The sequence below is a fragment of the Tamandua tetradactyla genome, chromosome 11 (assembly GCF_023851605.1).
Source record: "Tamandua tetradactyla isolate mTamTet1 chromosome 11, mTamTet1.pri, whole genome shotgun sequence".
NCBI classification, from domain to species: Eukaryota; Metazoa; Chordata; class Mammalia; order Pilosa; family Myrmecophagidae; genus Tamandua; species Tamandua tetradactyla.
This window is the reverse complement of record NC_135337.1, coordinates 89,553,914-90,109,696: the sequence shown is the minus strand read 5'-3', so window position 1 is coordinate 90,109,696 and position 555,783 is coordinate 89,553,914. Positions and strand designations below refer to the sequence as shown.

The window sequence follows — 555,783 nt, the reverse complement described above, 5'->3', positions numbered from 1 at the left end:
GGTTTTTCTCAGTCCCTTGATGCTGAGTCTCAGCTCATCTCTGTCCCACGTTGCCAGGAAGGTCCACATCCCTGGGAGTCGTGTCCCACGCAGAGAGGGTGACGGTGGTGAGACTGCTCGTCATGTTGGCTGGAGAGAGAAGCCACATCTGAGCAACAAAAGAGGCTCTCTTGGAGGTGACTCTTAAGCCTAAATTTTAAGTAGACTTGACCTATCCTTTGTGGGGTTAAGTTTCATATGAACAAACCCCAAGACTGGGGGCTCAGCCTGTAGCTTTGATTGTCCACACTGCTTGTGAGAATATCAAGAATTCAACTTGGGGAAGTTGAATTTCTCCCCACTCTCACCATTCCCCGAAGGGGGCTTGCAAATACTTTTCCAGTCACTGATCAAATCACTCTGGGATTCACTGGGGCATCACTCTGGACAAACCAACAAAATCTCATATCCTCCCTGAGATTCCAAGTACTTATGACGTTCAATCAAACTATCTACATGAGTTATATTAGGAAATGCTCTAGTCAAAATATAAATTTTGTAACAAATAAACATATTTTGCTTTAGTCTCACACATAAGGTGACATTTTAAAGTATTAATTATCATCTATTTTCAGCACCCTGCAATAACGACATTCCTTTGTTCTGCCTCATGCAAAAACATTTTTAAAATTTGTACATTGTACATTTCACTATTATTATATACTCTAGGCATTCCTAGATTATACCATCTTGATCTTTACCATCTATCTTTCTTTCTGATTTCATTTATGTCCCCAGCCCTCCTCCCTCTATCATTCTCACATGCAGCTTCATTCAGTTTTAACATAATTACATTACAGTTAGGTAGTATTGTGCTGTCCATTTATGAGTTTTTATATTCAGTCCTGTTGCACAATCTGTATCCCTTCAGCTCCAATTACCCAATATCTCACCCTATTTCTATGTCCTGATGGTCTCTATTACTAAGGAAATATTCCAAGTTTATTCACTAATGTCAGTTCTTATCAGTGAGACCATATAGTATTTGTCCTTTTGTTTCTGGCTAATCACACTCAGCATAATGTCCTTAAGGTCCATTCATGTTGTTACATACTTCATAACTTTATTCTGTCTTACAGCTGCATAATATTACATCTTATGTAAATGTCACAGTTTGTTTAGCCAACTGTCTGTTGATGGACATTTTGGCTGTTTCCATCTCTTGGTAATTGTTAATAATGCTGCTATAAACATTGGTGTGCAAATGTCCATTTGTGTCCTTGGCCTTGTGTCCTTTGAGTAGAGACAGCATATCGATGGGTCCTGTTTTTTAATCCATTCTGCCAGACTATGTCTTTTGATTGGAGAGTTTAATCCATTAACATTCAGTGTTATTACTGCATGGGTAATACTTTCTTCTACTATTTTGCCTTCTGGATTTTATCTGTCATAGCTAATTTTCCTTCTTTTTACCTTTACTCATAGTCTTCCTTTCTACACCCTTCTCCACACCTCTCTCTTCTGTCTTCGTATCTGTCTCTAGTGTTCCCTTTAGTATTTCTTGCAGAGCTGGTCTCTTGGTCACAAATTCTCTCAGTGATTTTCTGTCTGAAAATGTTTTAATTTCTCCTTCATTTTTGAACGACAGTTTTGCTGGATATAGAATTCTTGGTTGGCAGTTTTTCTGTTTGAATAATTTAAATATATTATCCCACTGTCTTCTCGCCTCCATGGTTTCTGCTGAGAGATCTGAGCATAGTCTTATTGGGCTTCCCTTGTATGTGATGGAAATACTGGCTTTAATGTCATGCCACAGGTCTCACTCCATTCAAACTCTTTTGTACAATCTTTATGCAGAATCAAGGACAAAGGGGAGAATATTTTTAAAATTATTTCACAGAATAAATTTTTTGATTCTGATAAACTGCCTATTTGGAAATGCATGGCAATCCCAATAGCAAGGGAAATGGCATAAGGCTCTTTATAATAATAACTGCTTTATAATAAAAGCAGTTTTCCCAGTGAGGAAGAACAGTGTTATACTGTATGTACATATGTGTGTGTGTGTGTGTGTGTGTGTGTGTAAAAGGTTAAGAGAAAATCTCGACACATTTGCTCTTTATACTTTTTCATTGTATCCTTATGGACAGAACAACTGTTCCTGCCAGTGTGAATTTTGAGGAAAGGCGCACGTGAATTATCATGGGCAACACAGTATTTACATGGCTAGGGCTTCCCTCCACCTCACATCTATAGTATTCCTATCCAGTATGTGTCCTCAAAAGTTTTTGTAAGGACGAGAACCATTTGAAGAGTTTTCCATGCTGTGTACATTGATAGGCTCGCTTTAATTGTGTTCTCATGTGTTTTAAGGATGCAGACCAATTCAATGTTTTCTCACATTTTTGATTTATACACTTTCTCCTATGGGACTTCTAACATGAACTTGAAGGGATATGTGCCAGTGAAACAGTCTCCCACAATACTTACATACATAGAACTTCTCTCCAGTGGAATCCTTTCATGACTTCAGCATGAACTGGGAGTACTGAAGGCTTTACCACCTTGTTGATATTAATTGGTCTCTCCAGTGAGCATTCTGACAAGTCCTTTAAATTATGGGAGCCAATGGAAGGCTTTTCCGTAACAGTGATTATTCACAGGGCTTTTCCCCACTGAGTCCTTCCCTGTCCTCAAACTGAGGGTTTTTCCACATGGTTTATATTCAAAAGGTTTCGCTTCATCATACATGTTCACATCCTTGAATGAATGTGTATGAACTGAATGGTTTTTGACAATACAGGCATACTTCATTTTATCGCACTTCATTTTACTATGCTTTGTAGATATTCCATATTTTACAAACTAAAGATTTATCCTGTGTTGAGCAATGTTATTGGCACCATTTTTCCAATAGCATGTGCTCACTTTGTGTCTGTCACATTTCTTGCAATTTTTCAAACTTTTTCAGCATTATTGTTATGGTGCGTGATCTGTGATCAGTGATCTTTGATGTTACTTTTGTAATTCTTTTGCGGTTCCACAAACCATGCCTATATAAGATGGCAAAAAATCAAATGTCTTCTATTCTACCTACCAGCCATTCCCGTCTCTTCCCTTTCCTCAGCCCTCTCTGTTCCTTGAGACACAATACTTAAATTAGGCCAATTAATAACTCTATAATAGCCTCTAAGTATTCAAGTCAAGAGTCACATCTCACTTTAAATCAAAAGGTAAAAATGATTACGCTTAGGGAGGAAAGCAGGTCTGTGCCAATTTTCCATTAGCATGTGCTTACTTTGTGTCTGTGTCACATTTTAGTAATTCTCATAATATTTCAAACTTTTTCATTAATATTTTATCTGTTTTGGGGCACCATGAACCCTACGCATTTATGATGGCAAACTTACCAAATAAACGTAGATGTTCTGACTGCTCTACCGACCAGCCATTTCCTCCATCTCTCTCCCTCTCCTTGGGCCTCCCTATTCCCTGAGACACAAGATTGAAACTAAGCCAATTAATAACCCTAAAGTGCACTCTAAGTTTTCAAGTGAAAAGAAGAGTTACACACCTCCCACTTTAAATCAAAAGCTAGAAATTATTAAGCTTAGTGAGGAAAGCACGTCAAAAACCAAGACAGGCCAAAAGCTAGGCCTCTTGCACCAGACAGTCATGTTATGAATACAAAGGAAAAGCTTTTAAAGGAAATTAAAGGTGCTACTCTAACTAAACATGAATGATAAGAAGGTCAACCAGGCATTGAAGAAATAAATAAATAAATGCGAACTCCTCAAAATTAAATACTTTTGTGCATCAAAGAACTTCGTCAAGAAAGTAAAAAGACAGCCTATGCTGTGGGAGACAATATTTGGAAATGATATAATAGATAAAGGTCTAGTATCCAAAATATTTAAAGAGATTGTTCAACTCAACAACAAAAAAACAGACAACCCAATTACAAAATGGGCAAAAGACTTGAAGAGACACTTCACAGAAGAGAAAATACAAACAGCCAAAAGGCACATGAAAAGATGCTCAACGTCCCCGGCTATTAGGGAAATGCAAATCAAAACCACAATGAGATATCATCTCACACACACCGGAATGGTCATTATCAATAAAACAGAAAATGACAAGTGCTGGAGAGGATGGGGAGAAAGAGGCACACTTATCCATTGTTGGTGGGAATGTCAAATGGTACAACCACAGTGGAAGGCACTTTGGCAGTTCCTCAGGAAGCTAAATATAGAATTGCCATATGACCTGGCAATACAATTGCTAGGTATCTACTCAGACGTCATGAGGGCAAAGACACAAACAGACATTTGCACACCAATGTTTATAGCCGCATTATTAACAAATTGCCAAGAGATGGAACCAACCCACATGTCCATCAACAGAAAAGTGGCTAAATAAGCTGTGGTATATATGTACAATGGAATATTATGCAGCCATAAGACAGAATAAAGTTATGAAGCATGTAAAAACATGGATGGACCTTAAGGACATTATGCTGAGTGAGATTAGCCAGAAACAAAAAAAAACAAATACTGTATGGTCTCACTGATATGAACCAACGTTAACAAACAAACTTGGTTAATTTCAATAAAGAACAGAGGTCATCAGGAGATAGAAATAGGGTAGACATTGGGTAATTGGAAATGAAAGGATACAGATTGTACAATGGGACTGATTGTAAAAATTCAGAAATGGACAGCACAATACTACCTAACTGTAATACAATGATGTTAGAACACCGAATGAAGCTAAATGTGAGAATGATAGAGGGAGGAGGCCTGGGGGCACAAATGAAATCAGATATACAATAATGACTGAAATGGTATAATCTAAGAATGCTTAAAGCGTATAAAGATAGTGACTAAATGTACAAATTTTTAAATGTTTTGAATGAGGAAGGAAAAAGGAGTATCAAAAATGCAGGGTGTTGAAAATAGATGGCAACTAATATTTTAAAACTTTAACTTACGTGTGAGACTAAAGCAAAAAATATTTGGTACGAAACTTATATTTTGACTAATGCATTTCCTAATATAATTTATGTGGACAGCTTAATTGAACACCATAAGTACATGGAACCTTGAGTAGGACATGAGATTTTGTAGGTTTGTCCAGAGAGATGCCTCAATATATCCCAGGATTTGAATAGTGAATAAAAAGGTATTTGCACGGATCAAGAAGGCGGCTTAACAATGTGCGCATTTTAGTTCGTCCTCCAGAACAACTACTAAATAACCAGAAACAGTACAGAATAGCTCCTGGGGCCACGTCAGTGACCGGACACACTGCATACCCCAGTCTGGACAAGCTGGACCAGCTGTGAGCACCCCCCAGAACCGTGAGTTCCCAAAGCTGCAGCGGCCAGCGCCACTCCCCCACAGGCCACTTCCCAGAGGGGAAAGGAAAGGACTTTACCAGCAGCAGGGACTGGGCACAATCAAACGCCAATTGTGAAACTAATTAACAAATTCTGACTACCAAAAATAGGCCCCCAGCTTAGGTGAACCTGATCAAAGCGGAGGTTGCTCATTTTTGCCCCAGCACCAAGGGGGCAGGACTGACAGAAATAGGGGGAAAAACAAAAAAAAGGAAACAGAGGTTTTTGTGGCTGTGTATCTACAAAGGTTTGACTGCCTCTGGATACAGTGGCAGGACTTTTCAGGCTGCAACTGCCCCAGGCATAGGCAGAAGTGAGCTCTTTGGGGGGCTTGTCTGGAGCCTGTGCCTTCCCCAGGGGAGGGGTGAAGCCCAATTCAGGTGGAATTCCTCCATCAAGGAATTCAGACACCAGGGCTTGGTAATTTGAAGCCATTAAAACCAGCCTACAACCTCTCCTCTGTCTCCACCACGCCCCCAGCAGGGAGAGTCCACCAAAGTTAAAGGTACTGCATCATCTTATGTTGGTGGGACCTGCAATCAGACAAGTGCCACACACAGGGCAGGATAAGAAAAACAGAGTCCAGAGACTTCATAGGAAAGTCTTTCAACCTGCTGGGTCTCACCCTCAGGAAAAACCGACGCAGGTGACTCTTTCCTCCTGATAGGAGGCCAGTTTGGCCTGGGAAAATCTGGCTGGGGTCTATAATCTCTAAGTAGACCTTCCTAAGTGTGGGGAGGGGAAAGGCACCACACAAGCAGGGCAAGAAACAAGAAAACAAGAACTGAAAAATTCTCCTCTGTTAAACAAAACTTAAGCTTAAGGTCCAGAAAAAGCTGAACAGAATGTCAAAGAACAGATAGACAACAAATTCCTCCAGCAAGAAAACCCTAGATAAAAGAAGTGAAAGCAATCTCCAGAATAAACTAATTAAGGTAATTAAATGCCTAGACACCAGCAAAAAATAACAAATAACACCAGGAAAATTGAAGATATGGCCCAGTCAAAGGAACAAACCAACAATTCAAATGACATACAGGAGCTGAACAGAATGTACGAACAGACATGGAAAACCTCATCAAAAACTAAATCAATGAATTGACGGAGGATATAAAGAAGGCAGGAAAGAACAAAAAGAAGAAACTGAAAGTCTGAAAAAACAAATCGTAGAACTTATAGGAATGAAAGACACAGTAGAAGAGATGAAAAAAACAATAGAAACCTACAATGGTAGATTTCGAGAGACAGAACATAGGATTTCTGAACTGGAGGACGGAACATCTGAAATCTGACAATAAACAGAAACTATAGGAAAAAAAATGGAAAAATATGAGCAGGGACTCAGGGAATTGAAAGACAATATGAAGTGCATGAATATACGTGTTGTGGGTATCCCTGAAGGAGAAGGGAAAAGGAGGAGAAAAACTAATGGAGGAAATTATCACTGAAAATTTCCCAACTCTTATGAGACTTAGAATTAAAGATCCAAGAAGTGCAGCGTACCCCAAAGAGAATAGATCCAAATAGACATACTCCAAGACATTTAATATCAAAATGTCAGAGGCCAAAGAGAAAGAGAGGATCTTGAAAGCAGCAAGAGAAAAGCAATCCATCACATACAAGGGAAGCCCAATAAGACTATGCGCAGATCTCTCAGCAGAAACCATGAAGGCAAGACAGTGGGATAATATATTTAAATTATTCAAAGAGAAAAACCGCCAACCAAGAATTCTATATCCAGAAAAATTGTTCTTCAAAAATGAGGAAGAAATTAAAACATTTTCAGACAAAAAAATCACTGAGAGAATCTGTGACCAAGAGACCAGCTCTGCAAGAAATACTAAAGGGAACACTAGAGACAGATACAAAGACAGAAGAGAGAGGTGTGGAGAAGGGTGTGGAAAGGAAGACTATGAGTAAAGGTAAAAAGAAGAAAAATTAGATATGACATATAAAATCCAGAAGGCAAAATAGTAGAAGAAAGTACTACCCATGCAGTAATAACACTGAATGTTAATGGATTAAACTCTCCAATCAAAAGACATAGTCTGGCAGAATGGATTAAAAACCAGGACCCATCTACATGCTGTCTATACTCAAAGGACACAAGGCCAAGGACACAAATGGACATTTACACACCAATGTTTACAGCAGCATTATTAACAATTACCAAGAGATGGAAACAGCCAAAATGTCCATCAACAGACAGTTGGCTAAACAAACTGTGACATTTACATAAGATGGAATATTATGCAGCTGTAAGACAGAATAAAGTTATGAAGTATGGAACAACATGAATGGACCTTAAGGACACTATGCAGAGTGTGATTAGCCAGAAACAAAAGGACAAATACTGTATGGTCTCACTGATAAGAACTGACATTAGTGAATAAACTTGGAATATTTCCTTGGTAACAGAGACCATCAGGAGATAGAAATAGGGTAAGATATTGGGTAATTGGAGCTGAAGGGATACAGTTTGTGCAACAGGACTGAATATAAAAACTCAGAAATGGACAGCACAATACTACCTAACTGTAATGTAATTATGTTAAAACACTGAATGAAGCTGCATGTGAGAATGATAGAGGAGGGCTGGGGCATAAATGAAATCAGAAAGAAAGATAGACGGTAAAGATCAAGATGGTATAATCTAGGAATGCCTAGGGTGTTCATAATAATAGTGAAATGTACAATGTACAAATTTTAAAAATGTTTTCGCATGAGGAAAAACAAAGGAATGTCATTATTGCAGGGTGCTGAAAATAGATGATAATACTTTAAAATGTCACCTTATGTGTGAAACTAAAGCAAAAAAAAGTTTGTTACAAAATTTATATTTTGACTAGAGCATTTCCTAATATAACTCATGTAGATAGTTTGATTGAATGTCATAAGTACTTGGAATCTCAGGGAGGACATGAGATTTTGTTGGTTTGTCCAGAGTGATGCCCCGATGAATCCCAGAGTGATTTGCTCAGTGACTGGAAAATTATTTGCAAGCCCCCTTCGGGGAACTGTGAGAGTGGGGAGAAATTCAACTTCCCCAAGTTGAATTCTTGATATTCTCACAAGCAGTGTGGACAACGAAAGCTACAGGCTGAGCCCCCAGTCTTGGGGTTTGTTCATATGAAACTTAACCCCACAAAGGATAGGTCAAGTCTGCTTAAAATTTAGGCCTAAGAGTCGCCCCCAGAGAGCCTCTTTTGTTGCTCAGATGTGGCCTCTCTCTCCAGCCAACATGACGAGCAGTCTCACCACCCTCCCCCTCTCTGCGTGGGACATGACTCCCAGGGGTGTGGACCTTCCTGGCAACGTGGGACAGAGATCCTGGAATGAGCTGAGACTCAGCATCAAGGGACTGAGAAAAACCCTAGAATGAGCTGAGAATTAACATCAAGGGATTGAGAGAACCTTCTCGACCAAAGGGGGAAGAATGAAAGGAGACTAAGTGTCAATGGCTGAGAGATTCCAAACAGAGTGGAGAGGTTATCCTGGAGGTTATTCTTATGCATTAAGTAGATATCACCTTGTTGTTCAAGATGTAGCGGAGAGGCTGGAGGGAACTGCCTGAAAATGTAGAGCTGTGTTCTAGTAGCCATGTTTCTTGTTGATGATTGAACAATGATATAGCTTTCACAATGAGACTCTGTGAATGTGAAAACCTTGTGTCTGATGCTCCTTTTAGCTACTATATCAACCGAAGAGTAGAACATATGGAATAAAAATAAATAATAGGGGAACAAATGTTAAAATAAATTTAGTTTGAAATGCTAGTGGGAAATGAAAGCGAGGGGTAAGGGGTATGGTATGTATAATCTTTTTTTTCTCTGTTAACTTTTTATTTCTTTTTCTGTTGTCTTTTCATTTTTTTCTAAATCGATGCAAATGTTCTAAGAAATGAATATGCAACTATGTGATGATATTAAGAATTACTGATTGTATATGTACAACGGAATGATATCTTAATGTTTTGTTATTTTTTTTTAATTAATAAAAAAAGTTAAAAAAAAAAAAAAAGGTTATTTGCAAAGTCCCCTTGGGGGAATGGTAAGAAAGGGGGAAAATTCAACTTCCCCAAGGAGAGAATTCTTGATATTCTCACAAGCAGTGGGGACAACCAAAGCAATAGGCTGAGCCCCCAATCTTGGGGTTTGTTCATATGAAACTTAAACCTGCAAAGGATAGGCTGAGCCTACTTATAATTAGGCCTAAGAGTCAACCCCAACAGAACCTCTTTTGTTGCTCAGATGTGGCCTCTCTCTCTCAGCCAACACAAGCAAACTCACTGCTCTCCCCCTGTCTACATGGAACATGACTCCCAGGGGTGTAAACCTTCCTGGCAACGTGGGACAGAAATCCTAGAATGAGCTGGGACTCAGCACCAAGGGATTGAGAAAACCTTCTCGATGAAAAGGGGGAAGAGAGAAGTGAGAAAAAATAGTGTCAATGGCTGAGAGATTCCAAAGAGTCGAGAGGTTATCCTGGAGGTTAAATCTTACACATTAAATAGGTATCACTTTTTTTACTTAAGGCGTAATAGAGAGGCTGAAGGGAACTGCCTGAAAATGTGGAGCTGTGTTCCAGTAGCCATGTTTCTTGAAGATGATTGTACAATGATATAGCTTTCTCAATGTGACTGTGTGATTGTGAAAACCTTGTGTCTGATGCTTCTTTTATTTATGTACTTTGTGAACAGATAAGTAAAACATATGGATTAAAAATAAATAAATAATGGGGGAAACAAATGTTAAAATAAATTTAGCAGATTGAAATGCTAGTGATCAACGAAAGGGAGAGGTAAGAGATATGGTATATATGAATTTTTGTTTTCTTTTTATTTCTTTTTCCGAATTGATGTAAATGTTCTAAGAAATGATCATGATGATGAATATACAACTATGTGATGAAAAAAAAGAATGTTCATATTGTATGTTGATTGGTTTTATCAATAAAAATTAAAATAAAGAAAGTAAACCAGCTTTACTACTACAACGGATAAAGTATTAGGGGCCTGGACAGAAGATCAAACCAGCCACAACATTCTCTTAAGCCAAAGTATAATCCACAGAAAGGCCCTTATTCAATTATGTGAAGGCTGGAAGTCAAAGCAGCAGAAGAAAGTTTTAAGCTAGCAGTGGTTGGTTCATAAGGCTTAAGGAAATAACCCATCTTTATAACATAAAAGTACAAGGTGAAGCAGCAAGTGCTGATGTAGAAGCTGCAGCAAGTGATCCAGAAGATCTAAGATGATTGATGTAGCCATACTAAATAACAGATTTTCAGTGTAGATGAAACAGCCTTTTATTGGAAGACGTCACCAAGGATGTTCATAGCTAGAGAGAAGTAAATGTCTGGTTCAAAGCTTCAAAGGAAGGCTGACTCACTTTTTAAGGAATAATGTAACTCATGACTTTCAGTTCAAATGCTCATTCACCATTCTGAAAACCCTAGGGCCCTTAAGAATTATGCTAAGTCTACTCCGCCTGTGCTCTATAAATAGAACAAAAGCCTGGATGCAGCACATCTGTTTACAAAATGTTGAACTGAATACTTTAAGCCCAGTATTGAAACCTACCACCCAGAAAGATTCTTTCCCAAAAATCACTGCTCACTGATATTGTACCTGGTCACCCAAAAACTCTGATAGAGAGATATAAGGTGATTGTTGTTTTCATGCCTGCTAACATCCATTCTACAGCCCATGGATCAAGGAGTAATTTCAACTTTCAAGTGTAATTAAATATACTTTGTAAGGCTATCTCTTCCATAGTGATTCCTCTGCCAAGATTCCATGGATCTGGGCAAAGTAAAATGAAAACCTTTTGGAAAGGATATGCCATTCTAGATGCCATTAAGAACATTCGTGTTTCATGGGAGGGGGTCAAAATGACAACAAGAGGAGTTTGGGGAAGTTTATATCAACCTTCAGGGATGACTTTGAGAGATTCAAGACTTCAGTGAAGGAAGTAACTGCAGATGTGTAAACCGTAAAAGAACTACAAAAAAAATTACTAGTGAGAGGTAAAAATGTGACTGAATTACTGCAATCTCATGATAAACTTTTACAGATAAAGTGTTGCTACTTATAGATGAGCAAGGAGAGTGGTTTCTTGAGAAGAAATCTACACGAGAAGTGAAGATGCTGTGAACAGTGCTGAAACCAAAACAAAGGATTGAAACTATCACATAAACTTAGTTGATGAAGCAGGAGCAGGGTTTGAGAAAACTGAACTCCAATTCTGAAAGTTTTATTGTAGGCTGAAATACTATCAAACAGCATCACATTTTACAGAGTAATATTTCACAAAAGGTAGCAAACCTCATTGTCTTATTTGAAGAAACTGCCATAGCCACTCCAACCTTCAGCAACAACCACCCTGATCAGTCAGCAAGACCTCCCCCAGCAAAGAATGTGACTTGCTAAAGACTCAGCTGATGGTTAGCATTTTTTAAACAATAAAGTATTTTTAAATTAAGGTACATAAGTTGTTTTTTAGACAAAATGCTATTTATGTCTGTGCTGGTTTGAAAGGATGTATGTCCCCTGGAAAAGCCATGTTTTAATTAGTCCCATTTCAAAACGGCAGAATAATCTCTATTCAATACTGTATGTAATTAGATCAACTCCCTGGAGGTATAACTCAATCAAGAGTGGTTGTTAAGATGGATCAGAGGAGATGTGTCTCCACCCATTTGGGTGGGTCTTGATAAGTTTCTGGAGTTCTATAAAAGACGAAACATTTTGGAGAATGGAAGAGATTCAGAGAGAGCAGAGCAGAACGACTAGCCACGAGAATGAGTCCACCAGTCAGGGACCTCTGGAGATGAAGAAGGAAAATGCCTCCCAGGAAGCTTGATGATACAGGAAGCCAGGAGAAGAAACTAGCAGATGACGCTGTGTTCACCATGTGCCCTTCCAGATGAGAGAGGAACCCTGACTTTGTTCACCATGCGCCTTTCCAGACGAGAGAGAAACCCTGACTGTGTAGCCATGCGCCCTTCCACTTGAGAGAGAAACCCTGAACTTCATTCATCAGCCTTCCTGAATCAAGGTATCTTTCCCTGGATGCCTTAGATTGGACATTTCTATAGACTTGCTTTAACTGGGACATTTTCTCAGCCTTAGAACTGTAAACTAGCAACCTATTAAATTCCCCTTTTTAAAAGCCATTCTGTTTCTGGTATATTGCATTCCAGCAGCTAGCAAACTAGAACAATGTCTAATAGCATTAATAGACCACAGCATAGTACAAATATAACTCACATGCACTGAGGAAACACATTCACCTGACTTAGTTTATTGCAGTGGTCTGGAACCGAGCCTGCAATATCTGAAGTATGCCTATATTATTAACCAAAGTATCAAATTTCTTGCATTATGTGAAAGGGTTATTCTACTGTTCTCCTTTGCTCTCTGAGCTGTCACACACCCACATACATTCCTATCTCCTAAATATGGAAAGTTTTCCCATCAATTTTGAGTTTATTTATTGTACTACTCCAAATGAATTTAAACTCCACGTGGTTCAAAATTCTGACAATTACCCAATGACAAAGTATATACAGTGCCATAAAAATACGTTAGCCTTGAAAAAATGGAAGAAGATTGCATTTCCTTTGCTCTTTAATAAAGACAAAACTTACTGTTATTGTTCTTTCATATCTTGTGCTAAGTAAATGGAAATAAATGAAAAAAATCTTTTTGGGGATTTGCGGGTCATAAACAATTTGCTTCAATCACACCCTTTTATAAAAAGACATTACATTTTTCTCTATTTGCAGATGTGACACATACCTCCTTTTTAACACAACTGGGATGTTTTTCAAAATATCTTTGGCAGTTCTTAATTCTTTCCCCATTATGTGCTCACTAAGCATCCACAAGTATTTCAAGTGAGAAATTAGAGTTGAATTACATACATGTCACTCTGCTCATAAGAATGCAGTTGGCCATAACGGTTTTCAAGCTGTCAGGAACTCGATGCTTTTCTGAGGCAAAAAATTCTGTTGCTCATTTTGTATAGCTACAATATCGTACTGACAAATACATAAGGCAATCTAAATTTTTTCTGTAACACGTTAAATCAAAACACCCTTGCCCCAGGGTCCAAAGCAATGGGAAGTATTAACTCCCAGATATCCATGCCCAAATTCATGATCACATATTGTACACCCTAAAACTTTTAACCTTGGCAAAACTAAAGCTCCACCATACCTATGCCTTTCGTTTGATGGGGGTATCATTACTGTTAGGTCCATGAATGTAAGACTCCATGTTACTCCCCATTATTTACAAACACAGTGTCCAGTAACTGAAATGTTTACAATGAGACATATAAGAGTGGAAATATAAATGAATTTGTGATGTTTTCACTCACTGATGCCACTATCCTACAAAAGAGAAGATTCAACACATACCCAACACTCCCTGTTATCCCACTAGTTAGCTTACCTTCCTTCAAAGCCCTCATTTGCTTCTTAAAAAACATTACTATCTGTTCACATCGTCATTTTTTCCACCAAAACCTAAAAAGGACTGCAAGAACTTATGTCTGATTTCTCTCTATCAGAGCCTAAGAATATGATATCTGAGCCTGGGCTAACTCATAAAAAGGAAATATTAAAAGTATTTATGCTTCTGGGCTTACTAAGGAGTAAATGAATTTATATATTTTAACAGAGTTGCACTACAGAAAACGGTACCCAAACATTTCATTGTCTAGATAGTAAGCGAGAAAGGCAATAGCAGCACCAGACAGCTGGGAGCTGGCCTGGTCCTCACCGCTAGTCCAAGTCACCTCTGTTCAGGAGAAGCAACTCTCATACCACCATCTTCACACAAAGCTACCTGAATACAATGATACATCGAGACAAAAACATGACATAGTCCAAATGACAAAAGTAAACTTGCCCTACTCTTACTAATATGACTGATTGTTTCTCCCATATTAATTATTTTGGGCTACACAGCATTCTCTCTGCTTTGCTAATTATAAAGAATGTGATAACCAATCGAAGAATTACACTTACCTCCTCAGAGCATCCTGTACAGAGCCAACTTTTGCTTCCCTTAATCCTCAACCAAATCACGTAACACAAGCACAAATCGTGTAACAGGCACTATCACCACCTACAGATACATTGCACAGTTCTTTATGATTTAGTTCATACTGATTGCAACAATTCAAATACCCAGTTCTGTTTGACATGTGATTCTGGTCATCTTTGACTAGAGGACACTGACAAAAACCACAATATACTTTTTTGCTATTAAGAATGAAAAAGTAATTTAAAACACAAAAATCCTAAGTAAATAAAATTTTTAAATAAAGTTTATCAAAAGAAAAAAATCACATCAAATAAGTGCTGGTAGTATCGACTCACAATTGTATAATGCTTAAATTCACAAAATTACAAAGTTGAGCCAACAATCCATAACCACAATGGGCTGTTTTAACATATTCTCTCAGTCAATGAAAATTAAAGACAAGAAAATAAAGACAGGTAGTATTGAATTTATCTGAAAAGACCATTAATAGAATGTATCTAAGAAACATCTACAGAAGCTTTTATTTTACAAAAAAAAAAAGGACATTGTGTTTTTTAAAAGAACACATGATCAAACAAGACTGAAACAAACTGAGGGACTTTATCCCACTGAGTGGCAGGAACTGCCTACAATCTGCCTGCTACAACAAGGGTGGTTATCCTCATATGAAAAGACTGGATCAGCGCAGTCAACACACAGTGCAGTTGAGAAATGAATTTCCATCTTGTTTCTTTTACAGGTTGAATTAAGAACACATAGCCACTAGAAATATTAAAAGAACATGGTGGCCCAGGAGAGCCTCTTTTGTTGCTCAGATGTGGCTTCTCTCTCCAGTCAACACAACAAGCAATTTCACCACCCTCCCCGTCTACGTGGGACATGACTCCCAGGGGTGTGGACCTTCCTGGCAACACGGGACAGAAATCCTAGAATGAGCTGAGTCTCAGCATCAAGGGATTGAGAAAACCTTCTCAACTGAAAGGGGGAAGAGCGAAATAAAGTGTCAATGGCTGAGAGATTCCAAACAGAGTCGAGAGGTTATCCTGGAAGTTATTCTTATGCATTAAGTAGATATCACCTTGTTAGTCAAGATATAACGGAGAGGGTGGAGGGAAGTGCCTGAAAATGTAGAGCTGTGTTCCAGTAGCCATGTTTCTTGAGGATGATTAATGATATAGCTTTCACAATGTGACTGTGTCTGATGCTCCTTTTATCTACCTTGTCAACAAATGTGTAGAACATATGGAATAAAAATAAATAATAGGGGGAACAAATGTTAAAATAAATTTAGTTTGAAATGCTAGGGATCAATGAAAGCAAGGGGTAAGGGGTATGGTAGGTATAATCTTTTTTTTCTTTTCTGTTTTCGCTTTATTTCTTTTTCTATTGTCTTTTTATTTCTTTTTCTCAATTGATGCAAATGTTCTAAGAAATGATGAATATGCAACTAAGTGATGATATTGTGAATTACTGATTATATATGTTGGTGTTTTATTTGGTTCGTTAAATTTTTTTTAATTAATAAATAAATCAAAAAATAAAAATAAAAAAAAGAACATGGTGGGCAGGCCACAGTGGCTCCACAGGCAGAGTTCTCACCTGCCATGCCAGAAACCCAGGTTCAGTTCCTGGTGCCTGCCCATGTAAAACGATAAGTAGAAGGGTGCCAGAAACTAATATTCCCAACCATGACAGTTGGAATCAGTGGCTTGCTGGATACATTAGGGCATGTGGGAAATTGCTAATAGAGATATATCATTCATGTGGGGTGAGTGGAGATTTTCATGGAAGAGTACACCTCTGAGAAAAATGGAAGTCAAGCATTGGTGTTGGTTTTGAGGCTGCTTTTGATGGGCAAAGCAATGAGGGTTCTTGACAGGAAAGGAAATCAAGAAAATGAGCTGGAAACTCATATCCACAATTTGCCTATACAACTGTCTTGTTCCTGTAGGATGGCTCCAAATAGGTTTTTCACTTCCGCCTTCCAAATCTTATACAAATTAGGGTACTGGTGAATTCAATCATGGAAACATAAACAAACTGAATTCTTGAAAACATACTATCCAAAATTACTCATAGTGTGCTATACAACATAATTCAGAAGAACCATTTTCAGTTTATTGTCATACTACAAGTCTTACATCTTAACTGAAAAACTATTGTCAAAATCCTAGTCTGAAGCAAGGTCAAAAAGCAAAGAACAAATAAAAATAATTCACATAAGAATATACTCTTCAATAAAATTTGCCTATATACATGGCAATGGCTTATTAGCAAGGAAAATGGAAGAATATATATAACTGGTCAATGACATCCACTTCCAGCCACTCAAGGTAAATAAAAAGAGCCTAAGAAACACCAACTGAAATTTTTCATTGGCCATGTATTTACAGAAAAATTATTTTTCACATGGTATGAATTTTCAGGACTATTCTACATGATTTCATTAGCATCAGGCTTTTTCACATTATTTACAAGAACAGGGCTTCCCTCCAGCACGAGTTCTCATTATTTTTGTGACGATGAGAACTGAAGGCATTCCCACATTTTTCACATTTATGTTTTCTATCCAGTGTGGACCCTCACATGTTTTTGTAAGGATAAGAGCCACTTGAAGCTTTTCTCACATTGAGTACATTGATAGGGTTTCTCTTCACTGTGGGTTTTGTCATGGTTTTTTAAGGATGTGGACCAACTGAAAGCTTTCCCACACTTTTCACATTTATATAACTTCTCTCCAGTATGTGTTTTAATATGAACTTGAAGAGATGTGTGCCAACGGAAGACTCTCCCACAATAATTACATTCATAGGGCTTTTCTTCAGTGTGAGTTCTTTCATGGCTTCGACAAGAAGCAGGTCTGCTGAAGACTTTTCCACATTGTTTACACTCACTGGTTTTCTCTCCAGTGTGCATTCTCACATGTCCCTTAAAGTATGGGAGCCAACGAAAGGCTTTCCCACAATACCTACACTCATAAGGCTTCTCTCCAGTATGAACCCTTTCATGTCTTCGAAGTGAACTTGGACAACTAAGGGCTTTACCACACTGATTACATTCATAAGGTTTCTCTCCAGCATGCATTTTCACATGTCCTTGGAAGGACTCATGTGAACTAAAGGCTTTCCCACAATACTGACATTCATAGGGTTTTTCTCCAGTGTGAGTCCTTTCATGTCTTCGAAAAGAATGGTGATAACTGAAGGCTTTTCCACATTGTTCACAATGATAAGGTTTCTCTCCCGTATGAACTCGTTCATGCCTTCGAAAGGACGTGGAACAACCAAAGGCTTTAGCACACTGTTTACATTCATAGCGTTTCTCTCCAGTGTGTGTTACCAGGTGTCTTCTGAAGGATGCTGGATAAATAAACTCTTTCCCACATTCCTTACATTTATATAGTTTCTTTCCATTGTGAATTATCACATATGATCTTAGAGAGGTGGCACGTCTGTAGACCTTCCCACATCCCTGATACTCATGTGTTTTGTGTAAATTAAGAGATCTGATGTGCCGCTTAAGGGAGGAATGATGCATGAACACCTTCCCACACAAACTGCATTCATATGGATTTACTCCAGGAGCTGTTTTCTTGTGCAGATGGAGATTTGGAATTTTACACAAGGTTTCTCCACTTTCATTTTCAAAGACTACATCGCTCATATGATTTCTGGAAAAAAGGAGAAGCACATTATTAATGGTATGCTTATTAATGGCTTACTATTTATTGTAAGTAAATAGTATTTATAGAGTATTAGAATCATGTTTTTACCATTTTCAGTCAAAGTAGTTTTCTGCCCTGTGTGAACTGACTGAGATAGTCCAATAAACATTCTGAATGCTCTGGAATACAATGGGACTCTAACCATTATTAAAGTTATTTCTTATTTGTGGGGTTTCCTGATATTGTTTCCAACCGAGTTGTGTTTCCAAAACTGAACATGTCATATTTCAGAAAAAAAAACACTTTTGAAGGAAATTTCCTGCGCATAAACAAATCTGAAACTTGGCTTATGTGTTTTCTTTGGTGGTGTTTTTAAATTCTAAGATTGTGTCTTCTCAGTATAACTCACCGCAGATGTCTTGCCTGGTTTTTGTGCTGATTTTCAAAGTTAGGGTATTCCCAATTTTTCCCTAAAATGCAGACACTGGAATCACTCCTTGTGAAATTTGCTATAATCTGTTCCTTGCACATCTTTTGCCCAAAAACATCCTGGTGAGAAACTGGCCCATTGGCTTTAAATTGAGTCTCATCATCTAAAAAAAGAAAAAGTGACAAAAGCCTTATTCAGAAAGAACATGTGAGCAAAGAAAGATACTGATGTGTTTAGCTGTTTCAGAACATCTGGAGAAATATGTACAAAGAATCAAATGGCCACAATTTAGTAAACACAGTAAACTATTCCAATGTTTAAAAACAAAGTCCTCACTCACTATGCCCCAAATAATGACCAATGAAGACCATATTCACACTGATAACACTAAAGGAACTTTAAGTCTCTTACCTAAGACTTTAGAATAAAGAAAACCTAAGTTTAATACATACATTTTCACTGTCATGGAAACATCATTAGAGTTTAGGCCTATGGTGGTTGTAACCATATCTGCCTTACGTACACATTTTCCCTTTCCGCTTTCCAAATCTCAGAACGTGTTGATGTGCAACCAGTACTTCTCATGTAAGTAAGTGAAGGACGATGTCATTCTTACCTATAGAAGAGAGGTTCCCAAAGGTCTCCAGCATCACATCTCTGTACAGATTCCTCTGAGAAGGATCCAGCAAAGCCCACTCCTCCAAGGTGAAATCCACAGCCACATCTTCAAAGGTGACTGAGTCCTAAAATATCCCACATATTTGTAGAAAGATAGGTGAGAATGTCAACACTGGCGGTCTATACCCACTTCATAGAAAGTTCACTTAAAAATTCCGTTTACGTAAAAATCCCAATATTTATGACTCAGTCATCAGAACTTCTCACTCTCCACATTCACGTCTTCATAGATTATTAATAGCACCATCAACACACTGAATTTATTTCCACATTTTACTGTAATCACTTCAAGTCTTAACACCCTTTAAGAGTAGAATCCACAGGGGTAAGGGGTATGATATGCATGAATTTTTTTTCTTTTTATTTCTTTTTCTGAATTGATGCAAACGTTCTAAGAAATGATCATGATGATGAATATACAACTATGTGATGATATTGTGAATTAATGATTATATATGTAAAATGGAATGAGCATTGTGTTTTTATGTTGGTATGTTTAATAAACAAAATAAATTTTTAAAAAAGAGTAGAGTCCACAGTATCTTGGAAAAATGGTAGAAATGATATACATGAAATGCAAATATTTCCATTTAAAGACCACTACTACCTTATAAGAAAATTACTTCATCTCCTTTCTTATTACCTATCCCACCATCACTCAATACTATATGAAGCTCAGGGTCCATCCTGGATAACATTTTAATGCCTAAATATCAACTGAAGGACTGGAATATTTTTCTACTAATTCCAACCCACCAAAATGAGATGCCAGAAGGTCTTTGGAAATCCTACTTGCAATAGGTCTAGCTGGCCGTTTTGTCTCAATTTGCAACAGACTTTAATGAAACTCAAAAAAGTCAATTTGTCCAGGATTACAAAAGGTCTGAGGGATTAAACTATGCTAGCTTCCAATAGAACATACATTCCTCTTTCTTCAATCCCAGAAGGAAATGATTTGCCAAAAGCCGTTCTTGAGGCTGTACTTCAAACTTCTCTCATTTCCACGCCTACTGTAACAGATTCATGCCCACTGTAAGCAAAGGAGCATGACAGCCCAACCCTGGGGAAGAGGAAACACTGAGCTGCAGGATTCTTTTATTTTCTGGTCTCTGAAAATATCATCAATTCACTGATGTTCATGTGTGTGGTATGGAGAAAAAGGCTGCCAGGCTGCCACACAGCAGTGCTAATTCTAGAATTCACCTATTTAGTAGAGCTAAAACACTTAGTGTGCAAGCGTGAAGTGAGTTTCATCTGAAATGAGTTTCATGTGCCAGCCTCCCAAATTTTTCATACACATTATCTATAGAGATTTCTTATAACAAAAATCTACTACTTACTCTGTAAAAAAAGGTTAAAAAAAAACCTAGCAGGACTGAGATGTTATCTTCAGAAAATAAAAGAGAAGCTTGGCCCTTCTTTTATGTCCAGAAGTGAAATTTTGAGGAGAAGCCCATTATCCTAATAAGACTGCTTCACTGTGCCTACACTGTTTATGCTAACAATATGGTTTATGCTGAGTCCCCACACTGCTCTGGGAAAATGGAATTTTAGTATATACAGTTTTCTTTTGGCTGGCTTATGAGCTATGTCTTGGTTTTATCGGCAGCAATTGCCAAGCTGGGAAAAGTAAAATGGAATTAAGAAACCACAACAGTTTATGTGTGCTATTGATGTTAAGTTGGTATCAAAGTGAACAAGATTATTATAGATTTAGGATGTTAAATTTAAGCCCCCTGGTAACCACAAAGACACACTGACTCCTCCATCCACAACAGCCGAACACACTCTTCTCAAGGGCACACAGATCATTCTTCAAGACAGAGCACATGCTAGGTGACAAAATAACTCTCAATAAATTTTAAAAGAATAAAGTTATACAAAGCTCTTTTCCAACTAAAATGGAATGAAGCTAGAATCAGTAATAGACCTAAAAAGGGAAAATTCTTATGTATGTGGAGATCAAACAACACACTGCTAATCACTGACTCAAAAAATAAATCACTAGAGAAATTTACTTGGACGTCCAATTACATTTGGATGAATAAAAATGAAAATACAACATAGTACAAAACTTATAGGATACAGTGAAGGCAGTGCTCAAAGGAATATTTATAGTTATGAATGCCTACAAAAGGAAAATCTCAAATCAATAACCTAACTTCACATATGGACAGACAAGAAAAGGAAAAGAAAACTACCTAAAGTTACTAGAAGGAAAGAAATTGTAAAGATTACACAAGATATAAATGAAATATATCAAAGAAAAACAGTGAAAAGAATGAATGAAATAACGTTGGTTCCTTGAAACATTCAATAAAATTAACAAACCATTAGCCAGACTGAGAAAAGTCACAATTAACTCAAATTCAAAATGACAAGGACACTACTAGTGTTCTTGCAGAAATTAAAAGGATTATAAGAAAATACTATGAACAACTGCACTATTAATCTGTTTCATATTGCAAATTTGATAATCTAGAGGAAATGTACACATTTCCAAAAACACAACTTATCTAAACTGACTGAAGAAGAAATAGAGGATATCAACAGGTCTATAAAATGTAAATAGTTCCAAGTGCCTGCCCATATGAAAAAAAAAAGTAAAGAAATAGAATCAGTAATAAAAAACCTCCCAAAAAAGAAAAGTCCAGAAACAAATGGCTTCACTGATTAATTCTACCAAATGTCAAAGAAGAATTAAAACTAATCCTTCTCCCCCAACCCAAACCATTCCAGCTAATCCTAAAGAACACCTAGGGCAATACATAAGATTCTACAAAGGTTCCATGCACTAATTAACTTTTCAGAAACCTACAAACTCCAGATGGGTCCCTGGACCAGAGAAGTCCTGAAACCTAGAGGGCCCAGCCTCTCCAGAACATCAGATAGTTCCTTCTCCCTACCCTGTATTATTGACAGTCCCTTCCAACATGAAGATTTAGAATTGCCACAGCCCAAATACTCCTAAAGAGTGGGACAGAAAGATCAAAGGTGATGGATTATACAGAGAAGGTCAGGTTTAACAAATGAATATGATCGCTGAATCATTAAATTGATATTTCTTTTACTCTTCAGTATCTTAGAGTATCCAGTATCTAGAAGTAAACACCTAAAAGTGTGGAATTGTAACCCATACCAAACTCTGAAATCTGTTCTACAACTAATTGTTGTGCTGCGCTTTGAAATTTATTGCTTTTTTGTATATGTTATTTTTCACAAAAAAGAAAATAAAATCAATTGTGATGATAAAAAAATATTTATTCCTTCTAGTTTCCTATATTCTGGAGCAGCTAGAAGGAAAAAACTGAGATGATGGTATGGTAGCCCATGACAAATTCTGGGATCAGTCCTATAACTACTTATTGAAGAGTGCTTTGAAAACTATTCCTTTTTTCTTTCTTTGCTTTGTATACATGACATATTTTATAATAAAAAAGCTTTTAAAAAATCCTTCTCAAACTTTTCCAAAAAATTAAAGATGAAGGAACTCTTCCTAACTCTTTCTATGAGGCTGTTACTCTAATGCCAAAGCCAATAATAAAATAAATAAAATAAAATATAAAGAAAACTAAAGGCCAATTTCCCTTATGAACACAGATGATAAAACCCTCAATAAAATACAAATCAAATCCAAAAGCTAATACACCATGACCAAAAGGAATTTATCTTAGGAACGTAGAGGTGGTTCAGCAAAAGAAAATCAAAGTAATATACCACATTAGCAGAACAAATGATATATTCATGATCATCTCAAACGATACAGAAAAAGCTTTTGATAAAATTCAGCACCCCTTTGAGGGAATGGTGAGAACAGGGAGAAATTCAACTGCCCTAAGTTGAATTCTCGATATTCTCACAAGTAATGTGGACAACTACAGCTATAGGCTGAGCCCCCAGGCTTGGGGTTTACTCATATGAAACTTAACCCCACAAAGGATAGGTCAAGTCTACTTAAAATTTAGGCCTAAGAGTCACCTCAGATGTGGCCTCTCTCTTCAGCCAACACAACAAGCAATCTCACCACCCTCCCCCTGTCTACGTGGGACATGACTACAGGGATGCGGACCTTCCTGGCAATGTGGGACAGAAATCCTAGAATGAGCTGAGACTCAGCATCAAGGGATTGAGAAAAACCCTAGAATGAGCTGAAGGGATTGAGAAAACCTTCTCGACCAAAAGGGGGAAGAGTGAAATGAGACAAAGTGTCAATGGCTGAGAGATTCCAAACAGAGTCTAGAGGTTATCCTGGAGGTTATTCTTACGCATTGAGTAGATATCACCTTGTCATTCAAGATGTAAGGGAGAGGATGGAGGGAAATGCCTGAAAATGGAGCTGTGTTCCAGTAGCCATGTTTCTTGAAGATGATTGAATAATGATATAGCTTTCACAATGTGACTGTGTGATTGTGAAAATCTTGTGTCTGATGCTCCTTTCATCTACCTGGTCAACAGAAGAGTAGAATACATGGAATAAAGATAAATAATAGGGGGAACAAATGTTAAAATAAATTTAGTTTGAAATGCTAGTGATCAGTGAAAGCGAGGGGTAAGGGGTACGGTAGGTATAAGTTTTTTGTTTTTTTTCCTCTGTTTTTGTTTTATTTCTTTTTCTACTGTCTTTTTATTTCTTTTTCTGAATGGATGCAAATGTTCTAAGAAATGATGAATATGCAACTCAGTGATGATATTGTGAATTACTGATTATCTATGTTAATTTTTATTTCATTTGTTAATTTTTTTAAATTAATAAATTAAAAAAAAATTCAGCACCCCTTATTGACAAGAAAAACTCAAACAGGAATACAAAGAAGGTAACTTTCTCAACATGATAAACATTTTATATGAAAAACCCACTGCTATCATTACACTCAATTGTGAAAGACTGAAAGCCTTTCCTCTGAGGTCAAGACAAGGATGCCTGCACTGGTATTCAACCCTGTACTGGAAAATCCTTGTCAAGTGAGTAGGTAAGAAAAACAAATAAAAGGCATGCAAATCAGAAAACAAGTAAAACTATCTCAATTGGCAGATGACATGACCCTTTGTAAAGAAATTTCCAAAGAATATGCAAGAAAACTACTAGAAGTAACAAATAGAGCAAAGTTGCAGACTATATTACTAATATGCAAAAATATTTGTATTTCTATACACCAGCAAAGAATATTCTAAATGGAAATTTTAAAACCTATTCCATTCACAAGAGTTACTAAAGAATAAAAAATCTGGGAATAAATTTAGCCAAAGAGATGAAGGACCTGTACAATAAAAACTATAGACACTACTGAAAGAAATGAAAGACCCATTTAAATAAATGGCATATTATCCTGTCTTCATGGATAGAAAGATGAGTATTAAGATGTTACTACTATCCAAACTGATCCAGACTCAATGCAATACCTCTCAAAATTCTGGCAGCCTGTTTTGTAGAAATGGAAAGGCAGATCCTCAAATTCATATGGAATTGTGCAAGAGGGCCCCAAATAAATTAACAAATATCACAAAAAAAGAACAAAGTTGGGGGCCTCACATTTCCTAATTTTCGAGTTGTACTACAAAGCTACAGTAATCAAAACAGAATGGCACTGGCATAAAGATAGACATATAGACTAAGGGGAATACAAATGAGAGCTCAGAAATAAACCCATGCATCTATGGCCAACTGGTATATGGCAAGGGTACCAAGGACATTAATTGAAACAAACAATCGCTTCAACAAATGGAGCTAGGAACATTAGATATTCACTTGCAAAAGATGAAATTAGACTCCTACCTCATATCACATGCAAATATTACCACTAAATGGTTGAAGGAACTAAACGTAAGACTTAAATCATAAAACCCTTAGAAGAAAACATAAGGAGAAACCTACATAATGTTGGATTTGGTGAAGATTTTTTTTTTTTTGGTATGACACCAAAAGAACAAGAACAAAAAGAAACATAAAATAAATTTACCCACATAAAATTAAAAACTTTTTATACAAAGGGCATTATCAAGAATGTGGGAAAAATAAACCCACAAACTGCTTACACCAACTCAAAAAGAAATAGAAGATATTATCAGAAAAACACATAAAGAAACTGAATGGTTAATTAAAAAAAAAAAAAACTGAAGAAAAGTCTTGCACCAAATGGCTTCACTGGTGAACTTTACAAAACATTCAAGAAAAATTAACACCAATCCTGCTCAAACTCTTCCAAAAAATTGAAGAAGGAATTATCATTTTATAAGGCCAACATGACTCCAGATAAAGATGCCAAAAGATAAAAATTACACACCAACATCCCTTATGAATACAGATGCAAACCTCTTCAACAAAATACTAGCAAGCCAAATCAACAGCACAGTAAAAGAATTATTTACCATGACTGAGTCAGGTTTATCCCAGGTATGCAAGGATGGTTTGACATAAAAAAAAAAAAATCAGCTGATGTAATATGCAACACTAACAAAACAAAGGACAAAAACACCCGATGATCTCAACTGGTGTAGAATAGGCATTTGGCAAAATCTAGCACCCTTCTTTTTTGTTTTTGTTTTCATCACAATTACAAAGCATTTAGCATTTATGATTCAAGGCAAAAAAGACAAGTTACACAGACAACAAAGTGAATAACAATACATTTGAATATGTCAGAGGAATTTCGACTCATTTATTGAATGGAAAATAAATTTCCTCTATATGTAAGTAAATTGTTCATAAATTCAACCATGTTTTCCTTTTTAGATAAAACTTTAAATTTTCTCCTTTGCCTTGGTCAGATATTTTTATAGTTACCTGTGTCCATAAATTTTCTATAAAATGTTTTGTGCTAATAGTTACTGGATAATTACCTAAAATTTGAATTGATGTAGCTCCCTTTAATTTCAATTCAAAATTAAAGTGGACAATAAAGAGATAAGGGCAAATAAAAAATAATGAATCTATTTGCATGCCCTTGTTGGCTTTTTTTGGGTTTATAAAATACATCTTTACTTAACCCGTGGTATTTTTCTTTTTGTTTTTTCTTTTTAAATTGAAGTGAAATTCACATAACATAAAATTAACCATTTTAACTGAAAAATTCTGTGCCATCTAGTGTATTTACAATGTTGTACAACCACCACCTCTAAACTAGTTCCAAAACATTTTAATCTTATGCTTTTTTTTTTTCTCATCTCTCCATACTCTGGATAAAAGGAACATCAGACACAAAGTTCTCACAATCACACAGTCACATTATAAAAGTTATATAGTTATACAGTCTTCTTCAAGAATCAGGGCTACTGGAATATAGTTCAACAGTTTCAGGTACTTTACTCTAGCCACTCCAATACATCAAAAAATAAAAACGGGTATTTACATAATGCATAAGAATAACCTCCAGGATAACCTCCTGACTCTGTTTGAAATCTCTCAGCCACTGACACCTTGTCTCATTTCTCTCTTCCCACTTTTGGTTAAGAAGGCTTTCTCATTTCCATGATGCCAGGGGTCCTGGCTCATCCCTGGGAGTCAGGTCCCACAAAGCCAGGGAGAGTTACACTCTTGGGAGTTATGTCTCACATAGAGGGGAAAGGCAGTGAGTTCACCTGCCAAGTCAGCTTAAAGAGAGGGGCCACATCTGAGTAACAAAAAAGGCTCTCTAGGGGTGGCTCTAAGGCATAAGTATCAGTAGGCTTAGCCTCTCCTTGGCAGGAATAAGCTTCTTAGAGGTGAGCACCAAGATACAGGGCTCAGCCTATTGAACAGGTTGTCCCCACTGCTTGCGAGAATATCAGGAATTCCCCAGATGGGGAAGTTCAATATTTCCTCCTTTCTCCCCAGTTCCCCAAGAGGACTTTGCAATACTTTTTCATTCTCTGCCCAAATTACTCTGGGATATATTGGAGCATCACACTAACTGGCACAAGCCAACAAGATTTCTTGCCTTATTCTAGATTCCATGTAATTATAGGGTTCAAGTAAACTGACCACTCAAGTTAAATTCGATAATGTGCTTCCCAAAATACATGTTTTGCACCAAATAAACATTTCTGCCCTTGGTCTCACACAGAGGTTGAAGGTTGAAAATATGAGCAATATCGTTCTTTACCCTGTATTCTGTTTTACCTTAGTCCTATCCAGATCAGCTTCATTCATATCTCTAGATGAAGAGTGATAACATTTTCAGCTTTTTAAACAGTTGCTGAATAGGGTGATGCTGACTTTCAAAGCTTCAGTGCTCTAAGTCTTAGGTGCCACATAAATACTCAACATTTCCGGGAACGTCCTGGTTATAAACAAACAGCTCAGTATCTCAGAATGTAGAAATATCAGTTACAACTCCTAAATAAATGTTAGCACCCCTTTTTGATTAAAACAAAACAAAAAAACTAACAAAATGAAGAATAGAAGGAAACGTCCTTTACATAATATAGGACATATATGAAAGAAAGAAAAACCCAGTTTACATGACATTCAATGATGAAAGACTGAGACTCCCCCTAAGATCAGGAGAAAAACAAGGATGCCCACTGTCACCTGTTATTCAAAGAGCCATTAGGTAAGAAAAAGAAATAAAAGGAGTCCACATTAGAAAGGTAAAAGTAAAACTTTCCCTATCTTTATATAGGATATAGGATAAAGAAAATCCACAACAAAGCTACTAGAGCTAATAAATTCAGCAAAGAGGCAGGGTAAAAGATCAGCATGCAAAAATCAATGGAATTTCTAAATATAATGAACACTCTGAAATGGAAATAAAGAAAAGTATTCTATTTACAAAAACAAATAAAAGAATCAAAAACTAACAATAAATGAAACCAAGGATATAAAGAATTCATACATGAAACACTAGAAAACATCACTGAAAGAACTTAAATAAATGGACAGACACTCTGTGCTGATGGTTTGGAAGACTAAATATTGCTAATATACCATTTCTACCTGCAGTACTCTACAGACTCAATACAATCTCAGTCATGACTCTAACTGTTGGTAGGGAAGCTAGAAAGGTGCAGCCCCTTTGGAGGACAACATGGTGGTTCCACGGGAAGCTAGGGGTGGGGCTGCCATATGACGCTGCAACCACATTACTAGTTATATACCTGGAGGAACTGAGATTGGGGACACAAATGGACATTTGCACGCTGGTGTTTATGGTGGCAGTGTTCATGACTTGCAACGGACATGCAATGTACTACTGAGTGGACTGTAAGAAAAAATGAAGTCGTGAGGCATGCAACTAGGTGAATGAACCTGAAAGACAGTATGTTGAATGAAATGGCAGAAACAAAAAGACAAATATCATCATGCTTCACTCATATGGATGAACTATAATAGGGAAACCAGAGAACTGAAGTGGAGAGTATGGGTTATCAGGTTGGGGCCTATTGTAAAGGGTCCTAGATTATAAGTTCTCACAGCAGTCACATATATTCAGGAGTTATTATAACTGTTATTTCTAAATTCTGAGAAACTGAGATATTTGTGTATAACCTGGTCATTCCCTGAAACTTTGGATATGTATGTGACACCTGAGACTCTGAATTAGAGTACTGACGTTATGACAGTCAGCATTGCCATGCTCGCTTCGGGAGCACATATACTAAGATTGGAACGATGCAGAGAAGAGTACTATAGCCCCTGCAAAAGGAAGACACGCAAATTCATAAAGCATTCCATATTTTTTGTTCCACGCAAGCCGTAATTAAAAGAAAGGAGAAGTAGCTATACTAATATCAGACAAAACAGACTTTAAATGTAAAGCCATCATAAGAGACAAAGAAGGACATTGTATATTGTTCTAGTTTGCTAACTGCCAGAATGCAATATACCAGAAATGGAATGGCTTTTAAAAGGGGGAATTTAATGAGTTGCTAGTTTACAGTTCTAAGGCCGAGAAAATGCCCCAATTACAAGTCTATAGAAATGTCCAGTCAAAGGCACCCAGGGAAAGATACCTTGGTTCAAGAAGGCTGATGAAGTTCAGGGTTTCTCTCCCAAGTGAGAAGGCACATGGTAAACACAGTCAGGGTTTCTCTGTCGGCTGGAAGGGCACATGGCAGATATGGCGTCATCTGCTAGCTTCCTCTCCTGGCTTCCCATTTCATGAAGCTCCCCAAGAAGTGTTTTCCTTCTTCATCACCAAAAGTCCCTGGCTGGTGGACTCTATGCCTCGTGGTGCTGCAGCATTCTCTGCTCTCTCTGAATCTCTCTCTCCAAAATGTTTCCTCTTTTATAGGACTCCAGTAAACCAATCAAAACCCACTCAAATGGGTGGAGACATGCCATCCCCTAATCCAGTTTAACAACCATTCTTGACTAAATCACATCAACCAGGGAAATGATCTCATTACAGTTTCAAATATATAGTATTGAATAGGGATTATTCTACCTTTATGAAATGGGATTTATATTAAAACATGGCTTTTCTTAGGGGGCATACGTCCTTTCAAACCAGCACATATATTAATGAAAAGGACAATCCAACAAGAAGAAATAACAATCATAAATGTTTATGCTTCCAAACAAGGAGCTCCAAAGTACATGACACAAGCATTGGCAAAACTGAACGAAGCAATAGACGTTTCAACTGTTATAGTAGGAGACTTCAATATAACACTCTCTTCTATAGACAGACAACCAGAAAGAGGATCGACAAGGAAATAGAGAAGTTAAAAATTTGATAAATGAATTAGACCTAATAGACATATGTAAGTCGCTATACCACAAAACACCAGGCTATACATTCTTCTGTAGTGCTCATGGACCACTCTCCAGGATAAATCATATGCTGGGGCACAAATCACATCTTTATAAACTTTAAAACCTAGGAATTATTCAAAGCTCTTTCTCTGACCACAACAGAGTGAAGGTGGTAATCAATAACCACCCAGGGATATAAATCTCCCTGGCAATGTGGAACAGGGCCCCCGGGATGAGTTGGGACCTGGCATCTGGGATTGAGAAAGCCTTCGTGACCAAAAGGGGGAAGAGAGAAATGAGGTAAAATAAAATGTCAGTGGCTGAGAAATCTCAAACAGAGTTGAGAGGTTATCCTGGAGGTTATTCTAATGCATTATACAGATATCCCTTTTTAGTTTATGGTGTATTGGAGTGGCTGGAGGGGAATGCCTGAAACTGCTGAGCTGTGTTTCAGTAGCCTAGATTCTTGAAGACGACTGTACGACTATATAGCTTTTACAATCTGACTGTGTGATTGTGAAAACTTGTGGCTGACACTCCCTTTATACAAGGTAAGGACAGATGAGTAAAAACAAATAAGGATAAAAAACAAATAATAGTGGGAATAAAGGGTTAAAAGTTAGGTAGATTGAAATATTAGTGGTCAATGAGAGGGAGGGGAAGAGGTATGGGATATATGAGGTTTTTTTTCTTTTTATTTCTTTTTGTGGAGTGATGCAAATGATCTCAAAGTGACCATGGTGATGAACACACAACTACGTGATGATACTATAAGTCACTGACTGTACACCATGTACAGACTGTATGGGTGTGAAGATTGCTCAGTAAAGAAGAAAAGATTCTAACAGTGTTCTTCACAGAAATGGAAACACTAATCATCAAATTCACATGGAAGGGTAAGGATACCCAAATAGGTAAAACCATCTTGAAAAAGAACAAAGTTGGAGAAATCACATTTCTTAATTTAAAAACTTATTACAAAGCTAAAATAATAAAAACAGCATGGTACTTGCACAAAGATGGACATATACACTAAGGAAATCAAACTGAGAGTTTAAAAATAAACCCTCATACCTGTGGTCAACTGATTTTTGACAATGGTGCAAGTTCACTCAGTGAGGAAATTATAGGCTCATCAACAAACAGTACTGGCAGAACTGGTGCTGAAAACCCACCTGCAACAATGAAAATGGACCCCTGCATCATACAATGTACAAAAACGATATACCATGGTATGTGTATCATGTATCAAAGCCCTAAACATAAAAAATGAGATTATAAAACTCATAGAAAACATAGGGAGACATCTTCAGGAACTTCTGTTAGACTTTACACCAACAGCACAAGAAATAAAAGAAAACTACACATATGGGACTACATCAAAATTAAAATGTTTGACATCAGAGAGCATTTTCAAGAAATAAAGACAACCTACAGAATGAGAGAAAAAACTGGATACCATGTGTGTAATAAAGGTTTAATACCTAGATTATACAAAGAACTTCTAAAATTTAACAAGAAAAACAAACATCCCAGACACTTCCGGGTCAAGATGGCGCTTAACAACGTGCGCATTTTAGTTCATCCTCCAGAACAACTACTCAATGACCAGAAACAGTACAGAACAGCTCCCGGAGCCACGATAGTGAACAGACACACAGCGTAACCCAGTCTGGACCAGCTGGACCGGCTGCGAGCACCCCCCAGAACCGTGAGTTCCCCAAGTCGTGGTGGAGGGCACCCCTCCCCCACAGGCTGCTTCCCAGAAGGGAAAGGAAAGGACTTTACCAGCAGCAGGTACTTGGCACAATCAAATGCCAATTGTGGAACTAATTAACAAATTCTGACTACTAAAAATAGGCCCTCTGCTTAAGTGAACCTGATCAAAGCAGAGGTTGCACATTTTTGCCCCGGTGGCAAGGGGGCAGGACTGAAAGAAAAAGGGGGAAAAAAGAAGGAAATACAGGTTTCTGTGGTTGTGTATCTACAAAGGCTTGACTGCATCTGGATACAGCGGCAGGACTTTTCAGGCTGCAACTGGCCAAGGCATAGGCAGAAGTGAGCTCTTTTGGGGACGTATCTGGAGCTTGTGCCTTCCCCAGGGGAGGGGTGAAGCCTCACCCAGGTGGAATCCCTCCATCAAGGAATTCAGCCCCAGGGCTTGGTAATTTGAAGCCATTAAAGCCAGCCTACAACCTGTCCTCTGTCTCCACCATGACCCAGCAGGGAGAGTCTGCCAAAGTTAAAGGTACTGCATCATCTTATGCTGGTGGGACCTGCAGTCAGACAAGCGCCACATACTGGGCAGGATAAGAAAAACAGAGTCCAGAGACTTCACAGGAAAGTCTTTCAACCTGCTGGGTCTCACCCTCAGGGAAACCGATGCAGGTGACTCTTTCCCCCTTATAGGAGGCCAGTTTGGTCTGAGAAAATCTGGCTGGGGTCTATAATATCTAAGTAGACCCTCCTAAGTGTGTGTGTGTGGGGAAAGGCACCACACAAGCAGGGCAAGAAACAAGAAAACAAGAACTGAAAAATTCTCCTCTGTTAAACAAAACTTAAGCTAAAGGTCCAGATAAAGCCGAACGGAATGTTAAAGAACAGATAGACAACAAATTCATCCAGCAAGAAAACCCTAGATAAAAGAAGTGAAAGCAATCTCCAGAATAAACTAATTAAGGTAATTAATGCCTAGACGCCAGCAAAAAATAACAAATCACACCAGGAAAATTGAAGATATGGCCCAGTCTAAGGAAAAAACCAACAAGTCAAATGACATACAGGAGCTGAAACAATTCAAAATGTACAATCAGACATGGAAAACCTCATCAAAAACCAAATCAATGAATTGACGGAAGATATAAAGAAGGCAAGGAAAGAACAAAAAGAAGAAACTGAAAGTCTGAAAAAACAAATCGCAGAACTTATGGGAATGAAAGACACAGTAGAAGAGATGAAAAAAACAATGGAAACCTACAATGGTAGATTTCGAGAGACAGAACACAGGATTTCAAAACTGGAGGACGGAACATCTGAAATCCGACAAGAAACAGAAACTATAGGGAAAAAATGGAAAAATATGAGCAGGGTCTCAGGGAATTGAAAGACAATATGAAGCGCATGAATATACGTGTTGTGGGTGTCCCAGAAGGAGAAGAGAAGGGAAAAGGAGGAGAAAAACTAATGGAGGAAATTTTCACTGAAAATTTCCCAACTCTTATGAAAGACTTAAAATTACAGATCAAAGAAGTGCAGCATACCCCAAAGAGAATAGATCCAAATAGACATACTCCAAGACATTTAACAATCAGAATGTCAGAGGCCAAAGAGAAAGAGAGGATCTTGAAAGCAGCAAGAGAAAAGCAATCCATCACATACAAGGGAAGCCCAATAAGACTATGCACAGATCTCTCAGCAGAAACCATGGAGGCAAGACAGTGGGATAATAAATTTAAATTATTCAAAGAGAAAAACTGCCAACCAAGAATTCTATATCCAGCAAAATTATCCTTCAAAAATGAGGGAGAAATTAAAACATTTTCAGACAAAAAATCACTGAGAGAATTTGTGACCAAGAGACCAGCTCTGCAAGAAATACTAAAGGGAACACTAGAGACAGATACAAAGACAGAAGAGAGAGGTGTGGAGAAGGGTGTAGAAAGGAAGACTATGAGTAAAGGTAAAAAGAAGGAAAATTAGATACGACATATAAAATCCAGAAGGCAAAATAGTAGAAGAAAGTACTACCCATGCAGTAAGAACACTGAATGTTAATGGATTAAACTCTCCAATCAAAAGACATAGTCTGGCAGAATGGATTAAAAACCAGGACCCATCTATATGCTGTCTCTACTCAAAGGACACGAGACCAAGGACACAAATGGACATTTACACACCTATGTTTATAGCAGCATTATTAACAATTACCAAGAGATGGAAACAGCCAAAATGTCCATCAACAGACAGTTGGCTAAACAAACTGTGACATTTACATAAGATGGAATATTATGCAGCTGTAAGACAGAATAAAGTTATGAAGTATGGAACAACATGAACAGACCTTAAGGACATTATGCTGAGTGTGATTAGCCAGAAACAAAAGGACAAATACTGTATGGTCTCACGGATAAGAACTGACATTAGTGAATAAACTTGGAATATTTCCTTGGTAACAGAGGCCCTCAGGAGATAGAAATAGGGTAAGATATTGGGTAACTGGAGCTGAAGGGATACAGATTGTGCAACAGGACTGAATATAAAAACTCAGAAATGGACAGCACAATATTACCTAACTGTAATACAATTATGTTAAAACACTGAATGAAGCTGCATATGAGAATGATAGAGGGAGGAGGGCTGGGGCATAAATGAAATCACCAAGAAAGATAGACGATAAAGATTGAGATGGTGTAATCTAGGAATGCCTAGAGTGTATAATGATAGTGACTAAATGTACAACTTTAAAAATGTTTTTGCATGAGGAAGAACAAAAGAATGTCATTACTGCAGTGTGCTGAAAACAGATGGTACTTAATATTTAAAAATTTCAACTAATGTGTGAGACTAAAGCAAAAAATGTTTATTTGGTACAAATTTATACTTTGACTAGTGCATCTCCTAATATAACTTATGTAGATAGTTGATTGAACACCTTAAGTACATGGAACTGTGTATAGGACATGAGATTTTGTTGGTTTGTCCAGGTGATGCCCTGTTGAATCCCAGAGCGATTTGATCAGTGAGTGGAAAAGTATTTGCAAAGTCCCCTTCGGGGAATGGTGAGAACGGGGGAAAACTCAACTTCCCCAAGTTGAATTCTTGATATTCTCACAAGCAGTGTGGACAACCAAAGCTATAGGCTGAGCCCCCAGTCTTGGGGTCTGTTCATATGAAACTTAACCCCACAGGGGATAGGTCAAGACTACTTAAAATTAAGCCTAAGAGTCACCCCCAAGAGAACCTCTTTTGTTGCTCAGATGTGGCCTCTCTCTCCAGCCAACACAGCAAGCAGACTCACCACCCTCCTCCTATCTACATAGGACATGACTCCCAGGGGTGTGGATCTTCCTGGCGGCGTGGGACAGAAATCCCTGAATGAGCTGAGATTCGGCATCAAGGGACTGAGAAAACCTTCTGGACCAAAAGGGGAAAGAGTGAAATGAGACAAAGTGTCAATGGCTGAGAGATTCCAAACAGAGTAGAGAGGTTATCCTGGAGGTTATTCTTATGCATTAAGTAGGTATCACCTTGTTATCCAAGATGTAATGGAGAGGCTGGAGGGAGCTGCCTGATAATGTAGAGCTGTGTTCCAGTAGCCATGTTTTTTGATGATGATTGTATAATGATACAGCTTTCACAATGTGACTGTGTGATTGTGAAAACCTTGTGTCTGATGCTCCTTTTATCTACCTTGTCAACAGTTGAGAGGAACATATGGAATAAAAATAAATAATAGGGGGAATAAATGTTAAAGTAGATTTAGTTTGAAATGCTAGTGATCAATGAAAGGGATGAGTAAGGGGTATGGCCTGTAAAATTTTTCTTTTCTGTTTGTTATATTTTTCTGTTGTCTTTTTATTTCTTTTTCTGAATTGATGCTAATGTTCTGGGAAATGATCATGATGATGAATATGCAACTCTGTGATGATACTGTGAACTGCTGAGTGTATGTGTTGGGAATGTTTGTGTTTCTTGTAATTTTTTTTAATTAATAAAAAATTTAAAAAAAAACAAAGAAAAACAAACTTTCCAATCAAAAAATGGATAAAAGTCTTGTATACACATTTCTCCAAAAAAAAAATACACAAGTGGACAGGAAAGGCATGGGAAGATTCTTGGCATTAGCAATCAGAGAAATTCAAATTAAAACTGAGATACCATTTCATAGCCAATTAAATGGACAGAACTATAAAAAGAAAAAAGTGTTGGCAAGAATGTGGAAAAATAGGAACCGAAATATGTTACTGGTGATAATGTAAAATGGTACAGTCATGCAGCCACTCTAGAAACCAGTCCTGTGATTCCTTGGAAATTCTGCATAAAATTACCACGACCCAGCAATCCCACATCTAGGTATATAGCTAAAATAACTGAAAGAAGGCCTCGAACCAACATTTGTACACCCATGTCCATAGCAGCATTATTCACAACTGCCAAAAGATGGAAGCAACCCAGGTTCACGAACAGATGAATGGATAAAGAAAACATGGTATACATAAAATGAAAAATTATTAGACCATACAAAGGAATGAAGCTGATGCATTCTACAACACGGATGAAGTCTGAACACTGGTCATATTGAGTGGAATAAGCCAGACTAAAAAAGACAACTATTATATGATCTCACTTATATACCTAGAATAAGCAAATTTTAGAGACAGTGTAGATCATAGATTACCAAGGAACTGGGATGGAAAAGGCAATGTAATTGCTTAACAGAGGCAGAGCTTCTGTATGAGGTGATGGAAAACTGGGTAATAGATGTTGGTAATGGTAGTACAATAACTTGAATGTAATTAGTATTATTGAATGCATACTTCAATGTGGTTAAATGGGAAATTCTGAGTTGCACATATGCAACAACAATAAACAGTTGACAGAGATCTTTGGGTAGATCTTATACTCAGGACTTATCATCTTAGATAAGTAGATGTTTGAAATGGTCTGAAATATTCTGCATATAATAGGTAATCAATCTCTTAAATAAGAGAAATGAAAACACACAGGAAAAGTTTATCAGCTACCGGTGTTTTGTTACATGTGACAGAGACAAAAATAATATAAGTATCTTTCAATAAAATATTCAAATAAATAGGTCATATCTTCCAGTTTTTATCATAAAATTGAGATGGCTGTTGAAAATAAATTATTGAAACACAATTTATGCTACTGCAATACACATTTTTCAACAGAGTAATTTCAGAATGATAAATGTCAATTAATAACATCCAATTAAAACGTTAACAGGTCAATTTCTTGTCAGAGCCTAATCTCTGTGCTATTATACCTCTATTACATATCTCTCCTACTTCTGCTATTAATCTATTATTCTCCACTGAAACAATGATGGTTTGGAGCAATGTACCCCAGAAAACATGGTTTTAAATTTTATTCATTCCTGTGGGTGTGACCCCACTGTAAGCAGGACCTCTTGAGGTTATTTCAATTAAGGTGTGGCCCAACCCAATCAGTACGGGTCATAATCCTATAATTGGAATCCATTATAAACAGAATAAAATTCAGACAGAAAAGCAAGAGTTGAAGGTAAATGGAACTCAGAAGAGAAGGGAGAGGCCAGGAGAGGCCGCAATGTGTACTGCCATGTGACAGAGCAGCCAAGAGACAAAGACCCCTGGCAGCCAGCCCCACCAGAATGCCAGTCTTTGGAAAAAAGTCACACCTTCATGATGCTTTGATGTGGACTTTTTCCCAGCCTCAAAGCTGTGAGGTAATAAATTTTCGTGGTTTAAACCAATCCCACTATTTGGTATTTGATTGAACAGTCAAAGAAATTAAAATAGACACTGAGGAATATACATAAACGATATCTCATTTTCCATTCTGACATCTTCATGCTGCTAATTCTAGCAAAATCTGTGTGACATCTCAGCTCTAGCTCTTTCAAAAGATGCAGTAAAATTTATTCAGATTGTATTTTATGTTGGCAAAATTACATTTTACATGCAGGCATTGGGCTATAGTGCTGAAAAAAATAACAATTTGGAACTATAATTTGTTTGCAGAACAATTAAATAACAAATAAAATATAAGTGCCATGGGAAATCTGGCATAGTGAGGAGATGAGGAAAGAGATGTATGAGCCTGCTTGCCAGGCAGAGCAAAGGAGAACAGAAAAATAACCATTTCACATGACACTGGAGATTGATACCTCAATTTAAAATGTATATTATAGACTTCCAGAGAAGATGGTGGCTTAGTAAGACGCGCGGGTCTTAGTTCCTCCCCAGAACAGCTACTAGGGGAGTAGAAACGATACACAACAGGTCCCGGAGCCACGAGAGAGATCAAGAAGGCAGCGTACCCCATTCTGGAATGGCTGCTGGCTGGGAGAACCCACTCCGGTGAGATCGCCGAGGGGCGCGGGCTTCCCCAGGCCGGGGCGACAGGCGGCCAGAGTCCCCCCCTCCCTTCTTCCCGGGCTGGATGGGAGAATTGGACAGGCGGTCCCCTCAAGCCGCGGCGGCTGGCGCCGCCACTACGTGCGGCCCCCCGGACCAGCTGGGAGAATTGGATTGGAGATCCCCAACCGCGGAGAACGGTGACCGGGGTCCCTTCCAAACACGTGGCTTCCCGGTCCGGCTGGGAACGATGCACACCCCCGGGCCGCGGCGGCTGGCGCCCTCGCAACACGCTTGGCGCTCCGGGCCAGCTAGGAGATTCAGACGGGCGCTCTCTCGGGCTGCGGCGGCCGGCGACCCTCCCCGCGTTCGGATCCCCAGGCCAGCTGGGAGATTCGGACTGCCACTCTTTCAAGCCACTTCGGCTGGTGAACCTCCCCCATGGCGAGAGTTTTCCAAAGTTAAAGGACCCACAGCACCTTTTACTGGTGGGAACTGCAGAAAAACGTGTGTCACGAGCGTCACCTACTGGGCAGGATGAGAAAAACAGAACCCAGAGATTTCACAGAAAAACCTTTCAACCTGTGGGGTCCAACAACTACGGAAATCTGACTAAATGCCCAGACGCCAGCAGAAGATAACGGATCACGCTCAGAAAATTGAAAATATGGCCCAGTCAAAGGAACAAACCAATAGTTCAAATGAGATACGGGAGCTGAGACAACAAATGCTGAATATACGAACAGAAATGGAAAACCTCTTCAAAAACCAAATCGATAAATTGAGGGAGGACATGAAGAAGACATGGGCTGAACAAAAAGAAGAAATAGAAAATCTGAAAAAACAAATCACAGAATTAATGGAAGTGAAGGACAAAGTAGAAAAGATGGAAAAAACAATAGATACCTACAATGATAGATTTAAAGAGACAGAAGATAGAATTAGTGAATTGGAGGATGGAACATCTGAATTCCAAAAAGAAACAGAAACTATAGGGAAAAGAATGGAAAAATTTGAACAGGGTATCAGGGAACTCAAGGACAATATGAAGCGCACAAATATACGTGTTGTGGGTGTCCCAGAAGGAGAAGAGGAGGGAAAAGGAGGAGAAAAACTAATGGAAGAAATTATCACTGAAAATTTCCCAACTCTTATGAAAGACCTAAAACTACAGATCCAAGAAGTGCAGCACACCCCAAAGAGAATAGACCCAAATAGGCGTTCTCCAAGACACTTACTAGTTAGAATGTCAGAGGTCAAAGAGAAAGAGAGGATCTTGAAAGCAGCAAGAGAAAAACAATCCATCACATACAAGGGAAACCCAATAAGATTATGTGTAGATTTCTCAGAAGAAACCATGGAAGCTAGAAGACAGTGGGATGATATATTTAAATTACTAAAAGAGAAAAACTGCCAACCAAGACTCCTATATCCAGCAAAATTGTCCTTCAAAAATGAGGGAGAAATTAAAACATTCTCAGACAAAAAGTCACTGAGAGAATTTGTGACCAACAGACCAGCTCTGCAAGAAATACTAAAGGGAGCACTAGAGTCAGATGCGAAAAGACAGAAGAGAGAGGTATGGAGAAGAGTGTGGAAAGAAGGAAAATCAGATATAATATATATAATACAAAAGGCAAAATGGTAGAGGAAAGTATTACCCAAACAGTAATAACACTAAATGTTAATGAACTGAATTCCCCAATCAAAAGACATAGACTGGCAGAATGGATTAAAAAACAGGATCCTTCTATATGCTGTCTACAGGAACACATCTTAGACCCAAAGATAAACATAGGTTGAAAGTGAAAGGTTTGGAAAAGATATTTCATGCAAATAACAACCAGAAAAGAGCAGGAGTAGCTATACTAATATCCCACAAATTAGACTTCAAATGTAAAACAGTTAAAAGAGGCAAAGAAGGACACTATCTACTAATAAAAGGAACAATTAAACAAGAAGATATAACAATCATAAATATTTATGCACCGAACCAGAATGCCCCTAAATACGTGAGGAATACACTGCAAACACTGAAAAGGGAAATAGACACATATACCATAATAGTTGGAGACTTCATTCAATTCACCACTTTCATCAATGGACAGAACATCTAGACAGAGGATCAATAAAGAAATAGAGAATCTGAATATTACTATAAATGAGCTAGACTTAACAGACATTTATAGGACATTACATCCCACAACAGTAGGATACACCTTTTTCTCAAGTGCTCATGGATCATTCTCAAAGATAGACCATATGCTGGGTCACAAAGCAAGTCTTAATAAATTTAAACAGACTGAAATCATACACAACACTTTCTCGGATCATAAAGGAATGAAGTTGGAAATCAATAATAGGCAGAGTGCCAGAAAATTCACAAATTTGTGGAGGCTCAACAACACACTCTTAAACAACGAGTGGGTCAAAGAAGAAATTGCAAGAGAAATTAGTAAATACCTCAAGGCGAATGAAAACGAAAACACAACATATCAAAACCTATGGGACGCAGCAAAGGCAGTGCTAAGAGGGAAATTTATTGCCCTAAATGCCTATATCAGAAAAGAAGAAAAGGCAAAAATGCAGGAATTAACTGTCCACTTGGAAGAACTGGAGAAAGAACAGCAAACTAACCACAAAGCAAGCAAAAGGAAAGAAATAACAAAGATTAGAGCAGAAATAAATGAAATTGAAAACATGAAAACAATAGAGAAAATCAATAAGACCAGAAGTTGGTTCTATGAGAAAATCAATAAGATTGATGGGCCTTTAGCAAGATTGACAAAAAGAAGAAGAGAGAGCATGCATATAAATAAGATTAGAAATGGAAGAGGAGACATTAACTACTGACCTCACAGAAATAAAGGAGGTAATAAGAGGATACTATGAACAACTTTACGCTAATAAATACAACAATTTAGCTGAAATGGACGGGTTCCTGGAAAGGTATGAACAACCAACTTTGACTCAAGAAGAAATAGATGACCTCAAAAAACCAATCACAAGTAAAGAAATTGAATCAGTCATTCAAAAGCTTCCTAAAAAGAAAAGTCCAGGACCAGACGGCTTCACATCTGAATTCTATCAAACATTCCAGAAAGAATTAGTACCAATTCTCCTCAAACTTCAAAAAAATCGAATCTATGAAGCCAACATCACCCTCATACCAAAACCAGGCAAAGATATTACAAAAAAAGAAAACTACAGACCAATCTCTCTAATGAATATAGATGCAAAAATCCTCAACAAAATTCTAGCAAATTGAATCCAACAACACATTAAAAGAATTAAACATCATGACCAAGTAGGATTCATCCCAGCTATGCAAGGATGGTTCAACATAAGAAGATCAATTAATGTAATACACCATATCAACAAATCAAAGCAGAAAATCACATGATCATCTCAATTGATGCAGAGAAGGCATTTGACAAGATTCAACATCCTTTCCTGTTGAAAACACTTCAAAAGATAGGAATACAAGGGAACTTCCTTAAAATGATAGAGGGAATATATGAAAAACCCACAGCTAATATCATCCTCAAAGGGGAAAAATTGAAAACTTTCCCCCTAAGATCAGGAACAAGACAAGGATGTCCACTATCACCACTATTATTCAACATTGTGTTGGAGGTTCTAGCCAGAGCAATTAGACAAGAAAAAGAAATACAAGGCATCAAAATTGGAAAGGAAGAAGTAAAACTATCACTGTTTGCAGACGATATGATACTATACGTCGAAAACCCGGAAAAATCCACAACAAAACTACTAGAGCTAATAAATGAGTACAGCAAAGTAGCAGGTTACAAGATCAACATTCAAAAATCTGTAGCATTTCTATACACTAGTAATGAACAAGCTGAGGGGGAAATCAAGAAACGAATTCCATTTACAATTGCAACTAAAAGAATAAAATACCTAGGAATAAATTTAACTAAAGAGACAAAAAACCTATATAAAGAAAACTACAAAAAACTGCTAAAAGAAATCACAGAAGACCTAAATAGATGGAAGGGCATACCGTGTTCATGGATTGGAAGACTAAATATAGTTAAGATGTCAATCCTACCTAAATTGATTTACAGATTCAATGCAATACCAATCAAAATCCCAACAACTTATTTTTCAGAATTAGAAAAACCAATAAGCAAATTTATCTGGAAGGGCAGGGTGCCCCGAATTGCTAAAAACATCTTGAGGAAAAAAAACGAAGCTGGAGGTCTCGCGCTGCCTGACTTTAAGGCATATTATGAAGCCACAGTGGTCAAAACAGCATGGTATTGGCATAAAGATAGATATATCGACCAATGGAATCGAATAGAGTGCTCAGATATAGACCCTCTCATCTATGGACATTTGATCTTTGATAAGGCAGTCAAGCCAACTCACCTGGGACAGAACAGTCTCTTCAATAAATGGTGCCTAGAGAACTGGATATCCATATGCAAAAGAATGAAAGAAGACCCATCTCTCACACCCTATACAAAAGTTAACTCAAAATGGATCAAAGATCTAAACATTAGGTCTAAGACCATAAAACAGTTAGAGGAAAATGTTGGGAGATATCTTATGGATCTTACAACTGGAGGCGGTTTTATGGACCTTAAACCTAAAGCAAGAGCACTGAAGAAGGAAATAAATAAATGGGAACTCCTCAAAATTAAACACTTTTGTGCATCAAAGAACTTCATCAAGAAAGTAGAAAGACAGCCTTCACAATGGGAGACAATATTTGGAAATGATATATCAGATAAAGGTCTAGTATCCAGAATTTATAAAGAGATTGTTCATCTCAACAACAAAAAGACAGCCAACCCAATTACAAAATGGGAAAAAGACTTGAACAGACACCTCTCAGAAGAGGAAATACGGATGGCCAAGAGGCACATGAAGAGATGCTCAATGTCCCTGGCCATTAGAGAAAGGCAAATCAAAACCACAATGAGATATCATCTCACACCCACCAGAATGGCCATTATCAACAAAACAGAAAATGACAAGTGCTGGAGAGGATGCGGAGAAAGAAGCACACTTATCCACTGTTGGTGGGAATGTCAAAGGGTGCAACCACTGTGGAAGGCAGTTTGGCGGTTCCTCAAAAAGCTGAATATAGAATTGCCATACGACCCAGCAATACCATTGCTAGGTATCTACTCAAAGGACTTAAGGGCAAAGACACAAACGGACATTTGCACACCAATGTTTATAGCAGCATCATTTACAATTGCAAAGAGATGGAAACAGCCAAAATCTCCATCAACAGAAGAGTGGCTAAACAAACTGTGGTATATACATACGATGGAATATTATGCAGCTTTAAGACAAGATAAACTTATGAACTATGTAATAACATGGATGGACCTAGAGAATATTATGCTGAGTGAATCCAGCCAAAAACTAAAGGACAAATACTGTATGGTCCCACTGATGTGAACGGACATTCGAGAATAAACTTGAAATATGTCATTGGTAACAGAGTTCAGCAGGAGTTAGAAACAGGGTAAGACAATGGGTAATAGAAGCTGAAGGGATACAGACTGTGCAACAGGACTAGATACAAAAACTCAAAAATGGACAGCACAATAATACCTAATTATAAAGTAATCATGTTAAAACACTGAATGAAGCTGCATCTGAGCTATAGGTTTTTGTTTTGTTTTGTTTTGTTTTGTTTTGATTTTACTATTATTACTTTTATTTTTTTCTCTATATTAACATTCTATATCTTTTTCGGTTATGTTGCTAGTTCTTCTAAACCAATGCAAATGTACTAAGAAATGATGATCATGCATCTATGTGATGATGTTAAGAATTAATGATTGCATATGTAGAATGGTATGATCTCTAAATGTTGGGTTAATTTCTTTTTCTCCGTTAATTAAAAAAAAAAAAGAGAGAGAGAAGGGATAATTGGAGCTGAAGGGATACAGACTGTACAACGGGACTGGATATAAAAACTCAGAAATGGACAGCACAATACTACCCAATTGTAATGCAATTATGTTAAAACACTGAATGAAGCTGCATGTGAGGTATAGGTTTTTTGTTTTTGTTTTTTTTGTTTTTTTTTCTTTCTATTATTGTTTTAATTCTTATTCTGTTGTCTTTTTATTTCTTTTTCTAAATCGATGCAAATGTACTAAGAAATGATGAATATGCAACTATGTGATGTTATTAAGAATTACTGATTGTACATGTAGATTGGAATGATTTCTAATTGTTTTGTTAATTCTTTTTTTAATTAATAAAAAAGAAAAGAGAAAAAAAAAATTAACTCAAACTGGATCAAACACCTAAATATAAGAACTAACACCATAAAGGATCTAGAAGAAAATGTAGGGAAACATCTGCAAGACCTAGTAATAGGAGGTAGTTTCCTAAACTTTATACCCAAAGCACAAGAAACAAAAGAAAAAATAGATAAATGGGAACTCCTCAAAATCAAATGCTTCTGCACCTGAAAAGACTTTGTCAAAAAGGTGAACAAGCAGTCGACTCAATGGGAGAAAATATTTAGAAATCATGTATTAGACAAAGGTTTGATTTCCAGTATATACAAAGAAATCATACAACTCAACAACAAAAGAACAAATAATTCAATTGTAAAATAGGCTGAAGATATGAATAGGCATTTTTCTGAAGAGAAAATACACATGGCTCAAAAGCACCTGAAGAGATGCTCATTTTCATTGGCTATAAGGGAAATGCAGATCAAGACTTTTATGAGATACCACCTCACACCTATAAGTATGGCTGCTTTTAAACAAACAGGAAACTATAAATGTTGGAGAAGATGTAGAGAAACTGGGACACTTATGCACTGCTGGTGGGAATGTACAGTGGTGCAGCCAACTATGGAAGACTATTTGGCAGTTCCTTAGGAAAGTAAATATTGAGTTGCCCTATGACCCAGCAATAGCACTACTTGGCATATATCTAGAAGAGCTGAAAGCAATGACACAAGTAGACATTTGCACACCAATGTTCTTAGCAGCATTATTCACAATTGTCAAAAGATGGAAACAAACCAAATGCCCATCAACAGACAAGTGGATCAACAAAAGGAGGTATATACATACAATGGAATATTATGCAACAGTAAGACGAAATGATGTCCTACACCACATGACAAGATGAATAAGCCTTAAGGACATAATGCTGAATGAAACAAGCCAGACACAAAAGGACAGATTCTGTATGTGTACACTTTCATGACAAGCATAAAGGTATAATCAGAGACTTATAATACAGAATATAGGGGACTCAGAGATACACAGAAGCTAGAGATGTGTAAACCGTTAGCTAATGAGATTGAACTCCAATAATAGATAGGAGTGAAGGTGATTCCCTAGTGGGTCTAGAAGTAGTATTAACATATTGAAGATGAACAAGATTCATCTTGTTGTATAGACCTACGTATCCCACTGACTCACACTAGAAATATGAATGAGTTCTCGTAAGAATTACTTCAAAGACATGATTCTTGTATACAGAATATTTAAGTCCAGAGTATAGGGAGGAAACTGCTATTGCATGCTATGAGCTATGTTCAAAAGGAAACCATCAGCACTACCACAGCAACAGCAGAGGTAAATAATGCGGTGAGGGACAAGAGTTAAGAAGAGGTTTAGACAAAAAAAACAAGAATGGTATGGTCACCTTTAGAAAATGCTTATCAGAAAACAGTGGCCTAGATTGTAAGCTTTTAGAGCAGACACATTAAGTCCGGAGTGGTGATTACTATTTCTGAATTTTGAGAGGCTCTTTTATATATATAACCTGGTATCTAGAGATAAGAACATAGCCGAACAGGTTGGGGTTAAAGTAATTCAGAACATAGGAGTAAGGAAGTATCTATATATATTTTGGAACCACACATACTCTTTGAGACCAATGGAAAAAAGGTTTATTTGATCTGGAACTGAAATTTTCTGTACTGCATAATCTTATTCAACCTATCTATATAGCTCATTTGAACAACTGAAACACAGGAAGCACAGAATAAGAAAGAGGTCCTTTAATCCTATATAGATTATTGTAATGCCTGGAAACATCCTAGAGTATATTAAGCAGATAATCCAAAAGTATTGGCAAAGTCCCCCGAGGGAAGAGAGAAAGACTATGGAACTATTAAACCTTACCATCAGGGAATTCCCTGATACTGCATCCAACTTTAGGGATACCCAAATCAATATTCCAAGCCCTTGATCGTGAAGCTTACTCTTGTGAAGCTTATGTAGGTAGTGGAGAAGCTTGGACTACCTATAGGCATGCCTAAGAGTTACTCTGCTGTTGCTCAGATGTGGCCTCAGTTTGTCTAAGCCCAACTCTGCAAGTGAAATCACTGCGCTCCCCCCTACATGGGACATGACATCCAGGGGTGAAAGTTTCCCTGGCAACATGGGAGAGAACTCCCAGGGATGAATCCAGACCTGGCACCGTGGGATCAACAATGCCAGCCTGACCAAAAAGGTGAAAAGAAGTGTTATTAATAAAGTATCAGTGGCAGAGAGAGATCAAATAGAGTCGAGAGGCTACTCTGGAGGTTGCTCTTATGCAAACTTCAGTTAGATCTTGCTACCTATCATAACCTGCCAACCCCCAACAAGGACCATTCCAGCCAATCCTAAAGAACAACTAGGGCAATATATAAGATTCCACAATGGTTCCAGGCACCAGAGTAACTTTCCAGAACCTACAATCTCCAGATGGGTCCCTGGTCCAGATAAGTCCTGAAACCTAGCCCAACCTCTCCAGAACATCAGATAGTTCCACCTCCCTACCCAATGTTAGTGTCAGAGCCTTCCAATATTAAAAATTTAGAATTGCCATAGCCCAAACAGCCTCAATGAGAGGTATGGAAAGATCAAAGGTGATGGTGGAATTACACATAGAAGATAGGACTTAACAAATGAATATGAATGCTGAATTAGTATTTTAGGATCAGCTAGAAGTAAAAACCTAAAATTGTGAAACTGTAACCCATGTCAAAGTCTGAAATATATCCTACAACTAATTGTGGTGCTGTGCTTGGAAATTTATAGCTTTTTTGTATATATGTTTTGATCACAAAAAAAGAAGGGAAAAAAAAGGCGATTGTGATGATAAAAAAGTATTTAAGCCCTCTAGCCTCCTATATTTCGGAGCAGCTAGAAGGAAAAATATGAGAGGATCGTATGGTAGCCCATGACAAATTCTGGGATCTATCCTGTAACCACTTTTTTGAGGAGCGCTTTGAAAACTATTGCTTTTTTATTTCTTTGCTTTGTATATATGTTATACTAAACAAACAAAAAAAACTTAAAAAAACAAAAAATATATATTATGGGATATAACAGAAACGACAGGATTAAACAAATGAGTATGACTGCTGAATCATTATACTGATTTTTTTTATGAGAAGTGCTCATTTCATTTTAATTTTACTTTCACTGTAAATAAAGTAGAATTATAAAATTCTTGGCATTTTAATAAAGTTATAGATAAATTTTACCCTTCTGGAAAGAAGATATACAATGATGAGCAGTGTAAACAAAATCATTTATAAGCCTCTTTTATAAGTAGGATTTTTTTAACCTAAAAAAAAAAAAAGTAGGAGAAGGGTAGGTTTGTTCAAATTACCAGTTTAGTGACATTGTTTAAAACTATTTTTTTTTCTTTTTCTTAAAAGGGCTACAAGCAACTGACCTCACCAAAGAAGTGTACCAGCATTTAGCCCACTTTGTACCCAAAATATACTGCAGAGGTCCCAACCCTTTTCCACAGAAGGAAGACATGCTGGCACAGCATGTTTTGTTGGGACCAATGGAATGGTACCTTTATGGTGAAGATCCTGCGTTTGGATTTGCAAAACTTGAACAAGCAAACAAACTTTCTCATCTCTGTGGTCGTGTTTTTAAAGTAGGAGAGCCTACATACTCTTGCAGGTAAAATGTAATTTTCTTTCTAAAAGGCTCTGTTTTCATTTGGCATCTTTTTTTCCCTGAAATTTTGTCTTAAAATTATGAAATAATATATATATATATATTTAAAAGTTCATACAGCAAATATATACAGTTTAATAAATAATTATAAAATGAATATTCATGAAGTTATTTTCCAGGTCAAGAAATAGGACACCACAAGCATTCTAGAAACCCTCCATGTACTTTCAGTGTTCTTAATTAACTGCAGTCTTGACTCTTATAGTAGTCACTCCCTTCACTTTTCTCCACACTTTTTTATTTCAGTGATTCTTTTTGATGTTCAAGTTGTCCCAGATTTGGCCGTTGGGGGCCCTTTCGCACTAGCTTCTTTGTCCTTTTCACATACCTTCATTGGTTTTCAATTGCTTCTTTGTTTTCTGTCCATAGCTCACTTTGTATTTACTCTGGCCCATATCTAGAATCAGCCATTTCTCTAAGGAATTTCATTTTATTTGAGAATGGTATCTAGAAACCAAGATCTGGGTATTGTATGTACTTATTGCTATTAGGATAACTTTACTTTTTTTTTTTTAAATATCTTGTTGAATTCGATACAGAAGGATAAAAAATGGAGAATAAAATGCTCTCTCCCCTTTTGACTATCCATACTTATTTTGGGGGTGGGTGGGGTGGTCGTACATGGGCCAGGAATTGAACCAGGTGTCCCGCGTGGAGACAAGCATTCTACCACTGAACCACCCACACATTCTAGACTGTCCATCTTACTGAAATGTTATTGTTAGTGTTTTATAATATATCCTTCCAGAAACGTTCTATGCATGTACAGGCCCATATATATGGCTATTTTAAACACACAGAAATGCAAACGTATATACATATATTTGTTTTATACACTGGACTCAATTTTCCTTTCTTTAACAAAATCTTGATGTCTTTTCATATCAGCTTGTAGGTTAGAAAATATTTCATTCTGTGGACTTACTATTTTTTTTAATTAAAAAAAATTACAAGAAACAAACACTCCCAACACATACACTCAGCAATTCACAATATCATCACATAGTTGCACATTCATCATCATGATCATTTCCCAGAACATTAGCATCAATTCAGAAAAAGAAATAAAAAGACAACAGAAAATATAACAAACAGAAAAAAAAATTTTACAGGCCATACGCCTTACTGATCCCTTTCATTGATCACTAGCATTTCAAACAAAATCTATTTTAACATTTGTTCCCCCTATTATTTATTTTTATTCCATATGTTCCTCTCATCTGTTGACAAAGTAGATAAAAGGAGCATCAGACACAAGGTTTTCACAATCACACAGTCACATTGTGAAAGTTATATCATTATATAATCATCATCAAGAAACATGGCTACTGGAACACAGCTCTACATTATCAGGCAGTTCCCTCCAGCCTCTCCATTACATCTTGGATAACAAGGTGATATCTACTTAATGCATAAGAATAACCTCCAGGATAACCTCTCCATTCTGTTTGGAATCTCTCGGCCATTGACACTTTGTCTCATTTCACTTTTCCGCCTTTTGGTCCAGAAGGTTTTCTCAATCCCTTGATGCTGGGTCTCAGCTCATTCTAGAGTTTTTCCCAATCCCTTGATGCTCAATCTCAGCTCATTCTGGGATTTCTGTCCCACGCCACCAGGAAGATCCACACCCCTGGTAGTCAGGTGCCACGTAGATAGGAGGAGGGTGGTGAGTCTGGTTGCTGTGTTGGCTGGAGAGAGAGGTCACATCTGAGCAACAAAAGAGGTTCTCTTGGGGGTGACTCTTAGGCTTAATTTTAAGTAGGCTTGACCTATCCCCTGTGGGGTTAAATTTCATATGAACAAACCCCAAGACTGGGGGCTCAGCCTATAGCTTTGGTTGTCCACACTGATTGTGAGAATATCAAGAATTCAACTTGGGGAAGCTGAATTTTCCCCCATTCTCATCATTCCCCGAAGGGGGCTTACAAATACTTTTCCAGTCACTGATCAAATCATTCTGGGATTCACTGGGACATCACTCTAGACAAACCAACAAAATCTCATGTCTTACCCAAGGTTCCATGTACTTATTGTTCAACCAAGCTATCTACATAAGTTACATTAGGAGATGCACTAGTCAAAGTATAGATTTGTACCAAATAAACATTTTTTGCTTTAGTCTCACACATTAATTGAAATTTTAAAATATTAACTACCATCTGTTTTCAGCACACTGCAGTAATGACATTCTTTTGTTCTTCCTCTTGCAAAAACATTTTTTAAAGTTGTACATTTAGTCACTATCATTATACACTCTAGGCATTCTAGATTACACCATCTCAATCTTTATCGTCTATCTTTTTTTGTGATTTCATTTATGCCCCAGCCCTCCTCCCTCTATCATTCTCATATGCAGCTTCATTCAGTGTTTTAACATAATTACATTACAGTTAGGTAGTATTGTGCTGTCCATTTATGAGTTTTTATATTCAGTCCTGTTGCACAATCTGTATCCCTTCAGCTCCAATTACCCAATATATTACCTTATTTCTATCTCCTGATGGTCTCTGTTACCAAGGAAATATTCCAAGTTTATTCACTAAGGTCAGTTCATATCAGTGAGACCATACAGTATTTGTCCTTTTGTTTCTGGCTAATCACACTCAGCATAATGTCCTTAAGGTCCATTCATGTTGTTACATACTTCATAACTTTATTCTGTCTTACAGCTGCATAATATTCCATCTTAGGTAAATGTCACAGTTTGTTCAGCCAACTGTCTGTTGATGGACATTTTGGCTGTTTCCATCTCTTGGTGATTGTTAATAATGCTGCTATAAACATTGGTGTGTAAATGTCCATTTGTGTCCTTGGCCTCGTGACCTTTGAGTAGAGACAGCATATAGATGGGTCCTGGTTTTTAATCCATTCTGCCAGACTATGTCTTTTGATTGGAGAGTTTAATCCATTAACATTCAGTGTTATTGCTGCATGGGTAGTACTTTCTTCTACAATTTTGCCTTCTGGATTTTATCTGTCATAGCTAATTTTCCTTCTTTTTACCTTTACTCATAGTCTTCCTTTCTACACTCTTCTCCACACCTCTCTCTTCTGTCTCCGTATCTGTCTCTAGTATTCCCTTTAGTATTTCTTGCAGAGCTGGTCTCTTGGTCACAAATTCTCTCAGTGATTTTTTGTCTGAAAATGTTTTCATTTCTTCCTCATTTTTGAAGGACAATTTAGCTGGATATAGAATTCTTGGTTGGCAGTTTTTCTCTTTGAATAATTTAAATATATTATCCCACTGTCTTGCCTCCATGGTTTCTGCTGAGAGATCTGCACATAGTCATATTGGGCTTCCCTTGTATGTGATGGATTGCTTTTCTCTTGCTGCTTTCAAGATCCTCTCTTTCTCTTTGGCCTCTGACATTCTGATTGTTAAATGTCTTGGAGTATGTCTATTTGGATCTATTCTCTTTGGAGTACGCTGCACTTCTTGGATCTGTAATTTTAAGTCTTTCATAAGAGTTGGGAAATTTTCAGTGATAATTTCCTCCATTAGTTTTTCTCCTCCTTTTCCCTTCTCTTCTCCTTCGGGGACACCCACAACACGTATATTCATGCGCTTCATATTGTCTTTCAATTCCCTGAGTCCCTGCTCATATTTTTCCATTTTTTTCCCTATAGTTTCTGTTTCTTGTCGGATTTCAGATGTTCCATCCTCCAGTTTTGAAATCCTATGTTCTGTCTCTCGAAATCTACCATTGTAGGTTTCCATTGTTTTTTTCATCTCTTCTACTGTGTCTTTCATTCCCATAAGTTCTGTGATTTGTTTTTTCAAACTTTCAGCTTCTTCTTTTTGTTCTTTCCTTGATTTCTTTATATCCTCCCTCAATTCACGGATTTGGTTTTTGATGAGGTTTTCCATGTCTGATCATACATTCTGAATTATTTCAGCTCCTGTATGTCATTTGAATTGTTGGTTTTTTCCTTTGACTGGGCCATATCTTCAATTTTCCTAGTGTGATTTGTTATTTTTTGCTGCCATCTAGGCATTTAATTACCTTAATTAGTTTATTCTGGAGATTGCTTTCACTTCTTTTATCTAGGGTTTTCTTGCTGGATGAATTTGTTGTCTATCTGTTCTTTGACATTCCGTTCAGCTTTATCTGGACCTTTAGCTTAAGTTTTGTTTAACAGAGGAGAATTTTTCAGTTCTTGTTTTCTTGTTTCTTGCCCTGCTTGTGTGGTGCCTTTCCCGCCACACACACACTTAGGAGGGTCTACTTAGATATTATAGACCCCAGCCAGATTTTCTCAGACCAAACTGGCCTCCTATCAGGGGGAAAGAGTCACCTGCATCGGTTTTCCCTGAGGGTGAGACCCAGCAGGTTGAAAGACTTTCCTCTGAAGTCTCTGGACACTGTTTTTCTTATCCTGCCCAGTATGTGGCACTTGTCTGACTGCAGGTTCCACCAGCATAAGATGATGTGGTACCTTTAATTTCGGCAGACTCTCCCTGCTGGGGGCGTGGTGGAGACAGAGGAGAGTTTATAGGTTGGTTTTAATGGCTTCAAATTACCAAGCCCTGGGGTCTGAATTCCTTGATGGAGGGATTCCACCTGGGTGAGGCTTTACCCCTCTCCTGGGGAAGGCACAAGCTCCAGATAAGCCCCCAAAAGAGCTCACTTCTGCCTATGCCTGGGGCAGTTGGAGCCTGAAAAGTCCTGCCACTGTATCCAGATGCAGTTAAGCCTTTGTAGGTACACAGCCACAAAAACCTCTGTTTCCTTTTTTTTGTTTTTCCCCCTATTTCTGTCAGTCCTGCCCCCTTGGTGCTGGGGCAAAAATGAGCAACCTCCGCTTTGATCAGGTTCACCTAAGCTGAGGGTCTATTTTTAGTAGTCAGAATTTGTTAATTAGTTCCACAATTGGCGTTTGATTGTGCCCAGTCCCTGCTGCTGGTAAAGTCCTTTCCTTTCCCCTCTGGGAAGCAGCCTGTGGGGGAGGGGTGCCGGCCACTACAGCTTGGGGAACTCACGGTTGTGGGGGGTGCTCTCAGCCGGTCCAGCTAGTCCAGACTGGGGTACGCTGGGTGCCAGGTCACTGTGTGGCTCCGGGAGCTGTTCTGTATTGTTTCTGGTTATTTAGTAGCTGTTCTGGAGGATGAAGTAAAATGCGCACGTTGTTAAGCCGCCATCTTGACCCAGAAGTGTCTGTGGACTTACTACGTATATTATATATTGATATATTTTTTTTTAGTCTCCAGTGTCATGGAGCAGCTAGAAGGAATAACCTAAAATTGTTGAACTGTAACCCATACCAAACTCTGTTATCTGTTCTATATCTACTTGTTACAATGTACTTTGAACTTTATTGTTTTTTTGTATATAAATTTCATAATAAAAAATATTTTTAAAATTACGGGAAAAAAAAAAGAGGAGTTTGAGATTTCCTATTTGGCGAGGGTATGTTTATTGGTTTTCTGCCTCTTGGGAACAAAGACATTATCTAAAATTGAGAATGTTTATGTACTGTGGACACTGAGCCCTCTATATGATGCGTGATGAATGCAGGTGGCTGAAGGATGCAACTGATGGAGAAGTAGAATGGCGAACAAAGGCTGTGCTGCTACAAAAAAGAATAATGTTGTCAGGCATGCAACAATGTGAATGAACATGTGGGACATTTGGTAGGACAAAATAAGCCAGGAACAAAAAAGCAACACTGTTATGGTCACCTTTAGAAAATGCTTATAAGAAAACAGGGGCCTAGATTGCAAGCTTTTAGAGCAGACACATTAAGTCCAGAGTGGTGATTAATATTTCTGTATTTTAAGAGGCTGTTATATATATATATATAACCTGATATTTAGAGATATGAATGAAGCTGAACAGGTTGGGGTTAAAATAATTCAGAACACAGATAAGGAAGACAGTGTCTATGTTTTAGAACCACACATACTCTTTGAGACCAATGGAAGAAAGGTTTATTTGATCTGCAACTGAAATTTTCTGTAGTGCATAATCTAATTCAACTCTCTGTATAGCTCATTTGAACAACTGAAACACAGGGAGCACAGAATGAGAAAGAAGTCCTTTAATCCTGTACAGATTATTGTAATGCCTGGAAACATCCTAGAGTATATTAAGCAAATAATCAAAAATATTAGCAAAGTCCCTTCAGGGAGGGGGGGGAAAGACTATGGAACTATTAAACCTTACCATCAGGGAATCCCCTGATACTGTGTCAAAGTTTAGTGATACCCAAATCAATAGGCCATGCCCTTGATCATGAGGTTTACTCTTGTGAAGCTTATGTAGATAGTGAAGAAATTAGACTACCTATAGGCATACCTAAGAGTTACTTCGGGAGGACCTCTGTTGTTGCTCAGATGTGGCCTCAGTCTCTCTCTAAGCCCAACTCTGCAAGTGAAATCATTGCCCTCCCCACTAAGTGGAACATGATATCCAGGGGTGAAAGTCTTCCTGGCGACGCAGGAGAGGACTCCCTAGGGATGAATCCAGACCTGGCACTGTAGGATCAACAATTCCATCCTGACCAAATGGGGGAAAAGAAGTGTAATTAATAAAGTATCAGGGGCAGAGAGTTCAAATAGAGTCTGGAGATTGCTTTTATGCAAGTTGCAGGTAGATCTTGCTACCTATAATAACCTGCCAACCAGATAATTTCATCTCCCTACCCCATATTAGTAACGGACCCTTCCAGTATCAAAAATTTAGAATTGCCATAGCCCAAACAACCCCAATGAGAGGTATGGAAGGATCAAAGGTGATGGTAGAGTTATACATAGAACACAGGACTTAACAAATGAATATGAATGCTGAATCATTAAATTGATATCTCTTTTAGTCTCCAGTATTTTAGAGCAGCTAGAAGTAAAAACCTAAAATTGTGAAATTGTAATGCATGTCAAAGTCTGAAATATGTTCTACAACTAACTGTGGTGCTGTGATGGGAAATTTATAGCTTTTTTGTATATATGTTATTGTTCACAAAAAAAGTCGATTGTGATGATAAAAAAGTATTTAAGCCTTCTAGTCTCCTATATTCTGGAGCAGCTAGGGAAAAATATGAGAGGATCATATGGTAGCCCATGACAAACTCTGGGATCTATCCTGTAACCACTTTTTGAAGAGTAATTGAAAACTATTGCTTTTCTATTTCTTTGCTTTGTATATATGTTATACTATACAATAAAAAAAAGTTTAAATGAATAAAATAAGGAGTGAAAATTTCTAACTTACATATTTGGAAAGCTGATTGGACTCCAAGTACATAAATAGAAAGAGATCCACAAACTAGACAAATCATAGTATAAAAAAAATGCAGAATGCAATCAAGAAGACAAAATCTTGAAAGTAGCAAGGGAAAAGAGGCTCATCACTTTCATGGAAACTCCAATAAGAACAGTTGACTTCTCAGAAGAAACACAGAAGGCCAGAAACCAGTGGGATAAAATATTCAAAGTGCTCAAAGAAAAATCTGCCAAACAATAATCTATGTCCAAAGCAATTATTAAAAAATGAAGGCAAAATATGATCCTGAAGTCCACATGCTCAGCATATACCTGAAGGAACTGAGTGTGGAGACAGGAATGGAGTGTGGAGACACAGTTTGCACACTGTGTTTCTGGTGGCAGAGTTCATGATCCACGACAAATGGAGGTGGCCTAAGGCTACAAGGACTGTGGAATGGATGGGAGAACTGTGGTGTATACATACAATGGACTACTGAGCAAGAAGGAATGAAGTTGTGAGGCATAAAACTAGGTGAATGAACCTTAAGGGCAATATGTTGAATGAAACGTCAGGAACAAAAAGACCAATATTATCAAGCCTCAATCATATGAACTAAAAATTCGGTGAATTAAAATCAAGAGTGTGGGTTATCAGGTTGGGGTGTTTGTAAAGGTTCCTAGATTGTAAACTCTTACATGTTCAGGAGCTGTACCTGTTAATTCTAAATTCTGGGATACCGAGCTGCTTGTAAAACATGGTCTTTCCTAGAAACTCTGGTTATCCACGCGACTGCTGAGACTCAAGTGTTGGAGCTCTGAAGCTATGGAAGTCAGCAGTACCCCATACAGGAATAGTTTTAAAAGTTGGAAACGTGATCAGACATTGAGTAGAAATATGAAAGAAGCTGAGCTGGATAGGATGACAGTATACTAGAAGACTGGGTCTGTAGAAAACAGGCCCCTTGCAGCAGGCGGGGCCTTCACTCCTCCTCGCACATTTAAATACCTCCTCTTTAAAAATTCCCCCAAATTCCTCTGAGCAGCCAGAACTACACGTAAACAGGATGCTTGCCCCAAGAATAGATAAAACTGCATGTAGGCAAGATTGTCAGACCAATTCCTGTAAAGAAATCTCTCCCCTAACCACTCACCCACTCCTGTGAACCTAGCTTCGCGCCCTTCCCGATTTAAACCAGCCAATCGCCTACCTTATCTTTAATGTGTCATCCTGTCTATAAAAACTGCTGTTAACCTTTTGTTTGGGGCTCAGACTCTCAGAGGCTACTAGGCTGAGTCCTATGGCCATAGATGAATAAAAGTGTACTTCCTGAAACTTCGGAGCCTCGGCCCCAGTTTGGTCTGTTTCTGCATATCGTTCCTGGAGACTTGCAGCCTTGTCCCTGGTTTCATGCAACGTCAAGGATGATATCCTCCTTATTTTAAAACTTCAACTTCTGTATGAGATGGCAGAGATGTTTATTTCGTGCAAAATTTATATTTTGGCTAGTGCATTTCCTAATTTAACTTGTATGGTCAGGTTAGTTGAACACCACAAGTACATGGAATCTTGAATAGGACATGAGATTTTGTTTCTCCAGGTTAGTGTGATGCCCCAATAAATCCCTGAGTGATTTGGACAGTGAATGAGCTGGTTTGAAAGGACGTACATACCTAGAAAAGCCATGTTTTAATCTTAACCCTATTTTGTAAAGGCAGCCATTTCTTCTAATCCCTATTTGGAACTGTAGGTCTGAAATTTTAATTAGATTATCTCCATGGAGAGGTGGCTCACTCAAGAGTGGTTGTTACATTGGATTAGGTGGAGACGTTCTCCACCCATTCTAGGTGGGTCTTGATTAGTTTATGGGATCCTATAAAAGAGAACAAGAGAGAAAGGACGAGATTCAGAGAACAGAGAAGAATGGTATAGCCACAAGAAGCAGAGAGTGCACCAGCCAGCAACCTTTGGAGATGAAGAAGGAAAACACTTCCCCGGGAGCTTCATGAAACAGGAAGCCAAGAGAGAAAGCTAGCAGATGATGCCGTGTTCGCCATGTGCCTTTCCAGATGAGAGAAAAACCCTGATAGTGTTCACCATGCGCCTTCTCACTTGAGAGAGAAACCCTGAACTTCATCGGCCATCTTGAACTGAGGTATCTTTCCCCGGATGCCTTGAATTGAACATTTCCGTAGACTTGCTTTAACTGGGACATTTTTCTTGGTCTTAGAACTGTAAACTAGCAACTTATTAAATTCCCCTTTTTAAAAGCCATTCCGTTTCTGTTATATTGCACTCCAGCTGCTAGCAAACTAGAACACTGAATAAAGAAGTATTTGCAAAGTCCCCTTGGGGAAACAAGGAAAAATGGGGATATATTTGGCTTCCACATGGATTTCTGATATTCTCACAAGCAGTAGGGACAATCAGATCAATGGGCCAAACCCTCAATCTTGGAGGTTGACGTTATAAAACTTGTTCCTGCGAAGGATAGGCTAAGCCTACTTAGAGTTAGGCCTAAGAATCACCCCCAGAGACCCTCTTTTGTTGCTCAGATATGGCCTCTCTCCAGGCTAATGCAGGAGGTAAACTCATTGCCTTCTCCTCCCCAACACCCACTCCCATGTGGGACACGACTCCCAGGAGTGCAAATGTGTAAATCTTCCTGGCAACATGGGAAGAAATCCTGGGATGAGCTGAGACTGGGCATTAAGGGATTGAGAAAACTTTCTTGACCAAAAGGGCGAAGAGAGAAATGAGAAAAAAAAGTCAGTGGCTGAGAGATTTCAAACAGTCGAGAGGTTATCCTGGAGGTTATTCTTACACATTATATAGACATTTCTTTTTGGTTTATGGTATACTGGAGTGGCTAGAGGGAAGTATCTGAAACCGCAGAGCTATATTCTGGTAGTCTTGTTTCTTGAAGATGATTATATAAAGATATAATTTTTACAATGTGACTATGTGATTGTGAAAGCCTTGTGTCTGATTCTTTTATCTAGAGTTAGGACAGATGAGTAAAAAATATGGATGAGAATTAAGTAACAGGGGGGACAATGGTTCAAATAAATTGGGTAGATGGAAATACAAGTGGTCAATGAAAGGGAGGGGTGAGGAGTATGGTATGTATGAGTTTCTTTTTTTCTTTTTCTGGAGGGATGCAAATGTTCAAAAAAATAATTGTAGTGATGAATGCACAGCTCTGTGATATTGTGAGCCAATGATTGTACATCATGTATGAAATGTTTGTATTTTAAGAATTTGTATGTTTGTGTGTTGTTTTATCAATAAAAATATATTTTTAAATACCCATTGTTATTCCCATTCAGCATGACAGATCCTGGCAAATTGAAACTAGCTCATCTATTTCTATAAGGAAATCACCTGAGATTATGATAGGTACTGTCCTGAATCTATAGATCAATCTGGGGAGTACTGCCACCTTAACCACATTAAGCCTTTTGAAACAAGAACATGGAATATTATTCTATTTAATATTTTTGGCCCTTTAATTCTATCAATTTTTTTTTGGGGGGGGTGCATGGTCCAGAAATTGAACCCGGGTCTCCCGTGCGAAGGCAGGCTTCTAACCACTGAACTACTTGTGCACCCTAATTTTATCAATTTTTTAATAGTTTTCAGAGTATAACTTTTACATTCATTGTGTTAAATTTATTCTTACCTTTGATACTATTTTTTATGCTATTATAAATGGAATTTTCTTAACTTCATTTTCAGATTGTTCATTTCAAATGTACAGAAAAACAACTGATTTTTAAAAACCTTTTTTATTTTGAAAATCTTTTAAACTTACAGGACAGTTACAAAAATAATACAACCCCATACAATGAACTCCAACATATCCCCACCCCAGATAACCTTTTTTTTCTGCATGTGATATTTTATTTCTTAAAATGAAAATTTGTTAAAATTTCTTAGAAGTGGGGGATGTCTTACATGTTTCTTATTTAGTCTCTGTTCTATTCTACACATTAGAAATATTTCACAATAAAAAAAGAAAATTAATTTTCTGCTCTACTCAGCGTCAGCAGATAAAATTCTCTTTATAATCTGCCACTATCCTCCCAAGCAGATTACTTCACATTTTATTTTAGTGCTTTAATGTTTCCTTAGAACATTTTTCTTAAATATCCTTTTATCAATGGGGAGATAAGAGGTAAAATTAATTGAGTAGATTGAAATACTAGCAGTCAATGAAACGGCGGTGTAAGGGGTATGGAATGCATGAGCTTTTTCTTTTATTTTTATTTCTTTTTCTGGAGTGATGCAAATGTTCTAAAAATGATAATGGTGACAAATACACAACTATATGATGATATTGTGAGCCACTGATTGTATACTATGGATAGACAGGGTGTGAAGATTTCTCAATAAATTATTAAAAAAAAAAAAGGTTCTATTTTCCAATGAGTTTATACCTACAGGAATACAGATTAAGATTTGAAGATATCTTTTGAGGGGAACTTTGGTTTAATCCCTAAAAAAGATGATTCTAAAATTCATATGAATTGAAAGGGACCCTACAGCCAGAACAATCTTGAAATGATTGCTTCCCAATCTGAAAATACTACAAAGTGATGGTAATCAAGACAGTGCGGTAGTAACACCAGGATGGGGCTATAGATGAACAGAATAGAAGAGCCCAGACATCAAACCACATGAACCACTTTTTTGATAAAGGTGCCAAGATCATTCAATGGAGAAAGAACAGCATTTTTACCAAAAGCTGCTAGAACAACAGGACAGCACATGCCAAAGAATGAAGTTATACCCTTACCTAATACCATATACGAAAACTTATTTGATGTGGATCAGAGACCTAAATGTAAGAGTCAAACTTATAAAACACCTAAGAAAACATGGAGAAAACCTTCATACTCTTGGAATTGGCAAAGGACTCTTAGACGTGACACCAAAAGCAGAAGCAACCAAGGAAAAAATAGATAAACTGGACTTCGCATAAATTAAAATATTTACTTTTTAAAGGACATTATCAAGAAGGTGAAAAGACAACCTAAAAAATGGGAGAGATGTACAATTCACGTCTGATAAGGGACTTTTCTGTAATATATATAAAGTGCTCTTACAACTCAATGGTAAAAAAATCATAAAAGACAAGAACAAATAAGCAAAATGAAAATAAAAGAACAACTCAATGGTAAAAAGACAAGCAACTCAATTTAAAAATGGCAAAGGATAAGAATACATTTCTCAAAGAGATATAAAAATGACAAAAAAAGATATTCTATGTTACTCACTCAGAAAGCCCAAGTCAAAATCCAACTGAGTTACAACCTCACACCCATTAGGAATGCTAAAATTTAAAAGGTCAGGTAGCAAATGTCGCGGAGGATGACAATGAGAGCCTTCATTCTTTGCTACTAGGAAAGTAGAACGGCACAACCTCTTTGGAAATCACTGTTTGGGCCCAGACCAAATTCATGTAGAGCACAAGCTGGTGCTGCCATGAGACCGAAAAACATAACAGGCAGAGAAGCAGATGCAGATCTGTTGGGACTCATGAACAGGAGAGCTTCTCCAGTGGCGGCTGGTCCAGAGGGTTAGTGCTTCGTCACAGACAGGAGGCACAGAGGGCAATACGATTTTAGAGCTAAGACATTTTATACAGCATGAAGACATCAGGCCTCCAGCATAATCATTAAAGGGGCTTAAGATCTGATTTTTACTAAGATTAGTGTTTAAGACTAAGATACTGCAATGCCATTTTTACATTCTTGCCCCTCTGGGGAGACTGTTTACTTTACTGACCTTTGTCCTTGGCTAAAGCAGGCCTGTTTTGGACAGTTTAGGATGGGGCCCCTGGGCTTTCACAATCACTTAGCATAGTACACAGCAATTTTACTCCTAGCCATATGTTCACAAGTGAAAATATTTTTCCACATAAAAATGTATGCATGAATGTTTATACTAGCATTATTTATAATACCCACACGTGGAAACAATCCAAAAGTTCATCAACTGATGAATAGATAAACAAATACGATATATCTTCACAAGGAAAATATTTAGTCGTAAGAAAACGGTGAGGCATGGACACTTGCCAGAAGATGGCTGCAAGCTGAAAGCATGATGCTAAGTGAAAAAGTCAGTTACAACACACCATATAATATATCATTCCATTTACATGAATGTACAGAATATAGCAAGCAATAGAGATAAAAACTTCATTAGTGCATGGTTTAGAGGTCATTGTGGGAGAGGAGTGATGAGGGAAGCCGGGCCCCAGGGCACAGAAACATGACAGCTAAACACTACGGGATATCACTGTGAAGTGAAGAAATTTCTGAGAGTCACTGTGGTAGTGATTACACATTCCATAAATGCACCCTGAGTGGCATGAAAGGTGAAAGGTTAACATACACAATAGTAAATACCAAACTTACTCAAGAACTATAGGAGTCTAATGAAGGATAGAAAACGATCCTAATACAAAAATTCATTGGCTAATATTAAAACAGAATGAAATAAATGGAGAGAAAGCATTGCCTCTTAGAAGGAACTCTTCTGAAAAAGACCTATAACCTTTATAAAATTTCATTAAATTGGAAAAAGAAAAAAGACTCCTGAAGATGTAAAAAAAATACCTTCTCCAAACCTAATGGAATAAAGAATATCCAAAAAATTGTCAAATTTTCTGAAGAACAGGGTGAGGGCTTGCCTAATATGTATTAAAGATTTTAAAGCTATACTAATCCAGATGTATAGTATTAACAGAAAGATAAACAAATAGACTAATGGGAAGGAAAAGCCCCCATGTACATGGCAAGCTGATAAATGAATGATATGGCAGTCACTGCCGAGCAATGGCAGAAGTGGCATGCCCTGTAACACATGGAGCAGGAACAAACTGTTATCTAAATGGGATGTCTGTATTCTATTCACATCTATTCTGTGGACAATTATTCCTTTATTATAGATATAAATATGAAGGACAAAAGTAGAATACTTTCAGAGCTGAGACAAATGACTTTATGCCTTAAGAATTGGAACAATTTTCTCAAGTAAGAAAAAAAGAGTAAACCATAAAGGTATAAAGACTGACAAAATTAACTATATTAAAATTAAGAGAGTGAAAAGATAAACCACTAACTGTGAGGGAAATATCTATAATGCATACAGATATTAAAAGATTAGTGTATAAACCAAAAGTGAATGAACAAATGAGTAGAAAAAATGGGAAAATGACAAAACCATTTTAAACAAAAGACAAAGTACCAGGTGATGGTCAACTTTATGTGTCAACTCGACTAGGCTATGGCGCCCAGCTGTTTGGTTGCACATGAGGCCAGATGTTGCTGTGAAGGTATTCTCTAAGTATGATTAGCTGACTACAATGTGGATGGGCTTCCCTGAGTCAGGAGAACCCCGACTGGTACAGACCACATACAACCAAAGTCACCCTCAGTGGTAACGAGCAAAAAACAAATAGTAAAAGAAAATCCTCAAATAGATCCCATTTCACACCAATTAGAAGGGCAAAAATTTATAAATTAGGTCATCTCCAGTGTTGATGTTCATATCGAATAAATAAAACAGTTACACACAGATGGTGGAGGGTCAACTGATACACTCCATTTCCGTTTCTCCTCATATATGAGCTTGGCCATAATCTACAGTGTGTGGAAAATTATTATCCATTTAGGCTCGGAGACTGAAACGTGATAGGAACAGTTTTAATAACAAGATCAACAAATAAACTTGAGAAAACCCAAACACCATAAGCACGGGAGTGGGTAAGATAGAAGGCCTACAGCCTCAGCCCAGGGTGTGTGCTTAAAGAAAAATAATACATGGTAAAGATATGAAGCATAAGCATAGAATCAGGACATTGAATATCTATGGGGAAAGACAAAAGAAGAGCTTGGGGGGATGGGTGGCACATCAGGAACTAAGTACTGTCAAGACACACTTATTTTCTTGATGATCCCACCAAGAAAATATGGCGCTTAAATTATTACTAAAAAATTTACCTAAAATATGGTATCCATCCTTTTCTGAATATACTTGACAATAAACATGCAAAGCATTATTTAAGTTAGGAAAATAACATGATTTCTGTATGTATTATCTTCACAAATGACCACTTTTTAATTCCTAGTTTTCATAGCAATTGTTTGGAAACAAGCCAAGTGTTGATTTAGATAAAATTCATTATATAAATGCATCATCATTGTGCATTTAACAAAACCGAAGGGCATCAAAGAGTGATATGAAAAGTTCAGCAGGATTTATCAACAAATAAGCAAAATGTATTAATTGCAATGTGACCATATTACCTTTCTATAAGAAAGTCCGGGAAAGGCGGAGGCCCAGATATCACTTATACTGATAAAATGGGGGTGGCTGGAGCAAGAGCACAGGAGTTGATCACAGTGGAGGTGTTCATTTAAGACTTTCTAGTCTTAAAGGGTATTTTTACAACTTGCATGCATTACTTAGTTAAATTAACAGAGAAATTTATTTAACAGCCCTAAGGAAGCTTTGGAAAAAGCGTCATCCCAGCCCCAGCCCTTTTCTTGCGACCTCCAGGTTCCCCTTACTCTGCAGCTTCTCCCAGGGTGAAGGCTCCCTCTGCACATACGTATGTACGTTGGTGGGGGGGGAGGGGAACGGGACAGGCTGGACCCCTGCAGAGGGAGACCCACAGGGCCTTCATTACCTCCCTTTGCAGAGCCTCAAGACTGACCTCAGCTTGGGGTCAAGGCCCCAGGCCTCTGCTCCCTCATCAAGGACACTCAGTTGCTCTGGACCGCCACTGATATTTAAACAATCCGAACCCAACGTCTGAAGAATCTGGCAAAATCACTGAAACCTAGGCGTCAATTTTAATTTTAGGGCAATGAGATGTTTTTGTAAACAATCAATCCTAAAAACACTTCTAGCTGCTCTAAGTCTCATTCCAGAGTAATTAATCTCCAAGGTCCAGACAACGGGATGCAGAACAGAATTAACCACCAGCACAAATTCTCCACCCTGCAGTTAAGAGGAATTGATATTTCGGTGAATTTTTGTAATTCACCAATTTATAAAGCACACTTATTTTTTGGTGAAATTTGTATTCACTTTCCTACACAGATAATAAAAGAGAAACTTTTCTCTATTTCCCTGAGATTCTTTTCCCCAGCAGAAGTGTCAAAGCCAAGCTTTGGAATTCCATTTCTTCTCAACAAAGGGTAAAAAAAAAAAAAAAGACCTGAAAAATCTACAAAACACACACTGTGGGGGAAGAAAAAAGATAAAGAAGAAATCTTAAATGAAACTTGCGAATGGAATTTTTTTTTCTGAAATTCACCTCTTGGCGGGCCGCGGTGGCTCAGCGGGCAAAGTGCTTGCCTGCTATGCCGGAGGACCTCGGTTCGATTCCCGGCCCCAGCCCATGTAACAAAAACGGAGAAACAGAATACAATAAAACAAGAAAATGTTTAAAAATGTTTCCCTTTCTTCCTTCCTTCCTTCTCTCTGTCTTTCCTTTAAAAAAAAAAAAAAAAAAAAAAAAAAAAAAAAAAATAATTCACCTCTTTCTGGCCTCTTAAGCAATAGCTTATCTTCAAGTTCTATCAATTAAGTATATTTGACATCTACCGAAAAATTTAAGTTCATGCAGTGAATAAGTTTTCCCACAGGTGACAAATCCAGGGTTCACATGCTGAACTGGAGCCCAAAACTGTCCCACTCTGTACCATTCTGCTCATCCCATGGCAGGGGACCCTCCCCTCCCCTGCTCAAAGAACTCCTGCTCCCTGATCCCCACCCAGCCTACACGGGGTGTGAAGTGCATTTTGTTTTTGGAACGGTTTCTTTCCCGAAATCTCTTTGGTCAGTTTTTCTCCCTTCGTTTGTCCGTGAGAACCCCGAAGGCAGGAATTCTGTCTTTCCCCTTCAATAGCACAGGAAGGAACAACCAATGAATATCCAAAGCAAACCTCGTTTGACCAACAAAACCTCCGGAGTGCCCCCAGAAGGTAGGTTTTTAGGTAAAAAGTTTTAGCATCCCCTCTGGTGCGGAAGATTTCAGGGGCTGGAATTCCCAAAACTCTCCAAGGAAGATGGCAGCTCCGGGGCATCCTAGGTCCATCCCGGACAGGTCAGGGAACAGACCAGGAAAAGGGAGGCCGGGCTCAAAGGGCGGATGGACCAGTGATGCTCGCCAAGAGGGACCCCAACTCAAAGACGGTCCCATGACAGACACTGGGAGGAGAGGCCCCAGGATTTTATACCACGGGGTGTTAAGAGTTATTCTCTGCTTTCCTCTCACGTAAAATAATAGCAACCAAAAATAAATCTGTTAAGAGCCTTCCCCTACTCCGTGGGAAAGTGACAAACCATGAAAATCACTGCAGGTGTCTGAAACCAAGCCTGGGGTCAGAGGCGAAGGCGACGTGGGGAAGAAGAGGGAGGCTGGCTGTGGGAACGCGGGGAGAGAGGGGAGACTTGAGGGGTTTAATGCCAGCCATAGAGGAGCTGGGCTGGGGGGCCCTTTCCCCCAAACACGGGGAAGGCTTAGGGTGGAAGAGACACCGGGACCCCACCCACCGCCCCGCGCGCTCGCTCTCTGCCGGTCCTGGGGGCGCCTCCCAGGCGCGAACCCCACAAGCCGAAGGGGGACCCTCCCCTGAGGACCTCCGCGCCCACTCCCGAGCCCCGGGAGACGGGGGGCGGCGGCGCTAAGGGGCCCAGGGAGGGCTGCGGGCGGGGATGCGGGGGCGGCGCGCTGGGACCCGACAGGACGCCCGGGGTCTCGGCTGCCGGCCCGGCCCCACCCTGCGCGCCGAGAGGGCTGCAGCCCGAGCGGCCCCCGCAGGCCCCGACACCCCGGCCTGGAGCGCGGAGGCGACCCGGGGTCCCGCGCCCCCAGCCGGCGCCGGCCGCGTCCCAGCCGCGCCCTCCGTCCCCCAGACCCGGGACCCCGGCCCCCGGCCCCGCGCACTCACCATTTCCGCCTCCCGAGGGCTCCCGGGGCCTCCGCCCGACGGCTCCGCGGCCCGGGCAGGGGGCAGGGCGCCAGGGACGCAGGCAGGGCCTCCCGGGGCCGCTCGGGGAGGGCGAGACGCGCTCGCGTCGGGGCCGAGAGGAGCCGACATCACCCTGCGCCTTTCTCCAGCGCCGCCCCGCCCCCAGCGCTCCTCATTGGAAAGACTTCCTGAGCCCGCCCCAATGTCCCTCGTTGGACAGAGCGCTAAGAGCCCGCCCCGACGCCCTTCATTGGACAGACCGCCCCAATGTCCCTCATTGGCTGTATCTCCAGAACCCACCCCAATACCCCTTATTGGACAGATCTCTAGAGCCCGCCCCAATGCCTCTCATTGGACAGTCCTCTTGGCCCGCCCCCCTGAGGCCTGAGTGACAGGAGGGCGGGAGGACTCGTGGCTGAGCTGGGTGGGTCAGGCCAGCGGGCTCCACGGTGGAGCCGGGCTTCTCCACTGCCGGCGGGTCCTAATCCCCGCCCTGGACGTTTGCGTTTGCATTTAATATTTGCATTTAACAAAACTCCCTCCTCGCCTCCCAGAGAACGCGGAAGCACCTTCTGCGAGCTCAGAGGATCCATCCCTCTTCTTCCTCCTAGATGCGGGGTCACAGGTGAGCACAGGGTCTTCCAGATTCAGATTGTCCAATGCAGCCATTCCCCGGTCAGAGAGCTGCAGGGCGCCCAGGCCAGGCCACAGTGACCCACGCGGGCCCGATGGCCTCCTGGGGTCAGTTCTTCGGGTTGAGGCTGCAGGGGCCGTGAACAAGGCTCCCTCTTTTCTCATATTTTCAACCATGAACATGAACACCTACCTACAGACGATGAATTTTATTAATTACGTGGGAAAAAAAGAACACGTAGAGTTATATGGCAGCAGCATTCCATAAATTTCTTCCAAAAAGGAAGAAAGACAAGCGTTCGCCCAGATCGCAAGCAGCCTGTTTCACTCCAGGTTCACAACAGAAACCAGCGTTCACAAAGTTCGAGAAACTCCCAAAGCTCGGTGACCAGACCCTGCTGAAATGTAGCCCCTGAAAATGAGGGAGAGAAACCTGAGAAATTTAACTCTGGGATTTGAAAATACATCACTCTCTCCCTCTTTACACTCAGTCTCATAAACATTCACACTCATACGCTTTCCCCAGGAGACCAGCCAAAGGAGTCTTTGTCTAAGTCTGACCTTGAAAGACTTTCTCAATTTACAGAAATAAAATTCTGATTCCACCCCCTCCGCAAGCCAAAACCCAAACACTGGGCAGAAAACGCCCCAGGCGACCACAATTGCAAGTTCAGAAACCCAACCCCCCCTCCCGTTCCCCCCCCCCCCCCCCCCAGCTCGTCTGCCTGCGGGTCTCTTGCTTTCCATTGCACTGTGGCTTCTCAGTAACTCCTACGTCCTGCCTTGTTCTCAGTGGCTGGAGGCCCCCCAGTTAGAGCCAAAGGGACTTCCCTCCCCTTCCTTTGTAGGCTCAAGGTTATTTCAGCTGTGAGGCATTGGCCTGGAGCCTCTGCTCCCACTCCAGGCTCACACCCCATTGATAACTGAATTAAGACCAGACCTTCAATTTCTGCGTCTAAATGGGAATCCAACAGAGTAACTTGTAATTTTTGTGACTTAAAAAAAAAACTGGCAAATAATTATTCCCTTCAGAAAATAAAGATGCCAGTAAACTATTGTTTTCATGTTAGCAAATTTTTATGTAAAACAACTATTCAAATTTGAACTCTCCCTTCCCTTGTTCTCTGCTGCCTGGGGATTTTTATATGCTTGAAATTTCGCAAACCCCACTGTGACCCCACTAATGTGTCCAAGTATTCAGGTAGCTAAATCCTACACATTGTATAAGGATCTCTCCTTTCAAGAAGTCTAGCTTACCTGGGGGTTGACCCACCTCTTTCTCTCTGATTCCCCTCCTTTTTTGTTTTTTGCATGGACAGGTACCGGGAACCGAACCCGGGTCTCTGGCACAGCGGACAAGAACTCTGCCTGCTGAGCAACTGTGGCCCAACTCCTCATTTTTAATTATTAATTTGAAATTGTCTTCCAGGACAGACTATATCTTATTATTATTATTAATTAAAGCTGTTGTACATTTGCAGAAAAATCATGGAGAAAGTACAAAGAGCCCAATATGTCGCCCTCCTCCCATCCTACAAACACGGCTTTCCCTATTTTTAACATTTTACATTAGTGGTGTGTCCTTGTTACAGTTGATGAAGCAATACTATTATATTAGAAATATGGTCCATAGTTTAGGGTTAATTGTGTTGTACGGTTCTATGCTTTTAAAAAAATTATGCTGTTAATGTATATATAACCTAAAATTTTCCATTTTAATCCCTTTTTAAATACACAGTTCAGTGGTATTATTTTCACAAATAAAGTGCTACCATCACCACCAAAACTTTCCACTGAAACAGAAACCCTCTATGAGCTGATAATTAACTTCCATTCCACATCCCCACGTCTGCCCCTGGTAACTTATTTCTGATTATGAATTTGCATAGTCTAGCTATTTCATATAAGTGAATTCATAGAATATTTGTCTGTCTGGCTTACTTCATTCAACATGATGTCTTCAAGGGTCATCCATAATATTGCATGTATCAGGACTTCATTCTTTTTTTCAGCTGAATAATATTCCATGGTATGTGTTTACCGCATTTTGTTTATCCATTCATTGGTTGATGGATACTGATACTTGGGTTGCTTCCATCTTTTGGCAATGATGAATAATGCCATCTGAACATCAGTGTGCAAATATATATAAGTTCAAGCCCCTACTTTTAATACTTTGGGGTATATACCTAGTAGTGAGCTTGCCAGATCATTGGTCATTCTATACCTGCTGAAAAAACACTAAAATGTTTCCTACAGTGTCTGCACCATTTACATTCCCACCAAGAATGTAAGAGGATTCCTAGGTCTCCACATCTTGGCCACCATTTGTTACTTTCATTTTTTTAATGCAAGCCATGCTACGGGGTGCAAGGGTAGTTCAATGGTAGAATTCTCATTTGCCATGCGGGAGACCCAGGTTTGATTCCTGGCCCATGCACATCCCCGCCCCCCCTGAAAAAAAATTTCAACAAATGCTGCTGCAATCGTCATATGAAAAAAAGAATGAAATGTGACACCCAACATATTAAAAAAAAATACAAGCCATTCTAGCACATGTGAGATGGTATCTCATTGTGGTTTTGATCTGCATTTCCCTAATGGCAAATGATGTTGAGCACCTGTTCATTTGTATATCTTTTTCGGAGAAATATCTATTTAAGTCATTTGTCCATTTTTAAATTGGGTTGAGTTTCTGTTTTTGAAATATAGGTGTTCTTTATATATTCTGGATATTAAACTCTTAGCAGATTCATAATTTCCAAATATTTTCTCCCATTCTGTAAGTTGTCTTCACTCCCTTGATAATGTCCTTTGATACACAAGACTTTTTAATTTTGATGAAGTCCTGTTTATCTATTTTTTCTTTTGTTGCTTGTGTTTTTAGCCTAAAGTCTAATGAACTAATACCTAATACAAGGTCCTGAAGATGTTTCCTTATTTTTTTTCTGGGAATTTTATAGTTTTAGTTCTTATATTTAGGTCTTTGATCCGTTTTGAGTGAATTTTTGTATTTTGTACCTCAATGGTTTGAGGTAGGGGTCTACTTTCTTTCTTTTCTGGATATCCAGTTTTTCTAGTAAAATTTGTTTAGGGACTATTCTTTCCCCATTGAGTGCAGTTCACACTCTGGTCAAAAATCATTTTGCCATAGATGTGAGATTCTGATTCCATTGGTTTATATGTCTGTCCTTGTGCCAATACCACAGTTGTTTTGATTATGATAGCTTTGTAATGAGTTTGTTTTTTTAATGGAAAAAGGACTCTAGTAGATATTTTTTTCAGAAAAGTTATACTAAATGGCCAATAAACACATGAAAAGATGTTCAACATCATTAACCAATAGGGAAATTCAAATTAAAACCACAATGATATACCACTTCACACCTACAAGGATGAATAATGCTTTTAAAATGGAAAATCACAAGCGTTGGTAAGGATGTGGAAAAATTGGAACCTTAGTGCATTGTTAGTGGAAAGATAAAATGGGACAGCCACTGTGAAGTGACACAACAGTTTCGCAAAAAGTTAAATATAGAATACCCACTTGACCCCGCCACCCCACGTCTAGGTATACACCCAAAGAGTGTGAGAAAAGGGCCACAGATAGTTGCACAATAATACTGATAGCATTATTCACAATAGCCAAAAGCTGGAAACAACCCAACACTCTATCAGCAAATGAATGGATTAACAAAATGTGGTACATACACATGGTGGAATATTATTTGGCTATAAGAATAACTGAAGTTATGAGACATGCTGCAACATGGAAGAATTCTGAACACATTATGCTCAGTGAAATAAGACACATAAGGGCAAAAACTATATAATATCACTTATAAGAGATGACTAGAAATGACATATTTGCAGTGATGGAAAGCAAATTAGAGATTATCGGGAGGGGGGAAGAGAAAAAGCTGTGTGTGTGTGTGTGTGTGTGTGTGTGTGTGTGTTTTGGTTTGCTAAAACTGCCAGAATGCAATACATATTTGTTGGAGAATTTCTTATCCTCCAACGTTTTTTTTTTTTACATGGGCAGGCACTGGGAATCGAACCCGAGTCCTCTGGCATGGCAGGCAAGCACTCTGCCTGCTAAGCCACTGTGGCCCACCTCATAATGCAATATAAATGCAATTTATCAAGTTGCAAGTTTACAGCTCTAAGGCCATTAAAATGTCCAACTAAGGTGTCCAGAGAAAGATACCTTGACTTAAGAAAGGGCTGATGACATTTGGGTTTCTCTGTCATCTGAGAAGGCACAGGGTGATGTCTCCTAGCATTCTCTCCAGGCTTCTTATTTCAAAAGGTTTTACCAGGGGCGTTTTCCTTCTGATCTCCAAAGGTCTCTTGTCTGTGTCAGCTCTGAAGCTTTTTCCAAAATGGTTCCTTCTTAAAGGGCTCCAATAAGTGACCCCAACTTGAATGGTTAGATACACGTCTCTATAAAAACCACCTAATCACCCAGAATTGGGTGGGTTACATCTCCCTAGAAACAACTTAATTAAAAAGATCCCACCCAGGGCGGGCCACGGTGGCTCAGCAGGCAAGAACGCTTGCCTGCCATGCCAGAGGACCTGGGTTTGATTCCCGGCACCTGCCCATGTAAAAAAAAAAAAAAAAAAAAAAGATCCCACCCAGCAATATCCAATGAGAATTTTAAAACATAGCTTTTCTGGAGTACACAACAGTTTCAAACCAGCACAGGGACTGTAAATTATTTTTAAAGCCACTGCCTGACAGTTCACTAAGAAAGCTGACTGCTGGAATGGGCAAATCTGAATTCCAGAAGGTAAGACATATGCTGGGAACTTGGAAGAAGGTTTTTGATGAATTTCCCAGAAGCTGGCTAACTTGAGATGAAAATTCTTCCTTCTGACAGCTGAAATCTTACTTCTTTTAAGGCCTTCAGCTGATTAGATGACATTTCTCTCACTGTTGAAGGCAGTCTCTTTAGTTGACTGTACATGTATTCAGCCATACATGCAATCAACTACTGATTATTTACGTCCATGAAACACTCTCACAGTAACAATCAGGCCAGTGCTTGCTTGACCAAATAACTGGACACCATGACCTAGCTGAGCTGACACCTGAATCTTACCATCACAGTGGGTTTTCTTTTCTTCTTTTTAAACATAACTTAGTAACTATTTAAATTGCAAATCATGGCCCACGCCCCGCAGCAGCCGACCCGCCCGCCCTCCTCTTCCCTCTTCCACCTTCACCGGCTTCTCCGCCACCGGCCTCAACAGCCTTGCCACCCTCACCTTTCCTCCGCCAGAACAGCTACTGGGGGAGTGGAGACAATACAGAACAGCTCCCAGGGCCACGACGGAGATCAAAGGGACGGCGTACCCCATCCTGGAACAGCTGACTGTCTGGGAGAACCATCTCCGGTGAGATCACCGAGGGGCGCGGGCTTTCCTGGGTGGGACGGCAAGTGGCCGGAGTCCCTCCCTTCCTCCTTCCCAGGCCAGCTGGCAAAATTGGACAGGCAGTCCCCTTGGGCCACGGCGGCTGGTGCCCTCACCACGCGAGGCCCCCCGGACCAACTGAGAGAGTTGGGTCGGAAATCCCCAGACTGCGGAGAACAGTGACAGGGGGTCCCTTCCAAACACGTGACACCCCAGTCCAGCAGGGAACAGTGCACTCTCCCGGGCTGAGACAGCTGGCGCTCTCCCGCCACGCGTGGTGCCCCGGGCCGACTAGGTAATTCGGCCGGACGCTATTCCGTGCTGGGGGGGCCTGCGACCCTCCCCGCGTTCGGAACACCGGGCTGGCTGGCACTCTTCCAAGACGATTCAGCTGCCGAACCTCCCCTACGGCGAGAATTTTCCAGAGTTAAAGGACCCACAGCAACTTTCACTGGTGAAACCTGTAGACAAACGTGTGCCACGAGCGCCACCTACTGGGCAGGATAAGAAAAACAGAACCCAGAGATTTCACAGAAAAATCTTTCAACCTGTGGGGTCCAACACCCAGGGAAATCTGACTAAATGCCCAGACGCCAGCAGAAGATAACGGATCACGCTCAGAAAATTGAAAATATGGCCCAGTCAAAGGAACAAACCAACAGTTCAAGAGATACAGGAGCTGAGACAACTAATGCTGAATATACGAACAGAAATGGAAAACCTCTTCAAAAACGAAATCGATAAATTGAGGGAGGACATGAAGAAGACATCGGCTGATCAAAAAGAAGAAATAGAAAAACTGAAAAAACAAATGACAGAGCTTATGGAAGTGAAGGATAAAGTAGAAAAGATGGAAAAAACAATGGATACCTACAATGATAGATTTAAAGAGACAGAAGATAGAATTAGTGATTTGGAGGATGGAACATATGAATTCCAAAAAGAAACAGAAACTATCCGGAAAAGAATAGAAAAATTTGAACAGGGTATCAGGGAACTCAAGGACAATGTGAACCGCACAAATATATGTGTTGTGGGTGTCCCAGAAGGAGAAGAGAAGGGAAAAGGAGGAGAAAAACTAATGGAAGAAATTATCACTGAAAATTTCCCAACTCTTATGAAAGACCTAAAATTACAGATCCAAGAAGTGCAGCGCACCCCAAATGATTAGACCCAAATAGGTGTTCCCCAAGACACTTACTAGTTAGAATGTCAGAGGTCAAAGAGAAAGAGAGGATTTTGAAAGCAGCGAGAGAGAAGCAATCCATCACATACAAGGGAAACCCAATAAGACTATGTGTAGATTTCTCAGCAGAAACCATGGAAGCTAGAAGACAGAGGGATGATATATTTAAGTTACTAAAAGAGAAAAACTGCCAACCAAGACTCCTATATCCAGCAAAATTGTCCTTCAAAAATGAGGGAGAAATTAAAACATTCTCAGACAAAAAGTCACTGAGAGAATTTGTGACCAACAGACCAGCTCTGCAAGAAATACTAAAGGGAGCACTAGAGTCAGATACAAAAAGACAGAAGAGAGAGGCATGGAGAAGAGTGTAGAAAGAAGGAAAGTCAGATATGATATATATAATACAAAAGGCAAAATGGTAGAGGAAAATATGATCCAAACAGTAATAACTCTAAATGTTAATGGACTGAATTCCCCAATCAAAAGACATAGACTGGCAGAATGGATTAAAAAACAGGATCCTTCTATATGCTGTCTACAGGAAACACATCTTAGACCCAAAGATAAATATAGGTTGAAAGTGAAAGGTTGAGAAAAGATATTTCATGCAAATGACAACCAGAAAAGAGCAGGAGTGGCTATACTAATATCCAACAAATTAGACTTCAAATGTAAAACAGTTAAAAGAGAAAAAGAAGGACACTATATACTAATAAAAGGAACAATTAAACAAGAAGACATAAGAATCATAATATTTACGCACTGAACCAGAATGCCCCAAAATACGTGAGGAATACACTGCAAACACTGAAAAGGGAAATAGACATATATGCCATAATAGTTGGAGACTTCAATTCACCACTCTCATCAATGCACAGAACATCTAGACAGAGGATCAATAAAGAAATAGAGAATCTGAATATTACTATAAATGAGCTAGACTTAACAGACATTTATAGGACATTACATCCCACAACAGCAGGATACACCTTCTTCTCAAGTGCTCATGGATCATTCTCAAAGATAGACCATATGCTGGGTCACAAAGCAAGTCTTAACAAATTTAAAAAGATTGAAATCATACACAACACTTTCTCGGATCATAAAGGAATGAAGTTGGAAATCAATAATAGGCGGAGTGCCAGAAAATTCACAAATACGTGGAGGCTCAACAACACACTCTTAAACAACAAGTGGGTCAAAGAAGAAATTGCAAGAGAAATTAGTAAATACCTAGAGGCGAATGAAAATGAAGACACAACATATCAAAACTTATGGGACGCAGCAAAGGCAGTGCTAAGAGGGAAATTTATTGCCCTAAATGCCTTTATCAGGAAAGAAGAAAAGGCAAAAATTCAGGAATTGACTGTCCACTTGGAAGAACTGGAGAAAGAACAGCAAACTAATCCCAAAGCAAGCAAAAGGAAAGAAATAACAAAGATTAGAGCAGAAATAAATGAAATTGAAAACATGAAAACAATAGAGAAAATCAAGAAGACCAGAAGTTGGTTCTATGAGAAAACCAATAAGATTGATGGGCCCTTAGCAAGACTGACAAAAAGAAGAAGAGAGAGGATGCAAATAAATAAGATCAGAAATGGAAGAGGAGACATAACTACTGACCTCACAGAAATAAAGGAGGTAATAACAGGATACTATGAACAACTTTACGCTAATAAATACAACAATTTAGATGAAATGGACGGGTTCCTGGAAAGACATGAACAACCAACTTTGACTCAAGAAGACATAGATGACCTCAACAAACCAATCACAAGTAAAGAAATTGAATCAGTCATTCAAAAGCTTCCTAAAAAGAAAAGTCCAGGACCAGACGGCTTCACATGTGAATTCTATCAAACATTCCAGAAAGAATTAGTACCAACTCTCCTCAAACTCTTCAAAAAAATCGAAGCAGAGGGAAAACTACCTAATTCATTCTATGAAGCCAACATCACCCTCATACCAAAACCAGGCAAAGATATTACAAAAAAAGAAAACTACAGACCAATCTCTCTAATGAATACAGATGCAAAAATCCTGAATAAAATTCTAGCAAATCATATCCAACAATACATTAAAAGAATTATACATCATGACCAAGTAGGATTCATCCCAGGTATGCACGGATGGTTCAACATAAGAAAATCAATATCAACAAATCAAAGCAGAAAAATCACATGATCATCTCAATTGATGCAGAGAAGGCATTTGACAAGATTCAACACCCTTTCCTGTTGAAAACACTACAAAGGATAGGAATACAAGGGAACTTCCTTAAAATGATAGAGGGAATATATGAAAAACCCACAGCTAATATCATCCTCAACGGGGAAAAATTGAAAACTTTCCCCCTAAGATCAGGAACAAGACAAGGATGTCCAGTATCACCACTATTATTCAACATTGTGTTGGAGGTTCTAGCCAGAGCAATTAGACAAGAAAAAGAAATACAAGGCATCAAAATTGGAAAGGAAGAAGTAAAACTATCACTGTTTGCAGATGATATGATACTATACGTCGAAAACCCGGAAAAATCCACAACAAAACTACTAGAGCTAATAAATGAGTACAGCAAAGTAGCAGGTTACAAGATCAACATTCAAAAATCTGTAGCATTTCTATACACTAGCAATGAACAAGCGGAGGGGGAAATCAAGAAACGAATCCCATTTACAATCGCAACTAAAAGAATAAAATACCTAGGAAGAAATTTAAACTAAAGAGACAAAAAACCTATATAAAGAAAACTACAAAAAACTGCTAAAAGAATTCACAGAAGACCTAAATAGATGGAAGGGCATACCGTGTTCATGGATTGGAAGACTAAATATAGTTAACATGTCAATCCTACCTAAATTGATCTACAGATTCAATGCAATACCAATCAAAATCCCAACAACTTATTTTTCAGAAATAGAAAAACCAATAAGCAAATTTATCTGGAAGGGCAGGGTGCCCCGAATTGCTAAAAACATCTTGAGGAAAAAAAAACGAAGCTGGAGGTCTTGCACTGCCTGACTTTAAGGCATATTATGAGGCCACAGTGGTCAAAACAGCATGGTATTGGCATAAAGATAGATATATCGACCAACAGAATCGAATAGAGTGCTCAGGAATAGACCCTCTCATCTATGGACATTTGATATTTGATAATGCAGTCAAGCCAACTCGCCTGGGACAGAACAGTCTCTTCAATAAATGGTGCCTAGAGAACTGGATATCCATATGCAAAAGAATGAAAAAAGACCCATATCTCACACCCTACACAAAAGTTAACTCAAAATGGATCAAAGATCTAAACATTAGGTCTAAGACCATAAAACAGTTAGAGGAAAATGTAGGGAGATATCTTATGAATCTTACAATTGGAGGCAGTTTTATGGACCTTAAACCTAAAGCAAGAGCACTGAAGAAGGAAATAAATAAATGGGAACTCCTCAAAATTAAACACTTTTGTGCATCAAAGAACTTCATCAAGAAAGTAGAAAGACAGCCTACACAATGGGAATCAATATTTGGAAACAACATATCAGATAAAGGTCTAATATCCAGAATTTATAAAGAGATTGTTCATCTCAACAACAAAAAGACAGCCAACCCAATTACAAAATGGGAAAAAGACTTGAATAGACACCTCTCAGAGGAGGAAATACAAATGTCCAAAAGGCACATGAAGAGATGCTCAATGTCCCTGGCCATTAGAGAAATGCAAATCAAAACGACAATGAGATATCATCTCACACCCACCAGAATGGCCATTATCAACAAAACAGAAAATGACAAGTGCTGGAGAGGATGCGGAGAAAGAGGCACAATTATCCACTGTTGGTGGGAATGTCAAATGGTGCAACCACTGTGGAAGGCAGTTTGGCGGTTCCTCAAAAAGCTGAATATAGAATTGCCATATGACCCAGCAATACCATTGCTGGGAATCTACTCAAAGGAATTAAGGGCAAAAACTCAAACAGACATTTGCACACCAATGTTTATAGCAGCGTTATTTACAATTGCAAAGAGATGGAAACAGCCAAAATGTCCATCAACAGAAGAATGGCTAAACAAACTGTGGTAGATACATACGATGGAATATTATGCAGCTTTAAGGCAGGATAAACTTATGAAGCATGTAATAACATGGATGGACCTAGAGAACATTATGCTGAGTGAGTCTAGCCAAAAACTAAAAGACAAATACTGCATGGTCCCAATGATGTGAATCGACACTCGAGAATAAACTTGGAATATGTCATTGGTAACAGAGTTCAGCAGGAGTTAGAAACAGGGTAAGATAATGGGTAATTGGAGCTGATGGGATACAGACTGTGCAATAGGACTAGATACAAAAATTCAAAACTGGACAGCACAATAATACCTAATTGTAAAGTAATCATGTTAAAACACTGAATGAAGCTGCATCCGAGCTATAGGTTTTTGTTTTCTTTTGTTTTGTTCTTACTATTATTACTTTTAATTTTTTTCTCTATATTAACATTCTGTATCTTTTTCGGTTATATTGCTAGTTCTTCTAAACCGATGCAAATGTACTAAGAAACGATGATCATGCATCTATGTTATGATGTTAAGAATTACTGATTGCATATGTAGAATGGTATGATTTCTAAAAAAAAAAAAATGTACAGCACAATACTACCTAATTATAATGTAATTATGTTAAAACACTGAATGAAGCTGCATCTGAGCTCTAGTTTTTTTTCTTATATATTTTTGTACTTTGTATTTTTTCTCTATATTATCATTTTATTTCTTTTTCTGTTGTCTTGCTATTTCTTTTTCTAAATCGATGCATATGTACTAAGAAATGATGATCATACATCTATGTGATGATATTAAGAATCACTGATTGCATATGTAGAATGGAATGATTTCTAAATGTTGTGTTAGTTAATTTTTTTTAATTAATAAAAAAATAACCTCAAAAAAAATTGATGGGCCCTTATCAAGACTGACAAAAAGAAGAAGAGAGAGGATGCAAATAAATAAGATCAGAAATGGAAGTGGAGAAATAACTACTGACCTCACAGAAATAAAGGAGGTAATAACAGGATACTATGAACAACTTTACGCTAATAAATACAACAACTTAGATGAAATGGACGGGTTCCTGGAAAGACATGAACAACCAACTTTGACTCAAGAAGAAATAGATGACCTCAACAAACCAATCACAAGTAAAGAGATTGAATTAGTCATTCAAAAGTTCCCTAAAAAGAAAAGTCGAGGACAAGACGGCTTCACATGTGAATTCTATCAAACATTCCAGAAAGAATTAGTACCAACTCTCCTCAAACTCTTCAATATAATCGAAGTGGAGGGAAAACTACCTAATTCATTCTATGAAGCCAACATCACCCTCATACCAAAACCAGGCAAAGATATTACAAAAAAAGAAAACTACAGACCAATCTCTCTAATGAATATAGATGCAAAAATCCTCAATAAAATTCTAGCAAATCATATCCAACAACACATTAAAAGAATTATACATCATGACCAAGTAGGTTTCATCCCAGGTATGCAAGGATGGTTCAACATAAGAAAATCAATTAATGTAATACACCACATCAACAAATCAAAGCAGAAAAATCACATGATCATCTCAATTGATGCAGAGAAGGCATTTGACAAGATTCAACATCCTTTCCTGTTGAAAACACTTCAAAGGATAGGAATACAAGGGAACTTCCTTAAAATGATAGAGGGAATATATGAAAAACCCACAGCTAATATCATCCTCAAAGGGGAAAAATTGAAAACTTTCCCCCTAAGATCAGGAACAAGACAAGGATGTCCACTATCACCACTATTATTCAACATTGTGTTGGAAGTTCTAGCCAGAGCAATTAGACAAGAAAAAGAAATACAAGGCATCAAAATTGGAAAGGAAGAAGTAAAACTATCACTGTTTGCAGACGATATGATACTATACGTAGAAAACCCAGAAAAATCCACAACAAAATTACTAGAGCTAATAAATGAGTACAGCAAAGTAGCAGGCTACAAGATCAACATTCAAAAATCTGTAGCTTTTCTATACACTAGCAATGAACAAGCGGAGGGGGAAATCAAGAAACGAATCCCATTTACAATTGCAACTAAAAGAATAAAATACCTAGGAATAAATTTAAACTAAAGAGACAAAAAACCTATATAAAGAAAACTACAAAAAACTGCTAAAAGAATTCACAGAAGACCTAAATAGATGGAAGGGCATACCGTGTTCATGGATTGGAAGACTAAATATAGTTAAGATGTCAATCCTACCTAAACTGATCTACAGATTCAATGCAATGCCAATCAAAATCCGAACAACTTATTTTTCAGAATTAGAAAAACCAATAAGCAAATTTATCTGGAAGGGCAGGGTACCCCGAATTGCTAAAAACATCTTGAGGAAAAAAAACGAAGCTGGAGGTCTCACGCTGCCAGACTTTAAGGCATATTATGAAGCCACAGTGGTCAAAACAGCATGGTATTGGCATAAAGATAGATATATTGACCAATGGAATCGAATAGAGTGCTCAGATATAGACCCTCTCATCTATGGACATTTGATCTTTGATAAGGCAGTCAAGCCAACTCACCTGGGACAGAACAGTCTCTTCAATAAATGGTGCCTAAAGAACTGGATATCCATATGTAAAAGAATGAAAGAAGACCCGTATCTCACACCTTATACAAAAGTTAACTCAAAATGGATCAAAGATCTAAACATTAGGTCTAAGACCATAAAACAGTTAGAGGAAAATGTAGGGAGATATCTTATGAATCTTACAATTGGAGGCGGTTTTATGGACCTTAAACCTAAAGCAAGAGCACTGAAGAAAGAAAGAAATAAATGGGAGCTCCTCAAAATTAAACACTTTTGTACATCGAAGAACTTCATCAAGAAAGTAGAAAGACAGCCTACACAATGGGAGATAATATTTGGAAATGACATATCAGATAAAGGTCTAGTATCCAGAATTTATAAAGAGATTGTTCAACTCAACAACAAAAAGACCGCCAACCCAATTACAAAATGGGAAAAAGACTTGAACAGACACCTACCAGAAGAGGAAATACGGATGGCCAAGAGGCACATGAAGAGATGCTCAATGTCCCTGGCCATTAGAGAAATGCAAATCAAAACCACAATGAGATATCATCTCACACCCACCAGAATGGCCATTATCAACAAAACAGAAAATGACAAGTGCTGGAGAGGATGCGGAGAAAGAGGCACACTTATCCACTGTTGGTGGGAATGTCAAAGGGTGCAACCACTGTGGAAGGCAGTTTGGCGGTTCCTCAGAAAGCTGAATATAGAATTGCCATACGACCCAGCAATACCATTGCTAGGTATCTACTCAAAGGACTTAAGGGCAAAGACACAAACGGACATTTGCACACCAATGTTTATAGCAGCGTTATTTACAATTGCAAAGAGATGGAAACAGCCAAAATGTCCATCAACAGACGAGTGGCTAAACAAACTGTGGTATATACATACGATGGAATATTATGCAGCTTTAAGACAAGATAAACTTATGAAACATGTAATAACATGGATGGACCCAGAGAATATTATGCTGAGTGAGTCCAGCCAAAAACTAAAGGACAAATACTGTATGGTCCCACTGATGTGAACGGACATTCGAGAATAAACTTGAAATATGTCATTGGTAACAGAGTCCAGCAGGAGTTAGAAACAGGGTAATACAATGGGTAATTGAAGCTGAAGGGATACAGACTGTGCAACAGGACTAGATACAAAAACTCAAAAATGGACAGCACAATAATACCTAATTGTAAAGTAATCATGTTAAAACACTGAATGAAGCTGCATCTGAGCTATAGGGTTTTTTTTTGTTTGTTTGTTTGTTTGTTTGTTTTACTATTATTACTACTTTTATTTCTTTTCTCTATATTAACATTTTATATCTTTTTCTGTTGTGTTGCTAGTTCCTCTAAACCAATGCAAATGTACTAAGAAACGATGATCATGCATCTACGTGATGATGTTAAGAATTACTGAGTGCATATGTAGAATGGTATGATTTCTAAATGTTGTATTAATTTCTTTTTTTTTTCTTTCTGTTAATAAAAAAATTAAAAAAAAATTTAGGCCTAAGAGTCACCCCCAAGAGAGCCTCTTTTGTTGCTCAGATGTGGCCTCTCTCTCCAGCCAACACAGCGAGCACACTCACCACCCTCTCCCTGTCTACGTGGGACATGACTCCCAGGGGTGTGGACCTTCCTGGCAACGTGGAACAGAAATCCTAGAATTAGCTGAGACTCAGCATCAAGGGATTGAGAAAAACCCTAGAATGAGCTGAGACTTAGCATCAAGGGATTGAGAAAACCTTCTGGACCAAAAGGGGGAAGAGTGAAATGAGACAAAGTGTCAATGGCTGAGAGATTCCAAACTGAGTCAAGCGGTTGTCCTGGAGGTTATTCTTATGCATTAAGTAGATATCACCTTGTTATTCAAGATGTAATGGAGAGGCTGGAGGGAACTGCCTGAAAATGTAGAGCTGTGTTCCAGCAGAGATATTTCTCGAAGATGATTGAATAATGATATTGCTGTCACAATGTAACTGTGCAATTGTGAAAACCTCGTCTCTGATGCTCCTTTTATCTACCTTGTCAAGAAACGAGTAGAACATATGGAATAAAAATAAATAATAGGGGGAACAAATGTTAAAATAAATTTAGTTTGAAATGTTAGTGATAAATGAAAGTGAGGGGTAAGGGTATGGTATGTATAATCTTTTTTTCTGTTATTGTTTTATTTCTTTTTCTGTTGTCTTTTTATTTCTTTTTCTGAATTGATGCAAATGTTCTAAGAAATGATGAATATGCAACTATGTGATGATATTGAGAATTACTGAATATATATGTAGAACAGAATCATATGCTAATGTTTTTGTTCATTTGTTCTTAATTTTTTTTAATAAATAAATAAAACATTTAGCAGCCCATTAAAATATATATATATACTAGAGACACACAACAGCAGATTTAAAGAGGCAGAAGAAAGAATAAAATTACCTACAAGACAGGGCAACTGAACTCGAGTGCACAAAAGAACAAAAGGCAAGAAAGAAAAAAATGGAATAGGATTTCAGGGAAATGACTGACAACACAAAGAGCATCAATATACGAATCATTGTTGTACCAGAATGAAAAGAGTAAAGGGCTAGGAAGGTTAGTTAAAGAGATAATGAGGGAAAACTTCCAAAATATTATAAAAGATATAATTATGTAAATTAAAGGAGACCAATGAACCCCAAACAGTATACATTCAAATTGGCCTACTCAAAGACAAATACTAATCAGATGCCAAATGTCAAAGAGAAGCAGAAATTCCTGAAAGCAGCAAAAGGAAAGCGATTCACTACCTACAAGGGAAACCATGTAAGACTGAGTTTGGACTGCTCAGCAGGCACCATGGAGGTGAGAAGACAGTGTATGATATATTTAAGATCCTGACTGAGAAAGACTTCCAGCCAAGAATTCTTTATCCAGTCAAGTTGTCCTTCAAAACTGAGGGAGAGAGTAAAATCTTCTCAGACAAACAAAGGCTAAGAGAATTTGTCAACAGGAGGCCTGCTCTACAAGAAATTCTAAAGGGATTTCTTTTGGTTGAAAAAAGAGACAGGAGAGGGATATCTGTGGGAGGGCACAAAATTGAAGAGTATCGTATCAGTAAGGGTAACTTAAAGGATAAAAATAGAGAGAGGGGCAGTGCAATGGTGGCTCAGTGGCAGAATTCTTGCCTACCATGCCAGAGACCTGGGTTTGAGTCCCAGTGTCTGCCCATGCAAAATTAATGATAAAAAAAATTAAAAATAAAAAAAGAGAGAGAGAAGGAAAACAGTGTATAGCTCTGACAAAACTAAACGATAAGATGGTAGACTCAAGAACTGCTCTTATAGTAATAACTTTGAATGTTAATGGACTAAATTCACCAATTAAAAGAAACAAATTGGCAAAATGGATTTAAAAACATGATACATCTCTATGAACTTACAAGAGACTCATCTTAGACCCAACAATACAATTAGATTCAAAGTGAAAAGATGGAAAAAGATCTTCTATGCAAGATATAACCAAAAGAAAGTAGGAGTAACTACAGTGATAGCAAATAAAATAGACTTCAAATGTAAAGATGTCATAAAAGATAAGGAAGGACCCTATATATTAATAAAAAGGACAATTCACCAAGAGGAAATGGTAATCATAACTGTTTACACTCCCAATCAAGATGCTTCAAAGTATATAAGGTACTTATCACTGCAAAACTGGAGAAATTCCTGCTTCAACAATAACAGTGAGAGACCTCAATACACTACTCTCCTCTACAAATTTGGCTTTTAAGTGATTTTTCCTTCAATTTTTCCCTTTTCTATTCACTTTAGTCCATGCTGGCAATGGTTGCATTCATACAGATCTCACAAAAACTTGTTGATTTGACATGCAGCCCACAGGGGTCCCAACCATCAGACGATAGCACTTTCTAAAAATCCTTTCTGGATAATCCTTGCCATTTCCAAACTTGTCTCACACTGAAATGGCTAACTGGTCAAATCCTCTCATGGGGCTCTATTCTCTGGGAATTCACTTTCCAGAATTCATAATTTTCCAAACTATCAATTTATGGTTTCTTTGTACCAAGAGTTCAGTTTTCAGCTTAGCCCTGTCCTCACACAATTTACTATAAGCTACAAGGAGAAGCCAGGCTGTATTCTCCATATTTAATTTGGAAATTTCCTCAGCTAGATATCCAAGCTCTTCCCTTTCAAATTCTCCCTTCCATCCAACATCTGTATTAAATTTTGCCAAATTCTCTGCTACTTTAAAACAAGGATCACCTTTCTTCCAATTGGCAATGACACATTCATCATTTCTATGGCCTCACTGGAGGTACCTTTTAGTATCCACATTTCTACCAACTGTCTCTTCAAAACAATCTAGGCTTTTTTTTTATCAAGCGCCTCAGAATTCTTCCTGAATTTTCCCCTAACCCAATTATAAAGCCACTCTATCATTTTTGGTATTTGCAAATTGCAGCAGCACCTCATGCTTGGGGAACCAAAATCTGTTTCAGTTTGCTAAAACTGACCAACGCAATATACAAGAAATGGGCTAGCTTTTTCAATGGGGAGTTATTAGGCTACAAACTTACAATTCTAAGGCCATGTAAATTTCCAAATTAAGGCACCAAGAGGAAAATAACTTCTCTGAGGAAAGGCTGCTGGCATCTGGACTTACTCTGTCACATGGTGTTTTGGTTTGCTAAAGGTGCAGGAATGCAACATACCAGAAACGGAACAGCTTTTTAAAAGGGAATTTATTAGCTGCAAGTTTACAGTTCTAAGGCCATTAAAATGTCCAAACTACGACACCTAGGGAAAGAAACCTTGACTCAGGAAAGGCCAATGGGTTCAGAACACCCCTGTCACCTGGGAAGGCACATGGCTGTCATCTGCTGGGGTCTCTGGCTTCTGGTTTCAAACAGCTTCCTCGGGGGCGTTTACGTTCTGCATCTCCGAATGTCTGGGTCTCATGTTGGCTCTATCAGCTCTGAAGCTTTTTCCAAAACGATTCCTTCTTAAAGGACTCCAGTAAGCAACTCCACCTTAAATGGGTAGAGACACATTTCCATGGAAACAACTTAATCAAAAATATCCCACCCAGCAGTACCAAATTAGGATTAAAGAACATGGCTTTTCTGGGGTACATTTTAAACAAGCACAGGAGAAGGCACATGGTGATGTCTGCTGGTCCTTCTCTCCTGGGTTGTGGTTTTAATAGCTTTCTCTCTCAGTTACTGTAGGTCCTTGCTTATTTTTCCTGGAACGTTTCTCTCCAACCTCTCTGGGCTTTTAATGTCTTTTATCCTCTTCCCAAAGGACTCCCATAAAGCATGAAGACCCACCCTGAATGGACTGGGTCACATCTTAATTGAAACAGTCTAATCAAAAGGACTCACCACAGTGGGTCTGCCCCCACAAGAATGAACTAAAAGACTATGGTCTTTTCTGAGGCACATTAACAGATTCAAACCAGCACACCCCCAATACCAAACAGCAAAAGGGTGTACACTGAACCCAGACTCAATCCCCAAAGAAAGGTCTTTGGCCCTTCCTGATGGAGAAGGGACTTCACACTTGCTGAGCTCACAGAGTACAAAAATTCATTTCCATAATAAGCACAAGATGGGAGCCTAGAGTTAGGGCCCAAAACAGCTGGTGTTAGAACGCTGCAACCCCTCATGCTCGTACAGGATTCTTGCAGAAACACACCCCTCACTATTTGATTCTAGTATCAGTACTTTCTAACTGAAACCTCACTCAAGAGACAGTGTCCACTTCTTCACGCGGCTGCCATGTCCTTCGTTGTGGTCCCCTCAGGAGCCATTACGTCATGTGAGGTCTCCTCATCTGCCCACAAACCTGCTCCATCAGCTTTGCAGCTGTCCTCGCCATCGCCCCTGGGGTCTATGTCTTCTGATGTTGTCATCACCCACAGCGTCTCTGCTGGTGAAGGCAGGTAGGTAGAGGCCTCAAGTGCTGGACCCATAAATCCCCTGGACACAGAGTGATACTTGTGAGACCCAGTAAAAGTCAGGCAGCTGTTCAAATGCAGGTGGTATGGCTTCTGTAATTTAAGCCCTGTCCCTTTCCTGAGTCTCCAACTCACCTTTTGGAAATAGCAGATGCTGGCTCTGCCTCAGAGAGATGGCCACCTCATTCACCTGTACACTTCAGCAAAGATAGGACATGCCAGGGTCTCCTGGACAGTACAGAGCCGGATCTGTGTTCTGTCAGCCAAATGATCTAACACAAACCCAAATCCTGTAAGTTATTTTCAATACCCTATTACTGATATACCCAACAGTCTTCTTATTCCACAGTCATCCTGATTGCTACAGTTCAGTACACCCCTCTCTTTAACTACTGGTGTGACCCCAGTGGTCTTTGGCAAGAGAGTACTGACGAAGCCATGATTTAAGGTGGTATCATTGTGAATCAGATGTTATTTTAATGATAGAAATTATAACTAGAGGGAAACGAAAAATAAAATTTGTCTGAAAGAAAACTGTCTGAACTCGTAGCAACTGGTAATACACGTACCTTGTCAATAATGCACTAAAATGTATAAGGAAATAAGGTCAATCTGACAATCTATATAAATACATTGGGGTATTTGAATATATGCTCCAGTAAATCAAAAATAAAGACAATAACATTTTCTCTAGGTTGTGTAAGTATACAAGTTATATAAATATACAACTTACTTGAAAACATTGCTAATAGGATATTTCTAAGAAACAGCCACAGAAGTTTTTGACAAAATCAATGCACACTGTTATGAAACACACATAATGAAACATAATAGTTGAACACATGCTCGTAGATGACATCCCATCAGCAGTAACTGCAAACTCCCATAATCTGGCTGAAAGGAGGAAGGCAATTATTTTCACATAAATATGCTCACATGGGCAGAGTACTTATTCACAAAGCAGTAAACAAATAGCCCCTGTGTACTTTCTCTGGTGGCTAACACTGTAGCTGTCATGGTAGAATGAGGAACACACACTAGCCATACTAACAGAGTAAAGTGTCTACTGTACAAATTAGACAGATACAGTCTAGAGAAGAGGGCAGGTAGAGCATCAGAGAATAGTCCCAAAGATGGCAGTACAAATCAGTGGCCTGGCAGACCACTAAGGTCTTGGATGAATGCCAAACAGCTAATGGACCTTTGATGTGGAACTTGAGGAGACATCTGTGCAAGACTACATCTGAGAAGAAATGAAAGCCAAAAAGGTGGTGCTGGTTTTGAAGATCCTCTTGATTGGCACGGCCAAGATTCAGTTAAAAAAAGCTGCAATCTGTCTCCTGTAGGGTAGCACCAAAAACTTCAGTAATCTTTTTCACTTCGGCCCTCCAAATCTCCTGCAAATTAAAGTTTTGGTGAATTCTAGCATGAAATAAATAAAGGAATAGATTCTGGAAAATGTAGTCCCCAACATTACTCAAATTGACAGAATACAATCCAAGGCCAGCCATCTCCAACTCTAGATTTTGTTGTCAACTTAAAGGTCTCTCTTCTTAATTTAAGGCCTATTAATTAACACTATGCCAGTGTGAAGCTGTTATGTTCCCAGACCAGCCATGTTTCTTTTCGATGTGATTCAATATTGTGGGGTGGAAGTTTTGACTGGATTGTTTCCATGGAGATGTGACACACCCACTTATCGATGTGATCTTTTGATTAGATGGAGGTGTGATTCTGCCCATTCAAGGTGCATCAGTCCTTTAAAAGGGGAAACACTGGAGCTGCTTCAGAGCCAATCCAGAGACGTTTGGAGATGCAGGAAAAAATGCCCCCCAGGGAAGTTGTTTGAAGCCAGAAGCCAAGGGACTAGCAGATGCCAGCCACCTACCTTCCAAGATAGGCCTTTCTTGAATCAAGGTATCTTTCTCTGGATGCCTTAGTTGGACATTTTTATGGCCTTAGAACTGCAAACTTGTAACTTAATAAATTTCCTCTATAAAACCCAACACATTTCTGGTATACTGCATTCCAGCAGTATTTAACAAACTAATACAAATACCCAGAAAAGGCAAGGGCAAAAAAGCAAGAGGCAAAAGATGAAAATAACAATTCACATTACACTGTACTCTTTGACAAATTTTGCATACTTATAGATGTCTGCCAACTATTTATCAGCAAGAATAAGTATCCTCTGGCATTCAAAATAAAAGCTTTTATCAGTAAGAAAGATGGAATATATGTAATGGATAAATGACATACAGTATCTGCCAACAAGGCCTGAAAGAAAATCCCAACATATACACAAGGTGTCATTTTTCAATGGCTCTTCCCTGAAGAACACTTTATATAAAAGTTCAAGCTGCTTGCAAATTAAAAACACACTTCAAATAATCCATGGATCCAACAGACTTCAAAATGGAAATAGAATTATTTTCATCAATTAATCATAAAGAAAAGAACCCACTATCTATTAAAATTTATGTACTATTGTTAAAAGAAAACGTAAAGAGTAATTTCTCACCTCGCTGTTTATTTGCAAAAGTGCTTGAAATTCATGGTCTAAAGGTCTATTATAATAATGAGATACTGATAAAGATAATATCACATTTGTAAGTTTTACAAAATTTCTCTCGTTGTGCGAATTTTCTAGACCATTGTACATGAATTAGTTTGTACCAAGCTTTCCCACCTTCCTTACATTTATAAGGTTTCTCTCCAGTATGACTTCTTTCATGTCTTTGAAAAGATTGAGAATAACTGAAGACTTTCCCACATTTTTTACATTCATAGGGCTTCTCTCCAGTGTCAGTCCTTTTATATCTTCAAAGGGAATTGAGGCAACCAAAAGCTTGACCACATGGCTTATATCATAGGGTTTCTCTCCAGGGTGTTACAATATGTCTTTGAAGTTTTGAGAGATAAGTAAGGTCTTTCCCACATTTCTTACATCCACATGGTTTCTCTCCATTATGAGTGCTTTCATGTCTTTGAAACCACTGGAGATTGCTGTAGGTTTTCCCACATTTTTTACATTCATACGGCTTGCCTTCATATTCTTGATATTCATATGGCACGTAGCCAATGTGAGATTTGATGTGCCTCTTCAGGGCTGAATGACGCATTAAGTCTTTCCCACAAACACTGCATTCATAGACTGTTACTCCAGTAGTTATCTTATACAGATTAAGATTTTGAATTTGTCTGAAGGCATCTTTGCATTGATTATCTTCATTACTTTTAGAGTTCCTCTTCATTGAATGAGTTCTATTAAAATGAGGAGCAAATTGTTAATGGCTTATTAGTGATTTAATATTTTTAATAAATATTAGAATTTATAGGATTCTACTGTCTCTGAAAGAGGAACAAACTGAATGCCTGGACGGACTCGACTACAAATATTATACAGTGTTTCATATATGTGGGTTTCTTGATATTATTTCCAACTGAATTATTTTTCAAATGATGAATGTTTTAGCTTGTTAAAGCCACCAGAATGCAGTATACCAGAAATGGAATGGCTTTTAAAAAGGGAATTTATTAAGTTGCAAATTTACAGTGCTAAGGCTATAAAAATGTCCAAACGAAAGCATCCAAGGACAAATACCTTGACTCAAGAAAGGGCTGGTGATGTTCAGGGTTTCTCTGTCAGCTGGGAAGGCACATGGTAGCATCTACTAGCTTTGACTCTCGTCTTCTTGGTTCAAAATGTAATGGCTTCCCCAGGGGCGTTTTCTTCTGCACCTCCAAAGGTCTCTTGTCTGCATCAGCTCTGTGGGCTCTGAAGCTTTTGCCAAAATGGTTCCCTCTTAATGGGCTCTAGTAAGTGATTTACCTTGAATAGATGGTGTGCTGGTTTGAAACTATGTACCCCAGAAAATCCACGTTTTAATCCTGATCCAAGCTTGTGGGGGCAGCCACTTCTTTTAATCCTGATTCAATATTGTAGGGTGGAAACTTCTGAGTAGATTATCTCCACGCAGATTTGACGCGCCCTATTGTGGGTATGAACTTTTGATTAGATGGAAATGTGATTCCACTCGTTCCAAGTGGGTCTTGATAAGTTTACTGAAGTCCTTTAAAAGAAGAAATATTTTGGAGAAAGCTCAGAGCTGACAAAGATGCAGACTCCTGGAGAACACTTACTTCAGAGATACAGACATTTGGAGATGCTTCGAGCACCCAGAGAGGGAGATGCCTAGACTTGGGCAGAACCCAGCAGATACTACTATTAGCCTTCCCATGAGATGCTAAACAAGCCAGAATCCAGAGGTGTGTCCCAAAGGAACTGAGTGAGGAAACTACTGGCATCAGAAGTGGAAGCAACAAACCAGGAACAAAGATCAGCAGATGCCAGCCACATGCCTTCCTAGCTGACAGAGGCATTCCAGATGGCATCAACCTTTCATGAGTGAAGGTAACCTCTTGTTAGTACCCTAATTTGGCACTTTCACTTACTTAGAACCGTAAACTTCTAACATGAAAAGTTCCCTTCAGGGCAGGCCACGGTGGCTCAGCAGGCAAGAACGCTTGCCTGCCGTGCCAGAGGACCCAGGTTCAATTCCCGGTGCCTGCCCATGTATTTAAAAAAAAAAAAAAGTTCCCTTCATAAAAGCCTTTCCATCTCTGGTATATTGCATTCTGGCAGCTTTAATAAACTAACACAGGTGGAGACACCTCCATGGAAACCACCTAATCAAAAGGTCCCACCCACAATTGGGTGGGTCACATCTTCATGGAAACAATTTAATTAAAAAGATCCCACCCAAAAATATTGAATGAGGATTAAAGAATATGACTTTTCTGGGTTACACAACAGTTCCAAATTGGCATAATGAACCACTATATTACAATTGTTTTGGCTTTTTGGGGGTTTTCTTTTTGGCATAAGCAGGCTCCAGGAATCGAACCCAGGCGATAACTCTGCCACTGAGCCACCATTGACCGCCCTATATTACATTTAAGAGAATATTTTTTGGTGAAATTCTCTGAGAATAAACAAGTTGAAGCCAGGCATATGGTTTTGTTTCCTCAATTTTCTTTTCTTAATTTCATGATATACTAAGATTCTCAATTGGCACGCTGCTTTATCTTGTGAGTACAACTCACCTCAAATTCCTCCTCTGGTTTTTGTGCTGATATTCAATGCTATGGGCTTCCACATTTTTTCCTAAAATGCTGATTGAAGAATCATTTTTTGTGAATTTTGATATTTTCTGTTCCTTGACTATGTTTTCTCCAAAACTTTTCTCTGGGGAAATGAACCTTTTGGCTTGAAATTGAATCTCATCACCTGAAATAACACCAACCAAAAAAAGTGAACAAATCTTACAAGTCCTACGAGCAAAAAGGCATTAATGTGTTTCTTTTACAGAAATTTATCAACAGGCACAAATAATAAAAATAGTTGCCAATTTAAGGAACATCATAAAGTCAAACAAGAACACCACTGCGTGCCCCCAAATGATCCACAAGGCCTGCACCCACACTGATGGCATTAAAGACTAACGAGACTTTTTTTTTTCCTTTTATTTATTTGCTTATTTTGCATGGGCAGACACCAGGAAACAAACCCGGGTCTCCAGCATGGCAGGCAAGAACTCTGCCTGCTGAGCCACTGTGGCCTGCCCTACAAGACTTTTAAATAAGACAAAAAGAATAGCTCATACTAATAAACAGATTTTTGATGTCATGGAAAAATTATTAGATTCTAGGACGGCTGTGATCATGCTGCCTTATTCACCAGTGTATGCCCTTTCTGCACTTCAGATCTTTCAATGGCACTGGTAAAAGAAATCCTTCTTCACTAAATGCCTAAATGGAGGGATGATGTCCTCCTTACCTACTGAGGCCAGGTTCCTGAAGGTTTCCAGCATCACGTCCCTGTAGAGCTTCCTCTGGGCAGGATCCAGCAAAGCCCACTCCTCCACGGTGAAGTTCACAGTCACATCCTCAAAGGTCACTGAGTTCTAAAACACGCCCCATATGTGTGCAGGAAGATGAGTGAGACCAAGCAGAGAGGACTGCACAGGACTTTCACATTACATCTGTGGCCTCTAAACATCTGCTCTGTGACTGGATCATCATAACTCTTTCATGTTATCCACACTCGCTTCCTCACAAATTTAAGAGTCTCACAAATACACAAAACTAATCTCTCTATTTTTACTGAGATCACTTCAAGTATTACTGCTCTCTAATAGCAGGGCCCAGAGTTCCTTGGAAAAATGAGAGAAATGCTAAACAAATAAAACAATTATTTCTACTTGGAAACTATGAGTCCTTGTGAGAAAAACTCACCTCCTCCCTTAGTAATCACCATATCATGCAGCACTACATGAAAAAAGAACAAAGCCTTGACCGAGTACATAATGAGAACCCAGGAGCTTTACTTCTATTCTCCTCACAAACATGAGAGGTGTGGAGGCCTGTGAAAATCCAAGTTTCAAGAAATCCAGTTGACCACTTCATCCTGACTTACGGCCATCAGAAGTGGACAGGTCCAGCTGACTAAATGTAAATATTCTTTTAAAGAAGTATTACACATGTTATACTTCTTTGTGTAATATGTATTAAAGACTCGGTTTCTTCCCTTGTCTCTCTCATTTCATGGAAATTAAAAAGTTACATGGAAATTAGGAAGAACTCAGGCAAGAGAAAGAAGATATTACAATTTAGAGCACCACAAAATTCCTATACTCAGAAGCCTAAGGGTTACGGTCCACCAATTAACTTTGAATATATGCACACATGCACAAGCACACACACAAATACACACACACACAAAATGCCAGAGGAGCTCTTTCCACCAGAGACATAACAAAGTACTCTGGCCACTGATAAACCTGCAGAGGAGTCTGCAAGTCGCAATTTACATATGAGCTCACTCAAGTCCAAAACGGTTTGATTGAAAATGTGCTAATGACTATAAAATAGAAAATTTGGCAGTGCTTTCCTCCAAAAAACCCATACCCTACCGTCTTTCCAATTCCAGAAAGAAGAGATTCCCAACAAGCAACCCTAGAGGCGCATCCCACCTTCTCATATGTTAGCGCACCATGTTGGACATAAGAGCATGCCAACCCCATGACTGGCACAGGAAACTCTGAGCTGCATCAATCCCCTAATTCTGGTCTCCGACAAATATCATCAACCTGAGAACTGAAGACTCCAATTGTTTTAGTTTGTTAAGCTGCCGGAATGCAATATGCCAGAAATAAAGGGGAATTCACTAGGTTGCAAGTTTATAGTTCTAAAGCCATCAAAATATCCAAACTAAGGCATCTCGAGAAAGATACCTTGATTCGAGAAAGGTGGATGGGTCTGGAACACATGTTAGCTGGGAAGGCAGGTGGCTGGCATCTGCTGAGGTCTCTGGCTTCTCACTTCCAACATCTTCCCCGGAGGCATTTTCTTTCTTCATCTCCGAAGTTCTCTGGCTGTATGGGTTCTATGGGCTCTGAAGCTTTTTCCAAAATGGTTCCCTCTTAAAGGACTCTAGTAAGCAACCCCACCTTAAATGGATAGAGACACATTTCGATGGAAACCACCTACTCTAACGATACCACCCACAATTGGATGGGTCACATCTCCATTTTAAAAATCAAAAAGATCCCACCCAACAATATTGAATGAGGATTAAAGTACATGGCATTTCTACAGTACACAACAGTTTCAAACCAGCACACTATTATGGTAGAGGTGTCTACTTCTCCCTTCGGTGTTATCAGTGTTCACCTCATGTATTTTGGAGTACTCAGGCTCTGTGCATAAATATTTGATTGTTATGTCTTTTTGCTGAATTGTTCTTTTTTAATATATAGTATCCTTCCTTGTCTCTTTTAATTGTTTTATATTTGTTGTCTAATTTGTTGGATATTAGTTTAGCTACCTCTGCTCTTTCCTAGTTGTTGTTTAGTGAAATATCTTTCCCCAACCTTTCACTTTCAATCTGTTTTTTCCCTTGGGTCTAAAGTGAGGCTCCTGTACACAGTATATAGATGGGTCTTGTTTTTTAATTTACTCTGCCACTTTATGTCTTTTGATTGGAGAGTTTAACCCATTATCATTTAATGTTGTTAACGTAAAGGCAGTATTTTCTTCTACCATTTTGTCTTTTGGATGTTGTATATCATATCTAATTTTTATCTCTTTTTACCTTTTACTGATAGTCCTCATTTCTACACCCTTTTCCAACCTTTCTCTCCTACCTTTTCCCATCTGCCTGTAGCACTCCCTTTAGTGTTTCTTGCAGAGCTGGTCCCTTAGTCACAAATTCTCTCAGTGGTTGTTTCTCTGAAAATATTTTAATCTCCCCCGTCATTTTTTGCAGGACAGTTTTGCTGGGTATTAAAAACTTGGCTGGGAGTTTTTCTCTTTCAGAATCTTAAATATATCATACCACTGCCTTCTCACCTCCATGGTTTCTGCTGAGAAATTCACATATAGTCTTATCAAGCTTCCCTTGTATGTGATGGATTACTCTTCTCCTGCTGCTTTCCAAATTCTTTGTCTTTGACATTTGACAATCTGATTAGTAAGTGTCCTGGAGTAGGTATATTTGGATCTATTCTGTTTGGGACATGCCACACTTCTCAGATTTGTAATTTTGTATCTTTCATAAGAGATGAGAAATTTTCAGTGATTCATTTCCTCCATTAGTCTTTCTGCTCCTTTTTTCTTCTCTACTCCTTTTAGGACATCAATAACACATATATTCATGTGATTCGTGTAGTCATTCAATTCCCTGAGACCTTGCTCATATTTTTCCATTCTTTTTCCTATCTTTTCTTTTGTATGCAGGATTTCAGATGTCCTGTCCTCTAGTTCCCTAATCCTTTCTTCCACTTCTTCAAATCTGTTGTTGTGGGTCTCCAGTGTATTTTCATCTCTTCTTTTGTGCCTTTCATTCCCATAAGTTGTGATTTGTTTTTTCAAACTTTTGAATTCTTCTTTATGTTTGCCCAATGTCTGCTTTTATATACTTCATCTCTTCTGCCATATCTTCCCTCAACTAATTGATCTGACCTTTGATGAGATTTTTCACGTCTGTTTAAAATCCTAAATTAGTTGTCTCAACACCTCAATTAGTTGTTTCAACTCCTGTATCTCATCTGAAATGTGGGCTTGTTCCTCTCACTGGGCCATAACTTTGATTTTCCTAGAATCACTTGTTATTTTTTGCTGGTATATGAGCATTTGATTTCCTTAATCAGTTTATTCTAGAGGTCATTTTCACTCTTTTACCTGGGTTTTGTTGGATGACTTTGTTCTCTATCTGTTCTTTGGCATTCAGGTCAACTTATTCTAGACCTCTAGGATAGATTCTGTTTAACTGATTGGAATTTTTCAGCTCTTGTTTCTCTTTTTCTCATCCTGCCTCTTTTTTTTTTTTTTAAGGAGGGTCTCCTCAGATGTGACTGACCCCAAAAAGATTTTCCCAGAACAAACAGGCCCACATTTCAGGAGGAGAGAATAGCCAGTATCAAGTTTCCCTCAGGGTTAGATCCAGCAGGTCGTCAGACTTTCCTATGAAGCCTCCAGACTCTACACTTCTCCTATCCTGCCCAGCATGTGGTGTCCGTCCATCCACAGCCTCCTACCCATGTAAACTGATGTAGTATTTTTAATTTCAGCAGCGTCTCCCTCCCAGTGGTGTGGTTGAGACAGAGGCTGAAGTAGTAAGTGGGCTTAGATTGCTTGTGTTTTCCAGCCCCGGGGGCCTGAATTCCCTGAAGGAGGGCTGCCATTTGAGCTAAACTCCACCATCTTTTCTTGGGGAAGATTCATCCTTTAGGGAATTAACCCCATCCACCTGCCTAGTTATTTTGTCTCTCAGAAATGCCTTAATTCCACCCTTGCCTAGGACAGTGCTGGAGCCTGAGAGTGCTTGTAGTTCTATCTAATGAGTTGTTAAGAAGGTTGGAAAAAAAAAAAGGCTTTTCAGAACTGGACCCCTGCTTCCTGGATTTTCCAAACAAAGGCTGGAGTTGCGGGTCAATGGTAGAATGCTCACCTTCAATGTGGGAGACCCGGGTTCAATTCCAGGACCATGCACCCTCACCCCCACCCCCCACCCCCAAAAATGTGTTATGTGGCTTCATGTGTCCCCAAGCACTATGTTCCCCCATTTCTTGGAGTCCAGCCCTTTACAGTATTTTGGGCTGTCCAACTCATAAGCCTCTGCCTTTGTTTTCTCTTTTTTTCTGTCAGCTCTGCCCTCTTTTTACTGGGGGCAATCTCCTGCTTTAGTGCTTCTCTAGGTTCATCTGTGCCGAACTAATTCCTCGCTACTAGTAAAGTTTGTTTCTTATCCCCTTGGGGAACCAGCTTGTGTCCAAGGCTTGACAGATTTACAGTTCTGTGTGGGATCTCAGCTATTCCACCTGGTCCAGACTGGTGTATGATGTGTCTGTTCACTGATGTCTCCCCAACAGGTGTTCCATACACTTCCTGGCTACTATTTACTGGGTGCTCTGGAGGACAAACTAAATTCCACACCTCACTATGCTGCTATCTTGTCCCCTATATCCCAACCACAGGTTTTGAAAAGAGAAGGAAGATCAAGGCCTAGAAGTGTCCAATGAGGTAAGAAATAAATTAGGAGAGTGTGATATCCCATAAGGGAAGAAAGTATGTCATGAAAAGGATTAATCAATATTCCACATGGTGCTGAGAAGTTAAGTGATGATTTACAAATTAAGAAATATGCAGTAACCAGAACAGATGGGGATGGGGGCCTGGGGGGATATGCTTTAAGGAAGGCAGGTGGAATATGAGTACAGATGCAGGGAGCTTGGTATAATTGGTGCTTGGAAAATGAAGAGTTTCTCCTTGTTTGCTTCTAGTTTAAATGGGATAAAAAGAGGTCAGCAGTCAAGAATGAGGGAGTGAGAGACAGTGACAGTGAGAGAATAAAGAGTGAAAGTGTCTGGAAGAAGGGATGGACTGGAGAAATATGTAGAGCCACGGTGAGAGTCCACTTGAGGTCTGTGATCATAAAAAAAGTGAGACCAGCCAGCATGGTTGTATGTTTTTCTCCGGCCATCTTCAATTGTTCAGGTGAAGTATGAAATGAGCTGAGAGTTTAACAGTGGATTGGGGGGGGGGGGGGAGAAGTGTAACTAATAAAGTATCAATGGCTGAGAGAGTTCAAACAGAATTGAGAGGTTACTCTAGAGGTCACTCTTACACAAGTTTTAGTTAGACATTACTACCTATCATAATTTGCCAACCCCCAAACCATTCCAGTCAATCCTAAAGAACACCTAGGGCAATATATAAGGTTCTATAAAGGTTCCATGCAGTAGGGTAACTTTCCAGAAACCTACAACCTCCATATGGGAGCCTGGACCAGATAAATCCTGAAACCTAGAGGGCCCAGCCTCTCCAGAACATCAGATAGTTCCATCTCACTACTCCATATTAGTGACAGCCCCTTTCAACGTGAAAAAGTTAGAATGGGAATAGCCCAAATATCCCTAAAGAGTAGGAGAAAGATCAAAGGTGATGATGAAGTTATACAGAGAAGGTAATGTTTAACAAATGAGCATGATTGCTGAATCATTGTATTAATATATCTTTTAGGCTCCAGTATCTTACAGCAGATAGAAGAAAAACCTAACATTTTGGAACTGTAACCCATACCAAACTCTGAAATCTGTTCTACAACTAATTTTTGTGCCATGCTTAGAAATTTATTACTTTTTTGTATCTATGTTATTTTTCACACACAAAAAAAGAAAAAAAAGTCGACTGTGATGATTAAAAAATATTTATTCCTTCTAGCCTCCTATATTCTGGAGCAGCTAGAAGGAAAAATCTGAGAGCATCATATGGCCATGACAGTCCATCCTGTAAGTACTTGTTGAAGAGTGCTTTGAAAACTACTGCTTTTTTCTTTCTTTGCTTTGTATATACATATTACACAATAAAAAAGTTTTTTTTTTAAAAAAGTAGACTGTGGCTTGAGAGGGCTATATGAAGAAACGACATAAGAAAGAAAATGATTGTCAAATCAGCAGCTCATGTAACAGTAACCACTGTTTTAGGGGGCTGAGAATGAGAGGAGGATTGAAGAATTGTCGGAGTGGGAATGTTCGAGTTAGTGAGCTGGAGAGGCAGGGACTGAAAAGTGTGCATTGGATTTCACAACAGAAAAATCATTCATTACCTTTGCCAGGAGAGTTTCAGTACAAGAGTAGATTCGGTATCACCTTTCAGTGGGTTCAAGTAAGTCAGTGAGAAAATAGGGGCTTGAATGTAAACTAGTAGCTCTGAACCGGGTTGGACATCATAATCACTGGGGAAGTCTGTTTTGTTTTTAGGTTCTCAGGTTATTTTGATGCAGCCAGACAAGTCCCTACTGTTTGGGAACACCTGGCAGAAGACCTTTTAAGAAACCCATCTGATATTATCATTGCCTATTTAGATTACAATACAATTTTTAAAAACTGCATTAATATATTCCTAGTGAGAAAAAAAATGTAAATCCTTTCGACAGACCTATATGCAAACTAAGAAAAAGAAAAGATACTTCTATGATTTAACTTGGTGATTCCAGTCCTTGGGATTTAAATCAAGAAATATGGAAAAAATGTTTCATTTATATATGAAATATTATGCAGCCATAAAAAATAATGTTTTCAAACATCACTGGATTTGAAAATGTTCCACATTTGGTGTTGCAAGAAAAAGAAATGGATTGTACACAGACCTGAAACCAATTTGTTTGAAATCTGTGCCCACAAAAGCCTAGGAGGAAAAAAAAATAGTGATTATCTCTCAGCAATGTGTTCATAGGTGATTTCTCCACTGGGGGTTTCTGAATTTTTGTAAAACAAAGTATCTTACTTTTATATTCAGAAAACAAAAAGATGAAAAGGAATTACTCCTTTAGGGTTTAGGAGTAAGTAGAGATGCATGTAAAGCAAGACAAGGCAAGGGGGTTGTGTTCTGCTTTTTTTTTTCTTTAGGATCAGAGAGGCTTAGACATCATTATAGACTGAGAGGAAAGACCGAATAGAAAGGCTTCGGTTTAACATATAGGAAGGGACCAGATCTTTTATAAATTTCGAGGTTGATGATAAGAAGGCATAAAATAAAAAAACAAGGGATGGAAGAATAAAGTGTCATAATTTTGAGGTGGTCTTTAACATAAAATTATCAAACTACTTTTTTGAATTGCTAAACAATATGGACAACAGAAAGCCTAACCTCATCTCTGAATTTGTCCCACGCATTAGTCATCAGAATTGACAAAGAGAAAGCCCTATATTCTCTTTCATTTTGGTGATTTTTTTTTTAAACTGATGTTTACGAGCAGTATTCAACCAGCCTCATATACACAGGCACTTTGAGACTCAAGAAAGGCTGAGATTTTTTTTTCTTTAATATTTTTACTGACAAAACATAATAACATACAAACAAGAGCATTCTTAACATAAGAACATTCCATTCTTGGTATATAATCAATGACTCACAATATCATCACATAGTTGTATACTGATCATTATGGTCACTTCTTAGAACATTCGCATTACTCCAGAAAAAGAAATTAGAAGAAAAAAGAAAAAACTCAAACATACCATACCCTTTACCCCTCCCTCTCATTGATCACTACAATTTCCATCTACCCAATATATTTTATCCTTTGTTACCCCCATTTTATTTTCTATACCCCTTGCCACTCCCTTTCATTGATCACTAATATTTCAGTATACTCAATTTATTTTAACATTTGTTCCCCCTATTATTTATGTATTTTTAATCCATATGTTTTACTCATCTGTCCATACTGTAGATAAAAGGAGCATCAGACACAAGGTTTTCACAATCACAGTCACATTGTGAAAGCTGCATCTTTATACAATCTTATCTTTATACATCTTAAAGAAACATGGCTACTCCAGCCTCTCCAATATACCTTAAACTAAAAAGGGGATATTTATATAATGCATAAGAATAACCTCTCGACTGTTTGAAACCTCTTCACCATTGACACTTCATTTTGTCTCATTTCTCTCTTCCCCCTTCTGGTCGAGAAGGTTTTCTCAATGCCTTGGTTGAGCCCCAGCTCATCCTAGGATTTCTGTCCCATGTGGCCAGGGAGAAAGGCTGAGATGATCCAAGCATGGGGAGGGGCAAACGAACAAGAGCACCGGGGGAACTGAGGGTGATAGTGAGATAGTGATTCAGGTCATCGACCACATAACCCAGACTTTTGGGAAAAGAGTGAAGTCTCAAGGGTGCTGCGAGACCAGAAGAAAAGGGAGGCGCCAAAGCATAGGGTCTGTGAAGCGCACCAAAGCTGGGGAGGCACAGAATGAAACAGCTGCAAGAACTGGCAAAAACTGGAGGAAGGGATTTTGAAGTCTGCCATGTCTGGTAAGAAACACACTGGGTGACAAGCAGGCCTGGCTAGGTCTTGGCCACAAGGGGAGGAGGGTCTGCGGGTTTCAGGAAGTCAACGTATTAGATGGATTTGATGATCCGTCCACATCATGAACTGTGAGCAAACCACACCAAATAAAAAAATCTGATAAAATCCGGGAAGTGGCTCTCTTCATGTCCATTAAGGCTACCCTGACTTTACTTGCTTCTTTATCTATGAACCACCCATAAAATGAATTTCATAAAAATTTAGACAACCTGATCTTCTCATTCAGTCATATACTAGATGGAAATCTCCCTTCCAAGGAGCCCAGATTTGGAGAGAAAAAGCCAGAGAAGCTGCTTAGATAGAGTACACTAAACCCACTGGATTTTATGGTAGATTTCCCCTTTCATTCCCCTGGGCATTTCCAGAGGTTAGTAAATTTCTTTATCGATGTTTTTCCTTAAATAAAATCAATACAGTTACATTTTATTTTAAAAAAAAAACCTCAAACACCACAGCAGGATAAAAATCCTGCAGAATTCCTGCAGTTCTACGTCACAAAATTAACTATGATTAATATTTTCATGTTTACGCATCTAGAACTACATTTATATATGAGAATAAAATCATATAAAATGTTTCCCAACATATTACATAAATTCAACATATATCAAAATATGTTAACTCTGGAATACAAGTTTCATGAGGGACAGGTAGATCTTACTAGGTCAGATTTGAAAAACTGCCAAAAGGTGAGAATATTAGAAACCGCACGTATGTTTTGGGGGGGGGGGGGCTAATCAGGGAACTCTTGTACCTTCTGTGTGATGTTTGTAAATGTCCAACTGCTTGGAAAGAAATAGAAAATAATTAGAAATGCTATCATAATGAAATTTTAGTAGCAAACATTAACAGCATATAAACATTACATATAAAATACAAATCGATGTAGCCTGGGATCTTTTACACATTATTCTTGAAAACACATAGGAATTGAAGTGAGAGATGGGAGTCCAAATTCAGGCTCAGACATTTAGAAACAATTACTTCTTAATTGGGTCACAATATTTCCCACCAATTTCATTTCGTCATATATGGGTTAGTATGGTTTTCTTCCTTTGGTTTATGAAGCTCTGCTTGCTACGGCTCCTGCTGCTACTCCCCTTGCTGCTGCTACTCCCCATGCTGCTGCTGCTCCTCCTTCTTTTCATTTCTTCTCTCCCTTCGTTTCACCTTCACTACATTTCCTATTTGACTGCTCTGGATTTTGATTGCAAGACAAAGCTTGCTCTTTCTATATAGCAAGATCTGCAGGTTGAGTAGCACCTGAGTCTTTTTCATGTGTCACTGAGCCCTGGAGAGATCGCAAATAGTTTGGACATTATGCATCTTGGGCTAAAAACGGATGCATTGAACTCATGGTTTCCTCAAAGCCATGTCGTGAATTGAACTCATGGTCTCCTCAAGGCCATGTCGTGAATGGTACCCTCCAAAGGTGACTTTTCATTGTGGGCAGAGCCATTCCTGCAATCCTGCATGCCTTTCTGATTTCGTGACTTCATCTCCAACTTCAAGGCCATGCCAATTTAGGTCCATGACTGTTTCACTTTGGATCTTTTCTTTCAGATGTTCTACTTGAATTTCAGAGATTAAAAAAATCCTTACCACCAGATTGTTTTACCTAAGAAAAGTCCCAACTGGGAGAATGTCCAGGAAAGTCCTTCTGAAGCAAGTGAAAATAGGGCAGGCTGTAATAAGGACAGGTTCAGACTGTTCCAGGCTGGGTGAAGCTGCTCTCCACAGGCAGAAGTTCTCTTCAGGGAAGCCTCAGCTCTACTTTCATAAAGTCATTCAACTGATTGAACGAGGCCCACCCACATCACATAGGGTAATTTCTCCTCAGAAAACTTCCTTCTCATGGCTTTCAGGACACCATCCTTTTCTGGTTTCCTTCTATAACAATCCCAATTGATTTCTGACAAAGCTACATAAATTCACTCAATTAGGCAAGAATGGCCTCTTCAATAAATGGTGCTGAGAGAATGGGATATCCATATGCAAAGGAATGAAAAAGGACCATGTGATGGTTTTAAGTTGTATGTGCTGCCAGAAAATCATGTTCTTAAGGCTAATCCATTCCTATGATGGCAGACCTATTGTGGGTGGGACCTTATGATTAAGGTTATTTCAGTTGAGGCTGCCCTAGGCGGGTCTTAATCCCCTTACTGGGGTCCTTTTTTAAGAGAATGAAATAAAGAGAAAGACCACAAGGTGACAGGGAGAGTGAGCCAGACAAGCTGAGAGAGAAGGACACACACAGAACTGAGAGAGAAAGGACAGAAACAAAGAGGAAGCCACTGAAGCCAGAGGGGAGTAAGCAATAAAATCCAGAAGAAAAGCAGATGCCACGTGTCCTGCCATCTGACAGAATTGTTGGATCACCTGATGACTCCTTGATTTGAACACTTTCAAGGCCTCAGAATGTAAGCCTGTAAGCTAATAAATTCCCATTATTAAAAGCCAGTTCATTTCTGGTATATTGCATTTCAGCCACTTTAGCAAACTGAAACAACCCCTATCTCACACCACACACAAAAATTAACTCAAAATGGATCAAAGACACAAATATAAGAACTAGAACCATAAAGGTCTTAGAAGAAAATGTAGAGGGCATCTTCAAGATATTGTATTGGGCAAGGTTTCTTGGACTTTACAGCCAGAGTACAAGCAACAAAAGAAAAAACAGATAAATGGGAACCCCTCAAAATTAAAAACTTTTGTGCATCAAAAGACTTTCACAAAAGCGCAAAGACAACCTACCCAATGGGAGAAAATAGTTAGAAACCACATAAGATAAGGATTTAACATGCAGAATCTATAAAAAAAGTCCTACACTCAACAATAAAAATGACCCAATTTAAAAATGGACAAAAGACTTGAATTGACATTTCACCAAAGAGAATTTACAAATAGCTAAAAAGCACATGAAAAAATGCTTAACATCACTAGTTATTAGGGAAATGCAAATCAAAGACACAGTGAGATATCATTTCACATCAACTAGAATGGCCACTATTAACACAAACAAAAAATTACAAAGGTTGGAGAGGATGGGGAGAAATAGGAACACTCACTCACTGCCAGTAGGAATATAACATGGTACAGCCACTGTGGAAGACAGTTTGGCAGTTCCTCAGAAAGCTTAATATAAAGAGCTATATGGCCCAGCAACCCTGCTACCAAATATATACCTAGAAGAACTGAAAGCAGGGACTAAAACAAATATTTGCACACCGATGTTTACAGAGGCATTATTCACAATTGCCAAAAGATGGAAGCAACTCCAAGCATCCACCAAGCAATGAATGGATAAACAAAATGTGGTATATACATACGATGGCATATTACTCAGCTGTAAAAAGGAATGAAGTCCTGATGCATACAGCAACATGGATGAAACTTGAGGACATTATGTTGAGTGAAATAAGCCAGGAACAGAAGGACAAATATTGTTTGATCTCAGAAAAATGAACTATTTATAATAAGCAAACTTATAAAGTTGGAATCTAGATATAGCTTGCCAGGGAGAGAATGGGAAGCTTGGTTTATACAGAATTTCTATTTAGGTTGACTGAAAGGTTTGGAAATGGAGGGTGGAGATGGTAACACATTACAGTGAGTGTAATCGACAGTGCTTGGCTATGTACATGAATGTGGTTGAAAGGGGAAGTTCTGGATTATATGCGTTACTAGAATGAAAGTTAGAAGATATCATATGGGACTGTATAACCCAGTGAACCCTGCGGGGATGATGGACTGGGGTTAATAGTACAAGTAAAAGAATGTTCTTTCATCACTTATACCAAATAGTTGACATCAATACAAGATGCACTAATAGCTGTATACCTAATGTAAACCACGGGCTATAGTAAAGAGTACTATTTTAATGGTCTTTCATCAATTGTAACAAAAGTACCAGACTAATGGAAAATGTAAACAATAGGGGGATACATGGGAACACTGTATTTTTTACATGACTTTTCTGTAAGTCTACAACGCCTCCAATTAAAAAAGTAATAATAGTAATAATAACTTTTAAAACTGTTGCAAGAGACAAAGGTCACTATGTACTGATAGATGGGTCAGTTCGGCAAAAAGACAATTATTAAGATCTATGGACATAACGGCAATGCCCCAAAATATATGAAGCAAATACTGACAGATATGAAAGGAGAAACAGAGATTTCTCCATTAACAGGAGACTTCAATACACCACTCTCAATAATGGATACAATATCTAGACAGAAGATCAATAAGAAAATAGATTTGAATGAAACTCTAAGCCAGCTATACGTAACAGACATTTACAGTTCAGAACGCTTCATCCAACAACAGAATACACATTCTTCTCTAATGCACATCGAATATTCTCCAGGACAGATCATATGTCACAAAGCAAGTCTCAATGAATTTTAAATTATTGAAATCATACGATGTTTCTTCTCCTACCACAATGGAATGACTCTAAAACTCAATAACCAAAGGATACTGGAAATTTCACAAGTATGTGGAAATTAAACAACCAACCAACGGGTCATTCTTAAAATGAATGAAAATAAAACACAACACAACAAAACGCACAGGATGAAGCACAGTGTTGAGACAAATGTACGGCCCTAAATGCTTACACTAAAAAAAAGTAAAAAGAGTTACCAAATCCAAGATCTAACCTCACAACTGCAGGAACGAGAAAAAGAAGAGTAAACTAAACCCGAAGAGAGCAGGAGGAAGAAAAGTACGGCGGAGGGTCAAGTGATAAACTCCATGGCTATTTTCTTTAAATTTGAACACTGACCACATTTTACAACCTAGTAACTTTTCTCCCACGTGCAGAGCAATTTTGTACCTTTGCACTTGGAGACTGAAACAAAAAAGGACAGGAAGGCAAAGAACGTCAGCAGGTCAAGTCTTATATTAATGAGTTGGGACACTACGATCCTTATTAGAAAGATACTGCAGAGAAGAGAACCTCAGAACAGGTAAATCATATTTTAAATAATAGTATTAACTAGAATTTATGAATTAAATTCAGGCAGTGCCCTTGCATTTCCAATCAGGAAAGAAGTTACCTGTAAGGTGGAAGAAAAGTTACTAGAAAAGAGAGGAACGGTGCGACTTCTTAGGATTCTAGAGTATTTACATTAAGATAATTTTTTAAATTATGGGTTGGACTTTAAATTCAGAATACAGTTGACTCTTCCTTTCTGATTAATCATATATATACAGACTATAAATTAAATTTACTCTATAAAAATTTTTTCAGCAAAGTGATAACAAATCAAATGACATTAATTTATTTCCTTGAGATTTACCAACAGGGGGGTGCAAGGGTTGTTCAGTGGTAGAATTCTCACCTACCATGTGGGAGACCCAGGTTTGATTCCCAGTCCATGCACTTCCCAAAAAAACAAACAAGCAAAACAAACAAACAAAAATTCAACAAACGGTGCTGCAATAATGGGATACTCACGGAAAAATAATGAAATGTAACCCCACTATACAACATAACAAAAAAACAGAAAGAACGATTACTGTCAAACAGTTGAGTTATATTTGGCTGTGATTTCTCAAACACCCTAATTCTAACTTCATAAATGTTTGTTCTTGCAAAAGCACATTTCCTGCAGTTAAAAAAATTCCTACAAAACACTCTTGACTTTAATTCACCTCTTTAGTGAATGCACAGCTGCTAAGGCAAATATATCTTTTGGTACTTACTTCTCATAAGACATTCATTCTACCCAATAAAGTAATACTACTTATTAAAAAAAGAGAGAGAGAAGGGAGGGAATTTTTCACAAGAGCAAACACAATAAAACTTGGCAAAACCCAAACAGCAAGAGCACAGGAATCCTGTGTAAAAGGGAGGGCTCCCAGCCCCAGACACATGAGCAAGTGTGAAACACACTGAGGCAAAGAAACCACACAAACCCATCACAGCATAATCCCATTAATATGGATTTATTCAAAGTTCAACAGAGGAAAAACTAAACAGAACACTGCTTAATGAAAAATAACACATGAGAAAGAAAAAAGGGTGGTGCAACGGTGGCTCAGTGGCCAGAATCCCCGCCTGCTGAGCTGGAGACCTGGGTTTGATTCCTGGAGCCTGCCCATGCCAAAAAAGAAAAAGAATACATGGTAAAAGGATGAAGAGTAACCAAAAATCAGGACAATGGGCTTCTGTGGGGCAAAAATGAGATAAGGTCAGGGAGCGGAACAAATGGACACTTGAACAATTGCCTAAAATCCACTTATCAACCTTGATGACAATTCCAAGAAAGTTTATATGGTTGCTATTATCAAACTTACCCTAAAGCATTATATGTATTCTTTTGGGAATATATTTTGCAATAAAAAATTAAAGCATTAAGTCTGGAAAAGGACACAATTTTATACATTTTGTTTTGCTCTGTAACCTAACAATCTGAGTTTTAACTCACAGTGTTAGTAGCAAAAGAGTCTATTTAGAAAGAATTACATACAGAATTCATCACCATATACTCCTTCATGAAAACCAAAGACAAGGGATGCAAAGGTAGTTCAAGGGTAGAATTCTCGCCTGCCATGCAAGAGACCTGGGTTCAATTCTGGGTATAAATACTTTTTCTGTTTTCGTTTTATTTCTTTTTCTGAGTAGATGCAAATGTTCCAAGAAATTATTATGATGATGAATATGCAACTATGTGATGAAATTGTGAATTACTGATTATATATGTAGAACGGAATGCTCAAAATAGGAATGTTTGCATTTGCTTTGTGTTTTTTGGTATTTAAAAAAATTAAATTAAATTAAATTAAAATAAAAACAAGCAGGGGTGTTTGAGTCTACCACAACTGAAGTAGAGCCTGGACTAAAAAAAAAGAAAGAAAGAAAGAAAAAACTGGTATTTGGAAGAGTTCCAGGAAGATGGCAGAATGGGGCGTGTATGGAAGTCACCCCTGCTCCGTGCGACAATATAGGGGTCAGGGCGAGAGTAACTGGAACTGCAATCCCAGGGGAAAAAAAGTGATTGAGGAGGGTCTTCAGAAGGGTTTGGGGAGGAGAAAGGTGGGGGATCAGACCGGAGAAGCAGGGAGGGTCACACGGGTCACACTGACAGACGGGTGATGGTGCACAGGGAGACGCAGGTCGGAGGGAGCTGACCTCCCTCCACTCCAGCCTGTCCCAGCTCCAGGCCGGGGAGGTCTCTGAGCAGATCCACAGCTGGCAGCACCCATGGGGGCCCCAGAGGTGGGCTGTCTGCCATGAAGAGCTGCACCCCAGGTGCTAGGGGCAGTCACCTGGTTGGGTGCTACAAATAGCTATCCCATCCCATCTGGTATGGTGCTGCAGGTTGGCTGCTTCCCCCCACCCCTGGGTACTGATCAGCCTCCCCTGACCCACACGCTGAGAACAGCCGTTCTGTTGCTGTGGTCAGAGCTGCCCCCTCATAATGGACACCATTTCTCCAACAGGTCCCTGCAGGCACAGGACTGAGGGGAGGAGGCACTTCGGCAGTGCCACCTGCTGGAGGGACACAGTCAGTGCAGGCAGGAAAACTCTTTGATTTTTCTTTTGTCTTTTTCTCCTTTTCTCTCAATATATCTCTTCTATATATATTTTTTATTGGTAATGTCGTTATTTTTTATTACTTTATTTCTTATTCACATATATCTATATATATATATATACATTTATTGATTTTTTTATTTTTATTTATTTTTTGTGTGTGTGCACCATTCCTGGAAGTACTGCAATACCAGGTCAATGCGCGGAGTGGACGGAGCAAGCTCCTATTCCATCTCCCTGCTCCAAAAATCCATTTAATATATGCCCTCGGACAGAGGACGTATCAGACATTAAACTGATAAGAACAGATACTACACTTGATCTTAGCCAAAAGGCCGAGAAGCGATGATTTATTTTTATTTCTTATTTTTTTATTATGCTTTTGTATTGTATTGTATTTATTTACTTTTTCTTTAATTTTTATATTTTTCCCTTCAGTGGGTACCAGTCTGAGTTCATCCCCAATATATCTTGGGGTATTTCCTTCTGACTATGGGGACTACCACTGGTGAGGTATGTTTTATTGTGTTGGTATTTTTTTTATGTTTTTATTATATTATTATTATTTACTTAAAATTTGGGGGGGTACACAAGTGGGGAATCAAGCCCGCATACCCCATATGGCAGGCAGAATTCTGCCACTGAAGTACCTGTGGACCCCAGGCTAGCTTTTAATAGACATCTGCTAAAATTATGCCCCTACATGAGATCTGGACCTTGGTTTGGTGGGGAATTACTGACAAACCAAATGCAAAAAGAAACCTTCAACACAAAGCCAAAACTTTAGAAGGAAGGAAAGTGAAGGAAACCAACTTGCAAAATAACCTTATTAAGATAATAACGTGCCTCAAACACAAAAGAAAATTATAAAGCATGTGAAGATCCAACAAGAAATGGCCCAGCCAAATGACCAAATCAAAACATCAGTGGGGACACAGAATATGGAGCAACTACTCAAGGATATCAGGAAGCCGCTATAAGAGCATAAAGAAAAGTTCAAAGATCAAATAGAAAAATGGCAGCTGTCACAGAGATGAACAATACAGTAGACCAAATTAGAAATACAGTAGAGACACATGGCAGTAGATTTGAAGAAGCAGAAGGAAGAATAAGTGAACTAGAAGACAGAACAATTGAACCAGAGTTCACAAAGAATAAATGGCGACTCCCAGGGGTGTAACCCTCCCTAGCAACGTGGGACAGAATTCCTGGGATGAGCTGGGACTTGGCATCAAGGGATTGAGAAAACTTTCTCAACCAAAAGGGGGAAGAGAGAAATAAGACAAAATAAAATGTCAGTGGCTGAGAGATTCCAAACAGAGTTGAGAGGTTATCCTGGAGGTTATTCTTATGCATTATAAAGCTATCCTTTTTTTAGTTTACGGTGTATTAGAGTGGCTAGAGGGAAATACCTGAAACTGTAGAGCTGTGTTCCAGTAGCCTTGTTTCTTGAAGATGACTGTTTTATGATATAGCTTTTGCAATGTGACTGTGTGATTATGAAAACCTTGTTGTCTGTTGCTCCTTTTATCTACAGTATGGACAGGTGAGTAAAACATAAATGAAAACAGGCGGAACAAAAAACAACAAAAAAGAACAAATGGCAAGAAAGGTAGAAAAAATGGAATGGGACCTTAGGGAAATGATGGACAACAAGAGGCACACAAATATAAGAATCATTGGTGTCTCAGAAGGGAAAGAGAAGAGTAAAGGGTGGGGAAAGTTAGTTGAAGATAGAATTGGGAAAAACGCCCCCTCATTAAAGACATGAGTACACAAATTAAAGAGTTCTAACGAACTCCAAATAGAATAAATGCAAACAGGCCTACTCTAAGACAAATATTAATCAAATTGTCAAATGCTGAAGAAAAACAGAAAATCTTGTAAGTAGCACACGAAAAGCAATCTACTATATACCAGGGAAAACACATAAGCCTGGGTTCAGACTACTCAACAGGCACCATGGAGGCAAGAAGGAGGGGGTATGATATATTTAAGACCCTGGATGAGAAAAGCTACCTAAATTGCCCTTCAAAATTGAAGGAAAGATTAAAATCTTCAAAGACAAACCATAACCAAGAGAACTAATCAAAAAGAGACCTGCTGAATAAGAACTTCCAAAGGGAGTCCTACCAGCTGAAAAAAAAATACAGAAGAGGGAGGTCTGTAGGAGGCACAGAATTGAAGAATACCAGTAACAGTAATTTAAAGGATAAAACGAGAGAGGGGGGAAAGAATATATAGATCTGACAAATAACTAAAGGATAAGATGGTAGGTTCAAGAACTGCTTTTACAATAATAACTGAACATTAGCAGACTAAACTCCCCAATTAAAAGATACAGATTGATAGAATGAATTAAAAATTATAATTCATCTAAAATGCTGTTTACAAGAGATGCATCTTAGATCCAAGGATCTAAGTACAATCCGATTGAAAGTGAAAGGATGGAGAAAGATGTCCTATAAGCTGTAACCAAAAGAAAGCAGGAGTAGCTATACTATATTCCATTAAACGGACTTTAAATGTAAAGACATCATAAGAGACAAAGAAGGACAGTACACAGTAACAAAAGGGACAATTCACCAATAGGAAATAACAATCATAAATGTTTACACGCTCAGTCAAGGAGCTCCAAAGTACATGAGGTAAACACTGGAAAAACTGAAGGGAGTTATAGATGTTTCAACAATAATAGTCGACTTTGAATAATAGAGACTTCAATGCACCACTCTCCCCTATAAACAGAACAAGACAGAGGATAAACAAGGAAACAGAGAACTAAAACAATCTGATAAATTAATTAGACCCAATAGACTTACAGATCATCACACCCCAAAACACCAGAATATGCGTTCTTCTCCAGTGTACAGGGAATGTTCTCCAGCATAGGTCATGTTCTGGGACACAAACTGAGTCTTCATAAACTTATCAAGATTGAAATTGTCCAAAGCACTTCTTCTGCCCTCAACAGAATGAAGCTGGAAATGAATGTCCATGAAAGAACCAGTAGCTTTCACAGACAAATGGAGATTAAACACACTCTTGGGGCCAAGATGGTGGCTTAGCAATGTGCGCGTTTTAGTTCATCCTCCAGAACAACTACTAAATAACCAGAAACAGTACAGAACAGCTCCCAGAGCCACTATAGTGATCGGACACACAGCATACCCCAGTCTGGACCAGCTGGACCGGCTGCGAGTCCCCCCAGAACCATGAATTACCCAAGTCACAGCAGCCAGCGCCCCTCCCCCACAGGCTGCTTCCCAGAGGGGAAAGGAAAGGACTTTACCAGCAGCGGGGGCTGAGCCCAACCAACCTCCAATTGTGTAATCAATTCACAAATTCTGACTACTAAAAATAGGCCCCCAGCTCAGGTGAACCTAGTCTAAGTGGAGGCTGCTCATTGGGCTGGTGGAAAAAGAAAAAAAGAAATGAAACAGAGGTTTTTGTGGCATTGTTTCTACAAAGGCTTCACTGCCTTTGGATACAGCGGCAGGGCTCCTCAGGCTGCAACTGCCCCAGGCATAGGCAGAAACAAGCTCGTCTGAGGGCCTGTCTGGAGCCTGTGCCTTCCCCAGGGGAGGGGTGAAGCCCAACTCAGGTGGAATCCCTCCATCAAGGAATTCAGACCCCAGGGCTTGGTAATTTGAAGCCATTAAAACCAGCCTACAACCTCTCCTCTGTCTCCACCACGCCCCCAGCAGGGAGAGTCTGCCAAAGTTAAAGATACTGCATCATCTTATGGTGGTGGGACCTGCAGGCAGACAAGTGGCACATACTGGGCAGGATAAGAAAAACAGAGCCCAGAGACTTCACAGGAAAATCTTTCAACCTGCTGGGTCTCACCCTCAGGGAAAACCGACGCAAGTGACTCTTTCCTCCTGACAGGAGGCCAGTTTGATCTGGAGAAAACCCAGCTGGGGTCTATAATACCTACATAGACCCTCCTAAGGGTGGGGGGGGGGGGGGAAAGGCACCATACAAGCAGGGAAAGAAACAAGAAAACAAGAACTAAAAAATTCTCCTCTGTTAAACAAAAGCTAAGCTAGAGGTACAGAAAAAGCTGAACTGAATGTCAAAGAATAGAGAGACAACAAATTCATCCAGTAAGAAAACCCTAGGTAAAAGATGTGCAAGCAATCTCCAGAATAAACTAGTTAAGGTAATTAAATGTCTAGACGCCAGCAAAAAATAACAAATCACACCAGGAAAATTGAAGATATGGCCCAGTCAAAGAAATAACAAACCAACAACTCAAACGAGATACAGGAGCTGAAACAATTAATTCAGATTATACGAACAGACATGGAAAATCTCATCAAAAGCCAAATCAATGAACTGAGGGAGGATATGAAGAAGGCAAGGAATGAACAAAAAGAAGAAACGGGAAGTCTGAAAAAACAAATCACAGAACTTATGGGAATGAAAGGCACGGTAGAAGAGATGAAAAAAAACAATGGAAACCTACAATGGTAGATTTCGAGAGGCAGAGGATAGGATTAGTGAACCGGAGGACAGGACATTTGAAATCCGACAAGAAACAGAAACTTTAGGGAAAAAAATGGAAACAACATATTCTTAAACAATCAGTGAGTCAAAGAAGAAATTGGTAGAGAAATTGGTAAATATCTGGAATATCACACGGCAGTAAGACAAATCGAGGTCCGGAGAGTTAGCATAGCTATGTACAATAACAGTTAAAACAAGCAAAGGGAAGATTAGGTCTCAATTACAGTTAAACACAAGCCAATCTGGGACATAGCCCAAATACCCCTAAAGGGTGGGAAAAAGATCAAAGGAGATGGTGGAGTTATACAGAGAAGTTAGGGTTTAGAGTATAAGTGCTGAATCATTATACTGATATTTTAGTCTCCATTATCTTAGAGCAGCTAGAAGTAAAAACCTAAAATTGTGGAACTGTAACGCATACCAAACTCTGAAATCTTTTCTACAACTAATTGTTGGGATGTGCTAGGAAATTTATTGCCTTTTTTGTATATATGTCACTTTTCACAAAAAAAGAGAAAAAAGTCTATTGTGATGTTAAAAAAATATTTATTATTTCCAGCCTCCAGTGTTCTGGAGCAGCTAGAAGGCAAAATCTGAGAGGATGGTATGGTAGCCCATGATAAACTCTGGGATCTGTCCTGTAACTACTTGTTGAAGAGTGCTTTGAAAATTATTGCTTTTTTCTTTCTTGGCTTTGCATATGCTATATTTTACAATAAAAAAAGTTAAAAACAAAAACAAAAACCTGGTATTTTGAGGAGGATGGAGCAAGAGCACTGGAGAGGACTAGGATATGTTGACAGTGAGGTTTATTTTGGGGGAGGTGCATGGTCCAGGAAACTAACTCATGAGTCTTTTTAAGTTACACTTTCTTGTACGGTGGATAATTTTCTTTAGTCTTTGCATGCATTATTTATTTAAAATATACTGAGAAATCTATGTAAATCATATTTCAATTTTTAAGCTATGTTTTAATTCATTTTTACTTTTATAAATTTAATTTTTGGTTAATTTAACTTTAACTTAGAAAGGTTTCCTAAACCATTCTAACATTTAATCCATAAACCCTAACATTTATGAAAGTGCAAACCATAAAAATGAATTTTTTTTCAACTCTTTCCAGAACTAAAATGATTAGTGGTATCATAGTGCTTGCTTTCACTTTTAAACTGGGGAGTATTTTTAGGAAGGAGTAGCCTATTTAATGCATCAGAGGTTCAGACCTAATTCGTTAGGTGCATTAGCATTCTCAAGGATTTACATAAGTTTTTAGTAATTCTCACATCAATTAAAATAGAAGTTCAATCGTCTTCAGAAAGGTATTGCCTTTGAAATGTCTAAATTCTCTAGCCACGAAAACACAGAAAAACTGCTTCAGAATATGGAAACTGACCTGAGAACTTAAATACAGCCATCTCATCTCTTAAGGTCCTCTCACCAAAAAAGGAATTAAAAATTGTTTGGTTCCAAAATGCTTTCGTCTTTCTCGCATCTTCTCTCTCAGTCTACGTACAATTTCACCCAAGAAAATAGAAATCTTATACATTCAAAGAAGGGAATAAAATTACAAAATGCTTCGGTAAACCGAAGTAATAGGGCAGCAAGACCTGAAAAAGGAATCAAAAGGGAAGAAAAGCAAGCATTTGAGCCGGTCCGAACTACTCTTCAACAAGTAGTTACAGGACAGATCCCAGAGTTTATCATGGGCTACCATACCATCCTCTCAGATTTTGCCTTCTAGCTGCTCCAGAACACTGGAGGCTGGAAATAATAAATATTTTTTTAACATCACAATAGACTTTTTTCTCTTTTTTTGTGAAAAGTGACATATATACAAAAAAGGCAATAAATTTCCTAGCACATCCCAACAATTAGTTGTAGAAAAGATTTCAGAGTTTGAGCTATATTTATTGTAAAATATAGCATATGCAAACATGAAACCGAAGGAAACCCACACTCAGAAAGTTAACCCCAAAGCGGGCCCCCGGCCTGGACCGCGGAGGTGACCCGGGGTCCCGCGCCCACAGCGGGCGCCGCCCGCTGCCCGGCCGCGCCCTCCCCGCCCCCGCCAGGCCAGGGACCCCCGCCCCGCACTCACCATGTCCGCCTCCCCAGGGCCCGTGGGGCGTCCGCGCGACGGCTCCACGACCCTGTGCAAGGGACGCGGCGGAGACAGGACCCCCGAGGCTGCCGAGGGCACGGGACACGCGCCGTGGGGCGGGACCTGAGCGAGTTGAGAACTCCACGTGGGTTCGCGGGGCGTCGCCCCGCCCCTAGCGGCGCCCCTGATTGGGCAGTTCTCACGGCCCCGCCCCTGTAGCCCGAATACCGTAGGGGGGCGGGGCCTCCTCTTCAGGACTGACACCTGCCCCAGCTCCGGAGAGATTCGCGCCGAAAAAGTTGCAACCCGCCTGCGGGGCGGACCCTGGTGTCTTCCTCAGCTCCGCCGGCCCCTCGTAGGTCAGTGTTCTGCAGCCGGGGACACAGGTGCGACGGGAATTTCAGACTCAGTTTCCAGATAGAGGGATCCCTTGTCCAGAGCAAAAGGAGCACGCACGCCAGGCTAGAGTGGACAGGACGGCGTGGTGTCCCCAGGAATTGCAGGTCTCCGTGTGAGCCTACCAGGCCACCCATGGAACTGTGCCATTTATTTACAAAAGTAGGCATTTACAAGTGATGAATAAAGAATCTGACTCAATTTTCTTTTTTGGATGTTGACCGTGTAGGGACTGCCACCCTCTGTACTTTATATAAGAAAATATTTTTAACAACTTCTGGTCAGTGGCTAATAGGCTGACTACTTGGTTAAGACTTTGGCAAAACCAAAGCTGATAAATACAAGGCCAAGATATTTGGGGTAAGAAGAAAACGCAGTACCCAACCTGGGGCACCGTACCTCAGCTTATACCAAACAAGAGGGATTGGAGGCATGATGCAACAAAAACGACATTGAGCTAACCAAACCACTAAAAATAGGTGAGCCTCTTGGAGGAGGGGGAGTCCCCAGAACTTTGGTATGAGACACTATCCCTTCTATGGGTGTGCGCATGAGTGGTCAGGGCACTTGAGCATCATGGGATTACAGAAATGGACTGCCAATAGAGGAGTCAACACAGCAGAGAAACATTTATACAAAACAATTAGGGACTGCGGCATATGCCAGAAATCAAGAAGAAATTCACAGAGAAGGGTCAAATCAAAATTGGTAAATGGCCCTCCACGCTACATGGGACTTGACTCCCAGGGGTGTAAATCTCCCTGGCAATGTGGGACACAACTCCCAGGGTAAGCCAGGATCCAGCATCATGGGATTGGGAAAGCCTTCTTAACCAAAAGGAGAACGAGAGAAATGAGACAAAATAAAGTTTCAGTGGCTGAGAGATTTCAAACAGAGTCGAGAAGCTATCCTGGAGGTTATTCATATACATTACATAAATAACCCTTTTTAGTTTATGGTAGATTGAACTGGCTGCAGGGAAGCCCCTGAAACTGTTGAGCTGTGTTCCAGTAGCCTTGATTTTTGAAGATGATTGTAAACTACATAGCTTTTACAATGTGACTACTGGTTGTGAAAACCTTGTGTCTGTTGATCCTTTTATCCAGATTATGGACAGATGAGCAAAAAAAAAAAAAAGAAGATAAAAATAAATACATAAGAAAATAATAGAGGGAGATAAAGGGTAAAAATTGGGTAAATTGAAATACTGTGGGTCAATGAGAGGGAGAGGTAAGAAATATGAAATGCATGAAGCTCTTTTTCTTTTCTTTTTATTTCTTCTGGAGTGATGCAAATGTTCTACAAATAATCATGGTAAACAGTACACAATAATGTGATGATAATGTGAACCACTGATTGTATAACATGGTTGAACTGTACATGTATGATATTTCTCAATAAAAATGATTTTTAAAAGAATGAAAACAACCTCCATAATAAATTAATTAAGGAAATCAAATGCCTAGATGCTAGGAAAAAATAACGAGTCATACTAGGAAAACTGAAGCTATGACCAGTCAAAGGCACAAACCAATACTTCAAATGAGATACAGGAGTTGAAACAACTAATTCAGGATGCTCCAACAAACATGCAAAATCTCATCAAAAATCAAATCAATGAGTCAAGGGGAGATATAAAGAAGACATTGAGCAAACATAAAGAAGAACTCAAAAGTTTGAAAACAACAAATTGCCAAGCTTACAGGAATGAAAGGCACAATGAAGGGATGAAAAAAAAAAACACTGGAAACCTACAATAGAATTGAAGAGGCAGAAGAAAAGATTAGTGAACTAGATGACTGGACATTTGAAATCCAATACACAAAAGAAACCATAGGGAAAGAATGAAGAAATATGAGCAGGATATTAGGGAAGTGAATGACAACATGAAGCCCACGAATATACGTGTTGTAGTGTCCCAGAAGCAGAAGAGCAGGGAAAAGCAGGAGAAAGACTAATGGAGGAAATAACTGAAAATAGCCCATCTCTTATGAAAGACATAAAGTTACAAATCCAAGAAGTGCAGTGTGCCCCAAACAGAATAGATCCAAATACACATGCTCCAAGACACTTATTAATCAGATTGTCAAATGTCAAAGACAAAGAGAGAATTTTGAAACTGGCAGGAGGAAGGTAATCCATCACATACTATGGAAACTCAGTAAGACTATGGGGGGATTTTTCAGCAGAAACCATGGAGGCCAGGAGGCAGTGGTATGATATATTTAAGATTCTAAAAGAGAAAAACTACCAACCAAAAATTCTATACCCAACAAAATTATCCTTCAAAAATAAGGGGGACAACCAAAACCATTCCTGCCAATCCTATTGAACACCTAGAGCATTATATAAGATTCTACAAATGCACTGGGGTAACTTTCCTGAAACCTGCAACCTCCAGACAGGTCCCTGGACCAGATAAGTCCCAACACCTAGAGGGGCCAGCCTCTCCAGAACTTCCACTAGTTCCATCCCTCTACCCCTTATTATCGACAGCCCCTTCCAATTTGAAAATATTAGAATGGGCATAGCCCAAATACCCCTAAAGAGTAGGAGAAAGATCAAAGGTGATGGTGGAGTTATACAGAGTAGGCAGGGTTTAACAAATGAATATGATGACTGAATCATTATATTGGTATTTCCTTTAGTCTCCAATATCTTGTAGCACCTAGAAGTAAAAACCTAAAATTGTGGAACTGTAACCCATACCAAACTCTGAAATCTGTTCTACAACTAATTGTTGTAATGTGCTCTGAAATATACTTCTTTTTTGTAATATGTTATTTTTAACAAAAAAAAAGAAGAAAAAAGCCAATGGTGATAATAAATGTACAGCTATATGATAATACTGTGAACTAATGACTGTACATTTTGGATGATTACATGGTATGTGAATATATAATACATATAAATAAAAAGATCTTTTTTTAAATGAGGGGGAGAATAAAATATTTTCAGACAAACAGTCACTGAAAGAATTTAGGACTAAGTGACCAGCTCTGCAAGAAATACTAAAGAGAACACTACAGGCAGATAGGAAAAGGCAGGAGATACAGGCCCGGAGAAGACTGTAGAAATGAAGACTATCAGTAAAGGTAAAAGGAGAAAAAAAATAGATATGACCTACAAAATCCCAAAAAACAAATGGTAGAAGAAAGTACTGCCTTTACAATAATAATATTAAATATTAATGGATTAAACTCCTCAATCAAAAGACACAGACTGGCAGAATGGATTAAAAACAGGACTCATCTAGAACAAATGTTAAAATAAATTCAGTTTGAAATGCTAGTGGTAAATGAAAGTGAGGGGTAAAGGGTATGGTATGTATAGTCTTTTTTTTCTCTTATCATTTTATTTCTTTTTCTGTTGTCTTTTTATTTCTTTTTCTAAATCGATGCAAATGTACTAAGAAATGATGAATATGCAACTATGTGATGATATTAAGAATTACTGTTGGAAATGTAGAATGGAATGATATCTAAATGTTTTGTTTTGTTTGTTAATTTTTTTAATTAATAAAAAAAAGCTTAGAAAAAAAAACAAAAAAACAGGACCCATCTATAGGCTGTCTACACGAGACTCATATTAGACCCAAGGACAAAAATAGGTGAAAGTGAAAGGTTGGGAAAAGTTATTTCGTGCAAACAACAACCAGAAAAGAGTAGAGGTAGCTATACTAATATCCAAAAAATTAGAAATCAAATATAAAACAATTATAAGAGACAAAGAAGGACACTATGTATTTTAATAAAAGGAACAATTCAATGAGAAGACATAGCAATCATAAACATTTATGCACCAAGCGAGAGTGCTCCAATATACATTAGGCAAACACTGACAACACTGAAGGGAGAAGTAGACACTCTACCATAATAGTTGGAGACTTCAATTCCCCACTCTTATCAATGGGTATAACATCTAGACAGAGGATTAATAAAGAAACAGAGAATTTTAATAATATGATAAATGAGCTAGAGTTAACAGACATGTTCATTACACCGCACAATAGCGGAATAAATATTTTTCTCAAGTGCTCATGTATCATTCTCAAGGATAGACCATATGCTGGGTCACAAAGCAAATTTCAATAAATTTAAAAAGACTGAAATCATACAAAACACTTTCTCATATCATAATGGAATGAAGTTGGAAGTCAATAACAGGGCCAGAAAATTCACAAATATATGAAGACTAAACAACATACTCTTAAACAACCAGTGGATCAAAGAAGAAATTACAAGAGAAATCAATAAATATCTTGAGGCAAATGAAAATGAAAACACAACACATTAAAAATTATGGAATGCAGCAAAGGCAGTGCTGAGAGGGAAATTTATTGCCTTAAATGCCTGTATTAAAAAAAAGAAAGAGTAAAAATCGAGGTTTAAGCTATTCACTTGAAAGAACTAGAGAGAGAACAGCAAATTAACTCCAAAGCAAACAAAAGGAAAGAAATAATAAACATTAGAGCAGATATAAATGAAATTGAGAATATGAAAATAATTGAGAAAAATCAACAATATCAGAAGTTGGTTGTTAGAAAAAATCAATATAATTGATGGATCCTTTGCTAAGTTGATAAAAGAGAGAGAGAGAGAGAGAGAGAGGATGCAAATAAATAAAATCAGAAATGGAAGAGGAGACAAAGCCACTGACCCCGCAGAAATAAAGGAGGTAATGAGAGGATACTATGAGCAAATATATGCTAATAAACTTGACAATGTAGATGAAATGGACAACTTCCAGAAAGGCATGAACAACCAACATTGACTCAGGAAGAAATAGACGTGCTCAACAAGCCAATCACAAATAAAGAGACTGAAACATCATCAAGAAGCTCCCCAAAAAAGAAAAGTCAAGGACCAAATGTGAATTCTACCAAGTATTCAGAAAGAATTACTACCAATCCTGCTCAAACTCTTCAAAAAAATTGAAGAGGAGGGAAAGCTACCTAACTCCTTCTATGAAACCAACATCACCCTAATACAAAAGCCAGACAAAGATACTACAAGAAAAGAAAATTATAGATGAATCTCTTTAATAAATATAGGTGCAAAAATCCTTAACAAAGTACTTGCAAATCAAATCCAAAGGCACATTGAAAGAATTATACATCATGATCAACTGGGATTTATTCCAGGTATGTAACGCTGGTTTAACATAAAAAAATCAACTAATGTAATACACCATATGAACAAATCAAAGCAGTAAAACCGCATGATCATCTCAATTGATGCAGAAAAGGCATCTGACAAAATTCAACATCCTTTCTTGATGACAACACTTCAAAGGAAAGGAATAGAACCGAATTTCCTCAACATGATAAAGGGAATATATGAAAAACTCACCTGTAACATCCTCAATGGGGAAAGACTGAAAGTTTCCCCTCTCTAAGATTAGGAACAAGACAAGGATGTCCACTGTCACCACTGTTATTCAACATTGTGCTGGAAGTTCTAGCCAGAGCAATTAGACAAGAAAAAGAAATAAAAGGCATCCAAACTGGAAAGGAAGAAGTAAAACTCTCATTGTTTACAGATGACATAACAGTGTATGTTGAAAATTCAAAAAAATCTACAGCGAAGCTACTAGAGCTAAGAAATGAGTACAGCAAAGTGGCAAGGTACAAGTTCAATGCCCAAAAATCAGTAGTGTTTCTATACACTATAAATGAGCAATCTGGGGGGGAAATCAAGAAAAAAAATTCCATTTACAATAGCAACCCAAAGAATAAAATATTTAGTAATAAATTTAGCTAAGGATACAAAAGATCTATACACAGAAAACTACAAGATATTGTTAAAAGAAATAAAGACCTAAATAAATGTAATGGCATATGGTGTTCATGGATTGGAAAACTAAGTGCAGTTATGATGTCAATTCTACCAAAACTGATTTATAGATTCAATGGAATACCAATTAAAATCTCAACAATTTACTTTGCAGAAATTTATTTGGGAGGGCAGGGTGTCCTGAATAGCTAAAAATATCTTGAGAAAGAAAAATGAAGTGGGAAGACTCACACTACCTGACTTTAAAACATATTATGAAGCTACAGTGGTTAAAACAGCATGGTACCGGTGTAAAGATAGATATACTGACCACTGGAATTGAATTCAGTTTTCAGAAACAGACCCTCTCATGTATGGACAACTGATCCTCGATAAGGCAGTTAAGCCAATCCAACTGGGACAGAGCCTCTTCAACAAATGGTGTTTGGAGAACTGGATATCCACATGCAGAAGAATGAAAGTAGATCCATATCTCCCACCCTATTAAAAATTAACTAAAAATGGATCAAAGATTCAAACATTAGAGCTAAGAACATAAAACCTTTAGAAGAAAATGTAGGGAAATATCTTATAGATCGTGTAGTAGGAGGCCATTTCCTAGACCTTACACCCAAAACACAAGCATTGAAAAAGAAATAAATATATGGAATCTCCTCAAAATTAAACACTTCTGTGCATCAAAGAACTTTGTAAGGAAATGAAAAGGCAGCCTACACAATGGGAGACAACATTTAGAAACCGCACATCAGATATGGGTTTAATATTCAGAATACATAAAGAGATGCTACAAGTCAACAACAACAAGATAGAAATAACCAATTTAAAAAATTGCAAAACACATAAATAGACACTTCAGAAGAGGAAATACAAATGGCTAAAAAGCACATGAAAAGATGCTCACTTTCACTGGCTATTAGGAAAATGCAAATCAAAAACACAATGAGATACCATCTCACACCCAGTAGAATGGCCATTATCAAAAAAAACAAGCACTGGAGACGATGTGGAGAAAGAGGCATACTTATCCAACGTGGTGGGAATGTAAAATGGTGCAACAGCCCTGGAAAGCAGTTTGGGAGTTTCACAGGAAGCTAACTATAGACTTGCCATGTGATCCTGTAATCCCATTATTAGCTATATGTTCAGAGGAAATGAAGGCAAGGACACAAATGGAAGGTTAAATGGCCTGTGCTGGTTTGAAACTGTTGTATACCCCAGAAAAGCCATGTCCTTTAATTTTGGTTCAATATTGTAGAGTAGAAACCTTTGGGTAGATTCTTTCTGTGGAGATTGACCCACTCAATTATGGTTTGGCCTTCTGATTGAATTATTTCCCATGGAGATGTGGCTGCCCAATTGTGGGTGTGGCCTTTTGATTAGATCACTTTTCATGAGGATGTGGCATGGTCAATTATGGGTGTGGCCTTTTGATTAGATGGAGATGGACACCACCCATTCAAGGTGGGTCTTGATTACTTTATTGGATTCCTTTAAAGGGGAGACGTTTTGGAGAAAACACAGTTGCTTCAGAGATACAGACACTTGGAGATGCCTGGAGTGCCACCAGAGAGAGAGAAAATGCCTAGACAAAGATATTTAGAGATGCAAAGACCAGCAGATGTTGCCATGTGCCTTCTATAAGTTGCTAAGAAGCCAGAACACAGAGTTGTGTACCAGAGCAGCTAAGTGTAGGCCCACAGACACTTAGAGAGGAAACCACTGACATCAGAAGCTGAAAGCAACGGAACCAGGAAAAAGGACCAGCAGATGCCAGAAATATGCTTTCCTATGAGACAGATACTAACCTTCCTTGAGTCAAGGTACCTGTCTCTAGATGCCTTATGTTCTAGTTTGCTAGCTGCTGGAATGCAACACACCAGAGACGGATTGGCTTTTAATAAAAGGGGATTTATTTTGTTGGTTCTTCAGAGGAAAGGCAGCTAACTTTCCACTGAGGTTCTTTCTTATGTGGAAGGCACAAGATGGTCTCTGCTGGTCTTCTCTCCAGGTCCCTGGGTTCCAACAACTTTCCCCGGGGTGACTTCTTTCCGCATCTCCAAAGGCCTGGGCTGAGCTGCAAGTGCTGAGATGAGGAATGCCGAGCTGCTAGCAGTGCTACATTGTGCTCTCTTATTTAAGCACCAGTCAATTAAGTCAAACATCACTCATTGCAGCAGACACGCCTCCTAGCTGACTGCAGATGTAATTGGCAACAGATGAGGTTCACGTACCGTTGGCTTATGTCCACAGCAACAAGACTAGGTATGCTCACCTGGCCAAGTTGACAACTGAATCTAACTAACACACCTTGGTTGACATTTTTATAGCCTCAGAACTGTAAACATGTAGCCTAATAAGTTTCCTTTTTAAAAATCATTCTGTTTCTTGTATATTGTATGCCAGCAGCTTTAGCAAACCAAAACGGATTTTACTACCAGAGAAGTGGGGTGCTGAGGTTTGCAAATACCAAACATATTGAAACAGCTGTTTAAATGGATAAGGGGAAGATTCTGGAACCGTTGTGAGCAGCTTGATAGAGAATGCCTAGAATGCTATGAAGAGACTGTTGGTAGAAATATGGACTCTAAAGATATTTCTGATAAGGCCTTAGACAGAAATGATGAATGTGTTATTGCAAACTGGAGGGAAGGTGGACCCTTGTTTTAAAGTGGCAGTGAATTTGGCAAAATTGACTACTGATCTTGGATAGAGGGCAGAATTTAAAAACAGCAAGTTGGGGCACTTGGCTGAAGAGATGTCCAAACTAAAATGTGAAAAATGCAGCCTGGTTACTCCTTGTAGCTTACAGTAAGATACGACAGGAAAGAGATAAGTTGAGAACTGAACCCTTGGGTACTGGTGGTCTGGGAAATTCTAGGCTTCCAAAAAGTGAGACTCCAGTGAATAGGGCCCCATGTGAGGATTTAGCAAAACATGGAAACAGTCAGACATTATAGGACAAGCAAGGATTGAAGATAGAGTTATCCAGAAAGGATCTGTGGAAAATCTTATTGTGTGATGGCTATGACCCCTGTATACTGCATGGAAAACCAATAAATTGCTTTTGAGATCTGTATGAATGGAACCACTGCCAGTCTGGACTAAAAGGGATAGAAAAGGGACTGATTGAAAGAAAAATGACTTTAAAGGCAGATTCATGGAAGCTAAAGTCTGAAGCCAAGAAACCTCAGGCCAGGAGAGTAGACCCACCCACACATGTGGAGAGGGTGAGTTTCCCTGAAAGCAGAGGGCAGGCCTTCTGCCTCAATGATCAGGAAGAGTTTTGCCACTTCAGGCTTTAGAGAGGGTGGAGCTAATTCCCCATTGATTGGGGGGAGCCTGGCGATTGCCCCATTGTTTTGAGGGGGTTGATTGTGTACCCCAGAGATGACAGAGAACCCAGGTATTGCCCTGATGCTTGGAGAGTGTGAAGCCAAGAAAAATGTGGTGCCCTCAATGTTTCCCAGTGTTACAACCTTCACTCCAGCATTTGCAGACAGCAGAGCCAATGCATAAACCCTTAGAGAGGGTGGAACTAAAGGCCCAAGGATGAACAACTCTCAGACTTTGAAATCGAATGGAGTTTGCCCTGCAGGTTTTTGGAACTATATGGGTCCAGTGATACCCACTGTCTTTTAATTTTTCCCCATGGGAATGGGAACATATATCCTGTGACAGTTCCTCCTTTGTATATTGCCATCGGGTAATTTGTTCTAAATTTTACAGGTCAACAGCCAAAGGAAAATTTTTTGCCATAGGACAGACCATGCTATAACTCACTTTGATGAGATTTTGTATTATTTTTGACATGGTATTGCATTTGTATTGTTACTGAAATGGTTTAAGGCTTCTGTAATATTAGGATGGAGTTAATGTATTTTTTTTATTTTTTTATTAATTAACGGGAAAAAAGAAATTAACCCAACATTTAGAAATCATACCATTCTACATATGCAATCAGTAATTCTTAACATCATCACATAGATGCATGATCATCATTTCTTAGTACATTTGCATCGGTTTAGAAGAACTAGCAACACAACCGAAAAAGATATAGAATGTTAATATAGAGAAAAAAATAAAAGTAATAATAGTAAAAACAAAACAAAACAAAACCCTATAGCTCGGATGCAGCTTCATTCAGTGTTTTAACATGATTACTTTACAATTAGGTATTATTGTGCTGTCCATTTTTGAGTTTTTGTATCTAGTCCTGTTGCACAGTCTGTATCCCATCAGCTCCAATTACCCATTATCTTACCCTGTTTCTAACTCCTGCTGGACTCTGTTACCAATGACATATTTCAAGTTTATTCTCGAATGTCGATTCACATCATTGGGACCATACAGTATTTGTCTTTTAGTTTTTGGCTAGACTCACTCAGCATAATGTTCTCTAGGTCCATCCAGAGTTAATGTATTTTGAATATAGAAATAACATGACTTTTGGGGGTCCAGAGGTTGAATGTCTTAGTTTGAAACTGTTGTGTACCTCAGAAAAGCCATTTAATCCTGATTCATTATTGTAGGGTGGAGACCTTCGATTAGATCATTTCCATGGAGATTCGCCCACTCAATTGTGGTTGTGACCTTTTGATTAGATTAGTTCCATGGAGATATGGCATGCCCAACTGTGGGTGTGGCCTTTTGATGAAATGGAGATGGACTTCACCCATTCAAGGTGGGTCTTGATAGCCTTACTGAACTTCTTTAAAGGGAAGACATTTTGGAGAAAACAGTTGCTTCAGAACTTGCAGTGATGAGGACATCTGGATGTGCTTGGAGTACCAACAGAGAGAAAGCAGATGCCTAGATACAGACATTTGGAGATGCACAGCCCAGAATATGTTGCCATGTGCCTTCCTGTGAGCTGCTAAGGAAATCAGAACCCAGAGTTGTGTCCCAGAGGAAATAATTGAAGGTACACAGAGGCTCAGAGAAGATACCAATGGCATCAGAAGCTGAAAGCAAGGGAACCAGGAATAAGGATCAGCAGACACCAGCCCTGTGCCTTCCTTGAGTCAAGGTATCTTTCTCTGGATGCTTTAGTTTTTAAATTTTCATGGACTTAGAATTGTAAACTCATAACCTAATAAATTTCGTTTTTAAAAGCCATTCCATTTCTGGCATATTGCATTCCAGCAGATTTAGCAAACCAAAACAGGGCCCCTTAACCAAGCCATCTTGAAAGTTATTACAAATCCACGGTATTCGAAATAGCATAGTATTGACACAAGGACAGGCATACATACAGTCCAACAGAATCAAACTGAGAGTTCAGAAATCAACCCTCACTTTTATGACTAACTGAATTTTTTTCCTTTTGTATCTGGTTTATTTCACTCAACATGGTACCTTAGAAGTTCATAGATGTGGTAGCATGTACCAGCACTTCATTTGTTTTGTTTGTTTGTTTTTTATTTATTAAACATAACCACATACAAACACAAACATTCTCACAATATGATCATTCCATTCTTTTTTTTTTTTTTTTGGCTTGAACAATAGGAATTTATTGGCTCATGATTTTGAGGTTAGGAGAAGTCCAAGATGGACTCCTCAGAAATGGAATGCTTTCTCCCCAAAGACTATAACATTCTGGTGCTGACTGTTGGCCATCCTTGGGGTTCCTTGGCTTCCATCCCTGCCTTATATCACATGGCAATGTCCTCTCCTTTCTCTTTCAGGTTCTTTTGACTTCAGACTTACAGCTTCTCTGATTATGTCTGAATTTCTTCTCCTTATGAAGGACTCCAGTAATCCAGATTAAGGTCTACACTCATTCAGTTGGGCCACACAACTTAACTAGAACAACATCTTCAATGGATTCACACACTATTTCTATCTCCTGATGGTCTCTGTTACCAACGAAATATTCCAAGTTTATTCACTAATGTCAGTTCATATCAGTGAGACCATACAGTATTTGTCCTTTAGTTTTTGGCTAGTCTCCCTTAGCATAATGTTCTCAAGGTCCATTCATATTGTTACATGCTTCATAAGTTTATTCTGTCTTAAACCTGCATAATATTCCATCGTATGTATATACCACAGTTTGTTTAGCCACTCATCTGTTGATGGACATTTTGGCTGTTTCCATCTCTTTGCAATTGTAAATAATGCTGCTATAAACATTGGTGTGCAAATGTCCATTTGTGTCTTTGCCCTTATGTGCTCTGAGTAGATACCTAGCAATGGTACTGCTGGGTCATATGGCAATTCTATATTCAGCTTTTTGAGGAACTGCCAAACTGCCTTCCACAGTGGCTGCACCATTTGACATTCCCACCAACAGTGAATAAATGTGCCTCTTTCTCCACATCCTCTCCAGCACTTGTCATTCTCTGTTTTGTTGATAATGGTGGGTGTGAGATGATATCTCATTGTAGTTTTGATTTGCATTTCTCTAATGGCCAGGGATGTTGAGCATCTCTTCATGTGCCTTTTGGCCAGTTGTATTTCCTCTTCTGAGAAGTGTCTGTTCAACTCTTTTTCCCATTTTGTAATTGGATTGACTGTCTTTTTGTTGTTGAGTTGAACAATCTCTTTATAAATTCTGAATACTAGACCTTTATCTGATATGTTGTTTCCAAATATTGTCTCCCATTGTGTAGGCTGTCTTTTTACTTTCTTGATGAAGTTCTTTGATGCACAAAGATGTTTAATTTTGAGGAGTTCCCATTTATTTATTTTTATTTTTTTTCCCTGTTGAAAGAAGTGAATTTATTGGGGATTATATCATTTTCTATTTTGAAATCATGACAGGCAAGCTTACGAAGTTAGAGCTTGAAGACTTTGTTGAAAGCAGGATTCTTATCATTAATAATGTATTTTGCCTACTTTAACAGATGAGGTGTCCTACGATGAGCTACCCGGTGTGGGCCATATTTCACACCAACAGTGACTAATAGCCAAAGAGACTCCACTGCCATTCTGGGCAAGATCATGTTTCTCTTCTCCCTTTCTGCTAGAAACAGGAAAACTCACAGTGTAGAATCAGGAACAATATGTTGGGGAAACAGAGTCTATAAACTCAGCCTAATAACAGATTCAAATGATCACCAACAGAATAAGTTCTCTCTTCCAGCCATCAGCAGCAAAAGTACTTGAGTTCTAAATGATAACTCTTGAAGAGACATCAACTTCCAAGAATAGTTAGTATACTCTTCCTTGCTTAAGCCCACATCAAAGGCCTAGAAGAATCAGCATCTACCTTCCAGGTCCCAAGGTCTTTCTATCACTGGCTTCAGCTCGAGTCATGAGCTATCCCTAATAACAGAACTCTGTTACTCTGAAGAAAACTGTCCTTTATGATAAGGCCCAATCAGAGGTAAAGGCAGCTTCTTCACATAGAGTTCCAAAACTTTGGCTTTCTAGAAACAACTGAGTTTTCCTGAAGTCTTCCTCCTATTTATTGCTTCTCTTCCAATACTGGGCCATTGATTCTTGCATAAAATTCTGGAACGCTGGTTCTTCACGGCTTTCCTCAGTAACTCTGTGGTTGATATTATCAGTATCACTTTCTGCTTCCTCATCCCCTTCCTCCAAGGTTCCTCGAATCAGGATCAGGTCAGAAGGGTCCATCACAGGAGAAAAGTTGTCTGTGGTAGTTCCCATGTCCAAGACCACAGAGCCCATATCCTTCTGAAGACGTTCCAGTTGTTCTTCCTGCTGCTGACTCTGTGCACTGGCCAGTGATTTCTTCAGACATTCATATTCAGGGCAGTACTCTCTGTCATATTCTTCTGCAGCACTGGTGACTTGAACAAAGAGTTCATCCAAGCCTGTACCCAGAACAGCAGAGACAACTACCACCCTGAGTGAGCTGTAAAACTCATCCAACACCAGGCTCATAGAACAAGTCAGATTACTGACATATGTAGTCTCCTGATTCAAGGCATCTTGAAAAGCCTCAAAATCCTGCATCCCTTCCACTGCAAAGCTGTGGTCAATGATGTCAGTTTTATTCATGACCACGATGAAAGGCAGCTTGGTTTTATACAAGATGCTGCATGCATACAGCATATTGGACATGAAGGTCACTGGATTGGTACTTCGTGATGTATCCATTACATAGATGACAACTGTTGGAAATGAGGATGCCAGAGCCTCAGTGATGATTGTCCCAGAAGCTGACCAAGTGAACACCTCTATCTGTCCAGGTGTGTCAATCAAGACATATTTAGACAACTTCTGGGCCTTCTCGATAAATTTCATCACCTGATCAAACCTGGTAGCAAAGAGATTGAGTGAGGTCACAATGCCACCATTGGGCCCAAGTCCATACTGTTTCATGACTTCTTTATACTTCACAGTGTCACGAATATCAATTGGCAGGAAAAGGGACTTCATGCACTGCTGGATCCAGGTTGATCACATAAGGTGGAGAGCCTTGGCTATGCAGATGTCCTGTGAGCCTCTGTACAAAGGTGGTTTTCCCAGATCCCGCCATTCCCAACACTAACAGACAGACTGGAGGGTGCGGGCCACCTGACGCCTGAGCCTCAGCTGCAGCTGCGGGGGCCGCCATTTTCCTACTCCATTTATTTATTTATTTCTTCAGTGCTCTTGCTTTAGGTGGACTATAAAACCGCCTCCAATTATAGGATTTATAAGATATTTCCCCACATTTTCCTCTAACTGTTTATGGTCTTAGACCTAATGTTTAGATCTTTGATCCATTTTGACTTAACTTTTGTATAGGGTGTGAGATATGGGTCCTCTTTCATTCTTTTGATTATGGATATCCAGTTCTCTAGGCACCATTTACCGAAGAGACTGTTCTGTCCCAGGTGAGTTGGCTTGACTGCCTTATCAAAGATCAAATCTCCATAGATGAGAGGGTCTATATCTGAACACTCTATTCGATTCCATAGGTCAATATATCTATCTTTATGCCAGTACCATGCTGTTTTGACCACTGTGGCTTCATAATATGCCTTAAAGTCAGGCAGCATGAGATCTCCAGCTTCGTTTTTTTTCCTCAAGATACTTTTAGCAATTCGGGGCACCCTGCCCTTCCAGATAACTTGTTCATTGGTTTTTCTATTTCTGAAAAGTAAGTTGTTGGGATTTTGACTGGTATTGCATTGAATCTGTAAATCAATTTAGGTAGAATTAACATCTCAACTATATTTAGTTTTCCAATCCATGAACACGGTATGCCCTTCCATCTATTTAGGTCTTCTGTGATTTCTTTTAACAGTTTCTTGTAGTTTTCTTTGTATAGGTCTTTTGTCTCTTTAGTTAAATTTATTCCTAACTATTTTATTCTTTTACTTGCAATTGTAAATGGAATTAGTTTCTTGATTTCCCCCTCAGATTGTTCATTACTAGTGTACAGAAACACTACAGATTTTTGAATGTTGATCTTGTAACCTGCCACTTTACTGTACTCATTTATTTTTTTATTTATTTATTTTCAATATTTTATTAATTAAAAAATTACAAGAAACAAACATTCCCAACACATACACTCAGCAATTCACAAGATCATCACATAGTTGCATATTCATCATCATGATCATTTCCCAGAACATTAGCATCAATTCAGAAAAAGAAATAAAAAGACAACAGAAAAATAAAACAAACAGAAAAAAAAATTTTTACAGGCCATACCCCTTACTGATCCCTTTCATTGGTCACTAGCATTTCAAACAAAATCTGTTTTAACATTTGTTCCCCCTATTATTTATTTTTATTCCATATGTTCCTCTCATCTGTTGACAAGGTAGATAAAAGGAGCATCAGACACAAGGTTTTCACATTCACACAGTCACATTTTGAAAGCTATATCATTATACAATCATCATCAAGAAACATGGCTACTGGAACACAGCTCTACATTTTCAGGCAGTTCCCTCCAGCCTCTCCATTACATCTTGGATAACAAGGTGATATCTACGTAATGCATAAGAATAACCTCCAGGATAACCTCTCCACTCTGTTTGGAATCTCTCAGCCATTGACACTTTGTCTCATTTCACTCTTCCCCCTTTTGGTTGAAAAGGTTTTCTCAATCCCTTGATGCTGAGTCCTAGTTCATTCTAGGATTTCTGTCCCAGATTGCCAGGAAATGACCAACAGGAAAAGACAAAAAACATACAATTGGGAAAGGATAGTCCTTTCAACAAATGGTTCTTGGGAAACTGGATCTCCATTTGCAAAAGAATGAAAGTGGACCCCTTCTTCACACCCTGTGTTAGTTTACCAGAACTGGAATGGCTTTTTAAAAGGGGGATTTAATAAGTTACAAGTACAGTTCTAAGGAATTGAAAGTGTCCAAATTAAGGCACCAACAAGAGGTTACTGTCACTCCAGAAAGAATGATACTGTCCAGAACCCCTCTGTCAGCTGGTGTGGTAGTTAGATTCAGTCGTCAACTTGGCCAGGTGAGCATACCTAGTTTTGTTGCTGCGGACATGAGCCAATGGTACGTGAACCTCATCTGTTGCTGATTTACATCTGCAGTCGGCTAGGAGGCATGCCTGCTGCAATGAATGACGTTTGACTTAATTGGCTGGTGCTTAAATGAGAGAGCACAATGTAGCACAGCCTAGCAGCTCAGCATTCCTCATCTCAGCACTCGCAGCTCAGCCCAGGCCTTTGGAGATGCAGAAAGAAGTCATCCCGGGGAAAGTGGTTGAAACCCAGGGGCCTGGAGAGAAGGTCGGCAGAGACCATCCTGTGCCTTCCCACGTAAGAAAGAACCTCAGTGGAAAGTTAGCTGCCTTTCCTCTGAAGAACTAACAAAATAAATCCCCTTTTATTAAAAGCCAATCCGTTTCTGGTGTGTTGCATTCCAGCAGCTAGCAAACTAGAAGAGCTGGGAAGTCACGTGGTGGCATCTGCAGGTCCCTTGCTCCTGGGCTCCATTGCTTTCAGTCTCTATCCATGTGGGGGTTCCTCACTTTGCTTCCCTGGGGCTGGTTTTCATCTCTTGTCTTTCTTGGCTCTCTCCACGTTCTGGCTTACTTAATATCTCATGGCAACACCTGCCGGGCTCCAAGCATCTCCAAACACCTGTGTCTCTGTTTTCCACGTGTCCACATCTGTGTCACCTTCTGCTGTGAAGTTTCTGTCATTTCTGAGGCTTCTGTCCTTTCTCTAGGCTCTGTCATTTCTGTCAGCTCTGAAGTTTCTTTCCAAAATGTTTCCTCTTTTAAAGGGTTTTAACAAACGAATCAAGGCCCACCTGGAATGGGTGGAGTCACATCTCCCTCTAATCAAAGGTCATACCCACAGCTGGGTGAGTCATATCGCCATAGAGATCATCTAATAAAAAATTTCTAACCTGCAGTATTGAATCAGGATTTTAAAAATTGGCTGCTCCCACAAGACTAGATCAGGATTAAAACATGGCTTTCCTGGGGTGCATTAAACCAGGAAAAATCAATTCACAGTGGAACAAAAACCTAAATAATAAGAACCAGAACTATGAAAGTTCTAGAATTAAATGTAGGAAAGCATCTTCAGGACCTTCTGTCAAGCAGTGGTTTCTTAGACTTTACACCCAAAGCATAAGCAGCAAAATAAAAATTTCATCAAAATATAAACTTATACCTCAAAGATCTTTATCGTGAAAATAAAACAGCAACCTACACAACAGGAGGAAATATTTCGAAACCACATATTCAATAAGGGTTTAAGATCCAGAATATATAAAGAAATCCTATAACACAACAAGGAAAAGACAAACAACCCAATTTTAAAATGGGCAAAAGACTTGAATAGATTTTTCTGCAAAGAAGTTATACACATGGCCAAATGGCATGTGGAAAGATGCTCAACATTATCAGCCTTTAGGGAAATGCAAATCAAATCCACAATGGCATACCATTTCACACCTGCTAGAATGACTACTATTAAAAATAACAGAAAATTACAAGTGTTGGAGAAGATGTGGAGAAATAGGAACACTCATTCATTGTTGGTGGGAATGTACAACGCTGAAGCCACAGTAGAAGACAGCTTGGCAGTTCCTCAGAAAGTTAATATAGAATTACCATATGACTTAATCCCATTTATAAGTATATACCCCAAAGAATTAAGACTCAAACAGAATTCGATGTTCACAGAGGCATTATTCACAACTGCCAAAAGCCTGAAGCAATTAAGTGCCCATCAACCAATGAATGGAAAAACAAAACATGGGATATTTTTCAGTTATGAAAAGGAACAAACTTCTGATACATGTGACAACATGGATGAACCCTGAAGACATCAGATTAAATGAAATAAAGGGCAAAAGGACAAAAATTGTATGATTTCATTGATAAACCATTAGAATAAGCAAATTCATAGACTCAGAAACTAGAATATAGTTTACCAGGAGCTGGGGTGGGGACAGGGAATGAGGAGTTAATGCTTAAATTGTACAGGGTTCTTATTTTGGTTAATCATAGACTTTTAGTAATGGGTGGTGAAAATAGCACAACATTGCTAATACAATTAACTGCAGTGAATTATCTACTTGAATGTGGTTAAATGGGAGAAATTAATTGTATGTATGTTATTAGAATAAATTTTTTTAATACATAGACTATACAACACAACCAGTGCAACCTAAAATTAACCATGGATGATAGTCAAATGTACATTTATAAAAGTGTACCTTCATCAATTGTAAGGACACTAATGTAAGATATTATTAATAGGATGGTGTAGTATTCAGGTTCCCATATCAACTTGGCCAGGTGATGGTGCCCAGCTGTTCTGTTGCTGTGGACTTAAATTATCAGCATACGAATTTTATCTATGGCTGATTACATCTGTGGTGGGCTAAGTTCAGTGCCTCCCACAATGAGTGACACTTAATTAGCTGGAGGCTTAAAAGGAAGAGTAAGAAGAGAGAGGAGCAGCTCAGCAAAGCCTAGTGCAGCCCAGCGCAACTCAGCTCAGAGCCTATCAGACCCAAATGTTTAGAGATGCAGAAAGGAAATGCTCCAAGGGAAGCCTTTTGAACTCAGAAACCAAGAGAGAAGCCTAGCAGATGTCACCAAGTGCCCTCCCATGTGACAGAGAAACCCAGATGTTTCTTCTAAGGAACTGTAAATTTGTAACTTTATAAGAGCCTATCCATCTCTATTGCACTGCATTCCAGCAGCGTTAGCAAACTAAAACAGATGCTATAAGAGAACTCCATGTATTGTGCATGATTTTCTGGACACCCAGCACTTTTCTAAAAAGAAGGGGGGGGCAAAGGGTTAAATACACATTTCTCCAGATGATTCAATGTATCAGTATTAAGTTTCAATTTTTTTTCTCTCTCTTTTTTGCATGGGCGGCACCGGAAATCGAACCCGGGTCTTGTGCATGGCAGGCGAGAACTCTGCCACTGCACCACTCTTGGTTGCCCAAGAGTTTCAAATTTTGATAAGCTTTTAATATTTTTCTCTTATATCCGTGAAAATAGAACTTCAATAGTCTTTCACGTAAAAATCATAGCCGGGGTTGCGAGGGTTGTTCAGTGGTAGAATTCTTGCCTGCCATGTGGGAGACCCAGTTTCGACCCCCGGTCCATGCACTTCCCCCAAAATGAAACAAACAAACAAAAATTCAGCAAATGTTGCTGCAGTAACGGGATACTCACATGGAAAAATAATGAAATGTGACCCCACCATACAGCGCACACACATACACACAAATCACGGCCTTTCAAACACATCAAATGGCATCAGATTCTTTGTTACACTTGGTGACATCACTTTTAAGTGCTTATTTTCGTAAGCAAATGGCACATTTCCATGGGTGGCCTGGCAGGCCCACACCCAGACCCTTAATCCCTGGAGGACAACACGCCGTCCTGTCCACTCTGGCCTGGCATTTGTGCCCCTCCTGCTCTAGACCAGGGGAACGCTCCAACTGCAAAATGAGTCTAGAATTCCCAACTCACCTGGGTCCCCGGGTTCAGAAGAAAGACCCAGGAGGGCCGCTGAGCGGCAGGAAGACTGCAGAGGAAGGCGGCGAGCGAGTTAGCTTATTAGTAAATAAACCGGGGCAAGTCCCGACGCCCCTCCTACTCAGTAGCGTGGCGTCCTTGTCACTCGGGCTCGAGGAACTGTCCAATCAGAACGCAGCTGGGGGCGGGACTACGCTCGCCAACCTGGTGGACGGCACTGGCTGTCCCCGCCGTGGTGGCCACAGCGTCTTGCCCTCCCCGAGCGGCCCCGGGAGGCCCTGCCTGCGTCCCCGGCGCCCTGTCCCCTGCCCGGGCCGCGGAGCCCTCGGGAGGCGGAAATGGTGAGTGCCCGGGGCCGGAGTCCGGGGCCTGGGGTTGCAGAGGGCGCGGCTGGGATGCGGCCGGCGCCGGCTGGGGGCGCGGGACCCCGGGTCGCCTCCGCCCTCGAGGCCGGGGTGTCGGGGCCCGCAGAAGGCGCTCGGGCTTCAGCCGCCTCGGCGCGCAGGGTAGGGCCGGGCCGGCAGCCGAGACCCCGGGCGTCCTGTCCGGTCCCCGCGCGCCGCCCCCGCCTGCAGCCCTCCCTGGGCCCCTCAGCGCCGCCGCGCCCCCGTCTTCCGGGGCTCGAGGGTGGGCGCGGGGGTCCTCAGGGGAGGGTCCCCCTCGGCCCTTGGGGTTCGCGCCTGGGAGGCGCCCCCAGGACCGGCAGAGAGCCAGCGCGCAGGGCGGTGGGTGGGGTCCCCAGCCCCCTTTCTCCCCGGAGACCCTGGCCCCCCCAGTCTAGCCTCTCCCAGTGTTGGCATTACATTCCTCAAATCCCCCCTAAAGGCCTATTTCCTTCCTCCAGTTCATATCATCTTTATTATCTCTGAACTCCCTACATTACAAACAGCTGCAGTATTTTAATTATGATTTTTTTGTTGTTCTTTTTTCGGGTGGTTGCATGGGTCGGGAATTGAACCCGGGTCTCCCCCATGGCCGGCGAGATTCTGCCACTGAATTACCCGTGCACCCCTAATTATGATTTTTTTTTTAACAGAGCAATGCATGAACCTTTTTAAGGATGTGTTGTCTGTAAACATTTCACGTCAGAGGAAAGTAGAGAATAACTGCTTGAAACCTTGCTGTATAAAATCCTTGTGCTTCCTCTGCCTGTATCTCCCTGAGCACAGACAGCCCATGGGACTCTTTGGGTTGAGGTTTCTCTTTGGAAACTTTATTGCTTCGTTTGCCCTGTCAACACAGTCCCAGTTCAGCACTATCCCTGGGTTTGTCACTTTGAAAAGATTTATTCACGGAGGTGAGCCTCAGTTTTCCAGTAGTTATAAAAGAGATTTGATTAAGTTTGAAAGGTAAAATATTTCCAAGGTGTCAAGAAAAAGAATTGCAGGGGGGGAAAAAACAGGAAAAAAAAAATATATGTATATATTGCACTATTACATTCCATTTGTTAAAAATTCTTAGCTTTTTTCCTCCCTGGTGCGTATGTAGTTCTCAGGTCTGTTCTTTTTTTTCTGGGTGATGATAAATAGAATTCGGGGGATTAATCTTGTGATCACTGCCCAGGAGAATTTTAGAGAAAGACCAAATCTCTGTTCCATTATATGTACAGGAAAAAATGAACACAACTTACAAAAACAACAACAAAAAATATTGTTGTTAAATAACATTTAAATAAATTGAAGTACAGATATTCACCAAAATATTAGGTCCTCTTCTGTGCAAGATGGAGAATGTGTCATTGGATAATTCTGTTGTTTTCTGGACTTCATAGATCAAAGCTAAATCCCATGAAATGAGACTTGCAACACCTTGAAGTATTCTGATATTAATTGCTTACAGAACCATTACTGTGACAACATGACATCTTTACTTTCTGAGAAAAAAAAAAAAGCCTTCAATTTTCTTTACTCCTTTATGTATAAACAGGGATTTTCCTGCTCTGCAGACACAGGATTTATTTCATTTAAAATATTAATGGCAATCTTAACGGCAGTCTAAAGACAGTGAATAGTTTTTTTTTTTTGGGGGGGGGGGCAAACTGTGGCCAGTGACACCAAGCTGAGAGCTACCTTGAGCCTGCAAAGAGAGGTAAATGTAAGCCAGGTGTTTCTCCCTGGGGAGCCTCCCCTCTGCAGGACTCTGAGCCTGCTTTCTTCCACCACTGAAGGAGCTTTCATGCTGGGAGAAGCCACCAAGCACTGGGTCGCTGGAGAGCACATGCAGGTGGGGTTGGAGAGAAATGGTGCGCCTTTTTAGGAAAACTGTGTGCCAGTTCTCAAACAATAAATCAGTGTTTTCATGTGACCCTGCAAATCCATTCATCTATTGAAAGACATCTTGGTTGCTTCCAGTTTTTGACAAATTATTTACAGTGCTGCTGTAAATATTAATGCACAGGTTTCTGTGTGAACATGGCTTGTTTTTTGTGTGTGTTTTAAGTTTTAGTCACATAATGTGACATTCTAATATATCTGCTAAATGCATATAAATTGGTCAAAGAATCAAATAATACCATTACGCTAGTAGTGAAAAAACAGCAGTCTTCTGCTTTCTCTCTGCCTACCCCTGATTTCCTTTCTCCAAGGAGTCATGTTTTTCTTAGATATTTTTTTTGTGGTTATCTCCGTTTTTCTGAATACCATTTTTATACTGCTTTTAAAAAATATTTTTATTGAGAAATCTTCACACACATATAGTCCACCTATACAACCTGTGGCTCACAATATCATCATATAGTTGTGCACTCATCACCAGGATCATTTTTAGAACATTTGCATCACTCCAGAAAAAGAAATAAAAAGAAAAAACTCATATATCCCATACACCTTACCCCTCCCTCTCATTAACCACTAGTATTTCAAACTACCTCATTTTTTTTTTTACCCCTTATCCCCCCTGTTATTTTTTATCCTTATTTTTTTACTCATCTGTCCATACCCTGGATAAAATCAGTTATCAGACACAAGGTTTTTTGTTTGTTTTTCTCAGCGTTAGTTTTTATTATGGATATTTAAGCATGTAACAGTTTCTACCTTTCAACAGTTCATGGAGCCTTGTAAAAAGGAGGCCTCAAAAAATTGAGTCAGACACAAGGTTTTCACAATGACATGGTCATATTGTAAAAGCTGTATAGTTATTCGATCATCTTCAAGAATCAAGGCTACTGGAATACAGCTCAACAGTTTTAGGTATTTCCCTCTAACTATTCCAATACACCATAAACTAAAAAGGAATATCTATATAATGTATAAGAATAACCTCCAGGATAACTTCTCAACTCTGAAATCTCTCAGCCACTGAAACTTAATTTTGTCTCACTTCTCTCTTTTCCCTTTTGGTCAAGAAGGCTTTTCCAATCCCATGATCTTGGGTCCCAGTTCATCCCAGGAGTCCTGTCCCATATTGCCAGGAAGATTTACACCCCTGCAAGTCATGTCCCATGTAGTGGGGAGGGCATTCACTTGTTTAATTTTAATATAGTTGAACTTGTCAGTCTCTTCCTTTGTACCTTACTTTTTTTTTCTTACAAGAAAAACTTCTCCCTACTCTTATGTCATAAAAACATTTCCCTTTAGCTTCTGAAAGTGTTCTAGTTTTTGTCTCGCATATAAAGCTACAATAAGTTAATTACTGTCCACTGAATAGATGGAAACACAGTGCATCCCCCCCATTTAGGTAACAGTATATCTCCTCTCGTGTATTAAAGTCAAGATCATTTCTACCAATCTGCAACGCTTGCTGTTATTAATCAAATTTCTGTCTACATGGGCATGCATGTAAGATTCCTCTCCTTTCCATCGGTTTGTTTATCTCTCTGCCAATATATATCGTGATATATAGCTATCCAACTGTGTATATATGTATTTTTTTTAACCAATTCAGGTATCAAATTTCTTCTATGCTATGCGAAACAATTATTTTACTGTTTTTCTTTCTCTGCCCCGCAAATAGACACACACATGTCCCTCTTAGTCCCTGACTATGTCAAATACACACATAGGGCTTGTATTCTTTTTATTTATTATTATTAGAGAAGTTGCATGTTTATAGAAGGATGATGCAGAAAATATAGAGTACCATACACCCACTGTTCTGCTTGCAAGCTGCCAGAATGTGATATACCACAAACAAAACGGTTTTTAAAAAGGGGAATTTATTAAGTTGCAGGTTTACAGTTCTAAGGCCATGAAAATATCAAAATTAAAGCACCAACAAGAGGTTATCTTCATTCAAGAATGGCTGATGAAGTTCAGGATTTCTCTCTCAGCTGGAAGGGCATGTGACAAAGTCTGCTAACTTTCTCTTGGGGCTTCTTGTTTCATGAAACTCCCCCAGGGACGTTTTCCTTCTTCATCTCCAAAGGTCTCTGGCTGCTTGGGCTCTCACCACTCTTAAGCTTTTTCCAAAATGGTTCCCTATTTAAAGGGCACCTTGAATGGGTAGAGACACACTTCCATGGATCAAAAGTTACCACCCACAATTGGGTGGGTCATATCTCCATGGAAACAAAAACCTCCCACTGAGCAATATTGAATGGGGAACTTGGCTTTTCTGGGGGCACAACAGATTCAAACCAGCACACCCACCCTCATTTTTAACACTTTGCATTACTGTGGTACCTTTGTTACAATTCCGGAAATCCTATACTATTAACTACAGTCCATGGTTAGGGTTCAGTCCTATGGCTGTTGTTTTGAATTTTTGTTCTACCAACATGTAGACCACCTAAAATTTCCCCTTTTACTCCATTCAGATATACAATTCAGTGTTGTTAATTACATTCACAATGTTGTGCTACCAGCACCACTATCCATTACCAAAACTCGTCCACCACCTCAAACAGAATCTGCGCCATTAACAATTAATTCCCCTTTCCCTACCACCACCCTGGCCCCTGGGAATCTGTATTCTAGTTTTGACTCTATGAATTTTCTTATTTTAATTATTTCATATTGGTGAGATTACACGATTTCTGTTTCTGGCTTATTTCACTAAACATGATGTCTTCAAGGTTCGCCCGTGTTGCCACACATATTAGGACTTCTTTTAAGGGCAAGTTGGGTTTCCACAGAACCTCTTGTGTTCTCAGGTTTGGTGAAGTGAAAAGTCCTAGGTCTTCAATATATGTTTATTCACGAAAACTTTGACCCTCTGCTTCATATAGTGTGAGTGATGTGATGGTTAATAAGAAGAGCAAAGAGTTTTTCTAACAAGAAACCGAAGGTCTCAAAATGGAGTATTTGTTTCATGTATATAGCATTTCTCATTCTCCAAGGTGCTCTGGACCCTGCTATTAGAAAACAATAGGGCTTGAAGTGATAACAAAAAAAATGTACAGATTAGTTATTGGTGCTGTTAAATTTATGAGGAAGTAAATGTAGACACTAAGGGTTCTAACAGACAAGTCAAAGAGTAAATTTTGGGAGTCCACAGAAACTTACCTGAACATTCTCAGTTGAGTATAGTTCTCATGCTGTCAGTCTCACCCAACCTTCTGCACACTTATCTGGGTTGTTTTAGGACACAGTGACCTTTGAGGATGTGGCTGTGGTCTTCTCTCTAGAGGAGTGGGCTTTGTTAGATTCTTCTCAGAGGAACCTCTACAGGGATGTGATGCTGGAAACCTTCAGGAACCTGGCCTCAGTAGGTAAGGATGATGTCATTACTCCACTAAGTCATTTAGAGAACAAGTATTTCTTCATCAGTGCTGTTAGATTTGAAATGTAGAAAGGGAATAAACTGATAAATAAAACAAGTGTGGTCACAGCCCTCACAGATCTAGCATCTAATAATTTTTCCGTGACAATGGACTTTTGTCTTCATTAAAATACTTGAAGTTCTTTGAGTTTCACTGGTATACATAAAGACTTCATAGGCCATTTGAGGATATGAGGAAGCTTCTTGTTTAACCCTTGTGATTTACTGCTTTTATTAAATTGGCTTACGTTTTTACCTTTAGGGTCAGTTATTGAAAGAGTTAACAGCTAAAACATTTCTTACCATCTTTCTTTGCTTCAGGTGTCTTCTTCCTTATAAGATTTATGCATGTTTTGTTTCAGATGATGAAACTGAATTGCAAGCCAATAGATCGGTTTCTCATGTGGATATTTTTGGGAAAAACATACCCAAAGAACAGAAAATAGCAAGGTTTGCAGAAAATGATTCCTGGGTTTGCATTTTAGGAAAAAATATGGATGTCCATAGAATTGAAGATCAGCACAGATACCAGGGGAGAAATCGGAGGTGAGTTATGCTCACAAGAGAAAGTATTCCAAGATAAGAATTATAGTATGTCATGAAATTTTTAAAAAATCAAATAAGGGTGCACAGGTAGTTCAGTGGTACAGTTCTCACCTGCCATTCAGGAGACCCAGATTCGATTCCTGGCCCCTGCCCCCCCCCCAAAAAAAAACATTCAACAGATGTTGCTGCGATAATGGGATAGTCACAGCCGAAAACAATGAAGTGTGACCCCACTGCACAGCATACCAAAAAAAAATCAAATAAACAAAATACATAAGCACAGCTTTGACTTTGTTCATTCTCAGAGAATTTTTACAAAAAATGTTTCCTTAAATGTGGTATATTCAGTGTTTGAATGAAACCTAATTCAGTTGCAAATACCACACATAAAAAACACTGTGTTAGTAATGGCTGCAGTTGAGCTCTCTTCCAGAGCATTCACTTATTCAACTTTCACACAGTTTACAGACAGGGGAGAAAACCTGTGCTTTCACTGAAAATGGTAAATATGTCATTTTAATACATATTACTAAATATGAAATCATTAATAAAAAACAAAAATATGCTCATTTTTAACAGTAATCATCTGGTGGAGGGACTCTATGAAAGTAATGAAGGTATTCAGTATGAAGAAACCTTCAGCCAGATCCAAAATCTCAATCTGTACAAGAGACCTACTGGAATAAAACCATATGGATGTAGTGAATGTGGAAAAATCTTCATGAATCATTCATCCCTTCTGGGACATATGAGATCTCACACTGGACAAAAACCTTATGACTATCAGGAATGTGGAAGCAAACCCTATGAATATAAAAAGTGTGGGGAAATCTTTAGTTACCCCCAATTTTTTCAAAGACCTGAAAGAAATCATGCTGAAGAAAAACCTTATGAATGTAAGGAATGTGGGAAAGACTTCATTTGTCTCTCAAAATTTCAAAGGCATATGATAAGACACACTGGAGAGAAACCCTATAAATGTAAACAGTGTGGTAAAGCATTTAGTTGTCCCAGTTCTATTCCGAGACATGAAAGGACACACACTGGGGAGAAACCTTATGAATGTAAACAATGCGGGAAAGCCTTCAGTTATCCTCAGTCTTTTCGAATACATGAAAGAACTCACACTGGAAAGAAACCCTATGAATGTAAGTATTGTGGGAAGGCCTTCAGTTGGCTTGAATCATTTCAAGGACATGTGAGAACGCACACTGGAGAGAAACTCTATGAATGTAAACAATGTGGTAAAGCACTTAGTTGTCCCACTTCTTTTCGAAGACATGAAAGCACTCACACTGCAGAGAAACTTTATAAATGTGAAAAATGTGGGAAAGCATTCTGTTATTCTAAATCCTTCCAATGTCATGTGAGAACTCACACAGGAGAGAAACCCTATGAATGTAAACATTGTGGGAAAGCCTTCATTTGGCCTTCATCTTTACAAAAACATGTGAGAATGCACACTGGATAGAAACCCTATTAAGTATGATAATGTGGAACAGCTTTGCATTTAAAAAATCCTTTCAAAGTTATATGAGAACTCACACTGGAAAGACATGCTATAAATGTAAGTTATGTGAGAAAACCTGATGCAAAGTAATTCAAGTGTATGGTCCAGAAAATACACACCATGAGCAAAGTCTATATGAGTTATAAATTTTTTTTTTGAGTATCTAATTGTTTAAGTGGATCTGCAGACTATGACTCTCCAGTTCTTTCTCAGATAAACACTGAGATGAGTAATAGTTCTGAAAGTACTTTCAACAAGAGTGCATAAACTTTTGTTAGGTAATGGATTTTCCTTGTAATTCAATTAATAAAACTTTTATCTTCCCATTTTGAAGTCTGTTGGATACATGGGTGATTTGAAGTATATTTTTAATATACAAATAGGTTTAATTTTTATATAGATTTTTCAGTATTCTTTAATAAGGGGCCATTATAGATCTTGCACGTGACAGGTAATGGATGTCACTTACACATTTTATACATATATATACATACACATATATATATTCCTTCTGAGAAAAATGTTTATTGGGGGGGGCAGAAGAGTCTTTTTCCTTGCTAATAAATATTGTGAGAAATTTAAGATATGCAAGGTTTTTCACACAGTGTGGTCTTACTTAAATTGATGTTTTCATCTTTGCCATTTCCTCTTTGTCCTTACAACTGCTGGGATACAGAAGATAGACTCTGAATTAAAAAGTGAGATGTGTGATCTGACACTAAAATCTAGAGTTGGAGATGGCTCTCCTGGATTGTGTAACATCACTGTGTGAAATGCTGACAACTACATTTTTCAGAATACCTTTCCTTTATGAGTCTATGTTAGACTTCCCTAATAGTGTACTGTGCAGGAGATTTGGGAATCAGAAGGGAAGAAGTCATTCCTGAAACTTTTGGAGCTACCATACAGGGAGACAAATATATAGGTACTTTGTGGACACCATCTTCCAGCTTATTTTCCTTTCTTTGCCCTGCCAATCAAATGTTTCCTCGAAACCAATACCAACTAGTTGATTTCCATTTTCTCAAAGAAGTAGGCTTCCACTGACATCTCCACAAGCTCCACGGCAAAGATCCATCAGCTGTTTGGTGTTTCCTGCAAGGCCTGACCCACCAGGCCGCTTGTTAGGACTGTCCTGCTACAGGTTGATGCTCTGACTCCTCTTCTCTAGATTGTACTTATATAAGGTCTAATCTGTATAATACACACCTTGCTGTTACTACTGCTAGTGACTACTTCAGCTGCAATGATACTGCCACAAAAAAAAATAGAAAATGAAAAAAGATAACAGGAGTCCATTCCTCAACTTCATTGTGGAGTGACTGCTCACTCAGTCATTCTATGTGAGAATAAGCACTTTGCTCTTATCAGGCCAATTGTGGGCATTTCCTCTTAGAGCTGAATGTACGCCATCAGTATTTGTTCAATTATGTTTGATTATGGGTGTTTAAAAACCATCCATTTTCTTGTCAAAGGTGTCTGTAGATGTTTCTTAGAAATATCCCATTAACTGTGTTTTAAAATAAGTTGTATACTACAAATATTGTCTTTGTTTTCATTAAGTAGGAGGGCATGTTAAAATATGCCACTGCAATTATAGATTGTCAGATCAACTTTGTAGTTTTGCCAAATGAATCATTATACATTGGGAGTAACTGTTACTAGGTGCATATAAGTTCACGTATTTTTCTTTGGGGCAAATTAAAGCTTTATCATTAACAAAATATCTTATTCACTCACAATAGCAGAAGCTTAAATCATGGTTTTCTCAGTGCCCTCTTGCCAAAGACCACTGGGAACACACTAGTAGTGACAGAGGGTGGTTACTAAGTTGTAGCAATAAGGATGACTGCATCCTGCCAACTAGTACTGGGAGTCTCTGTATCCAACTCCGCTCTGTTTTCAACGGCAGGGCAGTGGCTTGCTTGTGACTTCAATACCCTGATGAATCTAAGGAAAAATGTTCTTTTTTGTTTTTTTCAGTTTGTTGTTAGGCCAGGAGTGACATCTCAAGTCTTTACATATGGAGCAGAAGTTGGAATACTGGTTACTACATATTGGGCAGTTTTAAATGTTCTCCACAAAGTAACTCAATCAGCACAAAAAGCTAATCCTTAGAAAACTATAACACAGATACTCTTCTGTCTCATTTGAGAGTCAACTATAGACTATATTTTAGGTAGGGTGCCACAGATCACAAAACTAACAAGGTTAAAGCCAGGATCAGGTTTCAAGCCAAGTCCATCTTGCTGAGATACCATGAGATTTGAGGCTACCGTTTTTAGCATTGCCCATATGTCAGGAACTCTAGGCTGAAACCTTTACTAGGCTGAAAATTAATCAAGGCACTCTAGGCTCTAGGTTTACAGGCATTGGGAAAAAAATATATTTGCAGTCCTAGTGGTTATATTTTTGTGGAACAAGAGTTGGTTAAAAAAAAAAGTAAAGATAGAGGTAATAAAATGGATACAACAGCACTGGAGGAAATAAAACATGACAAGAAAATCAGGAAATGCACAGAGTGTAGTATATTTTTTTTCTGGAGATTAGGGGCCTCATTAAGTGAGGAGGTCATCATTAATTCACTTTTACTTCTACCAACTTCGGTAGACAGCGCTGTATCAAGAACTGCTCAGGGGGAACCATCATCACTTCCAGGTCAAGATGGAAGCTTAACAATGTGCACGTTTTAGTTCGTCCTCCAGAACAACTACTAAATAACCAGAAACAGTACAGAACAGCTCCCAGAGCCACTATAGTGATCGGACACACAGCGTACCCCAGTCTGGACCAGCTGGACCGGCTGCGAGCACCTCCCAGAACCGTGAGTTCCCAAAGCTGCGAGGCCAGTGCCCCTCCCCCACAGGCCACTTCCCAGAGGAGAAAGGAAAGGACTTTACCAGCAGCAGCAGGGACTGAACACAATCAAACGCCAATTATGGAACTAATTAACAAGTTTTGACTACTAAAAATAGGCCCCCAGCTTAGGTGAACCTGATCAAAGCGGAGGTTGCTCATTTTTACCCCGGCGCCAAGGGGGCAGGTCTGACAGAAAAAGGGGGAAAAAAGAAGGAAACAGAGGTTTTGTGGCTGTGTATCTACAAAGGCTTGACTGCCTCTGGATACAATGGCAGGACTTTTCAGGCTGCAACTGTCCCAGGCATAGGCAGAAGTGAGCTCTTTTGGGGACTTATCCGGAGCCTGTGCCTTCCCCAGGGGAGGGGTGAAGCCCAACTCAGGTGGAATCCCTCCCTCAAGGAATTCAGACACCAAGGCTTGTTAATTTGAAGCCATTAAAACCAGCCTACAACCTCTCCTCTGTCTCCACCATGCCCCCAGCAGGGAGAGTCTGCCAAAGTTAAACATACCACATCATCTTATGCTGCTGGGACCTGCAGTCAGACAAGTGCCACATACTGGGCAGGATAAGAAAAACAGAGTCCAGAGACTTCACAGGAAAGTCTTTCGACCTACTGGGTCTCACCCTCAGGGAAAACCGATGCAGGTGACTCTGTCCTCCTGATAGGAGGCCAGTTTGGTCTGGGACAATCTGGCTGGGGTCTATAATATCTAAGTAGACCCTCCTAAGTGTGTGTGGGGGGGGGGGGGAAGGCACCACACAAGCAGGGCAAGAAACAAGAAAACAAGAACTGAAAAATTCTCCTCTGTTAAACAAAACCTAAGCTAGAGGTCCAGAAAAAGCTGAACTGAAAGTCAAAGAACAGATAGACAACAAACTCATCCAGAAAGAAAACCCTAGGTGAAAGAAGTGAAAGCAATCTCCAGAATAAACTAATCAAGGTAATTAAATGCCTAGATGCCAGCAAAAAATAACAAATCATACTAGGAAAACTGAAGATATGGCCCAGTCAAAGGAACACACCCACAATTCAAAAGACATACAGGAGCTGAAACAATTAATTCAGAATGTACGAACAGACATGGAAAACCTCATCAAAAGCCAAATCAATGAACTGAGGGTGGATATAAAGAAGGCAAGGAAAGAACAAAAAGAAGAAACAAAGTCTGAAAAAACAAATCACAGAACTTATGGAAATGAAAGACAGTAGAAGAGATGAAAAAAACAATGGAAACCTACAATGGTAGATTTCGAGAGACAGAACATCTGAAATCTGAAAAGAAACAGAAACTATAGGAAAAAAATGGAAACATATGAGGAGGGACTCAGGGAATTGAAAGACAATATGAAGCGCATGAATATACGTGTTGTGGGTGTCCCAGAAGGAGAAGAGAAGGGAAAAGGAGAAGAAAAACTAATGGAGGAAATTATCACTGAAAATTTCCCAACTCTTATGAAAGACTTAGAATTAAAGATCCAAGAAGTGCAGCGTACCCCAAAGAGAACAGATCCACATAGACATACTCCAAGACATTTAATAATCAGAATGTCAGAGGTCAAAGAGAAAGAGAGGATCTTGAAAGCAGCAAGAGAAAAGCAATCCATAACATACAAGGGAAGCCCAATAAGGTTATGCACAGATCTCTCAGCAGAAACCATGGAGGTGAGAAGACAGTGGGATGATATATTTAAATTATTCAAAGAGAAAAACTGCCAGCCAAGAATTCTATATCCAGAAAAATTGTCCTTCAAAAATGAGGGAGAAATTAAAACATTTTCAGACAAAAAATCACTGAGAGAATTGGTGACCAAGAGACCAGCTCTGCAAAAAATACTAAAGGGAACACTAGAGACAGATATGAAGACAGAAGAGAGAGGTGTGGAGAAGAGTTAGAAAGGAAGACTATGAGTAAAGGTAAAAAGAAGGAAAATTAGATATGACATATAAAATCCAGAAGGCAAAATAGTAGAAGAAAGTACTACCCATGCAGCAATAACACTGAATGTTAATGGATTAAACTCTCCAATCAAAAGACATAGTCTGGCAGAATGGATTAAAAAACAGGACCCATCTATATGCTGTCTCTACTCAAAGGACATGAGGCAAAAGACACAAATGGACATTTACACACCAATGTTTATAGCAGCATTATTAACAATTACCAAGAGATGGAAACAGCCAAAATGTCCATCAACAGACACTTGGCTAAACAAACTGTGACATTTACATAAGATGGAATATTATGCAGCTGTAAGACAGAATAAAGTTATGAAGTATGTAACAACATGAATAGACCTTAAGGACATTATACTGAGTGTGATTAGCCAGAAACAAAAGGACAAATACTGTATGGTCTCACTGATATGAACTGACCTTAGTGAATAAACTTGGAATATTTCCTTGGTAACAGAGATCATCAGGAGATAGAAATAGGGTAAGATATTGGGTAATTGGAGCTGAAGGGATACAGATTGTGCAACAGGACTGAATATAAAAACTCAGAAATGGACAGCACAATATTACCTAACTGTAATACAATTATGTTAAAACACTGAATGAAGCTGCATATGAGAATGATAGAGGGAGGAGGGTTGGGGCATAAATGAAATCACAAAGAAAGATAGACGATAAAGATTGAGATGGTGTAATCTAGGAATGCCTAGAGTGTATAGTGATAGTGACTAAATGTACAAAGTTAAAAAATGTTTTTGCATGAAGAAGAACAAAAGACTGTCATTACTGCAGTGTGCTGAAAACAGATGGTACTTAATATTTTAAAATTTCAACTAATGTGTGAGACTAAAGCAAAAAATGTTTATTTGGTACAAATCTATACTTTGACTAGTGCATCTCCTAATATAATTTATGTAGATGGTTGATTGAACACCTTAAGTACATGGAACTTTGTATAGGAATGAGATTTTGTTGGTTGTCCAGGTGATGCCCTGATGAATCCCAGAGTGATTTGATCAGTGAGTGGAAAAGTATTTGCAAAGTCCCCTTCGGGGAATGGTGAGAACGGGGGGAAAACTCAACTTCCCCAAGTTGGATTTTTGATATTCTCACAAGTAGTGTGGACAACCAAAGCTGTAGGCTGAGCCCCCAGTCTTGGGGTTTGTTCATATGAAACTTAACCCCACAGGGGATAAATCAAGCCTACTTAAAATTAAGCCTAAGAGTCACCCTCAAGAGAACCTCTTTTGTTGCTCAGATGTGGCCTCTCTCTCCAGCCAACATAGCAAGCAGACTCACCACCCTCCCCCTGCCTACATGGGACATGACTACCAGGGGTGTGGATCTTCCTGGCAGCATGGGACAGAAATCCCAGAATGAGCTGAGATTCAGCATCAGAGGATTGAGAAAAACTCTAGAATGAGCTGAGACCCAGCATCAAGGGATTGAGAAAACCTTCTTGACCAAAAGGGGGAAGAGTGAAATGAGACAAAGTGTCAATGGCTGAGAGATTCCGGAGTCGAGAGGTTATCCTGGAGGTTATTCTTATGCATTAAGTAGATATCACCTTGTTATCCAAGATGTAATGGAGAGGCTGGAGGGAACTGCCTGAAAATGTAGAGCTGTGTTCCAGTAGCCATGTTTCTTGATGACGATTGTATAATGATATAGCTTTCACAATGTGACTGTGTGATTGTGAAAACCTTGCATCTGATGCTCCTTTTATCTACCTTGTCAACAGATGAGAGGAACATATGGAATAAAAATAAATAATAGGGGGAACAAATGTTAAAATAGATTTAGTTCAAAATGCTAGTGATTAATGAAAGGGATCAGTAAGGGGTATGGCCTGTAAAAATTTTTTTTTTGTTATATTTTTCTGTTGTCTTTTTATTTCTTTTTCTGAATTGATGCTAATATTCTGGGAAATGATCATGATGATGAATATGCAACTATGTGATGATATTGTGAATTGCTGAGTGTATGTGTTGGGAATGTTTGTTTCTTGTAATTTTTTTTAATTAATAAAAAATTAAAAAAAAAAAAAAAGAACTGCTCAGGGGTACTTGCAAATGGTGGGGAGCAATACCCACACAGTCCTACTTTCATGGAGTTTACAGAGCAATGTTTCACCATTATAGTAAAGGTGTACTCATAGTAGCTCTTCATTTTCCCAGTGATGAAAAGCTCTAGGGCATGTGATGTGTGTTTACGAGTTTGGACATAAATATGTGAAATGAGGTTTGCAATTGCTTTGGGCCTCAGGGTGTGGTTGTTTTTACAGTTCTTACAAAAGATTGAAAATTGACAATGTTTCACATTATCATCTTGCTATTCCTACAGACTGACACAGTTTGTACCAGAGAACACCTAGATTTCCCTCTAGTATGAAGAAGGGTTCACAATTGTCCCACAGAGCGCCATTTCCTACAAGCACAGGGAGAGCTGTGTAAAACCACTGTGGTCTCCAGGTAGTAGCAAAAGTTACCCTGAATAGTGAGAAGGAAATTATCCAAGGGATAAGTGAAATGAGCTGCAACCAGTGGGTATCAATTTGAGTAACATCCCCATTTAGTAGAAAAGAATGTATGTTTTTAGAACAAAAACATCAATACCTTTTTATAAGAGAAGGTGGAAATTTTTGTTTACAGCCCAGGAAGGGGCCTGTTTTCCCTTTCATAGGTCTGACTTCTACATGCTTAGACTTCCAGCACATGTTAGGAAAGAGGAATAAAAAATGAAATAGATTTCTGCTTAATTAAAGAACAAATGAGGCCCAATATTTGTTTTTCAATATTAACTTACCATTTATATAGCACAGTTGAGAATAATGTGTTTGAAAATCACAATTCTCTCACTTGTTCCCTCCTCCCTGCATTCCTCCCAGCGTACAGATGAAGAAAATTAACCCCAGGGAGCACAGATTCTAGCCAGAGCTCACACGATTTATACTAATAATAAAATCTCTCAGTTTTGGAGGTCAATATGCACCATGACCTGTAGCGAGCACTGTGAAAATCCTAAAACCTAGAACAACACTGGAGGGCACATATAATTATTCAGCTTTACAAATAGGTCAAAATTTACAAACAGGATTCAAAAGACCACACCCTATGATTTCATTCACACAACATTCTGGTAAAGGAAAAAAACGGATTTAAAGCAGCAGTAGCTGCTAGAAGTTAAGGATAGGGTGAGGGATTAATTCAAATGGGCAATGTGAGAGTGATTTTTGTAGGAGGGATGGATCCCTTTGTATTTTGATTATGGTGTACAGTTTTTGGAATTTTATGAGAATTCCTAAAACTGCACTGAAAGGAATGAATTTTCCTATTTGTAAATCAAAAAAGTAACAGGAAACAAAGGAAAAAAAACCCTGTTAGAACTAAGAGAAAGCTAAAACTCACCTTAAGGTCAATTTTTCGGGACGTGTCAACCTTTCTTGGAACCTATACTTAAGATAGGAAACACCCTACAGGCTCACACCTACTCTCACTGCAGTCGCATAGCCTGAGAAAGCTTAGAGGGCACGTGGAATGAGCCTTGCATTGACCCCCAGGTTACTGGGATCAAAGATCTTAGAATGTTGTGGTTCTGAAACAAAAGCTAATTTCCCAGAAATCCAAAATGAAACCTCCTAGGGGAATCCTAATCTCTGTGCATTCAATCTTGTTTCTCCGGGACCTGTCTTGAGCCACGCGCAGTCCTAAAATTCCTACACGAATTCCACTGCAGAGAGAGAACGCCGCGCCCCCCGGTCCGCGGAGACCACCCGTCGCCCAGGTTCCGCCATCGTCCACCTCCGCTCTCCAACACTGAGGCCTGAGGCAGCGGCCGGACATGAGCGTCCATGCCCGGGGCCAAAAGATGGCCAGCAGCCCCCCACCTTCCCCACAGCGCCTGGCTGAGCCCACAGAGCCCTCCCCCTGCACCCCGTCCTCCATCTCCCTCAGACCCCCAGTCCTTTAACAAATACAGTTTACTGTATTTTTTACCACCTCAAGCGCTAAACTATCGCCCCTCGCGCAGCTCCTGTATGCCACGAGGAAGCGCTACCTGAACGTCCGCTGTCCCGCCGGAAATCCAAGTTCGCGGTCGTGCGCAGGCGCATGCGCAGGCGTGCCCGGAAAGACCGCCTCCTACCGCGGAAAGTGCGCTCACTGGTCTTCCGGAAGGGCCCGCCCTTATGCCCCGCCCTACCGCTCGCTTCCGGTTAGTTCCTTATCCCAGCTAGACAAGGGGTTAGAACTTCCGAGACACCTACGCTAAAGGAGGTGGCAAGAGTTGTTGGTGCGCCTAAGAGAGGACTGGACAAATGAGGAGATCGCACCGAGGATATGGCGGCTGAGCGAGTGAACGGGCACCACTACTGCTCTCACTGAGTTCCCAGTCAAAAATCAAAGAAGCAAAATCCCTGAAATGACAGTGAGGGGGCTCATCCCGCCAGAAACCTAAAGCAGGGGGTAGGGCTGAAGCATCATATTTCCAGCCAGGTCAGGGGCTGTCAGTCCCTGACCATTCAGGTCCTGGGCTCCTGTTTTGTGGTGGTGATGACTCTGGCAGATTGTTATAGAGACCTGGGTCTGTGCGCTCATTGAGGGCATGGGAGTAATGTAGCCAGCCTGGTTATCAGAACTTTTAGGATGCTGATCAGGTCAAGGCTGTGGGTGAGGTGGATTGAATTGTGTACCCTGGTTTGGACGTTGTGGTGGTCAGGTTTATGTGTCAACTTGGCCAGGTGGTGGTGCCCAGTCGTATGGTCGGGCAAGCACTGGCCTGTCTGTTGCTGTGAGAACATTTCAAGGACTTAAATTATGACCATATTGGTTGCATCCAGAGCTGATTGCATTTGCAATCAGCTAAGGGGAGTGTCTTCTGCAATGAGTGACAATCTAATCACAGGAAGGCTTTTAAGGAGGATTCAGAAGAGACAATCACTCTTCCTGCTTCAGCCAAACAGCTTCTTCTGAGAGTTCGTTGAGGACCTTCACTGGAGCTACCATCTCGTGGCCTGCCCTACAGAAGTCCTTTAAATCATCACAGTAGCCCAGCCAGCCTCTCCTGAGAGTTCATTAAGGACCTTCTTTAGAGCTGCCAACTCACGGCATGCCCTACAGAACTTGGACTCCTACATCCCCACAGTTGCGTGATACACTTTTACGAATTTTATATTTATAGATATCTCCTGCTGATTCTGTTTCTCTAGAGAGCCCTAGCTAATACATACATGTTCTTGGATTTGGTCTGTGCTCTGGTTGGTGTGGACCCATTGTAAATAAGCTCTCTTCAAGATGTTACTTAAATTAAAATATGGCCCAACTGAATCAGTTTGGGCTTTAATCTGAATTACTGGAGTCCTTTATAAACAGTGTGAAAGTCAGTTGAAGAGAGAAGCCTGAAGGAAACAATCAGAAGCAAAAGTAATGTGCATTACAGGTCATTGTTATTAGGTGTCTCATGGTTAGGAGTTCAATCTCCACTGGTCCCAGTAGCCAGCCAAGGCTGTGTTTCAAATGGAGGTTTTCAACAAAAGAGGTTGCCACAGCCCACAAGGTTGATGCAGAAGTATTGGAGTTCGCATCCACAAATTGGATGTGGATGCCCAAATGTCCACATCTCCTGCTTGGGGTTCCCTTTCCTTCCCCCCACAAGGGGATAAGGAATCTGCACTTTAGGATAAGGACTCTGGCTACGTTGATTAAAAGATTATCACTAACTTGGCAGACCATTAATTCATGTTCTAGGCATGGTAATTGTGCTGGTTTGAGTGGATTATGTACCCTAGAAAAAGCTGTGTTTTAATCCTTACCCATTTTGTGGAAGCAGCCTTTTCTGGTAATCCCTATTCAGCACTGTAGGTTAAACTTGATTAGATTATCTCCACAAAGATGTGGCTCACCCTTGCTCCTGGGCTCTGACACTTTCAGCCTCTGTCCCTGTGGGGATTCCTCACTTTGCTTCTCCAGGGCTGGCTTTCATCTCTTGACTTCCCTTAGCTCTCTCAGGTTCTTGCTTAACATCTCACGGTGATGTCTGCTGGACTCCAAGCATCTCCAAACATCGTGTCTCTGTTCTCCGAATGTCCACATCTCTGCCAACTCCACTGTGAAGTAGAAACACAGCTTCTATGTCAGCTCTGAGGCTTCTGTCATTCCTCTAGGCTCTGTTGTTTTTTCAGGATTCCAGTAAGCTAATCAAGACACACCTGTAATGGGTGGAGTCACATTATTCACAAAAACAGAAAACAGAAAAGGCCCTTGAACCTGGAAATGTAAAGGGCTTCTATTTAAAAATCTTGGGCTCAAGGGGATATACAGACTGAAATTGCAGGAACCTGATTCAAGATACCCAGGAGGCCATAAATGCTTAATTAGGGGAGAGGATGCTAAGATATTAATAGACATGGGTACAAAGGGAGTCTGAGCCATATGCTAATTAACATCATTTATGCTGTCTTTATTAAATTTTATGGCTCAGTGGATCAGACAGCATCCAGTTAGTGATGTATCAGGATTAACACATGGCTTTTCTAGGGTACATAATCCTTTCAAACTGGCACACCCTGGCATGATTTACCTACTGCTGGTGTTACCACAAACTTAGTGGCTTAAAACAATGCAAATTTCCTGTCTAACTGCTCTGGAGGCCAGAAGTCTGAAATGAAATCCATGAGCTCAATTTAAGATGCCAGTAGGACTGCATTCCTTGCTGTAGACTTTGGCAGAGAATCTCTTTTGTTGCCTTTTCTAGCTTCTAGAAGTTGCCTACATTCCTTGGCTCATGGTCTTCTTCCATTTTCAAAGCCAATAATGGCCAGTTTCACATTGTATCACTCTGACATGTCAGAGTGATATAATTTTCCACCCAGATAATCCAGGATAATCTCTTTGTCTTAAGGTTGACTGACTAGCAACCTTAATTCCATCCACAAACTTGTAAAACAACAGTCACAGGTTCTGGGGATTAGAAGATGGACATCTTTGAAAGGCCATTGTTCTGCCGACCACAATCCTCTGGGAAGGAGTCAGGAAAATAAATTATGTACCCTTCATTAACCATGCCTACAGGTCTTCTGCTGGGTCCTACTTTAGACCAATCCTATCCAGAAGTCTGAGGACATGGGAGCCCAATGAGTCACCAGAACTAAGAAGAGTAGAGAATGGATATGGAAAGACAAATGGAAGATGTCCAACCCATATGAGATCCATGTTACATTGGTAGGAGCTAAAGAGAGTTTTAGTAAATTGGAAGATGGTTCTCAGAATATGACTACATCAAGGCTCAAGAACTTAAAATGTGGAAACTAAGAAAAAGAAGGTGAAAATTTGATACATGTTACTACATGGATGAACATTGAAGACATCATATTCAGTGAAATAAGTCAAACACAAAGTGACAGACAATGTATTATTCCACTCATATGAAATAGGTAGAACATTAAAATTCATGGAGACAGAAAATAGAGTATAGGTTACCGGTGTTTGGTAGGGGAAGGGGGAATAGTGAATTAATACATAAGGGTGTTGAATTTCTGTTTGGGGTAATGGATAAGTTCTGTTAATGGATGGTGGTGAGGGTAGTACAACACTTAAAGTATGGGAATCCTGTAAGGAAAGAAAAGATAAAAATAAAGATGCAAAGAAAGTTTTTAAAAATGTAAAAAGTTGGTGAATCTGGATATCTGGGTGGAGTTATGTTGTAGTTCTCTTGCATGGGGTTTGTGCTATTTTTTACAAATGTCCTGTAAATGTGAAATTATTTCAAAATGAAAAGTTTTTGTTTTTGTTTTAAGTTAAGGGAGACAGAATAGAGGGCAATTCAACATCTGCCTAATCTTCCACTAGAATTTGAATCCCTTAAAAGCAGAAGTTTAGTCCTGTACCTTCCTGTTTCCCTTCCATAAGGGAAATCATCTTGCTTATGATCAGTATGAAAATATTAATTGAATGGATGCATGGTGTTTTAGTTTCCTAGGCTGCTTAAGCAAATACCATGAAATTGGTTGGCTTAAATGATGGGAATATATTAGTTTACAGTTTTGAGTCCAGGAAAATGTCCAAATCAACGCATCATCAAGGTAATGCTTTCTCCCCAAAACTGTCATTCTGGGGTTCGCTGCTGGTGACCCTTGTTCCTTAGCTTACCAAGGCACATAGTGCGATCTTATGGTCTCTTCCTTCTCTTCTGGGTGCCACTGATTTCAGCTTCTTTCTTCCTGTTGCTTTCTTTCTGTCTGAATTTCATTCTCTTATAAAGGACTTCAGTAATAGGATTAAGACTTATCCTGACTGAGGTGGGTCACACCTTAACTGACATTGCCTCATCAGAAAGATCCTGCATGCATTGGCTCACACCTGCAAGAATGGATTAAATTTAAGAGCATGTTTTTCTGGGGTACATGCTGCTTCAAACCACCGCACATGCCCATTTGCACAATTTGAGCTGTGAAGGGCACAGGGCATGGTGGAGTTGACTGAACAGAATACTAATGGTTAGCTATTGACCAACAGATCTATTCATGGAAAAGATTTTTCGTTCTCTCTCCAACATAATCTTGGTGTGAGGATTTTAAAAATGATTACGTGACTATTTCCTGTAAAGTTCGTGCCAGCCTCTGCCTAGGGCAGAGCTGAGGTTATTGCAGACAGAAGTTTGATAAGGGCCACAGAGCATTGTCAGGGACTGGCCCAGAGCCTCACACTGAACTTGAGGGCTGCACCACCTGGGAAGTGATGCTCTCTCACCTGGATATGGAGTTGAGAGGTACTTTGTTGACCTGTGACCTTAAAATGGATGCTTTATTTTTTTTTAACTTTTTAATGTGTTTATTTACTATTAATTTTTTTTGTACATCTGAATTCCCTCTGAAAAAATGAAAAAAAAATGTTTTGGGTATCCCATACCACCTCTCCCGCACCCCCACCAGCCAAATAAGTCCCTGCAAAGAGGACATTTCTGCTCCCTCTTTGACATCCTGAAATAAGTATTGGCAAAAATGGCATCAAGTGTTCATATTGAGTGGTGGCCCAGAGAAGACCGCAGAAGCCTTCCAGGCAGAGGGTCCCTGTGACTGGACATTCTTGAGGTGTCAGCCAAGCAGTTGGGAGAACGCAGGTCCTGCTGCTGTGGCCACCCCATGCCAGCACACACACACACACCGGGGAGCAGGAGGGCCACCTACAACTTGTCCAGGAAGTTTTCCAGGGCTGGAATGCCCTCCTTCAGGCCCCTATACTTGTGTGTCCAGCCACTACTTGGCTGGGCTGGTGTTGTGGAAGGGGTCAAATCAGTCTCCCCCAACACCATGGAGCCTGGGTTTTGTATGCCTTGTGAAGGCAGGCTAAAGGGAGTGGCTAAGGAGATGATGTGGGCTAATCCAGTTTGGGAAAGCAGGCTAAAGGATGGGTTTAAAGCATGCTCTGTTGCAAATCATACTTGGTCTCAGAATGGAGGCTTAGCATGCTTGATGGCTAGAACCAGTCAGAGCCGGCCATAGCAGGTGCTGCAAAGAAAAAGGAAACTAACTCTTCTTGCAGTGAAGCAAGCTTCTTCTGAAAAACATGAGGAGGTGGGAGCTCAAACAAAAGAAATGGAAGTGTTTTCAAACCAGTAGGGGAGTGGCTACTTCAGTGGAAAATGGCATCAGTAAGTGGAAGTTTTAAAACTAGGACAGGAGGACAGGCCAGATTTGCCAGGGAGGTCCAGGACAGTCATCCTGGTGTGGTCTCTCTTATGTAGTAAGGACCAGGCCAGGCCAGCCAGGACACCATGGGTCAAGCTGCAGTCTTATGTAGCAGAGAGCAGGACGGACCAGCCAGGGATGCCCAGATGGACCAGCCAGGGTGAGCCACTGTCTCATGTAAATGGTATCAGGCCAGACCAGCCAAGGAGTTGAAAAATAAACACCCCTAGAACCAATCTCTCTCCGGAGAGATCCAGGACAGACAGCTCAGCCCAGGACAGGTCTCTCATAGGCATTTCTAGCCCATACCCCTCTCCCCAGGGGGAGGTTTTGAAAACTTGTGGAGGCTCATTGGTTGACTGGAGGGCTTTGGGGAGAACACTGAAAGTCCACTTGCAGCCTTGCATTGGAGAGCCAGTGTCAGACACACCCCTGAAAACACCAGAGGGGAAGTGTCTTCGTTTGCCAGGGAAGCTGTAATAAATACCTCAGATTATATTTTTAAAGGGAAATACCTGGCTTTCAACTCAGTTTGGTTATAAAATTTGATGGGTAGGACTCAAACCAAATTTAGATAGCCACTCAATTTCCCAATCTTCACAAAAGCAAAACTAGATAAAATAAAAGACCCCAACCCTGCAATCCCACTCCTACGTATCTACCCAAATGAATTAAAAACAGAGACTCAAACAGATGCTTGTACATCAGAGTTCATTGCAGTATTATTCATAGTATCGCGAGGGTGGACACAACCTCAGTGTCCATCAACGGACGGACAGACAAACAAAATGTGGTGTAGGCATACAAGGGAATATTATTCTGCTTCGAAAGGAACTAAGTTCTGATACACACAACAACGTGGTAAATCCTTAAAGACACTGAGAAAACAAGCCAGACACAAAAAGACAAATCTTGTATAATTCCGACTGATATAAAATAGAGTATGCAAATTCATAGAGTCTTAAAATAGAATACACGTTACCAGAGGTGGGTGGTGGAAAATAGGAAGTACGTACCTTAGTGGGTACAGAATTTCTTTTTGATAGGATGGTGGTGATGGAGGCACAGCATTGTGACTTTGAACACCATTGAATTGTATATGGAAAGTGGTCAACCTGGAAAATTTTAGGTTGTATATGTGTTACTACAATTAAAAAAAAAAAAAGCCCATAGAACTGTACAACACAAAAGGTGAACCCTAATTAATAATATAATTATATAGTTAATGATATAATGATATAATCATTGTATTATAATAATATTGGTTCATCAATTGTAACACATGTATGTATCATACTAACGCAAACTGCCAATAATAGGGAAAATGGGGCATGGGGTTGTATATGGAAACTCTGTGCTTTGTGCACGATTTTTCTGTAAACCAGTCAACTGCTCAAAAATACAAAAAGTAAATGAATACCACAAACTGGTTGGCTTGAAAAACAGGAATTTGTTGTCTCACAGTTCTGGAGGCTTGAAGTCTGTACTCAAGGCATCAGCAGGCCATGCTTTTTCCAAAGTTTTCTGGTGGTGGCTTGCCGGAAATCCTTAACTGGGTCTCTGCCTCCATCACACAGTTGTCTGTCTCCCCACTGTCCCCTGCTGATCTCTGCTTCAAGAACTCTAGTTATATTGGATCCAGGGCCCATCCTGATTCAGATTGGCCTCACATCGACGAGTAACAGATTCAAAGATCCTATTTACAGATGACTTCACATCTCCAGGACCGAAGTTAGAACTTGAACATGTCTTTGTGGGGCATGCGATTACATCTGTGCTGGTTTGAAAGGATTATGTGTCCTAGAAAAGCCATGTTTTAATGCTGATCCAATCTTGTGGGAGCAAACTTTCCTTTAATCCCTATCCAGTATTTTAGGTTGGAAACGTAATTAGATCCTCCCATTCCGGGTGGGTCTTGATGAGTTTTCTGGAGTTCTTTAAAAGAGGAAACATTTTTGGAAAAAAAGCAGAGCCACGACAGAGACCAGGCTTTCAACCCGGGGCTGTGGCCAAGGTGGGTGCCTTAGTTTCCCAGTTGCTATGACAGTGAATTGGCTTAAGCAGCAGGAATGTATTGGCTCCCAGTTTCAGAGGCTGAAAGATTTGCTTCTGCTGACATCAGTAGCATTCTGGCTAGCTGGAAATCCTTGGGTTCCTTACCTTTCCAATCACATGGCAATGTCCTCTCCTTTCTTTTCTTGGTTCCTGCTGATTTCCTGCCTCTGGTTACTTCCCATGGCTTTCTTTTTATATGGCTCCAGGAATATGATTAAGACCCATCCTGATTAAGGTGGCCACACTTTCCCTAAGAATAACATCTTCGAAAGATCCCATTTACAATGGGTTCACACCCACCAGAAGGTTTTACAATTAGGAACGTGCTTTTTCTGGGGTATGTAAATCAATATACTACAGTGGGGCACACTTCCAAGACCTCACTGCCTGGTTCAGATAATTCCCACCTTGAAGGGACACTTAGAAAACATTTTAGGAGACACAGGCATAAACGCAGTGTAGTGGTTTGAAACTGAATGTACGGACTTCCAGGAAGATGGCCTAGTAGAGTAGGTCGAGTTCAGCCCTGCTCCATGGAAAAACTTAGAGAAGGGAGAAGAGGGATGGGAGGGAAGGGATGGGAATGAGACGGTGATTCTAGAGTGCAACTGACCTGGGAGAGCCTTCTGCACCACGGAGGGTGGCCCTGGTTGCAGAGGCCGAGGAACTGAGAGGCAGAAAGCTGGAGGCTGGTGCAGAGGCTGCAGAGCCTGCAGGAGTGCACGGACGGGAGCGAGGAACTAGGAAGTAAGCCAGGCTGCGTTCCTTGAATGCGCTACCCTCACCAGCACAGCCCCATGACCTGCGACTCACCCCCACACTCCACGCAACCAAACCCCATCACCCACTCCCCTTCCTCGTGCTCCAAGCGCCCCCACACCCACAGCGCACATACCCGCCCTCCACCCCAACTGCAGCCCAACCCACCTCTCCTGCACCCCTCCCGAGCACTACCTTCCCATCCCTGTTTCCTGCAGGCTGTTGCCAGCACATAAAAGCTACAGGCACTAACCTCCACACCCAGGTTACCCCTGCCCCACCCCCCACCCCACTGAGTGCCCCACCTCGTACCCTGTTCCCTGCTGCAGATCCATCCCACACACACAAGGCCTCGGACTACTGATACTGAAAGAAATCACCTCCCAAAGTAAATCAATCAAGATATTTACATGCGGTGAAAATAACAGAAGATCACTAAGCATATCACAATGCAGATAGATATAGCCCTGCCTAATGACCAAATTAAAACACCAGAGGAGACACAGACGTTGGAACAACTAATCAAAGATGTTCATATAACTCTACTCAATAAAATAAGTGGGATAGCAAATGACATAAAGGAGATCAAGAAGATGGTAGAAGAACATAAAGAGGAACTTAAAAACATAAATAGAAAAATAGCAGATATCACAGAGATTAAAGACTCTGTTGGCCAAAAAAAAAAAACCATACTAGAGGCACACAACACCAGATTTGAAGAGACAGAAGAAAGAATGAGTGACATAGAGGAAAGGATAACTGACTTTGGAGACTCAAAACAGCAAATGGCAAAAAAAAGGTGGAAAAATTTGAATTGGATCTCAAGGAAATGATAGACAAAACAAAGCACACAAATATAGAATCACTGGTGTCCCAGAAGGAGAAGAGAGGAGTAAAGGGCTAGGAAGAGTAGTTGAGGATATAATGGGGGGAATTTCCCAACTTTTATAAAGGACGTAAATATACAAGTCAAAGAAGTGCAAAAAATTCCAGACAGAATAAATCCAAATAGGCCTTCCCCAAACACACATACTAATCAGTCTGTCAGATGTTCTGAAGACAAGCAGAAAATTCTGAAAGCGGCAAAAGAAAAACAATCTACTACATACAAAGGCAACCACATAAGACTGAGTTCAGACTACTCAACTAGCACCATGGAGGCGAGAAGGCAGTGTATATGTTATATTTAAGATCCTGAAAGAGAAAGACTTCCAGCCAAGAATTCTGTACCCAGCCAAACTGTCCTTCAAAACTGAGGGAGAGACTTCCGGAGAAGATGGCGGCTTAGTAAGACGCGCGGATCTTAGTTCCTCCTCCAGAACAGCTACTAGGGGAGTAGAAACAATACAGAACAGCTCCCGGAGCCACGACAGAGATCAAAAAGATAGCGTACCCCATCCTGGAACGGCTGACTGGCTGGGAGAACCCGCTCCGGTGAGATCGCCGAGGGGCGCGGGCTTCCCCGGGCCGGGGCAGCAAGCGGCCGGAGTCCCTCCCTTCCTCCTTCCCGGACCAACTGGGAGAACTGGATTGGAGATCCCCAGGCCATGGAGAACGGTGACCGGGGTCCCTTCCAAACATGTGACTTCCCGGTCCAGCTGGGAACGGTGCACTCTCCCGGGCTGTGGCGGCTGGTGCCCTCCCGCCACGCTTGGCGCCCCGGGCCGACTAGGAGATTCGGACAGGCGCTCTCCCGGGCTGCGGCAGCCGGCGACCCTCCCCACGTTCGGATCCCCGGGCCGGCTGGCACTCTTCCAAGTCACTTCAGCTGGCGAACCTCCCCCATGGTGAGGGTTTTCCAAAGTTAAAGGACCCACAGCACCTTTTACTGGTGGGACCTGCAGACAAACGTGTGCCACGAGCGCCACCTACTGGCAGGATAAGAAAAACAGAACCCAGAGATTTCACAGAAAAATCTTTCAACCTGTTGGGTCCAACACCCAGGGAAATCTGACTAAATGCCCAGACGCCAGCAAAAGATAACGGATCATGCTCAAAAAATTGAAAATATGGCCCAGTCAAAGGAACAAACCAATAGTTCAAATGAGATACAGGAGCTGAGACAACTAATGCTGAATATACGAACAGAAATGGAAAACCTCTTCAAAAACGAAATCGATAAATTGAGGGAGGACATGAAGAAGACATGGGCTGAACAAAAAGAAGAAATAAAAAAACTGAAAAAACAAATCACAGAACTTATGGAAGTGAAGGACAAAGTAGAAAAGATGGAAAAAACAATGGATACCTACAATGATAGATTTAAAGAGACAGAAGATAGAATTAGTGATTTGGAGGATGGAACGTCTGAATTCCAAAAAGAAACAGAAACTATAGGGAAAAGAATGGAAAAATTTGAACAGGGGATCAGGGAACTCAAGGACAATATGAAGCACACTAATATACGTGTTGTGGGTGTCCCAGAAGGAGAAGAGAAGGGAAAAGGAGGAGAAAAACTAATGGAAGAAATTATCACTGAAAATTTCCCAACTCTTATGAAAGACCTAAAATTACAGATCCAAGAAGTACAGCGCACCCCAAAGAGAATAGACCCAAATAGGCGTTCTCCAAGACACTTACTAGTTAGAATGTCAGAGGTCAAAGAGAAAGAGAGGATCTTGAAAGCAGCAAGAGAAAAACAATCCATCACATACAAGGGAAACCCAATAAGACTATGTGTAGATTTCTCAGCAGAAACCATGGAAGCTAGAAGACAGTGGGATGATATATTTAAATTACTAAAAGAGAAAAACTGCCAACCAAGACTCCTATATCAAGCAAAATTGTCCTTCAAAAATGAGGGAGAAATTAAAACATTCTCAGACAAAAAGTCACTGAGAGAATTTGTGACCAAGAGACCAGCTCTGCAAGAAATACTAAAGGGAGCACTAGAGTCAGATACGAAAAGACAGAAGAGAGAGGTATGGAGAAGAGTGTAGAAAGAAGGAAAGTCAGATATGATATATATAATACAAAAGGCAAATGATAGAGGAAAATATTATCCAAACAGTAATAACACTAAATGTTAATGGACTGAATTCCCCAATCAAAAGACATAGACTGGCAGAATGGATTAAAAAACAGGATCCTTCTATATGCTGTCTACAGGAAACACATCTTAGACCCAAAGATAAACATAGGTTGAAAGTTAAAGGTTGGGAAAAGATATTTCATGCAAATAACAACCAGAAAAGAGCAGGAGTGGTTATACTAATATCCAACAAATTAGACTTCAAATGCAAAACTGAGGGAGAGAGTACAGTTTCCACAAACAAGTCCTGAAAGAATTTGTCAACAAGAGATCATCCCTACAAGAAATACTGAAAAGAATTCTGCTAGCTGAAAAAAAAGACAAGAGAGGGAGGCCTGGAGGAGGTCACCGAATTGAAGAGTACCAGTAAGGATAACTGAAAGGATAAAATTAGAAAGAGGGAAAAGAATATATAGATCTGACAATTAAAATTGAAAATATAAGATGGTGGATTCAAGAAATGCCTTTTCAGTAATAACTTTGAATGTTAATGGACTAAACTTACCAAGTAAAAGATAGATTGGCAGAATGGATTAAGAAATATAATCCAGTTATATGCTGCTTACAAGAAGACTCATCTTAGATACAAGGATACAAAAAGAAAGTGAAAGGATGGAAAAAGATTTTCCACACAAATTTTAACCAAAAGAAAGCAGGAGTAGCTATTCTAATATCAGACAATATAGACTTTAAATGTAAAGACATCATAAGAAACAAAGAAGGACACTATATACTAATTAAAGGGTCAATTCACCAAGAAGATGTAACAATCATAAATGTTTATGCTCCCAGTCAAGGAGCTCCAAAGTACGTGAGACAGATATTGGCAAAACTGAAGGGAGTGATAGATGTTTCAACAATCATAGTAGGAAATTTCAGTACACTACTGTCCTCTATAGATAGAACAACAGACAGAAGATCAACAAGGGAATCGAGAAGCTAAATAACTTGATAAATGAATTAGACCTAACAGACATATGTAGGTCATTATACCCTAAAACACAAGGATATGCATTCTACTCTAGTGCTCATGGGGCATTCTCCAGGATAGATCATATACTGGAGCACAAAAGAGGTCTTTATAAATTTAAAAACATTGAAATTATTCAAAGCACTTTCTCTGATCACAATGGGATGAAGCTGGATCTCAATAACCACCAAAGAATGAGAACATTCACAAATATATGGAGATTAAATAACACACTCTTAAACAACTAGTGGGTCAAAGAAGAAATTGCTAAAGAAATCAGCAGCTATCTGGAGATGAAGGAAAATGAGAGTACAAATTATCAGAACTTATGAGATGTGGCAAAGGCTGTGCTGAGAGGGAAATTTATTGCTCTAAATGCCTACATTAAAAAACAAAAAAGAGCAAAAATCGAAGACTTAACAGCACACCTGAGAGAACTTGAGAAAAAAACAGTACACTAATCCCAAAGCAAATAGAAGAAGAGAAATAACAAAGATTGAAGCAGAGATAAATGAATGGAAGAATAAAAGAACAATAGAAAGAATCAATAAAACCAAAAGTTGGTTCTTTGAGAAAATCAATAAAATTGATGGGCCATTAGCAAGACTAACAAAGAAAAACAGAAATAGAATGCAAATAAACAAAATCAGAAATGAGAAGGGGTGTGTTACCACAGATCCTGAAGAAAGAAAAGAAATCATAAGAGGATACTATGAACAACTATATGCCAACAAGCTAGATGGCTTAGATGAAATGGAAAAATTCCTGGAAACACACAAACAAGCTACCCTGACTCAGGAAGAAATAGAAGATCTCAATAAACCAATCCCAAGTAAAAAGAATCAATCAGTCATCAAATCTTCCTACAAAGAAAAGCCCAGGGCTAGATGGCTTCACAAGGGAATTTTATCAAACATTCCAAAAAGAACTAATACCAATCCTGCTCAAACTTTCCAAAAAAAATGAGGAAAAAGGAACTCTACCTAACTCATTTTATGAAACTAATATTATTTTAATACCAAAACCGGGTAAAGATGCTATAAGAAAAGAAAACTACAGGCCAATCTCCCTAATGAACATAGATGCAAAAATTCTCAACAAAATATTAGCAAACCAAAAACAACAACACATTAAAAGCATTATATATACCATGACCAAGTGGGATTTATACCAGGAATGCAAACATGGTTGTTTAACACAAGGAAAGCAATTAATGTAATACAGCACATTAACAAATTGAAAGGGAAAAAGAACGTGATCATCTCACTGATGCTGAAAAAGGGATTCAACAAATTTCAACTTCCTTTTCTGATAAAAACACTCAAAATATTGGGCAGGCCACAGTGGCTCAGCAGGCAGAGTTCTTGCCTGCCATGCCGGACACCCAGATTCATTTCCTGCCTGCCCATGCAAACAAAAACAAAAAAACAAAAACACAAAACTCCAAAATATAGGAATCAAAGGTAACTACCTCAATATGATAAAGGGAATCTATGAAAAACCAATAGTCAGCATTGTATTCAATGGAGAGAGACTGAAAGCTTTCCCCCTAAGATCAGGAACGAGACGAGGGTGCCCACTGTCACCACTATTATTCAACATTGTGCCAGAAGTTCTAGCTAAAGCAATTAGGCAGAACAAAGAAATAAAAGTATCCAAATTGGAAAGGAGAAGTAAAACTCTCATTATTTGCAGATGATATGATACTATACTTGGAAGATCCTGAGAAATCTACTGCAAAGTTACTTGAGCTAATAAACAAATTCAGCAAGGTGGTGGGATACAAAATTAATGGGCAAAATCAGTAATGTTTCTATACACAAGCAATGACCTAACTGAGGAGTCAGTTAAGGAAAAAATTCCATTCAAAACAGCAACTAAAAGAATCAAGTACATAGGAATGAAACCCTATTATAAAGCCACAGTGGTCAAAACAGCATGGTACTGGCACAAATGGAATTGAATTGAGAGTGCAGAAATAAAACACCAAATCTATGCTTAGCTGAGTTTTGACAAGGCCTCTAAATCCTCTAAACTGGAACAAAATAGTCTTTTCAATAATTGGGCATGGAAGAACTGGATATCAATAGCCAAAAGAATAAAAGAGGACCCCTATCTGACACCCTACACAAAAATTAACTCAAAGTGGATCAAAAAACCTAAATGTAAGTACTAGCACCATAAAGCTTCTAGAAGAAAACATAGGGAAACATCTTCATGACCTAGTAATAGGAGGTAGTTTCCTAAACTTTACACCCAAAGCACAAGGAACAAATGAAAAAATAGACAAATGGGACCTCTTCAAAATCAAATGCTTCTTCATCTTGAAAGACTTTGTTGAAAAGGTGAAGAGGCAGCCGATTTAATGGGAGAAAATATTTGGAAATCAGATATTGGGCAAAGGTTTGATTTCCTGTATATACAAGGAAATCATACAACTCCACAACAAAAGAACAAACAGCCCAATTATAAAATGGGCTAAAGATAATGAATAGGTATTTTTCTGAAGAGCAAATACAGATGGCTCAAAAGCACATGAAGAAGGCGTGCATGGGTAGTTCGGTGGTTAGAATGCCCGCCTTTCATGCGGGAGACCAGGGTTCGATTGCCAGACCATGCACCCCCCAAAACAAAACAAACAAACAAACAAACAAAAAAGTACATGGAGAGATGCTTATATTCACTGACTATAGCAGAAATGCAGATACCACCTCAAACCTACAAGAATGGCTGCTATTAAACAAACAGGAAACTATAAGTGTTGGAGAGGATGCAGAGAAACCGGGACACTTATGCACTGCTGGTGGGAATGTATAATGGTGCAGCCACTATGGAAGACTGTTTGGCGGTTCCTTAGGAGACGAGATATTGAGTTTCCCCATGACCCAGCAATAGCACTACTTGGTATATACCCAGAAGAGCTGAAAGCAATGACAGAAGCAGACATTTGCACACTGATGGTCATAGCAGCATTATTCACAATTGTCAAAACATGGAAACAAACCAAATACCCATCAACAGACTAGTGGATCAACAAAATGTGGTATATACATATATTATGCAGCAGTAAGACGAAATGATGTCCTGAAGCACATGAAAAGGTGGATGAGCCTTGAGGACGTAATGCTGAATGAAATAAGCCAGACACAAAAGGATAGATACTGTATGACTCCATTTTTGTGACCAGCATAAAGGTATAATCAGAGGCTTATAATGCAGAATGTAGGGAACTTAGAGATACATAGAAGCTAGAGATGGGTGAACGGTTAGCTAATGCGGTTGAACTCCAGTGTAAAGGCATGAATGGGACTGATGGTGGTTCTCTAGTGGGTCTTTAAGTGATATAACCATATTGAAGACGAACGAGATTGAAAGGAGTTGTATAAACCTACGTGTTTCACTGATTCACACTAGAAATATGAATTCATTCTTGCAAGAATTACTTCAAAGATATGATTCATGTACAAAGAGTGTTTAAGTCCAGGGTACAGGAGGAAGACTGCCATTGCATGCCATGAGCTGTGTTCAAAAGGAAACCATCAGCACGACCACAGCAACAGCAGAGGTGAATAATGGGGGAGGGACAAGAGTTAAGAGAAGGCTTAGATTTCCTATTTGGTGAGGGTGTGCTTATTGTTTTTCTTTCTCTTGGGAACAATGAAATTATCTAAAATTGAGAGTGTTGATGGACTGTGGACTTTGGGCCCTCTACATGATGCCCGATGAATGCAGGTGGCTGAAGGATGCACTGACGGGGAAGTAGATTGGCGAAGGATGGTGTATACTTATGAACAAAGGTTTTGCTGCTACAAAAAGGAACAACATCATGAGGCATGCAACGATGGGAATGAACATGTGGGACATTTGGTGAAGCAAAATAAAACAGCAACAAAAGAACAACAATGATGTGGTCACCTTTAGAAAATGCTGATAAGAAAACAGGGGCCTAGATCATAAGCTTTTAGAGCAGACACATGAAGTCTGGAGTAGTGATTAATATTTCTGGATTTCACGAGGCTGTTATATTTAAAGATATTTAATGAGAATGAAGCCAATCAGGATGGGGCCTAGGTAATTCAGAACACAGGGGTAAGGAAGACAGTGTCTACATTTTAGAACCACACGTTCTCTTTGAAACCAAAGGAAGAAAGTTTTATTTGGTCTGGAACTGAAATTTTCTGTAACGCATAATCTAACTCAACCTATCTGTATTGCTCATTTGAACAAATGAAACACAGGGAGCACAGAATAAGAAAGAGGTCCTTTAGGGACTTCCGGAGAAGATGGCGGCTTAGTAAGACGCGCGGGTCTTAGTTCCTTCTCCAGAAAAGCAACTAAAGAAACAGAAACAATACGAAACAGCTCCCGGAGCCACGACAGAGACCAAAAAGACAGCGTACCCCATTCTGGAATGGCTGAACGGGCAGGGAGAATCCGCTGCGGTGAGATACCCGAGGGGTGCGCATTTTCCCGGCCGGGGCGGCTGGCAACTGGGGTTCCCTCCACGCACGTGGCTCCCCGGTCTGACTGGGAACGTTGGATAGCGGGGCCCTCCCGCCACGCTTGGCGTCTCAGGCCAGCTGGGCAATTTGGACCGGCACTCCCCCAAGCCGCGGCAGCTGGCAACCCCCCCTCCACGCGCAGTTTCTCGGGCCGACTGCGAGATTCGGATTGGCAAGTTAAAGGAGCCACAGCATCTTTTACAGATGAGCGCCACGAGCGCCACCTACTGGGCAGGAAAAGAAAAACAGAGCCCAGAGATTTCACAGAAAAACCTTTCAATCAGCCAGGTCCCACACCCAGGGAAATCTGATCAAATGCCCAGACACCAGCAGAAAATAATGGATGACGCTCAGAAAATTGAAGATATGGCCCAGTCAAAGGAACAAACCAATAGTTCAAATGAGATACAGGAGCTGAGACAACTAATGCTGAATATACGAACAGAAATGGAAAAACTCTTCAAAAACCAAATCAATAAATTGAGGGAGGACATGAAGAAGACATGGGCTGAACAAAAAGAAGAAATAGAAAATCTGAAAAAACAAATCACAGAACTTATGGGAGTGAAGGACAAAGAAGAAAAAATGGAAAAAACAATGGATACCTACAATGGTAGATCTAAAGAGACAGAAGATACAATTAGTGAACTGGAGGATGGAACATCTGAATTCCAAAAAGAAACAGAAACTATCGGGAAAAGAATGGAAAAACTTGAGCAGGGGATCAGGGAACTGAATGACAATATGAAGCGCACAAATATACATGTTGTGGGTGTCCCAGAAGGAGAAGAGAAGGGAAAAGGAGGAGAAAAACTAATGGAAGAAATTATCACTGAAAATTTCCCAACTCTTATGAAAGACCTAAATTTACAGATCCAAGAAGTGCAGCGCACCCCAAAGAGAATAGACCCAAATAGGCGTTCTCCAAGACACTTACTAGTTAGAATGTCAGAGGTCAAAGAGAAAGAGAGGATCTTGAAAGCAGCAAGAGAAAAACAATCTGTCACATACAAGGGAAACCCAATAAGACTATGTGTAGATTTCTCAGCAGAAACCATGGAAGCTAGAAGACAGTGGGATGATATATTTAAATTACTAAAAGAGAAAAACTGCCAACCAAGACTCCTATATCCAGCAAAATTGTCCTTCAAAAATGAAGGAGAAATTAAAACATTCTCAGACAAAAAGTCACTGAGAGAATTTGTGACCAAGAGACCAGCTCTGCAAGAAATACTAAAGGGAGCACTAGAGTCAGATACGAAAAGACAGAAGAGAGAGGTATGGAGTAAAGTGTAGAAAGAAGGAAAATCAGATATGATATATGTAATACAAAAGCCAAAATGGTAGAGGAAAATATTATCCAAACAGTAATAACACTAAAAGTTAATGGACTGAATTTCCCAATCAAAAGACATAGACTGGCAGAATGGATTACGACCCAGCAATACCACTGCTAGGTATCTACTCAAAGGACTTAAGGGCAAAGACACAGACGGACAGTTGCACACCAGTGTTTATAGCAGCATTATCTACAATTGCAAAGAGATGGAAACAGCCAAAATGTCCATCAACAGACGAGTGGCTAAACAAACTGTGGCATATACCTACGATGGAATATTATGCAGCTTTAAGACAGACTAAACTTATGAAGCATGTAATAACATGAATGGACCTAGAGAACATTATGCTGAGTGAGTCTAGCCAAAAACTAAAGGACAAATACTGTATGGTCCCACTGATGTGAACTGACATTCGAGAATCAGCTTGGAATATATCATTGGTAACAGAGACCAGCAGGAGTTAGAAACAGGGTAAGATAATGGGTAATTGGAGCTGAAGGGATACAGACTGTGCAGCAGGACTAGATACAAAAACTCAAAAATGGACAGCACAATAATACCTAAGTGTAATGTAACTATGTTGGAACACTGAATGAAGCTGCACCTGAAATATAGTTTTTTGTTTGTTTATTTGTATCTTTTGTTTTTGTTTTTTTCTTTTCCTTTTTTTATATATATATATATTTATTAGTATTATTATTTTAATTCTCTTCTCTATATTAACATTCGATATCTTTTTCTGCTGTTTTGCTAGTTCTTTTCCTAAATCGATGCAAATGTACTAAGAAATGATGATCATACATCTATGTGACGATACTAAGAATTACTGAGTGCATGTGTAGAATGGAATGATTTCTAAATGTGTTAATTTCTTTCTTTTTTTTGATTAATAAAAAAAATTAAAAAAAAAGAAAAAGAAAGAGGTCCTTTAATCCTGTATAGATTGTTGTAATGCCTGGATACATCCTAGATTATATTAAACAGATAATCAAAAAGTATTGGTAAAGTCCCTTGAGGGAAGAGAGAAAGACTATGGAACTATTAAACCTTACCATCAGAGAATCCCCTGATACTGTGTCAAACTTTAGGGATACCCAAATGAATGGGCCATGCCCTCGATCACAAGGATTACTCTTGTGAAGCTTATGTAGGTAGCATAGAAGCTTAGACTACCCACAGGCATGCCTAAGAGTTACTTCTGGAGGACCTCTGTCGTTGCTCAGATGCGGCCTCAGTCTCTCTAAGCCCAATGCTGCAAGTGAAATCATTGCCCTCCCCGCTATGTGGGACATGACATCCAGGGGTGAAAGTCTCCCTGGCAACGTGGGAGATGACTTCCAGGGCTGAATCCAGACCTGGCACCGTGGGATTATTTCCATCCTGACCAAAAACGGGTAAAGAAATCTAACTAATAAAGTATCAGTGACAGAGAGACTTCAAATAGAGTCAAGAGGCTACTCTGGAGGTTGCTGTTACACAAGCTTCAGGTAGACCTTGCTACCTATCATAACCTGCCAACCCCCAACCAGGAACATTCCAGCCAATCCTAAAGAACACCTAGGGCAATACATAAGATTCCACAAGGGTTCCACGCACTAGAGTAACTTTCCAGAAACCTACAATTTCCAGATGGGTCCCTGGTCCAGATAAGTCTGAAACTTAGCCCAGGCTCTCCAGAACATCAGATAGTTCCATCTCCCTACCCCATATCAGTGACAGACCCTTCCAATATGAAAAATTTAGAGTGGCCATAGCCTAAACACCCCTAAAGAGAGGGATGGAAAGATCAAAGGTGATGGTGGAGTTATACAGAGAAGATAGGATTTAACAAATGAATATGAATGCCTAATCATTAAATTGATATCTCTTTTAGTCTCCAGTATCTTAGAGCAGCTATAAGTAAAAACCTAAAATTATGGGATTGTAATGCATGTCAAACTCTGAAATACATTCTACAACTAATTACGGTGCTGCGCTTTGAAAATTATTGCTTTTCTGTATATATGTTATTTTTCACAAAGAGAAAAGAAGGGAAGAAAGTCTATAGTTTGATAATTAAAAAATATGTATTTAAGCCTTCTAGCCTCCTCTATTCTGGAGCAGCTAGAAGGGAAAAAATCTAAGGATGGTATGGTAGCCCATGACAAACTCTGGGATCTGTCCTGTAACTATTTGTTGAAGAGAGCTTTGACAACTATTGCTTTTTTATTTCTTTGCTTTGTATATATGTTATACTATACAACAAAAAAAGTTAAAAGAAAAACTGAATGGACACCCAGAAGATCGTATTCTTAGAACTAATCCACTCTGTGGGTATAAAACCATTTTAATAGGATCTTTCGAATAGGTTACTTCAGGTACAGTGTGACCCAGCGTGGGCCTCAGTCTAACCAGAGTTCTTTATAAACAGGATGAATACAGGGGGAGAGAGAGATGGGGGAAAAAAAAAAAAAAAGCAAGAAGCTGAGAGCAATGAAACCCAGAGGAGCAGTCTGAGACCAGCAGGTGCCGCCACGTGCCTTGCCATGAGGTAGAGGAGTCCAGGATTGCTGGCAGCCTGTCTTCAGGAAGAAAGCATTGCCTGATGTTGCCCTGATTTGGACATTTTTCTCAGCCTCAAAACTGTTAAGGTTGGGTGCATGGGTGGTTCAGTGGTAGAATGTTCACCTGCCATGTGGTATACCCCGGTTCAATTCCTTGCCCATGCACCCTCCCCCCCACAAAAACCCCACTAAGCTTGCAAGCTAATATTTTCCATTGTTAAAGCCAATGCATTTCATGGCATCTACTCTGAACAGCTTAGCAAACTAAAGCATACATTCCATTACTGAGCCAGTGGCACTCTGTTTGGGCTTCTTTTGTGCTTCCTCTGAAACATTTTTGGAAGGCTATTCCCACATTCGGGGCCGGTGTGGGTTGTAGGCTGCATTTGAACCCCCTCCCCTTGAACCTTGTCTCTCTCAGGATGACCCCAGAACTGGCCCTAATTCAACACTGTAGGTTGGAATCTTTGATTAGATTATTTCCCCAGAGATGTATGAGCTTTTGATTCCACTCACTCCAGGTAGATCATGATTAGTTTACTAAAATCCTTTAAGAAAGGAAACATTTTGGAGGGAGAGCCAGAACCTACAGAGAGAAAGCCAACAGAAACTTCAGAGCAGAGCTGACAGATTCTGGCTCTTGGAGAACAAAGACACAGATGTTTGGAGATGCTTGAAGCCCACCAGACATTGCCATGAGATACTAAGCAAGGCAGATACTGGAGCGGTCCAAGGGAAGCCCCAAGATGAAAGCCAGGCCTGGAGAAGTAAAGTGTTCCCCACAGAAACAGAGGCTGAAAGCAACCGAGCCCAGGAGCAAGGGACTAGCAGATGCCAGCCACGTGACTGCCCAGCTGACAGAGGGGTTCCTGACCCATGGGCCTTTCTTGAGTGAAGGTAACCTCTTGGTGTCTTAATTTGGACTTTTTCACTTCCTTAACTATAAACCTGTAACTTACTAAATTGCTTTTACAAAAGCCATTCCATTTTTCAAATACTGTATTCCAGCAGCTTTCAAACTAGAACACTGCCAATGGAGTGGGACCTTTTCAGGCAACAACTGAACCCACGTGGGCAATAGCCAGGTCTGCGTTATCCTCTCTAGCCAGCCAGGTCCAATCTGCCTCCTCAGCGAGGGACTTGGAAAAATTGGGGGGGGGGGGGGGGAACATGCCTAAAATAGGAACTCCCACAGAGCTCTCTAGAAACCTCTCTGTCTGGTCCAGACTAGGTCTGGTTGTTTTGAGAAAGAATTTTAAACACTTTCATGGGAGGGGGTCATGGCTGGCCCAGGCTGGTGCACCTTCCCCATATGGATAACCTTAAGTATGTATTATGTCGTTGGGGGTGCATCCAATGACAGGGCAGTGTCCACCCAGACCAGCCCCCATGCCCCTACCCTTGGAGGGCCCAATGCAGGACAGCCAGTGGGCACAGAGAGCCCTCTTTAGGCTTCAGCAACTGGCCTTGCCCAGCCCTCCCTTAAGAGAGGAATTTAGAAAAAGTTTCAGGGGGTGCATCCAGCAACTGGGGCTTACAGAGGACCATGGCTGGGCTGGGGGCACCCTCCTGAGGCTTCCCTGTCTATCATGGGAGGCTCTGCTTTCAGAGAGTGATTTTGTAAATTTTTGAGAAATGCATGCAAAGCTGGTCTCCAGGAAGTACGCAGGTGAGTCTTGGACACCCTCCTGTACCTCCATGGGCATCCAGAGGACTTAAGGAGGCTGCCCTGATTAGAAATGAAGCCAGCTGGTTCTGTCTCTAAATTTCAGGTTTAATCCAATGCTCTCCCTCCATCACAGACCCCAGAGCACAGGATGGGCCAGGCTCTCTGCCTCTGCCACCTGGGAGGTCCATAGCTCCTGTCCTTTCTTTCACACTTGCCCCTAACTGCACCTCCTCCATGAAGACCTCCCTGATTTTTCCCCCTCAGGGCCTAGCTCCAAGGCCAGTCAGGGAGAACCCAGGGTGTTTGGGTCCCTGGGCCCTGCGTGGAGTACAGGCCCCGCCCTCTTGCTTCTCAGGGCCTGGGGTGATGAAGGAGTGAAGTAGCCGAGTGTGCAATGAATGGTGGGGCTGGGGGTGAGACAAGTCAGGAATGGTGACTGTGTGTGCCTGCAGTGAGGATTCCAGCCAGCAGGTGACCTCCTGCATGGTCTCAGATCCAGGAGAAAGGGGGGTTTGCTGAGTTTTCTGTGTCATAAATCCTAGACCCCTACTCCACACCTCACTCCCCCCCTAAAAAAAACCCACGCTCAGTCTCGCCTCCACCTGGGTCTTGCTGATGGCATTTTAATAACTTTCATTGGCGCCAGCAACAGAAGAAAGACTCTTTCCACCCCTAAAGGAAGGGCGTCCGAAGGTTTATCCTAGAGCTGGTCTGTTCCCATTGGACGGTGGCCAGGAAAGTACGGATCTCCATGGGCTGCAGCGTGACAGCTGAGGGATCCAGCAATGGAAGCGTGGCTTGAGGTGGGAGGCCTGGGGTGCAAGGGAAGAGAAGGAAAGAGACTTTCCTCCATCTCACCCTGATGTAGCCGCCTCCCACCTCCCCGAAGTCCGGATACTGCCCTAAACCTTCAAGGGACTCACCCCCAAAATATTATTCACCCCTGGATCCTCAAATCCCTCCCCAGTGTCCGGCCAGAGCTAGACAGGGTTCCCAGACTCTCAAATCTTGTTCTTGCAACAGGACCGCCGTGCCCCAAATTCTGCAGGCCCATCGCTAATGTGCTAAACCAGCCGCAGACCCTCAAACGCCCTTTATCGGTGTCCTGACCAATATCCCCGCGCCTCGCACACCGCGCCCGGGCAGGCTCCCACCCGTGTGCGTGTCCCACTGGAGCCTGGAGGCGGCCTTCCGAAGCTGGTTGGCTGCCAGCGTGGTCTCCCGCAGGGAGGTGATGTTGAAGGTGGAGAACAGGTCCTGCGGGTGGGGGGTGGGGGGCCAGGCTGAGAGGTGGCGGGGCCGGGTTTCCCCCTCCCCCCCTTGCCCCTTCCACCTCGGCTCACCCGCAAGTCCACGGTCACGGGGGAGCTCAGGTTGCGGCCCGAGTCCTCCCCAACAGCGAACTGGTGCTCCAAACGCAGCAGCAGCGTTCCCGGGCCCCAACGAGCCAGCGTGAGCAGGTGCACGGCGGGGGGCAGCTCCCGGCGCAGCGCGGAGAACTGCGGGGACCGGGGCGGGGCGGGACTAAGCTGGGCGGGGCGGGGCTGAGCCAGCACGGGCGGGGCTAAGTGTGGGGAGCGGCAGGACCCAGCCAAGTACAGAGCGAGGTTCACGTGGGAGGGGCGGGCCTTAGAATGGGAGGGGCGGGACTGGGCTCGGGAAGAGCAGGGCTCAAACCCGGGCAGGGCGGGGCTTAGCCGGGGAGGGGCTGGCCTTGGCTGAGGTGGGGTTTGGAGGAGAGGGGCGGAGCTGAGCGGAGAACAGGGCTGGGTTGGGCGGGGAAGAAGCAGGGCTTGGCCGTGGTCAGAGAAGGGGCCGAGCAATCCGGGCGGAGCTCAGCCTGGAGGGGCGGCTGGACCCAGAGAGAAAACCCCGCGAACCAGGGAAGGGGCGCATCTTAGCCGTGGGGGTGCGAGTCCGGAAGGGTCTCTCGCCCAGGACGGGGGCTTGGGCGGGGCGGGTGAGGAGGCGGGGAGGGGCGTGAGCAGGGGCTAGGGCAGGACCCAGTCTAGGAGGGAAGGGGCTGGCATGGGACCCGGCCGAGCCTGCCGGGGATCCTGGCTGAGACTGGGCGGGAGGGGGGGGGGCGGGACCGTATTCAGGCCTTCCCAAGAGAACCCCCGCCGTCGTCATTCCGGTCCTCTCGCTCTCCCCGGGCCCCCCTCACCTGCTTGCGCTGGACGGCCTCGCGGTGGTAAGGAGTGCCCTGGCCGGCAGCCAGCACCACCTGCGGCGCCAGGACCTCCTTCTCCGCCTGCAGCCGGTGTCCCGCGGCCGCAGTCCGGACCGTGTCCAGCAGCACGAGGTGGCGACCTCGCACCCACAGCCCCGGTCCATTCCATTCCGGGCCCGCCTCCTGCAGCGGCTCCCCCACTCCTCGGCCATCGTCTTTCAGCAGCCGTCGGTGCACCTGGGGAGAGGGAAAGGGTCCGGTGGGGGACCCTGGGTCAGAAATGTCAGAAGAGCTAGTTCTGGTTTGAATCTATTATGTACCCCCAGAAAAGCCATCTTTTAATCCTGGGTCAATATTATAGGTTAGAAACTTTTCATTAGATTATCTCCACGGAGATGTGAAACGCCCTATTGGGGGTGTGACCTTTTGATTAGATGGAGATCAGGTGGGTCTTGATTAGTTTACTGGAGTCCTTTAAAAGAGGAAACATTTTGGAGAGAGCTCAGAGCACAGCCACTGTAGATGTTTGGAAATGGAGACAGAAATAGCTATGCTGCTAAGCAAGGACTCACAGAAATAGCCATAACCTGAAGAGAAGAGATCTCTGGCCCCAGCAGATGCCAAGCTAAGAGATGAAACCCTGGAGCAGCTAAGTGAAGGCCCACAGACACTTAGAGAGGAAACTACTGGCATCAGAGGCTGACAGCAATGAAACCGGGAACAAGGACCAGCAGACACCAGCCAAGTGTCTTCCCAGATCGCCCTCCCTTGAGCCAAGGTATCGTCCTCTGAATGCCTTATTTAGGACATATTTATGGCCTTAGAACTGTAAACTTTACACTTATTCAATTCCCTTTTTTAAAAGCCATCCCATTTCTGGGATATTGCTTTCCCACAGCTTAACAAATGAATACAGGGCTGGTGAGAGAGCCTGGCTGGGTTCAGAGAAAGGGCAGGGGTAAAAGGATGAAGTGAGGGTCTGGTAGGGATGCCGGGCAGAAGCGGAGAGGTAAGGCCCCAATGGGAGGCCTGGGTGGGACAAGTCAGGCCCTGGAGAGGGGTCCTGGGTAAAGACTTTTCAAATAGCCTAGAAGAAAAGTCTCATTTAGGATTGGGGGGTCTCATCAAACCGAGAGGTGCATCTAAGCAGAGAACTGGGATAGAAACAGGCTTCCAGGTCCAGCAGGGGACCAGGGGCTGGGGACTCCAGCTTGGACAGGCTCTGACCCACTCACCATGAGCTCCAGGGAGCCGTCCTTCAGGCTACTGCCCCCCTGGGAGCGGTCGGTCAGCACCGTCAGCTGCATGTTCCCATCCTGGGGGGTAGAGGGTGTCAGGGTCAGGGGAGTGGTGGCCATGGCCAAGGACAGATGGGAAATGCAGGGAGAGTGGGGTTATCCCCGCTCTGCAGAAGCGTGTGGGAAGAGGCGGGCAGAGGCAGGCTGGTGGGCTTGGGGGATAGGTACCGTGATGTAAATCCGGGTGTTGACCGGGTAGTAGTTTCCTGCCACTGGCTCAGTCTGGGTCAGGTTCCAGGTTGGTCGATAATCCCTCCTGGAGTGGGGTGGGGTGGGTTTCGGTCAGGCCTGGGGTCTGGCCCCATTTCCCCTCTTCCCCCATCCCTTCCTTCACCTTCTCCCTCCCACACTCACAGGAGCAGCAAATGCCCCCACCATCCCTGGGCCCCAAGATACCACAGCCCACCCCTCCAGCCTCCCCAGCCACCCCCACCTCCTTTCCAGAATCTCCCGGCCGTTGCTATCTGTATAGAAACGTCCATCTGTTTCCAGCGTCGTGTCGAAGCGACTGATGATCTCCTTCCCCCAGCCATCGCTGCACCCGGTGGGATTGCAAAGGTCATGAGCCTGGCCTAAAGGCTGCCCTGCCCTTGCCCTCATCTCCTACCCCCACCCCCAGCCCAGCCCAGGCCACTCACACCACAGGTATCGGGCCCACCGTCCACTCCAGCTCCAGATGCCTCTGTCCTGGGTACAGGCGAATTACCTGGGAACACCAGGCTGAGAAGTTCTGGTGCACTTCTTGCACCAAAGCTGTCTGCAGGCACATGGGGAAGGGAGGTGGAGGGCAAGGCACGTGAGTTGCACCAGGGCAGAGGAGAGCCCTGCAAATATCTGCCCTGATGTGAAACCCACAATGGCCTACACTGGGGGCAAGGCCATTAACACATGGCATGGGAAGCCCATCCACCTCCCCCACCCAACCAGGTATGATGGCCACCCTACATAGCCACATTGTTCCTGAGGGTGACACGATTGTGTGCTGCTCTGTTCACCATCACCCCATCTCCTTTCCTTCTATAGTAATGATTGTAGCTTGGTGCACAACAACCTGATATAAAGACTATATTTCCCAAGCTTCCCAAAACAACAATGAGCTGTGTGACCACAGCCTACCCAGTGGAAAGTGAGTAACTTTCCTGGCCCCTTTCTCTCTGCCAGTGGCTTGAATGCCGATGTGATGGTTGGAGGATGAGCAGCCCTCCTGAATCATGAGTATGAAGCTGAATGTTGAGGGTGGCAGAGCAATGACACAGAATAGGGCCGGGTGATGGCAGAGCCACATCCACTTGCCCTGGGTGGCCCAGCCAGACATTATGTTAGCAGGAAAGAACCTTCTGTCTTGTTATAAGCAATTCATTTGGGTAGCCCTGTTACAACTCTTCCCCCCAGCTTCCATCCCATGCTTCCATCTATCCCCACCCCCTGATCCCCTCTCATCATTCCTGGCCTCGGACCTTCACCAAGCGGATCTGAGCCCAGTGTCTCACGGGCAGTGGTTTCTGTTGGTTGGGTCTGAAGATGTAGGCACCCGAGGCCTGGGAACTCTGTTTGTTGCCGGTACTGGCGTTGTACCTGGGGCCGAGGTAGGTAAGAGTCAGGCAAAGGGCCCTGGCTCCACTCATGGCCCCTCCGTGGCCAGGTGGGCCTTGCTCACCAGTAGAAGGCCTGGCGAACAGGCAGAAGAAGCTTCTGGTCCAGGTTCTCAATCTTTATCAAGAGCCCTGTGTTGGGGTCGAATGTAGCCCGGATGTGCTGGGCAGAGAGAAGGGAAAAGCGGTCAACGGTCATGGCAACCACGGGGTCCCCTTTTACTTAGTCTCTCATTCCTATTAGCAAATCCTAAATGCTCCACCTTCAAGCTTGTACTCTCTGTGGCCTCTTTTTATCACCCCACTGTAACTAGCTGGACCAGTGTGCTTCTCTTGGCTTCCATGCTTGCCTGCCCCACTGTCCGTTCCCCCTGCCGCCGCCAGAGGGCGCCCATAAAGCCCTAAATCCTGTCATAGACCTTTGTGGGACGGACTTCTGCAGCCAATAAAGGAATTAGACTTTTAGAGGCCAGTGGAAATGTTTTTCATTTTAACTTATTTCGGAATCAGGAAAACACTTGAATATATAATAATAATAATAATAATAGTAAGTCCTGCGTGAATTATATTCAACTTTATGCCAACACTGTCGTGAAATCTAATTTTTAAAATACGGCACTTAAAAAGATCTCCCCCTAAATGATGGGGACAGGGAATCTGAACGAAGGTCTCACCTTATTTTGGATGGTCAGGACACGAGTCTGGGGCTTGTTGATAGTGGGCTGCCTGGTGTAGACCTGGGGACTCCGGTCTGGCACGCGGGCCACTGAATAGATGCTGAAGCCCAGGGCCGGCACCGAGGCTGAGAAGAGCAGCTCGGGGGGCCGGTCCTGAATCTGTGAGCTGGGAACTATCACCACCTTAGAGAACAGAGGAGGGAAACCACGTCAAAAGGCTGTGAGTACATATAAAGCCACACATACATGGTGGGGTGTGTGCGTGTGTGAAATGAGGGTATTGGCCAAACTCAAGGAGAGGAAGGATTCCTGGGCAGGATGGGGAAAACGAAATTCAGGTGGTGGGGTGGAGGAGAAAGTGTCAACTCTTCTGAAAGAAAAGACTGCAAAGGAGATTGAAAAGGTAGAAAATATCCACTGGGAGGGCAGAGAGACTGCGTGGGGGGAGAAGTGAGCAAGGAAGTGGGGGTAAAAAGAGTTCTGAGGAAGGAGAGCCAAGGACAGATTCTTGGGAGAGGAGGAGACAAGAGGGAGGTGGGGGGTGACGGGGATAATCATAAATGGAAAAGATTTCCAAGGGGGCGGATATTCATGGTGGGGGAAAGGTTCTGGAGGGAGAGAGATGTTGAGGAGCAGAGGGGAAAGTACTCAGGGGACCTGGAAGAAGCATTCAGAGGTGGGAGGAATCTTTGGAGGGAGAAATCATGGAGTGGAGGTGTCCATGGGGGGTTGTCTGAGGGCTCACTTCATTAGGCACAATTGTCCCATTGGGATCTGTCACGAGGTAAGCGCCTTTGGTGACCGGCAGCCGCACCATCCAAGCTACCTTCCGCCCCAGGGGGTTGTAAATGGTGACGATGAACTGGAGTGGGAGGGGCAGGGTGGACGTGAGACACAGCAGGCCTTCCCCAAACCTACCCGCCACGCGTGGCTGCGCAGAGTCCTCCCCCATCCTGACTGTGCCCCACGCGATCTGCCCGGGGGCACTGGCCCCCTATGCGCCCCGCCCCGCGATCTGCCTGGGTTCGTCCGCTCTGGGCCCCGCCCACGCGACCGGCCCCCCGGGCCCCGCCCTTCGGCCCGCGCACGCGCTTCGCCGTCTGGCTGAGCGAGCAGACGCTGACGTTGAGACCGCGGCAGAACGTGAAGTCCCCCTTGGAGCCGCTGAGCCGGGCAAGCGCGTTGCTCAGGAGCACCTGTGGGGAGGTGGTGAGCGGGGCGGGTCTGCTCTGGAGCCCGCCCCCTACGAGGCCCCGCCCCCGCAGCAGCGCCGTGCGTCCTGCCCGGCCGCCTCCCGCTGACCTGGGCCCCGCCCCCACGGCGGCCCCGCCCCCGCACCTCGCAGGGCCCCCAGCCTTCCGCGAGCTGGCGCGCGTAGTCGTCTGCCACGTGCTGCCGGGAGGTGCCGGTGACGGCGTCGTGGTGTTGCAGCACGGCCATGGCTTCCCCTGCGGGCGACCGTGAGCCTGGCGGAGTCTCCGCGGGACACGAGGCCCGGCCCCCAGGGACCGCGGCAGGTCCCGCGCCGGCGGAGGGGGCCTTCGGGGCCTCCCGGGGGTGGGGGTCACCTACTGAGGGGCGCACTGTCTCCTGAGCCGTAGGGTCCGTTGTTGGCCGCCGGGCCCACCAGCGCCTCCAGCTGGTTGCACACCTAGGGGCACAGGGGGGTCGGGTTAGGGCGGCCGGGCCTGCCGGGGACACCCAGGGCTGCCCCTGAGCCGGGCACCCGCCCACCTGCAAGAAGTTGTAGCTGCGGCGCTCATAAAATTTGAGGGCCGGCCGGCTGGTGAAGTAGCCTGTCCAGAATTTGTGGGCGCCATCGGCGTAGGGGAAGAAGTCGTCCTCTTTCACCGACCTGCGGGGACCGGCGCGGTGAGGGTAGGGTCACAGCCCAGGGGGGGCACACCGAGCCTTCCCGCCCCCCAGGTACCAGGTGAGGTTGGCCTTGTTCAGCTCCCATAGGTAACAGGTGGGAGTGGAGTAGAGGACGTGGACGTGGCTCCCGTTGGCCTGCTGTGGGAGAAGGTGTGGGTGTGTGAGCCCTCGCCTGCCCCGCGCACACTCAAGTGTGCACACATTCATGATCAGATGCTCTTAACACACATCTTGGGTCCGTTCAGAGGCCAAGGGTGAAAATGAACACTTAGCAGAAGAAATCTTATCCTTGAACGAGTATCAGAGGTGCAGGAGTAACCATGAAATCTTACTAAATTTTTCTAATAACTCCAATTTCATGATTAAGAAACCTTGGTGGAAAAATGAAGGGTGACATTATACAACAGGAATGATCATTTCTCAGCACGGTCAGGTTGTTCCCAGATGACGCGACTTTTATAATATATGAAGGCTCACTTTTGACTGAAGGAGGTGGAGGCATGAGGTTACCTCCAGGAGGAAAAGGACATTTGTTCTGCACTCGCTGTATCCCCAGTGCCCAGTATACAGTAGGTGCTCAATAAATACTGGAGTAAATGAAGGGAGGCATGGAGGACTGCATCATCTGCACACCTGCATGCAGTCACACTCACAGACACACACACAGAGTTTTCACCCAACAAGCACCATTCTTAATGCTCTAGAAGCAGAGAGGGTAGGGGCTGCTCTCATGGAATTCCCAGCCAAGAGCCCTCCAACAGTCAATTGGTTACAGGTGGCCTGGATGTGACATGACAGGTATCCATGGGTGCTGGGGTGAGCAGAGAAAGGAGCTGGCCTCAGACTGGGATTGGGTGAAGGCTTCCTGGAGGAGGAGTTATTGCAGCTGGAGTTGTAAATGAGGAGCAGGAGATTTTCAACCAGAAATAATAATCATAAACCAGTACTAACACTTCTTACATGCCAGGCACTGTTCCATGTAAATGATCTATGCAAATGAACTCATGACACTCTAATCATTAAAGATGTGCTACAACATGGATGAACCTGGGAGACATTGAGTGCCATAAGCCAGGCACAAAAGGAACCAATATTGTACGATCTCACTTATATGAAATAATAAAAATTTGTAAATTTATAGGGACAAAAATTAGAATATAAGTTACCAGGGACAAGGGTAAGGGTGAGAAAAGGGGAGTTAATGCTTTATGGGGACTGAGCTTCTAGTTTCTGTTTAGGGTGATGGAGAAGTTTTGGTAAGGGATGGTGGTGGTGATACCACAATACCACCCAATTGTATACTTGGAAATGGTTAAAATGGGGTATTTACATTGTAATATGTGTGCCGGTTTGAAACTTCGTGTATACCAGAAAAGCCAATGTTCTTTAATCCTCATTCCATATTGCTCTGTGGGAGCTTTTTGATTGTTCCCATGGAGACATGACCCACCCAAATATGGGTGGTAACTTTTGATTAGGTGGTTTCCTGGAGATGTGTCTCCACTCATTCAAGATGGGTTGCTTACTGGAGTCCTTTAAGAGGGAGCCATTTTGGAAAAAGCTTTAGTGCCCACACAGGCAGACACCTTTGGAGATGAAAGAAAATGCCCCCAGGGAAGACATTTAAAGAAGCAGGTAGAGTCTTCCATATGCCTTCCCAGCTGAGAGAGAAACGCGCAACATTATCATTTTTTTCCTTTGGAGTTAAGGTATCTTTCTCTGGTGCCTTAGTTTGGCTATTTCTATGGCCTTAGAACTGTAAACTTGCAACTTAATAAATTCCCCTTTTAAAAGCCGTTCCATTAATGGTATATTGCACTCTGGCAGGTTTAACAAACTAAAACAATATGTTACCACAATAAAATTTAAAAAAAAAACAATTCTTATTAACAGCCCTATGAGGTAGAGACCACTATATTGCCAGTTTTATAAAGGAAAAACTGAGATACTAAGTGCTTCCGAATATTTCTCTAGGTCCAGATCCAGTAAATGCAGAACCAGGTTTGAACCCAGAAAGCCCATTTCTGGAATCTGTAAAATGGAGTCAGCAAAGGAGCAGTCAGTGGCAGGAGAAACAACAGGACAGCGTGGACTCCTGGATGCCAAGAGACATGAACTGGCAGGAGGTAGTGGTCAAGAGTGCTGAAGGCTCCTTAGGGACCAGGGACATGGAGAAGGATCAAGAAATGTCAGCTGGGAGGTCCTTCCTGACTTAGTGAGAGCCAATTTGGTGCAATGGTAGTGCAGGGAGTGAGTAGGAGGTGAAGCTGTGGAGCTCCCACGGGCAGACAACTCTGGGGATGTGGGTGGAGGGAAGAGCATCTTTAATGGATGGGGAGATGAGACAAGTCTCTTTGCCGATATGAAAGAGTGACTCCCTGCCCACAGAACCACAGACACAGGTCCCACCAACACATCTGTGATTGGTGAAATAATGCACACACACCCCTAAAAAAATGTCCACTCCCAATCTCAGAATGTATGACTATATTAGGTTAAAATCACAGCTGCAGGTGGAATTAATGTTGCTGGTCAGCTGACTTTAAGACAGGGAGATGTTCCTAGATTAACTGGTGGCCCAGTGTAATCACAGGGGCTTTAAAAGTGGAAGACAGATGCAGAAGAGACAGATCAGAAAGATGTATGACAACAGAAGCAAGGCCAGAGTGAGGCTATGACTGGCTTTGAAGATGGAGGAAGGGGCCACAAGCCAAGGACTGTAGGCAGCCTCTAGAAGCTGGAAAAGGCAAGACCACAGATTCTCTCCTCAACTTCCAGAAAGGAATGCACCTCCTCTGACACTTGATTTCAGCCCAGTGACACCTGTGTCAGGCTTCTAACCGCCGAACCATAATACAGTAAATTTCTGTGATTTTCAGCCATGAAGTTAGTGGCAATTTGTTACAGCAGTCATAGGAAACTGTTGGTGGATTGAATCGTGTGCCCCAGTCTGGATATGTTCCTGGTCTTTCTCGACATTCTTGGGCATGTGGATCCATCATAAATAGGATCTCTTGACTATATTATCAGTGAGGAGGCAGCCCAAGCTGAATGAGGGTTTGCCTTGATCCAAAATGGCAGAAGTTCTTATAAGCAAAGATAAGTGGACACAAGAGAGGAAGCCACAGGGAGCAGCCAGAAGCTGGAAGCCAATGGAACCCAGACACCACCATGTGCACTGCCATGTGGCAAAAAAACCCAGGAACCCCAAACAATGCCGGCCAGCCAGAAGATACCACCACCAGCAGAAAGCAAGCCTTCCAGCCTTTGAAACCGTGCGCCAATAAAATCTAGTTATCAAAGCCAACCCATTGCATTGGTTGTAGAAGCCAGGAAACTAAAACAGAAACTGATAAACCCCCAGAGCTGTGCACTGAGCTCAGCCCCAGGGCGCAGAAAGATACAAGTACATGTGCACACATGGGCGGCCCTGGGAGGGGACCTGAACTGACCTGGGCGTTGACCAGCTGGATGAGCTTGTCGAGATTCTTGAACCACATGTTGGCATTCTCGTACTGGAAGTCCGAGCCCATGGTCATCACAGTGTGCTTGGTACGATAAAATCGGGCCTGCAGGCAGCACGGGGAGTTCTCAGGCTGGGTTGGCCTGTGCCACCCTCCTCGTATGACTGCATCCTGGGTATGCCAAGAGTGCCGGCGCCCACGCAGGCGTGGGTGAAGGTGTGAAGGTGTGGCCCGCGGGACCGTAGAGACACACAATGTGACAACTGTCAATGGTCATCGATCGGTTCCATCGGGCCGACCATGCAGACACGGGCCCGGAAGCCCTGTGCCACCCTGGCCTCACATGTGCGGTGCATGTGCATGGTAGGGAAGGGGCCTGCACACTTCCACTCAAGGACGCACACCAACCCAGGAGGACATAGGGACGGCAACAGGGATGTTGCTTTTCTCAGAAGGTTGCGAGGCGGTGTTAGGGACCGCACGGGCCATGGGAAGGGCTCAGGTGCATTAGTGAGGCAGTCCTACCAGCTCTGGACCTGGGGGTTACCTGGGTGGCAGCCAACTGCAGGAAGTAATTGACCAGCTTGTCAGCGTTGTACTCAGGGCTACGGAGGTCATCCACCAGTGGCTTGTCATCGCACAGCGAGTCCCAGCACAGCTCGTCCGGGGGGTTGTACATGTTGGGGAGCACACCTGTGGGGCATATTGGGTTGGGGATGTCCTAGCACCCTAGCCTCACCTTGGGGTCAAAGCCTGCCACCCCACCCCCCAACTCCACCCAGGATGGGCTCCAGAATTTGCAGGGCCCAGCACAAAACGGAAATGCTGGGCCCTTGTTCATAAGTTATTAAGGATTTCAAGATGGTAACCAGAGCCTTAGACCAAACCCAGGGCCTCTCTGAGCCCAGGTTGCCAGCTCACCAGTGAAGAGGTCGGCGGCTGGGGGAGGCAGGCTGGTACTGGCCCGCCACACCTGCTCCATCTCCACCATTGCCTTCCGTGTCTTCTTATCTTGGTAATCCAGGCGCCCGAAGAAGAAGCCATCAAAACCCATCTGGGGTTGGGGGGTGGGGGCGGCGGGATGAGAGCCGCAGGAGAAAGCAATCTGAATCAGTGTACACCTCTCTCGCCAGCTTGGGAGGGGTGACTGAGGGCACAGGTAGAAATGAGGGAGGCCACCAGCTCATTTCCAAACTAGGGGAAGGAGGCAGAAGGACAGCCCAAAGCCAGAACCCACCTCCACCTGGATCAAAGCAGAGAGGGGGTGGGACCTGAGTCAAGGAGGATTTCCCCCTTCCTACACTGAGGATGGATGAGGTCAGAGCCCTGGAGGTGGGCCTTGCAGGATGCTTAGGAGTTCTCCAGATAAAGAGAAGTTCAAGCAGGGGAAAGAGAAGCAGGTTTAAAAACAGGGCAAGCCTCCTGATGCTACCAAGCTGGGGGAAATGCTGGGATCATAGCTAGTGGAGCAGGACCAGTCTGAGCTGGGCACAGCAGGGCCCGGGTCCCAAGTCAGAAAGGAATGGGATTCACAGTTCACCCAAGGGGCAGGATCCCGAGGGACCAGGGGATGGGCAGTGAGAAGGCAGGGTTTGACTAGCTGAGGGAGGCACTCAACAGAGGTTGTGGTGGTACCTGGGCGAAGAGCGAGGCCTGCTCCCGCGAGTGGCCAAAGGGGTCGATGTGCCAGGCCACACGGGGGCGGCCATCGCTGCCAAATGTTTTCTCTAAGAAATGCAATCCGAGGGTCATCTGGTCTATGATGGCACCATAGTGGGTGGCCGCCTCATCGTTCATCACCCAGCCACCATTGGCAAATTCCAAGCGCCCTGTTCCAGAAGGGGCAAGGTGGGGGTCAGTAGTCAGGGCCAGGGGTGGAGTCAGAGTAGGTGACCCGCTACATATCCAGTCCACTTGCAGCCCAGCATAGCCAGATGTAGGACAGAGGGCCCCTTGAATGGCAAATTTCCCAGGGGAGCCCTGGAGCTGGGCCTTGCAGGGTGCCTAAGAGTTCTCCAGATAAAGAGAAGTTTAGGCAGGCAGAACTACATGCACAGCTAGCAGACATGGGGCCTGATACCATCTCAGAAGCCAGGGTAGTAGCAACGGAAGCTGGGCTGGGCTTCCTCTTTTCACTTCCTTAGGGCGGGCTCACCCTGGCGCACCAGATCCCTCACAACCTCCTGGGTTGCATTTGTCTGCTGGAACCACCAGCGGGCGAAGAAGGCCATCTCCACGTAGACAAAGCGGCGGGTAGGCTCGGCCAGCAGGGCAGAGACGACCGAGTCCAGGATGTACTGCACGCCTGCATGTTGGATGTCATTCTGGACTGTGGGCAGAGGGGTCAGTCAGTCAGGGAGCCTCAGAGCTAAGGGGGACATTCCTGACACAGGATCCCAGGCTAGATGTGTCCCCACCCCAATGCCCAGGGTCCACAAGGGGTTTGAGGGGTTCTGAGGACCTGTAGAAGGCCCAGGGCTAGTCTCCACTTAACTCACTGCCATAAAAGTACTGGTCCACTGTTTTGAGCCAGCCCACGTCATCGTGTGTGTGGGCCACCAGATGTACATTGAGCATGTCCGGCTGCACCTTGGGGCACGTCTGCACAGAGACCCAAACACACACACAGCCTGTCAGTGTCCCTGGGAAGTTGGGGGGTGGGGAAGTCACAGACAAGCCTTGATCCAGAGGGTGAGCGACTCCTTGAATGAGGGTCTGACCCCGGCCCTCCCAGGGACTACACGGATACAGCTCCACTTGGCACAACCCCACAGAGCAGTTTTTCTTTACACCAGGGAAAACAGTAACAGTAGATGAAGTTCATTAAGCCCTGGCAAATGCCAGGCAGCCACGCTGGGCATCAAATTATTCCCAGTTCCAGGTGAGAGCACAGAGGCTCAGAGAGAGGAAGTGACTTATCCAACGTCACACAGCCAGGAAGTGGAGAAGCCAGGCTGGAACTGCAGAGTCTCAGCTCTCAACCAGCACCCCATCCCACCCCCTGCAGCTCAGGCCACCCCTTCCCGCCCCCAGTCACTCGCAGTTCTGTGCCTGCAAACTTCAGGCAAACCGGCCCGCAGACACAGGGGTAGACAGACAGACAGACGCAATCATATTCTCAGACTCGCAGTCAGCCCTCTCAATGACACACGCACTCAGGTCGCCCTGGCACAATAGCAGCCGTTCGCTGGGCACCCCAAAACAGACCCAGCCACGCCTCTGGCCCGGGCTTGGGTACATTTCCGCCCGCCGGCCCGTCTCACCTCGTACCCCGCGGCCCGAGCGCCGGGCGCCTCCAGCAACAACAAAAGTAGGAAGGGGAGAGGCCGGAGCAGCGACCGCAGCGCGCGGGGGCTCATCCGGGACTCCGCAGCGACCCCGGGGCCACCAGCTCGGAGCCCCGCAGCCCACGCGTCGGCGCCCATGGCTCTGCCGCCGACTCCAGGGCCCCACCGAGGCGGGGCTAAGGCCCCGCCCCCGAAGCAGGCCTGGCCAATCAGCGTCTCGGGGGGCGGAGCAGTCCGGGAGCCAAGCTGTATCCCCTGGGGTGATAGGACCGCAGCGGCGGGAAACGCCAGGAGGGTCCAGCCTTCCGGGCCGCGTCGCGTCTCAGATTGTCGCGTCTCAGATTGTCCGTGTCCCCATGAGACAGGGATCTCAGATTTTTCTATGGTCCCCGGGTTGCCTGGCTGGGGCGAGGACGGATGAGGGGCGTGCAATGGGGTCCTGGGGCATCCCGCCTACTGGGGTCTTGGAGGCCCCCAGCTGGGCTGGAAGCAGGGCTTGCTCGTTGCCTGCTCTGACCTGTGGATTCTGGGGAAGCTGGGTAAACGAATTGCCTTCCGAGTGCTGGGGAGAAGAGGCACCCAGCCTGGCTGAGGGGGCTCTCAGGAAGCTACGTTCAGAATCTCTGCCTCTGGAGTGAGGATCCGAGAGGAGGAGGGGCCTGAGCCGCCCATGCCCTTCCCAATTCCAGTCTATCTAGATCGCAGCCTTTATCCTATTTCTCTGATAAGGAAACTGAAACCCAGATTCTTCAGCTCAGCAGTGCCTTCTGCTGAGCTGCCTGAGGACAGGAGTCACTGTCCCCTCCCAGGCACCTGACTTCAGGCACGAGGCATGTGAAATAAGCAAATGACCCCGGGGCCCTATCCCAGGTCTGACTGAAATCCTCTCCAGTGCACCAAAAGAGAGGTCAAAGAAGAGAGCCAAAATGAAAAACTTTATTAACTGTTTCGACAAGAAAATAGGCAGAAGAGCCTAGAAACATGGATAACTCCTCCAGCAGCAGGCAGGGTGGAGGAGGCAGGAGGGCAAGCCTACCAAGTTTCCCTCTAGGAATATGCAAAAGTAGGGCCCAGGCAAAGGGTCAGGTTCCCTCCATTCAGCTGGGGCCCCAGAGGTCTCCTCATCCAGGAAAGCCCAGTACAGAAGCTGAGGGCAGGAGGCTGAGCAGCCAAAACCCAGGCCTGGGGGAAGGTGGATAGAGGCGGTCCAGGATTGGACCCCTCTGCCCTGGTATCACCAGGGGGGCGTCATGGGTTGCGGGTTCTGCAGATAGGACATCACCACAGCAGAGATGGAAAGCCTGAGATGGGAGAGAGGTGTTAGGTGGGATCCAGAATAGGCAGGCCTGGATACCCCCTCTGCTACTCAGGAGCCCCTCCTCTTCTAGGCCCCGCCTCACATGAAGCTGCTCATCATCTGCTTGGTGTCCTCGGAGCTCCGGGAGTTGGCAAAGCTGATGAAGGAGCAGTAGACTGCGACCCAAGCACACCACTTCAGCTAGGGAGGGGTAGGTGATGGGTGGATTAGATTGGTGAGTGGCTCCCCAATGTGCCCTGCAAGCCCGAGGCCCAGTCCCATACTCCCCAAAACCACTTTCAATCCCCTGATACCAGCTGGCACAGCTCAGACCCTGTCCCCTCCCCGAGTCCCCCAAAAGTCCCACCCCCTCTTAGCCCACTTCAGGTACCCCGTTTCTGGGCCTATCCCCTGACCTGCATCTCTGGCCCTACCCGTCCTACCTCAGGCCCAAGAAGACTGGCCTTTGACGCTGCCCATCATAGTAAAGATGTGACATTGTCCATCATTTCTCCACCTGTCCCTTCAAGCTGCTTCAAAACCTGGTGCTGGCTCAGACCCACCTTCCACTTACCCACTCTGGCCCTGCCCTCTAGATACCCCTGCGGCTCTGTCTTTCTGGGCCCAGCGTCACCCCAGCCCCACCCCTGGCCAAGATCAAACTCTGATCCTCCTTCCGCCTGCTCATTGCCCTCGGGGCTCCTACACCCCTGCCCCGCCCGTGGCGCAGGCTCTGAGGCTAGACCCCGCCCCCCCCCCCCCCCCCCCCCGCCAATCTCAGGCTCCATCCCTCCAGCGCCGGCCCTTTGCCTCGCTAAACCGCAAACCTGCCACCTCCCCCGGCCTCCTCCTCAGGCCGAGCTTCGCCCCGGGAAGGCCATGAGCCTGCCCACCTTAAGCATGAGGCCGCACATGCTGAAGATCATGCCGAGGAGGTTCATGTAGTCCGGCGTCGGGTCGTCCAAGGCCGGGTTACACTCGCTCGGCGGTGGCTTGTACCTGCGGCAGGCTCAAGAGTCAGGGACGCCCAAGTGCCACCCACCCCACAATCCGAGCCCCGTTGCCATGACGCTGGGGTTCCTCACCTCAGCACTTTGTTCGGCCTCCGTGGGTCCGACATATTGTTCGTGGACATCGCGAGTGGCGCGCCTCTTCCGCCGTGAAGAGACGACTTCCGGCGAGAAAGTGAGGGGGCTGCTTTTTAAGTAACACCCGTAGCGCTTCACTTCCGGTCCTCGCGGCTGGGACCAGGACAGGCCCCAGTTAAAGAACGAAGCTTTAGAAGGGGCCAAAAACACTCCCTGAAAACAGGAAAGGCGGGGGCGCGAGATCTGGAAACGGGCTTCAATATTTCCAACACGAGCTCCAAAAAGACGAAATTTGAACCCGGAAGTGAACCGGAAGTAGGCCGTGAGGGACAATAATAAGGTTACACCCGAGCGAGCACTCGGAAGCCTCCGTGCAGGCGGACGTGAGGCGGCGACAAAGCGATGGCTTTCCCTGAACCAAAGCCGCGGCCACCCGAGCTGCCGCAGAAACGATTGAGGACGTTGGACTGCGGGCAGGGGGCGGTGAGAGCCGTGCGATTTAACGGTGAGCGCCCTCATCTTTGTTCTGGGTCCTCCCCCCACCGCCTGAAGTCCGCGGCCCAGTAACCCCCGCCGGTGTTTCCCAGTGGATGGCAACTACTGCCTGACGTGCGGCAGCGACAAGACGCTGAAGCTGTGGAACCCGCTGCGAGGGACGCTGCTGCGGACGTACAGCGGCCACGGCTACGAGGTGCTGGACGCGGCCGGGTGAGCCGGGGGTACCAGGCCGGCATCGGGGCGCTGGGGCCGGGATCCGAGATCGACGCTCACCTTCCGTGCACGCCCTTCCAGCTCCTTTGACAACAGCAGTCTCTGCTCCGGAGGCGGGGACAAGGCCGTGGTGCTGTGGGACGTGGCATCAGGACAGGTCGTGCGGAAATTCCGGGGCCACGCGGGGGTGAGTGCGAGCAGGAAGACCCTCATTGAAGCGGGGGTGGCCTAAGGGACCTGCGTTAACGCATAGATGATGTCAAGGACAAGCCGTGTGGCACTCACCAATCCCAGCCCCTGCAGTTCCCCGGAAGCCTTTTGTCACCCCTGCCCCCAGCCTTTTCCCTTGCTTTTATCTGCTCTGGGAACCCTGCCTTTATCCCAGTCTCCCAAAGTCCAGCCCCCTCTGACTGGTGGTTCCCATTTCCCAGAAGGTGAACACAGTACAATTTAATGAAGAGGCCACGGTGATCCTGTCGGGTGAGTCTAAAGCCTTAAAAGGGGGAACCAGGGTGCTCCCCCCAGTTTCCCCCACCCCAACCTGACTTCAGCCTCACGTCGGCCCCACAGGCTCTATTGATTCCAGCATCCGCTGCTGGGACTGCCGCTCCCGGAAACATGAGCCAGTGCAGACGCTGGACGAGGCCAGGGATGGCATATCCAGTGTGAAAGTCTCTGACCATGAGGTCCTGTCAGGGTGAGTGGAGCCAGGAGCTTACTCCTCCCCAGGTGCCACTGTGAATCACAGCTGCTGCTGCGCTGAGATTAAAATCTACTCTTGTCATAAGGCCCTGCCAGGTCTGGCGCCTGCTGACCTGTCGGTTTTTATTCATTCATGTACCTCACACTTCAGTTCATTTCGATTGTGAGTAAGGGTTTTGCACGGCCTGCCCTGCACAGGACCTTCCAGGGTGGCAGTGAAGGGCCTACAGGAGAGCTGGCCAGCCTTGTTCTCTGGGCCCTGCTGGAGAGGTGGGGGGTAGGGACACCCAGGCCTGGAGCCATTGGGCCCAGGCCACACTTCAGCTGGATGCACCGTCTCCTGCAGCTCTGTGGATGGCCGGGTGAGGCGTTATGACCTGAGGATGGGGCAGCTCTTCTCAGACTACGTAGGCAGTGAGTTTGGCCCAGGGTGGAGGGACGGACGGGCAGAGAGGCAGCAAAAGGGGCCCCATTCTCACCTGCCTCCCCTCCCCTCCCCCCAGGTGCCATCACCTGCATCTGTTTCAGCCGGGATGGACAGTGCACCTTGGTGTCCAGCCTGGACTCCACGTTGCGGCTTCTAGACAAAGACACGGGGGAGTTGCTGGGCGAGTGAGTCTTGGGGTTTGGGGGACTCTGCCTGCCCCACTCTGACTTGCAAGGCCCACATCCCCCCGACCCTGCCCATCTGCAGGTACATCGGCCATAAGAACCAGGAGTACAAGCTGGACTGCTGCCTGAGTGAGCGGGACACACACGTGGTCAGCTGCTCGGAGGACGGGAAGGTTTTCTTTTGGGACCTGGTGGAGGTGAGCTCCTCCCCACCCCACCCCCCAACTATACATGTAGTCTCTTTCCACCCCCATGCCACAGGCCCTTAACCTGGGTGTGAAAAAGGGAGTGGATGTTCCAGCTGGGGCCTTGAAGGTTGAATAAGAAAATAGTCAGGGAAAACATTCCCAATAAAGGGAACAACATGTGCAGAGGCTTGGAGGAGTGACATGTAGATCAGGAGACAAATTTGGTCACCATTATTCGTGGATTCCATATCTGCACAGTCACCTACTTGCTAAAATTTATTTGTAATCCAAAAACCAACATCCACGGCACTTTGGCCGTCGTTCACAGACACACATAGAGTAGCCAAAAAATGGAGTTGCCCAGTGCACACATTCCCAGCCCAGGTGGAAGGAGGTGACACTTCTTCCAGCTCTACCAGTAAACAGACATCCTTTTTGTGGTCTATTAGCGTCATGCTGTTTGCATTTTCTGCTTTCTGTTGGTGATTTCTCTGTTTAAAATGTCTCCCAGCAGTAGTGCTGTCTAGTATTCCTAAGCACCAGAAGGCTGGGACGTGCCTTACAAAGAAAATACGGATGTTTGATTAGATTTGTTTAGGCTGAGTTCTAAACAGTTCTGTGGGCCGTTGAGTCCTTGTGAACAAATACACAACATGTTTTAAATAAGGTGTCCTTAAACAGAAACACATAAATCAAGCTATATTTTCATGAAAGTATGATTGAAAGCTAGCTGGAACCTAACCCTGCATATTTCCTGGGAGCCATGGTTCCCTCTTTGTCTATAGTTCACAGCAACTTTATGGGGCAGAAAACTGCTATGACTAATTCAAATCAGCTGTGCGAATTCTTCAGGCTGGCAGGAGTGACAGGAGCAGCAGGATCAAGATCAGGCAGGGCCCTGAATATCAGGCTAAGGAGCCAGGAGCTCCCTGGGTGAGGGGGAGCCGAGGGGGACATCTGATCCCTGACCAAACGGGACTGTGGTTGTTCAAGAAACCTCAACTGCATCTGCACAATACCACAGTTCACAGCCATGAGCCCAGTCCTTGAAGAGTCCTAGTCTGATGGGGGAGGCAGGCTGGGCACAGTAGGGTAGGGGCCAGGGAGCTCACAGGAGGTGACATTGGTACCAGGGCTTGGCTGGGACAATCGGGTCTCCTGGAGGGCTGGGGGAAGAGCAGGGGCCCTGGAGATTTGCTCTCACTCTGGGAACCGAGAAGAGTGTGCACATGTCCCATCTACTTCTTGAGGACCCTGTAGCCCTGAAGTTGCCCCAGAGGAGAGGGACTGGCTTACTTGTGGAAACACATGTCTTTCTATGTCTGCATAGTGAGGAGGGAGACAAAGGGCACTGGGACTGCAGAGTGGGCTGGCTGGGGGGATAGTGGTGGGGGGACGAGGACACCGGGAGCAGGCCACGACAGGCTCCCAGCAGCGTGGGGACTATGAAGGGGGGCGGAACTGTTTTGGACATGTCCTAAGGGCAGAGCCAATAGGATATACCTGGCAGAGGGATGTGAGGTGAGAGGGGGAAAAAAAAAAGACCCCCAGTGTGGCCTCAGCCCCTGGAAGGACATGATGATGCAAGAGTTAGGGTCCTGGGTATTTTAGTTTGCTAAAGCTGATGAATTGCCACATACCAGAAATGGGTCGGTTTACTCTGTTTTCTGTGTGTCCTCTCTCACCTCTCGGGACTTTTTTCTCTGTATTAAACTCTCATAAAGGACTCCACTAAGAGGATTGAGACCCATCTTGAATGGATGGATCACGTCTCAATTGAAATAACCAGAGTCTCCACCTCCAGTAGATTTACACCCACAGAAATGGATTCAAAGAACATTATCTTTTCTGAGATAAATAACAGCTTCACACTACCATGCTGGGTTTGCGGTGTTTGGAGAACAGTCTGACATGGGTAGCTAAAGGTCAGGGGACACTGACCAGCCTTGGGTCCAGTTTCTGACATCTGGGAACCTGCCCACTGATAATACTCCTGCTCATTTGCCCCACAGGGTGCCCTGGCACTGACCCTACCCGTGGGTTCTGGGGTGGTGCAGTCGCTGGCCTTCCACCCCACCGAGCCCTGCCTGTTGACCGCACTGGGGGGCAGCGTCCAGTGCTGGCGGGAAGAAGCCTATGAGGCTGAGGGCGGAGCAGGCTGATGCTGAGGTCGCCCCAAGGACAGACACAAACTGGAAGGATGGCAAGGACCATTTTATAACAGACACTGCTGGCCGAGGAAGGGAGGAAGGGGATTCACACTAATAAATAGAGGAGGGGGACGGCCCCCCGCGGCCTTGGCCCTTCAGTCCTCATTCTTCTCTGGCATGAAGGCGTCTATCTTCCGTGCAAAGGTTTCAGCCACAAGCAGAGGGAAAACCAGGGAGGCGTCAGCGTAGATCTGTGGGGATTGGGGGCCTGGTGAGCCTGTGATCCACACCCAAGGCCTGGAACCCTTTCCTGCCCTCACCGCCAGCCCTCACCTTGACCGGCTGTGCGTCCACCCTGATCTTGCCCCAGGAGACGGCTTCATCTGGCCGGGCGCCTGAGTCGGAGCCATCAAACTCCTGGGCTGTGTTGATGTAGACGGCATAGTCGGCTCCGTTCCGCTGCAGGGAGGGGTAGGACGGGCCAGGTCAGCCACTCGCAGAAGAGACAGAAAGACACAGGCAGGAGCGGGTAACTGGCCAGAGCTGGTGGGCATATGGCTGCGAGCACGTCCCAGATTTAGAAAGCGATGCCCTGGCTCACGTGAGGGCCCGAAGGGCTGCTGGGTAAGCAGTGGGGGGCATTTCCTCGACCCACCCAGGACCAGGTGTCAACAGGCCTCCTGCCACCTGGTCAACAAGAGCTGCTACCAACCCTGTCTTCAGAACAACCTGCAAGACCCTGCTTCTCCCTGCTTCCTGATACCCGCCTGGTCTGGGACAAAGGCAGATGCCTCCTCCCCCCACAAGCACAGAGCAGCCAGAGGGCACCTGTGAACACCTGCATCAGGTTACATCCCTGTTGTGCTTAGAGCCCTCCATGGCTCCCACCTTCCTCAGAGTAAAAGCCAAAATCCTATGCACGGTCCCAAGGCTCCACTCCACCTGCCCCATCACCCCCCCACGCTCTGGCCGTTTCCTATACCAGGAACAGCCCTCCTCCCACCCACTCGGGCACTCACAGGTCACACTTCCTAAAAGAGCCCCCCTCATGCACCCCTTTTTCTTGCCACCCTGTCACAGCACCCATGTGCTTCACGTGTCGCCTCCCTCCCCCACTAGTCTCCAGAGGCCAGGAGGCCTTCCCATCCAGTCCACACCTGTCTCCCCTCATGTGGGAGAAGGCCCACTTCATGGGCACAGCTCCCACACTGGCTCTCACCATGAGGTTGGCATTGGCAATGTGGTGCTTGACCAGGCCCCCGCCCAGGATGATCATCCCCGAGTGCTTGGCGAAGATGGCCTGGGTGTTGATGAGCCTCAGGTCTGGGGGTGTGAGGGGCTGTGTTCAGGCTTGGGGCCCAGCCGGCCCGCCTCCCCCTGACCCCTACCTGTAGCCCCAGCACACACCCTCCACGATGTCCAGGACCAGGCCCGGGTTCTTGTAAGAATGGAAGAAGATCATGTCGCCCAGCGAGCCATCCGTGAGCGCCGGGCTCAACACAGGGATGTGGTTCTGGGGGAGGGAGGGCAGGACAGGGCTTGGGGCCCGGAGCCTGGTGCGGGCAGCCTGGTGCCTCTCCCTGTTGCATCACTTCCTCCCTGCCTGACTGGGGGCAGAGGGCTTAACTTCTCTGGGCCTCAGGTTCCTCAAGAGCACTACAAGGGATAATAGTACCTCCCCTCCTACCCCCAAAGATGATGCCCATTTAACAAACCACCCAAAACACTTAGGACAGCGCCTAGCAACTAAAAGGCAGTAGCTTGTGTTAACTGACAGATGCCTAGACCTCCTGGCCTCTGTGGGGTGTGGACCCTCAGGCACCCATAGGGGCCTTGCTAAGCACTGTCCGGACTTAAGCTCCCAACTGCTCCCAGGCAGCCCAGGAGAACAGATCCGCTCAACAGCTGGGTGATGTCTAACAGAATTACTTAACTGCTCTGTGCCTAAGGCTCCTCACCTTGAAATGGGGGCAATGAGAATGAGGACACCATCCCCCTGTGGAGAGGAAGGAAGCTAACACGTGCCCCGAATCAGCCCCTCACCTTCTGGGCCCAGTAATACACCGACTCTGAGTTGTTGATCTCCTTGCCAAGCCGGGCAATCATCTTGGAAGGAGTCCACTTCACACCCTAGGAGGAGACAAGGATGAGCCCGCACTTCCTGTGGCTCCCACTGAGCCACCCTCCCCCCAGGGGGTGGGCCCTGGCCCCACCTCTGTGTTCTGCTCCAGCACCATCTGGTCCAGGATGGGCATCAGCCAGTCCTCAAATTTGCAATAATTGTCATTAGGCACCAGCAGGTTCCCAATCCTGGAGGCAGGAGGAGGTGGACATCAGGCCTCAGGGCCCTGGGGCCAGCCCCCTTGCCCAGCACCACCCAGGCCACCCAGCACCCCTCCCCCACACCTGTTGATCCCATTCTCCCGGAGCTCCTTCCCCCTGAGACTGAACTCCCCCAGGTACGTGGGTGCCAGGCACTTGATGAGATCCTCCTCCACACCCCCAGCTGTGGTCACCAGGACGTCCACCTGTGGCCAGAAGGTGGCAACGTTGGCCAGGGAAGGGGATCCCTGCCCTCAGCCTGCAGGTCTCCAAACCCCCACCTTCACCCCAAGACCCTTAGGGGCAGCGCTGCTGCAAAATCAACTGCATCCTGTCCCTCTGCTTAGGACCGACCCATCTCTCCATCATCTCACTAAAACGTTCGATGATCCTTTTGACCGCTGAGACTCAGAGGGCGTCTAGGCCCCAACCCTGCCAGGTTCCCACCATGTTATGCTGCACGAGGTAGCGGATGGACTCGCGGACGCCCGAGCTAATGAGGTTGGACGTGTAGCCCAGGAAAATGGTGCAGCCGGTGAGCGGGCGGCGGCTCCGGGTCAGGTCCGCATGATGGTCCTCGTCCTGCGACAGCGGCTCCAGCTTCTTTTCGATCTGGGTAGAGGGGCCCGATGGGCTTGAGCTCAACCCAAAGGCCCCGGGTAGGTCCCAGAGGCAGACCCCGCCCCCAAGGCCCTGCCCACTCAGGAATCGGGTACCACTTGTACCTGGTGCCAGGCCCCGCCTCCTTCCCCGCCCAGACCTCAGGGGAGGGCTCAGGAGTAGCCGCCTTTCTGGAGTCAGCATCTCCTTTGCAAGTCTAGCCCTCATAGAAACGCTCGCCCAGGACAGGCCCCGCCTCTCTCCGGCGATTGGACCGCCCCATCGGATGGCACGCCCCACCCAGCCCGCAGGAAGTCCCGCCCCCTAACCCAGGTACAGCACGGGTCCCCCGGCAGACCACGCTCCTCCCCGGGCCCGGAAGTCCCGCCTCAGGCCTCACCATGGCGTTGACTTGCTCCACCGCGCGTCCGAAGTTGGTGGCCTGGAAGCCGGTGGTGCCGAAGGCCTCCAGCAACGCGCGGTAGTCCACGCCGCGGTTGAAGTCGTAGCCCCGGACCTGGGCGCTCTCGGGCGGCAGCGCCGTGCTGTGCTTCAGCACGGCGGCCAGCGCCGCCGCGGGCGCCCCTCCTTCCAGGGGGCCCTCCATACTATGCGGCGGCGCTCCCAGGTCACGGCCGCCCCCCGGCGGGCCTCCGGCGGCGTTTAACGTGCCGGGTCCCACAACCGCTTGCTTCTATTGCCGGAGCGCAGGAAATGGGGCTCGGGAAGACCTCGGGGAGACGGACCGGAAGTAGCTCAGTCACATGATTCTCTGTGGCGCCCAGGGAGTGGCCATGTTTGCGCGGCTGTACGGAAGCGAGGAGTCTATTCCCTGGTTTGCACGTTCTCAGCTTCATATGATTAGAGTCCTACCTTTACTGCTGCCTGCTGGAAACCAGCGCGTTGTGCAATGCTTCCGCCATCCAATTCTGTCTTGGGGAGAGTACCACTTCTTAGGCGTGGCCCTTGGGCAGGATTTGGGTCCCCAGGCAGAGTCAGATACAGTTTCCTGCCTCTCATCCTCTCTAGTCACATGGCACTGATCTCTGCTCATGCCACCACGTGCTGCACAACCCTTTCCACCGGCAGCTGCAGCTGTCACCTCTGGAAAGCCTTTCCTGACTTTCCAGACTGGCCCAAAGATCTCTTCTGACAGCTCTTCCCCCTCTCTTCCCCTCACCCCCGCCCCAGGGAGACTGTAAGACTCCTGAAGGCGGGTCTGTGGCTCCTGCATCCCTCTATGCGCATCTGTGCCGGTGTGAAAGGAAGTATGCCCCCTAAGAAAAGCCATGTTTTAATCAAAATATCATTTCGTAAAGGTAGAATAATCTCTGTTCAATACTGTATGTTTGAAACTGTAATCAGATCATTTCCCTGGATGATGGGATTTAGTCAGGAGTGGTTGTTAAGCTGAATCTTGATTGGTTTATTGGAGTCATATAAGAGAGGAAATATTTTGGAGAATGAGAGATTCAGAGAGAGCAACACTACGAAGCAGAGAGTCCACCAGCCAGCGACCTTTGGAGATGGAGAAGGGAAACGCCTCCCGGGGAGCTTCATGAAACCGGAAGCCAGAAGAGAAAGCTAGCAGATGACTCCATGTTCGCCATGTGCCCTTCCACATGAGAGAGGAACCCTGACCGTGTTCACCATGTGCCTTTGCAGATGAGAAAGAAACCTTCAACTTCATCGGTCTTCTTGAACCAAGGTATCTTTCCCTGGATGCCTTTGATTGGACATCTCTATGGACTTGTTGTAATTGGGACATTGTCTTGGCCTTAGAACTGTAGATTAGCAACTCATTAAACTCCCCTTTTTAAAAGCCATTCTGCTTCTGGTATATTGCATTCCTGCAGCTAGCAAACTAGAACAGCATCTCTCTAATTGTGCGCAGGCCACCCCTTTATTGCTGGCTTAAGATATGTGGAGGCATACTACGCCTTGGGCTCTGTGCTAGGTGCTGTGGGTTTAGCAGTGAACAAGACTGACCTCTGCCCCCGAGGAGCCCACAGTCTGAAAATTAACAGTGTAAATGCTATTCAGGACTTAAACAGGGTGACGTAGGAGAGTAATTGGGGTGATTGGCGACTTCAGTTGGATGGACAGGTAGTTGGGAGGTTTTGAGCCAAAACCAGAAGGCCAAGAAAGACCCACCGCTATGTGAAGAAATCAGGGGAGGGCATTCACCCCCACCCCCAGCAGTGCAAAGGCCCTGAGGCTGGCAATGAGCCCACTTTATAGGACAGACAGAACATCCTTCTTAACACCCTACTTGGGTCTCAAATTCAATACATCCTTCCCCTCTTCACCTAAATCTGATCCTCCCACAATCTTCTGCATCTCAACCAATGTCCTCAACCTCCACTTCTCCACTTGGCCAGAAACTATGGAGTTGAACCTGAGGTCTTCCATTTTCTCAGACCCCACACCCTTCTATCAGCACACCCACTAAGTTCTACCTATCAAATAGGTCCCAGGTACACGCACTTTTCTTCATTCCCGTGGCTTCCACACTGGGCTCCCTCCCCTCCAATCTGTCTCCCAACAGCAGCCGGAGAGCCCTTCTTTAAACATAAATCACATGCAGCATTCCTCATTAAAACTCTCTAAGGGTGACTTCCCCTTGGGATAAAATCCAGCCACTTCTCCCTGGCCTCTAGGGGCACCGCTGACCTGCCCCAACACCCGTTAGCTTCTGCTTGCTCATTTCTCTGCAGCTACATCAGCCTCCATGTGCCCCTGGAACCCTCCAGCCTCTCTCCTGACCTGCAGCTCCTTTGGGTCTCAGCTCATTTATCACCTTCTTGGCCTGCTTTGGCCACTCCCCTTTGCCCTCCCCTTGCTTTTATACAAAAATGTCTGCATTATAACGTGTATTTTATTCACTGGTTGTCTGTCCCTCCCCTACTAGAATAGCAGTTCAGTGAGGACAGGATTTTGTCTCATTTCACCATTTCACCTCCTGCTTTTTGAGCAGTATTTGGAAAATACAAGGACCTCAGCAAGTGTGCCGAATGAATGAATGAATGAAATCAAGGGCATCAGGCTGGTAAGTGAAGAATGAGAGACAGAGAGGGTGGTGCGAAAATGAATTCAGAGACAGCAGGAGAGTCCAGCCTAGACAGGACCCCGCGTGCACTGGTGAATCTCATTCTAAGGGGCAGCAAAACGTTGGGAGAGTCTCAGCAAGATCGAGAGCCTGTGATGTATTTTTTAAGAGATTCCCACTGGCTGCCTTGAGGAGAGCCGAGGTGTGACCTGGAGAGGGCCGGCAGGGCTGAGTCAGCTGCCCGGGGCCAGGCAAGCGAAGGGGGACGCGACCACAGGGTGGGCGGAAGTGACCAATGCAGAATCCAACTTGAAGGCTCCCCTGATGGCACTTGAGAAAGGATTTGGTGTGGGGATAACAGGAAGGAAGGGCAGAAAAGGATTTGGAGATTTGGCCCTGAGCAGTCGAGTGGAGGGTACTGCACTTCAACTCAGGGGAGGGGGGACATAAGATTTGGGCAGACAGATAACAGAGTCTAGCTTTGATTGAATTAAAGGATGTACCAAGGAAGGAGGTGGGACCTCAGGTCTGTAATTCAGGGAACGGCTGGGAAAGGGACTGAGGAAGTCCGCTCTCTGGGTGTATGGAGTCATTTGTACCCAGGCGGTGGGTGTAGACAGAAAGGAAAGGCAGGGCTGCCCTGCTGCAATCCCGCACACAGGGGATGGCAGAGCCTGGCCAAGGAGACGTGTTGGGGAAAGGATAGCAAGGGGTCAAGCAGACCATGGAGTGGCCAACCCACCCCACCCCTGCATTCCGCCTGCCAAGCCATTCAGCCTGCAGGGCTCCCATCCCCCAGGGATCTAGATGACACGTGACACCAGGGCCACCGCAGGGGCCTCCTGGGGCAGGGACCCCCTTGGCCCAAGCAGCAGCTGAGGCTGGTGACATTTCACTGCATGGTGAGGGAGCCTCCTGGCTTCAAAGCCTTGGCGGGGGGTGACGAGGAGGGGCTGGGAGAGGGGAGGCCAGGTGGGGGTGAGAGGCAGCCAGAACCCAGCTGGCGGTGGATGGGGCGGCCAGGATCGGCTGAGTCCTCAGCAGAGGTACAGTGGCCTTGGGGGGAGGTCAGGGAGCCGCTCCCCTGCAGTCCCCAGGGGCCTGAGGGCAGTACAGGGTCTGGGGCTCTGGGGCCAGGCCCCCGCCCACCCCCAGCTCGCCTTTCCCCAGATGTCCAGCAAGGTGGCCCTTGGCAGTGACATCGGGCAGGCCCGCCGGGCCGTGGAGCAGCTACGCATGGAGGTGGGCCTGGAGCGCGTGAAGGTGAGGGCCTGGCCCAGCGGGGTGGCTTGGGGCGCCCCGGGGGTGCAGGGCTCAGCTGAGCACCGGGGCGGGGCTGACGGGATGTGGGGGGGCGACCCCAGGTGTCCAAGGCGGCCGCCGACCTGCTGCAGTTCTGCACGGAGCAGGCCAAGAGCGACCCCTTCCTCGTGGGCATCCCGGCTGCCACCAACCCCTTTAAGGAGAAGAAGCCCTGTGCCATCCTGTGACCCAATAAACATGAAGTGACCGCTGCCCGGGGTGTGGCTGGGCCTGGGGAGGTGGGCGTGCAGGTGGCAGCATCCTTGTGGCAGAGGGTCGCAGGCCGCAGGGGGGCACTGGTCCCACTCCCTCCCTCGCCTCCCCACCCCCACAGGGCAGCGCCAGCGGGCTCCCTGCGCCAACACACATCACCCACGCAGAGTTGCAGCCCTAAAAACAGGTGCCTATGTCCTCAGGCCCTCCAGTCCCTGACCACACACTCAGGCCCACAGACAAGCCACACACGCACACACACACACAGCAGTCATTGTAATGGAAACACGCCAGGACCACACACACACATACACACACACACACACACACACACAGCAGTCATTGTAATGGAAACACGCCAGGACCACACACACACACACACACACACACACATACTCATTGTAATGGAAACACGCCAGGACTGCCTCCTCCAGCCCCAAGCTCCCTGCCCGCCAGTTGCCTGCTCACATGCACACACCCGCCCCTGCAGCCCCCCCAGCCCGCACACACCCTGGCAGAGCCCCCCAGGCCCCCCAGCCACCACTGCCAGCCCCAGTAACATCACATCACGTTTATTTCTTCTCCACACACAACCTCTCCACTGTCACCACACCAGCAGGGTCCCAGGGCAAGGGCAGTTTGCTGCCGGGGCCGGGACCCCAACCTGCCTCCCCCAGCACAGGCCAGCCCAGGGCCCCCTGCCTGACCACGGCCCGGAGGCCCTGGCGCCCTGGCACCTCAGGCCCGGGGGCTGGGGGGCAGATAGCACCAGCATGGGGGAACCATCCCCCAAGAACAGAAGGCCCGGCCCAGCCTGCCGGCCAGCAGTCTACCTCCAGGGCCACCTCTCAGGCCTGCAGCCTCCAGACCTCCAGCGACAGGCCTCCGGAGGCGGCCACCACCAGGTTGCCCTCGGCGCAAATCTGGGGGGACAGGAGGAGGGATGGGGTGTCAGGAGGGAGGGGCGCTCTGGGCAGGCCCGCGGGGGTTGGCTGGAGGGGTGCCTCACCCCATTCACCACGTCATGGTGGCTGCGGGTACAGATGGTCCGTGGGGGGTCTGTGGGCAGGTGAACCTGGCGGAGGGCGAGGGGCAAAGGTCAGGAGGAGGCCTGGCCATGGGGGGTGTGGGTTGGGACGGTTCCGGAGGCTGGGGCTCACCCGGATGCTCTTGTCTGTGGATGTGGTGTACAAGGCCCCCAGCGAGTGCTGGACCCCCGTGACCTGAGACCTGTGGCCCACATCGAAGGACTGCGGGGGGCACGAGGACACTTGGTCGCAGTGGTCCCCAGGCCAGCCCTCTCCCTCGAGCCCCCACCCACCCCCCCTGGCCACCCCACCCCACCCGCCAGCAGTGGGGGAGGTGGGGGGACTGGCATGAGCCGGGGCCGGACCCTGATGAGCTGGAAGCGGCCGTGGCAGTTGGCGAAGACGTGCAGCAGGCCCTGGTTGTCGCCGGCCCAGAGCTGCGGCTCCTGGTAGGACATGCAGAGCAGGTAGGAGTCGAGCTGTGGATGGAGGAACCGAGCGCTCAGGCTGGGTGGCGCTGCCATGGCCCGCACCCACGGGGATCCCCCCCAGATGGGGGCACCCACCTGCAGCCGCTGCAGGACGCTGTTGGCGCGGCGGTCAAAGACCACGAGGGTGCGGTCCTCACTGCCTGAGACGATGTGGCGGTCGTCGGCCAGCAGCGCCAGCACCGCACTGGAGTGCAGCCGCCGGCTCTTCAGCAGCTCCGGGCCGGCTGGGGGCGACCAGAGGGGGCAGGTGTGTCAGAGCCCTGGTGGGGCACCCCCAGCTCCTACCCTGGCGACCCTTGGTCTGCTCTGTCGCCCCCCACCCCAAATGGGAGCCGCCTCCTCTCCCACCCCCTCTTGGGTCCAGCACCTCCAGGCCTCTGCTGCCCCCCATCTCCCAGCCCACCTGCACACCCCTCCCCCCATCTCCCAGCCCACCTGCAACCCCTCCCCCCATCTCCCAGCCCACCAGCACCCCCGTCCCCCCATCTCCCAGCCCACCTTCCCCCACCTCCAGTCCCACCAGCCCCTCTCAGTGCACAGCATCCTTGGCAAGTCCCAGCTAAAAGCACCCTCCCCCCCTGCCTCCAGTCTGCCCGGGACATCCCCGCTCCCCCCACAGCCCAGCTCTGCCTGGACAAGGCACTCTGAACCCTTCCATTCCACAAGCTGAAGAGAAACCAATAAATAACAGAAAAGACTTCTGTGCCAGGCAGCGTTCTCTGCAAACTACTTTGTTCATTACCGGGTGTCCTCATGAAGCTGAGGCAATTGTTCTTGGCCCGTATTAACTCGAGGGGGTTGGTGGGACTATTATTCTCCCTACTTTCCAGATAGGGAAACTGAGGCCCAAGATTCGTCGGGGTTCCACACACACATGCACGCACACACACACACAAACATGCAACTGGAACGATCCCAAACCCTGGGCTGTCCGGCCCAGGGGCTTCTTCTCTGGAGACCCTCTGTGTCCCCTCCCCTGCCCGCCCAGCAGCAGAGGCGGGGCTTCTTGGGGCATCCCAACAACTGGGTTTATTTGGGGGTCCCAGCAACATCCCTTTCCCCTGCTCTCCCCACTGGACTCCCAGAGCCCTGGGCCCACCTCTGGGGTCGTACACGGTCACCTTCTTGTCATAGGTGCCAGTGACGAGGATGTCAGGCCGGTAGGAGAGGCACAACACAGCCGCCTTGCCCCTGGGGACACATGGACCACAGGGGTGGGGCTGTGGCCCGCGGGGCCTAGCTCCCCACCCAGCCCCCTGCCCACAACCCCTCACACTTGATCTCTCCGAACTGCTGCCCGTCGGCCGCCATGTCCCACAGCTTCACTGTGCTGTCCCAGGAGCCGGAGCACACGCGGTGGTCCTGGGCCGCCAGCGACCACACCCAGCCCTGAGGGACAGGGGCACAGGGTCACATGCGGGCTCCCCACCAGTGAGGACAAAGCCGGGCCGTCCCTGCCTTTGCAGAGGAGGCTTAGAGAGGTCTCTAGACTCACCCAAAGCCCTGCAGCTCTGCTGGGTGCTGTCCTGTAAGCCCTCGCGCTACTCCCGTACAATCAGCCCCATTTCACAGAGACCAAAAAATCGAGGGTCAGGGCGGGGGGGGGAACCAGCCTAAGAAGCCAAAGCAGGTCATCCTGAGTTAAGGTTAGAACTGGGGGCTGGGGGGGTCCACCTGACAGCTGTACCCCCACCCAACCACATTTTTAAAGTCAAGTCCTGGGGAGGCTCAGGGACCATGTGACAATGTATTAAGCCTGGAGCTCCCACTCCATGCCCTGGGCAAACCACTCCTGCCTCAGTTTTTTCATCTGCAAAATAGGCATAAGAGCCCTGCCTCCACAGCTGACCGCACAGGGCATTGGCCATTGACTGATTTACCCCAGGAGAGGTATGGAATGTGACTCTTATGTTACAGCTGTGGAAACAGTGGGACAGACAGGTTGAGCTTTTCACCCAAGGTCACATGAACCACCTCCACGAAATGACTCGGGGCTCAAGTCTGTCTGATTTCCAAGGGTGGCCTTACAAGGCATAACTGACATCTATTGAGCACCCACTGTGTGCCAGAGGCTGAATGAAGCTCTTAAAGTTTATTCATCATCAATCATCCTTGTCATAACTGCCCATTGGACAGAAACAGAAACTGAGGCCCAGGAAGTCACCCATCTTCCCGAGGTCACCCTCGGGGACAGCAGTAACAGCAGAGTCGTGCTTTAAGTTGGCAATGGCTGGCCCCAAAACCCGAGCTCTTAGCCCCATGGCCAAGGCCTACCTCCCGACCTCACACCTTCCAGGCCCACCTCGTCCCTACCTCGTGGGTGCCATTTTGCTGGGTGCCCAGGGCCTTGACCAGTACGCGGCTGGGCTCCACCCCCAGCTGCCGTAGGTCCCACAGGTTGACGTTGCGATCCCGGGAACCTGAGAGACAGAGTGACCCACCCTGGGGAGAGGACGGATGCAATGTGGTTGGAGGCCACCCTGACCCAGCTCTCTTGCCCCCTACCCCACCTGCTCAGCCTCACCTGCAGCAGAAGCACCGAATCAATGGATGCAAAGTGCCCGTTGGCCAGGCAGAAATACTCAGCTCGGCGTCCGTCCTCTGCCCAGCGTGCCAAGTGCTGCTCCAGCTCAATGCAGGCTGCTGGCCAGTTGAAGTTTTCCTCTGTGGGGCACCATGAGCAGGGGCCCCGGTGGGTGGGGACCCTGCCGCCCCAACCACTGGCGCATCCCACCCCTCACTTCCAGGGAGCCTGAACCACACCAGACCTGGACAGTTCCCCTGCCCCCCCGACCTCCTCATCCCACCTAAGGCAGGCCCAAGCTCTGGACTGAAAACCACTTGCTCATTCCATCCCCAACCGCAGCAAATCCAGGACTACTTCTCTCTCTACAGTTTCTGCAAACTGGGGGGCTGGAGCTTCAGAACCCCTTTCCCAGGTCTCATCCCCCAGTCTGAGTCCTGAGCCTGGGGGACAGAGGGCTGGGTGCAGGGGCTGGAGCCTAATGACTAGCCTATCTGAACAGGACCCAGCGAAGTGTTTCTCAAGCTAGTATCTGAAAACCCGAGAAACTTGTAAAGGTGCAGAAGCCAAGCCTCAGATACAGAGATCCAGTGGTGTGATAGGTCCCAAGCATCTGGATTTCTCAAGTTGTAAGAGAGAGTGATCCAGGGGGTGAGATAGCTACACCTTTGATCCAGGACCCCGCTCCCCCATTCCTTCTGCACTCTACACAGTCAAAGCTTCCAAGTCAGGACAATCAACCATCCAACTTGTTATGCAGGTTTGAGTGAAGGGGCCCGAGGCTCCAAGGCTCCAAGGTGTCACTCTCTCAGGACCAACATGATGAACTCAATGTTCCCAAGCTGTCTTGACGCCCCAGGGCCTGAGGAGGTGTGGTTGCTAGTGTCAGAGATCCCAATTCCTAAACCCTAGCTTGGGTTCAAGGTTCACAAGAGCTAGATTCTAAGTCCCTGTCTCACCCCCCTCCTGGCTCCAGCCTCTAGGGGTCCGAGGCTTTGGCATCACCACTTGTTGCCTCAGTCTCTAATCTAGACCAAGAGCCCCAAACCTGGAGGTCACAGCCTAAGACCTCACCCCCACCCCCAGTAGGTTTTCACGCTTCGGGTTCGGCAGAGTCAGCTGCATGGGCCACCCAGAGACTCAGGGGCTTTGGACAGCCACGAAGCCTGCACCAGGTGCTGTGACCCCAGCATCCCAAATGTCTTCTCCCGTGATTGGAGCCCGACCTAAGGAAATAGCCCCGGCCCCGAGTGCGCCCACCTTCCACCACCGGGTAGGGCGCGCGAACGCGGCGCTGCGCACGTAGCCTCCAGGTGACATGGTCACGCACGAGATCGTGCAGCGCGTGACACACACGCGACAGGACATGGAGCACGAGGCGAGCGTCCAGGTAGGCACAGATCTCGAGCAGTAACTCCGGAGGGAGGCTCAGCAGGCCTGGAACACCCACAGTCGGGACCTTGGATGTCGCGCGCGGCTCCAGAGCGCCAAGGGACGCGGCGGGCGCGGGCAGTGGCGGGGCGGGAGGAGGCGCCAGCCCGGGCTTGGGCGGAGTGAGCACGCGGGCCACGTAGGCCTCGGCCTGCGCATCGGGGTCGGGCTCCGGCTCCGGGTCCGAGTCGTCGTCCCAGGCGCGGGGATCGTCGCGCGGCCCTGGAGGCAGCTCCATGGCGGCCGGGTGGGCGCGGCTGGCCCAGCCCTGTCAGTCCCGGGCGCTGCGTCCCGTCTCCTAGGCAGCGCGGGACACTTCCGGCCCCGTCTGATGACGTAAAACGCCGGCCGGCAGCGACCGGACTTGGCAGTAAGGACAGCTCGATGAAGAGGTCGTGCTCTGCAGCTGTATCTATTGACTTCGGAAAATGCAGAGTCCTGATTTCCTAACAAGCATCTCTGCTAGCACTGATGCAGAGAGTCAGCCGACTCTTTATGAAAGCCGCTTTGAGGGAGGGATTAAGGTGTTCCCAAGGGAGAAGCCAAGGGATTTGGTCACCAGTAGATGAGCCCCACAAGAGATGCCAAAGGTATTTCTGCGGGTTGAAAGGGCACTAGATAATTGACTGAAGCCACATGAATAGTGGTCTCCCGTAAACATGACATGGGTAAATATAAATACATTAAATTTTGGCTTGTTTCTCTACTTTTTACTTCCTACAGGATCTAAAAGGCAAATGCATTAAGTTGTAACGGTACATCGGTGGTTTGGGATTCATAATGTATAAATATATAATTTGTAGTAGCTACACACGGGGGGATAGAGGGGTATAGGAACATGTTATTAAGGTTGTGAAGTTGATATTACAGCAAATGAAATTGTTACAGACTTAGGATGTTAAATGTAAGCCCCATAGTAACCACAAAGAAAACACCAAAGAATATGCACACTCCACGGGTAGGGGACAGAGGCAGTGGGGAATTAATGCAAAATGAGTTTTGTTTTGTTTTTTTAAAAGAGGGGTTTCTGTTTAGGATGACGTTCTAGTAATGGATAGTGGTGAGGGTGCTGCTATATTGTAAATGTGGACTAATCCCACTGAATGGCATGCTTAGGAGGGGCCGGGATGGAAAGATTTTGTTTCCACAATTAAAAGATAAACTAAAGAGATAATGACAATTAAATGCAATACACGACACTGGATGGGATCAAGAGTGGAGGAGAAATGGCTCAAAGGGACATTGGAACAGAAGGAAAAATTGGGATGATTTTTGTAACTTGTGTACATTTGAAATTATTTCAGAAAAAAACCCACACAAACCCACAGCTGTGTCGAAGGCAACTGTAGAGGTGACACTGAATTTAGAAACAGGAAGGCTCTTTTTCAAAACTGTAGTCTGTGGCAGGGCAGGGATTTGAACTCCCGGCTCTTTTCTTCCAGAACCAGAAATATGCAGTTACACTGCAAACAGGCCTCATTGAAATAGTTACTGAGAATTACCTAAACTCATGGTGATCAAAAATAGCATCTTATTTCCCTCTGCCTGGACATCATGCCCACATTCATGTGACTTTGCTCAAACGTTACTTTCCCCGAACACCCTACGCAATGCTGCAACCACTTGCCCAATGTCCCCTCGCTCATTGTGCTGCATTTTTCTCTGTGATACCACCGTGTTTTGGTCTCCATCATCTACTCCTTCCCTTGAGAGTGTGTGCACGGTTTGTTGAATGAATGCTTGCTTGAGAATGCAGACACCTCCAGAATGTGTCAGGAGCTGAACTGGGATCTTGAGGGATGTGTCAGCATTTCTAAAGTTTTCCCATGTTGATGCCAATAATTCTTAGGCCATGCTGAGGTGGCAGCAAGGTTTCTTGAAGCTTGTAGGTCCCTCAAGCTAGAGCCATTTCTTGTTTGCCTCAGTAACTGCCACATTCACACATCTCCCTGGTGGTGGGTTAAGATTTTGACAGACATTTCTAACTTGCCCAGTAATGGAGGTGTGAAGTCAGCCAAAGGTGACGATGCTGCAAGGCCTTGCTTTTGCCACTCAGTTTGGTCCCTGAATCTAGGATGCGGTTTTGAAGGGTCCCCTTCAGTGAGCTCTAATCACACCCCAGAGAATGGTGCTGCTTGCAGGCATGTTATGGCATTTAATCTTCTGTCTCCCCCACTCTTTGCATTTTACAGGGAAGGAAACTTGAGAGGCTTGGGGTTCTGAGCAATGAGCCTGGTTAATGCTTATTTTCCCCTTCCCCCCAATCATTTACAAGTCCTGTGTATACCCCCATTTTTAAAGCTTCCCAGGCACTCCCTCCGTATGTCCGCTCTATTGCTAAACCCAAGGACACAGGAAGCCAGATGGAGACTGAGGGTTTCACAAGAAACTGATCTTTACTCAACAAAGTTCTACACAAGTGGAATCTCACGCCACCTCGGCGCCAATCCCCAGCACAGCACGGTAACGAATGGACAGACCCCAGAGCCCGCAGGGGGAGAAGGGGAGGAGAGAAAGAGGGACTGCGGATCAAGGCCAGGCTGGGTTCACAGCCCTGGGCAAGGAAGAAGGTTGAAAGCTGAAACTTCGTTGTGCAAAAACCAACCAAAAATAAATTAAAAAAAAAAAATTAAATAGTCTTCTTTAAAAAAAAGAAAAAGAAAGAAAGAAAAGGAAAACTAGAACCAGGCTCCCCTTCCCTGAAGGCAGTTGGGCCCCCGATCCTGGGTGGAAAGGGGTTGCCAGCCTCCCCCATCAGCCAGTCTGCCCGCATCTCCCAAGACCCTGCAGAAGGACGATCTGAACAACTAGAATTGTCAGAAAATTAAGTGGTACTAAAAAAACTGTTTATCTTTACAAATGGCTTCTACGGACCTGCTTGAGATTCACGGGTGGGGGGGCCAGCTGAGTTTGTGGAATGTGCACTGAGTGCCCCTGGGAAGAGAGGCAGGGAGAGCCCCATGTGAGAAGTCACAGGGCTCGGGGTCCAGATGGAGCAGGTCCCAGGATGCAGGGATTCAGTCAAACCCCCGACACAGGGGGCTCCCGAAGAAGTAGAAAGCAGGGAAGAAGAAAAAAGAAGCCAAGGTAAAGGGCTGCAGGCCCGGCCTCCTCTCAAAGGGAGTCCCTTCCACCCTGACCCCTTCCCTGGCCAATCCCAAAAGACTCCTTAGAACCACTGCCCCAACCTGGTGGGGTCTCTGGGCCCACTGGGAACCACAGACTGCTGGGGATGACAGGAAGTCCCAGGGGGACAGAGCAGGGGACAGGAGATGTGTCACCTCCCCACTCCTCTAAGCCCTTAGTCTCCTTGCTGGCAAAGCACAAGCCTTTGCCTTCTGCCACCAATTAAATGCCAATACCGCAGCCCAGACTCTGCCCTGGCGTTAAAACGCAGGACTAGAACTCTAGAAGGGGACCTCGGAAGCACAGAAAGCAGGCTGCCCTTGAAAGCTGCTTGTGGAGAGTGACGCGGCCCGCCGGCTCTCTTCAGGAACCGTTCCAGCCCAGCACCACCCAACATGTTCAGAAGCCACTGGAGCACAGGGAAAGGCAACGGGGTGACATCTAGCCAGCCCCACTGCCCCGAAGTCCCTACTCTGCAGGCCAAGGCGGGACAAAGACAGAGACACCCAGGCTGAGACTGCCACGAAGCTGGCAGGAAGTTTGCTGAGCAGGTCTGAAGTGTGCGCGTGCTAACTGGATGGCCCCACGATGGCCATCTCCTCCCCCCGCCCCGGGATCCCAGCTGAGGCCCCCAACCCACCCAGCCCTCCCCCATCACCGCCAATTCCAGCAAAACAGCAGAAGCTTCTTAAACTAGATGAAGGTTACACGGAGGGCCTTACGGGTTAACTCGGAGTTCACTAACTCTACTGTCTCCATGCAGTCAGGGAAACGGGGGGCAACCGGCCGGACTGCGCTGGCTGTGGTGCCTGCACATGCGTGTGGCCATGTGTGTGTGCGCGTGCGTGCGAGCTTGTGTGTCTCTACCAGGAAACCCCTCCCTGCCTGCTCTCCCCTTTCCTCATCTGAAGCCGGATCCGGTCGGCTGTGTTGAGTCCTCCCTCCCATGTTTGGCAGGCCCACTCAGCCCTGTAGAGAACCCAGGGGCCCTGCCCGCCCACAAGTCCCACCCCCCTCCCCATTGGTAGGATGAGCGTGGAGGCCCCGCCCAACTGCCTGCCACACAGGCCCTGCCAGGCAGGTAGACGGAAGGGGGAAGGCATCTGGATTTGGGTCCCACTTACTCCTCCCTAACCCCCCTCCACCAGGGCACGGCGACTGGACACGGTGTGCTCCCAGCAATCCCTCCGACGCTGACGCAGACAGGAACCTGCGGGGGAGGGCAGGGGCAGTCAGGGCTGGCCTAGAACCCTTCTGTGGGCAGTGGCAGCTGGGCCTGGACCCCCCCTCACCTGGTAGTCCCGGCGCTTGCCTAGACCCCGTAAAAGGCCGCCAGCCGCTCCTTGAGCAGTGGTGGGAACTGCTCTGAGAACTGCTGCCAGTTCTCCTCCCCAACTTGGTCTTTGAAGCCGTGGAGAATCTGTGGGGAGGGGGAAGGGTGAGGGATGGTAGGAGCAGAGCAGGGTCAGCAGCCTGCGCAGCTTCCCCCTCCCCACACCCTCCCTCCCAGACGGGGTGGGGGCCCACAGGAGCTGCACCTTATAAAACATGTCCCGGAGGTCGTCCTTTGGGCTCACCCAGGAAGCTACGGCATCACAGAAGAAAATAAAGTCCTGAAACACGATGGGTCCCAGGTGAGGGGTTGCCAGAGGCATCCCCCTGCACAGTGTCCCCCTACCTGCACGGCGCCCCCACCCGCACGGCGCCCCCACCCGCACGGTGCCCCCACCTGCACAGCACCCCCAGGGTTGACACCGATCATCATGCAGATGCCTCGGAAGGCCGAGTCCTTCTCCTCATTGTCCCTGATGTTCCTGAGGGAGGTGCACCTGTTGAAGGGGTGCAGGGTCAGCGGGCAGACAGGACTGGGGTGGTACATATACAGGGGGAGGCAGAGGGTCAGTGTGTGGGCGGGGTCAGGGCAGGCAGTGTGGTGGGGTTGGGGGTGGTTGGACAGGGGTGACTGCGTGGACAGTGCAGGGGAAGCAGTCAGTGGGCAGGTGGGCAGACCAGGGGAAGGAAAGGGTCAGGGGTCCCAGCCCCCACCAAGCAGCCGCCACACCGGGTCCACTCACCACGGCCGGATGAACTGCTGCAGCATAGGTGCCACCTCCTGTGGGCACACATAGCCCAGGCGGCCAATGGTGATGGCTGGAATGGCAGAGGGACTCATCAGGCGACCTGAAACCCTGAGTGGCCCCGGGACAGTACGTGGGGAGGCCTCTGGCGGGAGATGCCAAGCCCCACCCATAGCCCCAAGGGAAATGCACCCCCTCAGCCGGCCTCCCCTCTCACAGACCCTCCCAAGGGCTCTCTGGACACCTTTCCCAGCCTGGAAGCCTGTCCTAGAAAGCGGGCAGGTGTGGGCAGGCAGGTGTGGGCGGCCCAGCAGCCAGTCGTGGCACTCACCTGTGTTTTCCAGCAGTGTCTTGGGTGTGTTGGGCCGGTTGATGATTTCCACCAGGTGGCTGAGGACCATCTGCACGTAGGGCTGCATCCCGGCCCCTGCAAGAATGGCCAGTCTGCCCTACTCGGCCACTGGAGCCATGTCTGGGGAGCACACCTCCCCGCTGACCCTCCATCTACCCTGAGGCCAGCCGGCCAGCAGTGGTGAGGGAATGAAAGCTCTTCTCCAGCTTGTCCCCACCCCAAGGGACACACAGAAGCCCTCCCGACACAAGAGGCTTCCCTGGCCTCACGGGGGGCATCGTGATGGAAGCAGCCCTCCACGCCTCTTGGGAACCACCAATCCCACGGGCCTTCAGCCCACTGCCCCAGGGAGCACTGGGGGCCCAGTCCCAGCTGAACAGTCCTCCCCTCCTGCCTTTCTGGAGAAGTCAACTAACTAGACATGCCCCTGAGCCATAGCCCATCCCTGAGGAAAACATTTCACGAGAAATGTCTTCTTGACCTGGGCCGGTTCACAGCTTCCTGGGGCCTGGTCTGAAGAGATGCACAAGTCAGAGCCAGGCTCCCACCTCAAGCCACTCACCCATCTGCATGCAGATCTCGCCGATAGCCCAGGTGGCGTTGTTGCAGACAGAGATGAACTCGGGGTTCAGGTTGGTGCCCAGAATGGGCATGAACTCGGCTGGAATGAAGCAGCATTCAGCAGCAGGGCCGGCCAGGGGGGGCTCCCTGAGCTCAGTGGGGCAGGCCCCATCAGACAGTACGAATACAGCCCAATTTGGTCACGGTCCTCCCAGGTCACTTCTCCATCACTTGAGGCCATGAGGGAAGGGGGGATATCAACGATAGATGAGGATCGTACCGATGCAGGGCTTGACGTGGATGAAGCAAGCTTTGGTGAGGTCTCCAAGGAGGGCGAAGGAGCTCTGCCGGACCTCAGGCATCGAATCCTGGGGGTTGGAGGGGGGTCAGCGAGGCCCAGCCCCCTCTCCCCCACACCGACCCACCAGCTAGGGGCCCAGCTGATCAATCCCTCAGCCCAGTGTCTGTAAAATGGAGCTGACGGTCAGATGCCGTGGGACCCAGCAGGAACTTGAACAAAGAGTGCTTTGCTCAGGGTACTGCTGTTGAAGGGTGCTGCCAGCCTCACTGCCCTCCCGGGACATTCCAGAAGAGAGTGAAATGGGGAGTGGGCATTGCGTCATTGTATTTTCAACATCATTTGCTTTCTTTTTATACAGGTGACTTTATGCGGGTCTCGCTCATTTTTGAGCCTTCTCCTAAGAGCCCCTCTTCCCCGACACCCCCCACCGCACTCCCCCAGCCCGGGATGTCCACCCACCTGCATGCACTGGAACAGGAGCGTCATGACGTTGCTGCGGGCCACCAGCTGTTCCACATGGCCACCCAGGCCCTCAGCCAGGCCACTGAGCAGGTCCAGTGCCACAATCATGAAGTCCTTGTCGGGTGCCTCATACTGCTCGGGGTGCTGATTATACATCTGGGTGAGGGCAGGAGTGAGGAGACTTGAGGGGCTGGGTGTGGGGTTGAGCTGGCAGCGGGCACAGGGAGGAGAAAAGTGCCCTTACCATGGCCTGGGCCAGGGTCTTCTGTACCAGGGTGACGCAGCGCTGGTAGACCGGCTCGCAGTAAGGCAGGAAGCCACTCTGCAGTGCGGTGGCCACAGAGGACAGGCACTGGTGGGGAGGAGGGCGAGAGCAGTGAGCTTGGGGGGAAGCTGGGGAAGGGCTGTGATTGAGGGTTACCCCAGACCCCACTCACTTCCAGCAGGGGGAAGAGGTCCTTGTCCTCGTCCTTGAGCTCGTTCCACTTCTGGATCAGTGGAGGCATCAGCTTCTGGATATATTCCTGGGTGGGGGAGCAGGAAGTTGGGGCTCCCTGGGTGGGGGTGGGGACCCGAACGCAGAGGTGCCAAATGCCTGAGCAACAGGGCTCAGGAGACCCCGCAAGGCCTCGCCATCCAGCCCGACCTACCGGGGGGCGGGGAGGGTTCTTCTGTTCCTTCTCACTGGTCCCCACCACCACCCGGTTCCCACAGGCCCCTGTGCTGCCCTCCCCGGCACAGCACTTACCACGCTGCCGCATAACTGTCTGTCTCCCCCACTAGCCTGGGAGCAGGGCGAGGGCGGGTCTGTCTGTCTGCCTGGCGAGGTCAAGGCCACGTCCCTGGCATGCAACACGGGGCAGCCGCCGGGTCACCGGATGCCGAGGGGCGCGGGGAGCAGGAGGAGGGGGCCGCCCTGGGGCCTCACCGGCTGGTTGAGGTGGTGGCCCACTGAGTCGGCCAGGGTGCCAATGGCATCGTAGAGGATGAGCAGGTTCTTGTGCTGGTACTTGCCGAAGGCAAAGACGAGCGTGTCCAGGATGTAGCTGAGGTAGGGCACCAGCTCCGTGCAGGCCTCTTCCTCCAGGGTGGCAAAGGCACTGGGGGGAGCAGAAGGGCCGGGAAGGGGGTAAAGGTGAGCAACCAGGCACTGGTTTGCTCACCCAAACCCACTCGGGGCCGGCCCTGGGTATCAGCCAGTACGAATACCAAAGACATCAGCAGATGTCAGGGGTCACAGGGGTCATCACTTCCTAGGGGCCAAGCGGGTGGGGGGGTGGGGTGGTGATGGGGCCATGGGTCACCTGCAAGCTGCCTCCTGCACCCTTTTGTTGCCGTCCAGGATGCGCTTGAGCAGCTCAGTCATCAGGGGCTTGAGGTGCATGTCGGGTGGCTGGCTGACCACCCAGTGAGCATAGCGGCTGAGCGTCCAGCAGGCGATGGAGCGCACCAGGGCCTTCTTGTCCGACAGGCACTGGATCAAGTGTGGGATGAGCTCAGGCAGGTAGGGCACCATGCCTTGCATGCAACCTGCAGCAGCCAGGGGTCAGGGCGTGGGGGACAGGAAGCAGCAGCTCAGCCGGGGCCCAGAGGCCAGACCCACCAGGCCACCCTTCTGGGGTGAGGATCAGCCTCATTTGACAGCTGGGGACACTGAGGCTCAGAGGTCAAAGAACTTGCCCAAAGTCACACAGCCAGTCAAAGGTCAGTCAGGATGAGGAACGGAATGAGGCCAACTCTTTCTCCCTTACGTGATCCCTCCCAGAGCTGCTCTGACCTTCACTAAGTTCAAATACTGCCAGGCTGCTTAGAGTGAGTCAAGCCCTTTCCATTTGAAACCCTCTTTGGGAATTTGTGTTTTTTCTTCTTCTCTTTCTGGCCTTTTCTTTTAAACTATGAACATGTTTCTCTTTCAGTTAAAAAGGAGAATACAGATAACTGCCTCCATCCCCAATAATCCCATACAGGAGACATTTTTACCAATCTGGGATCAATTCCTCTAGAATTTTCCCCCATTAACACGTAACACATGTGATATGCTCTATTAATATAACATGTCCATACGCATTGCGTGATGCGCTGCATATCTGATTAATGTAAGATACACTCATCACATACCCTAAAAAAAGAGTCTGTAACAGATTCATTCACAAAGCCCTCCCGTGACTCAAGCTTTTTCTAAGCAAGCCTGAAAACCATGCCAGTGACTGCGTCAAAAGCCACCCGCTGAGCCCTGGGGATTGTCGGGCCAGCCTGGCAAAGGAGAGCAGGTGGTAGCCCAGAGTCAGGCTTGAGGCTCAGGCCAAGCTAGGTGAGTATACGGGAATGGCATCAATCTCTGCACCTCTAGAAAACTGGGGTTTGGGGCCAACCTGCCCCAGACACGCACGGCAGAATTGCCGAGGGTTATCATCATCGTTGCCACAATTCACGCTCATGACTCAGAGCTGCCTGTCCAGGAAAGTTAACGGGAAACCTTGCGTTTGGGGAATCAAATCTAAGAGTATTTGGTGAGGGGGTGAGGAGGTCTCTGGAGAGAACCGAGAGATGGCCAGACATCTGCCCCACGAGACTGCCTGAGCCAGCCAGCCAGCCCCACTCCAGCTCAGGGGTTACAGGTCAGGCACATTGGGCCCAGGGCACTTACCCTCAGCAATGGCACCCAGCACCAGGATGCCCGACTCCTTGACCACCCACTCAGGGTGGAAGAGGAGGCCCTTGAGCAGGGGTAGCAGGTGGGGCAGGAGCTCCTCCCGGAAGACGTTGGCAAGGACGTCCAGCGCAGCTGCCGAGCACTTCCCTGAGGCAGGGAGAAGCGGGGGAGGGCCCAGGCTCAGGCAGGGCAGTCGGGCCGGGCGGAGGGAATCAGAGACCGGGAAAAGGATCTCGAGGCTCCGCCACCAAGGCCAGCCCCACCCCCCAGGCCAGGTCACGCACTCAGATTCCAGTCAGACAGAGCATCGTCGTCATCGTCGTCTTCTGCGTCTTCAGAGCCATCTGGCCTCTCAGCCTCGTGGGGCAGTGTCACTGTGCGCGACTTGTGGAAGCGTGGCTTGATGTCCTGCTCGCTGTCGGGGACCGCCTCATCCTCCTCCACATCACCCTAGACAGCCAGGCAAGACTGCTCAGCACCACCGGGGCCCCCCACCCCATGCCCAGGACCTTGTCTACCGGTGCTCAGCCATCAGCCCCAGAATCACCTTGAGCAGGATGATATCGATTTCCGAGTACTTCATCCCATTTACAAGGATGGGGATCAACCTGTTGAGAGAGGGCTGTTCGTCAGGATACAGGGCCCCAGAGAAAGAGCTCGTGGTCAGGGGAAGATGGAGCCAAGTTGGATGGACAGGGCGGAGGCAGCTTTCACAATCTGATCCCTGGTCATTTGTCTCCTTTTCCAGGAGTTGCGGGATCTGCCCCGGCTCTTATCACATACCCCACATAACACGTACACATGCACACGCCCGTAAGACACTCATACATACACACATGTAAGAAAACACCGGCCTATTATTCTTGATTCAGGAAAAAGCAAGTACCCCAAATTGGCCCAGGAGAGTCAGCCCTAGGATTTTTGCTGGAAATACTGGTCAAAAGAGAATTTCTTGACTCAGGTTCCTAAACAAGGAAGGACGGAGAAAGCCTCTACTGGGAGGAAAGTTTCTGCCCACGAACAAAGTCAGTGTAGAGAAAGCTGATTTGAGGACAGTCCAATGACTATAACGTCCCCTGAGCACTTGGGTGTAGCTATGCTTGAAGCCCTTTATTGGCTTTCACTTATTTCAGCTTATAAAATAACCTGTTTTGTTAACTCACTGAGGCTACGTTATCTCTTACAAAATCAACGATCACAAGGATAGAAAGTAAACTGACACAGGGCGGGCAATGGTGGCACAGTGGCAGAGTTCTCGTCTGCCATGCCAGAGATCCGGGTTCAATTCCTGGTGCCTGCCCATGCTAAAAAACAAGAAAAAAAAAAAAAAAAAAGTAAACTGACATAGAGGATAGAGGCAGTTGTGGGCTGAGGCAGAAACAGGCCGGGAAGACCTGAAGGCGAGGCAGCAGCGCTGTGGGCTTGGGTGGGGACGGGAGCAGGATGGCACTCACTGGACCAGATGGGAGGCCAGGACTTCCTTGCAGATGGGCTGCTCAGCCAGCGTCAGCCAGAACTCGCAGGCCTCTAGGGCCACATTCTCGTCGTGGTCCTGGGTCCTCTGCAGCATGTACTGGGGGTGGAGGGGAGGCTGACGCTAGGCCTGGCCCGGCGGGGCGGCACCCTGAGCCCACCCAGCTGCCCCCCCACCCCGGCCGCCCGCCCACCTGGATGATGCTGTGCATGTGGGGGATGAGGCGGTCAATGCGCACTTCCAGCAGCATCACCAGGGCACGGCACACGTTCTTCCGCACCTCGGGGTCGTCATCCACCGCCAGGGCGAACAGGTGCTGGAGGGCCAGGTGGGGTCAGCAGCGGGATGGGGCTGGTCGTGGGGCCCACCCACTCCCTGCCCTGCCCCGCCAGCCCACCTCAATGAAGGTGTCGATGTTGTCCATCAGCGCTTGGGCCCGGTCCATGATGAACTGGTTCACACAGGCAATGGCATGGGACCTGACGGGGGGGCAGGTGTGGAGGTCACCCCAGTATCCACCTGTGCTCCAGGCCCACCCCCATCCTGCCCGGAGACACGTGGGGAGCCCACTCACCGAATCTTGGGGCTGCAGTGCTTGAAGAACTGTAAGAACTTGGGGATCATGATGTTGAGCGGCCTGTTGAGGGCGTCACTGTCCAGGAGCTCGGACGAGTCCTCGCAGATCTTCTGCAGGGCTCCGAAGGCTCCCTGGGAAGAGCGGAGAGGGGCATGGGACTAGGGGCGTGGGACAAGGGTCTGGCCCCAGCACCTGCACAGGTGGACTCCGGCCAGGCCACTTACTTCGCAAGTGTTGTAATCCTCCGAGTTCAGCAGGTTGCACAGCTGAGGCAGCAGCTCGGGCCACATCTGCAGCTCACCCTTGGAAGCGATGGTGGTGATGAGGATGCCTGCGACAGTCAGGAAAGGACATGGTCTCAGGCTGGGTAAGGACTTGCCAGCAACCTGCACTCCCAGCACTTGTATGTGTCCCTCTGCCACCACACATGCTTTCCGTACACGACCCCACAGGAGCCTTACACACCCCTTAGGAGGTGGGGACACCTGGTACTCAGCAAACTTCCACTGGGCCATAGTGTGGGCCAGCTTCCTTCGAGGCCCAGGAGACAGCATGGAAGGAGACGCAAAAGCCTTGCCCCAGGGGCTGACCGGTTGTTGGGGAGGGGGGGATCAGGAGGAAGGAAGAGAAATAAGTAAAAGACCTGGAGGGGCTAGATGACAAGCCCTGAGATGGACAAACAGGGATGAGCGGATCGGAAGCAATTTTATAACAAGTGACCTGAGCCGCCTCACTGAAGTAACATCTTGTTATCCAAGCAGAGACCTGACGAGAGGGAAGAGCCATCCAGGAACCTGAGGATGTCCTAAGCAGCGAGAAAGGCATGTGCCAAGGCCCAGGAACAGAAGCAGGCTAAGTGTGCTCACAGGGAGGTGGCGAGGCAGGTCTTGCAGGCCTGGTGGCCCGATGGGGCCTTATTTGTATTCTTATTAGAAAGCCAACAGGCATTTGGCAGCAAGCGAAGTGGTCTGGCTGGAGATGTCAACAGGGGTGGTGTCAGTGCAGAAATGGTTTTCAAAGTTCCCATGGGTGGGAGCTGCCACTGGCAATGCTGGGTGATACGCACATATTGAGAAAGGTGTTCCCTGCAGCTGGGAGACGGTAAGGTCGCCAACACCAGCCAAGGTCCCAGTCCCATCCCTCTCTTGGGCACCCCACCCAACCTCTGGGAATCTGTTCTTGGCCCCCCCGGGCTGTGAGGAGGTTGCAGTGACTTAACCCAAGCAATGACAGAATAAGCTCATTGCCAGAAACTGTTCCCTGGTCCCTCTGGATACTTCTGCAGATATTGGAAGAGGATGTTATTGGAAATGAAGTGTCTTTAATGTGACACTTTGAAAAGACTGGCAGTATCCTGTTTAATCCTATTTACAGTGTTACTGCATTTAATACCGGTTGCCGTGTTCACTGCAGTGATTTTTAAGGTCACCTCCCATTCAGAACAAGCAAACCTATTTCTTTGTTTAAAACAATTCTATACAATTTTCTTTTAAAAGCAACACTCCAGGGTGGAATGAAATTTAAAAAGGACTTCAATTTGAAGAATTTAAGTCAGTAACAAAGAGCTGTGTTGTTATTTCTAAATAGTGGTGAATTTTTAAGTAAAATTGCATAAGTTAATTGTGCAGTAAATCTTCAGGTAAAATTGTGTTAGTTAATTGCATTAGTTAATCTTCCTGTAGAACTGTGTTCGTGAACTCTTAGTCATCTCTCAGACTGCCTTACGTGAGTCAGGTGTGCTCCAGAAGTAAACCTGATTAATTTGCAAGTGAAATTATTATTTGTGTGGTTTGGTAATGGTTGTCTCCAGGACCTGGAATTCCTGCTCCATGAGGGCAGGGAGCCTGCATATTTTAACAACTCCACCCTCTACGCTCAGCCCCAGGACTTAATACACACTCCTGTCAACTGAGTGGTTAGTATGGGGAGAACCCGGACCTGCGCTGCCTGGGTTGCTTCAGAGTTCTGCCATTTGCTGGGGAAGTCCTCTAATATCCCTGTGCCTCAGTTTCCTCGCCTGTAAAGTGGCGATAGTGACAGCACCACCACCGAGGATGCTGGGGGCATTTGGTGACGTGATACGTTAAACAGCCTTAGAAGCTTCTTGGCAGGGAATGAGAGCTCAGCGTTCATTCTCGTGCTCTCCTTCAGAGGCCAACCGCATTGCCCCCGGCCCTGATGTCCCCTCACCGATGGTGGCTCGGATGAGCGAGGAGGCATCGCCAATGTTGTTGAGACACTCTTGTTTGATGAAGTCTGCCACGGGCGGCGGGAAGCTCTGGTAATGTGCCTTCACGTTGTTCTTAAGGATAAGGCCACTGAGAGAGCGGGTCGGTTCATCTGTGGGGAGAGGGCTGAGGCTTAGGGGACCACCGGGACAAAGTGGGGGGCAGCTGCAGGGAGGTCACAGAATGCGTACCTTCTGACTTTAGTCTGGTCAGGACGAAGATCAGGTAGTTGTTGAAGTCAGGAAACTGGTTGAGTTGTTTGAGTTTCTGCCAGGCTGTTAAGGGATGTGGGAGACGGGGCCACCCCAGGCAGGGTGCCTCACTGTCACCCTCGTATAGATGACAGCACCTCTAGGACCCCACTCTGGTCCCAGAATAAGACAGAACATCTCAGCGGGGAGAGGGGGTTTTGGGGAGGGAGCACATGCCTGAGCTTCCTAGCCTGACTTTTTGAAAAAAAGAGTACAAATTTTCAAGTGAAACCTGCTTATATTTTAAACGTTGACAACTAATTGGAGAAAAAACATTTAACCATAAAGCCTAAATAAAATATGATTGCCAGCTGGAGGTTCCCCCACCAACTTACCCACCCATTTCCCCCCTAAGCTCTGACTTGTCAGTTAAAAGCTTGCACTCAGGCATCACACAGGTCTGGCCTTGCCAGCTGGGCTCCACTAATTACTGACTGGGGCAACTCATACTGCCTAAGCCTCAATTTCCTCAGCTGTAAAATGGGGAGAATAACAGTACCTCCTTGAATCTAGTGCTTCAGGAACATTAGGTGTCTCTAATATTTTCCATAGCAATCCCTCCAGCTCTGGGAAGGGGATCCGGGATTCTAATCACTTATTCAAGGTTGGGGCCTCACCACAGCAGTCTCAGGATTCGACCCTGGCCCCTCCCACCTTTGGGGGCTGCTGGTGCAGGGTTTCCCGAGCGCCCGGAAGGAAAGAAGGATACATCCTGTACAATGCGCTGCGTGGCTGTATTGGGTGACTGTGAGTCTTTGAGCAGCTGCAGGACCTGCTGCAGACCCTGCTCGTCAGGCTGCCAGTCCATGATGCAAGGCGGGCTGTGGGGATGGGGCCGGGGTCAACGCTGGGTCCCAGGGACTCCATCTCAGACTTGGGCTGAGCCCGGGGGGTGGCGGCAGCAGGACAAACGCACCCTCCGTGGACAGGCGGGGGCCGCTGATCCACACCCGCCCGAGCGCAGGTTCCCTGCCAGCTGCGCCATCCTTGGCCGCGCAATTATGGGCTCGGAAGTGCTGGCTGGGGTATGTGGAAGCAGGCCACGGGTGGTGGAGGGGCCGGCGGACCTTCCTCCCGCAAAGCATGGAGAAACCCTTGTCCCACAGTGCCCAATGCCGCCGCCTCTAGCTACGGACACTAAGGCTTCCGCCTCCCTTGCAGTCACTGCATGAGGGCTCTGGCACCTCCAAGTCCAGGAATCTCTCTCCAGACCGCGATAGCTCCCAGTCCCCATGGTCTCCCCAAGACAGGAAGAGTCCGCGAAGATTTCCCTCTTCCTCCTCCTTCCAAAATCTGGCCCTCAAACTCCACCAGATCCCAGCCACCCCTGAGCAGACCGGCCCCTGGTCCTTTCCCAGGCGCACAGTCCCAAGGCAATCCGATCCTCCCGCTCCCTGCCACCTCCCTTAACCTAGCCTTCCAAGCTCAGCCAAATACCAGATGACCCCCAAATCAGGCCCGAAGCATGGGTCACCGAGGCTGCTCCCGATGAGAGCCAGCCAAGCTCGTCTACCCGGCGACACAAGCCCCTGGGACGGGTCCCTGTCGCCTTTCCCAATCAGATCCTGCCAAGCCTCCCCTTGCCCTCCCTCCTCCTCCTCCAAGTCAGCAGTAACTCGCAGTGACCCACCTCCGCTGCTTCCCCCAATCAAGTTCGCCCAAGCCCCTCCACCATATCTAGCCAAAAACCCCCTTCTGTCCGATCCCTGCAGCTTCCCTCCTTGTCCCCCCCACCCCCACCCCGCCCAGTAAGGCCTGGCCGAACATGTCCTGAAGCATCCCCCGCCCCCAATGGACTCCAGAGAAGCCCCGCTGGGGGACCCAGCAAAGCCCTAAAGGCCGAAATCAGCCGCCCCTCCCCATCAGGACCCAACAAGCCCCCACCCCACAGCTTTTCCATGCGGCCTCCCCAATCAGACCCAGCCATGCCACACCGAAACAGTCCCCCCCGCCACACACACACACCCGATCCTAGCGACGTGTCCCAATCAGGCCCTAAGCAGACCCCAGTCGCTTCCCCCAATCAGATCCCCTCCAGGTCGACGCAGCAGCCCCACTGGCCCGATTCTCGCGGCACCCTGACCCGGCCCGGTTCCGAGGCCCCACCCCCCTCAGCCCGGCTCGACTACCCCCTCCCCCGCCCCGGCCCGTTCTCGCTGCCTCGCGGATCCGGCCCAACCAGGTCCCGGCCTTCCCGGGTCGGGCGCGGCCCCGATACTCGGGCCGCGCGCGGCGCAGGCCCGGAGCCCTGTGGGGGTCGGCGCAGGCCCGGGCTGAGCCCAGTCGGGCTCCGGGTGAGGCCCACTTACCGGGCCCCGGGCGGCGGCGGCGCCTCGCGCTGAGGCTTCTCCTGAGACTCGCGCGGAAGAAGGGAGCCAAAGAGAGAATAAGGAAAAGAAAAAAAAAGAGAGAACGCGGGCGCGAGTGAGCAGCTGCGGCTTCCGTACGCCGTTCAAACTGGCCCAACAGAACCAATCGTAAGGCGCTGCTGTCACACGTGGCCTGACACCGAGAGAGGCCCGGGCCCCGCCACGGCTAGGTCACGTGAGGAAAGAGTTGGCGCCTCTCTGGCCGGAGGGTCCTCCCGAGTCTCGTTTCCTCAGCCTCTCCCCCACCCCCGTCACCGGCCTGACTGCAGCTCTTTACTGAAAGACAGGAGTTTGGTGGCGCGTGGGACGTTCGGTGTGAGGCAGTCTCGTGAACCGCTCGGCCAGATCCCTTGGCCAGATGTGCCCTGGTCACCCTCCCCTCTAAGAATGTGAACCGTACCTCCCTCTCCCATCCAGAGGGCACTTGAAAGGACTAAGCCTGGGGTGGACTTTGTACCCCAGAGACAAAGGAAAGAAAGCAAGACAAAAGGATTGCCTGTATTTACCGAAGACTCTGCCACTTTTTGCGTTATTTTCCTGGACTGTTTGGCAGTTTTACGAGAACATGAAAAAGCCACAGAGACAAGCTTTTAAATAAATTTAAAGACCCAATAAAATAAACCCCGGAGCGGATGGGCCTAATCTATCCCCTACAATGGGTTAGATGGAGCCCACGAAACTGAGGCTAGGGCAGGATAGTGAACAGTCTGGGAAGAGTAAGGCATTTTTTGTCTCTCTAAAGCGTCCGGCTTTCCCCTTTCGCCTTGCCACTCGGAGGGTGGGTGACCTCCTGCCACTCGAAGCCTCAGTTTCCCCACTTGTGAAACGGAACTAATTAGAGTTTGCTCAGAGATAATCCAAGTTAAGCATTACCAAGCCTACTGTTGTAAATTGTTCTTAGAAAACGTGATCAAGGCCTTCCTTTCAAAGGATTCAGCCCCCTCCCTAAATATTGACTGGAATCACTCAGGGCTCTAATCTGAAAGGCAATCCCGCCCTGCCTGTTCTGAGGGATTCTGGGGACCTCCTGAGAGGAGATGGAGGAGGGCAGCCCCCTTCCCGTTGGCAAAGTCAGCCCTGGCTCCGTTCACTCAAGAAAAACACACATAAGACCTCTCTGGACCGAGCCCTGGGACCTCAGACTCGGAAAGGGTCACCTGGCATCTAACTCCAACCCGAGACTCGCGAAGTCTCACTAAAGGAGAAAGAGGGATTCCCCTCGTAGTCCAACCAGCTGCACAGAAACTGGCTGTGAGAGACACGTGCGGAAAGCCGCCGTTTACGCACGCGCAAAGTTCCTCCCCTTGGCCTGGAACTACAAATCCCGTCATGCCTCGCGCCCAGACCGCGGAGCTTCGGAGTTTTGGCTGTGACCCAAACGTGGGCGGGCTGGGTGTGGAGCGCAAGGCTGCGATTGGGGGCTGGGGCTATGTTTGGGGGTTCCTGGACGCGGGGTGACCAATAGGAGCTCTCTGGTCAGAGTTGAGGAGGTGGCCCAGGTAGGGAGATGAGGGAGAGAAGTTGTTTAGACTCAGCACCACCCTCTTTGTAGGTCAAGTTGCCTGCTCCCTTGCTCAAGCTTTGGGGGCGAGCAGGAGTCGGGGCAGAACAGTGGCCCCTGCTGCCCACGTGGTTCACATTTCTGGCGCTCGCGTGGTCACGGAAGTCTTCTTTCGTCCTCTCCCCCGGAGATGCATTTGAGTGCTGAATCGGGACAAGTCGTTTTCCTATCTTAGACACCTAGCGCGCGCGTCAGGCAGTTTTATGCAATTCTCAGGACGGCCATGTGCCCGGCAAACATTTGGATTCAACTAGAAGCGATTAATGCAAAGAGAAACTCAAGGAGGTGGTGCGGGACCGTGAATCTGAGATGAGAGACAAACGCGCTCTCAGTTTACAAGGGCCTCTCTGTGCGCCTTGAAAGGGCAGCATTTTTCAAACAGAGCCCTAAACGAGCCAGCTGCTTCACCTAACGAAGCAAAGAGCCGTTTTAAGCTGTGTCAAAGTTCAAGTTGACGGTGTGAATATTGCCCTTACTTTAGAATTTGACTCTAGAGATGAGTCTGTATTTTTACCCCTATTTAGTGGAAGAATCTGAAATGCAAGATGGCACAACAAGCATCAGAATAGAGTTTGAAACCAGCCCTGTTTGATTCACAGAAACCTGAATTTGATCCTCCTGCCTTTCAGACTTTTTCCCAGGTCATTGCTGGTGGGTCCAGGGAAGGGAGGTGCCTGAACTTCACTAGTTCCTCCTGCCACCTAACACTTAAGAATAGAGGCTGAGCCTCTGCAGGGGCGACCTACTTCTCCCGCTTGTATTCCTCTGAGTTTCTTTTTAAAGATTCAGCAATGCTGGTGGCTTTGAATGAGGAAGAGGTGGGGTGTTCCCTTGGCATCATTGTCTCTCCACACACACATTCTGTCCCCAAGGCCAAAGTCACACCTGGGCCAGCCCAGCACCCCCAAATTAGGAGGAAGAGATTTTTTAGTTGATATGGAAAAACCAACCACATAAGCATTATTGTGCATTAGCGTGAAGGGAGAGGGAGCAGGTAGCCTGGTCCAAAGCCTGCTGGCCATTGCTTTGACAAGCCAGGTGTAGTTTCACCTTGAGGTCTTTGCACCTTCTGTTCCTTTTGTCTGCACACTCTTCTATACATGTTCTCTCAACTGTCCCACCTCTTTTGAACTGGGAACAAACTTCACCTCAGGGAAGCCATCCCTGATCAACTTAAGATTGCCATCTCTCACACCCTCATCTTGGCCCCCTTTTTATGTTTTTTTCTTAATGTACGACCATCCCATGTGCTCTGCATTTCATTTATTGTGTTTCTTCTGTTTCCCCTAACTAGAATGTCAGCTCCATGAGGACAGAGGCTTTTTGTCTGTTTTGGTGACTGCTTCATCTCCAAATACAGTAGATACTCAATATTTAAGTGAATTTTCTCTCTCTCTCTCTCTCTCTCACACACACACACACGCTCCTCCTGACATGATCTCACCATCTTTATGCCAGGAGGGAACCACCCTCAGCCCTCTCTGAGGACCAGAGCTATCTGCCCTTCCATTCTCTGCCTCCATGGGCCAGTGAGGAACAGTCCTCTCTCACTTGACAGTAGAAACCCAGTACAGGGGTGGGAAGGAGTGTCAAGGCTGCTCAGTGTTCCTGCCTGGTGGTCCCCTGGCCAAGGGCCCAGATGTCACTCCAGGATTTGTGGATTTGAGATGGGGCCGGAGAGTAAAGGTTTCAGTGGGAGCATGTTTAGGCATTTGTGGGCTTGGTGGAGGTAAAGATTCAGGATGGGCAGGTGGGGCCAGAGAAATGCAAGGAACACCAGAGGGTACTAGGGAAGTCAAAGTTCCTTTAAGATATCCCATCCCTTGACATGTCATATTCTGCAAAGTGGGACAAACGTGTCCCTTTGTCCTAATTCTCTTGAGCATATATACCTCTGGGCTGAGCAGACCACAGGCTCCCTAGGAGGAGGTCCAAGGAGTTGGGAGGACTGAGGGCCCTTTTCCTGTATTTTGCAGTGTGGAACAGCTTCTCTGGATTCAGGATCCCAGACCTCCTTCCCTGCTCCTCTGCCAACACTCCAGCTTCAGGCACTGTAGCCTCCTGTGTCCTGTTCCAAGTCCCCCCCATACCCCTTCAGTGAGCCTCACTCCCTGTGCTGGTCACACTGGCCTCCTCAAAGACCCCCATAAGGGCAAGTCCTCTCTCACCTCAGTCTTTGCCCGGCTGTCCCTCTACCTGAGCAGTTGCCACTCAAATGCTCTCCCCTTTGTGGAGGCAAGGAGCGCGCCCTGTTCTGCTCACTGCAGTGGCCCAGGGTTTGGAACAGGGCTGCGCATAACAGGCGCTCAATGAGCGTCTGCTGAGAACACTTTAACAGCTTGGCTCAGTCAAAATGGAAGTGGAAAGAAACGGAAGCTAAATAGCTACAGTGAGGGGACGGTCAGGGGTGGGGAGAAGGGGGTTAATAAACCCTGCGAAGTATCCAAGTCGGCAAGAAGGATTCTGTCCCTGAGCATCCAGTCCCCTCAAATGGCCAGACCAGGCTTTGGTGGGTGTGCTTGCTGGTGGGGGGAAGGTGTACATTAGAGAGCAAAGAAAGCCGACCACGCATACGACTCCAGCACTAAATCAAGTTCTTTACTTCCCAGAAGTGATGACTAAGGGGAAGGAAAGGAGGGTGGGAGAAGAGGAAGACAGAGAGAGCCAGAGAGAGTGGGGCAGCGGGAAGAGGGTGGACAGTAAACCACTGTTCTATGAAGTCTCAGGAGGCAAGTGCTCAAGGTAAAAAAGAGTCCTGGAGAATCGTCCGCGGCTGCAGGAAAACATCTCGGTGTCCTTCTGTGTATAAGTCCTCGGGGGGAAGGCTGCTGCCGCTGCTGCCACATTAAATAGTATGTACATCGCAAAGAGTCCAAGGCCATGGGCAGGTGGGGGGAGGGGTCATTTCACCAGGGGCCGAGTCTTATCGTCGTCACCACACTGGTGGGCTTTGTACTTTTTCACCTCTGCCATGTACTTGGCCCACGCGTCACCTTTACTTGTTAATACCTGGGACGGAGGAGGAAGAGGAGCAAAGGGGTGGGGGGGTGGGATGTCAGGGAGGCTCTGATCTGAGGTCAAGACTATCCAGAGGCAGCTACCCACCCCGAGTGCTGCCCTTCCAGAAGGGCCTAGGTGTGAGGGAAAAGACAGGCAGGGTCAAGATATCTGGGGATTCTGTGTAAGGCCCTTCTTCCCCACCAGCACCACTCTGGGAGGGACTGGGCTCAGGAGAAAGACAGGGTAGGCGCCCCCGCACACCAACACCTGCTCACCTCGTCTTCCGTCTTCTGCTTCTTGGCTACTATTCCCGTCTTGAGGGCTAGTTTGTTCCCGCCTCTGCGCTTGCCCACCTGGGTGAAGGGACAGAAGACTGCAACGGTTACGGGAGCCGGGGCCCGCCCGTGGCGGTGCTGAGGCCCACTACACCTTCCTAGCCTGGCCTGGCGGCCCGTCCTGACGCCGCGCCCAGCTCCGCCAGCCGGCCAACCTGCGCAGCAATCAGAGAGGAGCACACGCGACTCTTAGCGCCTGCCCCAGCCCGTGATGCCCAGGCAGTCCTGGGCCCCCACGCTGCCCTCCCTGGGAGTGAGAAGAGCACCCGCCTCAGTGGGGAGAGGCTCCTTCTTCACTCTCCATGCTGAGGCCTCATCCTCTCCTTGCAGGGACTGCGTGGGTGAAAATTTCTCCCTTTATTGAGCACTTACTGTATGCTAAGCTCTGGGCCAAGTGCTTTGGACATTATCATCTCAGTTCACTTTCACAGTTAGTCCAAGATGACCATTATAACTGTGCCCATTTTACAGAAGAGGAAAGGCTTGGAGGAGAGGTTGCCCCTGGGTCATGCTGGCAGCTAAAATGGGGCTTGCCTCATGATCAGGTGGGTCTGAGCTACACACAGCATCCTTAAAGGAGCAATGCCATCTTCCCTGCACTAACCTGGCCCAGCTACTCTGTAGGTGCTCCCGCAACAGCCCCTCAATATGAACAAACAAAAAGACATTAATAACTCCTGCCACTCCCACTCACAGAGGGTCACCCAGCCTCGACTCCCAGGCTGGTTCTCACACCAGCCCATTTCTTAGCACTTTAACCACACTCAAAATACACAAATACATGTCCAGTAATACACAACTGGATCCAGGACTTGACCCCATCCCCAGCCCCAGGCTGTTATTCTCAAATCAGCCCTTCTTTCTCCAACACCATGGGGACTTAATCTCAAAACCAGAGATAAAGCAAGCCCAGGAATGACAAAAAAAAAAAGGTCCGGTTTATTTTATTTAGACCAGAGATTTTGGTTCTTGGCACTATCAACATTTTGGGCCAGAGGATTCTTTGCTGAGGTGGTCTGTTTTGTGCATTGTAGAATGTTTAGCAGCATCCCTGACCTCTACTCACTAGATGCCAGTAGCACACCCCCTCCCCCACAAGCTAAGACAATCAAAAATGTCCCCAGACTTTGCTAAATGTATCTCCCGGATGGGGGGCGGGGGGATCATACTCCGTGGACAACCACTGATCAGCCTTTCCTATAAAACAGGCCAGGAGCTAACGAGTATTCTAGGATTGCTTCATCATATACCCTTACCATATTCAAAGATGCTAGGATCTCCGTTTTTGCAAATAGTGAAAACGAGGCTAGGCCAACCTGCCCACTCCAAGAAAGCAGAGTTCTTGTCTGTCATGGTAACCCCTGCATATCCAGCATCTCGCACAATGCCCGGCACAAGGTAAGGTGCTCAATAAGTGGACACTGCACAAATGTGGTTCAGGGAAGTTAAGCAATTTTCCTAAGATTAAACAGGAAGCGGTCTGAGTGTCTAACTCCGCAGAGCTCAGACTCCAGCACTTAAATTGGCCCTCCTTCCCCACAGTCGGGGATCCAAAGTCCGGGTACCACTCAAACAGGAATCCTAGTATCCCGGTGCGATTCTCCGGCTCCCGCGGGCAGCTTCCGGGAATCCCCGCTCCCAGACCCTTCTCGACGGGAATCCAGGCTCTGCATACTCAGCGGGTGGCCCGAACGGCCCCAGCCTCCTCATCCGGGCAGGATTGGGCGGGGGTAAATCTGAATTCCGATTCCCCTTCTCGGGCCCCAATTCACCCCTGCCAGGGCAGGCCCTGGCGCCCGCCCCCACCCCCGCGGCTCCTTACGAAGCTGAGCGTGGGGCCCGGGCCGCCCTTCCTCTTCGGCTCCCCGGGGCCCGCGGCGGCCGGCTGGTCGGGACGCGGCGGACCCGGAGGCGGCTCCTCCTGCCGCTGTCGCTGCTCCTCCTCCATCTTCCGCTTGAACAGCTCCAGGAAGCTGCCGTCGTTAGCGAACAAGTTCACGCCGCCTGACACCGGGCTCGAGCCTGCGCCCGACACCTCCTCATCCCCGCTCTCGGGTGACGTCCCAGGCCCCGACTCTGCCCATCGACTCCCGCCGCCGCCGCCGCCCGCAGGGCCCGGTGCCTCCCGACCCGGAGGCTCCGCCCGTCTCCCTCGGGCAGCCATTTTGTCGCCAGGTGCCGCGCAAAGGACTGCGGGAAGGCCACTCCGGCCCCGCGCTTGGCGCCCGACTCGTCTGGTCCCGGGCAAGGCATGCCGGGAAGAGCGGTCTGGCCGTCAGGCGTCGGCCTTAAGGGCGGGGCCCGAGGGGCGGGGCGAACGAAGGCCAGCGACCTGGGCGGGGCGGGCTTTTAAAATCCAACTGGGTTCGGCTTGTGGTTACGCAGATCCGTGCGCCCCAGGAACGAGACTATAGTCTGGGACTAGGGCCACAGCTGGTCCTCTAGACTGGAGTCCCCCTTTGGAACTGGGGGCACAATAGCTTTCCGAGGCTAGGATCCCGGGAGAATATCTGTGGGTAGGAACCCCGTCTTGGGCGGTGGGCTCAACTGACGCTTTGGAACTGGGTCCCCAACTAAGTGTAAAGGATATCGCTGAACTGGGCACCCCGCCCAGAATGGGGTCACCTCTGAGGTGAGAGCCTGTATCTGGGATGGTGCTCCCATCTGGGAATGGGGTCACAGCTAGCTCCGTGCGGCTGGGTTCCCTGCCTGAAACTAGGGGTATGTTTTAGGCTGGAGAATTCAAATGAAGCTGGGGTATTTCTAGGCTAGAGTCCCTACCTAAGGATAGAAGTATTTCTGGACTGAGGTCCTCGCCAAGGCCAAGGACGCAGTTTGTATTCCTGCCCAGGGCAGAGGCTCAAACATCCCCTCGAACGGGGTGCAAGAGCAAGGAAGTTTTCGGGGATACGGCTCAGGATGCACGGACGCTGTCCACAAGTGGAATCTTTCTCTCTCTAACCCAATCGCAACCCGGGGACCTGACTCCAGTCAACTATTCATTACATCTTTGATCGGTGTGCAGCAAGAGCCAGGAGGCTCGCAGTCAATTGATAACAGAGGGAGCGGGCCTGAGACGTTGTGGAGACCCAACTGGGAGAAAAGCGGGGGAAAGGATCGACACGAAGCTGAGCCTGGGCTGTCAGGCCGGGGTGGACCTCGGACGTAACTTCGCGGGGAGGGCAGGCACCGAGTGTTTGGCGGGTTGCTTAGGCGAGGTTGGCGCTACCGGGACAGTAGAGTGATTGGTGGAAGTCAGAAAAGATGTAGCCAATGAAAGGCGGGCTGCAATACTTTGGGCCCAATCAGTGAAGGGGAGTAGCCTGAGACGTACCAATATGTTATTTACGCAGGGAGAGTATTTAGACGGCTGTAGAAGAGAGGTTTGTAAGGGGAGCCCTAGAAGCGGAAAATATGAGAAGCAGAACTTTTCTTCACTCCTGGAAACGTGCCGCAAGGAAACCAATTCAGGCTCCGAGCCTTGATGGGGATGACACGAAGAACGCCCCCCTCTGTTTCTTTGCATGGTGCGCTCCGCTCGGTCACGTGAGCCGGTTCCAAGATGGCGGCAGGGGTGGCCGGGTGGGGGGTTGAGGCGGAGGAGTTCGAGGATGCGCCTGATGTGGAGCCGCTGGAGCCCACGCTAAGCAACATCATCGAGCAGCGCAGCCTTAAGTGGATCTTCGTTGGGGGCAAGGGTGGCGTGGGCAAGACCACCTGCAGGTAAGGAGACTGCGGCGGGAGCCAGTAGAACGGGTGGGACGTACCATGGAAAAGGGGAGGTCAGAGATGGGCGCTTCCACCCGGGTAAGGGGGCTGCGCCGGAGTCTTCCAAGTTATACTGTCAGAAAGTTACCTAGAACGAAAGGAAAATACTTCCTGAACGCAGTCCTGGCAATCTCTGAATTGAACCATCAATTCGGTTCAAGGGCCGAACCACAGTGAACCCAGCTCACGGGGGGGCTGGGAGGGCACTCAGATGTCCCAGTCAGCTGTACCAGCTGTACCAGAGTGAGCTCACAGTAGAGGGAGGGAGAGGGACACGGCAAACTACTCTGGATAGTTGAACCTGTCTAGGGGCACTTAATCAGACTGTTCCTGGCAGCTGATCCAAACCAGACTCAACTCAGAGGAGAGAGAAGGGTCGCTGGGGCAAGTTCTCTTGAACAAGTGGACTGAACCATCCTGAGCTTGGCAGCAGCTGCTAGGGACCCCTTAACTTAGAGATGAGGGAGGGGCACACTGCACATATGCTAGCTGGTCAAGCACCAGCCAGAGGGGCCAATAAGTGAGGTCAGGGAGTGTGCTCCCTGCAGGGATTGAGACTTGAGGCTTTCTCCCCCACTTTTTGCCTCAAGGACCCTGCTAATCTAGGTTCCCCGCTCTTAGGGTCCCACATCTCCCCTGCAGACCTGGGACAGGGGAGTCCAGTTCCTTCTCTCCACCTTTCGGCCTTTCCCTTGCCCAGCTGCAGCCTGGCGGTCCAGCTCTCTAAGGGGCGGGAGAGTGTTCTGATCATCTCCACAGACCCAGCCCACAACATCTCGGACGCATTTGACCAGAAGTTCTCCAAGGTGCCTACCAAGGTCAAAGGTTATGACAACCTCTTCGCCATGGTGAGTGGAGCAGGGCTCAGCTCCCCACATCTGGCAAAGACCCCTCCTCTTCCACCATCAGCCACCCTATCCTGCCCATTCTACATTTTATGTCTCTCTTGATTCCACCCCTCCCTCAACATACCCACAGACAACAAGTAAGGAATGTTTTGAGGAGCTGAGTGGCCACAGCTCAGTGAACAAGAGGAGGGAAAGGAGCGAGGTTAGAGAGGTCAGCCGTGGCCAGGTAGTGTAGGACCTTGCAGGCTACAGTGAGTGGTTTGGTCTGATTCCAAGTTTAATGGGAAACTGTTGGTTTTAGGCTGGGCAATGGCATGGCCAATTCCACGTCCCAGAGAGCTCCCTCTGGCTGCCATGAGGAGTGGGTCGTAATGGCAAGGGTAGAAGCAGAGAGACAAGCAAGGAGGCTGTGAGAGATGACAGCAGCCCAGACAGGCGTGTGGGCAGAAGTCTGGAAGAAAAGTGGTCAGATTTGGGATGTGTTTGGAAGTAAAGCAGTGAAATGTCTTGGTCGTGATGGGTGAGAAAAAAGGATGGATTAAATACGTCTCTTAGTTGTCTCCCCAAGCAGCTGGGATGAGGAAAACCAGGGGAGGAGCAGGTTTATGAGGGACCAGTTGAGAGTTCTGTTTTGGCCATGGTGAATCCACGGTGCCTGCTGGACATCTAAGTTGAGATATCTTTAGACAGCAAGTTAATTAAATATTTGATTTGGGAGTCATTGTCCCAAGGGTGGTAATTAAAGCCGTGTGAATGGATGAGAGTATGAGAAAACAGACCCAGAAACAAGCCCTGGAACACATCACTATTTAGGGTCCAGAAGAGGAGGAGGAGGAGCCGCCAGTGAAACCAGAGGAAAGCCAGGGAGTGTGGGGTCCCAAGCACCAGGAAGAGACAGGGTTTCCAGCAAGAAGAGGTCATCACTCTGGCAGGTGCAAACATTTTGGAGACAGAGGCAAAAGCTCTGCTAGAGTGGGTGAGATGAGGAGGTGGTAATGGTTCTGAACCACTCTGCTAAGAGGTGTCACCAGAGAAATCAGGACATTGTTGGAGGGGGATGTGGGGTAAGGAGGGCTTTTTGAGAAAGAAGATCTAGAGCATGTTTGCTGCAGCAAACACTCCAACAGGGAGGAACAAATGATGCTGCAGGATGCCAAGACGATTCTAGCAGAGGACAATCCCCAGGCCTGAGCTCCATCTGGCACATGGCCCAGGACTTGGGCTTTGCCAGGATCAGGGACTCAGAGATAAGGCACAGAATTGGGGCATTTCCCAATGGCTTCTCTTTTCTCAGACACCCAAGGTGAGTGAGAGACTCAGCCGAGAGCAAGAGGGGCGAAGGGGACAGAAGTCTGAGGAGGAAAAAGATGTGACATCAGCACTTCAGAGGGGGAAAGGAGGACCCAAATGGTCTCCTGGCTTGTACTGCTGGTTGGCAGTTTGTGACCAGAAAGGGGGGACCCAGATGGGAGTTACTCATCAGGTTGGGCACATCCTCAGGCACAGCAATACCAGGGAATTGGGAGTTACCAGGCTGGGGACTTTGCCAACTCCAGAGGGAAGGGGAAGTATTTGCCAAGGTAGCCTGTGGCACCCAGGGCAAATAAGGGTGCTGGCTAAGAAGGACACCAGCAGTGGAAAAGTGGCAGGGGTTAGGGGACAAAGCAGCCCAAAGATGTGAAGAATAAGAAAGGCAGGGGGTGAGGAGATGAAGGCGAGAGCTTAGGTGGGAGGGTAGAGGTGGCCTAACAACTAGAAATAACCCACTAAGGGTATGGCTCGGGGGTAACAGGTTGGCAAGCCCCCTGGAGGGAAGGGCCTTTGAGGCCAGCACATGGGGGACCTCGTCCTCCTTGAAGTCACCAAGAAGAGATGATATGGGCAGGGGATGGAGAGGGGCAGGCCGGGAGTCCCTCTGTGGAGTCCACATGCATAGGGAGGGCTGCCTGCATGCCAGATGCTGTCCTAGGTCCTGGGACACCACAGTAACCACAACAGAAAAGCCCCTGCCCTGGTGGGGCTGGCATTCTAGCTGGGAGACAGATGATAAAAACACCCTAAGTAAATCATGTAGGGGAGTGAGGAGGGGCTAAGGTTAAGGAGAAAAGAAGGCAGAGGAGAGACCAAGGGATTTGGGGGAGCTAGATTGTAGATAGGGGCTATGCAGGGGAGCTCCCGTTTGAGGGGGAATCTGGGGAAGTCAAGGTGCCACTGAAGGAGCATCTTGAGGAGGCAAGTCGCAGATGGGGGAAGGGCCGGTGACAAGGCCCGACTTGGGCTTTGGCTTCCCTACGGAGACACTGGTCACAGTGTGCCGTGTCCCATCAGTCTGCAAATAGCATTACTCTCTGTGTAGCCGTCTGAGACCATGAGTCCCCAAGGGAGGGCAGGGCCCACGTTGGGGTCTCAACCAGCCATGAAAACTCACCAGGGTCTGTGGTGGGAGCCCTCCATGGGCCCCCCACCCCCAGCGTAGCAGCAGCCTGAGTCCTGCACCCCTGACCCTCAGGAGATTGACCCCAGCCTGGGCGTGGCGGAGCTGCCTGATGAGTTCTTCGAGGAGGACAATGTACTGAGCATGGGGAAGAAGATGATGCAGGAGGCGATGAGTGCCTTCCCAGGCATCGACGAGGCCATGAGCTATGCCGAGGTCATGAGGTCAGGCCCGGTCGGCGTGGGGGGGGGGGGATGGGGGGCGGGGGGGCAGTACCGGCCTGACCCCCCATCTCCCCACAGGCTGGTGAAGGGCATGAACTTCTCAGTGGTGGTGTTCGACACGGCCCCCACGGGCCACACGCTGAGGCTGCTCAACTTCCCCACCATCGTCGAGCGGGGCCTGGGCCGCCTCATGCAGATCAAGAACCAGATCAGCCCCTTCATCTCACAGGCAGGCCGGGACCCCAGATGGGCCATGACCTCAGCCCTTCCCCATACCCCCTCTCCGTCTGCGCCTCCCATTAGCACCTGTGCTGCCCCCTCAGACGGAGCTTGAGCACGCATATCCCCGAACCAGGTGGCCAGGTTCCAATCCTCTGCGCTCATAAGCTGTGTGACCCCAAGCAAGTCACTTGACCTCTCTGGGCCTCGCCTTCCTTGTCTGTCAGATAGCGAACCCAAGCACACTCCCCAGATTACAGGTTATTATGACAGCCCCAGTGTCCTGGGGACCCCCACCCCTTTACTGTGACCTCTGACCTTTGACAAGATCCTTCACGGGGACTTACACCTCAGGTAATAATTTTTATTAGACACATTTTGTATACCAGGCACTGATCTGAGCACGGGTCTACTCATCGAGTAATCAGCTCTAGGGGATAAAGCCTACGGATAGGGAAACTGAGGCACCAGGAAGTCAAGCCCCTTGGCCATGAAATAGCAGGCAGTCTGCCCAAGAGCCCATGCCTTGACCTACCCTGAGGGGTCCAGGGCACCCATGGGGTAGTCAGCAAGCCCCCGACCCAGGTGCATGCTGGGCCCCCAGGTAAGCTGCGAGCCCCTCCATGCCCTCCTCACAGATGTGCAACATGCTGGGGCTTGGGGACATGAACGCCGACCAGCTGGCCTCCAAACTGGAGGAGACCCTTCCCGTTATCCGCTCCGTCAGCGAACAGTTCAAGGACCCCGTGAGTCAGCACTCCAGGCGGGCGGGCAGGCAGGCAGCGTGGGGCCCGAGGGGTTGGGCAGGGCTGGAACCCACCTCTCCCTGTCCTCTGTCCCCTCTCCTTACCCCCAGGAGCAGACGACCTTTATCTGCGTGTGCATCGCCGAGTTCCTGTCCCTGTACGAGACAGAGAGACTGATCCAGGAACTGGCCAAATGCAAGATCGACACGCACAACATCATCGTCAACCAGCTCGTCTTCCCCGACCCTGAGAAGCCCTGCAAGATGTGCGAGGCCCGCCACAAGATCCAGGCCAAATATCTGGACCAGGTGCGTTCACCTGCTCAGCCCAGCCTGGGCCTCTCCAACCTTTGTACTGTATTCTCTGACCTTTTGCTCCATCCTCTGACCCTAACTTCAACCCCTTTGACCCTAATTCTGGCCCTCAAGGACTGTGGCTGGCTGGGACCTGGGCATCTCTGACTCTAGAGGGGGTGGCGGGAGCCCAGTGACCTCTGACCTTGCTGGCTCCATTGCTGCCTCCTTGTCCATGGTAGTCTCCAGCCCAACCCTTTCCATCAACCTGCACTCCACCCCTGCCCTCTGGTCCTCTGACTGCAGCCCTCCACCCTCTGCCCTGCACACAGATGGAGGACCTGTATGAAGACTTCCACATCGTGAAGCTGCCGCTGCTGCCCCACGAGGTGCGGGGGGCAGACAAGGTCAACACCTTCTCTGCCCTTCTCCTGGAGCCCTACAAGCCCCCCAGCGCCCAGTAGCACCTCCTGCCCTAGCTGCTGCTGTTTCACACTTACCCTCCACTCACCCCTCCCCTGCCCCCCGGGGCAGAGTTTGCACAAAGTTCCCCCCCATGGTTCAGGGGGAGCCACTGAAGGGGTGGGAGGCGGGGAGGGGCTCCGTTCCCCCTGGTGGGGCTGGTGGGCTGCAGCTGCTCACCCCCGCCTCTTGCTCCTCAATAAAATGATCTTAAACAACCACGATGTTAATAGAGGGCCAAGGGTTAGCGCCTGAGTGTACATATGAGCAGGTTATTCACTGCCCAAAGATGCCCCATCTAGAACAGCCCAAACACAACAGAGACCTAATAGAGATGCATGTTTACTGTAGCAATTTTGGAAGAAACCTGTCTTGGGCAAGGGGGTAAGAACATTTCCCTAGCTCTGTATGCATCAGGGTGTCCCTGCCGGGGTTGTGTGTGCTGGAATGGAGGAGAGGGACATCCAGAGGCTCAGAGCGTGGGAACCAGGTGGCCCCTCCGCTGGCCCCAGGCTGGTGGGGAGCGGATTAGGCAGGCAGCAGGCCCAGTGCTGCCTGCTGTTTGGTTTGGGAATTAATGGGCGCCCTGGGCAGAGGCTAGGCCTGCCAGACTGGGGATTAACAGTCTCCACCCTATACCCCAATTCCTGCCCTACAGGGTGCCATCGGCCCCTCCCAGCACAGGGCTACAACAAAGGATTGATGTGGGGGGTGCAGGCAGGATGGCAGCGGACTCGGGGTTCCCATCCTGCCTCCGGAACTTGTCTCGCGGAGTGGCCTGTAGCACGTGCTTCCTGCACTCTAAGCTGTGGTCCCCTCTCTAAACTGGGGTGCAAGACTAACCATTCACACCTGTGGCCCCAGTTCACCAGGCGGGCTCTCACCCTTGGGCTCCCTTGACTTCTGCCTCTTGCCTAGGCGACTCCTTATCCCATTATCTCATTATCAGGGCCCCTGGGCAAGTTCCTGAGCTGGTTGGTGCAAAAGGGGACAAAAGGGTTACCTGAGGAGCTGGTGGCAAGATCCGCATCCAGCCAGGGTCTGGGTGTGTCAGGGTGTGCTAACAAGGGGAACCCAGCCGCAAGCCTGGATATGTCCCCCTGGCCAACTCCCCTGGGTGTGGGCACATTTCATATAAACAAACTTGGTTATGGTGGACTAGTGGCAAAGACCCCAGACTCAGGAACAAACCGTGGGTTCAGCTCCCTGAGGTGGCACGACGCTGTGCGTCTTCTGAGCCTCAGTTTCCCTACCTGGATAATGAGTATCTAAGAGCACCAACTTCATACAACCCTTTGTTAGGATGCTTTAGCTCCAGGCATGTCCCCACCAAGGAAGGTTTGTTGTTACGTGCTGTCAGGTTTATTGTATGCATTTGTCCCGGCACCCTGCAGAGATCCTGCAAAAGAGGGAGCCGTGGGAGCTGGGGGAGGGAAGAGGGACAGGCAGGGGCTGGCTCAGTGAGGGTGGGGACACGTCAGGTCAGGGGCAGGTCCACAAGGCAGACCATCAGCCCGCAGCGTGCCCCTTCCCCAGGTCCGAAAGCCGCTAGCAGCCCTGCCCATGCCGTCCCCTCGCCCCCATTTATGGGCCATCCAGCAGCTGGACGGCGAAGGCACGGGTCCGAGGGTGGCCAGCCAGGCCAATTCCTAATTGCCCAGGGTGGGGCGGACATCTGTCAGGTCCTGAGAACACAGAGTCCTGGCTACCAGACCTGCGGCGGGGCCGTGCAGGGCCATCCACACACCTTGCCAGCTCTCAGGGTGGACACGGGATGCAGGAGCCACCCTGGGGCACCCCATCCCAGGCTGGGAACCTTGAGTCCCTGCCTCCCACACCCCGTCTGCCCAACGGCTAGGTTGGAATGGGAGAAGGCTTTGGTGCCAGTCTGGGTGAGCTGGCTTTGTAGGTGTGTGTAGAGAGGGAGACCATCTGTCCCAGGTCTATGCCAAATGTAGGGACAAGGTTTTGTGTCCCCATGCTTGTGTGCTCACAGCAATGCTGGCTGCCTGAGGCATGCGTGGGTGTCCAGGTGTGTGCAGGTGGGTGGCCGTGACAAAGGGCCCTGGGGAGAGACTGTCCTGTGCATGGGCAAATGCAACTGAGTTTCACAACAAGGGGTTATGAGTGTGATTGCACGTGGATATGCCCCTGTGGGTCAGTGGAAGTGTGTGGGCCAGTGGTGGGGAGAGCAGGCATTATGCAAGTGTGTCACATGGGTGAATCTAAGGGACCACCTGAGCCTGCTCTGCCCCCAGGACTGTGTGCCACTGAGTTCGGGTGAGCTGTTACCGCACTGTGGTATGACCACATGTGCATCTCTGTGCAGTGGAGACGGGAACAAACACGTGTTCCCTCCTGCCTGACTGTGTGTGTGGCTGCATGGAGGTCAGGCATTCTGGCATCTGAGTATGTAAAGAACTGGGCTGCTTGGGTGACCTTCTGTGTGTCTTTGTGACGTGTGATCATGGGAGAAGAGGATGTCTCCTTTGGGTCCCTGCCCTGTTTGGAGCACTGCATGTGTGGGTACACACACAGCCAGGGGTGGGGGGAGCCAGGTGTGCTAGGGTACCACCAACGGAGGTGCATATGTTGGGGAAGGGGTTTAGAGCTGGTGTCGGTATGTTTTGTGTGACCTTGGACATCTCCATGACAGTGTGCATGGCCTCAGGGTCACCACGGTTGTGTTCAGGGAAGCCAAGGTTGTGTGTGAGTCTGATGCATGTGCAACTTCGGGAGCATGTGAGTAGAGGTGGGTGTGGAGTGACCCAGGCTTGCTGTGCAGTGTGTGTGAGTCTGGGACTGAGAAGGGGACAGTCCTTGCCTTCTCCCCCAGCCCCAAGTTCAAGATCCCTGGGACCTGCCAGTGCCTGGGAGAGGGACAAGGGGGTACAAAAGAAGGGAAGGGAAGATTTTTTCTTCCTGGCCCAGGTAACAAATTGAGATTTCTTCAAACAAATTTCTCAGGCTGGGCTGAGGGAGGCGGGCCAGGGAGGGGCAGCCTCCACCCACTCTCCAGCCTTCTCCCACCCAGTGCCAAAGCCACCCGCCCATCCCATCCCTGCCCCCGAGTGTCCCCACACCTGCCACTCTCAGCACAGGTGAGAAGCGCCCAGACCTGGGGGAAATGAAAGACCCTGGAAACAAATGAGCCTGAGGGCAGGAAGCCATCTAGTGACTTCAGTGTGGGGAGTGAAGGGCTTGGGAGGCTGGGAACGGGATGAAGAGACTAAGGGTCAAGGTGGATCCCAGAGGACAAGGGAGAGGGATCCGGGCCAAGGTGGTTACGCAGGATGTGGACAGGGCTGGGTGCAGGAGAGGGGGCCAGTCAGACAAAGGTAGAAGAAAATGGGCCAAGACTGGGAGCTGGGGGAGTGAGCCAGAGGTGGGGAGTAAGGGAGGGGCATTGGGAAAGGGGTGTGAAGGTGGAGTTGGAGCCCTGAGAGACTAACAACTGAGGAACCGGGGGCTCGGGAGCAGGGGAGGCTGTAGATTGTCCATGGCCTCCAGGGAGGGGTGTGGGATCCGGTAGAGGGCGGCTCCGGGGCGGAGAGAAGCGAGACGCAGAGGGTGGGAGAGAGAAGGAGGTAGCTGGAAGGAGGCGCACAAGGCGCGCAGGGACCAGGCAGGCGGCGCGAGGGGGCTGGAAGGGTCAGGGAACCCGGATAAGGGGCGAGACCCCCCACCCCGGGGCCCTCTGCACCCCCTTCCTCGCAGGTCCCGGCCGGGCCGCCTCCCAGCCCCCGGTTCCTTGGAGGCCCGGCGCGGCCATGACCGTCACGTACACGGCCCGCGTGGCCAACGCGCGCTTCGGCGGCTTCTCGCAGCTGCTGCTGCTGTGGCGCGGGAGCATCTACAAACTGCTGTGGCGCGAGCTGCTCTGCTTCCTCGGGCTCTACCTGGCTCTGAGCGCCGCCTACCGGTGAGGCAGCCCAGGGGTGGGCGCGCGGCTGTGTGTGGGGGGAGCCCACCGCGCGTCCCCGCGCAGCGGTGGGGGGTGGAGTGGAGGGGTGGACAGGGAGGCCCGCGAGAGGGCTCTGGGAGGGACCCGGGGCGGGGGTGGGTCCGGGGGCGGGAAGAGAGATCTGCAGCTGGGGAGGGGGTCCCCCCGTGATCCCGCGCCCCCCTGATCCCGCGCCCCCGGTCCTCCAGCTTCGTGCTGAGCGAAGAGCAGAAGCGCTACTTCGAGAAGCTCGTCATTTACTGCGACCAGTATGCCAGCCTCATCCCCGTCTCCTTCGTGCTCGGTGCGGCCGCCGTGCCCCCATTCCCATGACCCCCGACGCCCCCATTACCGCCCCTCTGAGACTCCCAGACCCCCACCCCCATCCCGCCACCAGCCTCTATCCCAGGGGCGCCCAGGAGGGTGCAGCCTTCCAGCCCAGAAATGCTGACCTCCACCCAAATCCAGCCCTCCGCGGTCCCCTATTCCTAGACCCCTTGAGGCAGATGTGGCCCTGCACCCCAAGATCTTGGAAGTCACCTGGTTAGACATGCCTCTGAGCCACCCTATGTCACCTCAGGGACTCCCATCTGCCTCCCCACAAGAAGTCCTCGGACCCCTTTAGTGCCCTTTTGACTCCACCCCCAAGTAGGCATTTCGCTGACCTGTTTGGCCCCTATGTCACCCCTGCCTCCCTCCCATTTCCTGGGGCCCCAGATCTACACCCCGCCCCCCTCCCCCACGGACATATACCCTGTGTCCAACCCCTTCAAGCACTCCTGCTCCAGGGACAGGAGTAGCTGGTGTGACAATCTTGCCAGGTTTGTCTGCTGGACACTTGCACCACCAGGAGCCCCGTGTTCCCCGAGTCTCTGCCCCCAGCCAGGTGACTCTGTTGCCAGGGTGAAGGCCTGCTTAGGTGCCCCGACCATGAGTTCCCCCCACCCCCGTCTCCACCTCCAAACCGAGAACCCCACTCTCCAGTGCAGGTGACCCTCAAGTAGCCGGGGGTGACCCAGTCCTCCCAGGTCCCTCTGACAACCGTCTCCGGTCCCGGGTCCCCAAATTCCCAGCCCAGGTGGCCCGGCACGGTCCTGACGCACTCCCGGCTTCCCCGCAGGCTTCTACGTGACGCTGGTGGTGCACCGCTGGTGGAACCAGTACCTGTCCATGCCGCTGCCGGACGCGCTCATGTGCGTGGTGGCCGGCACGGTGCATGGGCGCGACGAGCGCGGCCGCCTCTACCGGCGCACGCTGATGCGCTACGTGGGGCTCTCCGGGGTGCTCATCCTGCGCTCTGTCAGCACCGCGGTCTTCAAGCGCTTCCCCACCATGGACCACGTAGTGGAGGCGGGTGAGAACCCGGGGGGGCCTGCAGGCGCGGGGCCGGGGGCGGGGCCGGGGGCGGGGCAAGTGACCCCGCCCCGCCTCGGCCCCTTCAGGGTTCATGACCCGCGAGGAGCGCAAGAAGTTCGAGAACCTGAACTCGTCTTACAATAAGTATTGGGTTCCCTGCGTCTGGTTCTGCAACCTGGCCGCGCATGCTCGGCGCGAGGGCCGCATCCGCGACAACAGTGCCCTCAAGCTGCTGCTCGAGGTGGGTCCCCCAAGGGAGGAGTCCCTCAAAGGGCCCATCAGGAAAATTGTGCGCCCTGGAGTGGGCGCCCGAACGGGGCAGGTTCCAAAACACTCTCAGCAGGCAGCCCCCAGTTGCTCACCTATCCTCATGGGGCAGACTCCAAACACCCTCAAGGGCTGCCCCCAGGTTCACGGCGAACCCCTCTCCAGGTGCACCTCTCCACCAAATCCTCTCCCTGGAACTCACAAATGCACGCTCCCACCTCCCACCAAATGCAAACCCGCCTCCATCCCAGGTTCCCACGTCTCATCCTGGATGGGTGAGCTCGTAGGGCAGCCCCCTCACGACCTATGTCCGCCCTTCCAGGAGCTAAATATGTTCCGGGCCAAGTGTGGGAGGCTCTTTCACTACGACTGGATCAGCGTACCCCTCGTCTACACCCAGGTAACTGAGCCTTTTGTGCCTCCCTTTATACCAGTTGGCAGAGGAGAGGCCCTAATGCACTGGTCTCAAGGAGAAGCCGAGACGCAATCCCCAGTCCCCATCGCAATCGCAATGATTCCCTGTCCTGGCCCTGGTCTCTCAATGACCCCCCCACCCCGGGGCTGGGGAACCCTGACCTGCCACCCGCCCCCAGGTGGTGACCATCGCAGTCTACACCTACTTCCTGGCTTGCCTCATCGGTCGCCAGTTCCTGGACCCCGCCCAGGGCTACAAAGACCACGACCTGGACCTGTGCGTGCCCATCTTCACGCTGCTACAGTTCTTCTTCTATGTGGGCTGGCTCAAGGTGGGTGGGACCTGGGGGCGGGGACTTCCGGGGATGGGTGGGTATAGAGCCCCAAGGCCCCGCCCACTCCCTCCACCCACCCCGCACACCACTCAGGTAGCTGAGCAGCTCATCAACCCCTTCGGAGAGGACGATGACGATTTTGAGACCAACTTTCTGATCGACCGCAACTTCCAGGTGAGCCTGGAGCCTTCCATCCCCAGGCTCCCAAGCTCCCCTCTCCCACCACAGCGGGCCCGGCCCCACCTGCGCCGAGACTTGGGCCAGGCCGCGTTCCTGAACCCCACCCCCATTCTCCCTTTGGACGCCACGCGGCCCCTCGACGTGAGGGGTCCAGCCCCGCGCTCTGTCGGCCCCCACCCCCCACCCCCCGCCCAGCCCGCGGCTCGGCACTCGCAGGTGTCCATGCTGGCGGTGGACGAGATGTACGACGACCTGGCCACGTTGGAGAAGGACCTGTACTGGAACGCGGCGAACGCTCGCGCCCCCTACACGGCGGCCACCGCCTTCCTGCTGCAGCAGCCCTCCTTCCAGGGCTCCACCTTCGACATCACGTGAGCCGGCGGGGTTGGGGGCTGCGGGACTCACATCTTGGCCGGGTGTATCTGACCCACGGGGCTATGGGGGAGGAGGGCAGGACTAAGGGTTAAATTCTCTGGGGTTGAGATGGGAGCTAGGGTGCCAGGTCCAAGCGCTTACTGGGGAGCAGAGGTAAGGGCTCAGGTCTGCCAGGATTGGACCCGCCCAGGCGGTGCGGTAGGAACCCACGACTGGCTAGGGCCAGGCTTTTGAGGGGTCCAAGGTCTTTGGGGCTAAGAAGGAGGAAGGAGTAGGTTGAGCCCGGGGCAACAGCGGGCCTTGATTCCCACCCCGTCGATCATTGAGAGGGCCGTGGCCGTGGCGCTGACCCGGGGGTGCGGTTGGGTCCCTCCCGCAGGCTGGCCAAGGAGGACATGCAGTTCCAGCGGCTGGACGGCGGGGACGGGCCTCTGGGCGAGGTGCATGGCGACTTGCTGCAGCGCCTCCTGCCGCCGGGCGCGGGTACTGGCGGGGGCCTCCTGGGCCGCCACCTGTCGCTGCTGCGCCGCAAAAACAGCTGCGTGTCCGAGGCGTCCACGACCGCCAGCTGCGCGTGCACCTCCGCCCCCGACGGCGCGGCCTCGGAGTGCGGCTGCGGGGACTTCCTTCTGGACCCCTGTGTGCGGGAGCCGGAGGCAGAGCCCCTCGCCGGCCTCGAGCCGTCTGCGCCCGCGCCGGCCTCAGCCCCCGAGCCCTTCATGGTGGTGTCCATACCCGGGCCCCGAGCGCCCGTGCCGCCCTGGCTGCCCAGCCCCATTGGCGAGGAAGAGGAGTCTGTCGCCTGACACCCTCTGGTTCCAGGAGCCCCTAGGACAGAAAGCCACGCCCCCTCCCCGCTGCACGCAGGTCTGAGGAAGCCGGTGTCATGGCCTCTCCGCTTCTCACTTTGTGACCTGCTAACTGCACTCCTGGAGCCTCCTATGGGCCAGGCTCTGTGCCAAGAGCGGGGTAGGGGGGAGGACACTTCCAACTTCTTCGAACAGCTCTTCTCTACCACCGGCTAGACTTCTCATTCCCTAACCCCGAAGGACCTCCATCAATGCTTTGTGCCTTTATTCTGTCGCTGAAATGGAGATATGAGTGCCTACCTCAGTGGATTGTTGTGAGAATGATATAAAAGGACCGCTAGCGCTTGGGACATAATAGGTGCTTGATAAAATGCTCATACTTTGTACTCAAACATTGTTAGTGTGACTTCTGACAGGCACTGTGCTCAGTAACATTTGGGAATTTGATGACACCCCCCCCACACACACACACATATACACACACTTCTTCCCAAACTCCGCAGAAATGTCCCCATCTGTGCCCCTGCCTTGTGCCCCGTACTTTCCCAAGACCAGAGTGTCTTCCTGCCACCCTTCCCTATAGTCCCACTAGTGACTGTCCCCCACATCCCCCCCTTCTCAAATACCCCCTTCAGTACTCCTGGTCTTCATTTAAGCATGTGCTGATGACTCCAGAATTTCCAAGTTCAGCAAGGATCTCAGCCTGGGTTCTAGACCCAGAGACTCAGCTGCTTCCCTCGGGTCTCCATGGGGGGTCCTTGCAGGTACCTGGAATGTATCATGCACCAAACCAGCTCCATATTGTCTCTCCAACCTGTCCCACCCTCTGTCTGTCAGTTTTGTCCTTCCATGTGGAGACCCAAACCACAGTGCCATCCTTACCTCCTTTCTCTCACCTCTTCCACACCAATATCAGCTCTGCCTTCAATTGTAGCCAGAATCCAACTACTTCTCACTCATATTCTCACTCGAGTCAGAATGTCCACCATCATCCACTTGGAACAATGGCCTCCACACTGGTCTCCTGCCCACCCACTCTCACCATCCTCCCCACCCACCTGTTCCCCCCACAGTGGCTAGAGGGCACCCTTGAGCACCTGAGTCAGCCCATGTCCCTCCTTTGCTCAGGACCCTCTGTGGCTCCCATCTCCCCTTTTGCAAGGTCTGAAAGGATCAGCCCCATCCCCTCCCTGCCCTCCTCTCCTCCTACCACCTCACTCTTGTACTCCAGCCGCACCAGCCTCCTCACTCTCCCTCTAACGCACCCAGCAGGTCCTCCCTCAGGGCCTTTGCACGTGCTGAGATACCTACAGGGCCCCTCCCTCATCTTAAGGTCTCTGCTCAAATGTCACTTTCTTGGTGAGGCCCCCTTCCCCAGCCTTTTATGAAGAATTGCCAAATCCACCTCCCGCCCCGTATTGCACTTTCCTGCTTTATCTCTCTCTGTAGTACTTCTCTTGTCAAATTTAAATTTTACGCCATGTGCCTTCTCACTTGAGAGAGACCCTGAACTTCACTGGCCTTCTTGAACCAAGGTATCTTTCCCTGGATGCCTTTGATTGGACATTTCAATAGACTTGTTTTAATTGGGACATTTTCTCGGCCTTAGAACTGTAAACTAGCAACTCATTAAATTCCCCATTTTAAAAGCCATTCCATTTCTGGTATATTGCATTCCAGCAGCTAGCAAACCAGAACAAATACCTAGAGTGTATAATGATAGTGACTAAATGTACAAATTAAAAAAACGTTTTTCCATGAGGAAGAACAAAGGAATGTCATACTGCAGGGTGCTGAAAACAGATGGTAATTAATATTTTAAAATTTTATCTTATGTGTGAGACTAAAGCAAAAATGTTTATTTGGTACAAAATTTATATTTTGGCTAGTGCATTTCCTAATATAACTTATGTAGACAGCTTAATTGAACACCATAAGTACATGGAACCTTGAGTAGGATATGAGATTTTGTTGGTTTGTCCAGAGTGGTGCCCCGATATATCCCAGAGTGACTTGAACAGTGAATAAAAAAGTATTTGCAAATCCCCTTCGGGGAATGGTGAGAACGGGGGAAAATTCAACTTCCCCAAGTTGAATTCTTGATATTCTCACAAGCAGTGCAGACAACCAAAGCTATAGGCTTAGCCCCGACACTTGGGGTTTGTTCATATGAAACTTAACCCCACAAAGGATAGGTCAAGCTTACTTAAAATTAGGCCTAAGAGTCACCCCCAAGAGAACCTCTTTTGCTACTCAGATGTGACCTCTCACTCCAGCCAACACAACAAGCAAACTCCCCACCTTCCCCCTGTCTATGTGGGACATGATTCCCAGGGGTGTGGACCTTCTTGGCAACGTGGGACAAAAATCCTAGAATGAGCAGAGACTCAGCATCAAGGGATTGAGAAAACCCCTAGAATGAGCTGAGACTCAGCATCAAGGGATTGAGAAAATCTTCTTGACCAAAAGGGGGAAGAGTGAAATGAGACAAAATAAAGTGTCAATGGCTGAGAGATTCCAAACAGAGTCGAGAGGTTATCCTGGAGGTTATTCTTACGCATTAAATACATATCACCTTGTTAGACAAGAAGTAATGGAAAGGCTGGAGGGAACTGCCTGAAAATGTAGAACTGTGTTCCAGTAGCCATGTTTCTTGAAGATGATTGTGTAATGATATAGCTTTCACAATGTGACGGTGTGATTGTGAAAACCTTGTGTCTGATGTTCCTTTTATCTACCATGTCATCAGACGAGTAAAACATATGGAATAAAAATAAATAATAGGGGGGACAATTGTTAAAATAAATTTAGATTGAAATGCTAGTGATCAATGAAAGGGAGGGGCAAGGGGTATGGTAAGTATGAATTTTTTCTGTTTTCTTTTTATTTCCTTTTCTGAATAGATGGAAATGCTCCAAAAAATGATCATGATGATGAATATGCAACTAAGTGATGATATTGTGAATTACTGATTATATATGTAGAACAGAATGATCAAAAGGTAAGAATGTTTGCATTTGTTTGGTGTTTTTTGGTATTTAAAAAAAATTAAAACATTAAAAAATAAATTTAAATTTTACTTATTGTGTTTATTGTCTGGCCTGCTCCTTGGAAATGTCAGCTTCATGAAGGAAGATTTTTTTTTTGTCTGAAGTTTCTCCAGACACCACACCACACCCAGATGCAGAACTACCCAAACACAAACACGATTCACCCCTTTCACTGGGTATCAGTCACTCACACTTTAGTGAGAGTGCCATCTGGGTCCTTCATTAAAAGCAATGGTTTTTGGCCATGGTACAACAGAGAGGAAGGGAAGCCTGCCTTCTCTCCTTCACCTTGGTGCCCAGAGTCCAGCCAGGTCAGATTTAAGGTCTTTATTATTTTTCATCTCAGATATAAAACCAGACTCTCCCCAGGCAGCTCTTTAATTCCAGAGATAGAATCAAGAGTAAGAATCACATTGCTAAAAAGAATGGGCCCATGCCTGCCTCCTACCCTGCCCTGCCCCAAGCCCCTGCTCCATCTCCATCTGGAGGAGCAAGGGGCAGAGGTCACGACCCTGAGGCTTTCAAGCAGCTGGATGAGGCCTGCTGCTGGCGCCCTAAGGGAATTGGAGGGTGGCAGGACCCTGAGGTTCATCAGTGCTTGTCGGCGGGACGCAGGTTCAGGGAGGCCAGGCGTCCCAGGGGTCCCCGGCGAGCGTTGGTGGCCAGGCGTTGCTGGGCTAAGAACGACTGGGCGTGTACCGGGGCCCGCTCTTCCCCTGCTCGCTGCTGCAGAGCCATGCCCTGGAGCAGAGAGGATGAGCCAGGGGTCAGGTGGGCCCACAAGACACCTCCCAGGCCTCTGTCCTGGTGACTGTGTACTCACCATATTGTACCATGCACTAATGAGCAGCTTTTCTTCCTGCTCCCTCTGACTTCGACTCTTCTCAAAATCCATCTGGCAGGGAGGAGGAAGTTTCAGTCAGGAGCCTGGAGAGCTGTGAGGGGTGGGGGCAGGGCGGTGGAAAGGGACAAGTGTACTCACCTCCAGGTGCCGGATGCGGACTTCCCGATCCCTGAGCTGGGTCTGCAGGGTATGGAGTTCCCGGGGCGCCCCTCCGGGTGGCCGCTGCTTGGGTTCCAGGGTCTGTATGACCTGGGGTTGGAGAGTTGGGGAAGCCCCAGCCAGGTGAGCTCCCCCACCCTCCCATACCCTCCTGCTGGGGTGCATCAAATGCGACAGCTGGTGACATGAGATACAACAGGTATGGGCGTGAGGGGCAGGGAGGTAGGAGCCGGTGGGTGGCGCAGCCTCAGCAGGGGACCCGTGGGGACACGTCCTCACCGTGCGTGCCTTGTCCACGTAGAGGCGGTAGCGCTCCTCCATGGCGCGCAAGTCCGCGTCCTTCTTTTGCAGGCTGTGCTGCAGCTCCTCGATTCGCCGGGCTGCTGCGGGGGGGCAAGGTGACCCCTCAGCTGCACACCGGGCTCTGCCACCCACTCTGTGCAGCCCACCCCCCACCCCGAGTCCGGCGTACTGCTGCTATCCGCCGGCGGCTCCAGCTCCTCGATATACTCGCGCTTCCGCTGCAGCTCCAAATCCGCCTCATGCAGCTTCTGCCTGCAGGCCGGGAAGGGTGGCGGCAGGTTCACCTCTAGGCCCCTCACTTCTCCCAGTGGGGACAGGACCTTCCCAATAAGCCAGGAAGTCCAAGCCAGGGCCCTAACACTTCTTGGGGCCACCAGCTGGGCTTCCACCTTCTCCTCTGCCATAGTATTTTCCATACCGCTAGCGAGACGGTCCCTAGACCCCTGCCCCAGGCCCCATCCCACAGCCCCCCGCCCTGGTTCAGCCATCACTGTCCCCAGCTATTCCAGTCTTAATTCCTCAATTCCATTCACCCAGCAGCCAGAGGTCTTTCTAGAATGCAAATCTCTTATAACAGAAGGAAATGCAAACAAAAACTGTACAGTTCTGTTGTGTGGATAATATGTATATGAGTGAGTCTGGCGTGCATTGAACATTGAGTGTGGTATACCATCTTACACGCCCTCTTTCGGCTGCAGCTACTAAAAGTACAAAGGCCTGTAGTCTTTGAGCCACCGACTCCACTTGGTGAATTTATCCTACAGACATATTGGCTGAGCAAGCCAAATGATGCATATACAAGGTTATACTCTGTAGCATTGTTTGAGATTGCAAATAACCAGAAAAAATGAGTTAAATACATTGTAATTTCCACGAATGATACGCTAGAGGCCAGCCTTTCATCAAGCAGCATTCCACAGGAAAATTAAGCCCTGTGGCACCCAGGGATGTCATAAGGAAATACTCCTTGTTGCATGCTCTGGGCAAAGTGAGGAAATAATCATGCAAGTCATTTTCTACAAGGCCTAATTTTCCCATGGAACCCCAGGTGATAAAGGCTATTAAAATTGTAGAAACAAAACACCAAGGACTCTCCTTATGGACTCAGGTGGAGAAATTTCTCAGTCATCTTGTGAAGCAAGTAAAGCAAGCACTAACTAGTACATACATGTTAGGCTACTTGCCGGACAAAGAAAGGATGAACATATAAATCTATATTCATTTTCACTCATAAAAACTCCGGAAGGATTTCCATAATAAAAGAACTGGAATGAGGGGGAATGGAAACTGAGTCAGCAGGGGTGGGTTGTGAGGGTCACCCCTTGTCACTGTGTAGTCTGTTTGGGGGTTTGAATCATAAATGTGATCACTCTTTAAAACATTTTATTATTATTTTAAAATTTAAAACAAGAAAATAAAAGACGAGCATCCCTTTATTACATTCCCTTGCTGAAATCCTCTCTGGGGCTCCCCACTGTTTCCCTAAAATAGCCAATACTCTTACCTTGGCCCACAAGATCCCACTTGATCTGCCCCTGCTCTGCTTGAGCGGGCTTGCTGGCCTCACTGCACAATCCCCATGGGACACCAAACCCACCCCCTAGGCGGTGGCCAGTGCCTGACCTCCCGCTGGGACTCACAGGTGTTCCTCCAGCTTCCTCTTCAGCAGGGTTGCCTGTGGGGACAGAAGAGGAGGGGGGTGAGGATGGGTTCAGAGGTCGGCGACCCCTTCCCGAGGTGGGCATGTAGAGTGCCACGCTCGGTGGCAGTACTTACAACGGCCTGCACGGGGCATCGGGCAGCAGGGGGAAGAGAGAGGAGGGTTACTGAGGGACACAAAGGAGGGCCAGGCGGGTAGGAGGCAGGCACTCACGTCCTCAGTCTTGCCCCCCTGCTCCTGCAGGGCCTTCTGCAGGTCCTCCACCTGTGCCCGCAGCTCGGACAGCTGCTGCTGGTTCAGCCTGTGGGGTAGGGCCCGCTTAGTGTCGGCGCCCCCACCCCAAGGCTGCACGCGGCCCGGGATTTCCCCCCTTTCCCCCCCGCTGCCACCCGCCGCTCACCGGTGCTGCGTCTCCAGCCCGTGGCGCGCGCGGTTGGCCTCCTCCAGGTGGCGCTGCAGGTCCTCCTGCCGCTCACGGTCGGCCGCCTCCTGCTGGCACAGCCGCTTGTTCTCCAGCTGCAGCCGCAGGAGCGTCTCCCTGCCGGCCGGGGAGGGCTGAGCAGGGCTGGGGATCCGCCACCCTGCCGGCCTGCCCGGGGCTCGGGGAGGGCGGCTCAGAGCCCGGGGGAAGAAGCCGGCCAGGATCGGACCGTGGAGCAGGCCTGGAGTCTGGGGGACCAGGGCTGAGGTTCTGGGGCCGGGGCCTAGGCGCGGGTGGACAGAGCGCTGGGGACCAACAAGTGGGCGGGGCTAAACGCTGGGGGAGGAGGATCAAAAAAACTGGGGATACGGCAAGGGGAGGAGGGAGGAGGGGCAGTCCACGCAGGGTCTATGCTAAGGGCGGGGCTGGGCTCTCGGGGCAGGGCCAGCTAGCGGGTGGGGTCTGGGACAGAACTAACAGGCGGGGAGGAGGAGCCAAGTAAGAGTCGGGGTGGGCGGGGCTGTCGGCTGGACTCGGAATTGGACAGAGCCCGATGTGGGCGGGGCTAGGGTGAAGGATCTTTGCACTGGGAGTGGAGCCAAAAGAGTCGACCTAATTTACATAATAAGGGTGGATGCTAGAAAGATGAGGCCCAGGGGTCAGGAGAAAGCCCTGGGGGCGAATCCCAGTGAGGGCAGAACGAGGAGTGGGCGGGGCCAAGAGCAGAGTCCACTGGGGGCGGGGCTGGGGGCGGGCCAGAATTCTGTGAATTCAGGATACCTGAGCTCTGCAGGCAGAATCTCTGCGGCTAAGTTTTCCACGCCCGCTGAGGTGGGATCCAGTGAGGGGTCTGGAGAAAGCGAGAAAAATCTCCCGGTCTACACGAAACCCCCTCACCCCCATCCCACCCCAAAGGATCATCTCTGGGGTCTCAGGTTCGGCCCAAAGTCTGGCTGGACACAAGCCCTAGCCCTATAATGCTCTTGACGCACCCTGAGTTCCAGAGGAGAGGCCCTGTATTCTGTCGCCCAACTGGTACCTTTCCACTCTTGCCTCGCCCCAGACTGGCCCAGCTCTGCCCCCAGTCCCGACCAGCCCCGACATCACCTCGACTGCTTGCTCTAAGCACCCAAGCCAGGTAAGGACCCAGGCCTGGCCTCCAGCTCACCGGCCTGGGTCAGCCCCCGCGGCTGCAGCTGGGCACAGCGCAGCTCCTCGTTGGCCTCCCGCAGGGAATCCCGCTCCGCCAACAGCCGCTGAAGAGATCGGGTGCAAGGAGCCACATCAGCCTGAGGCTTGGCCTCCCGGGAAGTGGGCTACCCCATGACGGGGCAGGGCCGGTCCGGGTTTGGATAGGGGCGCACCAGAACCTCACCTCCTTCTCCTTGGACACGGACTCATACTTTTCCTCCAGGTTGCGGCACTCGAATAGCCATTTCTCGGCTTTCATGGCCTCCTCCTGACGCTGGCCTTGCAATTCCTGCAACTGAACCGAGAGAAGGGCTATGGACTGCTGGGTGGGAAAGTGGGGGCGTGGGGCATTAAGTACCAGATGAAGGGGCGGGGCCAGGAGCTTACAAACCTAGGGCGGACCTTACAAACCTACAGAGAGGGGAGCAAACCTAAATAGGCGGCCTGGTGGAGAGGCAAGGGTGAAGGGGCGTGGCCTATGTAAAAGAGGGGACGAACCCAGCACAGCACGCCGAGGGGCGTGGCCTCTCATCGGACCCCGCTCTCTCGCCCCGCCCCCAGTCTCACCTGCCGCCGCTGCGCCTCCAGTTGTGCCCGCAGCGAGCCTGCCCTGCGCAGCTCCTCCTCCAGCTGCCGCGTGCGCTCGGCGTGGCCCGCGTTGCGCTCCTCCAGCTGCCGCACCTGGCGCCGCAGCTCCCTCAGCTCACCCAGGCGGCGGCGGCAGCTGCTCAGCGTGGCCTCCAGCTGCCCGGCGCGCTCCGAGGACTGCCTGGGGGAGAGGGCAGGCGGGAGCAGGGGCTGCAGTCAGAGTTCAGTTTGTACGGGAGTGGAGGGACCCTCGGGGCAGAGGAGGGTGTCAGCCTGGGGCTTTTGGGTTCAAGGTGAGAGAGCGATGGTGGTCAGGGGAAAGCCAGGGCCTGGTGCTGTTGGGGGTCTTTAAGGAGCATGAAGGAAGCCCTAAGCCACAATAGTTAACCCAGGGCCTTATAAGGGAACTTCCTGGTGGGACTGCAGGGGCCCAGAAGGGACTGTGGGATCCAGCGGGTGTCACTGGTGGGGACAGCTGGAGCCACACCTTGTTGGATCCTTTAGCATTACAGGAGTGCTGTGGTGTCACAGGAGAGCCCTCTGCCGTCCCGGAAGGCAGAGTGGGTCTATAGGGTAGGTGCCCCCCAAGCTCTTTAGGGTGGCACAAGAGCTGTGGAGTTGTACGGAGGTCCAGTGGGGGTGGGGAGGAAATGTAATGGTATTGTGGGGTCCTGGAAGGTATCGTGGGATCCAGGGGCGCGATGGGACCTGGAATGAAGCACTGGGGGTGGGAGGCATTGTGGCGGATCCTGGGCTTATTAGGGCCCCAGGGATGCTTTGAGGTCCAGAGGTGGGGTACAGTGTGGGGTAACAGGGGTAACTGGTGGGTTTCAGGGGATCGTAGTGGGACCTAGGATGTTGCAGTGGGTATGTGGGGCACCATGAAGGTCTAGAGGGCATTGGGGGTAATGGGGGTGCTGGAGCATTGGAGGGGCATCCTGGCATTGGGGTCCCAGAGACCAACACTCACCGCAGCTCATCCATCTCGTCCTTCAGGGCCTGTGCCTCCTGGGCCAAGCTGGTCAGCGCCTGGTTCCGCTGGAGCAGTTCTGTTACCTCCCGCTCCAGCTCAGCGCAGCGCAGCCTCTCATCCTCACGGCTGCTCTCCAGCCTGGGCATGGAGGGACCACATGAGGGGGTTGTCCCCACCCACCCGCACCCCCACCCTGGGCTGGCCCCAGCTGACTGCACCTGAAGTTCTCCTCCTGCAGCTGCTCCAGCTGGGACTGCAGCAGCAGCAGCTTCTTTGCAGTGAGGCCCACGGCCCCCTCCCCATCCGGCCGGCCCACCCGCTCCCGCAGTGCCTTGTTCTCCTGTGCCAGACTCTGCTTCTCCTCTGACAAGAGCACCAGCTGGGGAGGGGGGTGGGAGATGAGCTGGAGCATGTGGGGGTGGGAATGGGGGTATCTTTGGGAGCAGTGTGTGCCCCCCACCTCAGTCCCACCTGCCGCTCCAAGTCCAGACAACGCTGCCGCAGCTCGTCCCCCTCCTCGGCCTCCTCGCTTAGGAAGTAGTACCTGCGGGACTGAGAGATGGGCAGGGGTATGGGGGGTGTGGCAAAAGGAACTCAGGGATCCACAGAAGGATGCTGGCGTAAAGGAGGCTGGGACCTCTAGGGGCAGAGGAAAGGGGGCCAAGAAATGTTTAGGATCTCAGGAGAAAGGGCTGGAACCCAGGGACAGGGGGGAAGGAAGGTTGGGGTACCTGGCAAGGGAAGAGGATTAGACTCTGAGGGAGGGGGGTGGGATGCTTTCTAGGCTTAAGGAAAAGCCCCTAGTCCTTGGGCAGCCCTGAAGATCAGAAATGGGGGTTGCAACCCTCAACCTCAAAAAGAAGCCCCCCTTCCCCCTTACCTGGCTGTCAAAGTTCCCATAAGTCTCTGGAGACAGAGAGTCGGGGGAGTCTTTGGACATGAGCTGGGAGGGAAGGAGACAAGGCACAGACATGAGCTGGGTGGAAGTAGGTGGTGGGGTAGGGTGGGGTCCTCAGGACTATTTGGATCCAGCCTGAGGATTTTTCCATCCTCCCATCCCCAAGGCCAGCTCCCCACTCTCCGCAGCCCAGAGGCAGCCTTCTTGCCCCTACCACATGTCTGTCACATAAGAAGGCCAGGTCTTTTCAACCTCCTGGGTTGGGACTTAGAGCTGGTTGGAGCTGGCAGACACATGAGATAGAGGCGGCTGGCCAGCTGAGTCCCAGGCAGAGTCCGAGCCATGGCAGAGCAAAATCTGTGCCCAGCTGCCACTGTCCTAGAGAAGGTCCCTCCCCCAATGCTCCTTGCCACCCTGGGCACTGCCACCCACCTCCTGGATGGCTTCCATTACTACTTGCTGAACCGATTCCTCCAGCGTCATGATTCTCTGGATGTGCTCTGGGGATCAAGGTGGGGGGAGAATGAGACCCCAGGGCAGGGGGAAGAAGAAGGTTTCCCCCAGGGGATTCCCACTTAACCCCACCCTACCCTGCTTCTTCTCGCAGCTAATGGCACAGCTCAGCACCAGCTGAAGCAGCTTGCCGAGCTCTGCAGGGTCTGAGAACTCGCCAATGAGGCTCACATCCGGTCGGTGCTGCTCGGAGACAGGGTGCCCCAAGACCTGAGGATGGGGGTATGGCTGTGTCAGAGGCTCTTGGGCCCTTCCCCTGCCCCCCAATGTCACCCATTAAGTCCCTTCACAGTCACTCACATCTTGGGAGTATTCCACCAGGCTTTGTAAAATCGTCTTCAGATTTTCAACCTGGGGAGGGGCAAGGGCTTGTGTCCAGGAGCTCAGGGACCCCCAGGAGGGGCCAGGCAGCCCCCATCTTGCATCTGTCTACCTCATCCTTTCCTCTCTGCCTCACCTCCCAATCCCTAGCCATCCCATTCGGTTTGGTCCCATTCTCTGTGTGAAAGCCCTGTCCCCTGGGGAGGACCTGTCTGCCTGTCTGCCCCTCTTGTCCACCTGTCCATCACTGTTCTCCTGCGCCTCCAGAATCCAATCACTTCTCACCACCTGCACCACCACCCCTGGGCCTTGGCTACTAACATCTCTCTCCTTCTGCTCTTGCTACATGTACTCCAATCTTCTCCTAGCAGCCAGGGGAAACTTTTTAAAAAGCCAGGTCATGTCTTTCCCCTGCTAAAATCCTTCCTTGTCTTTCCACAGCTCTCAAAAGAGAAGCTGCATCCCTGCCCTGGCCTTCCAGGCTACTGCCAACTTCGTGCCAAAGCAGCATTCTTGCCCTTTTGCTCCCTCTGATGTAACCTCCTCGCCATTGCTCCATCAATTCAAGCTTATTTTGAACTCAGGGCCTTTGTATTTGGTTTTCTTGCCTTCATGTGGCTTAGTGCCATTGGAAGTTAGTGTTTATGTTTGCACATGGATTGTCCATGTCACTAAAATATGACAGCTGTGTGAAGGCAGAACTTTGTGTTCTTCCTTTCCCTGCACACAGTGGGGGCTCAATAAAGTGAATGAAAGAACAAATCCTTGACTGACAACCAGATAGTCACACAGCTGACAAGCCGTCCCCACTTTCTGGCCAGCTAGCTGTCCATGCATCAGCCAGGACATGTGTCTAGCTAGCCCTTCCCTGGTCACCTCTCCACCAGCCTGCCCCCCAGTCCTGAGGCCACCTGTCACCTTCAGCCTCCAGTTGTGGCCTGAGTCCTCTGAGATGCTCTGCAGCCATGTCTCATTGAACCAGGAGGGGTCTCTGCAGGCAAGAAGGTGGGATGAGCTGGGCAGAGGGGAGCGGGGCCCATTTGGGGACCATCCCTCCTCCTCAGCCCCACTCACATCTGGTTCAGGACAAAGGCTATGGCCAGGCCACTGCTCAGGTCCTGGGGACTGGCACAGGGGGACGACACATGGAAAGTCTGCAACTGGGAAGAAAAGGGAGGGGATAGAGTCAGGGTTGGGGAGCACTGGGTTACTTCCTTTTGTGAAGACTCTTCGGGTCATCAGAGGTCTCAAATAATGGGGTAGGTGCTCCTTCTCATCTGAGCGGGTGGGAAGCGGCCTCTGCTCACCTGGGAACAGAGGGGGCGTGGCCTCGCCTCACCTTTGGCCAACAAACTCCCCGCGCCTGGGCGAGGGCAGAACTACGAGTCGCCCAGTCCCCACAGGGACCACGTAACCAGATCCGCCCACCTGTGCCCTCGCCCCACGTGACTCAGCCGCTAAGGGGCGGGGCCTCACCTGTTCTGGCCACGCAGACCTGCCACGTGACGGGGTCGAGTGCTCAGGTCAGAGTCCAGCGACCCCGCGAGCCGGCGACGCCCCCTCCTCCTCCCAGCCTCACTATACAGGGTCGGTCCAAGCCAGGGCCGGGGCTCGCGAGCAGGGGCAGTGGGCGCACACCTGGCCCCGGCCCCGCCCCCCGACCTACCCAGGTGAGCAGAGACCCGCAGAGTTCGGTCTTGTCCACGCTCATGGCCGTTCCCGATCGGATTCGACCCCGGCCGCGGAGCCGTCGCCGCCGCCGCCGCCGCCGCCGCCGCCGCCACCGCAGCCTCCGGGTCCGCCACCAGCGAGCGCCCGCTGCCCTGACCTCCCGCTCGGCCTAGAGCGCCACCCCGCCCCGCCCCCGAGGCGCAGGCCCCGCCCTGGACACGTGATCTCCCCCGGCGCGCGGGCACGCCTCCGGTCCTGCCATCTTGGATGCGGGCAGCGTCGCGGACGCCCGCCCTGTCGCTAGGGGTCAGCGTGGTCCAGCCTTAGCACATCCCTAGGGCGACCCCGCTGTCTCTCCTCTCCTGGCCCTTTTGGGGGTAGCGGGCTCCTCACGATCATTTCTTAGCATCTGGGGCGGGATGCCCCATATTTTTATATAGGCGCATACACGTCTTTTCCTTCTGCTGCCAGAAGTTCTTCCAACAGCTCCCTCTTGCTGCAGTGACACGATTTCTCTTATGGTGGGAGCTTTAACTGCGCGGGGGAGGGGCAGGCCATACGCATTCTATGGACTTGAGTGGGGGGGTGAATCCTTAAGGGGTCTTCTCGGTGGAAATGAAGTGAGAGTCTTGCCCCAGGGACTAGGAAAGGGGACAAGGGTGTGGCCCTAGGTCGGGGGGCAGGAAGAGTGACCCAGGTACATCTTGATGGACAGACATACATGAAAGCCTGGCTCTGTCTTCCACTGAGTTTCCTCTGCCCCTCCCCCTCCCCGGAGACCCCTGCCGGGCACCCCCCTACGTAGAACCCAGGACCAGGCCGAAGCCGCGCGTTGCCCGCGACCCACTAGGGGGCGCTCAGGCTGCGGGGACGCGGCCTTTTGGGTGGGAAGAGGGAGCGCCCACTCATGAGAGACCCAGTCTGCGCCAGCGGTCGAGGGGGCTCAAAGGAAACAATAGTAGAAACGACAAAATCGCAGTCACCATTTATTGCGTGCCTACTGTATGCAGTCGCTGCGCTACACAATTGAAATATAAAGGCTGTTGAATCCTCCCACGACCCTAGTTGGCTAGTCTTATTTCATCCCCATATTGCAGCAGAGGAAACAGAGGGTCAGAGTGAACCCGGCTTTGAGGGGCAGAGGGAAGGAGCGTAGAGCTCCGGCGTGTGCCCTTTGACACGCAGGGCGGGTGGAGTAAGGAGCAGTAATTAGAGGGCATTAGTTGTACCCAGCGGGAGAGGCGGGCTCCACCTGGGGGTGAGTCGAGGTCCTAGAGGATGGCGCCGCTTCCCTTCACCCAATGAGTCTGACCCTGGGGACCCTGTCCTGCAGTGGGGTAGGCAGGGTGATGGCGCCCCGCCCCCCGCCTCGCATGGACAGTCATCCTACAGCTAAGGACCCAGTTACACCCACCCAAACCCGCAGCCGCACGCAGGATCGCCCACACCCCCACGCCCGGCTCCCGCGTTGTTTTCCAGCGTCCAGTCCCCGGGAGCCCGGCCGGGGAGAGGAGAGGGGGGTGGGGAGGAGGGAGAGGCCGGCAGCGCCGGCTTCCGGACCCGGTTCTCTTCTGGCCGGCGTGGGAACAGCTGCGACTGGCTTCCCCCCGCCCCGCTCTCAGCGCTCAGTAGGGGGCGCTGCCCACAGGGGAAAACGGGGCCACCCTGCCCCCAGGTCGCAGTGGGAGGTGAGCCTGGAATCACGAATATTAAGGGGTTGGGAAACTGAGATCCAAATATTTATGGGAGGGCCTGGTCGCCCCAATTTTGGAGATGTGCTGAGACTGCTGCATATTTGGGTTTGGGAGGTCTCCAGGTTTGCAAAAACAAAAACAGAAGCCGCAGAGATCTTGACGTTTAGAGGTGACTTGAGAATGCAAATCTTGGGGAGATGGATTTGGATTATTCTCATGTTCGTGTGATGCTATGTGGCCCAGATGTTCGGGGGCTAAGGGTCCCCAGATTTAAGGAAGGATTCCCGTGCCCTCACCGTGGTGGTGGTGGGGACACAAATCCTCCATTTGGAGCGGCAGAGAGTTCCGTGTTTGGGAGAAAAGAAGGGAGCTCCGCTTTGGACAGAAGGAGTAGCAGTTTCTATTTTGGGATGCAGAGAGCCCCACTGTTTCTTCAATTCGACGAAAGGGGCCACAGGCTGTCCTTTCCCGGGCAGTAACCCCATGTTTAGGGGCAAGTCTGCAAATTCCCCAATTTTTGGATGAAGGGAACCCTAATGTTGGGCGATTGGTGGGAGGCTGTCATTTGAGGGGGCGGGGGGAGACCACGAACTCCCCTGTAGGAGACAGACTCAGTGTACAGGTCTGGGCCAGCAGCCCCTAGCCAGTTCAGGGACCCCACCCCCTCCTGCTTATTTCCAGGAACAGCTGGACCCAGCCAGGGTTGTACTGCTGGGAAGTGGGTGACTCAGCCCCTCCCTGTGGCCACAGCTGGACCCCCGCCCGCCCCCTCAGGCCTTCACATCTGGGCCAGGACCAAGCTCAGGCAACTGGAGGCCAGTGACCCTCCCACCCAACCCGCCCCCTAGCTGACCACAGTCAGTAGGTGGACCCCATGTTCCATTCCACAGGGGAGTCCAGCAGGGGCCCCCCCACCTCTGCATCCCAGACGCTGACACACCGCCAGGAATTCCCATCCTGCCCGCCTCCCTGTCTGTGTGTCTCTCTGTTCGTGTGAAGTAGCTCGCATCTGTGTAGGTGTGACAGGGTGTGTCTGTGATGGCGTGGGCATGAGGGCGTGTGTACCTGAGTCCACCTGGGTTTTAACATGTCTTGGGGCCCTGGGAGTTTGTGCACCAGGCTATGTGTGTGTGAGGATTTGATGGGGCCAGAAAGGGGGCGCTGTCAGGGACTAGGGGGCTCTATGATTCCGTGACCCTGTTTGTGGCTAACATCTGGGTTTGGGGTCATGGGAAAGCCTGATGTCTCTCTGCACCCATGTGTGTCCCTGTGCATTCCATGGAGAGTTCGGGTGGCTGTCTCTGTGCCCCCATGTGCTGTGTCTCCAGGTACCTTATTGCGTCTCTCCACGCTGCCTTGCTTTGGGCCTATACCCTGTGTCAATCTGTAGGTGAGACATAAGGGTCCAACAATCAGCGTCTTAACAAAGCCTTAGCTTCTGGGTCTGTGTGGCCAGGTCCTACTTTGTCTTGCTTGTGTGTCTTTCGGTGATAAGTAGGACCCTGTCAGGTGTGACCTTGACTTAACTGTGTCCCTGGGACAATCTGGGTGTAGCCTTATGGGTTTGTCTCTGTGACCTCCAGCCCCGACTCTGTGTGCCCAATTTGTGGTCACCGCGTGAGGGCATGACCGTGTTGTGTACAGGACTCTGTGGGACTTCGCGTCTCTTCCATGTACGAGGCATGACTATGTGACCACCGGAGCCCAGTGTCCCTGCCTGTGTGTGTGTGTGTGAGTCCCAGTGGGACTGTCTTTGTTCAATGGTGGGGCCTCTGTACCTGCCACACACCTGCGTGTCAACACGGCCGTGTCTGTGGTCTCCCCACAAGTGGTGTGTGGCCTGTGTGTCCCTGCGCCTCGGCCTGGCCCCCTGTGTGCCCCCGCGTGGCAGTGTGACCCCGTCTGCATTCCCTAGGGTGAGGGGGGGACCCCGGCTGGCCTGCTGAGCTCCGGGCAGCTGCATCCGGGGTCCGGGTGCCACCGTGCGGGGAGGGGTTGTTTGCCACCCGAGGTGGCTTTGGCAGGTGAAGTCACGCAGCTGCGCGCGCGCTGGAGGGGGGAGGCCGTCAGGCGCTCCGGGTCCCACCGCTCTCATCTGCGGGGGCGCGTGCGTCGTGCGTGACGCGAGACACGACAGGGGTCGCTGCGTGCGTGGAGCCCGACGCGGTCGTGCGTGCGAGCGTGTGGAAGGCGGGGGAGAGGAAGGGGCTGGCTGCGCGCGCGCGCGTGCGTGGGTGGCCGCGGGGGCCGGGCCGCGCCGCGCCCCGCCCCGCCCGGCCGGGGACTTTCTGGGTCTGGGTGAAACCCGGGAAGGGGCTGCCGTTAACCCTTTCCGGCCCGACCCGAAACTCGGGGCCCCTCGACGGAGCGCGCGGGGGCTTCCCCGGCGCGCGGGGCCGTCCCTGCCGGGGAAGGGAGCCCCCGTCGAGCTGAGACAACCCCCCTTCCAGTTGCCATGGGAACGAGACCTTCCCGCGCCGCCAGGCGCGTGCTTCCTCCCTCCTCTCACTCCCCCCGCCCCCCTCGCCCCGTTCCCGCGCCGCCGGCCGCGCGCGTCCGGCTGCTGCGAGTCTCCCGGGAAGGGGGCCCGGGTCAGCGAGGCCGGCCCGCGGGTGACTCAGGCCAGCCCGGGGGTCCCCTAGCCGCAGCCGGCCTCGCTCCCTCCTCTCCGCCCCCGTGACTCACCTCTCTTGGCTTTCCCCGCGTGTGACTCAGACCCCTGGGGAAGGGGCTGCCTACCCTGGGACCCCCTCCAGGCACTGGAGGCTGAGAATCAAGTCCCCAGGACCTCGCACTCTCCCCCTTGCAGGGGGAAGTAAGTGATGGGAGTGGCGTGTCCGTCCCCTTAGCCGGCTGTCGCCAAGGTCACTGGAGGCATTGCCCCCTACCCCCCGAATTCGCGGGGCCTTCCCTCCACCCCAAGCCTCCGGGAACTCGGTCCCCCAACCCCCCTCTCCCGACCCGCCCCTCTCCCAGCCCACAGGAAGTTTTTGGCAGAGCCCGTCGTGGCGATGAAACGGTTAAAGCCGTTTTTGTATTCATTTCACCCTGGGGCCCCTTTTGACTCAGAGCAACGCTTGTGGCCCCCTTGAGCCCAGGCACCAAAGGGGGCTTGGGTTCCTCCGCCACCCGGCATGTAAGATTTGTAGATTTGTCGCGGTGGGGGAGGACACTTGGTGAGCTGGCTGGAGCACTTCTATAGCAGAGGGGGCTGGGTTCAGATCCTGGCTTTGTCTTCCTTGCTCTCTGGGCCTCGGTTTCCCAATCTGCAGACTGCCCCCAGCTGGTTGGGTTGGAGTTGGGGAGGGGCGTTAGGTGAATAAAGGAGGGGTTAACTCTGCACTCTGGGCCACAGGAGGAGAGGTGAGGGGCTTGGCCTCTGAGGGATGGCAGGGTGCCCCCCTAGAAGTGAGTCCTGGCGAGGCAGCCCATGCCCCACCCAGGCACTCCGAGGCCATGGGGTTCATCCTGTCCACCCCCTGCCCCAGGCGGGCACCCAGGAAGTGAGAGGCGGGGCAGGAATGAGGCGGAACCTGTTGGGCCCGTTGCCCTCATTCCCGGGGCCTGAGAGGGCCTCCCCCCACAACTCCGCGGCCCCACCTCAGCCTTCCTGGACGCCTGGGTCCTGACCCGCGAGTGGCCAGAGGGAGGGGATGGCCAACGGAGCCAGCGTCTCGGGAACATCCTGTAGACTGTCGGCTGGACAGATGGGAGGGTCAGCCCCTCCCCGGGCAGGGCAGACATCAGCTGGGGGCAGAGTAAACATGAACCCTGTTGGCCAGACTGGGGGGGGAGGTGGTGGCGGTGCAGGGTGGGGGTATATGGAGAGGTCCAGCCAGACACATAAACTCCCGTCACCCTGGCCACAGAGGGACGGCCAGCCGGGGACACACTGACAGGGTAAGACACACATCTGGGCAAGATGACCCAGTGACAGCTGACACACACAGACATGGGGACAGGTTAGAAGCATGCAGGTGTGGACGACACCTGTGTGCACAGTCCGCTTATCAGTGGGGGCATGTGACAAAGATACACTGGCTTGGCACCCGCACCAGAGAGACACACTGACAAACATGCACACAGAAAGGACTTAGCCATTCAGGTCTGGGCATGATAGACACAGTGACGTGCTCACACTCACAGTGGCACATGCATGACAGGCCAGAAACACGCAGGCAAGACTGACACACAAACAGACCCGAGCAGGCCACATGCATGGTGGCAGGTTCAGAGAGCAGGGACCCTTACCACCCACACAAAGCCCCTGCGAGCCACATAGAGATGTTCAGACACATATGGTGGGCATGCAGGTTGTCAAACGTGGACACACATACACAGATGCTAAGATACACAGGGACACGCACCAGCAAGATCAGCAACTCCAAAAGACACTGAGCCCAGCGGAACAGATGTAAACCTTTGGACAGATAGACACAGAGGGTACACCCACTGGCACACCATGCTGGAGAGCTTGGATCCAGACACTCACTTGCCCACATGCTCAGAGATGCTCTGTGGGGTCCCAAGTGCACCCCTGGGCAGGGGACGTGCACGTGCACTAGCACCCCTCACAGGAGGGGGAGACAGACGGGCACATCCACAGACAGGCAGAGTCTGCAGGCCAGGCACACCCGGTGCAGAGAGCCCTGGCCAGGCCACGTCAGATGCTCATCCACTCCTCTGCACAGAGGCACACTGGCGGAGCCTGGCAGAGGCACATGTGTGCACACCCACAGACTCAGCCCCACAAACTCACCCATCCACCCCCCACAGACCAGCCAAAGATACCCCCAACACCCACAGACTCACACCCTGACCTCACTCACACACATACACCCCACATACAGATCTGCTGAAGATCTCATACATACACAAGCCACAGAACTCACAAACACAGACTCCCACCCAAACATCAACACACACAGGTCTCCTAAACACATGGAACAGCCATGGATCACACACACACACATACACAGAAGTAAACCACCCATAGACCTCACACACACACAGACTCACAGCCAGACATCACATACACACACACAGAGACCAACCATAGATCTCTCTCTCACACATGCAAACACACACACACGCAAACCAGCCACAGACTTCACACACACACACAGGCCAGCCATAGACCACACCCCACACACATATAGATCTACTACAGATCTCATGCTTGCACAAGCCACACACCTCACACACACACACACAGGCCAGCCACCAACTTCACACATAAACACACAACACACAAGGCACGAATGGGTTAGCCATATGAACTTCAAAGCCACCTACCCATACCTCCATATAAGACAGCCCCATGCAACCCACCCCACAAACCCTAGACACACACGCAACCCCCCCACCTCCCTCCTACACAGTCACAGCAGAACAGAACCCTAAACTGACAGGCCCTACACACACCCCTGGAGGGTTGGGCCAACACACAAACACACACACACTGATGAAACAGGCCTCACGCACACCCGCACACACACACACACGCAGGCCAGCTGTGGGCAAACCCACAAGCAGAGCAGACGCACCCTGGACCTGTGCCAAGAGGCCCTGTGGGGCTCTGGGGCCCCCTCCCCTAGATCCTGGCACTTCCTCTCTCCACAAATTACCCCCGCCTTCCCTCCCTGCCTTCCTCCCTCTTGCTGTTTATCACTTCCCCCAGGAGGCCCAGCTCAGCAGCTCAGAAGTCAGACCCTGGTGGGGTGTGGGCCTGTCTCTTCATCGCGTCCCCTGTAAAGGGGGCACCGAGGATCTTCGCCATGCTCAGAGACCCCACCACCACCACCAAGACCTCACCAGCAGTGGGGGGAGACAGAACCAGCCCTATGGGAAAAGTTGCCCCATGCCCAGCTGAGTCAGCCCGAGGAGACCAACTCTATACTTCCTGCTTCCAAGAAAACCCAGCAGCTTCCTCTCCAGGAGAGGGGCTAAGGGGGAACTTCCTGAACCCTGAGCCCCCCCAGACCACAGGGATGGGGGAGGGAAATGGCTGGCAGACCAGGGGCTCCTGGGGTGGGGGAGGAGGGCCTCCGTGACTCTTCCTGCCCAGCTGCCTGTCCACACCCAGGGCAGGGACGCGGGAGGCTGGGTGCTGGGACTTGTGTTTTCTCGTCCTGGCCTGCCCACTGGCTGACTCACGGGCAGCCCCCAGCCCAGTTTCCTGGTGGGGGGCCCCGTCAGTCAGTGGGGCCAGGAGTGAGGGGGTCACCAAGCTATTTATAAGAAGCAGAAGTCCCTCATGCCCAGGCCAAAAGCCCCCGAGAGACCCGTGGGTGGGGGTAGGTGAACTTCCTCCTTATCCTGCACCCCCCACCCCCACCCCAGGCCCCTGGGTGTGGGGGAAGCCTGGGCACAAGACTACCCAGCCCCCTGCTGGTCTGGGCACTCAGACCAGGGGAGAGAGGGGGCCATCCTCACACCCTCCTTGTGGGGCTGGCCTTGGCGCCAGTGGGGCGGCATGAGGGGGTGGCACCCAGGCCACAAGGGTGAGACTGGCAGGGGCTGGAACCGGCTGGACCAGCTCAGCTAGGCCCCCGCCTTCCCTCACCAGCCCCATTCCCACCCCCTGCTCAAACACCCTTCCTTGCAGGGTGCATTGAGCGACCCCAACAGGCTGAGGTACCCCACACATACACTCCACGGCACGGCACCCTCTGGGCACCCATCCTGCACCCAACTCCTCCTCTCTCTGGATACAGGAGACCCTTTGTGAAAGGGCCTGCAGAGCTTGGCATACAGTTGGTGCTGCATAAAGGCTCCTTGCCCCCTCATTCTGATTCTCCAGAGCTCTGATCCCCTGCCTGTTTTTCTCTTGGGACCCTGGAGCCAAACTCTTTGGGTTATATCCCAACTCCACCCCTCATAACTGTGGGACACTGGGCAAGTTCTGGAACCTTCTGTGCCTCAGTTTCTCCTCTGTTAAATGGGGAGACCAAGAGACTTTATTTTGCTGGGTTGCTGCAAGCGTCTAATGACTGACTATACGTAAATCACTTAGAAGCACCATATAAGTGCTAGCTATTAAAGGGATAATTATTATTTCTCCATCTGTCTTCTTACCTGAAGTGTCTGGGAGTCTGTCTCTGTCTCCAGGACGCTAACCCTGCCCCTGTCTGTCTCCCTGCCCTGACCCCAACCCCCAAACACCTACTCTTCCTTGCTCCACACTCTGGGACTTGCCCTCTGTCCCTTGCTGGCACAGCTTTGCCCCTGCAGGGCTCTTCCCCACACACCTCACCCCAGGTCTGAGTTACAATTGGCCTATGGGACCTGCAGGTCAACTTCCCAAGGTGCTGCTGCCCTCTGGCCTACCCTGCCCAGCCCCCCCAACGCTGCCCGCTGCGCCCCCACCGGGCCAGATGTCAGCTGCAGTTATTAGCATGGGCGGGAGACACAGGCCTGGCAGCGCGCCGGTCAGACTCAGCCACCAGCAGCCGCCGCCGGAATCTCCCCGAGACTGGGGCGGGGGAGGGGAGCCGGTAGTGCAAGGGGAAGAGGGGTGGGGGGTACTCTTATGGGTGACAGGGACCCTTCAGAGATGGGGACGCCCCCAGCTTTGCATGGGATCTTCTCCCCTCCCTACCCCGCCAGGCTACCACTTTGCTGGACTTCCCCTGCCCCCATACAGCTCAGTTTCTCTTTCGGCTCTGTCATTTTCCTTCTCTCCCCTACCCTGGACCACCTCTGTGCCTGCCAGCCCTAGACTCTCAGCCTGCCTCTATCCCAAAAGGGCTTCCATCCTCCCAGAAGACAGAGTTTGGGAGGCTCAGAGAGGGAGCTGCTCTCCTGAGCAAGCCCAGCCTCCACCTCACCTCTCCCAGAGGTCCACACCCTAGGTGCTTGGAAGTCCCATCTTAAGTCTAACTAGAAGCCTCACTATCTGAATCTCTACCCAGTTTTCCTTGGGAAAGGGTGCTGTGTTTCTTCCCGTTCTCTCCTTGGATTTTTAGGTCCTCTCTGATTGTGGGGGGAGGTGTCCCTGTGGGGAGGGGGGACCTCCTCAGGAGGGAATGGAGACCCCCTCCAGGCATTCTAGATGGGAGATGGGAACCGCTGGCTAAGACGCAAGGGGAGCCCTAGCCTACAAGAGCCAGGGAGTGGCGCCCCAGGAGTGTGTGTCTGAGGGTTTGGGGGAGCGCCCAGACCTCCTGGCAGAGGGGAAGGGCACCCCGCCCGGAGGAAGGAGGCAGCAGTGCCAGCCCGCCCAGGCGCCGGGGCGCCTCCAGGCATTGCCCAGCCTCCTTGGTGCCCCGTCGGGCCGGGGGCGAAGTCCGACCCAGGCCCGCGGGCAGGCGGGGACCTGCCTGGCTGGACCCGGCAGGACGCGGCCCCAGAGCGGCTGGGCGGGGCGGGGCCGGGCGGCCGTCGGGGCCCTGGGGGCGGAGGTCGGGGCTGGTCGGGACTAGCCGTCCGGGGGCCCAGGGCGCCCTGGGACCTGGCAGATCCCCGGGCTCCCGGCTCCGGGCTGGGGGCCCCGGGACGGCGCAGGCCCCACCCCTTCCTGTGACCTTATATGGGCGTGGGGTGGGGGTGGGGGGAGACTCCAGGGGCCGCCCGGCACCCAGTCCTGCCAGCGGACTCCGGCCTGTTGCCATGGCGACCAGGCCCCGCTCCCCAGGCTACTCCCCGTTCGGTGGGGCCAATGGAACCATCCCCGCGTTGTCTGCCCGCGCCGCGGACGGAACCATTCCCGGAGCGGGGGGCGGTGGCACCGACGAGCTCGGCGCGGCCAGGCCTCGGCGGGGGTCGCGCGTCCGGCTTCTTCTTCCCAGGCGCGGAGCCCGGGCGGGGCGCACGGTCCCGGAGGATCCGAGTGACGGAGGCAGGGCCGGGCTCCTTCCCCGGGGGCTGTTGCCACACTTCCTGCCGCCACGCTCTTTCCCCAGCCTGTTTCTAAGGAAGGGAGTGGGGCAGCGAGGCCGCGCCCCAGCCGTCGGGCTGGGTCCCAACTCCAGGACCCAACACGGTGTCGGGCGACCACAGGGTCACTGGGGGAAGGGCATCGGATTGGGGACAGAGTATTGGGGTGCCACGGGTCACGCACTGGAGTGGGGGTTGGGGTGGGGCTCGAGTCATGGAACGCCCAGCACGTCCCGTTCCCAGGATCCTAGAAGCCCCCTCTCTTCCTGCTTGCCCCAGCTGGGGACCCTCCCGTCATTGTCCTCTAAGCTCCAAAGATGTGCCTCGACCCCTTTCTAACTCTAGTCCATCAAGGCTTCTCAGATGGCCCCTAATCCCCAACCTAGCCCCTCGGACAGGCATGTCTCATATTCTACTCCACATATTTCCCCAGACCCAAAATGTACCCCAAGACCCTAACCCACTTTCTATATATCTAGAGCCCCCAACTCCTTCCCCTCCCCACTTAAGGGGACCCTCAGACTCTGCCATGGACGTGAGGATCCCTACTAGTTCCCTGCCTAATGGGTTGTCCACCCCTTCCCCCGTGTGCCTGTAATTCTCTCCCCTCCTCTCTGGGCCTGCGTTAAGCCCCTCCTGTGAAAATTTCCTCTGCGATCCTCACTCAATTCCTGGGACAGGTATCTCCTTACTCCTCTGCATTTACCCTGTTTAACCCTCCTCTGCCTACTTTTTGGGTGCTCACAGTGTATTCTCAGCACCCCCTCCCCAACCCCTCTCTGACACTCGGGGTCCCTCAAACCTTTCCACGTTCGCCCTGGGACACCACCCCCACCCCAGCCTCGGCTCCTGGCCCTCGAATCTCTCCCCGGGTACTCCTGGGGAAGCATCGCCCTCCTCGCAGCCCCTCCCCGGTGTACATCGGGCCCCCTAGCAGCCCTGCTTCGCGTACCCCTGGGTCCTCCAGCCCCTCCCCGTGAAGCCGCGCCGCGCCACCCGGCCCGTGGCCGCTGTTTACAAGGACACGCGCTTCCTGACAGTGACGCGAGCCGCCTCCTCCCCTTCCCCACGCTCCGGGAGGGGGGCGCGGGGGCCCGGCTCTGGCGACGGCCAATCGGGGCGCACTTCCGCAGCTGACAAGCGTCGTATAAAGGCGGGCGGCTCCAGCCCAGCAGCAGGGACCTTGAGCGCGGCCGGGCCAGCGTCGGAGACAGCCGGGAGCGGAGGGGCAGTGGGAAAGCGAACGCCGAGAAAGCGAGCGCGCCCGAGGAGGGCGAGAGGGGCTTGGGCAGGCGGGCAGAGCTCCCGCGCACAGCCGCTGGCTGGCCGCCCCCCGCCGGTGCGGGACCCCGGGAACGCGCGTCCAGACACGCGATCCAGCCACCTCCGCGGACAGCGAGCAGCTCGCTGCAGCGAGGCCCGGGGCGGCCCCGCAGGGACCCCCCCAGCCCGCCCGGGCCGCCCGGATGTGCACTAAAATGGAACAGCCCTTCTACCACGACGACTCGTACGCGGCGGCAGGCTACGGCCGGGCCCCTGGCGGCCTCTCCCTACACGACTACAAACTGCTGAAACCCAGCCTGGCGCTCAACCTGGCGGATCCCTACCGGGGCCTTAAAGCGCCCGGGGCGCGCGGTCCCGGCCCGGAGGGCAGCGGTGGCGGCAGCTACTTTTCCGGCCAGGGCTCGGACACCGGTGCGTCGCTCAAGCTCGCCTCGTCGGAGCTGGAGCGCCTGATAGTCCCCAACAGCAACGGCGTGATCACGACGACGCCCACGCCGCCGGGACAGTACTTTTACCCCCGCGGGGGCGGCAGCGGCGGAGGGGCGGGGGGCGCAGGGGGCAGCGTCACCGAGGAGCAAGAGGGCTTCGCCGACGGCTTCGTCAAAGCTCTGGACGACCTGCACAAAATGAACCACGTGACGCCCCCCAACGTGTCCCTGGGCACCAGCGGGGGGCCCCCGGCCGGGCCCGGGGGTGTCTACGCGGGCCCGGAGCCGCCTCCCGTCTACACCAACCTCAGCAGCTACTCCCCGGCCTCTGCGCCCTCCGGAGGCGCCGGGGCGGCGGTCGGGACCGGGAGCTCGTACCCGACGGCCACTATCAGCTACCTCCCTCACGCGCCGCCCTTCGCCGGCGGCCACCCGGCGCAGCTGGGCCTGGGTCGCGGCGCCTCGGCCTTCAAGGAGGAACCGCAGACCGTGCCCGAGGCGCGCAGCCGCGACGCCACACCGCCGGTGTCCCCAATCAACATGGAAGACCAGGAGCGCATCAAAGTGGAGCGCAAACGGCTGCGGAACCGGCTGGCCGCCACCAAGTGCCGGAAGCGGAAGCTGGAGCGCATCGCGCGCCTGGAGGACAAGGTGAAGACGCTCAAGGCCGAGAACGCGGGGCTGTCGAGCACCGCCGGCCTCCTCCGGGAGCAAGTGGCCCAGCTCAAACAGAAGGTCATGACCCACGTCAGCAACGGCTGCCAACTGCTGCTCTCGGTCAAGGGCCACGCCTTCTGAGCGCCCCCCCTGGACGGACACCCACCCACCCCAGCCTGGACGGCTGGGTGCACTCCTCCCACGGGGGCGAGGGGACAGGCGGTGGGCACCGGCCCCGGGGGCCTTGGGGACGCCGCCAACCACACTGGACTCCCGCCCGCCAGCCGGCGCGCTGCTCCCACTCCATCCACCTCGAGGTTTACAGACTCCGAGCTCCACGTTTATTATTATTATTTTTTTTGTATTTTTTTTTTCTGCTGGAAACAGACTCAATTCATATTGAATATAATATATTTGTGTATTTAACAGGGAAGGAGGGAGGGAGGGGGCGACCGCGGCGGAGCTGGCCCCGCCGCCCGGTACTCCAGCCCGCGGGGACACTGGGGAGGGGACCCCCGCCCCCTGCCCTCCCCCCCAACTGCATCGTACTGTGGAGAAGAAACACGCACTTGGTCTCTAAAGAGTTTATTTTAAGATGTGTTTGTGTGTGTGTGTGCGTTTGTTGTTCTGACTTTTTATTGAATTTATTTAAGTAAAAAAAAAAAAAAGGTTCTTTATTAATTTCTGGAGTCATTTTTTTCCCCCCAATGTCAGGAGGGAGGACGAGGAGGAGGGAAGGGGAGAAGGCTGCTCCCCCAGTGCTGTGCGTGGCTCGCTCCGCATCTGTGCCACCCTCCCCAGCACGGACCCTGTCTCCGGCCCTCCCCGCGGTCCCGGGTCGCGCGCGGGAGGGGCGGAATGCGCAGGCGCGGGAGGCGCGATTCGCGCAGGCGCGGCCCCGCCCCGCCGCGCGCGCCGGGGCTTTCCCCGCTGACGCAGCGGAAGAGCTGCCCATATATGGGCCGATTCTGCCCAGTGACGCGCAGGCCGTCTCCGGGCAGATTCCGGGAATCCCCTCCCCCGCTCTGCCGGGCAGGGCCGCGGCGCCGGGAAGGGGGCCGGGATTTTCCCAGGCGGGCCGGCTACTCGGGCCCGGAAAGCCCCAAGCCGGGGTCCAGCGCACCCGCGGTGGGCGGGCCTCGCCCTTTCGGGTTGGCGCCGCGCCGCGCCCCCCCCCCCACCCCGCCTTCTCCCTAGGACCCGACCCGGGCGCGGGGGCTGCGGCAGTCTCCGCGCCGTTGCGCCGCCCTGCCCCGCCACCCCCGCCAGGAAGGGCGGCGCCCGCTTGCCAGCTTCCCCTCCCGGGTGCCAGGCCCGGAGCGGGGCTGTTGCCAGGTCTGGTCCTGCCGGGGCGGCTGCTCGGGCCGCCGGGCACCACCCCCGCCCTCGCACGCACGGGGCAGGCTCCCCCACCCCGTAGCTGGGGCGGGAGAGGACGCGGCCGCGCCCCCGGGGTAGGGGGGATCTGTCCAGTGTCCAAGCTGGGAAGCCCCCAGAAACGCGGAGGAAAACCTAAGCCGCGGGGACTGGGGTGGTGGTGGGTGGTGGTGAGTGGGTGGCGGTAAAACCTGCAACTTAATGAATTCCTTTCTACAAGTTTGAACCACTGGGTCCAGGAGACACCGCCTGGCCCAAGAGAGACAGACTATAACCAACAAGCAGACATGATCGTGTGCTAGGAAGCAAACAAACAAACAGCTCCAGGGGGTAGGGTGGTGGTGGTGGTGGGGAAGCTGGCCTTTCCTTGATTTCAATAAGGGGACCCTGAGAAAATTCCAGGGAAAAGCATTCTCGTCAGAGGAAAGGGCATATGCAAAGTTCCTGTGGCCAGAAAAAGAACACCCTGTTAAGGAACAGCAAGAAGTTAGTGTAGCTGGGATGACCTGAGCCATAGGATGTGGTGGGGAGAGGAAATCACTGCCTCATTAGCCTTAGAGAGGAATGTAAATTATATTCCCAGGGAGATGAGTGAACCTTCGAGGATTATTAGACTGGGGAGCACTATCAGAATTGGTCTGTGGATAAAACGAGACTATCAGCCCTGTTCGGTAGAATCAAGTCGGGGCCCAGAGTGGCAAAGTCACTTGCCTGAACACACACAGCAAACTGCACAGCAGCATGGTAATTTGGAACACTGCCCTGCCCCTGACACCAGCCTTGATGTTTGACCCCAGGAGCAGACAGGCAGCCCCCTTCCAAGCCTGGGGTGGGACAGAGCCCCCCCCCCCCCCCCCCCGGGGTTGTGTGGGTTTCCCAACCCTCCAGGAGGAGGTCTCTGTCCTCTTCCTTGTAAGACTGGGCTACAGCCTGCCCCTGGCAGCCATCACGGTAACTAACCTAGTAACCAGGTCTGGACCAGGGTCCCCACCCTAGGCTTGGCACACTTTGCCTCCTTTAACTCAGGCTGCTAGTCTTGACCCCATTTTACTGGGATGCAGGGAAGGTGGTGGCTATTCAACAGCATTTGAACCCGGGCTGGCTGATAGGCCATGCTCTGTCCTGCCTGGCCAGGATTCAGCATGTCACACAGCCTGGGATTGCTCCCTGCAAGGGGCAAACACCCCAGTTCCCCCAGTCCCCCCTCCTGCCAAGGAAGAACAAGTAGAGGGAGCATGAAGTAAGGCTGCCACCTTGTGGTGGCGGTAAATAACTACAGGATCAGTTTCCCAGACAGGAGGCCTGAGACACCACTTGGTGGGGGTGGGGCAGGGGGAGGGGAAGACAGACTAACACACCCAGACACACTCACATCTGTCCCTAACACTTTATTGGTTCCCCCCAAGCCTGTGCCCAGCTGAGTGGGATCTGGGCAGAGGGGATTTCTCAGGTCCCAGGTGGGGGCATCAGAAGAACCTTGGGGCCCCAAACCGGGAAGCTACAGGGGTCTTTCCTAGGGTCAGCACTGGGCACCCAGGCAGCGGCGTGGCTGAGGGCAGAGGGCCCAAGCTTCACCCGCCTGCTGGCCTAGTTGTGCTTGGCGAAGTATTCCTTGCTGTCATCCACGTTGGGCTTGATTGTGTCGCTGCCCGGCTTCCAGCCCGCGGGACAGACTGTGGAAGACATGAGAACTGATGTGTGAGCCTACAGCCCCATTTTCCAGGTAGAGGCAGGGGGGAGGGAGGAACAGATACAAAGCAAGGGCCTGAGTTGCAGTAGAAAAACCTAAGAACCAATTGGTCCAGGCTCAAAAAGAGAAGCCCCATCCCATCACCCTCCAAGCACCTGTTTATCCTCACAGGCCCAGCTGCAGTATCTTCTGCCTCATCATTTTCCTTCTCTTATTCTCACTTGCTTTTTGGTGTTTTCAACCCCATGTCTCACCCTCAGCCCCAGTGCTACTGGACTTGAGCATCTACATTCAGACTCTTTAACCAGGATCCAACTAACATACCCCAAGCCTAATGTGCTATATGCAACCTCGAATACCTTCTATGGTTCCCTATGACCTCCCAGCTGCGCACCCTTACAAGGAGGCATCTCCTCCACCAGACTAGAAACTCCTTGAGCTGAACCTTCTTTGGGGGCCCTAACATGCCCCTACCCCTGCTCAGGTGATAGGGCAGGCAGTGATTGTTTGCAAGAGCCACTGAGAGGCTCTCTGTGTGTCCACTCACCTTCGCCATGCTCATCCGTGTACTGGAAGGCCTGGACTAGGCGTAGGGCCTCTTCCACGGAGCGTCCCACGGGCAAGTCATTCACTGTGATCTGACGAAGGATTCCCTTGCCATCGATGATAAACAGGCCCCTGAAGACATCAGGGTTCAGTAGTGAGGAGCTGGGACACTCCCTGTGGCCAGGAGCTGGAGGGAGCATGGACCACCTCCAGCCACAGAGCTGGGGATAGAGGGGAAATGGGAAGGGGGCTCCCTGAGGGTGGGGGAGGGTCCCTCAGTACCTGTAAGCAATGCCCTCATCTTCCTTCAACACCCCATAATCATGGGACAGGCTTCTGGTCACGTCAGCCAGCAGGGGGATGTTCAGCGGGCCCAAGCCTCCCTCTTTCCGCGGGGTGTTGATCCTGGGGGTGGGGGAGACAGGGCTGGGGCCTCAGGAGGTCCCACACAGTGAGATCCTTACCCTTTGCGCCTGGGTGATAAGGGCTGGAGTGGGATGCTGGAGGCAGGAGATATTGGGGCCCTGGGAGTACCACCCACCCCACCCTGAACTGGGTGCAGGAGCTGTTTCCCACAGCTGGGAAGACTAAAGCCCCTGCACTCATGTGCAGGCTTATGCTCCAGCAAATCCTCTTTAGGCATCCTCATGGCCTCCAGCCTGAGGCAGGGATCCTGCCATCACATCTCCATCCTCCTTCCCTTCCTGGAACTGGACTTTCCACCTTCAAGTACTAAGGCAATCCCGCCTTCCTCCCAGGGACTATAGGGAAAAAAAGCATGTGCAACTCCCAAGCCAAGCAGCTCGTTTCCACATGCTCATTGCTGTCAGCAATCCTTAATGACCAGGGTGTTTTCCATGGAAATAATTTCCGTGATTCTCAAGGTGGTGAAAGGGAGGGTAAGAGGTTGAGCAACGGCGAGGCCAGCACGGACGACGCTAGGATGGGAACCTAGTTGCGCCCCACCCTCCCCCTCCCCCCAGTCCCGGCTCCTACCAAGCTAGGTGGGTGAACTGGGAATCGACAGAGGCTCCTAGCACCTCGCAGCCCAGCTTGCGGAAGTCCCCGGCACGCTCGCTGAAAGCGATGATTTCGGTGGGACAAACGAAGGTGAAGTCCAAGGGGTAGAAGAAAAGGACCACGTACTTCCCTGGGTTGGGGGTGGGAGTGGAGAGGTCGCGCGTTAAGGCCCAGGCCTCCTTCTGCCCGGGCCCCACCCGCACCTGGGGTCCCTCACCTCTGTAGTCCGAAAGCTTCACCTCCTGGAAGGCGCCGTCCACCACGGCCGTGGCGTGGAAATCCGGGGCGGGCTTCCCGATGTGCGCGTGGCCGGAGGCCATGGCTGAAAGCTGAGACCCCCACGCCCCACCCCCAGCCGGGTCAGCGCGCCCCGGAGGCCCCTTTGTCCTCCTTTCCCAAGGTCACACTGCGTGCGGACCGCGGAGACCGAGCGAGAGCGGCGCAGCCGGCAGCGGTGACCCCCTCCCTCCCCGGTACCGGGTATTGCGCGGCCCCGAGGCTGCTGGGGACCCGGCCCCCTTGACCGCGGCACGTGCGGCCTGGCCGCTACCGCCGGGTCCCCAGTTCGCGCGTCGGAGGGAGCGCGGTGGCTGCGGGGTCCCCACCCAGTGCCGGGAGGAGACGGCAAGGGCCCCCGCGAGCAGGGGGCGGGGACTCCGGCCGCCCGGCCTCGGTTTCCCCTGCAAGGACAAAGGCGGCCGCTGCAGAGGGCGGAAAACAAAGGGCGGCCAGCGATCGGTCCGGATTCCGGCGGGGGCGGCTGGGAAGGGGCTCCTTCCCGAGCCCGGTGCACCCGGGGTGGCGGTACCTGCGTGGACACGGGCGGGACGCACGGACGCAGCAGAAGCGCGGCCTCGGATTTCTCAGCCCCAAGTGCGCGCAGGGCTGCCAGGCCTTTTATGCCCGGCCGGAACCATGACGCGCGCGGGGGGGGTGAAGATGAGCTGAGCCGCCGCGTCCACTGCGCCGGTTTCGGTGGGGGGTGGAGAGCGAGCGGGTGGCCGGGTCCATATGCCCGCGAGCGGCAGGGGGTGGTGGTGGTGGTGGAGGGGAGACATGCAGCCTCCGGGCCCGACCACTGTGCGGATCCGCGGGGGTAGCGCGGGCACGGCGCGGGGCTCCAGCCCCGAGCGCGCCGCGGGCGGTTGGAGCTCGGCATGGCCCGAAGGCGGGCGGCGCTGCTGCTGCTACTGCTGCCCCTGGCGCTCCAGCTGCTGGCAACCCCCTCCGAGGGCTCCCCGGACTACCAGTACTTTGGCGAGCAAGGCGAAGGCGACATCTGGGAGCAGCTGCGGCAGCAGCAGCAGGAAAAAGGTAACCGCAGGGCGGCCGGGGTGAGGGCGCCTAGAGGTGCCCCCCTCACCCCTGCTTTCCCCGGGACGGCAGATCCCGGCTGGGCTCACCACACTGGTTGCGTCTGATTGGGCTGGTTACTTCTCTCTGAGGCTGTTTTTCCATCTGTCAATTGGAAAGGAGATTGCCTTTTAAGCGGCTCATAGCTGGAGAGGGGGCGTGGGCCGGCAATAAAAGCAGATGCACGTGAATTTGTTGTGGGTAAAAGAGCTAGGAGGGCGGGGATGGAGAAAGAAGCTGGAGATCAGCTTGAAAAGTCAGAAGAGGTCCCGGTGGAGGAGATAGAAATCCATTATGAAGCCAAGGCCAAAGATGCAAAGATGCCTTGGGAGGGTGAGTGGGGAAAGAATGGTATGCCAGGGAGAGGGACCCAAAAATGCAAAAGCCAAAAGGCCCAAAAGAGGGCAGGGAAAGGAAAAGGGCTAGGGTGGCAGAGACCTAGAGAAGAAGAGATGGTAGGGAACAAATGAGGTGTCAAGGCCCTGTGAGCAGGCCGTGGGTTTAAGACTGGTGACAGGTTTCTATCTGGTAAGTCCATAAGAAGTGGCAGCTGCTTTAAAAGAATCATAATTGTTTTTGTTCTGTGTGCTAGAACAGCGCCAGAGGCTTTAAGTATCCTCATTCTGTCATTTGATTATGTCATTTAATTTACCATCTGACAGCCCTGCTGGTCTGGTGGCATGGTGCCTGCTGGACAGGTGTCCCAATAGCCAGCACTGAGGGTCTTCTACCACACTCCCAACGGGGCAAGCTGGCACAGGTCGGAAGTGTCAGTTTGCAGTCCCCCTGGGCCGCTCAGCAGATGGGTGAGCTCAGAAGGGTGACTTGCCCTCTCTAGGTCTCAGTTTCCCCACCTGGGACTAGTGGCCATCCCTCTCCATCAGGATTGCTGGGAAGATTGAGAGGAACTGGTCAGAGGCAGAGCCCCAGGAACAGATATGAGCTGGGGTTATTTGTTAGTATCTTTTTTGCCTCCGCCCCAGAGGAGGGTAGAGGCAGGTAGGTCCTCCCCCCCCCCGCCCCACCCCCAAACACAAACCTGGGTCTTTTTCTCGGCCCTTTCCCCCAGACCTGGAAGACTCGATCCTGAGCCCGTGGGGAAAGTGGCGCTGTGTCTGCGACCTGGGGAAGCAGGAGCGCAGCCGGGAGGTGGTGGGCACGGCGCCAGGCCCAGTGTTCATGGACCGAGAGAACCTGGTGCAGGTGCGGCCTTGCCGGCAACGGGACTGTCCATCTTGCCAGCAGGACCAGTGCCATTGGAGGCCCTGAGGCCGGGTGAGAGAAGGGCGTGGAGAGGACAGGCCAGGAGGGGACTGTCAAGTCCAGGGGCATTAGGTTCAGGGGTGAGGATTGGGGATCCACAGACAGAAGGCGTGCACCCCACTGACACCTGGGGAGAAGGGAAGACAGTCAATGGGGGCGAGGACGGGGGAACCAGGACCCTGAGGTTCAGGGGCGGTGGCCTAGGGTCCAAGGCTCTGAGCCCCGCTGAGACGCGGGGGGTGAAGGAGAAACCCGATTTGGGGTTATCAGCCTGCAGCAGGCGGGCGTCGACCTTGAGCCAGGATTGGTAATTGGGGTCTGGGATCCTAATTTGGGGGTCCGGGAGGCTTAGCCCAAACGAGAGGGTAGGGGGGCAGGGACTGTGGGGGAGGAGGGTGGATCCGAGTGAGCGACTGAGAGAGGAAGGGTAAGGGCCACAATTCGAAGGCCTGAGCCCAGGAAGGGGCAGCGATACCTAGTCCAGGGGGCTTGGGCTGGGCCGAGGGCGGGGCGTCAGGGACCCGGAGTCCAGGTAGGAGACAGGAACACAGTGAATGTGGAGTGACCCTTTGTTCTGGAAGCTAGTGGTATCTGGTCTTGTAGGCTCCGAAAGGGCCGGGTCTTTTCATGTCCCCGCCTCAGTTTCCTTCTCCTGGCACCAGACCCCGCCGTCCGGGCTTCGGAGTCCCCGGGGCGGGGCTTGGAAAGTGGCCCCGCCCATCCCGCGTCTCAACCTGAGTGTTCCGCGGTCGGCCTCAGAAACTACAATTCCCAGGAAGCCACGTGGCGGCGACGGCGTCTGCTGGACGGCGTCGGGGGCGTGTCCTGCGCGCTGATTGGTCGGGAGCGAGCGCGCCAGAAGAGCGCCGAGAGCTGCGCGGACACGCCCTCTTCCCGCCGCTGGAGGCTGTGGCCCAGGCGGCGGCGGTATGGATCTCAGTGAGCTGGAGAGAGACAATACGGGCCGCTGTCGCGTGAGCTCGCCGGTGCCCGCAGTGTGCCGCAAGGAGCCCTGCGCCCTGGGCGTCGATGAAGCAGGCCGGGGCCCCGTGCTGGGTGCGCCCCCGGGGCCCGGGGGTGGGGGAGGGGCGCGATAATGGGGTGCGCTTCGCCCATGACCCAGGAGGGCCGGTGATGGCGATGATGATGGCGGCCGTGACATGAACCGGTGGGCGAAAAGAGCGGTGATGGAACAGGGATGAGCGCTTTGAGGAGCTCACTGCTTGGATTCGCCCAGAAATCTGACCCCCTTCCTCTCCAGGCCCCATGGTCTACGCCATCTGTTATTGCCCCGTGTCCCGTCTGGCAGATCTGGAGGCCCTGAAAGTGGCAGGTGAGTCTGGGGTGGTGGGGGGCGGGGATCGGGCGGTTCCGGGGCGTGTGGAAACTGGTGGAGGAGGAGGAGGAAGAGGGCAGGAACCTGGAGAACCAGCGCCCTCCTTCTCTCCCAATCCTCCTCCCAGACTCAAAGACCCTGTCGGAGAGCGAGCGGGACAGGCTGTTTGCGAAAATAGAGGAGGACGGGGACTTTGTGGGCTGGGCACTGGATGTACTGTCTCCAAACCTCATCTCTACCAGCATGCTCGGGCGGTGAGGGGTCCCCTGGGAGGGGCGGGATGGAGGGGCAGCCAACGCCCTGAGGGAGGCAGAGAGCACTTGCTCACTGGGCCCTTTGGCTGGAAAGGGGTTAACCAGGCTGTGTCCCCTACCTCAGGGTCAAGTACAACCTGAACTCCCTGTCCCACGATGCAGCCGCCGGGCTGGTGCAGTACGCCTTGGACCAGGGTGTGAAAGTCTCCCAGGTGAATCTGCTGACAGGTATCAATCAGAACTACTCTGATACCTGGATTGCTCCCACCTCAGGATAAAATGGGGGTAAAAAACGCAGATTGAGCATTAGATGCATTACAAGTGCCTCATGAATGTCTGAATGTTTGCTGTTGACATCCTCTCCTGTCCCTGCTCCAAACTGCAGGCTTCACTGAGAACTACCTTGGAGCCCCCAGCCCCTCACTCTCCCATCTAACCTACCCTCCAATCCTAAATGCTCAGTGTCCAGAACAAATCTCATCTCTGCCTACTTGTCCTCAGCCTCTGTCCTCGCTCAGGACTTCCCCCTTGCTGGGATGCCTGTCCTGGCCTCCTCCATGGCCCCTCTACCACCAGTGTTACTTCCCTTTGGTCTGAGCCCCACCCAGCAGACGCAGTCATCTCTGTAATATGTAAATTTCAACATTTCCTAATAATAGTGGAAATTAAATTTGGAAAACTCACAATTTAAGTGGGAAAGGTGAGGATTGAGTGACCAGAGGAAAACAGATTCCTTGCATTGAGTGCCCTGAGGTGAAGGGGCTGTTTGGAGAGAATTACAAGGAGAAGTACTTGAGGCTGGGACAGTGTAGCAAGGAAAAAGCCCCCATCCCCACACTGAGGAGATGGCAGAGGGCAGAGAGACAGGGGCCCAGCCCTTGGGGGTTCAGGACCTAGTCAGGGGAGACAGTCCGCTGGTAAACAAAAGAATAAAGGTAATTTCTGAAAAAGATAACTGCTTCAGAGACACCTGCCACCTCCCAATCTCATCCCTCACCATTCTACATCAGCCACAGCCTCCTGTTCTCCAGCATACCTGATACAGCCTGACTTCCGGACCATTGCACTGGCTGTTTCCTCAGCCTGGAGCACTCTTTCCCAGAGCTCCACCTGGTTCATTCCCTCCCCTTCAGGGGAAGGCCCTCCAGCGCTCTGTTGTCCCCTAATATTTATCCTGTTTCCTGTCTGTGGACCTCACCAGGGTGTCCTCTCCATGAGGACAGGGTCTTTTGTCTGGTTCATTCACTGCCAGCCCCCAAGAACAATAACTGTCACTCTGCAAGTGCCCAATAAGTGCAAAAAGGACTTATGATGCTGGGTGACAGATGCAGGGAGACAGATGGTACAGGGTGATGAGGACAAGCTTCTTTGGGAGGCAACCTTGACCTGAGACCCCTGATAGGAATAGATAAGAAAGGTGCAGCCTGAGGATGAGCTGGGAGGTTAGCATTTCAGGCAGTGGAAGAGCATGCGCAAAGGTTCTGAGGCTACATGATTGGCGCTGTTGTTTTTCTGGCTGTCTGTTGAACGCCTCTCACTACGGCAGGTGTTCGTGGACACCGTGGGGCTGCCAGAGACATACCAGGAGCGACTGCAGCAGCGCTTTCCTGGGTTGGAGGTGACAGTCAAGGCCAAGGCTGATGCCCTCTACCCTGTCGTCAGTGCTGCTAGCATCTGTGCCAAGGTTAGTCTCCCACTGGCCAAGGGCCAGCTCCCAGCACCCCGCCCCAGGCAGGAGTTAGGCAGTAGCTGCCAGGGAGGAGGGGGATTCAAATGCCTGTCCTGCGCACAGGTTGCTCGTGACCAAGCGGTGAAGAACTGGCGGTTTGTAGAAAAGCTGCAGGACCTGGACACTGATTACGGCTCTGGCTACCCCAACGGTGAGCTGATGGGGGTCCCGCCTGCCTCTGGAGACAGCAACAGCAGTGATAACTCTAGGATGGTCAGGCCTGAGCACCTTCTGAGCTTTTCTGGATTATTCTGGTCACTCCACTACACAGCCGAGGAGCCCAAGGCCCGGACAGGGGCTCACTTGTCCGTGGCCACTCAGCCACCGAGTGGCAGAACCTCAGGTGCCCCCTTCCCTCTCCCTCCAGCTTTGCTGTTGCTCTGGAGCCCCAGTGAGGAACCAAGACCCAGGCTGGGCGCCTGTCCCTCTGTTACGAAGTAGTGGGCAGAGGTGAGGGGCACAGACTCAGATCCAACCTCCTCAGCTTGAGTCCTGGCTTTACCATGTTCTTCCCACTCCAAGGCTCAGACTTCTCTATGAAGTAGAGCTGACTGTACTTCATCCCCTACATGAGAGGCAGAAGCAGGGAGAGCTGGGTTCTCAGCCCTCTCGGGCTCTTCTCTGAGGCACAGAGAGAGGTTGGCAATCGGGTGGGGTGATGTAGTCAGCCTGAGATTAGAACTTGAGTAAGAGGCCAGATCAAAGCCAAGTATGGTATGGGCAAACACATTCAGGGCTTGCTGAGCCTCCAGGATAGAGCAGTGAGCAAGAAAAACAAGAACCACCCCCCTCTCATCCCCACTGAGTTCACGGTCACATGGGGGAAGGGGCATTAACCTGACAGCAAACGCCAGTTTTATGACCATTTTTCTTTAGGGGTTCAGGGAGATTTCTCAGATGTATTCTCCATAAATTGCAACTTGAGCAACTGTTAACCAGGCCAAGTGTGGAGAGGACCTGCCTGGGCAAAGGTCCTGAGGCAGAAAGAGGCCTCAGACACTGGACGGTGGCAGGGACTCAGCTGCTGGCCTGGGAAGCTCGGACAGCACAGTGTGGCCAGGGGCCTTGACCCTTACCCACCCCACTCCACCCCACCTCCAGACCCCAAGACAAAAGCATGGTTGAAGAAGCATGTGGAACCAGTGTTCGGCTTCCCCCAGTTTGTCCGGTTCAGTTGGCGCACGGCCCAGAGCATCCTGGAGAAGGAGGCAGAAGACATTACCTGGTGGGTGTTTGGGAGGAGAGGGGGAGGGGTCGTGGGAGGGCTGGCTCCCCCGGGAGTGGTCAGCACAGTCTCTTGTCTCGCATAGGGAGGACTCCTCGATGGGAGATCAGGAGCGATCCGGGAGGATCACATCCTACTTTCTCAGTGAAGGCCCCCGCCCCCGCCTACCCCACCGATACTTCCTCGAGCGTGGCCTGGAGTCAGCCACCACCCTCTAGAAGCCAGGCTGTCTCCCCTTTCCCCATGTTCCCCCCACCTCCCAGTTGGTGATTAAAACAGCTCAAGGAAAGCCACTGTTGTACTTTGGTGGTTGTACTTTGGGGCAGAGGCTGGGTGGAGACAGGCGCTGTGGCTGCACCCACGTTTTGCCCTTGGGGCACCTAAATGGGATGGGCAGAGTGATATCCCCAAGATGGCAGAGAGAGGCTCCAGGGTTCTAGCTCCCACAGAAGGCTTAAACAACCTGCAGGGAATTCTCAGAGCTCTGGAAAACAGCTAAAGGGCTGAAGTAACTGGGCAAGCACCAAACAAGAAAATGACCATTTTAGAATGGTAGGAACCCTTTTCTGGACATTTTCTATAAAGGGAATCATACCATTAAAAAATGGCAGGGGGTTGCAAAGGTAGTTCATTGGTAGAATTCTTGCCTGCCATGCAGGAGACCTGTGTTCGATTCCCAGCCCATGCACTTCCCTCAAAAAACAAACCAACAAAAACAAACAAAAATTTAATAAATGGTACTGCAATAATGGAATACGCACGTGGAAAAAAGAATGAAATGTGACCCCTGCCATACAGCATTAAAAAAAAATAAAGTAGGAAAATCATGTGGTGGCATTGCTGGCCTTTCTCCCAGCTTCTCCCTGACCTGGTGCAGCACCAGCCCATGCTCCCAGTGTGGGTCCTGGATCCTGGTCGTGGAGAGGTTACCGGGACCATGTACATCTGTGCCCATCTGTCTGGTGGCAACATGAAAGTTTAAATCAGGACACTCACAGGCTCACTACCGCAGAACCTGCCCTTCACTTAGAAGCAACTCATCAGGCACCTAAAATGGTGTGAGAAACAAGTCGTAGCTGCTTGGGGCAAAATACCAGAGTAAAGATGATTTCTAGGGGAAGGGGGCATTCAGAAACAGATCCGTGTAAACAGGAGAATTAAGGCCTCTTGTGCATGCCCAGGCCAAGAGTGTGCTCAGAAGAGACAGGGGAGGACCCTGTGCTTTTGCCTAGGGTTGTTCTTCAGTCTCATTGTTGGCCTGCCTAAGCTCTGAAGGACAGCACTCACACAGCCAGTCTGCAAAGCCTGGGAAAGGTGTTTTTTTCTTTCTCTTTATTTTTGCTAGCTCCTTGCATACAAGGAAATTCCTGTCATAACAATGGCTAGTTACAAGTTTAAGAAACAAATGCCTCAGTAGCTAAATTCCAGGGTATATTGTAATATTAAAATGTCCAGTGTGCACCAAAAGATAACGGCATACAAAGAAAGGAGAAAAGGTGACCCCCGCAGAGGAGCAATGGAAGCATGTTCAATAGACGCATCAATGAAATCCATCAATAAAGAAGCCCAGAATTTATACAACCAAAGGCCTTTTTCTTTAAAAAGTTCCTTTATTGAGATATAGTCACATACCATAGAATCTACCTAAACAGTACAACCAGTGGCTTTTAGTATAATCACAGATTTGTGCATTCATCATCACAGTTAATTTTAGAACACTTTTGTTACTCCAAAAAGAAAAATCCCATACCCCTTAGCAGGCACCTCTCAATCCCTTTATCCTCCCCCAGCCCTACATACCCACTAATCTAATTCTGTCTCTATAGATTTATTTGTATTTTATACAAATGAATCATAATATATATAGTACTTTATGCCTGGGTTCTTTTACTCAGCCTAATTTTTTAATTATTATTTTATTAATTAGAGAAGTAGGTTTACATAAAAGTCATATAAAAACTAAGTGATGATATTATGAATTACTGTTCATATATGTTAATGTTTTAGTTCGTGTGTTAAATTTTTTTAATTAATAAATAAATTTTTTTAAAAATCATGTAAAAAACACAGCATTCCTGTATGCCCCCTTTCCTTGACACTTTGCATTGTTGTGGTAACTCTTACATTTGATGAAAGAATATTAAAATATTACATTAACTATAGTCCATGGTTTGCGTTAGGTGTATTTTCCCCATATACCACCCTATTAGCACCTTGTAATAGTAACATATGTTTGTTTTAATTCACGAAATAACATTCTTTTATTTGTACTATTAACCACAGTCATTGCCAGACAAAGACTTTTTAAAAGCTGTCTTGAATATGCTCAAAGGCTCAAAGAAAAGATAGACAAGGAATTGGAGGAAATCAGGAAAGGGATATAAACAAAATGAGAATTTCAGTAAAGAAATAGAAATCATAGAAAGGAACCAAACAGCTGAAGACCACAATAAATGGCATTTAGAAACTCCGAAGAGGGATCAATAGTAGATTGCAGCTGGCAGAAAAGAAGGAATCTGCACTTGGAGATAAGATAATTGAAATTATTTAGTCTGAGGGGCAGAAAGAAAAAAATGAAAAGTGGACAGAGCCTAAGAGGCCTGTGGGACCCAATCAAGTGTACCAACGTATGCATTGTGGGATTCCCACACGTAGAAAGAATGTTCAAAGAAATAGTGGCTGAAAACTTACCAGATTTAACAAAAGACATATACATTCAATAAGCTCAACAAACTCCAAACTGGATAAACTCAACCCACATTAAGACACATAGTAATCAAACTGTCAAATGACAGAGACAAAGCAGGAATCCCGAAAGCAGCAAGAGAAAAGGGAAACGTCATGTACAGGGGAGCCTAATAAGATTTAGTGCCGATGTTTCATGAGAAACTATGAAGGCAAGGTGTTAGTAGGATGTCACATTTTAAATCCTGAGAGGAAAAAAAATCGCCAAACAATTTTCTAAACAGCAAAAATATCTTTCAAAAGTAATGGGGGCAATTGCTTTTCTTCCCCAAAGAATCCCATATCCCTCCCCCATATCCCCTGCTTGCTGGCATTTAGTTTGGACATACTGCCTTTGTTAAATTCAATGGAAGCATAATGTTACTGTTGGACTATAGACCCTAGCTTGTAGCCTGTTTACCATCCCATTTTCAGCACCTTGCAATGTTGACATTCATTTGTTCTCCGTCATGCAAAAGCATCCTTTTATTTGTAAATTTAATCACCATCATCATCCACTCTAGACATTCCTAAATTACTCAGTCTTAATCCTCTCTTTCCTTCTCTTGTCATACGTGCCCCAGCCCTTCTCTCTCAACCATGTTTACATTCAGTTTCATTCAGTGTACTTTTATTATTGTGCTACAATCAGGTAGTATTGTGCTATCCATTTCTGAATTTTTATAATCAGTCCTGTTACCCATTCTGTACCCCTTCACCACCAAATGCTCAATCTGCACTCTATCTCCTCATAATCAGTGTCCTTAATTGTAACTCTCTTCTCTTTGCAGAAGAGAAGAAAATGTCTTCATATAGATTGTGGTGGCGAAGGCATGGCTATGTAATTATATCAGGGTCCACTGATTTTCTTACTTAGGTTGGATTATATAATGTACAAATAAAACTCTTAAAAATAAACAGAGAGAAACATGTGCTAGAGAAAATGTGGAGGGGGGATGTACCTATTCCCTGTTGGTAGGGAAACTGAAAGGTGCAGCCCCTTGGAGGGCGGTGTGGTGGTTCCACAGGAGGCTAGGGGTGGGGTTGTCATAGGATCCTGCAACCCTGTGGCTAGGTATGTACCTGGAGGAACTGAGTAGGGACAGGAATGGACATCTGCACGCTGCTGTCTATGGCGGCGGTGTTCGCAATTCTCAATGGGTGGAGGCAGCCTAAGGGTACACATACTGAGGAATGGAAGGGGGAACTGTGGTGTATACATAGAATGGACAAAATGAGCGCCTGCAAGAAGAAATGAAGTTGTGAGGCATGCATCTAGGTAAATGAACCTTGAGGACAGTATGTTGAATGAAATATCAGAAACAAAAAGATATTATCATGCCTCACTCATATGGACTGACTATAATATACAAATTCAGAGAACTGAAGTTGAGAGCGTGGGTTATCAGGTTGGGGCCAGTTGTAAAGGGTCCTAGATTGTAAGCTCTTACAGCAGTCACATCTATTCCAGAGTTGTAACTTATTTCTGAATTCTGATTATACTGAGCTATTTATATATAACCGGTCATTCCCTGAAACTTCGTGTATTTATGTGACACCCGAGACTCAGAATTAGAGTTCTGAAGCTATGAAAGTCAGCATTACCCCGTGTTGCAATTGTTTAAAAAGTTGAAAAGTGATCAGGCTTCGACTGGCGATATGAATGAAGCTGATGTGGATAGAACTAAGATACATCAGAATAGAGGGTAAAGGATGAAATGGCCCATATTTTAAAACTTCAGCTTCTGTGTGAGGCCAAAGGAAAAGATATTTATTTGGTGCAAAATTTGTATTTTGGGTAGTGCATTTTCTAATTTAACTTGTATGGTCAGTTTATTCGAACACCATAAGTACATGGAATCTTCAGTGGGTATGAGGTCTTGTTGGTTTTTGTACAGGTTAGTATGATGCCACAATACATCCCAGAGTTATTGATTGGGGCAGTGAATAAAAAAATATTTCCAAAGTCCCCTTGAGTTGCTGGTGAGAAAGAGGAAAATAATAAACATCCTCATCGGGGGAATTCCTGATATTCTCGCAAGCAGTGGGAACAACCAATTCAATAGGCTGAGACCTCAATCTTAGAGTTTGCCCCTATGGAACTTATTCCCGCAAAGGAGAAGCTAAGCCTACTTACTTATAATTATACCTAAGAACCCCTTGTCGCTCAAATGTGGCCTCTCTCTCTAAGCCAACTCGGCAGGTGACCCCAGTGCCCTTCCTGCTCTGTGGGACATGACTCCCAGAGATGGAAATCTCCCTGGCAACGTGGGACAGGACTCCCGGGAATGAGGCAGGACCTGGCATCATGGGATTGAGAAAAACTTTTTTATTAAAAGGGGAAGAGAGACATGAGACAAAATAAAGTTTCAGTGGCTGAGAGATTTCAAACAGTCAGGGGGTTATCCTAGAGGTTATTCTTATGCATCTTATAGATATTCCTTTTTAGTTTATGGTGTATTGGAGAGGCTGGAGGGAAGTACCTGAAACTGTTGAGCTGTGTTCCAGTAGCCTTGATTCTTGAAGTTTGTGTAACTATGTGTTACTATGTAGCTTTTGTGTAACTATGTAGCTGTTACAGTATGACCGTGTGCTGTGAATACCTTTATCCAGGGTATGGGCAGATGAGTAAAAAAAAAAAGAAAAGAAGGACAAAAATAAATAAATAATGGGGGAAGGAGTAAGGGGTAAAATTAGTTGGGTAGATTGCAATACTAGTGGTCAATGAGAGGGAGGGATAAGGGGTATGGGATGTATGTTTGTTTGTTTGTTTTCTTTTTATTTATTTTTCTGGAGTGATGCAAATGTCCTAAAAATGATCATGGTGATGAACACACAACTGTTTGATGATATTGTGAACCATTGATTGTATACTTTGGACGAATCATATGTGTGTGAAAATATCTCAATAAAAATATATGTACTTTTAAATTTGCTACCGCACCCCCCCAAAAAAAAATGATAGGAAAATTAAGACACTCCCAGATAAACAAAAGCTGAGAGTGTTTGTCCCCACTGCACCAGCCCTGCAAGAAATGCTGAAGAGAGTTCTTCAGATGAAAAGAAAAGGAGCCTACACGGTAGGTTGAAGCCTCGTGAAGAAATAAAAATCTCCAGCAAGAGTAATGACATGGGTAAATATAAATGCCAGTACTTTTGCATTTTTGCTTTGTAACTCCCCCTTTTATTTCTTACAGTATCTAAATGGCAAATGCATAAAATGCGTAAAAAGCCATAATAAATGGATGGTTTTGGACACACAGTGGAGACAGGCGTAATTTGTGATGAGAACAACACACAGGTGGGGGACAGAGGGTTACAGAAACATGGTTTGTGTATGTTATTGAAGTTAAGTTGATATCAAACCAATGAGATTATTATAGATTTAAATTTTAGCACCGTGGTAACCACAAAGGAAATATCTGAAAAATATGCACAGAAGGAAATGAGAAGGGATTAATGGTTTAGTACAAAAAACCAACTAAATAAGTAAGATGAGCAATGGTTGTTGATTTTTTTTTTTTTAAGAAATTCTTCAAAATTGGAAGCACATGGAGAAACCTCCCTCTTACCCTGTCTCCAGTGTGGGCTTACCAGTGCTTTCTGAGTCCTTCCGGATACACTGTGGCATGCTATAGACAAAAATGCACTTCCTGGCTGCTATTTTTAAAAAACACGAATAATAGCAAACTATACTGCAAATTGTACACATCATTCTTTTTGCCAAATAAATCTTGGAGATAATTCCAAATGGGTTTTTGGAATTCCAAATAGATAATTCCAAAAGGGTCTAAAGATCTTCCTCATTTCCAGAACAGCCTCAGCATCCTGGGTTGCATGGCACTCCTGCAGTTTATTTAACTCCTTTTGATGGGTGTTGTGTTGTTGCCAAGTTTGTTGTTGACACATGATACAGCCAGGAATGTGTGGAGTGTTTTAATTTCTCCTGCACAAACTTATCAGTAAGACATTCCCAGAAGTGTGCTGGCTTGGATCAGAGGGTCTGTTTTGTTTTTTGTTCTGGGTTTTATAAAGTGGATTTATTAAATTTACAAGTTTACAGTTCTAAGGCTATAGAAATGTCCAAACTAAGGCATCCAGGGAAAGGTACCTTGACTCAAGAAAGGCTGATGTCCCTCTACTGAGCTCCAGGAATGGGTGAAATTGCAGGCAAGCCAGACAAGACACATTCCTGGGATAGGGTCCCCCTCCTCTAGCCTCCAGGAATGGGTGAAACTGCAGGCAGGCAAGATAAGACACATTCCTGGGATGGGGGCCCCTCCCCTAACAGTTCGTCTGCTTCTGTAACCCGTTTTGCACCTTAAACTAACCAATTGTTTTTCCTTTAATATTGCTGGTCACCATATTAACTTACCTTATCTCTAGCATGTAATACAGTCTATAAAAGCTAAGGTTGCCTTTTGTTTGGGGCTCAGACTTTCGAGGTGACTCAGTTGAGCCCCGTGAGCATGAGCTAATAAATCACTTGCTTTCTGAAACTATGGAAAAAAAAAAAAAAAAAGAAAGGCCGATGGGTCCAAAACACTTCTGTCAGCTGGGAAGTCATGTGGCCGCTATCTGCTGGTCTTTTGGCTTCTGGTTTCAAACAGCTTCCTGGTGGGGGAGGGGGGGGATTGTTTTCTTTCCACTCTCCAAACATCTCTGTCTATATCAGCTCTGAACTTTACCCAAAATGGTTACCTCTTAAATTACTATAGTTACTGGATTAAGATCCACCTTGAATGGGTGGAGTGATATCTCATGGGAACAACTTATTTCAAAGTGTCCCACCTACAGTCATGTGGGTCATCACATCTTCATGGAAACAACTTAATAAAAAAAGACCCCACCCAAACAACAAGTCTTCCCCCACAAGATTGGACTAGGACAAATAACATGGCTTTTCTGGGGTATACAATAGAGAGGGTCAGTTTTTAATTTGGAGAGATGTTGCTATTTCCCCTCTGTGGAGGGTGTACCGAATGGCACTCCCACCAGCACCTAGGTGAGTACTTTCCCACCACAGCCTTGGCAACAGCAGGACAGAAGTTGGAAGTCAGGTTGCTTAATGACATCATCAGACTCCATTTTTAAACCATCTTCCATTTCACTAACTTTGGCGGTTTTGTCTGTCATGGTGACATCATGGATGCCACTGCTCCGGACATCACATCCCTGTCCCCAAAGGCCTGATGCCATCAGGAGCCTCCCTGGACCTTCTTGGCCAGAAGGACTTTCTTGGCCAGTCTCTGGCAAGGAGAATGGAATTTCTGGAGGAAATAGTCGAGAATGAGCACCTACGTTGGTAAGTAACCCAGCTTCCCCCAACACCCTTGGCCCCACTTTGCCTTGAACAGTGGGGATTAACTGAAACGGGGTGTGACTCTTAATTCAACACTTTAATAAATGCTATGATGACGGAAGCCCAGGGCGTTGTGGGAATATCATTTATGGCGCATCTCTTCACCTCTCCAGAAACCCAGCCAGGAAGAGTCCTTCACCTCTCATTCAGCATCAGGAAGTCCAGCGGGCTCTGGGGTTAGATGACAAGGAGACGAGCTGTGGTCTGGGGTTCCCAGGGCCTGAGGAACTGAAATCTGAAGGGTGAGGGGTGGAATGGACAACAGGAGGCCAAACCCACAGGTTCCAGGCTGTGGGATTAGAAAGTGCAAAGGCTAGGAGACGAAAGCACGTGGCTTTAGGACAGCTGAGAGCAGTGGCAGTGAAGTTCAGCCATGGGGGATGTATTAGTTAGGGTTCTCTAGAGAAACAGAACCAACAGGGAACACTTGCAAATATAAAATTTATGAAAGTGTCTCACGTGACGGTAGGAACGCAGAGTCCAAAATCCACAGGGCAGGCTGCGAAGCCGACGACTCCAATGGATGGCCTGGATGAACTCCACAGGAGAGGCTCACCAGCCAAAGCAGGAATGCAACCTGTCTCCTGTGAGTCCTCCTTAAAAGGCTTCCCATGATTGGATTTAGCATCACTAATTGCAGAAGACACTCCCCTTTGGCTGATTACAAATGGAATCAGCTGTGGATGTAGTTGACGTGATCATGACCTAATCCTATGAAATGTCCTCATTGCAACAGACAGGCCAGCGCTTGCCCAATCAAATGAACAGGTACCACAACTTGGCCAAGTTGACACCTGTCCCTAACCATGACAGGGGAGGAGGCAGGGCCATCCCACTACTGGGGTCTCAGATTGGTTGTCACTGTAGGTGCCAAACATTACCAGGCCTGATTCCACTAATAATTCTGTCCTGTCCTTTTCAGTTTTTCTTTTCTCAGGCTTGCCTTTTTCTCCTTTGAGAATTATTAAAATTAGCCTTGAAATTTTCGGCTCTTCTGGCTGCTACTTGGCAAGATGAGAAGGAAACACTGCCCCTCCTTTAGCCACGACGCAGCAGGCGGACACAAACCGGCGTCGTAAAGCTGTAACTGGCAAGTGTTACTTCTAATGAAAGTCTCTGAATCCCTGGGTCCTCCAAGTGGGGTCCCTGGACCAGCAGCCTTGGCCTCACCTGGAAATATTTTAGAAGTGCGGAGCCTGGGACCCCATACCAAACCTGCCAAAGATCCTCAGGGTCTCATTTAAAATGAGGTTAATAACCCTATTGTTTTTTTGGGGGGGATGGGGAGTGGTTTAAAAAAATTTTTTTTTTTTTTTAGTCTTGGAAGGCATTGTCCATACAATATAACATTTCTCATTTTAACCACTTCCAGGCATACAATTAGTGGGCTGAATTATGTCCACAATATTGTGTTCGCATCGCCACCATCCAACCCCAAACCTTTCCACCATCCCACACAGAAACTGTATTCCCATCAAGCCCTCACTCCCCATTCCCCACCCCTCGTTCCCTGGAAGCTGCTTTCTGGCTCTATAAATTCGCACATATTAGGTATTTCACAGAAGCAAGATCATACAATAGCTGACCTTCTGTGTCTGGCTTATTTCACTCAACACAAAGTCAACCCTCGCTGGTTGAGGGCTTCCAAACCGACACTCCTGCCCTCCTCGGTACAGCCCATGGGTCTTCTGGATCCCTCTCTGATCTGCTGTCCATTCCGGTCCCCATCCCGGCAGCCTCAGTGCTGCCTCCAGCCTCCCCCTCCCCAAGTCTGGCCCCCAGCAACTAGTAAGGGCATGAGCCTGGCAGCCCTTCCCCTGCTTAACTGCTTAAGCCCTCCCATGGGTGTCACATCTTAGCATCTAGCCCGAGCGCCTTTGCCTGGCACCGAGGCCCCTGCCCCCACCTCCCACGCTCGGCTCCAGGCTCCCTGGAGTGGCTTGGAATTCCCAGAACAGATTTCCAGCCTCTGTGCCTTTGCAGGCAGGGCCTCTGCTTGGAATACTTGGTTACCCACCTGGAGAGCCTTCAAAGGCTTGCATCACTCTCTCCACGGAGCCTTCCCTGAATGGCTGCGTATCCTCCTTATCCCAGTAACAAGTCACAACAACAGTCAGAAATGAGGGTGACATCTTAGTGCTAATGATGTGCCAGGCACTCTTCCCAGGGTTTTCTAAGCTCTCTGTCTGACCTTGTTCTACTTAGCAGGTGGGGTCTGTGTCGCCTTCCCTGGACTACAAATTGACTGGTTTAATGACAGTTTAGGGACTAGAAAGCAGCATAAATGGCACTGCCTGGCTTATAAGGACAGATCACCAAAAGCAAGAGAACTTCTGTCGCTTGCCCTGGGAACCCAGCCTCCCTGCTGTGAGAGAGTCCAAAGCTCCCAGGTGACCGCAGTCCCAGCCCCTGCCTGTCATTGCACATGAGACCTTGAACAAGAAGCACCCAGCTAAGCCCAGTCAAACCTGAGAACTGTAGAAGTTAACAATCATTGCTGTTTTACCCCAATAAATTCGGAGTCATCTATTATGCAGCAATGGGCAATCACAGGAGCTTACATTAATTCATTTAACTCTGCTGGCAGTGCTCAGAGAGGAGTAATTATTACCTACCCCCTGTGATGGTTTGTACCCCAGAAAAACATGTTCGCAAGCCTAGTCCATTTCCATGGGTGTGAGCCTATTGTAAGCAGAACGGTTCGATGAGGTGACTTCAATTAAGGGGTACCCCACCTCAGTAAGGATGGATCTTAATCCTGTGCCCAGAATCCTCTATAAGTGGAATGAAATTCAGAGGGAGAGAGAGCACGAGGGGGAGAGGGAGAGAGAGAAAGGTGGGGGAGAGAGAGATTGGGAAAGCCAGAGGGAAGCAGGAAGCAGAAAATTAATGGAGCCCAGAAGAGGAGGGAGAGATCAGGAGACACTGCCCTGTGACAAGCTAAGGTCCAAGGATCACCAGCAGCCAGCCCAAGAATGCCACAGTCTTCAGGAAGAAAGCATTGCCTTGGTGACACTTTGATTTGAAAATTTCCCAACCTCACACCATGAGCGAATAAATTCCCATTGTTTAACCCACTCCGTTTCATGGTATTTGCCTGAGCAGCCTAGGAAACTAACCCCCCCCACCCCCTTTTACAGATAAGGAAACTGAGGGTCAGAAAACCTGGACAACGTGCCTAAAGTTGTGGCATAAGAGGTAGGACTGGGCTGTGAACTCAGGTGGACGCACTGCAGACTCAGGACCAAAGCCATCGACCTCTGCAGCCCACGCATCTGTCCCCATGCCTGCGACCTCATTCCAGCACCAGGCTGGCTTTCTTTGTGGGGACCACCCCTCTCCCCTCTCAGGCCCATGTGGTTCAGATGAGGTGACCCTACAGCATCCCCCTGGCCTCAGTAATTAGCTCAGCCATAGGCTCATGACCAAGCTGGATACATGAACGCCAGCCCTGGAACTTTCTCTGGTCTTGCAGAGAACTGGGTACACTTTAACCACTGACTCTTGCAGCCGCTGGCCCATCTTTGCTACTGTAAGAAGATCTTGTCCCAGGATGCAGCCACGAAAAAGTTGGAGATTCCTAAGTTTACTTAGGCACCTAGACACAGCTACTCCTGAAGCTATCCTTAGGCATTTTATTATTATTATTAGCTGCAGATTCACAGAAAAATTATGCAAAACGTATGGAGGCTTGTTTCTTTTTTTTTTTTTTTTTTAGTCACTGTTTCAGTTAAAGGCACTTTGAATTGAGCTCATCTCATGCAGCTGAAAGAGGCGTGCCTGCTGCTCTCCCAGTGGGGAACTTATCTATATTTAAGCTAAGCAAGGGTTCCAGGACTCGGAAGCATCAATCAGTCTTGCTGTATCAAATGGAACTGAAAAGGATAGTGCCCCTGACTCCCCAAGCGCCCCCCTCCCCCCGTTTCTGACCCGTAGTATTCCATGTTATAACAAAGGCTCCAGGTACCTGAGATCGTCAATTACACTTGAGTAAGAATCAGCCCCTCACTCTAGAACCCGAAGATTAGAAGTGAGACATCTATCGCTTTCAGGCAACCGACCTTTCCACCTATTTCCGCGAGAAGCAGCCAAACCAAGTACTCTAGCTAGCGATTTTATTCTGGGCCGGGAGAGAAAAGTGAGCGAGTCTTGGGTTGTTTCTCGAGGAGGGGCAAGTCTCTGGGACCTTGGGGAGGAGGGATAGTTACTCTGGAACCCAGAAGGCGGCAAGGGAGAGGTGTGGGGCTCTGGGGTTCTTCGCGGGCCGGGCTCCCTCCCGAGCACGGGCGCCACCTAGGGGCCGCTGCCGCTGCCGCTGCCACTCCCGCTGCCCGCCGCGTCCAGGAGTGGGGTGCGCGCGTGGCGCGAGCGCCCGGAGGCGGCTTCCCGGGCCCGCCGCCCGGGTCTGGGACGTGGCAGCGCCGAGACGGAGATGTTGAGGCAGTGACGGGAGCCAGGAGCCGCCACCAGGGGGACGTGGCCCAGGACCGAGCCACAGAGGTCCGCGCCGTCGGCGAAGGTCTGGGAGAAAGGGGTGGGGTTAGGGCTGGAGTGGGCGGAGTCCAGCGGCCCCGGGGAGGGGCTGGGGGCGTGGTCAACGGGCGGGGCAAGGGCGGGGTCTTGGGACAGATGCCTCCGGCTTCTGGGTCCTTGCAGGAGGGTGTTGGCAGGGCCAGGGAGGAGGTGTGCCTTTGAGGAGGGCAGATGGGCAGGTGCTACTTATTGGGTCCCGGCGGATGTGAGGGGAGCGCCAGGGCAGGGGTGAAGCTTTAGGGAGGGTGAGGTTGGCTGCGGAAAAGGGAAGGACGGGGGTGGGAGTTTGGGGACTCCCCGGACTCTGGGGCCTAGGCCGGTTAGGACTGGACCTGGAGAGGGGGAGGAGACCTCGTGCTCCCTGTTGCACGCTCACCTGCCCATAGGTACGGCAGCCCGGCTCGCAGCTCCTTCTTTCTGGGACTGGGAACCAAGTCCGACTGCAGGTGACATCAGCTTCGCAGGCGGCGAACCTGGAGACGGTATTTGGAGAAGAGCAGGTGGGTGGAGGCCCTGCTGCCTGCTCCCCAAGGCTCCGTCCCACACATGCCCCGCCCACATATGCACGCCCCGCCCTCAGACCCAGGCCCCGCCTCCCCTGCAAACCCATCCCTTCCGATTCCACCCCGTTTTCTGGTCTTCCAGTTCTTCCCTCCTCAGTTCCAGTCAGCCCCTTACATTCCCCACTCTTTGACCCTCTCTTTCCAATCAAGAGGCCCCGCCCCTTAAAACCCAGGCCCCTTAAAGGCTACGTCTACATCCAGACGCCAGGCTTAAAGGTTGACCATGCCCCAATCTTACAAGCCCTGGGCTCTAAAGGCCCTGTCCCTTTTTGCCTCACCTCTAAATCTTAGACCTCATCCTTAAGGCCTTGGCAGTGTTCAGGGTAGGCCACACCTCTTCAAGCCTATGGCCAACCAAGTCGCAGGACCCGCCCCGGGCCCCGCCCCATCCCTCGCCCCCCCCCCCCGTGCCCCCTTTTTCCTACCAGTCCTCGCAGAGCTCGGCGCAGAGCGGCTGGGCCTGGCGTACCCCCAGCAGCAGCAGGCGAAAGCGGCTGTGGAGAGCATCTTGGAGGTTTCCCAAGAAGGCCTGGCACCTGGACACGGGGGAGAAAGTCTGGGATGGGTCAGGGTTCGTGGGGGCTTTTGACCTCGGGTGGGAGCGACTGAGGCCAAAAACGAGAAGAAATGACGGTGGGGAAGGGGAGGGGAGCTGTACTCACCCGGGGCTTGGCGCCCCACAGCGCTCTGGGACGGTCGGGGGTCCCACCGCATCTGGATTGTCCAGGGGACAACAGGGTCCTGGCAAAGGGGAGCCCTGTGAACAGGGGTCTTGAATCCTGAGGTAGGGGTCGGGAACGAGGACCTGCCAGTCCCCTGAACTGGAGCAACCCCAATTTATATCAGTTTTCCCAAAGAGAAAACTGTCTTTATCTTCTTGTGCCTGGTAGAGGTACAAGTTCTTTGATGTTTAATCCTCACAACACCCCTGTGATGTAGGTCTGCTATCCTGACCACCCCGCCCCACCTTTGCCTTTTAAATGGGCTACATGAGGCTCAGAGTGCTTAAGTGACTTCCCCAGCATCACACAGCTAGGAAGTGGCAGAGTTGGGATTTGGCTCCAGGTAGCCTGGCTGCTGTCTGTGCCCTTAGACCACTTGCTGCCCATCCTGGCAGCCCCCCTAAGCCCCTCCCATAAGAAAATCTGAAATTGTCACAGTCAGGTGGGGGCTCCTGGGTGCTGGGTCTATGGTGCCTACCTTCCAGGTGTGCTTACCTGCCAGGTGCCACTGGGCTGTGCCTAGGTGGGTCTCCAGGCCATGGTGTCCCTGGGGTTGAGTTTGGATTGGGCGGCTCCCTCCACAGGCCCCCAGCAGGGTCCATGCCAGAGTCAGATGCACGGCCCAGGCTAGGCCTCTGCAGCCCATGGCTATCTGAGAGAGCAGCTGGCTGGGGTGGGGGTGAAGTTTGGCCCCCCTTACTGGAAGCTCAGGGTGGCACCCTCCCTGTGCATACCCTCAGGCAGTGCCAGGCAGCGTGAGGGTGGCCAGCTGGTCAAAAGGCTGTGCAATGGCCAGGGGCATTCAGATCCCAGATGGCCCCTGGGTGGGGGGACTCTGACCCAGTAGCCCCTCACTCCATCAGACCCTTGTCTCCCCTTCCCTTAATCTAGGTACTGCCCCCCTTGGGCCAGCTGGATCTCCCATCCACTGAAACCTGAAGACCAGGGGTACCTTCCCAGCTCTTCCAACCCACTGTCTTGTCCAGTAATTCCTCCCCACCTCTCCCAGCCCCCTCCCTCCTCTCGTTCCCGCTAGCCCTTCTCACGGTCACCTTCTCTCGGGCCGCCCGCAATCGGCTTAGGGGCTGCCTTCCAGGGCTGGGCCTTTAGTGGGGCCAAGCTCCCCTGTTAGCAGGGCTCGAGTTCCGCTGCTGGGGTCCGAAAGCCCCGGGGACGGGGGTAGCTGGGGGTGTGCGGAGACAAGGCAGTCACCTCCTCTTCCTCTCACCTCCTCGGCTGCCCCTTACCTGTTAGCCGGACGGGGATCTAGGGCGCTGCTGAGACACCTCCGGGTCAAGCCCAGGAAACAGCGGCGGCCGAAAGGGGCGTGGTTTGGTGTGGGGCGGGACTTCCCAGAGCCCCGCCCCTCATCCTGCATCTTCGAGTCCTGGGTACCAGGCGCCGGCGTGCATGTATTCGTGTGCCCTTATGTTGAGCTTGCGGCCTAAGCTCCATATCTATATGTGCTGTGTGTGTGTGTGTGTGCACTCGTGTGTCTCTTGGTTGTGTGGCTGTGTTGAGCGTGTATGTGCATGTTTGTTGACTGAGGATGTGTCTACGTGTCTCTTGGTTGGGTGTGTGAGGGGGTGCCCAGAATCGCTGTGAAAAGATGAGTAAGTCGGTGGATAAAGGCTCTTGATCATGAATGCTCACCATGCGTGAATAAGGAGGTGTTATCATGTGCTGGTCAGAGGGCTAGTCTGTGCACAAAACATTAGTGTGTTTGTGCATCTGTATCCATCTGAAGTTTCTCTGAATGTGTCCCTTGGGTATATCCCCTCAATTCTTCCATTCACTGAACAACCATTAATTGAGCACCTACTGTGTGCCAGGTTCTGCGGATGCAACAGTGAATAAGACATGAAAACCTCAATCCTCATGGAACTGACATTCTAGTGAGGGAAGTCAGGCAAGAAACACAGCCCTGCTCTGTGTGTGTGTGCGTGTGCACGCGTGCATGTGCACAAACTCATGTGTTGTGTAGAGGTGGATAATGTATTGTGCAGTGGGTGAGGATTCGCCTGTGTAGATGAGCTTTTCTTGGTTCTAGAATAATACATTTATGTTTGTTGGGTGCTTCTATGAGTTTGCATGCATTGTTTGAGTGTGTGCGCCTTGAGTACGTGTCTGCATTCTCTGAGTGTGTGTCCGTGTTTGCTAAGTATGTATTTGAATGTGTGTGCTTGTGTGTGTTTTGCAGTGTGATGTTTTTGCGTGTATCTGTGTTTGTGTATGCTTTTGTGCACGTCTGTGTTGGCTGAGTGTGTTTGTATTTTATATTTATGTGTTTTCAGAGTATGTCTCTATGTCTGTGTTTGCTGGGTGCATATTTGCACAACTTGTACATATGCTTGCATGTGTCGACTTGCTGAGTATGTATCTGTATGTGTGTTTGTGTGTGTTTGCAGAATGTGTGCACCTGTGATTGTTGATATGTGTTTGGAAAGTGTGTGAATATGTGTTTGTATGTCTGTTTTGCTGAGTATGTGCTTGTATGTATGTGTCTGTGGGTGAGTTTGCAAAGTATGTTTGTATATCTGTGCGTAGGTTTGCAGAGTGTGTACATGTGTTGGCTTATGTTTGTGTTTGCTGAGTGTGTTTGTATGCTTGTGTTTGCAGAGTGAGTGTGTGCCTGTACTTGCACAGTGTGCGTGTATGTTTTTGTGAGCTTTGACTGCCACCATAGTCTTTCTCCTAGCCCCATTAGGGTCGGGCAGGATTTCTGTCTCTTTCACTGATGTACTCCCAGTGCCTAAAACACTACCTTGCACACAATAGGTACTCAATTAAATATTGAAAAAAATGAATGAATAGGAAATGGTCTTTCCCAGGCCCTCTGTGGGCCCCCAGCGATGTCCTGGAGGCCTCAACCATCAAGACTTGATCGGCCTTGGCTTTTCCAAGTCCATTTGGGGTGGTGCAGGGCGCTCGCGGGTCCTGCCAGTCCAGGCACGAGGCTATACGTCCCGCCAGGGCCTCCGCACCCCTCCCCTGACCTCAGCTCCCGTTCTGCCCTCCAACTTCAGCACCGCGGACAGGAACACGCGGGGTCAGCACCACGGAGAGCTCCCGAGGCCGCGGCCGTCAGTCGCGGCTACACGCGCGGTGGAGACCCGGCCCTGGACAGAGAGACGTGTGGGACGGACAGACTCTGCGGGAAGGCAACGCAGACAGGCCGACAGACAGAGACAGAGAGACACAGACAGAGATAACTCGGGCAAAGGAGCAGAGAATGACGGAGGCGGAGACTGAAATCCCCCGGTGTCCGGCAGGGGTCGCTCCCGCCCGGGGACCGTGTCCTTCAGGGCTTTCCCATCAGCCAGGGGCCGGGACCCCTGGAAGCCCCCCACCCCGCCCTCCCAGGCCTGGAAGTGGAGTGAGGAGGCCTGGGGCGATCTCTTCTGCAACCCCGGGGAGCAGGGTTGGTTTGGCCTCTGCAGCAGAAGGGGTAGCAGAGGACCTGGAGGCTGAAAATCTTTCCAGCCACTCCGCCCTCCCCACCCTCTCCCAGCTACCGGCTAATCGCTCCTATAAATACGGTCTGCCTGGCCTGGCCTGGCTCCTTAATCCCGACGGCGAGATTTGGGGTCGCTGGGGGTATGCTTGGGAAAGTCTGGGGTGCAGGTTGGACGGTATATACGTGTAAATATTTTTCTAAGGGCACATATCTCCAGGGAGTATTTCCCAGGGGTCTCTCCTGTTTGAAAGGGTGCCCTGGGTGAAAAGGTCCCTCTCTTGTGTGGGGTTCTCTTGGATGGGGACAATATTCTCTCCAAACAGAGAATATGGCTTTTCGGGGGGTCGCTCCTTAGAGGGTCCCTTCCCCAGGCTCTGCACGTGAATTGTCGCCATGGGGATATTTCTCCTCGGCAATGTCTCTTCTTGCGGGGGGGGGGGGGCGACTTTTGAAGGGGCGGTGTCGCCTCTCAGAGACCATCTCTATTATGAATGATTTTTGGGGGGTGTGGGTAGATTTCTTGATTGGAGAGAATCTCCCCCCTGGAGATTTTTCTCCCTGTAGGAATGTGTCTCCCCGAGGGGGTTGCTGGAGGTGGAGGGGCAGGAAGCTCAGTGAGAATGTCTCCCTTGGGGTGTTTTAGTGCTGGGCGGACTTTCTACCCATGAGAATGGCTCTCCCCTAGGGGGTGTCTACGCATAGGGGTCTCTTCATGGGGCCGTCTGTAGGTGGCCTGGCTCCCGGGGGGGGCATCTGGAAGTCCCTCCCCTCGCCCTCCTTCCCGCCCCCACCCCATCCCCACCCCCACCCCAGCGCCTGCAGCCGTGGCCGAGGCCGGGCTCGGGCGCCCAGACGCAGTGACGGCACCGGGACCGCCCCACTTCGCTCCGCCCCCGCCCCCCCCAGCCGCCGCCGCCGCCGCGGTCCCCGCGGCTCTTCACTCCCTCCCTCCTCCCTCCTCCCGCCGCCGCCGCCTCCCTCCTCCCTCCCCCGGGCCGAAGCCGCCGCCGCTGCCGCCGCCGCCGCCGCCATGGACGATTCGGGCCTGATCCGCCGCCGGAGGCTGCAGGTACGCCGCGGCCCCGGAGCCGGGCGGAGGGGAAGGGGTCGGCGCCCTGGGGCGGGGCCGGGTAGGGGGCGGGAGAACTTGCACCAGGGTCGGCCCGGGCGCCCCCTCCCACGGACTGGGGACGCTGTCAGCCGGGGACGCGTTGGCCGCGCGTCCCGCCGCGCTGGGGACCCCGCCCCTCAGGCGCCGCCCGGGGCTCCCCAGAGCTGAAGGAGGGGGTGCAGACTAGCGCTCCTCCTCGAGGGGAGCCTAAGGGTCGCCGGTCCCGCCCGGGGAGGAGGGGACTGGGGCCGAGGTCATCGCCCTGGCCCCCCCCGCCAGGCGGACGTGGTGGGGGGGGGGCCCGCAAGGCAAAGTTATTGCCCCAGGGCTGCGCCCCTCGGGGCCGCCGGCGCCGCAGCAGCCGTAAACATGTTTGTGCGGCAGCCTCGCCCCTCATCACCCCAGGAGCCCCTTTCCGAGGCGTGGGGTTCCCCTGCACCCCCCATGCACCCTGCCTGATCCCCAGGATTCTTCCTACTGCCCTAATTGGACAGGCACCTAGACAGCCTCCTCACTTTTCATTCTACCCCATTCCCCACTCCCCCCTCCCTCCGGCGATCCCCAAGTCCAGCCCAGCTTGTGGGTGGGCGGGAGCGATTTTTAGCTCCTTGCAGCCTTAGAAGACGCTGGTCGCCGCTGCGCAGGCGCGGAACGCGTGGGTCCACTGCGCGGAGTGGGAAACTGAGGGCTGTTGGGAACGTGGGAAAGGTGGGGACAAAGCCAGGCTCAGGGAACTTCCACCTCCAAACCGCGTGAGGATTCTGAGGCTCAGGTCTTCAGCTCGGGCTTCTCGGGGTGGGGTGGGGATTTGATACGGGGGTCAAGCGCTGCCCCCACACTGACTCCGAGGGGAAACTGATCAAGGCTTTATCCCACTGTCGGTCTGAGGTCTGGCCCTTCTGAGCTTCTCTCCAACCCAGACCCGCTCCCGGTACTCTGGGGGGTGGGAGTGGACATAGATAAAGCCAAGTGTGGGCCCAGACTCTCGCTGCACCCCAAGACTGCAGCACGAAGGGGACGAGTCAGACTCATCCAGAGCGCCTCGTCCATCCCTGGACTCCTGTAATCCACCACCGGAAATGGAGAAGGGTCTGGCCATCGAGGTTGGAGACCAAGGGGAGCTCAGCGCCCATTGCAGAAGGAAAAATGGGGGTCAGATAGCAGGAAGGACTTTTCAGGAGGCTGGATGATGCTGGACCCAGGCATGGTTTGGAGAACTGATTTGGTTTCAAACAGAACCCAGATGGTCCCATCTCAGAGTCTGGGTCCTTTCTTTGGCAGGGCTGGGGGCGTTGGAAATGCGTTCTGAGAAAAGAGAAGGAGTTGCGACAAAGGTCGAGCAAGCGCTGCAGCAGCGGGGCTGGGTCCGCTCCGTCGGGTCCCTGGGAAAGGAGTGGAAAGGGGCGGGGCCTGCATGGGGTGTGTCTCCACCCTCCGGGCGGGCGCGGACTTCCATTGGCTCACCGCCACACGGGGCTGCTACCTCCCGCGGAAGGCTCCGCCCCCAGCCCTTGAATTGGGAATGGGGATCCCGCCCAGACCCTTCTCTCCACTTCCCCACCTTCCTCACCAAAGACGCCATCACCGATCACCGCCTGGCGACCGCCTGCTGGAGTCCAGTTCCCCTGCTTCCTTTCTGGCAAGATTAACCACTTCCCTGCTGAGTGCACACGTACACACACACGCACACACACACACACACACACAGATGTACATAGGTACAATCCCTTAGAGACTCTCCAACCATCGCAGAGCACCCAAGAGGTCCCCGGTGTGCATTTGGGATAGAGTACGTATGCAGGCAGCATCCTGAATTTGAACACCCTGTCGGCGGCGCCATCCATTAATTTTGAGGAGAAGCGGAATCATCTCCCTAGAGAGACTGAGATTGGACCTGTCGTCTAACTACCCTGACACCAAAGGTCCGAATCCTTTGCCACTCCGGTTTGTCCCCTCCCTCGACTTTAGAGTGTTTGGGAGCGCGAGAAGTCGAGGCTGTGTTCAAGAACTTACTCCTCCGGTGGCGCTTAAATGTCCCCACGGGGACCACGCTCGAAGGCCAAGGGTGCCTGCGTTAGAAGGGACCTCTGCCCCTCTGGGCTCCGTGGCCACAAAATCCAGACCTGGATTTCACTTGGGCCATTGCGGACGCGCGGCAAGTATGGCAGGTCCAGGCTGGGACTCATTCACGCCTATTCCGCAAAGACAGAAGGAAAACCCGGTGTGGATTTCTGGCCACCCGTGGCTCGAGAGGACAGGGCTGACAACAGGGGACAGCATGCCCAGTGACCCTGTCCATAAGCCCGTCCTCTCTCCATGAGAATGAGCTGTCCCTCTGGCCCATCTCCTGTCCTGGTAGCACGTCCATTCACAATTACTCCTATTCCCACGACCTAGTATTTATTGAGTGCTTACTATTTGCACGATGCCATCTCACAGAATCATCCCAGCTACCTTAGGAAGCATGGACTATTGGAAGGTCATTTGCCAAGGCCATAAGGGACCGAGCTGAGATTTGAGCCCAGGGCTTCCTGCTTTCTGAGATCTTAGGAAGAATCGAGAATATCCTCATTTTACCTTTCTTAGAGTTCCCACAACAGAGCTTTAGAAATCTCCCCCTGAATCTTTGCAGCCGCAGGGCCCCGGTCCAAGCCCCTTCCTTCCATCTCTGAGCTTTTCAAGATCGAACTAACTGGAAAGTGACATCACCTCTCTCCACTGCTGTCCTAGGAAAAGGGCCAAGATGCCCTTAACTCCAGATCCCTGAAGTTAGTTACTGAAACCTGGACAAATGGAATACAATCTTCCTCGAACGTGAACACACAAAATTAATAGCCACCAATTATTTTTATTGGCCATTGTGGAACAAGATACCAGGCCATTCACATTTCAAATCTCCTCCACCCAACACCCCCAACGGGACCAGGGTGAGGCAGGTCTGTTGGACTGTGGAAGATTCATTCATTGATTTATTCATTCAACATTTCATACTTGAACATGCCAAGATCATTCTTGCCTGAAAGCTCTTCTCCTTGCAGTTCCCTCTTCCTGGGGAATGCTCTCTCCATAGATCCTCCCAAGGCTGGGTCTTGCCTTTCAGCAGCCAGCTTAAAAGTCACCTCCCCAGAGTAGCCCTCATCCTGCTTCCTTCTATTCATAACACTTATTACTGTCTAAAATAATCTCCTCCACTTTATTGTCCATCTTTCTCCACTAAGTACTAACCCCGGAAGGTTTCTAACTTGTCTTACTGCTCTAGCCCCAATGCCTAGTTTAGGGGCTGGCATACAGTAGGCGCTCAAGATATGTATTTTTTCCAACAGAGACTGCTGCTTCATTTGCACGGACACATTGAGATGCCAACTCAGGAGCCCACCTATGGGGGCCCTCCTATTTTCTCTGCCCTGGTCTCTGGGGGAGGGGTGGGTGGAAGAATTCCCCTGGAACCCTCTCCCACGAGAAACCCGTCCCTCGCGCATCTACAAGGATGAAAGTGACAATGCTGATAAGGGACCCGCGTTCACCCTGCTTCTGCTCCTCCGGGGGGGCTGCAAGGACTTGCCGGCAGCGGTCACTGGCCCGCACTGACCCTTGTCCTTCTGCCCCTTTGCCTTCCAGAAGGATCTGCCCCTGCCCCGGAAAAGCAGCAGGTGAGCTTTGGGGAGAGACACGCGGGGCTGGCCGCCCCTTCTCCGGTCCGGGTGGGGGCGCCAGGCTCGCGCGCGGGCGGGGCCTGAGGCGCCGACGCACCGCAGCGCCCCCTCCTGGTGGGCGACGGCCGCAGGGTCCGCCCCTCCCCCGCCCTCCCTCGCCCGCTGCGGCTCCAGCCTCCGCCCCGCGCGCTCGCTCCCCGCGCCACCGCCGCCGCACCTGCCACCATGTCGCCGCCGCCGGGTCATGTCTGACTCTCTCTGGACCGCGCTTTCCAATTTCTCGATGCCCTCCTTCCCTGGCGGCAGCATGTTCCGCCGCACCAAGAGGTAGCCCCCTCGACCCCCACCCCCGCCACGGACCCTGCCCGGGCCCTCCCCTCCAAAGCCGCCCCTCCGGCCGCTGCCGCAGGGCGGGGCCGGGGATGCTGCGCCCGGTCCAGCTGCACCAGAGGTGTCAGGGCTGTGCCTTCCCGCCTAGGAGGGGAGCGAAAATGGGGGGGCTTGTTGTGGGCCGAGGCTGGGCGGGGGGGGGGGAGCCTGCACGCTGGGGGGTGACGGCCACAGGGGGAGGGGGGCTGCGCTTGGTGGGGGGCTTCGGCGCCTTTGTCTACCCGCGCTGCGGGCCAGGCAGCCCGGGTGGGGGTGAAAGAAGGAGGGGAAGGTGGGGGCTTGGCACCCTCAGAACAATAGCCGCAGCCTGGCTGAGCGCCCCCCCTCCCCGTGCCGCGTGCGCTGGACGCGCTGATCTGCTCTGTCACTGCGGCCGCCGGGGGTGGGGGGATGGAAGGGCTGGGGTCTCCCTCTTCGGGGGCTGGAATCCTGAGGGGCAGAGAGAAATGGGGGGAATTTTATCAGAGCACAGATTCCACCCCCCCTTCAAAGAACCCAGCTTCACACCGAAAACAGTGACACACAGAATCACGCAGGACATGATGTCACATTCACACACACAGCCCTAGCGGCCCAGATACACCCGGGAGGCGCCACGCACACCTCACCATGCAGTGGCCACGGGCAGGACCAGGAATAGACACACAGGCGTGGAAGCCCACAGGTCCAGTGAATTTCCACCCGGTAAGATGTCACACGCATAACCATCCATGCACAGATATGCTGTCGACATGCACACAGATACATGTGTGGCAAAGATATCCATGCATCCAGCAACATCAAAATGCTTGTTGTCACCCCTAGGCATGGTACACAAACACCAGGAGAGAATGCCGCGGGGAATCTTGCAGAGACAGAGACACACAAAATCACACGTTATCACACTCAGGACTCACCCAGGGGATGTCATGCAAAGTGGCATGCTTGGACATGCCTGGTGTTGCAGGGTATTACACCTCCTCAGAGGATGCATATGTGGGCCACATACTGACACTAGGGCAGTAACTCACACCGATTCGGAATGTCGCCCAAGGACAGACAAATGTAGTGGAAATCACACATCAAGCCCATACCAGAGCCCATGGTGACATTCCTAGACATGAACAAGTGGCATTACACATGGACACACAAAAGCACAGAAGCTGTCACACAAGATAAACCCAGGGAGCATCCCACATGGATGTCACACTTGCACACGCCCGGTGTTACATTGACCTCGCACTGTGAATGTCACACACAGTACCAAGGACAGGCAAGCAGACACTGGGTGACTGAGGCACTGTGTCCACACGGAGCGAGTCCAGCACGCACTCATCACACACTCATCCTCTCCCCACGATTGTCCTGCCGAGGCCTTCGTGGCCACCTCCTCCGAGCAGCCCTCCGGGGGCACCTTCAGCACACAGGAATGGGGGCCGTGGGCAGGGGGTGAGCGGTGGGCCGGGCTCCGGGAGCTCGCGCGGCTGCGGCCCGGCCTGGCCCCGACCTTGCCTTCCCCGCAGCTGCCGCACCAGTAACCGGAAGAGCCTCATCCTGACCAGCACTTCACCCACGCTGCCGCGGCCCCACTCCCCGCTGCCAGGCCACCTGGGTATGCCTGGGGGCGGGCGGCTTGGGTGGGTGTGGACCAGGCCGGAGAAGGCGGGGTCACAGGCGAGGGGCGGGGTCGCGCCGACAGAGGCAGGCTCAAATTGGGCAGGGGGCGGGGGCCATCCCTTCTGGGCGTGGCCGCTCACGGAAGGTTTGGCAGGGCGGGGGCGGGGTCAGACTGGGCGATACAGCAAAGGGGGTGGGGCCGACTTCAGGGGCGGGGCCAGACAGAGGCTGCAGGGCCTGGGCGGGAACCAAAAGCGCTTAGAGAGGCGGGGCCTCTGCGAAAGGGGCGTGGTCAACCAGCCCTGGGGGCGGAACCAGATTAAAAAGGAACCGGTAGCTGCTTGCAAATCCCAATTGCCGCCATCCCAGGCCTAAGAGCTCCCTCCTTACGCCACAGGCAGCAGTCCCCTGGACAGCCCCCGCAACTTCTCCCCCAACACCCCAGCCCACTTCTCCTTCGCCTCCTCCCGAAGGTGAGTCCCTCCCCCCGCAGGAGTCTCAAACCCTGCCCCCAGGCCCTCCCCGCCCACCGTCTGGGCCTCCATCTGTTCTCCTCTTAATTGCACCCGTGTCGGGGCCAGAGGGGACCCCCAGAGTGGTCCAAGGTCTCAGGGGGGCGGGGCGCCTTGCAGTGGGGGCGGGGCCAATCGCCGAGCGGGAATCGGTCGAGGGGGCGGGGCTTCCTTTGCTGCGGAGCAGAGGCGCGTGCGCCCTGGACCAGGGTCTCAGTCTCCCGAGCCCCGAGCTCCGGGCTGGCCGTTTCCATAGCAACAGGGCAAATGAGCCACGATGAGGTGCGCAAGCGCAGACTGCGCGGCGCCCATCGAGTAGCTCTTGGTCTCCGGGTGGGGGAGGGTGGCTGTGGCTACCTCTCCAGGGCCCGGGAGGAGGAATCTCAGGCTTCCCCTTCCCGAGCCTCTGGGGGGAATGGGGTGGGGGGCTCTGGAGTGTCCCCAGAAGAATTATCTCGGGGTCTTTGGTGGAATGAGCGGTGGTGGAGGACAGAGAGGTTTCCCTGATGTTTTTGGAGAAACTTTCTGGAAATTCCAGGTGTTCTGGGCGAGTCATTTTGAAGGCCATTCTCAGACGTTGTCTCAACATCTGCCCTGTGCTGGAACTGGGGAGGCGGGGTCTCTACCCTCAGCGTCTGCTGGGGAAGGAGATCAGGGAACAGGGATTCCTGCAAAGAGGGGTGAATGCTGCGGGCTGGGAGTCCCAGGGGGCGGCTCCCTGGGGAGGGGTCTGGGAAGGCTCCTCTCACCCTGGAATTGAGCTGAAGGCAGTAGGAAGCCAGGAAAGGGCTCTGGGGAGGATTGGGTCTAGTGTGGACAAATCTGCGTTGGACAAGGAGGATTCCGGGGGGCTCTCTGGGGAGAGGGTGGGTCAGAAGAAGCCAGGCAGGTGCGAGGGAGAGAAGATGGGGTTTAGCAGAGGCGCTCACTGGAGAGAGGAATGACAGAGGAGCGTGTGTGTGTCCACGTGAGTGTGCATCTGGGTGTGAAAGTGCGCGTGTGTGACCTAGTAAATGAGGTTGTTTTGAATGTGCCGCCTGTAAATGGGAAAGCATGGGAGTATGTGTGCAAGTGTGTGTCAGTGTGAGTAGGGGGTGTCTGCAAGTGCGTGTCTATGTGTCTGTCTCCTTGTGCCCATGTTGTATACTCACGTGTTTGTGTGCGCGAAAGTGTGAGTATTCAGTGGGTGCCTAAGTGTCGAGAAGTGACGTGGGTGTGTGCCTGTGCGACGGCCTGTGTGGGCTGGGTGTCTGTCTCTGTGTGTGACTGTCGATGTGTGAACTTGATCTGCGCTAGTCACAAATTCTAGTGGGTGTAAGTGTGAGAGAGATTGTGTTTATGTGGATGGGAGTGTGTGGAAGTGTGAGTGTGTGGGCAGATGTGTTTTTTTGGGGGGTCTTTTCTTTGAGAATATCCAAGAGGTCTGCCTCAGAGAGGTTTTGCATGGGGGGGATTCTCTAGGGGTGGATGTTTGGGGTCCCTCTGGGAAGATGTCCTGGAGGGGCCTTTTTCTGTCCTCTTCTCTGTCCACTTTGGGTGCTTGGTGGATGTAGGGCTGACAGGAGAGGAGGATCATGGGAATATCCCACTCCCACCTCCCGGCCCTGGGTTTGGGATACCTGGCTGGAGAACTGCTCAAACTGCCACTTTACCTGCTTGACTCTAAGGGCGATATGGCACATCTCGGAGCACAGAAAAATTCCCCCAACCCTGCCCTGGCCGTGGCCAGAGGATCCTCTCACCCCCCACCCCGAGGAGGAGGGGGGATGTCCAGTGGGAGCTGGTGGGCTCTGAGCACGTTGCTGGGTTGCAGGGCGGATGGACGCCGCTGGTCTCTGGCCTCACTCCCCTCATCCGGCTATGGCACCAACACACCCAGCTCTACGGTCTCGGTGAGTGTGGCCAGAGGGTGGGTGGCAGCTTCTAGGGAGAGGGGTGGGGTCTCCGGTTCATGTGCCTATAGCAGGCCAGCAAGCAGCCTGAGAGCCTCGTTTCTACAAGGATGTCCATCTGTCCGTCTAAAGGCAATGGGGCCTTTCCAAAGCTTCTTGACAAATCTTCTTGGGAATCCCACGCCTCTCTGGCTCATTTACTTATTTTGCAAATGACGACATTAAGGCTCAGTGAGTGAAGCCTCTGGCCCAGACATCTGCAGCTGGCCAGGGCCAGGCCCCACCTTTCTTCCAGGCAACCTCGCCCACAGCCTGTTTGCTTATATGACACAATACCCAAGGTCTCTCTCCATCCACCCCTTTGTCCCTGGTTCATCTATCTGCCCATGTTCAGCAGACATTTGTCCCCCAACTGTTGTGTGGTGGGCAAGCTCTGACCTGGGCCATGGTCTAAGGATTCAGGCAGCCCTCGTGAAGAGAGATAGACCTTAAGGAGTCATTTACTGCTCAGGTCGGGCTTGGGTAGCACAAGGCAAGGTGAGAGCAGAGGGGAGGCCCATGACTCAGCTGGGGAAAGGAATCCAGGAAGGCTTCCTGGAGGAAGTGGCATTGATGAAGCTGAGACTGAAATGATCGATGTAGGAGTCTGTCAGATAAAAGAGGAAGGAGGGTGTTCCAGAAAGGGAGAATGATGTATGCAAACTGCTGGAGGGCATAGAAACCTTGATGCATTTGGAAAGTCACAAGTGGCTTTGCGTGGCTGGAGCTTTGGGTGGGAGGTAGAGGAAAGAAGGCGTCTAGCAGAGTCCTCGTTTCTTCTGGACTTGGTGACCCGATGGCAGGGGAGGATTTTTTTAAAAAATTTTTTATTAATTAAAAAAAATTACAAGAAACAAACATTCCCAACACATACACTCAGCAATTCACAGTATCATCACATAGTTGCATATTCATCATCATGATCATTTCCCAGAACATTAGCATCAATTCAGAAAAAGAAATAAAAAGACAACAGAAAAATATAACAAATAGAAAAAAAATTTTTTTACAGGCCATACCCCTTACTGATCCCTTTCATTGATCACTAGCATTTCAAACTAAATCTATTTTAACATTTGTTCCCCCTATTATTTATTTTTATTCCATATGTTCCTCTCATCTGTTGACAAGGTAGATAAAAGGAGCATCAGACACAAGGTTTTCACAATCACACAGTCACATTGTGAAAGCTATTTCATTATACAATCATCATCAGGAAACATGGCTACTGGAACACAGCTCTACATTTTCAGGCAGTTCCCTTCAGCCTCTCCATTACATCTTAGATAACAAGGTGATATCTACTTAATGCATAAGAATAACCTCCAGGATAACCTCTCGACTCTGTTTGGAATCTCTCAGCCACTGATACTTGGTCTCATTTTACTCTTCCCCCTTTTGGTCGAGAAGGTTTTCTCAATCCCTTGATGCTGAGTCTCAGCTCATTCTGGGATTTCTGTCCCACGCTGCCAGGAAGATCCATACCCCTGGTAGTCATGTCCCACATAGACAGGGGGAGGGTGGTGAGTCTGCTTGCTGTGTTGGCTGGAGAGAGAGGGCACATCTGAGCAACAAAAGAGGTTCTCTTGGGGGTGACTCTTAGGCTTAATTTTAAGTAGGCTTGACCTATCCCCTGTGGGGTTAAGTTTCATATGAACAAACCCCAAGACTGGGGGCTCAGCCTATAGCTTTGGTTGTCCACACTGCTTGTGAGAATATCAAGAATTCAACTTGGGGAAGTTGAGTTTTCCCCCGTTCCCACAATTCCCCAAAGGGGACTTTGCAAATACTTTTCCACTCACTGATCAAATCACTCTGAGATTCATCAGAGCATCACCTGGACAAACCAACAAACTCTCATGTCCTGTACAAAGTTCCATGTACTTAAGGTGTTCAATCAACTATCTACATAAGTTATATTAGGAGATGCACTAGTCAAAGTATAGATTTGTACCAAATAAACATTTTTTGCTTTAGTCTCACACATTAGTTGAAATTTTAAAATATTAACTACCATCTGTTTTCAGCACACTGCAGTAATGACATTCTTTTGTTCTTCCTCATGCAAAAACATTTTTTAAATTTGTACATTTAGTCACAATCATTATACACTCTAGGCATTCCTAGATTACACCATCTCAATCTTTATCGTCTATCTTTCTTTGTGATTTCATTTATGCCCCAACCCTCCTCCCTCTATCATTCTCATATGCAGCTTCATTCAGTGTTTTAACATAATTGTGTTACAGTTAGGTAATATTGTGCTGTCCATTTCTGAGTTTTTATATTCAGTCCTGCTGCACAATCTGTATCCCTTCAGCTCCAATTACCCAATATCTTACCCTATTTCTATCTCCTGACGGTCTGTTACCAAGGAAATATTCCAAGTTTATTCACTAATGTCAGTTCATATCAGTGAGACCATACAGTATTTGTCCTTTTGTTTCTGGCTAATCACACTCAGCATAATGTCCTTAAGGTCCATTCATGTTGTTACATACTTCATAACTTTATTCTGTCTTACAGCTGCATAATATTCCATCTTATGTAAATGTCACAGTTTGTTCAGCCAACTGTCTGTTGATGGACATTTTGGCTGTTTCCATCTCTTGGTGATTGTTAATAATGCTGCTATAAACATTGGTGTGTAAATGTCCATTTGTGTCCTTGGCCTCGTGTCCTTTGAGTAGAGACAGCATATAGATGGGTCCTGTTTTTTAATCCATTCTGCCAGACTATATCTTTTGATTGGAGAGTTTAATCCATTAACATTCCGTGTTATTACTGCATGGGTAGTACTTTCTTCTACTATTTTGCCTTCTGGATTTTATCTGTCATAGCTATTTTTCCTTCTTTTTACCTTTACTCATAGTCTTCCTTTCTACACTCTTCTCCACACCTCTCTCTTCTGTCTTCGTATCTGTCTCTAGTGTTCCCTTTAGTATTTCTTGCAGGGCTGGTCTCTTGGTCACAAATTCTCTCAGTGATTTTTTGTCTGAAATGTTTTAATTTCTCCCTCATTTTTGAAGGACAATTTTGCTGGATATAGAATTCTTGGTTGGCAGTTTTTCTCTTTTAATAATTTAAATATATTATCCCACTGTCTTCTCACCTCCATGGTTTCTGCTGAGAGATCTGCGCATAGTCTTATTGGGCTCTCTTGTATGTGATGGATTGCTTTTCTCTTGCTGCTTTCAAGATCCTCTCTTTCTCTTTGACCTCTGACAATCTGATTGTTAAACGTCTTGGAGTATGTCTATTTGGATCTATTCTCTTTGGGGTACGCTGCACTTCTTGGGTCTGTAATTTTAAGTCTTTCCTAAGAGTTGGGAAATTTTCAGTAACAATTTCCTCCATTAGTTTTTCTCCTCCTTTTCCCTTCTCTTCTCCTTCTGGGACACCCACAACACGTGTATTCGTGCGCTTCATATTGTCTTTCAATTCCCTGAGTCCCTGCTCATATTTTTCCTTTTTTTTTTCCTATAAGTTCTGTTTCTTGTTGGATTTCAGATGTTCCGTCCTCCAGTTCAGAAATCCTATATTCTGTCTCTTGAAATCTACCATTGTAGGTTTCCATTGTCTTTTTCATCTCTTCTACTGTGTCTTTCATTCCCATAAGCTCTGTGATTTGTTTTTTCAGACTTTCAGTTTCTTCTTTTTGTTCTTTCCTTGCCTTCTTTATATCCTCCCTCAATTCATTGATTTGGTTTTTGATGAGGTCTTCCATGTCTGTTTGTACATTCTGAATTAATTGTTTCAGCTCCTGTATGTCATTTGAATTGTTGGTTTGTTCCTTTGACTGGGACTGGGCCATATCTTCAATTTTCCTAGTGTGATTTGTTATTTTTTGCTGTGGACTAGGCATTTAATTACCTTAATTAGTTTTTCTGGAGATTGCTCTCACTTCTTTTATCTAGGGTTTTCTTGCTGGATGAATTTGTTGTCTATCTGTTCTTTGACATTCCGTTCAGCTTTATCTGGACCTCTAGCTTAGGTTTTGTTTAACAGAGGAGAATTTTTCAGTTCTTGTTTTCTTGTTTCTTGCCCTGCTTGTGTGGTGCCTTCCCCCCACACACATTTAGGAGGGTCTACTTAGATATTATAGACCCCAGCCAGATTGTCCCAGACCAAACTGGCCTCCTATCAGGAGGAAAGAGTCACCTGCGTCGGTTTTCCCTGAGGGTGAGACCCAGCAGGTTGAAAGACTTTCCTGTGAAGTCTCTGGACTCTGTTTTTCTTATCCTGCCCTGTGTGTGGCGCTTGTCTGACTGCAGGTCCCACCAGCATAAGATGATGCGGTACCTTTAACTTTGGCAGACTCTCCCTGCTGGGGGCGTGGTGGAGACGGAGGAGAGGTTGTAGGCTGGTTTTAATGGCTTCAAATTACCAAACCCTGCGGTCTGAATTCCTTGAGGGAGGGATTCCACCTGGGTGGAGCTTCACCCCTCCCCTGGGGAAGGCACAGGCTCCAGATAAGTCCCCAGAAGAGCTCACTTCTGCCTATGCCTGAGGCAGTTGCAGCCTGAAAAGTCCTGCAGCTGTATCCAGAGGCAGTCAAGCCTTTGTAGATACACAGCCACAAAAACCTGTTTCCTTCTTTTTTTCCCCCTTTTTCTGTCAATCCTGCCCCCTTGGTGCCGGGGCAAAAATGAGCAACCTCCGCTTTGACCAGGTTCACCTGAGCTGGGGGCCTATTTTTAGTAGTCAGAATTTGTTAATTAATGCCACAATTGGTGTTTGGTTGGCCTCAGTCCCTGCTGCTGGTAAAGTCCTTTCCTTTCCCCTCTGGGAAGCGGCCTGTGGGGGAGGGGCGCTGGCCTCGCAGCTTTGGGAACTCATGGTTCTGGGGGGTGCTTGCAGCTGGTCCAGCTGGTCCAGACTGGGGTACGCTGTGTGTCTGGTCACTGACGTGGCCCCAAGAGCGGTTCTGTACTGTTTCTGGATTATTTAGTAGTTGTTCTGGAGGACGAACTAAAATGCGCACATTGTTAAGCCGCCATCTTGACCCGGAAGCAGCAGGGGAGGATTTTACTTAAAATGCGGAGAAGAGGGCAGGCCATGGTGGCTCAGCAGGCAAGACCCCTTACCGGCCATACGTAAGGACCCGGGTTCGATTCCCAGTGCCTGCCCATGTTACAAAAAAAAAAAAATGCAGAGAGGAGCCATAGAAAGGTATTATGGCTTGATAGTAACTTGTATTAAATTTTTGGTTGAAACTGTGTTTCTGGAGTTCGTAGATATGTGCATTTAATAACTTACTTGAATAGATTCTTCTGGGACGGGGGTTTGCAAGCAGGGGAGGAAGTGATACTATGTTTAAAAAGATTATTCCCACTGCAAACAAAATCACTTGGGTCCTTGGGTCTCTCCACAGATGTCTGTGTGTCTGTGTGTCCATGCATGGCACTGACCAGGGCACTGGAACATAGCTGCCAACCAAACAGAGGCAAATCCCTGCCCTCCAGGAGTAGACAGCAATCACAAATAAATAGTAAACATGTAGAAGATCAGGAGAGAAATAAAACAGAGAGAGAGAGGACAAGACAGGGCAGGGGGGTAGGGGGTGAAGGGTGGGCATCCAGGGGTGGCCTGCCAGAGGAGGTGACATTTCCACAACAATCAGAAGGAGGAGATAGAGATAACACTGATGGGGGGTTCCAGGCAGAGGGAACAGCCAGTGCAAAGGCCCTGAGGTAGCAAGGAGGCTGGAGCCTAGTGAGTGAAGGGGAAAGGAGGAGGAGGGGATGGCAGGGAGGTGCCAGGGCAGAGCAAGCAGGTCCTGCTGGGCTGCAGGATGTACTTGGGGGTTCACCCTAAGTGAGGTGGGCACCATAGGGAGTTCCGAGCAGAGGAGGGACCTGCCGAGACTCAGGTCTTAACAGGCTCCCGCTGGCCACTTCCCTGTCCGGGTCACTGTCTCCATCCGTGGCTGTCCCCATCCGTTCCCTACCTGGGCCCCAGGACACAAGAGATTCTCCAGCAGCTCCTGACCCCGGCCTTGCCCTGAGCCGGGGAGTGCCAGCCCAGGGGCCCGAGCTGTGGGCTCAGCGCGGTGGCTCTGACCGCGGCCCGCCCCTCGCCCCAGTCCTCCTGCTCCTCCCAGGAGCGCCTGCACCAGCTGCCCTACCAGCCCACGGTGGACGAGCTGCACTTCCTCTCCAAGCACTTCGGCAGCACCGAGAGCATCACGGACGAGGATGGCGGCCGCCGCTCCCCGGCCGTGCGGCCCCGCTCGCGGAGCCTCAGGTGGGTCGGGTCCGGGGGGGTGCTCCCACCACGGGGCTTGCGACATGGGGGCGGGACGAGACAGGGTGGCCTTCTCTCCCCGCAGCCCCGGCCGCTCCCCCTCGTCCTACGACAACGAGATCGTGATGATGAACCACGTGTACAAGGAGCGCTTCCCCAAGGTGAGGCGGGGTAGGGGAGCGGGGGAGATGGGGCGGACCCGGGGTCCCCTCTCCCCTTAGCGCCGTGCGCCCCCTGGCGGCCGGTGCGGGCGGCGCAGGCTCCTCGCCCGGACCGCGCACAGCTCCCGGACGCCGGCACCCACCCCTCCCCGCCACTGGGCCCTGCCTGGATCCCTCCCGCAGGCCACGGCTCAGATGGAGGAGAAGCTGCGCGACTTCGCCCGCGCCTACGAGCCCGACAGCGTGCTGCCGCTGGCCGACGGCGTGCTCAGCTTCATCCACCACCAGATCATCGAGCTGGCCCGGGACTGCCTGACCAAGTCCCGCGACGGGCTCATCACCACCGTCTACTTCTACGAACTTCAGGAGAACCTGGAGAAGCTGCTGCAGGACGTGAGTGTGTGGGGAGGCCGGCCCGCGGCTCGCGCTCTGCACCCCGCCCCCTTCCCAAGTCACATCGGATCTCCCCCCACCCCTCCTTCATCCCACTTACCTTCATTCACCTAACTCCTTGCCAGGTGCTGGCCTGGAAAGGGGGATTTGGTGGTGGAGGGAAAGGAGTATTCCGGGCCTAGATCTGCTGCGGGAGAAGGGCATTTACCCTCCCACACGCCCTTTTGGGCTGTACTCGAATCCCACCCTTCAGTGTGGCCCCATTTAAATTTTCACTCTGGGCTCACACTTGCCACCATGTGCGCTTTATTTTTCCCCCTAGCCCTTAACATCGACAGTCATGGTGGATTTTTTGTTGTTGTTGTTATTGTTGTTTTTTGTATGCTGTTTGGTGGGGTTACATTTCATTCTTTCTCCATGGGACTATCCCATTACCATTGTTGGTAACACCATTTGTTGAATTTTCATAGTGTATTTTTTGCTTATCCTGTTTCTTATTGTCCTGACTGGATGTCAGCCCTCGAGGAGGGGGCTGGTCTGTTTATTATGCAGCTGTGTCCCAGTGCCCCATATAGTATCCAGGAGGTGCTCAATAAATGCTCTGTCACAGTGCCCAGCCCACATAGGTGCTCAATAAATGCTGTCAGCACCCAGCACAAGTAGGTGCTCAATAAATGCTATTTAACACAGTGCCTAGCACACAGTAGATGCTTAATAAATGCTACTTCTCAGCACCAAGCACATAGTAAGTCTCAAAAATTTTGATTGAATGAATAAATGAATGAATGCAAACTGCATAATGCCTCCATTCAACACAATGGTCATGGATAGTGTTTATCCATTGCCGTATGCATGCTGGGCATTGTGTGGCACACTGGGGGATATAGCAGTGAGCAAAGCAGATGAAAACCCCTCCCTGACCCATAGGTTGACATTCAAACAAGGGAGATGAACAATACACAAAATAAATAAAAGAATCAGATGATTTCATCAGATGCTAAAGGCTATGAAGCAAATAGAAGAGGGCGACAGGAAGAAGTGTCAGCCTCTCCCTTGTAAGGTCCAGGAGGGCTTCCTGAAGGAGGTGACATTACATTTGGGACAAGAATAATGAGAAAGCAGCCACTATGAGAGGAACTGTGAGGGAGTGTGTAGGAAGCAGGGGAAAATAGCGTGGGTGAAGGCCCTAAGGTGGGAAGGCAGTTTGGGAAATGCCAAGTGGCTGGACCATTGTAAGGAGATGGGGTTGCAGGAAGGAGCAGGGGCCAGTATATGGGGCTCCGGACCCCAGGCTTGCAGCCCAGATCCAGGCTGCACATTGGTGTCACTGCAGGTTGTAGCATCACACCTGGGTTTGAATCTGGCTTCTGCCACTAGATCTGCAGAAGCTGGGAGCAGAGACAGCAGCCAGCCTGCGTTCGCCTCCCAGCCCATCATTTACGTGCTGTGTGGCCTTTGCCAATCACTTAAGTTCTCTGTGCCTCCATATATCTGCTATAATAAGGGAATTCTCTCATTCGTTGATTCCAGACGTATTCCAGCAGCAGCTGTGGGCCCAGCATTGAACTAGAAGCTGGGGAATGAGCTGAGAATGAGACAAACAAATCTCCCTGCCCTCATGGAGCTGACATTTTAGCTAGAACAGACAGAAGATAATTAATAGGTATCAGCACTGGGACTTGAATGAGACAAATGGTTAAATTCTTTCCAGAACATTAAAGTAGTTGAAAAACTATAGAAAAAAAAATAGAATGTATCAAAACTCAGATGAAAACAAAAACCTTATTTTAAAATGAAACCTTATTTTAAGTTAAATATTTTGTTTATATGAAAGGAAGAACTTGTAATCATTTTACTCTCCTTCTTTGATAGAAATGAACTAATCAATAATATTTTCATTATAACCATTGAAGACATAAGCCAGTGTACATTTTTTCCTTTTGCCTCAAGTTCCAATTTGGCTCAGCACTGCTCTGGGGGATTGTGCCTTTACTTAAAATGTTGATAGTTTATCATGGATATAAATATATGTTTGCATTTAATCTCAGTTTTTTTTAAATTTTAATTGAGATATCTGTTACACCAAACGGTCCGTCGAAAGTATACAATCAATGGTTCGTAATATCATCACATAGTTGTGTGTTTATCACCATGATCATTTTTACGAGATTTGCATCACTCTAGAAAAAGAAATAAGAAGAAAAAAGAAAAAACTCACACATCCCGTACCCCTTACCCCACCCTCTCATTGACCACTAGTATTGCAATCTACCCATTTTTTGACCTGCAGTTTTTTAAAAATATTGTATTAAAATATTGGATAACTCGATGATGGGAACTTTCAGTGCCCCTGAAACATTTTGTGTCTGAGGTGGGAGCTTCTTTTGCCTCTCTGTAGCACCCAGAGGGATGGTCTAGAAATTAATAAATAGCATGTAGGAAGGGGATTCGAGCCATAATAAAAAGAAAAAGTAAGGCTGGAAAATGGCGATTGAGGTGGCTGAGTTATGGGCTGATATTTTTTTTATACCCCCCACCTCTCCCCCTCACCAATCACCAGCATTTCACTCTAAATTTATTTTAACGTTTGTTTTGCTACTAGTCATCTTTATTCCATATGTTTTACTCATCTGTTGACAAGGTAGGTAAAAGGAGCATCAGATACAGGTTTTCACAATCACACAGCCACATTGTGAAAGCTATTTCATTATACATCATCATCAAGAAACATGGCTACTGGAACACAGCTCCACATTTTCAGGCAGTTCTCTCCAGCCTCTCCATTACATCTTGAATAACAGGGTGATATCTACTTAATGAGTAAGAATAACCTCTAGGATAACCTCTCGACTCTATTTGGAATCTCTCAGCCATTGACACTTTGTCTCATTTCACTCTTCCCCCTTTTGGTGGAGAAGGTTTTCTCAATCCCTTGATGCTGAGTCTCAGCTCATTCAAGGATTTCTGTCCCACGTTGCTAGGAAGGTCCACACCCATGGGAGTCATGTCCTTATGGGCTTTTTTGAAGATGAATTGAATATGTATTGCTTAGAACAGAGTTGGCACTCACAGTCAATTATTTTACTGCAGGGCCCATACCTCAGTTTTCTCATCTGCAAGATGGGGCAACCATAAAGCAAAAACACACACACACACACACACACACACAAAATCAGAAAACCTTATGGGCTAACAGCAGCAGTGTGCACCCTGCGGGATCCGGAGGGAGGTCGGGCTTGGGGGTGCAGGGCGGGGCCAGGAGCGCGTGAACCCCATCTCTCAGGGCCACCCCTGCCCCCTCCAGGCCTACGAACGCTCGGAGAGCCTGGAGGTGGCCTTCGTCACCCAACTGGTGAAGAAACTGCTCATCATCATCTCCCGGCCCGCGCGGCTGCTGGAGTGCCTGGTGAGGGGGCGCAGCGTGGCGGCGGGGGGGGGGGGGGGGTGTCGGGGTCGGGGCGCGGTGAGGGGGGTGGCGCCCCCCTCGGAGCCCCCCCACCCGCGAGCCCACCCCTGCCCCGTCTCAGGAATTCAACCCCGAGGATTTCTACCACCTGCTGGAGGCGGCCGAGGGCCACGCCAAGGAGGGCCACCTGGTCAAGACTGACATCCCGCGCTACATCATCCGCCAGCTGGGCCTCACGCGCGACCCCTTCCCAGGTGCGGGCGGGCGCGGGGGCTCCCGGGGTGCGCAGGCCGTGTCCCTCGGCCCCAGTCTCACTCTCGGTCGCTTCCCAGACGTGGTGCACCGGGAGGAACAGGACACTGGCGGCTCCAACACACCCGAGCAGGACGACCTCTCCGAGGTAAGTCCCCGCTGGGCTCCCAGGCTGGGCGATTTGTGTGGTACCTCGCTTTCGGGCCCCCCCGCCCACCACTCTGAGCCTCAGTTTCCCCATCTGTAAAATGGAGTTCATATTGCTTTGGCTGCGGGGTGGGAAGATGCGTGTCATATCAGATTTACCACTGGGGCAGTGCGACCGTGTCTCCTTGGCAGAGTTTTCGCCTGCCATGCCGGAGACCCGGGTTCGAGTCCCGGTGCCTGCTCATGCAAAAAGAAAAAAAAATTATCATTGTGACATTTAGGATATTCACAATATCCGGAACCTATACTAACTAGTTCCAGAGATTTGTCATCATCCCTGAAGGAAACTCCTGGCACTTTAAGCAGTCACTTCCCACCCCCCCACCCCACCCCACAACCATCAATCTGCCTTCTAGCTATTCCAGTCATTTCAGATAAATGGAATCATACCCTATGGATATGGGTATGGAGTATTTGGGGACCGGCTTCCTTTGTTGAGCCTGCTTTTCCAGATTCCTCCACATCATAGCATGTATCTGAACTTTATTCTTTAAAAAAAATATATATATTTTTAATTGTGGGAAAATATGCATAACATAAAAAAACATTTTTGCCATTTTGAGTAGACAATTCTTTGACAGTAAATATATTGAAAATACTATGTAACTTCCACCAGTATCCATTTCTAGACTTTTAGATCCTAAACCACAAATTTATACTCATTTATCAACAACTCTCCATTCCCTCTTTCCCCCAGCCCCTGGCAGCTACTTACCTGCTCTCTGCCTTTATGAATTTGCTTATTCTAAGTATTTCATATAAGGGAAATCATACAATATTTGTCCTTCAGTGTCTGGCTTATTTCACTCAACATGATGTTTTCAAGTTTTATCCGTGCTGTCGCATGTATCAGAACTTCATTCCTTTTTAATGGCTGAATGGTATTCCATCTCATGAATAGACCATGATTTGCTTATCCATTTATCTATTCATAGAACTTGGGTTGTTTGGCTGTTACGATTAGTGCTGCTGTGAAGACAGGTGCAGGAGTTTTTGTTTGAACACTTGCTTTCAATGATTTGGTGTCCAACCTAGGAGGGGAATTGCCGGGTCATATGGAAATTCAGTGTTGAACTTCTTGAGAAACACTACCTAAGCTTTTGGTGGACTGACCACCCCTGTGTGCCAGTGGCTCAGCATGGTGGAAATGACCATTACCCTGAGGCTTCTCACACTTTGGTGAGTGCTCCAGAAGTCCAGCAGAGCCTGCCTTCCATAATGGGCACACATGTGTTTCCTCTGGACAGCCTAGGGAGTTTCAAATTTTAAAGCAAAATATAAAAACCAGAAGATTTTGCTTTTAAATCTGGATTTTGTCCTTCTCTTGAAAAATCAGGAGAGACAGATAGGTAGGAAAAAAGAAAGGAAGAAAGGAAGGAAAGAAAGAAAGAAAAGAAATGGCAGATGTGAAATGTGGCAAATGTGAAAATTGGGTATCTGAGGGAGGTAATGGAGTTTTGGAGTTTTGTGCATTATTTTTGCAACTTCACTGTAAGCTTGAAATTATTGACAAATAGAAAGTTTAAGGAGTAAGAGTCAGAAGGTCTGACAACACTGGTGAACCCAGTGTCAGGTCTACCCTGTGATATGATATGAGTACCTGCCCCCATCCCCCAGAGCCCCCACCTGGTGTGCATGGCTCATGAATGTTTTTGGGTTTGTGACCCTTGCTTTAAATTGTGTTTATGCATTTACACATGTAAACACATGTCTTTTCTTAATGTAATCTATTTAAAATAGTTCCCTGTATATGCCATTTGCTTAACATTTTGAATAGGTAATGGAATGATATAACTCAAAAGTCTTAAGCACTGAAAAGGTATTTATCTCTAATTATTGGTTGCAAGAATCTTTGTAATTCAATTCAATCAAGCTTATTAACTCAGTGATTCAAATCTTCTATATTCTTCTTTTTTTATTTTTTGCATGATTGATCTAATAGTTTCTGGAAGACATGTTTAATCCTTGTTTTGAGCAGTTGTTCCTTGTAATCATGTCAACTTTTGCATCGCTATTTTGCTATATCCTTAGGAGCATACGAATTCAATATTTTTATACCATCAATACACTTTTTTCTGTAATCTTTGTGTAATAAATCTCTGTCCCTAATAATAAAAATAATTTGCAAAAAATAGTACTGAGTGAAAAATCTAACTCGCACATATGTCCTCTACTGTTATAAATTCCTCAAGTATTAGATAAATCTATTTTTGCCACTTGTTTTATAAAAAAGGTATGATATTATACTTTGGAGAAAGAGAATTTCCTCATTGTTTTTAATAGTAGCACAATATTTCTTTATACAAATGCCCCATCATGTATTTATTTAACCAATTTCCTATAGACAGAAATGTGGATTGATTCCAATCTTGAAATGAGGAAAATTGCACACATATCATTTTTCACATGTGCAAACATACCTGTAGCACAAATTCAAAAGTAAAATTGCTGGGTTGAAGAGTGCATGCATTTATAATTCTGATATATTGTCTCAAAGCAACTTCCAGAGGGGTTATACCCATTTACGCTCCCAACAGCAAGGTATAAAGGTGTATGTTTCCACATAGCTTTGCACACGAAGTATGTCAACCTTTTAGATGTTTTTGCCAATCTGCTAGGTGAAAAATGGCATCTTTTTTTGTCATCATTTGTAAAGTTGAACGTCTCTTCATATGTTTAAGAGCTTTGTGAACTCTATGTCACATCTTTTGCCCATTTCTTCTTTATATTTGTTAGGCTTTTTGTTGTTGACTTCTGGGTGCTCTTTATATATTAAGAAGATTATCCATTTTGTAGACTTCCTGCCATCTTTCCTAATGGAAAGAAATTAAGACTATGGCTTCAGAGTCAGACAATCTCGGGTTCAAATCCTTGCTGTGGCACTTAGATGATAGACAGTGCCCTCTCCATGCCTCAGTTTCCTTCTGGTAGGGTGGAAGAATAAGAGTCACAACCTCATGATGATGATAATTATGATGACCTCCATATTGTCCCCACAGGGCCGTAGCAGTGCCACCAAGGCCAAGAAACCACCTGGGGAGAATGACTTTGAAACCATCAAGCTCATAAGCAATGGCGCCTATGGGTGAGCCACCCGGGGCTCTGGCGGGGGGGGGGGTGGCAGAGGCCGGGTGTCTCGGAGGTGACGGCCGGTCCCCGCTCCCTCCCCCTGCAGCGCTGTCTACCTGGTACGGCACCGGGAAACGCGGCAGCGCTTTGCTATGAAGAAGATCAACAAACAGAACCTGATCCTACGCAACCAAATCCAGCAGGCTTTCGTGGAGCGTGACATCCTCACCTTTGCGGAGAACCCCTTTGTGGTCGGCATGTTCTGCTCCTTTGAGACCCGGCGCCACCTCTGCATGGTCATGGAATATGTGGAAGGTGTGGCTGCCCCCCAGGCTGCAGGGAAATAGGGGCATGCATGCTGGCAGGGCCTCCCCGAGCCCCAGTCACTGTCTGTTTATCCATTGTGACTCTCTGACCATTTGTTTATCCACCTCTTTACCTGTTCATTCATTGGTCTGTCCATCCATTCCCCCTCTTTCTTTATGCAGCCCTCCTTTGTTTATCTATTTGTTTTCCCTCTAATTCAATATAGTTACATCTATCCAAACATCCATTATCCATCCATCCACCCCTTCATTTATTCTCTTGTCCATCTGTTCACCATCCATTCATCTTTCTACTGTTTATCCATCCATCTATCCATCCATTTAATTCTCCATCAGCTTGTCCATCCATATATCCACTTTTCATCCATCTATTCATTTGTTCATCCATCCTCCCAACCATCCTTTTATGTATCTTCCATTCATTCATCTATCCATTTATTCACCCACATACCCATCATTCATCATTCCTTCCAAGACCTGTTTATTTAGTAATCCGTTATCCATCTACCCATTTACCATCCATACTTTTATCCATATATACAAACTTCCATTCAGCATCCAACTCACCTATGTATTACCCATTCATTCATATGCAATTTGTTCATTAGTTTGTCCATCATCCACCCGTTTATCCATCAACCATCAACCTATACATTTTCACCTGTTTGTGCATCCCTCCATCCATCTACCCATGTGTGCAGTCATCCAAATATGAATCCACGCATCACTCAACACACATGAGCTATGATTAGTAGGACATAAAAATGATCTCCTTGGGGCTATAGATCTGTTACTCCAAAACCCTTGTCAGCCATCTGATCACTCAAAAAATGTCTCCTAATTGTCTCCCTCATGCCAAAGGCTGAGCTAAGAGCTGGTGGCACAGTGAGGGCCCAGACAGACACACCTCTCCCTCGTGGACCTTACATTTTGGTCTGGATAGACAGACAATAAACGATCAAAGAGGGACAAGATAATTTCCTATAGTGAGAACAGCAAAAAAGATCATAATGCTTGAGGAAGAGATGGTTCCTGGGTGGGCAGCGAATCCCCCCTGATGTTTGAGCTCCAATGGGGAGCAGAAACCCCAAACACAAAGTCTCTTAGGTGGGAATGTGTCTGGATTTGGAGGGAGCAGCAAGCAGGTCCACGGAGCTGGAGCAAGTGAGTGAGCAGATGAAGGGGGGTGGAGATGAGGGCAGAGAAGTGATGGGGGCTGGGTGGGTAGGGCTCCACACTGAGTGCAACAGGAAGCAGCTAGAAGGTGCTAAGCCGAGTTGCTATGATCTGATTTGTTTCATGAACCTCCATTTGGTGGCTTTGGGGAGGGCAAGAGCAGGGCAGACCAGACCAGGGATGATAGGGGCTGGACCAGGGTGATGGCAGAGGAGGGGGAGGGAAGTGGGCCGACTGGGGTCTGTTTGGTGGGTTGGGCACATAGGAGTGATCAGTCAGCATGGCTCGGCCCCAAAGTCTCCTTTGGAAGACAAGCCAGCTCGGTGCTCAGAATACGTGTGGGTCAGAATTACCTGGGGGTGTGGCCAAATGCAGACACCTGGGCCCCACCCTCAGAGAATCTGAGTTAAAACTGCGAGTTTAATTTGTCTCACATAACAACAACAAAAAAAGCAAAGAAGGGGGAGGAGGATGGGAGAGAATGTATCCGCTCATGTGATAGAAAAATCGATTCACCTTCAGGAATGACTGTATCCAGGTGCTCAAAGCAGTTCATCAAGAATCTGTCTGTCCCCATCCTGGGTGCGGACTTTCTTCTGGACAGTCCCTGATGTAGAGATGATGCCATATTCCCAGCTTAAATCCTACCAGTTTAGCAGTCCTTGTGAAAAAAAAAATAGGCTTTCTGTTCTCAAAATAGGAGGGCTGCATGCTGAATCAAACCTGGAGGAAATCTGGTTCTTGTAAGAAGGGGGAATGGATATTGAGGAGCCTGAAAACCCACACATACAAATGTCATAATAAATCTGATGGGGACCAGGAATCTGCATTTTAACGCCTTTTGACCTTCAGCGTTGAAATGCCAGTAGATGGAATGCTGGGGTCCCAGAAGCAGTTCCAAAGAGGGCAGGCCAGATGCACCTTCAAACCCTACTTTCACCATCTACTCTCTGTGTGACCTGACCTCTGTCTGAGCCTCAGTTTTCTTAGGCTTAAAATGGGCTCACAGAAGCTCGGTAGGCAGGCAACACCTGGAGTGGCATCTCCGAGCCTCAGTTTCCCTTTTCTGTAAAAGTAGGAAACTTGGAGCTATGGTGCATGCCGAGTGCTTAACTCCGGGCCTGGGGGTGGGGGTCCCCCCTCGGGCCTGCTCCCTCTCCCGCAGGCGGGGACTGTGCCACTCTGCTGAAAAACATCGGGGCACTACCGGTGGAGATGGCCCGCATGTACTTCGCCGAGACGGTGCTGGCGCTCGAATATCTGCACAACTACGGCATCGTACACCGTGACCTCAAGCCGGACAAGTGAGCCTTGGCTTTGCCATCTGTCCCTAAGCTTTGGGCGGCCCTGGACCGCGGGTGAGGCGGCGGCGGGGTGGGGGGCGGGGCTTGCCTCTGAGACCCCCACCCCCGCACCCCCTCCCCCCGCCCCCCGCACCTGCAGCCTCCTCATCACCTCCATGGGCCACGTGAAGCTGACCGATTTTGGCCTTTCCAAAATGGGCCTCATGAGCCTCACCACCAACCTGTACGAGGGCCACATCGAGAAGGACGCACGGGAGTTCCTGGACAAGCAGGTGTGTGCAGGCCCCAGGGGTGGGCTGGGGGGCGGCGCCCAGGGCCAGGGCGCAGGCTGACGGCCTGCCCCCAGGTGTGCGGGACCCCTGAGTACATCGCGCCCGAGGTGATCCTGCGCCAGGGCTACGGCAAGCCTGTGGACTGGTGGGCCATGGGGATCATCCTCTACGAGTTCCTGGTGGGCTGCGTGCCCTTCTTCGGTGACACCCCGGAAGAGCTCTTTGGCCAGGTCATCTCCGGTGCGTGCCTTGGCGGCGGGCCCGCGGGGGTGGGGGGCAGAGGGGCCCGCCCGAGATCCCCTTGGGCTCCAAAGACGCTCCCTCCGCCCCCGCCCCACCCCCGCCCCCGCTGCGTCCTTCTCTGCAGACGACATCCTGTGGCCCGAGGGGGACGAGGCCCTGCCCACCGACGCCCAGCTCCTGATTTCCAGCCTCCTGCAGACCAACCCCCTGCTCCGGCTTGGGGCAGGTAAGGGGGCCCCCCACCCCCACCCCCGGGGCGCAGAAGCTGAGAGCCCAGAGCTAGGGGCCTCGGTGGGGAGCTGGAGGGGAGGGGGTTCCGGGGTGGGGGCAGACGGGAGCGCTGGGCTGGGTCAGAGCTCTCCCCGCAACCCTCGCCCCCGCCCCCTGCCCCCTGCCCCCTGCCCAGGCGGCGCCTTTGAGGTCAAGCAGCACAGTTTCTTTCGCGACCTGGACTGGACCGGGCTGCTGAGACAGAAGGCTGAGTTCATCCCCCACCTGGAGTCGGAGGACGACACCAGCTACTTTGACAGTGAGTAGGGACGAGGCTGAGGGCCTGGGGTGGCGGTGGGAGCGGGTGAGAGGGGCCCTTGTGGGGCCTGGGCTGGGCTGCGGCTCAAGACCTCAGAGAATGTGGAGGGGATGTGGCCCCAAAGAGTCAGGGGCGTGGCTTGACCTGCCTGGGGGTGGGGCCTGGAGCAAGCCCAGAATGGGGCAGGGGCGTGGCTTCACCTGCCAAGCCCCAATATAACCCAGGACAGGGCTCCTGCAAGAATGTGACCTAAGGGGTGGCCCCGTGCCTGCGGTCACGGCCCACACCCCCCTCCCCAGCCCGCTCGGACAGGTACCACCACGTGAACTCCTATGATGAGGATGACACGACCGAGGAGGAGCCGGTGGAGATCCGCCAGTTCTCCTCCTGCTCCCCGCGCTTCAGCAAGGTGGGGCAATGCGGGGCTTGGGACAGGGAGGGGAGTCTTTGGCTGGGGACGCCCTCGGGGTGGGGGTGGGCCTGGAGGCGGGGCGGGGCCCGGGGAGCTGGGGAGGTTCCTGAGGTGTCAGGATCTGGGGGTGCGGGCAGGGCGGCGTGTGCTGGGGCCCGGCCTGGGGCACTGCGGGTTGTCCAACGCGACCGGTGGACGGCTGTGGAGGGGAGGCCACCGGTGGCGAGGGCGCGGGAAGGTCTGGCTTTAGGGCGCACCTTTGGAAATTAAGGGAGGCCTGGAGTGGGGAGCGGGCGGGCTAGAGCGCAGAGTGTCGGGAACATGCGGGGGCGGGGCCTAGGGTGGGGCGGGGGCGGGGCCTGAGATGAAGAATTTGGGGCTATTGGGAAGGGATAGCTGGAGCGTGGTTAGGGCCGGTCCTGTGGTGGGAAGCCGATGGGGCCAGTAGTGGGGGCGGACCTGGGGGGCCGGTATTTGCCTCCCTCCACACCTCCCCTCCTTCCAGGTGTATAGCAGTATGGAGCAGCTGTCGCAGCACGAGCCCAAGACCCCGGTGGCGGCGGCGGCGGGGGCCAGCAAACGGGAGCCGAGCGCCAAAGGCCCAGAGGAGAAAGTGGCAAGCAAGCGAGAGGGGCTGGGCGGCCTGACCCTGCGAGAGAAGACCTGGAGAGGGGGCTCCCCGGAGATGTGAGCGGGGGTGGGGGTGGGGCAGCTGGGGGAGGGACACGAGCTGGGGGCGGAGCCCAAATGGCTGACCACGCCCCCCTGCGCAGCAAGCGCTTCTCCGCCTCGGAGGCCAGCTTCCTGGAGGGCGAGGCCAGCCCCCCGCTGGGCGCGCGCCGCCGCTTCTCGGCGCTGCTGGAACCCAGCCGCTTCAGCGCCCCCCAGGAGGACGAGGACGAGGTCCGACTGCGCAGGCCTCCCCGGCCCAGCTCGGATCCCCCAGGCTCACTGGATGCGCGGGCGAGCAAGGAGGCGGCTCCAGGAGATGGCACCCCAAGTGCCGGGGATCTAGATGCTGGTGAGCGTCTCCTCCGATACCACGGTAGCCATGTACATAATGTTCAATGAGCCTGGTACAGTACACATGAGATCCCATTATCATCACACTGCAACCTGGGACTTTCACCAACGTTAGGGACACCCTGGATCTGGGATCAGACAATCAGCAAACATATTTGAGCGTGTCTCCATATCAGGAACTGCGCTGGATGCATTTGCTACCTATCCTGAAATTCACAGTCCAGCCGGAGAGAGAACTGGGAAGCGCATTTCAGGCAGAGGAAACAGCCCATGCGAGAAGTGCCTGGCCTTGCACTGGCCTCTAAGTCACCTGCTCTCGGTTGCAGGTGACCGTGGGCACCCTGGGGACCTCTGCCCACCCTCGAAGGATGGGGACCCATCAGCCCCTAGGGCCACCAACGACCTGGTCTTGCGTCGGGCACGGCACCAGCAGCTGTCTGGGGACCCTGCCATAGAGAAGCGTCCTTCCCGAACTGGAGGCAAAGTCATCAAATCAGCCTCCGCCACCGCCTTATCTGTCATGATTCCTGCAGGTGATGCTCGGCCCACCTGGCAAGGGAAGGGCGGTCCCCATATAAGCCAAGACTGGCCAATGAGAACACAGCCTTCCCCCTAGTTACAGTGATTGACTCAGGGATGGGCCAATGAGAGGCTGCCCTGGGACTTTGTCTGATTTGGGAGGCGGGAGGAGCAGTTACCCAGGAGTGTCTCCTTGGCCCTGAAGTCCTACCCATAATTCTGCATCTGCAGTGGATCCACACAGCAGCTCACCCCTGGCCAGCCCCATGTCCCCACGGTCTCTCTCCTCCAACCCGTCCTCACGGGACTCCTCGCCGAGCAGGGACTACTCCCCGGCTGTGAGCGGACTCCGCTCCCCCATCACCATCCAACGCTCGGGCAAGAAATATGGCTTCACTCTCCGCGCCATCCGCGTCTACATGGGTGACTCTGATGTGTACAGTGTGCACCATATCGTCTGGGTGAGCGCCTGATGGGTGGGGGCTGTGTCTGGGGTGTGTGTGGCGGGAGACAGAACCCCCCCACCTCCAGCCTCCGAGATGAATGACAGCCCCCACTCCAGAGTCGGGAAGCCTGGGTGAGACTCCTCTAGGACCCCTTCTGCTATTTCCCTCTCTGACCCTCAGTTTCTTCTTCTGTAAAATGGGAATGATAATCCCTGCGTCACCGAGTGTTGTGAGGTTTACGGGGCTTGGTGAAGCGGGGCACCGGGCTCATAGGTTTAGGGCTCTTTCCTTGTCACCACTCCTGTTAACCACCCCTTTGGGGCACCCCGCACCCCAGCACGTGGAGGAGGGGGGCCCAGCCCAGGAAGCGGGGCTCTGTGCCGGGGACCTCATCACCCACGTGAACGGGGAGCCAGTGCATGGCATGGTGCATCCCGAGGTGGTGGAGCTCATACTTAAGGTGAGGGCAGGGGAGGGGGCGTGCGGGGGGAGGGGGCGACCCCGGGAAGCTGAGGGCGCCTGCGCAGCCGCCAAACAGCGCATCCGCCTCCCCCCCTCCCGCCCCCACTACCAGAGCGGCAACAAGGTGGCCGTGACCACCACGCCCTTTGAGAACACCTCCATCCGCATCGGCCCTGCGCGGCGCACCAGCTACAAGGCCAAGATGGCTCGGAGGAACAAGCGGCCCTCGGCCAAGGAGGGCCAGGAGAGGTGGGCGGGGTCTCCTGCAGGAACTGACCGGTCTTCGAGCTGTGGGCGGGGCCAAGGGGGGAGGTGCCCCGGGGAGGTGGGCGGGGGCACTGAGTGAGACGCCCAGACGCCAGGACCTATATCTGGAGGGCCCGAGAAAGGAAGGCGAGCCCGGTTCCAAGGCTGGGAGGAAAGGAATGTGGTAGCGACTCTGGGCAGGTGGGCAGGGCCAGCGGGCGTGGATCAGAAACCACGCCGCTCTGCGAAGGGGCTTGCCTTGATAAGCGAGTCCATCCTGGAGAGGGAGGGGACATGCCGGGTGGGGGTGGGGCTCCTCCTGCCCCGTTAGATGGGCTTGGAGGGTCTAGGAGAAGGGGTTTCTACTTGGAATGAGAATGCCAGGCAAGACCGGGGTCAGTTGAAATGATTTCTGCCCTTCTGGGTACGGGGACCTAGGAGGGGTGTGTGGACCGAGAAAGATCCTGTTTGGCTAAGTAGGTTTGGCCTGGGCAACGAGTGGGACGGGGTTTGGAATGAAAGGAGCGGAACAGGGCTCAGCAAAGCTGGTTTCTTGGTGCCCTGAGGGAGGGGCTAAGGGCTGTGGGTGGGGCCAGAAGAGGTCGAGTCTGTTCTGATAGGTGTTTCTAGCTTGGGCTGGGGGCGGCCAGAGACGGGAGGGTGGGAGGGGCCGAGGTCCGGATTGGTGGGAATGCATCTCTAGGGGGAGGGGCTGAGGCGGGGTGGGCGGGGCGCTGAGAGGCTGGGGCAGCCAGGAGGGCGGGGTGGGGGGGTGTCCGGTCCGAGGGAGGCGGCCGCCGCACCCTGTTTCCCCACCCCCCACCCCCCACTACAGCAAGAAGCGCAGCTCCCTGTTCCGGAAGATCACGAAGCAGTCGAACCTGCTGCACACCAGCCGCTCGCTGTCGTCGCTGAACCGCTCGCTGTCGTCCAGCGACAGCCTCCCGGGCTCGCCCACACACGGGCTGCCCGCGCGCTCGCCCACGCACAGCTACCGCTCCACGCCAGACTCGGCCTACCTGGGTACGCGCCGCGCGTCCCCACGCCCCGAGCGCCCGGGCCCCGCCGGCCCCCGCCTGCTTTCACCTTCTCCCTCGCCCCGGCAGGCGCCTCGTCGCAGAGCAGCTCCCCGGCCTCCAGCACGCCCAACTCTCCCGCGTCGTCCGCGTCGCACCACATCCGGCCCAGCACCCTGCACGGCCTATCGCCGAAGCTGCACCGCCAGTACCGCTCGGCGCGCTGCAAGTCCGCCGGCAACATCCCGCTGTCGCCGCTGGCGCACACGCCGTCCCCCACGCAGGCGTCGCCGCCGCCGCTGCCGGGCCACACGGTGGGCAGCTCGCACACGACGCAGAGCTTCCCCGCCAAGCTGCACTCGTCGCCGCCCGTCGTGCGTCCGCGCCCCAAAAGTGCCGAGCCCCCGCGCTCGCCGCTGCTCAAGCGGGTGCAGTCGGCGGAGAAGCTGGGCGCCTCGCTGGGCGCGGACAAGAAGGGCGCGCTGCGCAAACACAGCCTCGAGGTGGGCCACCCGGATTTCCGCAAGGACTTCCATGGCGAGCTGGCGCTGCACAGCCTCGCCGAGTCCGACGGCGAGACGCCCCCGGTCGAGGGGCCCGGCGCGGCCCGGCAGGTCGCCGTCCGCCGCCTGGGACGCCAGGAGTCGCCCCTGAGCTTGGGCACCGACCCGCTGCTGCCCGAGGGCGCGCCCAGGCCTCCCGCATCGAGCAAGGAGAAGGAGGCTCAGGGCGTGGCTGAGGTCAGCACCCCATCCCGCGCCACGACCACCGGGGGCCGCAGCCTGGAGCGGGACCTCAGCGGCATGCGGCACCAGAGCGTGCAGACTGAGGATGGAGCGGGTGGGGCGGCCAGGGCCGTGGCCAAGGCCGCGCTGAGCCCGGTGCAGGAACACGAGACCGGCCGACGCAGCAGCTCCGGGGAGACGGGCACGCCGCCGGTGCCAATCGTCGTCGAACCTGCGCGGCCCGGGGCCAAGACCGAGGCTCCCCAGCCTTTGGGCTCAGACTCCAAGAGGCTGCAGGAAACCGTTCCCCAGGTGCAGCCTGCCCCGGATATGCCCCGGGGTCGAGAGCGCTGGGTGCTGGAAGTGGTGGAGGAGCGGACCACGCTGAGCACCCCACGTTCCAAGCCCGTCTCCCCCAAGCTCTCCCCGGACCCCCAGACTCCCACCCTAGCCCTGGCCAAGAACGCCCCCAGCAGCGGGGGACCCCCAGCCCTGCCCACTTCCCTCACGGTCCCAGGCACTAAGCCTGAGGTGGGACTGTCTTCCCGGGGCCCTGCTGAAGCTGTGCCTCCACCGGACTTAACCAAAAAAGGGGTGCCCTGCCCCACCCCCCCAGGCCCATAGGCTAGAAGGCCACTGGCCCTGTGCTGTACAGCCACCTCTATACATATGTACACATATAAATAAAGTGCCACCGTGCTGCGGGAGCTTGCTAGGCCTCAATTCTCCCTCTCTCCTTCCCTCCCTCCAAAGAAGGGACATCACATGTCCACCCCATGTGTTTGTTGGGGGCAGACCTGCAGTCCTGTTACCTTGGACAGGGGAGGCAAATCTTGGGTGGAACCTGACACTTTCCCCTTGATTCCTCTTCCAGCCTGGCCTGCAGCTTCTGGAGGGCTTTGATCTGAGTCCCAAACTGCACCTGAAGAAAGGGTTAACAGCCCCCATCACCCATTTTATTTTAATCCTCCACAGCCCTGATTCCCATCTGGTAGGAGAGATTGAGGCAAGGCCCATGACTCAGGTCATGCCCCTGGAATTCAAAGTCAAGTTCAAAGTGATCCCAGAGCCTCCACTCTTCTATGCTCTGCTGGGTTCCCCACAGGGCTCCCACGCCTTCACCAGCGGCTGGAAGGCCTTCCAGAGGGTGAGCAGCTGGGCACACAGAGTGCCCCCACCGCGGTGCTCCTCTCCGAGGTTCCGATTCATGTCACCCACACAAGTCCAGGGCCCGTCCACGGCCACACACCACTTGGAGTGGTCTTCTGTGGCATTGAAGGTTGGCCCTGCAGGCCCAGGGAAGGCTGTCTGGGTCACATCCAGCACCTGCTGGGTTCCCGAGCAGTTGGAATGCAGGATGCCGGGTGTGTTGGGCCAGAACTGGACCTGCAGGGTGCTGCCCAGGGCTGCCGCCAGCCAGCCGGAGTACAAGTCTGCAGAGGATGGAAAAAGAAGGCATGGGATGGGGGGCAGCCACTTCCCTCTCACAGCTCACTTTCCTCCCTTGTCAATTCTCAGCCATCCCAGGAATGATAGCATCTGCAGGTATAGCACTTCCTCCATACTTTATAGGAATCCCTCTGTCCAAACATCACAACAAGCTTTTAAGGTAAGTATCAGTATTCCTATTTGTTAGATGAGTATACTGAGCCTTAGGTTAAATCACATCATACAGCCAGACACCCTTTCTGCAGAGAAAGGTTTATCCGACCCCCAACCTCAGGCCTCACCATCTCTGAAGTTTCTGGACTTGGCGAAGCTGTGGAAGGGGGTCCTGCCCTGTGAGATGAGCGTTACATTGCTGGTGAAGGATTCATGGGGAATGGTGTGGCCCTTGATCACCATCTCCAGGACAGGGAAACTCTGGGCAAAGTCCCCGTCCAGCTTGTGGTCATACACCAGGGGGTAGGTGTAGGTCAGCTGCCAGCCTGGAGGCAGGAGAGAGGAGGGGGAAGTTTGAGGGGCTGCTTGCGTTCTGACCCAGGAACCAGGAGCTTGCCCTACCTCAGCTGTCCCCACTCACCAATCTTCTGGAATTCGGGGAGTGGAAAAGTCACGCAGAGAAGGGTCTGGCCATACCGGTGGGCACTCTGAGGCCAGCTGTATGCGGCAGAGGCAGCAGGAGGAGGGAAGTGGGGCACGCTATGAATCAGCCAGAAGCCCCCATTTTGGTCCAGGAGCAGCACCCCTGAGCCAGAACAGGGGAGAAATTAGGGTGGGGTGGGTGAGGCTGGGCTGCTCCAGGCACCCCAGCAAGCACATCTGTCACGAGAACACCCTTAGTTTGCAGACAGGCTTGGAGAGGGGTAGGCAGTCAACAGGGCTACTCTGGAACTCGGTTTCCCCAGCAGTCAATTCTCACAGTTCAGGGGAATGACAACTCTAAATGTAAGATGAGGACAACGGCAGCCCCTGGGCAGCAGCCAACGATCAGCTGGGGCAAATGCAGAGGGAAACCAGAGCTCACCCTTTGTGTGTCCACGGCTGGAAGTGTCCCTAGCTCTGCTGGGCTCCGGTGGCTGGTCATTGTAGAGCAGAAAGGCGAGCTGGGATGGGGGGTGGGGGTGGATGGGGGCAATGTGAAGTTCCCACACCCCCTTCTCAGCCGAGGGCTCCCACCCCCAGGTTGCATCGGGCGCTCCTTCACCTGGCTGGCGTTGCTCTGGTACAAAGGTTGCAGGCTCCGGCCGACGGCCCCAGTCGAGCTGTCGATGGGCCCCACGCCGTCGCGCCAGCCCTCCGAATCCGCGTCCAAGTACTTGTACTGCAGCCCGCTCGGCGCCGCCTCCCCGGGCCGGCTGTGGGCTGGCAGCTTGTAGACTACGAACCTGGAGGGCGGAGAGGGGACAAGTCGGGGAGAGGAAGAGAGGGAGCCCCAGGCCGCAGGGTGGGGCGCCTCCATCCCGGGGGATGGACGGTGCCCCTGGCGCCTGCCCCCCGCCACGCCCCGAGGGGAGGGCTGCTCCAGCGCCCTCACCAGTCCACCGGCTGTCCCGCGTCCCCGTAGCAGGACAGGGCCCCTGCAGGGACCCCCAGCAGCGCGGCCAGGAGCAGTGGGCGCAGCGCGGCCATGGGGCTGAGGTCACGGGATCTGCCCAGGGGCCGCGGAGTCCCGGGTCACAAGCTGGGCCGCCTCCCACTTCCCCAAACCCGCCTGGGAAACTGGGCCGGGCTGTCACATGGCCGGAGGCTCCGCCCCCAGCGCAGACGCAGCGATTCGGAACCAGAGCCCCACCTGCCCCGCCTCCCGGGCCGCCCCAGCCACGCCCCCTCAGCGACACTCTGTCCAGCCCCCAACTCCGCTCCTGGCCAATCACCGCCTCCGCCTCCCCGCTCGGCCCCGCCTACAACCCCGCCCCCGGGATCTAGGCCCTAGACCCTTTCAGTTTCCCACTGATCGCAGACCCCGCATTCCGCCTTTGGGTCCCGCGCAAGTCTGGATTTTATTTTTCCTTTTGTGTCGTGTAACTTGGGACCCCACCCTAGGCACCTGTGCTATTGTAAGAAACGCTTGGGTTTCCCGATCCTCTCGCTTTTCATTTGGTACCTTTTCCTTGCGCCCCGCCCTGGACTAGCCAAGGGATCCCTCCGGGATGAAGGGAAAGGGAGCGCGGCAGCGCCAAAGGGCCTTGGGGTTTCCTAGGCCTCTGGGGGCCCAGGCTGAGGCTCTTTAAAAGGGGGAGACGGTGAATGTTCCTGGGGTTCAGGGCAGGAGACAGGGGATGGTGTAGCCTGATGGGGGCGCAGCAAGGCCTGTAGTGCCCGAGGTGGGGGGTGGGTGTCAGAGGCGAAGAGGTGGGGCTTAGGAGAGAAAGATGTGTGCTGCGCCCCAATATCATCTCTGGGGGTAGAGCCTCCTCCCGTCTTCCCGCCCCCCCCCCCAAAAAAAAACACAGAGTCAGGCCAACGTTGAAGCTTTATCAGGGAGGGGCATTTTCACAGGAGCCATAACCATTCCCAGCTGCGGCCAGGCCCGGGTGGGGGGGTTATGGCTGGAGGTCGCCGCGGCCAGCACGCACAGCTGCAGGAGCTCTTGGCCACCCCTCCCTCGGTCCAGGACCGCTTCTGCGCTAGACTGAGGTTCCAGCTCTCTGAGTGTCCGGCTGTCTGTCCCAAGTGTGTGAATGTCCATCTGAGTCCATATATCCAGCGGTCTGTCTCGCTGGGTTTGCGTGACCGTTGGGCGTCTCTGTGTGGCTCCGAGTGACTGAGGACACGAGGGGATGTCTGTCTGAGGCGCCCCCAGGTCTGTCTGTTGGTCAGTCCTGCATCTGTCGGTGATCTGCGAGGCCGCGAGTTTGGGCGAGGCTCTGACTGTGGGAAAGGGCGCCCGGCGTGGATCCACTTTTGCCGCCAGCCCCAGGCCCCGGGCGGCTCCAGGTGCCACGGCGGGGCTCAGAGGTGGCGCTTCATGTGCAGGGCGAGGTGGTCGGAGCGCGAAAAGGCGCGGGGGCAGAGCTGGCAGCGGAAGGGGCGCTGTCCCGTGTGCTTCCGGTAGTGACGGGTCAGCTCGTCAGAGCGCGCGAACCTCCAGCCGCAACCTTCCCACGAGCAGGCGTACGGCTTCTCGCCTGGGGACAAGCGAGGCGTGAGCGCTCCTGTCCGCTCCGCCCAGGCTCCGCCCCCGCCCCTGGCCACACCCCCTTGCCGCGCCCTGGCTGGGACCACCGGGTGAGGCAAGTGAGGCTCCTAGGGCGCAAAAGTCAAGGAGGCACTCGCTGTCTTCGTGACCCCAATCCTTTTTCCTCTGCCACTGCACCTATCGCCGCCCATGTCCTCTACACCCCTGGCTCCGTTCCCTGTGCCGCGGTACCCAACCCCTGCGCCCTCACACTGAACCACCCCGGGTTTTGGCGCTGTCGCCCGCGTCCCAGCCCCTCCAAGGAGCCCCTTCGGCGGCTGCCCCACTCTACCTCGGGCCTTCACCTTTGAGCCCCGATTTCCACTCTGTTGTTCCAGGTCCTGTACCGGGTAACCTACTCTCGCCCTTCCCGCGCCTGAACAGCACCTGCCTCCTCAGACCTCGCCTCTTTCCTATGGCCCCACCCTTGTCTTCCGTTCCCAGGGACCTGGCTTCTCCTTGGATGCCTAGACACCTCCTGTTTCCCAGCTCTTCCTTCTATCTCCACAAATCTGCCTCTGCATCTGAGCCTCACTCCTGTCCCCGGAAACCTGCACCTGGCCCCGCCTCTGTGTCCCCACTAGATCCCAGCCACACCCCGTACACGTCTGGCTCCCCCTCCATGCCATGCCACCCGCGCTTTAGAATCCGACCCTTGAGCCGGTATCTGCGCTCCCGGTGGCCTCCATCCTGAACCCTGTGTTTTTGGCCCCGCCCCTGGCTTTCCAGGCTTGTCCCCACCCCCAAGTCCCTCCTCTAGCTCCGCCCTTTAACCCCCGGCTCCGCTTGTTGCTCTCCGCCCAGCCCTTGCACTGAGGTCTTTCCCCTCCGTCTCCAACCCTGAAACGCGCCGCTGGTTGTCGGGGCCTTCAACCTGCCCCCGCCCGCCTGCCTTGGCCTCGGGCTCGGCCCCTGAGGTTTCCGGTCAGCCCCTTACTCTCCGTGGCCCCGCCCCTCGAGCAGGACTCCACCCCCATCCCGCCCCTGGCGCCCGGGCCCCGCCGTCTCACCTGTGTGCGTGCGCAGGTGCGCCTTAAGGTGGGAGCTCTTGGTGTAGCTCTTGCCGCAGCCCGGGTGCGCGCAGGTGTGTGCGGCCTGCCTCTTGCGCGCCCACGAGCGCCGGCTGCGCTTGGTGGGCGCTGTCTCGACGGCCCCTCCGGGGTCTCCTGCGGGCCCCCCGATCCCGGCGCCAGTGGTCCCCGGACCGAGACAAGTCAGGAAGGAGGAGGGCGCCGCGGGGCCGGGCGTGGGCGCTGGGAGCCCGCGGAAGAGTTGGAAGTGCCCTTGGTACTGCGGCACCGGGAACAGCGCGGGGTACCCCGACAGCAGCCCGTAGGGGGCGCCCGGCGCCTCAGGCACCGACAGCCCGGTCCGCTGGAAGTAGCTGCCTGAGGAGCCCGCCCCCGGCCCGGGGTACACCGGCTGCAGCAGCAGCCCCTTGGACTCGGGGACGGGCGCCAGGGCTGAGCCCCCGAAGGTGTCGGGGCCTGGGGTTCGGGAGACCGGGCGCGCCCAGCCCTGGTGCTCCTCGGGACCCAAGATCCCAGCCAGCAGCCCCGGGCCGCCCGCGTATGCGCCCAGGGTCTCGGGCGGCGGCGGGTATTGGGTCCCCGGACCCTCGCCCGGGACCAGAGCGCAGGTCCGGGACGCGCCCTCCGGCTCCGGGCCTGGGAAGCTGGTGAGGAAGAGATCCAGGTCCCAGGCGGCGGTGGCGGTGGCATCCTCCTCATCCTCCTCTGACTCTGGTTGTACGTGGAAGGGTGGCCCGGGGGGCCCCGGGGGGCCTGGGCCCATGTCCTGCGCCTGTTCGGAGCGCCACCACTGCCGGGAAGGGAGCCGGCAGAGTGAGGCTCCCGCAGGCCCCCGGGGAACCCTGCCCAGAGAGGGGGTGCAGGGCCGGACGCTCTGATGAGGGCAGGCTGGCCCGAGGCTCCGGAAAGGGGTCTGTTTGCCTGTCTGACAGCCTGTCCACCCACCCCCTCCAGGGACAGAGGTCGCTCTGGTCTGGCTGCAGACAGCCGATAAGACCTCCATTATCTGCAGCCACACCGGGATGGGGGAAGGGCTGACAGAGCCAGGGATGGCAGGCTGGGGCCTCAGTTTACCCCCCCAAACTCTCCCTCTCCTTTCCCATTCCCAAGATACACTGGCCACCACCCCATCCCCCTCTGCCCCCATATGGATTGTCACTCTGAGCCCCAGACACAACGTGTGGCTCAGGGCCTCAGTTTACCCTGGGTCAGCTCCCCCAGACCCCTATGCCCCATCCCTAGACCAAGGTGAGACCCCGACCTGCACTGCTGATTCCAGGCCAAGGCTCAGGCCCCCGCCCCCCAGCTCTAGAGACCACAGTCCGGGACCCCAAGCCAGCCCACCTGGACCCCACCTGCCCCACCTTGAGGAAGTCCTCCTGGGTGTCTGGGAAGGGGCCCAGGGCGGTCAGCGTGCTGATGGACGGCAAGGCGGTCTCGGCTGCAGCCATGGCTGGCTCGGAGACTGGGTACCCTGGCCCCCACCCCCTCCTGGGGGCCTCCTCTCCCACAGATGCCTCGTGGGCTCTGAGGCTCTGCTGGCCCCAGGGAGCCGTCCTCTCCACTCTCAGCTGATTGGCTGCAGCCCCTGATAAGGGCAGGCGGGGGGTGGGGGGGTGGGTCACCGTTTCTGGGGAACAGACCTCTCACCTCGGCCTGTGTGGGGCTGGGCCTTAGAGCCCGCCCCAGGTCAGATGTCAGGGGTTGTGGATTCACACATTGCAGGCTGTGTGGGGCCTGTTCTCAGTTTACCTTCCTGGAGAAGGGCTGACAGGTGGAATGGGTACTCTGGGGAGGACTGCAGGACCCCTCTGCCCCAAGCGGGACCCTGTGGCAATCCCCTCCCAGATAAACAGCAGCAACCGTGCTGATGGCGGGACTTGGCACAGACTCCCTGCCAGGCATTATCAGACACCCCAGACGTTTGCAGGCTGCTATCAAGTGGGGGCCCTGAGTAGCCAAAGGTTCTGCCCCCGGTGAGCAGGAGGCCAGGGGGTGGGGCTTCCTGTTTGCCTGGCTTTAAAGTGCCTGGGTTGTGAGACCCAAAGGTCTGAGCCCAATCAGCCCCCCGATATCTACTGTGGACCCCACGGTTGGCACTGCCAGGAAGTGGCTGAGGCTGGTGTAACTCCACCTGCTCCCGGGTGATGGGGACAGGAGAGGAAAGCTGGCTCTTCTCCTGGGTGGGTTGTTGGATTAGGTCACCAGAAGTGCCTGACCTGCGAGACGCCTGCCCACCTGGGCCCTGCGCCCACTGCTGTTTGATTTCCAACCCCCATGGGACAGAGACCCAAGATTCTGCACCAATGACCTCCACTGTGGTGCCCAGGGGCCTTGGGACAGGACACGGACAGACACACAGACACATATTTCAGCCTCATGAAATCATGACACAAGTTCCTGGTGCATCACCTACACAGACCACACAGTCCCCTGGCTTAACCACACACAGACCCACAACTCCCAGCCACGGAAACACAACCGGGAACTGCTTTGGTTACACAATGCTATACCCAGACCATCACCCTGGCGCAGAATTCATAGCCACACACACAGGCGCTGACACAACCATATACCGATGTGCAATCCCATGGGCACAATTTAGCCACAATCAAAACCCCAGGAAGGTTGTTACAGAATACGGAAATCACAGATACACAACTCCATCAAACAGATGTAGTCTTAGGTGCATAAGCCTAAGACACAGTCACACACAACCATTCACAAACGCACAAAACCACATGGTGACGCACACGGCTACACATCGAGAATCAGAGACACAGTCACACACAGGACCGTGCAAAACCTGCAAACTCAGTCACACCGCTTGTTGCTGTCACAACACGTGATTATTTACACACAGTTGCACAGTTACCAATGTTCAACCCTAGGGGGCACCCGCAGTCAAAGACAAGTAAACATGCAGGCATGGACTCAAATACTCCTGTAGTTAAAAGCACAGAACCGGGTAGGCCAGGGTGGCTCAGCAGGCAGAGTTCTCGCCTGCTGGTTTTGATTCCCGGTGCCTGCCCATGCCAAAAAAAAAAAAAAAAAAAAAAAAAAAGCAGGGAACCTCACGCATAATTATACAGAGTTGGTGGGTCACAAATATCACACAAAGACAAAAAAAATTATCATGTGTTACAAGGTAGGGGGAAATGCAAGGTAAAAGCCAGCTGTACGTACCCATGAGGAAAGCTATAATTTGAAAAAAGACCACAAAATAACAAGCAGTGGTCAGGAAGTAGAGAAATTGGAAACCTCATGCATTGCTGGTGGGAACTGTATACTTTAAAATGGTTAATTTGATGCTAGGTGAAATTTTCCTTAATTAAAAAAAGCAAAAACTAATTGGAGTTTGAGTGGTTTTCTGAAATGAAAAGCAGAGTACTTCTTGGGGTGAGATCTCCCTGGTTTGGCATAAGACACTCAATGTTTGGCTTTTAAAAGTGAGACAAGAGGACAAGGTCCCAGAGAGAGACAGAGCTCCTGGGAGCACGTGGCCAGGAGGCAGGATGGGCTTCCAAGGGTAGCAAGGTCTGAATTGTGTTTCCGTGTTTGCGCTGTCACCATCTTCTGACACCCTGGGGGCATCAGGGAACTCCAACACCCACAAGAGCTCCAGGAAGAGGGCTTTGGGGAAGGGAGGGGTGGAAGGAGAGAGGTCATTGGTCGTAGAAGGAGGGAGGTGACCAGAAGACCCACAGTTATGTGGAATCTCAGACATTTCTGGGTGGCGGAGGACTAAGTTCTTTGTGTGTACGTGTGCGTGTTTGAGACGGGTTGTGGTATTTGAACAATTTTATTTGGATATTAAGGGTGAGAAGGGCCCAAAAGGTGGGAGGACCCCGGGACACCCAGGACCCAGATGCTTGGCATACTCAAGTCCCAAGTCACCTCAGATATGCTGTCTAGGGCACAGCATGCAACACACACAAATACACTGAGCATCGATGTAGAAAGAGGGGTTCCTGGGAAGGCAGAGGCCTGGCCTTGGCATCAGGAGACCTGGATCCTAGCTTTGTTCCCTGCTTACCCCCTGGGCCTCCGTGACCTTGAACAAGACCCTTCTGCTTTCTGGGCCTTAGTTTCCCCAGTTGGGAAATGGGCAGGTCATGTGTGATTTTTAGATCTTAGATACAGAGATGGTCAAGCAGTTATACATGCCATACAAATGCTCCACATGGTATCATGTTACACTCAGACACATAATGACAACCTACTACACACAGACTGAATCACACTGACACATAAACACAATCATGCTAGGCACCCAGAGATACACATACAAATGCTCAGGCAAACCATCACAACGATAACAGCCACTCTTAGACACAAAGCTGCCAAAACACAGTCATACACACTGTACCACACAGACACACAATGATGTGGAATATCACCACAAAGCTTACAAATGTAAAGACAAGAAACTGCAAAGACATATGGCCACACTTACACAATCACAGTCAATTACACAAGCACACAACCTCCACAGTCAACAGAGACATAGAAATACACAATCACAACACAAGCACTCTTGCAACCACTTGGACATAATTACATACAGATACTGTGGTCTCAAGATACAATCACACCAGATACAATCACAGTGAAATACACATTCACAGTCAAGATCATACAGTGATTCAGCACATCACCACACAGACACACCCATACAGACTCAAAACTGTTGACAGTATTGCACATAATTACAGCCACAGGTACAGGCATGCAATCACACACTCAACCACACGCAGTTATAGAACATCCTAGAAACGCGATCAATTCCACGAAACAGGACCACCTGTGACCCATGACGACTTAATCACACACATGCAGACATACAGTTACAGAATCATACAACATCCCAGAGAAACACAATCGCTCAGGCCAAATACAACCAATACAATCACACAGATGCACACGGCCGGTTCCCATCCACAGAAAGGTAAGCAGTCCACGCGCAGAGTCACACAGCCCAGGGACTCACACCAGTCACACAGACAGTCATGCGTGGCTAGACGTGCTGCCTGGGACAGACTGGCGGGCAGCACCCCAGAGAAGAGGCCCCGAGGTCTGACCTCCGGGACTCCAGAACTCATTTCCCTTCGCCCCTCAGTTCACGCTTTTAATTCCGGAACCCTCTGCACACGCCCCCTGCAACTAACCAATCAGGAGTGGGCCTGGCCACACCCAGAGCCAATCAGAACAAGGATCTAGATGACCAATCGGACTGGCGCCCTCGCCTTCCGCCCCTTCCCTTTCTGTTTGTTAAAGGGGCTCATCCACATCTGCCTTGGAGTGCCCGCCTTTAGCAGCGGGGCTGGCATCGCCGTTTTAAGAGACCGAGCCGTGGAGGAGTTCCCACCCCACCCCCGCACCGCCCAACCTGGACTTAGGTCAAAGGGCTGTGTCTGTCGCGCTGCGGTTCGGGCAGTGAGCCCCCCGGCTCCTCTAGGCCTTCTCCCCTCCGCCGGTTGCCCGCCGCCCGCATGGCCCTGAGAGGTGTCTCCGCGCGGCTGCTGATCCGCTGCCTCGGCCTGCGCGGCCTGCGCACGTGGGGAGCATTGGCGGCACAGTCCGGTCAGTCCCGGCCAAGGGTGGCTCGCTGGGTGGGGGACTCGGCGGCTGCACGGCCTGACCCTCCCGCCCCGGGCTTGCAGGGAAGGAATCGAGGACCGCGAGCCAACCCGCCACGTGTAAGGAACCCTCCTCCCGCCGCGCCGCCGCAGCCCTGTCCACTGGCGTGTGTCCCAGACCGCGAGGGCCGCCCAGGCAGGAGGGCAGAATTAGGAGTCCCCTCTCCCTCCGGGGCTGGGAAATAGATTCGGGTGAGGGGTCCAGGAGGAGAGGGCGCGTCTCTGGTCCGGCCGAGCTCAGCTCCTGCTCCCGGCCCCAGCCTCGCGTCCGGAATTTGACTGGCGAGACCCGCTGGTGTTGGAGGAGCAACTGAGCTCGGATGAGATTCTCATCAGGGATACCTTTCGCGACTACTGCCAGGGGCGCCTCGTCCCTCGCATCCTGCTGGCCAATCGCAACGAAGGTACTGGGGCTTCCATTTCCACCTGACTGCCCGGCTTCTGGGACTGGGGGGTTCCCTCGGGCCGGGCCTGGGTCTGAGCTCGGGTGTCTGTGCCTTGGCAGTTTTTCATCGGGAGATCATCTCGGAGATGGGGGAGCTGGGTGTCCTGGGCCCCACCATCAAAGGTAGGGGTAGGCTTCTCTCCTTTTCTCGGTGTCCTGGAAAGCCCCTCCCCTTCCTTGAGCCACCTTTTCCTGGTCTCTAAGGTGAGGCTGTGATCCCTCCCTCAGAAAGCTGCCAGGGAGGGGTGGGTGGGGAGACACAAAATGAATAAATTCTCCAGCTTGAGCCAGCCTGGGGCCACCTCCTTGGATGTCTTGTCTCACTCTGCCACCAGCTCCCAGCAAGGCAGGAGTTTAACCCTGTTGGCCTGTACTGCCCCCAACCCCACCAGGGTATGGCTGTGCTGGTGTCTCATCTGTAGCCTATGGGCTCCTGGCCCGAGAGCTGGAGCGGGTGGACAGTGGCTACAGGTCTGCAATGAGCGTCCAGTCCTCACTGGTCATGCACCCCATCTATGCCTACGGCAGCGAAGAGCAGCGGCAAAAGTACCTGCCCCGGCTGGGTGAGTGGCTCCCCGTGGAATCTGGTGGGAAGTAGACAGCCCCTGTGGTCTGGAGCTCAGTGTGAACCCCCTCTCAAGTATAACACCAAACCCACCCAGGCCTGGGCCTCACTCCACATCCAAACCCTCACCAGCCCTGACCACTGCCTCTCAGTTCTCATCCAAATCTGCCCCTTTCTTGCCACCAGCATCTCCCTCCTGATTTATTTCCAGGCTTAAAACCTTTCTGTGGCTCTCCTGTCTGAGTCTGAAGTTTAGAGTCCTAACTTCCTCAGCCAGTCCGTGAGGCCCTGCGTGACCTGGCATCTGCTGACCTGTCCACCTCATCCCTGGCTGCTCTCCTAACTGCTACTCCCCTGCCAGACTCAGTTCCTTGGAATTCTCCAAATGTGCTGCTCCACTGTGCCTTTGCACATCCTGTTCCCACTGCCAGAATGCTCTTCTCCATATCCTCATGCAACTTAACTCCTTTCCACTGTCCTTTGAGACGTGCTTTAGCTGACCCCTTCCTGTTTCCTCTGAGGCTCCCTCCCAATCACAGCATTGCCTGGGGATGCTGGGATGACAGGGCCAGGTTTGCCTTGCCCATGAGGCCATTTTCAGTTAAGGGGATGAGTGGGAGCTGGGCAGCTGATGAACCTGCCTGGTCCCTGCAGCCAAGGGGGAGCTCCTGGGCTGCTTTGGACTCTCAGAGCCCAATCATGGGAGTGATCCTGGCAGCATGGAGACCAGAGCTCGCCACAACCCATCCAGCAAGAGCTACACCCTCAATGGAACCAAGACGTGGTGAGCAGCCTGGGGCTGAACAGGTGGGTGGGCAGAACTGGAGGTGGTTGCCAGACTGCTCAATGCCCTGTCCCACCCCCCAGGATCACCAACTCGCCCGTGGCTGACCTATTTGTAGTGTGGGCCCGGTGTGAAGACAGCTGCATCCGGGGCTTCCTGCTGGAGAAGGGGATGCGGGGCCTTTCGGCCCCCAAGATTGAGGGCAAGTTCTCCCTGCGGGCCTCAGCCACCGGCATGATCATCATGGATGGTGTGGAGGTGCCAGAGGAGAACGTGCTGCCAAAGGCCTCCAGCCTGGCGGTGAGCAGCAACTACTTTGGGGACTGGGGTGGGACCACCTGCTGGCTTACCCTTTTGGGCTGGCCGTGCACTGGAGACCCAGCTAGGGGACAGGTGGATCTGCACTGACCTTCATACATCCCACCCACACTGGTGACTGAACAGCTCAGCTTCTTCACCAAGTGCTGACAACCGACCTTCTGGGGGGCCCTTCTCGCTCATAAGCTGGCTCTCTGCCTAGGCCAGAAGGGGCTGAAGCAGCACAAGCCCCTGACTTTGTGCATTTTCCTGTCTCCTACATCAGCTTCCGAGATCTGGGCATCAAAGCCAGACCCTGAACTGGCTAGAACTGTGTGCCAACCAAGAGTGAGCTGGCACTGAGCAAGGCCTGAGAGGCTCCAGCTTTGGGACCAGGGCCATGTGACTTTTGATGGCTGTCCTGAGTTCCCTCTGTTTATGTTGACAGCACTTTGGGGAGGGGCGCTTCCCCATACTTCAGCGGTGGTTCTCAGGCCCCCATCTCCACATCACAGGGTCCCTTTGGCTGCCTAAACAATGCCCGGTACGGCATCACATGGGGCGTGCTTGGAGCTGCCGAGTTCTGCTTCCACACGGCCCGACAGTACACCCTGGACAGGTATGGGGGTGCATAGGTGTTGGAGGGCTGCCTTGGGAGCTCCTGGGGCATGGATGTTTGGTTTCCATTCCTTACCCCATTTGTGGTTCCTCAGCTCTGTCCACCAGACCTGACATTTCAAATGGCCAATACAGTCCTTCCGAGCAGCCAAGAGCTGCTTCCTGGAAGAGTGGGGCCCTGGGAGGGAATGGAGCAGTGGGCCTCTTGCCCTTACCCCAACCTTTCCCATCTAGGATACAGTTTGGCTCCCCACTGGCCAGGAACCAGCTGGTTCAGAAGAAGCTGGCAGACATGCTCACCGAGATCACTCTGGGCCTTCATGCCTGCCTGCAACTTGGCCGCTTAAAGGATCAAGACAAGTAGGGGCTGGGTACGGGGCGGTGCACAGGGAAGACAGCTGTGGGAGGATGGCCCCGTGCCCCTCCAGTGGTGGCTGGCCCTGGGGAGAGTGGCCCCTCTGGCCAGGTAGCCTCTGGGGACCTGCCCCTTATCTTCTTCTTGGCCTTGCTGAGCCAGGCCAGGAATGGCCCCGCTGGGTTTACCTGTATGCCTGGGGCTGGGTCAGTTCTCATAACCAACCCGGTCCTTGCAACCCCCCAGGGCCACCCCGGAAATGGTCTCTCTGCTGAAGAGGAACAACTGTGGGAAAGCCCTGGACATCGCCCGCCAGGCCCGGGACATGCTGGGGGCGAATGGGATTTCTGACGAGTACCATGTGATCCGGCACACTCTGAACCTGGAGGCTGTGAACACCTACGAAGGTGGGGGCCAGAGCGCTGGGGGTGGGATCACGGCAGCCTCACCCGCCAGACTCTTGGGGACAATGCGGAGCGAGGAGGGGCAGAGAACAGATCTGGTTCCTATCCCCAAGCACCCTCAGTCCAGCCTCTGTCCCCACCTGGGTGTCCCTTTGGGACAGTAGGAGTGAGGGCCTCACAGGCTGCCGGAGACTCCATCAGGCCATACGGGGTGTATGTCCTCCTCAAGCACCCCCCGAGTGAGGCACCGTCCCCAGCAAGCCAGTGAGGGCCAGGCAGCTGGAGTGAAGCTAGATGCAGGATTTGCCACACCATTTCAGGTTAAGAGAAACTAAGAAGGTAAGTCATCTGCAGGCTTTCGTGTTTACACCTCACAAACTGGTTGTGACTCATGCTGGAGCCCAAAACAGCTCCTCTTGTGGGAAGAAAGACATGTAAAAAGAGAATGAAGGGTGGGCAACGGTGGCTCAGTGGCCCATCTGCCATGCTGGAGACCCGAGTTAGACTCCCGGTGCTTGTCCATGTGAAAAAAAAAAAGAGAATGAAAAAGAACAATAGCAACAGCCCTGTGTGAGCCACGCAAAAGTAGAAGGAGATACCAGAGGAGGCCTTGGGGGAGGCGCAGGGGTTCCATGAGCAGAGTTGGCTCAGCCTCCAGAGGCCAGCAGGGGTGGGAGGGCACCTTCTCTGCATTCCCTGAGGTCTCTGGAACTAAGCAAAGAGGAGGCAGCTGGATGGAACATTCCAGAGCAGCCAGAGGGAAAAAGAGGTGGGAAGGACCCCAAGGACTGTACAAACGGGCCCCTTTAGGTGGGTCATGTTGGGGGAGGGACTGGGCCAGATCTGTGCTCTGAATCATTTTACTCTCAAAGGGAGGTGATAATCTCTGCCTTCTGCGCCTGGAATGAGGAGGAACAGACAGACACTGAGATGAAAGGGCTTTAAGGCTGTAGGTTCCCCAGACACCGGGGAGTGTGAACTGGGTGCCTTCCCCAGGAAGCTCTGGGGTGGGTGGGCTTTGGGGGAGGGAAGGGGAATTGTTGGGCTGTGACAGTGATTATTTTCTGAAGTGTTTGCCTTCCCATCCCTCCCTGGGTAGGAAAGGGCCCAGCAGGTGTCCCAGCCTCTGGGGGAAGGACGCATGGCTCAGTAGAAAATCAAACATTTAATTAACTGTTGAGGTTTAGGGGTGAATTTGCCAGGTGTGGGGAGAACCAAGGCTGGGTCCAGGGAGGGGCTTAGACTTACTGCATTTTTGGGTCGAGCAGAGGGAGCTTTGGGTTTAGCACAGATGCATTACAGAACTGTGGGAAAGTAAACTTCTCGCGTGGCCCGAATGTGGCCTCTGAGCCCTCTCCCTGTGGCTGTCACCTGGAGGCAGCTCATGGGGCAGCAACGGCAGTCAGCACTCACTGTCCTTGTGTGTGTATTCTTCAAAAGGAGTGGCCTGGGGACACAGGAAAACTGACTTTAAAAGGAAGTTGTAAGCTGTTAAGACACCACACTGACTCAGTATTTTTCTTGTTTAGGCACCCACGACATTCATGCTTTGATCCTGGGAAGAGCCATCACGGGAATTCAGGCATTCACAGCTGGCAAGTGAACACACTGCACGGGGGGCCCGGGCACTTCTGAAGCCCCTTCCCAGAGGGACACCTGGACGGACTTCGGGAATGCTATGCTGAGGACAGTGAGGGAGGTGGTGGAGAGCCCAGAACTCTCAAGAGGGGGCAATCTGTATGATGGGGAGTGAGGGGCCCTGATTTTTAAATATTAAAATTTCCCTTTTCAAGTCACTCAGATTTACTGCTTCAAGAGAAGACTGAATCCCCTGTATAGAGTTTCTCAATCCCTTTTCAACAGAGGATGAAATCTTGGAAAAGAAGCTCCTTTTGCAGGGGGTGGGAGAGTGGGGAAGGGTGTGACATTTGAAGTGGCTTGTGTGACAATGACAATGAAGCTGATGAGGGTTCACTCTGTACCCTCTGACCCCAGCCCATGAGTGTGTAATGCCTTATGCTGGCTACTGGAGCAGAACGAGGGTGAAAATAAGAGTCTGGGAGTCTAAAGCCCATAGTGTTGGGCCACGTTTACTTGTAACTACCCAAGAAACGAGCACACTCAGAAACTGTGAGTCACTGGGCCATGCAGGGTGAGCTCCCAGCTCTACTCCCAGGGAGGTCTGGTCTGGGTCTCTCTGAGCCTTAGGCCCTTCTGTGATGAGGAAGCCAAGACCGGGCAGTGCCAGGCCCCAGGGGGTATGCCAGGCTCAGCACTCAGGGCCTGCGGTGGAGGGGGCACTGGGCAGATATGCAAGGGTCTTCGTCCTTTCTGTCAGTGGAGGTGACCACATGCTTAGTGGGAAATTAACAACAGCCTAAGGGCCGGCCTCTTAGCACTCATGTGCCATTTTACATGGGATGTGCATTGACCGTCACTCCTATGGGGTTTAGGACTGGGTGCTGGAGCTGACTGCTTTAGTTCCCATCCTCATCGACGTTCAGCCTCACATCCCAGCCCTCCTTCCCCAGGTGCCCCCACCCCGTGTGGGCTGCAGCCGCACCTCGTGCTGGACACAGAGGTCTTTGTACACGGTCTCCACGCTGTGGCAGACTTGTTTGAGCTCTGTTTCTAAATGGCTGATCTTGGCCATTTTCTGAGTGAACTCCTGGAGCTTCTCCTGAATGATCTTGTTGTGGTAATTGTAAAGCTGATACATCCTCTCCTCTAACTTCTCCGCCAGATCTGAAACCTTTTCAAGGATAACATGTTTTTGAAAAATCAAGCAAGAGGCATCACGAGGTGTGTCCTAAGTGGCTCTCTTAGATTTCTGCCATTTGTCTTATAAAAATATAAAAATAACTCCAGAGACTGGGGATATATGCCTACATGTATGTGATATTAATTTTTTTTTAAGCAAGATGCAAAATTTTCTATATCGTATAAGCTCCCCCATGTCCAGACAAAATCATATAGGACAAAGACTAGCAGAAAATATGTATCCAAGTGGCCTGTGGCGGGGAGGGGGGGTGGTAGCATAGGTGATGATTCTGTATTTTTTCTACTACTTATACTTTTCTATACTCTCTACATTTTCTATGATGTATCAGGGTGGGTGCTGGTAGGAAAGGAGGGAGAAAAAAAAAAAGAAAAAGGGAAAAGGCAATCTGTCATCAGGAGATGACACGTGGAATAAACAAGCTATTCCACTCCTAGGAGCCAGTCTAGATTCTGAAGGAGCATCAGGTCCCAAGATAAGTAGCAGACCTCTGAGTAAGAGCCAGGCTTCTTTACAGGAGCCCCAGCCATGCCCCAGCCACATGCTGAAGGACTTCGACTCCCTGTTCTGACCCAGCTGACCTCTGGAGCACCCATGGGTGTGATAAAGCTATGCCTGCCCTGGCTCTCACTCAGGCAAATTATTTATGCCCAAACCTCAGTGTTCTCAACTACATGATGGGTGCGGTCTCACTGCAGGATTACTCTGAGGGTGAAATGAGGTACCCTGCACTGCCCAGTACCCTGCCTGGATCCTAACAGAGCCTCGGCAGGGGTTCATTCCCTCCCCTTCTAACTAAGGAGGATCCCCCTGTCCCTGGCTGGGGCTTTGCAGTGGGCCCGGTGGCTGTCGGAGGGAGGGTGTCTTTACCTTGACCTTGAGGCTGTCCCTGAAGTTGGTCATGAGTGCATGGTCCTTCTGCCTGCTCTCGTTGATGTTCTCAATCAGCTCCTGGGCTCTCTTCTTCAAGACGTCAATGCTTGAGTCCAGAGAGGAAAAGTAAGGCCCCGGCTTCCCTTCCAGCATCACCAGCTGGCGGTTGGCACTGGAGGTCGCGATGGAAGGGCTAGAAATTTGACTTCTGAAATGACAGAAGAATAAGGTCTGTGCCAAGTTCTCCCAGGAGTGGTTGATCGGACTTAGCTGCATGGTGGGAGGAGGACATGTGTCATCTGACTCCTGGGGTGAAGGTTTCCTAGGTTACTTCATTCATGTGACCACCCTGAGAGAAAGGGATGGGATTCCCATTTTATAACTGAGAAAACACAACCAGAGGCCCGGATGAAATAAACCCAAGGTCCCAGAACAAGGAAATTTGACTTCAGAGCCCACAGTCATTTGATTACAACAAGTTGCTTCTTTGAAATGAGTATCAAGTATATTATAAATGGTGTAGATGCTTCCTTCTTTTTATTATTTTTTTCTTCTTTTTATTTTTAATTGTAAATATACAGAACATAAAAATATTTTTCACCACTTTAAGTGGACAATTCTTTAATAGTAAGTACCTGGACAAGACTATGTAACTTTTACCACTGTTCATCTCCAAAGGATTCTCATCATCCAAAACCAAAACTCCTATTCATTTAGCAATAACTCCCCATCCTCCCCTCGCACAACCCTTTGTGACCACTATTCTGCTTTCTGCCTCTATGAATTTGCTTATTCTGAGTACTTCATATAAAAGAAATCATATAATATTTGTCCTTTATGATATCTTCAAGGCTCATCCACAATTGTAGCATGGACTAGCACTTTACTACTTTCACAGCTGAACAATATTCCATAGTATGGATACACCATACGATGGAAAAAACACATTTTGTTTATCCATTCATGTTGATGGACACTTGGGTTGTTTCTACCTTAGTTCTTGTGAATAATGCTGATAAATATTGGGGTATAAGTGTCTGTCTGAGTTCCTGCTTTCAGTCTTTTCAGGTATATTCCTAGGAGTGGAATTGCTAGGTCATATGGTAATTCTAGGTTTAGTTTTTTAAAGAACTGCCAAATAGTTTTCCAGAGTGGCTGCACCATTGTAAATTACTGAGGGTTCCTATTCCTCCACATCCCTGATAACACTTTCTTTTTTCAGTTTTTTATCAATAGTCATCCTAGAGGGTGTGAAGTGGTATCTTGTAGTTTTCTTTGCATTTCTCAAATGGCTAATGATGTTGAACATCTTTTCATATACTTACTTATTGACCATTTGGATATTTGAATAGCATCTTTGGAGAGATATCTATTAAAATCCTTGGCCCATTTTTTATTTGGGATGTCTTTTTATTGTTGAATTGTAGGAGTTCTTTATATATTCTGGACATTAAACCCTTATCGGATATATGGCTTTCCATATATTTCTTCCATTCTGTAGGTTCTTTTCACTTTCCTGCTAATGTCCCTTGATGCACAAAAGTCTTCAATTTTTCTAAAAAAATATTTTTCTTGACAAATCTTCACACACATACAATCTGTACATGGTGTACAATCAAAGGCTTACAATATCATCACATAGTTGTATATTCATCACAATGACCATTTTTAAAAACATCTGCATCACTCCAGAAAAAGAAAAAAGAAACCCATACATTCTATACCCTTCACCCCTTCCTCTCATTACCACTAGGTCTGGAATCTACACAATCCTTTTTTTTTTTAACCCCTTATCCTGTCTCCCTATTATTTCATTTATTTTTTAATCCATATTTTTTTTACTCACCTGCCCATACTCTGGGCAAAGGGAGTGCCAACCGCAAAGTTTTCACAATCACACGGTCACACTATAAAAGCTATATAGTTATACAACCATCTCCAAGAACCAATCATTGGAACAGAGCTCAACAATTTCCCATACTTCCCTCTAGCCACTCCAATACACTATAAACTAAAAAGGGATAGCTATATAATGCCTAAGAATAACCTCCAGGATAACCTCTCGACTCTGCTTGAACTCTCTCAGCCACTGACACTTTATTTTGTCTTATTTCTCTCTTACCCCTTTTGGTCAAGAAGTCCCTCTCAATCCCATGATGCCCCAGGTCCAGGCTCAGCCCCAAGAATTCTGTCCCACATTGCCAGGGAGATTTACACCCCTGGGAGTCATGTCCCACACAGTGGGGAAGGGCAGTGAACTTACCTGTCAAGTTGGCTTAGAGAGAGGCCACATATGAGCAACAAGGGGTTCTCTGGGGGTGACTCTTAGGCATAATTATAAGTAGGCTTAGCTTCTTCTCTGCAGGAACAAGCTCCATAAGGGCAAGCCCCAAGATTGAGTGAGGGCTCAGCCTCTCAAACTGGTAGTCTCCAATGCTTGTGAGAACATCAGGAATTCCCCAGATGAGAAAGTTTAGTATTTCCTCCTTTCTCTCCAGTCCCTCCAAGGGGCTTTGCAAATACTTTTTTATTCTCTGTCCAAATTACTCCGGGATGTATCAGGGCACCACACCAACCTGAACAAACCAATAAGGTCTCACTCCCCATTCAAGATTCCATGCAATCATGACCATACAAGTTAAATTAGATAATGTGTTACCAAAAATATGTTTTGCACCAAATAAACATCTCTTCCCTTAGTTCACACAGAACTGAAGTTTTAAAATAGGGAGAAAGGATATAGAACTATTAAACCTTACCATCAGGGAATCTGCTGATACAGTGTCAAACTTTAGGGACACCCACATCAATAGGCCATGCCCTCGATCATAAGGCTTACTCTTGTGAAGCTTATGTAGGTAGCCGAGAAGCTTAGACTACCTATAGGTAGGCTAAGAGTTACTTCTGGAGGACCTCTGTTGTTGCTCAGATGTGGCCTCAGTCTCTCTAAGCCCAACTCTGCAAGTGAAATCATTGCCCTCCCCGCTACGTGGGACATGACATCCGGGGGTGATAGTCTCCCTGGTGACATGGGAGATGACTCCCAGGGATGAATCCAGACCAGCCCTGTGGGATCAATAATTACATCCTGACCAAAACGGGGAAAAGAAGTGTAACTAATAAAGTATCTGTGGCAGAGAGAGTTCAAATAGAGTTGAAAGGCTACTCTGGAGGTTGCTCTTACGCAAGCTTCAGGTAGACCTTGCTACCTATCATAAACTGCCAACCCCCAACCAGGACCATTCTAGCCAATCCTAAAGAACACCTAGGGCAATATATAAGATTCCACAAGGATTCCATGCATTAGAGTAACCTTCCAGAAACCTATGCCTCCAGATGGTTCCCTGGTCCAGATAAGGCCTGAAACCTAGCCCAGCCTCTCCAGAACATCAGATAGTTCCATCTCCCCACCCCATATTAGTGACAGCCCTTTCCAATACCAAAAATTTAGAATTACCATAGCCCAAACAACCCCAAAGAGAGATACAGAAAGATCAAAGGTGATGGTGGAATTATACATAGAAGATAGTATTTAACAAAAGAATATGAACGCTGAATCATTAAATTGATAACTCTTTTAGTCTCCAGTATTTTAGAGCAGCTATGTTTTTAGGTTTTTAAAACCCTAAAACTGTGAAATTATAACCCATGCCAAAGTCTGGAATAAGTTCTACAACTAATTGTGGTGCTGTGCTTTGAAATTTATTGCTTTTTTTGTATGTTTTTTTTTTTTTTTTGCAAAAAAAAAGAAAAAAGTTGATTGTGATGATAAAAATATATTTAAAATTTCTAGTCTCCTATATTCTGGAGCAGCTAGAAGGAAAAATATAAGAGGATCATATGGTATCCCATGATAAACTCTGGGATCTTCCTGTAAACACTTGTTGAAGAGTGCTTTGAAAACTATTGCTTTTTTATTTCTTTGCTTTGTATATTCGTTACACTATACAATAAAAAAAGTTAAAAAAAAAAAAAACAACAAAAAGAATGAGGGAAAGATTAAGACAATGCCATACACCCAAACGCTGAGCAAAATCATCACCACTAGACCAGCCCTACAGGAGATGCTAAAATGAGTTCTGAAAGTTAAAAGGAAAGGATACTAGACAATTGACTGAAGCTGCATGAATAAAGATCTTCAGTTAAAATATATATATGTCTATATACACCACATCATCCTTTACCCTGTATTCTGATTTACTTTAGTGCTATCTGGATCAGCTTCATCCATATCTCCAATTGAAGTCTGATCACTTCTTCAACTTTTAAACAGTTGCCACACGGGACAATGCTGACGCTTCAGGGCTCTAACTCTGAGTCTCAGGTGTCACACAAATACCCGAAGCTCCATGGGACGACCTGGCTACCCACAGCATCTCGGAATTTAGAAGCACAGTTAGAAGTGACTGCTTAACAATATTAAGTATTCCAATCCATGAACATGGATATCTTTCCATTTCTTTAGATCTTCCTTAATTTCTTTCAACAAAGTTTTGAGGTTTTCGGTGTACAAGTCTTTCACCACCTTGGTTAAATTTATCCCTAGGTATTTTATTCTTTTAGATGCTATTGTCAGTTATTTCCTTTTCAGATTGTTCATTACTAGCGTATAGGAACCCCACTGACTTCTAAATGTTTATCTTGTATCCTGCAACTTTGCTGAATTATTTTATTTGGTCTAGTAGCTAGATTTTCTATACACAGGATCATGTCATATGTGAATAGGGATAATCTGACTTCTACCTTTCCAGTTGGAATGCCTTTTATTTTCTTCTCTTGCCTGATTGCTCTGGCTATAATTTGTAGTACAATGTTGAACAGTGATGACAGTGGACATCCTTGTCATGTTCCAGGTCTTAGGGGGGGAAAGAATTCTTTTAGTCTTTCACCATTGAGTATAATAACTGTTGTGGATTTTTCACAAATGCCCTTTATCATGTTGAGAAAGTTCCCTTCTATTCCTAGTTTTCTGAGTGTTTTTTCATGAAAAAATGTTGGATTTTGTTAGATCCCTTTTCTGTATCAACTGATATAATGATGTGGCTTTTTTTCCTTCATTCTATTAATGTGGAGTAACACAGTGATTGATTTTCTTATGTTGAACCACCCTTGAATTTCTGTGATAAATCCCACTTGGTCATGGTATATAATCCACTTACTATACTGTTAGATTTGGTTTGCCAGTATTTCAACATTTTTATTATGAAATATAACATATATTCCGACTAGTGATAAATTTCAAAGTTCATTTTAACAAGTAGTTATAGAGCAAATTTCAAAGTATGGGTATGGGTTACAGTTCTACAATTTCAGGTATTTTGTTCTAGCTGCTCTAAGACACTGAAGACTAAAAAGAAGTATCAATACAATGATTCAATAGTCATACTCATTTGTGAAATCCTATCTTACCTGTTACAACTCCTCCCTCTCATTTGGGATCTTTGGGCAATGACATTCTAACATCTTCATGTTGAAAAGGGTATCGACACTATGGGATGGGGTGGTCCAAGTGGTTGATGTTCTTGGAGAAACTGGTACCTCTGGATTTCGGGGCTTATCTAACAGGAACAATCTGAAAGTTTTAGATTTCTGAAAAGTAAGCTTAGTGAGTGAAACTTACATAGAGTCTCAGATAGAGCCCTGGATATTCTTCAGGTTTTCAGTGATACTGTTAGTTAGGGTTGGCATACTGTGGCCATTTGCAATATCTAGGGGAAATGCAACCTTTGGAATAGCCTCTTGACTCTATTTGAAATCTCTTAGCTACTAAAACCTTACTTTGTTACATTTCTTTCCCCCCTTTTGGTCAAGAGGGCATTGTCAATCCCACAATGCCAGATCTCAGCTCATCCCTGTCCCATGTTGCCAGAGAGACTTACATGCTGGAAGTCATGTCTCATGTAGGGAGTAGGGTAATGATTTTACTTGCAGAGTTGGGCTTAGAGAGAGGCCACAACTGAGCAACAAAAGAGGTTCTCTGGAAGTGGCTCTCAGGCATAGGTAGGCTTAGCTTCCCCATTATGGAAATAAGTTTCATAAGAGCAAGCCTCAAGATTGAGGTTTGGCCTATTAACTAGGGAGTCCCAAATGCTTGAGAGAGTATTTGAAATTTTCCAGGTGGGGAAGTTTAATAGATCCCTATTTTTCCTAAAGGGACATTAGTCTTAATCTTTTTTTTTTCTCATGCTGTCTTTATTTGGTTTCAGAATCAAGGTGTTCTGTTTGCTAGCTGTCAGAACGCAATATACCAGAAATGGAATGGCTTTTTAAAAAGGGGCATTTAATAAGTTGCTAGTTTACAGTGCTAAGGCCAAGAAAATGTCCCAGTTAAAGCAAGTCTATAGAAGTGTCCAATCAAAGGCATCCAGGGAAAGATACCTTGGTTCAAGAAGGCTGATGAAGTTCAGGATTTCTCTCTCAAGTGGAAGGGCCCATGGCGAACACAGTCAGAGTTTCTCTCTCATCTGGGAAGGCACATGGTGAACACGGTCAGCGTTCCTCTCACATCTGGAAGAGCATGTGGCGAACACGGCATCATCTGCTAGCTTCTTCTCCTGGCTTCCCGTTTCATGGAAGCTCCCCAGGAGGCATTTTCCTTCTTCATCTCCAAAGGTCACTGGCTGTTGGACTCTGCTTCTTGTGGCTATGTCATTCTGCTTTGCTCTCTCTGAATCTCCTAGTCTCCAAAATGTTCCCTCTAAAGGGAACATTTAAAGTTCCTATAAAGGACTACAGAAATTTATCAAGACCCAATCCAGCTTAACAACCACTCTTGATTACATCACATCTCCAGGAGATGATCTGATTACAGATTCCAACATACAATATTGAGTAGGGATTATTCTGCCTTTACGAAATGGGATTTTGATTAAAACATGGCTTTTCTAGGGGACATACATCCTTTCAAACCAGCACACAAGGTAATGCTGGCCTCATGGAGTGAGATAGGTATTAATCCCTCCTATTCTACTTTTTAGAAGAATAGAATAGGAGGATTGGTGTTAAATCTTCTTCAAATGTTTGGTAGAAGTCAGTAGTGAAACAATCTGATCCTGGACTTTTCTTTGTTGGGAGATTTTTTATTAGTGAGTCAATCTCTTTATACCTGTTATTTGTCTGTTAAGATTTTCTGTTTCTATTCTAAGAAATGATCATGATGATGAATATGCAACTATGTGATGATATTGTGAATTACTAATTATATATATATATAGAATGGAATGATCATAAGTTAAGAATATTTGTATTTGTTGTGATTTTAAAAAAAAATTTAAAAATTAATTAAAAAAAGATTTTCTATTTCTTCTTGCACAGATTAGGTAATTTTGTATGTTTCTAAGAATTTGTCCACTTCGTCTGCATTTTCTAATTTATTAGCCTGTAATTGTTCATAGTACATTCTTATAATCCTTTAATTTCTGTATGTTTGGTAGTGATACCCCCACTTTCATTCCTGATCTTAATTATTTGTGTCCTTTCTCTCTCTCTTTTTTTTTGTCAAGCTGGCTAAGGGCTTATTGATTTTATTGGTCTTTTCAAAAAATTAGCTTTTGGCTTTGTTGATTTTGTTTTCTATTCTCTATTTCATTTATATTTCTCTAATTTTTACTATTTCCTTCCCTTTACTAACTTTAGGTTTAGTTTGCTCTTCTTGTTTCTAGTTTCTTTTGTTGTGAAGTTAGGTTTATTGATTGTGACCTTTATCTAATGTATGTATTTAGAGTGATAAATATCCCTCTAAGCACTGCCTTCAATTCACATCCCATAAGTTCGGTAGTTTATGTTTTCATTTTTGTTTGTATCAAGATATTTCATAATTTTTTTGTGATTTTTTTCTTTGACCCATTGGTTGTTTATTGTTTAATAGGGTCTTGTTTAATTTCCACATATTTGTAAATTGTCCTTTCCAGTAATTGCTTTCTAGCTTTATTCCACTGTGGTCCCAGAAGATACTTTGCATGGTTTCAGAATTTAAAAATTCATTAAGATTTGAGAAGTGACTTTTCCAAACTATTTTTGCTCCCGAGTGGGTAATGGAAAGCGAGGATTAAAAAATAAAAAATAGGTACTGTCTCTTAAAGAATCCTCTGCTGCTCTTCCCTGAAGAGTTGGAATAATGGCCACCCTGAGCTGGCCCCCAGCGACCTGAAGTAGCTGCTCAAAAGCAGCCATCAGTGAGCAGAACATACTCCTCTGGATTTTGGAGGCCTAGGTCCTGATAGCCAGCCTGGTACCAGCAAGCTGCAACAGGAGCCCAGGCTGCAAAAGTCTCCACTGTTGCCTGCCACATAGCTGGGGGATGGGGAATGGAAGCAACTACACAGAAGATGAAATTCACCTACATTTTACTGCAACTTACCAGCCTCTTTCTCCTGTTTTTCCCTGGAGGCTGCAGAGCATTCCACTAGATTCCAGAGTTCCAAAATAACTGAACCAGAATAGTTCCTGCCAGTTTAATAGTTGTTTTGGTGGAGGGACTGATTCCTGCAGCTTCATTCCCCACCATCTTCCCATAAGCCTCTAACTTCCAGCCCCTTCTAAACCTCCTGAGTGATGCCCATAGCTAGGAGAACACTTTGGGCTCATGCACTGCACATCTCTGCTCCCACGAGGGAGGTAAACACCTGTGGGAAATTACTTATGTCGCCCTGCTTGATGGTTGTATATGTGACTCTAATTATTGTTATTATTTACATAGTGTGTAACCACTGAAATGGGGGGAAAAGACAGCTTTCAGTTGAATGAGTCTAATAAAAATATAACTGTTAAAGTCAGGTGTAAGTGATACAAGTATAGATTGGGGCAAAGATCATAAAAATCTAGAAGGATTCTGTATTCAGATTGCTTTGTCAGGCCTGAGAGCTTTTGTTCCATTTTAAAAAAACAACAAAAACAAAAACCTAGAAATTGTGGATAATGCATTATTAATGAAGTTTATGCAAAAAAAAAAAAGCTGCCATCGCTGAGAAGTAGACTTTCATGTTTTCAATTAAGATAAAATGCTTAAGGTAACCTTCATTAAAAAAGGATTCTCTGCTTTATCTGACTTTATACCTGAGCAACTCCAGGTTCTGATCATGTAGTATAACAGGGTTGCTACTGTGAGAAATTATGGCTAGAATTTCCTAAGCACTTCCCATCTGCCAGGCACTGGACTAAGCCACACCCCTCAACTTGCTGCATCTTCACACCCATCCTCTAGGGTTGATGCCCTCATTAGTTTCACCTGATAGATGAGGACACAGGCTCAGAACGGTGTTACTTTCTCACTATCACAAGGCCAGTTTGTGGCAGACCTGTGCTGTGTACCAGCTACGTATCCAGCTGACCTGACTCCCCAGCCTGTGACCTGTGTACCTTTGAGAGGCTTGGGCCCCACTCTCTTCCCTGGTGCTCAGTTTCCCGTCTTCATCACAGGTCCTCCTAGCTCTCAACAGCTGAGACTTAGGGTGCTAATACAGCAGTTCCTGAACATACCAATTGTTTTAGTTTACCAGGCTGCTGTGACAAATACCACACAATGGGATGGCTTAAACTACAAGTATTTTTTAGCTTATGGTTTCGGAGGCTAGAAGTCCAAAACAGAGGTGTCGACAAAATCATACTGTCTCCCTGGAGTCTGTAGCCTTCCGGTGCTGTTTTGTTGTATTCCTTGGAGTTCCTTGGCTTGCCTTTGTGCCTCCTCTCTCATGGCCATCTCTCTTTCCCTCGTGTCTGCCCCTCCAGTTCTTGGTGGCTACCTGCTTCTGGTTCATCCCCATGGCTTTCTTCTGACTTAGGGCTTCTCGTTTCTTTCCCTTATAAGGCCTCATTAATATGGATTAGCACCGCTATGATTCAGTTGGCCATACTTTAACTAATAATAACGTCTCCAAAAGGCCCTATTTACAGTGGGCTCACATCCACGGGGGCATAGATTAAAATTAAGAACATGTCTTTCCCTGGGGTTTATAATTCAACTTATGACGCCAGTTCACACAAAATCATAAAGTCTGCCATGACCTCAAGTTAAACACTGATTATTTAGAAAATATTATCTTTAGTTTTGGATCCTTTCTCTATAAAACTAATTTCTTTTTTTTTGTTTTCATTCTTCTGACTGCCTTTGCTCGTTGTTCTTAGCTGTCAATGTCCAAGCACAGGGGAACACAAAGTACAAGATCCTGAGTGGCCAAGCATGCTCATGTGTACGAAACTTCCCAGGCCTAATGCTGCTGGCATGTACTCCATGCCAGGCCTCTACTTGCCTCTGTGCCTTTGCACTTGCTGTCTGACTCATCCATTAAGGTTTAGCTCAGAACACTTTGGGAAACCTCCTGTGACCCTATCCAAGGTTAGATTAGGGAACTGCCTTCTGCTCTCTACGTGGGACACGACTCCCAGGGGTGTGGACCTTCCCGGCAACGTGGGACAGAAATCCTAGAATGAGCTGGGACTCAGCACCAAGGGATTGGGAAAACCTTCTAGACCAAAAGGGGGAAGAGCAAAATGACACAAAATGAAGTATCAAAAGGCTGAGAGATTCCAAACAGAGTCGAGAGGTTATCCTGGAGGTTACTGTTATGTATTATATACATACATATGTATGTATTATATATGTATTATATATATGTATGTATATGTATGTATATGTATATGTATATACATGTATATATGTATATGTATATATGTATATATATGTGTATATATATATGTATGTATATATACGTATATATATATGTATTATATACATACATATGTACATAATACATATTATATAGATAACACCTTTTTAGTTAAGGTGTAATGGAGAGGCTGGAGGGAACTGCCTAAAAATGTAGAGCTGTGTTCCAGTAGTCATGTTTCTTGAAGATGATTGTATAAGATATAGCTTTCATAATGTGACTGTGTGATTGTGAAAACCTTGTGTCTGATGCTCCTTTTATCTACCTTATCAACAGATGAGTAAAACATATGGATTAAAAATAAATAATAGGGGGAACAAATGTTAAATTTAGTAGATTGAAATGCTGGTGATCGGTGAGGGGGAGGGGGTATAGTATGTATGAATTTTTTTTTCTTTTTATTTCTTTTTCTGGATTGATGCAAATGTTCTAAGAGGTGATCATGGTGATGAATATACAACTATGTGATGATATTGTGAATTACTGATTACATACCAAGAATGGAATGATCATATGGTAAGAATGTTCATGTTTGTATGTTATGCTTTAAAAAAATAAAGAAAGAAAGATAGAAAGCAAGAAAAAACAGCCCATGATTATAATAGGGATGCCTAAACCCCCAGGACCTTTATATCTTGCTGGTGGTCTCAAGGCCCCCATCTTCCCTTCAATTTTGCACCACACCCATTTACCCACCCAAACCCCACCCTGGCACACCACAGCCAAGTGCTGTCCATTTTCTGCCACCAGGAACTTGAGTATTGCTGGAGCCTCAGGAGGGTCCTGGGGCCACTGGCATCCATTCTCTGAGGGCTGGTCACCCCCCTCTCTCATTCCTCTCACTGGTCCTTCTCAGTCTTCATAATTCTCCTGTGCCTGACCTCACACTTGCCGCCTCTTAAATGGAGCACATACAGAAACAGTACAGGCCAATAACTCCCTCTACACCGGCTTACAGGTGTATCCCTAACTGCCCTTCCTCTTTCTAACCCTCCAAGTTCAGTGGGAGAGAATCCCCACACTTTGCCTGGCTCTGGATCCCATCCTTCTGAACTCTTCCCTCTCCTTGTATCTTTAACCTCTCCCTGTTTGCTGGCTCCCCTTGATATATGTTATTTCAAACCTCTTCCATCTTGAAAACACAACACACACACCTCTCCTCAACCTCAGGTGTCCTTTCAGCCAACCATTTCCCTCTTTCCTTCCCCTGATGGTCAAAGTTCTAGGAAGAGCTACCTATACTTGCTGAGTACACCTTCTTACCTCACACTCACTTCTCAACCCAGCGTAATCAGAGGTTCCTGCCCCAGTTTGCACATGAAACAGCTCCTACCAAGGTCCCTGGTAATCTTGTGGTTAAACCACTGGATCCCATAGCGTGTAATGCCCTTGACCTCGTGACAGCAGCTGATGCTGCTGGCATTCCCTTCACTGCTGGTCCTTCTGGGCAGCCTGCTTCGCCTTCCCCTAAACAGTCGGGCATAATTGGTGCTCTCCTGGGTCTCTCCTTGGTTCCCTGTATGGTCTGTTCCTGGATACTCTCACCCTGCTCTGGCTATGTGGTGAGATCCTCCATGCCTCTACTCTGCTGGGCTCTCCACCTGATCCTCTCCCACCACTCCATAATCCACTCCCTATGGTCCTCCAAAGGCACCTTGTCACTCCTGGGAAGTCTCTGCACTCCCTTTCTCTACCCAAGCCAGTCTCCTTTGCAAAGTCTTCCCTGGTGCCCCCTAGTAGGGTGAAGTGCACATGGTGCCCTACAAACTCCCTGACCATGCCTGGGCCTCCCTCTCCTGAGGGGAGGGGCCACGTTTCCTTCACCTTTGTGCCCCCAGAATCTACCTCTTGTAGTAGAGGTTATGAATTTGTCTGGGGTGACCAAGGAGGCCTTTCATTCCTATCCTCACTTCTACGACTTCCAACTCCTGAGCATCTCCAGCCCAGGCCTCTCTTCTGAGCTCCCAATCAATGCACACAATTCCCTCCAGGCCACCTCCAAACTCCACACCTGCAAACCAAAGTCATCCTCTTCCCCCCAAGTGATTTCACCCCCTCTCCTCTCAGTGAATGACACCAAAAGCCACCTGGTTCCCAGGCCAGAAACTTAACAGTTGGCCTAAAAGTCTGGCTCCTTTCTGTCCCTCCAATCTTGTCACTACATCCTTTCATTTCTACCTCTTTAATTGGTCTCAAATCCAGTGTCTCATATCTACCTAATCATTTCCAAGCCAGTTCTTAATCATCTCTCTCCTGGGCTGTACGGTGCTTCTGATTTGCAATTTGACTTCCCAATCCTGCTCGACAGCCTAAGACACTCCCCAGCAGCCACAGGATCAAGTTTAAACTACATAGCACAGCACACAAGGCCTTCCAGGGCCCTGACTCTTACACACACACACACTTCCAGCCTTAACTTCCTCTACTGCGCTTTCCATTCTCCAACTCTACTAACTTGGAATGTTCCAGAGCTTCACCAGATCCACTGGTCTTTGCTTGGAATGACCATCCCTTTCTGCCTCCTTCACGGTGCAACAAACAGAGCTTCTGCACATGGGGCGTGCCTTTACTGTACCTTATTATAGCACTGATCAAATGCTGCAATATTTTATACAATCAGCAAGTCAGGAGGGCAGGGACTGCATCTAGCTCATCTTTGGTTTTCAATATCCCTGAAGCTTCATAAATGATCATCAAATACCTAAAGGAATGAACTACGGATGGGGCTGTCTATAACATTACTCCAGTAAGGCCTTGTGGTTGACTGGATGATCGGAACAGTTTAAGGATCCTGAAACAAAATAAATGTTATACCACACATTTCTTTGTGCGTAATTGTTCATGACCTGCTTCAGCTGCTAACGGTTGAAAGCTGTGCTTTTCTAAGGCTCAGGGGATGAGGACCGAATGGGTTTTCATGGCAGCTGGGCAAATGGTGAAAAATCACTTGGATTCAGCTAATTCAAATTTTTCACAGGACAAAGGCCTGCATCAGACGTCTGCAGGGAGCTGCTTTATTTTTCCCACCCCCTCCTTTGGGGATTTATTCCTTTCTATTTCATTTTTCTTAATATTCAGCAGCTGCATATTAATCAGGATGCTAATGAATCACAGGCTTCCCTGGGCCTGCATTTGCCAATTAACTTTAATAAACAAAATGCATAGTGTCCTCTTTGCTGGCTTCCCCTGGTCTTGGGCCTGCTTCTGTTGCCGAACCCTGGACTGAGGCCAGGGAATGGAAGTCAGCCCAACACCAGGGCTGGGTGTGCATGGCCTGTGTGTGGGTTGAGCAGTGGGGGTGGGGACAGTGAACACATTGTCACACTCATCTATTATTGTCTGTCCTTCTAAGGATTCCCTGATTCGGCTACAAGGATTAGGACAGCGTTTCCAAGCAGGGTCCAGGCTGGCAAGGGGCCCAGGAACAGTGGAGAAAATGGGTCTAAGCGCAGAGACCATCTGTTAGCTCCAGGTAAAGCCGTGATTGGCAGGCGTTTAAGCCAAAACCGCCTGCTGTTGAGGCCCTCCCTCCACGGCCTCTAACTGATACACAAGTAAACAATCCGCCAGCCACATATGACCACCGCAGGCAGTGGTCCCAAGAGGAGAGGTGAGCTAATCAGACATTCAAGGAGGAACACGACAGAGTCTCTGGCTCTTGGGCAACATGATGTTTTACTAAAGCATAGCCAGGGAGTGGGAGGGTTTGCATTGAAGCTGACAAGCCCCTTCCTCTCTACTTTTCTCTGCAGAACTGTGTTAACATTTTAATCATGTTGCTGAGTGTTCGATACTGGGTCAATTAGTTGGCCCTTGCACTGGCTCTAATCCCACCTATTCTTCAGCCCAAAGCATTTGTGGAACTTCTTGGAGTTTCTACAAATTATTTGCAATTGTCTGTGTTTCTAGATCCCAGTGTAAACACGCTCTATGCAATAAGATGTTCCCAAATAAAGTACTTGAGCCATTTTCTTACTTTTTTGCTGGTTTCCAATTGACAGCACACACCAAGAAACTATTCCATCCTGTGGCCTGCTTTAGAGCAGTGGAGTGTGGGAGGTAAGCGGAAGTTGGCTTTATGGGTGGGGTCCTCAGGACCCCTGGCCTGAGCCTGGCCTCATCTCACTCTCTCCCGAGGAAGCCCGTTTGCCACTTGGCACCACAGCCATTTGAAGGAGTGACTCCCACAGCACCATCTCCAAGCACTGGCCTGTCCTGAGTTCCGAGTCAGCATCTGTTGGACATGTTCATGTGGAGGTCCTCAGCCATCCCAAAGTCAATAAGGGTAAAATGGAACTCATGCTAGAGAACCCACTGATGGCTGGCAACCACAAGCCTAAGAGCTGGGAGCAGTGGTGTGCTGGTCAGCCCATAACAACTGACTCTCTCGGGGAGACAAAAGCCCCAATTTGTGGTATTGACCAATTTATATGGTGCAAATACTATGACCATAGCCAATTTCAAGCTACCAGCATAAAATCACTAAATGCCAAATTGGGAAGAAATGTGTAGAATTGGCTCTGGCAAGCCAGTAGGAGCCAGCTGCCACACTTCATGGCCAGAAGACATCTTCAGCTTATTTCTTCCCTCAAGCCTCACTAAATGATCCCCTCAAGCCATCCACATCTCTCCATTTCCCTCCCTTAGATGCTACTCCGGCAGAAGCCTCCCACCTCATCTCCCCACGTCCACTGGTGAGTCCTCCCCAACATGGTCCACAAAGCAGCCAGTATCTTTTTATAACCTTCATCTGAGCATGTTACTTCTTGGACACAGCAATTCCCCTCCCAGGTATATACCAAGAGAAATAAAAGCACATCCACATAAAAACTTATACACAAACATGACTGCAGCACTATTCACAATAGCTAAAAAGTGGAAACAACCCAAGTGTCCATCAACAGATGGATGGATAACCACACTGTGGATATTATTCAGCAATAAGAAGGGATGGAGTTCTCACACATGCTACAATATGAATGAATCCTGAAGACACGAGCCTCAGTAAAGGAAACCAGTCCCAAAAGGCCATATATTATATGATTCTGTTCACATGAAATGTCTAGGATAGCAGATTCGTGGTTGCCAGGGGCTGGGAGATAGCATTTGGGGGTAACAGCTAAGGATGCAGTTTCTTTGGGAATGATGAAAATGCTCTAAAATTGACTGTGGCAATGGCTGCACAACTCTGTGAATATACCAAAACCACTGAATTATACAATTTCAATGGATGAGTTGTATGGCATGTGAATTATATCTCAATAAAGGTGTTACACACATAAAAACACACACACACCTTAGGATAAAATCCACAGTCTACAAAACACTAGTAACCTGGCCCTGGCTGGCCCTCCAACCTTCCTCTGGCATTCACCCCAGCCACATCAGCTTTCTTTTAGTTTCCTGACAGCCTTGCAGAGCAGATTTGCATAAACCTCTCTTGGCTTATCCTTCTACCCCTTTGTCCACTCCATACCGACTTGCCCTCTTTATCAACATCACTTCTTTAAGGATGCCTTCCTTGACTCAAAGCTGGACTTCTCTTGGGGGAAATGCTCTTCTGGCACATGGAACTCTTCCTTACAAGTACCTGTTTAGTATCTGCATCCCACCCCCCAGCCCATTTCCGTTTGATGGACACATCAGGAGGGTATGAGGTATCTCTCTGGCAAACAGTGAGTTCCTGATGCCGATTACAATGCCTGGCACGCTGCCTTCTTGCTGTTTTGTGAACACACCAGCCACGTTTATTCCTACCTGAGGGACTTTGAACTTGCGGTGCCCTCTGCCTGACATGTGTGGGCCCCCAGGACGCCTCCCTGACTGCCTCCTTCAACATGTGATCCTCCATACCTCCTATCACTCAGGTTGTTCCTTATCTGCTCCGTTTTTTACAGTACTTGCTACCACTCAAATCACATTTTCTTTTTTCACTATGTATCTCCGTTTGAGAGAGTCAGTCAGCTCCAAGAGGGCAGGAATTCTGATTTGTTTATTGCTGTACCCCTAGCATTTAAAATAGTGTCTGGCCAAAGCAGCAACCCCAAGTAAATATTGGATGAATAAATAAATGCGCAAGACCAACCTCTGAGTCATCCCTAATGCCTCTTTTTCTCATACCCCATTTAATCTGTTAGCGATTTTTTTCCGTTCTACCTTCTGAAAATACATCCAGAATCTGACCACTTCTAACCCCGTTATACATCTACCCAGGGCCAATCCACAGACATCTTGACCTGGATAATTCCAACTGCCTCCTCACTGATCTCCCTGCTTCCACACTTGGCTTTAACAATCTATTCTCTACAAAGTGGCCAGATACTCTAGTCCAAGGTTGGCAAACTTCTTTCATAAAGGGTCAAATTGTACATATTTTCAGCTTTGAACTTTGCAGGTTATATGGAATCTGCTGCAACTACTCAACTCTGTGAAAGCAGCCAAAGATAACATGTAAACGAACAAGCGTGGCTATATCCTGATAAAACTTCGACAAAAACAGGGGGTGGGCCAGATGTGAACTACTGGTGATAGTCTGCTGCCTCCTGCTATAGGGGCCCACATCATGTCACAAACCTTTTTGTGGCTCCCATCACTTGGGGTAATTAATGTCCAAAGTCCCATTACCTGTTTGATCACATCTTTTAATCGCTCCTTCTTATTCCTGCTGTTCTAGCACAGTCCTCTCTCTCTGAGCCTTTGCAGCTGCTGTTCCCTCTGCCTGGAGCATCACTCTCCCTCATACCCGCATGGTTCGCTTGTCACCGCTTTAGTGACCCCCCAATCAAAACTGGCCACCCCACCACCCTTTCTCCAATTCTTCCTCCAGAGAGTATTTAGCACCCTCTTACCTATTACCTATTCATGAGTCTGTTGTTTGTCTGTCTCTTCCTCTAGAGTGCAAACTCCCTGTTCTGTCCCCAGCACCCAGAACCCTGCCTGGCACAAAGGACATGCTCCATCAGAAAGTGTGAACGAATATGTGGTGCACAGACAGTGGCGGGAAGAGTCTTGTGGAAGAAACAGTGACACAGAAGGCCCCAGGGGCCCGTGGACCCACTGGGCCAGGTTCTTCCTCACCTAGCTGGCCTTCGACCATCCTCCTCTCGGTTGTCCTCGCCCTGCAGATTGCTGTCCCCCAAGCGCTGCAGCTGCTGGTCTTTGGACTCCGTGTGGGACATGTCCACCTATGAGCGCAGGCAGCACTTGAGAACCAGCCCAGGGAGCATGAAAGGCCGGCCTCCTGCTGACCCCTCAGGCCTAGGCACCTCCACGTGCCCCTCTTTAGCATGGGGGTGGTGGCCAGTGCCCAGAGGCAGCGCCAGGGAGGAGGGGGCCTGGGGAGCCCAGGGAGAGGGGGAGGCTTTGGAGGGGCGTCTGGGGGCCTGGGCTCCTAACTGGTGTTTGTGGCGTCTCAAGTTCTTCCAGGAAGGAGAAGAGGCATGAAGAAAATAATAAAAGGAACGGGTGAGATGCAGGGGTGTCTGAGCCTCTCTCTACCCTGCTCCAGCCACGAGCCATGCGTGGAAGTCTGTCCGTCTGACCGATGCCGTCAGCGCGTCAGTCACACAGTCCGTCAGTCAGTCAGGGCTCAGTCGGTCAGTGGGGAAATTTCGGCAGGGCCGGAGGCGGCCCCGCCGGCGGGAGACATGCGGCCGGGGCTGGGCCCGCCGGGGAAACCCGGGGTGGCGGCCGTTCCCGCCCCTCCGCCCGCCGCCCGCGCGAAGGAAACAAGGGCCTCGTACCCTCTGTAGCTCCTTCCCACCTTTTCCCGCCTTCACATTCGCGCCTTCTGCGCACGCGCAACCCCGCCCTCCCGTGCACGTGTTGCGGCGTGCGCGGCGCAGTCCCGCCCTCCGCCCCGCCCCTTCCCGGGAACCAGCGCGCGCAGCAGGGCGGGGCTGCGCCGCCGTTAAGCGGCGGTTGGGCCGTCCCCGGGGATGGTTGCGCAGCCTGCGCTGTGTGGGCAATGCGGCAATGTCTGCGCCCCTGTGTGCGCATGTGCGAGCGCTGCAGGGCGCAATATGGCGCCTGGGTAGTGGGAGTTTGGTAGGTGCTGTTTTTATTCCTTAGTTTTTAATTCATCTGCTTCGCCTCACGGCTTTTCCTAAAATTTTCTGGCGCTTGCAGTCTCCTGATTACGACCGTGGCTCCCTGGTGCAGTCAGAACAAACGTTTATGCGTTTACCATAAAGGAGTTACCTGTGCATCTCAAAATAAAAACGCCTTAAAACCACGGTGAGTTCTGATCCGTGCAGGGTTGGGCGCTTCTCCTTTAATGATATGAGAGTGATACTAATTCTTTAATAGCAGTAATATCAACAACAATAATGATTTTGTTCAACATAAGAAGAGCCACAGACTGGGGGGAAACATTTTAAAAAAACTTATGTATATCGTAATTTGAATATTAATATATATGAACTTGTATCCAGAATTTACGAAGAACTCCTGCAACTCAGCAATAAGGAGATCCGATTTTTAAAAAAAGGGCAAAACATTTAAATAGGGTTGCGTGTGTGCAAAGGCCCTGAGGCAGGAGCTAGCTGTTGGAGGAGCTAGGAGGGGTCTGGGGAAGGCCATATGTGAACCGGATGCAGAGTCTGGAAGGGGCTGGGTTGGGAGCCAAAGTCAGGCGTTGGGATTTTGTTCCAGTCGACTGAGAAGTCACTGGCTGCTGTGCTGAAGCTCCTCCTCATGGACACCTGTCGTGATACCCATGTGTGGAAGGCAGTGAGAATCCACTCGCATTGCCGGATCTTCCCGTGCCAGACTCTTGTTTCGGGCAGCACACTGCCCGAAACGCATCTTTACGCCCACGTTCTGGAGAACTTGGGTTCGAATACGGGCTTTGGCTCTTACCCACGGGATGATCATGACACTGCTACTCCCTCTCAAAACCCATTTTGTCACCCATTGTATAAATTGGCTAGGATACCCCCTAAATCTTTGGCATTTGCGATGATCAGAAGTGCCTTTGCTATTCATGGTGGGCCCTCCTAACCTGCCTAGTGGTATCTCATGCTAAGGAGACGTCGCAGGGCTGAGGCAGCCACAGTGCAGTTTTGGAGGGAGGACTAGCCCTGCTGGATAGACCAACCGTGTGATTAGGGGGTTAGGGCTTCAAACCACCATCTTATCAGCCAGACCTGGGGAGGGGTGGGGCTGGGATTGAGTTCAACACAGGGATGTTGGTTCAGTCACCATGCCTATGTATTGAACAACCCAATAAAAACGCTGGAGGTAGAAGAACAGGTGAGCTTCTCCGCTTGATAATCTAGTCATGCACCAGGAAGGTAAACACATCCTTTATCCTCCAGAGCATGTGGAAGCTTACATAGGAGACCCTCCTAGACCTTACCATATGCATCTCTTATTTGTGTAGTGTCCACTCTAATAAAACTAATCATTATAATAATAATAGATAAAATAAATTCCTGAAAAAACATTATGGCATGTTCCAAATTTCTGAGTTGTTCTAACAAAGTACTGAGCATGAGGAGGTGGGTGATGGGACCCTGGTACTTTAGGCTGGTGTCTGAAATGAGGGCAGCCTTGTGGGGATTGTACTCTTAACTGGTGGAATCTGATCAAACTTCAAGTAGTCAGAACTGTTGGAGCTGATAAAACATAATACATTGGGCTGTTGTGTGCGTTTCAGGGATGAAATACTTGGTACTTTCGTACTCAGTCCAATAAAGGTGGCTATTTTCAATGTTTTGTGGCAAAGCCACCCTTTAAAATGCATCCTCCCAAAATGTTAACTGGAAAATGTGAGAAGGGGGGTATATGGGAACCCTACATTGTTTACATGATGTTTCTGTGAACCCACAAGTGCTCTAAAAAAAAAAAAATACAAAAGCAAAACAAATAACCCCACGATACTGTGTCTGAGCTATTATGTATTAAAGTATGTACATGGCAAAAATTAAGGCAAACGTGGAATAAACACCTAGTCCATGAACAGTCTGGCTTTAATAACAGAACAGTGCCTTCTCCTACAGCATCAGTTGACACTCTGAGGATTCTCCAACTTGAAGAATCTCAAAAGACTTCAAGCATGTACACGCATGCATGCATGTACAGGGGCACACCCTGAACAAAAACAAAAAGCAACACCCAAGGTGCAGGATGATTTTTATGGTGCACCATTTGCATAACTTTTAAAAGTATGCAAAGTTAAACCCTGTCTTGTTAATGCAACATATACAAATGGTGAATTTTAAAAAGCACTTAAATTTTTTCAGAGGGGTAACCATGGCTGGATAGAGGCAAAAGGGAATAGGACAGGCATACAGGGCTGACAAACCCATCAGATCTAAACAGTAAAAGATTCAAAAGCAAATATGGCCAAATGCTCAAGTCAACAAACCTGGGAGGCAGATTCTGTGGGATCTTCACTGTCACCTGCCTTAATTCTTCTAGGAGGCCTTTATCCCTTCCACACATCTATGGATTTATCTGTTTTCTGTCTCCCTCCTACCCTCCCACTCAGGTCAGTTCCTTGAGGGAAGTTTTTTCCACCGCCGGGTCTTAAGTTCCTACAAGTACAGGTACTCAGGAGTGCATAAGTTGCCTGACATTTTTTTCTGATGGTCAAATCATTCAATTTGAAAAAAAAAAAAAACTGACTAAGAGATCTCGAAGAGCAGGGCCCATGCTGCCCGGTGTTGCACAGCCATAGGTGACTGCCAGTTTTACTGGGTGTGACAGTGGCCTTTGATTACTGTCCATGTTTCCAAAAGTATGCTGCCCCCGAAGGACGCACAGTGAGCAGTGTGCCAGCTGGGATTTCCTTTAAAATATTTATGTAAAAAAAAATACAAGACAACCTTATCTGGGTTTGATTCCCAGCCCATGCACTCCAAGAAAAAAACTAAACAAAATAATCAACGAATGGTGCAGCGATATCAGGATGTTTACATGGCAAAGAATGAAATGTGACCCTCACTACAGCGCACCAAAACAAAACAAAACAAAACAAAAAACATGCAGCTGGGGTGCAAAATCTCCCTCACTGTTTAATATGGGTAACAGGTTTCTGGTATTTTATTTTATTTACTCATCTCTTTGCTCCTCTGCTTCCTTGAAATTTTTAGAATTTTTTTTTAAGCATCTTGTCCCTACCCTGGCTCTTGGTGCCTCGACAACTGCCTTGCTCCCCACCCCCAATGCACATCCAAAAGAGAAGGGGTTCCTGATCAGCTCACCTGGAAGAGGACCTGGCACCCAGCAGGTGATGGGTAAATGCTCACCAGACCATAGGACCTGAGAACCTAAATGATACCCCAGGTATCCAAGACCCCCAACCCACTGCCCCTCACACCTGGGGCTCCAGAACCCAGGTTTGTTCCCACTAAGCATCAGGTCAGAGCTGGGGAGAACCTGACAGGACCTCCCACCCCTAAGGACAGGCACCAGGTGAGGGCAAATGCCCACTTTATTAGCTAGTAGCTGGCCCACGGGCTCCACACTAGCCCTCCCTCATGGGTGGATGGACCAAAGGACAACTGCTCCTGGGACACTTGGTGCAGGAGGGAAAGATGAGATGCTAAAGGATGGGGGGAAGGGGCTGGCCTCACAGAGGCCTCATAAATACAGGGGGGCACCAGAGGGGGAGGTGGAGGCAGGACTGTAGGGTTCAGGGACAGGCAGGAGAGCCGATGGCCCATGTCACGCCGCCTCCTGCAGCTGAGAAGGCCGCAGCTCGGTGTCCCGGTCCAGGCGGCACATGGGACTGTCGTACACCATCTGCAGGTTCACCTTGTGGCCCACCAGCTCCCGGATGTTGTTGATGCCATATTTGATCATTGTCGGGCTCGGGGAGGAAAGGACAGTTTCAGATGAGGTCAGGTCACAGCCCTCCAGGCTCCTGCTTCCCTCCCCACAGCCTGGAAGGCCTGGCACACTCTGCCCAGTGCCCACCTGCATCCCCTCCCACTCTGTTTGGCTCACTCCGCTCCAGCCACCTGGGCTTTCTTGCTGTTCCTCAAATATCATGCATGGCTCGGCCTCAGGACCTTGGCACGGGCTGTTCACTCTGCCTGGAATACCCTTCCACACATCTCTCAGGCCACTCCTTCCTCTCCTTCATGTCTTTGCTCAGATGCCACCTCTTTCATGAGGGCTTCCTTGACCACATAATCTCTCTACCCCCCTACCTTCTCTGTTTTATTTCCTCTACAGCCCTTGCTGCTCTCAAACACCCTCCAGGTTTTATTTAAATTTATTTATCTTGCCGACTATTGTCCTCGCCCCACTGGAACCTAAGCTCTTGGAGCTGGCACTGGCCGCTATCTCATTCACAGCACAGATCCAGGCACATGAGAGGCACCCACGGGAAGCTTGTCAATAAATGAACAAACAGATGACGCTGAGAACAAGGCCTCCAGGTGCCCCACATTCCGGCAAGGGTACTTACCGCTCCAGGGAGAGACCCCAGGCAATGACTGAGACGTTCTCGGGGAGCCCCATGGGCAGCAGCATCTCAGGGCGGAAGAGTCCGGAGTTCCCAACCTCTACCCACTTCTTCAGGCCTGCAGAGAGGGACAGGCGGGCGGGGCGGTACATGTGGGTGGTGCAGAGCCCGGCACTGTGCTGGGGGCTGGAGGGTGGGGGCAGCCCGGGGCCTCCTCCCGGGCCCAGGTCCCGCCTGACCTTGGTGGTAGCTGAACACCTCCATGCTGGGCTCCGTGTAAGGGTTGTAGGCTGGCTTGAAGCGCAGCTGGGTGATGCCTGGTGTGGGAGAGGTGGGAGGCAGTGGGTGGAGATGAGGCGGTGACCGGGGCAGCCTGTCATGACCCTGACCACAGCCCTGCCCCCCACTCACCCAGCTTGGTGAAGAACTCCCGCAGGACGCCCATGAGGTGGCCTAGGGTGAGGCCGTGGTCCGCCACCACGCCCTCAATCTGGTGGAACTCAGCCAGGTGGGTGGCATCCAAGGTCTCATTCCGAAACACGCGGTCGATGGAGAAGTACTTGGCCGGCGTGAAGGGCTTCTAGGGGGTGACAGGCAGGCAGGTTGTGCCCAGATCAGGAGGGGTCTACGGTGGCCCCAGCACCTGCCCGTTGCCCAGGCCGAGCCGCACCTTCTGGGCCAGGCGGTAGAGGGCGCGGGCACTGGCTGACGTGGTATGCGTGCGCAGCAGGTTCTTGCGGGCCTCGTCCAGCTTCCAAGTGTACTTGTACCTTCCGGGGGAAATGCAGGGAGTCCACATTGTGGCCACTAGGCCCTCACCCTACCTCTCGCCCAAGCACTGCCCCACCAACCCCGGAGGCCTGGGGCCTGCCTTACCCCTGTGAGCCGTAGCCACCCTGCGAGTGGGTCCGCTTGACCCGCTGGACATAATCCATGGGGAGCTGGAGGGCCTCGGCTGGGTCTGGGTGGGGGTAGAGCGGTATGTGGTCAAAGGGTGGTTATCAAACAGCTGCCACGTGGAGAATGGAGCCAGAGGGCAACTGAGAACACCTGAGTCAGGGCACATTCCTCCTCTCCCTAGAACCTTCCATGGCTTCTACTTCACTCAGAGGAAAACCCCAAGTCCTCCCAGCAGCCCACTAAGCCCTGGACGATCTGCATCCTCATCTCCCTGCCTTGTCTCCCCCCACTCTCTCCCTTTAGCCCCACAAGCCTCCTCGCTGACCTATGAACGCATCAAGCATAATTCCGCCTCAGGACCTTTACACATGCTGTTCCTGCTGCCTGGATGTAACCCCGGGTTCCCTCCCTCACTCCTTTGGTCTTTGCTTAAACATCAGTTTGTTTTTATTTTTCTAAAAATCAGTTTCTTTTTTTTTTTTATATATATATATTTTTTTATTAATTAAAAAAAATTAACTAACACAACATTAGAAATCAATCCATTCTACATATGCAATCAGTAATTCTTAATATCATCACATAGGTGTATGGTCATCATTTCTCAGTACATATATGCATAAAAATCAGTTTCTTGATGAGCCTCTCTTGACCATTTTACCTTAACTGTTTGGCCCCATCTGCCCACTAGACAGCTTGCAAGATTTAACAAGTGCTCCTCCGTTGGCATGCAGGCTTCACTGGGACTTCTGTCTCATTCATGGCTTAACAAACACCCCAGAACATGTCTGGTGAGCCTCCATTACACGAGTGTACAAATTCCTAAGATGCCTATTTAGGGACACGATCTCAGCAAGCCTGAAAAGTCTGGGATCAAATTCTGGCTTCACCACTTATAAGCTGGACAAGTAACTCTCCTTGAGCCTCAGTTTCATTTGGAAAAAGGAAACAATTAGGACAACACCTGGTGCACAGTAAGGGGTTAGTAAGTCTGTGTGCTGTGACAATGACAGTGACATTGTCCCTTCTGGCCAGGTGACAGGCGTCCACTGACCCTGCCTGCCCAGCACTGCCTCAGTGAATTTCCAGCACAGGAATTCATTCTGTTTCCGTTAGAACCAAGGACTATGGAATCAAGAATAAGCTGGGTACTAAGGACAGAGATTAGGGGGAAGGTTCTCTTGTAGAACTCATGGGCAGAGAGGGATATCTCTCTGATGTTCTGCCTGAGGAGAGGTTTGATGCTGGAGGCTACGTAGAGGATTTGGGGGAGACAATTCTTAGCAGAAGGTAGGTGTGGTGGGTTGAACTGTGCACCCCCCCCCGCCAAAAAAAATCCACATTTGGAAATAGGGTCTTTGCAGATGCAATGAAGATAAGGACTGAGGTGAGATCATACTGGAATAAGGTGGCCCGACATCTAATTGCTGGTTCTCTTATAAGCAGAGGATAACAGAGACCATGTGACGCTGGAGGTAGAGTCTGACATGATATACCTACAAACCAAGGAACACCAAGGATTGCCAGGAGCCAGCAGAAGCAGGAAGAAACAAGGAAGGATCCTTCCCCAGAACCTTCAAAAGGAGGACAGCCCTGTTGACACCTTGGTTTTGAACTTTCTGGCCTCCAGAAATATGCGATGATCCATTACTGTTGTTTGAAGTTGCCTGGTGTATAGTGATTTGTGATGGCCGCCCCAGGAAAAGAAGATGGCCCGGCCCAGGAAAAGGCCCTGGTATGCTCGGGAAGTCTCAGTGTGGGCTTGGAGGGCACAGAGGGAGGAAACCTGGGTTTGGCAGGACCTGCTCACGAGGGCCTAAATGTAGGGCAGTCTCCAAAAGGCCTCAGCCTGGGCTCTGTCACTACTAGAAGGCTCTGTGCCCAGGCCTGGTCCCCCCAACCCACCTCGCAGGAAGAAGGTGTCATGCTGGTCCCGTGCTGGGTGCTGCTGGGGCTGGAAGAGAGCGTCGAAGTTCCAGAAGGAGCTCTCAATGAAGTTGTCAGTCGGCATCTCAGTGAACCTGGTGGGACATGTGGCCTGACAGCCCTGCCCGTGGCCCCAGCGGCCAGAGTGGCCCCCACCCCCAGCCCCGTGCTCACCCCATCTCCAGGAAGATCTGCCGGAACTGGGTGCGGACCTTGAGTAGGGGGTGCAGGTGGCCACAGTCGGGAAGGACACCACGGGCCGAGAAGTTGTAGGGCTTGAAGGGCCGATCCCGCCAGGAGCCGCTGTTAGGGTCGCAGGGTGCCCAGACATGGGGAGGGCTGCTCAGCCCCCTTCCCCCAGCCCCATCCCAGCCCGTGGGGCACCCCTACCTCGAGATCATCTCGGGACTCAGCTCTGCCTCCTGCTTGGACACCCTGGTGCTGAAGGCACTGCCTTTGCTCACCCAGTAAGTCTTCAGGGTCCTGTGGCCCAAGGAGGAGGAGAGGATGCCACTGTCATGCCTCCAAGAGGCCACCATCTCCCATCGGAGGCCAAACCCCAATGCCCCACCCAGTCACTCTGCTTGATTTTTTTCCTGACCCTGTCACCACCCGAGATCCTCTTCTCTGACCACCAGCCATCTCCCTGTGTGTGCTCACTTACTCAACAAATGTTAAACTGAGAGCCTACTGTGTGCCAGAGCCATTCAAGGCACTTTTAAGAAACTAAGAGAACAGCCGGGAAGGATAACAACAGGTAATGTTTCTAGGTTTTACCCTGTGCCAGGCTCTGTATCACCCCACAACCCCAGGAGAGGAGACGATTTTCAAAATGAGGAAGCTAGAGCCCAGAGAGAGCTGGTGACTTGGCCAAGATCATGCAGCTGGAAAGCAGCAGAGCTGGGATTGTACGGGGTGGGGGGAGCTGGCTCAGGTCTGTTTTTACAACCCCACCGTGTCTGCTCAAAGGGGCGGCAGCTCCAGCAGGATGGAGGCCTCCCCAGTCAGAGCTCAGCCTCGGGGCACTGCACGGACCTGTCTCTAGCAGGTGCCCCATCACCACGGTGTACAGGGCACTGAGAAGCCACTGACAGCACCCACTGCCCTGTGACAGGGCTGCGCCAGAGCCCCAGGGCTGGGCCCACTCACACTTCAGTCAGGAGCTTCCTCTTCCTGAGCTCACTCCTTTCCTTCTCACCCAACTTCTCAGGCTCCCCGCCCCGTACCAGCAGGAGCCGCCGCTGCACCTCATCCTCTATGGTGTCCGCCTGCAGTCAGGAGGGGGCCGCAAGGGATGGTGAGGCCAGGGCCCGCCCACCTCCTGCCACTGCCCACCCACCCACAGGACTCACCACGCGGAACACCCGGGGCCCATCAGCCGTGCTCTTGTCCACACGGATCCATTTGTTGGACATGGCCTTGCTGAAGCCCACTTTGCCGCTGGGCAGTCTCTGGGGGACAGAAGCTGCAGTGAGGTGGGTACAAGGGCTCCCTGACTACATCCCTTCACCTCTCCAGGCCATGCTCCCTACCATGAGCTCGCTCTGGGCTAGGCCCTCTGAAGGGACACTGTGAAACACTCGGGCCTCGTGACTGCCCTCCCGGGCAATATCTTCACCCTCAGCGGTGAGCTCCCAGCGCTTGGAGGAGCGCTGCTCAGCCTCGATGACCTGCAGGGAGACAGGGCCACAGGGAGGGGACTGAGTTCAGGGCCAGGCACCCCTTCACTGCAGCACTGGAACGAGGTTCCAAGCATGGGTTGCCTGGAAGCCCAGCCCAGCTATACCACTTTCCAGCTGAATGATCTCAGGGAAAGGCTTTCCCTTTGCTATACCCCATTCCTCTTCTGTAAGGTGATATAATGACAACTTACACCTCCTGGAATGAGGCAAAAGACTGAGGATGTTGCCTGGTAGAAGATGAATTCTTACTACCACTTTAGGGTCTGTGACCCTTAAAGGTCTCAGGTGAACTGATTTACCTCCACATTTACATATTTGCATCTCAGTGTCCCAGGGAATCAAGTAAGGTCCTTGATTCAAGTAAGATCCAAGTGACAAACCAGGAATCTAAGGCTCCAGAATGAAGGGTCCGGGGTCACATGGACAGGGGCAGGGCTGGGTAAAGCCCTAGACCCCCCGGGTTCTAATCGCAGCTGGGCTCCTCACTTGCTGTGTGACCTTGGGAAAGGTGCTTAACCTCTCTGAGGAAATTCCCTCATCTGTAAATGACTGAACAATGAGCTCTGCCTCAGGGCTTCTGCAAGGAATAAACAAATTAATGCAGATAAATGAGGTAGGGTGCTTAGCACATGATAAAGCCTGAAAAAACTGATTGTTATTAAGTTATTATATTAATTACTGCTATGGTTGACCTTATTTATTGTCATCATTAGATGGGACCACATTAAATTACCACTATTTAACCCCTTGTGACCTACATAAATGACAACTTTACTTGGCCCAAGGTTCTGTCACCCTTCTACACTGGTGAGGCTCTACAGCCAGAATACCTAATTTTAAATCTGGGTTTGCCTGTCCCTTCATGTGATACCGATCAAGTTATTGAACAGGATGGGCTGTGGACACATCTTCAAAATGAGGATAGCAACAGGGCTCTCATCCCGGGGTTACTGCAAAGACTGAAAGAAAAGTAAAACTGAGACTAAAGGGGGATAATGAATGCAAGTACAAAATATACACAATCCAGATCTATCTCCTGAGTCCTGGTGGCATGAATCCAGCTTCTAGGACTGCCCACAGGCCCCTTAATATCCTCCATCACCTCCTACTCTCACAAGTCAAAAGGCTGAAATTCATCCGTGCTTCCCCTGCCATCCCAGCTGTATGCCCTCTACCTTCGGGATGTGATAGCCTGTGCATCCCTTCTCTTGCTTCCAGTACAGACCCTGCCAACTCTTCCCAAAGCTGAGTTGACAACTCACGCATCTAACCATGAGTCTCCCCAGTGCCCCTATGAGATAAAGGCCTGCAAGGCCTTGCAAATTCTGACTCCGCAGCTCTCCCCGACACATTAGCCCCTGAAGTGCCACGGGCACTTCTGTTCTCCTCAATGCACAGACCCGACTCAGCTGCCACCTCCTTCCAGAAGTCTTCTCCAACCCCCAAAGTTGTCATCTCTGGGTTCCCTGTGCCTTCCCCGTCACTCTGGTCACGTAGGGATCTCCCGATTAGACCGAAACCTCCGTGAGGGCAGAAACCGCGACTTCCTAGTCCACCGTCGTATCGCCCTCCCACCCACGAGGCCGACCATGCCTCAGTGTACGTTTGTAGCATGAGTGAACGGTCAACGCGCCCGTGTCCTCATTCATTCGATCCCCGCTGCGAAACCCGAGTAGACACAGATACAAATGGACCTAACCAGCTCCGAGAGGTCTGACCTGAAGGCTTGGCCCCTCCTGGCAAGGGCACGGCAGGTGCAAACGCGCTGAGGACCGACATTACGGGCCCGACCCACCTCACCCAGCGCCTGCAAGCTCTTCACGGCGCCCACCACGGCCTGGTGCTCCAAGCCCAGCTCACGCGCCAGCTCCGCACTGTCCACGCCGCCATCCGCGGCCTCCAGCCGCCGCAGCAGCTGCTCCGCCACGGGACCATCCGCCATGGCTGCTCCCAGGGCACTCGGCGTGGCCGGGGCGCACCAGAGCCACCGGAACCGGAACCGGCGCGAGGGGGGGGGGGGGTGCTGTGCCGCCATCTTGAGTGTGGCGTGGAAGTAGGGCGAGGCTCGGGTGCCGTCATCTTGAGTGTGGCACACTATAGTCAAAAGGGTGGAAGAGACTCCGTCCCCGCCTCCGCCCTAGTACGGATAGTGATGTCTGGTTGACTAGGCAGGTCAATTTCTTGCCCTCAAGGTCAGAAGCACAGCTTTAGTTCGAGATGTCAATCAGCCGTGCCTCCAACGGGCTGCTTGACCTTGGACTTCACCCTGCGGAGGCCTCGTGCCCTGTGCCCTTCTGGAATTATTTTTTGCACTGGGGAGGGCCGTGGGAGGTGGGCTGGAGAGGTGATCACGCTGCTGGTTTCGATTTCTTTTAAATTTTCAAGGGCAGGCTGGGTAGGTACTGGCCCCATTTATAGAAAGGGGAGGTACAAGTCTAATATCAAGTTAGTAGCAGTTAACCTCTGAACTACATCCCGAGTTCCAATGCAATTCTAAATGCTTCGAGTTTATTTCAGGTCTCTACAAATCTCTATAGTGTGAACAGTGATATAATCCCCATTTCACAGATGAGAAAACTGAGGCTCAGGGTGCTCTGTACCAGTTGCCTAAGGTTCAGCAGTGAGTTGGTGAGATGGGGCCAGAAATTATGAACACTCCAGACTCCCCCATCCCACCGCTCCAAGAATCAACCTCAGATAAGGTTCTAGATGAGTGTTGTCCTACGGAAATATAAAGCGAGACACAAATGTAATTTCAAGTTTTCTAGTAGAAGCTTTAAAAAGGAAACTGGTGAAATCATTTTTAACATTTTACATGACCTACCATGTCCAAATTATCTTTTCAATGTAGAAATTAAGAATATCTTCCACACATTAGGAATGTGATTAGTCCCACTAAATTGTACATGTGGGAGTGGGTGAGATGGGGAAGTTCATGATGTATACATGTTTCCACAGTATTAAAAAGAAAGAAAAACAAGAGATGAAAGGGACAATGAAAGAAAAGATACATGGAAATATTAAATATTCAGGGAATATGATGTATACAATTTACTCTCAAATGTTTAGAAAATAGATGAATAGACAGACAGGTGACAGATAGGTATATAGATGATAGAATGATGTGGTAAATAGGGCAAAATGTTAATAGTAAGATCTGGGTATCTGCGTAGGGGGCAATATGTTGGCCATACATAGGGGTTTTGTATTATTTTTGTGACTGTCCTGTAAATTTGGAATTATTTCAAAATGAAACAATGAAGTTTATATAGTGAAAAAACTTTCACATCCTTATACCAAGTCTTTGAAATCTGAAGATTATTTTACACTGACAGCTCATCTCAGTTGGAACCAGCCACATTTCAAATGGCCAGAAGTCGCCTGTGGTTGATGGCAACTGTATTAGGCAGTGCATATAAATTCTAATCTGAGATCTGCCATTTATGTCACTTAGCCCAAATCGCTTACTCTCTCTGTGCCTTGATTTTCTTGCCAAGATTGAGACTATATGAGCCTTGGTTGTTGTCAGAGTTACATGAACTATTCTCACACAAGTATGCAGTAATTGCTAATACCAGTGGACTGTGGACATTGTGTGTCAGGCACTTTTCTCAGCCGTGTGCTTATAGAATGCAGCACTCATCTGAGCCATGTGCTTATAGGATGCACTGGCTCATTTAACCATTGCAATTATTGTTTGAATCTATAAAGTGAGGTTACAAACATCCCCCAATCTGGGTTCTATCTGCCTCTAAAGGCTACAGTGAGGTCTTAAGACAAATTCAAGAGACGTCCCCCAATGTCCCTTTCACTTCAGCTTTGAAGCACTTTCTTGGTTTGGGTTTATTTAATTCCTACAGTAATTCTTCTAGTGTTTCTTTGATGCAGCCACCCCTCCTTTCTTCATGCAGGAAGTATTTTTTTAAGTCTGCTCTGCAGCAGGTGTTGCAGGAGACAAGGGACAGTGAGATGAATGACAGCCCATTTTCTGCCCAGGACACCGAGAACAGGAGAGAAGGGGGCGGGGTGGGGATCAGTGGCAGGCCTGGTATGGTCACCTGGATTTCTGCTTTCTCTGGAGGGGGGGTTCAGGTTAGGTAATGGTGGATACTGCCCCGGGGGTAGGGGCAGGACCCCAACTTCTCCAAGGCTCCTCATTCCTCCCCTTCCAGGGTCCCCACCACTAGAGGGTAAGCACCCCCTTTGCCCTTTTCCCAGAATTCCCCCCTTTCCCCAGTCCGCTTCCACCTTCCCAGTTCCTGAGCCAGTTTGCTTCAGAGCTTGGAAAACCCCTAGCCCTCCTGCCTTCCTCCTCCATGCAGCCTGGGGGCAGGGAATTGGTGTCAGTCCTGTGTCCCTAGCTTCCTGGGAAGACTTTAGACCCATGGGTCCTACGCACCTCCCTTGGACCTTATCTTCCCCACCATCTGTTTATTTCTTTTCTTCCCCAACGGAACCCCCTACCCTCCTGCCCTTAGCCGTTTAATTGCAAAAGCCAGGCCGTTTGTGGGAAACCACAAGACAGCGACCCCTTTCATTGACAAGCTGAGTGGGGAGTAAAGAGACCCCACCCACCCACCCTCGGAGCCTCAAGCCACATCTTCCAGCTTTCTGGGCTTCCTCCTTTCAGTTCCAAGACCTCTCTAAAGGCTTTTAAAGCATTTCTGCTGGGCAGTAGCTGGCCAGGGCGTCCTTCCCGGTCTCTCAGGAGTTCCTGTCACTTCAGAGGGGCTAGGTGACATGCCCCAGGGCACGCAGTAGCAGGCATGGGCGGGCGAGGTGACATGTACCAGGGCGCCTGGGCGGGCGAGGAAGAGGGCGCGGACACCGTCCCTGCTGAACGGCATGGCTGTCTCCTCGGCACCGGGGCGCAGGGGAGCCCCAGGACCTCAGCACCTGAGCTCTGCCTGCCGCCCTCTGCTCCATGTGGGAACGGGGCAGGGTGGAGAACATAGAAAAAGCTTCAGGGTGGGCTTCCCCAAACGCAGGGCGGAATGTTGCTAGGAAGCTGCGACAACCTCTCCGGGCAGCGAGGCTGGGTAAGGAGCGAGGCAGGGGCCGAGGCAGGAGGTGAGGTAACACTGCTCCCCGCGCAGGCTCTTTAAACGCCAGAGAACAAGAAACGCGCGAGAGTTACGGCGGCGCGGGGAAGAGGGTTGGTCACATGACCCGGCCCGGCGGGCTCGCGGCCCCCACCCCACCGGTGGGCGTCCCCCGCAACGCGTGGTGGGCCTTCATTGGCCGGTAGCGCGGCCAATAGAAATCGGCCATCTGGGAACCCTTCGTTCCGAGGCACAGCCGAACCTGCTGGGCCGACAAGGGTCCAATGAAAAGAGACGTCCGTGGGCACGGACCAATGAGAAGGCACGGGGGTCCGGACCAGGTTGGCTTGAGGGGCGGGCGGGTATAAAAGCCGGCGGCCGGCCGCGGCGTCCGTCCCCGCTGCAGAACGGCTGCCGGACGTGCTACTTAAAGGGACTGTGCGCCGCCGCCGCCGCCGCCGCCGCCCCCTCGGCTCGCCATGCTGCTATCGGTCCCGTTGCTGCTCGGCCTCCTCGGCCTGGCCGCAGCCGAGCCTACCGTCTACTTCAAGGAGCAGTTTCTGGACGCAGGTAACGCCTGGTCCCGCCCGAGGCCGCCCCGACGACGCGGCAGGGTCCCCCCCCCCCCCCGTCCCCCAGCCTCCGGATCTGCGCTGTCGCCTGTAATTATCTCTGAGAGGGCCAACACGGTGGCCCCCGGGGACCGGAGCCGCGGGCGGTCCCTCCTCCTGCCTCTCTGGGGAGCGTGGAGGTCGCAGCGGCCTCCCACAGCCGGGTTTCGCCCCAGAATCGCGTTAAGTTACCTGAGGTGTCAAACCTAGAGGTTGAGTGGAGGGCGGGATCGGAGGAGGACCCGAAACCAGTTCTTGGTCTCGCTCAACTATTGGGAGTGGGGGTGGGGTGGCTTAGCACGGTTCCCTTGACTTGCTCCTCTGCACCCCCCCAGATGGGTGGAAGGACCGCTGGATCGAATCCAAACACAAATCGGATTTTGGCAAATTCGTTCTCAGTTCTGGCAAGTTCTACGGCGACCAGGAGAAAGATAAAGGTAAGAGCTGGCGGATAGATCCCCGAATCCAATGGGGGGGGCTGCCTAATGAAAGCTGGTTGCCTCACAGAGCTCAGGCATCCCCAGAAACAGGACAGAGGGAAGGAGTGAGGGTTGGGGTCAGTTGTCCTCGGGGCATAGGGTTTTTGGGGTAGGGGCTAAGGCATGACCCCATCGCTGTGTTTTACCAGGGCTGCAGACCAGTCAGGATGCCCGCTTTTATGCCCTGTCCACTCGGTTCGAGCCCTTCAGTAACAAGGCCCAGACACTGGTGGTGCAGTTTACTGTGAAGCACGAGCAGAACATTGACTGCGGTGGCGGTTACGTGAAGTTGTTTCCTGACAGTCTGGACCAGACGGACATGCATGGCGACTCGGAGTACAACATCATGTTCGGTGAGGGGCCCGCTCTGGTGCTTGACATCTATCCCCTTCGTCAAAGGGAGACTGAGACCCAACGGTTTCCTTAGGTAGTGAGAGGTGGTTCTGACAGCACAGAACGAGTTTAAAAAATCAAACTTTTAGAAGGGTTGCCGAGGGGGGAGTTATAGTACAGCAACTTTAAAATTTTCATTGCTGGTTTGCAGACAGGTGTGATCCCATGTGCTTTTCTCTTGGTTTTATAAGTGTAGATACTTGGTTACAGGAATTTTTAGACCGCTGCATTTTTTTTTTTTTTTTTTTAAAGGAAAGACAGAGAGAAGGAAGGAAGGAAGGAAGAAAGGGAAACATTTTTAAACATTTTCTTGTTTTATTGTATTCTGTTTCTCCGTTTTTGTTACATGGGCTGGGGCCGGGAATCGAACCGAGGTCCTCCGGCATAGCAGGCAAGCACTTTGCCCGCTGAGCCACCGCGGCCCGCCCTAGACCGCTGCATTTTTAAGAAACAAGTTTCCTTTTCGTAAAGAGGAATTGAGGGCTTGCAGTGGTGGGCAGCTTCTGGCTTCTGACCACACCTGCTTCCCACCTAGGACCCGACATCTGTGGTCCCGGCACCAAGAAGGTTCATGTCATTTTCAACTACAAGGGCAAGAACGTGCTGATCAACAAGGACATCCGTTGCAAGGTGTGTCTGAGGGGTGGGGTGGGGGTTGGTGGGGGGAAGGGCAGGAATCCGGGAGGGCGGGACTGCTCACCTCCCACCCTCCTCAGGATGATGAGTTCACACACCTGTACACACTCATCGTGCGGCCCGACAACACGTACGAGGTAAAGATCGACAACAGCCAGGTGGAGTCGGGCTCCCTGGAGGAGGACTGGGATTTCCTGCCCCCCAAGAAGATTAAAGATCCCGATGCCGCCAAGCCAGATGACTGGGATGAGCGGGCCAAGATTGATGACCCCACAGACTCCAAGCCCGAGGTTGGTGCCTGGACAGGGACCACCACTGTGAAAGGGGTGGTGGACATGTGGGCTCACTCTGATGTCCTCGTGGTTCCCCGACTCTCCCCCCCTAGGATTGGGATAAGCCTGAGCACATCCCCGACCCTGATGCAAAGAAGCCTGAGGACTGGGACGAAGAGATGGATGGAGAGTGGGAACCGCCAGTGATTCAGAACCCTGAGTACAAGGTGAGCTTGGGTTCCAAGTAAGGGCTGGGGTACAGGGTGGGGAGGGCACCGGCCTCTGTTCACCATGCCATTCTCTTCTTCCCCAGGGCGAGTGGAAGCCCCGACAGATCGACAACCCAGATTACAAAGGCAAGTGGATCCACCCAGAGATCGACAACCCTGAGTACTCCCCTGACGCCAACATCTACTCCTACGACAGCTTCGCTGTGCTGGGCCTGGACCTGTGGCAGGTGCGACCCAGAGTGGGAGGAGGATCCTGGGGGCACCTCAGGTCACCTGCGAGGGAAGGGACAGGGTAGGATTCAGACCCAGGCAGGCCCGACTGGAAAATGCTTTGAGAGCCCTGTTGCTGTGAGGCCCTTCCTGAACCTTTACAGTCCTAAAGGCACTTATTGAGTGCCAGGGCTCTCCCTGAGTACCTGTCATTCCCTCCACCAATCTCGGGGGTGGTCAAGCAGCCCTGTTAGAAAACTTTGCTTTGCTAGCAGTGGCAGAAATTTGAAGTCGCCAGCCTAAGGCCATACAGGCGGGAAGGGGCAGAGCTGGATTGGAACCCACCCCTTGTGGGTCTCGCAGCCCCCATTTTTTAACTGCAACTTTAGCTGTGCTGCTTGGTCCATGAGGTGCTTCTTGACTGCTGCAGAGATGCGGCGGCATCTAGTGGTTACAGGAGCACCGCGGGTGGGAGTTTTCCCAAGGCCAGGGCCGTCTTGGGTAACCCACTCCTCACTCCATTCACCCCCAGGTCAAGTCTGGCACCATCTTTGATAACTTCCTTATCACCAACGATGAGGCGTACGCCGAGGAGTTCGGCAACGAGACGTGGGGTGTCACGAAGGTAGGATCGGGCTCCCCCTACCCAGGTTTGAGGGAGCAGACGCAGGGCTGGCGAGTGGGGCCTGGGCACTGAGGCAAAGGCTCTGTCCCCCACAGGCTGCAGAAAAGCTCATGAAGGACAAGCAGGACGAGGAACAGAGGCTAAAGGAGGAGGAGGAGGAGAAGAAACACAAAGAGGAGGAGGAAGCGGAGGACAAGGAGGAAGAGGAGGACAAAGAGGAGGAGGAGGAGGAGGAGGAAGAGGACAAAGAAGAAGAGGAGGAAGATGCTGCCGCTGGCCAGACCAAGGACGAGCTGTAGAGGCCACGCCGCCCGCCTCCGGGGCTGGACTGAGGCCTGAGCGTGCCCGCCACAGCTGGCCGCTCCAAATAATGTCTCTATGAGACTGGAGAACTTCTCATTTTTTTCCAGGCGGGTTTGGATTTGGGGTGTGGTTTATTTTTTGTTGTTGTTGTTTTGTTTATTTTGTTCCCTCCCTGCCACCTCCCCCCAACCTTTTTTTTTTTTTTTTTTTTTTTTTTACCATGCCTTGTTTTTGATGCTCTCTACATCAGCCCCCACCCTTTGGCTTTCATCTTTTTTGATTGACATCTTTTCCTTCCTATGTCCTCTTCCTCTATCCTTTCATTTCCCTCCAGCCTGGGGGGAGGGGGTGGGCATGTGTGGAGAAGTGCCAGGTCTGAGATTCCATCTGCTCCCCTCCCTGTAGCAGGAGAAAGAGTGTGACATCCCCAGGCCCTCCAGCACTGAGGAAATTTGGGGCTCCTAAGACCGTCCCCCCAACCCTTTCCCCTTTTCCTCTGCTACTAGCACTGGGCCACTTCTGGGCGGGGCAGCGGGTTCCAGCTCAGCTCTCACAGAATGTAAAACTACAAACAAAATTTCTATTAAATTAAGTTTTGTGTCTCTCTTCGGTGTCTCCTTCTGGGAAGAGAGCAGAGATCCAGGGATCCAGAGATGGCATTTCTTGGGGAGGAGTGGCTCCTGAGTAAGGAGTTGTCTCAACATTTTTAGCTGCTAAGGAGACAAGGTTGCAGGGACCCTTGCTTGCCAGGCAATCCCAAACCAATAGGAGACTCAACTATTAAAAAGTATTCCATGTAACAACTCAATTCCTTGGACCAAACCTGAGTTTTGGTTCTAGTACCAGTTTGCTTTGATAGGTGAGGAGACTGTGGCACACAGAATTTAGTAATAGGGCTGGGTTTGAACCCACACCATAATCATCATAAGCTGAAAACAGTGGTTTGGCGCTTTAATAAACAGTTTTAATACCAGCCAGTGTGGTTAAAAGCTATCACTTCTTTTTATAATTGAATAAATAGGTTCAGAGATAAAACTTGACAAAGTTTCTCCCTATGATTTTCAGAGGCCAAGTTGGGATTTGAACTTGAAGGGCATGGACCAAAGGGAGAGGCTTGAGGTGGCATTGGGCCTCCGAAACTGACCTAGAACCCCCAACAGCTGTGCTGTCAGGGAAGTGAAAGTCCATTGAGCCGGTTGGAGAATAGGAGAAGGCCGGTGTTCCCTGTTGCAGAAGAAAAGGATAAGATGTCAGCTGGCCCTGGCCTGACCCTATTCTGGCCAATGCTGGTGGAACCTTATTGGCTCCAGTGAAGGGAGAAGCAGCAGGACCTGGTTACAGTTTGATGATGGCCATGAAGTGTCAGGTTTGGTTGAATAGCAAAAGGGGCAGCTTTGGAGGTATCTTGAGGTTGCAACTCTGTCTTCCACCTCCTGGTCTGCACTTGGGCCTTTTGCCCACTGATTGGGAGTTCAAGACCAGCTTTGTCTCTATCCAGCCCCCCAAAGCAACCGTCAGCTAAGGCAAACTGGTGCGCCTTGTTCCCTCCCTAAGTCCTTTGTATGTAGCCTGTGGCCCAGTTCAACCCCTCCTTTCTGGAAATCATGTCTTGTTCTCCAGGTGCCTCCAGGATTGCAGCACCTATGTACTCAGTGGAGAAAGGACTTGAAAACTGATGTCTTAAATATCTTGGGTTCCACTAGGGATAGTGTAGGGTTAACAAAGTTGCAGGGAAAGTAGCAGCAGAAAGGGGAGAGATCCCCCAAAAGGCAGATCCCCCTCAGCAATGAATGAATGAGGCCCCCAAAGAGGGTGTCCTGTTTCCACGCCCAGATGGATTTTTTTTAACTTTTTCATTTCTTGGTGATCTTCCAAGGATCCTTTCCAATCTCAAGTACCTTCCATATTCCTGGCCCCGCAGCCCGCCAGACCAAAATAATGTAAAACTCGTTTGTTAAGGGGAAAAATCCTAAAGATTTCACAGAAGAAATACAAATGTCTAATAAGTACGTGAAGAATTTTGCTCAACTTCAACAAATGAAAAAGCTCATTTGGGCGTGGAAGAGGGGACTCCGGGGCCATTTTGTGGTCGCATGACGTCACCGCTAGGGGCATGACGTCATTCACAGGAGCCACCTGACTGGCGTGTGCTCTGAGTTTGGAGCACTCCCCCGCTTCCCGCGGAAGCAAAGTTCAGTTTGCGCATGCCTGGCCCGAGAGGGCGCTGGTGCGCATGTCCACGAGGATCCGGAGGGGCGCGCGCCCCGTCTGCCCCGGAAGCGGTCGGCGCGCGGCGCGACTGGGCGCTAAGATGGCGGCGGCGTGAGTTGCATGTTGTGCGAGGATCCTGGGGCCGCCGCGTTGCTCGGGCCCCGCCATGGCCGTCACCATCACGCTCAAAACGCTGCAGCAGCAGACTTTCAAGATCCGCATGGAGCCTGACGAGACGGTGCGGGTCGGGTCGGGGCCTAGGGGCGGGAGCGACGGGTGCCGGGGCTTAGGGTGGGGGCGGGGAGACCGGGATCCTAGCGGGAGGGGCGGAGAGGACAGTGCTGGCCGGCCCTGTCCTCTCCCCCACTTGCTGGACTAACCCCGACGAACCTCCGCTGACGCGGTCTCAGACCGTGGTATCTGGGGTCGGTCTCCGGGCGAGGCCCCACCCCCGCGGCGCCCGCCAAGTTGCTACTCCAGTTCCAATGTCAGCGCCCTCACGGGGCGCGGGAGCTGCAGGCTCGGATTCCCAGTCAGACCACGCTCTCCTACACTGGTACTCTGCCTTCCCAGCACTGCAGGAGGCATTTCGGGAGGTTGGTGACCGAATCTGGGAGGGTTGACCCGGAGATGCCGACTGGTGCTGGCGACGATGACACTGATAATAAATGGTCGCAATCGTAATAGTTTCGGCGGTCCGAGTTTGTTGGCGGTTCATTGATTACCAGTTGTTGAGCGTTTCGGAAACCTTGTCTTACTAAATCTGCAAAACAGCCCTGTCGTTTTGGGGATTCTGACTCTCCCCATTTTACAGATGTGGAAACCCAGGAGTTAAAGAATTTTGCCATAGACACACACAGCAAGTAAGTGGCAGAGCTGGGATTCACATTTCGTTCTGCCTCATGTGAGAGTCCATGGTCTAAACATGATGCCCCGGTTTTAGCTGAAAGAAGATTTAGAAAACTCAAACATATTGAATGGGTAATTACATACCCAGCAGTTTTTGCACAACCACCCTGTGGAGGAGACACTGAAGTCCACTTTTTATAGAAAAGGACACAGACTGAGATTTTTTGAACAGCCCAAGGGTTTGATTTTGGCAAATTATTTAATTTCAGTTTTTTCAAACGGTAAATGTAGTTGATGTCACCTGTTTCATGCAGTTATCATGAGGCTTAGAAAGTGTGATACTACACATTTAGATTAGCACTGGCAACTTAGGAGGTTTTCAGTAAATATCAGCTACTTGTTGACCTTATTGTCCAAGGTCAGCCGCAAGGTATAGGTGACCCTCTTCTCTTTATTCTGTTTTTTTATTGTTGTAGTTTATATCATCTGAAGTGTATATTAGTGTCATGTCCGTGAGAACAGGGACTTGCGTTGGGTTTTGTTCCCTCCTGTGACCTCAGTTGTTTGTGATGTGCAGGCATTTGGTAGACACTCCACAGAGTGTCGGGATGATTGAAGGAATTCAACTCCAGCTTCTTTGTCATCAGTGCTTGCAGTCTCTCCTTTCCTAAACCAGAAGAGAAGAGGGAATCTTGGGTTTAGCAATGAGTGCCTGTACCTTTCCTTCCAGGTGAAAGTCCTAAAGGAGAAGATAGAAGCTGAGAAGGGTCGTGATGCCTTCCCTGTGGCTGGACAGAAGCTCATCTATGCTGGCAAAATCCTGAGTGATGATGTCCCCATCAGGGATTATCGTATTGATGAGAAGAACTTTGTGGTTGTCATGGTGACCAAGGTGCATAAAGGGTGCTACCTGGGAGGGCAGTTGGTTTAGCTGTGGAACTGGCTAAGGGCCCATGTGCCCAGGACAGATTAACCATAAACAGGGTGGGGCCACAATGGGACAGGATGTTGGGGCTTGATAGGGGTGCTGACACCCGCTCCCTTTCCCTGGCCGCCACAGGCCAAAGCTGGCTCAGGCACCTCGGCACCCCCAGAGACCTCCCCCACAGCTGCCCCGGAGTCCTCCACAGCTTTCCCACCAGCCCCTGCCTCCGGCATGTCCCATCCCCCACCAACCACCAGAGAGGACAAGAGCCCATCGGAGGAATCAGTCCTCACCACGTCCCCGGAATCCATATCAGGGTAAGGCAGGGGGCAGCTGCTCCGGCTTGGCCCCAGGTTTCCCAGCCCATTTTAGCGCCTGCATCTGTGGCCCCACACTCCTGGGTGGGGGAGGGCAGTATGCCAGAAGCCAGGGTCCGATTTCTCTCTCTTGAATTTGCAGCTCTGTTCCCTCTTCAGGTAGCAGCGGGCGAGAGGAAGACGCGGCCTCCACGCTAGGTGTGTGGGTGATCCCCAGGGTGGAGGCCACCAGGTTCCCCAGCCATTTGCTGGGCCTCATCTGGGTGTCGGAGAGCCTGGGCATGCCTTTCCCTCCCCCTGGTGACCCAGATTTTGCTGCTCCCTTCACAGTGACTGGCTCTGAGTATGAAACGATGCTGACAGAGATCATGTCCATGGGCTATGAGCGGGAGCGGGTTGTGGCTGCTCTAAGAGCCAGCTACAACAACCCCCACCGAGCTGTGGAGTATCTGCTCACGGTGAGGCAGGGCTGCCGCTTCCCCAAGGAGGTCTTGGGAAGAGGCAAAACCTGCTCCCAAAAGACTGGGTAGCAGGAAAGACTTCCTGCAGGAAGGTGGATGTGAGCTGTGGGGTGGGCCTAAGGAGGGCAGGGCCAAGGCCTCCCCCATCTCCTACCAGGGCAGGGCAGGGCATGCAATAGAGGGTGGCGGGAGGTCTGTGCATTAGAACTCAACAGGACCTCTGTCAGGGAATTCCTGGGAGCCCTGAACCAGAGCATGGCTCCATCCAGGAGAGCCAGGTGTCGGAGCAGCCCGCCACAGAAGCAGGTGAGGGACAGGAAAGAGGGTGGGGATGGGGTGGGGTGGTCTGCCCTCGTGGCACCTGAGCCAGCCCGTGGCTCCTGGGAGTCCTGCAAGGTCTCTGACTGCACCCCCTCCCACTGCTAGCAGGAGAGAACCCCCTGGAGTTCCTGCGGGACCAGCCGCAGTTCCAGAACATGCGGCAGGTGATTCAGCAGAACCCAGCGCTGCTGCCTGCCCTGCTCCAGCAGCTAGGCCAGGAGAATCCTCAGCTCTTGCAGGTACAGTTCTGGGGACAGGGTGGGAGCCAGGGCAGGCCCCTTCTCTCCTCCTCTGTGAAAGAGGAGCAAACCTGACCCAGCATGGTATGTAGGGCTCTCAGCCCCCTGCCGCAACTGTGACTGCCCTGGGATGCATCAATGCTGTTGTCATCACCCCCAAATGAGGAAGGTGCCAGAGGCTGGGAGCAGCCTCTGTGGCCTGCATTCTGCCCTCTGAATCTTGTGACTTGGGCTCAGCTGCACATAAGCTGGTGCTTTATAAATGTCTATAGATGGGCAGGGTGGTGCCTGTGACAGCTGTGCCCCAGTTGGGTTCACAGGTGGACGGGCAGTGTTTTCCTGGGGGTGAGCAGGGTCCTGAGGGGGGCGTGTGGCAGGCTCCTTTGGGGCACTCCGCAATCATCGCTTCTCCAATTCTGTCTTGGGTTGGCTCCGCCTGTTCTCACCCGGCCTTCTCTGGAATGCCACACTCCTCCACGGCTGACTTGAGTCTCCACCAGATTGCTTCCCTCCCCATCCCTCTGACCTCAGCCCAGAGGAGGTTTTCTGGGCATCTAAGTCTTCATCAGAACCAAAGCAGATGCTCTCCCACCCCCATAGAGTTTTCTTCAGTCCACCCCTCAGCCAGGACCAGCCAATGGTTTCTTAGACAGCAGGCCTCTCGGGGTCTGTCACCTGTCCTGTCAGCTCCACGTCTGGAACAGCCCCTGCCCTACCCCTGGGTCTGCCACATCCTCTCTTAGCTGGATCCCCAAGCCTATCCCAGACCTCTGCTTCACACATATACCCCTCCCCCATCCATTGTTTACTTAAGAGGCAGGTTATCGAAAAACCACGCTTGTCCTTAATGTGCTAAAAAAGTAGCAAGAATTTTGTCAGAACCCTCAGGTTCCAATAGCCGGATGCGCGAATCTTGCTAAAAGTCACACAGATCACATTTTTACCTGTTTGACCATTAAAAAGTGGCTTTCCTTTCACAAGAACATATTAGGTTTGCTTCCGCCTCCCTTTCCCATCTCACCTTGTGCCGCTTTCCTCTTTCCTTCCTCATTTACTTCGCTCCTGACATAAGTCTTCTGTTTCTAGGATTTGCCAGGTGCATTCTCATCTCCAGGCCTGTGCACTAGGTGTTTGCTTTACTTGGAGATGCGTCTCTCCTCATCCCTCTGGTTTCAGCCCAGATGAGGCAAGGTCTCTCTGCAGCTGCTCTGTTTTTCTCAGCACGCCACCTGCAATGGTCTGATCCATTTATTTGCTTTTGGCCTGTCTCCCCTCCCTGGACCCTCAGCTCTACCAGGACAGGGCCCGTGTCCATCTCTTCACCGCTCCGGGGCTAGCATTTGGCCCAAACTGGCACCATCTGAATACCTACCGAGTGAGTGAAGAGGCAAGGGCCATGAGGGGCCTGGGGTCGTGGGTCACTGTGCCCTCCCCTCCCTTTCCCACAGCAAATCAGCCGGCACCAGGAGCAGTTCATCCAGATGCTGAACGAGCCCCCTGGGGAGCTGGCTGACATCTCAGACGTGGAGGGCGAGGCGGGTGCCATAGGCGAGGAGGCCCCCCAGATGAACTACATCCAGGTCACGCCACAGGAGAAGGAAGCCATAGAGAGGGTAGGAGGCCTGGCTGGGCTGGGTTGGGGAACCCCACGGGTAGACTGCCTTCCCCATTCCACCCACTCACACCTACTCGCCTTCCCACAGTTGAAGGCCCTGGGCTTCCCAGAGAGCCTGGTGATCCAGGCCTACTTCGCCTGCGAAAAAAATGAGAACTTGGCTGCCAACTTCCTCCTGAGTCAGAATTTTGACGACGAGTGATGCGGGGAGGCCCGGCCACCCACCGCCCCACCCCACCCCACAAAAGTTTTATAAAAGAAAAAAGTATATATATATATTCATGTTTATTTAAGAAGTGGAAAAAAAAAAACATGAACCCCCCCCCCTGAACTTGCAGCCCTTCTAGAGTGGCCCCTGTTTCCATCTCGGCCTGAGAAAACCTGGGCCCGACAGCTGTCCCCCACTCCCCACCCCAGCCTGCTTGAAGGAGTTGGCAGGACCGGGAGGTGACAGATGGGCCCCTCTTGGCCTCTGTCCCAGCTCCCTGCAGCCAGATGGAGAGGCGGTTGCTTGCCTCCCCAACTCCCAAAGAGCCCCTGAGACCTCCTCCCCGCCCTCCTCTAGGCTGTGTGGGAAGCTGGAACCCCAAACTTTGATCATCCATTGAACTGGCCCAAATTAGTCTACCTGGGGTGAGTGCTCATCTCTGCTGGGAAGGAGACTCAGATTGTTCTGCCTGGGGAAGGGGCAACATCAGGGCCTTCTGGAGGCCAAGCCCATTCCCTCCCCCCAGAATGGAACTGTGTCTCTACAATAAAGATTTTGAAGTGAATAAAGTTTTAAAGATTAGCCTGTAGTCTGTGCCTGCTGGGGCTCCCCACTCCAGCCTATATGGGTCTGAGGGCTATTTGGGCACAGGCATAGTGGGGGACAGTGAGAAGGGAGACTCAGCAGGCCCCAGCCCAGCCTTGGAAGGGCTCCTGGTGCCCCCCACCATTGTCGCCACAGTCTGTTTTGGCTACACGTCCCCCCTTGGTAATTGGCTAATTACTAGAGATTAATGTTGGTAAACAGAAGCCTCCTTCTCCTCTGCCATCTGCTTTTCCATTATTTCCCCATCACATCCCCCTCTCCTCTCATCCCCCTGAAGCCCCAGTTAGTCAGCCTGGCCAAGAGTCCTCTGAACAGAGCTGGGTGGAGGATTCTCTGGCCACAGGTGTTGAAGAAGGACCCCTGGGCCCTAAGAGTGATAGAAACAGAGCTCTCCTGGGGCTGTTCAGGCAGCAGGCTTTATTGGGAAAGGACAGTCTCAGGAACTGGGTGCCCCAGAGTCTGCTGAGTCCTGGGTAGCAGCCATTGCAGCAGCTCGTGCCTCCTTCTTCTGCCTCTGTCTCTCCTCCTTGAGTTGCTTGCGCTGCTGCTTCTCCATGTCCTGCAGCAGCTCCTGGAAGCGCTTGCTCCGAGGGTCCACTTGGTAACCCAGGCGCTCCTGGGCCTCGGCCTGCAGCCGTGCCCGCCGCTCCTTGTCAGCCTGTGCCTTCTCCCAGCGCTCCCGCTGCTGCCGCCGCCAGTCCTCAATCATCTGGGGCATCCGGGCCATGCACTCTGCAATGTGCTGCTCCCTGAGGAGAGGGAGGGGGGATGGTGAGGGCACCTACATCTCATAATCACTGCCATTAGCTGCCAGGAAGAGTCCTTGCTAAGTGCAGAACAAGCAGGAGTGATGAACTTACTGCTGTGTGACTATGAGCATGCGGGTGGGCCAAGCCCCATCACCCCCAGGGACAGACCTTTCCCCAGATAAACTCACTCCATTCACTGGACACATCAGTGAGCTCCAGCCATATGCCAGCTCCTGTTCTATGTGGCACAGGAGTGAAAGCAAGAAACAGACTGGATATTCTCCAACCCTTTGAGTTTGTGGCTTCCGCCGACAGCCCCATTTTAAAGATGAGGAAAGTGAGACTGGAAGCACCAAAGCCCCATGCCAGGGTCATCCAGCCTGGGAGGGGAAGACACAGGGGCCTCCAGGGTCACATCCCAGCTCTGCTGCACCCTCTCCCCAGGTCTCAGTGCCCTCATCTCTACAATGAGGGTGTGTCTCCCCTCCTCTTAGGCCAGTTGGGAGAACAAGAATGTTAAACATGTCTCCCCAAACCCCTAGAGGAAGTGGCACCACCCAGATGCCCCTCTTCCACTTTCCTTGTATTCAGTGTCCAAATTCAAATCGGTCCTCTGCCCTTGATTCCGAGGCCAGCAGCAAGGAAAGAAGGTACTACCTCTGCTCAGGGTAAAAGCCCAAGTCCTTCCTGTAGCCCACCAGGCCCTGCATGATCTGTCCCCTTCACCTCCATGTGTTCATCTCCTCCCACTCTCCTTTGCTCCAGTCACACTGGCCTCCTGGTTTGTTTCTTAAAACCAGTCCCTACCTCAGAGCCTTTGCACCACTTCTCTCCCGTTGACAGATTTTCTGGTCATCCAGGTCTCTGCTTACATACCACCTCCTCAGAGAGGCTTGTTGCCTCCAAAACTGAAGTCGTTCCCACCCCCAACCCCCACCCCACACTCTTTCGCCCCGCTTTATCTTCCTAATGGTCTTCTGTTGCCAACTGAGATCTTGTCTGTTTTGTTCCCTGCTGTGTCCTCAGCGCTTGGGGCAGAGCCTCCTAGCACACAGTAGGACATCAGTAAAGATTTGAACAACGGGAGGTCTGTCTTGCGGTTACTGAAGGCCTGCATGTAAACCTACAGCATGCAGAGCCCATAACAGGAGCCCGACAGAGCAGGCACCCAGTTCCTCGACGGCGCCGCTAGGCGTGAAGGTCGAGGCGGACAAACAGCCCCGCGCCCTCCCGCCCGCCCGCCCGCACCTGGCCTGACGCTTCTGCTCCTCCGCCAGCCGCTGCACTCGCAGCGACTCCTGCATGGCCGCCAGACTAGGGCACCACTCGCGCTCCTCGGCCTCCAGCTCGCGCAGCTGCTCCCGCGACGGCCACAGCGAACCGGGGGCCACCCCGGAGGCAGCGCCATGCCGTCCGAACTGCTTGGCCGTGTGGCGTGGCCCCAACTGCCAGCGTGGAGTCAGCGGGTCCTTTGGGTCCGGCCACCAGGGCCCCGGCGAACGGCGCGGGGGCGGCGGTGCTCGGTAGCCGCGGAAGCCCGGGCTCCGGGCTGCGGCTAATAGGAGCAGGCCGCGCGCCTGCAGCACGGGCGACGCCATCTTGGCCGTGCCGGGTCCTCGCGGGCCGACAGGGCTGGCCACGGCGCTGCCTGCGCGCAAGGCCCGCTGTGGGGGGAGGCAGGGAGACGGTCTGCCTTGCTGTCTGAAGTGGGTGAGAAGAGAGGGGTGCATTTTATTTTATATATATTCAAGTATAATTTTAAGTCGTTATATATTAAAAATCTCATTTAAAAGTTAATCATATACTGATTTAAGATCAAATTTATTTAAAAATGTGAATGCTTTAAATTTTATTTTGAACTGTGGTTTAAATATTTATTAAAAATATTTAAATATATTCCAATCTTCAGTACACCTACGTATTTATGATTTAATTTAAATGCCAACCAATTTTAAATATTTATATGCTTTATTTTATTTTATTTATGAAACATAACCACATACAAACACAAAGATTCTTACCATATGATCATTCCCTGCTTGTTATATAATCAATAACACGATATCATCACACAGTTGTGTATTCATCATCATGATCATTTCTTAGAACATTTGCATCAATTCAGAAGAAGAAATATAAAGAAAGCAGAAAAAAATTCATACATACCATAACACTTACCCCTCCCTTTCATTGATCACTAGCATTTCAATCTACTAAATTAATTTTAACATTTGTTCCTCTTATTATTTATTTTTTAATTTAAATATTCATATGCTTTATTTTATTTTTAATTAAAATTTTATTTCAAAAATTATCTATTTACAACCTTATCTAAACATTTAAACTATTTATTTAAATTCCTATTTGAAGTATTTATTTAAAATTGTTTGTAAATATTATTTAGAATATTTACCTAGAATATTATTGTAAATACTTACTTTGTGCTTTCTAAAGAAAATTTTAGTATGTTTCTAAATGTCTGCAATAGTTAGACATGTTAAATATATTTTTAGATATTTACAATGTTTTATGGTGATGCAGGAATTAAAGACTATCAAAAAAGGGTTTGCCTATGAAAAAACTGGAATGTAGACTGAAAGCTTTATATCGATGCTAAATGTCATAAACTTGAAAACTTCTTAAGGTGATTACATGATTTGAAGATCTTTGTTCTTCAGAAGTGAACATGGAAGTATTATGCATTCAAGGAGCATGACGTATGCAGCCTACTCTCAAATGTCTAGGAGGTTGATGGATACATAGATAAATAGACAGACAGACGGACGAATGGATGGAATGATACAGCAAATGAGGCAAAAGGTTAAAATTGGTGGATCTGAGTATATTGAGAGGTGGTATATGGGTTTCTCTGCCGAGGTTTGTGTTAGTTTTGCAACTGTTCTGTAAGTTTGACATTATTTAAAAATAAAAAATTGGGGTTAAAAAAAGAAAAGATTACAGTTTGCTTGCTCGGGTGGGGTCAGAAAGCCTGGAGGGGCACATGCGCAGCAGCACTCGGCGCCTCCATCCCGAAGTGGAAACCCCTTGCAGCCCATGAGCGCATCCGCAGTAGAAAGGAGATCTAAATTCCGATGTTCCACCCAATGGGATTTGCCCGGGAATGAAAAAGAAGTCACAGCTGCTGGTGGCAACGTGGGTGCTTCTCCCAGAGTTCATGGGAAACAAAGGGGGAAGCAGGACCCAAACGATTCCTTTTTGTAAGGTGTCCATAAATTATTTCACTGGGCAAAGTTGGCACAAATGGTCCCTTTTATATAAAGTTTTAAAATCCTGTGTTCATGCATGTGCACCTTAAACGGTAAATGATAACCAAAAGCCAGATAGGGATGCGTCCGAAAGTCAGCATGGGGATCCCTCTGGAGGGGGGCGGGGGGAGGGGGAGGGGACAGGAGTGGCCTTGGGGTGCTGGTCACGCGGGGGGTGGGGGACTCTAACAGGTCACTTTTCTGTATTCGAAGCTAGTTCTTGACCTGGGCGAGAGTTCCAGCGATGTCCAAACTCTGCAATCATTCTTTAGGTTGTATATAACTGTTTAACGGTTTTTTGTGGATTTATTTTAGTTCACAATTTTTCAAACAAAAATAAAATGAAAGGATTACAGCCAGACGTCTCACTCCCATATCCGCCGTTCAAGGTCTGAGCACACACACATCCCCCTCCCGCCCCCCCCTCCCCCATTTCTTTTGCAGCCTGGAGAGTTGATTTGTACATTTTTATCTCCATTGTTTGTGAATTATTTCGCAAGGACAGAAGAAACATAGGCATTTATATAATCACTCAGATTTAACAAATATTGACATGATAGCTCATTTGCTTCAGATCTTCCCCCCTTTTTTCTTTCTTTTATAAAATTCAACCCACGCGATTACAGCCTCCATTAAGGGTGCAGTCCCAATTCTCCCCACCATCCCTTTTCCTCTGCCCCCTTTCAAAATAATAATTTTGAAATTGGCTGGTTCTGGAAGGAGCAATCTTTATGTCTTCACTACTTATCCAGAATCGGTGGGAATATACAATATTTTTTAGTTTTCAAATCAGTTTACATACGGCGGGCCATGGTGGCTCAGAAGGCAGAGTTCTCGCCTGCCATGCAGGAGACCTGGGTTCGGTTCCCCGTGCCTGCCATGCAAAAAAAAAATCAGTTTACATAAATAACTACTTGCATGTATTACTGTAACTTGCTTTTCTCTCCCAACCCCAGGCTTTCTAGATATTTCCACGTGGTTCCCTGTAGATGCCTGCTTGGTGCCGGAGTTTTTCACATTGTAGATCTCTGCCCATTATTGATTCAGGAAGTCAACGTGGTGCGATTTTTTTTAAGTTCTTAATTTTTTTAAGCAGTTTTATTCACACACCCTACAACCCACACACCCTAAAACCCACCCAACGTGTACAATCAATGGTTCTCGATACAATCACAGAGTTGTGCTTTCACCACCTCAATTTTAGAATATTTTTATTGCTAAAAAACTAACAACAACCCTTATACTCCCCTATTATTAACACTTAACATTGCTGTGGTGCCTTTGTTACAACTGATGCTGAATATTATAATATTACTGTTAACTATAGCCCATAGTTTGCATTAGGTGTATGTTTTCCCCACATACCACCCTTGTAATAGTGACATACACTTGTTTTAGTTCACAAAAGGATATTCTTATATTTGTATAAGGTCACTGCATTCATGTAGGGCGAGTGAACATATTGAGACCTCTTTGAAAATACCATCTGCCCCAGTCGGTTCCCCGTATAGAAGGTGTTTCTTACTGTACTTAGTGGTTAAAAAAAAAAATGTTTTCACAGGTTCACCCGTGAATGAAAGGGATCAAGAGAGAGAGGAGCTTTAGGCAGAGACCGGCAGGGCCCTGTCCGCCATGAGGAGGGGCTTGGGTTTTATTCCAAGGGCAATGGGGAGCCATGGGAGGCCTCAGAGCAGAGGAGTGATGCATGATTTCTGCGGGAAGTGGGTCAACACACGGAAGCAGGAAGACCCACCAGGAGGCTGTTATGTGCTTCCAGGGGCGAGATGATGGTGGCCTGGACCGGGGCAGTGGCCTGGGCCGGGGCAGTGGCAGTGGACATCCAGGCCATGGTTGGAACATGACGTCACCACTACTTGCTAGTGGTCCTTCACCCGCTCCCAGGTCTTTATATCGCCGACCCTTTCTTCTCATCCGGGTTTAACTCAGCCCACACCTTCTCTACTCCTCGTACCTTCAAAGAAATAGATAATAAAGTGGGTTTGGTCCCTAGCCACCAACAGCTCAGTCTCATGAGGAGACACACAGATCAAGGAGGTGAAGGAAGAAAAGTTTCCCCAGATGGGGCTGCTGGGAATCCAAGAATGGGAATGTGGTCTGCAGGGAACTGCAGGACATTTCAGACCACTCCTTGAGAAACCCGAGCGTACAGGTTTATTGTCAGGGTACTGCGGGTTGAGGCTAGGATTCTGCATACAGCAGGCTCCTGGGGGCGGGGCGTCCGAGGGGCGCGGCGCTTCTCCTCAGGGCCGCCAGGGGCCGCCGGAGGGACCCAGTAATTAACCGTCAGCTTAGGAGGAGACAGAGTTAGAGCCCACCTCTGATTGGCTGGCGCCGGTGGTCAGTCAAGCGTGGGCTACCAATGGTGAGAGAGGCAGCTATCGCCCCGCCCCTGGCGCAAGGCTTAGCGCCCCCTCGGGAGATGGTGGGCAGTGCAAGGGGGAATCGCACGTCAGCTTGGGATATAATGGCAAGAGCCTCCTTCCCGGGTTGTTGCAAGGATTGAGATGATCAGCGAGAAGGCAGTGGAGACAGGCCTTGGAATTAGTGCTGGGGGTGCCCTGGAATTCATATTACGCATTCATTCATTCATTCAATGGATATGGAATGGGCACCTGCTGTGTAAAAAGCATAGGACAGTGTCATGATCTAGGGGAGGCAGACGTCAGACAGGTTAGAGAGGTGATGACACACTCGTGACCAGAGACGTCGCCTCTGAAAGACTTCACATGCTCCTCTGTGAAATGGGTGCAATCATTCAAAACTCCCAGGGGCCAGGCCAAGCTCTCTGGGGGGCCAGGACTTGGTCTCTTCTCGTTCACAGTCAAAACCCCAAAGCCTGCTGTTCAGTAGTGTTTGGGAAAATAAATATTTGTTGCATAAATCAATGAGATCAGGCTGTATTGGCTGAGGCAAGGCCAGAGCCAAAGTAGAGATTCCTTGTCTGACATGCACACAAAGCAATTCAAGAGTCTTCGTGGAAGAATTTAAAAAACAGCGACAACACTGAGTTCATATAACATTGAATTAACCATTTCAAAGTGCACAATTCAGTGACATTTAATACATTCACGATGTTGGGGAACTGTTGCCTCTATCTAGTTCCAGAGCATTTCCATCAGCCCCAGAAGAAATCCTGCGCCCATTTATAATTGCTGCCCATTGTTCCCTGCCCCAAGCTCTGACATCTACCAATCTTTTTTCTGTCTCTGCAGATTTACCCATTCTGGCCATTCCATATAAATGGAAAATCCATTATGTGGACTTTTTTTGAGGTAGTAATAAAATGGAAATAACCCAAATGATCCACAATAGAGGGCTTATTAAAGAAATGACAGCCTATCCAGCGAATGGAATACTACACAGCCATCAAAAAGGAATGAGGCCACCCTCTAATTTATCTTTCTCAGCGTATGGTCCAGCAGTGGCAGCAGCACCTGGGAACTTGTAAGAAGTTCAGATTCTTGGGCTCCATTGCAGACCTCGTGAATCACTCACTGTGCAAGGGTATTGGTTCTTTTTTATCTATACTTACTTGAATGCCTGAAATAGTTCATTTAAAAGCAGGGGTCATGGAATATAGACTGTCAGCTTTATATCAATGTTAAATTGCTTGAACTTGATATCTGCACTTAAGGTGGTGACATAAGTGAATCTCCTTTGTCTTAGGAAATGTACGTGGATGTATTAAGTGTTCAAGGAGCAGGATGCACACAGCTGTTTTGATTTGCTAAAGCTGCCGGGATGCCATAGAGCAGAAATGGGTCGGCTTTTACAATGAGGAGTTATTAGTTTTCAAATTTACAGTTCTGAGGCCACGAAAATATTCCAATTAAGGCATCAACAGGACAATACCTTCTCGGAAGAAAAGCAACTGGCATCTGGGGTTCTTCTGTCAGACAGCAAAGCACATGGCCGGCATCTGCTGGTCCTTTGCTTCCGGGTTTCATTGCTTTTGGCTCCTGTTCTCTCTAAGCTGCCTCTCTGTCTTTTATCTCCATACCTTTGTACTCCAGTAAATGATTAAGATCAATGTCGCATGGGTAGTCTCGCAACTCAATTGAAACAACTTAAGCGAAATTCCCCACCCACAATAGGTCTGTACCTACAAGAATAGATTAAAAGTACATGGCCAGGGCGGGCCACATTGGCTCAGCAGGTAGAATTCTCGCCTGCTGTGCTGGAGACTGGGGTTCAATTCCCGGTGACTGCCCATGCCAAAAAAAAAAAAAAAAAGGTACCTGGCCTTTTCTGGGGTACATTAGAGCTCCAAACTAGCATAACAAACTACTCTCAGAAGTTTAGAAGATAGATGTATAGAATGATATGGCAAATGTGGCAAAATAAAAATTGGTGGATCTGGGTATCTGGGGGTAGCATTGTGTTGGAGTTCTCTTTCTGGGATTTGCGTTATTTGTGCAACTGTCCTGAGGGTTTGAAATGATTTCAATTTAAAATGTTAAAAAGGAAAGCAAGGGGCAGAGCAAGGGCACAGATGGCTTTCATTTGTGTTTATAAAACAAGAGAGGGAAGGATATAAATATACAAGTATTTACAAGAAAGTGTGGCCTCCTGGCTTGGAGTGGGGAGAAAACACTTTTTCCCTTTTCTTAAATTTCTTTCTTTCTTTCTTTTTTTTTTTTTTTTTTTTGCGAGCTGAGTCCAGGCCACCACTCTTTAAGTTTCCTTTTTAATAGAAAATATATGTGCATATGGGTCAAAACGATTTTTAAACTATGAAGTCCTTACCCCCATTTTCATGGCCTGTCCCCAACAGGGCAACCCTTCTGCTCTTTTCAACATGCGAATACAAGTAAATGTAGTCATACATTCTTATCTCATCTTCTCATCCCCCCTCAAAGGGCCAATTTAATAGACACTCTGTTCTGGGCTTATAATTTTTTTTTCTTATGTATCTTTTCATGTTGGAACTTAAGGAGCTTCCACAGTCTTTTTTCATAATTTTTTTTTTATCATCACAATTGACTTTTTTTTCTTTTTGTGAAAAATAACATATACACAAAAAAAGCAATAACTTTCAAAGCACAGGACCACAATTAGTTGTAGGACATATTTCAGAGTTTGATATGGGTTACAATTCCACAATTTTAGGTTTTTACTTCTAGCTGATTTAAGATACTGAAGGCTAAAAGAAATATCAGTATAATTGATTCAGCACTCATACTCGTTTGTTACACCCTTCAGTTTCTGTATAACTTCACCATCACCTTTGATCTTTCTCCCACTCTTTAGAGGTATTTGGGCTATGCCCATTCTAAATTTTTCATGTTGGAAGAGGCTGTCAATAATATGGGGTAGAGAGATTGAATTAGCCGATGTTTTGGAGAAACTGGGTCCTCTAGGTTTCAGGACTTATCTGGTCCAGGGACACCATCTGGAAGTTATAGGTTGTATGGAAAGTTACCCTAGTGCATGGAATCTTTGTAGAATCTTATATATTGCCCTAGGTGTTCTTTAGGATTGGCTGGAATGGTCTTGGTTGGGGTTTGGCACGCTATGCTAGGTAGCAAGGTCTAACTGAAGCTTGCGTAACGGTGACCTCCAGAGCAGCCTCTCGACTCTATTTGAACTCTCTCAGCCACTGACACTTTATTTGTTACACTTCTTTCCCCGCTTTTGGTCAGGATGGCATTGTTGATCCCACGGTGCCAGGGCCAGACTCATCCTTGGGAGTCATCTCCTATGCTGCCAGGGAGATTTTCACCCCTGGGTGTCATGTCCCATGTAGTGGGGAGGGCGATGATTTCACTTACAGAGTTGGGCTTAGAGAGAATGAGGCCGCATCTGAGCAATAAAAGTAGTCCTCCGGAAGTAACTCTTAGGCACCTCTGGAGGACTTTTGACTTTTGCTCCGAGTCAAGTGGGAGCCATGGAGGGTTCTGGGGAGAGGAGGACCGTGTCCGGACTCAGGTGCTCACAGGCGCCCTCTGGCTGCTGCAGGGGAAGGGGGTGAGAGGGTGGGGAGCTGCGAGACCATGACCACGAGGAGTGGGGGAGAAGTGGATGAGAATTGTATGTGTGGGAGCGGGTTCTGCGGAGATTCTGAAGCGGACAGTTGCTGTCCTATCAGATATGGAGGGAGGATCAGAGTAAGAGAGGGGTCAAGGACTCTTCAAGGTCCTTGGTAGGACGGAGGGGCAGTTGGCTGGGTTAGGGGGGATCGTGAGCGGGTGGGTGGACAGACGGACAGGGCCTGGGGCCCAGCGGGGCTGAGCCGGGGCGGGGGTGGGGGTGGGGGTGGGGCCCCCGGGAGGCAGGTGTCCCGGGTCGGGCTGCCGCGCAGTCCCGAGAGCGGCCGCCAGGGGGCGAGTGCGCGCAGCCGCAGCTCCGGGAGGGAGCGGGTAGGGCCGGTCCCACGGCTTCCCCTGACCCCACACCTGGGTGCGAAATGGGGGCCGCAGAGGTGCCAGGTCCCGGCCCCGACCCTCCAGGGCTCCAAAGCCTGGGGCGCGGCTCCTGCCTGCCTTTGCCGTTCCCACGCCCTCCAACACCATTTCAGGCCTCTGCAAAATATCACCTCCTTGTTAGCTCTACCATCCGCATCTTACAGTAGAGAAAGCGGATGCCCAGAGTGGTTAAGCAGCCAGCCTGAGGTTGCACAGGCAGGAAGTTGCAATGCTGGGATTCCAACCCAAGAAGTCCTTGGAGGACTTCCCTGGCCACGCTAGAGGTGGGAGGTCCCTGCCCCGCCCCCTTCTAAGGCACACCCATTTTAATAACATCTTAACATGTAAGACTCTAAAATCTGAGTTTTGGGGGTTGATGTTGTCTGTCTGTTTTCCCCACTTATTTCATAGCTTTCTGTAGCAGCATGGACTCTTTTTTTTTGACACCCTTTCACTCCAGGGCTCATAATTATGCCTGGCCTGTAATAGATGCCAAAGAAAAAATAAAGGAGGTAAAGAAAAAAGAACAACCCCAATAATGTGAACTGTAGCTGGCTCATGGTGTTGACTCTGTATCAGATTCTAAGTGCCTTCCTTAAATTCTCTCTGAATCTTCAGAACAACCCCATGAGGCAAAACTGTTAACTCTACTATCCCCATCTTCCAGTACAGAAAGTGGAGGCCCAGAGTGGTTAAGCCGCTAGCCTGAGGTTGCGCAGCCAGGAAGTTGCAATGCTGGTATGCAAACCCAAGAAGCCTAGCTTTGAAGCCTGCTTTTGCTAAGATGAATGAATGAACAGGGGTGTTCAGAACAGGGAAGGTAGCCCCTCAGGGGGGCTCAGGCTTTGTACCTCTCAGCTCTCTGTCCAGAGACCCTGCCTTTTCCGCACAGCTGCAGGTCCAGCCGCCTCCTTTCCCCGCCTGGCTAGGAGGGGGGGCGGGAACCCAGCAGGGCCTGGTTTATTCTCCTCCCTCCTCCTGTGTTCCCAGAGTTGCCTCCCAGGCTGCCCAGGCAGGGGGTGGGTGATTTAAAGATCTGGAGGTCCCAGACCTCACTCATCAGACAGCAGGGTCCACTGCCCTGGACCCTGAGCCCAGTCCCAGACTGACAGACAGACCGGCAGGCAGATGCTGTTTGGCCAGCTGGCCGCTCTCCTGAGCCTGCTCAGTGGCGCCCAGCTGCTGGCAGGCCGGGGGAGACCCCGGGGTCCCCCACCTCAGCCCTGGGCCACCGCCAACCAGACCAAGGCTGTGGGTCCTGGGACCCCAATGCCCCTGGTGCCAGCCTCTGCCCTCAGCAGCTGGAAAGCTTTCCTGGGCCGGCAGAGAACCCGGCGGCTGGGGACAGGCAGGCTGCTGGGGGGGCAGGAGGTGGCTGCCACCACCATGTCTCTGCCACTGGACCCACAGGAAGTGGCCCGGGAGACGTGCAAAGCTGTGCCCTTCACTCACGTAAGCGGGTGTGGGTCGGGGGAAGAGGGCTCTGGACTCAGACAGATGGATTAGAGTATTTTCTCTTCCACCTAAATGTCTCCGAGACTCGGTTTTCTCTTTGGTCAAATGGGGCATCATCTTCTCCCTCCTGGTGTCCACCCAGTCTGTGGCTTCTGCGATTGCTACTGCCTCCACCTCCTACACCCAAGTCTTTATTTTCCATTGAGTGGCCAGGGGGCACCTGTGAGCACCTGAGTCAGGGCACATCCCTCCTTTCCCCAGAACCCTCCATGGCTCCCACCTCACTCAGAGCAAAAACCAGAGTCCTCCCTGTGGCCCCCAGGCCCTGCACAATCTGCCCTGTCACCTTCCTGCCCTCTTCTCCTCCCCCTCTCCACCTTGCCCACTGTGTTCTTGCCACAAGGGCCTCTCCTTGCTTTTCCTTGGACACACCAAAGTTGCCTCTACCCCGGGGCCTTTGCATGGCCTGTTTGCTTTGCCTCGAGTACTCTTTCCCCAGAAGTCCTCATTTTCTTCTTTCACCTCCTTCATATTTCTCCTTGAACGTTTCTTGTTTAAAAACTCAGTGCCTCCCACTCCATGCCCCCCTTCCTGCTTTATTTCTCTCTGCAGCACACATCCTTACCTAACATAGCACGACAATTATTTTATAATTGCCGTTCTTGCCTGACTCCCTCAATAGACTGTCTGCTCCACCAGGCACGGGTTTTCTGTTTTGTTCACTTCTGCATTCCCATCCCAGGCCCTAGAGTGGAGCTTGGCACACAGCACATACCCAGTGTGTGTTTGTTGATTGAATAAATGAGAAACAGTAGCTCCTGTCTCTTAAGGGGTGTTAGGCAGTCTGAATGAGGCAAGTATGGGAACTCTCCACAGCTACATACAGCCGGTGCTCCATCACTGTGGTGATTTAGGAATTTATACAGTGTGCTGGTTAGGGGTTCAAATCCTGCCTTCTCTACTGATTTCTGGGTGACCCAGGGAGAAGCAGCTTCCCTTCTCTGAGCCTCAGTTGCCACCTCCTGGAAACAGTTCATCGTCAAGGCTCGCTTGGGCCCATGCTATCAATCTGTTATTCATTCAACAAACCTCTGTCAAGAGGTCAGGCAGTACGGCAGTGATTGCACGGCCCTGGGGCGGGCTGCCTCTGTCGGAATCCTGGATTTGCCGCCTGCCACCCATACAACCACGAAGGGACCCGCTGGACCCAGGATCCAGCTACATAGCCTCACCTGGAAGCCATAAGGGTCCCAGAGGGCTGCCTGCTCCTGATAGGTGCAAAGCATCCCCAGGAGCTACTTGACCTGGAGCAAGGGACTTCTCCCTGCCTTGGTTTCCCCATCTGTTAATGGGGAATGTAATAATTCCCGCTACACAGCATCCCTGGGAGAACAAAGGGTTAATATGAGTGTGCGCTCAGCGCAGAGTCAGGCAAAGTGGAACTGTCAGTGTCAGCTCTTCTTACAGAAACTCATAAAACAAGGAAATGGCGCACAGCTATCATGTGAGAGTGTGGCAAAGAAAGAGACTCAGAAACCTGTGTGTGTGTGGCTTCCCCTGGAGTGGGGGAGGAGGGCTGTGTTTGTTGAATGAATAAATGAGAAGCAGCAGCCCCTGCCTCTGAGCAGGGCACGGTGGAACAAAGGGCTGGAGGCAGGAAGTGGTTTGGTGTATTGGACGGACATTGGAGAGCCCAGAGGGCCTTGGAGTAAATGAGGGGCAGGGAGGTGAGGGGGGACTGAGGGTGTGGGACTCCTGGGAAGCAGAGAAGGACTTTAGAGGAGGTACAGGGTTTAAGCAGAGAAAGTATGAGCTTCTAGACCTGCTTCTATGGAGAGGACTCACAGAAGGGACTAACATTTATTGATCACTGACTGTATACCAGCTCTGAGGTTGGTAGCTATGCCCTGGGGCCCACCTTCTCCCTTCTTCCCCGTCACCAAATCCCTGTGTTAAATTCTCTCTGTTGAAAGACTCTGCAAGGAAACAGAGGCCCAGAGAGGTCAAGACACCCACCCCAGGTCACACAGCCAGGAGGTACCCAGGCAGCCTGGCTCTGGCATTCCTGCCTCTCAGGGTGGGGTGGGAGAGGACGAATGATCGCATGAGTGGGTCCCCACGGCCTTGACGCCCTCTCCCCGGCCTCTGCTTCCAGGTCATCTCCCGGCCTGGCTGCACGGCCGCCCGCCTCCGCAATCACCTCTGCTTCGGCCGCTGTTCTTCCCTCTATGTGCCCAGCTCGGAGCCTACCCCTCTCGCCCTCTGCAACAGCTGCGTGCCCACTCGCCAGCGCCGGGCCCCTGTGGCCCTGTGGTGTTGGGCGCGCAGTCCGCCTGCCCGTTGGCAGCGGGTGAAGATGTCCGCCGTGCTGGTGGAGGGGTGCCAGTGCAGCCCGAAACCGTGAGCTGAGCACCACAGATGGACAAATGGACATGCGTTTTGGAGAGGTGGGGACACAGACAAGGAGGAGACAGGCTGATCCGGGTGACCCATCCTGGGTCAGGAGACCAGCCACACACACAGGGACAGACAGACAGGGCCCGGAGTCCTTCCCCAGCTATGGGGGTGAAACACAGGCAGATGTAGCACACGGCTGGTGAGCTAATTGTCTCACAGGAAGGACTTACCCCAGCCCCCAGGGGGTGGGGGCTGCCATCGCCCCATTTTACAGATGGGGAAACTGAGGCCCCAACGACAAGGTCCTTGGTCCAGGACCACACAGCAGTCAGTGGCTAAACAGGGCTTTGAATCCAGGCGGCCTGGCTCTCCCCAAACGAGCCAAAGACACCCTCCCGGTCCCAGGGGGGCGGAGATACCTACCCAGACCTGCCCCCATCGTTAGGGACTGGGAAATGAAGGCAGGCAGACAGACAGACAGACAGATAGACAGATGCAGTCCTGGGGTACAACCTGGGACCCCTGGATGCAAAGACATGACCTGTGTGCTCTCCGCAGCCCCTGCCCTTTGCGGTAACTGCACCCCCCTCCTTTTCAGCCCCCACGCCTCGGTTTCCCCCATGGCCTCACCCCCAGAGTAGAATTCTGCAGGCTCCATAAATGTTGGCCAAGCCCAGCTGTGTCGTGTGTGTATATGTGTGTGTGTGTGTGTTCCTTCCAGCCTCGGGGGGTGCGGTGGGCAGAGGGGCCCGTGGGGGGGGGGGGTGAAATGGAGGGGGCTCGCCTGCCCAGCTGGGCAAGGGCGGCCTGGCTTGGGGCGGCTGGAACCAGAGCCCGAGCAGATGGTCCCATCTGGCACAGGCGCGTGGGCATGTGGTGCAGTCGGGGCTGCTTCCAAATGCCCCCAGAGCGTGGGGCGGGGGCCGCCTGGGTCCCCCCTCTTCCTGCCTCAGGAAGGCAGGCCCCAGGTAAGGGGACCTGAGGAAACAGATGGGCCAGCAGGGGCGTGGGAGCCGGCGACCTCTGACCCTGCAGGCCTTCTGATCCAGTGGGAATGGCCCGGGAGGACAGCTCCCAAGCTCCTGCTGGAAGGGTCCAGGTGCGGGGAGAGGGGGTGTCATGAGGGCCCCGCGGGGAGGGGGGTCACTGCCTCCCCACTGCTCCCCGCAGGCTTCTGTGCCAAACCCCAGGCAGCATCCGAGTGGGCAGCTCCGCCCTGGCATGGTGGGCACCTCTCTCTGGCCGGCAGGAGGTGCAGCTCCCCCCTTTCCCCACCCCCCAACTCCCCACCTCAGCTGTGCCCACCTCCTGCCAGCCGGGGGAGTCAGCTGGGAACTTCGGTGCCAGGGGGGCCCCGGGAGTCCTCCTTGCCCCCTCCCGGGCAGTGCCAGCCTGGGCCCCCGCCCCCGCCCTCCCCCAGGCCGAGTAATGGGTGGGTAATGAGTGCTGGGGGAGCGGGGGAGGGGCAGGGGATGCAGGTGCCACAGGCGCTGGCACAGGGACCGCTAATCAGGTTTGCCAACGCCATCTGTCACCGCGCGAGCATCTGGGGCTCAAGGTGACCCTGTCACCCTCAGTTACAATTATGAGCTTGGCATCTGTATTAAAGCCCGCCAGCCAGCCGGGCGGGGTGGGGGTGGGGGTTTGGGGAGGGCCAGGGCCGGGCATGGGGTGGGGGCGGGGGTGGGACAGCGAGCCCCGGTCCCGGATGTCCCGTTCCCAGTGGCTGCGTGGCTGCCAAGTCACGGGGCTGCTCCGGGCTTCGGGGAGAGTGCGTGCGTGTGTGCGTGTGAGCGTGCACGCCCGGCCGGGCCTCTGCCATTATGCGAGCGTGTCTGTGCGTGGAGCTGGGGCTTGTGGGGTTTTGTGTGTCCCCCAGCTGTCTCCGTGCTTGGGCGGAGGTGTCTGGGCGAGAGGGTGCCCGGATGAAGTTGTCCGTGGGCGGAGATGGGAGTGTCTGGTGGTTGCGTGTGTCAGGGTGCGGGTGTGCGTGCGAGCCCTTGTGTGTGGTTGTGTGGATGGGTGTATGGTGCCGTACGTTTGGATGGTCGCAGGTTGTAGGTCTGGGGGTGTGGGTCTGCGAGTAGGATGCTGTTGGAGTGTGTGTGTGTCGTGTGTGTAAATGCACCGTGGATTTGTCCCTGTGCTCGCCAACCCCTGCTGCCCCGGCTCTGACCTGCAGGGTCCCCCGGGAGGCGGGAGCACTGTACTCAGAGGACTTCTGATTTGGGGGCTCTGGATTCTGGGCTGTGGGTTCTTGGATCTGGTTTGGGGGTCTTGGCTTCTAGATTCCGGATTCTGGATTCTGGGATATGGGGTTGATGGGAGAGTGGAATCTGAATTCTGGGTTCTGGGACGTGCTCTCTTAGATTCGGGGGTTCTGGGATCTGGATTCTGAATTCCGGAACCTGGGATTTAGGTGCCGCTGTCCGTTTCAGAGGCTGGAATCTGGATTCCTGGGCTGCAGGCCTTGACCACCCCCGCTCTGGCGCCCCAACCTAATGGGTGCAGAGACAACATATGGCCACCAGGGGCCGCCCTTGGTCCAGGTTTGGGCCAAGCTGCTCTAAGCAGGGAGGAATTAGGGAAGCGCGTTGGCCGAACTTAACCTTGCCATTTGGGGAGGGGGCTGGGGGTGAGTCCTTCCCTCTCTCCCTTCCCCTCTGCTAGTGAATGACATCAGGCCCCCCCATCTCACCCCCCAACCCTTACTCAAACATGAAAAACTGGACCCAACGTCGCTACAAATCGCCGGACTATGGGAGAAGGTCCCGGGTGATGGGGACAGAAGCGGGGCGGAAGGCACGTGTGCACGCGTGATGGGGTCACTGGGTCTGTGAAAACGTGTCCCGGTGCGCGGGCCGTCCGTATGTCTGGCTGTGGTGATGTGGTGGTGACCATGTGTCCGACGAGGTCCTGTGCGATGGTGTACCCCCAGGACAGCGAGGCTGTCCCTCCGTGGTGGGGTCACAGTCCTTGGAGGAGACCCCGTAATGTAGTGTGTCTGACTGTGAGGGTCACGGGGTGTCCGTGGGTGCCCCAGCAGGTGTGAGGGTGTTCATCTGGGGTGCCAGGAGCAGTATCCCCAAAGGCTGCGTCCCTGAGGCCATGGGGTGTCGTCAGCGGGTGTTGGGCAGAGGGCGTGTCCTCGGAGCGTGTCACTCTAGGGAAAGCGAGTGGAGGAGGACGGGGGAGGTGGGTGGGACCAGAGACCCTGGGAGCTGAGGCTGGTTCCGTCTCCCAGTTCCTCTCCCTTCCTTCCCCCACGTCCAGGGAGCGCAGGCTCTCCATCTCGCCGTCTCTAGGGCTGGTCTGCCACCTCGCAGCATCTCTGGCTTCTTCTGTCTGGGGAGAGGGGACGATCCCTGTCCTCTGCCTGGTCCCATTGCCAGGCCCGGCGCTGGGCCGGTGGGGGGCGGGGAGGGCATGTCTCTGTCCATTTGTTTCCTATCTCGGTCCTTTTCCCTTTCTGTGTCTCTTTTCTCCCACTCTCTCTCCTCCTCCACGTCTCTCCCCGGCTCGAACTCTTTCCCCATCTGCGTCTCCCCATCTCTCTGCTTCTCCCCATCTCTGCCAGCCCGAGCGGGTCCGGGTGGGTCCGGGACAGCCCGGCCTGGGCGCCGCGGCGAACAATGCCCCATTCACTCGGCCCGCCGGCGCCATGGCAACGCGCCCGCCCCGCCCTCGCTGCGCGCGTGCCAAGAGGATGCCATGGTTACGTCAGGCGCGTGCCCGCCCCGTGCGCGCCACCGCGCCGCGCGCACCTTCAGGGGCCGGGCCAGCAGGGGGCGCCCCGCGAGAGCCTCTGCCGGGTCTCCGGAGGGGGCCGGGTCCCCTCCTCCTCATCCCCGCACCCAGGAGCCTTCAGCCGCTCGGTGCCTCAGTTTGCCCATCTGTAAAATATCAAGGGTGGGCGGAGTGAGTTCACAGGGCCCCGCGGCTCTGACAGCTCTCACTGTCTACTGTGTGGTGTGTGTGATGGTGGGTGGCTGTGGCTGGGTGTGATTGTGGGTTTGTGGGAATGTATGTCTGTGTTTGCACGCGTGGGGTGTGCATCTGTGACGGTGAATGGGCATGTCATTGGGTGTGATTGTGCACGTGTGTCGTTGTGAGTCCGTGGGACTGTTGTTTGTGTGTCTGAGTATTCACAAGCTGCGTGTGTGGAGATGTGCAACTGGGTGTGGGTTCCTGGGGCAGAGGGCTGTGGGGGCCTGGCTGAGAACTCCCCCTCACCTGAGCGCCTCCTGGCACAGAAGGGGGCGCCCAGCTGCCTGGGACTTCCGTCTCCCCACAGGTTCAGGAGAGCCCCAGCTGATGAATATTCATGAGGCAGGGGGGCTGGCACCCACTGCCAACAGCTGCGCGACCATTAGCCCCCCCAGCTCAGCTTGCAGAGACAGTGGAGGGGAGAGGGGGGTGTCATAGTGGGCTTGGGGGACTGGGAGGGGGGCTTCTAGTGACTATCATGGGGGCCGTGTCAGCACGCCTGGCTGCTGTCTCAATGTTATGACAGAGACCAGGGGACTGAGTGTGGCATGACAGGCTGTCCTTGTTGCCGTCGGTGCGGCCGCCACTGACTGTTCCTTTGTAGCTGTGTCCGGGGACGTGGTGGTGTGCAGGAGTGTGAGGGGTGTCAGCACAGCGAGACATGTGAGCATGCGCTGTCCGAGTGACTCTGGGAAGCTCCATGTGGCCAGTGTCTGCTGGCCGCCTGCTCTGTGACACTGTGGCCCTATGACAGTGTTGTGCCATGGGGTTGGGGCCATGGGTTTGGTCCCAAAGATGACCCGGGGACCACAGTGTGCCATGGTCTGGGAGAAGGGGCTCAGACCAGGTGGGGCAGGGGATCTGGGTGGCTGTGGGTCTAACACGACAGTGGGGGCCCCTGGGCTACGTGTGACAGCGTGACCCCGCTGGTCGCTGCGGCATGAGTGGTGTGAGGACCGCTAGGTTGGGGCTGAAGGTGTGTGTGGCCAGGGCAATTGAGGGTGTAATGGTATTGTTATGTGTGTGTGGTAGTATATCCAGGTGACACAGTGGCAGTGACAGTGTGACTGTGTGTGTGACAGTGTCTGCATGTGACAGTGTGGCAAAGGATGTGACAGCATGAGTGTGCAACAGTACGGCTATGGATATGACAGTATGACTGTATGACACTGCAGGTGGGGGTTGGAATGTGTATCTGTGTGTGACTGTGTGGCTGGGGGTGACAGTGTGATAGCATGGCTGAGGGTGTGAATGTGTGACAGTGGGCAAAGGGTATGACAGCATGACTGTGTGTGACAGCATGGCTGTGAGTGTGAGAGTGTGTGAATGTGACTGAAGTTATGATGCCACGGCTGAGTGTGACAGTGTGCCTGTGTGTGAATTTGTGACTGTGATAGCATGACTGAGAGTGTGTGACAGTGTAACAAAGGATATGACAGTATGACTATGTGTGACAGCATGGCTGACTGTGAAAATGTATCCATGTGACTGTGTCCATGTGTGGCAGCATGTCCATGTGTAACAGTGTGCATCTGTAATAGTGTGTGTGACAGTGTGCGTTGACAGCATGACAAAAGATATGACAGCATGACTATATGTGACAACATGGCTATGGGTGACAGTGTGACTGTGTGACAGTGTGGATGGGGTGAGAGTGTGACAGTGTGGCTGAAGGTGTGAATGTGTGACAGTGTGTGACAGTTTGGCAAAGAGAATGGCAGCACGACTATATGTGACAGTGTGGCTGTGTGTGACAGTGTGACAGCATGGTTGGGGTGTGAAGGTGTGACAGTGTATGACAGCATGGCAAAGGATATGACAGTACAGCTACGTGTGACAGCATGACTGCATGTGACAGTATGTCCCCATGTGACTGGTCTGTATTACCGTGTATCTGTGTGTGACAGAATGTGTGACAGCACATCCATGTGTGACAGTATGTCTGTTTGTGACAGTGCATCTGTGTGACAGTGTCTGTGTGTGAGTAAACTCACGGGCTGAGTATGACCGTGACTGTGTGTAACAGTATGTCTGTGTGACAGTGTGTCCTTGTGTGACAATGTATCCGGGTGTGACATATCTGTGTGCAACTATATCTGTGTGTGACAGCATGTCTGTGTGTGACAGTGTCCGTGTGTGAGTCTGTGTGTGATGGCATGTCCATGTGTAAGCATGTCTGTGTGTGAGAGCATGTGATAGTATCCATGTGTAACCATGTCTGTGTGTGACAGTGTGTGTGACAGTGTGTGACAGGGTGTCCGTGTATAACCACATGTCTGCATGTGACAGCGTGTCCATGTTTGATAGTGCCCATGTGTGTCTGCGTGTCTGTGTATGACGGCACCTATGTGTGACAGTGTCCATGTGCAATCATGTCTGGGTGTGACTGTTCTTGTATAACCATGTGTCTGCATGTGACAGATGTTCGTGTGTGACAGTCTGTGTATGACTACGTGGCTGACTGAGATGCCGTGAACTCAGGGGTGACAGCTGTCCCCCTCCCTTCCAGGGCTGTCCAGGGAACTGGGGTGCAGAAGGAGGGGCCCCTGCCATGAGCCTGGCTGCCGTCCCATGTGGGGACATGAGTCAGGTTGGCCCCGGGGCCCTGGGAACTGCCGAGGTGGCTGGGTCAGGCCTTGCCCCTCAGTGCCCCGTCGTGGGCTGGGTCTCGGTGGGGAGGGGTGGCCTGCAGCTGCGGTGGGAACCGGCAGGTGGGGTGGGGCCTGGGGATCCCAGTGGGGTCCTTCGTGGGCCTGGGTGGCCCCAGGGGGCAGGCCTCCCCCTCTGATGCCACACCCTGGGCCGGCGCTGCTGGCGGCCTCAGCAGCCGCGGACAGAGGCCTCATTCAGGAGCGGGGGCCAGGTTTCCAGGGCGGTGGGTCTCGGCCGCTGCAAATGAGACGTTTCCCCAACTGCTTCCCGGTGCCTCCAGATGGGCACCGGCCGGGGGCAGGGGGGCTGGGCCTGCCTGTCCTCGGCCCTGGCCAGGCTGTGCCACTGGGCAAGTGTCAGTGTGGGTCTGTGTGTGTGTGTGTGCATGCACAACTGTGTCTGTGTGCCCCACGGTGATTTGGAGATGTTTGTGTGTGACTTTGGGTCCTAGAGCGACAACTGTGTGCAACTGTGACACTATATGGTGACTTGAGTATCTTGGTGTGGCTTTGTACATGTGTGTGATCTGGATATTTTTGTGTCTTTGTGTGTGTGATCTGTCGCTGTGTGGCTCTGCATGTGTGCATGTGATCTGTGTGGCTTTGTGTTGTGTGCATGTATGTGATCTATATGTCTGTGTGACTTTGTGCATGTGTGATCTGTATATATTTGTGTGGCTTTGTGTGTGTGATCCATATATCTCTGTGGCTTTGTGTGTGTGTGATCTGTTGTTGTGTGGCCCTGTGTGTGTGTGATCTTTGTGTGGCCTTGTGTGTATCTGAATGTGTGTGATCTATGTATCTTTGTGTGGCTTTGTGTGATTGTGATCGATCTCTGTGGCTTTGTGTGTGTTATCTGTCATTGTATGACTCTGCATGTGTATGTGCGATCTATATATCTTTGTGTGGCTTTGTGCGTGTGTGTGTGATCTGTATATATTTGTGTGGCTTTGTGTGTGTTTGTGATCTGTACATCTCTGGCTTTGTGTGTGCATGATCTGTTGTGTGGCTCTGCATGTGTGTATGTGATCTGTATATCTTAACGTGGCTTTGTGTGTGTGTGTGATTTGTGTATCCTTGCATGGTTTTGCATGTGGCATACCTCTGATGATTCTGAGTGTGTCTCTGGGTGTGACCTAATGGGCCTGTGGGGTCCTGGGTGAGACTGTGTGTGCCTCTGTGATTTTGCGTGGCAGGTGTGTGTGCGTGCCCCTTGGTGTCACTCTGTGTATCTGGGTGGGAGGTGTCTGTGTGTGTCTTCACATGACCCTGCCTGTGATTCTGAAGCTGTGACAGTGTGCGCATCTGTGTTCGTGAGTGTCCACGTGGGACTCTGGGATTCTCTGTAACCACGTGTGTGTGTGTGTGTGTGTGTGTGTGTGTGTCTTTGGGGATCCGTGTGTGTCTGAGTCTCTACAGGGCTCTATGCAGTGGCTGCCCCGGATGGGTGGGTGTCTCCCTGCGTGGCTCTAGGAGGGTGTACCTCTGTGTGAGATTGTGTATCCACTTGCTAGAGGGTGGGTGGCCGTCTTGCTGCGTGATCTTGTGTCCGAGTGTGTCTGTTCAACCTCACAGAGGAGGAAGAGGGGACCGTTTCTTGGTGTGTCCAAGTTTATCTGTGTGTGTATTTTTGTGGACGTGTGTGTGTGTGTGTCTTTGGGCGTCCCGTACCTGAATCCATGTGTGCATGAGGTGGCCGCAGGTGCTTGGCCCACAGTGTCCCTGGGAATGGGGGGGGGGGGGCCTGGACCTCCCGGGGGCCCACCTGGCTGGGCTGGATGGCATCAGGCCTTATTGGGGAGCTGGGGATCCCCAGTCCTGCCAGGAGGGCCTGCAGCACCCCTGTCTCCCACCCCAGCAGCACCCACCACCCAATTCCCTGCTTACCCTGGGTGCCAGGTGTTTGGCCCCCTCCCGGAGAGGCTTGCACAGCAGTCCTGGAGCCCGAAGGAGCCGGGCCTGCCTCCTGGGGCCCAGATGTTTCCACGCCACCCCCTTGCCACATCCTGGCCAGGTACCGCTGCTGGCCTGCTTCCCACTGCCCCCCCATCTCCTCCCCCCACACACCTGCATGGTAAGAGCACACCTGCTGCCAGCTGCAGCCAGGTGGGGAGCCCCGGCAGGGAGGAATGTGGGGGATTCCAGCTGTGGCGTCCCAGCTGTGCCCAGCCCCCTGGCAGTGCCCTCCTCCCCTGCGGTTTCCCAGAGAACATGTATGCCCTAAGACCTGGGGTGGGGGGGAGAGAGGGACGGGGGCGGCTTCTGGACCAGCCCCCCACCCCCACCCCGCTTCCCCAAGAAATTCCTCCCAGCTGGTGTCTGGGGAAGGGGAAGCAGAGTGAGCGTGTGTGGTTTTGGGTTGTGTGTTGTGTGTGTGAGGTGGGAACTCGAGTGTGGAGGTGGGCACGAACACGGGGGCATGTGTCTTCCTTGTGGCAGGTGTGGTGAGTGTGCGCATGTGCGTGGGCATGGGGAGGGTGCTGTGGTGTGTGTGCATGTATGTGAACGGAAGGGTGGGCTTTTAGTGGGTATGGATGGAAGTGTGTGTGTGTGTGTGTGTGCGCGTGTGCATGCAGAAATGGAAGGGTGGGTGTGAGCGGGTGTGTGAGGTGAGTACAGGGTGAAGGCTCAAGCAGCTTTGGCACCAGACACTGGTCCAGGAGGGTGACGGGGGAGGGGCCAGAGCCCCAGGGTGTGGGTGTGGGGGCTGGTGGGCAGGCTGGGGGGATGGGGTACCAGGCAGGATTGGTGGGGGGCTTTTGAAGGGTGGGACATTCTTGGCCATTTGCAAAGAGGCATTGAGGGTCACTGACTCCAAAGATTCCCCCCAAACCCTTCAGTTCCACCAAGGATCCCAGACTCCTCCAAAGCCCTCCCCCATTTCTCCCCCCTCCACAGGCTTATCCCCCTGGATCCCCACCTCAAGTCCCCCACCCCTCCTCTCCAGTGTCCCTTTCCCCAGCACCGACCCCCAAGCCTACCTCCCACCCCTTTCCCCAGCCATCCAAGGCCCATATTCCCTTAGCCCCCCAAGCCCCTCTTGGGCCCACATCTCCCCCCCCTTCCGCTAGTTTCTCACAGCCCCCAGCCCCCTTTTATACCCACTTCCCTCTCCTGTCCACCTCTGAACCACCAGCCCTCACCCCACCCCTTTCCCTAGCCATCCAGGCCCCCTTGAACCCCAACTCCCTTCTCTGCCTTTTCTCTCAGCCCCTCACAGCCCCTATGCCCTCCCCTGCACCCCTTTCCCCGCCCCCATCGGCCCCAGCCCCTCCCCACCCCTCTGTGGCCCGGCAAGCCCCCCACCGCCTCCCCACCCCGGCCCTCCTCCTGCAGCGTGGTGGCCACAGCCTCGGCCCTGAAACTTTAAACGGTGTTAAAAGTTTCTGTTTACGAGAAGCCCTTGAATTTTTAAGGACGTATCGATTCCCTGGGCCACGGCCTTGCATAGGCAGCGGCTGCAGGCGCTGGGGAGAGGATCCCAGGGACAGGGACCACCCCCCCAGCCAGGAACCCCAAAAGGCACATGCCCCTTTCCCCCACCCCGAGTGCACACAGCCCCAGCACACAGAGGCAGCCGCCCCCCCCGCCCCTGCACGCTGACAACACCCACAGACCCTGGTCCCCGCCCCGGTCCTGGGCAACAACTCCACCGATAGAAATGCACCCCCACCCCACCACTTCGCTACTTTTGCTTCCAGACAGACCGTGACCTCAGCTAGGCCCCCCGGGGGCCCTCCCCCACTTCCCCACTTGGTCACGCAACACTGTGCCACCAATCTACAAAGTCAGCACACGCACTGACGCTTTCTGACCCAAAGGCCCTCCAAGGGGACAGCCATGCTCACCTGGTCACATGCATCTCCGGCACTTTCGGGCAGGCCCAGAGCCCCGACCACTGTCACTGACTGCCCCCCCCAGAAGGCCAGCCCCCCCATCCCACCCTGAGGACAAGATCTTTTGCGCGTCCTACACTCCTGATACAGGGCCTGGCAGACACACACACGCAGTTTCACCAACACCCCCTTCCCCCAGACGACACAGCCAGACCCACGTCATTCCAAGCACACCAGGTCACACAGAATTTCTCCCGGAGGTACACTGATCTAACCTCCTCGGGGCATTTGACACACACGCATATGCACACATTGGCGCCTGCTTGCAGAGACCCAACGGGCACCCCTGCAGAGCCGGCCCTGTGCACGCACCTGGGTGCCGGCAACCCCTCTCCTAGACAATGCATAGCTGAAAATTGCCACAACTTCTTGGCCTGGGTGGGTGAGAAGGTGCCGGCTGCTGCTGGAAGCGGGAGGGAGCTTTGTCTCAGCAGGAGCTGCCTGGGGGCTGCTGGCACCGCCTCTCCGCCCACCCTGGGGGTCACCTGTGCCAGCACTACCCCCTACCCCCATTCCTTTCTGCTCTGAAAATGTGGGAGCAGTGGTTTGCAAGGAGCCTCACCAGGAATGTGTGTGTGTGTGTATGTGTGTGTACTCATGGCCTTGGTGCCCGTTTCTCTGACCCGAGGGTTTTGTGTCCATTGTCAGGGCCATGTACAGGTGTGTGTGTCTGCCAGGTGTGTGTGGGAGGCGCATGTGGGGCCTGGATGTCCATGTGGCACTTGGTTGGGTGATCCTCAAGGGTGGCCGTTAGTCAACTGGGTATTGGTGCTGTCCCTTGCTGCCTGGGCATCACAGAATGTGTGCCAGGGACACTTTGTATCAGTGACACTTTGTATCGCTTTCTATCAGGGTCGCTTCCCAGTGTGTTGTCGCCTTATACATCCTGGTGGTGTCTGATACTGTGTGTTTGCATGGCAGTGTTAGGTCATCTCCCTTTTATCTGTGTCAGCCTGTGAACTGGGGAGTGCTACAGCCAATGCGTCCTGGTGTGTGTGTTGGCATCTCTGCGTAGGGGTTGCATGCCTGGAGGGTATCAGGGTGTGCTGGTGGGATCCCATGTGCCAGTGTGAGTCTGTAGGCATCAGTATGCAATGGCGTGTGTGTGTGCGTGCCTATCAACGTATGTTCATGCCAGGCTTGTGTTGGCCTACAGGTCAGTTACCACTTGGGTGTGTGTCCCGCGGTCGCGGGTGTCATCAGGTGATGGCCTCCGTGGGTGTGGGGTTCCCAAGCTCAGTGTGTGTCAGCGTGTGCCCATGCTGTGCGTGTGCGTGTGCGCTTTGTTGTCGCCACGCGGGTGACGACGGTGGCTGTCCGTGCCCCACCGGCTGTGTGCCAGCGTGTATGTGTGTGTGTGTGTGCGCGCGTGTGCGTGCCGGAGCGCGGGCCAGCACGTGTCGGGGCGGCCGCGCCGGTGTGCGTCCCCGCGCGTGTGCGCGCCCGCGGGTGTGCGTGTGTGTGTGCGTGTGTTAGTGTGTGTGTGTGTGTCTGTGTCCCGGCGGCCGCTCCCGCCCCGGCCCGCCCCTCCCCGCGCCCCTCCTCCCGCCCGCGCGCCGCCCGCTCCCTCTCCCCGGAGCCAGTGCGCCGCTTCCAAACTTTGTCTAAACTTTCACTTTCGCAGCGCGGCGGCGGCGGCGGCGGGCGCGGGGGACCGGCCGAGCGGCGGCGGCATGGAGTAGACGCGCGGCGGCGGCGGCGGCGGGACGCGAGCGGCAGCGGCGAGCGCGGCGGCGGCGGCGGCCCCGGGAGCCGGCGGGGGCCGAGCCAGCGAGCGGCCGAGCGCGGAGGCGGCGCCGAGCAGCCGGGGCCGCGGCGGGGCCGGGCGGGCGCGGCGCGGCCGAGGCCGGAGCGAGGCGAGCGGAGCCGGAGCCCAGCCCGAGCCCGAGCCCGAGCCCGAGCGCGGCCGCCGGGGGCCGGGCCTGTCCCCTCGCCGCGGGCCGGCCGCCGCGCTCCCGCCCGGGCGCCCAGCTATGTACTCCCCGTACTGCCTCACCCAGGTACCGGCCGCCGACTCCGGCGAAGGTGGTGGAGGTGGAGGTGGGGGTGGTGGGCGAGCGCCCGGGATGGCGGGGTGAGGGGTTGGGGGGAGCGCGGCGGTCCCCGAGGGCGTCGGTGCGTGTGTCGGCTCGAGTGGGGCGCGCGTGGGCAGCGACACGCCGGCCGAGCGGGCGCGCAGCCCCCCGGGCGGTGTTAGCGGGCGTGACACAGCGGCAGGGGGCTGTCCCGAGGGCGCCGAGCGGGCACCGCGGGCTGGCGGCGCTCCCCTGGGGCGGGCGCAGCGGTCCCCGAGGGTGGCAGCAGCGGCCGGCGTGCGTGGCGGCGACCCCTGCGTGCGGCCCGGGGTGCTCGGGGTGGGCCGAGCGGGCCCGGGCGTCTCCCCAAAGTCTTTGTTCAGGCCTCACATGGGAGCGGGGCTGAGAAAATGGCGGGGCTCCCAAATTTCGGAGGGGCAGGGGAGGGGAGGGAGGGGCGGGCGCGCTGCCAGCCCGGGCCGCGCCTCTGGGCCGACCCTGGACGTTGTCGTCGCGTCCCCCCACCCCCCCACCCCACATTCACCTCCTCAAACTTTCCTCTGCTCAAACTCGGCGGCCCCGGCGACCCGGGGTACTGCGGGCCCCGACTCGGGGAATCCCATCCCGCTGTCCGGAGGCGAGAGGGGCGGGAAGCAGCCGCGGACTCCGCCGACAGTGTCACCCGCACGCCGTCGGGTCAGCGGCGGGCACCACAGCGCCGGCCTCGGCGCGCTAGGAGAGCGCGTCCCGCCTCCAGCGAAGTTGACTGCGCCGCGCACGGCAGGAGACAGGAGCGGACAGGGGCACCCGCAGTACGCCTGCCTCGCCATCCACCCCTTCCCAGGCGGTGGCCCAAGGCCCAGAGAGGGCACTGGGGCTGCCCAGAGTCCCACGGAGGCCCTGGCAGTGCTGCCTGCGGGAGGGCCAGGCCACTGCCGGTGACACCAACTCTGCGGAGGGAACTGCAGAGCCCTTGCTTGCCAGCCAGGGCCAGGGGTGTAGGGGGGTCTGCAGGCTGGGCCTGGGGCCTTAAATGGCCCCTCTGCCCAGCCCGAGCCCTGCTAGCCACATGCCCGAGTGTGCCCACAGCTGGCTTGTGGGTGGCCACGGAGACAGGGCCGCTACACGGGCGTGACGTGTGCCGGGAGCATGCATGCGTGGCAAGAGAGGAGAGGGTTAGTCGTGCAGGGATCTGTGTCAGCCACACCACCCTCTTGGATCGACAAGTGTGAGTGTGCATGTGAGTGAGTTTTGGGGCTCTGCCCGTGGCCCCTGCGGGTCGGCCGTGGGCAGGCCTGCGTGGCGCAGTATGCGTCTGGCTCGGGGAGCGGGTTTGCAAGCACGAGAGCCGGCCCAAGTGCGTGTTGGCCAGGGCAACATGCACACGCGTGTGTCAGTGTGGGGGACCCCCATCTCTGACTCGCCGCCCACTCCCTCTCGGGCTCCTGTGTGACAGTGCTGTCTCCCAAGCCAGCTCTGAGTCGTGGCCGCTGGCCTGCATGGCTTGTGTCTGGGGCCTGGTGGGGCTAAAACCACCACCACCCTCTGCCCCAGCTCGAGCAGACCGGTGCCCACCGGACCACCAGCCGTGATCCCCGAGGCCTGGGTGTGACTCTGGCCCCCTGGGAAAGAAAATGCTAGCTGAGCTGCCGGCAGCAAAGGGTCACGGGGGCTGGAGTGGCCCCCGCACCCAAGGTGTGGATCTTGACTTTGGGGCACCCTGGAAAGGAGTGAGGGCACAGCTCCGTGTGAGCCGTAGAAGGGGGCTAGGGCAGCTCAAGCGTGCCAGGGGGCACTGGGAAGGCCATGGGCACGGTCTCGGCCAGCTCCGAACAGGTGACTGTTCTCTTTTGGGTGGCCTATCTGGCGGCCAGCACAGGGGTCCCCTTCCCAATGGCACAGCTCTCCGATACAGCGTCTGTCTTCGCCAATCTCTGCTTCCAGAGTTCTCCCTGCTTCTCTCCCTTTCTGACATCCTCTCTCACCATCTTTGTTTCTTTCCTTCTCTCTCTGGCCTCCTCTGTCCCCTGTCTGTCCCTCTTCCTAGGTCTCTGTCCTGTGTCTCTGACCGTTCTTGTCTCTCTGTCTCTGACCCTCACCCTGTCTCTACCCCTCCACCCCTGCCTCTCTGACTCTCTGGGTCTCTCTTTGGCCTCCATCTCTCTCTCTCTCTCTCTCTCTCTCTTTTCTTTTTTTCAAACCAGAATTGGCTTCGATTTTAAAGTCAATAAATGATTGAGCAGGAACGAGCTTGGAGCAGCGGGGCCCTGGCGGGGAAAGGCACTGTGGGCGAGGGGGAAGGGCGGGGGGGGGAAATCTCCTTCTGGAAAAAGCATCGAAATCCAGGGCGGCCAGGCGGGGCGGCTGCTGGAGCTGCTGGAGCCCACTGCAGCCGCAGGCCTGAGTCCTGGGTGGGGAGAGCGGGGGGGTGGACCGCTGGGACCCCCCTGCACCCTCCAATAAACAGACACACATGGGGATGTGGACACACACACACACACATCGCCACTGCCCTCGCCAAGATCGAGTCACAAACAGCCGCTCACACCGAATGTCCATACACATCAAATGTCCAGTGACACGCCGACGGATGCACACGCACACACACACCACACAGAAACACACATGCAGCCCTTGAGATGGCTCACACGTAGCGGCACAAGCAGTGCCTCCCAGACACACGAGTCCTCAGTCCACACTTGCTCGCACAGACCCAATGATGGATGGACGGATGGACGGACAGACATGCCCGGCGTCTCTTTACACAGAGACGTGATGCTGTTGGCTCACCCAGGTGCGTACACGGATACTTTCCCAGTTGCGCGCACACACAGGAACACACTGATGTGTGCTTCCCGTCCGTGGGGGTGCACAGGCAGATTTGCACAAGTGTGCTCACATACAAAACCATACATAGGACACACCTGGACAGACACGCTCATCCTCAGACACGCACGACACCGATTCTCCCCGTGCACAAGCAGCCTGGTGTTCACCATGACCCGTGTTCCCGCACGTCCGCTACCCCATCCTCCTTCTAGGGGAGGGGGAATGTCCCCCCAGCTTTCTTCCTCATCATTGGGGCCATCTCTCTGTCCCTGGGAAGCTGTTACTCCCCCACCCCACGCTAATGTGGTGCTCCTCTGTTTTTTTGTTCGTTTGTTTTGTTGGCATGGGCAGGTTCTGGGAATTGAACCCGGGTCTCTGGCATGGCGGCCGAGAATTCTGCCACTGCGCCACCATTGCACCGCCCGCTCCTCTGTTTTTATGGCGATCTTTTTGCCCTGGCCCTCTCTGGGAAGTGTGTGTGGCTGTGTGTGGGCAGGGGAGGCCAGAGTCGGGGCTGAGCTGGGTGAGGCGAGGGGTTTCGAGGCTGTGCTCGGCTGAGCTGGGAGCCAAGGGATCTGCTGGGCTGATGTTGAGGGGACACGGGGTGCTCCCCTCTCCCCGGGGGTTGGAGCCAGGGTTCCCCGATGGTGGCCAGGGCTGCAGAGGTTAAGAGCCCGGCTTTGCAGCAGGTCAGAGCTGGGCTGGAGTTCCAACTCTGGTAACTTGGAATCCTGGGACTTTGAATGTGCTTCCAACCCCACCCCCACCCCCACCCCCCCACCCCGTCTGTAAAAATCGGGCAAGAATAGCACCTATGTGTGGGGCTGTGATTTGACGGACCACTGTGTGGCTTGTAGCGAGTGCTCGATAAATGGCCCTTGTCCTTTAGCTTGTCTTCTTTAGGCCACCGCTGGGCCCTCTGGGGCTAAGGGAAAGAGACCTCTGAAGGGTGGAAGACAGGGACAAATGCCTGCCTGACCACAGGAGTCCAGGTGGACTGCCTGGAGGAAGAGGCAAGCGAAGTGTTTGGAAGGATGTAGGCTGGCTCATGGCCCCACGCTTCTCCCTTGGGTGGGGCCCCCTTGGCCAAGTAGAGGGGGCTGGAGACAAGGAGAAATGATGGGGTGGAGTGGCAGTGCAGGGGACAGGACGGGAGAGAAGAGGCCAACACTGCCCTATCCCTGTCTCTAATCTTGAATCCAGACTGCAACTAGGTCTCCCCTTGGGGTGGGGCTCTGAGGCCTGGTGTGGAAGTGGGCATGAGTGTGCACACACATGTATGCGTCCAAGTGGGAGAGGGACAAAGAGCCTGGAGACCGGGGTGGGTCCCGATGGGGACTTTGGGGATATCCGTGCGGCTCCTAAGCCGCCATTTCTTGCCTCTGCATGCGGGCAGTCACCTGGACCCACGGCGGGTGCGGAATCGAGGGCCCACCCTAGGTGGGCGCTTTGGCAGGATAGGGCAGGTACAGAGGCTGCAATCGTGGGACCCTGGCTGCCGGCGTAGTCCCTGTGTGGCCCGGGCCAGGCCACCGCAGCTGACCGGTGGGGAGTCTGGCCTGATTTTTTCTGCCGGGACTCCATCTTTGCTTCTTGAAGCTTGAACCTGGGATTCCTGCTCTCTCCTCCAGTCCGGGGTCTCGGATGGGGCTCCTGTCCCGGCCACACAGGTGGGGGGGAAGCACAGGGGTGACTTCACGTCCCTGTCCCCAAAGCTGTAGATGGTGGGGTTGAGGGGACAGCTGTGAGTGGCTACCTGGTGTCACCCAGATTTGTGTGTCACACTTATCAGCCTCACCTGTCACTTCTCTGCATTGTCTGTGTGGGTTCTACATGTCTGCATGAGACCTTTTCCTGCACAGGACTCTGGTCACCTCTTGCTCAATCCTTTGTGTGGCCAGGTGACAGCGGTGTCACGGGTAAGTGTCGCTGTCTGTGTTGGTGTGCTCGTTGTCACCTTTGTGTCCCAGGGCCACCGTGCTTTGCCACCAGCATGCTAACGGTTGTTGGCATACCTGACATCATCTGTATCTCTCTGCCACCTGAGGACTGGGGGGACCATGTCTTGGCAATGGCATCACCCCCGGGAGCCACTCTACCCTCACATGCTCCTCTGGGGGGTCAGACTGTCCCCACGAGGTGTGTAAAAGCGTGTCACCCATCGCCGTGCATGTCGGATCTGCCTGTGTCGACAGGTGCATCAATCCGTGTGCCCCAAGGTTGCACCCCCAAATCACTGGCTGCCATGTCCTTGTCCCCGTGGCCATAATGGTGGGTCTGGCCATGTGATCACCACCCCTGTCCCCTGCCCCGGCGTCCCCAGCCTTTTGGGGACTTCCCCTGGGGGGGGGGGCGGCAGCCGTGGTAGCCATGCTGTGGGCCCCGCCCGTGCCCCTGGCCTGGAGGTCCGCGGGCGCGGCGTGGACAGAAGCCCGTTGTGGGCTGGGTGTGGGTGTGCGTGGCGGCCGCCCACAGGCCTCGCTCTGTTTGCCCCTTGCACATTGATCTTGGCTTGTGCCCGGGTCTGTCCTGGCCTGGCCAGCTGGGGTGTCCGGCTGCCTCCCACAGCCTGAAATCCCGCTCCCCCCCCCCCAAGGCTCCCCCATCCCCCAGGCCACCCTGTGCCTCCGGGGCTCCAAGAGCACAGATTTGGAAACTGAGACCCCCCCCTTTCTTTCCCCCTTTCTCTTTCTCTCTCTCTTTCCTCCCTCTCTCCTCCCCTCCTCCCGCTCCCTCTCTCCCTCTCTCTCTCTCTCTCTCTCTCTCTCTCTCCTCCTGCCAAACGCGTCTTGGCTCTGTCTGAATATCTCTCCTCCTCGATTTTTGGCTCCAGCTCTGGGCGCGTTCACTAAAAGAAGAAGGGCTAGCTCCCCCCCCCCCCCCGCCTCCCTTCCTCACCGCCTCCCCCCTCCCCGAGGAGCCCCTCCGAGGGCGGGAGTGTGGCCACGTGCGGGGGGCTCCAGCGCCCCGAGTGCGCCCGGCCGAGGGGGCACAGGCCCGGTGGGCCACGGGGGCCGGGTGGACGGGGCCCAGCGGCCCAAAGGGTGCGGGGGGGCCGGGGTGATGGGGCGGCTCCACTGGGCGGGTGGGGAGGGGTCGGGGGCACGGAGCTGGGGTGTCTGGCTTCTGGTGGGGCTGGCAGGGTTCTGGGAGGCGCAGCTGTGCCCAGAACCCGGCGCTGCGCTTGCCACCGCTACCGACGTCGTGGCTGCGCCAGCCCGGGAGGGGGAGGCGGGTGGCGGGCACTGCGGCGTTCCAGAGCCAATCGGAAGCCGCACTGGCCTGGGGAGCTCTCCCCCCATCGGGCTCCACCCCGAGGGGAGCTGGGGGTGCTGGCCAGCCCTGGGCAGGGGGCAGCGCCCACTCCCGTCGCCGAGGACCCGATCCCCCTCTGCTGAAGCTTGGTGCCAGCCTTCCTGGCACCGATTGGGCAAGGAGGGGTGTCTGTCCCCACCTGAAGCTGGGGGAGCCAAGTTGGAGGAGAAAGGGGCAGCTCAGGGGTGCATATCCACCACCCCCCCCACCTCCAGCTTCAGGAGGCACCTTCCAGCCTGAGGCAGCCAGGAGCTGGGGTGTGGGGTAGATTTTCTGGGTGCTTCCATCCAACTATTGGCTTCAGTCATATTGTCTCGGGGGTTGATTTCGGGTCCATCTTACACAAAATCACACACAAGCACAAAGGACAGCAGGCGCACACCTCCCGTGTGCACATTCACACACAAAGGAAGCGGGTACAAAGGCGCGGTACAGCCTGGCACACACACCTCCGGAAATCGGGCACACACAGGCACCCCCCCCATGCCGCTCCAAGAGACTCGCCCTTGCATGCATGTGCACACATCCCAGCTCGGCGTTGCCCACGCAGATCCGCGGAGGGACACACAGAGGGACAGACCCACAGTCACTCGGTCACGTGCCATCAGGCATGCATGCAGCACAGAAGCACGTCGTGCCGCCGCCAGACACGCAGGTAGACACGAAACCCACGGACACGCAGCCAGCAGCACACAGCCCAGCCACAGTGGCCATGTCAGGCCCCCAGAGACGCCCGCGGGAGCCCCGCTGCACCCCCACACCATCACCCCTGCAGGGACGTGCGGTTGGGCGCCTGCTGACACTCACGCTCACACACACGCACGATGCGGTGGGGCTGGCTCTGGAGTGATTTTGTACCCTTCCCTCCCTGGGGTCAATGGGCCATGTCGGAGATGGTTTGGGGTGTCCCAACTGGGAAGTGGGGTGCTCCTAGTGCTCTTGGCATGAAGTGGGCCGAGCCTGGGGATGCTGCTCGATGTCCTAAAGGGTACAGGACGGTCCCTGCTCCAGAGAGGGAGCCGGCATTTGGGATGTCAGGAGAGCCACGGACAGCGGAGAAACCCCGATGTCAGGGACCTTACATACACAGCAGGGACGCAAGCCCGAGCAGGGTCCTAACACACACCACCAGCCCCAGAACCCAGACAGACCCACAGATGGACCCACGGATACACAGACACGGATACATAGACAGAGACACACAGACACACTGACACATGGACAGATAGAGATGCATACAAACACACACATGGAGACAGACACACATGGCCAGATACACGTGGACACACAAATACATGGAGACACACACGGACACACAGATGCACACTCATGGATGGATACATGGGGACAAACACACGGAGACACAGACATACACATTGAAACATACTGATACATACAGACATGGGGACAGATACACACAGACACATACACAGGCACACAGATACATAGACACACACAGGGACAGTCATATGGAGACACACAGACATGTAAAACCACACACAGACACACATGGAAAGACAAAGAAAGACACATGGACAGATGGACATACACAGGCACATAGATACACACAGACACACATGTAGAGAGACACAGACATACACAGAGACACACACAGACACACTGGGACAGATATACACACACATACCACACCCTGGCATCATCAAGCAAAGTGACACACAAACCTGGCCACAAATGGCATGGCATGCCCACAGTCCCATGTCATTGGTATGTGAGGATGAGACTCGGACTCGGAGGATGAGACTGGCCTTGGTGGGTCTGAGGGATGACACCTGCCCTCCAGCACCGTCCCTCTACCCTCCAGTCCCAACGGCTGTCTTTGGGCACTGACTTCCCCCACCCTGAGCTCTCCCCATAGAAGTTAGATCCCTGAATCCCTACCTTGGGTTTGTAGAAGCCCACCCTGCATCGGGGCTGCCCTGGACTTCTGGGCCCCGGAAGTGAGGAAGGGGGAGACAGGGGAAGGGGGCGAGGCTGAGTTCTGAGATGCTTTCGATCCTCCCCTGGCCATCTCATCCTTTGGCCTCTGGATGAGGCCAAAGAGAGAAAGAGAGTGTGGAGACAGCCTCTTTAGAGAAAGAGAGTGTGGAGACAGCCAGCAGAATGGTCCATTGTGGAAGCTTTCCTAGAATCATGAAGATCTGAGCCTTTGCCACAGAGTCACTGTGATGGAAACGTGCTTGGGTGTTTGCCCTGTCCTGTGACCTTTGAGCTGGTCTCCCTGAATCCTTCAGGAGAGGCAAGTACTATTATTAGAAGAGTGGGGTCTTTGGAGCCAGCTTCCTGGGTTCGAATCCCAGCTCTGACACTTGCTGTGTGATCTTGGGCAAATTGCTCAGTATCTCTGGGCCTCTGTTTCCTCATCTGTTAAGCAACTGTCCCTGCTCTCGTAGGGTTTGTGGTATGGACCAGAGGAGTTGGTCCACATAGTGGGCTTCTAAATGATGCTTGACATGAAGTGCTTTTTTTAAAGACAGACAAACAAACAAACCAGACTCAGAGAAGGAGGGTCCAGCATCAGGGTCAAAGGCCCTAAGTCCTGCCAGGGGGCAGCATCTCTGGCCTTTACCATAATTTCAGAGAGGACCCCTACACCCTCTATTTGAGGTGCTCCCCAACCGTTGGCCCTTGAACCCTCTGTACTACTCTGACCTGTGGATCATCTTCTATTCATGGCTCAGAATGAGGATGGTTGTTTTCCACTCTGCTTCCTCCCCTTTCTGACCTTTGCACCCCCACTAGCCAGGCTTGCCCACCCTGGCAGGGCCTGATACCCTCTCCCACACCTCCCTGGACACCCAGCTGGGTGCCACATACTGTGGCTGCAGCCTGGGGGAGGGAGTGGGGGCATCGTGCATTCCTTTGACAAATATTTACCAAGCACCTCTTGGGTGCCAGGCCCTGTTCTAGGCCCTGGGGGCTAGTGCAGAGCCGGCAAAGGTGCCAACCGTGGTGAGAGGGCAGACAGCGAATCTGATAAACAAAGGGGTATCCAATGCTTAAGGTGTCAGGAGGTGCTGTCGGGGGGTAAAGAGAGCAGGTGGGGCCTGCAGGAGGGCTGGGGCCGGCTGCAAGTTTTGCAGAGGTGATCAAAGCAGCCTCACATATACTCTCGTCTTGCAGGCTCCTTTCCCTCTCTAATGGGGTACTGTGGCTGGAGGGCAAGCTGAGGCGGCTTAGCACGGTGGACCCCCACCATCTGCCCTGAATGCATGGCCTGTGGCTTTGGTGGGTGGGTGGGTGGGTGGGTGGCGTCAGCCTTAGGCAGAGCCACAGCTAGCATGCCCGGTCCAAGGTTAGGCACAAGATGGCCTTGGGGGCCTCATCCCGTGCATCATCCGGGCCTCCATGGGAGCACCCTTGGCTGGGGGTGGGGTAGGGTGGGGGCAGCTTGTGGCCCGGAGTGGCACTTCCACCTGGGGCCCTCGATTTAGCTTCCCCGGGGCGGGTCCCATTTATTTTTACCCGAGACCGTCACCCTGGCAGTGCCAGGCCGCGCCATCTTGGCAGGTTTTTGGGGATCTGCCCATGGCTTGGGGGGACCTGGCATGGCTTGCTGGGGTGGGTCTGCAGGGCCCCCAACTCCTTCTCCACCCCACTCTCCCCACCCCCTCTAGAGCTCTGGGCATGAGGGCTTTGGGCCGGGGGGCTCGGTGCAGAGGCTGGCAACCACCATGCCTGGCCTGGTGGCATTTGGTTTGGCGCCCTGCCGGCCCGCCACCCCCACCCCATGCCCAGGCAGAGCTGAACGGCTGTTGCTGCCAGTCTCCATTTTGCAGTGTGGGGCGGGGGTGGAGGGAGCGCTGAACACCTCCCTGCCCCCTGCCTGGCTCACGCCACCCGTGCCTTGTCCCCCTGGAAGGGTCCAGGCTGCCTTCTCTGCTGTCCCTTTGCAGCCTGGAGCTGGGCGAGGATGCCCAGCTTCCATCTTCCTGCCTGCTCTCTCCCGCCCTCCCTCGCCTGCTTGCCTGTAATGGCTCACCATTTTTGGCTTCTCCTCCCCCTCCCCCTCCCCCAAGCGCCAACCTCACTTCCAAAACCGCCATCCGTGGCTCTCCGGCCTTCTCTGGTGCCTGGAGATGGGGGGTTGAGGGACTGGAGATGAGACCCTGGAGATGAGGATTTGGGGGGTGGGAGGGCTGGGCATGGGGCCACCAAAGCGCTTACTGGGTCCTGTGTGCATGGTGGGGCGCGGGGGGGCGGGGGGGAAGTAGCACTCAAAACCAGTTCATGCAACCCGTCTTTGTTTAACCTCAAGGTTGGCAGAGCTGGGTTGCACCAAAAGTAGGAGACCTTCCCATTTCTGACGCCCTTCCCGCCCCTCCCACCCCACCCGGGGGCCCAGCATTGGCCTCTGGCCCCCAGGGGCCCAGGTGGGCATTTCCCTGGGCTTGGCCTGATGGGAGGCAAGGCTTCATCCATGGGGTGTCAATGCCTTCTCCTCCCCCAAGGCCCCTCCAAACCCCAGTACCCCAAGATTCCTGTTCCCCCTTGCTGGGGAGGGGGTCTCGGGGGGGGCATCAAACCTCACATTGGGTACTTGTGCCCCCAGAGGGTGAGGGACTTCGGAGGAACCGGTTTACTGCCCCCCCCAACCTGCTAGCCTGCGCCTCTCTCGGCACTAAACAAAGTTTGCTAAGTAACTTCAAATGTTATTTGAGGACGGCCTGGCCTCAACCCAAGGCGGCCCTGTGGAAACTTGTTTTTCGCTGCCGAGGCTGCAAGTATCAAAGACACACTTTCGGGGGTGGGGGTGGGGGGGTGTTGCAGTTCTGCTCCCCCCCACCCTCGCCCCGTGGCAGGGGCTGCTCCTGAACGGACATACAGAACAGACACATGGGTCTACGCTGACAGACAGACGGGCACACATCAGGCTGAGGACTGCACGCCACAGCCACCCACACAACAGCCGGGCACCCCAGCGGGTGATGGGATGCAGACACGCTGAGCTCCATGGGAGACCCGGTGGGGGAGTCACACGGTGCAGACCCTGGGCCCTGGGATTTTTCCGGCTGGTGAGGTTTTGCCAGTCCCGGATTTCCAATGATCCCCAGGGCCAAGAGGACGCTCCGGGCAGGATCCTTCCTTTCTCTCAGCCTCAGTTTCCCCAACCATGGAGGGACTCTGTGTGTCTGGATGGCATAAGAAGCTGACAAGGAGAGTGTCTGGGTTGGAGCTGTGGCCGGGCCACTTTGCAGCAGAGTCTTGATTTTTCTCATCCCTCTGTTGGAATTGGCATGGGGATTAGGTCCCAAAGTGTTGCCTCGGCACCGGGCCTGGCCTCAAGTGTTGCCCAGTAAGTGTGGCTGTTACTTCTGCAGTTCTGATCCCGTAATTCTCATGTGTGTCCACCCCGACCAGAATATTCAGCCCCTAGCAGCTTGTGCTGACTTTTCTCCTTCCTCCGTCTCCCTCAATTTCTCTGATTTCCCCCCCCAATCCCCCCTTTCCTTTCTTCCATGTCTCCACCAGCCCTGCCCCAGTTTGGAGTTCAGGGAAAGTGTGGGAAACAGGCTCAGGGTGTGCGTCCCTTACTGAAGCTGGCCAGGGCTGGGCTTCTACTTGCTCTGGAGTCCCCAAGCACAGGCAAGAAGTTTGGGGGTGGCACTTGAGCTGGTATGGCACATGGACTCCCCATCATAGGGTCCCGGGAGTTCTGACCTGGAGGTTTGCAAGCTGGTAGGGCCTGACCTGAACACAGTGGAAAAGTCAAAGCTCAAGGTGACACAGGACTGACCACATCCCCGCACCTGGTCTCCACCATCAGCCTGACCCTCATCGAGGTAGGTCACTGGGGACACGGCCCCACTCATCACCCCATCTCTTCTCACAGTCATTGCCTGCAACACCCCGTCACCCGCAGTCTGTGGCGGTGACAGCCTGTCACAGGCACAGCCGCACACCGGCACAATCTGTCGTCCACGCACAGTCTCACACACAACCTGTCACACGCGTACACTCACACACACACACACACACACACAGCGGCACAGTCGCGCGCACAGCCAGCCTCACGCGATCACACCGAGCGTCACAGCTTGTCACAGCCGTAGACTCCTCACAATAAAAATAACAGCTACCAGCTCCCAAGCAATTACGCCCGGGTGGTGGGCGGGCGGCAAACGTTACCTCCTGTAACCCTCCCCACACGGGCCAGGTGTGAGTAACCTGTTTTACAGACCAGGAGAGGAAGGCCATAAGGTTAACCACCGTGCTCAGGGTCATGGGGCCAGAAGTGGGGCAGTGGTTGGAAGCAGTTTCCCTGCCTCTGCCACCTACCCTGTCTGCACCCTGCTCCACCACCTCTCCCTTCTCAGTGGGAATCCCCTCCCCATTCCCCAGGTAGGGAAAATTGAGATTCCAAAGCAAAGGAAGCCAGGGAGCGGTCTGCTAGCCTCCGTCTGCCCTGCCAGGGAAACTGAGTCCCTAGATTTCCTCTACCCCAAATGCTACCTGGCTCCAAGTGAGGCACAGGCTGGCACTAAAAACCCACGGGACAGTCAGGGCTATTCATAGGGGCGACTCAGTACGGGGGCCAACGTTTGAGTGTGCCCTGTTGTCTGGTGCGGGCACTGATGTACGATGGCGGTCAGGATGGGTTCCCATGTGGCCCCAGGTGGACAGCTGCGGTCCCGCGGGATTTCACGTGTAGCATCAGTCTATAGGGGTAAGGGTCCTGCAAAGCAGGGACAGGAAGAACTCAGGCCCTAAATCTCCTACCCCCCACCCTATCCCCGCCCATATGGGCAGGGTGGCCTCCGGGGCTCTCGGGCTTCCAAGAGCCCCTCGGCTCAGGCCCCAAAAACCTTGGGGCAGCACGCACCCCTACCCCCGAGGCCCTCCGCGTTCCAGAGCGCTTCCTCCTCCTCCTCCTCCGCGGTTCGCCTTCCTCCGCTTTCCCCTTCTTTGTTCCACCCCCGCCTGCTCCCCGGGGCTTCCCCTATTGGAGCTGCTTCGGCCAAAACCAACAACGCTCCAACGACACCCCGCCGTGGCCCCGCCGGGCGGCCGGCCCTACCCCCTGGCCGCTCGGGGCCAGATCCGGGCTCTGCAGGGCCCCGACGACGGCCCCGGCGCACGTGGCCACCCGCAGGGCGCGCGCATGTACGTGCGCACACCCCTGCCCCGGGAACCCGACCTGGGACCCCGGCTCGCCCACGTCCAACGGCCCAGCAGGGCGAGCGTACGTACACCAGCCCGCCCCGGCCGGGCTACCGGACAGGGTCTCCGCACGCGTCTCCTCCGCGCCGCAACGGGGATCCCGGGCAAAGAAGAAGTGACCGGCCTAACATACCCCAATAGGACTGCTGGGTGCACGCACGCGCGTGTATATGCACGCCCCTGCCAGGCGCCGAATGGGGGTCCCGAGTATACGCACGCACTCCCGGGCTCGCACTCTGACCCGAGTCCCGAGCACACGTACTGCTCGGCGGTTCCAAGCTTAGGTGGGTTCGTGCCCGCCTCCCGCCACCCACGGCGGCCCGTGAGCCTGAGGGAGCCGTGGGTGCCCACGCACGTGGCTCCAGGCCCACGCGGACCCGCATTTCCCTAGCCTGCACACGCGTGTGCTTCATGTGAGCCACACACCTGCAGGCGGCCCGGGGCACCTGGTTCCAAAGCTGCTTTCGGATTGTTGGGGGAGGGGGCTCTGAAGCGGAGGCCTATTCCCCACCCCCACCCTGCCTCCCTTTTCTCTCAGAACACCCACCTCCTCAAATGTCCTTGGGACGCAGGTGAGGTGCCCCAGAACTGCTGCCCAGTAGCGCCCCTGCATATGCTATATTTACATTTGAAATTTGTACCTTTATATATATATTTTGTACGTAAGAACCGCCCCCCCTCCCTTTTCCCGCTTGGACTAGGATTTTACCACCCCCACTCGGCTCCGTCCCAAACCTGCAAAACCCATTGCGCCAGGCGGGGACGCGGGGCGAGGCGGGAGCGGCCCTCCCCCTTCCCGCCGCGGACGCCCCACGTTCTTAAAGGCCGGGGACCTCCCCCCCTCCCCCGAAAGGCCTGGCCGCACCGACGAATCCCGCTGCGCTCCCCGAAACACAATCGCGGGGGTGGGTGCTGGCGGCGAGACGTTGCTTTTTGGTGCGTGTTTGCTGTTGCTGCTTAAATTAATCCTGAGTGACGGCCTGCAATGCCTCTCCACAAAGAGGCCATTTAATGCGCCCCCCCCACCTCCTCAAGCGAAACTTCCACTTGCCCCTGAGTCCCGCTGGGCCGCTTTGGCCGCGGCCACCAAGCCCTTCCTGCTTGCCCCTCGGGTACGCCCCGGGCATAAGGCGGCTTCCCTGTGCGCGTCAGGAACCTCGGGAGCCAGCGAGTGCGGCTGCATTTTCGAGGGGTGGAAGATTCCTTAAAATCCCAGCAGCGCATTGAAGAATGGGGCTGGGTAGGCGGGTGGCTTGGAGGGGATGTCCCAGGAACCACCTCCCCCCAGACGGCGCCACTATCCCCCGACGCTTGCGCTGGGATGCCCCAACCCGGACGAAGAAATGTTAGACGGCCCTCCGAGCCTTCTCTGGTTTCTCGGAGGCGACTATCCGGGTCGCCCCCCGCGTGGGGGTGAAGTCTCCTCCCCCGAGTCCGCACGTGCGTCCGCGTCGCGTGGCGCCCGCGCCCGTGTGTTAACCCCTGGGTGTGCCTCTCGCGGTCCACGGGCTCTCTGCGTTGTGGGCTCTCCGGTTTCCTTAGCGCGCGCAGCGTTTTCCCGCCTCTGCCCCATCAGTTCACGTCTGGGGCGGACGTGAGTGGGTGCGCGGTGGTCGGGAGGCCTCCGACGGCCCAGGCAGGACAGGCTTGCGTGCTTTCGATGCTGCAGAGCCTAGGGATCGACCGCCGCCGCCACTTGCATCGCGGTGTGGGAAGGGACAAACATAGCCCTAGACGGCGCGGATGCTCGCGACCTGGTGGGCCGCGGGCCACGAGCGGGCCAAGCGCAGAGCCCGGCGTGCGCGTGCGCGGCGGCGAAAAGGCGGGAAGCGGCGCGTCGAGTCCCCGGATGTCAGAAGGGCCCGAGGCGCGCGGCCAGGTGGGCCTGGAGGAACCTCTCCGGCGTTAAGCTGGGAGCCCCGGCCGTCGACCCCGCGGGCAGGTGAGGGGAAACCCGGAGCGGGTGTGTGAAGGGGCGGCGGCCATAGGCGAGGCCTTCTACCGTTAGTGCCGCCGGAGGCCCGAGAATATTACCTCCCAGCGCCGTAGGCCCTCTGGGTTTGACGGGTGTGGGGTGTGGTCCCTACGACATCCTGCGGGCCCCGCAGTACGCAGGCGCGCCTCACCCTTTTATGGGAACTCCCCCCAAATCACCCCAGGTCGGCGTCGAGGGCTGGCCTAGTTCGCGTTCTGTTTGCGGGATTAAAAGCCGCCGCCAGAAGGGACTCAAATGACGGCACTTTTCGCCTCGAGGCTGGTTTGGTGCCCGGGCGCACAACCCCACCCCGCTTGTGCCTCAGTTTCCCTCCCCCTGCACCCGCGCGTCCTCACAGGTCTCATGGAGCCTAATGCGGCGACGACGGTGATGGTTCCTGTTACTCCTTGTCAGCGGGGGGTCTTTGAATTGCTCCAGAATCCAAGGGTGACTTTGGGGCGCCAAGGTAGAGAGTGCCTCTTATCGTCGCCGCGTTGGGCTTGTAGCCGGCCCTAGGACTTCGAGTCCCCGGAGCTTCCCCTGTCTATTCCCAAGTCGCCTCTTCTTTTATGGTGGGGGCTGTAAAGTTTACCAGGGGAAATTTTGTTTGTTTCAGGGGTTGGCTGGGTTCGGGGGTGTTTAGCGTTCAATGAGCTTGGGGAAGAAATGTGACTAAGTGACAGAGAATGTGCTTTCCCTTTTCCTCTCTTCTGCCTTCAGGCCGGGAGGTTGTGATGCCTCTAAGAAACTTTTAAAACCACCCCCACTTCTCCATCCCTTCTGTTCAAAACCTACTTCTTTCCCAGGGCCAGGGTTTCTGAATTTGGGGCTCTAAGACCTCTCCATCTGTTGGTACCTTCAGTTTTGCAGCACCTCCTGGGCAGGTCGGAGGGAGAGGATGGAAAAGGGGAAAATAAACGTGTGTGTCGGAGCGGGCCTGAGTTAAAGTGTCAGAAGGGAAAGCTGGGGTCCGGCTGAACCCCTAACCCCCACCCCCAAGCGGTCGGAGAAAGCACCCAGTTGCGTCTGGTCGGTCTGAAGCAGGTCATAAACCCGACTTCTCATCATCTATGTTACTTAAATGAGCTTTGATGGCGTTAGGTCCTTTCCTTTTCCATGTGCAGATGACTCAGCCCGCCCAGCAGCTCCAGGCCAGGTGACCCCGGGGCGTTGCACCCTGAACCCAGCAGCAACCCCAGTACCCCACCCTGCCACCTTTTCTCCTTTTTTGCTGATTGTTCGGGTGATCTATTTTCTCTCCTTAATTTTTTTTTTAATTAAAGGAGTTTTATTACTTTCTACTGTTTGTATTTTCCTTTAAAAAATTTTTAAGCGCATGAGACCGAGGCTAAATGGTGGAAACAGACTGGATTTTTTAAGGGAGAGAAACATCAAGCCGGTGAAGGCTCCGCAGAGCTGGCGAGCCTGCCCTGCCTCTGAACCGAGCTGGTGCTGGCGGGTTCCCTGGCAGAACCGGGCCTGGGGCATCTGGGATCCCCGGCGCTAAAAAAGGCGTCTTAGAAATGCCAGGAATTAGGGGCGGTTAATAAAATAGCGTCTCATTTAGGAGCGCGCTTCTTTGCGCTGCCTCTCGTCGGAGCCCGGGTCTGCCACGGCAAAGTCTGTAATCAGAGAAAAATACCAGCTTTGTTGAGGGTTAGAATATATCATTGGCTAATGTGTGTGGTTTTTTTTTTCTTTTTAAATAATGCTAACCATCGGAATAATTAAAGAGTGAGAAATAACTCCTCTCCCCTCTTCTCTCCTCTACTCCGCGTTGTCTTATTTCAGGGAGGAAAACGCGCTGCTTTTTTCGGCAGGGCAGGTTGGTTTTTGGATGCGGGCTTTTTTCCCCCCTCCTAACCGGTCTTTCCCTCCGCTCGGGTCTGATTCGCAAATCCCCAGACCGGCACCAGCCGGGCAACTTGTGGCCGGCGTTCTCTCCTCTAGTCGGAGCCTCGCACTCCTTTTTTCCCTGCTCATTTAGAGGCAGCCCTCTCCTCTACCCTCCCCCGCTTCTGGACCCTGACCCACTGCCTGGTTTGCACCGGAGCGATTTAAAAAAAGAAAAGAAAGGAAGAAAGGAGCCCGGCCCTGGGTACCCCCGTGCCAGCCGAGGCTGCTTTCCCAGGCGGTGGACGAGGAGGGAAACCCTGGGTGTGGAGCCTCGGGGAGCAGAGCCTCAGTGCCCGCCCTGCACACTCTCTCCTTGAAAAAAAAAAAGCAAAAAAAACAAACTAGGATCAAGTGATCTAGTTTCTGAAGACTGCCTGCTCAGAGAGCTCAGATCTCCTGTCATATTTTAAATGAAGCTGAGCAATTTTTTTCTCCCCATCCCTACATGAAATATGGAAAGACACCTTGTCCTGCTAACCCCCTGCCCTTTGGGAGGGGAGAGAGCAGCGGGCAGCTCTCTCCCCAAGTCCAGATTTGGGGAGCGAAAGCAGGGGCTAGGACCTGGGCAGATGTGAGAATTGGTTGGGCCACCGAGATGGGCTCCGTGGTGGGCCTTTCCCCCAAGGTACACCACTTGGAGGGAAAAGGAGTTTTGCTTCTAGGGGGCTTGGGGAAGACTCAGCTCCCAGTAAGAAAGGAAATAAAAAATGGGGTGGGGTGGGGGTGGGGGGCTCGAGCCCACGGATGCCAGTGGCTTTGCAGAGGGAGTGAGTTCTTTATTTGGTTCAGGTGCTTTTAATTAAATGCGTTTCTCATATTTTCCTCGTTATTCAGTGCTTTTAATTAAATGCGTTTCTCTTATTTTCCTCGTTATTTGGGCCTTTTAGACTTTTTGGGCGAGCTCTTACCTCTGTCTTTTTACATAAGCAGAAACTTTCTTTTTTTCTCCCCTTCCCCTCCCCTTGGAGAGAAACTGTGGGAGGTATTTTGCCTTCAGTGCTTTTCTCTTTCCTGCTTTTTTTTTAAATTTAATTTTAAAATCATAAAGTAAATTTAGTGCGAGTGAAAGTGCAGTAGGGGGGAGCCAGCTGGGGTAAGAGCTAGGCAAGGACAGGCAAGACGTATCTGGCAGGGCCTGGCCTTCTCTTTCTGAGGCTGCCCCACCCCAGGGACCCCAGGCCACTGTCCCCAGGCCAGCTCTGCCACCTTCTTCCTCTCACTTTCTGTACCACTATTCTGGGTTAGGGAATGGGTACTGAGTTCTCCCTTTAGGGGTTTTGCTTGACCCACCCACCATGCAAGCCCGGGGGAGCTGCCTTGATCTCATCCCGGCTGTTGTACTTTCAGCTCCGTTTTTGTCCCCCTACCGCCACGTGCCCTGCCAGGCAATTGAGCCCACCACCCAGTTCCAAGGGGGTTAGACTCCGAGAGACAGCGAGGGGCCACATTTCACCCTTCCCCTTGAGTCACATGAACGGCACACTCTTGTTTTTGTAACACGTGTTCATGCCTAGGTGTTCCCGTGGACATCGCGGGTGTGGGCAGGAGCTATTTCTAAGGCAGATCTATCAGGAGCGCCCTATGGCTGCAAAACCAGGGCCTGTTCCTTGAGGCTGAAAATTGCATTTCTTATCCCTGGTGGGGTCCCCTGGACCTGCTCACTTTGTAAAAATGTATCAAGAGGCTCTCTTTATTCCCACCATACTGCAATTAAAAAGTTTATTTAAAAAAAAAAAACCTCCACCAACAAAAAACAAGTGAGACTTGAGGCAGCCCAAGGTGAAGGTAAAGAGAAGGCCACATTACAAAACAGTAATAATGCTCATTTAAATTAAAAGATTTTCCTGGCCTGCTTTGGTCCTTTTAGGCTTTCCTCCTCCTCTGCCCCTAGCAACGGAGGGAAGTCTTGGAAAAATTTATGGACCCATAAAAAAGCTTTCAGGCGTGGGGTCCACCAGCCTTTCCGACCTGTGCACGTGTACAGAAGGCCTGGAGACCTCCGGAAACTGGGTTCTAGACATACCATTGGAACATCTCAGGACCAAGGGTGAAAAAGTGGTAAAATAAGTTGACTTGCCAATTACATTTTGCTGTTGACATCTGGAAAGCAAAATTGCAGCTGTTCTCTTGCCGCCCGCCCCCCCCACCCCCCCATCACCACTTCTTTTTTCTGCACACCAAAGTTTTTTGTATGCTTGCCATCCAGACTTCAGTTTTCCGCACCATTCAAACATTTCCCCTCTGCTTAAATCGAGTTGTTGGTTGGGCCTTTTTAGAGAGGGGTGTGTGTGTGTGTGTGTGTGTGTGTGTACTTACTGTATACTTACGTACCTTACATTTGACAGTATAGTTTTTGAAGTAATTTATTTGAACAGGCCTGCCATCGGATCGATGGATATTCCCCTCTCTTTCCTTTCCATTTTCTCCCGGCCGCTGCCAGGTCCCTCCTTTCGCCGCTGCCCCCTCCAGGCAGGTACCAGGCAGCTTCTCCCTCCATGGCCCTTCTGCGGTGTGTTTTTGTTTTCTGTTCGCCCCCCAAAAATATTTGAACCAAAAAGCCTCTCCTTTTTTTCCTCCACCCACAGCAAACTGAAAGGGCTAGTGAACCGTGATTCAACAGTGTGAGGGCGCCTCTTTCTTCCTTAGCATTAATTAACTCAAGTTCGTTAGGACGTTGGGTCTGTCGCCCACAGTTTTCTCTTGTGTGTGCTGAATCGGGTCATAGAGGGAGACTTCCCGGGCAAACAGTTTGTGTTGGAGCTGGAGGACGCAGAGGGGGAGAGAGGGTGAGAAAGGAAGGCAGCGGGGGAAGAGTGGAGCAGTACTGGCCACCAGAGGAGGGGGCAGTCCCAGGCTTCGGCACCCCCATGCCGGCCTCCATGAGGGCCCCAGCTCCTGGGCACTGGGCATTCTCGGGTTTCCTTGGCAGGGATCCTGACAATAAATATAATAAAAATAATAACTCCCCAAATTGTGTATTTCGGGGAAGCTGCCTTCCTGGGCTGGGTTAGCTTAGCTCCCCCCTTCCGTGGAACTGTTGTCCGACAGAGAAGTGGCTCTCTCCAGGCCGAGAGTGCCTGGGAGCATAGGCCGGGCATAGGGGGTGCCCTGGCTCAGGGAAACGCTCCCTCATCATCCCCGCCCTTCCCTCCCAGAGCTGGCAAAGCAAGGGATGTGGCGACTGATGGACTAGGTGGGCCACCACCCTTAGGGAGTACCACCATGGGTAGGATGCCTGGCGGGTGTGGGGAGCTGTGATGGAGGGTAGTGGGTGGCCCTTCTTTTTGGAGGACCCACGAGCTTTCTGCTGGGTGCCGAGGCTTTGCTCCCAGAGATGCCTTTGGTGCTTTTTAAAAATATTTTGCTGTATGCTCTGGGCTGCTCTTGTCTTCCAGATATGCCCCAGCGAGCTGGGCAGTTGGACTCTGGTTTCAGCCAAATGTGGGGCTTTCTCCCGATCTCCGTTTTTGCCATATTTTCGGTTCTCCCCTAGAGAAAGTTGTGAGGCTGGCCTGCAGGGCTTTTTGTTTCCTCCTGGGCCGTTGGCCACCGTGGGCCTGCGAGGTGGGGAGAGGCTTCTCACATTGCCCCGACCCTCCGTTCTCCCCACCAGGCAGAGGAGAGGCTCTGGCCCTTCCTTCCATTTGGCGACACAAGGAAGTTTCCAGCTAAATCTGAAACCCAGGAGTAGGGCTTTTGTTTCCCATTTCCTCTAGAGAATGAGGCAAAAGTGAACGCTTTTCTAGCTACACTGGAGGGGACAAGTCGCCTCCCCAGATACCCCTATTTCTTACCCTGGTCTGCTCCGTGCCAGGAGGGTGAGGGGCAGCGCGCCTGGTGGCATTTGGAGCTAGAACGAGGCGGCCTGCTTGGCCCGGTCCCAGGCTAGCGCTCCCGCTCCTGCTCCCGCTCCCTCTCTGCAGGCAGCAGGAAAAAGGGAAGGAGGAGACGGGGTTACACCTTACCAGAGAGGCGCAGAGGGCCCCGATTCTGGGACAGGGCCCGGCCTGCACCCGGCTCTGGAGGTGCGGGGTGAACCTATGCCACCGGCGCCAGGGCGGCTGGCAGGGCTCGCGTGGGGCCGGCCTTCTGCGAAGCAGGGAGAGCAGGCCAGAGCCAGCCCCAAACCCGCTTTGTCCAAATCAGCCAAGCCTCGGGCGCCTAGGCTGCCTTCCTTCTGCCCTTCTGTTCCGTCCCTGGGAGAGGAGATACCCCCTCCCCTCCCTCTGTCGGTGGGTCCTGGGTCCCCATCTCTGCCCCTTGCTCTTTTCTGCAGCCTTCCCCAAAGCCATCTCAGGACCGATGGTGAAGTCAGCCTCTTTAGGCTCCAGCAAAGGCCGGGCTGAATTATAAAAATCCCAGAAATTGGGTTAAGAAACCAGAACTCTAATTTGTTGAGGCCTTTGAAATTTCCTGCCTCCTTTTTCCAGCCAGCCTACAGATGAACTATAGCAAAATGAATCAAATGGACACGGAAGTATCTGGTGATTTCTGTGTAAATTTTGTCACTTATTTGCACTATGTGTGGTTGCATCAGTGACATGGAGTTATATGGCCAGGGTTTGGAAGAGTAAATCTGGGCCTACAAGAAAAGCAGGAGGTGGGAAAATGGGATTTTTTTTTTTTTTAATTAAACCTGAAGTGATCTCCTAACAGAGGCCCTGGCTTTCAAGGTCCAGATTCTTATATTTCTAGATGTTTCATTATGGGCAGTTATAATGACATGGGACAGTCACAAAACATGTGCCACGCTGGGAGATTAATTTTGTTTTCTCAAAGAATCCTTAATATTGTATAGGTGAGTGAGGTGCTTATCTATTTTCATATTTGCTTCCAAATAATGCATAAGGCCTTTGTTTAAAGACCATTTTATGGAATTTGGGAAGTGACAGTATTTTACTTTCTCTGTGTAGAAGTAGTTTTCTAAGCTAGGTTTAAGATTTTTTTTTTGGACCCTGCCCTTGGACCTTTTTTTCCGTCTTTTGTTCCTGATTATTTTTCCCTCTCTGTTCTGCTTTTCCTTCAAGGGAAGTCATCTTTGCCCTTCTCTGTCTTTTCACTTCTGGGCCCAGCTTTGCTCTTATTCCAATTTGGCTTACCCCGTCTGCCTTTCTTTCTTTCTCCCCACTTCTCTTGCTTTTGCCTTGTGGCCTGCTCGTCTGTCTTTCTTTCAGCAATGTCCCAAACCGGCACCAGTATTTTAAAAAATATTCCAGTGAAAACCATTGCTGTTTTAATAAAAATCCTCCGTACTCGACAATAAAAGAGAAAGGCCTTGCTCTCACAAAGGCACAGAAATTCCTTTCCACAAACCAAGCGCCCTTGCAGATTTTACGAGTCTTATTTCCGGCTTCTAGAATTTTCTTTTAAATGGGGGAAATACGTTTTCCCTATTTTCCCCTGCGTTTCTCCCCCTTTTGTCTCACTTAAATTTCCTTTTTTTCCCTCACTCTTTTCAGCATCCCTAGCGTCCTTTCCCGTGACTGCTTTTTTCTCTGGCTCCCCTTTTTCTGCTTCCTCTGGGGCCCGGCTCCCTCTAGCCCCTGAATCCTTGCATTGCTGGTGTCTTCAGGCTGGGGAGCCCGAGTTGGCTGAGGGTTTCTTTTTTGAAGCTTGGCTCTGGTTTGCCTGTGCAGGGCAGGAAGGAAGAAGGGAAGGAGGTTGGGGCGGCTGACAACGGAGACAGGTAATCTTCCCACTGGAGCCCTGACTCCCTTCTTAACAAAAGGGGGACAGTCCCTTTTGTCTGGGGCTCCCGAGGGCGTGTCCAAGCCTACTGGCTGCCACCAGTGGAATGTAGGTGGAGGAAGCCTTGGGGGCAGAGAGTGCTTGAAGGGTTTTTAATGGAACCTGAGCAGTCTTACAAGGAGAGAGAGACAGAGACAACGAGAGGAAAAGAGAGAGACACCTCTATTCCCCACTCCCTCTCCAAGCAATGAGAAGACCCTAGCGGGTCTCCCCTGCTCCACCCCAAGCTGGCACCCCTGTGTGGATAGGGAGAGGGAAGAGTGCTACTTGGCTACTTGGTACCTGGGAATCCACTCTGCTCACCTTCCAGGTTATGGCACTGGCTGGAGGAGGATACTGAGCAATTGTTCTCCCTTCCTGTTCTCCCCCTGGGAAGGGTCCTCCTGTCCAGCAAGTGTTAAGGAGGCACATGGCTGTCTGCGTGGGTCCCCAAGGTTCCAGGGAGCCCCTCTCCTCACTACCCCTGCTCCCATCCCTTGGCCAACCCCACTCGACCTCTTGACCTCTCCCTTCCTCTAGAAGTCAATCCTGGGCCTTCTCCTGCTTCCTTAACCTCCACTTGCATCCTTCCAACTTTCTGCTCCTGTCTCTGGGGCTGTCGTCCCTCCTCCCTCCCCCTACCTAGTGAACAACCAGATTTTCAGAATCAACCCACTCCTGGTCTAACCTTAGAAAAGGGGAGACATGCTGGGATTTTCCAGGAGGCCGATGTGGGCCATTTTCCATTTGGTTTCTAATATTTAGTATAAATCAAGATTCTAGAAAAATACCTAGGTACGAAATATAAACTCACCCGTAGATTTTATGGGCTTATCTTTTTTCTTTTTAAAATTTTTTCAACAGTTTATTAAGATCTAGTCACATATTACACAATCCATCCAAAGTATACAATAAATGGTTCATAATATCATCACATGGTTGTACATTTATCACTACAATCAATTTTAGAACATTTTTATTACTAAAGAAAAGGAAAAGCCTATACCCCTTATCCATTTATAGTCTTATTTTGACTCTATAAGATAAGATAGCTTCCTTGGCTGGAGAGTTAGGGTTGGAGGTCTGGGGTCACGAAGCTAACAGCTTTGGCTCCTTGGACATCATTTATTGAGTCCTAAGAGCCCTGTCTGTCACTGCGCCTGCCTCCTGCCCTTTCCCCTCTCATCATACCCCTCTGAGTCAGCTATGAGCCAGCCTCAGACCTGCCATTTAAGGGGCGCAGACCGGAAACCCAAGTACCTTTTCCCATGTTCAGGGTCCAGTGGCAGTCCAGGTTGAATGGGAGCGTGGGGCTCCCCTGTGGGGGGCAGCTTCCTGTGACTGAGTTCACCCAGGCCCCATTCGTTCTCCTGGCTGGAGCCCGTTCCTTTCCGTGTGGTTGGCTCTCTTTGGCTTAGTTTTATTTTATGCCTTCGCAGCTACCTTGCATGGTACGGTTGGGGCCCTTCTGTTTGAATTGATTTTGGGGGTGGGGGTGGGAATCAGCCATGGGTCACGTGGGGAGGGCCTGGTCGGAGGCTGTAGAGCTGGAGGGGCGGGACGGGGTGAAGTGTCCAGCTCTGCGGCCGCCTCACCACTCCCCGCCCTCCTCCCTCCGGGACTGGCCGCTGCGTCTGGGGCTGCGTGGAGCACTCGGCAGCGCAAGGCGCGCTTTGACAGGAGGCTATTTTAATACAACTGTCGCAGTTCTGCGAGCGAGCTGCCTCGCGTTGGCATCACCGCTGATGGAGCGTGCATGGCTGGGTGTGGGCCCGGGGGTGTGGGGAGAGCTGGGGGTTGGGGAGCTCGCCTGATTGGGTAGAGGGGGGGAGGAATATGAAGGTACCGTCCTCCCTGGGGTGCGCGAGGAGTCCCCTGCCCTGGAAGTGCCGCCTGCACAGACACTTTTGCGCTCGCTCTTTCTTCTCTTTCTATTCATAGCACCGCAGCTCAGCTCGTGTGCATGGACGGGCAGGAAAACTTCCACTCACCCCTGTGGGCTCCATAAAAGAGAGAGAAAGAGAGTGGAAAAAAATAGAACCAGAAAAAGGGAGCGTGCGGGGGCCTGGGAGAAAGACTGAAACCAAAACACCGAGAGAAGGCGCAGCTGCTTTCTCCAAGGCCTTCTGGGGCGCACAAGCCCGCCCGCCCGAGTCGCTCCTTTATTTATTTATCTTTCTGGCAAAAAAAAAAAAAAATCCACGTTTTCCTTCATCTTCCCCCTCCCCCCTCCTCCCTCCTCCTCCCTATCCCCCCCCCCCACCCCCGCCCCACCAAATTTGCTGGGTGGCCGCTGCCAAATGGACCAGAGTGGGAGCCTGGAATGAAAAATTCATAACTGCTGGACTTTGCTTGTTCATTAGACATGAACTTGTCGATTGGGCAAATTGTTTTTGGTCTCCAACCGCCGGGGGCTCTCCCCACCCTCCCCGGCTCGCCTGGTCCCTCCTCCCCTTGGACGCAGCCATTGGCTGCCCATGGATGTCTCTTTGCCAAATAGGTGGATCCTTCTCCCCCTCCCTCTCTCTCCCTCTCCCTTCCTCTCCCCCCCCCCTTTTTTTTTTTTACTGGCTTTGGCACAAGCAATTGGATGGGGATTGAGCATGAAAGGGGAGAGAGAGGGAGTTTGAGAGAGAGAAAAGAAGCAAAAAAAAAAAAAAGAGAGAGAACCCAACCAGTGCGCACAGATACACGCAAATGCACGCACACACGCACATACACACACATGCACACACCCCATCCACGTCCTTCCTCTCGCCATCTCTCTCTTCCTCCCTCCCTCCCTTGCTTCCTCTCTCTCTCTCTTTCTCTCTCTCTTTCTCACTCACTCTCACTCTCACTCTCTCTCTTGCACGCCTCTGCCAGCGACGGTCTGCAGCCGGTCAGAACTCGCCCTCTTCCCCGGGAATCTGCGAGCAAGCAAGCTCCCCCTTTTCCTTCAAACAGGCAGAGGGAGGCAGCGAGAAGTTTACACCCCTGTGCCGCTGCCAAAGCCGAAAGCCTTTTCCTTCAGCTGCCTGCTTTTTCCCTCCTGGTTTTTGTTTTTGCACGGGGAGGGGGGTGTAGGGTGTGTATATGTATGTGTGTGTGGGAGGGATCGTGGGAGGTTGGTTTTGATTTTTAAATTTTGATTATTCTTTTCTTTTTTTAACTGCAAAAGGATGCACAGGGGGAGAAATTGAAAAAAAATTTTTTTTGTTGGCTTTTGTTTACCTGGTGTGTGTGACAACTGGCTCACTCCCCTTCTTTGCTTGCTACTCCTGACCTTTCTTCCTTTTTGCTCCTTAAAAAATATATGTGTATACATGTAGATAGATAGATTAATTTCCCCCTTCTGTGCAATGGAGCGTGGGGGGGGAGAGGAGGGGGAAGGGTTTGTGAATCCACCCAAGCCCGGCCCCTCTTCCCCAGACCACCAATAATAACCCCCTTTAAAACATTTACCTTCCTCCCCTGCTCCTCCTCCTCCCCCTCCCCCACCCACCCCCAACTCTCAACTCTTGAGTCCAGAATCTCAGAATCGGGCGTTGGGCTTTGCCGAGTGCTACAGACCAATGGTAATTATCTAATTTTTTCCAGTTTTATTTTGGTGAACAGAAATCCATTCTTATTTAAACTTCTAACAAGCCAAAAAAGCCAAAAAGGAAAAAAGAAAAGAGGGGGTGGTGGTGGGAAATAAAGAATAAGCCCCCAGCCCAGCGCTCTGTTACTCACTGTCTGGAGAGAGGGTGAAGGGGTCAATGGGAAGCTGGAGAAGGGGCCCGCAAGTGGACCCTTGGAGCTTTTGACCCTAACGTGGCCAAGACACCACCCCTTATTTTTCGTACTAACAAGAAGCGTTTTGTACATTTACTGCGAATAACATCCGTTATCGCTGTCGACAACAATGCCGAATACCACATTTTGAGGCTTTAGATCTGATGGAAAAATTCTGGGGTGGGATGTTCCAGTTGGATCAGGAGGAGGAGGAAAGAAAATGAAAACCGCCTGGGGCAAGGGGGAAGCCAAATCCGGCTCCTCTCACTAATGTCATCTTCTTGCTTTCTGGGGGTGGGGGGCGGGCAGGGATGGTTGGGAGATGGGAGCGGTGGTGGTGGCGGCAGTGACTGCCCAACGCGACCAGTGTCCCGACTGGTGGCGTTGAGCCTGCGGGTTTGTGCGAGGCTGGATGCGTCGGCGGGGCTGGGCCAGCGGACCCAAGTTCAAGGCTGCGACAGAACATGGAGCTGTCATGGGCTCGACAGAGCGTGGCGGGGTTACCGGCAGCGTGTGTGTGTGTGTGTGTGTGTGTGTGTGTGTGTGTGTGTGTGTGTGTGGACAGCAGTGTTCTCTGTGCGCGCGCCCGCGTGTGTGTTTGTGTGTGTGTGTGTGTGTGTGTAAGAGAGAGGAGGGAGAGAGGGAGGGAAGAGGTGTGTGCACTAGGCTCTGGGTCCCTCTATTTGGCTGTGGAGGCTGAAATGGGAGCAAGTGGCCCTCTGAGCTGGCGGTGACCACACTTTTGAAGAACAATCAGAAGAGGATAATTTTATTTTATTTTTGCAGGGTGGGGGGGGGAGCAGGAGGAGAAGGCGATCTTTCCTTGTGCATCCCCCCTGTTAACACGTCTCCTCTCCTTCTCTCTTTCCCCCCTCGCCCCGCACTCCCCTCCTCCCCGCCTCCCTTGCCCCGCATGCTCCCGGCTTGTCGCCTGCAGGATGAGTTCCACCCGTTCATCGAGGCGCTACTGCCTCACGTCCGCGCCTTCTCCTACACCTGGTTCAACCTGCAGGCGCGGAAGCGCAAGTACTTCAAGAAGCACGAGAAGCGGATGTCAAAGGATGAGGAGCGCGCAGTGAAGGACGAGCTGCTGGGAGAGAAGGCCGAGATCAAGCAGAAGTGGGCATCGCGGCTGCTGGCCAAGCTGCGCAAAGACATCCGGCCCGAGTTCCGCGAGGACTTCGTGCTGACCATCACGGGCAAGAAGCCGCCCTGCTGTGTGCTCTCCAACCCCGACCAGAAAGGCAAGATCCGCCGCATCGACTGCCTGCGCCAGGCCGACAAAGTGTGGCGCCTGGACCTGGTCATGGTCATCCTGTTCAAGGGCATCCCATTGGAAAGTACTGACGGGGAGAGGCTCTACAAGTCACCCCAGTGCTCGAACCCCGGCCTGTGTGTCCAGCCGCATCACATTGGAGTCACGATCAAAGAACTGGACCTTTATCTGGCTTACTTTGTCCACACTCCTGGTAGGTTCCTCTGCACGGTGGTGGTTTGTGTTTCTTTTCATTCCCTTCTAGTTTGCTTCTATCTGCTGGCAATTTCTTCTGGGTGTCAGGCCCCTGATTTCGGGCCTAGTAGGGGGACAGTTGGCCTTCTGGGGGGTGGGGTAGCTGCATGATAAGCGACTCCCCCCCATTTTCCCCCTTCTTTTCGCTCCTTGTGCTACCCTGCACCCCCTCATTCTTCTTCTCCTATTCCCTTTGCCATATTATGGTTTTGGTGCACCTCCATTTCTGTAGAATTTCTCCAATCCAAAAGATACCAGCAGGATGTTAGAATTGGGGCAAGGGTGCCCCTGAATCATTTGAGATGAGCAAAAAGAGAAAAAAGCAGTCGTTTCTCTCAGTTCAAATGAATCTGGAGAAATATCGGGGAGCAGGTGCCGGCTTTACTGCAGCTTTTCCTCCTGGTCCTGGTGTGAAGCCGCATTTGGCTCAAGTGGGGTGGATGCAGTTCAGCAGAAAAAGAGGAATGTAAAAGCCACAGAGATGAGACTGAGTGAATAGAGGAGAGGAGGGAAAGTGATAAGCAGGTTAGGGAGCCCCTCTGAGACGGTGATACTGAGGTGGTGAAGCCACAGCAAGGATGAGGAAGGAGTAGTTTGACCAGGATTTGCCTGTTGGAGAGCCTGGAGGTAATTTGACTTCACAGAGAGAGTGACAAAATGCAAGGAGTTCCTTGAACTCTTCCTTTTGACCTTGTGACGGCTGAAAGTGGGAAGACCCAGGGCAGATGGGTGGCAGAGAAGCAGCCTGTGGCCCAGTCAGGACCGAGAATGGCCTCCCCGGGCAAGAAACACACACACACAGAATTTTGCAGGATTTCCTTGTTCTTGCGCACTACAAGTAATTTTTTCCTAGTTCTCCTCTTTGCTTTTCTACTGTCACCCTGCCTCTTGGGTTGGGATCATTCAGTTCTCTTCCTTCCTTCTGTTCCTTTTTTTCTGTTTGTTCTTTCTTTGCCCTTTCCCTTTCTATAATTTCTTTCTGCTTTTGTTTTCTTAGAAATTGAAACAGAGATGGCTGGTTAATTTTTAGCCTCCACTCAGCTACGCCCAATTTACTGTCGCCTTTGAAACCTAAACGGGCACACTCTATGATTAAGCAAGACAGAAATGTGTTTACATTATGCCCAACCAACTTGTAATGAGAGGACTACCAAACCTTTCTGTGCGTGTGTGCGCGCGCGCACGTGGTTTCCTTTCCTTTTCAGTTTTCTTTTCTTCTCCCCTTCTCATCTTCCTTCTCTCTTTATACGAATGTGAGAGAACTGAGAGAACATGGCTTAATTTCAGCTTTTACAAATGTTCTTTCCTGCGAGTGTGAGTATGCGTGTCTGTGTGTGTTTTCTTTCTTGTTCACTCACAAGAAGGAAAAGAGATTCAGAATTGTTGTGCCTCCCCCTTGCCTGCTTGGGAAGTTGGGAGGAGTAGGAATGGCACGACTAAATCCAGAAAGAAAACTTGGGGTAGAGAGGAGCTTTCAGCCGCGCGTCATGGATACTTGCTGTGCTGGAGAACTTCAGGGGTGGGGGAAAGGAGGACAAGGCCACGTTTGTGGTCTATCTTGTGCCTTCTCTCTGCCTCTGAGAACTGATTTTAGTAGCCGGCTAGAGGCAGTGGACACTGCCCTGCCTCTGGACCCCACCTCATGCTTCTTTCTAGGCCCGTAGCAGGCCCTGTGAGAACTTCACAAGCGTTCACGTAGACAGGCCAACTGTCAGCTCCCCTCACCCACTTGGGCTTGAAATTTTTTCTGTCACTCTTTCTTTTTGGTAAAGATACTTAAGCAACAACAAAAAAATTCATCTCTGTGTTTGCTGTGTAAGTCAGAGCTAGACGGGTGTTGCCTGGTGGCATTGGAGGTGGCCTGGGGGACACTTGGATCTACCACTGGTACTCTGTCAGTCAATACCATAGATTGTTTCTCCAATGTGGGACTCCTCCTCCCGTCTTCAGGCTGAGGGGTCCCAGGCACTCCCACCATGGAAACTGCTCCTTTCTCTGTTAAGCTGGTTTCCTCCCACCTGGCCTCCTAGCAGGATGAATCCTCGTAACTGAGTTGTATTTCCCCAGTCTCATTTATTTTAGGCCAGATTCATGCCTGTACCAGCATTGGGCCAAGCTAAGATGAAGTGTGGTGCTCGGGAACTGTTTTCCAGCCAGGCTCTGGCTGCTGGGTCAACTGGGCCAGTGACAGGAGAGGGGTACACAGCTGCCCATCTCCACCCAGCTCATAAGATCGTTAGTTCAGGAACCTAAGTGAATTCACTTGCCATTGCATGTGGCCAGAGCCACCTCTTTTGGGGCAAAAGCCCAGTTGAGACCTGAGGAATTTTTTTTCCCCTAGAATTCAGGGGGATTCCAGATAGCTTTGACGAAAGTAGGGTTGTGTTCTTTTTTTTGTTTTTGATTTTGCCTGGACTCACTTAGAGCAGGCCTCACTGAAGAGTGTAGGGGCAAGTTGTGGTGGCCTGGATGGCAAGTCGTGGGCCTTGGCTTTTCTTCCTTGCAGGAGGGTAGGTTGGTGGTTTCAAGACCCGCCTGAGCTGGCCCAGCCTGCTGGAGTAGGTCTTCTTCTGTGGCTTAGTTGCCAAACCTGGTGCTGTTTGAGGGCGCCCCCTTCTCAGAATCCACTTGGCAGGCCAGCTCTTTGTTCCCAGCGTACAGTGGATGCGGGGGCTGAGTGGGGAGGGCCCTGAGAAGAGTTGTTCTGGACTCTGGAAGAAGGGCTTTTGCATCCCTTAAATCTGGACTGCAGCATCAAATCGGGTGAACCTGCTATGGTGACTTGGGTGTGTGTGTGGGGGGGTGCAGCCTCACCTCCAGGTAGCCTTGCTGTGCCCCAGGTGAGGCTGTAAGACATGGATGTGGTCAAAAGGTAATGAGGGATGTGGTGTGACACCAGGAGCTGTACTCCCAAAATATGGGTTCTAAGGGCCATCCCTGGCCCTGTTGGCGGGGGCGGGGGGGATGTGACGAGCACAGCCTCTGGCTGGAAAGGTGTCTCATGGTGTGTGTATCCATCCACATCTGGGAGGTGTGGCAGAGGCAGGGTACAGCCAAGGAGCTCTGGAGTGGGAAGGGATGCCGCAGTGTCTTTCTGCGAAAGGAGGTGTCCCAGAGAAGGTGGACACGGGGCACCGTGGGCTGAGACTGGAAATCAGGCCTAGGTGAGGAAGGGTGGCCGAGCCTCTAAAGTGGCACCCAGGTGCCCTGAAGGTGGCCCCCCACATTCAGAGCTTCCTAGAGCTCTAAACTTTGGTCCCAGGAAAGGAAGCAATTCAACAGGGAAGACTGTCAGTTTCTCAGGGTCGAACCTCTCTGTCTGGTCCCCTGTTTAGTTATGGAGTTCCTACACCCTCTTCTCTTTACTTCTGTGCAACGAACCCCCACATACCCATCCCTGGTGTCAGCTGTTACCGACTTACGGCTGACCTCTAATCCATCTGTCCGTTCATTCCACCCTGTCTCTGCCTACGCTGGCCTCGTGGCTTTTCATCTGTAAATATTTCTGTGTACATTTCTGAATGTAGCCACAATACCATTATCTTGACCTAAAAAAAAAAAAAAAAGCCAATCAATACTTTAGTAGTATCAGAACACTAGAATGCTAATTATCTCCTAATTTGTATTTTATAGTTAATTTGCCTGAAAAAGGATGCAAATAAGCTCTGTGCATTGCGAGGGGTTAAATCTTTCAAATTTCATAGTATATGGCTTTTTTCCTTCTCCCCTTCCTCCTTCTTTTTTCCTTTTCTGGCAATTTTTTGCTGCTATTGTTGAAGATTCTGGGTCCTCTGTGACCTGTGAGTTTTCCTCTAGTGTGTACTCTGTAGACGGCACCCTCTTGGGTCTTTGAGTCTGTTGCACTGGTAGGAGACTGCCTCCAGGTCAGAGTGGTCTGTGTCAGCCTTACCTGTGCAGGAGATTGATTTAGCACCCGAGGATGTGGTCGTGTGAACTTTTTCAACTGTTCAGTCCATCCCCTGATGGGTCTGAGGGCTCACCAAGCTTCACTACTCAGGACTTGGCCAAAGGCGTTGGCTTTCAGGAGGGTGAGCTTCTTCTCCGCATCCTCCCTCATGCTGGCAGGCATTGCATCCCCTGTGCCAGCTCTGCCAAGGTGTGGCCAGTCCCTGCCAATGCCCCCTCTAGCCTTTGCTTGGCTGCTGACCTTTCCAGGGGGTTCTGATCTTGAGCAGTGTGGGAGGGATTCTCTCAGGGGACTAACCACTGACATGCATGCTTTGCCACCTTCTACTCTGCCTCCTTCCTCAAGGCCCAAGAGTGCCCCCACCCTGCACCTGTGAGGCAGCGCCATCTGGTGCCAGGGCTGGCAAAGGCAGCAGGGCCCAGGAACCAGTTGGTAAAATTAGAATGATCTGTGGGTTGGCTTTTCAACCCTATGTAGGGGCTCCTTTAGAACATTCCAGAAGAGATGTCACCAACCCTCAGATGTCAGCTTTGGTTGTTGCAAAATTCCTCAGTATTTCTGGTTGAAAGGATGATGCAAAGCTAACATGTAAAGATAACTGGCATGTACGAAACAGGTGAGCAGTGGACAACTACCGTTGCAATTGTCATTTATACTTAACAGCTTGGTGAGCACACATCTGTCTGTCCCTTGACAACCTTCACCCATTGGTCTTGTTTCGACTTAAGGAATAACTCAGGTTTGAGCTGGTTTTTCCGTGACACTGCAGCCTTTTGAATATTGAATATCGAAGGCAGCTTGCTTTTCCCTTTCTATCCCTCTGCCCAGGAAGCTGCCACCTCTATGGGCCAAATGTTGCCGGTCCCCTCCTGCCTTGAACTTGGCCCCCGGAGCCCTTTGTCCTGGTCCCTCTTAAACCAGAGCGTTTGGAATCGAACACTGAAATCCAATGCCACTGGATTTCAGCTGACCATGGTAGCTACATAATTTGCAGGAGGGCCTTCTGTCTAAATAATTTGCGGGTCCAGTCCAGGAGGAACATGCAGAGCCCTTGTTCAGAAATTATTAGGAATTGCAGCAACAACAGAGTAGTGGACCAGGCATGGGGCCTGTGCGGTTGCCCTGGTTGTGCACTTATGGCTCCCGGGAGTGTCAGTGTCACATGAAGGGCCTGGCTCTAAGCGGTGTATAGGGATAACTGTGTCCACAGGTGGCCTCATGGAGGGAATGGTTGGCTCCCAGGGGAACATCAGAAGTGCCCAGACCAATCGCTCAGCTTGATGTCTTTCTCAGACCCTTTCCCCTGCTCCAGTCCCCTGTGTCCATAGTGCCATCCTCCCCTGCTGCCTGAACTCGCCAGTGGAGTGCTCACCTCATGGGGTCGGTGGGAAGCTGTAGCTGAAGCTAGAGAAAGAGTCATTTTTGCCTTTGAGCCAGACATACACTGGCCATTACGTGGCTGTGACCAGCTGTGCTCCGTTGTCAGCCCTGAGTAGACAGAGCCATTCATTCTGCAGCAGAAGGGGCTGCTGGGCAGATGCATAGTAGAACTTCCTGAGGACTCAGTTGGCTTTTTGGCACTATCAAAGTATGCTAGAATTTCCTTTATTCACATTTGCTGCTCAGTGAGCCCACAGGGAGCAAGGCAGGACCCAGGCATATGTGTCCAGAAGGGTTTGGGTGAAGGCCTTGGGATAACTTCCAGAGGGCTCCATCACCCAGGCATGAACCTGCAGTGATCAGTGCTGGAAGTGAGGGGAGACCTGGCAGAGCCATGTTGGGGGGGCCACCACGGGGTGGGGGCAGGTAGGCTTGTCCCAGCCACATGCTGGTGTTGCTGAGCCCCGAGGAAGGAGGGTCCAAAGGGGCAATGACAGTGGTGTTCTGCCCTCCATCTCTTTTGGTGCCTGGTGGCAACCGGGCAGAGGAGGGAGCTTTCTGAGTGTCTTCTTGTGCCCAGGACAGAGGTGACTCTCCCTTCATCCTGTTCTCCCTTTTCTCTCAATCCCATCCCCACCCCACACACCCCCGCCCCCTCTGTCTCAGGACCTGCCACGCTTCAGTTATTTTATCCTTCAGTGTCCGATTCAGGAGCCTTTTCAAAGGCCCTAGCCGTGTCAGTGCGGTGCTCGCACAAAAGGCCCCTTTGATTTCTTGTTTGTTTTCATTTGCCAGCGGAGGGGGAGGGGGCAGGAGAGAAAGAGCTTCTGGGTTACAAAATTTATTTGGGTTGCTTCGATTGCAGAGGAGCCAGTCCCTGGGACTCTTTTTTGAGTTGGGGGCTCTCCAGTGAGCTGTGGCCTTCTTGGGGTGAGGCAACAGGATGATCCCCAAGTGCTCACAGGAGATGGGGGTGATGGTGGCTAGGGCACAGTTGTTAACTCACCACGAACACTCTTCCATGCTGTGGGGGTCTCAGTGTGGGAAAGGGCCCCAGCACCAAATGCCATTTCCCCCCACACCCCGACCCTCACAGAGGATGCATTGGCAGCCGTGGATTTGAGCTCCTCTCAATCTTGGCCCAGCCTCCACCGTTTGTTCCCTCGGTTGGGAGAAGGTGGCATGGAGATTCTTCCAGTACATTCTCGGGAAATTCTGGGAAATTCTCTGGCTAGGACCTCCTGCTCTACCTCCAGCTGAAGAGATTGGCCACCTGGAGGGGCAAGGTGGCGTCTTGCTGGAAATGCTACCTGTGGGCCTAGGACGAGACCACATCTTCCAGCCTCCCTGTCTCCAGGCACCTCGTTTTGCTGGAATGTGAGAACCTGAAATGCCAGTCCCCACCCCAAGGATCCAGGACCCCCTGCTACAGGGTTTTGAGGGCAGGGCAGTGCCACACTTACCCATGTCTGGGACCACATCAAGGACCAGAGACCCTCAGATGAGCATTTGTGGGGGACAGACTTCAGGCTCACACCTTTTAGTTCCTGCACTGGGGTTTGGAAAGAGGGTGCCGGAGACCGAGGCTCTGGGCAACAGGGAACCATGCCCACTGGGTGAGGGGGGGCTCTGCAGGGCCTGCTTGGCAGACGGGAGGAGGAGGCTGGGGCGGGGGGGCTGGGAGATAGATAAATATAGCCGATGGCATTTTTGATGATAGGTTTTTCTTGGCACCGAGGGCACCATGGAAAACAGCCCGACAAACACCCAGGCCTGCAGGCCGCCGTCGCCATCTTAAGTGCGTTTGAGCTGAGGGTGGTTGGCATTTGAAGAGGGTCCCAGAGGCAGTGGGACACATCGCGGGAGGTCGGGCTAGGCTGGGCGTCTCCCTCTGGGGTGATTTTGTCTGTGTGGGTGTCTCACACCTGATTTTCTGGCTTTCTGGGGATTTAAAAATTTTTTCTTTTGGTCTCATTGCTTTTGTCAGAGAAGTAAGTGACACGTACCCATCTTTCTCCCTTTGGGCGTTGCCTTCTGCAGGTCTGTACCCTGAGTGACACATCTGCCCCCACAGAGCATCCTGGCTCCCTGGTGGGTGTTCTTAGGCCCTCACCCCACTGTCAGCGCTCTGGGGATAACCAGGGCTGGCCACTGCTATTGTCCCAGGCCCAGGGCTGTTACTCACTGTCATTTGGGGCACACCTCCATGGATTCCAGGGTCTCCACCAGGGCACGTCTGCCCAGGCTGTGCCACATGTCTTTTCCCTATTTCGTGGAGGTGGGGACATGCTAACAAGGTCGAATTCAGCTTATCCCTTGGAGACTGGGTTTGGCTGAGACCCTGAGCTGTAAACTTCCCAAATTCTTACAAAGGTGGTTCTGGTTTTAGAGTCAGTGTTCATGGCTGGACGTGTGTGCACAGCCGACACACCTGTAGGGAGCCATGTGTGCATCGGAGTGGGGGTGAGGGGTAAGCCTCCCTGGGACCTGACATGCCTGAATCACCTCTTGAAGGATGGTTAAGAGTGAGCTGGTCTCTGTCAGGTGACAGAGCCTTTTTGGCCTGCTCTTAGCTGATTTCCTCATGGTGGCTGAATGTTAAGAGGCAGGGCAGCGCCTCCCATTCCCACTGTTTAAAGAAGGAGCTGAAGTGGGCCACATGATAAATTTTGGCAGAAGGGTCTGGGGTCTCCAGGCTGCTGAGTGCCCCTGCCTTCCTCCACTGGTCTTGCTGCTTCCTCAACCTCCTGGCCCTGGGTGTGAGCAAGTGGGTGGGTCCACTTAGGAACCATCCTTGAGGCCTTTGTGGCTGCTTTCAGCTTGGCTCAAGGACTCCTCCCTGAGGTTGGGCATATGGTGGAGGCTGAGTGTGCAGTTGGCCCTGTCCACCATGCTGGCCCTGCACCCCACTGACCACCTGGTTGGATGCTGGGGCACAGAGCCCTGCCTCCAGCTGGGAACAGTAGGGAGGGGACCGCACTTGACCTGCACAAAGAAGCTTACAGGAAACACAGGTGTGGACCAGGAAGGCTTGGGAACCCAGATCCCACACTCTGGGGACCCAGGACCGGAATCACAGTTTAAAATGAAAAATGAATGTAATTATCCCAATTAATCAGATGATCGCTGAAAGTCTTGCACTAACTTGCTACTGTCACCTTTTCTGCTCCCTCCCCAGAGGCATACGCACTTACCCTGCTCTTCAAGTGTGAAAACGTCAGGGCTGGGTGTGTAAAAAGCTCTCCTGGCACGGCAGGGCTGGGCTGTGGGAGAGACTGGTTCCCGCTTCCAGAACCCTCTCTGGGTCTGTGCTTCCTAACACTCAGTTTTTTCCTTCCTGGGAGCATCGGTACCCCTGGAGCAAAGACACACACCAGCCCCCCACATCCATGGCACTCCTGACATTTGGGGCTGGGAAAATTCTTTGCTCTAAGAGTCCATTTAGCGGCTTCCCTGGCCTCAACCTATACCATGCCAGAAGCACTGCACCCCCCCCCCCCCCCCCAAGATGTGACAGCTGAAAAAGTCTCCAGATATTGCTCAACATCCCACTGGGTGAGAGCCCATGCCTGGACAATGAGCTGCCTTCACACCTGGCTTCGACTCTGCTTGAGAATCTCATCTCTCCTTTGTCCCCCTGGTATCCTAGGCCCTCTCCCCTTTTCCCACATCAGGTCTTGGGGCTTAAGCAGTCTCAGTCCTCTTTCCCTTGTGAGGAACCCAAACCTGTCTCTGAGCCTCGCTACATCTCCCTCTTCCTTCACTTCCTGCCTGCTGGTCTTCCCCAGGTGCTGGGCCTGTGACCTGGGCCACCCCACCCAGCCCCAGCCCAGTCAGGGAAGAGCAGTAGCTGCTTCCCTGCAGTGAGGGCAGGGTTCTGCTAGGGCCCGAGCATGGCTCTTGGGATAAAACGATGCATCCAAATTTTTTTATGGCAGAGGTCAAGCACATGCTTTGTGCAAAATCAAACAGTAGGGAAGTGTAAGAGGCAGACCCCTCTCTGCACCCCGAGAGCTTTCTTGACAGGTCATTGTAAGTTCGTCCAGTTGTTTCTGTAAGTTCACAAATCCAGTAACTTCAGATGTAGATGCAGAGATACCTATCTAGGATTCGAGTTATATAGGTAAAGATATAGGTATAGAGGTACGGACATGCAGATATACAGATAGATTGGTAGACATAGATATAAAACCATCGATTTCAAGTGCTGCCTGCAGCTGTGGGCTGAGTTGAATTGGCTCTGTCCAGTGGCCACTGGGATCTTAATTTTCCCACTCTGCCCTTCCCACCCTCATGACCAGCTTCCCGAGATGCAGGGCCAGTGTTCCTGTCCTCTTTTTCCAGCATGCCTTCCTGGGGGAAAGGCAGAGTGTAAACATTGAGGCAGCCGGGTCCCCTCTCCAGGGCTTCCTGCTGGCGGCATAGCTCAGAAGGCAGAGGTTAGGACTGTACCCAAGGCCACTGCGGTATCTAAGGTCAAAGGGAGGGGCTGCACCTAGCCCTCCCAGGCAGTCTTCTAGCACTTTCTTGGAAGGCATAGGCATCCTTCTGCCAGGCAGACCCTCTGCCGACTGGCCTGGCACCTGAGAGGCTTTTCTGCTCCTCTTTCCTCTGCTCTTTCTCTTCCTTCTTCTCCTTTGTTTTCCTGTTTCCATCTTCCCGGCATCTCCTCCTCCTTTTTCTTCTTCTTCCCCTCCTCTTCCTTCTCCTTCTTCCCCTCTCCATCCTGCCTGCTCCTCCTCCTCATTTTTCTTCTTCCTGTCCTCCTCATTTTACTACTTTCCTTTTTTAAAATAGGGTATGAGGTGCCACTTGACCTAACAAGGTTTATCTCATCAGAATCCTTTGGGTCTTAATGACACTTCAGAGAGAAAAGCATCCCATCCAGGCCAGGCATGCAGCTGAGAAGTCAGAAACGGGGCAGGAGACATAGAGGGGGGGTCTGGAGAGGGTTCAGGGCTGTTGAACAGCCAGCCAGGAGGTGGTGGCCCCTGGTGACTGCCCCAGGCTGTGTGAAAGCACGCGGGGAATCCGGGAGGTGCCCGGGAGATGCCTGGAGGCCATCTGCAAGGGGCTGGCCTTCCACCCTTGGGAGCATGTCCCGATGATACCTGCAGATTAGATCCCCATTAGTACATAATTATTATATAATGGGAGTCATTGCATAATGGTGATTATATAACATACAGCCAGGAACACAGACAGGGTGTAATACGTGTATTATAGCCCCTGGCTGTAGATAGCCTCTAGCCCCACTCAGAAAATGTGCCCACACCAGAGCCACCATATGAATTCCCAAGCAGTAACACCTGCAGCTTGGGACCTCATTTGGGGGGCGGGGGGGGGCTGTGGGAGGAATCTGATGCCCCACCCATCTTTATGACATCATCGTTTCCTGAGTAACAGGAATGCTTCCCTGGTGGGCCAAGGGCCTTGAAAAGGAAGAGGATAGTGGATAGAAAGTTGGGGGGTGGTGGGGGTGTTGAGCCCAGGCTGATCAGGGTGGGGTCCCCTGAGTAGAAGACTGGGGATGGGGTTTCAGGGAGCAGAGCAAAGCTAAATGGCTCCCCATCCTCTCCATGGCTGGAGAGTGAAATATGGGCAAACCCCAGCTCTGCACCCTGATCACGTCCTTAGTGGGGTGTGGCTGCCTCTGCTCCCCGAGGTTCTGGGCCAGTTTCGGCCTCAGTAATGGAAGAAATATGTGAGCAATTTGGCAAGTCTCAAAGAGCCTCGTGGAAATGTTAGTCCTGGGAGATAGAGGGCAAAGGCTGATGTTTGGGCTCTTGAAAGAAACTAATGAGTGGGAGTGTCCTGTTTTTTAGGTGTAGGTGTAGGGCAGTGGAGAGCTAATCCTAATATTCCTGAAGGTAGAAGAGAAAATGGGCCGTGGGGGTAGGGGGGCAGAGGAGAGAGGGGGCAAGCAGCTCATTCCCGTTTGCTCAGGACTTTCTGGCTTCAGCACTGAAAACCTGGCATCTTGGGGATTCCCTCAGTACTGGGCCAAAGGGGTAGTGGTTCTTATCTGGGGTGTTTGTTGCCCGGGAGGTCATTTGGCAATGTTTGGAGACATTTTTGGCTTTCTCATGTGATGGTGGTGACATCTTCGGGGGTGTGACCAGTGCATGGAATGGTCCCCCCGACAAAGAATCACCCGACCTTGAATGCTGGCCAGGCTGCGGTTGAAAGCCCTGCCTTTAAGGGGGGGGGTTCGGGGACACCTCTTTGTTTCTTCTACAAGATGCCCCTTTCTTCTGCTCGTGGAAAGGGCCACCTGGCCCCCTCTCTGAATCCCCACCCCTCTATTTTCCATACTTGGATGGGTTGTTGTGTCAGGTTCTGGAGCTGTGAGACCTTTTCTGGGGATTGTGGAGCTTCCGAGAAGGTCTTTTCCCTTTTCAAAGCTCAGAGGCCCTTTGTAGGAAGATGGAACAGAGAGGAAAAGGAAACCTTTTCAGGAAGCCATAGTTCTGGAATGGGACCTTTTTGCCTGTTACATATATATATTTAAAAAAAGGTAATGGAAAAATTATTAAAAAAAAAAACTATTCTTTATTGCTTACCGAAGAGTTTCCGAAAGGCAAAACCTGCCTACTCCCTCTGCCTTTCGGGCCAGCGCTTCCCATGTAGACCTGCACAGGCAGTGATGGCTGCTGGGCCCACAGGGCACAGTACCTGAGTGGGCCAGTCCCAGGGTGAGAACACAGCCATACCATTGCCAGTTTCCTGTACATGGAAGTGTGTGTTAAGGAACATGATGCATACAGCTGCTCTCAAATCTTTAGAAAGCAGACAGATAAATAGGTTGATAGATAGATGATGGATAGATGGATGGACAGATGGATAAATAGTTGGAAAATAGAATGATAGGGCAGATGCGGTAAAATGTTAAAAGTCAGTGGATCTGGGTTCCTGGGTGGGGGGCATTTATTGGAGTTCTCTGTCTTGGTTTTGCATTATTTTGCAATGTTCCTATAAGTTTGAAATTATTTCAAACTAAAAAGTTACTTTTTTTTGCATAGGTGGGCACTGGGAATCGAACCTGGGGTCTCTGGCATGGTAGCAAGAACTCTGCCACTGAGCCACCGTGGCCCGCCCAAAGTTATGTATTTTTTAAAGCCAGTTTCTGAGACACTGCAGCCAGGACTGGACTCTGCCACTGAAAGAGACTTCACAAAAAAGACAGATAAGGCAGGGAGCAGAGGGGTGCTATGTTCCCTTCCAACATGTGGGGTCTGCAGAAAAGGAGGTCCCGAGCTATCGGTTGTCATTTCTAGATGACACTTTGCGTGGCTTACGTGAGTGGAAATTGTAGTCCCTGGGAGTATAGTACAGGCTTCCCTTTACCTGCGTTTGGTGTCCATTTGATTTTCTATCTGGGTACCTGCAGTAACTTGACCAACCAACCAGCTTGGTCCCATCTGGTACAGGATGGGACCACAGACGGTGGCCGGGATGGGGGATAGTGGTCTGGTTTGACCAGGTACTTGCCAGAGCAGGGAGAACTGCTGGGCCCTGGGCAAACCACCACATAACTGAATTGCAGATACTTTTTGGTAAATACATGGTTTCAATGACAGTGATAATAAATTCACTTAAACAGGAGACAGTCATCAAGCCAAAAGAATTAATGCTTGTTAATCTTCAGAAAATCTGCGGCCCTTGGGGCTGTCATGTAGAAAGCCAAACTCACTCAAAGGCCGTATCTCAAAGAAGATCATGCCTCTTATTAATCCATAGAGAATATTCTGGTCTGTAGCACCTGGAATCTGTACAATTCTATAGATTATCACCTAACTAGACATGACCCACTAACACATAACTACGGTTTTTAAAGAAATCTGATGGACTATTGGTGAGGATTTTGTTTCCTTTCAAACCAGTTACTCTTTTAGAAATACTTGATTTTGGATCGCTTGGGCTTTTTACAATCACATTGTCACCTCTTGGTGACAGAAAACATCAAACTAAGATTTTCTGCAAAGATAATATCTGAATTTTGAATCATAGGCTCTGCATTGTTTGTTCAACAATGCATTCCATTTTTAGGGTAGTTGCAAGGCCTCCAGAAAAACACACTTAAAGCACATCTCAAAGTATACATGAGTGATCCAAAGTTTTGGGAGTCCTGGGGCCTGCAGAAGTCTGCCAATCCTTAAGTGAGCTAACTCCTTCCCACTTTGGTGTGTCAAACCCAACTTTTGGGTTTGGACTTGGGTTTGAGAAAGCTTAACGATCATGAATGGGGAGCCAGGGCCCAAAGGTGTGAGGGCAGGGTCTCACCTGGAAGGCGACTGTGCTGGGAGCAGTGCTGGTTTGGGCGCAAAGGCCATCCCTCCAAGGAGCCACTGTCCTCGGGAACTGGCCAAAGGAAGAGGCCCTTGCCCAGAGAGCAGGTCCAGATTTCTCTTATTTATGGGATTGTGGTATACAAAGCGGGCCCAGCACACAGATCGCTGGGCATGGCTTCAAATACACGCGTTTCTTTTAAGTGAAACACACGTGCGCGTACGCACACAGTCTGTTCGAGCGAGTCTGCCCTCCAGGAGCACTCCCGGCCATGTGGGACCAGAACTAAGGGTGATGGTTCTGAAGCCACTGCCTAATATTGGATTTTGTAACTCTGAGATTCATGAATGTAATTACTCATATTGCCAGCATGGCTTGGCAATGCCGCATGAATTGTGCTTCTTTCTGAAAAAGCACTCTGGCTGCAGGGGCACCCTTGGTGAGCCTGCCTGCCTTTGTCTGTGCGCAGCGAGCAGAAGGCAGGTGCTGGCCCACCCAGATGCCCTCCTGGGACAGGCCAGGAGTCCTCTTTGCCGTGTCTCAGGAGAAGTGTTCACAGCAAGGAATGAGCAATCTCTAAGTAGATCCCATTTCTACAGAAGTTGGATCCCCAGCTGGGGACTGGGTTGCATTGTTTAGTTTTACACCTCATTTTGTAGCTTTCCCTCACTGGGCTGGAATCTTGGAACTAGAACGAAGTTCATTTGCCTTTATATCAATCTCTTGCCTGGCACGTTGCTTCGTGTGGCTCCATAAACCAGTGTCGAATACGGAATCACCTTCAGATTGGATGTGATCGATGGCCCATCCTTGAAAGTTTCTTTTAAGTGAAACACACGTGCGCGTGCGCACACACAGTCTGTTTGAGCGAGTCTGCCCTCCAGGAGCACTCCCGGCCATGTGGGACCAGAGCAGTGGGGGTGACCTTTGAGTGGGCGTCAGGAGGGGAAAGTATGACAGCTTAAGGAGAAGAGGAAGCTGGAGAAGCTGGAAGGAGGGTGGCAGGCAAGTGAGAAGCTGTGGGTGTATGGGTTGAAGGAGACTTCATTTCTCGAAATAAATATTTTTTCCCCTTTACACGAATGAGGTGTCAGGGTGATATTTTTGTCACCCCTTCCTCTTGGCCCTTGTTACAGAAGGGTCATCTTTGGTGGGCCCCCAGATCCTGGCTCAGCCCGCTCCACCGTCACCCAGGTTTTCCCTGGCTCCTAGTCTGACAGCACTGGAGGGGCCTTTGAGCTGTGTGCCAATTCTGGCCCCGTTGCCACGGCTGCAGTGTCCTCACAGATGGAAAGGATCTCCCCCCGTGCCAGCTCCACCCGCCATGCTCGCCCGGCGGCTGCCTGCTGTTTAGGTCAGCAGGGCAGGGGGCAGCCCGGGGCCTGGCTGGATTGCTTGTCCACTTGCTTGGAGGCTCTTTCTGCCTCCTTCCTCGTTCCTTGTAGGAGAAGAGGCCTGGGTCCAGAAGCCCGTCTCCAGGCTCCCCCGCCACTTGTGTGGCCAGCTCTTTCTGCCCTCCCTCCTCTCCCCTCTGGGAACCCTCTCAGTCTGACCCGGGTCTCTTGGGTCAGAGCTTCCTGTTCTGTCCCCCAGCTCGTACATGTACTTCTGGCTCTGGAGGCTGGATTTGGTTATCAACACTGAATTCTTAAAGGAACCTGAGCAGGGAGGAAGGTTTATTTCTCGGGGTAGAAAGACAGACCCATGCTTGCTCATACACAGCCCTAATCTAAACGGATCTGAGTTGGTTTTGCCTCCTGCATTCTTCCCATTTGTTTGTTCAGCTCAGATCTCCAAGTTGTCTCCATGGGTTTTCCATCGCGTTTCCAGCCCTTTCCATCCACCTTTTTTTTATTATTATTTAACTTTTTTAATTGTAGAGTATAACATACACAAAGCAAAAAAAAAAAAAAAAAAAGAACGAAAGAAAAAAGCATAATTTTCAAAGCTCTTCAACAAGTAGTTACAGAACAAATCCCAGAGTTTGTCATGGTCCACCTTACCATCCTCTCAGATTTTTCCTTCTAACTTCAGAACACTGTAGGCTAGAAGGAATTTTTTTTTATCATCACAATTGACTCTTTTTTTGTGTGAAAAATAACATAAATACAAAACAATAAATTTTAGATCTCATTGCAACAATTAGTTGAAGAATAGATTTCAGAGTTTGGTATGGGTTACAGTTCCACAATTTCCTCCACACCTTTAAAACTTTCCAGTCAGCCACTTCTTCCTTCTTTTACTTGGTCTTGACCCTCTTTCTTCTGGACATGCTTTTCCCCTTGTTGAGTAGAAGGGCAGCCACAGAACCTTCAGAGGTCCCAGCACCCAGGCGTTGGAGAGCACCTGCTGCAATGTGTCAGAGGCTTGAGGCCTCCCTCTTCTTCCTCCCCATGGCCTGTCATTTGGGCTCGATCCTCCTTGAGCTCGCACATTCTGGAAGGTGAGCCCTTGCCCGCCACATTATGTCACTCTGATTTGGGGTGAGAGCCATGTAATACAGCTTCTCCCACACACCCACTCCTTTAAAAAAGAGCTTTTCCTGATTATAAAATGAGTGCACATTTGTCATAAAAATATAAAGCAGGCATAAGATAGGGAAGAGAAAATAAGAAGTGTTGAAATTCTTCCACTCCAGCCGTTGGCGTTCACTTCTCCACACGTGTTTTATTTTATAAAATTGGGATTTATGGTACAGACACCTTTGGTTGCTGCTCCTAAATTTCAGCACTGCGTTGCATTCTGCCAGGTCACTAGTTTTGAAACTAATTTTTAGTGGCTTTGAATCTTTGCATCATTAGCTGCTTTGTTGTTATTTCCCAACATTTTTTATGCCCTCTATCCCCTTTTCTTTTTGGACATGATACATTGCCTTTTAATTATAAATGTCATCGATACGTATTACTAAAAAAAAATAAGACTGTGCTTTTTAAGGGGCTGCGTGAGATTTCATCCTGGCCCTGCTGAGCCAATCCCACCTCTGCAAGACCTGTGAAGCCATGGCCGCTGTTTCTCCGTTGTGAAAGTGGATGGATGTCCTGGAGCACCAAGCTTTGCGTCTCTGTATATTGGCTAGGCTAAGTCTTCCTAGCAGTTGAAAGACCAGGCAAAGGGTAGGAATCCCTCGGAAGACTCCTTTTCTGTATTGTTGTGTCACTCCAGGGGCTGTGGCATGCCAGCACCCCAGGACAGCACCACAGTCAGCCGTGATACATGTGCATGCTGCACACTCCACACATATTCCGTGTGTACATCACATACGTGTTATTTACACCTCATGTATGTGGCAATTGATAGCACATGTTGCATACCACACATGTACATGACATGTATATGCAGTGTGCATGCCACAGCACATATGTATCGCTTAACATCCCACACAGCACACACATTCCACAGACCTACCACATGCATCGTTATTTTCCCTTTCATGTCACATGTCATGTACCTAAAGCACACAGCACCTGCCTCTCCCATGTCACGTGCACATGGCATACCACATATGTATTACACACATCACTCATGTCATACACACACCATGCACATGCCATGTACCTCATGCACATATTGCAGTGTATTGTGCACACTCACATATCACGTAGCCTGTACATATCACCTGCATGTCACATAGTAAATACGCACACAGTGTATACACATCACATCTTACACACATCATGACCATGAGATGGCCATACCATAGGCAGGGTGTCCTTTACAGGAACAGCCATGTCCTTTTACTGAGCTGGGGTGCCATCCCCATCCCAGAGGTTCATCACTCTCAGCTTCGCTCTGTGTTGGCTCACATGTCCCTGATGCCCATGCTCTGGAGCCCACTCTCGGAGCCTGCTGTGGGTGTTGCTTCCCACCCCGCGTTTTTTTTTTTTTTTTTTTTTTGGTCTCCATAGAGATTTTTAAAATTAATTTTTTAATTTTTTAAAAATAAAACAACAAACACAAACATTCTTAGCATATAATCATTCCATTCTACATATATGATTAGTACTTCACAATATCATCACATAGTTGTATATTCATCTTCATGATCGTTTCTTAGAACATTCGTCCTCCCTGCTCAGGTTCCTTTAAGAATTCAGTGTTGATAACTAAATCCAGCCTCCAAAAATTGATTCAGAAATCAATTCAGAAAAAGAAATAAAAAGAAAACAGAAAAAAATTCATCCATACCATACCCCTTACCCTTCCCTTTCATTGATCACTAGCATTTCAATATACTCAGTTTATTTTAACATTTGTTCCCCCTATTATTTATTTTTATTCCATATGTTTTACTCATTTGTCAATAAGGTGGATAAAAGGAGCATCAGATACAAGGTTTTCACAATCACGCAGTCACATTGCAAAAGCTATATCATTATACAGTCATCGTCAAGAAACGTGGCTACTGGAACACAGCTCTACATTTTCAGGCAGTTCCCTCCAGCCTCTCCACTACATCGTGACTGACAAGGTGATATCTACTTAATGCATAAGAATAACCTCCAGGATAACTTCTCAACTCTGTTTGGAATCTCTCAGCCATTGACACTTTCTTTTGCCTCGTTTCACTCTTCCCCCTTTTGGTCGAGAAGGTTTTTCTCAATTCCTTGGTGCTGAGTTTCAGCTTATTCTAGGATTTCTGTCCCATGTTGCCAGGAAGGTCCACACCCCTGGGAGTCATGTCCCACATAGACGGGGAGGGTGATAAGTTTGCTTGTTGTGTTGGCTGAGAAGAGAGGCCACATCTGAGCAACAAAAGAGGTTCTCTTGGGGGTGACTCTTAGGCCTAATTTTAAGTAGGCTTAACCTAGCCTTTGTGGGGTTAAGTTTCATATGAGCAAACCCCAAGATTGGGGGCTCAACCTATTGCTTTGGTTGTCCCCACTGCTTATGAGAATATCAAGAATTCTCTACTTTCCACCCTGCATTTTTATGTGCATACTGGACCCCTCTCCCAGTGCTCCCTGTTAGTACTGCTAGATAGAGGGAAGTGGTCACTGGGGCCCCTGGATGTGGCATTGTTGGTCCCAGGGCCAGGAGCTGGTGTTGGAGTCTTGGGCTGCAGAAGCAGCTCCTGAGGGTTGAATACCAGGAGTGTCAGCCCCAAGGACGTGGCTGCTGCTGACCCCTGAGACTTCTTGGTCTGGGTCTGCCACCAGGATCCTCTGCCTGCCCAGCCTGGCAAGACTTGGGAATTTGGAGGTTCAGGGAGGCCTGCAGGCTTTGAGCCCCTGATACCCTCAGTCTATCCCATCCCTGATTACGTGGGGACCCGCCAGGACCATGTCCTCATAGCTGCACCCCTGGCCCTGCCACAGGCCTTTACATTTGTGCATGCCTTGAGCCCAGGCCTCATGGCACTTTCTGAATCCTGTTTGGACTTTTGAGGTTAGTGCAATCCAGACCTCAGATGCCCCTCGTTCCCACCCTCATCCTTTCTGTGTCCCTTTTTATATAGAACACGACCAGCTTCAGGCCCCTGGGAGTTGGGAGCCATCTAGAGGCCCACAGGAAACCTGGGGGAGGGTTGTAGGGGGAGGCAATGGGGGCATTAGGCAGGACAGGAAGAGGACAAGGTTTCCTCCCTGCCCTCCTCTTGTTGCAGTAGGGGCCAGGACATCTTGCACCTGGCAAGCTGGTGGTCGGGCCACTGTAGGCGGAAGGCATGTGATTTATGACTCCTTGTCCGTTTGTTTCCCCAAGGGTGCTCAGCATGTGCTGACCTGTGGGTTTCTGGGTGCGTCCAAGCTTCAGGAGGTCAATGTCTGTGTACAAGTGTGTGTGTGTGTGTGTGTGTGTGTATGTGTGTGTGTGTAAATTTCAGTGCAAGTTTCAGCCTGAGGAGGAAACTTCGTGGGTTGTGAGGATCAGGTGCTGGTTGCTCTGATGAGGAAGCAGAAACTACCTGCCTGAGGTGGGTGACCTGATGAGAAGCGCAGGCCCCCTTCTGAACCCCAGTGGGCAGAGCTGGTCCTGAGCTGGGTCCTAAACCTTGATGAGCAGGGCTGATTCCGAGCCAGGTCCTGGACCCAGCCTGTCTCCTGCTGCCCGCCCGTCGGCTGTGCACGCCCTTGCCGTGCTCTGTCAGCGTCTCCCACCTGCTCAGCAGCCGAGCAGCTCCACTCTGGGGCTCTTTGTGAACCTGCCTGGCTATTAATCTACCTGTTAGTAAAAGAGATTACAATTGCCGTAATTACAGGGCACCGGCAGGCGTGGGGCTGAGCGAAGAGAGGCAAGAGGCAAGGGGCAGGGCGGGGGCAGCCGCGCAGGAAGCTGCTATTAAAAACCTTGAGCTGGAGCGCGCATGTGGAGCAGGTTCAGCACCCCTTCACGGGATACCATGGGGACTCTGAGCAGGAGTGGACTGGGGTCCCCCAGGGAGCCAGTGAGCAGTGGGTGTAGGGATTTGCCCGAGGGGGGCAGCTCAGGCCCCCAGGCTGTGTTGTTTCTGGGCTCTGCACCTTGACTTCCTGGTTCTTGCTAAAGGCAGTGTGAAGGCATGGGGGAGTCTTCAAGGGGTCGGTGGCTCTCCGCCCACCTAGGGTGACTGCTGCCTGCCACTGCTTATGATTTGTATTTATGCCAGAACTGAGGCCCCAAGATGCTGTGCAACACGCTCCTGGGAGCTCCTTAGAAGGAGGGGAGGACATGGTATTAGCATGGGGCTTCTGGAGGGTCTCTCCCCGGGGGACATGGGCAGTGTCTGAAGATAGTTTGGATCATCACAACTGGGGCAGGGTGCTCCTGGCACTCAGTGGGCCGAGACTGGGGGTGCTGCTCAACACCCTAAAATGCCAGGACAGATTCCCCACTCCCACAGCAAAGAATGTCCTGACCCCAAATGTCATTAGGGGTGTCATCTAAGATATAGGGGGCAATTTGGTTATGTCTAGAGACATCATCATTTGTCAGACCTGAGGTGGGGGGAGGGGTGCAGAACAGGAATGCTGCTAAGCACCTACCATTGGAATGATCCAGCCCCAAAGACCATAGTGCTGTGATTAGGAAACCCTGACTGCAGCAGGAGAAAGGGATGAAGGACTGAGTAAGGAAGGCCTGAGCGGAGCCCTGAAGGACTGACAGAGTCTGGAGATCCCAGTCTAAGAGCTCAACAGGCCAGTGGCCAGGGAGGCAGTGGAGGGACTCTGGGTACCCCAGGTTGACAGCCCCAACATGCTGACCCTGTCCGTGGTAGGCTCTGGATGCTCTGTCTGCTCCCTTCTCTCTCTTGCCAGCCCCCCGTGTCCTCAAGTGATGTGAGCTGGATCCAGGATTAGGGTGCTTGCCCTTGAATCTCCCCAATCCCTCTTCCTGTTCCCATTGCCCACCAAGATGCCTGGAGTGAGGGGCTCAGACCACTTCCCCAAGCTGGCAGCTGGTGGGACTCTGGGTGAGAGGGGCTGCACCCTTGCCCTCATCACACATGACATCTACCCATGCACATCTGCCCACGAGAGAAATGGAGCCAGGTAGGGCGGACGGTTCACTGACAAACTGAAGTGCGCTCACTCCTGAATTGGGCATCCTCCACCATTAATACACATCAGCAAAAATGGGCACTGCTGTGGGCAGCCACAGCTCTGCTTCATTCGTTTTAGCTTCTAACTTCAATGGGCCCTTGGGTGAGAAAGGGCAGGTGGCTTGTGAGGAGGGCATGGAAAGCACAGCAGGGGGCATAGCCTTTATGTTTTAGGGCATCTGTACCCTATGTGAGTACGCCATGTGGGCATATAGCCCCCCAGTACCCGCCACAGCTCGTATTTTCCCCAAAGCTCTGTGACTTTTGGCTGTTGTGAATTCTGAGTTTCCCACCGAGCTCTTCGTAACAGTGGAGTTGCTTTGCCTTCTCTCACCCTCCCCTCCTTGACAGCTCCAACCTTATAATTTTACCTCCTCCCGCCTTGCACACATGCTCCTTTTCTCTTTCCCCTCCCTGGGGTTCTAGCGGCTCATTGCAGGGAACCTCCCTTCAGAGGGATCCTGCCTGACAAGTGGGGTGGGGCTTTCTGTCAAACATTGGGAGTTGATTTTTTGTTTGGTAAAACATCTGTAAATAGGCTGTAAGGCGTTGGCTTTCTATAGGTCTCTGCATGAGAGCAACTTTTTATGTCTGTGTCTCTCTGCATGCGTGGATTTCAGGAGCAGAGAGAAGAGGAAGAGGGTGGAGATGATTGGCTCCTGGAGGATGTCGTGACACTGCGCTTCCTTTTGGAACACTGTTGTGGCCTAAATCATAAACCCTCATAGGGGAGGGCTCAAAGCCCAGACACTTCAAGGGTCAGGAAGTCGGCTACATTGTCGGCAAAGCCATTGCCTGCTCCTGCAGCTTTGGCTGCCTTTTGTGGGAAACTGGGATATGTCAGAGACTGCAGCTCTGGAGCCTGACCTTGAAGTCCGGGTACTTGGAACCCTTGAGGCCCTGAGAGGTGGGTCATAGAGGAGCCTGGGCCTCCTCCCCAGTATTGGCTGATGGCCCTCAGATTCTGGCCATTCCCCCAACCCCCAGCCGAAGAGGAATCAGGCTTCCCAACCCCCACCTCATACCATGAATGGGAGCCTGACCTTTGGGAAGCCTGATTCCTCTTCGGCTGTTCTCTGCTCTTTTTTAAGTATGACTTCTCGGTGCCTTAGAGTGGCTCCCTTTTGGATGTCAGGTGGCTTACCTGCTCTAGGCTTTGATTTAGAGCCAGTTCTCTAAAAAACCTTCATCCCCTGAACTTCACCAACCTCACCACTCCCGTTTTCCCTTCATGTCATCTACTCTGCAGACCATGGAGAGCTCTACCCCAAAAGAAGCTACTCAGCCAACACCCTCCCTGAATCCATTTTGAGCTGCTTTTCCCCAGCCCTGTCAGAAAATGTCGGCTCTGGCTGTACCACGCTCATGAACAAAGGTGCCGAACAGTTTTGGCTGCTTCGTCCAGGAAATAAATTCCTCTCTGTTGCCAGAAACTCTGTTGAGTGAGGCCATGTGTGAGGCTTGGGACCCAGGGCAGCGGGCAGGGCCATTGCTGGGGGCAAGGACGGGGCAGACATGGGACAAGGTGGCGCTGGGCCCTCCCTTTGTGCCTTGGCCCCTGGACCCCGGAACTCGCCATGTCTCTTGCTGCCCTGCACCTGGCTTTCTGTCTGTAGCAGCTTGTCACATTGCTAGTTGGGGACTCAGTGAAGACAGGGTTCTTCTCTTGGCCCTGCAGTGTCTCCCTTGAATCCGTGGACCATCCACCTGTTTCACTCCATGTACCTTTGCCCTTGCTTGGTGTGCCCGCAGAAGGTGGGTTTCCCTGGGGTCTGCCCACACACCTCTCTGCTCTTAGGGTGACATTATCAACATCCCTGAGCCCCTTCTCATTAAGCCCCCAGCAGTCTGATGGACAAGGCACCTTGATGACCATCCTTTCATACCTAGGCAGCCTGGCAGGAGATACCACCCAGTTCATGGCCCTGCCAGCAAGTGGCAGCCCCAGGGTCTGTCCCTGCTGTGGGCATCATTCCCTGACTGCTGTGACCCTGGTTGAACTCAGGGTCCAATTTCTCCTTGTGAGCGCTGGACTCTTTCTGGCTGGATGTCCAGTTGCTATTCCCTTGCTATGTCCCAAAGTGGTCTCCCACCCTACTCCCCTCATCTTTCTGCCCTGGCTTTGTCGTGATTGGTGGCACCACCCGGTTGCCTCATGGGCCCCACCCCTGGCTCCGAGTCCTCCTTGGCCTCTTCACCCACTGTTACTTCTCTTCTTGCCTAAACTTTGTTTTCGCTAAACTGTAATTCCCATGTCATAAAGCTCACCATTTTAGAGTGAATGTTTCAGGGCACTTTGTACAGTCATTATTTTAGGCAATATTGTGCTATTCTCCAGTTCTGGAGCATCATTCCCATCACCCCAAACAAAAAAACCTGTCCGCATTAGCAGTCCCGCCCCACCCCTCTCCCTGGCATCCCCCCACCCCCCACCTCCCCACAACTGCTAGTTTGCTTTCGGTCTCTCTGGATTGGCAATTCTGAACATTTTATATAAATGGAATCATGTACCATGTGACCTTTTACATTTGGCCTTTTTTACATATAATACTTTCAAGGCTCATCCATGTTGTAGCACTTATCAGGACTTCATTCCTTTTTACAGCTCCATAATATATCAACGTTATGGAGGGACCACATTTTGTTTCTCTGTCCTCTGCCAGTGGACACCTGGGTTGCTTCTGTTTTCTAGCAATTGAGAATAAGCTGCTGTGTGCATCCAGGTTTATGTGTGTATGGATAGTGCTTTTGGGTCTCTTGGGTGGACACCTAGGGACAGATATGCTCTCCCCTAGACTTATCTAATCAGTGGTCTTGTTCCACTGTCCCCCATGCTTCTCATGGCCAGGCTTCTGCTGATCCTCAGCATCGTCTTTGTGGCCCCCTTGCCCTTTGTCTTCCAGTAAATGAAGTTCTTTGTTGGTTTCTGAGTGTGCTAGACTGTTCTGGGCTATTCCAAGCTGTTCTGGGCCTCTGGGATTCACTCACCGTTTGCTCCTCTGGATTTCTCTTTCCCCATTTGTTACCCCAACCAGAGATCACCCCATTGGTGCAGCCTGTCCCCACCTTACTCCTCATACTCCAAGCCAGTCCCTTCTTCTCTAGGGCCTCCTGCATTTTATCCGTTATGCATTCAGCTTCCCACTGGAGGGGGAGTATTAGTGTGTTCCTCGCATCTAGCATAGGATAGGTGCTTAACAAACCAGTGTTCGGGTTAGCATGCAGGTCCTGCGTGTGCCTGTCCACGTGTGTCAGATGTGTGTGCAAATGAGTGTGCACAGTGTGGTTCTTGTCATCTCTCACCCCTGGGCAGCAGCATCTCTTCCACTTCTCTGATGAGGCGGATGGAGCAGGACACCAGGATTGGCGATTCTGTGGGTGCCCCAGCTCCTCAGATTCAAATAAGCCATCTGCTCTGCAGCTCCAGTCCCAGGTGGGTGGGCAGGGAGGGGAGCTCGCTGAAGAGTCTCCTGGGCCCAGGTCGGAGGGGCCTAGTTCTGTCGGCATTGGGGCCAGGAGCTCCCTGCTGGTGGGCACAGCGTGGGCTACACCTCCAGGAGCTTCCTGGGTGGGGAGGGGCAGTGGGCCGCATCATTGCAGGCTGGGGCGGGGTGGGGGTATGGCAGGGCACACACCCCTAGCACCTGGAGGGAAGGCGTAGGAGCAGCTGGCCTCTCCCTCTCCCCCCAAACCCCTATCTCCTTCCCATCTGGAGTGGGCTCCCATGTTAGCCCAGCCAGCGAGGGGCCGGGGTGGGGCAGCATCCCTGCGCCCCACACAGGAGGCCAATGAGCCCCATCCTTCCCTGGCCCCAAGTACAGGCAGGTCCAGAGGCCGTGGTCAGCCTGCCTGCCAGAGGCTCCCCTCACCGGCCCCTGCCTCCTCCCCCTGCTCCTCTTGCTGGCCTCCTCCCCACGTGGCTCATTACAACTCCAGTTGTTCACGGCTTGACCCCAAGAGCCTTCCCTATTGACCCCTGACCAGCGATACTAATCTGTGTCAACAGGCCCCAGGGGTTAAAGAAACACAACCCCACAGGTGTCTGCTGAGGCGGGGCGCTGGCACCCTGGGCAGGAGGCCCTGCTGCTGCCCTCCCCACAACCCCCGCTGCACCCCTCCCCCTCCCCACCCATACCCCCTCCTCGGACATGCCCTCTCTCCTGACTCCCTCCTGTTCTAGCCCGTCCTGCTCTCTGGGCCTCTCCTTATTTCTTGGGGGCTTCCCGCCAGCAGCCAACCCCCGCTCTGTGCCACCACTTCCTTTCTGTTTATGTTTCTCTCTCTCTGCTCTGCCTGGGGGGTATTTGGGGGTCCCAGGCACCTGAGGGGTGCTTGGGTTGATGGCAGCACTGAAGGGTTCAGACCTGGAATGGTCTGTCCCTGTCTCTATGGAACGACCCCTTCCATCTCATTTGCAGCTCCAAGCTGGATCCTCGGCTGGGCTGGCTGTCTTCCCATGTGAGGAAATTGACATGCTTCATTTCCCCTATGGACCACAGGGCCCCATCCTCAGGGTGTTCCTTTGTACCAAGGCAAGTCATCCTTGGGAGGCTTAGGCTCACAGCTCCCAGCCCCGCCCACCCCACCCCCACTTGGAAGAGGCCATGGGAGGGGAGGAGACAGTGCTGTCTGAGCGTGTGTATGTGTGTGCATGTAAGTGGGGCCACCGGGCCTCATGGGGGAGTCCACCAAGGGAGCACCCAGCCTGCCAGGCTCTGGTTCCCCTGGGACTGTGTCAGCTGAGGCCCCTCCTAACTGGGGAGGGACTGTCCTGGTCCCCCATACACAACTGTATGTACCATGTGCTTCCTCTCTCTTTTTTTCCCTTTAGCTCTTTATTTTTAAATAATTTCAAACTTCTGGACAGTTGCAAAAATAATACAAACTCCAGACAGAGAACTCTTAACTACCCTTCTCACATACACACCAGATATCCACACCCCCCCCAACTCTTAACATTTGGCCGCATTTGCCATATCAGTTCCTCTGTCAGCCTATTCATTTATCTGTCCATTCATCTACCCATCTATTTAAATATTTTCCAAACCTTTGATAGTAGGGTGTAGACATCATATTCCTTGAACACTGAATACTATCATTTATGTTTTCTAAGAACAAGGACACTCGCTTATGTAACCATCTTAAATACAGTTATCAAATTCAGGAACTTTAACATCGACACAAAGCTTACAGTTTATATTCCAATTTAAAAAATATTCCAACATCCCAATAATGTCCACTTGCACCTCCAGTCTGTCCCTTTCTTGAGGCACCCTCTTCACCTTATCCTTTGAGCAAGCTGTAGGCCGTGTCAACCCAGCCCAGCTGCCCCAGGGTATGCCTTGTGGTTGGCAGTCCCCCTCCTCCTAAACCAGAGGAGTGAGAATATGGCAGTGTCTCTGGATATCAGCATGTCCCCTTTGTCCAGCTCTTGGGGGAGATGTGAGCCCAACTGGCAGCTCTGGGGCCCAAGCCAGCTGTTGTCTCCCTGTTCCCACCTAGAGCTGTGAGCATAACTTCCAGCTCTGTGATGTCCCTTCCTTCCCTGGGGCCTGCAGCCTGGACTACAGCGGCCCTGGCCCACCTTGGGGCTGGGGTACCCTACTAAGGGTGCATGTGTGTCTGGCCAGAGGAGGCTGGGAACAGTGCTAAGCAGAGGGGCTGGTGGGGTCTCTGCACGAAGGGGGCAGGAGACTGTTTATGGGGTGTTCTTTGGAGACATTGGCAAGGCCCAGGAAACCCAGACTGGGGTCAGGTTGACAGGCCAGGCACCCCTGGTTACCCCTTTCCCTGCATTCCTCCTGATCACATCCTCTTGTTCCCCCTGACCCCTCCTCTCCTTCTTCCTCTTGGCTGTAGCTCCTGGCAGGATTGGGAAGCAACAAGCTCTCCAAACTTTTTTTTTTAAGTTTCCCAAACTTTTCCAGATGCCAAGAAGGGAGAAACCCTGCAACCCGGCAGAGGGGGGATGGGGGAAGGGGAACTATTCCAAGGCCTTCCCTGGAAGGGAAGGGGAGACAACTAGCCAAACGGGGACAAGAGCCCACCCTGGATGTCCCCAAGCCACCTTACCATCTTCACCTGCCTCTCCTGCCCCCTCCTCACTCCTCCAAGCCCCAAACCATCATGGAAAGGCTGAGGAGCCATGGGGTCAAGTTGTACAGAAGTGACTGCTGGGGTGGGTTTGAGATGGGACATCCACAGGCACAAGGAGGGAGGGAAGGAGGGGAAAAAGGAGCCCCTCCTACAAACTTCCTGCCCTCTTCTGCCCCCACACTTTGGGTCGGCTGAGGAGTGGGATCTGACAGGGGAGGGGGCTGCATGGGGACAGTGCAGGTATCACTGGCCCCTCCCGGGGCACTGCCCACATCTCCACATGTGGAGATTCTGTCCATCTACTCCCTGGACACCTCCTAAGACAAAGGCCTCTTTGTGGTCCTGGCCTTCTGGCCAGCGGCCAGCTGCATTCTTCGCGTGTTTCCTGAGCTCGGTCCTGCTCCTCCCCCCCCCACCTCTCCGCCTGTCCTGTCCCCTGCACAGGGACACCACACTCTGCCCTCCCAAGCCCTTCTGCAGCACCTATCCTTCTTGGGACCCAGGGCCAGTTTTCTACCTGCCTGCAGAGGAAGAGACTGCTGGGGTTTTAGAGCTGGGACCATGGGGCCTTCGGGGGCAGTGGAGGCCCTGCGACTCAGGTTTGAACCTACAGGCTTCCCCCTCTCTGTGAAAATGGGGCCCTTGGGCAGATTAAATGACTCCAAAACACCCAGCTCCATGCCTGCCACGTGGTAGAGTCTCCTGTAATCTGAGCTCCCTACTTCCCCACTGCCTCCAGGTCTTCTGGGAGCACTGGGGGGACCCAAAGCCCAAACCCTCCCCACTCCTGGGCCCCTGAGCTGGCACCCAGCTATTCCCTAACATTAGTGGGTGCCCTCTCTGCTTCACGTACCTGGAGGAGACCGCTAGATCGCTGAAGACAAGAGGAACTGGGGAGGGGTAGGAGGGCAGGGCAGAGTGCCCAGGAAAGGGCATCTGGGCTTTGGTAGTCGAACCTATCACCTCCTGTTAGGGTCATACCCAGCCACAGACATATGGGGTCCTAAGAAGTTCTAGATGGCCATGTTGGGGAGTTTCCCCCCTTGTCAAAAAATATTCATAATTTGGAAAGAAAAGGAGCTTTTTACGAGTTGGCAGCTCTAGGGAACTTTCCGTCGGTTCTTTCTGGCCTCGTGATGGGTGGGGCCCACTTTTCCCTTCTCTCCGGCTCTCCTAATCATCCCCCCACTCCAGCATCCCCCCCCCCTACTCATACACCCTTAGGAGATCTCCAGCTGGCCTCATGGTCACCCCAAGAGGGAAGGGCTAGGGGAGGTCCATGACCTCCTTGGGCACCATCCAAGCCCCCACCTCCTGCTGGGCACAAACCCCTCCCCTCGCTCACCCCCACCCCAGGCCTTGGATATCTGCTATCCCTGAAATCTTTGCAGGGCCCAGCCTTGCCTGCCCTCCCACTCCCCACTGCCCTGGGCCTGCTCCACTCTCCTGCCAGCCGAGGGTGCCCTGAGTCCTCCGAGTGTCCGGGGGCCCCACCGGGGAGGGGGCGGGAGGTGCTGAGCTCACCCCCTCGGCATCTCCCCCACCCTGGTGCGAGGCCAGGCTGCCTCCCGCCAGCCGCCTCACTCCCTAATAGCTTTTTAAGTCCAACCACATGTGTCTGCGGAGAGTGGAGCCGCCCCTCGCTGGGGCCCCAGCCCTCCCCACCAGCAGACAGAGACCACCCTCCATTTGGAGCAGCCCCAGGCCTGGGGGAGGGGCATCCTACTCCCTAGAGCCCATCTGTTTGCCCAGGCCTAGCTGAGTCAAGAGGGGTCTCCAGACTGCCCCCCCACACACACACCAAGCCTTTCCTCTTGACCCTGGGGGCCTGGGGTATGGGTTCTGGGGACCTCTCTCCTTGCAGGGGCAGAGCAGGCCAGGGATAGACCTGGTTGTCGGGACCTGGGAACCCCAATCTTGCAGCAGTGGGGGGGGGGTAGGTGCTCTGTGCCAGCATCTCCATCCTTTCCCCTGGCCCTGCTCAGGCTGACCCCACCATTGCCCACTTCTGACCCTGGCCCACGTGAGTCCCAGTGCGTGTGAGCTGTCTGTGGGGAGGCGGGTGTGGGGTGCGGTTTGGGGTTTGCTGGAAGGAGGAGTGAAGGAGGCATCGGAACCCAGCGGCCAGCAGGCCCGGGACCCTAATGAGAAAATTGCTTCCAGCCTGGGAGCCCTGCCCTACAGCTGAAATTGCATCCAGCCCGCAGCTCCCCCCTAAGGAAGGCAGTAGGGGGAGCAGGGCTTGTCATGATCCGAATCCCCGCTTTTCCACCTCCCACCTTGCTGAACCTGGAGCTGGGCTTGGCTGGAGACCTGACTGCCTGTTTCCTGGGAGGCAGAGAGGCAGGGACTCGCCCCCTTTCTTTCCATGCAGTTCCACCACATTTATGGAACGCCTCGGATGGGGTGGACTCCTGTAGGGAGTAGTGGGGTGCTGCCCCACCCCTGGAGATCAGGAGCAGTTTGCTCACATATTAGTCCCCTGTGCATGTCTGCCCACGTGTCTGCATGGCCTCCAACCTTCCAGGGTGCTTCCTTTGACATTCAGCTCCCCAGGGGCTAGGGGAAGGTCCCCCCCTTGCCTGCCCCTACACATTGGAGGCCTAGTGCCCACACCCTGGACAAAGGGAGACCTAGGCAGCAAGAGGCTGGCTCAGCGTCTTTCCTTCTTCTAGTTCTTCCCCGGGGCTTCTGAGGTAGAACCAGCGACTGAATCTGCAGGGCCCTAGACAAAGTGAAAACGCGGGGCCCTTGCTTCCAAAATGCAGGGTTTCAAGATGGCCATGCTTCCAGAGAAAGCCCAGGTCTGTCCAGCGGCAGCTATTTCCTGGGCCCCAGGCCTGCCCCTGCCTTCCCCACCTAGACCAGAATGTTCTTTCTGCTGGTTCCCTGCAAGTGAGGCCTGTCGGGCACCTGGGAAAATCTTTTCCTGACCAAGGGCTCTGGTCTCTGGGCTGCCATATCCTCAGAGACACCCTCCCCGCTGCCAACTGCCTTCCTTTTTATGTATTTTGGGATGGTGGTCAGGGAGAGAGGGGGCTTCAGGGGGTGGTGAGAGAATGGATCAGAGCATAATTGTTTCCTAGAAATCCTCAGAGATGTGTCACCCAGAGGTGAGCCTGGCTGAGGCTTGGGAACTATGTCCATGAGAGGTTGACCCCGCCACCTGGTCATCCTGGACCTTCCTGCTCCCCACCTGGTGGAAAGGGGGCCGCCACTGGCAGACAGAGGCTGCGCAGAGCAGGGAGCAAGCAGGAGTGCTAGGAGGGAGGGAAGAAGGCAGGAGGAAGGAAACAACGCCATTGTCATCCCCCAAATTACTGGCTGGGATGGCAGGGGAGGAGGCGGAAAGCCGACATTGTTTACTTAATTAAAAGTAAACAACAATTTGCCACTGCCAGCCTCCCATTAGCTGAGCTGGGGACTCGCTCCCGCTGCCACACCCCCAGCCTCAGCTCCCCAGGGCTGCCACACCCCCAGCCTCAGCTCCCCAGGGCCCGTGTGTGGGCCAAGGTAGGGGTGAAAAGCTGACAGCAGCCGTGGCTCAGGGTCTTGTAGAGTCAGTAGAAGTGTCAAGAGATTGTCATTTGACTGATCACCACAGGGTACAAAAGAGCCCACGTGTGCATGCTGCCGTTAGGTCACGTTGGCATCTGACAAGGGCAGGGGCACGCTCTCATCCAGCTTGGATCTCTGGGAAATGTCCAGCCGAGATCCCCTGGCCATCCCCACCCTACCTAGAGGCCTGGGTCTTTCTACTCCCCACCAATGCTTTTCCTTTTTCCTTGTAGCAGCCTATGAACATTCTTCTCGCATCATTTTGGCTTTGCTCCCAGAAGGGGACTGTTTAGGGAGAGAGATGAGCTCCCTGGGCTTGTTGGGATGGAGGTGAGGGGCCCTGGCCAGGCAGCTACAGGTGTCTGTAGCTCTGGGGTAGGGGAGGGGAATTGGCCTCTCCTGTTTCTGTGGAAGGAGGGAGCCTGGCCTGCAAGAGGGGGCTTGCCATGGGACGTCGAGAGGATTCTCCTGTAGAAGCAGTGGCTTCTCTCTGGACCTGGACACGACCTTGGGGCCCCTGACTCTCAGCTCTCTGGACCAGGAACACATGCCACAAGAGTCTGGAGAAACACATGCCCCCACATGTGAGAAATGCCTGACTAGCCCCTGCTTCACAAAAGCAGTGCTGAGCTGGACAAATGGGCATGCAGCACAACCTTCTAGGGTAGCCTGGCAAGGCAGGCCAGGGGCTTCTGGGAAAAAAAGAGGCCAGAGGGCAAGAGCAGAGGGGAGATGAGCCCACCCCCCACCCCAAACACGGGAACCATAACTTTGGTTCCAGCCTCAAAATTCTGGACAGCTCCCATGGGAGTCACCTTCTCCCAGACTCTGGCCTCTCCTTCTTACACACAGGCTCTCTAGCACCTACTCCACCTCCCCCATCATCCTGCCCCCACCTTTCCCCACCCCACCCCCACTTGCAGCCTCTCATATCCCCCTTCCCGCTCTGCCATCAGGAATCACACATCCTCACGCACTCTTGGCCCCCATGCACTTCAAGGTTTTCACATGTGCTTGCACACACAAATCTGGGAAGCCTGTCCCCTGCCTGATTGAGTTAAAGGGCTGGGGTTTGGCAGGACACTGTGTATCTGCACTGTAACTTCTTATGGACGTTCAGCAGGATGGGAAGCTTCTAACTCCACTGCTGTCCAAGCTGCTGTGGCTCCCTGGGGGCTGGCCCCTGAGCCCCTTACCCTTTCCTCCTCTGGTCCCCCACTTCCTGGGCCTGAGACCTAAAGCCCTGCTCCTTCTCCCTTCTCTCAGCCCCCCACTGGGCATCCAGCTTCTGTGAATGAGAGGCAGGGGAGTGTGGGTATCCTCCCACCCCCAGCCTGCCAGGAATAGAAGGGGCCATGTGAACTCTTCCTGGGTCTTCTGCTGTGTGGACTGCTGTCATGCATGGGAAGAAGTAAAGGGGGCCTAGAGGGCTACTGGTTGCAGGTAATGTCACCAGGCTCTGACTAGAAGGTGGGTGTCCTTCCTGTGGGAGTGGCTGAGAGCCCTGGTGGGTGGGAGGGTCAGGGGAGGGCAGTGAGTCCTTGGGGAAGACTACCTTTGTACCCTGTTCCCTTCCACTACCTGAGCCCATTCTGGGGGTGCAAGTGGAAGTTGTCTGCTGACTTAGAGGGCACTTCTTTGCTTTCCAGTGGCGTAACTGGTGTAGGGCAGAGGGGAAGCTTTTAAAACCGCAGGATCAACAGGCTCAGAGGTTATGGTTGGGCCTGTGTAGGTGATCTCGATGCCCCTTTGATGGAGGTAGATGAACTCAATCCTGCCTCTCTTTAGCGAGCATGGTAATGGGGCTGCTTAAGCCTCTCCTTTCATCTTTGGGCATGCCCAACCCCCACCTCAGCCCTTCTCTGGAAGCCCTAGGGGGCCACGCCTAGCCCAGAGCCCCAGGGCACTGGGCCCTTTAGCCACAGTGGACAGGATGTCGCGTTTGGGCAGCCTGGGTCTCCGGGGTTAGCCTTCCAGTACCAGCTGCCATCTCTGGCACTGTCTTTGCACACATCTTTGTGGAGTGCCTACTGTTTACAGAGCTCCTGTGTGAGCGATCCACCCTTGCCCCCCACCCACTAAGTACCCACCACTTTAGGGGCAGCCAGGATAAGCCTTCTAACAGCTAGCCACGAGTGCATCCAGGGGTTTGTGGGAGGAGTCCACACTGGGCACATCCATGTACCTGGGGGGTGGGGGGTCGGTGGTCATGCCAGAGGGGAGCAGCCCTCCCAGGGGGCAGAGAGCCTGGCCCACTCGGAGGCCCCTGAGAAGGGTGGGAACCAGGGACACGCTAGGCCCAGGCAGTCCTCTGAAGCCATCTGTGCTACCCAGGGTCAGGGTGGTGGTGGTGGGGGGGGGCGGGCCTCACCTCAGCTAACCTCCCACTGAACAAAGGGGCCTTTCTCCTCCCGCCACCCTCCCCAGCGCTCCGTGGTTTTTTTTTTCCCCTCCCTGACTTTTCTCCATTTCTCTCCCTGCTTCTGTTCCTGATCCCTAGTGTTTAGTCTCCATTTTTCACTTTTTGCAAGGGGGTGAGGGGGGGGGGGGCGGGGAAGCACTGCAAAGCTGGTCTGCGTCCCCAAAAGGGAGGGAGTGTCATGAGCACATCGTTGGCTGCTTTGAGGGTCAGCAGGACAGACCCAGACCCTCTGAATCCCCCCCCTTCATCTCACCCAGTCCCCTGCCAGCAGGCTCCTGTGCATATTATAAGCTGTCCCTGATCTCTGAGAGTGGGAAGCTCGCCCTACATCAGGGGAATGGGTTTGACGGTGGTCGTGGGAGCTGCTGTCTCAGGCAGCTTCTTGCGTGGTGCACGACCCTGCCTCTGAGGGGGCCGTGCCAGGGCCCTTCTACTTCCCGCCCTGGCCCCATGGGTGTGCTCTGGGGCAGCTGCGCAGACATCTAGGGTTAACTTGCTGCGCCACCTAGCTGTGGCGTGTGGGACTGCAGTACAATGCCAGGCTAGCCACTTGTGCCCCAGGGAAGCCCAGTGGGTCCTCCTGGATGCTCCAGGTGAAAGGTTGGCACCTACCTGCCAGAGGATAGCTTCTGCTTTGCCTGTCAGCACCCTGGCATGTCCCCTCCTGGAGTCTCGTTTTGAGTAGTTGTCCTCATGAGGTACCAACTCCTGGGTTCAGTGTCCCACCTTCTGGAAGAAGCTGCTCAGTGTTTCCGTGCAGAGGCGGGGCCCCGAAAGCTGGCCTCCTTGCCCCATCCATGCCCCCTTCCATGCAGCAGTTTACAGTTTACAGAACTGTCCCATCTCATTCTCCATTGCCCTTCCTTGAGCCGTCTGAGGCAGATCTTGGCTGCATTGCCTGGGGAGGGAGGGGAGGCCCAAGTGGTACCCAGGATTTTGCTTCCAGACCCTGGGGTTCCATGGCACCCACCTGGCCCTGGGCTCTCAGAGCTCCCACATTAGAAGTTTGGCTTCAAAGGCCCAAATCCTCTTGTGTGTCCTGGGCCGTGGCTCTCTCCCCAGGTTCCCCCATCCTTCCCTTCCTCCTGTTGTCTAGATGTGAGATAGAGGCCGAGTATATACCTCCCTGGCCTGGGAGGTAGAGTCCGAGTGTGTTCACAGCTGGGCCAGGCCTACTTGGGCTCTTGTGGATGGACCAAGCAGAAGGCTCATGTTGGCGTCAGTGAGCTTGGCCTGTAGGTGAAGTTTTCTCTGCTTTTGTTAGCTGGTAGCCATGTCAGGAGAAGGTTATAGAAGGTTCTCTTCAGAATCTCAACGTCTGTTCTACCTGAAGTTCAAAGTGTGGCAGATACAGCAGCGGACAAAATGCAGGGGCAGACAGACAGGCACACCTTGCCTGGCTTTAGAGGGCCTCACAATCTAGTGGGGCACTCAGCCAGATCTCCCCAGGCTGGGTGGCCACTCTGCTGCCTAGGGCCCGAGTCTTTCCCTGCCACAGGCCCTGGCCCAGCCCAAGCTTCCCGAGACACGAGACACGTGGGCTTGGGAAAGATGCAGATCCCCTAGAGTCTCAGCCTCCAGGCGGGACAAGAAGAGCCTTTAAATGTCTGATGGTAGTAACACATGCTTGTGTGTTACTTTGTGAGTGCTTTGCTTTGACTCTTACTCTCCATTTTGGGGTTCCCTCCCTCTTTTATTTTTTATTATTATTATTTTTGTAATACGGGTAGTAACACATGCTTGTGTCCCGCTGCTGCCCCACTACCAGGCACACCTCTAGGTGGAGGACACTCCGTTGAGGTCACTAACCTGGGTGATGCCTGTTTTGTAGACACCAAGGAATGTAGAGCCCCTAGGCCTGGCCTCCCTGGAGGCAGGAGGCAGGTAGTCTCAGGCCAAGCAAGGGTTGGTGGACTTTCTGTGGTTCCTCTACCACAGGCTCCTACATTTCCTGGATGTATCCTCCCAGGGAAAGGGGGCAGCAGGAGGACAGATAGAAAAAGGGAGCTGAGGGCAGAGGTGTGCAGAAGGAGTGCCTCCTGTCCTCCAACCCCTGCCTTGTCAGCTCTGCCTCCTTATATGAGGAGGTGAGGAGGCACCTGGCCTGGGGACCACTCTTTCCTCCTTCTTGTTCTATTTCTCTCTCCCTCTCCTGCCCAGAGGCACGCGGAGGGGCTGAGGTAGGTAGGGGCTCCTTGTCCTGGCTTCTCCTCAACATCTTGCCTTGCTGAGCACGTGTGGACAGGGGTTTCAGCTGGGTGTGGTCCAGACCTGGTGGCAAGAAGCCCCTCTTGAGCATTTTTAGGAATGTTATTTCCTCCCTTGCGATTCTTTTTTCTTTCCTTCTTCTCCTTCACTTCCTCCTCCCCCAACCCCACCCCTACACCCAGATGCCCCTTTTTCTGCCTCTCTTTGAATCTTCCACTTCTTGAGTTCTCTCTGTGGCAGTCTCCTTCTCAGAAGTGCTTTGCTTTGACTCTTCCTCTCCATTTTGGGGTTCCCTCTCTCTTTTATTTTTTATTATTATTATTTTGGTAATACATGGGCAGGCACTGGAAATCAAACCCGGGTCCTCTGGCATGGCAGGCAAGCATTCTTGCCTGCTGAGCCACCGTGGCCTGCCCTCTCCCTCTTTTAATTTGGGTTTTGTCTTTTTGTCAATCTCTTGCTCTGTGGGTTTATTACTGCCTTCCCCCAAACTCCTACTTGTCCCAAACCATGGCCCCCTCCCCATGTGCTTCTTTATTCTCGTTCCAGCTTGGTTCTGTCCCTTTACTAATAAAAAATTAGACCATGGGCAAGTATATTGGGGAAGGTGGGGGGAGAGGTGTCCAACTCTGGGAGGTTGGGACACTATTAATAGTCCCAAGAGCAGCTGAGGTGGGGGCGGTCATCTGGCCCAGCCTGGCCTGGGCAGCTCATAGGGCCTGAAAGGGCAGTACTGGAAATAGAGTAAGCTGAGTGGGGGCGGGGAGCAGTCCTGTAGGCCCCCTGCCAGCATATAGTTGTCCCCTCTACAATGCCCCTGGCCTTGGCATGGATGAAGGATGGTATGGGGAGGGGGACAGAAACACCGGCATGGGAATTCCTTGCCCAGACCCCACGGTCCCGTGACTCCTGGCTCCAGGCCCCCATGGACAAGCTGGGTCCTGCTTTCGGCCACATAGTGGCACCAGACACTGCTGCCAAGAGAGGCCCAGTCTCCTCAGCTTGCTGCACCCTCCAGAATCAGAAGGGAAGAGCACATCCTCCTCTTTCCCACCACAGCCATGCCCATCCCCGGCCTCCCTTTCCCTGCCTTCCCTCAGCCTGCTTCCAGTGCACCACCGCTGGGCACCAACATGGGAGGGATGCAGCATGCAGAAGATACACTGGTGCCACCTGTTATTTGCGGAAACCTCTCTGCCCTTATCTGCAGACGGTCATTGGCCGGGCCTCCTGGGAGCCCCCAAAACGAAACCTGTAATAAAGAGCCTCAGCCCCAGGACACCCCCACGGAGGGGGCAGGCATTCGAGCTGGCCTGAAAGGAGGAATAAAGCGTCAGCCAGCAGAGGCTACTGGAGCTGGCCATCCCTGTGGCAGGGCAGTGGCATTTACTGAGTCCCTACCAGGTGCCCAGGCCAAGGCCAATAAGCACCTGATACTTTGTTTCAAGCTTTTCCCATTTACTTATCTTCCAGCTGCCTGAAGGGAAAGCGGAGGCTATATCCATATCCCAGATGAGGAAACAGTCTGGCCCTTGGCTGAGGTCACTGGGCTAGTGGGTACTGGCCATTGACTCGTGACAAATGTCACCGAGCATTTCTGCCTAAATCTCTGGAGGATGGGTGCTGGGTTGCTGAAGAGCAGATCCTGGGAGGAGTCACAGGCCTCCGTCAGCTGTGAAGGAGGAGCTGGGCCTGGCAGGATGGGGGCTCTGGGCCCAGCCCCCTCATCTCCTCTTCCCTTCTCCCACCTCCCCCACCATCTCCCTCCTTTGCTGACCCTTTGTGCCTTGGAGAAGAGTGACTAAGTTTCTTTAGCTCCATCCCTGGAATGCACTGTGCTCACGGCCATCTTCTAGAGGGGTGCTGCTTCCTGGGGGGACTTGTGCTAAGAGAGGTTCCCTTAGCCAGTGCCAGTCTGGAGAGCACACCAAGGGCCCTGGGGCTGCCTGCTGGTGACAGGGGCTGGCCAAGGTGCCTGATCCTTGTTTCCTCAGGGACCACCTGTCATGTGCAAGGGCAGCAGAGTTGGGCTGGGGCGGGGGCTGATGGGGGGGCCTCAAGCTCAGGCTTTCAGGAAGCCTCAGACCTTCCTCATGTTGGTATGGTCCAGGACTCCCCTGGCTTTTGAATAAAGTCCCTGCCCAGCCCTCTCCTCATCTCTGCAGTTCCACTGCCCCAGACCCAGACAGCACCCATGAGAGTAGGGTGGGGGAAGCAGTTCTTGGGGGACCAGGGACCTGGGCACGGGCAATTTAAGGGGTCTGGACCTTGTGTGCTGGTGACTGGATATAGACTTTCCTAATTCCCCATCCCTTGTCCTCCTGCTGCTCCTCTTCTCTCCTGCCCTCCGAGGAGGTACATGTCAGAGGCTTCACAGGGAGGGGGAGGAGGAAATGGGAGAGGAGGTAAGAGGGAGCATCATGCCCTCTGAGCCTGGCATCGTGGCACCAGGTGGCCGTGTCGGCACTTGTGGGCTGGTCCTCCCATTCTCTCCTTCTCTCTCAGACCCGAATTTCCTCCCATGTGAGTTTCAAATGGCATAGAAGGGAAGACCTGCAGTCTCGGGCTGGTTCCGGATATTGCCTGTGTGACATGTGCGGGAAGATTTGCTTATATGTGTCTTGTATGATGTGTGTGCATGGGTGCACATACACACTTATGTGGGACAAGGAGGGTGGGAAGTGGAGAGGAAGGTTCTGGAAGCTCCCTGTGCCGGGAGACTCATGTCAGGCCTGCCCTCCTTAGCCTTCTTGCCTACCCTACGCCCTTCAGGGGCTTCCCTGGTCCCCACCCCATCTGCTGTTGGCAAGGAGGGGAGAGCCCCTCCATGACCCATCCTGACAGCCCCCAGTCTGTCTCCCCACCTGCCTCTCCCCAACTGAGGTTGTCTCAGATTCTTGGACTTGGGTTTCAGGCTGCACAATAGTTACATTCTCCAGCTCTGATTGCTGCTGGCCGGGCCTCTGGCTCCCCTTGAGATTGGGTTTCCCGTGCCCTGGTCACTCCGGAATTGGAGGGGGTGGGGTCTAGGGAGACCGGGGGTCTGCCTCTTGAACAGCATCAGTCCTCAATGGGATGGAATGCTGTGGGGGCACCCCCAGGACACCCCCACAGACATCTTAAACTTCCGGCCTGCGGTTGGAAAGAGATGGGGGTTGCTCTCGGTCCAAGCCCCAGACCCCAGCGTGTGGTAGAACCAAGACCTGTTGAGGGGCTGTTCTGGGGCCGGATCACCTCCCAGGTGGGTGCGCTCAAGCACACGATCACTGTATGTGCTGGAGCACACAGAGGGGCAGACAGAGACCAGCTCTGTGCTCTCTCTTACCCTGCCTGGAGCAGCTTGGCTGTGCCTTAGGGACAGCCAGAAGTTCCCATGGTTCATTGCACAGACTGAGTGGATTTTCAGCAGGTGCTGGGGCAGAGTATGCAGGGAGCCACAAACGTCTCCCCATCTGTGGCTGGAAAATATATATATTAAAATACAGCCTTGACCATGGGTCCTGGGCACTGCTGGGCTCTACCCCCATCCCTAGGCGCTCTGACAGGGCACAGAGAAGAGCAGATGTGTTGGAAGAAGTGAAGGGCGGTGAAGGACAGAGAGACAGAGCAGACCTGAGATCGCACAAATGAAACCAGGAATCAGAGTCCAGAGGGAAAGGCAGAGCGCTGCATAGGAGGAAGTTTGGGGGTTTCAAGGACAGAAAAGGGGAGCAGGGGTGGGGTTAGGCAGGCGGACAGCATTTGAGCCAGGTGTGTGGCTGTTCCAGGGGATGAGGAGAGACCGAGGAAGGGCAGGACGCTTGCTGGTGGTCGTTGGCTGGGAGCTGTCCAAGGCCTCCGTCCGCCAGCAGCACCATAGGGAGTGGTGATGACTGAGTGAGCAGGAACTGCTGCTGAGCTGACCCCCATCTCAGAATCTTGCTCTGTGGAGCCCACTCAGGATTGACCAGCAAAGTCCACACGTGTTGCCTCTTCTTTCTTGTCCTCCTTCCAGAAGCCTCCTTGATGGCACTGGCCAGGCACATGGCTCATGTAATAAACCAGGTCCCTGTGGAAGGACAGATAGACCAGGGAGTGCTTTTATACTGTGCACATAGAGAATGAGCTGGAGACCTGGAGAGCTTGGCCCAATGTGCCCAGGGAGCAAGGACCCTGTGGCCGTCCCTTCTGGGACATTGGAAGGAAGTGGTGGCTGGGCTTCTGGTTTTGGAGGTTGCATGTGATGTGGTTCAGCAGAGGTACACTTCAGACCTGGGAGGGGTCTCTGCTCTCTGGGCTTCTCTCCAGGAAGGAGGGATCTCTGGGTTGTCCTGGGACTCTGAGGATGGCAGCTGTGCCTCTGACCCTCCCTTCCCCTTCCTGGAGGTGACCAGAAACCTGCCTTTGAGGAGAGGCACACAGTCAGGGTGTCCCTGCTCCAGGGCCCAGGCTGGAGACTCTTTCAGGCAGTGTGTTCCCACAGAGCTGGGAAGACAAGGGGCAGCCTGGTTGCCGAGGGCTGGGTGGAAGAGGATAAAGGCCAGGCCCGGCACCTGCCCACTTGCTGTCAGCCAGCACCAGCCTCCCCTCCACGTGCCACAGGCCACCAGCTGGCCCATTGTCCCAGGGAGAAAGCAGACGGGGGTGGGGGTGGGTTCCTGGCTGGGCAGGGGCTCTCCCCGTGCACACTCCCACCCAGCAGGGGAAAGGGGGGTGCCTGGGAGACAGAGCACAGTGGGACCCCCCCTTCACCATCCAAAGCACAGTGCCTCAGCTGCTTACCATCAAGCCGCGCTGCCCTCCATCCCCATGCTGTTGGCAGTGGGCAGCACAGACCTGCGTGCAGGAGATAAAGAGCCAGGCAAAGTGTTTTTTTCTCACTAACCGTGGATTTGTGTGTTTGTTCAGCTGGGGGTACCGATAAGCCCATGTGCCAGATAAAGCTGCGTGGCCACGCTGGGGCCTGGGCAGGGGTGGGAGAAGACAGCCGTTATTTTCACTCCCTGAATCCAGGGGCACACCCCTCTCTTGACATCAGCCAAGGCCCTGATGGCCCCTGTGTAGTTGGGGTGTCCTGGGATGCTGTCAGCCTGGGATGCAGCTCCTGACACCCAAGGGCTCCCAGGGCACCCTGAGCTTAGGAGGCGGCATATCCCTCTCTACCCATGGTACCCATTGTCCTACCAGGTAGGGGGTCCTCTCTCACTGAGCTTGTTGAGTCCCTGGACCTGAGGACAGCCTCCTTCCCCCACCCCTCAGCTCTCATGTTGGGGCATAGAGCACAAACTGGCACATCCTTGAAAGACATAGTGGGTGCTAGCCACAGCTGTGAGCCCAGGTTCAGCTTTCCAGTGCGTCTGCCTTTCCTCCCGGGGCAGGGCTATACCCTCCCAGGGGCTGGCAGTAGCTGGTTTCTGGGGACCAGTCGGGCCACCAGCTATAAGATGGCTGCCAGCAGAGAGCGGAGGGCACCCAGCCGAGAGGCCACACCCCAGCCCACTCCTCCACTTCAGATCAATAATAATAACAGAATTAATGCTTTTGGGGCAGTTTCCAGGTATAGAATGGCTTTCTTCTGATCACACTGCTCTGGAACCCCCATGTGTCCATCTGTCTGTCACCCGCCTGCCTCATCTAGGTGAGTGGCTCTCTGTTCGCCGGGAGCTGAGATGCTCCATGGTATGGCACCAGGGCCACCTCCTTTTTCCCATCCCCTCCCCACCCCACCCCAATGCCCTCTGAGACCCAGCAGCACCACTGTGTGGGCGCACAGGGGCACTGCACCCCACCCTGGAGTAGGTTAAGGGCCTTACCAACATGTGCCTCAGAAACAGCTGTTTTTTCGATGTGTTACAAGATTTATTACTTTTGGAATAAAAAAATCAAATGAGCTAAGGCATGGAGAGAGTGGGGCCTGAAACCATCTTGAGACATCTTGCCCCTTCCTACCAGCTCCCCCCATGTTCTCCATCTGAGATGCCGTGCCCTTCTGCCTACCAGCTCCAGTGCTCACTCTCTCTCCATTCTCCTCAGTAGAACTCCCATCCCAGTCCTTTCGGGCTGAGGCAAGCAGGCTGGATGCGGGTGAGGCCAGGAGGCTGAAGCCAGCAGAAGCCCCATCCTCAAACCACAAAACTGTTTTCAATTGCCACCTCCCCACCCCACCCCTTAGGCTCTCTCCCTGTCACAAGCAGTTGGTTTACCACCAAATGCATGCCTGCCTGGCTGCCTTCCGCCCCACGGCCTGCCCTGGGCCCCCTCCTTGCCAACTTCTTACCAGCTGTCATGCCCAAGAAGGCATTCTGGGGGGCCCTGTTGTGTCCCTGGCACACAAAGCCTTGAGGACCTGGGGTTGGGGATGGGGGGCTTTCCCGAACTCAGCAAAATATTCACACACACACTCCACCCTGCCCCCAGTCCTCTAAGCTCCTGCTGCACAAAGGCTCCTTGTCTTGGAGCTCTCTCCGAGTGTCTGTGGCACTGGGCATAAGACAGCTCAGAGAGGCTGGCAGAGCGGGTGGCAGTGGGGTAGACCCCCCTTCCCGCCTGGCCACTGGGTTGCCAGGCGCTGCCTGAAAGCATAAAGGTGATGTGGGGGTGGAACAGGGTGACAGGGACACATTTAATTAATTAAGTGAGCTAAGGGACTACTCCCCTGGGAGCTGGAGCATGGGGTGGGGTGGGGGGACCCTGGGGCCTAGCCGAACTGGGCAGGGCTAGCCTGGAGTGCAGCCTGTCTAGCCAGTGCTGCTCAACCATGGGTAACTTTGTCCCCCAGGCTGCATTGGGCCATGTCTGGAGATATTTGTGCTTGTCACACCTGGGGGTGGGGTTGGGGGGGATGCTACTGGCATGGTGTACATGGAGGCCAGGGAACCTGCCTCATGTCCTCCAGTCTGTAGGACAGACCCCCACCTATCCCAGAATGAAACCCAGCCTGTGCTAGAGCCTGTGTCTCTTGTCTCTTCTGGTGTCCATGCATACCTCAGAGCTGGCCCTTGAGGGTGACAGGATGGCGTGAAGGTGTTGGCTGGCCAGGGGCCGGAGGGTCCACTGTGTGGCTACTCTGTAGGAAAGTTCAGGCCTGACCCACCTTCCCTCTTCTGTCTCCTGCAGAATCCGGACAATCAGATAGTTCAAACCAGCAAGGAGATGCGGACATCAAACCACTGCCCAACGGTCAGTGTTCTGGCCCTTACCCTCCTCCCTCTCCTAATCCCCATCCCTACCCCCACTGGCCTGGCTGCCCTCCCTTCTCCCCATTCCCCCCATTGTCCCCTGACTGAACCTTTGGTGGCCATCCCTCTTCTGGGTAGGCCCAAGGACCAGACAAGGGGCTCACAGAAGGGCAGGAAGACATGTAGGGCATCCCACAGGGGATGGGGCATCCTGGCCTGCCTCTGCTCACTTACTCTTTCGTTTCTCCAGGGCACTTAAGTTTCCAGGACTGTTTTGTGACTTCTGGGGTCTGGAACGTGACGGAGCTGGTGAGAGTGTCACAGAGTGAGTCTTTCCTTCTGGGCCAGGCCTGGGCCCAAGGCCAAGTCCAGAAGAGATGGGAGGTGGGGGGGAATTGGACTTCACATTGTCTCCAGCTAGTGGGATTTTCCAGGGCCTGGGGGGTGAGGGAAGGCAGCAGATGGTGGTGGCACTGTGAGGCTAGCTAGAAGCAGGTCTCTGCTTTGCAGGAAAAAAAATACACCTGGGGACTTTTTCCCAGTGAGTCCCTGTCAGGGGCGGTTTCCCTAGCAGCCCCGGGGGCCCATGTTTCCCTGTCCTGCAGCCCCCACGTGTCCTGGCAGTGCAGCAGAGACCCCATTGGGCCGCCTCACAGCTTCCCACCTCATGACCCTCTCACTTCTCTCTCAGCACCTGTCGCTACAGCAGCGGGGCCAAACTTCTCGCTGGCAGACCTAGAGAGCCCCAGTTACTACAACATAAACCAGGTGACCCTGGGGCGGCGGTCCCTCACCTCCCCTCCTTCTACCAGGTGAGCCTAGCTCTCAGCCTCTCCCGTCCTGGGGAAGGGCCTCTGCGCTGTCCCAGGGCCCCTATGGGGACTGGGGGGGGGGGTGGCATTGAGCCAAGAGGCACCAGGCACTGGTGTTAAGTGGAGCACCGCATGGAGGGCTTTGGGGACCTGAAGGCTGCATTCAAGCATTTTCCCAGGGCCATGGGGACCAGGGGCTGCAAAGGATGTGTGTTCCAGAAAGCTCACTCCAGCAGCTGAAGCCCAGGAGTCCCAGAGGGGACGAGATGTGGCTGGGAGAGGGCAGAGTGGCAAGAGGCTGGGGGGAGCAGGGTCAGGGACCAGGAGCCCCTGATTTGTTTACAATGTATATACTTTGTTCATTGTGAAGCATTTGGCGTTCATTTTTGGCTTTTTAAAAATATCACATTAAAATGCCACTATGCTTTATGGTGGGATTTTGTAGCACCCCCTGGCAGTTTGCCAGTGCTTTACTTGCCCTCAGTGCAGCCCTGGCCCCAGCAGGGCCTGATGGGGTCGAGAGTGGGTGGGTGGAGAGGTCAAGGGTCTGGCTCAAGTTCTTTGACAGGGGCTGGCTGGTGGCCAACTGCTTCTGGGGCTGAGAAGGGCTGGGGGAGGAAGAGCAGGTGAGGGAGCAAGGGAAAGCTCAGAGGTGGCCTTGCCTGTGGCCTCTGCTCCCTAAGCTGTTAACTGGGCCTCGGCGGTCTGATCCTCTTCACTCCCCCAGCACCACCAAGCGCCCCAAGTCCATCGATGACAGTGAGATGGAGAGCCCTGTCGATGATGTCTTCTACCCCGGGACGGGCCGCTCCCCGGCGGCAGGCAGTAGCCAGTCCAGTGGGTGGCCCAACGATGTGGATGCAGGTACGGGCTGTGGGTCCACATCCCTCGCCTGGTGGCTCCCCTGGGTGGGCGGCACCACTGTCCTCCGGAGGAGGGGAGCATGTGTATCCCAGCAGAGCCCCTAGACAGCAGAAGCCCCTAGCCCCAGCCCCTGGTGCCTGCTGTGGGGAATAAGGGGTGTGGCTCCCTCTTGAGTTGGCATCTGTTCTAGAGAGGCTGCCCCAGGCCTATGGGCTCCATGGCTAAGGCCCTTTTTCTGCTTGCACGTTCTTGACCATTGGGGCTGTTTTCTGTGCAGGAAATTGAGCAGCTTCTCTGGCCACTTGATGCCGGGAGCACCCCTATTCCTATCCCTAGGTGTGAGGACCACATATGTCCCCAGACGTTGCCCACTGTCACCCAGGTGGGGAATCGTCATGAATTAAGAACCTCTGTCTAAAGGGCCCCAGCTTTATAGAAACCCGGAGCCTTGTAAAAAATGAGTAGAATCGTTTTTAGATGAGGCAGAGAGGGCGGGCAAGGAAAGAGGTTCCAAAGGAAGCCAGTTCTGTCTTTCCACATCCCCTGAACCACCTCTCCCCCGTTGAACTTGATCCACCTTTGCCTTGCATCTTCAGCTGAGGGGGTGGGCAGAACAGGAAGGCCTTGGTGGGACAGAGAGTTACACACTGGTGTGTGTGTGTGTGTGTGAACTTGTTTGTGTAGCGGCTGGCTGCGAGACACTTCTGCCTGCACACATCAGATGTGTGCTGTTTGTGTGTCCTCGTGGCGTGACAGGGATTCTAGGGCTGGGGGAGCACAGACTCTGATGAATGAGTGTGCCCAGGGTGCATCTGCTGTGCTAGGGCCAGGCAGGCCAGTGGATGGGGGCTTTGATCCTGGCATAGGCTGGTGTCTAGCCTGGGGAAGCCTCCTCTGCTGTTTTCCAGGACTATCTGTCCCTCCTGGGTAGAGGCTGGGCAGCAGACAGCACGGTGGGAAGCCCTCGGCATTCCCGCTGTCCTAGGAAGCAGGCTTCCTGGAAGGAGGAGGGGGGCTCACCCATGCCGTGGGCCTCTGGACCACCGAAGAGGTACCCAAAGCAGCCATGGTTCGTGTGCTTCCCAGTCAGGGCTTGCCAAGTGACTCCTTTTCCCAGGACTGCCACTGGGACAGGACGTATCACTGCAGGGACCCCCTTTTCCAAGGCTTCGTATCCCGGTGCCCTCCTCCCCCTACTACTGCTTCCTTCTTTCTTAGCTCTCTGCTCTCATGCCTGCCATTTCTGCCACAGCGCCCCACTCAGCAGCTCCCCAGCTCCCCTTGCTCTCCCCTCTTTTCCTCCATCACCCCCCCCCACCATTGTTTCCTCGCACTGCCGACAAATCACCAATTAAGCAGCCCAGCTGCAGGATGGGGAACAGCTGGGGGAGGCACTGTATGGGCCGTGGGGACAGCTGTGCACAGCTGGTGGGAGCACCCCCGCCCCCCCTGCCAGTGATCAGGTGGCACACAGCTGTCACCAGATAACACCTCTGCTGGCGGCTGGGAGTGTTCCCCCCACCTCTTCCCTCCATAGCTAGGATGGCTCTTGTTTCTCCCTCCTACAACCCCCCACTCCCTACCAGAACTGATTCCGTTTGCTTCTTAAAGCTGGTAGCTCTAGAGATTTGACCTCGGCTCCACCTTATTCCCCACCCCAATTCCCCCAGACTAGGGCCCTGTAAGCTCAGCCCAGGACAGCCCACGAGCTCCCCAGGATAGCGGCAGGTGCAGCCATCCCAGAACCTGGCGCAGCTTGGTGATGCTAGACTTACTGAGGCAGAGCCCATGTTGGCTATTCCCTATGCCTCTATCTCTTGCCCAGTACCACCCTGCCCTGGTAGCTGGAGCAGAGCACAACCCCCAAATGACCCATTCCTACAGCAGCCCAGCTCTGTAGGACTCAGCTCTGGGTCTCTCGGCACAGGGGCCCTTTCCAGTCCCAATGCATGCCGAGTGCTACAGCCCAAGGCTCTCGGGACCCTTGCTTTCAGTCTTTGTCCTCTCATGTACACCCCCATCCCCCCAGTCCAGCTCTGGCACTGGCTGCCCAGGGCCCTACTGCATTCCCCCACTCACCCCACTCACCAGCCTCTTTTCTACTTCTTGCTGCCGCTATCTGCCTGCCAAAGGGCGGGCAACCCACTGCCCGCCCCTGCCCAGTGCCCTGCTGACCCACAGTGGGAGAATCACCCACAGCCTCGGGCCTCAGCCAGGCAGTGGCCAGGGAGGGGTGAGGAGAGAAGGACTGCGCTGCTGCTCCCAGCCCCCCACATCCCTGCCTGGCCTGCTAAGGCTGCCCATGTTGCTGGTTGCCCCCCCAGGGCCTGCTTCTCTAAAGAAGTCAGGAAAGCTGGACTTCTGCGGCACCCTCTCCTCCCAGAGCAGCTCCCCGCGCATGGCTTTTACCCACCACCCGCTGCCTGTGCTCGCTGGAGTCCGACCAGGTGAGAGCAGGGTGGGGGGGGACGGGGGCGGGCGTGGGACCCCCAGGGGACAGCCTCAGCCTTGGCTTCTTGAACGGGATGCAGGCCCTCCCTCTGTGCAGCACCTCCTCTGGGCCTTTGGCCCTCCTCTCCCAGGCCCCTCTCTCCTTCTGTGTGGGCATGTGTGCTGGCCTGGGTGTGTCTCGCTGTGTGTATGCATGAGTGAGTGAATGTATGTGTACATTGGTATGAGTACCTGCTGCACATGTGCATGAGTGTATGAGTATGTGTAGGTGCCTGGATGTGTGTGTGTATGGGTTCTTCAGTATGTGTGTGATGCATGTATGTGTGCATGTGTGGTTGCCTGGGTGTGCACATGTGCATATGTGGGGGTATGTGCACTTTATATAATGGCGTGTGAGTGTGCATGCGCGTACTCATGTGAATGGCCTGCACGTGTGTGTGCATATATGTGTGTGTGCCATCTCGACACAGTCCCCATCCAGAGGCCTCCCTTCCCCCACATCTACCAGGCCTGCCTGCCTTCTCCTCTCAGTTCCCCTCTTCTGGCTCTGGGGCTCTGGGGCTCTGGGGTGACTGAGTGCGGGGCTTTGCCCAGCATCGTCCCCAGTGGGTGTGGGGCCCAGTCCAGCTCATTCTTCGGGGCCTCCTGCCCCTTTCTGGCAATGCCAGGTTAGGGTTGGGAGAGGCAGTGGCTGGGCTGTGTTCTGGGGACAGGAGAACACCCCCACCCCAGTCCGACAGCCCTGGCCTTCCACGTCTCCTGGGGTGAGGACACCTTGGCCTTCTGGACAGGGATAGCTCAGGCGGGAAATTGGGGGACCCCTATGGTTAGTCCCTCCCCGCTCCCTCCCCTTTCCCTTTCTCAGCACTCCTCTAGCAGAAAGAGGCCTCAGCTCTTGTCTTGGCCCCACCCAGCCCTGTGTGGGCCACAGGGAACAGGAGCTTTACCTTCCCGCTTCCCCCTGGGCCTCCTGGCCAGGAGCCCAGAGGCTGCGAAGAGAGGGGGGTTGCCATGGGGGGCGGGTGTGGGGAGCCCTGGCAGTGGCGTGAGGGCGGGGCCAGCTCCACACTGCCTTTAGCAGCTCCAGAAAGAAGCCAAGTTTCCGCAGCCTCTAATGAAGTTGAGAGCCAGAGCAAGCTGATTGGAAACAGACAGGAAAGGGGGTAGGGGTTGGGAGTTGGGAAGAGCTGGGGCCTGTACTGGGGTGGGAATTGCATGTGTGAAGGCAGTGGGTTTGGGACTGGATGCACACCCACTAGTGTGTGGGGAAGGGCTGGTTGGATGTGCATTGCAGAAGCTTGTCCTGCGTTGGGGTAGGGAAGGCCGGTGGTTTGCGTTGCCCTGTAACCAGAGTTCCACAGACCCACCTGCCTTTTTTCAGCACCCCCACCACCCTACAAGTTCGTAGCCAGTGCCTACCCATTGCTTGGACCAGTGCCTGGACCAGCGCGAGGGCAGCTTGGTGCTTGCCTCCTGTGCACATTTGAAGGGGTAACCACAAAAAAACCCTCAGTTGTCAAGATAAATGATATTTTAATGCAGCACCTAGAACACACACATAAAAACGAATGCAAAGCATGTCTCCACATCTTAAACAAAGCCTGGGACCTACCATTCATTTACCCAACCTTGCTGTGCTCACCTCACCTTAATTCTTACCCTGGTTCTGATTGAACTTGACAAAATAGGTAGCCAGTTACTGCCCTACTTTGCTGATTTCACTTTTTTTTTTTTAATACTGCCTAGAAACGTTAATGACTCTGAGTGCTGCGTTTTCTGCAGTCTCCTTAAATTTTGTAGCCAGGGCAAGAGCCTCAGTGGCCTTACCCTGCCCTTGCCCAACTCTATTTTCCTTTAGGTGCTCAGTCCTCTGATTGACTGCTGTTCCCCTCCTTTTCTGGTCCCCTCAGTGTCTTCCTTTTGGTCCTTGACACTCTTTTCCCCTTCCTACATGCCTGCAGGGAGCCCGCGGGCCACGGCCTCAGCGCTGCACTTCCCCTCCACGTCCATCATCCAGCAGTCGAGCCCGTACTTCACACACCCAACCATCCGTTATCATCACCACCACGGGCAGGACTCGCTGAAGGAGTTTGTGCAGTTTGTGTGCTCAGACGGCTCGGGCCAGGCCACCGGACAGGTGAGTCCAGAGGGCCCACCTACCCCCAACAGAGCCCTACTGCAGTCTCATCTCACGTCTGTCCGTCTGTCTTGGTGCTCTCGGGGAGAAGCCCAGAAAGTTGCGAGTTCACCTCGGGTTAGAGCAGCAGAGTAGAGGGCTGAATGTCTCAGTTTTCTGGGTCTGGAGCAGGCGTCCATGTAGCAGGCTGGGACCTGGCTACCATGGTCCAGAGAGGTGGGGTTGCAGCAGCTGGGCCACATGGCTTTGAGTACTGCACCCTCGCCATGGTAAAGGCAGTGTGGAGCTGGCCTCACCCTCACTCCACTGCCAGGGCTCCCATACCCGCCCCCCATGGATCTGTCCAACCCAGGGTTGGGCCCTGGCCTTCCCTCTTAAACCTTGGGGCTCCAAGGACTCGACTCGGTAGTTTCTAGATCAGGGTTTCCTAGCCTCCACACTGTTGGCACTTGGGGCTGCACAGTTCTCTGGGGTGAGGGCTGCCCTGTGTATTGGAGGACGTTTAGCAGCATCCTTGACCTCCAACTACCAGATGCCTGTGTTGCCACTGCCTTTCAAGTGGGATAACCAAAAATGTCTCTAGACATTGCCAGATGGCTCCTGGGGGGCCAGATGGTCCTGGGGTATAGACCCTTTCCAGAGGGCAGCCCCGTTATGGAGACTTCAGTTGACCAGACTCTGGACAAGTGGCTCCAAGCCTGTAAGATTGGTCAGGGATCTGGAACCTTCCTGCTCCTGGGAGAGAGCTGCCATCTGGTAGTGGGTTCACAGCTGGCCTTCTGCGCCGCTCTCCCCTTCTCTGTTAGTGGTCACTAACGTGCAGAAACACAAGGCTGGCTCTATCAAAGAAATTATTTTAGAAATTGCTGGGCCTGCAGGGACACTTCAGTGGGACAGTGTTCCTTGATAAGTCGTTTTGGGACCATTCATTGGGGACATAGTGGTCTCTGGGTGCTGGGAAGGTTCTGGAAGCCCTCTGGGAGAGGCTGGGAGTAGAGGTAGTAGGTGTTGGGGGAGGACACCCATAAGGCAGTGGTGGGGAGGGATGTTCCAGAAGTCCACGCTGACAGAGCAGTCCTCTGCCAGTCAATTCCCATGGTGCCCACAGGGGGCCCCTCCCAGTGGCGGTCTCAGGGTGTGCTCTGGTTGTGGAGGACTGTCTGGCTGATTCGAGGTGGGGGCAGGAGGGACAACTTCCTTCCTGCGTCACTCCCAGGCCTTGTCTGGTCTTTCTGGCTCTCGCTTTCCAGAATGGAAGCCATGCCTCTGTCATCTTCCCCACTTCCTTCCACTTTCCTCATCTCCTTTTCCCCTTTGCTGACTCTGTGGCTCCCTGGCACCTGCTCAGCCCTTCCCATCTCTCTGGATAAGCTCTGTCTGCCTTAAGGGGGATGGAGGGAAGGCTAGATGTGACCCCATACTGCTGCATTTCCTTCAGAGGTGCCCTCAGAGTCTGGAGTTTGGTTTCCCAAGATGAGAAAGGCCAGAAACAGCCGCCTCAACTGCCTGCTCACCCACTGAGGCATGGCTGGGGCTGGGAGTCCAAATGAGGCCCACCGATGAGCCAAACCTAACCCACGGGACCCTTGAGGGAGTGGGTTGGTCTAATCTCCCAGGCTTCCCAATGACAGGGCCTCGATCCTCTCCCTGCACTGTTCAGGACAGAGCAGGGATTGCTCTACCCAGAATCCTCTTTTCTGGAGGCAGGCTCTGGCTTCCAGGGGCCGTGGACAAAGTGCAGCATCCAGGGGTGCAAGCAGCCATCATAGTGAGGCAGAGGGTGTGGCCCATTGCCAGTGAGCCTCTGCATTCATCTTGCGGAGAAGCAGGAGGAGGTAGAGAGCCTGCTCCATGGAGAACTACATGGAGCTGCAGGGAGGGCCTGAGGCCCTGGAGCCTACAGCCAGTCGGTGTCACCTGGAGGGCTGACTGGCCCACAAGCCACTGGGCTAAGAATCCATGTTTCTCCCAAGCTCCCCAGTACTGCTGATGCTGCTGGCTGGGGAGCCCCACTTTGGGAACCACCGGTCTAGAAAGCCTAGCGTAGCCGCCCCTAACCTCCTCAGGAATCAGTAGTCAGGAGTCATCTTCACTGGAATAAAAGAGGCGTATCCAGCAGTTCTACGGACGACTGTGGGAAGGTTCCCAGAAGCCCCTGTAGCCTGTTGTTGGACCCCAGGCTGAGATCCTCTGGTTTAAAAGAACCAAACCCATAAAAAGCCAGGCTGAATGGAGACATTACTTGGAGGAGATGCCAAGAGCACAAGGAGGATGCGTGTTAGGCTGTATTTCTGGCAGAAAAGAGACAGCGAAGATGAGATGATGACTTGGGGAGAGGCTGGTTTTGAGCCTCCCACCACCCAATCCCATCCCACACACCATGGCCATAGTGGCCAGATGTGGGTCTTCATTTATAGCACCACAAATTCACAGGACCTCAAGATTCTTGAAACCTCGGCGGGTACTCAACCTGAGCTGAGACATGCTGGCCTCCACAGGGCCTGGTTGGAAATTCCCTCTAGAAACAGTACATTTGTTAGCCAAAGTGTTTTGGTGTCCGGTGGTCTCAGACCAGAATCAGCACTAATGGGTGGGATTAGGGATTCACATACTCCCAGGGGGAGACAGAGGGCAAGAAGTAAGTAGAGACCCCTCCATTGTAGACTAGAAAGCTTTGTGTTGTAGCCTCTTGGGCAGCAGGGACATATGATCTGTTGAGCTGTTCTATTTCCTGCCTCGATGGAAGAATGAGCTTGCACAAGAATGAGCTTGTGGAGACAGTACAGCAGTTGTATCTCTTGTCATACTGCAGAGCTGGAAACCCCTGTCCTCTGGTCCTTGCCTTTGCCTGGGACCTAACAAGCCAATGAAAGTATCCATTTCAGAAACGACATTCAGACACTGATGTGGACCAGCAGTCAACTGCTTGCGGATGGGGACACCTCCCACACAGACCTGGTCACCAACCTTGTAGGAGTCGTCACCCTGTGACAGGGCAGGGCAGGCCAAGCTGCAGCGGTCATTGATAGACATTGATAGGAACAAAGCACGAGACCCCCAGTACTGGCTGCTAGGGGTAAAGGATAGGGGCTGGCAATAGCAGCCTGCTGGGTCTGAAGCAACCAACAACCACAGGGTCATGGCCTGCACAGGTTAGCTGCAACTTCCTGTGATTTAAGTCCAGCAGACAATTGATGCTGTTCAGTCAACCCACTGTCAGTTGCGGCAAGGAAGCAGGGGCCACCCAGAAGGATGTCCTGCCGTCTTGTCCAGGTAGCTGGTTATCAGATGACCAGGTCCGTGGGGCAACCTGCTGTGAAGGCTGTGGAGGTACAGAAGAAGGTCCTGGAAACTCAGGGCAAAGACATGAGCTGAGAGATCTGCACTCTGGATGGCATTCCAAAGAGGGTGTTCTTCGTGGGTCCTGATGGTCTAGCTATGTTCCAGAAACCTCCAGTCACTGTGGAATGGGAAGTTGCTTGGAGATGAGAGTAAGAGGCATGGGAGAGGGAGACCCCATCAGGCTCCACCTCTTGGGCCTCAAGTGCCAAACTGGGGAGTTGGATTTTACTTCAGATGCCGTCAGGGCCGTGGGAGAGTTTGGAGGAAGGGAGAGGCCTGAGCTGACTTGGATTTGGGGAAGAGGGTCGATAGCCTGCCGGAAGGAAGTAGAGGAGCCCTGGGTCAGACAGATGTGACCTGAATTGCAGGCCTCACCAGCTTGGCCCAGGAGACCTCGGATAAACTGTTAGCTGCTCAGGCCTCAGTTTCCTCATTTGTTGCTTTACCTTGAAGTTTTAATTCTTGGGCAGGATTGTTCTCAGAGGGGGCAGAGGGTGCTCTGGGCACTGTAGGGTGTTGAGTAGCCTCACCGACTCGACCCACCAGATGTCAGGAGCAGCCCTAGTGAGGCCAAACACAGATGTCTCCGACACTACACGTGTCCCCTGGGGGCAAGAATGGCCCCCGGTTGAGAACTGTGGCCTCACAGGGTGGTTGGAGGGCTAGACAGTAGCAGGCCGGGTACACTGTCAGAGAGGGGAGAACCTGTAGGAGTCTCCCTTTCACGGGCCTGGTGAAATCAGTGAAGATGGAGAGAGGGGGTGGCTGGGAGCCAGCAAGGTCTGCCCGGGGAGAGCAGGAGGATCCCAGAAGATGCTGGGTTCACTTCTGGGTGGCAGGGAGGGTGAGGCTGTTCTGTGGGAGAGGCACCAGCTTAGGACCAGTCTGGACTCGGGACAGCAGGTGCAGTCGCCAGAGCAGAGGGAATTACCTGTCCAGAGCCTGAGAGAGGCCTCTCCAAGGAAACTGCCTGCCGGGGGCCAGGGAAGCCTGTGCCTCTCTTCATGGGGTGATACTCCCCAAAGTCTGAAGGTCCACCAAAAACAAACCCACAGGGCCTGGAAGAGAGACTCGTGCTCAAGGCAAAAAGGAGACATTACAGAGCACAGACCGGGTTCCTGGAGGCTGTCGTCTGGGGGAGTCCACTAAAGAAACTCACGGAAACAGCCGCTCTGATGGATATCCGTCTCGGGCGAACCTCGTAGAATGGGCCAGAACGTCCCTGTTGGATGGTGGGCAGCAAGGACATGGCTGCCAGAGAGGGGGGTGGATGCCGCAGGCCCAGGTTGAGCCTGAGCACAGGGGCCACAGGAGGGGGGCAGGGGGAAGAGGGTGCTGGCATGTCCCGCTAGGCAGTGCATTCTGGTGCCGTAATAAACCATCCGTCGGACGTCCCCCTTCCTCCCTCCCACAGCTTCAAAAAAGAACAAAAAAATAGAGAGAGACCCCCCCAAGAGACCAGAGTGGCCTTCCTCTGCCCTTGCAGTCCTGCGGCCCGGAGTGAGCCAGCGCGGCGAGGGCGCGTGGGTCTGTGTGCTGTGCCTTCGCGCGTCACTCTATTTGTGTTGTTCGCAGCCCAACGGTAGCAGCCAGGGCAAAGTCCCGGGGTCCTTTTTGCTACCGCCGCCGCCTCCAGTGGCCAGACCTGTGCCCCTTCCTATGCCTGATTCCAAATCCACCAGCACTGCCCCAGACGGCGCCGCCTTCACTCCTCCGTCACCTTGTAAGTGGACGCTGAACAGAACCACCACACCCGGCGTCCCCGGTCGCCCCTGCACGGGCACCGCCGCCAAAGGACGAGCCCCCCTGTCCCACTGCCAAATCCCCCCTTCCCCAGCTCCAGCATCACAGGAACACACAGAGTTGAGTCCCCCCCAAACTCCCCATGGCTTCCTGGGGCCTCAGCCACACCAGCCAGCACCCCATAAGATACCCCCCTGCCCACCTGTGGCTCCCAGCCAGGGGTCCCTGGTCCAAGCCCCTCTGGGAGGTTGGAAAGGGGCTGCAGAGCCAGGGGCAGGCAGCCAGCCAAAGGTGCTGGCAGGGGTGGCGGGCGGGGCGGTGAAGTCATGTGCCATCTCCATGCGTGATTGCTATGTCTTTCTGTTGTTTGTTTTTTAATTTTTGTTGTTTCATTGTCGCCTCTACCCCAAGAAAATCAAATGTGACCACAAGCGACGCCACTTCCATCCCCTTTTTTGCCTCACCCTCCTCTCCTTCATCCCCCAGGCTCCCGGGGCCTGCAAAAGGGCAACAGCTTCCCCCACCCCCCAGGGCCCCATGAGTCTCTCATTTGGTTCTCCTTGCCCTCTTTTGTTTTTATTACCCCGTCCTACTCTCTAGCACCCACCCCACCCCCCTGTACCTCTCATAGGGTGGATGTTCCCAGGATGAAGGAGGGTCTGGGTCTCAGTTTACTTCACCTCTCTCTCTCTCTCTCTCTCTCTCTCTCTCTCTCTCTCTCTCTCTCTGTCACACTTAAACCAACGACAAATTTTAACAAAGGGAAGAGAAAAATCTAAGTTGAGCAGCCCAGGGTAGACCCGACGTGGAGGATGGGCGAGGAGAGGAGAGGGAGAGGGTGTGGGGTGGGCTGGCCGTCTGTGGCCAGGTGGGCAGGGGGTTGGGGGCGAGGGCCTCTCTCATGTCTCGCTCTCTTTCTCTCTCATGGTTTGAGTTTTTCCCCTGTCCATCCCCTTCACGCCATCTTCTCATCCACATCTGCCATAAGACGCGAAGTCATGGTCATTGGAAGTGGGAAGGCGGGGAGGGGAGGTGGGCTGTGTGGGGCAGGCCTGGGGGAGCCTGCTATTGGGGGAGGGCAGGTGTTCCTGGAGGTAGATGGATAGAAACTGATGACCAGAGTGGGGTATCTGGCAGAGGTTGGGGAGCAGGGCCCCAGGTAGCTCGAGACTCACTATTCCCCTTTGTTGGTACTTCCTCCTGGGGGAGGGTGGCGGCAGGGCCTGTTCCCTCCCATAGGGGTCCAGCAGGAAAGGCTGAGCAGACTTCAGGGGTTTGGGGTCCACTTGCCTCCTGGAATACCAAGACTGGCCTCCAGGCAACCACAGGACCAGGCTCCCCTCTCATGGGAGGAGGGGCCTGTAGAGCCTCAGCCTTGCCACATCCCAGGGACCAAGCCCAGTGGCCTGATCCTTGGCTCGCTGACCTGTCCTGCCTGCTCAGCCCCCTGTTGGACCCCCCAGCTCCCCAACCCCAGGCAGTGAGCATGCAATGTGCGGCTGGGTGTACAGGATGGGCTACCCAGTCTGGACAGGTGGATGGCCCAAGGTAGCCTTCCTTACATGGGAAGCCCTCCTCAACTCCCTTTCCTCAATACCCAAGTGGGGTCATGAGGAAGGGAGGGCTCTGCTGAGGGTGCTTGGGGACCAGAGCTGTGCACAGCCATATCCAGAGCCTCATTAGGGAGATGGAAATGGGCCCCAGGGATCTTTTACATACACACACACCCTAGCATAAGAGAAGAGACAAGGCTGGGTGGTGAGGGTGGGGGCCCACGTGTGCTCCTGGTCATTGTAAAGAATAGGGGGTCCCTCTCATAGGGCAGGACTGGCCCCCAGGGTGAGCAGGGGGCCGGCTATGAGTCTGCCCTCCAGCACAGCCATCCATGGGGCCCTGTCCTGCCCCATGCCAGCGTAAGAGATAGGCAGCCGCTGTAACCCAGCCTCTCCCTCTCCCAGCAGCCCCAAAGGGCAGTGCCTGGAGGCCCCAGGCCTGACCCAGTCTCCCCCTCTCTCCCCCAAACCCGCTCCCCCCCCCCCCCCACAGCATTCGCAACGACAGGCGCCTCCTCTGCCAACCGGTTTGTCAGCATCGGACCCCGGGACGGCAACTTTCTGAATATCCCACAACAGTCTCAGGTAGGGGCGTCTTGGGGGCAGAGGCTGGGATCACTGGAGCCAGCCAGGGAGAGCCTAGGCTTTTCCACTGCCTGGTGGAGCCCGGCTCCTGGCTCATCTGCTAATTGGATAATTAGCTCCGACAGCCCCCGGGCCCTAGGGAAGGCAGCCAAGGACCTGGGGGCCCCCAGGCACTCTGGGCCCAGCTTGGTGGATGCAAAGATGGAAGACAGTGCCTGCCTCTCCGGCTTTCCTCCTACTCCAGCTATAAGCCTGGGCCCCTGCCCGCCTCTCTGCGCTGGCTTTGGGTGGGCCAGGAGAATGGAGGGGGGACCCAGCAGGTCTAGTGGGCTGCATGCCCAGAACCTCTGGCATCTAGGGCAGGGCTGGCATGGAGTCCCCCTCCCAATCCTTCCCCTGCTGACCCCACCCCAGTTCCAATTCTCCCAAGGAGGGAGTCTTGGTGGCTCTCCTGCCAGGGTCCTCTAGCCTGGGCTTTGCACACACCTGTGGCATCCCCCCAAGAGGCCAGGAGTGCCCTGCAGAGGCTGGGATGCTTGGAAATTCACGAAGGGGGGAATTTCAAGACATGCAATTTTAGAAGCCAGCAGCCTTTCCAATGTGGGGCCCCTTGTTTGGGAAAAGAACATGCAAATATCTTTCTTTTGCATATTTTATAAAAACCCAACCTCAGACGGGGCCAGGGCCTTGGAGGGGTCCCCAAAGCATAAGCACCCTGGGGCCTGAGAAATCTACCTCTGCTGGAGCCCTGGGCCACCCCTCTTGGCTCCTGCTTGGCCTCTGCACTGAGGCCCAAGTCCAGAGAAAGTTGGTGGATGGAAGTTTTTGTGTGTGTGGTTTGAGGTGGTTTTATTTAATTTTTTTTCCCTTTTCCTTCCCCTCCTTCAAAAAAAAAAAAAAAAGTCCAAAAACTTTGTCAAACTTCAAACTTCAGAGCTCCCTAGTGGCAAGGAGGGGAGGGGACAAGAATTCAACCCCTCCAGCTTCCCACCCCTTTTCCCCAAGTCACGTCTGACCCGTCTGGTTTCCAGGGGCAACCAGACATGATGTAACACCCAGATGAACTTGAACTTGGGGGTGTTGAGAAGAAAAACAATGGCTCCGAGCAGGGGCTGGAGCCAGCTCCCTGCGCTCTGTGCCAGGGAGGCCGAGGGAGCCCTGGCAGCGGAGGGCGGGAGGGGGCGCCAGGTTAAGAGACCCCGGGTGGGCCTCCCCTCCTGGCTTGGGGCTGGCACCTGAAAGGAGTGCCCGCCCCAAGCTGCCTGTGGCTCTGACCACAGCCAGGCAGCATCCCGCTGGGGACCGCTGCCATGGACCCTCCCTGCCCATGCCTTTTCTACCTCCCTTTGCTTTCCCTGCTTCACTTTTCTTTGCTCACTTTGCTTGGAGATTTTGGAGCCAAGTCAAAGAGGCAAGTTTGGGAAACTGTTGTTCTCCCCTCGTTCCCACTGGGGTCTTGGGTGGTGACAGGGAAGGGGCCTGGGTGTGGGGCCGCTGGACAGGCAGGTGTGTCTGGAAATGGAGGGGTGGGGATGGGCAAGACAAGCGTAGCCAGGAGCCCTCGGGCCTGGGGGCAGACGGGCGGCTGGGTGGGCACAGGGGGTACGGGGGGGGGGGGCGTTACCATGGCAACTGGTGACTTTTGCTGATCTCTGGAGCACCAGATGGAGAGAGAACAATGGAATGAGGGAAGAAAAAAGAATTTTAGTAATTTTGTCATTCCCTGGGCAGTGCTTTTTTACTTAGTTTTAATAAATTTTGAACCTGGCTTGGGAAGCAGAAAGAGCCATCCTGTGCCTGGGACACATGGGAGAGGTATCAAGGAGTCCCGCTGGGGTCCCTTTGTCCCCAGTTCCATCTTTTCCCCTGGCTGAGGACTGGAGTGTTCCCAGCGGGGCTGTAGTGTAGGGATCCAAGCATCATCCCCACTTGGGAAAGGGTTCCCATCGAACATTGAGGCCTGCGCCGGAAGCCCTTCAGCCACCCCTTTACAGTTCCCAGCCCTCTGTCACCTGCTCTGGATGTACCAGGGCCCAGGTATCTGAGCTTGGCTGGTCCATGAGCTTCCCTGTGGCCTTTAAGCAGTTGTTGGGTCTGGACTTTGGGGTGGGCAGTTGGGGATTTCCTGCCCCCCCGGGGGGAGGTAGGGGACATTTCCATTGTTCTTCGCATCATCTAGGAGGCCCTTTCTGGCTCTGAAATTCATGTCCTTCTCACAGAAGATGACACCCCAAGGTCCCAAATGCAAGCCCGAGGCGGGCAGGTCTGGTCTAGAGGCACGTTCATTTTGACCTGAAGCCATGTTTGAAAACTGGGAAATTCCACATAAGATCATGTCCAGGCTTCTTCTGGCTTTTTTTCCCAAAAGTTTGGCAGGTCTGGCCGTCCAGGTGTTCTGGCCTCACAGTGATGGCTTCTGCTCGGCTGCCTGAGGGCTGTGTGTCCCTGAGCAGGTGGCTCCCCCTCTCTGTACTTCAGCTTCCCACAGGGTTAGGGCAAGGGCAGATGAATCTGTACCCAGGGAGGGCACGGTCTGTGGAAATTAGCTCCTCAAATCTAGGACCTGACACTTGGGAGAGGCCCAGAGATGCATTTTAGGGACCCCCACCCCCTACCCTACCCCTACCCTGCTCTGTCCCTTGGCTTCAGTATGGAGCTGTGCCTTTAAGAGAGAGCAGTGTCCAGCTCCCCATCCTCTAGGGTCCATCCTGGGGTGTACCCGGCTTTGAACCGGCAACAAGGCCCCATCTGTGGGGATGCTGCGCCCCCTGCCGGTATCCCAGGGAGCCTCAGGCCCTTCCCGGGTGGCTGGTGCCCCCGAGGCAGAGGACAGTGCCCAGTAGACTCCACGGCCCCTCCCCCAGGCCTGGCACTGCTGGTGCCCCACCCCCCACTCCCACCCCTCCTTTCAGCCTGTGGGACTTTGGCTGGGGCGTGCAGTCGGGAATTTCTGCTTTTAATAAGAAGAGAGAGAAAACTAAACAGAAGCCCAGCCGCCCCCAACCCATGCCCCAAGCCCCTTGGGGACAAAAGCCCCAGCCTGGCATGCCCCCGCCCTGCAGGACCCACACAAAACCCTCCACAATTGGAAACATAGCCAGATCCCAGGTTCGTGCCAGCGCCAGACACTGGGGTCCCACCCGCTGGGCTGGGTGCCCATGGGCAGACCAGCTGGACTCTGTAACACCATGGGGAGGGTCATTGTTGGGGGGAAGCTCGGGATTCCCTCAAGAGGGCCAGGGAGAATGGGGTTCACTTCCCCACTGGGGGGCTCGACTGTTTTGGCTCCACAGGGTCAGGTTGGGGTGCGTGATGGGACCTGCCTCGACCATTCTCAGCATCTCCTCTTTTTTTTGTCCCTTTTCAGTCCTGGTTCCTCTGATAAGGTCAACGAAAAAAAAAAGACAAAATAAAAAAGAAGAGGTTCCTCAGAAGGGGGGAGAAGAAATTTTGAGACATGGAAAAATCCCCCCAGCCCAGCCCCACCGAAAAGCAAAAATTAGACGTCGTCAGCCACTCAGCCCTTCTCTCCTCCAGCCCAGGGACCCCCACAGGTCCCCGCCCCCACCTGCCCCGAAGCAGCCCAGTTCTCGGAGAGCCTCGGAAGGGGCCTCGGGGGAGCTGTGCACCAGCAGCCAAGCAGAAAGAAACGTACAGAACAGACTCTGAAATGAAAAACAAAAAGGAAGCAAAGGATGCGGCAGAACTGCCTTCCCCCCTGCCCCCCATCTCCGCCCCATTCTGGCCTTTTGGGGGAAGGAACCCCACCCCCAAACAAAGCAGCCAGCATGAGTCAGAGGGGGCCCGATCCCCACCATTTCCTGGGGTACTCCATCCCTTGACTTGGGCCTGGAGCTTCCCCAGGAGCTTAGGCACTCGCTGCCTCCCTTCTTCCCGCCCTCTCATTCCTGCCCTGGCTCTGGCTTCGGTCCTGCTCTGGACCAGGGCTGTAGGTCCAAAGTGGGCAGAGGGCATCCCCTGGAGCTAGGCGCGTTCCCCAGAATGGAGGGCTTGGGGTACTCCACCCTGAGCCTCAGGGGGGTTCCTGGGACTCCAGGCCCCCCTGTATATAGGAAAATGGCACTGGCCCTGGCCCTCTCCTCATTCTTTCTGTCGCCAGGAAGGTGTCCTGTTGTGCCCACTCCCCTGAGTGGGAGTGGTGGTCCCTGGGTCCCACCCCCAGCCTCGCATGCAGGTACCCTTACTCCGCCCCACCCAGTCAGTCCCTGCGCACAGCCCCTCACGCTGACAGCCCTGCCTGGGGCTGGGCCGAATACTGGAGAAGAAGGGGGACCCGGAGCTCAGCTTGGAGGACAAGGCTAAGCCCCTCACCCACCCAGCCCGGCACTAGGTAGGCATCCTGCTGGCCTGACTCGGGTGCCTTGGGGGAGGGGATGTGTTGGGCGGCATACATTTCAAAGTGTTTTGGAGCTTTTGCTGTCCCTAGCCCCTTGGCCACTATTTCTGGATTTTAGCTGTAAAGTCTTTTACTCTTTATTTAGGGGTGGGGCATTATTTGGGTCTTTACTGTTACAATTTGGAAATTCCTTCATTGGAGCAACTTGGGAACAATTTGGTAATGCGAAAGTAGCTTCCCCTCCCCCTGCAACCCCCTCCTTCCCCAGGGGATGGTTGGGGGGGCGCCTGTCCATGGGGTCTTTAGAAGCCTGCCTGGGAGGGAGGGGAGCATGAGCATGCCCCTCCCACTGCCCAGGGTGTGACTTGGACCCTCTGGCTCGTCTTTCTGTGCCTTACTCCTTCCTCCCGGTGTCCTTCCCTTCTTGAACCCATCTCCTCCAAGTCTTTGTGCCTCTCTCTCTCTCTCTCTCTCTCTCTCTCTCTCTGACTGTCTCACACAACTGTATGAAAACACAAAGCACAGGTCAGGATCCTCTGAAAGTCAATCCAACATTGCACCACGCAAGGGTGGGTTAGGGGCTTTATTTATTGTGACTCTATGTGAGGCTGTGGGCCACACCGTGCAGAGGGGGAGGGAAGGAGAGCGGGGGGCTGTCACCTGGGGAAGAAGGGGCCGGTGGAGCCCTCTACCCAGCTGGAGGCCACCACCACGTGGCTCATCCTCCCTGACATGGCTTTTGTTGGAAGTTTAGAGAAGCCTCCCCCATATCCGCGTGCAGCCTTGGGGGAGGACCGGTACTGAGAAGAAGGGGGCAGGGGATCCTCCGGGAGTTGCCAGGGGCGGGGTGGGGGGAGTGGGGCTGGGGGCCGGGGTGGGCCGGGCGCAATGCGCGGTCAAAGTGCAATGATTTTTCAGTTCGGTTGGCTAAACAGGGTCAGAGCTGAGAAGGGAGTGGGAGGGGGCACCCCAGCCCGACCGCGTGCGACCCTTCCCTCGAAGACAATCGGGCCGCGGGGGCCCGCGGGAACCGGGGGGCCCGCGTCGAGCGCCCCGCGCCCAGACGAGTCGGAAGCTGCAGGCCAGCTGGGCCCGGCCCGGGGGTGGGGGTGGGGTTGCCGGCGAGGGGCTTCCCCCGGCGGGCGGGGCAATCGCCCCCTTTCCAGGGGTCGTGATGAGGGGCAACGAGGGCGGCAGGAAATGTGGGGACGTGTTAGAAGAGGGAAAAACAAAACAAAAAATTAACAAAAAAAAAAAATACAAAAAAAAAACCCACAAAAAATATATTATGGGGGAAATGAACTTTTTTTTCATTAACCCACGTGCAATGCATCGAGAGTTTTCCTATCTTTGTATGTTAAGAGATTAAGAAAAATTTTTTTCTATTTTTGTTGTAATGTCCTCGCGGCTCTGGGGACGCTAAAGAACCGGGCCTGCCCCGCCCTGAGCGGGGATAACGAAAGCTGTTTTTTTTTACTTTTTTTATTTTCTTTTCTTTTTTCTTTATTTATTTATTTTTTTTTTTTTTTTTTTTTTTAAGTTTTTCCTGCGTCGACGAGGTTGACCTGGGGTTCTTATTTGTTTCATCGTTCGTTCTCGGTTTCGGTGGGTGGGCTCACATTTCAGAGTTAACAACATGAACAACATAACACAACCTCAATATATACAGAATCAACCAACACAAGATCAAAAAGGAAAAGGACGAGAGAAAATTATTTTTACAACCATTAAAAATAATTAAAAAAAAAAAACCAACCCTGGTGCTTTTTACATTATAAAGTACGTTTTCAAAACCCACAAACATACCTAAGTTTCTGAACCATTAAATATCCAGCACTTGTTAGGAACACGCATCTCCCTTCTTTGTTGAGTTTAACGGAACGGGACAGCGGCGTGCGCCCCGGCGGCTGGGCTGTTCCGGCCGCGGGTCTCCCCGGGCGCCCCCTCCCCGGGGTCTAGCGCCCCTCCCCTGCAGAGGTCAATGCCAACGAACAAACGTCCCCCCACCCTTCCCTACCCAGCCCCGAGCGCCCTTCTTTGAGCCAGACGCCAACTTGACCCTCACCAGCATTATCAGGAGCGCGCTCAGCAAGTTGGTAGTTTCCTCCCCTCACCCTTCCCCGGCGCCCCCTTTCCCTCCACTCAACATCACTTCTCCCACCCCCGGCCCCGCTCCCCGGGAGCGCGGGGAAGGCTTGACGCTCAAGGTCAGGACCAGCCAAGCTGACAGATCAATTCGCCCAGGCCCGCGCGCGCACGTACGCGGCCCTGCATACAAGCACCGTTCAACCCACCCCCTTCGCTCCCGCAAACCAGCCCCGTCGACTGCCTTATACACCCGCCCCCGCGCTGGCCGGCAGACCTAGTGCCTTGTTCTCTCACCCCCGTGCTGGCGGAGCGGACGCCGCGCTCTGGGTCGCAGAGGGGCCGGGTGGCTCAGACGACCCATCCCTTCCCCACTCTGACCGTGCTGAACGGATCCCCCCCACCCCCGATCTCCACACACACACACCCGGGAGAAAAAGGAGCAATAAAGTCACAAGAACTTTCGTCCCCCAATCGAGAGCCCGAGGGGCACCCCAGCCCGGCCTCTGCTCCCACCACCCCACTCACCCACCCTCGGGGCGTCCGCCACCCACCCACCCCTGCCAGCCAGCCTGGGCCAGCCCCGCGGCGGCCCCTTCCCGGGAGACCCGTGCGCCCGACCAGCACCAGCATCGCGGACCGCAAAGGCCGCCCGTCCCGTCAAACAAGTTTCTTCTTAGGCTAAGAAACGCAGCATATACGAGTATCTCTATATAAATACTAATGGATGTGGTGTGCTTCCCCTTAGCGTCCCCCGCCCCTCCGCTCCTTCCCCTTCGGCCTGGTCTCTTCCCCACCCCCATCTCTGCCCTCTACCCCCGTCTCTGCACTGAGATACATAAGAAACAAGGGTAGTTTACTGTCTGTTTTGTTTTCTGGGTTTTCAGTGTCCTAGCGGAATGCAAGTAGGCAGTCTGTCCCCTCTCCGCCCTACCCCACCCCCGTCACTGCGCTTCTGTTATACCATCTTTGCCTGACTCTCTCCGGCTTCTCCATTGAATGGCTAATGTGTATGTGAAATAAAGAAATAAAGAAAAACAAAAGCAAAAGCTCCCTGAGCCTTCGCTCGCGCGATCGTGGGGAACCGGGTCCAGGTGGGTGGCTGACCCGCGGGCGCCGTCGAGAAGCCGCGCTCCCCTGGTTTCTGGCAGGAGGCGCCGGTGGAAAGGGCGCGGGTTCCCGGGCCCCCGCCGCGTCACCAGCACTCCGCTCGCGGTGACCCGGAATAAAGAGGCACTACTTGGGTCCGATGTCCGCTCTATGCCATGTTGGTTCCTGGGCCTCTCCCCGGGGAGGGGTCGCGGGCAGTTGGTGATAAAAAGCACCTTGGGCACCTTGGGGCTCCTGACCCTGTTGGGACATCCTCACTGGTCCCTCCCGGGAGGAGCTTGCGCCCGGGCAGGTATAAGTGCGTCACAGCCCTTTCCTTGTCGTCCCGGACTGAGTCTCCGGTGCGCCCCCGTTACCACCCCCGTTCCCCCGCCCTGCAACCCCGGCTCTGAGGCGCCACCCTGAGGGTCACCGCACCTCCGGGCTCACAGACACCGGCTCCGGCAGCCCCCGCTCGGTCTTGATGGGCCGGACCGGCGCGCCCGGGCTGTTGTCCGAGCCGTCGAGGGGCGCGGGCCGCGGGCGCCCTGCTGCCTCGGGCCTGCGTCCGGGGCCGAGGCGGGCGCTGTCGTCCCGGCCGCGGGGCTCCAGCCGTCGGCGGGGCACGGGCGGGGCAGAGCCCGCGGCCAGCGCGGCCGCCTGGTCGCGCAGCAGCCGCACCAGGAAGCCGATGTACTTCATGGCGAGGCGCAGCACTTCGTTCTTGCTCAGCTTCCGGTCGGGCGGGTGCGTCGGCAGCAGCTTCCTGAGCTCGGCGAAGGCGCCGTTCACGTTCTGCTGCCGCCAGCGCTCCCGACTGTTGGTGAACACGCGCCGGGCCACCTTCTGGGGCTGATGCCCTGCGGACGGGAGAAGCAGGGTTGGCGCTGGAGCCAGAGGTGGGCATGGGGGGGGGGGGGGCAGGAGGCGCCCCATCTGCCCTCACTTCGGGGACCCAGCACCCTCGTGGGTGCCTAGACCCAGAGGCCCTGCTCCGGCACCCTCCAACCCACGGGTCCATGTGGAGCTCCTCTTCCAGTTAGCTGACCCCGCATACCCCACCCATGTCAACCTGCATCCTCCCCTCTTAAGAATACACGGGTGGTTGCAGGAACTTGGATGCCTGTGGTGGCTGGGATTCCCTGGAGAAAAGCTTCCCTCTGGCTGCCCTGGGGGGTGGGGTGGGAGCTGTCATTCTAACTGGGCTCCCCTGTGTAACTGGGGGTTTGCCTGTCTGAGAGCTGGTCGCTGGCTGTGGCCGTGGTTCTGTGGCTGTCTCACAGGACTGTGTGACCTGTAGTGTATCTGAATGACTGTGGTTGTGTGTGGCATTTGCCACGTGGCTCCGGTCTTGTGGCTCCCTCTTCGGTGTCTGTGCCTCCAGGTGGGGCTGTCACTCTGTGGTCCCTGGGCAGTGTGGGGCTGTGTTTTGCCATGACTCTGGGCTGTGGTGCGTGGCTGTGGTTGCATGGGGCTGGCTGTGGATGTAACTTGAGGACCCTGAGGGTGTAAAGGCTGCTCTTTGCATGTGAGTGTGTGTGTGTATGTCTTAAAGTCCTCTCCCTGTGGAAGGGCGTGGGATACAGTCACGCACAAGCACACACACGCACACGCACACACCACTCACCCTCGGCCAGGTCCAGCTCACAGTGGCTTGGTCTCCGCTTCAGTCGGCTGCTGGGGAAGAGGCCAAAAGGTCCTGCCGGCCCAATGTAGAGGCTGTAAGGGGTCAGGGGTCACTAATGCCTCCTGGGCAAGGTCCCCTTGGGCCTCTGACGCCCTCAGGTTCCCACTCCCCACCCCACTCACCTGTTGAGGAAGGGGTGGGGGTGGTAATGCATGGCCAGGGGGCCTGGGGTGGCTCCCAGGGCAGAGAGTTGCAGCAGAGGGCGCCGCAGGGCTGTCAGCTCCGTGGTGGGGACAACTGCCCCGGGGGGTCGGGTGTGGGCCAGGCTGATGACAGGCACACCAGGGGGCAGTCTGGAGGCTGAGGAGCCCTGGCAGACCCCCTCTTCCACCTGAGGGGGCCCAGGCGAGGCAGGCTCGGGGGGTGGGGCAGGCGCCGGGCTGCGGGCTTGCACCATCTCTGCCTTCTCCGTCATGGTGGGGCCCACCTCTGCCTGGGCCTGGGGCGGGCACATGGACCCCGAGGTGGGGGCGCTCACCTGGGAGGGAAGGAAGCCAGTGGGGAGCCCCACCCCAACACGCACATCTGGGTAGCCCAACAGGGATGGGAGTGACAGCTGTGGGGATGGAGGACAGGAGAAAGGCCAGTGGGAAAAGGTGGGCAGGGGGACCAGAAACTTCCAGGGCCATGGGAGGGGATCAGGACAAAGGCAAGAGACCCCCCCTGAGGTGCTGGCAGTGCTCTGCCATTGGGCAAACTTCCCTCCTTAGAAGCCCCTCTCACCTGCAGCCTAGGACAATGTAAGCACCCCTGGCTGATTCTGGGACCCCCCAAAATCCCAAGATTGATCCTCTGACTTTTCATGGACATTGAGACCCCCAGGCTGATCCCCATAAACCTGATTCTGGGGTCCCCTCATTGACACCATATAACTTTGAAAAAACTATTCAAGATTGACCAACAGCACTTCATTGGCCCCCCAGCTGACGTTGTGCCCTGGGGTGACTCCTACTGAGCTGCCTCTGCACCCTCCGTGGTAGATTTGGTGACACTCCCTGCATTGAATGGCCAAGCCCAGGACCCCCAAACACTAGCCTCCCTAGGCAGACCCAAACTGGCACCCACTTTTTTTTTTGTACCCTACTTTGATACCAGTGTTCACTCTTGGCCTCATGGCCTGTGGGGGAAGGGTGACCCAGAGGGACCCCCTCAAAGTCTGAGATCTCCTGGCCTTGCTGCTTCCAAGTCAGGTCCCCGGGGAAGGGAGGTGTGTGGTCTGCCTGGCTCCACACTTCGTGCCTTCCCCCCATGAATGAATGAAGAAAGGAAGGTCCGGGACCCCCAGCTTTCAGGCCGACCCTCTCTTACCCCAGGACTGATCCTTCCTCCTGGTGAGGCCCGGCTCGGCTCTCCGGGGGCCTGGCGTTCTGGGCCCGGGATGCGGTTCTGTGTTCGGGTTGGCTTCTGCCGTCCCTGCTCAGGCCCCCGCCTCTGCGCTGTGGGCCACAGGGGAGCCGGCCGACCTGTCCCTGCCGCGCCTCCTTCCCTGGCTCCCGAGGGCTGCGGCGGCCGCGGTGGCGGGGTGGGTCCCCCCGAGGGAAAGTGAGCAGCTCCCGGGCGGCCCGCCCTCTCCCCGCCCCCGGCGGCCCGGCTTCCTCCCTCTAGGCCCGGCCTCAGCGGCCAGAGGATGCTGGACTGGCGCAGATAAGGGCCCGGCGGCCTGGCCGCGCCTGATAAGGAGCCGGGTTGACCCCGGAGGAAACCGGCGGGCGGGGATCGCCCAGCCCAGGACCTGCCGGCCCCACCCCCGCCGGCGGGGCAGGCCCGGCCCGACACCTCTAGGCCCTCGCCTTCCGTCTGCCCCCAGGCACCAGAAGGGTCCCTGAGCCCAGCGCACAACCAGGGTTGGCGCACAGAGAGGGGGAACTGAGGCAGGGGTGCAATGGCTGCCCGAGCCGGGCCTGATGCTTTCAAGGCCCCCTGCCCAAGTGTCCGTTCCGATGGGGGTGGGGGAGGGCCCCTTCCGGTCCCAACGGGCCCGCGTGATCAGGCCCCCTTCCCCCCTGCTCCTTTCCCCTGCTTGTTCCTCTTTTTACAGGGCCCCTCCCAGGCCTTTTCACTACCCCCACCCCGGAGTGGGTATCAGAGTGGGGAGCCCTGCCATCTTGCCTGGGTGTCCAGCCTGGGTCAGCAGGCTTCCTGGGCCCCAGAGTCCACACCACCTTCTCTGGCCCAAGGTGGGTGACAGGAAGCAACACACTTTGGGGTAGGTGGAGGGTTTTCAGGGATCAGGGCTGGCGAGGCCCTTCCAGTAGCACCCCCCCAATTCTGAACCTCTTGGCTATGGGATCACGTGGCCCCAACTTGGTGGTCCCTGGCCTCTTCCCAAAGAGTTGGGGGGGGGGATTGATAACCCCAGTGGAACCTCACAAATGGGGGGGGGGTAGTTGGCTCTGATCACAGCCAAGCAGCAGTGGACAAGACCTTCTTTAATTCCCAACACCATCCTCTAGTAGTCATGTGAGGGTCTGAGGGCGCCCCCAGGCCATCACCCTCCCAGAGACAGGGGACTGCCCAGGACCCCACCATCACCCATTCCACTTTCCCCCAAGAGAAACTAGAGCTAAAGTCCTAAGTACGCAGCGGACTCTGACGAACCTCCGAGGTAGGTTCTCAGCTTAGCCTCAATTTCCAGACTGGAATGGGGAGGCAGAGCCAGTCGAGGGAGTGCAGGGTCCCACAGCTAGCATGTGGGAACAGGGATCCAGGCCTGGCTCGCCCTCAGCGTTGCTACCCTCTGCCCCCCCTCCCTGGGCGTCTGGGCAAGAGCCCAACCCGGGGCCTCGCTGTGTGGGCCGCTGGGCAGGAAGCACCTGGTCTGGAGCGGATGCACGGGGCGCCTGGTTCCGGTCCGCCTTCCGCCACCGTGGCCCCGGGGGAACTGCGCCAAAGAAACCAGGCAGCGAGGAGACAGTGGTGCCGGGCCACGTGGGGAGCTCCGGGACCAGACTGCCTGGGGACTGAAGCCTGGTGGGCCCGCGGCTGCCGCCCCCTGGCCATCGCGGGAACTGCAGGCGCCTGGTCCCATTCTGCAGACTGACAGACGGACCAAATTCCCTTCTGGAGACAGATGGTCAGTCCCCACCCCGAAACAGACCGAGTACCCAGACAGAAAAACGGACAAGCAACAGAGACACCCTCCTGGACAAATGGACAAGCAACCACCCAGCCTCCCCATGTGGAAGGATGGCACTCAGAGGGAGGTGACATCTCTTTATTGGTTCAGGATATGCCTGGCCCTGTAGCAGCCTCAGGCCCAGGGGGATTCTGGTTGGGGGACTCTGGACAGTCAGTGGGGGTGGCATTGGCAGTGGCCCCTGGTGCTGGAGGGCTGTGGGAGTAGCAGCACTGGTCCCCCCGTTGACAGGTGCCCTGGTGGAAGGAGAGTGAGTGTGAAGCCAAGCTAGGCAGCTTCTACTTTGGGTTCCTTTCTTAGACAGAGAGCTCATTACCAGACGCTCTCCCTTCCTCAGTGATCTCCCAGCCCGTCTGCCCTTTGGCCCTGCGCCTTTGCCCACAGCCACAGCAGCTTGTGAGATGGCCATGGGGGTGGGGGGATGTGGGTGTTCTACTACAGTGTGGGGGGAGGAGCTGCCTCACCTCCTTGAATCTCTTGCAGGAAAATGTCTTGAGCCGGGCTGCCCGCTGGGTGGGGTCCTCAGCCGGCTCCTTCCTCTTATTCTGGAGCAGCTTGTGCTTCTCCTTCATAGCTTCGCCTGCCGCCTTGCCCCTGTGCAGGAGATGGGCAGCCAGGACCCTGTCTAGAATCACCCTCCCCTGCCTCCCCACCCGTCACCAACACTGCCGCTCACCCTGGCCGGGCACGGGGCCGGGGGCCCCAGTTGGCCTCAGGGTTGGCCTGGAAGCGCTTTAGTCCGCGTTGGCGCGAGCCCGGGTTGGCATCTTCCCGGATGGAGAAGTTGGCCTGCAGCCTGGGGTGGGGGGGGAGACAACCAGGTGGGCAGGGCTGACCCGTGGGGGCTGCCTGCTTCCACATGGCAAGGATATAAGCCTTGGGGAGACTGTGCCTGCCATGTCTGAATTCTTTCATTAGTTTAATAAACACTTAACACCTACCGTACGTCTACAGTTGTCCTTGGTGCTGGGAATAAACAGTGAATGAGATGGATTAAAAACCCTCACCCCTCCGACGTCCTAACATGGCAGCCAGACAAGCCGCAAGTAAATTGGAAATAGGTAAATGATGCTGTGTGGTGGCAGGGAGATAAGTGTTTTGGGAATAGCAGGGTGGGGGGAATGGGATGGTTAGGGACAGGGGTGTCAGGAAGGGGGAGGAAGTGACATGGGCAGAGATGTGAAGGAGGTAAGGGAGGAACATGTGAGGAGATCCGGGGTGGTGCTCCAGGCAGAGAGAGAAGCCATGCAAAGGCCTGGCGGCTGGACTGTTCTTGGTGAGTTGAAGCAAAGAGGCTCATGGGCCTAAGGGGAGTGAGCAAGGGGAAGAGCAGGAGGAGGGTAGGGTAGGGAGGAGACAAGCAGGGCCTGGTGGCTGCAGGAAGGACTTTGGCTCTGGCTGTGAATGAGGTGGGAGTCATAGAGGGTTCTGGGGAGAGGAGGGACCTGTCCCCAGACAGCTGGCAGACACCTGGCTGCCGTGGAGGGAACAGACTGTAGGAGGAAAGGGGAGAGCTGAGGGTGGGGTGGAGACCAAGGGGAGGTAAGGGGGATAGACCAGAGTGGGGACCACGGGGGGGTAAAAAGTGTGTGTGTGGTTCTCGTGCCATCTAAGGAATAGGCGTGTGTGTCCATGCTGGGGCTGTCACCCTGCTGGGCACATGTGTGTGTCTCCCGTACCTGGGCACACATGCTGTTACCTGGGCTCCACGCTGAGGATGCGAAAGGCTGGGCTGCTCTCGGAGAGCCGCTCTCGTTTCACGGGACACTCCTTCTCCTGGGGGGCGAAGGTCAGAAGTCAGGTGGGGCCCCCTCCTGGAAGGTCCCCCAAGGCCCTCGTCTGGGCAAGGCCACCCTCACCCAGCAGCGCATGATGTCCCAGAGGGCCGAGGCGGGGGCGTCTGTCTTCACCGCGTTCTTGCAGGCATGGGAGAGGGAGACCCGGAAGCCGGCGTGCAGGAGGGCCGAGCTGGGGAGCAGAAGGGGCCGTGAGTGGGAGGCCGGAGCCGGGGGCCCCGAAGGGTGAGAGTCTTCCCAGGCTGCAGAGCGGTACACAGTGGCCAGGGATGGGCTCTTCCGGAAATTTCCGACCCCACCCCCATGCCCGGGCCCCTCACCGCAGCTGCAGGAGGCTGGGCGTGTTGCAGTGGATGGTGGCGCTCAGTTGGTCCAGCGTGTAGTACAGGGGCACATCCGGGAGCTCCTGCGAGGACAGGATGGGGGTGCGGCGGGCAGTAGAAGGTACAGACCCCCCCCAGAGCCCCCTCCCCGACGGGGCTCAGCCCCCACCTCAGTGACGACGCTCAGGACCCCGCGGATCCGCGGCGATGTGTGGAAGCGGCTGGGGTTGGCGCTCACGGCCTCGAGGACGCGGCCCACGAACTCCAGGTCGTGGAGGGGCTCGGCCCACATGGGGCCGCCGAGCTGTGGGTGCACGTGGGGCCCGGTGGTGGTGGTGGTGGGGAACCTACGACCACCAGGGTGCCGCCCCCCCACCCTCCACACCCCCCCCCCCGCCTGCCCCACCTGGTGCCGCTGGCCACAGTGCTCACATGTGGGTGCCACGGGGGGGCCGCATGCTGCAGAGAACTTGACCCTGCATGAGAGGGTCATGGTTGGGGTGGGGACCCCGGGGCACCACCTTTCACCTGCCTACCCCACCGCGCCCTGGCTTACCGGCCCCCAGCGGCTTCTGACGCTTTGCTGAGGCGCTGCAAGTAGAAGGCCCCACAGCCCACACACTGGAACACCAGGGCCTGCTTGCTGTGGGCGGGGACGGGGGGCCCTGAGCACCTTCGGATGGATCCCCAGGGCCCAGGTCCGCCCCCCACCACCCATTCCCCTGGGCCAGACTCCTGTACCTCCCACATTCCCCCAGGACAGGACTGTGTCTCCCTCCGACCCTCACCTCCACCTTTCCGGGGCAGGCCATGCTCCCTGCCAGATCCCAGGGCAGGGTGTCTGTCCCCCCACCAGAGTAGGGCCATCCCCCACTCCCAGATCCTTCCAGGACAGGGCCACGTCCCCCTCTTCAGACAGACCCCACCCCTTCCCCCAATCCTTCTACCTGCCCCCCAGCTACCCCCTCCCAAGGCCGACCTGGCGGAAGCCTTGACCTTGGCCTGGCCGGTGAACACCCGGACGAACACCCGCACATAGAAGTCGGCGCTGATGCTGAGCAGTGGCACCACGAAGCGCTGGTAGCAGTTGGCGCGGAGGTCCAGGCTGTGCAGGACAATCCTCAGAGCCTGGCGGCGGGGTGTAGAGGTCAGCGCCCCCGCCACCCCCCTACCCTCTAGCAGCCCCAGCCCGGAGGTATGTGTGCTGCCCCTCCGTGCCTCAGGGCGTCTCCTGGCCCTGGATGCCCCAAGGCACGGCACGAGGAGTTGGACCCAAAGACCAAATCTCCTCCTTTCCCAACCTGTCTGCGGAGCGAGTCCCTCCCTGTCCTTTTTTGGATGTGCAGCTCATTCCTGCACGGGATCCATGCTCAGCTTCTCCCTCTCATTCCCACTTCAAGGCCAGCCCTGGTGGCCCTGAATCCCCCCAGCAACCCCACAGGGTCGGCGCCCATTTCACGGATGCCAACACAGCCACTGGGAAAGGGTAATGTCTGGCTGACTGCTTTGCCCAGAAGGAGGCATTTAATCCTTGCACGGCCCCACAAGCTGCGTACTTTCATTGCTTCCCATTTTGCAGATGTAAAAACCAAGGCCCGGGAAGGCAAACGTGGCTTGCCCAATGCTACCGGCAGAGCTGAGATTTGAACCCAGATCTGGAAAAAGTATCTTAAAAAAATAAAAACCATGTAAAAGTTTTTCAGATACAGACTATGGACATAATGATATAATCCATCCCACAGTGACTGATGGAGGTACTTAGCTGGCTCAAGAGACCCTTGTCATTATCCTGGGCTGCCTAGAAGAAGCTGAGGAGGCCTGGGGGGTGGGAAGGTGGTCTCCCAGCCTGTCTTGTGCCCGCTGAAGGGACTCACCATCTCGTGACAGGCCCGGCTCTTGAGGGCCATAGCCCCATACTTGCTGTAGCACGTCTCCCCACTGTTCCCCGCCAGCACTGCCATGTCAGTACAAGTCACGCACAGCAACCCTGCGGGGAGGGCGTGGCTAATAGGCACCCAGAGCCCCAGGTGCCACCCCAGCACCAGCCCCAGCCTCACCTCCTTCGCTCACGGCCTGCACCGCAGCATCCAGGAAGGGGGCAGGACTGCCGTAGGGGTCCAGGTCGATGACGTCAAAGCGCTCCGACACCTTCTGGTGCTGGTACATCAGCATGCTGGGTGGGAGAGGGCCAGATGGTCAGCACGGGGGACCCCAGCCCAGCACCCCACATCAGGCCGCCACTCTGGGCCCTATACAGCTTGGTACACATAGTACAGTGGTTGGGGGTCTGGATTTGGGGGCCTAAGTTCGAGCTCTGCCTTGGCCATTTTACTGTTTATGGGACTTTTCCTCTTTGGGCCTCGGTCTACCTGTCTGTTGGGGACTGATCATGCTGCCCCCAAATGTTATGCTCAAGTCTTAATCTGCCTCCCTACGGTGTGAAGGCATTTGTAAATAGGACGATGGGAGATATTATGTGTTAAGGGGTGCACTCATTTGTGAAAAGGATCTCTGAAGATCCGATGGAGATGAGGCCAAACTAAATCAGGGTGGGCCTTCACCCATAGGTCCAGAGTCCTTATAAGGAGAAGGAATCCAGATAGAGGAACAGATAACTATGCAGAAGGAGAAGCCATGTAACAGAAACAGAGATGCCAGCCAAGGAACCCCAAGGATTGCAGCCAGACAGCACCAGGATGATACAAGCTTCAGGAGAAAACATAGGGCCAGATGAGGACTTGATTTTGGATTTCTGGCCTCCAGAACTCTGAGACAATAAATCCCCGTTGTTTCAACCCACCCATGGCATGATATCTGTCATAGCAAACTAAGACAATATCTATAACAACAATGATAATAAAAGCTAATTACCACATGTATGCCTAGTACTGTTTTAAGCATTTTATAGGCACAGTGGCTCATTTGATCACAAGAACCTTCTGGATAACCCTATGGGCTGGGAACAAGTGTCCTCTTTGCAAACAAGGAAATGCAGATGTGATCTGCTCAGTGGAACCTACCCAATGATGCTAATTAAAATTGCAACCCCCACCTTCCCCATTCCCCTCACCCTAGCACTTTCCTTCCATAGCACTTTTTGGTTCTGTTTAATGAAATAATTTTTTTTATTACTTTATTTTTATCATTTGCATTTCCTATTAAATTCTAATGGGGTCTGGAAGCTTTTTCTGTAAAAGGATCAGAGAATAAATATTGTAGGCATCATGGACCACTTATGGTCACTAATTGCACATCCTTCTCTAAAATCCTTTAAAAGTGTAAAAGTTCTGAGCTTGCAGGCCATACAAAATCAGGCTGAGGACTGTTTCCTGACCCCTGCTTAGGATCTACCTCTGCGTTAGAAAGTAAACTCCAGGGAGTCAGGAGTTATATCTGTTGGGTTTGTTCATACATTCCTGGGGCTGAGAACAGTGGCACTTTGCAGATGCTCAAATGTGCCACATCAGTTGAATGAATAAAAGAAGTAAGAGAAATTAAGTCTACCATGGAGATGATAATGGTACTTGTTCCTAGGCAACCCCTATAAATTCACTGGCCTTGTTTCACGGACAAGGAAACAGGCTCAGAGAGACTAAGTAACTTGCTCAAGGCCACACAGCACAAAAAATGAGAGAGGCAAGATATGACTACAGGCGGCCTTGCTCCAGGTGGCCTGGACCTACCGGGCATCCGCCTGGCTGGGTTGTACCAGGTGTGCCACGTCATTGAGCTGCACATTGTGGTGGATGAGATCCACGGCCCGAGCAGAGGCATCGTTGGCAATCACGGATTGGAGTCCAGGCACCTCTCGGGCGAAGCGGATGGAACGCAGACCTGAGGCTGCCAGGCCCTCCAGCACCTGCAGGCCCTCCTATTGGAGCAAGCAGAGCCCCACTTATAATGATACTTCCTCCATCCTCTACTGAGCTTCAAGGAGTCTCGGATACCCATTTCTAATAGCTCTTCCATTCCAGGTACTCTCCTTCCTCTATCACCCAACAGGGCTTCAGGGCTCCAGGGCTCCCACCTCTTATGCTCAAGTCCCACCTCACAGATCTCTCCCACAGCTGCTGTTCGAGGTTGGTCTCCTGGGGCCAGGTTTTCTCCTTCTTTCAGCTCAGTCTTGTCCTCCTCTTGCTCTGACAAATCCACAACTACCTTTGGCATATCCTTCTCGCCTGGCACCTTGACTGCAGCCAATCAGAGGCACAAGTCAGGGGATATCAAAGCCCCCTGGGAGAAACTTCCCTTACTCTTCAGAGTAAAGAGGAATCATGGATGAAAACCTTCCCAAAGCCCCTGGGGAAAGGCTGATGGAGCAGAACCAGGGCCTGCAATGTAATTGGAGTCTTTCTGGAGTTGGGGGATGGGAATGGGTCAGGGAGGGCTTTGTGTGACACCCCCCCCACCCACCCAGGGTCAGGAACCTGGGTCACCACTCACTTTGGATTCCTTTGGCCGCAAGCTGAATGCGAGCAAACTCGGTGATCACAGCACATCTGGTGGAAAAGGAAGGGTCAGCTCACACGTCCTTGATCCTCACTGACCCGCTGCCCCCTGCCCTCGCCAGGCTGGCCCCTGGTCCCTGCTCACGTCAAGTCCCGATTGAATTCCTGCACCGGATTGTAGAAGACCTCATTGGCGCTGGGGAAGGCGATCTTGGCGGCCCCTTCGGTAATAGTCGTCTCTTGGGCCTCAGGTGGGCGCTCTTCTCCGCAGGTCCCGCTGCCGTTCTCCATCGCGGCGGGATTCGGCTGCCCTGAAGGCTGCCCCTCCATAAGCCGAGCTCTACAGAGACTGCGGGCAGATCGGAGGGTGGGGCTTAGCCACAGAAGGATGCTCGCGCGGGACATCAGCGGACCTCCTCTGCCGGCCAGCCTGGTTCCAGGGATGGGGTGCGGGTGGGGGGACAACGGCAGAGGATCAGACAGAGCCCTGCGTTCTGGGGCCGGGCGTGACCTACATATCTCTAAAGTGGGGGCTAAGGAGACCCTGGGGCCTCAGAACGCTGACACTCGGCCTCTACGGAGCCGGAAGCCGTCGGAGCGGGCTCGTCCCCGGTCCGGATCCCTTCCCCCGCCGTCCAGGCCCTCCTCACCTTTTCCTGCGTACTGAGAACCAAATTAGTCTCGGTGCACGTTTCCTGGATTAGGACCTGGGCGCCGCCATGGTGGCCCAGTGGGAGGGCGGATCATATGACCAGGTTCAACCAATCAATGATGTCTCCTACAGTGGGCATTTGGGATCAAAATGTACCTCGGAAAGGAAGCGCGCTGAACTTGCTGTACAGGGTATCCTTTAACACAACCGCTCCGCTGGAAGGGAAACACGTCACCGGCCCCATTTCACAGATTAGCAAGTTGAGGCTCAGAAAGAGGGTGGTAAACAGAGAACTAGAACCCCTACCGATTTGTCTCAGGTGTGCCGGGTGCGGTATACACGTTATTTCAAAGCATATTCCAATGTAGCCAGGAATAAATCAGGCCCTGGAATGGGATTTCCTGCATCTGAAGCCCAGTCTCACCACGTGCACGATGAAAGTTACTTAAGTTCTCCCACTTTCCTTACCCTGCTTCCAGGGCCGAGCAAAGATGAACGCCAAAACGCCTGGAAAGTGGACGGAGCAGCCCACTATGAACGCTCAATAGATGTTGCCTGGTGAATGAATTAACATAGGAGAGAGCAGTGGTCCGGCTGCTGGGTCCCGGCCCCAGCTCTGCGGGCTGCTTGTTCTTAACCCTCTCTGGGTCTCGGTTACCACAGTTGCAACATGAACGGAACTTTTTTTTTTAATCTGATTTTAATTTTATGAGAGTTATATTTTTCTTTAATAATAATTCATTTCATTATATGAACTAAGTTACATGAAATGCGCTTACAGTAATCCCCATTAATTGATAGAATGATGGCCATACAAATTCTGTCTGTAATTCAGGAAAATGTGTTGTTACTTCATTTGGCCTTAATTTTGCCAAGTATTTGACTAAAGCTTATATCAGAAAGTGCAGTGTAATGCTGATTTAATTAAGTAATGTTTACTCTAGTATTCTTCCAAAGAGTTCTGAATGTTCCCCTAGTTGCAACAAGGGCAGGCAGAGGCGGGCTCGGCGCTCGGTTGGCCGTGTCTGGGGAGCGGTGCGGCTAGCGTTGGTTCGGCGATCAGCTGAGGCGGCCTGGCCCACAATGAATGGCCGCCGCGGCTGCCGCTGCTGCTGAGGCGGAGGCCGCGGAGGCCGCGGAGGCGGAGGCCGAGGCCCCGGCGCAGGGGGGTGCGCCCCGGGCCTAGGCCCGGCCCCAGCCGCCGCTGCGGAGCACGCCGGGAGCCCCCGGAGCGCGGCCACGGCGCAGGTGAGAGGGTCCGCCCCAGGCCCCGGGGAGGCCGGAGGATCGGCCGAGGGCCGGCCAGGGGCTGAGGGCTGAGAGAAGGCCGGGGGTCGCTTCCGTCGTTGGAGGAGGAGCCGGGTCCACAGCCTGCCCCGTGGCCCGGCCGGAGAGGGGTAGGAGGCCAGGACACCGCGGGCGGCCTTGGGCGTCCAGCCCCAGGCCCGGCCGCGAGGTCTGGGAGCGGCGGGATCGGACCCGCACCCCCTCTCTCTTGGCGGGGGCGTGGGGGGGGGCGCAGCCGGACTGGGACAGGTGCCGGGGGCCCCGGAAAGTTGAGGAGCCCCAGGAGGGAAAAGTGAGGAGGCGCCGGGGGAGGCCGGAGGGGGAAGGGGGAGGAGGAGGAGTCGGGTCCGGGGCCGGCAGAGTGGGGGAGGAGAGGAGGGCGTCGTGGCCGGAGGGAAGAGGCGCGGGGGTGGTGGGGGGTGCGGTTAGGGAGGGGCTGGGCTTGCAGGTACTGTCACGGCGCTGGAGGAGGTGGGTGGGTCAAGTTACAGGCCTGGGGGCCGCTGAGGAGAAGCCCGGGAAGTGGGGCAGGGTGGGGAGGGGCGGAGTTAGTTCGGGTGGGGGCGGCTCCGAGAGCCCTGAGATGTTTGCGGGGGGTCACGTGAGGTCATGGCTCAGAGAGCTGGAAGTCGGGGGCGGGGGGTGGCTGGATCTAGGATAGATCAGGTCGGGTTAGGGGGCGAGAGAGACTTTGGGCTAGGCTAATGGGGATGGGAGCAGGTCAGGAGAGGTCAGTGGGATTTGAACGCACAGGCCAAGGTGTACGCCCCACCCCTACCCCTACCCCCACCCCCACCCGGCCGAGAGGTGTGAGCTCTGGGCCAAACCTGGGAGGACTTCTGTTTCGCACACTCCATGAAGAAACATTCCATGCATGTGAAACCGCTGGGTCCTGGCCCTACACCTTGGGCAGGCTTCTCTGCTCTACCCTGGCGCTGGGCAGTGGGGTGGGTGTCTGTATGGACAGCTCAAGGAGTAGTCTGGAATACCTAGCTCAGGCATCTTACTTATCGTGGGGGTGGGGGTGGAGTAGGGGGTTGGCTCTTCCCCACCCCCACCCCTTGTGTCTGTAGAGGAGGCAGTCCAGCAGGCATAACTTAAGTATCCTAGGTTCTCTTTTCTCTCCCCACTTTTTGTGCCCAGAGCCTTGAAGCTCAAGCCTAGGGGAGGGCACCTAGAACTCTCTCTAATGCCCCCATCTTATATCAAAACCTCCCAGGCAGCAGCTTGAGTTTTGTGTGCTCTCTGACTGGAGGTGATGAAGCTGGGAGTTGAGCGAATAAAGCTCTAGTAATTGTCTTAGAGGCTCTTATGGGGGTGAAGGCAGGTCACAGGGGACCAAATCGGGTGCCCACACCCCTGCCAGGCCTTTGTAAGGTCCTAGGCTGAGCTTGTGGGTTAGATGAGCTCATTGGTCACTCACCATGTTCTCCGACCTACAGACAAGGAAGCTGAGGCCGAGAGGTGTTGTGTCTTACCGTGGGTCAGAGCTAGGATTAACTGACCCTCAGTCAAACCTGTAGCACCCCCAAGTTAGCTTTCCGGGAGCACCCCACTGTCCCGGATTCCCTAGTGAGGATTCCCCTTAGCCTCCCTCTTTTGAACCTTTCTTTCTTCCTGCCCATCCTGAGGTATAGGCCAGTGCCCTTGTGAACAGACTGAGTTTTCTTAGTGTCCTGGGGGCTGAAACCCTGGAAGCTTCTTTCTTAGAGGCCTGGTCACACCTTCCCACCATTCCTAGGAGCTAAAAGGTCAAGGGGTCATAGAGCTGGGGGTGGGCAGTGGGAGGTGGTTCTGAGGGTGGGGCCTGGTTCCCACTTGCTTGCCCCCAGGCTGTCTTTTCCCCATGTTGGTCCCCAGTCAGTCTACCCCAGCTCTAGTCAGTCCCCTTCTCTTTACTAATTTGCAAGGTGTCCTCAGAAAGTTGATTTGGGATCCTCAGCACCTGAGGTGGGAGCCACAAGCTGCTGGGTTGCATGGTATCGCCCTCAGCTTGGTTGTCTGGGTTTAATGATGGGTTGTACCCCTAATTCCTCCCTTTCCCACAATCACTGTCTCATTCCCAACACCCCCACCTGGGTCCTGCCCCCTGCGCCTCCCTGCCTGCCTCGGCTGGGGCTTTCTGCTGAGGTTGCTGGAGCATAGACTAAGTCCTCTTGGGCCTCTGCTTTGGAGCGTAACAGTGGCTGGCTACCATCTAGGTCAGCTGGTAGGAGCTGACCTTGATGTGTGGATGGCAGAGAAGAAGGTGCTTCAGGCAGAGCCAGAGCCCTTGGTCTGGGCAAACACAGGGAGGTAAGACCAGGCCTGTGTCTGTGGACCCAGAGGAGAAGGGGCTGTTAGTAGATCACAGCTCAGAGAGAATTAAGATGTGCAGGCACCATACTGGGCACATGTGCAAGGGAAACCAAAGCAGTCTGTGGCCAGGAGTAAAGAGGAATCTGACTGTGAGCACACTCTCATTTCACCCCTGGCTGCCGACTGTGCTGGGACCAGGGGATCAGTGTGAGGAACAGATCCAAGGGCTGTTGTTCAGCTGTTTCTGATCTGGTGAAGGGGACCAACAGCAGTGAGACGAATGAGTGACGTAATTTCCGATGTCCCTCCGCATGTGAAGGTAGTCAAACAAGGTAAAATGATGCTAGGCGAGCACTGGAGGTAGGGTGGGGGGATACAGCCTTAGATCGGTGGTCTGGGAAGCCTTTTGGAGAGCTGAGAGGTTGAATAGGAAATCAACCTTGAAGGGTGGGTGGCAGCAGGGAGGGGAGAGTGTTTTATTCAGGGCAAGCAAGTTCAAAGACGTTATTGAGCATGTGCCAGGCTCACACTAAGTGCATCCAGCATCTTGCCTTTGTGCGGGTGTGAGCGAGGGACACACTAATGGAGAAATGGAGAAACCTCAGTACCACTCCAAGAAAAGAAGTGCCCTCAGCGTCTTCTGGATCTTTCCATTGCCTCTAGGCTCAAGTTTAAGCTCCTCAGGCTGCATCCAAGGCCTTTTAAAGTCTGCGCCCTCTCTGGACACCCGAAATCTCTAGTACATTCTTTTATTTTTTGGAGTGCATAGGCTGGGAATTGAATCCACATCTCCCACATCCTAGTAGGGCCTTGGAGATCTTGAGCCGGGCTTTGAGGAGATGTGAGTTCTACTTGGTTTTACAGGACCCACTGAAGGCATTAGAGTTGACGAGGCTAGAGCTGTGGGACTGGCACAGAGAGATTTGAGTCCCGAGATTGTCAAGGTCTCCTCCAGGGCCCAAGGTGGGGAAAGGAGCCTGCCAGGCTCAGGGGCGCTGACTGAGGTGACTCCAGGGCTTGAAAACGGTGGTGTTGGCACCAGTGTCTCTCCCTTCTCTTGGGTCCTGCCTGGCCCTCATCTTCCCCATCCCCCTTCCTGGGGACCCAGCTGCTCTGAGGCCATTCACACATTTAACCTGTTTAAACCTGTGATAGATCAAAGAGCTAGGTCTTGCCTATCATCGTGACCACTTGACATGTGAGGAAACTGAGGCACTCCCATCCTCCCTTCACGCAGGCCCACCCTGCGTGGGCTGCACCTCAGCATCTTGCAGTGGGCTCCACCCCTTGGCAGCCCTTGGGCTGGCCTGTGCTGCCTCTTTGCAGGTCATCCAGGCCCACCGGGCATGCCTCTGCCCAGGGCCCCTGGAGGAGACCTTGTGAGCTTCAGGCTGTGAGCAGGGGTGGATGCTGTGCGTCTGGGGACTGATGAGGTCTGTGTGAGTTCAGCTTGTGATTGTCCTCATTGTCTCATTGATTCTCCTGGTTCTCAAAGTACGGTCTGCAGGCTGCCTCCTCCATGAAGGTCTCAGGGCCTTCAAGGCCCAGAGTCTTTAGTGAGGACCACAGCCTCACCACAGGCATGTGTTCTGCATTATGTGGAAGCGGGGTAGAGATGAGTAGACACGGGGCTCTGGAGAAAGTCTGATTCCATGGTCAGCACCACCCTGCTCAGCCATGAGACCCTGGGCAAAGGGCTTGATCTTTGCTAGCCTCAGTTTTCTCGTCTGAGTAGGCATGAGCAGGCATACCTGTGCCGCTGCGGTTCTTGGCCAGGGGCAGTGTCTGGGGACATTCTAGGTTGTCACGATTTGGTGTTGGCATCTAGTGGGTGTGGGGGCTCGATGGTCCCCCTCCCCAAAGAATGATCTGGTGCTGAGAAACCCTGCTGTCCCTTTTAGCAGGAGACGTCAGTGTTCGGGAGTGATGGGAGGAAGCCAAAGAGGCCTGGGGAGCCCTTGGCAGGTTCCACCCATCAACATTGTGCCCATGCCCGAGGCCAGCACTGACCTGCCCACGTCCTGTGCATCGTTCAGTCTTTGAAACAGCCGCAGGTTTTGAGCCCGGAGGAGATGGTGCTGGGGGTGCTGGGTGTGCTGCTACCCAGAGTGTTTCTTGGGAGTTTGGAAGAAGGGGAACTTTAAGAAGCGGGAAGCTTCTTAAAGATTTCAGCTAAGAAAACAGTAAGATTCAAAGTCATAACCTGGCAAGACCCTCTGTGACCCCCACCCTCCCCCATCTCCACATCCCCTCTAGCAAGCTCTCCTTTGCCCGGCGGTCTCCTCTGGGCTAACTCACAGGGATGTCACCTTCACCTTCTGCATGGCGGCTGCTCCCTGGGCTTCACAGACTGAACACCAACAGGGAGGGGGTGGGGTATGACTCGGGAAGGTGGGCTTGTGGTCAGCGTATGGGGGCCTGGGGGTTGGGCTCTCTGTGTGAGGACAAGGACGGAGGCGGAGCAGCTAGCGAAGGCCAGATTGCCAGGCCGGAAAGGAGCGAGTGGGCGGAGGGAGGAGGGAGAGGCAGCAGGTAGAGACTGCTCATTCCTAGAGTTGAGGGGGAGGAGGAAGAGCTGGAGAAGAGCTGGGGGTAAGGGTGGCTGGCTAAGGAACGAGGGTTCCCTTGGGAGCTGAGGGAGCTGAACCCCTAGCTGGACCCTCAGGGGTCACCCGAGACTCTGGGGTGGGGACCTGGCCTCACTCTCCTCACCCGTGAGGAGGAAGTGAAGCAGATGGAGAGTGTTAGGTATTCTTATTAATCCTATTACCCACTTCAGATTTATAATAGCTTTGCAGGGAAGGAGGAATGAATTAAATATGCCGATGCTTGAAAAAGACCTGCTCAGCCATGGAGAGGGGTGTGCACATTTAAGATACCACTTTGTTCTTTGGGAGCAAAAAGTTTTGGCCTTAGCAACATTCACATTTGGCTCCTCCAGGGGAATTGACTGGCTCAAGGTCAGGTTGGCACCCCGAGCAGCCTGGGGCATGCCGTCGCCTATCCTCCTCCCTGGCCAGCACCCTGTCCCTCCTCACTGTGCTCCCAGGTTGGGCCTGCCCCATATGGAGCTGGATGCAGAACAATAGGGCTGCTCTCACACTAGGAGTTGGTGATGTCCCTTAACTGGCGTGCACATCACTCAGTGCACGTCACCAGCCGTGTTTTGGCAGAAGTGTCTGCAGGATGGTGACTGTCTCCGGCAGTTGCTGGTGAGGCACAAATCAACCACCCCAGCCTCTGCTGGCTGGAAATCCTGAGGTCTTTTCCCACAGAGCCAGCAGGTACCGCTCACACTGGAGCTTCCTGAGGGCCCCGTAAGCAATCACTGGGAATCTGAAGTGCAGCGCTGGCCAGCGCGGAGCAGTACTCTGACTGGGTGGACTGCAGAAGAGGGCTCTGCCCACCTAGTCCCCACCCCATCCCCCTGCCCACCTAGTCCCCACCCCATCCCCCACCATAGACCTGTCTTCCCAGCCTCACCCCTGCTTTAACCATATCAATGTGGGGGAAAAGGAGTTAAGATTGGAAAGAATGGCCTGATTATCTAAACCAGTCCTCATGCATTGCACAGGCAATCACTGTGCACCCACTGTCCGCCCGGCTGTGTCCCAGGTACCAAGGAACAGCAGTGAGCAGAACAGGCAAAAGTCCCTGCCCTTGTGGGGCTGACACCAAAGAAGGGAAACCAGGCTTTTGCTAGACAGTGGGGAGTGCCCAGGAGGAAAGGGGAAGCACAGAGAAGAGCCCTCCAGGGTCGGCTGGGGAGGGGCTTTGTCCGAGGAGATTTCAGTTGGGCGCCCAGTGCAGAGCTGTGGCTGTCTCGGGAGGAACATTCTGGGCCCAGAGACCAGCAAGGAGGTCTGGAGGGAGGTGGAGCCCGACCACACAGGGTCCCATGAAGCAGGCCTCTGGTATTACAGGGACCACAGTGGCAGCACGTGGTTTTGGAGGGTGATTCCCAAGCGAGGGGGCCGGAGCCCAGCATTACAAGCTTGGAGGTGGGGTCACCCTTGTACTTCCTGTGGTGACATACCAGGGCCATACAAGGCTGGCATTTGGGGAGCCCCAGGACAGAGGCTTCAGTGGGGTGTGGTTGGTGAATAAAGGGTATTGGGAGCCCTGACCCCAGGGGCCAGGAGACATGGGCCAGGACAGAACCCCGTACAGTTTGGGCTTCCTCCACCGTCAGAAGGCCATGCTTGCCTCTCCACAGGGCTTTGTGTGCCCTCCTGGGCCTGGGGTTCTGCTCCTCCAGCCCATCCCAGGATTGCCAGCATCAGATCCTCACTGTGGCTCTTGGAGCTCTAGCCCCACATCAGTCTGGGGTCCTAGATGCATGGGTCTGTCTTTGACCCAGGGCCTTTCTCAGCCATGGCTTTCCCCTAGCTCCTGGGGCACTTCCTGCCACAGGCAGGCACTTGGCAAATATTTGTTGAGTGCCCCTTTGGGGGTCATGGAAACGGTATGCCGTGCTCTTGCTTCCCACCAGGGCCTGGAGCTCAAGATGCTAGCAGGCCCCTCTGCCCTGCAGGAGGCTGGGGCTACTCCAGAACCTCCTGCTTCTCACCTCCAAGGGCTCTGGGGACCCCAGAATGGGGGCAAACGGCTCAGTCTTGAGAGATGACCCAGTTGTGGTTTTCTGCCCCTGAGATGAGAGTGAAAAGGGATTTATAGAATTCTCAGAGGTGAGCCAGGGTGCTGTGGGGCTGGGAGGATGTGCCAGCCTTTCCTGGTCTCAGGGGAGGGGCAGCCGAGTAGGGAGTGGGCACTCTAGGGAGGGGGCTCATTGTGGGTGACAGCCTGGCAGGGAACCCTGTGGCGTTCCCAAGGACCGAGGCGGAGAAGTTCCACCTGGCAGGGCAGGGAACAGGGCCGGCCTTTCCCAGCAGCTCCTTTGAGGACTGGGCCTTGTGGAGACGGAGCTTGAGATTGTTTAGTAGCTCCAAGGCCCTGACCCCTGGCTCCAGATCCTCCCCCAGTCCTTGCTTTTCCCTCACTGGACTGAGAAGAAGTGTGGGTGAGGGGCTGTGTCCCAGGCCCAGGGCTTGATGGAGGCTGAAGTGTGGGAGGCAGTTGTTCCTTCTGCGTCTGGTGCATGGGATTGGAGTGGCCGCCAGGGTGGGTCTCCAGGGCCCCTTGATGCCGCCCCAACCCTGCCCAGTCTCACCTCCCCTTACCCAGTTCCTCTCGCCAGGTGCCAGTCCCCCACCCCCACCCTGGAGGCAGTGACCACTTGGGCTGAGCAGTTTGCACGGTGGCCCCCCTCCCAAATCACTAATGGAAGGTTCTAAGCCCCAGGGTGGTAGGTTTTGAGGCTCAGAGTTCTTGGGGTTCACGAGGCATGTGGTGGCTCCCATTCCTTCCTGTTACCCTGGAAGACTCAGCACCCCCACTGCTGGGCGCTCTGCTAGGGCCTGGCTAGCGGCTCCATCTCCAGGCTGTTAAGCATGTGCTCTGGGTGGGGGTGGGGTGCAGTCCCCACCCTGAAAGCGGCGCACCCTATGTTTTTGTGAGCACCAAGCAAGTTAACCCAGGACTGCTCTGAGCAATTTAACTCGGGAGTGCTCCAAGCAGTGCAGCGTACCAAGCAGTAACGAGGCTCTTGGGGTGCCCCTTACAGCCCCAAAGTATCACCACATCACAGCCCAGTACCTTGTCCCCAACTTGTTTTCTTTCTCTCTATGGCTTTTGGCTTCCCACTGTGATTTAACACATTTTAAAATATTTATGAACCATCTCCTCTTGTTCTGAAGAACTTTATCATGACAAAGCTGGCCAGAATGCCTGCCCTCACCTTGATGGAGGATTCACTGTACATACGTGTACACACACACACACACACACACACGAGCATGCACACACAGGGACAAACACTGCCTACTCCTGGGGTTTTGGGTACCTGTGCAGGGGGTTCTCTTCTGGATCTCTGTGTTCAGAGCCTCTGCCTGCCACAGCGTGGGTGGACTGAGCCCCTTGAGCCTTCTGCCTTACAGAGAAACTGCTTCTCATGGCGTTTCCCCTCCCTAGGGCCTCTCGATAGCACTGTGTCCCCCCCACACACACAAGGAGTACCTCACCTGTGTCTGCTCCCTGTCTCTCTCTACTGCTCCTCCCTGGTCCAGCCGCAACCTCTCTCGCCCCCACCAGCGCCCTCCTGCACCTGTCTCTCAGTTTCCCGTGCTGCATCCATGGAATTTTCCAAAAGCTGGTTCTGAGCCCAAGTCTCCCTGGCTCCAGGCTTCCCAGCCGCTTGCTCAGATGGACTCCCCACCCAGGTCAGGGCCCCTCCCACCTGCACACGTGGGCTCCTCCCCAGGAGTTCTGCTCCCTCCATCCCCCTGTCTAGCTGGCACCTGCTCCTTCCTCAGCAGTTACTGCCACCAGGTGGCCCCTCTCGAGCACCCCCCAGCTGTGATTAAACCACCCCAGGGTCTCCTCTTCCAGATGGTGTGTCCCAGGTGGGCACAGGCCAGTCCTGCTCACAGCTATGTCCCAGGGTCACGCACAGACGTAGATGCAGCCTCTCAGGGTGGGTGCCCATTCTACAGATGAATAAACAGAGGCCCAGGAAGGTGAGATCACTCAGCTGGAGAGGCAAGGCTGGCCCATCCCACTTTGGGCAATCTGCCCCCTTGGAGTGTGAGCTGGCAAAGCTGGGGGCTGTGGTGCCCCCTGGCCCTGGTCACTCGGGCCCAGCTCTGGCGCAGCTTCAGGTTGGCTGCCTGGGATGGGGGGACAGGGCTGCCAGTCCCCTGGAGTGGGGCTCTCTGGGCGCTTGCCCTGTATCCTATACTTGGGGCTTCAGTTCTCACGTCTCCTGCAAAGGGCCTGCTCCCAGCCTGCCCATAGCCCAGTACTTGGTGGCAGCTCAGCAAGGATGGGTTGAGTTGGCACCATCAGGCTGGCCTTAGCAGCTTCAGTTCCCAAATGGAGATGTGGGTGTCTGGGGCCCCAGGTCTTGTCAGCCACGTTTCCCGCCAGTCCACAGCGCACACACGTGCACTCTTCCTCTCTCACGACAGCGGGGGTGGGGGTGGGGGTGGGGGTGGGGTGGGTGGCTCCTGGAGCTGGGGGACAGGCCAGTCCTTAGATTCCCATTTCTTCCTCCCTGAACTGCAAACGCTTTGGGGTTGATTTACGTAAATAAAGTGTGATAGGAGTCTACCCATTTTACTTATTTTAAAAGATAATTTATTTTTGTGAAAAGGCAGTCCATCACCAGATTCAAAATACAGTAGGCCAAAGGTTAGACAAGAGCAGCCTCTGCCTAGTTCTGGCCAGAGGGAACAGGGTTTGTTGATTTTTAGCAGCTTCATGAAGATAATGTACATGCCATAATTCACCGATTTCAAGCAAATAATCCATTGGCTTTAGTGTAGTCACTGAGTTGTGTACCTATCACTGTCCAATTATTTTTAAAACATGTTCATTGTCCCCCAAATAAACCCTATACCCCTTTGCCTCAACTCGCCCCAGCCCCTCAGCCCCAGGCGACCACTGATTTACTTTTGGTCTCTGAATTTTCCTTTTCCAGATGTTTCATATGAATGGCTTTGCGTGGTATTAGGTGATTGACTTCTTTTCAGGTTCATCGTGTCGTTGCATCTGTCAGGGCTTCGTTCTTTTTTTGTGGCTGAGTAATACCTCATGGTTTGGATGCACCATATTTTGTTTATCCATTTATCTGTTAATAGATATTTGGGTTATTTCTACGTTTTGGTCGTACTGCTATGAACATTTACGTCGAGCTTGTGTGGACTTTGGTTTTCATTTCCACCTAGGAGTGGAATTGCTGAGTTGTAGGACAGTTCTGTGTTTAACTTTCTGAGGAACTGCCCAACTGTTCTGTGGCTGTACCATGCTCCATTCCTACCAGCAACACCCAAGGGTTCTGTTCCTCCGTGCCCTGGTTGGCTCTTGTCCTCATCCATCTTAATTATTGCAGCCATCGTAGTGGGCATGAAGCGTTACCTCACTGTGCTTTGGATTTGCATTTCCCTGATGGCTGAACATCTTTTCCTGTAATTTCAGTTTCTTGAGTAGTCAGTCATTCAACAAATGGGGATCGAGCGTCGGTTGAGGGCAGTGAAAATTCAGATGTGCCTGCTTGCTTGGAGTTTCCATCCTGGCACCCTGCAGAGACCCCTGGCCCACAGGGACCCACAGTGTGGCACCTGCTCTGCCCTTTGTGCCCTTCTGAGCACTTACTGCTGGCTCATTCAATATTCAGGCAGGTGCACCTAAGTATTCCTTTGCCTTGTCTGCAGAGAGTATGGTGTGGCTGCCCTGTTCTGTTGCAGACTCAGCTTATTTTGTGGTGTATCCAAAGGCCAGTGCATACCAGGTGTAAGCAGCTCCATGTGATTTTTATGTCCCTGGCTACGTAGATCCCATGTGGGCCTGAGTTGGCCCACAGTGCCCAATAGAGCTGACCCCTGCCCACTGACCCCAAGTGGCCCTCTCTCTGTCTTCCTGTCCCCTGCACAGCCGCCGCCATGGCCCAGACCCTGCAGATGGAGATCCCCAACTTTGGCAACAGCATCTTGGAGTGCCTCAACGAGCAGCGGCTGCAGGGCCTGTACTGTGACGTGTCCGTGGTGGTCAAGGGCCACGCCTTCAAGGCCCACCGGGCCGTGCTGGCCGCCAGCAGCTCCTACTTCCGCGACCTGTTCAACAGCACCCGGAGCGCTGTGGTGGAGCTGCCGGCGGCCGTGCAGCCCCAGTCCTTCCAGCAGATTCTCAGCTTCTGCTACACGGGCCGGCTCAGCATGAACATGGGCGACCAGTTCCTGCTCATGTACACGGCCGGCTTCCTGCAGATTCAGGAGATAATGGAGAAGGGCACCGAGTTCTTCCTCAAGGTGAGCTCCCCCAGCTGTGACTCGCAGGGCCTGCACGCTGAGGAGGCCCCGTCGTCCGAGCCCCAGAGCCCCGTGGCGCAGACGTCCAGCTGGCCGGCCTGTGGCACCCCACTGCCCCTCGTATCACGGGTCAAGACGGAGCAGCAGGAGTCGGACTCAGTGCAGTGCACCCCTGTGGCCAAGCGGCTGTGGGACAGCGGGCAGAAGGAAGCCGGGGGTGGCGGCAACGGCAGCCGTAAGATGGCCAAGTTCTCCACGCCGGACCTGGCCAGCAGCCGGCCACCCCAGCAGGCCCCGGTGGTGGCAGCTGCCGTGGCTGGGGCTGCCGGACCCGGGCAGCCGGCCAGCGGAGCGCCAGGGGTGGCGGCAGGGGGCACGGTGAGCGGGCCCAGCACGTCAGAGCGGACCAGCCCGGGCACCTCGAGTGCCTATACCAGCGACAGCCCTGGCTCCTACCACAACGAGGAGGACGAGGAGGAGGATGCCGGCGAGGAGGGCACTGACGAGCAGTACCGGCAGATCTGCAACATGTACACCATGTACAGCATGATGAACGTCGGCCCAACGGGTGCGGCGCCCACGCTCCCCAGCCCCGCCCCCAGTTCCCCACTCCTCCCAGCCCTGTGTACCCCACGCCTCTGCACCCCGGGCTTGAATTCCCCCCCTTGTGTATGCACTCGCGCATTCACACCCACCCACTCTGCCCCACCGGCCCCGTCACCCACACTGCCGTCCTCTCTCTCTCCAGCTGAGAAGGTGGAGGCCCTTCCCGAGCAGGCAGCTCCCGAGTCCCGTAATCGCCTCCGAGTGCGGCAAGACCTGGCCTCTCTGCCTGCGGAGCTCATCAACCAGATTGGCAACTGCTGCCACCCCAAGCTCTACGATGAGGGTGACCCCTCCGAGAAGCTGGAGCTGGTGACAGGTGGGCCTGGCAGCCCCTTTCCTTCCCCTGCCTGGTGGTCAGGTGGACCCAGCCGCTCTGCCGGGGACCCAGGGCCTGCCACACACCAGCTGTGTTCTGGGATAGCTGAAGCCCCTCCAGGCCTCAGTTTCCCCACACAGGTAGTGGTGCTGAGACAGCAAAGCACACCCTCGTGGGAGTGGTGATGAGTGCCTAAGTTGATGCGGGAACATTTCTGACCCATCAGAGCCCATGTGAGCCTGGGTCCATGTGGGGATAAATGATTTCAGGAGGTGGCTTGTTTTATTTTGCTGTTACTTTAATTTTTATTGTGGTGACATATATCACAAAATATCCCCATTTTTACAGGTACACCTCGGGGGCATTGGTTACAGTTAAAACGATATGCTCCCCTCACCACTGTCCATCATTGAAACTTTCTCATCACCCCAAACAGAAACTCTGTACCCTTTAAGCAATAACTCCCCCTTCCCCTGCCCTCCAGCCCGGGAGAACCTCTCATCTGCTTTCTGTCTCGATAGAGCTGCCCGTTGTAGATGTATCACCTAAGTGGGACCATCCACTCACTGTCCTCCATCTGCTTCTTTCACTCAGCCCAGTGCTTACTAGGGCAGCCACGCAGTGACACCCCTCTTTAGGACCAAATAGTATTTCATGGTCGCAAGGGTTAAATCCTGTGGGGCTTTGGCATTCGGCCTTTGGAGTCTGGCTGCCTGGGTGTGAGTCTCTGCTCCCCACCAAGCCTCTCTGGGCCTGGGATGCCCCTGGTGCCTCTCCTAGGTGGTCGTGGGTGGACTCTGCCCTGGGCCATTGCCACGAGCCTGCCCGGGTCTGTCCTCAGAGGACCCAGAACCTACAGAGGGCCTCAGGGTAGTGGACAGGGCATGTGGTGGGCCTCCGGGGCCAGGTTGGTCGGGGCAGGGGAGGTTGGGTTCTGGGAACCATCCTGTGTCCCTCCCCAACCCCAGGCACCAACGTGTACATCACGCGGGCGCAGCTCATGAACTGTCACGTCAGTGCGGGCACGCGGCACAAGGTCCTGCTGCGGCGGCTCCTGGCCTCCTTCTTTGACCGGTGAGACCCTGCCAGAGCCTGGGCAGAGGGAGTGGGGCAGCGCAGGACCCCACACCCCTGGGAAGTGCTGACGTCCCCCACCTCCCCACCCCCAGGAACACACTGGCCAACAGCTGCGGCACTGGCATCCGCTCCTCCAGCAACAACCCCAGCCGCAAACCACTGGACAGCCGCGTCCTCCACGCCGTCAAGTGTGAGCCCCGGGGGACAGGGCTAGGGGAGGTGGCCCTGGCTGTTGAAGGCTGGGGGGGAGTGACAGAATTTGGTGTTAAGAAGGATTCTGAGGCTGAATCTACTAGGCTTGTTGGGAAGAGCCTGGGGTGGTTTAGAGGGTGGAGGCAGGGGGCACGGAGGGAGGCCAGAAGCCTGTGCCAAGACAGGATCTCCAATCCCGGTGGTCACAGGACAACAAAGCCACCCCTTTAGGGCCTGGCAAATGGAGGGGAGGCCATTTCCCTAACCACCATGACCCAGCAAGCCAGTTGTCAGGAGGAATGTGTAGATTTTTGTGTGAGATCTCCCAGTTTTTAAATTTCGGCAAGTAACTCAATATTTAAAGGGCGCTGGGCCATCCCACTCTACCCCATGGGGCCAAGCTAGGTCTGGCTGGCGCAGTTTCTAGTTGGCTTTGGAGCCCTGCCTTGCCCTGCCCTCACTTCTGTCACCTCTGTGGGCGGTTCCAGTGACTCTTGGGAGTTGACGTGGGGAGCTGAGGCCCTGCCCTGAGTCCCCATCCCCACCCGTGCAGACTACTGCCAGAACTTTGCCCCCAACTTCAAGGAGAGTGAGATGAACGCCATCGCTGCAGACATGTGCACCAACGCCCGCCGCGTGGTGCGCAAGAGTTGGATGCCCAAGGTCAAGCTGCTCAGGGCCGAGGACGAGGCCTACACGACCTTCATCAGCGACTCGGGCAAGCTGGAGCCCGACATGATGGGTGTGGAGCACGGCTTCGAGGCAGCCGGCCATGATGGCGATACCGGCCCCTCGGCCGAGGTCCTCCCATGAGGCGCCGGGCCCTCCCCTCTGGGCCCCGGGCTCCCCACCACCACAACCCCCACCCACACCCTGTTATTTTGGTCACGAGCTACTGTCTGTCCCCCCCCAGGACCCCGTGGGGGGTGCTGCATGCTCCCGGCCCCGTCCCCTCCCCCACCCAGTGTCTCCCCTCTGAGCGAGCGAGTGGGGCCACCAGGAGAGGTTAGCAGGTGGGGGGGCATGCCTTTTTAACATACAGTGTTGGGGGGGCACATGGTCTCCCCACTTCTAACAGCTCGGAAGCATCTCCCCTCCCCAGGCCCCACCGTGGAAGCCTCACTCAACCTCACCCCTCACTGCACCCTTCCAGCCCCGGGGCCCCCGGGGTTCTCAGAACCCCGCCACCACCTCGCAGTGCTTCCACATTTCCGAAAGCGCCTTCCTGTCCCCTTCGTCCGCCCCTGTGCTGAGGGGCTGGGGCCGGCGAGGCCCTGGGGATGGGCCACTTTCCAACGGAGGAAACTGAGGTTCCAGTCCCAGTCCTGCCTCTCGGTGGCAGGCAGTGGCCACCGGGGCCCTCCTCTCCCACCAGGCACTCAGCCTCCCTGTGCCCCTGTCCGCCACACATGGCAGGAGGGGGGGTTCCCGGGGGCAGGAGAAGGCAGAGGACTAGAGGTTTCGGGGGCTCACGGACGGTGTGCGTGCGACTGCGTGTGAATGTGTAGAGGTTTTGCTTTTCAAACAAATGAAGATAGAAGAGGCAGGACCAGGGTTGGAACAAAGTGGGGGGGCGGCTGCCCTTCTGTCCCCCCCCCCCACCACCCCAAAGCAGGGCACCTGGCCCCCACCCCATGTACATAATTTTTAAAACATTTTTTTAGCTAATGAAATATTGAAGTATAAGATTCCTTTTATTTTTCAAACCAACCGGACTGTGTCTGGCATCCCTACCCCCTTGGTCCCTGGGGGCCACCAAGGGCAGAATGGGGCTGGGAGAGCAGGCTGAGTGTGTGCAGAGCGGGTCCTTGCTTCTGTGGCAGCCCGGCCTGTGGCTACCCAGTTCCCCTCTGCCCAGATGCCTGGGGGCCTGGCCCACCCCCACCCCCGGCCCCTCTAAGGTTTAAAGGTGTCTGGCCGTGGCTAGTTGGTTGGGCCTGTCTCCATTGTGGGCAGTTGCCAGGAGACCCCTCTCACCATTCCTTTCTGTCCTCGCGCAGCGTGAGGGTTTTTGAGTTGTATGTGTGAATGCTGAGGGTTCTTTTTTTACCCCCACCTTTGGTGGCATCATTTCACAGCTTCACTCTGTATCTCTAGCCCCTATGCTCACCTTCTCTCCCCCCCTTCCTCTCCATCCCTTATACCCACCCACTTTCTTCAGAGGCGGGGAAGGGGAAACTGAGGGGGGCAGCCCCCATGGGACCCCTTGAATCTGACTTGGAGGCCTCTGCCACCCCAGCAGCCCCACCAGCTGTGGAATGTCACATCTAACATCTGCTTGTTGCAGGGTGGGGATGGGCTCAGGCCCGCTGGGGTCGTGGCTGGGCTACCGACCCCTGAGTGTGTGGGAGGGGGAGCCGACACCCCCAGCTAAAGCACAAGCACCTTAGTCGCACCTCCCCTGCCCTTGGGCTCCAGCCCCAACACCCTGCCCCAGTGTGGACCCCAAAGCACAATATCCTGGTCCCAGGCAGCAGGCGGTGCCGGGCCTCCAGTCCCCCACCCTGGGAGACCCCAGAAGGAAGCCGCCCCTCCTCCTAGCCTTAGCAGGGGCCAGCTCTGTGGGACCGGGGTCTTCTCCCTCCCCCTCCTTGTCCTGGCAGGCCCCTGCCCACCCCAGCCCCTGACTTTGCCTGGGCTGGGGCCGGCCTCTGGACCCTTCCTCCCCTGAGACCCTGCAGCTCTGGGCTGGGTGGCCACACCCGCTCATTTCAGGGACTGGGAGGGTGGGGTTGGGAGAAGGGGCAGTTGGGGAGAGGGGCTGGGCAGGGGTTCAGGGGAGGAAACTCCTCACCAGGAGAGCCAAAGACAGGGTTGTGCCTTACCCCAGGAGCCACCCCTGCGCCCCTCCCCAACCCCAGGCGGCCTGCTGCTCTTCCTTCCCCTCCCCGCCTGAGCTGCATGGTCCCCACCCTGGGCAGCCATGAGGGAACATGAATGGAGCGTCGTCGGCCAACGGCAAGACCATGGGGTGCCACGTCCCTGGCCACCCACACCCCTCAAGCGGGACGGACAGAGCGCCCGGCTGCGTGAAGTGCCAACCACCCGCCCCCTCCCTGCCCCGGGCCCATACGTGAGATTGCACATTAACTACTGTAAGGACAGGAGGGACACTGGGAAATGTGAACCGTGAGGCTATCAGTGACACTGACAAGGAGAATAAACTAAACGCCTTTGTAACCGCGCAGCTGCCTGCTGCTCACTGGTGGGTCCGAGCAATGGGGGTGTGGGATGGGCCATCCTCAGCCTGCAGGGCAGGGGGGAAACTGAGGCTGAGGCTTGCCTCAGGCCATGGTTGGGAGACCCAGACCACCTTGACTTCTGGTTGAAACCCTGTTCCAGCTACCCCACCGTGGGCGCATGTCTCCCTGCACACATGCCATGTCCGTACCCTCCGTGCTGAGCCCCCCAAAGCCAAGCAGGGTGGCCACTCCACCAGGGGCATCAGATGACACAGCCCCTCACAGCCCTCCTCTGCCCTTCCTGATTCCCCAAACCCCAGGAACACGACCCTCACACACCCACAAACCCGCATATGCGACACCTGGAGCCCTTGCAGTGGCCTGCTCCAGGCCAACAGCTGCTCGCCCTGACCCAATGCGCCCACAAGTTGGAAGGAAACACGTGAAAATGGACACCACAGGTCAAAACCAAACAGGTATCATTTAAAACATCCTGTGGGTGTTCTGAGGACACAAGCAGCCCTATCCAGTGAGAAAGGACAGACATACTAACATTCCTGAGTATCCCCTCTATCCAAGGATATTTCCAACAAAATGGAGAAGATATTTACCTAGCTCTGCAGTCCATCAAGTCAAAAGATCTTGGCGATGAGATGGAAAAGGTGCCCAAGTCAATCCAAAGTCCACTTGGTGGTGATGGGGCAGGAGTTGCAGACATCCATAGAGCAGAGATAATCGGGCAATATTTCAGCTCACTGTTTATTTCAAGAAGACCAGACTGTCCCGCTGTCAAGTGGGACTTCCAAGGGTCGACTTCAAAAATTCCCGAGGGTGACTGGTGACAAGTGCCTCTCAACCTAGGTAAGTGGAAACAACACGTCTTCCCAAAGCTGGCCATAGATCTTTTAACCCCAGGAAGACTTAGAATTGAGTCCACCAAGGATTGAGAGAACCAAAACACATAGTAGCCATGTTTTTGTGCAAAAAAAGGAAACCCGTTCCTATCTCGCCCTTTTTAAGATTTGACAAATTAGCCTAATAAAATGACATTCCAGTTTGCTAAAGCTGCTGGGATGCAATTTACTAGAACTGGATTGCCTTTTACAAAGGGGATGTATTAGGTTACAAGTTTATAGTTCTAAGGCCATGAAAATGTCCAAGTTAAGACATCCACGGAAAGATACCTTGACTTGAAGAAAGGTTGCCAGCATCTGGGACACCTCTGTCAGCTGGGAAGGCACGTGGCTGGCCCCTGAGCTCCTTGCTCCTGGTTTGTTGCTTTCAGCTTCTGATTCCAGTGGCTTCCTCTCCAAGCCTCGGGTAGTTTCTCCAAGGAAAATTCTGGATTTCTCAGCATCTCCAAACATCTGCATCACTTGATTTCATCTCTCAGCTCTCTGAGCTGTCTGTTTTCTGTCTTTTATTCTCTTCATGCAGGGCTCCAGCAAAAGGATTAAGACCCACCTTGAATGGGTGGGGTCACATAGCCATGGAAACAACCTAATCAAGCCCTACCCAACAATACCTGTGCACCCACAATATTGGATTAGAAGAACAAGGCTTTTCTGAGGCACGTGACAGTTTCCAGCCGGCACAAATGACAACCTCCAAACGCCCGGCCCTTGACAATGTACAAAGGAGAAACTGAGACTCCTGGTTTGGATGTTTTGTTACCTAAGCCGTAGGACTGAGATAATGCTACAAGGTGATAACCTCAGGTTCACCTACATGCTTGCTCGGTTTATAGGAATCATTTTGCCTTCAGGAAGGCCCCTCTGCGGACATAGCACTTCGCTGTCACACTCCCCATGTTAGCAGAGGCCGTGGCAGTGGAGCCCAACGTCACTCAAAGACCCCTCGCCAGCAGCTATGGGCTTGGCTAAACTCCAGCACAGAACCAACAGGGAATGGGTAGGCTGATCTGAGGGCTCACAGAAGAATCAGAGTTTGGAATTTTCAATTCCAAATAAATTAATAAACTCTCCGTTACCAAATCTAAGAACTAAACAGGAATAATCTTTTCTGCATCAAATATCGAGCTCTGAAATTGAAACCCTCACCCCCACCATGCACACCCCGGGGCCCCTGTGCAGGCAAGCAGGGGTCTCTGGACCAGCAAGCCCGCTCAGGGATCCGGCACAAGCCTAGAAGCAACACACTGCATGATTCAAACTTGTATAAAAAAGCTGGAATTTTATTTCTGGATTGGCACATGTAGAAGGCACGCGGGCAAATAGCTGGGGGACACAGGAAGTAGAGCTGGAGAGGGGCATGGCGGGGGTCTCCCCCTGCGGATGAGCGAGTAAATCTGTCATTCAAGCGCCCCTAAGTGCACTTGGGATGGATGGCCAGGGGGGAGTCCCCACTCTGGCCCTGAGAGCTCTGGAGCTGCTCCCCAGGGGTGCCCCTCCCCAAGGGGGCAGACCCTACCCAGCTCTTAAAGTGCTCGGCGCTCCCCCAGGGTGTGAAGAGCTGGGGTCAGAGGGCGAAGAGCAGGACGAGAACCAGCAGAAGCACGCCCAGCAGGACCGCGATGGCACACCACTGTCGGCGATCTGGCAAGGGGGCGGGTTGAGGGGGGCAGTCCAGAGGGCCGGAGGTCATGGGGAAAAGGGGGCCTCCATGACTACCCAGGGCACTTACCACTAGTCATGTGGGAGGCTTTGGCCATTCTCCTGAGGACCCCGTCCATCCGGGAGTGGGTGTGATCCATCTCCTGAGCAAACGCGTCCAGCATGCTGCCAAGAGCACAGGGTCAGTGGCCCAGGGAGGGACCGAGGCTCCAGGGCAGCTGCGGGCTCCTGGCCCTCCCCCAGGGGGTCCTGGCCTCTCACATGCCCTGTTCGTCCAGCTCCTCTCCGACGCACCCAGACATGTGCTTCAGGACCCGAATGCTGCCAGACACCATTTCTAGCTGTTGGTCCTGCTGGTCCAGGATCAGCTGGGCAGGGGAGGGGTGGGAGGGGCTGAGCTGTCTGCAGCCCCCACCCCCCCACGCTCAGCCACAGCTCCTGCCCAGCGCCCGCACCCCCCCCACCCGCCCTCCCACACACCTGCTGTGTGACCTGCTGCTCCTCAATGTAGCGCGAGGTGGCCGAGACCGCGCTGGCATCCAGCAGGTCGCTGGATGACTTCTGGGTGGCCGCCTTGCCCGCCAACAGCTGTGGGTTCAGAGACCACCAGCTCAGGGAGGGGATGCCCGTGTTCAGCGGGGCCAGATGCAGATGGTGGCAAATGTACCCATGAATGCGGTCCCTAGGGGTGTGGGCAGGGGGTGGGGGTGGGGTCTGGGGGTCCAATCCCAGCCCCACCACTTACTAGTGAGGTGACCTTAGCCCTGTCACCTGGAGCCCTCTGTGCCTCTGTTTCCCCATCTGTGAAACCGGGACTGCTACAGTTCTCATTGACATCACTCATTACTGTCATTTCGGAATGCTGGAGGCAGACAGAGCCAGAGGAGAGCCCGGGTTTGAATCTGGTTTCCACTGCCTACTCTACTGGGCACAGGCTGGGTCCCCCTGCTTCTTGGGCTCTGCCTCCCAGGACTCACAAAGCTTCTAGCATGGGTCCGCCATGGCCCGAGCACAGCAGAATGCTCTCTGCTACTGCACCAGGCTGTGCCTTTCTGAGTTCGAACTGTAATCCACAAGGTGGCCCGCGTGGAAGGTATGTGGGCACTGCTATAGCACATCAGCCTGGTGCGGGACTCCGTGCCTCCACCCACCCACACCCCACGCCAGCTCACAACAGGACACCTAAAGGCTGGGGTTTTATCACATGCAAAGAAAAGGCACATGACCCAGAGGGAAAAGGCATCCAAACAGAGAAGGCAGGGAGCCTACACACAACAGGGTGCGTAAGCAGAAAGGACAGACATGCACACAAGGTAGGTATGCAGGCTTCCCCATCCCCAGCTCCCTCAATGTAAGGAAACTAGTACCCACCACGCAGAAAGGGAGAAGGCTTGAGGATAGGTGCCTGAAGTACAAATCAACCCACAGGGAGGACTTGGGATGGGGGACACAGGCAGAAAGAGCAGGCTGGCATCTAGGGAGGGGATGCACATTGGCCGGGAGGGACCAGGCGCCCACATACCCAGGAGAGAGGCGTGAACACACACACGGAACAGACTCGAACTCAGAGCGCAGGGGCCCAGAGGGGGCTCAGGCCAGGACGCTGTGCCAGGAGGCCTCACCTCTCTGTTGTTCCTCTCCAGCAAGGCAACGGCTGTGGGCCTGACCATATGGTCCTTCATTTCCTGGGGGAGAAGGAGTCAAGACACCCCAACCTTCCCACACTCACTTCCCCGGGGTCCGACACACACACACACACACACACACACACACACACACACACACACACACACACACACACACACACACACACACACACACACACACACACACACACACACACACACACACACACACACACACACACACACACACCCCGCCTTCTGGAGGGGGCGGGTCCTCTCCTTACCTGGACAGCCTCTCGCATCCGCTCCACAAACGCCCTCCTCTCCTGCAGGTCGCCGGCTGGGAGCTTGAACTTGCCCGGGTTGGCCTCCACGATGCGTGAGCGGGGAGTCAAGGGTCAAGGTCAGGGCCGGACAGGAGTAGAGGCTGCCCCCCTTCCTCAAAATCTTCCGGATGTGGGGGTACAGCGCTCCCCCCCAACGCCCCCCACCGTCCCGTGCCACTGCCGCCCAGCAGGATATCGATGGTCTCTTCCAGGTCCTCCAGGTCCCACTCGATGCTGCGCAGGCCGTTCCGCAACTCATTGGTGGTCCAGTCCAGCTCCTCGCGGCCCGCCGCCGCGCCCTCCAGCAGGAGCTCGCACCAGCGCTGGTACAGCCCGCGGGACGCATTCACCGCCTTCTGCACCTCGCTGTGGGCAGGGCACAGCGGGGGTGGCTGGGGACAGGCGGCATCCCCTGCGGCGCCCCCAAACAGGTGGAGACCCTCGGATCCCCCCGAGACGACCCCGGCCCCGCACCCGACGGCGGCGCGCGGGCAGCCTGGTATCGCCCCGGCCCGCGCTGGGAGCAGGGGAAGGGGACTGAGCACCCGCCGCCCGCCCCGGTCGCCGTCACTCACCCTCGCACGACAAAAAACGGGTCTTCGAGAGACATGTCACTCCCCCCCTCCCCTCGGCCGAGCCACCTCCCCGCTCGGCCCTGCTTGCTTGCTCCCTCGGGGCGGAGGACCACGCGCCGGCTTCCCCGCCCCCCCCGTCACGTGACCCGAACCGCCATAGAGAGTAGGGCCGCCAGCCGAGAAAGAGAGGTCTTACAGGAGGATGGGCGGGGCGCGAAGCGCCAAAACTTCCGCCCTCACCTAGGCCGCGCCGTAGCCATCTTGGCTATGGGCGGAGGCGGCTTCCTGTCCGCGTGCTCCGCCCCCTTCTCCTGCGCCCGCCAGATTTAAGGTCGAAGCGCCGACTGTTGGTTCGAGACCCAACGCCTCTGGTTGTGGCTGTATAACCTCGGCCTCCCTTCTGGGCAGTCTGATTACTAATCACCTCCCTGAACCCAGACAACTGGAGAAGGGGCTCATTCGATTCTTCTTAGCTCCGTTTAGCGAACTCCCGAGGGGCTGCACTCCAGATTCGTCCCGCGAGGCCGTCCCAGCCTAGGGACCCGAATGACAGGGCTGGGAAGGAGTTGGGTAGAGGCGCGTAATCTGCGGGGCGTTTCGCCGCCTCCTTCTGCTGCGGGAGGGAAGGGGGCGCCTCGAGGTCGCTCTAAGGAGAACCGGGAGTGACGGGGCCCCGAAGATGCTCCTGGGCGGGACTCACCTCCGGGAGGATGTGCGGAGGTGGACTTTGTACTGCTTCTCCTCTCTATGAGCGGAAGTTTTGGGGGGGCGAGAGTGGGGGTCGCGGGGCAGTGGGTTCTGAGGCTGGCTTCCAGGGGAGTCCCCTGCCTGGGGCGTCTCTGAATGGGGAGGGCCCGAAATGTCTAGGGAGGATCTCAACGGCCCCACCTGGATGACTGAGGCACTCGGTGTGGGGCCTCCCGGAAAGCGCTTTATCTGGGGGTGGGGGTGGGCGGCGGGTCTGGAGCCTGAGTGGAGCCTGGGGAGTTTGTTCCCATCCATCCCGGTGGGAAGGATGTCTGGGGGAGTCCCGGATGGCCGCCCCCAGGTGGGCCAGAGTCGCTTATGGGGTCGCATATAGCGTCCAGCGAGTAGGCCATCGTGGGGGTGTCCGTGGTGGCGGTGTGTGGCAGAGTTGCTGACTGGATCAGTTTGGGAGGGGAGTAATTGTTGAGTCCCCATGTTGGGGGGAAGGGTGCGGCACCTAAAGGAGCATTGGGAAGATCGCTTTTATTTGTGTGTGTTGGGGGTACAACCTGGAAGGGGTCCTTGTAGGGCATATCGCTGTGGGGGAGCAAGGGATGAAGGGGTCATGGGCGGGTAGCTCTGTGTGTCGCACGGCCTCTGGAAAATGGCGTTAGTGGGAACCCTGAGGTCGTCCGCAGACGGGAGGGGTCCTTCCGGGAGGGGCGCCAAGCATTCCTGGCCCCCGCAGGGAAGGAAGCGAAACCTTCCTCTCCCTCCACGCCCGCAATCCACCGACCCCGTTGGACGTCGGGCCGGAAGCCGCGGGCTCCAGCGGGACCAAGCTGCCCCGGAGGGGGTGTGCCTGGTAGGCCAAGCGCCCGCCCCCGGCCCGCCCGGAAGAAACGCGCTACCACCAGCTAAGGAGATCTCGACCCCTGACCTTATATGGGCAGCCGGAAGCGGCGCGCGCGCGCTGACGTCGCTATTTCCAAATATAGTCGTGGAAGTCCAGTCGCTCTAGTGGCGGGAAGGCTCCCGGGCCAGGACTGGAGTGGGGGCAGGGGCCCTCCCCTTAAAGGGCCCGCACCACGAATGAGTGCAGGCACTCGGACAATTTTTCATCCTTTTTTTGAAGGACCGGAATAAGGTTTTCTTGGAGCGATGGCGCGTGGCGAGGGAGGTGATGTTTTCTTTTTCCTCTGGCTCTGCGGGGCTCACTTCAGCTCGCCGAAACCCGCCTCCCAGGGGGTAGGTTGGAGGCGGGGCCTGGCCGCGACGTCGGGGGGGCGGCAGCCACGTGTTCCCGGGGACTGCCCTGCAGGGGGACTCGCTGCCTTACTAGTGCGAAAACCCACGCGTGGAGCTCGTGTCGCGGAAACCGAAGGGATGTGCCCAGTGAGAAGCGCGGAAGTGGCCGCCTGGGCCGCGCCCGGGAGCCTGCGGCTATCGGTCACTGGCAGGGGATAGGCAAATTCGTACTCCCCACCTCCCCAGCCGAGCCAGCGCGGCCTCTTTTCTTCCCGTAAACAAGGGAGGCGTGAGGACTGGTGGACGCTAGAGGGAAAGACGGGGACCCATGCACAGCGCCCAGAAACTATCCCAGTGCCCCCCTTTTACTGTAGTGGCCCATTCATTCGTTTAGCAAATATTAGGCCAAACAAAAACAAAAAAAGTAAATATTAGGCCAGCCAGTCTGCCTCGGTTTCCCCACTTGAACAAAGCAGGTGTAACAACCCTCCTCTGAATGGAGGAAGAAAGTCAATGAGATAATACTGAAAAGGCTCAACAGCGCCTGGGACATAGTAGGCGTTTAATAAACGTTAGCAGCGTTACTATTAATTCAGCGATAGATGCCAGGAACTGTGCCCGCGGGGGTCGTACGGGCTTGAACCGGATCTTCCCCGGTGCGAAGGGAAAACTGCAACCTGCGCCCCGCTGGGACTTCCAGACGCGAGCACGTGGGTGGTCCCTGGGCCCCAACCGCGGTCACCACCACCCCCCCGCCCCCAGGGGCTGCGCGCGGCTGCGTCGGCGGGGCCCTGAGAAAGGGGGCCGTCCCAGGAGTTTAGCGCGGAGTGGGGGGCGTTCCCCCTTGTTTGGGTCCCCGTCCCTTTTCCCCGCTTGGTAAACCCCATCCTGTAGCTTTAAGGAGTCTCTTTGGCCACCGAGCGGTGGAAAGCCCGGATGCGGCCCTCTGATTGGGCGGGGCGAGGTCGTGACGTCACTGGGCATATAAAACAGTCCGGGTGGCGGGCGCCGGGGCAGAGCGTCCCGGCGGTGTCACGGTGCTGGTAGGCGTGTGGAGGGAGGTGTGAGCTAGCGCGTTGTCCACGGTGCACCTGCTGTGGTTCCTGCCCGAGCCGGGGAGTCCTCGTCGCCGTCGAGCCGCCATGGAAGTGCAGAAGGAGGCGCAACGCATCATGACTCTGTCGGTGTGGAAGATGTACCACTCACGCATGCAGCGCGGCGGCCTGCGGCTGCACCGGAGCCTACAACTGTCGCTGGTCATGCGCAGCGCCCGGGAACTCTACCTCTCGGCCAAGGTGGAGGCCCACGAGCCCGAGGTGCCCTTGCCGCCCGCCCGCTCCCCTGACCCTCGCCTGCACCCGCCGCGGGAAGCGGAAGCCGAGGAAGCCCAGGCAGCGCCCTCCGTCGGTGAGCCACCCTCCCCAGAGCCCATGGACACGCAGGAGGCTCCCGGAGCCGTGGAGCCTCCAGTCCGCGGTGACCCGCGATCCGCCAAAGCCAACCGCAAGCGGCGGAGCAGCAGCCTGAGCGACGGCGGGGACGTGGGGCTGGTCCCGACCAAGAAAGCCCGTCTGGAAGAAGAGGAGGAGGAGGAGGAGAAGGGGGCGCCGTCGGAGGTCCCGGATCGCCTGCAGCCCCCGCCTGCGCAAGCGGAGGGCGCCTTTCCCAACCTGGCGCGCGTCCTGCAGCGGCGCTTCTCGGGCCTCCTGAACTGCGGCCCCGCCGCCCCCCCGACGGCGCCCGCGGCGTGCGACGCGAAGCCGGCCTGTCGCCCGCCGGACAGCATGCTCAACGTGCTCGTGCGGGCCGTGGTGGCCTTCTGAGGGCCCCCGACCCGCGGGGACCTGAGCCCAGAGCGCGGGCCGAGCGGTCGGCCCGAGCGCGCACACGCACCCTTCCCCCTGCCGGGGAGGGTGGACCCGCGGAAGCCGTGGAAAGAAGCCGCCGCCCGGGCTGCTGAGAGGCCCCGAGGACTCGACCCCCGGGGACCCGTCGCCATCTGTGCGCAGCGGCGACGCCGAGGAGCCGGAGCCGGGGACGCGGGCGCCTTCCGCCGAGATCTGGCGCGCCCCCCAGGTGCTGTCTTAACCCACTGGGACTCGGACCTTTTCCCCGGATCTCCTGGGACTGGGAGACCGGGAGGCCAGTTCTTTCATCTCCTCAGGGTCGGACTTTTATTATTATTATTTTTTTATTAGGGGCCTGCGCTGCCCATTCAAGGTTTTCTCACTAGATGGTGTTTGCGTTTCTAACCTCAGCATCCCAGGCGCCCGAGTCCCCTTCCCCCTCTCCAGGAACATACTTGTGCAAGCGGTCACCGTTGCGTCATGGGGCAGACGTGGGGAGTTTCCTGCTCTTGGCGTGGGTGTGGGCCTGGGAGGAGGGTCTGGGGTGCGGGCCCGCCGGGGAGGGGGTGGGGAGCGGGAGGAGGGCGCCTGAGTCACGCGGCCCAGCGCTGCGAGTTAGTGCCCCGGGCCCCTGCGCCCTTCGGTGGGGCGGGGGTCGACCCCGGGGTCGATGGACACATTTCTCTAATGGGGACTTGGAGGTGGGGTTGCTGGCTGGCCCGAGTCTCCAGCGTGATCGTCCTTCAGACACACGGACACCTCAACCCAGACCTTTTCGGGTCTGAGACAGTAAAGGCGGTTGGGGTTCGGAGCTCCCATGAGGCCAAGCTGGGGCCAGTTTTGGGGGGGCGAAGGGGTCCTGGCCAGGGAGTTTCAGAGGGTCTGTTTCCTTTTCCTGTGGTGGACTCTATTCTAACTCCATCTCCCTGGTGTTTTGTTAGGAATGCCCGATTGGAAAATAAAGACCACTTGAGTAAAAAAAAGTCTGTGCCGCCCGCCTGGCTTTCTTTTCTGGTGGGGGAGGGGAAGGGTTAAGGGGACAGGAGCTGGCCGCCGCTGCTGGGGCCCCAGAACCGGTCGAACCGGTTACCACGTGGGCCGACGTGGGCGGGGAGAGGGCCGGGCCCCCTTTCTTTGCCCCAGCGCTTCCGGGTTGGGTGCTGCGAACCCCACTCCGGCTTCCCATTAGCCCACCAGATTTGGGGGTTCCCTCACACCCCTCCACCGAGGTGATGGCTTTGCTAGTTCAGATGTTTGGAGGAGGGGGTGATTCCTCTGCGTACTGAACCCCAAGCGGGGTTGGGTTGGGGGACTATACCTTCCTGGCAGTGGGGTGTTACCGAGACGTGGCAGTTCTCGCTCCCACTCCTCGACCTCGGGGGTCCCATTTTCCTGGGTGTGGGGTTGAGCGAGTTGGCTTGGGGGCGAGCTCTTCATCTCCAGGTTCGACTCTCTTTGCTGGCGGTGGGCCCCCATGCCTCAGTTTCCCCATTTGTGAAACAGCCCCCCCAGGGAGCCTTGAGGATTAGAAGTATCCGTGAAAGCCCTCGTTGGAATGTGCTTGGGCCCCGCCGCAGCCCCAGATTAGTCACCCCGAAAGGAGAAAACGCTCTCAGGTTGCCCCAATTTTGACTTTGGAGAGGGGGCTGTCGTTGGAGCTGCCCCAGGACGAGGGGTCCGTGGGAAGGACAAAAGGAGCCGCAGGTGCTGGCGGGGCGGGGGGCGCGGGAGGCGCGGGGGAAGTGGGCGCCCCGCCTCCCGACGGCTGGCTCCACCGCCGCGGGCCTTCCGCGACCTCGGGGGACCTGACCGCGAGGCCCGAGGGTAGACGGAGGAGGAGGAGGCGGGGGCAGGGGCGGATCTGCCCGGAACGCCCGCCTGGGGCGTCTCGGGTCCCAGGTTCCCCTCCTCCCTGCCGCCCCCACGCTCCCCGGGCCTTGTTGGCATTTGCCAACCCCCCGCCCCCATGTGCAAGTGGGACGGGATGGGGGGGGCGCGCCCTCGGGGTCCCGACACAGGAGAACGTGGGAGACTTCGGCGCCACTCACGCTGTTTCCCGGCCCGCAGCTCCCCACCCCCGTGGGCAGCTCAGCGCATCCGCCCCGGAGCAACGCCCCCGCGCGCCCTGCGCGGCCCCGCGCGGCCCCGGGAAGTCCCCGGGGGCTGGGGAAGGGGCCTTGCCCGGCATCCTGTGCGCAGGCACCGCGAGCCCTTCCTTCCGCGGGAAGCCACTCGGCGACCCTAGTCCCCGCCTTGGCCCCCGGGGGTAGGGGGTGGGCGGGTGGGTGGGTTTCCGGTGCCCGGTGACAGGGTGGGGCAGGAGACAGGAGTTAGTCTGTCTTCCCTGCTCCCGGCTCCGCCCTCCCGCCCCCCCGCGCACACACACGCACGCGCGCGCGCGCGCACACACTATCTGTATAAACCCTTCAAGGTAAGACCCCCATCTTCCCCCATCCTAATTGGCAAAATTAACTTACGATGAGGACATTGGTGGAGCTGGAGTTTTCACCCAAGGATACGGGACTCATCCATTGCCCAACAGCTGCATAAACACTGAACACGTCATATGTCCCCCAGCCAACCCATTCTCCTAGGGAACCTCAGGCCTGAAGTGTTGTCTCCAAACAGGGACAAATAAGAAACAACTGCATCTCCATCCCTGAGGGCCTGGTCCAGTAGAATGCGAATACTTATAGTTACCCCCAGAAGGGAAAACTCCGGAAACAAACAGGTCTACAGGGGTCATGCAAATAATTTAGCATCATCAGGTTGAGAAAAGAAGGCCAGCTGTAGAAGTTGTAGATTCCAGAGCCAGATGGCAGGCTTCTCTCCCAAATGCTCTCCTCGTTTGCCATGTGGCTCTTGAGAAAGACACTTCATCTCTCAGAGCCTCAGTTTCACCAACTGGGAAATGGGGACATTAAAAGGCCCCACCACTTTGGATCTTTAGTGAAGAGTAAGTAACGCATGTCAAGTGCTCTATGTGTCGCTATTTTATTGTTGTTAGAGATAGGCTGAGAGCATTGTACATTTAAAAGCACATAGAGAAATCCAAGTAGCTGCTTGTGTAGACGTGTGCGCAGATACCTTGCTACATGAGCCCAGAACTCAGGTAGCTCGTTCTCCACGAGAGTCAGGCTACCCCCCCAGCCTGAGTTCGACTTAATCACTGATTTCTCAGCAGCACTGGAGGTCCCCACGCTCTCCTACTTTCCTCCCACCTCGCCAGTGTCCAGCCACCTTTAAGTATGAAGAATGTTCCCGGGCTCAGGCCTTGGCTGCTTCTCTATCTACAGACACCTCTGTTCACCTTCACTGCTTTTGGTTTTAGGGCTCAAAATGCTGCCTCAACACTGACTCCCAGATTCAGTCCTCCAGCCTGGGAATTCTCCCCTGACCTCTGAATATGCCAGTCCAGCCCTCTCCACCTGTCTCCTCTTGGGGTTCTAAGGTGCCCCACCTGTCCACCTCACTAAGATTTCCAGCTAAGGAGGCCACCTGGACTCTCCTTTGTCCCCTTTCCTCTCATGTCATCTGGCATGTACTGCCAACCTAGGCTCTTCTCTCACCCCAAGCCTGTCCCTTTCCCACTTCTTCATGGTTGTCACCTCTCTGAGCTATCACATCTCCTCTGGACTAGGGTGCCCTGCCCTCACCTCCACAATTTATTCTTCACAGCAGCCTCCCCATTCTTATAAGATGCAAACCAACCACTGCACTCTCCCTGGCTCCCTCTGCTTCACCCATATT

The 555,783-nt window shown here is 50.7% G+C and overlaps 34 protein-coding genes, 2 long non-coding RNA genes, 4 other non-coding genes and 1 pseudogene across 73 annotated transcripts; 16 read left to right on the top strand and 25 right to left on the bottom strand.

Moving 5' to 3' along the window:
• Positions 1-16,525: 16,525 nt before the first annotated feature.
• On the bottom strand, positions 16,526-134,735 carry LOC143650659 (uncharacterized). 2 transcript variants are annotated; one of them, XM_077121712.1, is made up of 4 exons: positions 134,627-134,735; positions 19,140-19,266; positions 18,503-18,686; positions 16,526-18,099 (listed from the first exon to the last, which is right to left on the bottom strand). In XM_077121712.1, the coding sequence occupies exons 2-4, from the start codon at positions 19,171-19,173 to the stop codon at positions 16,995-16,997; spliced, it is 1,323 nt and encodes a 440-aa protein (XP_076977827.1). In that variant the 5' UTR covers positions 19,174-19,266; positions 134,627-134,735; the 3' UTR covers positions 16,526-16,994. The 2 variants fall into 2 exon arrangements, with proteins under 2 accessions (XP_076977827.1, XP_076977826.1); XM_077121711.1 differs by lacking the exon at positions 134,627-134,735 and adding an exon at positions 66,110-66,262.
• Positions 28,750-28,856, top strand: LOC143651061 (U6 spliceosomal RNA). The gene has a single exon (XR_013159810.1). It is a non-coding gene; the product is annotated as a U6 spliceosomal RNA (small nuclear RNA).
• On the bottom strand, positions 87,363-134,740 carry LOC143650664 (zinc finger protein 564-like). 3 transcript variants are annotated; one of them, XM_077121715.1, is made up of 4 exons: positions 93,238-95,918; positions 91,782-91,908; positions 91,049-91,232; positions 87,363-89,206 (listed from the first exon to the last, which is right to left on the bottom strand). In XM_077121715.1, the coding sequence occupies exons 1-4, from the start codon at positions 93,271-93,273 to the stop codon at positions 88,810-88,812; spliced, it is 744 nt and encodes a 247-aa protein (XP_076977830.1). In that variant the 5' UTR covers positions 93,274-95,918; the 3' UTR covers positions 87,363-88,809. The 3 variants fall into 3 exon arrangements, with proteins under 3 accessions (XP_076977830.1, XP_076977831.1, XP_076977832.1); XM_077121716.1 differs by lacking the exon at positions 93,238-95,918 and adding an exon at positions 114,539-114,646 and having other exon boundaries at positions 88,096-89,206; XM_077121717.1 differs by lacking the exon at positions 93,238-95,918 and adding an exon at positions 134,627-134,740 and having other exon boundaries at positions 88,097-89,206.
• On the bottom strand, positions 108,086-108,275 carry LOC143651126 (U2 spliceosomal RNA). Its single transcript, XR_013159863.1, has one exon. It is a non-coding gene; the product is annotated as a U2 spliceosomal RNA (small nuclear RNA).
• Positions 124,718-130,504, bottom strand: LOC143650662 (GPN-loop GTPase 1 pseudogene; annotated as a pseudogene).
• A 102-nt stretch (positions 134,741-134,842) lies between the features above and the next one.
• Positions 134,843-149,244, top strand: LOC143650661 (uncharacterized). Its single transcript, XM_077121714.1, has 4 exons — positions 134,843-134,973; positions 140,153-140,279; positions 140,692-140,875; positions 141,455-149,244. The coding sequence occupies exons 1-4, from the start codon at positions 134,971-134,973 to the stop codon at positions 142,344-142,346; spliced, it is 1,206 nt and encodes a 401-aa protein (XP_076977829.1). The 5' UTR covers positions 134,843-134,970; the 3' UTR covers positions 142,347-149,244.
• LOC143650667 (uncharacterized) lies at positions 138,748-151,316 on the bottom strand. Its single transcript, XR_013159634.1, has 3 exons — positions 151,256-151,316; positions 140,074-140,339; positions 138,748-139,941 (listed from the first exon to the last, which is right to left on the bottom strand). It is a non-coding gene; the product is annotated as an uncharacterized LOC143650667 (long non-coding RNA).
• A 23,034-nt stretch (positions 151,317-174,350) lies between these two features.
• Positions 174,351-188,280, bottom strand: MAN2B1 (mannosidase alpha class 2B member 1). Its single transcript, XM_077121708.1, has 24 exons — positions 188,093-188,280; positions 187,328-187,430; positions 186,985-187,158; positions 186,465-186,658; positions 185,751-185,883; positions 185,377-185,522; positions 184,818-184,934; positions 181,421-181,503; positions 181,225-181,345; positions 181,063-181,141; positions 180,829-180,938; positions 180,579-180,686; positions 180,236-180,352; positions 179,488-179,673; positions 178,879-178,976; positions 178,679-178,796; positions 177,860-177,978; positions 177,655-177,756; positions 177,390-177,477; positions 177,159-177,239; positions 175,918-176,160; positions 175,094-175,249; positions 174,905-175,007; positions 174,351-174,562 (listed from the first exon to the last, which is right to left on the bottom strand). The coding sequence occupies exons 1-24, from the start codon at positions 188,252-188,254 to the stop codon at positions 174,423-174,425; spliced, it is 3,081 nt and encodes a 1,026-aa protein (XP_076977823.1). The 5' UTR covers positions 188,255-188,280; the 3' UTR covers positions 174,351-174,422.
• Positions 188,281-189,032: 752 nt separating this feature from the next.
• WDR83OS (WD repeat domain 83 opposite strand) lies at positions 189,033-190,626 on the bottom strand. Its single transcript, XM_077121707.1, has 4 exons — positions 190,499-190,626; positions 190,307-190,412; positions 189,517-189,614; positions 189,033-189,417 (listed from the first exon to the last, which is right to left on the bottom strand). Exons 1-4 carry the CDS (start codon positions 190,546-190,548, stop codon positions 189,351-189,353), a joined length of 321 nt encoding a protein of 106 aa, XP_076977822.1. The 5' UTR covers positions 190,549-190,626; the 3' UTR covers positions 189,033-189,350.
• WDR83 (WD repeat domain 83) lies at positions 190,627-195,040 on the top strand. The gene is made up of 9 exons (XM_077121706.1): positions 190,627-191,006; positions 191,089-191,209; positions 191,294-191,399; positions 191,644-191,692; positions 191,783-191,909; positions 192,261-192,328; positions 192,418-192,526; positions 192,609-192,723; positions 194,727-195,040. The coding sequence occupies exons 1-9, from the start codon at positions 190,904-190,906 to the stop codon at positions 194,874-194,876; spliced, it is 948 nt and encodes a 315-aa protein (XP_076977821.1). The 5' UTR covers positions 190,627-190,903; the 3' UTR covers positions 194,877-195,040.
• DHPS (deoxyhypusine synthase) lies at positions 194,908-198,893 on the bottom strand. 3 transcript variants are annotated; one of them, XM_077121702.1, is made up of 9 exons: positions 198,187-198,767; positions 197,634-197,798; positions 197,271-197,392; positions 197,078-197,174; positions 196,908-196,994; positions 196,272-196,377; positions 196,084-196,187; positions 195,198-195,323; positions 194,908-195,115 (listed from the first exon to the last, which is right to left on the bottom strand). In XM_077121702.1, the coding sequence occupies exons 1-9, from the start codon at positions 198,391-198,393 to the stop codon at positions 195,020-195,022; spliced, it is 1,110 nt and encodes a 369-aa protein (XP_076977817.1). In that variant the 5' UTR covers positions 198,394-198,767; the 3' UTR covers positions 194,908-195,019. The 3 variants fall into 3 exon arrangements, with proteins under 3 accessions (XP_076977817.1, XP_076977819.1, XP_076977818.1); XM_077121704.1 differs by lacking the exon at positions 198,187-198,767 and adding an exon at positions 197,912-198,024; XM_077121703.1 differs by lacking the exon at positions 196,084-196,187 and having other exon boundaries at positions 196,253-196,377; positions 198,187-198,893.
• A 2,952-nt stretch (positions 198,894-201,845) lies between these two features.
• GNG14 (G protein subunit gamma 14) lies at positions 201,846-202,325 on the top strand. The gene is made up of 3 exons (XM_077119598.1): positions 201,846-201,881; positions 202,006-202,098; positions 202,200-202,325. Exons 1-3 carry the CDS (start codon positions 201,846-201,848, stop codon positions 202,323-202,325), a joined length of 255 nt encoding a protein of 84 aa, XP_076975713.1.
• Positions 202,326-202,911: 586 nt separating this feature from the next.
• Positions 202,912-208,498, bottom strand: FBXW9 (F-box and WD repeat domain containing 9). Its single transcript, XM_077121701.1, has 10 exons — positions 207,654-208,498; positions 206,394-206,533; positions 206,183-206,311; positions 205,146-205,258; positions 204,969-205,060; positions 203,945-204,093; positions 203,744-203,857; positions 203,511-203,600; positions 203,360-203,425; positions 202,912-203,273 (listed from the first exon to the last, which is right to left on the bottom strand). The coding sequence occupies exons 1-10, from the start codon at positions 208,060-208,062 to the stop codon at positions 203,199-203,201; spliced, it is 1,377 nt and encodes a 458-aa protein (XP_076977816.1). The 5' UTR covers positions 208,063-208,498; the 3' UTR covers positions 202,912-203,198.
• Positions 208,499-211,587: 3,089 nt separating this feature from the next.
• Positions 211,588-224,492, bottom strand: TNPO2 (transportin 2). 2 transcript variants are annotated; one of them, XM_077121699.1, is made up of 25 exons: positions 224,197-224,470; positions 222,597-222,708; positions 221,828-221,903; positions 221,599-221,748; positions 219,633-219,739; positions 219,406-219,539; positions 219,229-219,310; positions 219,025-219,147; positions 218,812-218,930; positions 217,905-217,965; positions 217,642-217,807; positions 217,352-217,504; positions 216,009-216,234; positions 215,633-215,804; positions 215,142-215,228; positions 214,949-215,056; positions 214,702-214,860; positions 214,222-214,309; positions 213,943-214,041; positions 213,360-213,455; positions 213,026-213,101; positions 212,680-212,779; positions 212,489-212,563; positions 212,243-212,370; positions 211,588-212,160 (listed from the first exon to the last, which is right to left on the bottom strand). In XM_077121699.1, the coding sequence occupies exons 2-24, from the start codon at positions 222,693-222,695 to the stop codon at positions 212,263-212,265; spliced, it is 2,664 nt and encodes an 887-aa protein (XP_076977814.1). In that variant the 5' UTR covers positions 222,696-222,708; positions 224,197-224,470; the 3' UTR covers positions 211,588-212,160; positions 212,243-212,262. The 2 variants fall into 2 exon arrangements, with proteins under 2 accessions (XP_076977814.1, XP_076977815.1); XM_077121700.1 differs by lacking the exons at positions 211,588-212,160; positions 212,243-212,370; positions 212,489-212,563; ... (5 more) ...; positions 214,702-214,860; positions 214,949-215,056 and adding an exon at positions 215,453-215,546 and having other exon boundaries at positions 224,197-224,492.
• LOC143651120 (small nucleolar RNA ZL2) lies at positions 214,106-214,180 on the bottom strand. Its single transcript, XR_013159857.1, has one exon. It is a non-coding gene; the product is annotated as a small nucleolar RNA ZL2 (small nucleolar RNA).
• Positions 215,891-215,960, bottom strand: LOC143651115 (small nucleolar RNA SNORD41). The gene has a single exon (XR_013159852.1). It is a non-coding gene; the product is annotated as a small nucleolar RNA SNORD41 (small nucleolar RNA).
• A 3,902-nt stretch (positions 224,493-228,394) lies between the features above and the next one.
• On the bottom strand, positions 228,395-231,397 carry TRIR (telomerase RNA component interacting RNase). The gene is made up of 3 exons (XM_077121698.1): positions 230,975-231,397; positions 229,093-229,170; positions 228,395-228,826 (listed from the first exon to the last, which is right to left on the bottom strand). Exons 1-3 carry the CDS (start codon positions 231,314-231,316, stop codon positions 228,719-228,721), a joined length of 528 nt encoding a protein of 175 aa, XP_076977813.1. The 5' UTR covers positions 231,317-231,397; the 3' UTR covers positions 228,395-228,718.
• Positions 231,398-232,506: 1,109 nt separating this feature from the next.
• On the top strand, positions 232,507-238,365 carry GET3 (guided entry of tail-anchored proteins factor 3, ATPase). Its single transcript, XM_077121697.1, has 7 exons — positions 232,507-232,875; positions 233,621-233,768; positions 236,278-236,426; positions 236,505-236,655; positions 237,284-237,391; positions 237,502-237,699; positions 238,017-238,365. The coding sequence occupies exons 1-7, from the start codon at positions 232,715-232,717 to the stop codon at positions 238,146-238,148; spliced, it is 1,047 nt and encodes a 348-aa protein (XP_076977812.1). The 5' UTR covers positions 232,507-232,714; the 3' UTR covers positions 238,149-238,365.
• A 3,551-nt stretch (positions 238,366-241,916) lies between these two features.
• On the top strand, positions 241,917-245,822 carry BEST2 (bestrophin 2). The gene is made up of 9 exons (XM_077119597.1): positions 241,917-242,068; positions 242,299-242,393; positions 243,210-243,443; positions 243,532-243,686; positions 244,035-244,112; positions 244,306-244,458; positions 244,555-244,635; positions 244,858-245,012; positions 245,396-245,822. The coding sequence occupies exons 1-9, from the start codon at positions 241,917-241,919 to the stop codon at positions 245,820-245,822; spliced, it is 1,530 nt and encodes a 509-aa protein (XP_076975712.1).
• A 3,071-nt stretch (positions 245,823-248,893) lies between these two features.
• On the bottom strand, positions 248,894-264,578 carry HOOK2 (hook microtubule tethering protein 2). 3 transcript variants are annotated; one of them, XM_077121695.1, is made up of 22 exons: positions 263,742-264,578; positions 257,821-257,906; positions 257,665-257,737; positions 256,726-256,776; positions 256,503-256,635; positions 256,345-256,412; positions 255,895-255,957; positions 255,486-255,566; positions 255,233-255,393; positions 255,012-255,152; positions 254,021-254,222; positions 253,638-253,748; positions 253,431-253,518; positions 253,043-253,112; positions 252,242-252,379; positions 252,055-252,142; positions 251,822-251,856; positions 250,351-250,433; positions 250,158-250,261; positions 249,858-249,968; positions 249,699-249,770; positions 248,894-249,616 (listed from the first exon to the last, which is right to left on the bottom strand). In XM_077121695.1, the coding sequence occupies exons 1-22, from the start codon at positions 264,063-264,065 to the stop codon at positions 249,467-249,469; spliced, it is 2,433 nt and encodes an 810-aa protein (XP_076977810.1). In that variant the 5' UTR covers positions 264,066-264,578; the 3' UTR covers positions 248,894-249,466. The 3 variants fall into 3 exon arrangements, with proteins under 3 accessions (XP_076977810.1, XP_076977809.1, XP_076977808.1); XM_077121694.1 differs by lacking the exon at positions 263,742-264,578 and adding an exon at positions 258,413-258,563 and having other exon boundaries at positions 250,158-250,258; XM_077121693.1 differs by lacking the exon at positions 263,742-264,578 and adding an exon at positions 258,413-258,557.
• A 5,575-nt stretch (positions 264,579-270,153) lies between these two features.
• JUNB (JunB proto-oncogene, AP-1 transcription factor subunit) lies at positions 270,154-272,117 on the top strand. Its single transcript, XM_077121692.1, has one exon. The coding sequence runs from the start codon at positions 270,455-270,457 to the stop codon at positions 271,496-271,498; it is 1,044 nt and encodes a 347-aa protein (XP_076977807.1). The 5' UTR covers positions 270,154-270,454; the 3' UTR covers positions 271,499-272,117.
• Positions 272,118-274,107: 1,990 nt separating this feature from the next.
• Positions 274,108-276,930, bottom strand: PRDX2 (peroxiredoxin 2). The gene is made up of 6 exons (XM_077121691.1): positions 276,799-276,930; positions 276,208-276,319; positions 275,967-276,120; positions 275,253-275,375; positions 274,972-275,102; positions 274,108-274,407 (listed from the first exon to the last, which is right to left on the bottom strand). Exons 2-6 carry the CDS (start codon positions 276,308-276,310, stop codon positions 274,322-274,324), a joined length of 597 nt encoding a protein of 198 aa, XP_076977806.1. The 5' UTR covers positions 276,311-276,319; positions 276,799-276,930; the 3' UTR covers positions 274,108-274,321.
• A 152-nt stretch (positions 276,931-277,082) lies between these two features.
• LOC143650645 (ribonuclease H2 subunit A) lies at positions 277,083-286,788 on the top strand. 8 transcript variants are annotated; one of them, XM_077121682.1, is made up of 8 exons: positions 279,432-279,662; positions 279,868-279,939; positions 280,070-280,196; positions 280,321-280,408; positions 281,743-281,880; positions 281,989-282,076; positions 283,027-283,150; positions 283,236-286,787. In XM_077121682.1, exons 1-8 carry the CDS (start codon positions 279,536-279,538, stop codon positions 283,366-283,368), a joined length of 897 nt encoding a protein of 298 aa, XP_076977797.1. In that variant the 5' UTR covers positions 279,432-279,535; the 3' UTR covers positions 283,369-286,787. The 8 variants fall into 8 exon arrangements, with proteins under 8 accessions (XP_076977805.1, XP_076977803.1, XP_076977804.1 ...); XM_077121683.1 differs by having other exon boundaries at positions 279,441-279,533; positions 283,236-286,788; XM_077121684.1 differs by lacking the exons at positions 281,743-281,880; positions 281,989-282,076; positions 283,027-283,150; positions 283,236-286,787 and adding an exon at positions 281,207-281,728 and having other exon boundaries at positions 279,417-279,662; positions 280,321-280,424.
• An 8,741-nt stretch (positions 286,789-295,529) lies between these two features.
• RTBDN (retbindin) lies at positions 295,530-297,700 on the bottom strand. Its single transcript, XM_077119596.1, has 5 exons — positions 297,550-297,700; positions 296,995-297,073; positions 296,758-296,868; positions 296,146-296,242; positions 295,530-295,757 (listed from the first exon to the last, which is right to left on the bottom strand). The coding sequence occupies exons 1-5, from the start codon at positions 297,698-297,700 to the stop codon at positions 295,530-295,532; spliced, it is 666 nt and encodes a 221-aa protein (XP_076975711.1).
• Positions 297,701-305,519: 7,819 nt separating this feature from the next.
• MAST1 (microtubule associated serine/threonine kinase 1) lies at positions 305,520-332,828 on the top strand. Its single transcript, XM_077121680.1, has 26 exons — positions 305,520-305,602; positions 307,168-307,256; positions 307,659-307,734; positions 309,587-309,665; positions 315,790-315,950; positions 316,036-316,111; positions 316,295-316,504; positions 319,809-319,910; positions 320,032-320,164; positions 320,243-320,310; positions 323,369-323,454; positions 323,545-323,753; positions 326,106-326,244; positions 326,384-326,516; positions 326,591-326,756; positions 326,884-326,985; positions 327,166-327,288; positions 327,588-327,697; positions 328,206-328,387; positions 328,474-328,721; positions 329,050-329,256; positions 329,474-329,703; positions 330,026-330,148; positions 330,263-330,399; positions 331,232-331,419; positions 331,503-332,828. Exons 1-26 carry the CDS (start codon positions 305,520-305,522, stop codon positions 332,759-332,761), a joined length of 4,719 nt encoding a protein of 1,572 aa, XP_076977795.1. The 3' UTR covers positions 332,762-332,828.
• Positions 332,829-333,084: 256 nt separating this feature from the next.
• On the bottom strand, positions 333,085-335,300 carry DNASE2 (deoxyribonuclease 2, lysosomal). Its single transcript, XM_077121681.1, has 6 exons — positions 335,115-335,300; positions 334,785-334,965; positions 334,605-334,683; positions 334,161-334,325; positions 333,868-334,065; positions 333,085-333,570 (listed from the first exon to the last, which is right to left on the bottom strand). Exons 1-6 carry the CDS (start codon positions 335,207-335,209, stop codon positions 333,218-333,220), a joined length of 1,071 nt encoding a protein of 356 aa, XP_076977796.1. The 5' UTR covers positions 335,210-335,300; the 3' UTR covers positions 333,085-333,217.
• A 741-nt stretch (positions 335,301-336,041) lies between these two features.
• Positions 336,042-339,344, bottom strand: KLF1 (KLF transcription factor 1). The gene is made up of 3 exons (XM_077119595.1): positions 339,154-339,344; positions 337,769-338,579; positions 336,042-336,708 (listed from the first exon to the last, which is right to left on the bottom strand). Exons 1-3 carry the CDS (start codon positions 339,238-339,240, stop codon positions 336,533-336,535), a joined length of 1,074 nt encoding a protein of 357 aa, XP_076975710.1. The 5' UTR covers positions 339,241-339,344; the 3' UTR covers positions 336,042-336,532.
• A 3,826-nt stretch (positions 339,345-343,170) lies between these two features.
• GCDH (glutaryl-CoA dehydrogenase) lies at positions 343,171-348,692 on the top strand. Its single transcript, XM_077121679.1, has 10 exons — positions 343,171-343,389; positions 343,670-343,832; positions 343,934-343,996; positions 344,266-344,436; positions 345,093-345,222; positions 345,306-345,522; positions 346,035-346,138; positions 346,372-346,497; positions 346,739-346,899; positions 348,426-348,692. The coding sequence occupies exons 1-10, from the start codon at positions 343,282-343,284 to the stop codon at positions 348,497-348,499; spliced, it is 1,317 nt and encodes a 438-aa protein (XP_076977794.1). The 5' UTR covers positions 343,171-343,281; the 3' UTR covers positions 348,500-348,692.
• Positions 348,043-369,075, bottom strand: SYCE2 (synaptonemal complex central element protein 2). 2 transcript variants are annotated; one of them, XM_077121677.1, is made up of 5 exons: positions 368,975-369,075; positions 368,290-368,396; positions 350,546-350,756; positions 349,460-349,648; positions 348,043-348,343 (listed from the first exon to the last, which is right to left on the bottom strand). In XM_077121677.1, exons 2-5 carry the CDS (start codon positions 368,388-368,390, stop codon positions 348,299-348,301), a joined length of 546 nt encoding a protein of 181 aa, XP_076977792.1. In that variant the 5' UTR covers positions 368,391-368,396; positions 368,975-369,075; the 3' UTR covers positions 348,043-348,298. The 2 variants fall into 2 exon arrangements, with proteins under 2 accessions (XP_076977792.1, XP_076977791.1); XM_077121676.1 differs by lacking the exon at positions 368,975-369,075 and adding an exon at positions 368,608-368,916.
• Positions 369,076-371,165: 2,090 nt separating this feature from the next.
• On the bottom strand, positions 371,166-380,098 carry FARSA (phenylalanyl-tRNA synthetase subunit alpha). Its single transcript, XM_077121675.1, has 13 exons — positions 379,931-380,098; positions 377,986-378,123; positions 377,806-377,904; positions 377,603-377,721; positions 376,844-376,936; positions 376,628-376,756; positions 376,433-376,548; positions 374,504-374,588; positions 374,298-374,397; positions 374,039-374,207; positions 373,867-373,944; positions 373,631-373,745; positions 371,166-373,027 (listed from the first exon to the last, which is right to left on the bottom strand). The coding sequence occupies exons 1-13, from the start codon at positions 380,075-380,077 to the stop codon at positions 372,883-372,885; spliced, it is 1,533 nt and encodes a 510-aa protein (XP_076977790.1). The 5' UTR covers positions 380,078-380,098; the 3' UTR covers positions 371,166-372,882.
• A 3,464-nt stretch (positions 380,099-383,562) lies between these two features.
• CALR (calreticulin) lies at positions 383,563-387,540 on the top strand. The gene is made up of 9 exons (XM_077121671.1): positions 383,563-383,747; positions 384,124-384,225; positions 384,417-384,620; positions 385,196-385,290; positions 385,377-385,586; positions 385,682-385,795; positions 385,882-386,025; positions 386,541-386,633; positions 386,729-387,540. The coding sequence occupies exons 1-9, from the start codon at positions 383,657-383,659 to the stop codon at positions 386,930-386,932; spliced, it is 1,257 nt and encodes a 418-aa protein (XP_076977786.1). The 5' UTR covers positions 383,563-383,656; the 3' UTR covers positions 386,933-387,540.
• Positions 387,541-389,202: 1,662 nt separating this feature from the next.
• On the top strand, positions 389,203-394,651 carry RAD23A (RAD23 nucleotide excision repair protein A). 2 transcript variants are annotated; one of them, XM_077121673.1, is made up of 9 exons: positions 389,203-389,385; positions 390,727-390,888; positions 391,057-391,238; positions 391,381-391,436; positions 391,569-391,696; positions 391,927-392,005; positions 392,129-392,259; positions 393,708-393,872; positions 393,963-394,651. In XM_077121673.1, the coding sequence occupies exons 1-9, from the start codon at positions 389,314-389,316 to the stop codon at positions 394,074-394,076; spliced, it is 1,089 nt and encodes a 362-aa protein (XP_076977788.1). In that variant the 5' UTR covers positions 389,203-389,313; the 3' UTR covers positions 394,077-394,651. The 2 variants fall into 2 exon arrangements, with proteins under 2 accessions (XP_076977788.1, XP_076977787.1); XM_077121672.1 differs by having other exon boundaries at positions 392,126-392,259.
• Positions 394,652-395,085: 434 nt separating this feature from the next.
• Positions 395,086-397,051, bottom strand: GADD45GIP1 (GADD45G interacting protein 1). Its single transcript, XM_077121674.1, has 2 exons — positions 396,686-397,051; positions 395,086-395,437 (listed from the first exon to the last, which is right to left on the bottom strand). The coding sequence occupies exons 1-2, from the start codon at positions 397,033-397,035 to the stop codon at positions 395,125-395,127; spliced, it is 663 nt and encodes a 220-aa protein (XP_076977789.1). The 5' UTR covers positions 397,036-397,051; the 3' UTR covers positions 395,086-395,124.
• A 2,172-nt stretch (positions 397,052-399,223) lies between these two features.
• On the bottom strand, positions 399,224-401,011 carry LOC143649664 (uncharacterized). Its single transcript, XR_013159143.1, has 3 exons — positions 400,872-401,011; positions 400,457-400,675; positions 399,224-399,577 (listed from the first exon to the last, which is right to left on the bottom strand). It is a non-coding gene; the product is annotated as an uncharacterized LOC143649664 (long non-coding RNA).
• Positions 401,012-406,256: 5,245 nt separating this feature from the next.
• DAND5 (DAN domain BMP antagonist family member 5) lies at positions 406,257-410,409 on the top strand. Its single transcript, XM_077119401.1, has 3 exons — positions 406,257-406,580; positions 408,739-408,983; positions 410,151-410,409. The coding sequence occupies exons 1-3, from the start codon at positions 406,257-406,259 to the stop codon at positions 410,407-410,409; spliced, it is 828 nt and encodes a 275-aa protein (XP_076975516.1).
• A 2,321-nt stretch (positions 410,410-412,730) lies between these two features.
• NFIX (nuclear factor I X) lies at positions 412,731-510,254 on the top strand. Of its 11 annotated transcripts, none has more exons than XM_077121663.1 (10): positions 412,731-412,855; positions 449,144-449,675; positions 492,209-492,271; positions 492,521-492,595; positions 492,962-493,082; positions 493,810-493,946; positions 496,271-496,393; positions 498,359-498,534; positions 505,666-505,757; positions 509,125-510,254. In XM_077121663.1, the coding sequence occupies exons 2-9, from the start codon at positions 449,258-449,260 to the stop codon at positions 505,735-505,737; spliced, it is 1,185 nt and encodes a 394-aa protein (XP_076977778.1). In that variant the 5' UTR covers positions 412,731-412,855; positions 449,144-449,257; the 3' UTR covers positions 505,738-505,757; positions 509,125-510,254. The 11 variants fall into 11 exon arrangements, 10 of the variants coding, with proteins under 10 accessions (XP_076977778.1, XP_076977776.1, XP_076977772.1 ...); XM_077121661.1 differs by having other exon boundaries at positions 412,735-412,898; XM_077121657.1 differs by lacking the exon at positions 412,731-412,855 and adding an exon at positions 421,436-421,514.
• Positions 510,255-511,620: 1,366 nt separating this feature from the next.
• Positions 511,621-517,887, bottom strand: LYL1 (LYL1 basic helix-loop-helix family member). 3 transcript variants are annotated; one of them, XM_077121670.1, is made up of 5 exons: positions 517,789-517,887; positions 516,284-516,475; positions 515,098-515,531; positions 514,916-515,007; positions 511,621-514,148 (listed from the first exon to the last, which is right to left on the bottom strand). In XM_077121670.1, the coding sequence occupies exons 3-5, from the start codon at positions 515,427-515,429 to the stop codon at positions 513,718-513,720; spliced, it is 855 nt and encodes a 284-aa protein (XP_076977785.1). In that variant the 5' UTR covers positions 515,430-515,531; positions 516,284-516,475; positions 517,789-517,887; the 3' UTR covers positions 511,621-513,717. The 3 variants fall into 3 exon arrangements, with proteins under 3 accessions (XP_076977785.1, XP_076977783.1, XP_076977784.1); XM_077121668.1 differs by lacking the exon at positions 517,789-517,887 and having other exon boundaries at positions 516,284-516,939; XM_077121669.1 differs by lacking the exon at positions 517,789-517,887 and having other exon boundaries at positions 515,098-515,453; positions 516,284-516,938.
• On the bottom strand, positions 516,334-525,420 carry TRMT1 (tRNA methyltransferase 1). The gene is made up of 18 exons (XM_077121656.1): positions 525,329-525,420; positions 524,824-525,027; positions 524,674-524,729; positions 524,278-524,420; positions 523,914-524,101; positions 522,288-522,403; positions 522,105-522,217; positions 521,210-521,358; positions 520,787-520,873; positions 520,637-520,706; positions 520,400-520,534; positions 520,228-520,313; positions 519,971-520,079; positions 519,811-519,887; positions 518,788-518,907; positions 518,576-518,705; positions 517,789-518,347; positions 516,334-516,475 (listed from the first exon to the last, which is right to left on the bottom strand). The coding sequence occupies exons 2-17, from the start codon at positions 525,006-525,008 to the stop codon at positions 518,198-518,200; spliced, it is 1,914 nt and encodes a 637-aa protein (XP_076977771.1). The 5' UTR covers positions 525,009-525,027; positions 525,329-525,420; the 3' UTR covers positions 516,334-516,475; positions 517,789-518,197.
• Positions 525,421-526,517: 1,097 nt separating this feature from the next.
• Positions 526,518-545,169, top strand: NACC1 (nucleus accumbens associated 1). Of its 2 annotated transcripts, XR_013159628.1 has the most exons (7): positions 526,518-526,578; positions 537,406-538,347; positions 538,528-538,701; positions 539,670-539,775; positions 539,871-539,968; positions 540,524-544,013; positions 544,590-545,165. XR_013159628.1 is itself a non-coding variant. In XM_077121650.1 (6 exons), the coding sequence occupies exons 2-6, from the start codon at positions 537,414-537,416 to the stop codon at positions 540,781-540,783; spliced, it is 1,572 nt and encodes a 523-aa protein (XP_076977765.1). In that variant the 5' UTR covers positions 526,518-526,578; positions 537,406-537,413; the 3' UTR covers positions 540,784-545,169. The 2 variants fall into 2 exon arrangements, 1 of the variants encoding a protein (XP_076977765.1); XM_077121650.1 differs by having other exon boundaries at positions 540,524-545,169.
• A 156-nt stretch (positions 545,170-545,325) lies between these two features.
• STX10 (syntaxin 10) lies at positions 545,326-548,373 on the bottom strand. 4 transcript variants are annotated; one of them, XM_077121653.1, is made up of 8 exons: positions 548,252-548,373; positions 547,873-548,042; positions 547,635-547,740; positions 547,348-547,387; positions 546,206-546,313; positions 545,987-546,093; positions 545,796-545,890; positions 545,326-545,707 (listed from the first exon to the last, which is right to left on the bottom strand). In XM_077121653.1, exons 1-8 carry the CDS (start codon positions 548,284-548,286, stop codon positions 545,631-545,633), a joined length of 738 nt encoding a protein of 245 aa, XP_076977768.1. In that variant the 5' UTR covers positions 548,287-548,373; the 3' UTR covers positions 545,326-545,630. The 4 variants fall into 4 exon arrangements, with proteins under 4 accessions (XP_076977768.1, XP_076977767.1, XP_076977769.1 ...); XM_077121652.1 differs by having other exon boundaries at positions 547,348-547,410; positions 547,635-547,729; XM_077121654.1 differs by having other exon boundaries at positions 547,635-547,729; positions 548,252-548,366.
• Positions 548,374-551,253: 2,880 nt separating this feature from the next.
• On the top strand, positions 551,254-553,762 carry IER2 (immediate early response 2). Its single transcript, XM_077121649.1, has one exon. The coding sequence runs from the start codon at positions 551,329-551,331 to the stop codon at positions 552,007-552,009; it is 681 nt and encodes a 226-aa protein (XP_076977764.1). The 5' UTR covers positions 551,254-551,328; the 3' UTR covers positions 552,010-553,762.
• The last annotated feature ends 2,021 nt before the right edge of the window (positions 553,763-555,783 follow it).

Coding starts and splice junctions, on each gene's coding strand:
- DNASE2 (XM_077121681.1), bottom strand. CDS start 335,209: ATGGCCGCGCTGCGCCCACTGCTCCTGGCCGCGCTGCTGGGGGTCCCT. Junction 334,966..335,114: donor GCGGGACAGCCGGTGGACTG/GTGAGGGCGCTG, acceptor TCCGCCCTCCAG/GTTCGTAGTCTACAAGCTGC. Junction 334,326..334,604: donor CAGCCGTGGACACACAAAGG/GTGAGCTCTGGT, acceptor GTTCTGGCTCAG/GGGTGCTGCTCCTGGACCAA.
- FBXW9 (XM_077121701.1), bottom strand. CDS start 208,062: ATGGAGCTGCCTCCAGGGCCGCGCGACGATCCCCGCGCCTGGGACGAC. Junction 203,426..203,510: donor CCACAGACAAGAGCATCCGG/GTGAGCCCCAGC, acceptor GCCCTCCGCCAG/GTTCACCTGCCCACAGACCC. Junction 203,274..203,359: donor ACCATGACGTGGTGAATGGG/GTGAGGCACCCC, acceptor CTGTCCCCCCAG/ATTTGCGCCGAGGGCAACCT.
- WDR83 (XM_077121706.1), top strand. CDS start 190,904: ATGGCTTTCCCTGAACCAAAGCCGCGGCCACCCGAGCTGCCGCAGAAA. Junction 191,007..191,088: donor GAGAGCCGTGCGATTTAACG/GTGAGCGCCCTC, acceptor GGTGTTTCCCAG/TGGATGGCAACTACTGCCTG. Junction 192,329..192,417: donor CTTCTCAGACTACGTAGGCA/GTGAGTTTGGCC, acceptor CCCTCCCCCCAG/GTGCCATCACCTGCATCTGT.
- DHPS (XM_077121702.1), bottom strand. CDS start 198,393: ATGGAGGGCCCCCTGGAAGGAGGGGCGCCCGCGGCGGCGCTGGCCGCC. Junction 197,175..197,270: donor CGGGAGAATGGGATCAACAG/GTGTGGGGGAGG, acceptor TCCTGCCTCCAG/GATTGGGAACCTGCTGGTGC. Junction 196,188..196,271: donor GGTCCTGGACATCGTGGAGG/GTGTGTGCTGGG, acceptor TCACACCCCCAG/ACCTGAGGCTCATCAACACC.
- MAST1 (XM_077121680.1), top strand. CDS start 305,520: ATGTCTGACTCTCTCTGGACCGCGCTTTCCAATTTCTCGATGCCCTCC. Junction 327,698..328,205: donor GCTCCCCGCGCTTCAGCAAG/GTGGGGCAATGC, acceptor CCCTCCTTCCAG/GTGTATAGCAGTATGGAGCA. Junction 329,257..329,473: donor ATCTGTCATGATTCCTGCAG/GTGATGCTCGGC, acceptor CTGCATCTGCAG/TGGATCCACACAGCAGCTCA.
- LOC143650645 (XM_077121682.1), top strand. CDS start 279,536: ATGGATCTCAGTGAGCTGGAGAGAGACAATACGGGCCGCTGTCGCGTG. Junction 279,940..280,069: donor GGAGGCCCTGAAAGTGGCAG/GTGAGTCTGGGG, acceptor TCCTCCTCCCAG/ACTCAAAGACCCTGTCGGAG. Junction 281,881..281,988: donor CTGCTAGCATCTGTGCCAAG/GTTAGTCTCCCA, acceptor TCCTGCGCACAG/GTTGCTCGTGACCAAGCGGT.
- GADD45GIP1 (XM_077121674.1), bottom strand. CDS start 397,035: ATGGCGTCGCCCGTGCTGCAGGCGCGCGGCCTGCTCCTATTAGCCGCA. Junction 395,438..396,685: donor GAGCAGAAGCGTCAGGCCAG/GTGCGGGCGGGC, acceptor CCCTCTCCTCAG/GGAGCAGCACATTGCAGAGT.
- LOC143650664 (XM_077121715.1), bottom strand. CDS start 93,273: ATGTGTTCCAGACCCATCCACCTTTCTCGAATCAAG. Junction 91,909..93,237: donor TCCACCTTTCTCGAATCAAG/GTATCTTTCTCG, acceptor GGCGTGTTTTAG/AACTCAGTGACCTTTGAGGA. Junction 91,233..91,781: donor CAGGAACCTGGCCTCAGTAG/GTAAGGAGGACA, acceptor GTGTTATTTCAG/GTGATGAGATTCAATTTCAA.
- SYCE2 (XM_077121676.1), bottom strand. CDS start 368,730: ATGGCTCGTGGCTGGAGCAGGGTAGAGAGAGGCTCAGACACCCCTGCA. Junction 368,397..368,607: donor TTGAGACGCCACAAACACCA/GTTAGGAGCCCA, acceptor CTGCGCTCATAG/GTGGACATGTCCCACACGGA. Junction 348,344..349,459: donor ACCTCTGTGTCCAGCACGAG/GTGCGGCTGCAG, acceptor CTGTGTCCCCAG/GCCACTCCTTTTGAAGAATA.
- MAN2B1 (XM_077121708.1), bottom strand. CDS start 188,254: ATGGGCGCCGACGCGTGGGCTGCGGGGCTCCGAGCTGGTGGCCCCGGG. Junction 185,523..185,750: donor AGCCGCCGACCTCTTCACTG/GTGAGCTGGCAA, acceptor TATGCCCCACAG/GTGTGCTCCCCAACATGTAC. Junction 181,142..181,224: donor GCAGCTACAACTTCTTGCAG/GTGGGCGGGTGC, acceptor CTGTGCCCCTAG/GTGTGCAACCAGCTGGAGGC.
- GNG14 (XM_077119598.1), top strand. CDS start 201,846: ATGGGGCGGCCAGGATCGGCTGAGTCCTCAGCAGAG. Junction 201,882..202,005: donor CGGCTGAGTCCTCAGCAGAG/GTACAGTGGCCT, acceptor GCCTTTCCCCAG/ATGTCCAGCAAGGTGGCCCT. Junction 202,099..202,199: donor TGGGCCTGGAGCGCGTGAAG/GTGAGGGCCTGG, acceptor GGGCGACCCCAG/GTGTCCAAGGCGGCCGCCGA.
- TNPO2 (XM_077121699.1), bottom strand. CDS start 222,695: ATGGACTGGCAGCCTGACGAGCAGGGTCTGCAGCAGGTCCTGCAGCTG. Junction 219,540..219,632: donor AGGATTACAACACTTGCGAA/GTAAGTGGCCTG, acceptor CGCTCTTCCCAG/GGAGCCTTCGGAGCCCTGCA. Junction 214,310..214,701: donor TCCTGTTCCAGTGCATGCAG/GTGGGTGGACAT, acceptor TCCAACCCCCAG/GATTCGATGCCTGAGGTCCG.
- NFIX (XM_077121667.1), top strand. CDS start 449,120: ATGCTCCCGGCTTGTCGCCTGCAGGATGAGTTCCACCCGTTCATCGAG. Junction 449,676..492,208: donor TTACTTTGTCCACACTCCTG/GTAGGTTCCTCT, acceptor TGTCTCCTGCAG/AATCCGGACAATCAGATAGT. Junction 493,947..496,270: donor GCCCAACGATGTGGATGCAG/GTACGGGCTGTG, acceptor TTGCCCCCCCAG/GGCCTGCTTCTCTAAAGAAG.
- IER2 (XM_077121649.1), top strand. CDS start 551,329: ATGGAAGTGCAGAAGGAGGCGCAACGCATCATGACTCTGTCGGTGTGG.
- LOC143650659 (XM_077121711.1), bottom strand. CDS start 66,259: ATGTCGGCTCCTCTCGGCCCCGACGCGAGCGCGTCTCGCCCTCCCCGA. Junction 18,687..19,139: donor TGGGAACCTCTCTTCTATAG/GTAAGAATGACA, acceptor TTCTTTTTTTAG/ATGATGAGACTCAATTTAAA. Junction 18,100..18,502: donor AACCAGGCAAGACATCTGCG/GTGAGTTATACT, acceptor CCTTTTTTCCAG/AAATCATATGAGCGATGTAG.
- NACC1 (XM_077121650.1), top strand. CDS start 537,414: ATGGCCCAGACCCTGCAGATGGAGATCCCCAACTTTGGCAACAGCATC. Junction 538,348..538,527: donor GATGAACGTCGGCCCAACGG/GTGCGGCGCCCA, acceptor CTCTCTCTCCAG/CTGAGAAGGTGGAGGCCCTT. Junction 539,969..540,523: donor CGTCCTCCACGCCGTCAAGT/GTGAGCCCCGGG, acceptor CCACCCGTGCAG/ACTACTGCCAGAACTTTGCC.
- WDR83OS (XM_077121707.1), bottom strand. CDS start 190,548: ATGTCCACGAACAATATGTCGGACCCACGGAGGCCGAACAAAGTGCTG. Junction 190,413..190,498: donor AGGCCGAACAAAGTGCTGAG/GTGAGGAACCCC, acceptor AGCCTGCCGCAG/GTACAAGCCACCGCCGAGCG. Junction 189,615..190,306: donor TGTGCGGCCTCATGCTTAAG/GTGGGCAGGCTC, acceptor ACCCCTCCCTAG/CTGAAGTGGTGTGCTTGGGT.
- RTBDN (XM_077119596.1), bottom strand. CDS start 297,700: ATGGGCTGCAGAGGCCTAGCCTGGGCCGTGCATCTGACTCTGGCATGG. Junction 297,074..297,549: donor AGCCCAGTGGCACCTGGCAG/GTAAGCACACCT, acceptor CCCCTTTGCCAG/GACCCTGTTGTCCCCTGGAC. Junction 295,758..296,145: donor GCTGCCGTACCTATGGGCAG/GTGAGCGTGCAA, acceptor CCTTTCTCCCAG/ACCTTCGCCGACGGCGCGGA.
- HOOK2 (XM_077121695.1), bottom strand. CDS start 264,065: ATGTCTGTGTGTGTCAGCTGTCACTGGGTCATCTTGCCCAGATGTGTG. Junction 255,394..255,485: donor GTCTGGACTTGGAGCGGCAG/GTGGGACTGAGG, acceptor CCCCCTCCCCAG/CTGGTGCTCTTGTCAGAGGA. Junction 252,143..252,241: donor GGGCTGGAGACGCAGCACCG/GTGAGCGGCGGG, acceptor CCTACCCCACAG/GCTGAACCAGCAGCAGCTGT.
- RAD23A (XM_077121672.1), top strand. CDS start 389,314: ATGGCCGTCACCATCACGCTCAAAACGCTGCAGCAGCAGACTTTCAAG. Junction 391,697..391,926: donor CTGTGGAGTATCTGCTCACG/GTGAGGCAGGGC, acceptor GACCTCTGTCAG/GGAATTCCTGGGAGCCCTGA. Junction 392,260..393,707: donor AGAATCCTCAGCTCTTGCAG/GTACAGTTCTGG, acceptor CCTTTCCCACAG/CAAATCAGCCGGCACCAGGA.
- JUNB (XM_077121692.1), top strand. CDS start 270,455: ATGTGCACTAAAATGGAACAGCCCTTCTACCACGACGACTCGTACGCG.
- FARSA (XM_077121675.1), bottom strand. CDS start 380,077: ATGGCGGATGGTCCCGTGGCGGAGCAGCTGCTGCGGCGGCTGGAGGCC. Junction 374,589..376,432: donor TGACACCTTCTTCCTGCGAG/GTGGGTTGGGGG, acceptor ACCCCCACCCAG/ACCCAGCCGAGGCCCTCCAG. Junction 374,208..374,297: donor TCTACCGCCTGGCCCAGAAG/GTGCGGCTCGGC, acceptor GTCACCCCCTAG/AAGCCCTTCACGCCGGCCAA.
- TRMT1 (XM_077121656.1), bottom strand. CDS start 525,008: ATGGAGGGGCAGCCTTCAGGGCAGCCGAATCCCGCCGCGATGGAGAAC. Junction 520,314..520,399: donor TCCTGAGCGTCGTCACTGAG/GTGGGGGCTGAG, acceptor CTGTCCTCGCAG/GAGCTCCCGGATGTGCCCCT. Junction 518,908..519,810: donor ATCCTCAGCGTGGAGCCCAG/GTAACAGCATGT, acceptor CCCCCACCCCAG/GCTGCAGGCCAACTTCTCCA.
- PRDX2 (XM_077121691.1), bottom strand. CDS start 276,310: ATGGCCTCCGGCCACGCGCACATCGGGAAGCCCGCCCCGGATTTCCAC. Junction 276,121..276,207: donor GAAGCTTTCGGACTACAGAG/GTGAGGGACCCC, acceptor CCCCCAACCCAG/GGAAGTACGTGGTCCTTTTC. Junction 275,103..275,252: donor GATGAGGGCATTGCTTACAG/GTACTGAGGGAC, acceptor TGATGTCTTCAG/GGGCCTGTTTATCATCGATG.
- TRIR (XM_077121698.1), bottom strand. CDS start 231,316: ATGGCTGCCCGAGGGAGACGGGCGGAGCCTCCGGGTCGGGAGGCACCG. Junction 229,171..230,974: donor CGGGCCCCACGCTCAGCTTC/GTAAGGAGCCGC, acceptor CCCTTCACCCAG/GTGGGCAAGCGCAGAGGCGG. Junction 228,827..229,092: donor AGCAGAAGACGGAAGACGAG/GTGAGCAGGTGT, acceptor CCTCCGTCCCAG/GTATTAACAAGTAAAGGTGA.
- LOC143650661 (XM_077121714.1), top strand. Junction 140,280..140,691: donor CAGGAACCTGGCCTCAGTAG/GTAAGGATGATG, acceptor GTTTTGTTTCAG/ATGATGAAACTGAATTGCAA. Junction 140,876..141,454: donor TACCAGGGGAGAAATCGGAG/GTGAGTTATGCT, acceptor CATTTTTAACAG/TAATCATCTGGTGGAGGGAC.
- KLF1 (XM_077119595.1), bottom strand. CDS start 339,240: ATGGCTGCAGCCGAGACCGCCTTGCCGTCCATCAGCACGCTGACCGCC. Junction 338,580..339,153: donor CCCAGGAGGACTTCCTCAAG/GTGGGGCAGGTG, acceptor CCTTCCCGGCAG/TGGTGGCGCTCCGAACAGGC. Junction 336,709..337,768: donor GCACCTGCGCACGCACACAG/GTGAGACGGCGG, acceptor GCTTGTCCCCAG/GCGAGAAGCCGTACGCCTGC.
- GET3 (XM_077121697.1), top strand. CDS start 232,715: ATGGCGGCAGGGGTGGCCGGGTGGGGGGTTGAGGCGGAGGAGTTCGAG. Junction 232,876..233,620: donor GTGGGCAAGACCACCTGCAG/GTAAGGAGACTG, acceptor TCCCTTGCCCAG/CTGCAGCCTGGCGGTCCAGC. Junction 237,392..237,501: donor GCGAACAGTTCAAGGACCCC/GTGAGTCAGCAC, acceptor CCTTACCCCCAG/GAGCAGACGACCTTTATCTG.
- GCDH (XM_077121679.1), top strand. CDS start 343,282: ATGGCCCTGAGAGGTGTCTCCGCGCGGCTGCTGATCCGCTGCCTCGGC. Junction 343,997..344,265: donor CCTGGGCCCCACCATCAAAG/GTAGGGGTAGGC, acceptor CAACCCCACCAG/GGTATGGCTGTGCTGGTGTC. Junction 346,139..346,371: donor CGACAGTACACCCTGGACAG/GTATGGGGGTGC, acceptor TTTCCCATCTAG/GATACAGTTTGGCTCCCCAC.
- CALR (XM_077121671.1), top strand. CDS start 383,657: ATGCTGCTATCGGTCCCGTTGCTGCTCGGCCTCCTCGGCCTGGCCGCA. Junction 383,748..384,123: donor GGAGCAGTTTCTGGACGCAG/GTAACGCCTGGT, acceptor GCACCCCCCCAG/ATGGGTGGAAGGACCGCTGG. Junction 384,226..384,416: donor CGACCAGGAGAAAGATAAAG/GTAAGAGCTGGC, acceptor GTGTTTTACCAG/GGCTGCAGACCAGTCAGGAT.
- LYL1 (XM_077121670.1), bottom strand. CDS start 515,429: ATGTGCCCGCCCCAGGCCCAGGCAGAGGTGGGCCCCACCATGACGGAG. Junction 515,008..515,097: donor CCCCACCCCTTCCTCAACAG/GTGAGTGGGGTG, acceptor GACCCCTTACAG/CCTCTACATTGGGCCGGCAG. Junction 514,149..514,915: donor TGAGCTGGACCTGGCCGAGG/GTGAGTGGTGTG, acceptor TCCCGTCCGCAG/GGCATCAGCCCCAGAAGGTG.
- STX10 (XM_077121652.1), bottom strand. CDS start 548,286: ATGTCTCTCGAAGACCCGTTTTTTGTCGTGCGAGG. Junction 547,411..547,634: donor GGATGCGAGAGGCTGTCCAG/GTAAGGAGAGGA, acceptor CTTCTCCCCCAG/GAAATGAAGGACCATATGGT. Junction 546,314..547,347: donor TGGAGAGGAACAACAGAGAG/GTGAGGCCTCCT, acceptor CTGAACCCACAG/CTGTTGGCGGGCAAGGCGGC.
- DAND5 (XM_077119401.1), top strand. CDS start 406,257: ATGCTGTTTGGCCAGCTGGCCGCTCTCCTGAGCCTGCTCAGTGGCGCC. Junction 406,581..408,738: donor AAGCTGTGCCCTTCACTCAC/GTAAGCGGGTGT, acceptor CTCTGCTTCCAG/GTCATCTCCCGGCCTGGCTG. Junction 408,984..410,150: donor TGCCAGTGCAGCCCGAAACC/GTGAGCTGAGCA, acceptor TGCTCCCCGCAG/GCTTCTGTGCCAAACCCCAG.
- BEST2 (XM_077119597.1), top strand. CDS start 241,917: ATGACCGTCACGTACACGGCCCGCGTGGCCAACGCGCGCTTCGGCGGC. Junction 242,394..243,209: donor CCCCGTCTCCTTCGTGCTCG/GTGCGGCCGCCG, acceptor GCTTCCCCGCAG/GCTTCTACGTGACGCTGGTG. Junction 244,636..244,857: donor TGATCGACCGCAACTTCCAG/GTGAGCCTGGAG, acceptor CGGCACTCGCAG/GTGTCCATGCTGGCGGTGGA.